At 41.1% G+C, this 576,716-nt stretch overlaps 4 protein-coding genes and 2 non-coding genes across 9 annotated transcripts; 3 read left to right on the top strand and 3 right to left on the bottom strand.

Annotated features, from left to right (window-relative positions):
• Nucleotides 1-37,967: 37,967 nt before the first annotated feature.
• Nucleotides 37,968-66,218, bottom strand: LOC118894180 (TCDD inducible poly(ADP-ribose) polymerase). Of its 4 annotated transcripts, none has more exons than XM_036850062.1 (6): nt 65,969-66,217; nt 62,137-63,093; nt 46,836-47,004; nt 45,008-45,168; nt 39,798-40,076; nt 37,968-39,113 (listed from the first exon to the last, which is right to left on the bottom strand). In XM_036850062.1, the coding sequence occupies exons 2-6, from the start codon at nt 63,051-63,053 to the stop codon at nt 38,666-38,668; spliced, it is 1,974 nt and encodes a 657-aa protein (XP_036705957.1). In that variant the 5' UTR covers nt 63,054-63,093; nt 65,969-66,217; the 3' UTR covers nt 37,968-38,665. The 4 variants fall into 4 exon arrangements, with proteins under 4 accessions (XP_036705957.1, XP_036705959.1, XP_036705958.1 ...); XM_036850064.1 differs by lacking the exon at nt 65,969-66,217 and adding an exon at nt 65,864-65,944; XM_036850063.1 differs by lacking the exon at nt 65,969-66,217 and adding an exon at nt 65,419-65,569.
• An 8,327-nt stretch (nt 66,219-74,545) lies between these two features.
• Nucleotides 74,546-74,618, bottom strand: TRNAW-CCA. Its single transcript has one exon. It is a non-coding gene; the product is annotated as a tRNA-Trp (tRNA).
• Nucleotides 74,619-163,906: 89,288 nt separating this feature from the next.
• Nucleotides 163,907-176,099, top strand: SSR3 (signal sequence receptor subunit 3). The gene is made up of 5 exons (XM_036849549.1): nt 163,907-164,152; nt 165,376-165,502; nt 169,258-169,356; nt 174,275-174,406; nt 175,478-176,099. Exons 1-5 carry the CDS (start codon nt 164,020-164,022, stop codon nt 175,542-175,544), a joined length of 558 nt encoding a protein of 185 aa, XP_036705444.1. The 5' UTR covers nt 163,907-164,019; the 3' UTR covers nt 175,545-176,099.
• Nucleotides 176,100-176,117: 18 nt separating this feature from the next.
• KCNAB1 (potassium voltage-gated channel subfamily A member regulatory beta subunit 1) lies at nt 176,118-458,237 on the bottom strand. The gene is made up of 14 exons (XM_036849548.1): nt 457,151-458,237; nt 298,711-298,754; nt 265,130-265,167; nt 260,336-260,415; nt 258,049-258,093; nt 254,377-254,421; nt 252,156-252,199; nt 244,763-244,849; nt 201,040-201,125; nt 200,260-200,380; nt 199,073-199,167; nt 191,841-191,961; nt 186,505-186,593; nt 176,118-181,317 (listed from the first exon to the last, which is right to left on the bottom strand). The coding sequence occupies exons 1-14, from the start codon at nt 457,369-457,371 to the stop codon at nt 181,228-181,230; spliced, it is 1,206 nt and encodes a 401-aa protein (XP_036705443.1). The 5' UTR covers nt 457,372-458,237; the 3' UTR covers nt 176,118-181,227.
• On the top strand, nt 265,459-270,276 carry LOC118894457 (G2/mitotic-specific cyclin-B1-like). The gene is given in 4 exon segments (XM_036850744.1): nt 265,459-265,554; nt 267,922-268,011; nt 268,839-269,852; nt 269,854-270,276. Coding segments are annotated over 4 exon segments (1,596 nt in total). The 3' UTR covers nt 270,250-270,276.
• Nucleotides 458,238-543,156: 84,919 nt separating the features above from the next.
• LOC118895045 lies at nt 543,157-543,291 on the top strand. The gene has a single exon (XR_005019823.1). It is a non-coding gene; the product is annotated as a small nucleolar RNA SNORA70 (small nucleolar RNA).
• Nucleotides 543,292-576,716: the final 33,425 nt, after the last annotated feature.

Raw genomic sequence — 576,716 nt, 5'->3', positions numbered from 1 at the left:
TTGGCTGGAGGGCACAGGAAATTGGCTTACCCAGTTCATGTGCTGCCAGTTATAGACACACTCACAACACTGCAAATCCACAACTAACTTCTTTGTTTCCCTACTCAGCCCACTAGGCAATTTAACTTGTACTCTACTTAGAAATCCACTATTTAACGTGATCTGATTTCTGTTTATAATTCTTAAAATACTCCTATTCGTGAAGTTGTCTAAGCCTTTCTCATGGGATAAAAGTTCTTTCGTGCTAAATAACTATGAAATAATGGAGGTTTTGTGTAATTCTGAGGGGCATCAAGACCCTCTCTCTCAAGCAGCCTCTTTCTCCAGTAGCTTGCCAGAAGCAGGCATCTTGGCAACACAAAGCACCAACTCCAAGGGCATCACACTCTGAGCCAGACCCTGTTTCCAGGAAAGAAAACCCATCTTCTTGAGCCAGAACTAATGCTCTAAGAGCTGGGATTTTCCTTTCCCTTGCTAGAGAGGGAAGAATGACAATGGTTTGCTTGAATCCCTGCAGTGGGAAAAGCCACCCAGAAATTTCAGCCTGCTAGACATCTCCATGCCAGATATGCTGTCCCTTGACTCATGAATACACTGAGGAATTTGCCCTGGCACCATCTGAAGGGTTAAAAAAGGATCCTGTTCCTTATAAGCAGCGATGCTTAGGGCTGACTCAAACTGGGGAAAAGGCCAGTCATGCTACTGGCCTGCTATATGTACTGAATGGATTTCTTAAAGTGCAGAAACAAAACAGACAACCCAAAAGATTGACCTGAATTTGTTCGGCAGAATGGTAGTTTCTGCCTTGCTGCTGCACTGCTGTAAAAAAAAAAATCGTGATCTGAATATGGCAGAGAAGGAAGCTCCCAGATCATCAGAGGAATGGCTCTGAGTTTTAGCAAGTTTTTCCTAATATTTGACCCTAAAATATTCTTTCTTTAAGGGTTTCCCAGGCCTTTTTTTTTTTTTTTTTTTTTTTTTTTTCCTTAAACGCAAAAGACAGCTGCATCATACATTCCTACCCTCACTTCTGTGCTAGGAACACAAGAGCTGTAGTGATCTCCTGGGCTCTGGGTCTCTAAATCTTCCCAGGGAATCCATCTAACCTCCATGCATCAAAGCCAGCCCAAGTCTTGGAAGGCAAGGAGGAGGAAGCAGGGGCTATTAACATACTTGGGGCAATAATTCCCCAGATCTGGATCAAGTTAGTTTTATCTGTGCGACATGCCTGGCCTCTGAATGCTTTTGCGTTTGGGAACAAATAGCATTCTGGGTGATCTGCCTTCACCTCCTCATCTCCCACTGCCCCTTTCACGGTGAGCTTTTTTAAAAAATATTTATTTATCTTTTTTTAAAAAATTGAAGTATAGTTGTTTTTCAATGTTGTGTTAGTTTCATGTGTACGGCAAAGTGATTCAGTTTTATATATATTCTTTTTCAGATTATTTTCTCATGGGTTATTACAGAGTATTGAGTATAGTTCCCTGTGCTGTACAGTAGGTTTTTGTTGGTTATTGATTTTATATTTAGTAGTGTGTACACAGTGGGCTTTTGCTTAGTACTTTAGCTCTTATTATTTTGTTGGCAGAATGCTTTCTTCCCTCACTCTCAAACCCCCAAGCACAGTCCTGGTACATTATTTCTGTGTTGCACTAGAAGGAGAAATGAACCAATAAGCTGGGGGAATTTGTATTCTAGTTCTGCCCTAAATGATCATAGATATTGGAAAACTCACATCCCTGTCCTGGGCATCACCTGTAAACTGGGGATTGGGAGAAGGTGAAATTTCTAGTGGCTCATAAACCTGGAGACCAGAAATACATTTTTTTGCAAAGCCTCCTTTGCCAGCACCTCCTTCTATTGGTCATTTTAAGAGAGCAAAGTCCTCCCCTGTGCTAAGAAAAGCTTGTGGGACTACTGGACTTGATGGGTTGCAGATGCTTTTCAATCCTAACATTTGTTTTCTCTTTCTCTCTCTCTCTCTGTGTCTCTCCTAGTGCTGAATATTCCCCCTCACCCCGCACTAGCTTGCACTTAATTTGCCATAGTGTCTGTGCCTTCCAAGTGGTCCACGTGGCTTCAGGCCACTCCTTATTTCGCCAGGCTGTGGTCTTGATCTTCCACAGCCTAAATTAAGAGATGAGCAATTTGGTGATTTTTAAAGTATCTTTTTTTATATAAAAGAGTGAAATGGAGGCTCACAGAAGTCAAGATTGGGTCAGAACATTCCCAGGTTGGGGCAAAGGACAGCAACTAGGCAAATAAGTGAGGCAAAGCCCCACATTCCTCAGGTGCCACAACGTGGTAGCCACACAAAAAGTTTCTGGAAAGAAAAGATTCTTACCAGTTTCCAGGGGAGCACTTGGCCTAAGAGAGCTGCCTGGAGCTGCTCACCCCACTCTACCCCCTCCCCCCATCCCCAGCAAAGGCACCTAGGCCTTAGCTTCCTACAGCTATGACCAAGAATGACCAGCTCACACCTACACTGCTGGCCTGAATATTTGAGAACTTGGAGCAGTCGGGGTGCACAAACTTTTACTCTCTGGAGGTGTTGTGTTGGTGCCCATGGGACCAAGGCCAAAAATGCAGTTTCCTATATCTCCTGATCCTGTTATAGGGTACACACTACAGATTAAAGAAAAAGAAAAGTAAAAAAAAATAAACAAAAACAAACAGAGAGAAGGAGAGAGAAGGAGAGAAAGCCAGTTGGCTATGCATCTGTAGAAAAAGAGGGAAAATCTGAGTGGCTTTAGGAGAAACAAAGACAATCAAATAGGAAAAGAATGCAGGAACACACAGACAAGATGTTAATGATACACATGAAAAAACAACATAAAAGAAGATCCATTCATATAGAAGGTAAGCAACGAGAAGGGGAGCACCTTGAAATGATTATTCCCTTTCATGTTTACTCCAGGAGGCTAGAAAGGCCTCTCATTTAAAACAGAAGCATTAGAAATATGATTTGCCAGTAAGATCAATGCTGATACAATATATTTTAAATTGGGACAAAAATCTGACCACATCTACTTACATATTTCCTTAGGCGTCTATAAAAAACAAGACACTTCCAGTTAATATCCTTATCAATCTGAACCTACTGTAAGAGAATTTAAATTGATAACATTGGTCAAGGGGTTGACATCAAGAACTAAAGGAAAATATCTCAGCCAGTCAGAAAGTCAACAGTGGCACAACTGCTTAAATATTTGGGACAGCATGATGACTTAAAATCTTAGGTCAATCAATTGTTATATAACCTTGGAGAAATTTTCCTAAATTTCCATGCCTCAGTGTTCTCATAAATAAAATGGGACCATACTGTGTTGTGTCTCTGTTGTGAGAAAATGAACGATGAATAATGCCACCATAATTCTAATGAGAATGTAAACTTGAGTGCAGTGAGTGAAACCTTCTCATCTTTTAAGAATCAATAGAATATTGTTTTTAGAAAAAAAAAAAAAAGTCTTTCGAAAGTTAGCCAAACCACAAGGAAAAAACAGTTGAAAGAGAAAAATGGCTGACCCAGCTTTCAGCTCTATATCCTCTTTTTAATAAAGAGACAAGACAATTATGCTTTATATGTTTTACTAAGAATTCATTTGGGATGATTTCCCTATATATTCTAAATAAATTTCAGAACCCAGTGAGTTTAAAGAAACCACATTTCCTTTACAGGGTATGTTGCTTATAGAAATCATTCCTATTACCTGTCACAGGAACGTTTGGCCTATTTAAATGCTGCAGGTGTGTGAGAACAGATGGTATTGAGAACAGGGACATATTCAGGCTGAGAAAAGACTGCCAAAAGCCGGCTGGAGATGAATACTTTAAGAGCGATGGTGTTTTTTCCTTTCTCTTACTCAAGTGTGCATGGGGAGCAGGTACTCTGTTGGAGCCAAGTCCTGGAGACTCAATTTGGTTTTTTTTTTTTCTTTTCTTTAGAGAGAGAAGTGCAACATAGTTCAAAATATAAGCTAGCTCAGAAAACCACCTTGAAATCCACGAAGCAAGCCTCCCTGTGAATGGTGGGTATAGAGTAAGTTGTCCCTTTATGCTGGGCTTAAAACAGAAAGGAAGAAGGAAGAGGGAGAGAGAGAAATGGGAAGAAAGGCAGAGGAGTGTTTTCTCCTGGGTGGGGTGGGGGGCAGGGTTCACGTGTCTGGGACACAGGGGTGGTTTGGGTAGAGAAGAGGCAGGTTGATGCTGGTGCCAGTCCTGAGCCATCACTCCCAGCTTCCTGGCCTCTGCAGGTGTCTGTGTACATGAACCGATGTGCAGGTCACCAAGAATGGCCATAGCTGGGTTCTTCCTGATAACGAGTGCAGGCCACCCCAGTGCTGGAGCAACGTCCACTCCCAAGAAGCACAGTGAACTGACCAGCTCCATCCTGCCCAGCCTCCAGCTCTGCCCCTAGACATGCCCTTCAGGGTTTGCTTCCAGGGAAATTTAGCCACCACTGGTCACTAAGCCACCCTATGCCCCATAAATGGCATATTGAGCCCAGAGGTTTCTGTCACTTAGGCTGGAACTTCTACTATGCATCTCTGAGTCAGCAAATTCTAGCAAAGAGCTTAACCCTCTGGCCTGGGCCAGCATACTGGGAGCCCTTCTGCCTGGCCTTTCATGGGGCAGGGCAGCCCCTGCCCACTGTGAGGACACCAGGACAGCTGCTGCCTCATGCTGGGGTCTCTGTCCAGCCTCTGGGCATCCAGACCAGTCTCTGTCTACAGCCCTTCTGCCAGCAGCTCACCTGAGACCATCCAGTGGCTCACCAAGATCCCTGCACATCCACTCTTCCTGCTCAAGACCACTTAAACCAAACCAAATCAGGAAGGGGGAGGGTGAAGTGAGGGTGTTCCTGGTGCTCTGGAACTGGCATTTAGAGTCCCACCTGAAAAAAAGTGCTAAATGCTTCACACTCTGAGGATGGATTCAGGGGTCAATACATTCTGAATAAATGTATAAATTAAGCAATATGCTTTTGGCATGTTTAAGCAGAGGAGTCCCTCAAAAATCCCGCCACAAGAATATTTTTTAATATATTTCATTGCTCCAGGTGACCCTCCACCCCTAAGCCCCCCAAAACATACTGTTTCCGCTGGCCTGGCTTGTGAGAATTGAATGTGCCTACTACCCCAGAGCCAGCCCTTCATAGTTTAGTCATATTGTGTGCATTTATGTATGACATAAAATATTATCTCTACCCTGGGGAAAAAAAAAGAATTAGTAGCAACCAAAAGCCACACTACAACCCTCTCCCCTCCCCCTCGCCCTTTCTAAGAGGCTACATATTAGGCTTCCATAGTCAACGTCCACCCTACCACCTTCCTGCTTCTTTTCACATGGAAAAGAGCAGGAGGCGTCTAAGTCGACAGCGGTGGGCAGGGTTCACAGTAGGGAGTGATTCCCTCCCTGTGCCCCAGTCCACCCCTGCCCCAGGCAAGAGAAATGGGAGGGGGGCCACTGCTGAAAGAGGGTAGAGAGCATCTCCCTCCCCAGGTGGACATCAGCTTGGGCTGTGGACTTGCAGATCTCCCCCTTTGCCTGCCTGCGTGAGAGATGGTGGCAGGGCGTCAGTACCCAGAGAAATTGCTGGTCTCGAGCTTTCTCGCCAGGGTCCATTCCAGAGGGCTGCCCTCTGGTAAAGGAACCCAGCAGCAAGAGGTTGTGTGGTCGGCCACCCAGGGCAGAGCTGAGAGGTGGCAGAGGAGGCCTCACCGACCGGTCGGGATCTCCCAGATCAGGGAACAATGTGGTCCCTTCTTCCCGACCCCTTTCCACTCCAACAGGCTGGAGGATCTTAAAACTAACAGAGAAGTAGGCTGGCATAGGATTCTGAATTAGATTATGAGAAGGGGATTTTTAATGGGCTGAAAGTGACAAGAGGGTAATGGAATCTGCCCAAGATGTGCTAAGGGAAAAGCTTTTTGTTTCTCTTTTGTTAGTTTGTTTTGTTTGGTTCAGAGCAAATCAAATTTGAAGGTAGTCATTAGAAAAATTAAAACCACTTCATGTTTAGACCCAACAGAGTTGGGACTGCTCAGTGAACGGTTATGCAATCATAAGCAGTGAGGGGCCCATGGAAGTGTGGCCTAGATAAGCTTCCAGATCCTTTCCCACCCTGAGATGCCAAATTTGATGGTAGCAGGGTATTCATTTGAAAGCGGGCCACACCCATCCCTGGGATTCAGTTGTGTGTTGGCATGTCTGGAGGAACGGAGGGATTAGTCAGTCCTGGGCTCCTGTCTGAGTCCTGAGGGGAAGGTGGGAGGAAATTCTGAAAGTAAATCCCAAAGGAACCACTTCCATTAAAATTGGGTTAAGACATTGGAGTTAAAGCATTTCTCTAAAGTCACATTGATCTTAGTGCAGACTCTCTGCTCAAGATGAAAAGTTTTTTGTTTGACAACCACTGCATCTAAAGCTGTACTGTCTGATACAGAAGCCACTCATCGTATGTGACTATTTTAATATAATCAAAAATCCGACTCATATCATACTAGTCACATTTCAAGGGATCAGTGATCACGTGTGCCTAGTGGTTACTGTATTGGATGGTGAAGATATAGAACATTTTCGTCTTCACAGAAAATTCTATCTGGCTACTCTGCTTCAAAGAAGAAGTTATTTGTTCCAATGACTGAAGAGAAAATGGCCAAGCTGGACCTCTGAGATATCATATGGTGTGTACAAAATTACACATTCCAAACTTCATGGGCAAGTCAAAGGTTAAAGTGACGTAGAGACAGGACAAGAAGCAGCGTCATTCCTGCAGGGGACACAGTGAGCCCTGAGCTCACACACGTCCAGGAGGCCTGAGTTCTTCTATGGGGAATTGGGGGCTGCCATAGAGGAGGCCTCAGGGCCAGTCACTTGGCAGAGACACTGACCCCTGGGAAAGTGATGGTGCTGCCTGGCAGAGGTGATGGTGGCGCCTGGCACTTGAGGAAGGCGAGGGCCCACGGTGGGAGGGGCTCCACTATGATAATCACTTCCCTTCTGGCAACTCTCAGAAACAGAGTGAGACTTTGAGGGATAAGAGCCTGGGACATATGTGTTACAGTATCCTGTTTTTCTCATCAGGATCAGGGCGTGAGAAATAGCAGAAGAGGTCTGGTAGTTACCTAATGCTGTGTTACTCCAAATTACTCCAAAACGTAGTGACTTAACACAACAATAATTATTTATTATCTCTCAGTTTCCCACAGTGGGTCAGGAATTTGGGATCAAGCTGGTAGGGTAGTTGTAGCTCAGGATCTCTTATGAGGTTGCAGTTAAGACGTCAGCTGGGCTTAAGTGGGGCAGGAGGGTCCACTCCCAAGGTGGCTCACGCACATGCCTGGCTAATTGGTGCTGGCTCTTTGCAGGAGGCCTAAGTGCTCTTAGTGTGGACTTCTTCACGTGAGCTTCCTGAGTGTTCTCCCAACACTGTGGCTGGTTTTCCCCCAGAATGAGAGACTCAAATAGCCAAAGCAGAAGCTGCAATGCATTTTTCTGACCTAGCCTTGGAAGTCATACACCATTGCTTCTGCTGCATCCTCTAGTCACACAGACCAGCCCTAATTCAGACTACTCAAGGATGTGACTGCTAGGAAGTGAAGGTCACTGGGGGCCATCTTGGAGGCTGGCTACCATGATGTCACACAGAGCCAAGAACTGCCTATTATCAGGATGCATGATCAGAACTCCCTCAGTTGCAAGTGATCAAAATCCAACTCAAATTGTCCCAAGGGGGGAAAAATGATAAAAGAGAATGTGCCTACTAGCACATATAACTGAAAAGTCTTGCTACGGTTGAATACAGGTGCTTAAGTGATGTCCCCAAGGTCTGTCTCTTTCTCAGATAAGATTTCCTCTTGTGGCAGCAAGATGACCACCCATCGCTCCAGGCTTACATCTCCAATTTAAAAGAAAGAAACTGCCTCTTTCCAGTTAGCACTAACAAAAAGGCCAGTGGGGCTTCCATTGGCTAAAATATTTATCTCAGAACTAATCACTGGATCCCTTTCAGATATGGTGCTCTGGTTGGCCAAACCCAAGTCACATACCCATCCCTGGACTGAAGTGCTGTTACCAAAAGACAGCTGAATGGTGCTGAGCTGGCAAAATCAATCACAGTTCACTACAAAAGCACATCTGTATCTGTCTGGTTTCGTAACAGACGATTACACTCACCCCTCTATGATGAAGACTGACAATGCCAAACTGCCAACCCAGAAACACATCATTGTTTTCCATTACCCCTTCTTACAGAGCCAGAGGTAGACATTCCTCTGTGAGATTTGTTTTGCACAGTCAAGACTAGAGATTTCTCCTGGGTCGACAAGCATCTGATATCTCTAAATCTGGATGGTCCTTGGAGGAGCCATGGCTTTGGTTTCTATTAATCACAATACATCACTTCTGTGTGCTCTGGTGTGTCTCTTTGCCAGGAGGTGGAAAAAGAGTAACTTCTTAACAAGACCTTAAAGATGTGATTAAAACTACTTTATAGGGACATCCCTCGTTGCGCAGTGGTTAGGAATCTGCCTGCCAATGCAGGGGACATGGGTTCGATCCCTGGTCTGGGAAGATCCCACATGCCGCAGAGCAACTAAGCCCATGCACCACAACTACTGAGTGCGTTCTAGAGCCCTCAAGCCACAACTACTGAAGCCCGCACACTCCAGGGCCCGAGTGTCGCAACTACTGAGCCCACATGCTGCAACTACTGAAGCCCACATGCCTGGAGCCCATGCTCCGCAACAAAAGAAGCCACTGCAATGAGAAGCCCACGCACCGCAAAGAAGAATAGCCCCCTGCTCGCCGCAACTAGAGAAAGCCCACACAGCAATAAAAACCCAACGCAACCAAAAAAAACCTACTTTATAAAAAGAAATATGTGCTTGTATATGTAGGGAATAATAAATACAGTAACAGCTTACTCATCTAGACCCTGGAGAGCTGATATATGATATATTCAACCCTTCAAGACACAGACTGTATTCCTGGGTGGAGGCAAGCACTCACACAGCTATACATTTAACCACTCATTTGGAGATTTATTGATTCTAACTGAGCACATACACATATAATTCTGGACATGTTTGATTTTTCTAGTTTCCCAGTCCACAGTAGATAAGAAACAGCAGACTTGGCAGGGGTGTGGCAGGGAGCTGTTGGAGAGTCATAGTGTTGCTAGTCAAGGAGATATCTGATGGTTGGAGCTGCTAGGACTGATTCTTGCTGTCATTTATTTAACCCTGATAATGGGTAAGGTGCTGTACTAGGCAATCCATATGTCATGTCTCATTCAATCATGACAATACTCCTATTAAGTCAGGGCTATTGTTTTCTACATTTTATAGATGGGAAAACTGAAGTTTAAGGGTGATGTCAAGTTATTATGAAAGGGTTGTATATTCGTTAACACCTGTTTTATAAAACAGGTTAGTAGATAACATCATTTAGAAATGCTTCCTTCAAAAGTGGCTTACCAGAGACTTCGTAGGGCTTAAAGGGATAAGAAGAAAGTTCAGTTACAGGATCTATCGTATTCCCTGACTGGGCAAGACAAGATGGCCCTGCGATGCCTTCTGGGTCTGAGAGTCTATATTCTTGCAGGCCTGGGCCTCTAAGGTCATAGAACCTTATATGATGGTTCTGAGGAGGTTGTCTAGTGGCACTGCCAGTGTCCCTGTTGGATGCCTTCAGAGTCCCCCGTCAGGGCCCAAGAGGGGAATTCTGGGACAGCAGCTGACCATGCAGTCTCTCCTCAGAGCGACTGATAATAATAGACCCCGTGTCTCCGTGGTGTGTCTGATTCCTACAGCTACACTTGTCCAGCCAACCTGGCATCCTAGGCTGGAAGGACACGAGAACCACTGCTACTTTGGGTGCCTGTAGGCCTCAGCCGCCTGCATCCCCTGTCTCAAGATTACATGGACACATTCAAAGAATTCTTTCTTTGAAGAAGGACGTCATCTTTGGACTTGAGGTCAGATGTAGGAATTACTGAGGCTCCCACTCTCATTCGCTCCCCTACCCTACCCTTGGTTCAACTGGTTGAAAGAAGAAGCCATGGGCCTGAATGTTTTCTTAGGCTTGGCAAGCAAGCGCATGGGGGAAAAAATCCAGTGTTGGTTTCCTTCTCTCACAGTGGCATATTATGAGGCCCTTCTGGATCCCTCACAGTGAGGGTGGATAAGGTATTGGGAAGGATAAATGTTTGTCAAGACTGTCCGGACTCACTGAAACGATGTGGTTTTCATAGGTAGGGTATGTGAAATGTGTGTGTGTGTGTGTGTGTGTGTTAGTTCTTGAAGATCTTCACAACCTGATGCAGTCCCCCGAGGCCTGAAATTAAGTTGAAATCATCCACGCCTCTGAATGCCGGTATCTCCAAAGAACTCAGGAATGTCATGGTTTCCCGGAACTCAGACCTATGATGTGAAGTGCTTCAATTTCTGACCCTTGGCAATTCTAATGCACCCATTGTTCTTTCTGGCCTGGAATTGACCCTTGCATCCATTCGACAAACACTCGCTGCACCGGGCAAGGAAGAGGCATTGAGGAAGAAAATCCAGATATCAAAATTGGCCTTTGAAAGATAGAATTAATTACCGGATTCAAATCCTCCACAGAAACTGAGGGCACAGTGTTCCCTTTCAAAGACAGTTCTTTTATTTTTAGACTTTACAGTGTATAAAGACCAAATATACACCCATAAGGGTGTGGTGTTGACTGCTGCTTAGGTGAAATCACAAAGGAAAGGACGCTGGGTTTCCCCACTTTCTTCTTTTGTAACCTTTTATCACCTCTTGGTGACTCCCCTGCCCCAGATGTCCCTGCTCTTAGGACATTCTCTCCCAACAGGGAAGAAAAATGAAGCTGAGGAATAAATTAACTCAAAGGGAAAGAATTAGGAATGTGTTGAAATGTTTTATGCCACCCAGAAGCAATACATTTTTAAAAGACAGCCTCTAAAGAGGGGACACTTTGAGGAACAAGTTTCCCTTTTTTTTTTTTTTTTTTTTTGTGGGGGGGAGAATCCAAGAGCCTCAAATCAAGAATTGGAGAATTCCCTAAATTCTGTTTCCATGAGAATCAGCTGGAGGTAAACATAGCTTTCCCCTGCCTTACTCCTGACCTTGGAATCACTGGTCTAGGGAATCATGCACTCTGCACCCCCACAAAGCTGAAGTTTGTGTGGAGTTGTGGAAAGTTCTTCTTCTTAGGGAACAACAGGTCTGTGTTCCAGTCCTGACTCTGTTACTTGACAAGTGGCTTGAGCTAATCATTTAGCCTCTGTGAGTCTCACCTATAAATTGGATTAATTATCCTGTTTTTGCAGTGTTGTTGTGAGGCTTGGAAATCACACATGTGAAGCCTTGGCACATAGAAGATCCTCAGATCTAAGGCTGAGTGTTCCATTAATGTCAGTTCTTAGTAGTTCTTGAGTAAGAATTTGCACATCAATTGTCTTTGTATTGTTTCAAATGGGTGTCAGAATCTATTTTAAAAATTTATTTAAATGCTTTCAAACACACATAAAAGTATAGAAAATGGTATAATAACTCTCCCTGTATGTATTACCTAGCTTCTATAAGGATCAACATATTGCCTTGCCTTTTTGTAATTCTGTTCAATTTTTTAAATGATAAGAAATGTAACAATTCCTATGGTAACCTATGCTTGGTATTTTTTAAACATTCTGAGAGCCAATGCTACCTTTTTAGGGAAGGTGAAAAAAGCACGCTAGAAAAACCCAGTGTTATGTCAGCACCCTGATGACAGATGAACATAGTGACTCTCCTTTTGACTGTATAAAATTCATCATCTTGACCAGCCCCTGAGTCCACAAGGTATGTCCACAAACAAGCCGACTGCCTGGACCATAGTTAACCCCGTCGCTGGCATTGTAGCGTTAACTCCAACTGAGACAGATGTATTTCCAAAAAGCACAGAGAGACTTGCTGCTCTAAGCACAGGAAGTGCGATAACTGGAAAAACTGTAAAGTGGGATCATGTCTACCCATCCCTCCAGCTGGACTGCATGTTTTATGCAGAACACTATGTCAGAGCAGCTTCTCCTTGGGGTAAAGAAAGCGCTATGAGACTGAAAGCCTGGGCCTGGCGTGCTGGGAGGAAGGTCTGTTATTCCAGAATGTGAGGCTGTTCATGACAGACCCGGGGACGTGAGCACGTTTACAAGGTGACCTGTGTCACTTGTCATTAGTTTCTAAGGCTCAGAGTTCTTGAATCACCAGTCTGATGTACTAATACCCCCAGTGAGAACTCACAGCTCCTAATGTTTATTTATTAAACAGTTAACCACTGAATGGAAAACAGACCAACCTATAAAGAGAGACCGTACCCCAAACAAACAAACAGCGTTGTTCAGGACTCAGCTCTGCTGACTGTTCAGAGTAGAAATCAGAATTTGGCATCATCTAGGTCTCATTCTATGAACCCAGGGCAGAGGACAACTCCTGGGGTGTCAGGAAGGATGTGTTGCAGGGGCCCTGAAGTCAGGGAATCTGGGACCCACGAAGAGAGGGTGCAGGGACTCAAGGTAAAGGCAGCGGTGTGTTTGGTTTGGTTGTTTTGTTTTTTTCTTGCCCTGCTCACCTCAGGAACACATACAGTCAGACACCTGGCCCAAAGAAGGCTGCAAGGCACCTGATCCCACTGCGTGCCTGCCTGGCCTTCTAGAAGGGACGGCTTTCCCATGGTGGAAGCTGGCTTATTGTGAAACTCACCAGAGCTCGCATTCCTGCGTGGTCACTAGCCTGCCTGCCAGCCTGCCTGACTCCCTCCCTAGAAGTTGATAATCCCCCGAAACAATGTGCTATGACCACAAAGTGATGAGACTTAGCTCCCGAAGCCAGACCTGGAAGTCTGTCTCGTTACTGTGCAGTCACACTGGGCAGGTGACACACTTGGAACACCTCGGAGGACAGAGAGGTCAAAAAGGTGTCGCTTTTTACTTAAAGCACTAAAACCTGTTAATCGTGGTTAAGAGCAGGGAGGGGGAAGAAAGAAGGACAGAAAGGAGAGGAAGAGGGAAGGAAGGAAGTTTCCTTTAAATTGTGGGAGAGTCTTGGGGAGACAATCCCTTAATGATGCCACATCTTGCCCTGACAGTCTTTGAGCTCGTTATGTCTTTTTTTTTTTTTTAACTGCGGTATAGTGATGTATAGTAGTGTATAAGTTACAAGTGTACAACATAGTGCTTCACAATTTTTAAAGGTCATACTCCATTTATAGTAATTATAAAATATTGGCTATGTTTCCTGTGGTGTACAATATATCCTTGTAGTTTATTTTATACATAATAGTTTGTACCTCCCACTCCCCCCACCGCCATCTTGCCCCTCCCACCTTCCCTCTCCCCACTGGTAACCACTAGTTTGTTCTCTATATCTGTGAGTCTGTTTCTTTTTTGTTATATTCACTAGTTAGTTTTAGTTTTTAGATTCTACATATAAATGATATCATAACAGTACTTGTCTTTAACTTATTTCACTTAGTGTAATACCCTCCAAGTCCATCCAAGTTGCTGCAAACGCATTATTATTATTGTTTTTTATGGCTGAGTAGTATTCTGTTGTAAATATGTGCCACATCTTCTTTATCCATTCATCTGTTAATGGACACTTAAGTTGCTTCCATATCTTGGCAATTGTAAATAATGCTGCTATGAACATTGGGGTTCATGTATCTTTTTGAATTAGTGTTTTCATTTTCTTCGGATGTATACCCCAGAGTGGAATTTTTGGGTCATATGGTGGTTCTATTTTTCGTTTTTTGAGAAACCTCCATACTGTTTTCCAAAGTGGCTGTACCAATCTACATTCCCATGATCAACACTGTACAAGGGTTCCCTTTTCTCCACATCCTCACCAACATTTGTTATTTATGTTCTTTTTTGATAACCATTCTGACAGGAGTAAGGTGATATCTCATTGTGGTTTCTATGTCTTAACTTCATACAGAGTTTACCTTTGCATTTTTTATTACTATAGTGACAACATGGCTTTCTCTCACGCCTTGTGTTTGAAAGGTATTATAAATACCTTTTAAATTCATTATAAATCGTCTCATCACAATATTAGTTATTTCCCCACGTGAAGAAAAACATTGGACAAAATGGGAGATAGAAATTTAACCATTCACTCCCACCCCGCCCCCATCTCTGTCAGCAGTCACAGGACCAAATGCAGTTCACGTTCCACGCCCTACTTAGCCCAGCAGACATCACCATATCAGGTAATGGCAGCTTCCACCTGAAGTATCTGGACAAGTGCCCACAGCCGCTGGCTGCCCATGGCTTCTTGGAAAATAAATGCCTGCCAGGGGTAACTTTTTGTTTTTTTTCTGTGTGAATGAAACTCAGCAGTTCTGGGAACCGTTTGCCCACGTTTGGTAGGTCATTCCTCCCTTGAAGGGATCTGAATAAGGAGCCAGAAGAGAGGGCTCCTTCTCTCCCAATGCCTGCCCAAATGTGTCTCTCCTGGGCCACCTGGCCCTCCTCAGCCCTGTGCCTTTGTTCAGCTGGTGTTGACATCAGGTCCTGTGTTTATACGTGGATCTCCTAAAAGGCAGGCAGCAAGTTAGCTGCATGAAGGCAAGTTGTAAAGCTCATTTACTTGTCTTTCCACCTAAGCGGGCTTTCCAATCTCTGACTGGTGGGCAAAATTCACACACATCCCTAGGGCACAGGTAAATAGCATCATCCCCTCTTTGTCAGTGAAGAAATGGGTGCATGGTGGAACCGTCTGGTCCAGGGCCACTCTATGATCAGGCCATTCAAGATGGCTATTCTTTTGCCTTCTGTATATCCCCTGCTCAACCAGGTCCTACTTCTCTCACATGACTACCCAGTTCTCTTAATTATAGGGCTTAATTAGTCCCTGGTATCTGAGTCCACCTGACATTAATTCCCCTCTATAAATGGTAGTCTCCTTCTCCTAGCGGTAGTGAGGATGGTCGCCGTGTCCTGCTCTCTGTCTGCCGCACATTTGCGTGAGAGTCCCCCTGTCTGGTAAGCCATTGATGTCTCTGCTCTTCCTTCAGTCTCTAGGCTGGACGACTACAAGGCTTGCAGGTCTGCAGTGTGCAGCCCAACAGCCAGGCAGCAAGCACGTTAGCCACAGGGCCAAGCAGTACTCACGGGGTGAGGCTCACGGGCTTCTGCTCCCACCCTGGGTGGTTCCACCTCTGAACAGCATATGTGCTCCTGGGGTGTCTCAAAACTTGACAAAGGGAAGAAACGTGAAACAATGTACATCTTAAAAATGCAGCACTGGTTGAGTGCTCAGACCTTAGCTTGTCAAAGCCTCTAGCTCTGTATCAGAATTATTGAGGGTCAGGCTTTTGGTGGAATATATAAATTGGAAGCCTCACGAGGGCAGGGAATGTCAATACTTTCTTGGCTGCTGTATCCCCATTGCCTAGACCTGTGCCTGGCTCACGGTAGGGGCTCAATAAATACTAGACGAAGGAGGAAGTAATCTGGACTGTGTGTTTTGTTAGCCTTCAGTGCGGATAGCTGGGCCTTGCCTGGCTGGTGCCTTTGTGAGCCCTGCACCCCCCAGGGTGATGGTATTTGTAGTGTGGCCTTTGGGTGGGTCCCTCATATTCTCCCGTTCTTCTTTGTCTCTGATACAGTAAGAAGATGGCCATTCGCAAACCAGGAAGAGAGTCCTCACCAGAGTCTGGCCAAGCTGGCACCCTAATCTCAGACTTCCAACCTCCAGAACGGTGAGAAAATAAGTTTCTGCTGTTTAAGGCACCGAGCAATGGGATTCTGCTATGGCAGCCCCAGCTGACTAAGATAATACCCTACATCGGCTTTTCTCATACAAACTTGACTGAGGGTTCGGCTATTCATAGCCACGCTGGTCACCCGGCCACAGGTCCTTGACAGAACAGTTCTGTACAGGACTTAAAAAAAAAAAAAAAAAAAAAAAAAGGAAAAAAGAAAGCCATGTCCTTCCGTTGTGCCGCATCTCTGCAAAACTGAGGTTCTTATTAGGTACTCATTCAAAGGGCAGACATCGGTAGGACTGTAAGCAGGGCTTGGCAAGGTGAGCCTTTCTAAGGGGCAGCGCTCTTAATTAGAGGGCATTTTGTTTCAGCCACAATCTCAGTGGATCATATGAGTGGGAATCATAACATCACTCCTCATTCCACATGCCAGGAAGTATGTGTGTCTCTCCACCTTTTCCCCTTAGGCAGCTTAGGTTAGTTGTGGGAAAATTCTTATTTCCTGGACAGAAAATCTAAGGCAGGCAGACGGATGTTTGATAACCTGTAAGGAAATATATTGGAGAATCTTAAATGGGACAGGATTCTAGCATTAACCTTTTTTCAAAATCTTGTGTATTTCTTAAACACAAACATATCCTTCATTTTTCTTTGGAGGGTATTTTACAAAAGGCCTGGAAAATATATGGTATGAAAAGGAGTATCTTGAATCCTTCAGATCAACTTTGGTCCTTACATCTTAGAAATCATGTGTTTCAAATAAATCTTGAATGCCTCTAGTCACTCCCAACTTGGCTTTGTACTTTCCTCCCAGGTTTGGAGAGGGCACCTGCTCAAATGGCCCAGTCTAGGGGGGGGTCAGGGTTTTGTGCAGCTCTCGGAGGGAGGGTCTTGTGTGACTACCAGGCCCTTTTACTAAGAGTTAATATTTGGAAGTTTCCACTTGTAGAGCCTGGGCCTGAGAAGAAACCCCTTGGCGGACTCAGCAAAGTTCTCCTGAACCTGGTACCGCTGGTTCTGTTCCACACAGGACAACCCAGTCCCACAACATTCTTCCCCAGAGTCAGAAGTTCACTTAGGCCCTGGGTTTGCTGAGATCAGAGCAGGGAACTCTATGAAAGGCCACCCAGAATGAATTCCCTGGAGGTGGTATGTCTGGCGGGGAGGAAGTAGTGAGCTGACAATCGAGGCTGTCTTTGGACAGATGGCCCTGCAAGGGCTGCTTTCTCCAGGGCCTTCAGATCTAGAGGACCAGGCCCAAGGGTGCCTTCAGGACTGCTCTACGGGGGTGCTCGGGGCCAGCCATGCAGCTGGAGGTGGGGGCCAGCTGGGAGACTTGTCTAGGAAGCTGCGCTTTTATAACACTTGAAGGTTGAGAAAACCCTCGCTGTCCATTTAAAGAATTGGCAAAGGTGCCTCCAATGAGGATTAAAGGGGTCTAAACCCCAGAAGCCTCCCCTTGACAGGGCACTGGCTCATGAAAGCCTACATGCAAGTTCTATATAAGGAACTGAGTAGCAGGCTTCTCTAAGAATTCTGAGAAACGTACTTTCTTGGACAATGAAGATGAATCTACTTCCTGTATTAAGAATGAAAAATCTTTTCCAATGGGAAAATTCACATGGTATCGCCTGGATCTCCCAGAATATATATCGTCCAGAAAGCTCAAATGGCATTTTCATGTCTTCCTGATGCCAAGCCAGTTAATGGGCAGCGAGAAGTATTCATACCAAGTCATTACTAAAGTTTCCCACACAGCTGAATCTAATTAATTAGGCCTAGCCGAGCCTGCCGGCCACACCCGGGATCCAGCGAATAACCCATAGAGGATTTAGAAACACCCTTTCGACAATCACTCATTTATTACCACCTGTATTCAGTGAATCACCTCTACAGCAGATACCACCTGACAGAACTTCCTCAAAAGAGGGCACTTTATGAACTGAAAGTCAAAAACCACTTCTTTATTTTTCATTAAGAATATCTCTCTATTCTCTTAATAGCCATAGCAATGGTGCTTGATACTCTTCAAACCACTTTACAAATATTAATTTCTGTTCCACTTTGACCCATAGTTTGCTCAGAGCTAAGGATAATGTGATTTTTGTTCGGGCCCAAATCAAAGAACTGGATGGTTTCTACCAGCCCCGTTTGTTTTCCTCAAAATTGTGGGAGCCTGTTTTCTCTCTGAGGCCTGTAAAGTATGCCCAGAATGTGTTAGAAACTCCTCTGAGCAACTCCCATCCCCTTTCTTGGAGGGCTCTGGAAAGTTATTCCAGAGCAAACTCACATCCACGGGTAACAAAGGTACCTTTGAAGCCAGGGTTTCACTCAACACACACATGTTGAGTGTCGATTCCGTGCCAGGTTCTGTTCAAAGTACTGGGTCGTCATGCTTCCTGTTCTCCCAAGGCTTACCCTCTAGTGAGGGGTGGCAGGGTAGGGAGAGAGAATAAACAAAGAAGCAAGGTAATTTTCTGATAGCGATAAGTGACGGTGATACACAAAGGATAGTGGGCTAGAGTGTGCTTGGGGATGTGTGTTTTGGGTGGTCAGGGAAGCTTTGTGGAGGGAATAACAACATTTGAGTTGAGACCTGAGTGATAATATTATGTCAGTTGTGTTATATTCTGATATTCTCTATATTTAATGCAACTCCACAAACACAAACTCAAATAGAGCAAAGAGACTGATTAGGAGAGCATTGCTCGTTCATACTTTTTTTTTTTTTTTTTTTTTTTGAGTTGGGGGAGGTATGCAAGGAATGCTTGTAAATTGGTTCAGTCTCTAAGGAGGTCAAAATTGCAATATCTACTAAAATTAAAAATACATTATTGGGAATTCCCTGGTGGTCCAGTGGTTAGGACTTGGTGCTTTCACTCTCGGGGCCTGGGTTCGATCCCTGGTGGGGGAACTAAGATCCCACAAGCTGAGCTGCATGGCCAAAAAAAAAGAATTATCCTTAGACCCAATAATCCCACTTGTAGGAGTTTAATCTATGGAAACAATGGCATACATGCAGAAAGATACATGGGTATCTATCTGTCTATCTATCTATATATCTATATATATGGATATTTACCACAGCATAGCTTATAATTGCAAAAGACCGTAAACAACCCAGAAGTTCATCACTAGGAGATTGGCTAAGTAAATTATGGAACATTCATATGAGAGAAATTTCTTGTCATTAAAAAGAATGAGGTTGAGCTCCAAGATAAATTTAAGCGAGGAAAAAACATGCAAGAATTATGTTCAACATGCTATCATCTTTGAAAAATAATATATATACACATTATCTTTGGAAGGGTATACAAGAAACTAAGTTTTTGCCTCAACAGGGGTTAGGGGAGAATTAGGGAAACTATATATTCTCTTGTAACTTTTGCATTTTTTACTTGTGCATGTCTTAGCTATTTGATAAACATGTTGAAAAATAGAGCATTGCAGTATAATTATATATAATCTTCATACAAAGTTCTTTTCATGTGTACTTATACATCACAGTTCTGGCTGGAATTAATTTCAAATGTTAAAAGTGGAAAAGCTCCTGGACTTCCCTTGTGGTGCAGTGGTTAAGAATCCACCTGCCGGGCTTCCCTGGTGGCGCAGTGGTTGAGAATCTGCCTGCCAATGCAGGGGACACGGGTTCGAGCCCTGGTCTGGGAAGATCCCACATGCCACGGAGCAACTAGGCCCGTGAGCCACAATTACTGAGCCTGTGCGTCTGGAGCCTGTGCTCCGCAACAAGAGAGGCCGCGATAGTGAGAGGCCCGCGCACCGCGATGAAGAGTGGCCCCCACTTGCCACAACTAGAGAAAGCCCTCGCACAGAAACGAAGACCCAACACAGCCATAAATAAATTAATTAATTTTTAAAACCCCAAAAGTTAAAAAAAAAAAAAAAAATCCGCCTGCCAATACAGGGGACATGGGTTCGAGCCCTGGTCCGGGAAGATCCCACAGGCCACGGAGCAACTAAGCCCCTGTACCACAGCTACTGAGCCTGCGCTCTAGAGCCCGCGAGCCACCACTATGGAACCTGCGTGCCACAACTACTGAAGCCCACGTGCCCTAGAGCCCATACTCCACAACAACAGAAACCACCGCAATGAGAAGCCTGCGCACCACAACGAAGAGTAGACCCCGCTCACCGCAGCTAGAGAAAGCCTGAACGCAGCCAAAAATAAATTTATTAAAAAAAAAAAAAAGTGGAAAAGCTCCTAAAATCAGTGTATAATCATCTTCTTGGCTGGTTCAATACGTGGGCATTTCTTAGTCAGGCTTAAATATGGCTTCTGTAAGGGAGTTTAGGAAATGTTTCAGGAAAGGCATTTTCTCTTAGGATGGACCTCCTTTTTTTGGAAGACAGTGCACTCATTTCTAATCCATTCGAAGATTTGAACAACTAACCTGACCAATGTTCAGATAAAGAATTGGAAAAAGACTTTTCTTGAAAAATACTGTCTAATGCATATACGATATTACAATTTTCTTCTAAGTTGTAAGAGGCCTTGGTTTCTAAGAATGAACTTGTTCCAGCAGGAAGGTCTTTCTTAGCTCTCACAGCTATTTCATGTTCTGGTCCATTTATAATTATGGCCCGATAAGGGTCTTCAGCAACCAGTAAAATTTTTAAGAAATACGATGGAAATCAAATGTTTTTCAGATGTCTGTGTTCGGAGCATAGTCTGTGGTTTCCTACATTGCTGTGCCACGGAGGACAGCAAATAATACTTATAACCTCTATTCCTCATGGTAATAAAATCTGCCCCATGTTAAATAAATCATTTATGCATATAAAAGTTTATTGAAAAGAATTTGCCATCGATAATCTGCAAGAGCCATGGAAATGACATTCAGTATCTATTTTAAAAATGCATTAAATATGTATCTAGTAGAAGCATGAGGAATTAACTTGCTTGCAGGCAGAATTTCCATCAGCTGTAAGGCCGCTGTGAGAATGCATGCTGAGGCAGAGGCTGGGGAACTGGCAGAGTGACCTGAGGTCTGAGTCCCAGTGCGGCTGCAGGAAGGAGAAATGGCTCATTAGAAAAAACCATGATAACACCCCAGGGAACAGCTGCATGTGAAGCTGAGTCAGAGCACAGCCTGACCAAGGAGGGGCACACGAGACAGAAATGGCTCACCTTCAACACGTGGCAGCGGCTTTGAATGCTCCATTCAAGAAGAGGATGCCATCCATTCTTGGCAGAGTTTCCCTGCTCTGGGAAGCCGGTACAGATGAGAGGTGTTTCCGAAAAGACTCTGGACTCCCAGGCCGTTGGGCTTGCACTGCAGCACGAGCCCCAGGGAAGAAGGCCAGAGTCAATATCACGGGAGGCCTTTCCAGCCGGCAAGTTATCCATTAAAAAGTGGGTCACTGGAGAGGACTGGGCTGACTCCAGATCAGGGTCCCCTGTCCTCGTGATCAGGTTTCAGGGCAGGCTTTGGTGGCCCTTGAAGACACACACCCTCTGGTATTCTTGGAGGAGGGAGGGGAAAGGTTGTGGTGTGGGCCCTGGCTAGTGGAGGTGGAGAGAGAGAAACCTGAGAAAGAATAATTCACACGACTCTAGAAATCAAGACTGAGATTGGCTGTCACAAAGAATGGCTGCTCTTAGAGGCAGTAAATATGTCTGAGAGTCCTGTGGAGATGCAGGAGTGTGAATAATCTTGAGTTTCGACTTGTATTTTCCACCTTCTGTTTTTGAGATCCCTCTTTGCAGTCAGCCTGGAATCAGATGACTTTCTTTTTTTTTTTTTTTTTTTTTTTAAATTTATTTATTTATTTTTGGCTGTGTTGGGTCTTCGTTTCTGTGCGAGGGCTTTCTCCAGTTGCGGCAAGCGGGGGCCACTCTTCATCGCGGTGCGCGGGCCTCTCACCATCGCGGCCTCTCCTGTTGCGGAGCACAGGCTCCAGACGCGCAGGCTCAGCAATTGTGGCTCACGGGCCCGGCTGCTCCGCAGCATATGGGATCTTCCCAGACCGGGGCACGAACCCGTGTCCCCTGCATTGGCAGGCAGACTCCCAACCACTGCGCCACCAGGGAAGCCCCAGATGACTTTCTTGATGAAGCCTATTATGTCACTAAGGTCAAGGTCTTCAGTATTAAAGACAGATTATTAATTCTTCATTTGTCTTAGAATCATAGAGTTAGAAGTCTTAGTAGAGATCTGACCTACTCATTTTACAGATGAGGAAACTGAGGCCTAGAAGGGCTGGGTAACTTGGATAAAGCTATCAGCAAAGCTGGGACTAGAGTTTAGCTTTTCTTTCTCTAAGCAGAGTCCTTTGCTACTTGAAAAGTAACATTAATTTCCTACTTTTACATTTTACTCACACCTCTGTTCACTCCGTTTCAAACTGTGTGGTCCATTTCCCTATCCCAAAGAGAAGTGAATATGTTGATTCAGCAGGAATTTTCAGAGAGCTAGCACAAACCTATATATAAGGCTCACAAAGATTAGTGTGACCGGAAGAATCTTAACTGACAAATAATATCCAGGTTTAACAACACTTGAGATATATAAAATGATACCAGCTCAAACATATGAAATACAAAAGATAGGATTAGCCTTTGTTTTCAGGGGAAGCCATGCCTGCTTGAGGACTACATGTCGTCCGCTGGCTGATATCTTGACATGGTCTGGGATTCTGCCCTTAATCATTGTAGGTAATATTTATGCAGTGCCAAGTGAAAAGTGATTTGGCCTTTTCCAGTTCAGTAAGTCTGAACAAACCACATAATTTGGCATGAAGTAGGTTGTGTTTTACCAGAATTTTCCAGTTCTGCAGTCTCTGTTGATCAAATCAACTAAATCATTGCCACTCTGGCTATCTGTGGAAAAAACGCAATTAAAAAAACTGGTTGCTTACCTTGCATCTCCTTATGTAGCACATCTCCTGGTGATGGCGAAATATCCCTTTCTCCTGAGTCATAGTAATTTCCTCCCTCCCTCACTTGGGGTGGTGCTGAGATGCACACGGACACTTTGGAGACATACACTGCCTTATATTTTTATGTGTCTGTCTTATTTTAGTTAATCTTAAATTAACCTTATTCCTTAAGAAAGAGTCCCAAATCTTGTGGCACTTCTTCTTTACCTCTGCATTCATTCACTCAGCAAACATTATTTGAATGTTCATGACACTTGGTTTCTAAGAAAAGAAAAAAAAAGGGTACTAACGATATAAACATACCCTCATGGAGCTAGCTCCCAGTCTACTGGTAGAGACATACCTTTAATTAAATCATAACAACAGAGTGTGGTAAGAACACAACAGACTTTGGATGGATGGTGATTAGAAAGTCTGTCCAAAGCCCAAGCCCTGTTCTGTTTCTTCTTCCATTGGTTCACCTCTGTAGTCTTTGACCTTCATCCTTGAAGGCCGCCATCACATTGCCGCCCCCCACACTCAGCCATCTGAAAGTTGGCTAGTGTTAGAGGCCGTAAAGCTCCCACAACCTGCTCCTTCACTTCACCTCCCATTTTTATTTTTATGCTGATGAAAGCTTGATGGTATTCATATTGCTTAATTTGTGTCTTGCTTTATTTTTATTTATTTATTTATTTATTTATTTATGGCTGTGTTGGGTCTTCGTTTCTGTGCAAGGGCTTTCTCTAGTTGTGGCAAGCGGGCGCCACTCTTCATCGCGGTGCGCAGGCCTCTCACTATCGCAGCCTCTCTTGTTGCGGAGCACAGGCTCCAGACGCGCAGGCTCAGTAATTGTGGCTCATGGGCCCAGTTGCTCCGCGGCATGTGGGATCTTCCCAGACCAGGGCTCGAACCCGTGTTCCCTGCATTGGCAGGCAGATTCTCAACCACTGCGCCACCAGGGAAGCCCTCACCTCCCATTTTTATCCCGATGACCTGCTTTCACAGCCAGATGTGCAATAGTTTTGAGTGAAGACCTCCAAAGTGGGGTGCAAACAATGATCAATTGAGATGAAAGACAAAAATTTGGAACATCTATTTACATTCATTTTTAATCTAAAGATATTTAAGAAAAATCTTGTTTCTCCAACTTTGAACTTTGACACTGGCACCCTCATCAGGCCTGTCTGTTGGATGGGGACACATCACATACAGTAGACATAGTACCCTCGGGAAAAAGTGAGAGGTTCCCAGAGGAGACGGAGGCACTAGCACTCTTCCCTTTTGGAGTAACATACGGCAGGTTATCTGCGCTTCGTTGAGTGGATTTAAGGATTATACCACCCTAAGTCTTGCGTCCGCAAAGTATGGCCACATCCAAATCCCACCTGATACCTGTTTTTGTAAATAAAATTTTATTTACACAGCATGCTCCTTGGTTTAATATTATCTATTTAGTATCATCAACAGCTGAGTTGAGTAGTTGCAATAGAGACTGTATGGCCTGGAAAACCTAATATATTTACTATCAAGGCCTTTACAGAAAACATTTGCCAAACCCTGTCTAAATAGTTTCATTTTTGTGAAATTTTATAAGATAGGTATGGGAGGATTGTGGCCATGAAAATCTTTGTCTCTTACCTAGATTCACTGGTTATCTCATGATAAAATGCTTAAAAGAAAGGTAACATTAAAGATGAGTTATACATTCTTATTTTTATGAAAACACTGATGCTTCAAAGTTTCTGACTTTTTCTTCTGATGACAAGTAGCTGATGCTAGTGACTTAGAAGACATTTTTGAAAAAACACGAAACAAACATTTTTGTCTTTTCAAGTGACACTGTCTTTTCACTTTTAAGCTATGCATAAGAAATACTTATATATTTCACAAGACACATACTTTGGAGAGAACATTTTGAAAAATAATATTTTGATGTGTTTCCATTTTATGTGATTCTGTTTCTAAAAAAAGGATATCACATAAAAATATTCTCGTGCATTCTTAGAAACATTCGGAAGTGAAATTTTCCGTTTAAAAGTCATCTAAATGAAGAGTTTCGATGGAATTTGAAGGCATAGGTTAAAAATATAAAAATACAACACTTCTCTATTAGTTTGCAAGAATGACATCTGGAAATATGAATATTTACTAGCTGAATTTCAACAGAAATCTTTGTCTAGGAGGTTAAGAATGAAAAAAATGGGTATCATGATTTAGTAAGCTTAGTCAGTGATAGACATCTTCCATTTGAATATATTCATGATATACTTTTTCCAGCTACTATTATTATTTTTTAGTAAGAACAAAAATATTTGTGTACATTTAATAAATAAAACACTACATTTCTTGTTTTAAAAACAGTTTTTAAATTTAATTTTTATATTAGAGTATAGTTGATTTACAATGTTGTGTTAGTTTCAGGTGTACAGCAAAGTGATTCAGTTATACCTATATCCATTCTTTTTCAGATTCTTTTCCCATAAAGGTTATTACAGAATATTGAAGAGTTCCCTGTGCTATACAGTAGGTCCTTGCTGGTTATCTATTTTATATCTAGTAATGTGTATATGTTAATCCCAAATTCCTAATTTATCCCTCCCCCCACCTTTCCCCTTTGGTAACCATAAATTTGTTTTCAATATCTGTAAGTCCGTTTCTGTTTTGTAAATAAGTTTATATCATTTTTTTTAGATTCCGCATATAAGTGATATCATATGGCATTTGTCTTTCTCTGTCTGACTTACTTCACTTAGTATGATAATCTCTATGTCCATCCATGTTGCTACAATGGCATTATTTCATTCTTTTTTATGGTTGAGTAATATTGCATTGTATATATGTACCACATCTTCTTTATCCGTTCCTCTGTCCATGGATATTTAGGTTGCTTCCATGTCTCGGCTATTGTAAATAGTGCTACAGTGAACATTGGGGCGCATATATCTTTTCAAATTATGGTTTTCTCTGGATATATGTCCAGGAGTGGGACATGGTAGGTCTATTTTTAGTTTAAGGAACGTCCATACTGTTCTCCATAATTGTTGTATCAATTTACATTCCCACCAACAGTGTAGGAGGGTTCCCTTTTCTCCACACCCTCTCCAGCATTTATTGTTTATTTTCTCCACACCCTCTCCAGCATTTATTGTTTGTAAACTTTTTGATGATGGTCATTCTGACTGGTGTGAGGTGATACCTCATTGTAGTTCTGATTTGCATTTCTCTAATAATTAGTGATGTTGAGCATCTTTTCATGTGTTTTTTGGCCATCTGTATGTCTTCTTTGGGAAAATGTCTATTTAGATCTTATACCCATTTTTTGACTGGGTTGTTTGTTTTTTTTTAATATTGAGCTGCATGAGTTGTTTGTATGTTTTGGAGATTAATCCTTTGTTGGTCACTTCATTTGCAAATATCTTCTCCCATTCTGTGGGTTGTCTTTTCTTTTTGTTTATGGTTTCCTTTGCTGTGCAAAAGCTTTTAAGTTTCATTAGGTCCCATTTGTTTATTTTTGTTTTTATTTTCACTGCTCTAGGAGGTGGAACCAAAAAGATCTTGCTGCGATTTATGTCAGAGTGTTCTGCCTATATTTTCCTCTAAGAGTTTTATAGTATCTGGCCTTACATTTAGGTCTTTAATCCATTTTGAGTTTATTTTTATGTATGGTATTAGGGAGTGTTCTAATTTCATTCCTTTACGTGTAGCTCTCCAGTTTTCCCAGCACCACTTATTGAAGAGGCTGTCTTTTCTCCATTGTATATTCTTGCCTCCTTTGTCAAAAATAAGGTGACCATATGTGCGTGGGTTTATCTCTGGGCTTTCTATCCTGTTCCATTGATCTATATTTCTGTTTTGTGCCAGTATCATACTGTCTTGATTACTGTAGCTTTGTAGTATAGTCTGAAGTCAGGGAGCCAGATTCCTCCAGCTCTGTTTTTCTTTCTCAGGACTGCTTTGGCTATTCGAGGTCTTTCGTGTTTCCATACAAATTTAAAAATTTTTTGTTCTCTGAAAAATGCCTTTGGTAATTTGATATAGATTGCATTGAATCTGTAGATTATCTTGGTAGTATAGTCATGTTCACAATATTGATTCTTCCAATCCAAGAACATGGTATATCTTTCCATTTGTTTGTGTCATCTTCAATTTCTTTCATCAGCATCTTATAGTTTTCAGAGTATAGGTCTTTTTCCTCCTTAGGTAGGTTTATCGCTAGGTATTTTATGCTTTTTTGATGCGATAGTAAATGGGATTGTTTCCTTAATTTCTCTTTCTAATCTTTAGTGTATAGAAATGCAAGAGATTTCTGTTTATTAATTTAGTATCCTACAATTTAACCAAATTCATTGATGAGTTCTAGTAGTTTTCTGGTAGCATCTTTAGGATTCATTATGTATAGTATCATGTCATCTGCAAACAGTGACAGTTTTACTTCTTCTTTTCCAATTTGGATTCCTCTTATTTCTTTTTCTTCTCTGACTGCCATGGTTAGGACTTCCAAAACTAAAGAAGTTAAGAATGAAAAAATGACTATCATGATTTAGTAAGCTTAGTGGGTGATGGACATCTTCCATTTGGATATATTTGTGATATGCTTTTTCCAGCTACTATTATTATTATTATTATTATTATTTTTAATTCATTTTTATATTTATTTTTGGCTGTGTTGGGTCTTCGTTTCTGTACGAGGGCATTCTCTAGTTGCGGCAAGCGGGGGCCACTCTTCATTGCGGTGCGCAGGCCTCTCACTATCGCGGGCTCTCTTGTTGCGGAGCACAGGCTCCAGATGCGCAGGCTCAGTAGTTGTGGCTCACGGGCCTAGTTGCTCCGCGGCATGTGGGATCTTCCCAGACCAGGGCTCGAACCCATGTCCCCTGCATTGGCAGGCAGATTCTCAACCACTGTGCCACCAGGGAAGCCCTATTATTATTTTTTAGTAAGAATAAAAATATTTGTGTACATTTAATAAATATAAAAACACTATATTTCTTGTTTTTAAAACATTTTAAAAATTATTTACTTCATCTCTTTCTTTTCTATTTTCATGTCTATTTTATAATGCATATAATGTATTAGTGGAGAAGGAGATATGTACATTATATATAATTTATGAGTAAATAAATATACAAAGATTGTGGTGCATGCCTCCAAAGTTTTTAATGATAGAAATGTATCATCACAATGTTTGGAGACCAGTGGTTTTTGAGTGTGAGTTTGGAATTTAGCAGATAGGTTTAAATAGGGCTCTGCCACTCACTGGATACATTCTCTTGATCTAAATAATTTATTATAGGTCTTATTTTCTCACTGTAAATTGAGATAAGGCCCGGCATTTAATACATAGTGTAGCACATAATAAATGTTCAGTAAATATCATAAATATTCAATAAACATTTCCAGCCTTCCAGGGTCACCCTTTTCTTTAATATTCCAATGAAGTAACTCAATTCCTCCCATCTCACTTTTTTATGAGAAGGCCAGCACATGCCCCTGAATTTCTGCAGAAGGTTCTTAAATTCTTTTGGTGGTTACATTTTCCTGGTGGTTGCTTGATATCTCTTTCCTCGCTCAGTTGTCCATCACCTGTAGTCTTCCATCCTATTCCTTCTCCACATGACTCCCAAGAGTGGACATAATCTCATTTCCAGCATTCCTTGAGACTCAAGGCTATCATAAGCCTTAAGACTTATGTGTGTGGATAACACAGGGTAAATACAGTTCTGAACAGGAATCAACTTAAAATTTCGGTATCACACAATGCCCTTCCTAAGTTCATGGTCCACTGCTGGGAATATCTTATCGATTCTGTACAGTTTTGGGCCTGGCCTGTCTCCCTGTTGTTGGCACTACTCTTTCCTTTCTGAGAACTTTCTGCCTTCTTAGCTCTTCCTGAATTCCTGCTCCAGTTTCTCAGACAACTACAGGCTACTCTATCATGCCAAGGCCTTAAGCATAGCTGCAGTCTGAGCATTAAACTCCTCCAGTGTGCTATTCACACAGATGCGTGAATAACACTCCCTGGAGTTATACAATAAGGCAGCCCGCAGCCCTGACCCTCTCCATCAAGCCATCAAGAGTGGAGATGGTGAAAATCTTCACTTTCAAAATGAAGAATCCATTAACATATCTTCCAAAAAAAAAAAAAAAAAAGAAGAAGAAGAAGAAAACCATTCACCATAGGTCTCTATTTCTCACTAAACAATCAATAGAAGCTTTTGAATCTACTGGTTTTTTTTGCTCCAAAGTTATCAGATTGAATTCTGAGGCAGGGCTCAAGGTCAAAATTTTTATACTTTCCTTGTGAGTCTTTATAGTGGAGCTGGACACTATATAATTTATTATCCCTACTTTCTTTCTAGATCAAGTACTAGGTGTCTTTATTTTCTCTTTCAACCGCCACCGCTACTGATAGCAACAATGCTATCATCACCATCACTACTGTCATGACCTACATGACCACCTTGACGACGAGCATGACTCCACTACCACCATCACCATATCATCTCCATCACCACCACATCACCACTGCTATCATCACAGTTAACATCAACATGAAGGGGGATTTCCTGGAGGTCCAGTATTTAGGACTCCATGCTCTCACTGCCAAGGGCCCAGGTTCGGTCCCTGGTCAGGGAACTAAAATCCCACAACCTGCACTGCGTGACCAAAAAAACAAAGCAAAAACAAAAACATGAAGGACCGACACCATCACCCCAATGATCATAATCACTACCCCCATAGCCATCACTACCACCTCGCTGGCTTTTCTGAGGTCCTGTGGCAATTCTGTGAAAACCTGCCAAAGCTCTCTAGAGGTCTTTATTTTGTCTCTGGGTATGTCTGCAGCTTCTAACATTTTTTTTATTCATCAGATATCCTTTTCTCCCATTTCTGGAGAGAAGACTAGAATAAAACCCATGTCCCAGTGCTGATCTCTTGCATATCTGACATTGAGGCCTCTTCAGACTTGGGGCTGATCCTGAACCTTGTCAAATATATGGTCATAGCTCTGTAATATAGTTTCTACCCTTTCCATCCTGTTGTCTCTCATTGTCTCCAGTGAAATGCCCTGTACTATTTCTTGGCTCTGGGGAACCCCACCACCATCCAGACAACTCTAACTCTTGAAAAAGGGGGATGGGGATTATTATAAGTGACCTCTTGCCTTTAGGGACTTCTTTAGGCCCTTGGCCACCCTATGACAGAAAATTCCAAAGTCAGAAAAGGTTTCCGTCCACTTGGAACCCCAGTAAGAGACTGACCATCTGCCACTATTTTATCCAATTGGATTCTCATCTATTCTGTCCTCTGATGGGAGGTTTCTACTGAACCAGAACAGCAAGGATGGGACTGCCTTTCAACTGGTGTGTCTATCAGTGCAATGATGGAAGCCTTCTCATAGTGGCCTCATGATCCACCACTGACCCCAAAGTGAAAAACACGCCTTCACAAGTAACGTCAGCCACAAGGGCTTAGACTTCTTAAAGGTTTTCAGTTTTCTTTTTGAGTTGAATATAGTCTAATATAGGATAGGGAGGGAAAGAAAATAAAATATTAACAAGTAATAATAATACATTCCCTGTAATTAGGAGCACAGCTACAGTAGGAGCGAGAAGCAAAAATTTAATACAGTACCTGGACATCTCAAGTAACAAGTCAAATAAACTAACTATGGTTCAATTATTTACATTGAATGAAAAGTGGTATACAGCATAGGTGACCTCAGGCTAGTAGTAAGGTTTTATTGGAACACAGCGATTCTCATTCACTTACACAACATCTGGTGCTACTTTTGTGCTACGATGGCAGGGTTCAGTAGCTGTGAGATTCTGTGTGACACACCAAGTCTAAAATATTTATTATCAGGCTCTTTATAGAAAAATTTTGTCAACCCTTGCTCTAAATAATGAATACTTTTCTCTTCTTAGAGCTGACAGGAAAGTGAATTAAACTGGTCTTTCTTTGTATCATAGAAGTAAAGGCTTAAGCCCAGTTAAGGCATTGGAAGTAGGGAGTAGTTGAAGCAGGGCTTCTGTATATCCTGCTAGATCTGAGGGCATTTGGTCCTAACTAATAATAGAAAAAGTAGCCTTCCACCTTCCAACCCTCAGTCCAGTTTACTGTATTAAGAGATTGCAGTCATAGACCCCAGATGATAATAAAGAGTCTCTTTGCTTTGCTTCCTTTGGGCAAATACCTCCTCAGAGATCTTGTGGGAAGGTGAAGTGATGGGTCCAAGGCAGAACGGGGCACACCAAGGATGGGGTATTCCTGAGTTTCTCAGTCAGATACTGCCTGGTAATATCTTAATTCCATGATATGTTTGTGTGCATTAATAGAGAAAGCTACTGAGTTTGCTTGCTGATAATGAGATAATTTAACTTTATCGTCTCCAAGTAGGCTTATCTCACTGCCACAAACTCAAGGCCTATAGTGTCCCAGCAAATTCTGAGGGATGAGTGTTCATTTCTGATGCTGCCCATTGCCAATCCTACCTCCCCTCCCAAATTCTGAGTGAGAACCCCAGCCTTCTGTAGCAGTTCCATAAAGCTGAGGGGTTGGCATTGATGCTAAGAGATGGGGTAGACAGTTAACTTTTGTGTGTGTGTGTGGTCAATTCTATTTTTTTTTAATTGAAGTATGTTTTCATTATATTTTACTTAACTGTATTTTTTTAATGTTTATACTTTATAGTTTTAAAAATTGTGATTAGGAAGTAGGAGATCTTGAGTCTAAAACCAAGGAAACTGGATACTTTAACTTTACAGGGATTTATCCCTACTCCCAAATATAGATCTTCAAGTTTGCCTCATTTGAGTCCTTGGACTCAAGTAACAAGAAGTCAGCTTTATTATTTATTTATCATTGTGCTAAAGGTTTTACATGAATTCTCTCTTATTCCTTATACAGCCCATGAGGTTATTTATTATAAGGAAACTGATGCTAACCTGCTAAAGTTACCCCACGTGGAGATAATGATGCTAAGGTTTGTTTCTGCATTCCATGCTGCACGGTCTTTTTGATGTCCGTCCATTATAAGGGCCAAAGTTTCATATTAAAAATAGCTCCACTTAGAATCTGGAAGTTTCACAGACCAGACAGTGGTAAATCCAGCTTTAAGTCAGTTTATAAGCTTTCTGAAGTCATGTTTTTCTTCCATAACCATTTGGTCTTTAAGTAAATGGGTACCCAGGGTCTTTGTTAAATAGATTGAAAAACTTCCCCAAGGGGTGCTCTTTAATACAATTCCTTCATTTAACCTTGAAAAACAATATTTGAGATAGATAATTGTTGGTTTTTCTCCCCAATGGCCATTTTCCTTTTTCCTAACAAAACCCCAATCTTGTTCGGGTATGGGTGATCACTTGCTTAATGGATTAGTCCCCTGCCCTAGGGAGTGACTGTTGGTTAGTCCACATCTTTCATAGTGATTCTGTCCCCCTTGCCAGGGATTGGTTTAAGCATGGTCACCAGATGCAACCCAGGACAAAAGATAAAAATAGCAGTCAACTAGGAGGCTTTTGTAAGATTTACTAACTCTTGAAAGAAAAAAATAAAAGGCACTAGATGAGGATCATCTCTTCCTACTTTTGGATGTCACAAATGAGATGTATTGTAGCACTTGGACCCAGAGCAGTTATTTTGTAATCATAAGGGGAGAACCAAGAGCATCATACAGAATCCTGGGAGCTGTTGCACCTTTGAATTAATCAGTGTTGGAATAACCTGTTCTGGATTTCTGTTATAAGAGATAAAGAATTCATTGTATTCATTATGATTTAAGACATCTTTATGTATTTTTACCACAACAAACTGATTACCTTGACCCTCTCCACAAGACTCTTTGGAGCAAGGTGTGTAACAGAGAAAAGCAAAGCTAAGCGGATGTTCATTCCTTCAAAACAAAGCTCCAAATGAGGTCCTCTGTTAAGAAGTTCCTGATTACAGAAAAATAGGAGCTGGTTAGGAGTGGAGTTAATCTTTCAGTTTGAGGCAGTAAAAAGACAAGGGTTTCTGATATTCCTTAACAAGGGGCTGAGGAAAATTCTGTACCTTGCTAAGTTAAAGGAAGCTACTTTATATCCTGGAGCAGTGCCCTTTCAAGGAGGAATTCCCTGGGTTCTAGGAGCTAGTCAACAAATGTTTTCTAAATAGATGTGTACTCTTTCCTAGTAGGAACAAAAGATCACTCAAAAGAGGCTTGAATCTTCAAAGTAAACCCACTATTGGACAATCTCAGTGCTAACATTTTTCATCCCTACATCTTTTTCACCAACCCTTTCTCAAAAGCAATTTGCTTTCTCTCCCGTCTTTCTTGAAGACTGGGCTATCTGACCAACTACAGTGCTTGTCTTTATTCAGTCTTTAAATACCTCTTAGAAGCAGCCTTATTTTAAGTGAGGTTTGTCTTTGGTATGCATGTATACCACTCCTGGGAAGCCACGGGTGGTCTACTCTCTTGGGATTTCACATAACCTTTAAAAATTTCCAACAAGCATTGGAATTTTTCATACTTGTAGTGTTCTTTTTAATTACTAATTTATATTAGAACAGCTTCCTGATGATTCTTCAATATAATTTCTATATATTTACTACTTGTATTAGCTTCCTATTGCTGTTGTTACAAATTACCCAACTTAGTAGCTTAAAATAACACAAATGTATTATCTTACAGTTCTGGAGGCCAGAATTCCTAAAGTCAAGGCGTCAGCAGGGCTGCGTTCCTTCTGGAGGCTCTAAGGGAGCACGTTTCCTCACCTTTTCTAGCTCCTAAAGGCCACCTGCCTTCTTTGGCTCATGGCCTCATCCTCCATCTTCACAGTCAACACCACAGCATCTTCCAATCTCTTTCTGACCTTCTGCCTCACTCTTACAAGAACTCTTGTGATTACATTGGGCATCCAAGGATAATCCAGAATCATCTCCCCATCTCAAGACCCTAATCATGTCTGCAAAGCCTTGTTTGCCATATAATGTATTCACAGGTTCCTGGGATTAGGACTTGGATATTTTGGGGACGTTATTCAGGCTACCCTACTACTACTTCTATTATCACTACCACTGGCTAAAATTTGATTGCATACCATGAGCCAGGCACTGTGCTGCTTTACATTCTTCATCTCAGTCCACAAGCCACACACTAAGATCGTGTAACTTTCTCAAACAGGCTTGTGACTAAGCCACTGCTCTCTGATGACAGTAATTCACTGCAAAATTGAGTAACAATGATTCACAAAATCTGCATTCCTACTCCTATCCAGCACTGACTTATATATGCCTACAAGTTAATTATAAATGAGACCACAAACTTGTATTTTTAGAAAATGTAGTCATATGGGTAGAAATTTACATTTAGAAGAAATTCAGCTACATTTATGAGTGGTTGGAACTAAAGCTTGTAGTTACTGGGTTCAGTTGGCTTAGATCATTGAGAGGAATTCTCATTAGATTTATGGCTGCCACTCCTAAGTGGAACAGTTCATTGAACTCAGCTTAGAAATTATGATTTAAATCCTTAACCAAGATACTGTGAAATGCAAACCTTCAAGTAGGACCTTTGTCAGAAAAGTGTGGGTTAATGCCCCAAATCCATCATTGTTCCTCAAAAAGATTTATAAACTGATGGTTGCACAAGAATTTCATATTAGCATTGAAGAGTCTTGCATTATCATGTAGTTCAACAGCACCTGTTTAGTGTTCTCTTGCCACTCAGATCTGTTAGATGCAGTCCTTAATGTGCTGTGAAACACTCTGAAGTGCAGCTGATGTATGTGGACATAAGGCCCCACAAATGACAATTTGGCACCTAAAACTTGTTATTTTAGAAGGGGTTAGAGGCTCTTGAACACTGGGTTGAGCCTCTTAGCTGATTTGATTAAGGCTATTTTAGGACTGGATATAATTGAGATAGACATAAAACTTGAATATAGAAATAGTCTAGCCCAGTGGTTTCCAGCCTGTTGGCTGTAAACTTTAGCAGCATATGGGAGTTATCGTAAGGAGCCCGTTAATCCATGTGAGCACTAAACGTTGCCTGTAGACTAAATATATCCTACATATCAAACGTAGATACTGTTGTGATATTAATATGAATTTGCTTTAAAAGATCACTGAATTCATAGAAGCTTTTGGTCATTTTTCATCTTATTAATTGGGTACTTAAGAACAATTAAGCCCATAAAATTCTGACATCATCAAAGTGGGTGGGCATCTTTGCTCTGGTTTGGAGGATTTAGCAGTGTTCATGAAACACTTCTAACACACAAATCTTCCACATTCATGTAAGATTAAAGCCTTAAAAGAGCTGCCATATGAGAGTTCTATTCAGGCGTTAGTCTCCCAAAAAATATGCTGAAGAGTGAGTAAAGCAATAAAATAAGACCAACTAATAATGCTGATGAAACTCTTCGATAACATATTTTTCTACCTATGATGATGATAGCTTATGAGTAAGGTAAGCAAGCTAAGGAAAAGTATTGTTTTATTTCTCTAACTTGCCTGCAATAAGAGTACCTAAATCAATAAACTAGATGGGCCTGTTTTTAAAACCCAGCACTATCATTTCTAAGGAAAATGCTTCTGGCTTTTTCTTTTTTTTGACATATAGTTGATTTACAATGTCGTGCTAATTTCTGCTGTATAGCAGTGACTCAGTTACACACATGTATACATTTTTTTTAATATCCTTTTCCATTATGGTTTATCCCAGGAGATTTGGTATAGTTCCCTGTGCTATACGGTAGGACCTTGTTTATGCATTCTAAATGTAATAGTTTGCATCTACTAACCCCAAACTCCCAATCCATCCCTCTCCCTGCCCACCTCCCCCTTGGCAACCACAAGTCTGTTTTCTATGTCTCTGAGTCTGTTTGTTTTGTAGATAGGTTCATTTGTGTCATATTTTTAGATTCCACATGTAAATGATATCATATGGTATTTGTCTTTCTCTTACTTCACTTGGTGTGATAATCTCTAGTTGCATCCATGTGGCTGCAAATGGCATTATTTCATTCTTTTTTATGGCTGAGTAATATTCCATTGTATATATGTACCACATCTTCTTTATCCATTCATCTGTTGATGGACATTTAGGTTGTTTCCATGTATTGGCTATTGTGAATAATGCTGCTATGAACACAGGGGTGCATGTATCTTTTTGAATTAGAGTTTTGTCTGGACACATGCCCAGGAGTGGTATTGCTGGATCATATGGTAATTCTATTTTTAGTTTTTTGAGGAGCCTCCATACTGCTTCTGGCTCTTAATTTGTAAATAAACGCTATTGATTTGTACAGCACTTTACAAAAATTTGCATTATAGGGTCTCAAAGTTGGAACATTCTTATCATTTGTAGTCTTAAAAAACCAGAAAATAACTACAAATTTGAGTAAACTAACCACATGAAACCATCTTACCTTCCTTAAATAAAGGAGGGAAAAAAACCCTCTGATTTAAACTGACCATATAGGACTGTTTGGGTATTGCATATATTCTTTTTTCTTAAAGTCATTTTCAGACCTAGTATAACAAAAATTCATCCTCAAAGATCAGTATTTCAGGCCCTAATAATTATTTTTATATCTAAGTCACTTACTAAAAGAGGTTTATAGCAAAAGGTGGAGTTGGGTTTTAGAATTTATAAATACAAAGGCCCAATATTTATTAACTTTGCACACATAAACCTTCCTGTCTACAGAATTGTATGACACTGGAATATCTTAGTTTGCAGACTCCCCCTGAAAATCTTAACCATAGTTTAAGAGTGAGTTCCAGCTTTCTGAAATGGTGTGAATTACAGCTGTGCCAGTAGGGAGATAGATTTACTGAATGCTTTTCAGTATGTTTTAAATCCATGGAACCATTACAAAATTTAGTCTGATTCCATAGTTCTTGCTTAGTTAGAACATACAATACTACACATGAATTTAAAAATCATTACACTGGAGAGAAAGTACTGTCAGAGAGGCTCACGTTAACCAATTGGGTCACTTTAGGTTAGCTGAAAGCGGAGGTGCTTGAGAGCAGATGAGATTTTTACACTTTTTATATTTCCTTTAGCACTTGTTGCAGGGGACAACCTGGTCATGTTTTTTACTACAGCAGTTTGCTGAAATAAAACTTGTCCCTTTCCCTCAAGCACTTACCTGCAAAATAAAATATTCACTATTCTCTTGTGACTTATAGTTGACTGCCAGATAATGTATTTTTTGCTGATTCTCAGAGCACAAGTGTTTAGGCAGCAGTTTCTGGTTAGGTCTGTTCATTCAGTCATTCAATCACACATTCATTCAAGCAATCGATCAGCATTTACAGATCACCCACTACGTGTCGAATGCAGTTGTCTTAAATGGAACCAAAACCACAAGAAAAAGTTTTAAAGAATTACCAGAACTTTTATTTTTGCTTAGTTTTATTAAAAAAATAAATATGTCATAAAGCTTTTTTTTTTCCTTTAGGGAGAAAAAACGGAACAAGTTTCATAAAATCAAATAAGCAACGGTAAGGTGTCTTAACTTGAGAAAGATTGGGAATCACTGGTTTACAAGTTACAGCTGAACGAAAGGACAACTGCACCAGCCTCAGTGGGCTGCTTCATGCCAATGGCAGCAAACAACAAGATCTACTAGGGCAAAATAAATTACTGTGTGGAAGCCCTGGTAAGTGCTTAGACAGGCCGAGTCACTAAGACATCAGGATAGATAGATCTTGCTTTAAACAACACAGAAGTTCCTGAAGGGTTGTGTGTAAATGAAATAACCACAAACATACTAGGGGAGCTTGGTACCTGAAAGAATTCCGTGGTGAATTCTTTTGTGAACAACCACTACCGCTTTTATAAATCCAGGTCCATTTGCTTTACTTAAGGCGAAGTACACCAAGCTGCTACCTCTCTGAGCTGAGGCAGTGGCATGTTCACCTAACACTGCTCCTGCTGGGCCAGTGGCACAATTTCCAAGTGTGTGTTTCTGTGAAGTAGTGTAAAATACAGAGTTGGCCAGGGAACCCAGCTGCATCTGGCAAAGCAGGTGGAAGGGTGGGAGCTCCACCTTTAACAATATTTCCATGTCAACAAAGACTTTTTTTTGAGGGTCTGCTTTGTGCAAAGCACAGTAAAAAACCTGACCAATTCAGTTACAGATGTACTTCCTTTCTCTAAAACCTTCGGTCAGGGCCTAGGTCTGGAACCCTAAAATAAAGTAATACTTCTAATTCTCGGGACTGGCTTTAACCAAATTAGATGCCCAACTCCTTCAAACTGGGGTGGGATGATAATGAAAGAGACTGTTTTTTCCAACGCTGAAGTTTAACACGAGAATCACATTTCATGTAGCTAGTTAATGAAAAATTTTGCTGGTGACAAACTTTTCAAATGGTTCCTTTTTTTTTTTTTTTTCTTACTTCCTCTAAACAGAACTCTGAGTTCTCGGGTAAACTCTGCAGAACAGTTAAAGTCATTGATGTTCTCTGGTTGGGTGACATATTTCAGTCCTACTGATAGAAATAGAAATTTCTTTCCACCCACCAGAATGTCATGAACTTATCCTACACCACAGCAGTGATGCTTTGCACAGGGATTAAATATGGTAGTACTAGTTTCAGTCAGTTTTAATCTTTGTAAATAAATAGAATCCTCACTTTGCTCACAGCCTCCATTTCATTTGGCCAAACTTCTACCAGGCTTAAGCCACATGTAATTAGTTAGGCTGTTCAGTTTCTTTATAAAAAATGCTTCTAATAACACTGCTGCCTATATGTACAGGTGTGAATGAAAAGAGTATGCAATCTGTAGTCTTTTCCACACTGAGTACACTAACAACAATTAGTAAATAATTAAAGAATAAGTGGTCATTTTAAAACTTGTATTTTTCCTTAAAAAAAAAATTTCACTTTCTAGCAACTTAAAAAAAAAATGGGTCTTAAAAGTGCCCTATTGATGTCAATGCTGTTCCCCACTCTGGCCCACCCATCCAAAACCTGCTACAAATGCTGGATTGAGTTTATACAAATAATTTAGCAGTACCAAGATTTTTCAAATGGAAACAGTGTTACTGACTTCTTCATACTGGATAACAAAATAAGGGTAACTCTGGTCATCATTGAAGATGACAAAAATCTGAGGCTCAAAGAAATTATCCACACAAGAGTCATACAGGTCACTGGTGACACTTCCGGGATTCACGGGAGGGGGCCTTCTCATGCCATGGCTGCCCATCGTGTATCTGCCAGTTAGCACTTTAGCCAGAAACATAAAATGGACTCCTTTGGAGGACTTCTTAGAAAAGTTATGCGAGTAGCTTGCCTTCTTTGCAAAATAACTGCCTTGTCCAAACATTGTAGCATGCTTTCCACAGACTCGAGGGTCAAAGTTGTGCTTGCAGATTCCATCTACCACATCCTGGGATGTTCCATGAAATAAATGTCTCTCATTTATTATTCTGTCACGGCCAAACATTTTCCTGTTCATATATTCCTTTTTCCTAAGGCAAAGAGTGGACAGGGAATTCAGAAAAATGAAGGTATAGATCAGTTTAATAGGCATGATGTAGTCGTAAACTTCTTTTTATGGTTTCAATGGGGAGGAAATGTTAAAATAGCTACCAAGGGCAAAATGTCATCAAAGATCATACTAAAAGTTTAAACTTATCTTTTCCACTGCAGACAAGAAAAGCCCTTTCCCTTTTTTCTCCATCAACCATTTGTTCACTTGCTCTCTCTTCCATTTCAAATCTAGTTCTCACATCTTCTCAGGGTGACTTCCTTACCTAATTCCACCAACCTGAGGGTCTCTTAATTCTGAGGTTCCTCAAATCTACATGTATCCCCTCTGAATTACATTAATTTGTTGCTGACTTGAGGCAGCATAGTAAAGTGATTAAGAACAAGGCCTCTGGTGCTAGACTGCCTAGGTTCAAATTCCAGCACCGTATCGTATTAGCTGTATGACCTGTGGCAAGTTACCAAGCTTTTCTGTGACTCAGTTTCCTTTCTGTAAAATGCAGATTGTAATAATCTTTCTTGTAGGTCTGTTATGAGAATTATATGTGAGTTAATATATGAACAAATATGACATTAAGTTCTATGCAAGTCTCTACTATTATGTTCTGCATTTGTCATTAGCTACATCAAGAAAAGCTCTCGAACTTTTCATACTGCTGACTCACCTTTTATATTTCTCCCAAAGAAACTGGTTTTGGACTCTCAGTATTTGCAAAATTCTATATTTAAACTCAGGCACAGTCTTATGAAAAAGATTATAAATGATTCGATAACTTTTGTCCTCTGCAGAAACAGGCACTTGGATGAAGTCCTGAGATGGATGCATATACACCCAAGTTTCAGGGTAAAAGTTTGCTGAGGTGACCCCATCTGGGCAGATGATTTGTGATGATGAGGTTGCTTCAAGAGGCGGAGGTGCCTGTGTGGGAACACCACCAAGTGTCCTACGAGGGAGAGGGAGAACGTCAGTGTAAAACCTCAGCAGTGAGGTGCTCTACATCAAAACCTCCATCTCACATACACTGCTCTACAGCAGTATCTAATATTATAATTTGAATAGCTTCAATGCTTGTTTAAAAAAACAATATAGAAAATGCTATCAACTAAAGAAAAAAAAAAATCTTAGAGCTAACACTGCCTGTACAGAGATAACCTATTATTAGCTTCCCCTGGCCTCCTCCTTGTGGAGAAAACTCTGGAATGTACTGCTGCAAGGCAAGCAAGCAAATGCCAATTTATAAGTATCTTTACCTTCTGAATCCTGGATTCCTCTTTTGCCTGTATAGTTATGCTCCGTTTCAAGGGAGCAACAATTTATATACGTTCCTCAAACTTCGCTGTACTAAGCACAAAACGTATCATTGCTAGAGGCTGTGGACATGGGGAAGCATAGTGAGTGGAGGCAAAGTGAGGCAAAGTGAAGTGGGGCAAGAGGGAGCTTACAGGGAGATGACAAAATATTAAAAATAAAAAGCTTATACTTTGGTTTTTGTGTAAAAACAAACAAATCATGGAGTAGGCATTGAAAGTTGGCATTTGCTTCAGTTTTAAGTATCACATATAACAACAAAACCGTCAATACAATTCAAATGTTATAGCTTTAGATGTGCTTAAGATGGAGCTAATTACTTTAAGCCCTAGACACTAGAATATCCTTGAACCTTAAATTCAGGTCTGTTACTTTGAAGGATGAGTTTAGACAAGCAGTTACTTATTCCTGCCTGATTAAATGATTTAAATCATTTTTCTTAGCCATTTTCAAAACAGAGCAAAAGGGAAGAAGCAGAGAGAAAGATAATCCTGACCCTGAGCCCCAGATTCAGGGCTGGGGTACTACTCCACTCATCAGCATACAGTGGTCACGGGGAAGCCCTGAGTCTGCCAAATGGATTAGGAAACTGAAATTTTCAAAAGAGCTTTGGGACACAGAGGTTACAACAATAGGTGAACATACATCTAATCTCCAGGAGGATATTTACCATCAGCCACCTTACACTACTACTAAGCACATACTGTGGACCAGGCACTTCACACCCAGTGTCACTACTTGTCATAACCCCACACAATGGCTTGGTTATCCCCACTTTTCAAATCAAGAAACTGCCAGCACAGCTAGTAAAGAACAGAGACAGGATATGAACCCAGGCCTATCTAGTTTCTAAGCGCATACTCCTTGCATTTCCATATATTTCACAATTCACATGTACATATATTTTCTTCTTCTTTGTCTTCTTTTTTTTTTTTTTTTTCTTTAAACAAGGCTTGAAAGTGATGGATGGATACCAGGATTGCAATTCAGGTCTGCCTGATTCCCACTACCACTACCCCACAGCCTTTTGACTTTTAAGAGATGGCTTGCTATAGAGGTACAACCTGCCTCCTTTACCCCCCACCTCCTTCAAGTAGCTGTGCCTATGATTAATGTGCCTCAAAGTCCCTTTGTTAGACAGAGTTCTCGGTGGATCCGGAGCTTGCAGAATCCCCCAGGTGCTTTTAAGTTCAGGAGATCTAAAGGGGTGCTGTTTTCCCCAACCTTCATGACAGAGGGCACAACAGTTCTGGTCTTCTGGAGCATTTTCACAAAGCCCTGACACTCCTCCAGAGCCTTCCTTCACTGGTACATTTTTTTGACAAGAGGCCCCTACTGCTTTAATCAGACTCTGATAGGTCTGTAACTCCTTAAAAAGCCATCACCATTCTAGAGGAATGGCAGGAAACACAGACTATAAGCTCCTTATTTTTAGCTGTTCCCTCTATCCCTCCTCTGCAAAGAGTGTAAGTCCTACCTCGCCAGTTTTCCCAGTATTGTTAGGGGTTGAAGTTACCAAAAGAGGTTTCTGGATTGAAGGAGGAAGGTAAGATTCTCCCAACCACTCTGCCCAAAATAGGTTTTAGGCTGTCACGGCCATACTGAAAACGTGGCACTGACAATAGAAGAGACTGGTCCTTTTCCTTCTGCTAGCACTCCTGCCTAGAAATCAGTTTCACAAAATGAAAGCTTCAAATGTCTCCTTTCCTTTCTCAGGGGACTGGGGGGGTCTATGATTTCCTTACATATGCTTGAAGATGAGCCTGTGTAAATAAATCCCATCTATCCTAAGACATTCAATCAGATTTTATGTATTTGGTTAAGCATCCATTCTTACCCATGGATGCTTACTTTCAATAAGCCAACATCTTAATTGGGCTAAAACATAAAAATGTATATAGACATCTGTCTGATGGAACTCTACACTCTGGTTGCCATGGGTTAAAAATACATATTCTAAGCACAGTTACAAATGTAGCTTTATTTTCCAAGAATGCTGAGTCTGTATTCAGCTCATGGGTATTCCAGTGACATACTGCGAGCTTCCCAGCCTTCTTTAGAGAGGCAAAGTCAAAGGCTATGGCACTTGTACTCAAGGGCCTCTGAAGAACAAATTTTCCTAATCCAAGGTCACCTTTTATCACTCTCCTTCCCTCCCCTGGCCATTCTGAAAGACGTTTCCTAACCTAACTTCAGTGATGAGGTAAAAATTAATTTCATCCTTTTTGGGGAGGAGTCAAAGAACTCCTCTCAGGCCTTCTCATGACCATGAGGTGATTGCACAGGACAGATGTCCTTCCAGCTGAAATGGACTTCCAAACCTCTAAATCTGATATTTGTGTGCTTATGCAGCCTTAGCTCAAGTATTCTAAGAATATGAAAGAATAAGATCCTTTTTATCAGCCCTATTAAAAATCAGCAAGCACATGGAAAAAAATTTTAACTATGAGGAATGTTAGCTAAGCTTGATTGTGGTAGCCATTTTACAACATATACGTATATTAAGTCATTACGCTGTGCACTTTCAACTTATACAGTGTTTTATGTCAATTATATCTCAATAAAACTGGAAGGGGAAAAAAAGCAGGGAAACCCTCATTTAAAAAGAGCCAAGCTTGCCGTAACTCACGAACGAAGCCCTCGCCTCACCCTCCGCCTCCCTGCTCCAGCATTCCCAATTCTTAGGCCTCTCTGATTCCCTGATAATTGTGGCCTTTTTGACACCTGTGTTTTTCTTTGACCCTTTGTGTTTGCTAACACTTAAAAACAAAACTTTCTTCCTGGCTATGATCACAGTCTCTCTAGAAATCTACTTCTGAAATCTGCTTTTTGTAATTAGTCTCCCTCCTCTTTCTGCCCTCTAGGCCAGCCCCAGACTCTAGGGCAGACAGGAACTGAAGGCTGCATTTACCCATTCCACCCTGGTGAACTTGCTGCTTCTCTGCTCTTTTCCTCTTGAAATGTCTGCACTATCTCTTTGGTTTGCTAAGCTCCTACTTTATACCTGATGATCACTGTTCCAGATAAGAAGACTAAACTAGGAAATTTTAAAAAGAAAAAGAGAGTGACTTTCTTTGTTCTCTTGTAAGCCTATGTTATAAATAGGAAGGCCATATCTGTGGCATTAATTCTACTACTGCTCATATTATTTTTACAGTTCATACTTTTACAAAACAAGCTTAAGTTTAAAAAAAGGTGGGGGGAAGAGGGTATTCCATAATTACATAGGATCGAAACAAATCAATTTTCACTATTCTGTAAAACTCCCCCAACAATGCAGCACTTGAATGAGCATTCTTCCTCTCTCACAGAAGCTGCATCTCACTTGATTGGCTCAGCATGCCAAGCTGCCAGTCTCACTAATGAGTTCTACTGTCTCACTAGGAGGACAATATGTTCCTAACTACTGGACGCTGACACTATCTCCAGCTGTGCTAGTGAAATGGCATTTTTATTAGTTTCTAATAATAATAAAAAAAAAACTACACTTGAACCAAGAAGAAAGCACATATTTACCTCAAGTCAATATATATATTTCTAAAATCTGCCTTATTAACAAATTGTTTTTGGGTACCCAGCATTTCAGGGATTTTTGTTTATATTTTGTTTTTAATGTTCCCTTTGCAATCTCAGAATTAGAATCATTAACACTCTGCCATAATGATCTGGGAAAAACACACTTTGGGCTTGGAATAAAAAACTACTAGTAAGAATATAAAGATTTTTACCTCAAAGATCAGCAAAAGAGACCAACCAATATTACCCTAGACCTCCCCAGTTCATAAAACCAAGTAAACCTAGTAGCATTTTAAAAATCAAGCTCTAAATATGGTGTATCTGACTAGAGTAGATAATGATTTCCCTAGAGATACTACTACCTTTCAGACATGGCCTTGCTAATGGTAATGTGCCCCAGCTTTTGGGACCTATGGAGATGTGCCAGTGGGCTCTCTAGAGAGGCAAAAGAAAAATGGCACTTGGGAAAATGGAAGGAGAGGAGAGCTCACCTATAATTCAGAAGGATGAGTTCAGTCTCAACCTAAAAGTATGACAGGTAATTTTAGTGCGTATTATAGGAAGATGGGGCTTACTGAGCAAATGAGAATGCAAATTATTTGAAAAGGTGAATTCTTCCCATGCAAATTCACTCAAGGAAGAAGAATAGAGAACACCACCTTGAGGGACTCTCTCTCTACTTGCCAAGACAGTTTACCTGGGCTGGGAAATAGTCCCATAACATAGAAGGGTATCTCAATCTTCCATGAAGGAGGCAAATGCAAACTCTGCCTTATTCCAGATACTGTATAAGTACTTTTAGCTGTGGAAAAATGTTAACTCTGCTTTTCAGTTCAAAAAATCCAATAGGATACGCACTCTTTTAGTGTTGGGTTAATTGCAGCTTATCTGAACTATATTTTTTGAAGAATTAAATCTAAAGAATAACTCAGAATTTTATATTCTAGAGGTAATAATCAAGTTAGTCTTTTACAGTCTTTTTCTCTTTGGCATTAAGTGTACATTTACATAAAATGGAAGCAAAGGTGAGACTTTCTGCTGGACACTTACTGTAAATATGGAAGCAGTATAAAACAGGAACGGAAGAGGGGTCTCCTTTTTATTTCTCTCCTGAAGAATGAGTTGTGAAGAATGTAGTGGTTGTTCCACATCATAAATCGGACCTCTTTCAAACCCCGAGAGTTGGCTTCTTCAATCAATCGAATAACAGACTATGGAGTAGAAAACAGAAGGTAAAGGAAAAAAAAAGCAAGTTAAAAAAGCAATAAATGGTAAATAGTCACTATAAGTTATGAAAAATGTTAATGTAACTAAAGGTAAAAATAGTTAACTTTGCTGTTAACATCAGAAGTGTTTCAATAAAGTACAGAGAGTCAAATTACCTCCTGTTACACGTAGGAATTTTATCTTCTTTAAAGATGCAGAATAGAAAAATGCTTCCTGTTCAGAACATGGATTTCCACCTTATGAAACATGTGAAGGATTAGTCTATTCTATTTTGAGGCTTTAAGAATGTCCTGGAGATTTTTTTTTTTATATTTCTTAAGGGAGTTTCAGAACAGGATTTAAGATGGTAGTATATACAGTTCAAATAAACCAATTAAGTTCCAAACCCAAGAAACCTCTCTGAGGAAAAACACAGGGACAGTCCAACTATTCTGAGGATACATTTTAAACAGCCTCTCATTCTCTTTGAAAGGTATTAGATCCTAGTGACTACTTAAGAGTCAGAAATTTTAACTCAATATTGTGTTTTACACTAATTAACATACTTGGTCATTTTCTTTTGCTATTGCCTTAAAAGAAAACCTAAGGTAGATAAGTCAATTCTCCCTTTTTGTAATACTGGAAATGAACTTAATCAAATTGAAGAAGTCAGATCTTTGGAATGTGAAATTAATCTTTAAGTCCATTTCAGGGCACTTATTAAATGTGACTCAGAATTCTCATTCACAGGCAAAATAAACCACCATCATTTTAAAACCTCGCTTTGGGGCTTCCCTGGTGGCGTAGTGGTTGAGAATCTGCCTGCTAATGCAGGGGACACGGGTTCGAGCCCTGGCCTGGGAGGATCCCACATGCCGCGGAGCAACTAGGCCCGTGAGCCACAATTACTGAGCCTGCGCGTCTGGAGCCTGTGCTCTGCAACAAGAAAGGCCGCGATAGTGAGAGGCCCGCGCACCGCGATGAAGAGTGGCCCCCGCTTGCCACAAGTAGAGGAAGCCCTCGCACAGAAAACGAAGACCCAACATAGCAATCAATCAATAGATCAATAAATAAATCTAAAAATATAAAAAAAAAAAAAAAAAAAAAAAAAAAAAAAAAAACCTCGCTTTGTGATGGATGAGCTATTCTTACCATCTCAGACTGAGGATGCATGTGCACATGTGATAGAATTTTAAACGACTGATTTGCCTGACCACAGTTCAGTAAACATTTTCAAGTACTTCTTCCAGGGGCTTAAGGGTGATTGTTTCCCCCTAGACTTCTAAAATGCTAATAGTGTAACACATGATCCAACCACCAGGAGCCAGATATAGCCAATAGTTACACCAGTGCTCATCTCATTAAAATTACTCCAAAGGCGGCACTGAGTCTGAGTACTTACCACATTAAATACTTGGCTCCTATAGTATAAGATACTGGGAAAAGCATTTTCTCTCTGATAATAGTGGTATTCTATTTATGGGTTCCAGATTAATGGAAAAAAATATACTTTCAGAAAAATCAAGAGAGAAAAGCGTTACTCATATCAACAAGACTCAATTTTACATCCATAAGCTCTTTGATCTGTGGTTCTGTCTAGTCATCGTTGAAAAGGAACAGTGAAAGACAACAAAATTTAAACGCACTTTTGGGAAAAAGAACCTGTAAATACCTCAGGATACTCTCTCCATCCAAAGTGGTCCCTACAGAAGAATTTCCAGACTGTGTGGTAAATAGAGTTGACATTGCTAGAGGGTGGTGTGGACAGCCTTCGCAGTTGGTCAAATTCAGTTGTTTCATACACATTCATGGCATTCAAATCTGCCCAAAATTCTTGTCCTCTAAAAAGACCCAAGAAAAAAATGAACTGTTAATAAATAATGGAAATATCTAAACATCTCATGTGACATTACAAATATCTAGTATAGCATACTGTAGAATTTTCAAAGCTTGTCTTGTTTGGAGTAAAAGGACATCATTGCTGGTTTTTTCCCCATTTCGTATATGCCTCAAGACCAAAACGTGCAAGCCATGGAGTAGGGATTGATTCTATCCCATAACATCACTGGCCTAAACCAATCAACACAGTCCCACCCTCCCTCCCACAGTGGGATGAGCCAAACCTGGTCTCAACCAATCAGGGAGTCAGCTCTAGGATGAAGCTGACACAGAAAGCAGATAGAGAAACGAACTTCTCTTGAAGCTTGTCCTTTTTCAAGAGGCATCAGTTTTCCTAAGTCAACATAGGAATACACAATATTGTCTGATGAAAGACAGGAAAAATAAAATGACCCCAGATGAGGCAAGTACTGCTAATCTACCCAACATCAATATTGTCCTTTATCCTGTGGGTAGAAAAAAAAGTTGACGAAACATGAGCAAAAATAGTTTGGATTATTATAAAGTTCAGCTATGAGAATAGTTTCGTCATTCTGTTATCTGGTCTGCTGCTGCTGAATAAGCACTTTACGTGTGTGTGTGTGTGTGTGTGTGTGTGTGTGTGTGTGTGTGTGTGTGTGTGTGTGTGTGTGTGTGTGTGTGTGTGTGTGTAGGTTCTGCTATATAAATCAGAATCAGTTAAAAAATTAATTTATAAAGGGTGGTCTAAAAAACGTGTGTTCCTTTTTTAATGGAACTTCATCTAGTGTTTGAAACATCTAGTGTTTGAAACATCTGAGTGTTTGCCATTAATGGCAAAATGTTCATTTTATTTTTCTCTCTCTTCATGTATATTTCAAAATTTCCCTAAGAAAACATAAAATAATAACATCACAGATATAAGCAGAGTGACTAAGCTTCCAAATACATTCTTTCAACCACAGATTTCTAAATGACTGTCTATAACACACATCCAAATACTCCAGATCCAGTGGCACTCAAAACTGGCTCAGGTGAAATCCAGGTGTTTGGACAGATATTCCCAATAATTAACATATTTCCTTTCAGTAAATCAGGATTTTGAAAAAGGTATTAATTTTGATCTATGGGTTTTGTTGGTTAGTGTGACGCTCCAGACTGCTCTCGGAACATTTGTTTCAAGGACTGTTAATAGTTATTCTGTGCAAAAAGCATTCTGTGGTCAAAAGTTTGAAAAACTTGGTTACACAAAGTTAAACAATTTACGTACTGCAGCCACTCCTCGGTCCCTTTAATATGCTAAGGTAGATATTGAAGTACCATGATGAGGGCTAGAAGGCTAGAAGGTACTCTTCTAAACCTATGACAGTGCTCTCCCTTTTACCCATGAAGACCTATTTAACATCTCTCACTAAACACCCCGGCAAACATGAGGGAAAGAAAATATTTCCCACCCTCCACCCCAATGTTCATAATTTGTGAATCAGGTTCTATTTGAAAAAAGAAAAAAAAAAACCGTCATATACCAACTGATGGTGCCATGGAGCACATAACTTGTAAAACAGCAGTATGTTCCTTTAAAAATTCCTAAAAAGCTTCCAAAAGCCCTAATTTCTTGCTTAATTTCAAGTTAGGATTAGGATGCCTAATTTCAACCTAACTAGTAGGATGTAGTCTTAAATGGAACATATAATTTTAAGTGTGAAATGGGAAGAAGACAATAAAATGTAGTTTACATCACATTTGAACACTACTTTGTTTAAAATTATTTATGGTCAAAAGGAATACGTAATCCAAAATTTTAAAAAACATTTCTGGGAAATTCTTCAAAAAAGAAAAACATTGAAAACTGGAACTCCTATACCTAAATTAAATTTCACATCGAGTTGCTTTAAACAATTTTTCCTTAACTTTAGGAGAATCTGATGTTATCACTGAGTGGAGAGATATTAACCTCTTTCTCCCTGTTAAGATCATGTCCAGTTTCTAAACAGATTTTCCTGTTTTAAGTTTATTTCCCAGTAACTGTTCCTAATTATGAGTTAACAAATCCTCAGTATTTTCTTTATGGAGTTCTTAGAAGAGCAGTCATTATGTTAATAACATACATTATAATATAAACAGCCAATGCTTTTTGCTATTAAAGTATCAGATTTTATTCTGGACATCTCTCTAGCACTTTCTGTTTACTCCTGTATTATTAAGACTTCATAGATAATGATTTGCATGAGAAAGACATCTAAAACTGCAGCTTTTGCTACATTCTCTATGTACTTCAGTCCTTTGGGCATTATGAAATTTTTATGACAAATCCTAATTTACTACAATCAACTGTTCTGTGGATTGATGTTATCAAAGTACTGTTTTAGCGCTATTTGATTTTCAATATGCTTTAGTAGCCTTGACAAAGACAAAACAGCAAATCTGAAAAACATTAAATTATCTTTTTATAAGATTAATTTTACCACCTGCTCTCCCTTAAACAGGGAATCCTTAAAAAATCCAGAGCCGGGACTTCCCTGGTGGCGCAGTGGTTAAGAATCCGCCTGCCCATGCAGGGGATGTGGGTTCGAGCCCTGGTCCGGAAAGATCCGACAGCCGCGGAGCAACTAAGCCCGTGCACCACAAGTACTGAGCCTGCACTCTAGAGCCCGTGAGCCACAACTACTGAAGCCCATGTGCCACAACTACTGAAGCCTGTGCGCCTAGAGCCCGTGCTCCGCAACAAGAGAAGCCACCGCAGTGAGAAGCCCGCGCACCACAAAGAAAAGTAGCCCCCGCTCGCCGCAACTAGAGAAAGCCTGTGTGCAGCAACAAAGACCCAATGCAGCCAAAAAAAAAAAAAAAAAATCCAAAGCCAAGAGTTTTTATTCTCCTCAATGTGCATCAGTGTAAAATTCATGCAACACGAATGCCAAATGTTCAACATCTACCACTCTTATCAAGCCATTGTTTCATGTTACCAGAAAGCAGTTATGAGTCGTGTGTGTGGAAATGGTGATGGTGGGCTGTAAGGCAATACACAAATAATTAAGCAGATGCAGTCCCTGGCTTCCAGGGCTTCAAGAGGGAAATAACTAACAAAATCTAAAACCAAAGACGCAGTACACTTGCCTATCTAAACTCATCGGTGGCAAGTACACTCTGGGAATGAGAGGACAAAGAATGAGAGGACAAAGAATAGAATGAGAGAACAAAGAATAGAATAATGCAGCATTATGGGAGAGGAGATGGCTACTCCTCCAGGAATGGATAAAGGTCAGGAAAAGTAAGAGGCTTTCCAGTATCAATCCAAGAGAGCTTTCTGTAAGATAAAGAATTTTAGGAATAGTTTAATAGGAAATAACTACCAGTAAGTGAAGGCTGTGTGGAAGAACAAGAAAAAAAGAGTTCTTCAAGCATTTTGCTTGAAGGGTAGGGACAGGGATGGACAGGAACAGAGAGCTGGAAAAGGAAACCTATACAAGGGTACATAAGAGATGAGAAAATGTGAACAGGGTATATAACAGACACTGTGAGAGATGTCAGGCCATGAGCTAAGGAGATAAGTCCAGGGTCTCAGAGCCTTAAATAAAGGTTGGAATTTAGAGTATTGAGCAGATTGTGATAAAAGGTCAAAGTAGTAAATACAGGATGTGTAAAAACTGAGCAACAGAGACAGTGCTAGAGATGGGGGTGGAGGTGGGAAGGATAGGGTTTCGTAAAGGCAATATGCAATCATCCTGGCAGATGAGAACCCTATCTGACTTAATGGTAGCCTTACTGAGGGATGGCCAGAAAAGAGTGAGTATGGGAGATAGCCACTGCGCAGAATTTAGATTTGGTTAAATATATCATGTGGCTACAATCAATCAATGTGGACTCACCCAAAATATAACCTTATCATGATGAATTAAAAAAAATATTGTGAACAGATTGCTGATTTTTGCTTTGATGGGAAGAATGAACATGAACTGCTGAAATATTAACAATTCTGTGTCCACATGCTTCACCAACAAACATACCACCACATATACCAATACAAGAATCCAGATGCAAAACTAATTAAAAATTCTGAAAAGGACACCCATTCTCATAATTTAGATGCTTTCTAACAATGGTTTTTTTCCTACTTAACAAATACCTTGACACACCAACATTTCCAACATATATTATCAACACATAGAGCACCAACACCCACACTAAGTCAGAAAGTCTGCCCCACACACCATCATTTCTTCTATGTATATTTCAGATACTAAAAAGTAAAAAGGGCTTGCGATATAAATAATAGAGCTGTAATGAAAACCAAAACTATTAAAGAATAGTTGCTGAATGAAACAGAAATTAGTCAGGACATGATCTCTTCACTGGATAAATAGTTCTTGGGACTATGAATTTGGGAGCTCAGGAGAGTGTAACCGTTTTAGGCAATTTCTCTATAAATTGTTTGAAACCAAGAAAGAAATGTGACAATTGAAAACAAACAAAGGTAATCTTAAGTAGACACACTGATTAGGCACTGGACTACATGTTGGGATAAGAAGATGAAAAAGGCAAAATACCCAAAAGTCAGTGGGGAGAGAGAGAGACAAGCAAACCCTGTGGCACAGTGTGAAATGTGGCACAAAGGTGGTCTGGAACAATCCAGAGGCAGAGGGCCTAACTCTGCTGGGAAAGGGGTCACGCAAGGTGGTCAAGGAAGGTGTCCCAGAATGGATGAAACGGGAGCCAAGTTTGGCCAGCCACCAGGCAGACGATGAGAGGCAGGACACCACATGCAGAGTGACTGACATGTGTAGAAGCCAACCAAGCGAGGCACAAGAGACCCAGAGTGAGCAGCACATGCAGTTCACGTGGGAGGTCAGGGTGTATGTGTGTGTGAGTGGGATGATAAGAGATGAGACTGGACTGGATAGGCTGGCTGGAGCCAGATAACGAAGAGCTTTGTACGCTAGGTTAAGAAGTTAGGACTTGATTCTGTGCGCAGCAGGAATCACTGGTGGGTTTCAAAAAGGGTCAGACTTGCCTTTTATAAACGTCACTCCAACAGTAGTGGTATGGAGGACTGATTTGTTTATTTTTGGTAGAGGAAGGTGGGGGAAGGGTGGAGACAGGCCCTTATTTGCTAAATATTTATCAGCATGTTTATTATTAATATTTATTATTCTATGCTTAGCCACCTATAGCTACTAGAACTGCATATAAGGCAAATGATGGTAGAGAACTCAGGAGGTTAACAGTGGGGATGATTTGAGCGTATTTAAGAGTTAGACTCTAACTGCATAGAGGGGCTGAAGGGAGTAGAAAGGGTCCAGGATGTGTCCCATGTTTCTGATCTGGAAGACTGGATAATGGTGCCACTGAATGAAACAGGAGTCACAGGAGACGGAAAACATTTAAGTGGGAAGATGATGCAAATAAGATATAGAACTCAGACTTTAGCAAAGGTCAATTAAGTATAAAGTTTTCTGGACGCTACTCTGTACACTTTTAACCAGGTGGGTTAGACTTCGGAACCTTGGCTTCCTGCCTATAAAAGTTAACTGGTTTCTACAAGGATAAACCTGTGACCTCAAACTAGTCAACACCCACCCTAATCAGCTGGATTAATCAGACACAATTATTTATTACTATGATGTAAAGTGAAAATGTCTCCCCAAACTAAGGGTCATAATGATAGAAGGATAAAGATCAAATGCAATATGGAGACTATTTAGGCTCTTCTGCTACAGACTTGAGACAGGCATGACAGATGGGGTATGTTTGCTGCTGCTAAAGAAATTTCACAGGCGCACGAAATATTAGCTGGCTTTTGATACCTGGCTTTGATGTTTCCAGGAACTCATTTAGCAATGTTGGAATATCTGGCAGCTTATAGATCCCTTCAAATATGTTACAAGGTGATGAGAATCAAAGCCATGGCATATATAATACCAACATACTTTGTGACAGCAGTGTAGTTATTAAACTTCAGAGGACTATGTACTCTTTCTGCTTTAGAAGCATAGTAACTGTCATTTATTCTGTTACTAATTAAGACTTTTGCTAACACTGACTCGAATAAATAGCGCAAAGCTATTTGGGGAGGCAATAAAAATTATCTATAAAATTATCTATCTTTGTATGTTGCCTATATACAAAGCAATATCTTTCAATATGTACCAGAGGTTAAAATTCTCTACTTAACTTCTACACTATGACATTGGGCCTTGGTAACAACTGGGTTTTCCCCTTTGTATCCAGAAGTAGTTGTAGACACAGACATACCTACAAATCAAAATTGGGAGTTGTTTTTTTTTTTTTAATTATTTTGCATATGGCCCTCAGTACTTATGAGCAGACTAAGAATCAAATGTTGACTCACAATTAAACCTGCCCACCTCTAAGGAGACCTGACCTATTCAAGGCAGGATTGCTGAGATTTAGATCACTCCGTAAAACAATTAACATTAAACCTGGTTCATGGATTTACCTCAAAAGATTTTTGGGTAGGTAAAAATATTCCTTACTTTAAGAGTCAATGAGTTTCTGGGGATCAACTTTCTTAGGGCAAACTTCTGGCTGTGTGTGCTGCTCTCTTGGTCCCTCCTAGGACATCTTCGAAGCAGGTGAATGAGAAGGCAGTAAGTAAATGAGTGGATGCTGTGTGGAACCACATTTATTTGTAAACCCCATGTTTGATTTACAAACTGTCAGACATATAATCTGTGGTATTAAAGTGATTCTAGAAGTGAACACAGTGAAATAAAAACAAGAGGATAAGAAATAGGAGAAAAAAGGCAGCCAGGTAGGCTTCCTAAATGAAGGGATACTTGTTTTTAAGCTTTTATTATTCTATATTCTCCAAAAGCATGTGGGGAACTAAACAAATACGTATAACAGTTTATTCTCAAAAAACTCTGTACTAAGACACGGCCATCTGAGTACACCTGTTTCCTAAACCCCTAAATATATCACACATTGAAGTCCCCTCTACCCCATGCAACCACTTAAAGCAAATTACAATAGCCACCTGAGGAAGAGAACCTACTAAAACACTGTTACGTTGGGCTTTTTTTTTTTATTACAAAACTGTAAGTTCAAAGCAAAGAATACAAAAGAACTTTTTAATACAATGTGGATAAGCCTAAAATCTTTCATAAATAAAAATTATGCTTATGAGATCAGAAGATCTCACTGCTATCTATTTATGGAGGCACGGGCTTAAATTTTGCACACTGAAGACATCAAAAATGTCATACAGCCTTAACTTTTATCCCAGTTCAGTCACATGTCCTGAGACTCCTAGAAGGTAACTTAAGTGAGACATACTTATCAACCATGGCCTGAAAAGGAAGTGAAACAACTTCTACAAGAACAGCTGGGATAGAAAGAACACAACAGATTAAAAAGAAATGTATCATGCCTTATACTACCTTAAATTATGCAGTTATTGCTTTTTATGAAGATGAGCAAATATCCCCTTTAAGTGAAATATTTTTAAAACTGAGAGGTTTCTATCAAGAAAGGAGGTTACTTGTCTCAAAGTAGACAATAAAAAATGTCTGCTGTGTTCTCAGCTGATTAATTAAATTTTGTGTATATGAAATTTGACAACGTCTAAAGTGGTCTGAAATATATTTACTTATAAAACTTTTCTATATAATTATAAAATCAGTTGCATGCAAATGCTGAAATTTCTTAAAAATAATTGTTTTCAAATAACTTCAAACAATTTGGAACTCATTTACACATAAATGAAATACTAATTATAAATAATTACCATAAAATATATCCCCTAATAACCCCTAGTAAGATACAATCTATTAGCTTATTTCTGAATTGACTTTTAAAATTATAAACAAATCCTTTTTATCTAAAAATTTGCCTTGTCTTTTTCCCCAATTAGTACAGATAAACTAATTGATTAGTGACCAAATTAAAAATATACTCACTGAAGGCTTATCATGAGAACCCAGATATAAGTAAGAGGCTCTTAGCATGAGAGACTTAAATGTATACAAACTATATAAAGAATTTATCACTGTCTGAGAGTTTTTGAAGCAAATTTCTGGAAGAAAAATAAAGACTTCCTACAGAAAACATATTAAGAGAATTTTTTTTATTGTCTAGGTTTTGTAAACTATGACCACAAAACCTTTCAAAAGGGTCTTAAGTCAGTAACTTTTCCTAGGGGAGGGAGATTCTACAAAGCCAAGTTTCTCTTTCAATTTTATCAATTAGTTAAGACAGTCTAAATTAATTTTTAGTAACAAATTAATTGTATCAATAGAAGACTTTACACAAAGTTTCTGATGTGTGGCAGCATTTCTGACAAACCGAACATCAGAAGGCAACCAAGCAAAGTTCCTCCTGTTTCACATACTCTACCCCGCCCCATTCAACGATGTCTTTCTTTTATTACCTTGGAAGGCAAACCTGGTATTTCTCCTGTGCTTATTTTTATTCTCACAATGCCTGGAAATGAAAGAGCGAAGCCAGGTGACAGTCAGAAACCAAAGACCAACCGCAGCAGGAAATTACTTAAAGTATTTTGTGCCATTTGCCCTCCCTATGCCCAGATCAGCTGCAGGAGCTTTGAAGATCACAGGGTGCAGGCAAGATTCTGAAAGCACATGTACTACACTGCAAGCAAAGTTCACCCTGGGACCCCTACCCCTGCCATTCTTCCCTGACTATTCAGTGCTGGTAAAAACCTAGAGCAAAGAAAGTCACACAAACTCTATGGCTGTATGTCAAATGAGAGGGACAGTTTAAGAATCTCTTAATTCAAAAAAGGAAACAAAAGATTAATGTAATAAAGAGAAATTCCTGTAAATGTGGCTTAAACTAAACATTTTCCAATCATTATGAGAAGTGCTAAGTTTCAACATAAGACTATTCACAAATCCTTCCTTAAGCTCAGAAGCAATAGCACCAAAACAAAGGATATCTATTTGCATAAAGAATACAAACTTCCCGATCTCCTTCTCAGATAACTTAGTCACGAGGGATTCTAATACACTCCTTACACAACATTTTGTGGCACACATATTCGCAAATCACTGGTTTCTGTAGAATGTGAAAAGAAACACTTGCTCTAGCATTCCCACTCTCATACATGCTTATCCTTTCATTGTGATGACCATGCAAAGGTTCTTTACTGGTCAAGTGGGTGTTACCAGTAAGTAAACAGCAATAGCAGAGAAAGATGGAGGAGACAGACACATTTTGCGGTGTGGTCACGGCAAATAGGAATGCTCAGTTAACTCCTTTCTATGCTTGTCTTAGCAACAGGGACTGGACAGGTCAGCAAGGAAAATTGGAATTTTCATAATCAGAAGTTTATTAATATAAGCAACTTCTAAATTTTGAGTGCCTGATCACAGAATTAGTCATATTTATTTAGAACAAGACTGCAATACTATCTTTTGCACAAATCAAACTACCAAGCTAAATAAGTGGAATTTATTTTTACGTAAAATCCTTTATTTTCAAAGATTTCAAAATGTATTTCAGAAACTATCCCTTGTAATTTAAAATCCCCCTATTAACAAGGAATTCATCTACATTAGAAATTTGAGGCTTTCAGTTAATGTGTTGGGGACTGGGCTGGATTATGTTTAACACTTACAGGGATTTTAAATAGAGGCGAGTCTGTGCAGTATGATCCCTGGTCCCTAGAAAGCACTGCCATAAATACAAAAATAATATTTGGTTTTGTTAAGGGAGTTCCTTCATATTTAAAAATGTGACTTGTTTGCTCCTAGAAATGAACTTTAATTAGAAATATTTTATTCTTTTGTACAGTTTCTGTTTACGGTGTTGCAAAGTACAGTTCACCTCAAGGGCTTAAGCTATTACCTAACGATTTCAAGCCCAGAATGAAACATAAAATGGCTCAATCCTCAGCACTCTGGTATCTTCCAAAGATACAAATATCATTCATATTCACTTCCTTTTAGCTTAAGACTCTCAGACTTATTTAAAAGAGAAACTCTACTGCTTTTACAAAGGGAGTTTCTTGCAAAACTTACCAGTGTCCAATTTGAACCAGCCTTACAGAAAGCTGTTCCAGGATAATCAAGAATCATCTTGTAACTCAAAAGTACTTAAGCTTTCCTTCCACAAAAAGGCAACTACAACTCACAAACAGGATACTGGTAATTATCAAAGGTTGATGACCTAGGTTAAGAGGATCTCAGGTCCTATTTTAAATGTGATCAAAATTATTACCATCAGACAAAGGATGCAGAATCTGGTGTTCTCCAATCAGAGGAGGAGATATAAGAGGCCACAGGAAAACAGTCACAATCTCAAATGGCTGGATTTTAGTAGAATTCCGTAAGTAGTCAAGGTTTGTAAGGGCTGCATACTGCTTTTCACCCTTTAGAAATAGCCCCCCAAACCCAATATGAAACTAAGGATCACTAAGATCAAAGATGCACCCAGATGGAATTTACGAATTTACCTTTGTTTTACGGTAGAATGCAAACCTAGAATCTAGAAATTCTAGTGTAACAATGGAAGTAGTTTTACAGGAACACAGTAATCGGTCAAAAGTTGCATTTTTTGCATGTTCACATATGCAGAATGAAGTTTTAAATGTTGAATGGAGTAATTATTTTTTTCTGTTTATTTACAATAAAAAGTAAAAGATTTAGAGTCAACTCAACGAGAAAATGTATAATGAATGTATCATGCAATTATTTTTAGGAACTGTGAGATAACCTTGTAAGTTATTTCCTCCAACTGTCTGATTTAAAAGTTACACATCTTTGCAAGCTTCATTTTCATTACCATGAATATATCAGGAACAGACTGACCCCAACCTGAAGCCAGGTGACAGCTGCTTCAAAAAATCTAATCTGCTTAGAAAGGGAATAAATGAATGATTGCTATTGATTCCCATGACAGCTCTACACAGACCCATTAACTTCCCTGGATTAGTATAGACAGAAGCCAATTAGTTTTATTTCATATGTAAATAGCATCATAAAGAGGTACAGAAAATAATTCACTGGATTGCTCTCTCCTAAAGCACAAGGCACATATTTTGAAAGTCACTTCAAACACAGTTCTTGCTTATGGAGCTCTTGCTTTCTCTTAGGCAGGAATTTTTTAAATAAATTCAAACTCATCCAGCTGTGTATATTCAAGAAATACCAGAAAGTCACAAGGCATAGTAAGTTTCAGCTGTTCTCCTCTCTCCAGTATTATCAATAACACATAATGAGTTAGTTCATACATCATCACAGCTGTGCAGGCCAGAGCTAACTCGGCTAATTTAACTATTCCAGTAGAGTTCAGTCAGGAGCTTGCTCTACTTTAGATAATCCACTCTGCAAGCCATACAGAAAAGAACAGCATATGCTCTTTATTATCACTAATATGCAATTCTCCTTGTCTTCTTTCACAGAGTTCCTGTGAAGTCTTCTAATGGTATTGTCCCTTGGACAGTTTTTAAAAAAACAAAAACAAACTTCTAAGAGCCACCAGCAATCAAAATCACTCAAAACTAATTAGCTAAGGCTATGACAACACTCTAGGCTTAAGCTATAAAATTTAAACTCCTTTTTTATCAATAAGCTTTAATTCTAAAGAGGAGAAAAGAACACTGTCTTCTGAGAAAAATTAACCATGGAGTCAGTTTGCAACTTTCTTCTTCATCCTCCCCCCTTTGCAGGAAATTCAGAATTAGAAATAATCACTGGTCATATTTTCACTGTAGGTGAAATTACCTACAAAATAAGGTCAGCACAGCGCCTCTTCCTTATGGGCGATAATAACTAGAAGACTATCCTGGCACACTTTAAAATGAATGTAATGTGAAAACCAATGGTGATCGCAGTTGCTGAAGGGAGATTTGCACATCCTCCACAATTTCAATTATCCACAACAGTATTCCACACAGTTACTGAGACCCTTTTAAAACTGCTTAGTCCTGCCATTTAATATCATTTTCTACTAAGGATGAGTGCCTAAACTGTCAGAGACTATGTTTTCTTAATGGAAAACACAACATTCGATGTTGTTTTCTTAACTGCTTATCTGGAATTTGGAAATTCTCCAAAGCCCATCCCGTGTGCAAAAGCCTTAGCATCTAAATATGGGGAGTTCATACATACAACTAGTTTCCAGTTGATTTTGCAGATGTACAAAAGGAATGAGAAAGCAAAGTGGAATGGTGTAATTTGGGGTGAAGGCAAAATTGGAAAAGAGTAATTAATTTCATTATAATGAACCAAGCAGGCACTTTTATTACTAAAATCCTGTTTTTACACGTGTTTTTAGTATCTAAGCATCTTGACTAAAGGGTTGGAAGGCACCTGTGAACTTACCTAGCTCAACTTTCCTTCCATTCACTCTTGAGAATAAAATGAACACTGCACAGCTAATTTGGATTAAGTTAGATGTTAAATCCATTTGCAAAAACCAAAGAATTTTATCTACACAGTTTGAAACTATGAACTTTTGTCTCTGCTAGAGACTCAGAACTATGAACTTTCCCCAAGTTCCACACAATGAACTATTATGGGTATAGTATATAATAATGATTTACCAAGTCATATAAACTGCTGAAAACAAGTGGGATAAACAACTGCCATTCATTATTCCTGAATCCAAAGACTGGTTCGACTTGGGCATATACACAGCTGAACACACACTTCCTGGTTATGTGCAATCTGCACAGATAGACCAGCTTTACAGGCCTGACCACAGAGATTAATAGCTTTAGCCAAATAATGTGGTAACCATGTGAACCTGGGCTGCTCCAGCTTGTTTGTGAATCTCTCAGCAAGGCTCAACATGCCGTTATCTGCATCTTGTTGCCAGGAAACACAACATCGCTTTGGAATACAAGGAAAACCAGGTTGCAATGACTACAGGTCAACTTCCCAAAAGCCTAATTTTTGACATTTAGCTATCTACAATCTTATAACATTTCTTACTGTAGTCCACAGAGAACTTCACTTTACTAGTAATTAACTGTTAATACTTTTTGCCATTTTTATCAGGGCAGGACCACTTATAATAATTCACTCATACTTCTCTCAAGTGTCAAATAAACATTAATTTACTTCCTTAAAACTGATCTGGAAATCAAGCACTCACTGCAACTACTTTATAACTGATCCAACAATGAATGCGTATGGGCTTTTATCTATGTCTATTCTTCAGCAAAGAAATTTTACCAAAGGATAAAATACTCAGTGTGCTGCTATCCTAAGAGTTCCTGGATTTTCTGGGAATCAAAATACCTGTCTTGCCTTGCTCAAGGTAACAGAACGTAATGTGTTGGACAATAATCCTGCTAGTTTCTTCCTGAGCAATTCAAACAGATAGAAACTTAATGTACCAAGATGCTGAAGTGCTTAGCAGACTGGAAATTTGCTTTATAAGAGTGAAGTGGGAGGCCACTCTTCTGCACAGTTTTGCAATCTAGAGATGGAAGGATTAGAGTGGCTTTGAAAGTATATAAAATTAATTACCCTTGACATACCAATCAGAATTGCTAGCTCATGGGCAACAGAGATTTTGGACAATACCTTATTAAAAAGATTTTTAAGACAAAATGGAAAACATTTTTCTCTCTTCCAATGCTGGCTAAAAAAAATAAGTCAGAAGTACTTAGCTTTGTTACAGGATCTGAGAATTTTGCTACCCAAGCAAGACAGAATCTTGAATGCATTACATTATCAAGAGAATGCATTTATGATCAGGAAAACGACATTTTTGATATAAGCTTTACTTTTATCCGAAGAGGTCTTCTACATAATAACGCCTTTAAACTTGGGCTTTATATCGTTTCTCATCTTGTTCCATATGTCCCTTTTGAAACACAAGATGCAGAATTCCAGTCTCATGGCAATTAAGTTGCTAAAAAGACACACAGATCTGTGTACTATACAACTGAAATATTCAAAGAAAACCACCTAGCTAATACTAAATGGGAGCAAGAGAAGTTAAACGAAGACCAGGTTACTGTAATGCCAACAACGCTCTGGCACTGTTAGAACACGGAAGGTTAACATCAAAACTAATAGAATTAGACAACATGAAAATGGTTCACTGCCACCATTTGCCTTCTAACTCTCCAGACACTTGGGTAGTGTAACCTGACTTATCTGTGAACAAAGATGACTCTCCACAAAGTTTTTCTCCTGAACTTCTGGGTTAGGATAGTCAGCCTACTATTTTAAGTCCCTTTATACTACAGGAGAAACAACTTAGGAATATAAAGATCAATGCTTATTATACAGCCATTTTTGCACTAGCAACTTTACATGTGGCAAGTATAATTTTCTCCACTTTCAAGTTCATTAAAGAAGAACTGAGATGTGGAAATTTCAGTTCCCTATCAGTGAATAATGCTTGGACATCCATAAAAGAACCAAATTATTTATATACATGTCTTGCCTACAAAAACATGAGAATAACTTTTTTTTATGTAAATGACAAACAAATATGTCCATTAACATAAATTTTCCCTTCACTCATTGTTAAAAGACTCTTTCCGGTTTAAAAAAATACCCTGAGTTGTGGAACAATTTATTTTATCTGTAAGATAAATAGAATAATAAAATTAATGGTAAAAAGCTTTAAGGAAACTAAAAAAGAGATTTAACATGTTTGGGCATGATTCAGAAGTTTGGGAGGTACTTCGGAATCATTCACAGAAAAATTGTTTGGACCATTCAAAATGTAGAGAGGGCCACAAAAATCTCCAAATAATACTATTTTCCTTTAAAAAATAGGAACTACTCAATATACAAAACTTTAAAATTAGATAAATTAGGCATTCGTAATTTATAAGATTCTCCATGGATTTTCTTTCAAAAGCAAGCTCTCCTGTGTGATTAAAATAGTATTTGATTCACAACACTCAATGTATATGCAACTTCTCAGTCACACACATATTGCACAGAGTGACATTTGAATTGTTCAAATCATAAAACCTTCATTGTCTGGTTAGATAAATAGCCTGCATTCAACTGCCATGAAAAATCAGAATAGCATACAGCCAAAAGAATAACAGTAGACAAAAAAAATAAAACCTGTTAGGTTACTACTGAAAGAAACCACCCTACTAAAGCCTCTTTACCTTCTCTATAGGATTTAACAATAGCTTTAAAGTAGTTATAAATACATACCCGTACTTCATTCTCATTCTATCATTCTCTGGGTTACAGTAAAATCTTTCCAAGTGCTCCTGGGAATCATTGGATACACTCTGCCACTTCTGAGTAGTTGTCCTCTTGATCTGCCAATGATACGGCAAGACCGTGTGGTGCTTCAAACAATCCCTGCCATAAATACAAGTGCCTTGCAAAAAGTCCATGCAAATTTCAATTCCGTTCTCTTGGTGAGTGTGGTACTGTAGCTGGTTCACCAGCTCAAACACAAGGTCAAGGGAGGCATCTTCACTTTTGTCCTGAAAGAGCTCGGTACTCAACTTATCACTGGTATCCAAAATGTACTGGATTGTAAAACTGTTGTCTTGGAAAACCCCTGGAACGTAATCCATGACTTTGTCTATGCAGTCAGGACTAGCAGGAACATCACTTGAAACTGGGTGCAAAAGGTCAGGCTGGAAGTGCCCTGCTGTAGAATCTGCCACCGTCCCACTGATGGTTTCTGGTGGAAAGCTATGATCCTGGATTGGAACCACTTGTTCAGGATCATCAGGGGTAGGATGGGCTTCTGGTATCTGGCCCCCAACATTTGTTCCATCAGGAATCAGGACAGACATATTGTCTTCTGCTGGTGGACACGATGGATTGATTTCCAAAGGTTTTTTCACCATAGGTTCATGTAAGCTGCTCCCTTCTGCATTCTGATTTCTAGATCTAAAAACCCCATCAAGTGAGCCAGATTCTAACAAAGTATTTAATATTGGTCTCAAAGACCTCAGGGTTCCGGCTCCCAATCTCTTCTGATCCTTTTTCTTAAAACAAGTCTTCAATGGAGTGATCTTCTCAGAGAGTCTCATTTGGCATGAAAAGTCATCAGGAGGAGAGGGAGGCTGCACTACACAGTCTGGCTCAGGTTCTGTGGTTTCCATTTCCATGATGTGGATTAGCTCCAATTGCTCCTCAGTGTAAAAAATCCTACCAGGAAAGGAAAGAAGATCATTTACAAGCTGACAACAACCGAATCCTATACATTCATCAACGTGTTTTGTTCTAGTCTCTAAGTCCCTGAAATCATTCCTCTTATACTGTATTTCACCTTTACAGGTCAGTTTTAAATTTTACTGAGAAATCAAGGCTCCAAAGCAGCCAAGGTTATTCAAAAGCCCACAACAGATAAAGGTGAAAGAGAGATAGTATCTTCCAATAGGCTCTTGACATTTATTTGTGGACTTAATATATGATTTGTAATTCTGCTGGGGTATGAATTTTTACAGTAAGTCTAGGATGGGGTGGAGGGTGAGGGGTAGAAATAAGTGCCTCTAATGACAGTGGGGAAACCAAATCTCTACAGCTTTGTGGTTCTCTTCACAGTTGTTTAGGTATTGCCTATCTCATGAGGTGACAAAAACTATTTCTTTGTTAAAAAAATAAAGTTTGTCAAACGTAGGAAAAACTGCAAAGTTATTTGCAGTTTTTAATTAATTAATTGTGAGTGAATTTGGGGTGTGAGGATATACTCAGGAAACAGGGGCTCTCAATTGAAATATTATATGGGAGAAAGCCTACTGAAGCATTTCTAGATTCAGAAAGTTCCAATATATTCCCCAAGGATGTTAAGGGTCTACTTTTGCAATCCCCAAACATTACCACTACTGGAGGAAGAATATCAGGGCTTGTTAGTAACAGAAGATACACCAGCAACAACCACTGCACACTGTTTTAGAAACCAAACACAACTTCCTAATACAGAAAGGGGCCTCCTTGTCTTCAGAAAAGTTACATATATGCATTTTTTCAAAAAGACAAATGAAGGCATAGAAAAATAACACAAGAAAAAAAAAAACAAACAAATAAATTTCAGATCCCTAATGAACTACTCAGTGACTAAAAAAGTGCTTTCTTCAAAGAATCAGACCCCTTGAAAGAAACTGGAACTTAAAGTAAAAAGCAAAGAAAACTTTGTAAAATGATGAATGGTGTCTCCTCCACAATCTAGCATTCATTAACTAATTCTGAAAATATTTACTGAGCATTGTGCCAGGTGGTAAAGGGGTGGTGATGAGCAATTAATCTTCTCCCTTGTCCAACAGACTGAAAGAAATCTTTGATGCAAGGGCTCATGACTTCATCAAGTATGCATCCCAGGTACCCAGTACAGTGCCTGGCACAATGCACATAGTGGGTGCTACACAATAATTTTTTGCTGAATTTCTGAAGAAAAAGCACCTATTAAATGCCTAGTTCTGTGAGGCTTTATGGGTCAACAATAGCAACAAAATGATAAAATTGAGTACCCAGAAAAATGAATATTAAAGAACTAATTAGAGAGATTCATAAATGTACATGTGTAAAAAGTGCATAATGATCAAACTCAAAAAAATTAAAAACACAGTATATAGCAAGGTTTTAATGCACACAGTAAGTACAAAAGAAAAGGTAGAAAAAGGAGAGTTCAGTGTGAGCTGGCATTGTTAGGGAAAGCTTCATGAAGAAGGAGGGACTTGACATAAGACATAAATCAACTGGAAAGCAGCCAAACCAGGCGTTATTATTCATCATTTGGTGCTCTTGCCTCAAGGCACAATTGGCACAGATTGTGGTATTCCCTCTTCACCACACCAAACCGGCCTGTGCCTTCCCCCACGCACGCACGCACACACACACACACACACACACCACTCCTATCACACCCAATCAAGGCAAAACAGACGAAACCCAGTTCATTTACATGGGTGCATACACACACGCCACAACTTTTCCTATTTTTGCCCTCTGTCAACCTCAGAAATAAAACCGAGAAAGGGGCAGAGAACTGGAGGAGTGGCTGGAGTGGGGAAGTCACTAGAATCTAGTTCCTCAATTAGTTTGCATAACAGAAAAATAAAGATTGGAAGGACACTTCCTCCAGTCCCCGCTGTAGGCGACCTACCGCTCCACCCTTCACCTCGTGATGCCCCCGGTTCTCGGGCACTCCCGACCCCTCGCACCATCCGGGGAAACTGCCCGCTCCAAACTCAGCACTCCGGCCGGGCGTAGCGCAACGCTCGGGTTCGAGCGACGCCTCCTACCGGCCGCGGCAGTTTGCTCAGCTCGGCCCCCCTCCCCCCCCACCCCGGGCCGCACCAACTCCGCGCAGCGCGGCCCATCCCGTGTGTTCCCGAGCATCCTGCCCCCGCCTGCCCTCACACCCCCGGGCCAGCCTCCTCCCACCCAACGAGAGACTCCCGCCCTGGCTGCCCTCCCTTCCAGAAGCCACTCGCGGCGCCTTCCACAGTTAATTTCTTTCTCTCCTCAACCGACCTTCCCGCGAAGATCGTCCTGCGAGTCTCGGAGGCTCGACCCAAGAAGAGCCGGGGAAACGCGGCGGGCGCTTCTCGGGCCGTCAGGGAGGAAGGCGACGACTTCAAAGTTAAACTGAAAACAGCTTTCAAACTTCTGGGCTGCAGCCGGAACGCGGGTCCGCCGGAAGGCTCCTCTCAGCGGCCGTGCCCTCCCCCTCGAGCTGCGCCCCAGAGCGCGCAGGGTCTGCCCAGCGGGGGCAACCGCACAGACGCACCCCCGAGTCTCCCCGACCCAGTGGGAATGGGGAGACGCCGGCGCCCCAGACTAAACCCTTCAGCGAATTACTCCAATTTATACACCTGCCAGAGGCCCGAAGTGACTAAGAAGTGTAAACCAATACCGTCCTGATACTGACGGGATCCGAGTGAATTCAGTACAAAAAGGCAGTCTAAACATCACTCACCCCAGATCCGTGAGCGCCGGCAGCGAGGCCGGCGACCCCTTCCGCGCCCGCCTTCCCAGAGAGGGTCCCTCAACGGCCCCTCAGAGCCCACCCGGAGCCCTTTACCTGAACGGGCAGCCTGAGAGAACGGACCACAGGAGCCGAGTCGCGGAGCCGCCGGCTTACAGTGCTCGCGCCGGGTGGGGGGAGGGGGGTGTGTGTGGGGATGGGCGTGGGGGACGGACTCGGGCGTCTAGGGGTCGCAGGCCGGAGACGCGGCGAGCGGCGCTCGGGCCATTCCGCCGCCGGGAGCGCAGAAATCCGCGACTGCACTCCCGACCCGGCTCGCTCGCCTGTCACCTCGAGCTCTGCTTTAAAGTGGCTTCCGGTCGCCTCCTCTCGGCAGCCCCGTCGCGGAGGCGGAGCCTGAGAGGCAGGGGGGTGGGGTGGGGTGAGGGGACCGGGAGCTCAGTGGGTGACGGGAAGGCGGCCCGCCCCGCGTGCGCATGCGCATGCGCGCTCACTCGCGGGGAGGCGCGCGAGGTGTGCGTGCAGCGGCCCCGTGCTCCCTGGAGGGGGCGTGTCCTTTCGCCGCCAGCTGGGTCCCGGAGGGTCTGCGTCCGCAAGCGTCTGGGATCGCGTGGCTGTGAGAAGGGGAGGTTCGCGCCGTGCGGCGGGCTCCACCTACCTGCAGACAGATGGAGGGTCACTTTGTTCGGAGGAAAGTCAGGCACCCGAGGGAGGAGAGGGAGGATGTGAAACGGAACAACCCGTTTCTGTGCGGTTGGCTTTGTTTATTTGTCTCCTCACCAGAGGCCTCCTACCCCTGACGCCGCCGACCCCGAGAGGAGGCGATCAGCTGCTATGGCCGCTGCGGCCAGACGGGGTCGCCCGCCCCGTTCCGCAAGGCAGGCCCTGCGGCGCACCACGGCCTGCGCTTGCCCGACCTGGTTGCAGGCATTCCTGTTTCACGGGAAACATTCTCACCACTGCAGAAGGGAAACCTAGCTTTGGGTTTTGACGGTAGAAGCACGTATATGTGTTTTAAAGGCCACAAACACGGTAGTGACTTGTTTATTCATTCAACAAATTTGTCGAGTGCCTACTGCATGCCGGGTGAGCTGGAGGCTTAGACTACAGCCCTGATCAGCCAAGACACCCTGCCTGTCCTCATGGAGCTTTCGGGGCACCATGTACTCACCTCTAAAATATACACCGCCTGTGAATTTGCCATATTTTCTGGATTGTAAAATGCCCTGGATGGTGAGTCTGTTGAATAGTTTTTCAGCGGTGGAGGAAGAAACACTACGTTAAATTCATATAATCGCCATATATGTGTGTGTGTCGGGGGGAAGAGGCCCTGGTCAAAATCAAAGAAAATTAATCACGACTGTATCCCCAACAGCTGGCAGCAAAAGGAACACAGCTCGCAAAGAGATACTCTCTTCATGTGGCCTGAAATCTAAAGTGACTTAATTCTGTAACTTGGAGCCATTCTGGGTTGAAAAAGTCAGCTATTACCTTACCAAACATGGAAGCCTGTAAAAAATAAGAGGTGGTAGTAATAAATATTAGGGTTCCAAGCCTTTCTTAAACTGTTCTAAACCAAACTGAGTGACACATCAGCAAAGAATAGATTAAGGGTAGTATCCTCCCCCAGCAGGCTTATTACAAATGGCATCAGGGCAGGTGCCTTGATGCCATTTAAACTAAGGTGAGAATGATATGGACAGAATTCAGAGACTACTAAGTAAAAGTCAAGAATTTCCAGGCTTTACAAATTGTATTGAGACAAAATCTTGATGTGTGCCTACTCACATATGGAATTTCCTAGAAGCAAGTATCTGAGTTTAAATCTACCATTTTACTGTTTGCTTCTATTTGTTTCATCTGTTCTGTGTTCTTTTCTTTCCTTTCATGCCTTCTTTTGAAGTATTTTAAATTCTGTTCTCTCTCAACAATTAGGTTATTTGTTATACATTCTTTATTCTTTTAGTAGTGTTTTAGTTCTTTATTGCTGTGAACAAATGACCCCAAAACTTATGACTTAAAACAACAACCCTTGTTTGTTTATGATTCTGGATTCTCTGGCTCAGGAATTCAGTCAGGGCGTAGTGCAGATGGCTCATCTCTGCTCCATGATATCTGAAGTCTCAGTTGGGGTGTCTCAGATGGCTGAGGCCTGGCTCAACTAGGGCCATATGTCTTGGGCCTCTGTTCTGGCCCTTGGCTGAATTCCCTGGTTTTTCTCTACAAGGCTTCTTCATGTGGCTAACTTGGGCTTCCTCACAGCATGGACCCCTCTCGGGGTTCCAAGAGGGAGCATTCCAAGAAGACAAGCCTCAGCATGCAAGCCTTTGCTTACATCATGCTTAATAATGTGTTATTGGCCAAAGCAAGTCACACTACCAGGCTCAAAGTCTATGTGGGAGGGGACTGCTTGAGGCCATGAATATTAGGAGATGCTTAGACTAAGAGAAGATCACCTTAATCCCCAATCAAGGATTAATAATTAAAAGTTACTCCCAGGATGTAGCTCTTTGGAATCCAACTTATTTTTCACCCTCCACTCCCCAGTTACTCCCCTTGAGGCGATAGAGAACTCTAGCTAGTTCTCAACCTCTCCATTACTGCTTTCAGAGTGTCAGTTGGCCCAAACGGAAAAATGACACCAGATTCTGGACTCACCACTCTTGGATCTAGACTTCTCAGACTGCTAAAATTTTACTGCTCCAGAAAATGTATCTTCCACATTGTCTGCCTCAGATGTGATCCCTGGAACATAATGGAGTAGTAAGATCCTCCTAAAGAACAGACTGATTAAGCAAGGGCGTGGAATCTTTGCTCTTTCCAACAGGATTTGAGATGTTCTGTGGGCCAGTGACCACTGTGTGTTTCCATCTTCGCCTTTCTGAATAGGAGTTTTACCAACATCATGTACCTTGTCTATCCATCATTACTTAATAGGAGTATTGAGGCAGATAACTTTTTTTAATTGGTGCCGGTGCATGAGGATCCACACTCTTACTGGGGAGTACTCCACATCATTGGGACTCTGAATCTTGGACTCTAAGCTCATTGCAGAGACTTTGGGATTTTTTCTTTCTTTAAGGGAGGGGATGAGTATTCCTTATATGAGAAGAAGGGAAAGACATTGCTTGTTACCTCTTTCTTATTAGAAAGATCTTGACACTTTTTTTTGAGAAGGGCTAGCAATGTGCCTAGCCGCAAATGCTTTTCCCTAGATCCCGTACACTTTTGGGCGGCCATGGGATATAGTTCTAGACACACGGTGAAGATTTCTAAAAAAGAATTTTTTTCCTAATGTAGAGATACCCCAATTCATTTCTTCCTTTTTTTTCTTCCTCCTAGAATACTAACATGAAGATGGAGATGGAACCTCATGACAAAAATGAAGGTGAACATGATGTGGAAAATATGAAGATGGAGTCTATAAGCTAAGGATCCTGGAGCAGAATGATAGGAGGAGACTGGGTCATTCAGGACATCTTAAAGCTGCTGCAGCAGTCCTAGAGTGGCTACCCCTGGACTTAGTAAGTCTGAAAAATAAACCCCAATTTGGTTAAACTGTTTTCTGTTATGTGTAGCTAAACATATTCTTGGCTAATACATAATCTGTCATAAGTTATCTTCTAACTAGTCTTCCTGCTTGCAGGCTCTACCAATTAGACAGCAGCAGCATGACCTAGTATGTCAGAAATATAAGAGCTACACAAAGCATACATCAACTCCTATAGGATTTGGTGCCAATTCCAGATATGCCAAATTATATGATTAAGAAATACATGTTTATTAAAGAAAAAATAGAAAGTAGAGAGGAGACATAAGACTACCCATAGTTGAAACTTCTCAAGTCCCATTTTAACATTTTCCTATAGTTATGCTCTGTCTTATTTTATTCACAGGTTTTTCACAATAACATTACAGCGTATTCCTATTTTACCTAACACTATATTATAAGCAGTTTTCCATGTTAACACATGGAAACAAATAGCTTTTAAACAAATAGCTGTTTAACATTCCAAGTAACTATAATAAGTTTTACGTAACTGGTTTCTTGTCACTGAACTTAATTCACTTTTTAAAAAAATCATTTATTCACTGAGTATCTACTACATTCAAGTCACTGGATTAAATATTATAACTACATGTACATGAAGAAGTGGCTGCTATTTGAATGCTCTTCAGAACTACAAAAGACAAAACATAACATTCGACATATATAGCATACGCATGTGCACACTTTCTGTATGTGGCCCTAAGCCATTTAATTGCTTTTAAATATGCTTATAGGATTGAAATATTCTAATTACCTTTCCATGTACTTCTTTTATTGATAATTTCTGTTATCCTTGTCTGCTGGATTTGCTTTAGCGTGACTGATCAGTTCAGTATAGCACTTCCAATGAACAACTTACTCACGTAAAAGCTGAGACCACTTGAAATTTCAAGTGACCAAAGACCTCCTGTTTTCATTTTTATTAACAGAATACATGCTACAAAGTATTAATATCTCTTTCTTGCTTTCTGTTTTCACAATTATCAGTAATACTTAATTCCCCAACAACCTTCTGGTGGAAAGGTAATCATTTCTGGTTACCACAGCAAGAAGGAAACTGACTAGCATGACTCAGAGAGCACAATGAAAGACCTGAGATTTGAAAGCAGAGGCCTTGGCTCTTAGCAATGCTGTTCTGAGAACACAGCCAATTTGCATAAATGGCAGACTGACAATTCCTTATCTGTGAGTGCTAAGTCCAAGCTATAATTTTTTCTATGTACATAAGGACAACTTATTTCCTAACTCAAAGTGCATGTATGTACTATATTCAAAGTGAAAGAAAAGCCAAATTGTTATTATGCAACTGAATTACTGATGTTTTAAAACATAAAACCTATTATTGAAAATTCTGTCTTGATGTTGTTACTAATGGGCCAACTCCTGGAATGTATCTGAAGGAAGATTTCCTAGTTTCCTGAGAGGCACTTCTGCACCCTTGGATCCTAGAGTAAGAAAAGATTTTGGCTGAAATGTATTTACCTCAAGTGGGTCTTAAATATGGTGTTGGTGGGAGAAGATTGGAAAAAGCTACTAGAGAATATGTCACAGCAACTAAAAGTAGAGAATTTCGTCAGCATGAATGAAGGGTGAATTAATTCAAAGCTCAGAGGTAGGTTGGTTTAGAGCTTGACATGAACATGCCTTGATAAATGTAAACTTAAGATTCATATTTTCATAAAGTGATAGAATATTCGCTTTGCAGACCATTTCCAAGTTTTAAAAATATTTCTCATTTATAATCTTTTTCTTGAAACTCACTTCTTTTCTCCACCTCTGATGAGGCAACAAGGTACCTATGTCTAGGAAAAGTGAAGGCTTACTGGAAAATGATACAGATAAAATATGAATAGGATGAATTCTAAAATGCTTATGCCAGATCACCAGCTATTCTGTTTAGCCAAGATTTGTATTTGTAAACTGCCTCATCATCTGCTGGACTGTTCTTATCTTCACAGGATCCATGACAGCCAAGTGTGCTCTTTAATCCCCTTCATTTTGGACCTGTTGAGTAATTCACACAGCACATAATCAAAGTGCTTTCTGATGTAACTGGTTTTGGTCTATATGAAATGATTCCTTCAGAGAAGTCCCACATTTTTTCCAGGCCATTCATTCAGTTTATTCATTTATTGGATGTGTATGTACCAGGTACTAGTTATGCAATGATGACTAAGATAATTCCCACTTTCTGTCAGTTGTCTGTGAACTGACCACCCAGATCACCTGGGAAAGTCGGCTGCAGATTCCCCAGCCCCACCCTAGACCTCCTGAATCAAAATCTCAGAGGGCAGAGGATTCTGCACTTTGAAGATGTTCTAGGCACTGCTGCTTTAAGAGTTCAGAGTCTAAAACACTCTGGGGTTGGGGAGGTAGACTTGGAGCAGGGGTAGTAGTGCTGGGAGGGAAAGGAGACGTGGAGGGTATGGCCAAAGAGGAAAACAAATAAATACACTATAGTGTGGTAAGTGCTATAATAGAGTCATACCTGCAAAGTGCTAAGAATATATAGTGAGGGAGAATTAAGCCTAACTATAAATTGTCAGAGGAGAGAATTACCAAGATTTCTTGAAGTATCTAGGATTATTATTCCTTAGAATGTTAAGCAACTCAATTGTTTCTACTTGAAGTACTCCTAAATTTAATAAGAAAAAAGTTTACTTTTTAAAAAAGTGAATTCCCAAGTAATTAAAGATGATCTTGAAAATTGTATGCAGAGATCATCTGAGTTAACAGCATTTCTACTGTGTAAATTTATCCTAAGGATATAATTAGGGTTATGCACAGGTTTGATTACAAAGCTATTCCCTGCAGCAAATAAATTGTGTCCAAGTGCTCATTTTCATCAAGTCCCAGAATCTGTTCTCCATGGACAACTTCCCTGTCCCTACTTTTTATATTGTCTTAAGACATTCTGGACCATAAATAGTTCCCAGTCTTGCTGTTCAGGCTCTGTAAAACCAGTACTCTATCTCTATAGTAAACACTTTTTCCAGTGACAAAAACAGAATTTAGGAATTTAATTCATCAGTAGCCCTGGCCAGCCACACTGGGCAAGATCATGTACAGAGCATAAATTTTAATGCTAATGTCCAAACTCAATATGGTGATTTTGGCAGATTGGACATCCTAGCCATTCACTGAAAAGAGATGGCTCTGAAGCGCACCTGCCTTTTACCTCTGACTCCTCTACAGGCATATAGCTCCTAGACCATAGGTTTGCAACTTGGCCTGTCTATGAGAATCACTTGAGCCACTGACTATATACATGTGTACACACACACCCCCTGTATGTATATATCTGTTTCCAGTCTCTACACAAGACCAGTCAAACCAGAATCTCTCAGGTGGGGCTGGTGCATTGAATATAGACTGTCTTATTTAACTTTTTCTCTCTGGTTCCCAGGAGAGCACTTGACATTTTCAGGTACTTAATGTCCTATTCACTCATTCATTCATTCAACACATTTACTGAGTATTTATGTTCTAGACATTTCTAAGTGCTAGGGATACTAGAGAATAGAACAAATGGTCAACTCTTATCAAATATTCTAATGGGAGGAGACAGGCATGTGATATCAGGTAGTGATGAAAGCTGTAAAAAGACATGGTAAGGATGGACAACCACATAATATATCACACAAGGACACATTGAGAGTAATTATTCACAATTATGTTAAGACGATGCAAATAAAACCAGGACTGTCCTGGATAAATCGAGATGTGTATTCACTCTGGGTAAGATGGTGCTTTTTAAAAATGACGTGCTGAAAAAAAAATAATAATAAATAAATAAATAAAAATGACGTGCTGTTCAGGAAAGGCATTTCCTAAAGGGAAACATTTAAGCGGAAGTCTGAGGAAGGTAAAGGAGCTAGCCATGAGGATATTAGGGGAAGAGCATTCCGGGTAGATGGAATAGCATCTGAGGTAGAGGCAAGCTTGGCATATTAGAAAAAAAATCAGAGAGGCCAGTTTGATTGGAGTGGAATGAATGAAAGGAAGTTCTGCTGAAGAGGTCAAAGGGGTGGCCAGAGACCAGATCTCATATCTTTTAGGCCCATGGTAAGGACTTTGGACTCCACCTTGAGACAGAAATCTATATAATTTACATTGTAAAAGGATACTCTGGCTACTTGGTGTAGAAGAGCCTTGTAGGATGGCAGTAGTAAAAGCAGGAAGATCATTTATTGGTGTAGGCAAGAGATTATGGCAGCTTGGACCAGTGTACTAACCGTGGCAGTGGCGAGATGTGATTAGATTCTGGAAGCATGATGAGGGTAGAACTGAGAGTATTTGCTGTTGAATTGGACATAGTTTATGAGGGAAACTGAAGAACCAGGGATGATCCCTCAGTTTTCAGCTTAGCAATTAGGAGAATGGAATTGTCATTTATTGAGATGGTGAAGATTGCGGAAGGCAGGCTTTTGGGAGCAAAGGGAAGCAAGAGTGTAGTTTTGGACACATTAAGAGGAGATGGTTAGGGGCTTCCCCGATGGTCCAGTGGTAAAGAATCCACCTTCCAAGGCAGGGGACATGGGTTCGATCCCTGGTCGGGGAACTAAGATCCCACATGCCACGGGGCAACTAAGCCCATGCGCCACAACTACTCAGCTCACATGCCTCAACGAGAGAGCCCGTGCACCACAACTACAGAGCCCACACGCCCTGGAGCCTGTGCGCCACAACTAGAAAGAGAAAACCCGCACGCCACAACTAGAGAAGCCTGCGCGCCACAATGAAAGATCCGGTAGGCCTCAGCAAAGATCCCGTGTGCCGCAACTAAGACCCAACGCAGCAAAAAAAAAGAGGAGATGGTTAGTAGACAGATAAGAAGACTAGAGTTTAGGAGAAAAGTTGGGACTGTTTGCTATCATATCTAAGAATTTCCCCATTTCTAAACCTACATGGTGAACACATTTGTTCCTCCATTTGACATAAAGGTTAATTAGGAGGGCCTAAATATGTGTCTTTTATTTTATTTTATTTTTTTTAAACTTAGGGACCCTGGTGGGACTAGGGCTAGCTTTTATTTTATTTTTTAAAATATTTACTTATTTATTTGGCTGCGCTGGGTCTTAGTTGCAGCACACGGGATCTTCATTGTGGCATGGGGGATCTAGTTCCCTGACCAGGGATCGAACCTGGGCCCCCTGCATTGGGAGCATGGAGTCTTAACCACTGGACCACCAGGGAAGTCCCTAAATGTGTGTCTTTTAAAAAGAGTACTGGGCTGCATTCTTCATTTGTAGATGAGGGAGATTTATTTTCACAAAGCCTGAAAGTGAGGTGTTGCCCAGTGGTGTCCACTCATTTCATATTTCTCCAGCTGAGGCAAACTGTAATCCCTATAAATCTAAGCTAATTTACAGTTCCTATTACCTAACTTTGTCAATGAAGACCCCATTCGGGGAAGCTGAGTAAGAAATTAGAGTCTAAAGAAACAGTTGACATTTGTGTGTTCTATGAGTTTAGAGAAAGAAGAATATCCAAGTCCAAGTCAAGCATATTACAATATGAAAATTAACAATTGGTACAGGTGCATACAAGTTTCTAGCAATGTAAGCCTAAGTCTGGTTTAAAACAGAAACCTGTAGTATCAATTAGAGTTCCCATTATTTATTGACTTCTTGCCTACAAACTTTAAAAAACAGCTGTCTTTTATTTTCAAATGCAAAACAGATGGAAATTTACTCTATCAGGGAAATCTATATTAAACAAAAGAAAATATTTGCAACATTATTTGCTGTATTATTTTGACTTCATCACCTGCCTGAGACTCTGACTTTTATTTTTCACTTTCTGAAGACTTAACTAAATTGGAAATCAAGGATCTGAACTGGCTTTTTCTCGATGATTATTGGAACCTAGGAAAACTCTCGGTTTCAAAGTTTTGTAAAGTCGTCAAAAAAACACTGTGTCTTTGGTTAAAAATAATGTTCTATAGACATGAAATCAATGTGACCGTAAGAGAAATGGAAACCGAAACTGTTTTTTTATCAGACTTCAAAGTTAAAAGCCAGGAAATTTTAGCTGCATCAACGAAACCCTACATGAGGACCTGTTGGTAAAAATAAGTGGGCTAATTGCATAGATAAGTGACCCAGAAAAGGACTTGCTGATTGACAATTATTTTTATTTATTCTTCTGTCTTATTGAATGCCTGCCACAAACAGTCGCTGAGTGTGCAATGGTGAGCAGAACAGACATGATCCCTGCCTTCATATAGGATATGGAAGATGACAGGTATTACTTGAATAATCACTCAGAACAACCTAAAATTACAAACTTCACTAAGTTCTTTGCAGAAGAGCATGGTGCCATCATTGAGACCTACCTAGGCTGGGAGAGCCAGGGAAGGCTTCCTTGGTGAAGAAACATTTGACTGAGCTCTGATGATTAAGTAAGCATTAACTAGCTCAGAGGGAGATGGGTGGGAGAAATGAACAATGGTCAGGAGATGGGAACGGCAAGTGCAAAGCCAGAATTGTGAAGGTGTGGCATGCAAAAAAGAGTGAGTGGGTTTGGAAAGTAGAAAGTGAGAGGGAGAGTGGCTGGAGATGATTTGGGGATGTAGACTTTCAGGCCTAATTAAGAATTCTGCAGAAAAATAGGCAGTCACTGAAGTGTTTAAATTAGAAAGATGATGTGACCATACTTTATTTTAAAAGTCAACTCGGGGTCAGGAGAACTTCCACTTCTAGTAATGGATTAGGTAATTCAGGCTAGCACCTTACCAGAAAAACCCACAAAGCTGGAAAAAAAATATTTAAAAATGACTCCAAGAGCTAACATAAGATTTAATGGTAATAAGACCTGAGAGAAGAAAACTCAGAGGTGAGCAGAACATTTCAAGCCACTTTTTCCAAAAAGGTGGCTAAGAAGCTGAACAGAACTTTTGATAGACTAGCAGGGATAGGAGTATAAAAACTGAAGTTCAGGGAAGGTCAAAGGGAGTGACGCCAGGTTTTGGGTTGGGACCCAAAGGACTACATTGGGAGTGAGGGTAAACCAGAAATAGACCAGCCCTCCCAGCTTCAAATCCTCTCAGGTTCTCCAATTGGATTAAAATGATCTAGGATTGCTAGTGGCCTTAACCTCTTGCCAGAAGCAAACATAAATCCTCCTTGGAGAAAGATAATATTATTGTAGGCCTCCAACTATTTGTACAATTATCCAAATGCAATTATCTGGCACTCAATTAAAAGCAGCCAGATAAGCATTCCAAACTAATGGGATATGTCAAAAGACACAGAAGCCAGGTTAAAGGTCCTCCTACTAGCCAAAACAGGGCAATCTGAAAGATAAAAATAATGATGGCAATTCATTATAACATATTGAATGAAAAAGGATCCATGAGTCAATTAAAATACTCAAAAAACAGGCAAGGGGTGGGGGTGGGTGCAAGAGAGGAAGGAAAGCTCTTCTTTACAGAAAAATGCCAGGTAATAAATGTAGATGGATTGATGGGATTAGAAAATCTTCATTTTGTAACCACCAAAATAATAACTGAGAAGGGAAGGATTATCAATGGATGTTAACACTGCTGGGTGAAAGGTTGGAAAATAAAATATTCACATAGTCTCTAAGTATCTCCTTATACAGTACTCATTAATAATTAAAAGAAAGAGGTAATCTGACAATTAAAGAAATCTCACACACCACCTTAACCCAATGATAAAACTTAAATGACTACCAACAGACATTATATACCTTGTGATATGATGAACAAAAGAGGACAAACCATCCTCTATGTAGTATTCTTGTCAAATGTATACATCTGTTGAACTTTGATTACAGGTAAGGCATGTGTTAGGAGTCGTGGGAGAATGAGACCTTAAGATATCATCACTTTGTTTTCTCTGAATTCAAGTTTATAAACTAGTTCATGAGACAAGCCATCCATGAAAATTATATTACAAGAATTACTTTGTTTGCCAAGAGTAAAACAACAATATTACAAAGATTCTCTTCAAATGCCCACCTGGTCATCCAAGACTCTAGCCCTCCTATACGAACTTATCAGTAGAAAGAGTTACCACTGAAAGCAGTGCTTTAATGAAGACAGAGTTTGATATGGAAATCTCTAATTTGCCTGCTGAGCTATACGGCAATTTAATTCAACAAAAAATTAGAGACTCTGTTATGCCCTGGCAACTGGCTGAGCACTGGGCATATATCTCCACAGAACGTTGCTAAAAGGCACATCTTCCCCTGGGAGATGTGCCTTTTTAAACTGCTGGTAGTCATTTCGCTTTGAATGTAAGGGTTTTCAGTCCTTTCTTGAGAGTAGATTTTGATTGGGATAGAGAATGTGCAGGCATTTGAGCACCCAAGGGGTGAAAAGAGACTCTGCTAGAAACAACAGAATGAAGGGAATGGATGATGGAATTTCAGTCATTCTTAAGAATGTGTGGGAGGGTTGAGGGAGTTACTTACAGAGTAGTTTGGTTTTGTTTTTTTGAGAGAAGAGGATTGGTTGGTTACTTGGTTAAGGAGAGAGAAAGGAATAAAAAGGAGGGAAGGACATTACAGAAATTTCACCATACCTTACCATAGCTACCTGGGCACTGGTTGGGAAATGGGAGGAGGGCAGGTGAAGGAAACAAGTTCTAGAACATAAATATCTAGATCTAAGCATGAGAGAACAATCACACAAATCCAAATAGTGGGACACTCTACAGAACTCATTAAAGAATATCAATGTCAGGAGGAGAAAAGAAAAAAAAAGCAGCAGAACTATTCTAGGTTAAAGGCAACTAAAGGCTATGTTTGGCCTTTATGTAGCCATTGGATTTTAAAAAATGCTACAAAGGATATTATTCAGACAGTTGGGAAAATTTGAATACATAATGAATATTAGATATGGTATCAATGGTAAAGTTCTTGAGAGTGGTAAGAGAGGTATTGTGATTACCTAGAAGAATGCCCCTGTTCTTAAGAGATAGACATACATGTTGAAATATTTAGGGGATGAAGCATCATGATATCTGCAGAGTACTTTCAAATGGCTCAGGCAAAAAAAAAATATGTATGCATATATGCAGTCCTCACTTTGCATGGTAGTACAGGACTCAAAAATGACTGTGTAAAGTGAAACTGTGCAAACTTATTTTTAATAATCAATGGGGAAAATTACCACTGTTGCATGACCTTTAAACAGTTTTGTCAAAACACTATGAACTCTTATGATCAGTTATAAATGTAGGAAAATGAAATACTAGTAAAACTAATTTTTATTTAGTATACTGTAATTTAAACCATTAGAAACATTGAGGATTAAAATATTTTATTTCTTCGTAAAACACTTAGAGTAGTTTGAACAGTTCTTCTGATCATATAACTAACTATATAGAATCTTCTCTATGCCTTTGCAAATTGTCATACTCCTTTCTAAGTTTGGATCAGCTTGTATCCTTTTATCATTTGCACTTAACAATGTTGTGAAATATCTCCAAAAGCTCCTTTAATGTGAAGTTTTTGCTAATGTCACTTCCCCCGGGACATCTTCATCCTTTGCATCACAACCACTTTCCTCATTAATCTTTATAGATTTGCCTTCACTAAGTTCCTCTGGTTGCATATCTAGAGTGTTTCTAATGGTGGCAGTGTCAATATTCCCAGTTCTGTCTTCTACAACTCCATTTATGTTTGATTGGAATTTCACTTTTAGCATTATCACTTTTAATTTCTTTCCTGCACTTTCATCTTTTTTGACCAATATCCATTTTTATAAAATGTCATGTGAGTTTATCACTGAGAGACAAGGAGGCAACACAATTGCATGCTTTGCTGTCTGTGCATGAACTGAGTAACAGATGTGCAGTGACCAATCTGATGGATTTTTGAAAGAAGTGTCATGATTGGTCACTGTCACCGATCATCATGGGCATCTGTTCATTATGTAGCTATTTGAAGCTCTGTTAGGGAAGTCTTTATGCAATTACAGTTAGTATACCATGGTAACTGAAATTTGAATCATGTCATTGTGTAACTGCCTCTGTGTGTGTGTGTGTGTATACACCTATTTATGTGTGTGAATCTCAGTAAAGTGTATATAGGGGCCCACTGCACTATTCTTGCAGCTTTTCTGTAAATTTTGAATTTATCATAATAAAAGTTAGAGCGGGATGGGGGGAATAAGCAGGTCATGGAGGAGACAAAACAATGAAATAGAAAATCTGGAGAAACAATAGACAACAAAAACAGACCAACAGGGAATCCAGAGAATAGAAAAGGATGTGGAACCAAACTCCTTGGGTTTGAATCCCACTTTACTCATCAGCTGTGTGATCTTGGGCAAGTTATGTAATCTCTCTGAATCTGTTTCCTCTTTAAAAAATGGAGATAAAAATACTACCAACTTCACAGAGTAATATGATGATTAAATAATTTGCATATATGAAGTACTTAGCATAATAGTGATGCACAGTACTTTATAAGTGTAAGCTGTTACAGGTTTGTTAATCTAGGGGAGACTTTAGTATATTTAGACACCGATAGGAATCCAGATGGAAGAAGGGATAATTAATGGTGTATGGTTCCTAAGAAGGTGAGAGGGAATGAGATCCAAAGAAGAAACAGAGGCATTGGTCTTGGACCAAAGGGGGAATATCTCTATTTTAACAGGAGGGAAAGAGAATAGGATGGGTGCAGTTGAAGGTTGGGTGGCAAATTTGCTAGGGAGAAGGTGTTACAGTATAATGACTTCTATGTTCTCCAAGAAATATAACAGAATTGTTGGCAGTAAGGGCCTAGAGCTAGTGACCTTAAAATTATAATCATATCAACTTGCCCTTTTGTGTTTCTAAAGTGTGGTGCACAGCTTCCTGGGTGCAGGCATGGAGGCTGTAGGCTGTTGAGTTCATCCAGGATGGAGGTTTTTCCAGATTGATGTGAGGAAAAGATAAGGAGACAAGGAAATTTATGGCATTGGCAAGAGGATTACTGAGAGTAGGAACCAGGAAATCTAACCTGTGATGCAGGGAGGCGGGAGAAGGCTAGTGGTGAAAGTAAATGGGACCATGAATTAGGGAAGGGTCCCCTTAAGGTCAAGGAATGGTCCTAGTGAAAATTGTTTAACAAACAAACTAGCCATTTCCTAAATTAGGGAGCAGTGTTCTATGTAAACAGGATGTTCAGTTGGGGCTCTTTCTATTTTAGTTTTGGCTGAAGCCCTAAAGACTGAGAAGAAAACAATAGGTGCTATAATGAGGGGCTATACCACCAATGAAGAACTTGTAAAGAGGGGTCAAACTGGTTTTGTGACCTTTAATCCACCCAACTGGAGTTTGTATAAGCACAAGAGTTGAAAAATTGAGAGAAGTTTTCTTTGGAGAATTGTTGGAATACCTTGGCTTTTTCTTCCTTCCCCCACCCCCGACCCCCCCAGGTGAAGGGAATGGTTCTCCTCTCTTCTTAAACCAAGTGAGAGAGATACTTTAAGGAAGCAACCTGAAGAGCTTCAAATGTGCCTCCTTAAGTTTGAAAAGTGTAAGGACTGGTAAGAGAAGTTCTGACCAAAGGGGAGAGGGGGGAGCGGTAAGGCTGCATTGGGAGCGCCCTCCCCGCAGTGGGGTGGGGTGGGTATTTCTCCTAGACCACATGGGGGCCTGTGGGAAGAGGCAGTCTGGAGCTATCTCAGATTTCAAGACGGGCTGGAGGGAGCCGCCACCAGATGGCCAGGGGCTGAGGAAGGAATTGTAGGAAGCCGGTAGGAGGCAAGAGACATTGCTTCCTCACATTAGTGAGATAATGCCGACAAGGTCCAGGGTGTGGCTGTGGGACACGCTGGCTCTGAAGGAGTGAGTAGAAGGTCACTGAGGCTGAAGAGGTCAAGAAATGAAAGGTCTGGTGCTGGCAGAGTCATCTTTGTGGATGATGACGTACCCACGATATTGGCAAAGGTTGGGGTGAAGACTGCAAGCCACATGTCCAAGGCCAGTGGTTCTCAAACTTGAGGGAGCCTTAGAAGATACAGAGACGGTGGTTGAAGTAGGATAGGGCCTGGACTTCTGTGTATTTTTACCGAGTTCCCAGGTGATCTGGAATATCCAGAAGAGTTTGAGAACCACTGCCCAGTATTTAGTGCAAAGAACAGAAGACTGTTCAGTACATAACAATACCTAGAAAGAAGAAGAAAGGAAGAGAGGGTAGTTTAGCCAAATAGCAGGGGCCCCTGGAAGCAATTTTTTGTTAGAAGAGGGTAGGGAAGTAGTGGTCTGGAAACAGTAATGGGGACAACTAGCCTTCCAACTCATTATCCGTAACTATCACTTTTCTTTCCCCCTTTCCTCCTTCCCATCCCTTCCTTGATGTGAACATGAGTGTTATGGGCTGAATTGTGTCTCCTCAAAAAAAAAAAAAAAAAGATAGGTTGAAGTCCTTATCCCTTGTACTTTAGGCTGTGAACTTAATTGGAAATAGGGTCACAAAAATTTGGAAATAGACATAATTAGTTAAGATGAGGTCATACTGGAGTAGGGTGGGCCCTAATCCAACATAATTAGTGTTCTTGAGAGACGGCAGCCACATGCAGACACAGAATGCCACGTGATGATGAAAGCAGAGACTAATTACGCAGCTGTAAACCAACAAACACCAAAGGTCGCTGGCCAACCACCAGAAGCTAGAAAGAAGCAAAGAAGACTTCTTCTGCAGGTTTCAGAAGAAGGCATGGCCCTGCCGACACCTTGATTCGGGGCTCCCAGCCTTCAGAACTGGGAGACAATACATCTCTGTTGTTCTGAGCCACCCCTTTGTGGTACTTTGTCGTGGCCACCCTAGGACACTAATACAATAACGAATACAATGAGATGGTCCTTTTTTGATGTACCATACATCATCTCTATTACGTTCTACCCATGTTGTGTCCCTGTCCCCTTTGCATTGAATTTACAGTCTCTCTCAGGACACTGAGGGCCCACATGTAAGTCAATGGATGTCCTGTGAACAAGGGAAAGTTCACTGCTCGACATGCTTAAGCTGAAATACAATACACTTTGTCCTCCGCACTGGCTTCTGCACTTGCTATTGACAAATGAGTCAGTTCATATAAGATGGGTGGCTTATTTGAGTAGGTGTATGTTAAAGTTATTTTGAAAAAAGGAAAAGGAGTCTGTAAAATATACCTGCATGCGACTCTCACAAGAAAGTGTTCCCATGAGGAATCTTAAAACAGTCTAAGCCAAAGTGCTGAGAAAAGTTCTCAGTAATCATATATAATGGGCTCCACTTCCAAAAGTCCTCCCACCTCCTCTGATTTTCACAGCTATTTTTTCCTTCCCGACGCTGAAAGAAAGTCTTAGGCCATGGCATGGCTCAAGAGACCACACTAACTGACCCAAGAAAGATGAAGCTCTTGATTTATTTAGCAAAGGCTACAGAAACCAAGCAGAAGTAAGGTACCACTCAGAGCAGGAACAGAGAGAGACAGCATATCTCATTCAGCTTTCTCCAACCTGCCACGGTCATGCCTCTGACCTGTCAGATCAAGACATATCTGGTGGCCCAGAAATGCTACTTCTAGAAATTTCGCTTACAGAAAAAAACTGAAGGGCCACGGAAAGGGCTAAGGTGGCTTGTAGATTCTAGAGAGAGGATGGAGTCAGTGGCTACTAGCTGAGGTGAGTAGTTCAAGCCTCATGTCTGGAAAAGAGGTTAGATGCTAAATCTCTTTTACATCAGGACCTTGAGCAGGGACAGTACGAGGGGACCTGGTATGTTAAAAGGGCATCTGGGCCGGAGATGCCTGTCCCAGCTTTGGCTGCACATACATGGTTCCAAAGTTCTCAATTCACAATCCAGCCTCCTGTAAGATATTATCACTCAGATGTTCTATAGCAACCTGAAGCTCACCGTACCTAAAAACTTAGTTCATTTCAGCCCCATCTCCCTTCCCCAGATCTGTCTCTTTTTTTTGAATTTCCTTTTTATATGCTATCCTGATCTCCCCAAAGACTTATCTGCTTGTACTGTCTCAAATTGCTCACCTCTGTCATGCTCTCCAAACTACCTGGTTAAGGCCTCCAGTGACCTTGGTGTTGTCCAATCTAATAGTCACTTTATATCCTCACGCTCACTTCTCAGTAGCCTTCAAGCTGCAAACTTCTCAGTTGACCATTCTCTTCTCTTGACCTCTGGTACATTACACATCCCAGTTTCCTTTCTATTTCCTTTCCCCGTTCCTTCTCTATCTTCTTACACTATCATCTTCAATCTCTGAAATATGGAGTCCCGCTAACATATCTTTAAATACTATTTTAATTAAATAAATATACATTGTATATAAATATTATATATGCTGATCAACCATATATCCAGTAGGCTCCAGATTGTAAATATAATTACTAACTTGCCACCTCTCTCTCAGTCTCTCTCAGGCATCTCAAACACAACATAGCCCCAGTCAAACTCTTGATTCTCTTTCAAAGTTTCCCAGCTCTACCTGTCCTCCCCCAGTCTTCCCAACTCAGGCAGTGGTATATTCAGTTTCATGCAACTGTGCAAGCCAGAAACCTCTGCCTTTTCCTCATCTCCTACATCTAACTCACCTGTAAGCCCTATGGTTCTACCTTCACAAAAAATCTTAAATGTATTTCCCTTTATTCCTCTTCTACCACTTTGGTCTAAGCCAACACCTGGCCTCTGTGCTGATTTCTCTGATACACCTCTTGTCACCCTCACCCCGACCCCAATCTCTTCACCCAAACAGTCAGAAAGTAAAATTTTAAGAACTTCATGCCATGGCCTACCAGGCCATGCATGATGTGGCTTTCGCTAGCCTCTTCAAGCTCATCTCATTCCTTCGCCCACAGAGTTTAAACCTCTTGTCCTTTCAGTTCCTGGGACCAGCCCAGCTCTTTCCCCCCTCAGGGCTTTTGCATAAGCTGTTCCCTTTTCCTTGAACACTTTCAGCCTATTCCTTTTATGTTTATTCCCTTTGCCTAATTACACTTGACATTAGGTACAGTAGTTGACACATAGTAGTCTTTGAATCAGTATTTGCCGAATGAGGGCAACAAGTGGATCTGACTAGAAAATTCTACCAACAATCCATTGGTCAATGAGTAGGACAAGGGGAAACCACTTACTCTATGCCAGAAAATGCCTGCTAGAAAAACAGGATGAAGTTCATAAGGGTATCTAAGACTGGTGCTTCTTTTCCTTAAGGATTCTATAATCTCATCGGACGCATAAGAAAGTAACCAAAATATTGAAAGAACAATATTTAGCTAGCATGAGACACTTTAAATTCTTTCAGAAAAATATAAGGTATAAATCACAAATTAATAATACTCACTAAAGCAGCAGCAGTATAGAAAGATGACTAATTGCCAAATGATTCGTATAGATTTATGGTTCCCAACGTTTTCATCACCACGTATTTGTTTCATTATGCTTTTCCCTCATTATTTTTTTAAAAAATAAGTCTAGTAAACAAACTATATTTATCATATGCAATAATATACTTTTCCATTTTTAATCATATGTAATGCCTTAGTTAGACATATATAACCCCTAATTAGAGCACTTAATCAGCATGCTATAAAAAAATGCAAGCCAAAAGTAGAGCCAGGTAGCTCTTATTATCTACTGAATTTTCATTGGGCTTTTTGAAATATTTAAAATATCTTGCAAAACTCCCTTCAGGTATTCCATTCAAAGCTTTAGCCTATGTATTTTGTAAAGAAAATAATACACTTTATATCTAGCTTTTTTCTTCATAAAAGTTTCCCTGTGCTCTTTGCTGATTAGTAACTGTAAAGTGAATCAGATTCTTTGAGGGAGAGAAACTCATCATTGTGGTATTTTGATAATAAGTTATTCAAGGTTTAGATAGTCTACCAGCCCCCAAATACGTAGCAGACGGCAAAGCATTGCTCTACGTCATGGCAGATGCCACCACGGAATCTAACACGCCTCTTCTTTTCTTCAGTGTTTGCCATGAAGCAGTAGAGAGAGGAATGGAGAAGAAAGAAATGAATAAAACTTTCCTTTTTAATGGAACTATTGGGTATCTTTTAATTCTGTCTTTATGATAGGAGGTAACACTACATGCTAGTCAAACTGATTTGACCACTAAAACTGTTTTTCTTCTGTACTTGTTATGTAACTTTAATCATCTTAGACACCAGGACATGAATTCTTAAGTAATTTCCACCAAGCGGAGGAAGAACATGTAAGTATTTTATATCCATAAAATGAACACTTCTCTATGTGCTTTAGAAGTGTCTAAAATAAACCAATGATATTTTTCAAGTGGTCATTTTGATAACATTTCCTAAAAACTGACCACTTCAGCAAAATCAGTGTTTCTATAGAGGTGTTCAAGATATGCAAGCAAATCATATTACAAAATTTCTAAAGAAGAGGAATGTTAATCATAAAATTATCAAGGAACTTAACACCGGAACTCAAGATATTTCAATTCATAATTTTGCTAACAGGTGCTGATTCTTCTATATTTTTATAGCTTTTGTGTGGGAAGCAAGCTGTAGTTTAGTTGGTGGAAGTTTTATGTTACTAGACAAATGCTTGATAGATCAAGTTTTTTGGTTCTTAATGCACCCTATGATGATTCCAAATTTCCACTTTTTTCCTTCAAGATGATCACAAACATCCCCATCTTCAGACCTTAAAGGCCTTTACAAATGAACATTTTCCTCCACATTTTAACCACAGACAAAACAACTGTAGCTACTCTTCTGAGGTTATTTGTAGCCTCTTGAAAGCTGGAATCCAAAGCTGTAGGTTCTTTTTCATTAGATACTTAAAATTTTTTCTTTTATTGTGGTAATGTCCATAACATAAAGTATGCCATTTTAACCATATAGTTCAGTGGCATTAACTACATTCACAATGTTGTACAACCATCACCACTATCTATTTTCAAAACTTTTTCATTATTCTAAACAGAAACTCTGTATCACTAGGTATATTTTATGCAACATGTTGAATAAGTGCTTATTCATTAAATAAATAGTTCATCCACTAAAAAAATATTTATCAAGTTTATCATCAGGTTTATCATCCCATGCTTGATGCTGGAGATGAACAATGAACACGGATGAAGAACAAAAATGAACAATGGAGGGAGTGACTCATTTTTGAATATTTGTGCCTTTCTGTGGATCGTCCTGTGACCAATGAAAATATCAGTAATAATATTAATATTTGCTGTCTGATCTAAGCGCTTTCTGTATGTTAATTCATTTAATCCCTACAACAATCCTATGAGGTAGATACTATTATTATCATCCTGATGCTACAGATAATGAAACAGAGGCAAAGGGAGGTTTAATAACTTGACCAAAGTTACATCACTAATAAGAGTTGGAGCTGGGTTTCCAACCCAGGCTGGTAGGTTCAGTGTGTGTGCCCTTGAAGCACTTCTGTAACTTTTTAAAAAAATAAGTTTTATTGGGGTATAATTTCCATAAAATAAAACACACCCAATTTAAGTTATGGTTTATTGAGTTTAAACAAGTGTATACAACCATACCACAACCACAGTCAAGAAACAGCACACTTTAATCACCCTAACTGTTCTGTTGTACCATTTTGCAGTCCATGCTTCCTAGACCCACAACCCTTAGTCTTAGGCAACCACTAGTGTGTTTTCTGTAACTAGATTAGATTTTTCCTTTCTAGAATTTCATATAAATAGAATCATACACTATGCACTATTTTATGTCTAGTTTCTTTTGTTCAGCATACTATTTGAGATCATTGATACCGTTGTGTGCACTAGTCGTTCCTTTTAATAGCTGAGTGATATTCCACTGTATGGATTTTCCATAATTTATTATTTCATCTGTTGATGGACATTTGATTTGCAGTTTGACTACTCTGAATAAATCTGCTGCAAATATTCATGTATAGATATATACCCATACATATTTTCCTTTGTCTTGGGTAAATACTTACGAATGGCATTGGTGGCTTGTATGGTAAAATGTAATGTTTAACTTTTTAAGAAACTGCCCAATTATTTTCAGAGTCGTGGTAGCATTTTCTGTTTCCACCAGCAATGTATGACAGCTCTAGGTGCTCAATATCCTTGCCAACAGTTGGTATTTTTTGGTCTTTTTAATTTTAGCCTTTCCAATGGATATGTTGTGGTGACTCATTGTGGTTTTACTTTGCACTTCCTGAAGACTAATGAGATAAGCATCTTTCAATGTGTTTACTGCCACTCATATACCTTCTTTTGTGAGTTCAATCATCTGCCCCTTGTTTATTGGAATTGTTTTTATCTTCATACTACTGAGCTATAGAATACTTTGTATTTCTGGATTCTAGTCTTTCATCTAATGTGTAATTTTGCAAATAGTTTTTCCAGTCTGGGGTTGTCTGAATTTGTCTAAGAGCAGAGGTTTTGCATTTGACAAAGTTTCAAACTTTTTTTTTTTTAATTGGTCCCTATCCTTGTTTTAAGAATCTTTGCCTATCCCAACTTCAGAAAGACTTTCTCCCTTGTCTTCCTCATCCAGTCTTTTACAATTAAATATGGTGTTAGTTGCAGACTTTGTAGATGTTTTAGCTCAGGTTTAGGAAGTTTCTTTCTACTCCTGATTTGCTGAGAGATTTTGTCATAAATGAAACATTGTCAAATGATTTTCTGTATCTATCAAGATGATCTACTGTATTTTTCCTTTATTTTGTTAATATGGTAAATAACATCAATCAATTTTTGAATTTCAATCAATCTTATTTTCCTGAGATAAACCTCTCTGGATCGTGACAGAGTCTCCTTTTAACACTGCTGGATTCAATTTGCTAATATTTTGCTAAGGATCTTTACATATACATTCATGAAGGGATACTGGTCAGTGATCTTCTTGTAATGTTTTTTAACAAGTTTTGATATCAGTAGATCCTGGCTTCATAAAATGAGTTGGGAAATACGCCCCCCTCCTCCTTTTGTGAGGGAGTTTATATAGAATTGATATTATTTTTCTTTAAATGTTTGGTGAAATTTACCAGTAAAGCTATTCACATCTAGAGTAGGCCGCAGATTAGGGCCTAACTTTAATATTTTAAAACAGATATTAGGAATTCAATTTCTTAATAGATATGAGGCTAAGCAGGTTTTCCATTTCTTCTCGAATCAATGTTGACTGAGTCTTTTAAAGGAATTTGTTCATTTCATTTAAGTTGTCGAATTTATTGACAAAGGTGTTCATATTAATTTATTAAGCTTTTGATATTTATAGAATCTGTAACAATGTCCCCTCTTCGGTTTCTAATATTCTTCTTTCTTCTTGTCTGTTGATTTTATTAATCTTTTCAAAAAGCTAGCTTTGGGTTTAACTGATTCTATTAATTTCTGCTCTTATCCTTATTATGTCTTTCCTTCTGCTTACTTTGCTTTAAATTCTCTTCTTTTTGTAGCTTCTTAAATGAAAGTTTTGTTGATTTTGTACATTCGTTCTACTTTTCTAATATAAGGCATTAAAGGTATAAAACTCTCCCCCTAAGCACTGCTTTTTGCTGCATCTCACAAATTTTGATATGTTGTGCTTTCATTTTCATTCTATTCAAGATGTTTTCTAATTTCCTTGTGTTTTCTTCTTGATCATAGGTTTAGACATGTTGTAGTGTAATTTCCAAATATTTAGGGATTTTCCAGATATCTGTTACTGAGTTCTAATTAATTTACCTTGTAGTCAGAGAATATCCTCTGAATGATTTGAATTGAGACTTGTTTAATGGCCTAGAATATGGTGGTGTACTTGATGATTGTTTTGTGTGCACTTGAAAAGAATGTGTATTCCTGCTACTGTTGGGTGGAAAGTCTATAAATGTCATTAGGTCAAGTTGGTTGTTGTTCAAGTATTCTATATGCCCTTAATTTCTGTCTACTTATTCAATAGTTGTTGAGATAGTAGTATTGAATCTCTGACCATAACTGTGGAGTTGTCTATTTGGCCTTGCCATTCTGTTAATTTTCACTTCATGTAGGTTGAAGCTTTGTTACTAGGTGTCATCAAGGACATCTCCACTCTACCTGGACTCAAATGTCTTCCAGGCCTATGTGAGCACTGGAATTGGTTTAACAGCTCCCCAGGCATTATATGAGCTCTTACAATAAGCCAGATACTGTGTTCATCAATGAGCATGGGCTAGATTATGTTCTGATAACAGGCAACCTCCAAAGCTCAGTGGCTTATAACTTACAACAAAGCTTTCTTTTCTTTCTTGCTCATGCTACATGTTCACCTGCATGTTGGCTGCAACTATCTTTCTACATCTTCTTTGAGACTCAACGTGATGGAGCAGTTGCTCTCTAGAACATTGTTGGTTGTTTTGCAGAGGGAAAAGAGAACATGGCAAGCTCTTAAATCTTCTGCCTCAAAGTGTCATATGTCACCTCCATTCATATTTTATTGGCTAACTCAACCCTCATGGCCAAGGCTGATATCACTTGGATTGGGAAGTCTAATCCTCCCCCAGGAAGGAGCACCGAATGTTTGTGAACAATAAAATAGCCTACCATACTATGCTATGCATTCAAACACTTTCTCCTTTAATTTTCATAACAGCCTTCTAGAAATAGATACTATTATTGTCTCCATTTTACAGATGAGGAGACAGAGGCTCAGAGAGTAACCTGGCAAAAGTCAAACAAGAATCAAATGGCGGGGCCTGGACCCAGCTTGTTTGACCCCAATATAATAGTGCTATCCTGCCATAAGAGAAAAGGAGGGGAAGGAGTGGGGGAGCCTGGGAAGGAATGTAGCAGAGAGGCAATGAAGGGAGACACCAAACACAATTGCAAACAACTTCCTATGGAACTCCAATCCAGGGATCAGAAAGGGGTAAGGGGAAGGGAATGGGGAAGGCCAGAGACAGGAGAAAACTCTTCTCATCTCAGTTCTTCCCAGTCCACCCCTCATCTTATGTCCATCCCCTTCCACACGCCCCTATCTCACACCAGCCCCTGAAAGCCCAGCTCCTGCCTCTCCACATTCCAAAACGCCCTAACCCTATTACCTGCATTGAGATTCCCCCAAATCCCAATCTATTTTTTAAAATTTATTTATTTATTTGGCCACGCAGCACGGCATGCAGGATCTTAGTTCCCACAAACAAGGATCGAACTGGCGTCCCCTGCAGTGGAAGCGCGGAGTCTTAACCACTGGATGGCCAGGGAAGCCCCCAATATATTTTAACTGATTATTCTGTTTATGCGGTACCCCCATCCCCCAAAATGAATTACTACATAATTCAGCATTTACCAAAGATATTACCATTATTTATGCCTGGCATATGTAAAAAAACCCAACATTTGACACTTTTGTATTATTGTCTCTGGAGCATGTATGTTAGTGATTCGTCCTGACCTTCGAACCAAAAATCAATCTCCAAACTTTCTGCAGCAATTCTATGAGAATGGAGGTGGACATAGCTCATTAGCACAACTTTAGAAGTACATTAAAAAGAAAACGAGAAATATTATTAGCATGTATTAAAAGGCTTTAAATCTATGTTATGTAGAATGCTCATAAAAACTACTAGGTCCTTATTATAGAATATAGGACCTATCTCAGAAAGAACAGCATGCTACATTCAAAGGATACAACTAGTAAATACATGGAAAACATATTCAGTCTCACTAATGTAAAGAAATGCAATTAAAACAACAATGAGGAACATTTTACACTTTTAAAAGGGGCATACAACTTCAAATGTCACTACTTGGTTATGGGGTTTTCTTTCCTTCAGTTAGACTGTTATAATCTTAAAGTGCTGGTAATGCTCCTTGTTGAGAACCATGTAATAACAACATATAACAAGCTCATATGGGTTAAAGGTCATAATATTTAAGCTATATTTTCCTGAAATGGACCCTGACCTTGTCCCAGCATTCTAGTGGGGGACGGCAGCTGCTTGATAAGCCCCTGATGGAGTACTGTCCATCTCTGATGGAAAAGGTGGAGCCCATGGGCAGGGCTCTCAGAGCCCCTTGGTCACAGGGTGAAATCAAAACCTCCTCACATCCAGTCTTCTGACCTTTTATCCTACCTCTTGGAATGTAGTCTGAAGAAACAACCCACAAGGAAAAAAAGTGAAATAAAGATTAGCTGCTACATTAATTATCATAGAAAAGATTACAAAATAGATGCCTAACAGCAGGGGGATAATTTAAAATATAGTGTAGTAATTAAAATTTAAATTAGAAAGACTACACAGCAACATGAAACATGCTTCTGAGAGGGTATGAACTGAAAATGGGAGAATGAACTCACTGCAGTTTTTTCACAACGGCTGGAAGGGAGCAGGGTCAAATGAAAAGTCAGCTCTGCTGAGGCAACATGATTCTGAGCAAAAGTTCTCTTGCACTTATTTAGATTTATTGTGTAATACAGATAGAATATTTATGTAATAAGAAATCTATTTTTAGAGAAAAGGAGAAATAGGACACTATGACCCTTTTCTACTCTGCTTCTCATTGGAGGCTCCAGGATTTCATTAAAATGCAAAATTCAAAATCATCCTCGTTTCTGGTATATTCTGATAAATATACTATAAGCCTACTCTGAATTTGAATTGGTCATCCTCATGGTAGGGTTTGCATGTGGATAAATAGCTCTTCTATTAATCCAATTAGCACGGAAGGCAATAAGGGAACATACACCTATTATATTGTCCACTTTTTAAGGTTTTTAAATTGCAGGGTATGATGCTGAGTGTAAAGTCAGGAAGCATGGGAGAAACTGACCTTTTAGGGCATAGTCTTTACATTTTTAAAAAATGCTCAATATGGTTTTGTTTTCAACTACATACTGGGTGAGGAATCATTCCCTTTAAAACAGTGGGTTTAATTGTTAATCTGAAAAAAGTACAATAAATACAATTTTATCTGCGTTTCCAGATTTTTGGATACGTCTGTAGTGTTTTTACTGTACTTTTCAGATTAACAGTTGGGCCTACTGCATTACATTTAAAGATGCTTCACCTGAGAAGGGGTTTGAAGGTTGAAGAAAAACATTCAGCATATTACTTGGAAATGTAACTAAAATACTGTTTACAAACAAATTTGGCTGACATTTTGAGCACCTTGTGGTGTCTTACCCTTAGAATTGCACCTCCTCAATGGCAGAAATAGAAAAGCCAGACACAGTCTCCCAAACTGTGGGGATCGGGGTGTAGAGGGAGGAGGGCGGGGGGAGGAGGAAGAGGTGTAGGGGTGTGTGGCTGTCTTGACGGAGGAAAATTAGGTTTGCACAGAAGCCTTGAAATTAATTATGGGCTCACTGATCAACGGGAATGAGATTGAGGGGAGTGAACAGAGGAGGGGAAAAGAGCAACACGCCCTCCATACTTCTGGGAACAGCTTTCTTAGTATCCCACAGTGAGACTGAGGTAAAGTCGCCAGGTAGATGAAGCTCTAGATACTTCTCTCTTCTCAGTAGCTCTCCTAGCCCTCAGAGGTGACAGTGGGAAATGTGTGTGTGTGTGTGTGTGTGTGTGTGTGTGTGTGTGTGTGTGTGTCGGGTGGGTGTGGAAGCCGAGGCAGTGGTATGAGGAAGGAGAAGAAAATCTCCGAGAAGATAATGAGGCTGCTGAGTGTGGGAGCCCAGAGCAGGAACTATCCTGGGGCTGGAGGGAACAGGAAGCCATGTGTATAAATGTGTGTGTGTGTGTCTCTTTTTAGATCCTTTCATTCAGGAGGCATCTCCCTGGAGACTGAGGAGATGGTAGGAGTCCCCTGGGGTGCTGTCAGCTCCATTTGCTGAACTTGTGGAGAAAGACTGAAATGCGAGGTAAAGGAAATGCCTCCAGCCAGCTCCCAGGGAGAGGCAGGTCTGGGAGGAAGCGGTGGGGAGGGGAGAGGGAACTCTGACCTGAGTAAGTTGGAGACATTTCCAGACGTGTTTGCCTGCTCGTTCTCCCAAGCCCACTGCACTAGCACCCTGGTCAGGAAGGAAAACTGTGCTGTCCTGTGGTGCTCTTGGCTCTAGGACAGCTGGAGGGACGCTCCCCTAACTTGTGTTCTCCCCTTCCTTACTTCTGGCCAAACCCCAGCCTCAAAGGAGGGCCATGCCTAGGCCAGTGCTGATGACAAGTCCGGGGAGAGTGGTTGGAGGGCCAGTACCTTCCCTCCAGGGACTTCACAAGCTGTACATGCTGTCAGACACTCTCCTCCACCACCCCACCCTTCCCTTCTGTCTGTCCTGGCTCCTCCCAAAGGCCTGACTCCCAGAGGTTTATTTCTGACCAGGAGCCACTAGGGCAGAGGAGGGTTGTGGGGTTGGTGTGTCACACCATATATTTGTTTTTTGTTTTTTGTTTTTTAATTTTATTTATTTATCTATTTATTTATTTATTTTTGGCTGAGTTGGGTCTTTTGTTGCTGCGCGCTGGCTTTCTCTAGTTGCGGCAAGCGGGGGCTACTCTTCGTTGTGTTGCGCAGGCTTCTCATTGCGGTGGCTTCTCTTGTTGTGGAGCACGGGCTCTAGGCAGCACGTGGGCTTCAGTAGTTGTGGCACGTGGGCTCAGTAGTTGTGGCTCGCGGGCTCTACAGCTCAGGCTCAGTAGTTGTGGCGCACGGGCTTAGTTGCTCCGCGGCATGTGGGATCTTCCCAGAGCAGGGCTCGAACCCGTGTCCCCTGCATTAGCAGGCAGATTCTTAACCACTGCGCCACCAGGGAAGCCCACACCATATATTTGTAACAGCCTTCTTGGCTACTCTTTTTCATTGCAAATGTAAAGTAATCCATCTGCAGTGTTGCTTCTGTGGTCCTATTTATATCCCCATTTCTGGGGAAAGTGTGCTCCATGTTGGAAAAAAAACAAAACCCTTATAAACAAACATTTGGAACACAGACTCTTTAAAGAATTTTGTCTCAAAGCCTCTGGAAATGCCACTTATTTACTACAACAAGCATGGCTTGTGTACCTTATGCCAGGTTGGGACACAAATGGGGCCATTGCTACTGGCGCTACGGGATGGTTTTAGGTTGTACATGGACCAGACAGCAAATGCCACTGACTCACATAGTGAGAAAGTTATTACCACTTGAATTCTCTTTCCTTCTGATTACACCAAGGAGGAGGTCTCAGTTGGGTGCTAATAGATCTTTAACACCATACTGACAGTTGCTTATTGCTATTATTACTATTTTCACAGGTGTAGGCTCAGAGCTTTTGGCTGGTTTGCTTGGTACAGAGGGCAGAATTCCAATCTGTATCTCTGCAGCTGGATCCAGCCTGCAGACATGATTTGCACTGTACCAAATATTTTTTTAAGCCAACGTTTAAAAACTCAGGAAATTTTGCATAAAAATTCAGATTTCTAGCTTCTGTTGAATAATGAGAACATCTGGCACTAGCAGGCCCAGATTTCTTCAGGGCAACAGCTGGTTCTCCTCTTCAAAGAGCACACGTGCTCCCCAGTGTGCCAGTCTCCACCACTCCCTATTGTAGTACACGTATTGTTCATTTCCATTACCTTCCCAGCCCCTCTAAGCATTCGAGTCTTAGGCCTATTTTAGGAATTTCATGGCTAAAAGGTAGATCATACTCGAATTTGAGTTGTAAGATGAGGTATTCGGTCTTCATTATATAGGAAATAGAGAGCTATTCATTTTTTAGCAGGGTGGCCAAGCCCTTAAAGCAACTCTTCCAAAAATGATTCTGACTGTTATTTGACATCACATCTGATGGAATGAGGGGAGGAAACTGGAGGGGGGTGAGAGGTGCTGGTGGAGAAGTGACTTCAAACCTCATTGCCTGGGGAGATGGGAGCTGGGGCCTCTGAGTGGACCGAGGTGCTAGGAGCTGGGCCTAGGTGGCGAAAGGAGTGGGCCTGGCCTCCGTGGCTTTTAGACTTCTACTTAAGAGCAGGGTTGGGAGCCTTGGGCAGTGCAGGGGCAAGCAGGGAGCCACAGCTGGGCTGGAGACGCAGTGAGGTGAGGCTGGTGGATCAGAGCCGGGAGCGGCTCCTCGAAGCAGAGATATAAGGCGAGGGGCTCCTAAATAGGGGCCTGCAGCAGGAAGGGAACCACCAAAGAGGTCAAGCTGGTTCTGGCCAGGCAGGCAAAGGTCGTAACAGGGTGGTTGCTGTGAGAATGGAAATAGCTGAAGAGACATAAGAGGCACTTCAAAGGAAGATTCAGTAGACTGGTGACTAATAGGAAAGAGTCTGAAGGAGGAATGAAAAAAAGGACTCTAAGACTTCTAACTTGGAAGCCAAGGAAACAGTAATGTTAGTAACACATATCGCATAGAAAAGCGAGGAGGGGGAGGAAAATTTTAAGTATTGAATATATGAAATATGAGGTGCCGTCCCGTCTACTGGGCATTGGAAGGACTGGAGTTTATAGAGATCTAGGCTGAAAGTGAACAGTAAGGTATCATCTGCACAGAGATAAGAGATGAAGATGGAGAAAAGGCAGAGGGAGTGAGAGGAGAGTAAGGAGTGAATCTTGGGGTGTATTTATATTTAGGGAGCCCGTGAAAGTATCGGGAGTGGTCTGAGACGGAGGAGGAGAAACATTTAGCTCCATGCTGGTCAAGGGGCCAGGCTGTGGTGCTCAGGTAAGTCAGAACCTTCAAGGACCAAAGTGAATGAGGACCAAGAAACAGAAGCAGAGCCAAAGGAGAGTGTTTTCTAGAGAGATCTCCACATTCATTCATTCGACAAATATTTGAGAACCTGGCCCTTATCCAGGCCCTGAGCAAACTGAGGTGGGCAAAACAGAGACCCCATCCTCATGGAGCTCACATCCTGCTGCTGGTGCAGATGGACACCACACAGACACTGACGCCATCTCCGTTACAAAGAACAATGAAGCGGGGTCCGTGGATGGAGAGTGACAGGGCAGCCCAAAAAGTCCTCTCTGAGGAGGTGGCATTCAGATAAAAGCCTAAAGCGAGGGAGTGGGCCATACCAGTATCTGAGGGAGAATAGCCCAGGCAGAGGGGAGAGCAAGGGCCAAGCCTGAGTGTGGCACGCGCTTGGCGGGTGTGAAAGCAGCAAGGAGGCCAGAGTGGTCTCCGTGGAGGGTTGAAGCAAGATAGTGACATAGTGTTATTTCACTCTGAAAAGGACCACTCCGGGTGTCTGTCTGTCTGTGGCTCAAAGGGCAGGGCCAGGGAGGGGGCAGGAGGGCAAAGAGGCAGTCAGGAGGCTCCAGCAGCGGCTGAGGTTTGGGGCAGAAGGCACGTGGGATGGCTGGTGGAGGGATGGAGCCAGGGGAGAGGGCGAGCCCGCAGGAGCTGTGGGCAGGGAAGCGGCAGGACCGAGGGCACAGGTGGAGGAGGGAGGCTGCTCGATGCAGGTGAAATCCTCTACCCTGGGGGCTGTTCAGAGGCACAAAGACAGGATACTCCGGCCTCCATTTCAGCCGCTTGTTTTTTTTCTTGCAGATCCCTGTGGAATGGCTGTGGATATTAGGGAAAGATGAATTTGGCGGCTCCCTTGGGGAGGAAACTTGATTTTGTGTTTCTTGTGAAGACAGGAAAATGTTGGCCTCTCCAGACCTCAAGTATAGGTCAGAACAGAGGGTGGCTCACCTCAGACTAACTAGAGTTTTTAAAATAACATCTCATGACATCTCCTCCTCAGCCCGACTCCAGAGTTTCCTGGACTCTGGGTACCACCATGTGGTGGCCCCGTGTGGCCCATCCTGAGGGTCACCACTCTCTTGTCCTCTCCACGGCAGGCAGCTTGGTCCGTCTGTCTCTCCAGTCTGCACACTGGCCACTAACTCAATGTTCCCAAAGTACTGCTTGGATCACATCAGGTTTTTTTCTCAAAAACCTTCTTACTTAGCAAGCTGAAGTAAGTGCCTCTTCTGAATGGCCCCAGCCTACATCTGTGTCCCACTGGACTCCTGCTCAGACCAGGATCCAGCTGAAATGTCTTTGCTTGTTTTTCTCCACATGCACACACACACACACACACACACACGCACACACACACACACACAAACCTTTTCCTACCTCCATGCTTTTGTTCCTGCTCTTCCCCAAATACTTTGCCCATCCTTTTCTGCCTCTAGAAGACCTACTTACTATTCAAGATGCATTTCTAATACCACACTTTCTTCTTCCTCTTTTTTTTTTGGCCACGCCAAGCACCATGCGGGATCTTAGTTCCCCGACCAGGGATCGAACCCGCACCCCCTGTAGTGGAAGTGTGGAGTCTTAACCACTGGACCACCAGGGAAGTCCCCCGCGCTTTCTCTATCAAGTCTTTTGAATGTGACCAACCTCCTTAAAACCCTTCCACAACTCACAGGATTCCTGTGGTGCCTGCCAGGTCCTTTGCATCGGGGTTATCTGTGTGCTGGTCTCAGTCTCTCCTCCCTCCCCACATCAGTCCGGTGCTTTAAGGGCAAGGGCTCCCTTTTCCTCTTGTTTGCCTCATCTGAGGTCAGTAGCACAAGACCTTGAACACATCAGACAGTCAACAAATACTGACTTGGACTGCTTTTCAGATGAGACAAGCAAGAATTCCGAGAGAACTCAGAATGGGGGGAGAGTGACTGGTGAGCAAACACGAACCAGTGTTGGAATGTGCCTCAGGCGAAAGTGGAGGGGCGCCGATGAGACGGACGCGGGCGTGGTGGGCGGCCAGTCCCCCTCGCCAGCCAGCGGTGATGGTGACGGAGGCGCACGCCTGGAGACAGGACTGCAAGGTCACCCTCCCACACGTGGCCCTGCTGTCTGGACCGGCCGCCCAGGGTCCCCTAGACAGCAGAAACTATGGGTGCTCTCACTGGAGACAGTTCGCTCTCCCAGCCGAGGCTCTTGTAGGTGGCTGGCTGAGGCCCTGGCACTGGGCATTTTTACACAGCAGCTGCAAGAGCAGAACAGCTGTTGACGCTACTCTCCACTCTTAATTTGTGTGTCTACCTCTGGCTATAAGGGCCCCGGTCCACCAGACTAGTTGAGACTCCCTCCTCCTCATTTATTATGGTTCTCTGTTTTTCACCATGAAGTTACCCCAAATCTGTGACCTGCAGCTAACCATCAAAATAACTGGGCACAAAAGACTCCCAATCCTCCAAACAGCCATTTCGGCTGTTAGAGCAGGAAAGAACCTCTATTATTTAACTCAGTGCCTGCCCCCCCACCCCCACCCCCAATAGGCTGCAATGCAGAATCGGCTGCATACATTTCCTGGGCTTCACCTCTGGAAATCCTGATTCAGGAAGTTATGGTGGGCCCCGGAATCTGAATTTTAACACTCCTCTGGGGCGGTTCTCACACGGCTCTGGGAATGCTGATGTGACCTCACCTCTCATCTTATAAATGAGGACTCCGAGGCCAGAGCACTTGGCCACCTGGTCCAAGGTCATGCTGCTGCTGTTACTAACACTTCCCTAACACTTCACAGGGTACCTTATTTCATGTGATCTTCCAAGAACCTGCGAGGCTGGTGTTATCACAGGATCAGCCTCAGTTCACAGAGGAAGGAAAGCAGCTGTGGGACAGGCAAGTGACTTATCTAAGGTCTCACTGTTAATGAACAGATCAAATCTGCACCCAGATTTCTTGAGCCCCAGTCCTGCCATCTTTTCACTGAAAAATAAAGGTCCTGAGCCCAAGCAGGAGGCGGACGGGGCTGAGTAGCATGGACATTCCAGATCAAATTCCACATAGTTCTGGCCCCTTATTGCTTGATGTCACCCAAAAGAAATGAGTAGTATACAAAAATTACATCAACTTACTGCAACGTTTACAATCTTTACAATGACAGTTTAACCTTTTAAACAGATTTTTAACTATGACACTGTTCAAATATACAAACTCAGAAAGAATAGAATAATAAATTCCTATTTACCCAAACTCCAGACTCAACCACCATCATGATTTTGCCACAGTTGCTCTATCAAGCCCCTTTTATTATTTTTCTTCTTTATTCTTTGCTGAAGTTCTTAAATACTTTTAAAACAAATCCCAGACATCATGCCATTTCTTCCCTTCATACTTCTGGATGCATCTCATCAAAACACCCAGGCTTTGTGTTTGAAGGAGGGTGACTTTGCAGACAGCCAGTTGGGCCCTCGCAGCACAGACTCGAGCGAGCGCCGCAGGTCTGCCTGGGTGCGCTGGCTGGGCTGGCTGCACTCTGGCACCACGTGTGGGTTCTCAGTCATCCTGGCTAGCAAACACTTTTCTGGGCTCCCTCCAAACCCTCTGACACATTTGAGTTTTGATTTAATCCAGTCTCGGTTTGCCAGTGGCTGCTGAGTGCTACCTTGCCTGCTTCAAGACTGTCAGAAAAGGAAATAGGGAAGTAGCCTCAAGACAACAGTTACTCAATTCCTGGTTCACAGGTAGAATTTGTAACTAATCCCCTTCCGCAGCGAGAGAGGACATCTAATCTTGCTGCCGTAAATCTGAGACAGTCACACAGAGAGAGGTCAGTCGGAGTCTCTAGCCTACATCAGACAGGAAAGTGTGGTCATTATTTTTAACAAGTAGCAACTACTTGTTAAATATTTGCCTGAACGGTACTGGGGTGCCCACCAGCCACACCAAGATGACAGGTAATCTAAGGCCACCTCTGCAGCAGGAGGGCGGTGTGACAAGAGGGCCCTTTTATAGTTCACTTGGTTAAGGCTGTCCTGCTACAAGCCTCCAGCTGTTGCCATCAGTACTATATCTATGAAATCAAAAGCCAGAGCCATGAAACGTGGAGTGAAACACGTGCATCTAAGCTTTAGTCCGGACCTTGGCTCTGCCTCGACCAAAAGTCACGTGCCGACTTCCCTTAGTCTGCCTGACCAGCACCCTACCTCCCTGCCGACCCTACCGAGGCACCCTTAGGAAGCTCCTGAATGTCAGGCCACTCAGACTCCCCACCGTGCATTCTGCTGACGCACCACCCAACACAGGCTGCACGCAGGAACCACAACTTTGGGTTAAGTTACCCACACTTCTATTTCTGGAAGACCGCAGCCTATATGTGTCCTAAAATGCTTTCGGGAAACAGGAATAGCCAAGCTCAACACATATTTTTACAAACACCTACTGGTTTCCACTTTTAATTCAAGTAATGGATACTTGACTGCTTTGTAGCTACAGGAGGACCTCAGTCCTGGATTCCGCCACTAGCACGCTATCTGACACCCTTTGACGCACCTAATTAAATTCTTCTCTCACAAGATCACAGATCTGTTTTCATGTGGGTGAACAGGGACTGAGACAATCAGTGCTGTAGTTATTTTTCAACTCAGAAGGGAACCGATGTCACCTGACACCAAGACGCAGACCCCAAATTGAAATTAAACTGTATGTGGCATAATTTATAAATAAATGTGTCTGTCTTTATGATGCTAGAACCACCACTGAAAAATTAGATAATTTAGTTGATTTAGCTGATTGTCTTTTAAAAAGGATTATTTGGCGTTTCCTCTTAAAGATAGGCATCATCTGTTAAATGTACCTAATCTGAATCAGGGTGAGGCCAAATGACATGCCTAGGGCACAAAATTTAAGGAGGCACTCACTCTCAGGGGCTTGCAAGTGTAGCATCCACAGCTGCATGACACTGAGAGTGAGTGTCTCTTTAAAATTCGCCCTTGGGCTCCTTACTAGCCTCACCCTAGTCTCAGCCACACCTAGACTGGGGCCAGCAGGGAGCAAAAGTTACCTTGTTAAGTTGCAGTTTCCCAGTACAAATCTGGGCGATTCCAATTCAGAACATCTGGGGTGAGGTTCAGGAATCATTTAAAATAAGCTTCCTCATGTAGTACTGATATGTAGCCAGGTTTGGGGTCCACTGATGTAATATTTAGGATACCACAATTAGAAGGTGACATTCCCTTAAAGTTAGCATTAACTCCAACTATAAATATTGGATCCAACTCTGAGTTTTCTCCATGTAGAAAGTACTGGGAGATCTGATTCTCTATCAGGAAGGATAGTGTTCTGCTGCAACCAACATAAAATCCTACCAAGAGTGGCTTAAATAAATAGGGATTTATTTTCCCCATAACTAGAAGTATGGAGGTAGGTTACTGCTGGTATTGGTCAGCAGCATACTATAATCAGGGTCAAGATCTCTGAGATTCTCTTGGGTTTGCTTGTCTCATGGCCCCCAGATGGCAGCTACAGTTCCAGGGGTCTCCTACCTTCAAGATAGCGACGGAGGAAGAAGCAGAAGTGCACCGCTAGCCTTATCCGTTCTCCCGTATCAAGAAAGTAACAGCCTTCCCAGAAACCACCTCTTCCCAGATCTCTGCCAGGTCTCATTGGCCAGAACTGGGTCACATGACCACCTGTTGTTGAAAGGGAGGCTGGGAAATCAGGGACCAGGCTCACTGTAATGGGCGTAGACTAGTGCTTCTCAAAGTTTAACAGGCACTGGAATCAGTTGGAGGGCTTGTTAAAAACACCCCCAGAGATTCTGATTCAGTAGGCCTGGATTAGAACCTGAGGATTTGTATTATTTAGAGTTGTCAGGTACAAATGTATGGATACCAAGGCGGGGAAGGGAGGGGTGGGATGAACTGGGAGATTGGGATTGACATATATACACTGCTATGTATAAAATAGATAACTAGGGCTTCCCTGGTGGCGCAGTGGTTGCGAGTCTGCCTGCCAATGCAGGGGACACGGGTTCGAGCCCTGGTCTGGGAAGATCCCACATGCCGCGGAGCAACTGGGCCCGTGAGCCACAACTACTGAGCCTGCGCGTCTGGAGCCTGTGCTCCGCAACAAGAGAGGCCGCGACAGTGAGAGGCCCGTGCACCGCGATGAAGAGTGGCCCCCACTTGCCGCAACTAGAGAAAGCCCTCAAACAGAAACGAAGACTCAACACAGCCAAAAATAAAATAAATTAATTTAAAAAAATAGATAACTAACGAGAACCTACTGTATAGCACAAGGAACTCAGTGCTCTGTGGTGACCTAAATGGGAAGGAAATCCCAAAAAGAGGGGATGTATGTATACACGTAGCTGATTCACTTTGCTGTACAGCAGAAACTAACACAACATTGTAAAGCAACTATACTTCAATAAAAATTAATTAAAAAAATAAAGTTCTCAGGTGATGCTGGTACTGCTGGTCTTAGGAAAACACTTTGAGAACCACTGACTTCTCACCAATGGCTCCCAACCCTGGTGGTGCATTAGAAACACCTGGAGAGCATTTTTAACGGTATAAGTTCCCCGGTGCCACCCCCTACATGTTCTGATTTAATTTGTTGGTGGGGTCCAGGCATTCCTAATGTCAAAGCTCTACAGATGATTCTAATGGTACTCAGGGATGGGAACCGCTTTCCCAGGTCAATTATGATCCCTAATCTGGGGCTGTTATTGAGGTTCTAGTAGCAAGGAGGAAGGAGGGGAGTGTGATAGGCCAGTAGCAGGTTCAGACAGGGGTTCGAAAACTTGTCCACAATTTCAAATCACTTGGAAATCTTTTTAAAAGTCCAAAGTTCAGAACATACGCCAGACAGTTAAATCACAATCTCTGGAGGTGGGACACAGGCACCAGTAGTTTTTTTGACGCTCTCCAGGTGATTCCAATGTGCAGACAAGTTTGAGAATCTCACAAGTTTAAGAACCACAAGTTTAATCCCACAAGTTTGAAAGCAATGTAATACGTAGGTGTGAAGGGAGGTTATTCAGATTGGAAAAGAGAAACCTGAAGATTTATTTAATTATAGTTTCCAAGCGTGTGAGAAAATTTCACAAAGGATACTGTTGCCCATCTGAACTGAAGACCAGCAAGGAGGAAACAGGATTAACCTGGTCAGAGCCTTTGGCTTCAATGCAAAGAAAAATTTCCTAGCTGCAAATTATTACAATTACAATTACAATTATTACAATGAAATGTGGTACAGGGAGAATGGGGTTGTGTAATCCTGTCATTTAAGAGCTGTAAAAATAGTATAGATTCTCATCTGCTTGGAATGTTTTAGTGTCATTCTTTCTGAAGGTGAAGAGGTGGATGAAATGACCTGTCTAGATTTCTTCTTTGAAAATTTTCCATTTTACTCCTCTTCTCCTCCTTTCACATCTCAACTTAGAAAACGGGCCTCCACATTAACAATTCAAAGAAACATAACCTTTGCCCACCTAACTGCTTGAATGGATAAAATATCTGACAGCTAGTAATAGTTTGAGATGCCACTAGCTCAGGCTGTTTGGATCTCTAAAGTGCTATTTTGAGCTTCTAGATGACAAACATACTGCCAAATAGAGAGGGTCATCCGAATTTGATTTGAATGAGTTCTTGTGTTTGAAATATAAATGCTCAAGGATGATACACCATCATATCTGAGCCCTGCTACACACACACACACACACACACGACCAGAATAGTTATTTTCATGCCACACAGAAATAATACATGTGTTTAAATATAGCTACAATTAAAATGTGTTTTCCTCTGTATGTGAAAATGGCACTGGCTATTGTCAGGAGGACATGCCCTCTGAATTGTCTTTTGCAGGGCTGGTAGTGGATTTACCCTGATCATACCTAACTCTGTTACCAGTAATATGTATCAGTCCAACTGCAGGGGTTTCAATTCAGAGGAATAAAATAGAATGAAGCAAATCCACATGCAATGGATCTTAGGTTGAAGATCAAAGATTTAGGAGTCTTGTTCCCACACTTTGCTGCACGTTAGAATCACCATGGGGGGCCACTGTGGAAGCCAGGCATCAGCAGTCTTTAAGATCCCCAGGTGATTCCTACGTGCAGCAAAGTTTGAGAACCACTGCCTTAGCCACCTTCATATGGGATCTAAAATTTCTCATAGAAAGAATGTCTCTTAGGTCTCATGTCAAAAGAAGAGGTGGAATTAGGTAAATTTTTCTCTTAGCTGGGTGTGACAGAGATTAATTGTCCCAAATACTTACTCTTCCTAATTCCTCCATCATAAAAGAACTTCTAATAGTTCTCTGACTACGTGGCCACTCAAAATAAAGGCTGCTTTTCTCAGCCTCCCTTGTAGCAGAGTGTGGCCGTACATCTCAATTCTGGCCAATGGGATTAAGTGGAAGTGGTGCGTGCAGATTCCTGCACAATCCTTAAAGGGAATGTATGTATTCCTCTCCCCTTCTACCTTCTTGCTAGCTGGAATGCAAACATAATAGATGAAGCTCCAACAGCAAGTTGGACAATGAGATGACTTTGGGAAAACGGAAGCCACACAAAGCAAAGAAACAAGGTAGATGGAGCCCGGTTCCCAGCACTGCAGAGCTTGATACCCTCCCTAGACTGACTGACCATCTCTGGGCTTCTTAATGGATAAGAAAAATAAACTTCTAAGTTGGTTATGGCACTGTTTCTTTTAACTGCAGCTGCACTTAATTCTAACAGACTCAGTGGTTCTCAAATTTTGGTTTATATCAGAAACACCCATAAGGCTAATGAAGCATATTGAAGTTGGTGATTCTAATACCTAAGTTTGAGAACAACTATTCAGATATCCCTGGGAGCTAGAGAGAGGCATGGTGAGGGTAAAACTTTGAAAAGTAATAAGTGATTAGATTCATTTTGAAAAGCAAATCTACTGAATAAAATACTTAGCAGTATAGTGTAGTGATTAAAGACTTCATTTCAGGGGATAAATAGACCTAGACTTAAATCCTGGACTTGCCACTTACTGGTCACAAAGTCAAGCCAACTTATCTTTTTTAAGCCAGTTTCCTCATTTATAAAATGGGCCAGTAGTAGTACCTATTGCTGGTAGTATCATGAGAATTAAATGAGATAATCTAAGACAGTGCTTAGTATAGTAAATGTCACATAGTAAAGGCTCATTAAGTGTTGGCTGCAGGGAAAAGAATGAGGGTAGAATTTATGATCTGGCTTTGAATTACATTTTAGTACCTGGCTATTTGGTTCTACTTTGTCCAATGTGGTAGCCACTAACCACATATATCACCACTTCACATTTACTAGGATGGCTACGATTAAAAAAAGACAATAACAGGTGTTGGCTTGAATATGGAGAAATTGGAACCTGTATACATTGCTGGTAGGAATGTAAAATGATGTAACCACTTTGGAAAACAGTTTGGCAGTTCCTCAGAATGTTAAACACAGACTTATCACATGACCCAGCAATTCTCCTAGGTATAAATCAAGAGAAACAAAAACATATGTCCACACAAAAACTTGTACATGTTTTTGTACAAGTGTCCATAGCACCATTATTCACAATGGTCAAAAAGTGGAAAAAACCCAAATGTCCATCCACTGATGAATGGGTAAACAAAACGTTCCATACAATGGAATATTATTTGGCACTAAAAAGGAGGGAAGTATTGATACATGCTATAGTATGGATGGACCTTGTAAACATTATTCTAAGTGAAAGAAGTTACTCACAAAACCCCACATACTGTATAATTTCACTTATATGAAATGCCCAGAATAGACAAATCCATGGAGATAGAAAGTAGGTTAGTGGCTGCCTAGGGCTGGGATGGGGGAATGGGAATGACTGATAATAGGTATGGGGTTTCCTTTTGGGGTGATAAAATGTTCTAAAATTAGGTAGTGGTGATAGTTGCACAACTCTGTGACTGTACTAAAGACCATTGAGTTGTACCTTTAAATGGTTGAATATTACAGTATGTGAATTATATCTCAGTAATGCTGTTAAGAACAAAACATGGCATGCCCCCCCCCAAATATTTTTTAAAACTAGCTTTGTAGGAAAATAAGAGAAATACAAAATTTGCAAAGGCATCATCATATAATGGAAAGAACATTGGCCAAGAGTCAAGACCTAGATTTTTGGTCTGCAGTCACTACTTACCAACAGCAAGGCCTAGGGCAAATCTCTTAACTTCTATCTTCAGCCTCTTCATTTATTAAAGGATGAGGTTTCCATTTCTAATATTTGGTGGCAATGATATCTTTCCTGTTGACCTGATAGAGCAGCTGTTGCATAAGATTCTCAAGGGGCTTCATGATCCAACGCACGTAAGAGCTGCTGCTTTTGGCTTCAGCCCTGTAAACTCCTTACTGGCAAAAATCTGATCTGACCTGCAGGAGAGCCCCAGGTTGCCAGGCCAATGAAACATCCCTTTCTCAGCAGGAACTGCGTAGTATATTCCCAGAGGAATCCTGCAAAGAGAGCAGGGATGGTGTTCTAACTCAGTTTTTTTTTTTTAATTTAATTTTTATTTTATATTGGGGTATAGTTGATTTACAATGTCATGTCTAACTCAGTTTTGATGGAAGCATTTGGTTCAGGCTATGTCCTTCCCTTGCAGACCAAGATGGGTGTGAGGGAGATAAATAAAGCATGCTTCAAGTTGCTTCTGCTCAAACTTATCCTTCTTATACTATATAAAGAACAAAAGAAACAAAACAAGAAATCTTACCAATTACAGACTCATCTCAAAAAAAGAATAACTATCGGACTTCCCTGGTGGCACAGTGGTTAAGAATCGCCTGCCAATGCAGGGGACATGGGTTTGAGCCCTGGTCTGGGAAGATCCCACATGCCGCAGAGCAACTAAGCCCATGTGCCACAACTACTGAGCCTGTGTGCCACAACTACTGAAGCCCGTGTGCCTAGAGCCTGTGCTCCACAGCAAGAGAAGCCACCGCAATGAGAAGCCCATGCACTGCAGTGAAGAGTAGCCCCCGTTCACCACAACTAGAGAAAGCCTGTGCACAGCAACGAAGACCCAACCAGCCATAAATAAATAAAATAAATAAATAAAAAAAAAAGAATAACTATGGAAGGGGAAGGGACATTTGTTCCAATTCTCTCATCTCACAGATGCGGAGATCAACGACTGGGGGTTTAAGTGACTTGCCTGTGGTCCCGTTATCCGTAGACTGGGACTAGAATCCTTAACCGTAAACTCCAGTTCTGATGCCTTTTTCTTTGACCTAATATAATACATCTTCTTAGCTGAATTTCACAGAGTGGGAGAGGGAAGAAAAAGCCTCACACACACCTTAGTTTTATTTAATTTAATTAAACAATCAGGACAATTAAATTACAAGGGCAAGTTGAGCGAATTAAATCTCAGCCTTTGTCTGAAAGAATTACCTCAATCAAGTATTAGGCCAGAGTTTCCAAACTCTTTTGTTGAAAAGTTGGTATGCCTCCTGCCTCAAAACTTGGTCCTCTTCCCTTCTCTAGGTTCCCTTTATTGGTCATCTCCTGCTGTTTCACCACTTTAAATAGTAGTGCCTCTGCCTCACTCTTCTTCACAGCCCACAGTAACTCCATCAGGAAATCCTGTTGACTTGACCTTCAAAGTATATTCAGAATCCAGTACTTCTCCGCTATCGTTGCTGCCATACTGGTCCAAGCCACCATCAGCTTTCTCCCCTGGATTTCTGCCATGGACTCCCAACCCTTCCCATGTTTCTGCTCAGAATACCAGGCAAAACAATGCTTTACAGTGTAAATCAGATAACGTCACAACTCTGCTCAGAACTCCCAATGGCTTCCCGTAGACGTCAAGGTCTTTACAGTGGCCTCCAAGGCCCCACATAATCTACCGCCCTCTTCCCACCTCCCCTGCCCATTCCGCTCCTCCCACAGGGGGCTGCTTGCTATTACTTGAGCAAGGCAGGTGGGCTCACCTCACAGGCTTTGTTCTAACCGGTTCTTCTGCTGGAAATACTTTTCCACAGGATAAAATACTGAAATATATGCAACTTTGTAGAAAAATCACAAAAATAAAATTAGATGCAAGTCCTTAAAGGGGCCCTACAAGTTAGGGACCTTGAAATTTCAGCTTCGCTAGCTTTACGGTAAATCCACTTCTTTTTCTTTTTTTTTCTCAGATGTCTGCTTGGCTGACTCACTCACCTCCTTCAAAGTTTTGCTGTAATCTTGCTTTCCCGCTGAGGCCTGCCAAGACCTCTCTGTGTAACACTGCAATGTGTTCCTCCTCTCCTCAACTTTTTTCCCCACAGCACTTATCTTTCAACATACTATATAATTAACTTATTTATTAGAGTTACTGCTCCTCCTGCACCACCTCGATAGACTGTAAGCTCCAGGACCCCCGGTCCCCAGAACAGTCTTGGCATAGAGTAGGTGTTAATAAACATTTGTAGAAAAAATGAATTGCTATTTCTCTAACGCCATTTTAAAAGCAATTGAAACTCCTAGGCCTGATATAGTCTAGGTACTCAGTTAGCCATCATCCTGAAGAATAAATTAATTTTAAAAAGCCATCATTGGATAAACAACAAGATCCTACCGTATAGCACAGGGAACTATATTCAATATCCTGTGATAAACCATAATGGAAGAGAATATGAGAAAGAATGCATATATATATATAACTGAATCACTTTGCTGTATAGCAGAAATTAACACAATGTTGTAAATCAACTCTACTTTAATTTTTTAAAAAAAGCAACAACAACCAAAAAGCCACCATTGCTACAATTCATCCAGTATCTCGCATGTGCAAGCTCTTTTTTACATTCTCTTGACAGTCCCACTAGGTAGGTACTGTTATTATTCCATTTTACAGATGAAAGAACCAAGTTTAAATATATTGCCCACGGTCACACAGCTCAGAAACAACCAAGTGGAATTAAACCCAGGTGTCTCTTATTCCAAAGCCTGTGATTTTTCTATTTTACTGGTAACAAATGACATTAAAAATTCAGTTCCTGGGACTTCCCCGGTGGCTCAGTGGTTAAGAATCCACCTGCCAATGCAGGGCACACGGGTTCGAGCCCTGGTCTGGGAAGATCCCACATGCTGCAGAGCAACTAAGCCAATGCGCCACAGCTACTGAGCCTGTGCTCTAGAGCCCGCGAGCCACAACTACTAAGCCCGCGTGCCTAGAGCCCGGGCTCTGCAACAAGAGAAGTCACTGCAATGAGAAGTCCGCGCACCACAACGAAGAGTATCCCCCGCTCGCCTCAACTAGAGAAAGCCCACGTGCAGCAACGAAGACCCAACGCAGCCAAAGCAAAAAACAAAAACAAAAAAACTTCAGTTCCTTTCTGGCACGGCTGAGCGAGGCAGTAGGAAAAACTGCCTGAATTTGAGATTAATGCACAACTCCAGTAAGTACTTACTTTGAGACCCTGAGCAAGTTTCTTAACCTCTGAGTTTCAGTTTTCTCCTCTGTAAAATGGGTCTCACGAAGCCTACTTTGAAGGATAGATAAGAGAAGTAAAGGAGATAGTGTTTGTATCAAGGCTTTAATGAGCATTTAGTAAATATTTCCTGCAAAGGATCTGACAGAGTTTATGATTAAACACACACGTTCATAAATTAGCATTTGGAAGAGCGTGCAAGCCAGTTGCTATGGGAAAGTCAGTAGCCGGGCTTTTCTGGAGCCAAGCACACAGGGTTGGGCTCAGGAGAACACTGTGGGAGTGGGGCAGGGAAGCCCAGCTTTGCAAACCACAAGGCAATGAAAGAGACGCTCTTCTGAAGTTACATTTTTGTCCTTGCCTCCCACAAGCTGGCTTGCTCACATCTTTCCGTAAGACCCTGGAGTAGGTCTTTTTTTAACACTGCACTGAACAAGTGTCACAGGATGTCTGAAGTGTCCTGGAATTGAGTCATCCCGTACAACTTCAAATATTTAAAGTGCTAAATGAAAGAAAAGCTCCAACCTCTTGTTATATTTCCGCCAAGCTTCTTTGCGAACAATGGATGAGGAGAGCCAATCTGGCAGTGTGAGGTGTGGGAGAGGTTGAGCCAAAGGCTATAGGAGGGCCTGTAGGTGAGGAGGGACAAGCTAGCACCCCCAAGACTCCAATTAACTCGGCTGAGAGCCCAGGGCTTGCTTCATGCACCCCAGAGGGGCCCACATCTTACACAGACCTTGGCATAGGGCAGCATTGATTCAAGCTACTTATTTTCTTCTGGAGACATTTTAAATATTTTTTAAATTAACAATTTAATCTTATGAAAGATGAATTAGCATCTGTAAGATATTATGAAAGAAAAATTTAAAAACCTACAACCCTAATGTGGCAACAATGAAAAATATGTATTTTATTAACACTGGGTCCATGTATCTAATATATGTAACATTCTTGGTTTTTTAGCTCATAATGCAGGGTTCTGTTATTGAGGAATGTGGGGCAGTTGGATTAAGTCTGGCTATGAGTAGCAGAGTCCTGAAAAATAACAGTTTAAACAAGATAGAACCTTATTTTTTTTCATTTAAAAGAAATCTTTAGGAAGTCAGTCCAGGAGTAGCAATGTGCTCTGTGGTCACCAGGGACCAGAACTCCTTCCAGCTTTGTGTGTCTGTCATCCTTGGGCTGTGGCACTTGATGGATGCTGGAGCTCCTCATTTGAAGCAGCAGGAAGGTGACAGGGAAACTGAAGGGTGTACCCCTTCCTTTTAAGGAGGCTTCCTATACATTCTACAGTTGCACCTTTTTTCTGCTTCCATCTGATTGGTCAGAACTTAGTCACATGGCCACACCCAGTTGCAAGGGAAGCTGACAAATGTAATCTATTAGCTGCGTGTACGGTGGCCAGAGAAAAATTAGGTTTTGTTATAAGGAATGGGAGGACGATATTGGGAGGCTATTCACAATCTTCTTCCACTTCCTTTCTAACTCTAAATTGTGATGAATAACTGAATACTCCCGGTGTTCTGAGTATTCGGTAAGAATGTGTATATAAATTAACATATTTAATCCTCATATAGTCAATAAAATGCCACAGGATGGGAGTCAACAGACATCTAAAATTATGAAACAAAGCAGGATACAATAACAAGCCAGGACCTGGGTTCAAATTCTGATTCATTTTCAATTGAGTAATCTCAGCTGACCTACAGTGGTAGTTGAGTAAAACCCAGAAAACTATTTAAAACTTTTAAAATCTTTGAGTTAGCGATACTTTTGTGTAAATTGTTTAGTAGCAAGTTTAAAAAAAAAATCCTTGGGCTGTTCTCTATATATGATTTTTTTAAATATATTTGATAAGCTTAGGAGAATGTGATGATTAAATGTTTAAGTCTGATCTATTAGATAAAGAATTGTTTAAACTCTAAGAAAGATTTTGCTTGTGAGATTTATAAATCTGTACTGTTAAGTGTTTGAGAGAATAAAATGTAGTAAACTCATATTTGAAATGTCTAAAGGAATCTCATTAACTATGTAGGAGGTATTGACTGTTTAAGAAATTCTCATTTATTAAAATTATGAATGAACTAAACATTAATCAAAGAATGAGTTCATTTGATTTATAAAAAGATATGGGGGCTTCCCTGATGGCGCAGTGGTTGAGAATCTGCCTGCCAATACAGGGGACACGGGTTCGAGTCGTGGTCTGGGAAGATCCCACATGCCGCGGAGCAACTGGGCCCGTGAGCCACAATTACTGAGCCTGCGCGTCTGGAGCCTGTGCTCGCAACAAGAGAGGCCACGATAGTGAGAGGCGCTCGCACCGCGGTGAAGAGTGGCCCCCGCTTGCCACAACTAGAGAAAGTCCTCGCACAGAAATGAAGACCCAACACAGCCATAAATAAATAAATAAATAAATAAATAAATAAATAATAAAAAGGTTTAAAAAAAAAAAAAAGATATGTTCTGGGACTTCCCTGGTGGTGCAGTGGAATCTGCCTGCCAATGCAGCGGACACAGGTTCAAGCCCTAGTCCAGGAAGATCCCACATGCCACGAAGCAACTAAGCCCATGTGTCACAACTACTGAGCCCGTGTGCCACAACTACTGAAGCCCATGCGCCTAGAGCCCGTGCTCCACAACAAGAGAAGCCACCGCAATGAGAAGCCCGCACACCACAACAAAGAGTAGCCCCCACTTGCTGCAACTAGAGAAAGCCCTCACGCAGCAAGGAAGACCCAACGCAGCCAGAAATAAATAAATAAATTTCTTAAAAATATATATATATGATCTAATATATAGCAGCATAAAAATATAAAAGTACTGTTTGCAAATAGTGTTTAATGGCTTAAAAATGAAAACTTTCAATATAGTGAATATTAATTAAAATCCAAGTAATTGGGAGTGTTCCTTTGCACACAGAAAAGCCCTCTCTATCATTAAAAAACCACCAGGAGTAAATGTCCATCAACGGAAGAATGGATAAAGAAGATGTGGTATATATATACAATGGAATATTACTCAGCCATAAAAAAGAATGGAATAATGCCATTTGCAGCAACATGGATGGACCTAGAGATCATCATACTAAGTGGAAGTAAGTCATGACGGAAGAAAGACACACCATATCGCTTATATGTGGAATCTACAAAAAGATACAAATGAACTTATTACAAAACAGAAATAGACCACAGACATAGAAAAACAAATTTATGGTTACCAAAGGGGAAGGAAGGGAGGGATAAATTAGGAGTTTGGGACTGACAAATACACACTACTGTATATAAAATAGATAACCAACAAGGACCTACTGTATAGCACAGGGAATGCTACTCAATATTTTGTGATAAACTATAAGGGGAAAGAATCTGACAAAGAATATATATATACATATATATATATATGAATCACTGTGCTGTACACCTGAAACTAACACAACATTGTAAATCAACTCTACTTCAATTTGAAAAAGAAAAAAATCACCAGCAGGTATTATTTCCCCCATTTCACAAATGAAGTGAGGCTCAGAGTAGTTAAGTAATTTGCCGTTATGTCCCACACTGGGTTTCATAGCTGGGGTTCAACCTGAACTTTCCCGTCATATCTCAGGCAAGGCTAGAGTTCTGTTTCCAGGAGGGAGCTCAGGGCGTCCTGGCTCAGCAGCAGCTAGGAAGCTGAGGTTCAGGGGGACTGTCTTTCTCTCTGGCTAGAATTGAGGTACCTGGCTGAATGCCTCTGCACTGTGAGCTTCCAGGATCCCTCACATGAGTGATAGAAACAAATGCCATATTTGTATCATTTTGAGTTAATTTGTTTAATTGAAAATTAATATATACACATAATAAAAAAATCCAATAAAAGTTTAGAAAGTACAAGAGTCTATGAAAAGTAAGCTGTTCTAATTTTCCTCACTTTGGACCCCTGTAGTTCCCCTCTGCAGAGGCAACCACTGCGAATAATTTCTTGGGCATCTTTCCAGAAACATTCCATGTATATGCTAACTCAGTCATAGCCACGTGTACATACTTCCGACTTTAAACTTTTCAGAGAGTATGTATACTCTCATATTACTTGAATATTTTTTTATCATGTGTATATATTACTTTTTCCGAAATAAATAGGTAGTTTTGCCCAGTTTATTCAGTTGGGTAGGAAAGCATCTTTCAAACTCTGTTTTTTGGATCACAAGACAGTTCATGGGCATTCTCTAGGCATATCTGGAATCACACCACAGCTCTCCAAACTGCTCACTGATAACGCCAATCCAGAAGAACAGGCGCTGTGATGCAGGAGGTTGTGCCTGGGCGTGCCTTTGAGACAGTTTATCTGTGGTTATTTGTCCTTCTGTCTCTGGTACTTTTTTCTCAGCACAGTTGGATCACTGATGGATCACAGATGGAGGCTCGGATAGCTCTGGTTGGCTTCAGGATTCCAGACCTTTCCGAGGTGAGTTCCTCCGAGCTCTGCTGTAATCATAGATGTACAATAACTTGAAAACCATGAAGCTCTGTAACTGGGCTTGAATACCAGGGAGCAGAGAAATCCCTGTTGAAGAATCAGTGGGAGAACTCTGAGAATTAACAGGAAAGTTCAGGAAAATGGCTTGTCATGAGAGAATCTTGTAGGAATTGTTGCCTGGATACTAGCAATAATCAGTTAAGCCAGTGTTTCCCACACTGTGGGCATTAAAATATGACCTTTATCGTTTTGGGCTATATTCAAGTATGCCTCTGCTGTTACTTACTAATTTTTCTTTCAATAGATTAATTTTTATTTAAATTAAATGTATGAAACTATTGTTCACAAAGTAGCCAGAACGTTATTTTTTAAATGTCAGTCAGGTCACATCACCCCTCTGCTCAAAATCTTCCAATAACTTTGATCTGCTTTAGAACATACATCGTCTACAAGGATCTTTGTGATGTGTGCCTCTATGTGCCCTCCTCACCTTATCTACATGCTCCATCCCCATCACTTAGCTTCATCCACAGTGGCCCCCCCTGCTTCTTCCCCAACATGTCAAGCTCATTCCAGACAAAAAGTCTTTGCATTTGGGGGTGGCTCTGCCCGGAATGCTCCTCCTCCAAAAGAGCATTGATACATTTCACAACCTTGATACATTCTGGTCACAAATAGCTCTTTCTCAGAGAGGGTGATCTAACCGAACTGCCCCCAAATGACACTTGCTTGTCATTTTATGCCCTTTACCTTGCTTTACTTTCCTTCTTAGCATTTATTACCACCCAAAATATTATACAATTATTCATGTCTTTAATTATTACCTATCTCCCCTGGCTAGAATGTAAGCACCAAGAAATCAGGGGGCTTTACTTTTTAGTTCACTATTGTATTCCCAGAACCTACCATGGAGCCTAGAACAGAGTAAGTGCTTAATAAGCAATTGTTGAATGGAGGGACAGATAGAAAAATGGAATAGATTTGATTACTGAGGAAAAGACCCTATTATTTAATAAAGGAAGCTTCACAAATAAATAGGATGAATGGATTAGTCAATAAAGGTTATAGAGAAAGCTGACTAGCCTTTTTTTTTAAAGTGAATAGAGATACTTGTCACCATCATACAACTAACTAAATATGGATTAAAAATGTGGATAATTTAGAGAAAATAATTTCTTTAAAAAAACTAAAGGGCTTCCCTGGTGGCGCAGTGGTTGAGAATCTGCCTGCCAATGCAGGGTACACGGGTTCGAGCCCTGGTCTGGGAAGATCCCACATGCCGCGGAGCAGCTGGGCCCGTGAGCCACAACTACTGAGCCTGCGCCTCTGGAGCCTGTGCTCCGCAGCAAGAGAGGCCGCGATAGTGAGACGCCCGCGCACCGCGATGAAGAGTGGCCCCCGCTTGCCGCAACTAGAGAAAGCCCTCGCACAGAAACGAAGACCCCACACAGCCATAAATAAATAAATAAATAAATAAATAAATAAATAAATAAATAAACTAAAAATATAGCTGAATTTTCTTCTGATTTCTCATTGGGAAAGAACTTTCTAATCTAAAAAACAGTGGAAAAATAACAAATGAAAAGTTCACTACATTTGAATTCATAAACTTAACTTCTTTAGGATATTTATTGCATTAAGCATTATTTATTTGTTTTTGCATTTCTCAGGGAAATGTAAATTATAATCACAATGAAATACCACTACACATCTACTACAATGGCTGAAAAACAGAACCCCAAAACAGGGAATTCCCTGGCAGTCCAGTGGTTAGGACTCCGCGTTCTCACTGCGAGGGCCTGGGTTCGATCCCTGATTGGGGAACTAAGATTCTGCAAGCCTCGGGCACAGCCAAACAAAACAAAAAACAAAACAAAACCCAAAACAAAACTGGCAATACTGAGGACCAGCGAAGATGTGGAGCAAAGGAAATTTTCATGAAGTTTTGGTAGGAATATAAAATGGTCGATCCATTCTGGAAAATAGTTTGGTGGTTTTCTTATAAAGTGAAATATTTACTCACTTTATAGCCCAGTGATCCCACTTTGAGGTATTTACCTGAGGAAATGAAAATTTACGTTCAAACATTTGTAGTGAGTGTTTATAGTGGCTATATTCCATTATGACAAAAACTGAAAATAACCCAAATGTCCTTCACTGGTATTTGGATAACAAAATATGGGATTCCATACATATTACTCAGCAATAAAAAAGGAACAAGGTATTGACATATACAATAACATGGATGAATGTCTCAAATGCCTTATACTAATTGAAAGAAGCCAGACTTAAAAGGCTATATTCTATATGATTTCTTTATATGACATTCTGGAAAAGGCAAAACATAGGGACAGAAAGAGATGGGTAGTTGCAGGGGCTAGAGGCAGGAGAAGGGAGGAGAAGGGTTGACTATAGAAGGACATGGGGAAGTTTTTTGGAGGTGATGGAAATATTCTATAAATTGAATGTGATGCTGGTTACCCAACTGTATGTGTTTGTAAAACTTCATAGAAATTTATACTAAAAGGGTGAATTTTACTGCGTGTAAAATATATCACAATAAACCTGACTTTTTAAAAAAAGAGAAATTTAGAAGGTAATCAAACTGGAAAATGTTTTTTAAAAAGCGTGACAAAGACTTTGTTATAAAGCAGAAAGTAACACACCATTGTAAAGCAATTATACTCCAATAAAGATGTTTAAAAAAAAAAAGCGTGACAAAGTATGTGTACTGTTAATAGATAAACAGTACATAAAATTGATGAGAAACACTAGTTGCTAAATAACAAAGGAAAAAACTGTTCATTCTAACTAGGAATCAACTAATTGAAATTAGAGCACATTGACATACCATTTCCCACATTTATTCTCTTCCTCCACTGCCTTTTTTTAAGGTTAATACAGAATGTGGGTAACGGTGTGGAGGGATATATATGCTCACACAATTTCAGTGAGAGTGTAAATTGCTTCATATCTTCCTGGGAAGTAGTCTGGCAGATCGATATCAAGAGATGAAGAAGAGTTCATGATTTTTATTACAGTAATTTTACCTCTAAGAATCTGTCCTAAGGAAATAAACCGAGGTGTGAGAATAGTTTTGTGTATAAAGATGATTGGCACAAATTATTTACAGCAGCAAAAAGTTTGGAACAGCCTAAGTGTCTATATTAAGGTAATGTTCACAAAAATTATAGTTTATTCATATGAAGAAATAGTATAAGGTAGCCATTGAGAATGATGTTTTTGAAGAATTTTTAACAGAAAAAGTGCTTATGAAATAATGTTAAGAATACAGAATAGTATAAAAAGTATAATCTCAACTGTGTAAAAGTATTCATACATAAAAAAGTTCAAGAAGTCAATTTGCTAACATGTTGACCATAGTTATCTGGGGTAACTGATTTTATTTTCTTTCTTATTGGCTTCCGTTTTTTTCTTAAAAATACCCCAAAATGTTCTTGTGAAAGAAGCATTCTAATGTTCAGGGGACTCAGCAGACATCCCTGACCTTGGGTTCCAGACCACTGGTGTTACTGTTCCACAGAAGCTTGAAAATTTACTATGTTTGTAGGTTTTGCCTCCAAAAGCCATAAGCCATAACATTTTGAAATAAAATACAGGGACTTCCCTGGTGACACAGTGGCTAAGAATCCGCCTGTTAATGCAGGGGACACGGGTTCAATCTCTGGTCTGGGAAGATCCCACATGCTGCGGAGCAGCTAAGCCCGTGAGCCACAACTACTGAGCCTGTGCTCTAGAGCCCGCGAGCCACAACTACTAAAGCCCACGCACCTATAGAGCCTGTGCTCCACAACAAGAGAAGCCACCGCAATGAGAAGCTGCAACTAGAAAAAGCCCGCGTGCAGCAATGAAGACCCAATGCGGCCAAAATAAATAAATTTATTATTAAAAAAAGAAATAAAATACAATAATGTTTGGGCTATATTAGAGGTTTTCTTAGAAATTAAATTATGGCTATTTATACTTCTGTAGCTAGAGTTCAAACTTTTATTTTTTGGCTACACCGCGAGGCTTGTGGGATCTTAGTTCCCTGACCAGGGATCGAACCCGGGCCCTCGGCGGTGAGAGTGCGGAGTCCTAACCACTGGACCACTGGGGAATTCCCAGAGTTCAAATTTTTAAAGATGAGATTCAAGACTCTCTAAGACGGGCTTCCCTGGTGGCGCAGTGGTTGAGAATCTGCCTGCCAATGCGGGGGACACGGGTTTGAGCCCTGGTCTGGGAAGATCCCACATGCCGCGGAGCAACTGGGCCCGTGAGCCACAACTGCTGAGCCTGAGCGTCTGGAGCCTCTGCTCCGCAACAAGAGAGGCCGCGATAGTGAGAGGCCCGCGCACCGCGATGAAGAGTGGCCCCCACTCGCCACAACTGGAGAAAGCCCTCACACAGAAACGAAGACCCGACACAGCCAAAAATAAACATAATAAATAAATAATAAATAAAAAAAAAAACAAAAAAAAAAACCTCTCTAAGACTTCACTGTCCATTATGGTAGCCGCTAGTCACACGTGGCTAGTGAGCACTTGAACTGTGGCCAGAATTAACTGAGAGGTTCTGAAGACCTCATTTGAGGTCTTCAGAACACCACATTTTGAAGACTTCAAATGAAGAGAAGAATATAAAATATATCGTTAATAATTTTTTATATTGATACACGTTGAAATGTCATGTTGTATATGTAGGTTAAATAAAATGTATTATTAAAATTAATTTCACCTATTTCTTTTTACTTTTTCAATGTGGTTACCAGAAAATGTTAAGTTATATATATAGCTTGCATTATATGTCTGTTGGGAAGAGCCGTTTTAAAATCTGTTCTCAATCTAGCCTTTGAGCCTCATTTTCTCCCTCATGTTTGCACAGGAATAAACGATGTAGACCCCCTCCTTCATTCCCATAAGATAAAATGCTATTAGTTGGGCACTTTTTTGCTGCTGTTTCCTCAGCCTGCAGTGCCTTTCTCCATCTTAATTCATGTTTAAATCCTATTCATCCTTAGGCCCAACTAAAATGCTGCCATATCAATGAGGTTTTCTGCATTAAATAGGGATCCTATTCAGCTGCATGCAATAGAAACCAGTTAGATACCTCTATCAACTAGGTGTTTCTCTTTCTCCTGTGTCCAGAGGTGAGCAGTTCAGGACTTGTGCAGCAGCTCCATGATACCATCAACCTTCAGGTGCTTTCTGCCTTTTTATTTTACCATAACCTTGGCGTGGGGCTTTTCTATTCATGGTCACTTTATAGTCACAAGATGGCTGCTCCACCTCCAGCCATAAATCTGCATTCCAGGTAGGGAGAAGAAAAAGAAAAGTAACAAAGAGGAAGGGAGACATCTATAATAGGAAAGCAGACTTTTCCAGAAATCTCCAGTAGACTTTCACTTGTTTCTCATTGGCCTGTATTATGTCAAACAAAGATCCCAGTTTGCAAGAGAGAGAGGAATTACAGTTCTTTCGGTTTTTTCTGTTGTTGCTGCCCTTGTTGTTGGCTTTGGTTTTGATTTTTTTTTTGCTGGACACATTGTTGCAAGGACATATTAGTAAAGAAAAGGGGATTCTAGTAGTGCCTGCCCACATCTTTGATTTTAGTGGTCAAAATTTATTTCCCTGGATGGTGCTGGATACACACTGAAATTTTTTTCTACTTTTGCTTCCCCCTTCCTGAGGGATTTCGTTTCGCCCATAAACAGTTTTCCTTCAGGCAAAGAACACAATCGTTTATCACATTTTTGATGTTCTTAATTACCTTCACATTCTAGTCTTTCCTCTGGGGCCTTTTTATTCATTGTGCACGATGCCTAGAGTCTAAGAGCTTTTCAGGGGTCTGAATATTTTAAACCTGAAAAAAATGTATTGGCTTCTAAATGCACAAAGAAAACAGTGATATCAAAACTCATTAAATATTTAGTTAAGTGTCTCTGAAATATATAGTTATATTCATACATTAATTGTTAAATTTAGTATTCACAAAAATGTATTATGCTTGAAATATATTTGCAGATTATGGTGTCACTTTCCTGAGTATGCATACTGATTACACAGAAATCATAGCCAACCAGAAATTAAATGATTTACTCCGAGCTTTAGAGGACATTACAGTAGGCTCTCCACATCCTTTCCAGCCAGATGATCAATCCAAGCCTTTCACAGGACCTGTAATTCTGAGTGAGTGATTGAGTTGGGAATGGAGAGGTCTAAGCCGTTTGGGCCAATGAAATATGAGCAGAAGGGTACTGGCCTTCTCTCCCCACTTCCAGTTGTGAATAAGGAAGGCTTTTGCCCTTATTGCTGTGGACAGCCATCTATATGGGAACCATAAAGAGACCTAGGCTTAGGACAAAGCCCACACTTGTGGTGTGCGGAACAAAGAAACAGAAAAAGATCTGGGCCCTTGAAAACATGGTGACTCCACTAAATCAACAGCCCTGAAGTCTCTGACCGTCCTCTGGACTTCCAGGGGTGTGTGCTAGTGAAGCTCAGTGTTCTCTTTAATACCAATCTCATTTAAAATAAATGACATATTTAGGTTTAGGAATCATGCAGATCTCGGAATCTCACCCCCTAGTTTATTGGAAGGACACTGAGGCTCATGGATTCAAATCATTTACGCAAAGTTTGCTGCATTCGTTTGCTAGGGCTGCCATAATAGAACACCACGGACTCGGTGGCTTAAACAACAGAAACTTATCACAGTTCTGGAGGCTGGAAGTCCAAAATCAAGGTGTGGGCAAGTTTGGTTTCTTTTGAAGCCTCTCTCCTTGGCTTGCAGACAACCAGCTTGTTGCTGTGGCCTCATGTGGCCTTTCCTCTACTCACACTCCTCTGGGGTCTCTCTGTGTCTCCACAGAGAGGGACCCACCCGCAAAGCCTCATTTTAACATAATCACCTCTTTAATGTCCCTATATCCAAATACAGTTGGAGGTACTGGGGGTTAGGGCTTCAACATGTGAACAGGCGCGGGGGGGGGGTGTGAATAATTCAGTCCATAATGGTTGCGCTGAACTTTCTTTACACAATGCCAGATGTCAGACTACGATCCATGCTCCCTGACTCCTAGGTGTGCTTTCTTACCACAGTGAAAGGAATATCGAACTTCTGTGTAATATCTGTATGGATTATGATGAAAATTGTTAGAAGGAATCAGAGTAGCATTTAGAAAAGGGTGGAGGTGAGGTTTAGCAGGAATGTGGAGGCTCCAAAAAGCCGGTCTGATCTGCCAGCTCTAGAACCCAATTATACAGAGAGGGCATCTTGATTTTATGATCCAGAAAAACGGAACATTTCCACACTATCTAATAATAGAGGATTGATTGGCATACCCATCCACTTGCAGCCTTAAAAATTGTGAAGTAGATATATATATTTCTTAGCATGGAAATATAAGCATGATGCAATTTTTAAAAAATTTACAAAGATCACACAACTATATGGTATGTTCTGCTTTTAAAACATACGTATATGTACCCATGTAATTACTGGCAGCATACACATTAGTGTATTAGTATTAGTATTGGATACTTGGATTATGGGGAAAAAAATTTTCTCTTGATTTATTTTTCTGAAAAATTTTAAATAAATCTGGAAAGTTTGTATATTGACTACTGAGAAAGGTCTCCATATCTACAGGTCACATGTGGGGACTTTTTTTTGGCTGATTAAGCTGGCAGCAATGAGCAGCAAAGCAGATAAACTCTGGGCACAAAAAACTGCAAACCAGCTGCTTTCCCAAGAGCTCTCTCTCCATTTGACGCAGAATTCTTATTTCAAGAGGAATCATTTCTGCTTTTTCTTAGGGGCTTGGCACCCTGCCTTCCCTCTCTGTAAAGGAGGGGAAAGTCTTTTATTTTGTACTTCCGGCTTTTCCAGTTGCTGTGGGAAGCAAAGCCCATCCTGCTTTGGAGGCAGAGGCCAGGAGCTGCATAAGCATGGAGAGCCCGGCTCTGGAACTGACGCATGCGTGGTGCGCAGCTAAGACACCCGCGTGTGGAGCCTGCAGAACTACCGAGTACACGCACGCCTGGCCCGGTTGGCTGCCTCTTCCACATGCCAGTGAAGTGTTAGACACCAGTAGCAAGCCATTGGGGTTGTTGGGCAATCTCTTTTCCTTGTCTGCTCCCCACCCTGAGCGCATACCCTTGACTCTGCCGATAGCCTTATAGCTATCACGTGATCGGCACATGCGCATCACAGTATACTGAGTGTTTCACCCGTGCCATCCATTCTGGAGAAGGAGCAGTGAAGAGGCTGGCAGCGGCAGAATTTTAGGCACCTGACAGGCACAGGCATTAGAGAAGGGCCCTGTACTTGGCTTATGGTTTGAAGCTTTCTGGAATTATTTAATGACCATTTTCCCATAGCTTTTGCCTCCTGGAGTTTTCCTCTTGGCAAGCTGAGGCTAGAAAGCGAGCCGTGACATGGCCAGTGTGGTGGAGGAGTGGTACCGGCGTGGATCTGAGGTTTCGTCAGCCTTCCTGATCCCTCTCAGAGCCTTTGTCCTGAGTCACCAGCACTAGCCAGAGGAGAGGAGTGGCAGGGCCCTGGGAGGAGGTGACCCATGTAAGAATGAGTGTGAGTTGGAAACTGGATAGGAGAGCTGCTGGCTGTTGTGCATTTTTCACCTGCTGCTTTAGGATAAGCAGGAGCCCTCAGAAGTAAAAACATGTGGCTTTTTTTTTTTTCTTGGACCTTTGGAAACCCAGTGATAAAATAGCAGAGTAACCAATGACACTCTCTCTGAAGCACTAACAAGCTTAATGCTAACTGCAGTAGTATTCCTGGAGGAAGATGCTATTTGATTTTCAGGGCCTTCAGTGTTGCCATTTTTGCTTACAAAGAAGTGAGATAAATGAAAGCAATGGCGCAGATTAAGTAAATTCTTTTGTGGGAAAAGTCTGAGTTCTCATATGCTTTCAGTTATTTTAGTCTCTTGATTATATCAACTGATACTTAGCATCTTGTTTTCATAAGTGGACAATGTTATAGTTTATTTCTATTCGCAATTAGGAATTACAATGTAGATGCCAGATCAGTAGTATAGAAATTAAGTACAGATTTGCCCTAAGGCAACTTTACTTTTATTGGTCAACGACATGGTGAGTAGTAGAGAAAAGTTTGTTTGAAATATACTTAAGTGAATGGAAGCCATTGCTGTATGATTCTAATGGATATGGATTCTTTGTAGGAGAATAAATCTGTCTTCATCTACAATGAACATTTATTTAATTTCCAGTCTCCTAACTGGGGCTAGGAACTTCACAGAAGGAAGATCATGGAATCAACACAAAGTTGTTGAGTGCCAGCTCTGTTTAGGATACTGTTCTGATCACCTCCTATTCACCCCGTCATTGAAGGAGGGATTCCTCACCCAAAGTACTACAGGATGGCCAAACATACCACACCTGGCCCCGGACAGATGAGATGGACAGCAGGTTATTAGTCACATATACTCACAGCCTGTGGGAAGACATCACACACCATGTAGGGCCACATGGGGGTTGCTCTTGGGAGTTGAGTAGACAATCAGGGGCGGGAGGAGGTAGGCTTTCTATTAACCTAGAAACCTATTAACCTAGAGGGTAGGGTGACCCCTGGTTCCCGTGGGAGGATGTGATTGGCTTGTTTGAACAACTTCACGGCTGACAGGGAAGTAACATCCATCAGGTTGAGGACCAGGGGGAATGAAGCTGGTGGGGTTAATAGGGGAACGACCCAAGTGGGGTGCCTTACCCACTGGGTGGGGGACATCTGGCAAAAGCAGGAGAACTTATGGTTAGGCTTCTGGGGCCCCGTGAGGCTCGAAGATGTCAAGGTAGCCCATGAAATTTTAGGTCTTACGCTATAGATACAAAAGAAGAATAAGTCATGTTTCCTGACTGCAAAGAGCTTGAATTCTGCAGGCTGGGGTGGGAGTTGGGGATGGAGGCGTGGGAGTGTCAAACTGTTGTAAATGGTTCTGACGGTAAAAGCACGGGAGGACTTCTGAGCATATCCAGGAAATACAGTACAGTGACTGGGACGGGTAGACTTCATAAAAAAACATGGAGCTTGGGACTTCCCTGGCGATCCAGTGGTTAAGCCTTCACCTTGCAATGCAGGGGGTGTGGGGTTCGATCCCTGGTCAGGGAGCTAAGATCCCACATGCCTCGTGGCCAAAAAAACCAAAAAAACATAAAACAGAAGCAATATTGTAACAAATTCAATAAAGACTTTAAAAATGGTCCACATCAAAAAAATCTTAAAAAAAAAAAAACAAAAAAAATATGGAGCTTGGCTAGAACTTCAAAGATGGGTAAGATGCATAGTTAGTGGGGACCCAAATCAGGAGGCATTTCAGAAGAGGAATGAGATTAAAAAGTTCTTGCTTATGTTTAAAGAACATTCAGTTCGTGTATTTGACATATACTTACTCAGGGGGACAGACAGCACAGAGGATAGGGTAAGAAAGAAGCTCTAAGGACAGTGTGGGCCTTGCCCGTCAGGCTGTCTGGTCCGAGTTGGGCGTGAACTATGGTCAGTGGTGTCCCAGGAAGGCCAGAGCCTACCATTCCCTGAGGGCCTCAAATGTAGACTTCGGCTATAAGCTCCAGTGAGGTAAAACAACCCCAGAGATACAGCAATGGGAAAAAAAGATGTTCAATTTGTAGTTGTAATTGTTGCAAATATTTAAAATATGCCACAATTTCAATGCCTTTTTCAGCATTTATTTTATAATACACCAGGACCCTGAAAAAAAAATGGAAGTAGGCCTGGTGTCCCTCAACTTTAGAAAGGCCCTACCGGCCAGATGGCTCCCGGTGGCGTCCAGCCCACCTTGGTCAGGGCCCATCTCTGCACTCCCTCCCCTTGGGTCCACGCCAGGCATTCCCATCTCAGAGCCCCCGGAGAACTCTGGGCCCGTTCTCTCCTGTGGAGCAGTGGGTACTTAATGCTCCAGCCAACTGAGCTACCCCGCGTGTACGGGCTGCCACAAACAAAGACACAAGTCTCTAAATTACTGAAGGGACCACTATGTTCTTCCCAGTACAGGGCAGTCATTTTTGGGTTGTCCAGTACGAGTGTGTACCCTCTAAGATATTTATCAGAGACTCATTTCACCTCTTGTACTTGGCAACCAAAGCACATTGATGCATGCTAACATGCCCTCCGGTTTGCTCTAATTTTATGTCCTAAACACCCCCCTGGGAGAAAAGATAAAGGGGTGTTCTTTGGCTCCAGGAAATTCAGTGGGACTTAACTTTCTTTTCCTGAATGAATGACTATGTGCTATGCATTATTTATTTGTGAAACACCAAACAGTTTAGCTGGGATGATATAAAGAAAAAAAAACCTCACCATATCTTCAGGAATCAACAATGACAACAACGGAAAACTTCAAACATGAGAGAGAGAGAGAAGAAAAAGCCTTTCATGGATACAATTATCCCAGTTGGCAGCAATGAAGTCCAAAAGCTATAATACAAAATAGCTCAAATTCTCATGGCAAGAAATGAACTTGTTCCAGAATAAATGGCTGTATAGATGAGTCCAAAGAGTTCCAGCACAACCAAATTAATAGTTTGAGTTGGGGGAGGGGTGTGTGTGTGCAAACATCACATTAGCCATTCTGAGAACTGTTTGCAGATTTTAAAGACAACTGTAACTACTTTCACGATGACCCCATGGGTGTTGATGTTCTCAGATCTGGACATCAGGAAGTCTTTAAGTATGTACTAGATCAGTCAGAAGGAAGCCACGGTGACCCTAAATGCAATTATGAGTTCAGTTGACACCTCAGTAGGAAAACAAAATATCCAAAGTCTGTTAAAGACTCACTAAAGCATATAATGTCCTGGAACAGGGAATCATTGTACTGTACATTCTTGCAGGAGGTGTAACATTTCAGATGTGTTCTTTCAGACGAGATTATTTGGGAAACAAGTGTATAAGAATCGTAAGACTGAGATAAATGCCCACTTAAATCCTGAAGAAATTCTGATTTCGTCTTTGGATTGTGATTTTCTTTGGAAGCCTGAGTTGCTTTTGAACCACAGTGCATGCTTAAAACTGACCAAAGGGGCTTTCACATGAATCTTGGGGAGATATAAATGTGAGATTAGAGGATACTAGACTCTAAAGTAATGTGGGAATTGCTAAAACACTAGTTGAGGCCCTGGATCTATTAGTGTCTCTGCTCCTGACTGGCCTGGTGAGCTTTTGAGCCATTCTTCCTGACTCAGGAGGTACTATGGTTTCCTCTTTCTCTCTCACTCATAAAAATGTATTATCTGGAAACTAAGGTAGCCATATGAAAGAGGAAAGAGGAATCACACAAACAAATGCACACAACTTCATTTTGAGAGTACCAGAAGGTTCATTTGTAAATTAGTACTTGTACATTACACATGCACAAGCATGCACGTGTGCACACACACACACAAATTCATTTTTTAAATTAGAGTATTACATTTGCTGAAATGCATTTGTTTTAAATCCAAATATCTTATCTACTTAAAGGCCTGTAAGTGGCTACTTTAGTGTGTCTGATGAAAAATACATGACCATACCTGAAAAAGCTTACGTCAGAAAAAGAGCCCAGATTACTGACACAGCACTACCCCCAATGTATACATATTTAAAGCACATAAACAGATAAACTTCAGTTTTTTGTTAGAAATGTTCATTGAATAAGTAGAAAGAGCTCAAAACAAATATAAACAAAGGACCTGCATTAAAAAATCATCTATGTTCAATTCAGTTATTCAAAAATGCTTATCTTTAAGCCAGCAGTATTTAATTTTAATATGGAAAATGTCTTAAATTTTGACAGCGTGCCTGAGTGAGAATGTGCAAATCATATACAATCCCCATGGAGATGACCTGGTGACCCTTGCATTTTATTTAGGTCAGTGTGGCCAGCAGGGCCTGCTTCTTCCCCCTCCATGCAAATGCTGTGAAGGGAAGAAGAAAACTACAACCAAACAGGAGTGAGGGGTGGGGACGCAGGAGAAGCCCAGCAGAGCGGGGAGCTGGCAAAGCCTGCCCTGGGGAGCCCCAAGGCTTTCCGGGCCTGCAGTGGTGCAACCATAGACAGACTGTTTAAACACTGTCCGCGTGCCTGGGTGGTACGGTGGGCCCACGTGGCTACCGCCTGCTCCCCCAGCCTCATGGGTGGACATGTGTATTACCCAACATGTGCACTCATCAAGGGGGTAGAAATGCAATTCTAGTTTTCTCAGATGAGGACTATTTACAGTTATCTCATCTCCCAGCTTTCTGCTTGGCCCCCGCTCGGGGCCTCCCTCTCCGCCGAATGATGCCGGGTGAGATTTCAACACTCCCATCTGATCCCCTGGCTCCTTCATGAGGGCCCTGGGCTGACTGCATAAAGGGCGAACCCCTTAGCTTGACATCCAAGCCCCGTGGCAAGCTGGTCCCAGCCTTCAGCTCTGGCTGTGGATCCCCCACACGCATTTGCAGCTGCACCGTCTTCTACGAACGTACTTTTTCCTTTCCTTTTATTTTTTACTGATGTATAATATGTATGAAGTTCATTCATCACAAGTGTATGGCCTTACGATTGTCACACATGTCTGCATCCATGGTTAACCACACCCAGACCGAGACATAAAACATTCTCTCCACTCTTAAGTTTCCTGGCCTATACACACCCCACCCACCACCCTGGGTTTTGCCTGTTTTTAAACTTTATATGAATAAAATGATACAACATGTATTACTTTTTGTCTGTCTTCTTTCAACATAAATGCTTGGGGAGTTCACCCATGTTGTACAAATATTTAGTTCATTTTGTCTTGCTGAGTAGTATTCACGGTATGAGTACATCATAATTTATCCATTCTCTTGCTGCTTCATCATATTTCTCTTTTGGCACTTAGCATAGTGGAAGGTTTGAAGAATAAGGCTCACTGAGGCCTAGCCACTGCTTGGGAGGTGGTTTCCTGAGGCCTCAGGGGGCCTCGTCCTAGTCTGAAGAGTCGGATGTGAGCCCCTATTGTGAGATGACGCAGAGGGGCCCAGAGCAACTGCGTGCTCGGGACTCAGAAAGTCAGCACCCATTCATTTATTCAGAATGAGAAACGTGACCGTCATATACTCAGGTGAAAACATTTCATCTATTTTTTAAATGGTTCTGTGATATTTATGTAGCCTTTCTTCCAAGGAACTATGAATACATTTAAATAATGAGTCGCCGCAACATCCTGGGAAATAGACTGTTGGAATTTACAAATGAAGAATTTGGGACAAACGGAATAACTAAGGCTACCCAAGGCAAACTAAGGGGAAAAAACAAGGAAAAAAGCATCAGCTTTAACCATACCTCTGCTTTGGTTTTCCTCAGTCCCAGCAGGCAGGGCTGTCAAGTGGTTAAGGCTTCAGGCTCTGGGCAGAGGGTATGGATTCAAATCTGTGCTCTGCTCCCACTTCTGTGACCTTGGGCAAGTTACACCGCTTCTCCATGCCTCAGCTATGCCACCTAGAAGAATGGGATGATAATAGGAGTTCAATGAGCTGACAGACAGAGGCAGAGTGATTCGAACAATGCTGGCATGTAGCAAGCAATTTAAAAATGCCAGCTATTATTATTGCCTTGGTTTCCATAAATTGTCACTTTCCTCATTCTCAGAAAATTGGATCACATTTAGGCATTACTAACTACTAAGGCCTCAGCTTGAAGTCATGATGATCAAACCATCATTTTTAAATTCCTGAGGGACAGGTAGTTCTAGAGAAGAATCAGTGTCGGCAATACTCAACAGATTGTTTTGATGGCAACTAGAAGATTAGGAAAAAAAGACCCAACATTAGTCAAAGCGTCCCAAGGTGATTAGAATGTTTTAAATAACTATATTGTGTTAGGGAAACTGGTTTATATATCTGTTCTGTTTTTGCTTTTTCAAATACTGTTCTAGAAAGGCAGGGAATCTGAAGCATTATTAAAGCTGAGGCCTTTTCTGGGATTTGCTAAGGAAAGTTCACAATTCAGGGCTACTAATTAAAATTGATTCTACTTATTGTGCATAACTTAGGTCCTAATGAGGTGAGAAACTGCAGTAAAATAATTAAAGAATGGAAATACCTTCTCTGAATAAAAAACAAAACCAGGGAGGCTTTATATTCTCAATTCTATCTTGTTTCTCTTCAGCTGAATTTGTATAAAAAGAAAGCAGCTCTGAGAACAGGGAGATGGAAAATCAAAACAAAATCTTTCATGTAATTAGTTTATACAATCCACGTAGGGCAAATAGAACACCTGTGAATGGTAGAGAATGAAGTCTTTGCAGGCATTGAAAGGTAAGCCACTCAGGGACTTTTAGCTCAAGACCGGTCCAAAAGTAAAAGTGCCCAGGAAAGGATCTGATTCCAAGCCAGAATGACGTGAATGTGACAGTTAAGCTTGAGTGTCAGAGGAACCCAATTACATTTTGATCATATACACATATCGTCCAAAGGTTACTCTTAAAGAATAACTTGTATCGACGAATGTGTTCAAGTTCCATACTTATAATGAGAAAATTATTTTTGGATAGAGAGCAAGAGTAACAAAGAAAGAGAAATACTGAGAGAGAGAGAGAAAGGGAGAGAGAGGGGGAGGGAGGGGGGAGAGATGCAGGAAGTCAATATCTCCATGTGTTGGATCTTCAAAAACACGAAAGGCCCAATGGGACTTCCTGGAAAAGGCAAATTCCAGGTTGCCAGCTCTTGGTAAGATTTGCGTTAAATACAGTGAGTGGGTGGGGCATTGGGTCTCCTGGAACTGAGATCACAATCTGGGGACCCTTCACTGAAATCTGCCTTTTGATGAAATCTGCCATTTTTGATGATCTACACCGGGTTTAAAAATATTTTTGAACCCTAACTCTCACAAAAGAAGATGTCACATTTTTAAAAAATCCCAATTTCTGGCTTCTCTCACAAACCCTGAGGTTCCGGCAACACTGGGCCAGTGTTCCTGCCCACCAACAGCTGGCAGTCGCTGAGTGGCGTCTCCCACTCATCTTTTAGCTGCCAGGCCCTGGAGGATTTTGAGGTTTCACCCTTACCCAGGGTATTTATGTTGGTGGAGGTGTCTTAGGGGTGAAGAACAGTAGGACCTTAGGAAAATCTCGAGGCAAAATATATCTGAAAGCAAACAGATGGGAGTATTGTGGGATCTCTTTGGGAACCTTAATGGACAGGTCTTTGCTCTACCTGTAAGATGGCACCAATCACCTCTCGGGTCGCTATCAGGGTATAAATATTTGGATAACCACCTCCAGACTGAGCTTCTCCAGTCCAGGGGACTCAGTCTACTTCATCATCACGTCCCCAGTTTAGCACAGTGCATGGCACAAAGTTGGTGCTTAATAAATATTTATGGAATGATTAAAAGATCAGATGACTATAATGTTCTCCACCCTCTAAATTGAGCACAAGAAGGTATTTGCTTTTTTTTAAAAAATAAAAGTAGTTCAGTTCTCTGGGTGTCACCTCTTTCTACCGTACACCGTACATTCATTCTATGGACCGTTATGACCCTCAGGAAGTTCACCTCCTGCTAACCCGCAAACTAGACGGGGAAATTACTGGGCCACCTCTAAACTCCCTTCCAGCACTTTAAATGAGCCTCCCAGGAAATGAGCCAAGTATACCAACTGATGACCAGCTGCTCTACAGGGAGGAACACAAGGGATTTGTTGCTTGCGTATCTGAGCAATATAGCATTTAAATCAGGGCGCACCCAGTTTCCACAAACTCAGTGAATAATTCTTGTGTCAACCAGCTGCTTTTGCTTTGTTAAAAGGAAGCTGTTTGTCAGTGTTCCAACGTACTTGGCCAGATTTTCCCCAGGATAATGATGAGCAAATGTTGGCTGTTTATATATCCTGCTTATAAATCAGGAATTCCAAACTCAGAAGCCTACAGGGCCAGGCAGGTAGTAGACATGAGTGAAAGTTGCTGGTACAGTCAAGAGGGACGGCCATTCCACCCCTACAAGTAGCTGAAGCTAATGCAGAAATCTGGGTCCAGTGTTGCTAGGTCTTCTGATTTTTTTAAGTGAAGCCGGGCATCTGACTTATACAGACAGTAAACAACACAACAAAAAAAGGCCCAATTGAGCAGGCCAGATTGAGCCCTAAACCCTCAGGTTTTTGAAATCTTGGCTGTTTAGCCAAGTAGGGGGTAAATTTCCCTGGTGAAGGCTTTTATGATAAGGAAGACACCTAAGGCACCTTGGTGGTCTGTGCATAGCAATAGAAAATCTCCCCTCCCCCCCAGCTACAAAGGGCCCTAGGATCCTCTGAAAGGAAACCTAGCTTTTATTTTTTTCTTGGATTTATTTTTAATGAGGCACTTTGGAATCTTTACGAAAAAAGAACCACATAAATGTGAAGTAGTTAACTCACAAAACACCCATGTGGGAATGAATTAGTACCATCAGCCAGAGACAACAGCACAACTCCTCTGCCAGAAGCTGAGACTGTCATGTGTATCTGTACGTGTATGTGTGTGTGCATGTGTGTGTATTTTTTTTTTTTTACCATAGGTGGTTAATATTTATTTTAAGAATGCTTTTTTATTCCAAATCAGGTTTTAGTAGTTTTTTTCCTTCATCAAATAACCATGGGACAGAAATGCATCCCTTGCCCAGAGCTGTTTTGTTTTGAATGTGGGGAAGGAAATGGGAAAACTTTTCAGGCTTTGATCCCTGGACCAGATTACTTTCTGACTCACAATGAGGCCAGAGAAAGGACATGTGAATAGAACAGACACTGAGAACCTTCACTGGCCAAAGCCATGGCAGTGGTACGGGCTCCTGTAGCTTGATTTCTTCTGTTTTATAATAATAATGAAAATAAAGACAATGATACTATCATTTCCATTCTGCCTGTGTGTCTTACTTTGTGGGGAAAAAAAAATGTTGTGACTAAAAGCCAAGCCAATTCTGATTTTTAAATTTTCATTTGTAAATTGGAGATGTTAATCACTACCTTGTAGGATTTTTGTGAGCATTGATAAGTTTAACATCTATCGAACACCTAGAAGAGTACCCAGTACCTAGCAGAACTGAAAAGACAGCAGGTGGTAGTATTGTTATTATCAATACTTCCCACTTTCATTTATGCTTTATGACCTTGCTGCTCTGAGTGTGGCCTGGGTCAGCATCCGCTGGGTGCTTGTTGGAAATACAGGGTCTCAGTTCCTTCCCCAGACTTACTGGCTTAGTCTGTTCAGGCTGCTATAACAATTTAGCACAGACGGGTGGCTTAAACAACAAATGCTTATTTCTCACAGTTCTGGAGGCCGCAAGTCAGAGAGCAGTGTGCCAGCTTGGTCAGGCTCTGGGCGCGTGCCCTCTTCCTTGTTTACAGAGGGCGGTCTCCTTGCTGTGTCCTCACATGGTGGGAGGAGAGTGAGCTAGCTTTCTGGCCTCTTCTTATAAGAGCACTAATCCCGTTCATGAGCACTCCACCCTCACGACTTAATTACCTCTTAAAAGGCCTCACCTCCAAATACCATCACCCTGGGGATCAGATTTCAACGTATGAGTTTTGGGAGATGCAAACTTTCAGTCTGTAACACCTATTTGAATCAAAATCTGAATTTGAGGAACATTGCAGGTGATCCATGTTCCCAGTCAAGCTGGAGAAAGCTTAGCTTTATAAAGTGTACTTTGTACATTTTATATTTTAAATGTCCTTAAATAGTGTTCTTGAACTTGAATTCTTTTGTACCATCTACACAATGTTTGCTGTCTGTGTTTCATCTTCACCACTGTTTTTACACATTTTGAATAGTCCTAATTTTTAAAAAAAGACTTTAGCTTGCTCCTGAACAATGATATAAAAGGTTTGATATCCTAGTTACATTTATTTCTAATATAGATTGAGATAAATAATTAGCTATTAAGCAAAAAAATGTCCTCATGCACCAGTAAAACCATCCTGGGTATCGCTATGGCAGAGGTCCCCAACACCTGGGCCGGGGCCTGGTACCGGTCCGCGGTCCGTTAGGAGCCAGGCTGCACAGCAGGTGAGCGGCGGGCCAGCGAGCGAAGCTTCATCTGCCGCTCCGCATCGCGCCCCATCGCTGGTATTACCGCTCGAACCATCTCCGCCTCCCTCGTCTGTGGAAAAATTGTCTTCCATCAAACTGGTCCCTGGTGCCAAAAAGGTTGGGGACCGCTGCCCTATGGCACACACACTATCTTTTAGGCAACATTCTCCCAGGAGGTCTCACTATTTATAAGAAGGTTGTGCTCAGTGATTTAATAAAGTGAAGGGTTTTTTTTTTTCTGATCCGAATAATCACTCCCTGGTTTTTCTATTTTGTCAATTCAAACTGAGGCTGCATGATGTGACAGAAAAGATTTTACTTTCTATCATGTATCTGGACCAGATTCCTTCCTCTCTTTTTTTCTTAACTTCCACCGGTATCTATTCAGCAACCACTACATGCCAGGCTTGTGCTTGGTATGAAAGACACAGTTGAAGAAGACAGTATTCCTTCCCTAGGGTCCTACCGTCGGTAGTTGTGGTAAGTGTAGTAGAAAGTGACGAAGATTATGGTAAAGCAATGCTCAGGACATCATGGAGGCACAGAGCAGAGCACCTGACCCACCCGTGGGGTCTGAGCAAAGTTTCCTGGCAAGAAGTAGAGTCTTAGCTCAAACCCAAAAGATTGGCAAGGGGCAGAGGGGAGGGCATGCTTAGAAGGGTATATATCATGGGCAAAGCTGCAGACCAAGAAACAATGAGGCAAATCTCCCAGAGTCTCAGTTTCTTCATTTGTGGTGTGAAATAGGAAGGATACTTACCTCATTAGGTCACTTAGAACAAAAACACTAAGGTATGTGTTCATCTGTGAGAATTATCTGTCTGCATTTTCAGAGATATATATATAGAGAGAGAGGGCAGCAGTGCTAAGTAATAGCTACCATTCCACTCCTAGTTATATACCCAAGAGAAATGAAAATATATGTCCACATAGAAATTTGTCCACAAGTATTCATAACATCATTATTCATATTAGCCAAAAAGTGGAAACAACCCAAATGCCCATCAACTGATGAATGGGTAAATAAAATATGAGATATCTATACAATGCAATAATATTTGGTAATAAAAAGAAATGAAGTACTGATACCTGCTACAACAGGTATGAACCTTAAAACATTATGCTGAGAGAAAGAAGCCAGAAACAAAAGGTCACATATTACATAATTCCATTTACATGCGATGTCCAGAATAGGCAATGTATATTCAATAGATTCTTATAAATCTATAAGGACAGAAAGTAGACTAGTGGTTGCCTATGGCTGGAGGTGGGGTAAGGGTGGTGAGTGCTTGCTAATGGGGACTGGGTTTCTTTCTGGGTAGAAATGCTCTAAGATTGATCGTGATGATGGTCATACAACTCTCTGAATATACTAAAAACTACTGAACTGTACACTTTAAATGTTTGAATTGTAGTATGTGAATTATATCTTAATAAAGCTATTTTTTTTAAAAAAGTAATTGCTAACACTCTCAAAGCAGAATCTAAGCACAGTTCTAAGTGTTGTATACTGTATATGTTAACTATTTAATTCTTACCTTACCCAATGAGAGGTACCATGATGGTCCCCAGCAGAGACCGCCCCGGAACCCACAGCCAGTAAGTGGAAGCGCTGTGATATGAACCCAGGATGACTGGCTCTGGCAGATACATGCTTAACTTCCACTCTACACTCTCCCAGCTTGGGAGCCATCAAGAGTTCATTTTAGATTCACATAAACCTGGGTTCTGATCTCGCTTACCAGCCAAGCAATCATGGGCAAATGACTGAAGTCAGTTTTCTCATATGTTAAATGGAGATAATAATAGTGCATATCTCACAGGGTTGGTGTTTAGTACAGGGACTATCTGTAGTAAGCCATTATTAATCGTGAGGTCCCTCTTTTATGTAGTATTGTCACCGGTTTAAGAACTGAAAAGCACCCACAAATCGAAGCAGAAGGCAGCCTAACATCGTGGAGACTTGGAGAGTCGGCTTATTATTTCTGCAAGTACAGAATTTTCCACATAGAAGTGGCCTGGTAAACTAGCGGTCTGACACCCTACCTTTTACATAACTTCAAATTAAAGGTTTAAATGACAATAAAAATATTTGCCACATGCACGAAGCATTTGAAATGTTGAGGATTTGCTTTTTTATTGCACAAAAATAAGCAGAAGTGTGAGACGGAAAGAAATGTGTCACTTCCCCAGCACTGACCTGAAAGGGCAGAGTGACCTTACACGAGAAGAAAAACGCCAGTAATTTCCAAACTAATCTAATTTTAAATTTCTGGATTTTTCATTTCATCTTGTGGAGATGTACTTATTCTTGGAAGGAAAAATAAAACCACAAGGACAGGAGTGATAAATGAAGTTATAGAAGTTTTGCTGGCAAACTCACACTGCCCAGTGCTACAGAGCTCATTTGCAAGACAGGGAAGCCAAAGTCCATTGCAGTTCTCTCAGTGCCCAGAATGTTTCTTTGAGCACAGTTTGTGTCCAGAATTTTTTTTTATTCGGGAAGTAGCACAGTTTGCTATGGTGTGATTCAGTCTCTTCTTTCATCTCCTACAACTTTCCTTCTAACACTCAAGAAACCAGCTCCCCCTGCAGATTTCCACCCTGTGGAAAATGCACCTCCGGCCATTCAGCTGTTCAGATCATCGTTGATTCCTCCTTTTCTCTCCCACGTCCAGCCTATGGGTACATTTGGCAGGCCTCCTCCAAAATATATCTTGAATCTTTTCACTTCTAACTTCTTTGCCACTGCTAGTCTCAGCTACCTACGTCTCCTTCCCAGACTGCATAATTAGCTTTTAAAAGTTCCCTCTGTCTCCACTGGGCTCCCAGGAGTCATCCCTCCACAGAAAAACCAGAGAGAGAGCTTATTTTTTAAGTTTATTTATTTATTTTTTTTTTGGCCACACCCCACAGCTTGCGGGATCTGTGCTCCCCGACCAGGGATTGAACCCACACCCTCAGCAGTGAAAGCTCGGAGTCCTTACCACTGGAGCGGCAGGGGATTCCCCAGAGAGATATTTTAAAAGCTACTCATTGGGTCAATCTCCCGCTTTAAACCTATCAAAAGTCAAAATCCAAGCAGACGGTTGGAATATGGAAAGGTGTCTGACATCATTAACCATCGGGGAAAGTAAAATTAAAGCTACAATGAGAGCCTACTGCACACCTGCCAGAACGGCTACAATTTTAAAAGTTAAAAAGATTGACAATACCAAGTATTGCTGAGAATATAGAGGAACTAGGACTCTAGACACTGCTAGTGGAAGGGAATATGTAATGAGTTCGGAAAATTGTTTGGTGATAGCTAAGAAAGCTAAACATATGCTTACCCCATGACCTGGCAATTCCACTCATGGGTATATATATACACCCAGGATAAATGAGTGCCTATGTCCACTATAAGATGTTCAAGAATATTTATAGCAGCTTTATCTATAATAGACAAAAACTGGCAACAATCTAAATGTCCATCAACAGTCCAATAGATAAACTATGATGTATTTATATAACAAAGTATAACAAGTAATAGAAAAGAGTAGACTCCTGGGACTTCCCTGGTGGTCCAGTGGTTAGGACTCCATGCTTCCACTGCAGGGGGCACGGGTTCCATCCCTGGTCGGGAACTAAGATTCCACAAGCTGCACGGCGCAGCCAAAAAAAAAAAAAAAAAAGAAGAGTAGACTCCTGGCACATGCAACAACAAAGATGAATCTCTCAAACAGACAAATGAAGACAGACAAAAGTTTGTACTGTATGATTCGATTTATAAGTTCAAGAATAAGAAAAACTAATCTGTAGTGATAGAAGGCCAGCTGGCGGTTACTTGGTCTTTACCTTTGCTGGGGACTGGGGTGGAGGGATGGCTAGACAGAGAAGTGGCATGAGGGAAGAAGCATGGAAGCATCTGAGGTTTGGAAACGTTCTGTATCTTGAACTGGGTGGTTGTTTCCTGAGTTGTGTGCGTGTTGTCATCAAGCGGTGTACTTTCTGTGCACCTTACAATGTATGTTTTATTTCAGTTTAAAAGAGTCAACAGCACACTAATGCACTTAGGATGGAAGCTACATGTGATGTCATGGTCTGGCTCCCACCCTCTTTTCCTCACCTCATACTTCATTCCCCTTGTTCTTTATGCTTCTCTACACCAGCCTTCTCGTTTTCCCTCAAATATGCTGCTTCCTACCCATTACTCCATTTTATTTTCTTTGAAGCCTCTGCCACCATTTGAAATTATTTTATTTGACTACTTATTTCCTGCCTTCCTCTGGAGTACCTGCTACATGAGGGTGGGGTCCTTGTCTATCTTATTCACTCTCTATCCCCAGCGCCTACAATAGTGCAATTGTTGGACTCAGATATTCGTGGTATGGATTCATGACATGATCTTCAAATATGTGTAGAAAGTTACACTTCTGGGGCTTCCCTGGTGGCGCAGTGGTTGAGAATCTGCCTGCTAATGCAGGAGACACGGGTTCGAGCCCTGGTCTGGGAAGATCCCACATGCCACGGAGCGACTGGGCCCGTGAGCCACAACTGCTGAGCCTGCGCGTCTGGAGCCTGTGCCCCGCCCGCAACGGGAGGGGCCGCAATAGTGAGAGGCCCGCGCACCGCGATGAAGAGTGGCCCCCGCTTGCCACAACTAGAGAAAGCCCTCGCACAAAACAAAGACCCAACACAGCTAAAAAAATAAATAAAGTAGCTATTAATTTTTTTTAAAAAAAGTGAAAGTTACACTTCTGAGTGTTTACAATATCTTGATATTCTTTTTTTTTAATTTACTTTATTTATTTTTGGCTGCATTGGGTCTTCGTTGCTGCTTGTGGGTTTTCTCTAGTTGCGGTGAGCGGGGGCTACTCTTCATTGCGGTGCGTGGACTTCTCGTTGCGGTAGCTTCTCTTGTTGCAGAGCACGGGCTCTAGGTGCGTGGGCTTCAGTAGTTGTGGCACACAGGCTCAGTAGTTGTGGCTCACGGGCTCTAGAGCACAGGCTCAGTGGTTGTGGCACATGGGCTTAGTTGCTCCATGGCATGTGGGATCTTCCCGGACCAGGGATCGAACCCATGTACCCTGCATTGGCAGGCGGATTCTTAACCACTGCGCCACCAGGGAAGCCCTATCTTGATATTCTTAACAATATCTCAGCTACTGTGGCCATTTTGTAAATATCCTGTATGACAAATGTATTCATTCATTGCCTCTATAAATATTAATGAAATGTTCACTACAAGCAAAGTTGATTTAGCTGTATCATCTGGTGGTACAAGGAGAGATTAGAGAGGGAGAATTAAAAATACAGAAGACAGGAGTAGGAACTGAGGGATTATGTCCTAAAGTTGGTCTATTAGTGGAAGAATGGCATTGCTTCATGTGAGACTGAAACAGAAATGTGGCTGGGGATATACATGAATTTATTGGTGAGGAAGTGGAAATTTTTGAGAGTTCTTACTTGATGGCTTCTATTTCCTTTGAAGTAGGAGGCAAGGTCATATGCTGAAAAAAGAGAAGGGCAAGAGTAGGTGAGGGAGCTTGAGACACTGCAGTGGTTTTATGTTCTTCATGTTCAGGGCACATGTTCTTTGGTGCATGAGCACCTGCCTGCCTCTCCCAGGTTGAAGGCCTGCAGGATGGTGCAGTGGTGAGATAGGGAAGGAGGGAGCTGTGGGTCTTCATACAATATGGTTGAAACGGGAAGTCAAAGACGCAGGTGAAAGGCTGTGAGTCAGGAGGAACTAGGAGAAAGGAAGAGATCCATCCAAAGGCTGTTGTAACATCTAGATCAAGATGGCAGAGTGATCACACAGAGAAACTTCTTTCTTCTTTCCAAGCACAGATAAAAACATTTTGAGAAATCTAGACAATGATAACATGGGACTTTGGGGAAAGTGGTGAGTCAGGAGGGAAGTTACACTGTTCTAATGTCTTGTCCAGGAGGAGGCTGGAGATATGGATTAGCTATTGACTTCGTTAGGAAAATATAAACTTAAGTTTGTTAAAACCACTAAACGATTAGATATAGAATGTGTAATTTCCGAACTTGTTGAAGAAAATGAAAAGGAATTAGGAAAACCTGACAATCCAAAAGAAGAATAGAAGGGAAAAAAAGAAGAGTCTTTATACATTAGAAACTATAAAATGTCAGAGATAAGTTGTTTGATTCCTAATCACAGTGAAAAATGAATATTTTTAACTTGCCTATTAAACGATGGGACTCTTAGATTGGCTTTTTAAAAAATCCAGTTATCCACACTACTTGCAAGTTATACACCACAGACAAAATAACATAGAAAGATTGCAAATAAAGGGATGGGAAAAAAAGATATACAGTACCAGGAAATTAGTACCCAGAAGAAAGCTGGCTTAGCAATACTAATATCAGATAAAGTGGATGCTAAATTTAAAGTATTTCTGGGCACAAAGATTTTATACAGATTATGAAACTATTCACCAAGATAGTATAAAAAACAAATTTGTACGCCTTTAACAGAGTTTTTGTGGACGATACTGACGATTGGCTCATTCAACGCTACTCCAACCCTCTGTTTATTGTGGTAAAGACTACATTTCCCAGTTTCCTTTCTCTCTGTGACCAGGCTTCTGCCAACCAGAGATGTGGAGGGTAAAAGAAAACACTGTGAAGTGGTGGCCACGACCTCCTTCAGGCAGGAAGGGTGGTGGAGGCGCTTGGTTCTTCGGTGACCGTTGTTGGAAGGGTTCTCAAGTCCTGTCTCTATAGCACTGGGGGGGGTCAAGTGGCAGGCAGTGGCTGGCTGTGGGGTTTCTACAGGATGTTGGATATTTCTCCTGGCTGTGCTGTTCACAGGCTGGGTAACACCCAAGCTTGGCTCCGTAGTCTCTCTGAAATTCTGTAAGCTACCTTCTACCCTGTAATAAATCCCTCTCTGCTTAAACTAGTTGGAGCGTTATCACAAGTTGTTGTGATATCTGCTATGCTAGACGTAAGCCTGAGTATGACCAGCACTTAACGGGATTCTAACTCTGATGGGGGAAGTGTGGAATCCTGGTGGACTTCCTAGAGCTGGTGACAGCTGCAATGAGCTGAAGAGTGAGCTGGAATTAGCCAGGTGGAGACAGGAGGGGTAGGAGAGCGTAGATGGAGAAGGAACAGCACGTGCAAAGTGGAGCCCAGGAGATGGCAGTGCTCTAATTAGTTCAAGGTCCTTAACACAGGATGAGGAGTATGGAGTGAGGAAAAAGGAGGAAAAAGGACACTGTGGCCAGGTCAGGGGAGAGTCACAAATGACCTTGCATGCCAATTCGAAGACTGCAGCTGTTGTTTATCTGTCTGCTCAGCACCTTGGCTGCTTCTCCCTGGATCGTCCCCTCCGCTCTTCCCCCCCAACACACCCACATTCCCTTTGGGGAGCTGCTGCTTCTGCATTCGAATCAAACGATCTATATGAGACTGCCAGTCACACTAGCCCTTCTCCCTGATGCCAGGGACAGTCTTGTTCAAGTCTGACCATCAAGGTAGACATTCCTATGATCGCGCCGATGGGCCTAAGGTGAGCCTGTGAGTCAATCCATACCTGTCAGAGTCCTTCCCAGGATTTTAAAATTTTCAAACTGGCTCACAGAGTTGTAGATTCTGGTAGTCATTGTCTGCATCGTGCCCGCCACCCCCAAGGAGAAAGCCTAAGTGTGGTGCAAGAGAATTCAGTTAAATAGGAAAAAGTAACAATGAGAAAGGGGAGGGGAGAGAGAGAGAGAGAGAGAGGTGTGGGGCAGGGTGTGGGGGAGAAAGACAGGGAGGAACAGAGGCAGAGAGACAGATAGAGACAGAGAGACAGACAGAGTTCTAGCAAAGACAAATACTAGGATTCAGGCTCTGACCTCTCCACAGCTGCCCTAGTTCCTGTAGCCCTTCTGTCATCTAATCAAACACTGACCAATACGCCTACTTATAATTAAGTTGCTCATACAATTCATTTATATATATTTTAGTAAACATTTTCCCCCTCCTCCTCCTCTTCTTCTTTATTGTCTTCATTTTTGTTCATTTTTGGTTAGGATATAACATTCCATTGAATTTACATATCTTTATCTATTAGGTTATTTCCAACATGTCAAACATTCAGGAAAAATAACTCTACCTATAACGATCTTAATCAGCATTGTGAGGATTTGATATAAGGGAAACTACAGAAAGTCAACCAAATGTCTTAATGAAGGTTTGAGAGGAAGAGCGATCGACCAGGTAGAAAAACTGAATTTTTATGCAACTGCCAATTCTTAAACTTATGGGTTTGGTTGCAGTGTGTGCAGGGAGTGGCTATTGGGGTGTGTCTTCCCTGCTCCTTTGGTTTTCACGAGGAGAGGTTTTCCTGGTCTCTAGCTTCAAAATGTATAAGACTATAATTCGTTGTAACAAAGGTATCACGATCAATGTGATCAAAGTGGGAGAGCATTATTTAATAAGTGATAGTGAAAAAATTGGTTATAGTTTTAGGAAAGAAATCAATGTAGATCCTCATGTGACAGCTAGACCATACCAAATCCAATATGGATTAAAGAGATCAGAATGTAACAAATCACATCAAAAAAAGACTAGAAGCAAAAATACGACTTTGTGTTAGGTATCAGTGAAGAGAAGTACAAAAGGGTTTGGAAGTACTTTCTAAGCTTGAAAGTGTTAGAAGAAATTTTTTAAAAGAAGAGATTAAATAAGCTTGACCACACAGTCATTACAAATTTCCATAGATGTCTTACTCTCCCAGTTAATATATCCTCAATATACTTAGAAAAAAATCTTGCATCAATATGAAAGACAACACATTATGGTTGACCCTTGAACAAATGCTGGCTCGCACTGCGAGGATCCACTTAGAGGCAGATATTTTTCAATGGTAACTATTATAGAGCTACACAGTCTGAGGTTGGTTGAATCTGGGGATGCAGAGGAAACGCCGATAGGGAGGGCTGACTATAAATTACATGCGGATTAACCCTCCTCCCCCACTGTGTTGTTCAAGGGCCAACTGTATAATATAAAATGCTCATTCAGATAAATTGAAATCAGCAGAAATACAATTTCTGAGCACCTAGCCCAGGTCAAGTCTATGCTGGATAGCTTGCAAACATTCAGTTAAGGTGGCCATCCCCAGTTGGTCCAGGAAGGACCTGAGGGTCGGAGGTGTGAAGGTTCTTGCATAGTCACTCATCTCAAGGGTCATGCGCTGTTTCTGCCTATCCGTCATGTGTTCCCTCCCAGCCCCACCCTGGCTCATATTTACACCTTGATTTCTTTCACGGCCCTGCCCCTGGCCCAGGAGATGGGTCCTGAATAGTCTCAGTTATTGAAGGTGTGGACCCATTCCTCTTGCCAAGTGATTAGGTTTAGGAGTGGACAAGTGCCAAATTCTGGCTAATAAAATGACAGGGAGAAATCCTCTCACGGGCTTGTGGGAAATAATTCCTCGCTCCTATAAACAGACAGTGCTTTCTTTGCCTTTTTCACTCTACCATTTTGTATTCCTACCAGGTTTATATGAAAATGTAATGAGTTGTTCCACATCTTTGCTGGTCCTTGGTATTGCCAGTTTATTGTTTGTTTGTCTCTGGGTTTGTTTGTTTGTTTCATATTTTAGCAAATCTAATAGATGTGTAGTGGTGTTTTGTTGTGATTTTAATTTGCATTTCTCTGAGTAATGCAAAACCAAACAAGCAATACCTAATGCAATAAATATCCTAAAGAAATTAACAATGTTTATGAATTTAAATGTAATGTAATTGATGTTTTATGTACTAATTTCCCACTGTTTTTTTAGATTACAAAGTTCTTTCCCAATGAGAAAACAGAAGAAAATTCACCTACACTTTTAGGGTTGTATGTGGATGTGATACCTGGAGATGCTACAGACATCTCGTGATCATCAGAGGTGGGGCAGGGCCAAGTCTCCACAGGGAAAAAGGCCGGAATCCTAATCATACTCCACCCCCCGCCACACCCGGCCTGCCAGAAGCTCTATTTGGGGCTGTATCATGTGGCTGATAGTACATTTCTTATTTAGTCACATTGAGCCTGGGTCTTCTGTTGCTTGCCACCAAAGACCTTGTAACAGCAAGTGAGTGGAAGCACTGAGATTTGAACCCATACACACAATTCTAAATGAAAATATAACCTATTAACACACACGGAAAAAAGGTTTAACCTCATTAGTAAGCAAAGAAAAGTAAACTAAACAAGATTAAGACTCCATTTTTTAAAACTATTACATGATTTAAAAAATTTTAATGATAAATATTGTCATACTTTGCTGGTGTTTAAGAAGCTAAACCATCACATCTCCTCAAAAATAACAACAGCAGCTATCATGTATTGAGTGCTTACTATCAATACATGACAGATACTATACAAAGCGAGCAAACTTGATTTAACTTAAAACAAGCTCGTAAAATAGATATTGTTATCTCAGTTTAAAGATAAGGTTTGGAGAGACCTGCTGACCTTGCTGAGTCCTCACAGGGACAAAGCGTGGTTCTCTGGGGTCCCATCAGTCTACAAAGTGAAACAACATGTGCCAAGGGGACTGGCAAAATAGGGGCACGAAAAAAGAGGGAAAACAGGTAGTAGAGTTTAAAGTTTGATAGTCAAAAAAATAAAAGCATTAAAGTAGTCATCACAGGGAAATATCTATTCCTTAGCCTTCCTCACGATATATTTTCAGCTGGGTATTGAATTTATTTTGAGTTACTTGTTGGGGGCTTGGGCTGGTGGCACCCTTGCCATTGGTGAGCGTCTCTAAGGGTCTCACTGCAGCCCCTGGAGTCAAGATTCAACCCAGATCCGACTCTAAAGCCTGTACTTACAATAAAGACTACTGGGACCCAACTTAGAAGGCAATTTAGCAAATTAAATCAGTAGCCTCAAGAACACCTATATTTCTTAATCTGTTAAATTAAATATTCTGTTCTACCACACATAACAAATGTGAAAAATTGTAAAAGCATTAAGAATAACTGTGTTAGAGGCAGAGTTTTTAATAATAATAAAAATTAGAAATTCATACAAATGTTTAACCATAGGGGCCTCGTTAATTAAATTTTGTAATGTAACTATTACAAATAATCTTTATGAGGACTTTAAGGGGGAAACTGTATTATATCAAATGGAGAAAAAACAACACATAAGAGTATAAAAATTATTCAGAACTGTCAAAAAGAAAATTTTAAAGGTGTAGAAAAAAAGATGGAGAAAAAAACATGCTTAAAAATGTTAACAGAGACTAGATCCCTGTATAATGGGTGATTTTCTCTAATTTCTTGTATTTTCTGTAATGAGAATGTTCTCTAATGAGTACTACTTTTAGAACAGAAATACTCCTAATAATCTTTATTTTGAAAAAGTTGTAAAGGTCTTGGAAAACATTTTTATTTAGATAGTAAAAATTACTGAGGGGTGGAGGGGCTTCACATGAAGACATTCTAATTGCGATTCCTCAGCGCTCAGAGGAAAGGCTGGGAGGAGTCACCCATGGCTGTCCTCACTCACAGTTTTCTAGAGCAGCCTGACATCAAATATTTTGCCCCTCTGTCAGCTCATGTGATTCAGTATTTGGTTCAGGAAGCATGACCATGGGAAACTTATTCAAAACATATATATTTATAAAGTACCTGGGTAGGTTACATATGTTTCTGGATCGCTAACTCCAGAAATATCTAGGGAGGTGAAGAACTCTCTGAAGCTTGAGTAGCAAACAAAAATTCTATCATGGAGTAAATCTACAAAGCTCATTAATATAATTTATTAACAGTCGCTCCTTCTTTCTGGAAACACTCTCTCAGTGTCTACATCACCCAGCGATCTCTCCTGGTTTTCCTCCCATCATCTCTGGCCGGTTCTTCTGTCTCCTGTGAGGCTCTCCACTTTGCACTTCTCCAAAATCTACACGCTCACCTTGTCTCTCCCAGGCCCTCAGCTCCTCTCTCTACACCCTCGCCTGGACAACGTCGTCTACTCTCTCAGCTCTTGCTGCCCTCTGAATAGTAGTCAGCCTCTAACAGCCCCTAAAAGCTGGTATTAATAACTTAGAAATAGGTTTAATATAAACGTTTTCATTAGCCTTCATTTTTAAATAACAGATGACTCTCCAAAATGGTTGTCAAAGAACAGTGTATATGTGTTATCTTTTGATTACCTTTTCTACCAATCTGACTGTCTGACTGCTGATGTTTCAGAGTGAGGGTGACTAGATTGTCTCCTGTTTTCAATGTACTTCCTCTGAAGTTATTTCACCATAGTTTTAACCATTGTCCAGTCAACATAATACTTTGAAAAATTCACTTGAGGAAGCCACATGTTGAAGAAGGCACTCAGGGTACAGCCACTTCATGGCCCACCCGCTGGCCATGCCTAATGAGGGACCAGAGGAACACCTGCTAAGCAGAATGGCTATTCCAGGAATGAATTTGTGTATAAATGGAAAACATGATAACCCCCAATTGTCCTTCCTAAGCAAACCCCACCTTTCCTTGTAAATGGTTTACATAGTGTTTGATTTTCATTGCTTTGCATTGTCTGAGAATCAAGGCATTTGTGCTTTCAGCCCATCAAAAGATTTATGATAAGGCACATCAGCTACTTCCCCTTCCTCTTTCCCTCCCTCAGAGGTCCCCCTGAACTCTTTTTTTTTTTTTTGCTTTTGGCCACACCTCAGGGCACGTGGGATCTTACTTCCAACCCCCACCCCCTGCAGTGGAGCGCTGAGTCTTAACCACTAGACTGACAGGGAAGTCCCCCCTCCCCTCCGAACTCTTTAAGGCAATTCTCTAGCAACTGCACAAGCTCAGCTCAGTATTGTCCTGTCCTGCACACCCTGCCCTTATTGTGCTTGTTCAGTCGGTAGCCAATCGTTTCAGCTCAACAAATATTGGGGGTGCCCACTATGTATGAAGAGCTGTGCCAGGCACTGTGGAGAGCAAGATAATGGGACAAGAACCTTCAAAAGTGAATCACTTCTGTCCCTTTCCTCTAGCTTTCAGGCCTGAGCTGAGCTGTCAGCCACTATCCCCAGATACAAGGGCTTTGTGGTTGGAGCTCAGGGTCAAAACCAGTCAGAGGCTGGTGCTGTTTATTGTGTTCTTGATCACAACCTTTATTGCAAACTTTAACTTAGTACAAACTTAGGTGTAAAACACCCTGAATTCAGAATTAGACATGCCACACGCTCCCCAGCTATTCTGACCTCATGCTTTAAATATTCTTTCTTAGATCAAATACACTCTCTCCGCTCTCCTTTCCCATCTAGCAGCCTCCTCGGGCAGTAACATGACTTAAATCTAAATAAACCATTACTTTCACTAGACAATTGGCTTTCTGTGGAACTAAGTGAAGAAGATATGGAGACACCCGCAAGATCATAACCAGCCCATTGTGGTTTCCTCTTCTATAGCAAGTTAGAGAGCTTGATGATCATTGTAACTATTCCTTATTATTATCAAATACTGACACTGGTTTCAGCCTTTAGACCATTTTTTCCCTCCAAGTTGCAAACAAAGGCGTGCAGACGTTGTTCTGCATTCATTACAAAGAGCCTTGCATTTTCCTCCATGAATTTCATACTTAGTGCCGTGCGGAAGCCCCTCACAAAGAGTAAGCGCGCAGAGCCCGCACCTCCCGCTGGAGAGCGCAGAGGTTCGCTGGGGGAGGTTTGATCCGAGCTGCGAACTCCCCCTACCCCATCGCAGTAGCGCCATCTGCAGCGTGCGGCTGGACCGCCTCCAAGTAACTCACTGCCTGCTTTAGAACTTTTATGGGCCTGCTTTTTGAAAGCATACTCATTCCGTATGCAAAGGCTTGGATACATATGCACACCAACAGCCTGTATGCATGCAAAATGTGCAGATGGGCAAAGGAAAATGAAGCCAGGGGTTTGGCGCGAAGACAAATTATTAACCCTGCGAATTTCTAAAAGCCACATAGGAGCCCTGTGGAAAACAGGGCTCTCTAGAGAACTGGTAATTGGAACTTATTTTAGATTTCAGAAACTGTAGTTTAATAAAAAGCATAAGAAAAACAGACTTTAGAACTTGATTTTTTTTTGGCATTGCTCTCTTTGAAAACAAACACCTGAAAGGTCACAAAATTTCAATCAGCTGCAAGATGACCAAATTTGATCTTTTCTCCACAGCTATCACCACACATGAATCACACCTCCTTAGTGGATATGGTGCAAGAGAACTGGAGGATAGCCTACCTTAAATGAACTAACAGCTGCATGATTCTTTTTAGGAAGGAAAAGCAGGCTGAATTTGGGTTACCATACAATAACTTATAATACATTTTCAAATATTTAATATGCCCATCGTATTTATAAATACATAATAGATTTTGCAAAGGTATACCAAGCCTTTTTAGTAAGATTGTTTATTTCAGAATAGTTTAGAGAATTAAAATGCTTAGATTTTCAGACCATACTTAGGTCTAAGAGCTTCAGAATTAGTCAGCATCTCTTTTTTTTCCTCCCTTTCTTTTTTTCTTTAATTGAAATATAATTGACATATAACACTGTATTAATTCTAGGTGTACAACACAATGATTTATGTATATACTGGGAAATGATGACCTCAATAAGTTTAGTTAACATCCATCACCCCACATAACAATTTTTTTCTTGTGATAAGAAATTTTAAGATCTACTCTCTCAGCAACTTTCAAATAGACAATATTCTTAACCATTAGAGTCAGCATTTCTAAATGAAGATACATGCAATTTATTCTATTCTTTCCAAAAGAATTCACTTGGAATCAATTCAGTAGACCTCCTTATCAGTGAGGTGCTAGACTGAAACAGGGAGGGGCTCCACCTGTTCCACAGCCCTTCTTCAGCTGGACCCCTCAAGCCATCTATGAGTAGTCAAGCAATCCTGGTACAGACTGTTGAGAGCCTTACACATACTTGTGCGTGTTTCTGAGTCTATTACAATGGTCCATTTTCTTCTCTAGACTCTAAGATGCTGGTGGGTAAAGACTGTGTTGCTCTGAGTCCCTAGCCCCTCCCTGTCCTCAGTGCAAGTCAGGCATTAAGCAGTTCCTATAGGTTTCGCTGAGTGTTGTGCTAGGGCAAGGATCACGTGCTCTCAAAGCACAAAGCAGGGAGCCAAACCTAGTCTAGGCATCAGAGAAGCCCTCCTAGAGGAGTAGCATTTTAAAAGACAGCTGAATTTAAATGACTTAGGAGGTAGCACACACTGGAATTGAACGACTGGATGAGAGGTTTCCAAGAGCAAGGGCAATGCCCACATTACTGGGGCGACTGGATGTAAATCGACGTAGGAAACAATGAAGAAAGAACACGTTTGGGAGTACGGGGTGAGATGAAGAGTTCAGTCTTGGCATTTAATCGGAGGGTGCTCCTGAGAGCTCTGGGTGGAGCTGTGCAGGAGGCAGCAGGAGGGAGGATAGGGGTGTCCAGAAAGCTGGGTAGGCTCTTTGGGAGTCCTCGACATTGGGTGGCAAGAAAAGCCAAGAGAGTGGATGAGACCGCCCAAAAAGAGTGGGCAGAGAAAGGGATAAGGAAGGAATCTGAGGAGAGGGAGCCCAGGAAATTGGAAGGCAAGGGGGATAAGGAGAAAGACAGGAGAGGGCAGCGTGGGAACCAGGGGAAAGGAATGCTTCAAGAAGGAAGGGATGGTCAACAGGTCAAGGCTGCTGGGTCAGAGTGTGGGATTTAGCAATGAGAAGTCCTTCAGTGACCTTGATGCCTTGGCGGGTGAAGGGAGCGTGCAGGGTCACACTGGTAGAGGCATGAATGAGGGGTCAGGGAAAGGAGTAGCAAGTCGAGTTCGACAGTGAATGAGGACAGCTGGGGGTGGCTGGAGGGATAGGTAGGTTGGATCAGTGTTTCTTAATCCTGGCTGCACACTGGAATCACCTGGGGAGCTTTCAAAATAAATTCTGACACCTGGATCCCACCCCTGCCAATTCTGACTTAATTGTTCTGAGGTGCAGCCTGGGCACCATAAAGTTTTTAAAGCTTCCCAGGTGATTCTAATGAGTAGCTAGCGCTGAGAACAATTAGGATAGGAAAATAATTTCTTTTAAAGATGGGAGTAAATTCAGCATGTGAAACGCTGAAGGATGGAGCCATACAGAAGGGGCAGCTGAAGATATGGAAGCAGAGGTGATGGTGATTGACGTGGGAGCCCCTGGGAGGGAGGTGAGGATGGAGTCAGCAAAGCAGAGGCTGTGACTTAGAAATAAAGCAATTCCTTTAGGAGAAAGGGAGAGAAAGAAATGTGGACGGGGTCAGGGTTGAGGTTCTGCTGGCAGGATGGAAGCCTTCTAATGAAGCCCGTGCTCTTTGTGAATCAGTAAGAGGAAAAAGAAGGGGGTGGGGGTGGCGAGATCAGCATTTGGAGCGTGGAGAGGACTCGCAAGGTTGAGTGCCAGCGTCAGCGGTACATGAAGCTGATGGTTTTCAGCAGAACATTAAGAAATGTGAAAACAGTACTTCCCTAAGCATGAGGTTTACGTCCTTCAAACCCCGTTGTTGGGAGGATTCAAAGTTAAACAGCTAAGACCATAGGAAGCACTGGGGCAGGGGGAGGGGGCATGGTTGGAAGTTAACCAATGACATCCCTTGTAAATAGTTACATTCTCTGAATCCAAAACAAAGAACAAACAAAACTCTTATATTGATATAAAACATATTAATAATAAAGAGAAAATCAACAGCATTCTACATATTTCAAATGAGTAAAAATTAAATCCTCTACATTTTTACCATTGTTTGCTTCTTAAAAACATTAGCATCTCCCTCCCCTACGTTCGCAGTGAGTTGTTTACAAATCTGTTCCACAAATCTCCCCACTTCCCACATTCGGTCTAATCCAATACTCACTGGCTTTCTGGTTTTATGACTGAGTGACTTGGTATTTGTGGACATGCCATATGAACATTTTGAAATTGTGAAAAAAAAGTAAGTCTTCGTGAATACCTAATTTTTCCATGAGACGACTCCAGGTTGGTGAGTAGGATAACCAAGTGTCCGGTTTTGCAAGGAACTGAAGGGTTTCCCGGGATGCAAGACTGTCAGCACAAAACCTAGAGTGTCCCGGGAAAACCTGGAGGGTTGGTCACTCGACGCTCTCCTCCCTACAACCATCCCTCCCCTCGCTCACTGGTGACACGTGCCTGAGAGACCAGCAGAGAAAATGTCTGCAAGCCGGTTTCCAGGCCAGAAGCCGATGTGGTGAAAGGGGGCTAAGAATTACTTGAAGACCACACACTCTTTTCTTCCCCTCCTGCTGCTCTATCTGGCTTCTCGGCGTGGTGTAGTACAGCACCCACACGTGGTTAACTCCTAACACCCCTGTCCGTTTCCTTCGCCACCCCTGTTCCTTTGATGAGGCCACTCCGGCCTATCTTGGTTCTGAGACCTTTTTCTGTCTTGTGGCTAGTGTCCGAAGAAGGCCTCCGCCCTTCCCAAACCACAGTTCTTTTCTCCTTTCATCCTCAGAAAAGATAAACTAAGCCAAACACATACCTTAATTATCAGGCCAAAGCACTTCTTGATTAAAGAATTTTAAACATCTCAATACAAAAAAGGTGCCTTGCTCTTTAGAAAGGGAGGATACTGCCTGACCTCTTCTGCCCTTTGACAATAGAAGCCAGGTCTTTATCAAAAAGAAACTGCTTTCTTCTTCATTCCAGGATGTGCTTTGCTTAGAGCCCATTTTAAAATCATCCACGGATGAAAAGTCACATTCTTGAAGGAGAACAGAAAAGCAGTTTGTATAATAGAGTGAAGAAATGAGGTTTTCCTCTATTAAATCCTTAATCCATGTTTGTTGATTTGATGAATAAATGAAGACAAAGCAGATTTCTTTAATCATGGAAGAGTTACTCCTTGCCTTCACTATAACTTAGCGAGTATGCATTTTACAACACGAGGTGTAAAGCTCTGGATCCAGGCTACGGAGTACACAAGGGCAAGCAAAGCAAGGCCCTTTCAATAATAATAAGCTGTGATCAGTTAGGAGAATGTGGTAAGGTGAGGAAAGAAAATTACAGAGCAGAGAAGACCAGAACTTACCTCAGAATACCTCTTCCACAACCACATGGCATGTCAATCCCATCACAAAATAGAAAGGTATCAAACATTTGGGTGGGGGATCAGAGAGGAAAAGAGTAGAGTGAATAAATTTTACAGACCCTGTATAAAACGTGGTGAGTGCCTCTACGGAGGATATGGTGTTTCATATTTTGGTTGCTTTTTAAAGTTTCTTCCCAGGTTTCGTGTGGCCCAGCATCTGTACAGAGTCACACTCAAAAGAAACATGACTCTGTCTGGCAGCCTTAAAGATGAACTCATATCTTTGCTGTGGGTGTTTTTTAAAGAACCAGACCAAATACACGGCACCTTGCAGAAAGCATCCCAGAAATTCTCCCTGGCCATAGTTCTTTTCTCCAAAAATCTGTATTCATGGCGGCCCCTAAAAATAAAATTACTGCTACTCACCCTGGTGCACGAAGTGGTCCTTCTCCACCTCCTCCTTCACCTCCACGCTCCTTTCGCAGTTGCAGTTGGCTCTCAGGACTCCCGCCCCTAACTGCCAGCCCTGCCAGGCTGCTCCAGGATGCTGGAGAATGCTCTGTTCCTCCCCCACCCTGTTCCCCCTCGCTTTCCACAGAGCAGAGTTTGTAGAGTCCTCTGGGAAGTGGAGCCCCTCCCTCTGACTGTTTTGTGAAAAAAACTCTTGTGTGGCCCATTTCTGGCAAATAAGCTTCTCCAGTTTGTTCTACCCGCATTCCTGGGTGGAGATCATTGTCTCTGGGACAGCTTGAGGGGCTGGAAGCAGATGGGCTCAACTCAGAGTAGAAGTGAAGTGGAGGTCAGGGGTAAAGCAGGGCTTGTTTTTCTGTGGGTCAGTCCACAAGGAACAGCTGTGTAAGTTAGAATGTGAAACCCCCAATGCGTCTATGTTAAGATTTGATCTTGTGAAACGGCAACGTAAACAAACCTTGTTTTTTTCCCCATGAGGTCAGAGTAACAGCCCTCACGTTCAACTTAGTTCTTCTCGGCATCCCACCATCCCCATTCTGATTGTCTTGGGCCACATAGAACACCCTCGTTTCCCCTCTCCTTCAAACTTGATATAGCCGACCCTAGGCCAGTCTGTGTGACTGTACTCATAAGGGTGTTCACATACTTTAGCCCTGTGTCTCCACTTCTAGGACTCTACACCAAAGAAATAATCAGAGATGCAGACACATATTTATACCAAATATAGGTTTATTTATAATAGTGAAAAAATGGGTATGACCTAAGTGTCCCCAAATCAAGAAATGGCTAAAATTTTTTGATAATTTATATGATGAAATATCATATACTATCAGAATTCTGATATCAAATATTTAATAACATAAAATGTTTCTAATTCAGTGTTAACTAAAAATCATGAACGAAAATTCTATTTGAATTATGCCATCAATTGTGTATATGTGTATATATATGTTTGTATGTGCATGTGTATATACACACAACACACACATAATTTGGTTGCCCCCTGGGGAGTAGAAATATAGGTATTTATTTAGCCTTCTGCATTTTATCATGAACATATGTTTATTTTACAGTCGTAGGTGAATAAATGTTATTGTAAAGTGAATGTAAAAAGAAAGTATTTCTTAGCAGAGTAACTGATGAAAAAAGAAGCTGGAACGACCTAAATGGTTAACAATATGCGAATGGTTAAATAAATGGAAGTGCATTCATGTGTCCCATCGCCACTGAGAGGGCCTCACCTCCTGCTCCTGAATGTGTGGAGGGCACCTGGTCGGTCAGGCCCCGAGTCACCCCCAGCCTCCTCCTCTCTGTCCTCTCCTGATCCTGCTGCCTGTGATGATGTGACCATCGACCTCTTACTAGCTCGGACATGACTCTGCTGGCATTTCTTTCTTGTTGAGAGAACCCTACTCCTCCTACCATGCAGTTCAGTAGAACTGGCCCTCCTGCATCCCACTAAGTGTGGTTCCCAGACACCAGCTTTGCCAGTGGATACTCCATCTCTCTGACCCAGTGAGTCATTCAGCTTAGGCAACCACAAGCCCCACTGATAGTTTTCTTCAGAAGCCATCAGGAAAACTGCTATCTCCTCCTCTGGGATCAAGAGCTATAAAGATATAAGCCAGAGAGTCATATGGATAGCTTTCTTTCAGGAAAATGTCCATATTGTCCATATTGGAGAGAATGATACCAACACAGGTGAAGAGAGATGAGAGATGACAAATAAGTTCTAAAGACATTGTTTGAGCCTCTGAATTCAGCAGTGACAGAACTTTTTATTTTCCTCAGTTAATAAACTTCTCCCCTTCCTCCCTCCCTTCCTTTTTCCCTTATCCCTATTATGTATTTGTTTGTTTCTGTTGTTGATTTTTTCTTAAGCTTGTTTGACAAAGGGCTCTGTCGCTTGTAACCGAAGGAGTTCTGACTCAAACAGTTATCCTACGCTGGATTTGGCAACTTGGTTTTCGGAAGCAACTATTCAGCCTGTGCATGCCAAGGAAGTCTGGACTCTTTCTAGAGGAACTCTTGACTTAGAGGGCATGACCCTAGACAATCCTTTTCCCTCTATTTGTGGACATTTTCTGTCCTTGTTGGCTGGAAATTTCTTTCCTCCCTACCAGTAAGAGAGTGAGATCAGACATATATCATTTATTATTTATAGGCACTAAAAATTTCCAGAGCATTTTTAATGACATGGGAAAATACTTGTAATATATGACCTCAATTAGTTAAGTATGTAATAACAGCTAGTTATAGAAAACTACTAGAAAGAAATTTATCAAAATATTAACAGTGGTTATATCTGAGCGATAAGATTATGGGTGATTTATATATTATATTTTCTAAGTTTATAAATGGACATGCAATTATTTTGTCATTAGAAAATAATAAGTTATTAAAATAAATACATAAATTGTAGTACATTCATCCAAAGGACAATTTTGTAGTCATTGGAAAGAATGTTTTGAAGATATTTCAGTAACATTGAAAAATGCTCATAATGGAACAATTGGAAAGGTAGACAAAACTATATATATCACTGATCTCAATTATTTAATTATAGATGTGCAAATAGATGCATAGGAAATGACTAAAGAAATTGCTTCAAAATATTAATAGAAGTTATCCCTGACCTATGAGATCAGGGTTCATTTTTGGTTTCTTTAATGTGTGTTTGTGTTTTCCAACTTTCAGAATCACAATTCTTTTATAATCATAATAAAACAGTAAAATGTTACTCTGGTGGAGAATAGGTTTGAGAAGGCAACTCGCCCTCTCTCCTACCCCTTCCATGTAGGATGCCCCACACCTTTCCTCCTTTCTCCAGGTCACGGGCTGAAGTCCCCTCTGCCTCTGTTTAAGGAAGAGGTGGATTGCGGTCAATTTCTATTCTGGGTGGAGACAGGCCTTGTAATCTTCCACCAGGGATGACTGTCTTCTAGAGGCCAAGTTTCCCCAGCTTTATCTTCCAATTTAGCTATACAACACACACACACACACACACACACACACACACACGCTTGTATATTTACAAATTATTAAAGCAGAATTTCTTGGAAAGAGAGGAGCTAAAGCAGAAAATGTAGCAAAAGAAAGCAAGATTTACATAACATATTTTGAATGTAAGCTAAATACTTTACATACATTTTTGTCATTTAATCTTTTCAAAATCCCTCTGAAAAAAGTATCATCATTTCCCCTGATTAATAGATTTGCAAAACAAAGTCTTAGAAAGAGATATGCTATAACTTCACCTTCACACAACCAATAAGTGGTGGAAGTGGGATTTGAACCCAGGCAATCTTATTCTAGGACCTGTGCTGTTAACCAATATGTATACGACACACTGAGGTAATATACATCATGATTTCTGCATTAACTCTAATGACTTCCTAGCTGAGAATCTGTGAAACCCTTGCAAAAGGTGGTAAGGGAAAAGTTTCAGTTCCTTGTTTTAGTTCCTTTCTTTGTTAATTATCTGATTCTGCACCATTTCTTGACATTCATCTGTATGAGATTCACAACTGATATACAGCAAAATGAAGACCTCTTTGGATCAAGGATTTTAAAAATAATTGTAGAAGGATCTCAACTATCTGTAATTGATTGGAGCTCAGACTTTAAATACACGCAGTTCAGTAGTTGTGCATGTAGTTTTAGATATTTCTGCTCCTGCCAGCTAATGCATAGATCTGTGTAGGAAAAGACGAGGAAGGATATTCTCTGATGTGCTTACTGTAAAACTCTGGGCACATTTGCTGGTTTCCCTTCACTTTGTTCTGTGTTGCTGGGGTATGAAGCAGTTTAAAAATCTCCTCAGTTTTTGTGGATTAGGGAGCAACACTGAGTTTAAGACTTATCTGGAAAAGTTATCTCCATTTTGCCAAAACTATTGCCAGCGTGGTTCTACTTTTTGAGGCCTCTGATCAGAGCCACTATGATTTTACCCCTTGACTCACTCATAGCCGCCTGAGTGGGCAAACCTACCCAAGAAGTAGGGAGGGTCAGGGTAGTCAGGGCAGCTGATTGGAGACTAGAGAAGAGAAACTTTGGAGAAGATGAGATGTCCAGTGGTACTAAATGCTGAAGATAGGTGCGGTGGTTAAAAGCCGAGGAAAATTGTCTGGCTTTGGCAATTTAGTAGACTGTTGCTGGAGCAGATATGGAAGAGAGGCAGAAGTATAATTCAGGTTGCAGTGTGGTGAGGAATGAGTGGGAAGTAAGGGACTGAGTGAGTCGGAGCAGACTTTTCTTTCTTTGGCAGTGAAGCGCAGGTGGAGAGTTTAAGCATGTGAAAGAGGGAAAGTGTGTGCTTGCCAGAGTGCACGTGTGAGTGTGTGTGTGTGTGCAGGAGGTGAGAAAGCTGCTGAGCACATTATACGTAGAGTAGGAAGCAATACGTCAAGACAGGAGAGAAGAGGAAGAAGAATAACTACTGCCACTGAGAGCTTACTCTGTTCCAGCTAGGGCTTCACATTGTTTCACTTAATGCACACGGCAACCTTGGGAGGAAAGTGAGGACTAGAGAAGGTAAGTAATTTGCCCAAGATCACACAGGTATTATTCTGGCAGATTAAACAGACAGATCTTTCGTACTCTAGAGACCTATAAGCTCTATGCATGGAAGAGATGGAAAAGCAGGAAGAATATTTAGTACAGAAAGGTCCTAGAGGAGTTGGAATTTTAAAATATGGGTCAGTAAGACCAAGGGACATATTTATCCCAGAAACAAAGAAAGATGGAATCAGAAAATCCTGTAAAAGAGATTAGAACTTAATTTCATTTTATTTCTTGGATAAAAATAGCCTACGTAGCTGGTGTAGGTGTCCAGCTAGGTTCCTAGGAGACCACCTATGATTCCATTAGGCTTACAGTGACAGAAACATACCCTTTTTTTAAATCCTCTTATCGTGTCTGGTTTTGATCATCCTCCAAATGATCTCAAGTTGTATACTGTACACTTGCATGACTGTGCACTCATAAAGCTATTCCTTTTACCTGGAATTCCCTTCCTCGTCTATTTATGAGTATGGAGATGGACACTACTAGTTAACTGGCAAACCAAATAACTACTGAGATTGAATGAGTCCCACTCAAGAATTTGGTCTTATGATTTTTATCTACCAGGTTGTTGTTAGATTACATTGGCAGGGGTGTGTGAAATAGAAGAATTTTTAAGTATAGACTCCTAAAAAATGAGCAACAAATTACAACTGAGCTTTTCTATCACTAAGCCATTCCAATTGAAATTCGTGACCTACTTTATCTTATATTCAGTTGCCATAGTGCTTAGGTTAAATGTGTAACTAAAGAAAACTGATTTCCAATGCAAATCTTAATTTTTATTTTGCCCTGCAGTGCTCCATGGATGATGCATGTGTGATAAGTCTCACATTTAGAAGATGCCAGGGGGAGTTTTGAGAGTTAAAGTATTATGGCCTCTATCAGTGGATATTAAGATAATATATTTTCTGGAGATGTGTATCATTTTCTTAAAGAAGTGAGTGACTTTATAAATTCCCTTAGGCACAAAAGAAACAGGATTTTCTGTCTGCTTCAGAAATAGTCTCCGACTTACACAGGCTAATCAGTATTTCCTAAAACAGGAAAATATTTATCTTGGAAAATATAAGCTTCAAGCTCTAAGACAAATCCTTGTCCCTCAAGTATTTTAATGTCTCAGTTGGTTTCAAAATCAATTCCGCGGTAAAGTGCGAATTTAGAATTCTCAAGACCTTATCTTTATATTAAAAAAACCCAAAACAAAACAGCTGGAAAACATCTGTCAATGTCAAGGTGTGTGTTTGGTGGGTGGGAGAAGGGGCCTGAACAAGTCTAAGGGCCAACATTCCCCAGCATTCTCTACAAAAGGGCACATTTCTTTCTGAATGGTAAGGCTTTTTTCTTTACACCTGTGACATTGTGACTTTAATGAGAAATATATATTTGGTCTTTGTCCATTGTTCCTGCAGGCAGCTCCTAAAACCCATGCAATTTCCTAAAGTGTTGAGAGCAATCAGGGTGTCCTTTGTTATGTTAATGAGATTACTTTTGGAAAGCCCCTTGGTAATGTAAGGATGGGGGCTGGTTGCCAGGGGAACCAAGCCTGATTAGAGGGTTGGACCTTTCATTCCCACCCCCCTGACCTCTGGGGAGGGAAGAGGGGCTGGAAGTTGAATCAATCACCAGTGGCCAATGATTTAATCAACTATGCCTGTATAATGGAGCCTCCATAAAAACCCAAAAGGAAGATTGGAAAAGCTTCCAGGTTGGTGAACCAGAATGCTTTCACATGCTGGGTCCCAGAGTCTATTGGGATAGAAGCTCCTGTGTGCTAGACTTTGATCTCTGTGTCTCTTTATCTGGCTGTTCAATTCTTTTTTTTTTTTTTAACTTTTTTTTTTTTTTTAATTTTTATTTATTTTATTTATTTTTAATTTATGGCTATGTTGGGTCTTCGTTTCTGTGCGAGGGCTTTCACTAGTTGTGGCAAGGGGGGGCCACTCTTCATCGCTGTGCGCGGGCCTCTCACTATCGCGGCCTCTCTTGTTGCAGAGCACAGGCTCCAGACACGCAGGCTCAGTAATTGTGGCTCACGGGCCCAGCCGCTCCACGGCATGTGGGATCCATCCAGACCAGGGCTCGAACCCGTGTTCCCTGCATTAGCAGGCAGATTCTCAACCACTGCGCCACCAGGGAAGCCCAAGGCTGTTCAATTCTTATCCTTTAATATCTTTTGTAAAAAAAAAAAAAAGATAAACTAGGGAGTAAGCTGATTTCCTGAGTTCTGTGAGCTGCTCTAGCAAATTAATTCAACCCTAGGAGGGGGTCGCAGGAACCTCCAATTTATAACCAGTCAGTCAGAAGTGCGGGTGACAACCTGGACTTGCAATTGGTGTCTGACTTGGGGGGCAGTTTTGAGGGACTGAGCCTAACCTGTGGGATCTGACAGGTCAGGTATATAGTGCCAGAATTGAGTTCAATTTGTGGGACACCTGGTCAGAGTTTCAGGGAATGGAGTTAATTGCTCAGAGGTATGGGAGAAAACACATCGTAACACCTTAATTTTTTTCTTTTTTGTATACAGTTAAGTCTCCATAAATCGGGGAGTTTATGGTGCAGATTCAACCCCAAACATGTTGTATTTGGCCTACATCACATTGGTTGTTGACTCTATCTCAGTTTGACTGCCTTTGGCAAAGTGAGCTTTTCAGTTATATTGATCCCGCCACTGTCTTTTTCTCTTTTTTAAAAAAAAATTTATTGGAGTATGGTTGCTTTACAAGATCCCTTATGTCTTATGTTCTATAACTGGCACAATTCACTCACTGGGGTTATAAAAGGAAAAAACCTATTACTTTCTACACTACTCCCAACATTTCTGACACCGAAGGTGTGGGTTTCTCCACCCTAAGCTAGCCTCTGATTTTTGGTGGACACGGACTGGGTGACCTACAATTTAACTCAATTCTGACACGAACTACCCGGAGTTAGTGCAAACCTCGTAGGTTAAGGGCTTAGTCCCGCAAGACTGCCCCCCCACTTCAGATGCCAATCTCAAGTCCCAGGTTGTTGCTTGTGCTTCTGACTAAATGACTATACATCGAGGGTTCCCACAATTCCCTCCTCAGGTTTGGTCATTTGTGAGAACAGATCAGAGAACTCAGGAAAGTGCTTTTCTTATGATTACTGGTTTATGACAAAGTTTACAACTCAGGAACAGCCAAATGGAAGAGATGCATGGGGGCAAATTATGTGGGAAGGTGCATGAAGATACCCTGTGCTCTCTGGGCGCCCCGCCCTCCCAGCACCAACCCAGAGGCTCTCTGAACCCCATTGTTTAAGGGTTTTACGGAGGCTCATTACGCAGGTATGACTGATTAAATCATTGGCCACTGGTGATTAAGTCAATCTCCAGGCCCTTATCTTTTTCTCCTCCCCAGAGTAGTGGCGGGTGGAATGGGGCTGAAAGTTCCAACCCTCACGTGTTTGGTTCCTCCAGCAATCAGCCCCCATTCTCCCAGAGCCAGCTCATTAGCACAAACTCAGAGACGGTTGAAAGGGGTTTATGAAGAAAAACCAGAGATGCTTTTCTCACCCCCATTACTCAGGTAATTCCAAGAATTTTAGGAGCCCTGTTAGGAAGCGGGGCAGAGACCAAATATGTAATTCTTATTATGTCACAGGTTACTTGCTTGAATCTTGTATGCATTTGATCTTGTTACTTTTGCCTTAAACATATTGGGGGAGGGGTGATATATAAATTGATAAATTACATTGAGCAAAATCATTCATCTATGTTTTTGTTTGTTTATATTATTTATCTGTTTATATTATTTTATATTTTTATATCTGTTTATATATTTTTTTTGTACTTCACATCTGTTTTGTTTTCATTTTTGGAGCATTTTTGCTTTATTGCAGGTGATAGGGGTCTCTTTTGGGCTTACAGAGGGAAATGAGGAAGCCTTGAGCATTTCTCCAATCACCCTTTCTCTAATATACGGCTGCTGGTGAGTTATGGTTTGTGCTTTGCACCTCTTCTCAGTCTGTCCTGTTTCTGTACACCTCTATTAATTGTGTCGCTTTCCGGGATTTTATGTTCAAACCCACTGAGACAGAGAATCCACTATGGAGAGCCCAGGCTTGCTCACTGAGGTTTCCCTATGGATAAGATGCAGAATCCTATCTGTCCAAGGATGTGCTGGCCAGAGCTGCTGTGTGTGACATGACTCTGCAAGGCAACTGGTACACAAGAAACTACCCTTGGCTGCTTGTCCAAAATAGAACTTTTGGGGGCAAGCACTTAGAATCTGAGACGCCACTGGTACAGAGGAGACCAGAACTCAATTGCAGTTAAAAGCATACGTCCTGGAGTCATATTGCCTGCAGTTCATAGCTTGACTCTACCACTTACTAGTTGTGGGATCTTAGGTGAGTTACTGTACTGATCTGTGCCTCAGCTTCTTCATCTGACAAATGGGGATAATAATAACACACATCTCATAGTGCTGCTGTAAGGATTAAGTTAAATGATGTATGTTAAGGGTCTAGCATAGAGCTGGACATAAAACAGAAAGACTCAATAAATGTTGGTTATCATAATCATACTTATCATGGCTGTTATTTGGATACTTCCAAAGGTCTAGCACAGTGCCTTTCACATAGTAGCTTTTAAAAAATACTTGCTGAATGAATTCATGAAGCTATGAATTAATCACAGGGCAGTGCCTGAAATATGTAGTTTGGCTGAGTAAATTGTCTCCCAGGTGGGACTTTAAAATATTGTACCTAGAGACTAATATAAGTATTTCATCTCTTCTTTCAAAAATTATTTCCATAATGAGAGTTGCATAGCAAATGGTCTTTTTAACAGAGAGCTTCCCCACCCCATAGTCCCTAGAGTAGTACTAGATGATCCATTTGTTAATCTTCATGATGTCCCAGTGTAAAGCTAGCAGTAGTTTTCTTTATTGGCTAGGCAACTTGCAGTGTCTGCCACAGAAAGATATATTAATTTTTAACTTGCCAGATTTTCTTCCACAAAGCCAATAGCAGTGGATGAGAGAAATTTGTGATCCATATCCCTGCCAGCAATAAATATTACTGCTTTAAATTTTTTCTCTTTTTCTTCTTTTTTTTTTTTCATTCTGATAATGTGAAGTGATATAATGAAAATGTTAAGCTTGAAATTCACAGATTAGAAGCCGGCTGGTATGGAATCAAGTCCATCTATCTGTCTCCTTCATAGAATTGAACTATATTGAAATAGGCAAAATATATTGCAGATCTTTGGATAGAATCTATTGTCCACCTTTCTTTTTGTTTTTTAGCAGATTCTTATCTCTGCTTGTCCAATGTGCCATAGACATATATGCCATATATAGATGATCCTTAGACCTTGCTATTCTTCCAAAGGTACTAGATAGCATTTGGTATAAAAAGACACTGCTCCTGGGCTCCCCTGGTGGCGCAGTGGTTGAGAATCTGCCTGCCAATGCAGGAGACACAGGTTCAAGCCCTGGTCCGGGAAGATCCCACATGCCGCGGAGCAACTAAGCCCGTGCACCACAACTACTGAGCCTGCGCTCTAGAGCCTGCGAGCCACAACTACTGAACCCGTGTGCCACAACTACTGAAGCCCGTGTGCCTAGAGCCCATACTCTGCAACAAGAGAAGCCACCACAATGAGAAGGCTGTGCACCTCAATGAAGAGTAGCCCCTGCTCGCCACAACTAGAGAAAGCCTGCACACAACAATGAAGACCCAACACAGCCAAAAACAAAAAAACAAAAAAATAACAAAAAAAACACTGCTCCAGTACTTCAGGTGTGCTACTACCTTCATGATTTTCATTGTTAACATAATGAAAAAACCTCTGTCATAAGCATCATTGCTTATCATAGTTCTTGTACTTACCCCATAAATTATAAATTCCTACTATTTTAGATTCTCTTCTGTTTAAATTTATTACCTTTAGTTTCTATTCTTGGTTTACAAAGTGCATTAATTTTTATCTACTAACATTTCAAACTTTTATCTTTTTTTAATTGTTTAGATATTTTTCTCAGGTGTAATTCTTTTTAACCTCATCATTATTGTTTCTTATTTTCTTCCTCTTTTACTTTTAACTAGCTTGTTGATTTTGATCTTACAGTTTCTGATTTTATCTGTTATCTTCTTTTTATATCATTGGTTTATAAACAGCAAGCAAGAAATCTAGTTAAAGAGACAGATCCAAAAGGTTTTGCTGATGAATTGGTCACAAGTGGAGAGCGAAAGGAAGGAATTAAGTGTTGAAACTTAACATTTTAGCCCTAGCAAATGGGTGGGAAAGGATGTAATTTATTAAGGTAGGAAAAACAGAGAGGAATATTTTGGAAGAGAAAAATACGAGTTTCTTCACTATCACCACCACCACGTAACAAAAGAAAGTGCATTTAAACATTAAAAAAAGAAGACATAAATGTAGATATTTTTAAATGAATAGTTTGTTTTCTGAAAAATTCACTAGATGGTCCATTTTTTCTTCTTATTTTGCCGTGATTGGTGAAGACTTCTGGCATTTGGGAATACTTGCTGTAGATGATGAAAGGATTTATATTTCAGGAAAACTCATTGTGGTATCTATACAGAGAATAGGTTGAGGACTTCCCTAGTGGTGCAGTAGTTAAGAATCTGCCTTCCAATGCAGGGGACACAGGTTCGAGCCCTGGTCTGGGAAGATCCCACATGCTGCAGAGCAACTAAGCCCGTGAGCCACAACTACTGAAGCCCGCGCGCCTAGAGCCTGCGCACCGCAACCAAGAGTAGCCCCCGCTTGCCGCAACCAGAGAAAAGCCTGTGTGCAGCAACAAAGACCCAATGCAGCCAAAAATTTAAAAATATAAATAATATTTTTTAAAAAAGAGAATAGGTTGAAAAAGCTTGAAGACAGAAAGCTCCATTTGAACGGAAGCTGTGAAGGTCAATTACAACTGGAGAAGGTGAGAAAGAAAGATCTCTGTTAACGGATCTGTTAAGTTGGTTGTTGAAGTTTTGCCTGATGTCAGTAGATGAAAGAAGCTTTTGCTGAGAGTGAAGTGGTTGAGCATTAATTTTTGAAGAAAAAGTGATAACTCGAGTTAATGGTATTTAGTTGTTTTAATCAGCATATTCAATTTTCTGAACTTCAGAGGCCTGTCCAGCCAACATATTGTCTTTACTTAGTATTGTTTTACCCAGCATGGCTTTGGAGGCCACATTATTTCAACTAAATCTTTAAAGGAATAAAAGTGTAGTAATTTGTAAATGTACTGGACACGTGTTAAATATTATCTTCAGCAATGAGACCATGAGTTCCTTATAAGCAAGAGTGCCTTTTTGGTACAAAGTTAAGCTGTTACTTTTTTGAAAAGATCCCACTCCCTGGAGACCAGCATTGCTGGTCTCTCACCCTCAAAATGGGCATATCATAGGATTCTTGAGGATATTTAATGAAATAATGACTGTGTAAAGAAGGGGCTCAACACATACTACCTACCTATACTTTCTCTTCTTCTTCCAATGCCCCAGTGCTGGGTACCCACAGAGCCGGCTAACCATGCGCCCGTTGAATGAATGACCATATGACTCAGAGCTCCTTATTTTGGAATTTCGACGGCTTGGAAAGCATGAGTCTACCAGCGTCTGTAAAGTGTAATGTCAATAACGTTTTGTTAATTAAAAAAAAAAAAAAAAAAAAAAAAGCACCCACTAAACTACAAGTCCCGGGTTTCTCCTGGAAACTGACGAGTCACGTGGTTTGCCAGGAATCCGGAAGTCTGGCCCGCTCGCCCAATCATGCCGTGAAACCTACGTAGCGGCGCCAGACTGGCCAATCCTGCGGACGCTTGCCCCGCGCCGCGCAACGCCGGCTCCCTCCTCCGAGCGCGGCGCTGACGGGTCGTTAGCGGATACGGTGGCCGCAGGGGTGGTGCCAGCGGCCTCTGCCCGGCTCGGCGCCCGGCTCGGGGCCTGACTTGGCCCTCTCGTCTCGCGGCTGCGGTTCCACCATGGCTCCCAAAGGCGGCTCCAAGCAGCAGTCCGAGGAGGACCTGCTCCTGCAGGATTTCAGCCGCAACCTCTCGGCCAAGTCCTCGGCGCTCTTTTTCGGGAACGCCTTCATCGTGTCCGCCATCCCCATCTGTGAGCGCTTGGAGAGAGGCGGGCGGGGAGGCCGCCGGCGGGTCGGGCTGGGCGGGGACGTGGCAGGGCCGGGCGGACCGGCGAGGCGTGAGCCGGGGCCCGCGCTCTCCCCAGCTCGCCCTGGCCTCGGGGGTAGCATGTAGCCTCTGTGGGCCTCCGTGATCTGGTCCAGGGTAGTGGTGGGCGGCATCCCAGGAAAGTCACCTGTGACGCGTTTTAAAAGTACGCTAGCTCGTTCCCGGGCCTCACTCCTGCGGATTGTGAGTTACTCGTTCCAGGATGGCGGCCCCGAATCAGTATTAAAATTAACGCTCGGGTTAAGATCTTGTGATGCTAACATTTAGGCATATAGCCTGCTATTTGCTTTTTTTCCCTACAACTGTCGTTTGCTGTTACGAGATCTTAAACTTATTACTTACTTTGGAGAAACTCATGAATTAAGATGAGAGACATTAACACCCGCACTGAATTAGAAGTGTAGCTTTAGGAGAACTGCTTCACGCAGAACATTATTTTCCTAGTTTGACGAGAGAAGTTGGACCAGTGCCAAGGGCCCGCGCTCTACAATGTGTAGTAACCTTTTAATAAGCCTATTAGGACAATTCTAGAATTCTTACTTGGATGGAAAAACTATACAGTCTTGGCCAAGGTTGTTTTTAGAGCTCAGGGTTCCCGAATGTGAATTTCCTCTCACATTGCTGCACTGTTGTTGGACAGTCAGATCCAGATGTAGTTTCTCTTTCGGCTTTATAAAACCCAGCGTGCAGTTAACGTGGTGTGGAGCCTTTTGGTTCACTGGCTGCACTGAGCACTGCCTTGATTTCAGATAACAGCCACGTCAGCCTGTAAACTCTGGTTTGGGGCTGCACATGGCGTTTTGGAATGGCCTGTAGTTAGCGTGATAGTACCCTTTAGAATGAAATTTGAAGTCTGAATTGTAATTTTGTTGAGCCAGAGTTTGTTCTTATTTTAGAAGCAGAAATCTCATAATGGACTAGTTATAGAAAGGTTATGTTTTTCAAGTGTTCTCAACTAGGGAAACTTGAGACTAACGTTTTACTGGATATCACACTTCTGAAGTTCCCCTTCTACTGTATTGGATTCCCTAATCAGGGCTGTATTTTACCAGGTTTAGCTATAATTAATTCAGCAGGCTTTTGTAACTGGCTGGTAATATTTTGTTTCTTTTTGTATTCCCCTCTCCCCCTTTTATCTTAATTCAGGGCTATACTGGCGAATATGGCATATGGATCTTATTCAGTCTGCTGTTCTGTATAGTGTGATGACCCTAGTAAGCACTTATTTGGTAGCCTTTGCATACAAAAATGTGAAATTTGTTCTCAAGCACAAGTAAGTATATTTCTCAAGAGAAAGTATATATTGTTGCATTTTTATATAATAGGAGGTCTTCTTAAAGACCATTTGTGTGTAGGTTTCAATAAGCAGTATTTTGAGATATATATATGTATGTATATTTGGAGGGGGAGGCACATTAATGGTATGAAGGAGTATCAACTAACCGAAAAGCAGAGACAGTGATTCTAAAACTGCTATGGAAGTGGGTATTGATGGTGGAATTAAAACACTTAAGTACCATCCTTAATCATGGGGTTCAGAAAAACAAACCCACCAAGTAAAGTAACATTTTAGAAGTCAAATGGAATTCTTTCTAGAAGGAATTGTTCTGGGCTCACCATGTAGAATTTTTGGATGTGAAAGAAGTGGTCTTTTTTTCTTATATTCAACACTGACATTTTTAATGCTAATTGCATTTTTCTTATGAGAATATGAAAATGTAAAAGGTTACCATATTTACTCTATTTCTACCTTCATTTTATCGTGTCACTCTCCTAACAACTCTTCATGGCCTTCTCTTTTCTAAATGTATTAAATCCAGATTCTTCCAGGCCCCGGAATGCAAGTCTTCTGCCTCCTACCAGTGGGGCCTTGTCTTTTAGGGTTGGGCCCTAGATCTTCTGACTCAGCTTTTGTGTCATCCTTTGAACGTGACTCGTTCCCTCCCTCGTTTAGAATCATCTCCCTTTCTTTCCATTCTTACATGTCTCGTATTTCAAGACTTAGGAATCTTTTCCAGAGAAATCTTAACTGTCCTTATTGTTCCTGTGTTAAGCTTTCTAGTGATGAGTAGAAACACACTGAGATGATCTCAGTTAACAGGGATTTATTGTAAGGAGGCCAGAAATGGTCTCAGCAGCTGAAACTGGCCTCAGCAGCCTCTCCACTGTTGTTCTCGACCCTTAGGAGTCCAGGTTGTGCGTGGCTGTTGCTAGAACGGCTAAATCCAGGTCACCTTTGTTGTCTCCCTGCTTGACAGCCCCTCTTCACTAACTTCCGTTCCAGGATTCAGCCCATCTCGGCCTCTGCTGTCCTGGGCTGTCTTCCTTGTGAGGCATGGCCATCTGTGGATAGCGCAGCCCTCAGAAGTGGGCGTTTTGCATGACCCATCCTTTGTGATTCCCTTGGAACTCAGTCCCTTTGGGACCTAGTGTTTTTTCACTTGTTCTGCATATCATTTTTATTCGCCTTTTTGGAGTCAAAAATCATGTTCTTTCCCCTCATTTCTCCTTTCAGCTTCTTGAGGGCAACTGCCATGTCTTTTGTTTATTTCCCTTACAGTAGTTAATGGTATGTTTAATTTAGTTCAGTAAAATTTCAGTGACCTACTGACTTAATACACTCTCTGAATGGAATTATTTTTTAGTCATAGTTTTGGTGTAATATTAAATATTGCTACTGACATCAGAACTCCTACAGATTGGCAAGATTGTTAAGGCTTAAAGAGCCAGCAAGATTCTGAGGGTGGGTGGGTGTTGGTGGTGGAGAGAACGGCTTCAGAGGCTTCAGAGTCGACAGTCTGGATTCCAGTCCCAGCTCTGCTCTCTTAAATGCAGAGCCTTGGCATGCATTTCATCTTTCTAGACTTCAGATTCTTGAGCTGTAAAATGGGAGCACTCATGGTACCTCGTGGGATGGTGAGGATTAAATATGATACGTGCGACGTAAGCCATGGTGTCTGGCGTGTAATAAATGTTTGTGTGCAGTGCTGGAGAGGTTGGGGGTGAGAGATCCCATAGGAATTTTTTTTTTAAGGTGGCATGATTTTAAAAATGTTTGCAAAGATTTTTTTTAATCTCAGTTGGCTGAGAGCTGGGCCCCTGGATTTACCTCTGTTTTGTTTTAGAGCATTCAGCGCTGAGTGAGGTTTGTTTTCTAAGAGCACTGAGATGGAGGGTAGGGCTTCTTGAGTTGTAATAAACCTACAGTGTGGTTGTTAATGTCTCTGTTAGGCGAGTATGGAATTGTAGCCATACAAGAGAAATTAACTAGTTATCTGGTTCATTGTCTTCAGGAAGATTTGTCATGCGGACAGATGATTGACTATTTGTCCAAGAGATGCTTAGAGCCAACTCTTCTGAAAATAATTTATTCCTGTGTCCCAGCACCCTGACAGTTGGGGGTGGTGGTGTGTGTGTATTTTTTTTACCCTCTGTTCCGCTAAGAAAGGTTTCTGCTGTGAACCATGTCCATTTCTTATCAATTGGCCTTTCTTAGAAAAAAGCAGTCTCATGTGAAGTTCAGGAAACACTTAAAAGTGCCTGGGATTTGCTAGAGATTAAGAGATGAGAGTCTCTGCCCTGCGGAACTGAACTTTTACATAATAAAATGAGTCAGGGAAAGCTGGACATTATAGTGTCTTAAAGTATCTCTTAAAGCAGCTACCTGCTCTCTTAGCTGCCTTTTTTCTTTACGTTTCAGAACTTATTTCCTTTTACCTGTTTTTTTTAGACAAACTGATTTTCCTCTCTCCAGTTATCAATTTGTGGAAAAATACATCAGTTGAAGCTGACTAAAGGTTTTCTTTTTAATAATGTCACTTCTAACTTGATTCTTGAGTGAGAGATAGAGATGGAGATATAGGTAAAACCAGCCTGAATTTGTGCTTAATTTGTAGCCCAGAAGCTCATGTGGTTGGAGAAAGGTTGAGAACTATTGCCTTGAATGATCTTGGGCTTTTCAGGAATCCATCCTGATTTTCCCCCAGTTTCCTTTGGTCCACTGACCAGAACTTAATATACATAGTAATGAGGGATTGAGTAACTGAACATAGATTGAACAGATGTCTATCTCTATGGTGCACATCCTGTTGCTTTCAATACATCTCAGTATCATGTTGAATGTTTTCTTAGTGGGACTTTGTAATTGTTATATTTTGCTTGTGATCAGTTATTACTTTTTCTATGTTTATGGCTAATCAGTTTCTCCCATATTATGAAAAATAAATCATGTTGAATTTAAATGTCTAATCTTTGGGAGGCTTTTTGTATCTCATCACAGGTTAAATTTTATCCTCTCTTTCACTAGCAACCCCATCTGTTAAAATTCACCTCATAGATTTTTTTAGGATTATGTCATTTTTTTCTTTATCTGACTCATCACTAAAGATTCTGATCTGATTTCTTGAATAACACTTCCAGCCTTTTTTGGCTGATTCCATATTATCTCTTGGTGCAACTCTCAAACCAGTAGTTCGTTTAACTAAAAGTGCTGTTGGTCACTCCTTAACCATGTGGTATTATTTCTTTTTAGCGAAATTCCCCTTTGGAGTAAAGTTAAAAGCTTTACTTTAAGATATTACAGCTATTAATTCTCTCTTTGTTAAGCTTAGTTTTCTCTCCTGTTATTTATTGGAATTGAAATCATGTATTATTTGCTAATGCCTTAACAAATTTATTTGTGGAACAGTTAAATTATGAGTTAAAACAAAGTGGAGCTATAATGATTCATAACTAAACTGTGTTAATAGCATTTGACTTTTATTTCCATATTAAATACCTAACTTAGGAAAATTCTCCCTTTTAAGCAGAAATCAAAACACATCACTAATAAACCACATCTTGGAAGTTTCTTGAACTCCCTCTCTTTTGGCTAGCACAGTGTAATAAACTTGGAACTTTCTGTCCAGCTTATTTTCTTGAAATGTAAAGTATACAGTTGCCAATACAAGATATGAGTACAGAGTGTTTCTGAGAGAGTGTGATGTTCACTCCTGGAGCACGTGGAAACCTTTTTTCTTTTCCTCCCAGAGTAGCACAGAAGAGGGAGGATGCTGTTTCCAAAGAAGTGACTCGGAAACTTTCTGAAGCTGATAACAGAAAGATGTCTCGGAAGGAAAAAGATGAAAGGTTTGGCTCCCTATTTAAAGTGTTTGTGGTACTCAAAAAGGGGGTTATTTGTAGAAAATAAGTTTTTGGTTTCTGCTTAGAGCATGTGGATATTAGAATTATCTGAGGAAAACGTTGGTATTAGAAGTCATGGTAATTAATGAGAATAATAACTGACTTTTTGAGTTTTTATTACTACCAGATACTTTTCTTTGTGCTGTACACAGTTCATTTATTCCTCCAAAGAGCTCCATGAGGTAGGTACTGTTGTTTTCTCCAGTCTACACCTGAGGAATCTGAGGTACAGGAAGCTCGGGTACCTTGCCCAAGGCCATAGATTAGTGTGTGGTAAAACCAGGATAAGAATGCAGCCAGTCTGACTTGAGAGCTTGTACTCAACTGCTCTGCTGGAATTTAGGAGCCTGCAGAGCTGTGTCCAGTGCTGGCTGTGCCACTCGGTAGCTGTGTGACCTTGAGGGTATCGCCTAACCCCTCTGGGTCTGAAGAGTTTATATTGTGTTGTGTGTTAGCATTTTTAGGTGGTGGTATTTCTGCTCCTGAACTTCCCTGGGGACATCTGGTTCTTGGTTATCTGCACTGTTTAGGAAAAAGAAAAGAATTAGGTTTGTCTCCTGTTGCCGAATTCTGTGCCACATTTGTTAGTCCCACCCCCAATTTTTCCTGCCAGCTGCTGTTAGAAGGCTAATAAACAGTCTGACATCTGAGTAGAAGTCTCTGAATGATTGAGTAAACTTGCGCTTAAGAGTTGCCAGATGGTTTAATAGAGTCATGAGTCGAGGCTGTTTTCATGGATCTTAAATTTTAGTATCTATGAGGTGCTTTATGAAATGGAATTTTTATCCCACTTTTCTCCAGAAAGACTTTGTGGGGACTTGCAATACTGAATTGCATGTGAAACAAAGCAATACAATTTAAAAAGATGAGAAACCGTTTAAAAGTAAGAAAAGGTGGATGAACAAGGACCTCAGCATTAGTTACAGCAGTTGGGCACTAAACTCAGCTCTGAGCTTCCAAGTGTCAGAGGAAGCATCCAAAGTCATCCAGCTTTCATTGTCGGATGAGAAGCAGCATGCAAATCCTTCTGAAAAGAAATTTTCCTGGCACTGAATATTGGAAGGACTTTATCAAGTGGATCCTTATTTAAGGGACACTGAGTAACTTAATGAACAGTGTCTTCTGCAGTGGTTTTGGACAGGCACCAAAACATTATTGAAATGATTATGTCCTATGGATCCTTCATAAAACTGAAGGCACAATATTAAAATCATGACAGTGAAGGCCTGTTTTTTAGGGAGCAGGTTTAAAGACCTCTGGCTCTGCATAGCTTTTTTTTTTTTTAGAATTGCAAAGTTATTTTTATTTTAAAATATTAACAAGAATTCATTACACTTTCAAAGAAATAAATTTCCACCTTAAGCAATTTTGATTAATATCTCCAAATATTGCTCAACATTTATGTACAGCTCTTGTGAATATCATGCTGATTCATGACAACCTCTGGGACCACATATTACAAAACAAAAAGAAGCATTTCCTAATGGATGCTGGGCCATACTGGAATACAAATGGATTGCTAGGCAAAAATCTATTGCATATGTTACCTAAGAGGAGAAATGTGACAAGATAGTTACTTTGCCTTTTCTCTTTAAAGTTTCTGCTACTCAACTCCTCCCTCTGCATAGCTTTTTTTTTTTTTTTTTTTAAATTAATTTATTAATTTATTTATTTATTTTTGGCTGTGTTGGGTCTTCGTTTCCGTGCAAGGGCTTTCTCCAGTTGCGGCGAGCGGGGGCCACTCTTCATCGCGGCGCACGGGCCTCTCACTGTCGCAGCCTCTCTTGTTGCGGAGCACAGGCTCCAGACGCGCAGGCTCAGTAGTTGTGGCTCACGGGCCCAGTTGCTCCGCGGCATGTGGGATCCTCCCAGACCAGGGCTCGAACCTGTGTCCCCTGCATTGGCAGGCAGATTCGCAACCACTGCACCACCAGGGAAGCCCTGCATAGCTTTTTAATTGCAAATTTTTGCATAGGGATAGATATTAGAGAATCTAGACCACCTTCTTTTAACCTTTTCATCGAAATATAATATTTATTAGAAACAATGGTTCTTAAACTGGAGTGCACATCATAGTTACCCAAATTTCAAAATGCTTGTTACAAGCTCTTACAGGTCTTACAGGTTTTAGGTGATTAATTGTATCAGAGATGGCAGATGGGTCTCTTCTGCCCACTACAGACTTGCCTGATTTGGTCTGGCACTTGTTCTTGATCCTGGGATGTGTCTCAGAATCTTTCTCAGTGTGGTATTCAGGTAGTCTCTACTAGTGGATCAGAGTTGGAATTGGAAATGAAACCTCTTTGCCGTTGCCTGGACCAGGTATTTCAGAGTAGGATGAAATGGAGGTTTTATTGATATATAAAATGCAGAGTGTCAGAAGATTATAAAATTTTCATTCTTGTCACCAGTAGAAATTGTGCTGTTTGTAATTCTCTCGCAAAGGCCACGCTGGATACAGTTGTACCCAGGTCTGTACTCATTATTGATGCTGATAACTGGATCCAAAACTCCCTTTAAGATCCAGTATTTTTCTTACTCAAAGGATTAGTTACCTCCAAGAGATTTAAGAGAAGGTTTATCGGCATCTTTCTGCCCAGATGGGTATCTTCAAAGCTCTATCTAAAATCATTTGGAATATGGACTACATGCCACTTTTGAACCTACTTTTCTACCTATCCAAGGAAATTAGGAGAGGAGAATCAGATTCATTAACTTTTGTCCCAAGGTATGAATGTTATTTCTCCTTGACTTACTGACGGTCCATCATTTAGTATTATCAGATTGTAAGAGTTGTTGAGTTTGGTCTCAACTTTTCTCCTGTTTTAGGAAGTGCTCCTTAGAAAAATGACTGCTTGAGAACTGTTCTCCCAAAGTAGATTTCCTACCAGTGAAGCTTTTGCGGAACCATTGCTGATGAGGGCAACTGGGGGTCCTAAACTTTTTCAAAATAAACCAGGCTGGACTAGACAAAGTTGAGAGCTGTCAGACAGTCCTGACTGTGTATACCCTGATGTAACACACGGTCTTTGCGAGCTGGGATAACCTAAAGGATTGAGCCACTCTTTCATCAAAAATGTCTTGAAGATGGTTCTGATTCAGGGCATGATGGGGAGTTAGGGAAAAGTGCTGTGGTGGAGGTGTGATAATTTAATCACCAGCAGTAAAGGCATGCTAGTGGCCTACTCAAGGAACCTGTCTTCACTGGGTCTTGTGCCAGAGTCTTAAAAACAGAGGCAATTGTTCTGAGTGTTTTGTAGCATTAAACCATGTTGGGACTATGGATATTTCTGGGCTGGTGTTTTCTTTGATCATTGTTAGAATGGTATAATGTATTAATTCCAAGTCACGTATATTTTTTAAATTTACATTTAAACTTCTCTGAAATCAGAAACTGTTTTATAGTTGATAGCTGCATTTAATGTAATGTCCTTCACTTCTTCCAAAGTTTATAGCAAATTGAAGATTTATTAAGTTGATGGTATCTACAGAATCAAGGAAATATGGCATATGTATTAGAGACCACAAATTTCTTCTGACAAAGATAAGATGCTAATACCTTCCATTTAGCTCCTTTATAGCCATGCTTGTTGACTTTAGATTAGAACATTTGGTGACTAAAACATGGCAGTTACTACTGACGTTAGCCATAGTGCTGTCCTTAGGATTAGTTGGGGGTACTATCTGGCCCCAGAGTAACGTACCTTTCTGGGGGAGAAAACATCTATGACAATGAGTTACAGCCTTTTTGATAATGACCTACAGTAAAAAATATATATATATATATTTTACTCTTTGACCAAATACACTTTTACATACACACATGTAAATGTTTCACAGAACAATAATTATTACCCTACTGTATGTGATGCACTTGATACTTTTCTATTTTTTCCTTTTTTTTTTAACGTGCTGGTCTCAACTCACTAATTTTTCCCGAACATCAGATCCACTCAATTGATTTCATGTCCCACTAATGGGTCACAACCTACCTACTCTTTTAACTTTGTAAATTGCTTTACAAAGTTAATTAACTGAGGGAAATAAAGGCTCCCTTATTCACAGGCACCCTGGAACTTCCTGTTGCCTGTGTGAAGAGGTAAAAGAAAAGGTTGATAAAGTACTAGTAAATTAATACGATATCATAATGTGTAAAGAGGATTAAATAAAAAGTAAATGGGTTTTACAGAAGTTAAAAACTCCTCCTAATGATCAAGCAGATTCTTAGTTTGAATTAAATAAAGATGGCTAAAGAGAGTCGCAGACAAGTCTGCTTCTGTGATGCCACAGCTAGCTTTGTCCATGGGCTTGTCTTAAGGTGAAATATTGAAGGCTGAAATCTGTAGACTGTAGAGAGTCTCAAGCCTCAGACAGCTGAGGAAGCCCTGTCAGGCTGCTAATCATCAAGTTTGTTTTCGGTGAGTACCTAGAGAAAGATGCCTATTTCAGTTGCTGATGAAACCAAGCTAATTTCAATTAATCAGTCCCTTCCTGCAAAGCTCTAACTGCCTGGGAAAAAAGGTAACATACCCAGCAACTGTTTCTTGAGCATCGTTAAAGTTTTTATTTTTTTTTTGGCTGCATCGTGCGGCTTGCGGGATCTTAGTTCCCTGAGCAGGGACTGAATCTGGACCCCAGCAGTGAAAGCACCGAGTCCTAACCACAGGACCACCAGGGAATTCCTGAGCATCAGTACAGTGAAATATCTTTTTCAGTAGGAAAAAGGGGACAATGCTGACTGAATATTAAAAACAGATTCGGCCCAGAACACTTAAGGAAAAAGTTACTATGAGCTAGAGCCATGTGGTATTTAAAATTTTTAGTACCTATTTAAAAACTTAAATGACTTGTTTTGTGTCCGCAGAATCTTGTGGAAGAAGAATGAAGTTGCTGATTATGAAGCTACAACATTTTCCATCTTCTATAATAACACCCTATTTCTGGTCTTGGTCATTGTTGCTTCCTTCTTTATATTGAAGAACTTCAACCCCACAGTGTATCCTTTTAAAGGCTGATTATCTTTTTTAGAAGTCTAGAAACAGTTCGTTTTAGTTTTGATTTGTCTGAGTATTTTCTGGTAACAAAAAACTACACAGGGAGTCAGTCCTTTAAAAAGCACCGTGACCTTAGGCAAGTTTCTGGACATTTAAAATACGGGCTTTTGGTTTGATTTGAAGTTCTTTTAAGTTTATGAATTAAGACTTCATGATAAATAACAAGTATTACAAAGCAGTCTTACGTATATGATGATGTGTACCTGCCTAGTTAAAAAAAAGTTCTAAGGAGACAAAGCAAACTTGCCTTCTTTGCTACCTCCTGGCATGAGCCCTGTGTCTGCTGGTACTTCGGGGCTTTGGGGTTGGGTGGATAGGCAGTGGAGTTAAATTGGCACATTTCATAATAGCTTAACGGTGTTTCAGGTTGCTCTTAAATTGACCTTTTGGGCAAGAATCAGTCTTCTCTTGTTAAGGTAATTTATTAAAGGTATTATCCAAGAATGTGCAGCCAAACTTTTAACCGTTGGAGATTTTGATGTAATAAAATATCAGACACCCTCCAACTTGTATCTCCTGGGAATACTGGAGTGGTTTGCCCCAAACACTCTAGTCCTGAGGCTGAGAGTAGCTGCAGACTTTCAGAACCTCCTTGCTTTTACAGGCTAGCTGTAGCCAAAACACTGATAGACAGGAAAGACTTATTTTTCCTTTGCTCTTGATGTGGGGGGGTTGGGGGGTTGGGGAAATCAAGTCCCTTCTTCCTCCCCATGTTTTTTGATCAGTTCTTTTCCTGCAGGTTAAATGGAATTCAGATATTTTCTTTGTGATCATGTGTTCTAGGTTTCTGTCTCAAGTGTTTTCTTTTTAAAATTGGAACACATTTCCTGTGAATGTTCTTCATTCTTTATAATCTCCTCTCTTGTAAATTGCATTTGCAGACATTGGGACTGCACATTATTGTCATTAGACAGTGTCAGGAGGGAAACAGTACATTCCAAAGAGATGGGTTCTTTTTGTTTTGTTGAAAACCAATTTGGGGTTGATTTTTCCTTAACATTAAATTCTTACAGGAACTACATTTTGTCCATAAGTGCTTCCTCGGGCCTCATCGCCCTCCTGTCTACTGGCTCCAAGTAGAGCACGTCAGCTTCCCTCCACTGCCCTGGCTTTGTGTCTATGGGTGGCCTGTGGTATATGGAAAAGTAGCAGGGTGGTCAGGGTGGAAGACACACAAGCTGTTTTTGTAAGTCTGGAGTTTGAGGGTTTGAAAAACCCAACAAAATGTAATTCATTATTTGTTTATTGGCTCTTTTTTTTTTGTTTTTTTGACAGATTGTTGAAATTAAATGAATTGAAAGGGAAACTCAGAGTACCAGGACATTTATTAAAAGGCAAAAAGTGTTGCAATATGTTATAATCACAAGGGAAGAAAATAACTTGTTTCCTTGACTTGTCAGAGGTCACAGTAACCTGGACTGAGCTGTTATTATTTATAATAGTAGCAAGAAGTTAATAACTGGTTCTGTGTGTTCCAAGCACAATATTACAACTTTTTTTTGAACCATAAATACCAGAATGAGTCCTCTCCCTCTGGGGGATTGAACAGAAGCTTCATGTTTGCAAGTCTCTGAATTTGTGATTTGAAATAACTCAAAGTTAAAACATTAGTTTCTCCAACTTGGAGAAGAGAAACTTGTGGAAAAGTTGTTCTTTTTTTTTTTTAAAGGAAGAAAGGCAGCCAAGGTAATAATCTAAAAATAGTGCCTAGGCATATGAGAGTTGTCCTATGCGGTTATTAAAGTACACGCTGTTCAGCTCTATAGCTTTGGTCCTGGATGTCCAGGGAGGTTAGCTTGACCCTACCATGTTGGTTTGACCTATTAAGAGAATGGAATCATTGTTTTCTCTTGACCAGGGTCTCACATCACTGGAGAAATGTTCAATAAGAGAACCTCTTTCCTGAATATTGATGTGTAAAAGACCAAAGTAATTTTTGTGATCTTAGTTCTGGAATTCTAAGAACTCTCCAAGAAATTACAGTGGTTTTGGTGCTGGTCAGCATTTTTCCATGAGGACTTTTGTAAATTTGACCCTTTAGTCCACAGGTTCCTATCAATTGTAAACAAAATATTGATCTCTTTAGACCTTGTGGGTCCAGCCAAGAGCAGTCTCTTGCATTTTTTAACCAGTGTGTTTACAGGTAATTATTTTTTTCTATGTTCCATGATTTGAAAAAGTTTGGGAAGCTCTTCTTGAACCTACATCACTTAAAAGGTTATGGACTCACAGGTGATAATTCCTGTCAGCTTTTGACCACATCCAGTACTTTTCTACAAACAATATCTTAAAGGAAATATATTCCCAATTGCTAATCTTAACTTTAATGTTTGGTTTCCACTTCTAAATTTAAGGTGAATGTTGCAAATAATATTCACCATTTATAACTATAGAAAGATATTCACCAGGAGTCCATCTTCCACTTCCATGCTCTTGGATGTTTTGGGAAGTCACATCTAAGAACCTGGAGTGAAGACGGGCCAGGAGTACGTTTGCCTAGTGACCCAGATCATCATTATCTTCAACTGAGGATTAGATTTCATCATTGCTTTTAGAAGTCTGCAGTTCTTTACTTTTCTCTGGTACATTGTTATCCATGTGCCACCACTGGGTAATATGAGGTTAATGCGGAAGTCAGAAGAAAGACCCTGCACAGTAGTTAGTGTAGCACATAAGAAGTTTATTATGTTTTAACTTTTTTTTTCTGTTGATTAATAACTGGTCAGTAGTTTGGTGGCGTGGCGTTTGTACCAGTTGCGCTTGCTTATTTGACAAAATGACTATTTGACAAACCATCAGTGTCTTCTGTTTGTTACCAGAGCTGGGTCAAGTAATTTTTTACCTGTAATTTTTAACTTGCAGGTAAAAAATTGCCACTAGATGGCAGTGCCTGTATAGATGGGAAAAAAATTCTTATAATACAGTATACCTGAGATGGGGTGGCGAAATAGGGGCATCAGTGTGACGTTCTTAATAGAGTGCCTCTTGAGTTAATAAACTGAATAATTTGTAGAAAAGTGAGGAAGCAAAATTTGGCTTTGGTCCTGAAATTTTCCTATGGCACTTTTTGTTTTTAATCCTGATAATAGTTTCTAACTTTCTATACTGTCAGATAAATTCCGGCGTATGTTTATAAGACATATTCTGATGGTTCTGCAGTTTTCACTAAGGATTTACTGTACCAGTGCTTTACTCTTAGGAGCTGTGGAACCTTTTCCCCAGCTCTCTAGGTGAGAGCTCCGTGACTCTCCGTGTCACCTAGAAAGACTGTGCAGTGCAAAGAATTATGATGTGCTGGATCTGGCTTAGTTAGTAAAAGCCTGCTGGAGAATTTTTATCTTAAAAATACCTCTTATCCAACACCAGTAAAATAAAAGGGGTTTTGCTGTAATTGGGATTCAAAGTGATTTAATTCCTGTTTTTACACCCCTTGTGATAAGTTACAATTTCATTTATAACTTAATACTTGGGTTGAAATTATTCTTAGCCAGTAAAAATCTACTGGTTGACCTATATGGTATATTATTCTAACTTGGATAGAATAATTTGAAGCAAGTTTGAAGTTAACAAATGTGGAGGTTGTATTTATACCCAAAATTCTTATGAAAGGTCTTGCTAAGTTTTTTCGTTTTTTGGTCACACCGCACGGCTTGTGGGATCTTAGTTCCCTGACCAGGGATTGAACCCGCGCCCTCAGCAGTGAAAGCACAGAGTCCTAACGGCTGGACCACCAGGGAATTCCCAAAAGGTCTTGCTTATTGAGTATCATTAAGTTTTGCTTTGTAAAATTTATATTTTCCCTAGACTTCTTTATAAGAACCATGTGATTAAGTATATCATCTTTATTTCATTATTTCACGTTAACCATTATTTTAATTTCCCACGCATGTAAATGCACATTTTTGTAGTTACTGATCAAATGCTTGTAAGGGCTGTAAGGGGTTATCTCCCACCTCCTTGGACTCCCAAGTAGGGGGATTCATTGAAGATTAGGAGGGTCTTTTGGGTGGTTGGTTTGATTTTCATGGAGGTGGTTAGAGATGAACTTCCCATTGGCCTTCATGAGTTTTCATTGCATTTCTTTGACCTTTCCTTCTTCTTAACTGATCCTGAATTTGAATTCCTATCCAAGTTTTTTTAACTTAAAAAATCACACACACTTACTTTTTCATAAAGCTTTAAAGCTAAAAAAATCATCCCTAAAAGAGCACCGGACTGGAACACAAAATACTTGGGTTCTAGGCCTGGTTCTGCCATCAACTTGCAGTATGAGTTTGGGCGAGTCCTTTTAATCTCTTCAGGCCTGGGTTCCTCATTTGCAGGGAGTGGGGTGGTCTCAAAGATGGCGAAGGCCCCTTGAAGCCCTGACATCTGTCCGGTGACCCTTGGTGCACACTACGGATGAAGATGAAGTGGCAGTTCTTAAAGTTGGAAGCCAGGCACAGGGCTTCTAGTTTTCATTTCCCTTGGCTGAGGTTTCAGTGTGTGGCTGGCTGCCACCCAGGTTACCCTTTGGAATGGTATGTTCTCTGCCAAGGAAATTCTTTCCAGAAAAGAAAAGAAAATGAGAGTGCATGGAAATTTTTCTTAAGGATAGAACTGTGAAATGTATTTATCTAGTGTATTTACCATGGCAGATGATTTGTATATAAAACTAGGTGTTCCCATGGCCAAGCAATGTTGGTATTTGATTTTAATTTGCAGGTTCTTTTAAATGAGTTTGAGAAGCTTTAACCTTAGTACAGAACATTTCTAAAACCCAAGGAGAAATATCTTTAGTTGCTAATCATTTTCTCCATTAACAAGAGAAAAAAAGTTTGGGTTGCAATTTAAATCTTTTGGTAAAGCTATTTCTGTTAGGTATCACTCAGTGCAGCTTACCTGCCAACATTATTTTTATTTAAGTGATTGTTACTGCCTGTTTTATGAAGATGGGTGTGTGTGTGTGTGTGTGTGTGTGTGTGTATACTATAATGATATATATATAGCCTTATAATGATAGATCAGATAAAAACTAATTGTGAGATTAAATGCACAAATGCTTTTATTACTCTAAGCAAATAAACTGCAGTTCCAATTAGACAACTTCAGCTCATTTATGCATACAGTAGTTCACTGGATTGATTGAATGCACAATGAACAACTGAAAAATGATCCATTTCCATCATTAATCTGATACTCTTGGGTAAAAAACGCACTGTTTCCCTATTAGAATACAGGTAATAGTACTCAAAAAGAAAATTTGTTGGTACTTCACACTAACATTTTAAGATTGAGAACTTAATCATGAAATACATATCTGGAAATGATGGCAGAAAATAGCATTTTAAGCTGATAGTACATTTCTTCTGTAAGTCTCAGTGGTTTCTACATGGGGTCCTGTTGGCCAGAAAATTAAATTAGAATTTCGTGCATGCTCAGGTGTCCAAATAGAGATAGAGGACCCTCCCCCCTTTACATACACCTTAAAAGTGGGGAAAAAAAGTTTTCTCCCTCCTTACAGGTACACACAGTATACTGTCAGTTTTTCTCAAGTGATATACTCATGAGAGTAGGTAGCCAATAGTGGCAGGGCGGGATATACCTCAACTTCTGAGTGCCACAAGGCTAGGCCCCATTAATCCATGCAAAGAACTTTCATGCATATAGTTTAAAGCACATAGTGTGATTATGGAATTAGGAAGTTCTTTAACATTTACTTTTCTTTGGGCAAGTTACTTCACCCAGCATATGCTGAGTAGTGACAGCATTTTTCTCGAAGCCTATGATTCACTTTCATGTTAATAACTTCTCAAAAACACCAAGCATGTAAAATCCCAGTGCTAATTAAACAGCAAACATTTGCCTTTCTGGATATTTTACAGATTTACTTACAAAACTGAGCATGTGTATATTTATTTTTAAAGCTCAAATATTTAAACTTGCAGAAGCTGTGCCTACAAGCAGTCAAAAGTATAAAGCAGGTTTTAGGAAAATGTAGGTAAAAATGAACACTTCATTGCAGATACATTTTATTCAAAAGCTAGGCTTCCATAGTAGTGTAATTCTCCCTTTCATAAATTAACCAGACTGTCTCTGGTTAAAGACTAGGGTCTTCATCCTTTTACCATCTCTCCATGTAAATGGACATAACATTATTAGAATCCTACTAGACCACCTTGGAGGAATTGCTATACAGGGCCATTTTTGAGGCCAAGCAACACTAAATATTTAAAAGGTAACGAAAGCAAATACCTAGGCATTTCACTTCTGTTGAATGACAAGTGAAAACAACTCTTGCTAACATGAATGTGAAAATAGAAAAAAAAAATGTAAAATTGTTTCAGCTGATTTTTCAAGCAAGACTTCTGAGTAAACAGAGCCTACTCTTTCTGATGCAATCCACGTTGCATCTGTGGATGTTGTTCATTTGAAAAAATATATCTGTACAACCTTCTTTAAGTTACTAAATGCCTGAAGGTAATATGTCTTTCCCCCGCCACATGCTTCCCTTTGCATAAACATGAGATGTACAGAGCAATGTAAGAATAGGTGACTGCAGTCCCAGATAAGAAAATAGAATGGATTTTCCTGGTTGTGAGTTTTCAGATGTGTTCATAATTCAGGTGCACAGTGGTAGCGACAGCAGACACCTCAGAATCCGGGGACACTAGAGGTTGAGCAGTGGGCTGCTAAGTGATTCAGAACACTGGCTAGTAACACCGTTCTGTACCTGTATAGACTGCTGCTTTACCCATGCAGCTCCTGCGGCTCATGCATTGCCTTATGATCTATAGTCCTTTTTGCTGTAGGGCTTGTTGCGCAGTATGTTATCGATCTCATTTACCACGTGTGATGTCATCTTTGGGAGAACCTGAGAGCATGAGAAGGACAAAGGATGTGGTTAGTACTTGGTACTTGTTCTTTGTGCTCAATATTAAGCAAAGTCATCTAGAAATGGATACATTTATAAACCACCACCAGAATGCTACCTCCCCAGCAGACAGGAAGCTCCCTAAGGTCAGGGACCTTGTTTTGTTCACACTGCATCTCCAGAGCCTGTAAGAGTACTTGGCCCATAGTAGGTGCTCATAATTATTGGTGGACTGAGTAAATGAAGGCTCATAGAAATATAGAATATCTAGAGCAGCTCTGTCCAACAGAAATAAAATGAGAGCCATATATGTAATTTTAGATTTTCTATTGGCCACAGTAATGAAAGTGGAAAGAAGCAGGTGAAATTAATACATGTTTTACTCCATTATATTCGAAACATCATTTGAACATGTAGTCAGTATAGAATATTATTAGATGCTTTACATGTTTTTAAGTACTAAATCTTTGAAATCCAGGGTACATTTTGCACTTGGAGCGCATCTCCATTTGGATTAGCTTTAATAGCCACAGGTGGCCAGAGGCTACAGTAGTGGATAGCACAGGTCTAGAGACTAAGGAGAGATTCAGTCCAGCTGGTGGACACAACCCTGGTGAAGGATGGCCACAGGTTAACAGGCATCCCAGGTAGATGCAATCGCGTGAAGAAGTGAAAAGTCTGTGAAACGGGGTGATACAAGTGTAGAGCGAGTGGGGGAGGGGTGGGGATGGTGGGAGTAGGGAAAAGGGAGGTTGAGGTAAACAGCGGAAGGCCTTGAATGCCATTTTTTGGAGTTGGGACTTTATGCTGTAGGTGGTGGGGAACCTCTCAGGACTTCTCAGCTGGGAGTGACCCCATCAGACACCTGGAGGTATTTTGAGGGAAGAGTTGGAAGGAGATTAAAAGGGGACACAGATGTTAGGAATTTATTGCAGTCCTAGCCAGACACTAAGAGCCTTAACTAGACAGTGGCGGTGGAGGAGAAAAGGAGAGTGCCTCGGAGAGACATTTTGGAGGCTGATGGTGATCTCAAGACTGGGTGACTAGGAAGATACTGGTGTAGGTAATTAATTATTGAGAGACCACAGGAGGAGAAGTTGGGGTAGGATATGTTGAGGTGAAGGTGCCTTTGGGATCCCATGTAGAAGTGACTTGCAGGCAGCCAGAAGTGCAGCTGTGGAGCTTAGTGGTAGTAGAAGGACTGGAGTTGAGAATTTGCAAGTCATTTGCACGGTCATGCTCATTGAAGCCCTGGGGAAGGATGAGATCATCTAGGGCCAGCTAGCATTTACTGCAAGAAGTGGACGAAGGGCACACATTACACCATAAGACAAGGGACAGAGGCAGGCTTCTTGCAGGAATAGTCTGAGCCTGTGTGGAGTCTGTGGTGAAATACATTCATGATGACTGATTCTGAGGTTTCCACCTCACCCTTCCTCTGCTGCAGTCATGTTGGCCAGCGTGACCTTGTCTCCACTCATATGCTCTCCCCAGAAGCCTCAGGGTTTGGCAGGGTAGTAGAGCGCCTTCCTCACTGGTCTGGTAACATTTTCCTCTCCGAATGAAGCTAAAGCAGATTTGGTTTCCCACTAGCCTTGGAGCATCAGAGGATCTAAGCTACTGTGCTATTTAAATGTGAGACTGCAACACTGAGACTCAAATCTAGAAGTTGGTTGGAAGTTTTGTGTCTAGAATATAGTGGGTTAGCCATGTGAGGAAAAAAATTCTTCATTCACTACACCAATAAGAAAAGAGATCTAAACATTAGAAAAATGAAACCATAAAAGTACTTGAATAAAACATGAAAAAAAATATAGTGTTACAAGACCTAAATGTTCAAGACAAGCCATACATTAAGAATTTTATGTGAAGTTGCCCAATTTTTTAATGTTGGCAACTGTTTTAAAACATTTTCGTCCCTGCAGGTCACACGAACATCCATGAGCTAGCAAACTGCAGGCGTAGTAGTATCCTGACTGCAGTAATTGGCGGGTGAGGGGAGGTCTGGCCAGCGCTGCCGGCTGGCAGGCATTAGGGAAGCTCTCCCAGGACCGGCTCACTGTCAAGATGGACCTTGGGGATGGAGCCGGATTTGGCCAGCCTGGGGTGGTGGACACTTTGCAGGAGGAGGACCACGATTCTGGGGATTAGGATCCCGGGGAAGGTGGGGGAGGGGAGATGAGCCGTGGATGGGAAGGCCCGACTGCTGAGGAGCCTGGACTTTTCTGAGTGGATGGTGGGGAGCCTCGGAAGGGCTTTAAGGCTGGAGGATGGGGACCTCTGCAGGTGATGGGCTGCCTGCAGCTGTGGCTTCTCTCCAGTCTCTCATCTCTTGAGGCTCTGATTTATAAATGCCCCTCCAGTTTATGCTCACCTTAGGCACATTCATTCCTTGGAGCAGCTGCCTTCCTTTGCCCATTAGAAACTTCGTTTCCTTATAGCTGCTGGCACTGCACTCTTTCTATCCAGTCCCACCAACCGCTGCAGGGAGCCCCCAGCCACACAATCTACTCTCACCACATCAAGGGGCCCAGTTACAGCTTGCCAAGGGTGGAATCTTTGGCGCTGGGCTCACGGGAGGCGGAGTAGAAAGGGAAAAGGGAAGGTAAACCCTCCTGGTAGCAGCCTCCCTGCTTGGACAACATCCCTTTTCTCTTAACCCTTAGAGCATGGAAGCCCCATCCTGCTACCAGCCAGAGCCTTGCTAGGGAGGAAGTGCTTTGGGAAGATGACTGCCTCAGTTTTCCTCTGAAATGTTATCTTTGGCTACCTGGAGTATTCCCACAGCCCAAGAGCTACCTCTTTTTTTTTTTTTTTTTTTTTTTACTATCCCAGGCAGTATGAGTTCCCCCTTGGAGCGGCAGTGATCACTCTATATTAGCATGACAGGAATCCTTGGCTCCTCCCTTTTCTTGCCAAGCCATCTGCAAGTCATGCCTCTCTTTCCAAAACCTATGGACTCCTTGACCTTCATGGCCACCATCCTCGCTAGTCCAAGCCACCATCACCTGTCACCCAGACAACCTGTCCTTGCCTTTCTTCATTCTGCTTTTCACACAACAGCCAAAGCAATCTTTAAAAATTCAAATAACAGCGTGTCCCTCCTCTTAAAACCCTCCAAAGGATTTGCTGTGAGTAGAACAAAATTCTGACTTCTCTAGTGTTCCATGTGACCTGTCCCCTGCCCGCGCCCACCATCCTTTATGGCTCACTGCATGTTGACCACATTCGCCTTAGGCTGGTGCTTCCTGGAAAAAGCCAAGTGCGTCTGCGTCTCAGGGCCTTTGCACTGCTCTTCTGTGTGTCTGCTCCTTCCAGGGCTTTTCACATGCTGTGTCCTCCACTTCCAGGCTTCAGAATACATCCCAGAGGGGCTTTTGGCAAGGACATTATCTAAAGTGGGCTCACTCATTTCCCAGTTAGTATCTATTACAATACCATCTTTATTTACTTAGTAAACCTTCTCACTTGAAATTATTTTATATGTTTCTTTATTATGTGCCTCTGCCACTGGAATGTAAGCACCTTGAAGGTTGGGTAATATCTTTTTGGTTTCCTGTGGTGTCCCCAGTGCTGGGTACAGAGTAAGCTCTCAAAGATCTCCTGAATGAACCACAGGATACAGTGAACCTTAATTCCCTCCTTCTCAGGCAGCCCGTGAGCTCTTGAGGGCACCGTCCTGTGCTTATCTCGGAACACTCTCTGCCTAGCATGGTGCCAGACACAGAATAAGTACTCAATAAGTATTAGTGGAATTGAAATCACTGGGTTGCATTTCAGTTCTTTTGTGTATAGACTGTTCCTGTTTCCTCCTCATCATTGTGGAGCCTTTATCTGTTCCCAGAGCACAAGTGAAAATAAGAGAAGGTGGGGAGGCTTTCTTAAGAGGGAGCATTCCCCAAGCAGGGACAGGGAACCCCACAATCCGGGAGGAGTTCTCAGAAGCTGAGAGGCAGAGATGATTACCCAGCTGCACAGCCCTAAGAAAGGTGACGGTAGAGAAGGAGGTCTGCACCGTTTATCTCCCAGCATATTCGAGGCTATTCTTCAAAAGGATTTTTAAAAGTTTTAAGTTTAATCAAGCTTGTCCCCACCTCCATCTACTTCCTTCTGGGAGAGGTAACAGGGCTAAGTGCTGGTTTCGGGGACAGATGGACAGGGGAGAAGCCGTGAGGCACTTCTGTTTGGGCAGGTGATACAGCTACGGCAAGAGCTGCGGACGGGCTCATTCCTGCGGCCTCTGGCTGGGCTGAGGGTGGGGCGGGCTCAGGACTGAGATGTGACCTTTGGGGGCAGGGGACGCTCACCACAGCCACCAACCCCCACCCTCTCCTCAGAACTCCCAGGAGCATCTCTCTCCCACTTCCCCGCCTGCCGCCTTACAGGCTTCCCAGGTACAGCTGCAGGCTCCCTCCAGGCCCAGCAATCCCTGCAGGGGAGGGAATGGGGGTGGGCGCTCCTGAAATTGCTGTTAGGGAGATGTGATCCTGGAATTCTGAGCCTATTTGTCTTAAAAGTGGCAAACATTCATTCATTCGATAGGTATTTCTTGAGTGTTGACTAACGGCCATAGAGTCTAGGAACTGGAAAATCAGTGGAGAAGCAAGAAAGGCACAAGTCTCTGACCTCAAGGGAGACAGGCGATTATACTACGTTATCGTAAGTGCTGTGATGGGGAGAGGGATCCAGGATGCTAGGAGAGCAGAAAGGAGGGGCTTGGCACACTGTAGATTGGCAATAAATATTTGTGGGAAAAAAAGTAAATACATGGTGTGTGGATATTGTCCCATGGCTACTACATTTCAAGCCGGTTATTAGGCAGGCTTGTGTGGTTCGACCTGGGAACCCAGTCGCCAGGTGTAACATTGCTTGGGTCATAGAATACACTGTCCCACAGACACAAGCCATCCTGAGAAATGAGCCCGGAGGAGACTGCCTGTTAATCAGAAGAGGACATCCCTGGATCCACATACTGTGAAAGTTCTGTTGCTTCTTTTGCCTTTGTCCCCATTTCCCTTCTTCCCCTATCTAGGAACAGGTAGCCTATTCCCTATATTAGGGGATTTCATGCAACTCAGCTGTGACACAATGAAGGACAGAGTTGGGGAGACGGAACACTGCCTGGGGGCATCTTCAAAGGCACCAGGAAATTCCCTGGAGTTGGTTGGAAAGGGCTGTAGTACTTGCCTGAATGGCACCGAGGTTTTCAATGAGTTGTTCAGGAGTGGATGATCCCAGGAGCACAGAACTCACACCCTCGTTTCTCAGGCACCACGCTGGGAAGAGAGAGCAGTGGGTCAGGAAGTCAAAGCACTTCTGACTGTTGATGAGTTTGCAAACACCATTTGTAGCTGCCGTTGTCGCAACCAAAACATATTAACTTTGGGGGAGGATGGACAGCATGCTCCAGGATTAAAAACCTCAGCAGCAACCCCTGTTGTGTGGAGGACTTGGTAGAATCCGTGCACGTGAACTGTGGGCTTAGGGCTCCTCTGCCGCACAACTGGGGCATCCAGTCTAGCTGCCCAGCCCAGGAACACTGTCTTGTTCCTCAAGACACCTGACACTGCTCATGGGCGAACGTCTGGATTCCTGTTTCCATCTGTCTTTTCCACCTCATTCATGCTCTCACTTTCCCCTCATCTGTTACGTACAGTCCTTGTAGACTCTGGGTATCTGGGTCCTTTGTTTCCACTGACCTGTCAGCCCTCTCTGGACCTCCCTTTCTTCCTGACGTGAGATTCATTCTGGAGAGACCATCTCTCTCACCAGCCCTCAAACCCCTCACCCCTCCTCTGCCTCTAGCAACCTCTACCCTTAAACCCTCTCTTCAACCCAGGCCTCCTCCCTCTCAGCAGATGACCTAGCCTCCTACTTTATGTAGTAAATCGAGTCCCTCAGGTAGCATATTCCTTAATTTCCCACTCACCTATGGACACAAGTACACACACACATACTCCAGTTTCAGAGGCTATGGGGTGCTGTCTGTTCAAAGACAAACTCTGCCCTGGTCCCATTCCTTTTGCCTTTTCTTGGATTTGATTCATCCATTATTTCTCTCCCTCTCTTGCTCTCCTGGATGTTTGATTTCTTACTATCCTCTTTCTCTTTATCAAGAAGGCATAATCAAATTTCTCCCATTCTAAAATAAGCCTCCTCAGGCCCTTCATACCTGTGTAGCTGCCACCCTACCCTTCTCCTCTTCTTAAACGTGTAAAAGGCCAGTTGAGACTCCCTGCATCCCCCTCACGTCCCAGTCCCCTTCTCACCATGTCAGAAGCCAGGGTCCCCAGGAAACTCCCTGTGGTTCAAGTAGACTTTTCAGTTTGTAGCTGCCTGGAACTAGATACTGCTTTAGGCCCAGGGATGCAGTGTCTGCTGGATGTCCCTGCTAGACGCCCCACAGACACTGCGACCTTCTTGCTACTTAACTAAGCCTGTCCCTCTTGGGTTACCAATCTCATTTGGTGGCATCACCAGCAACTTGGCGTCCCAAACCAGAAACCTGGGAGTTATCCTTGGGCACTGTCCTTTTCTGATCCCACATTCCCTTTTAATTGTCATCTAGTTGATCGTCCTTCCTAAATATTTCTCTAATCCAGTAGTTCTCAAGTTTTAGCATGCCTCAGTCACCCGGAGGGCCTGTGAAACATTGATTACTCAGTGCTTCACCTCGAGTTTCTGACCCAGAAAGTCTGGAGTGGGGCCTGAGGATCTGCATTTCTGACAAGTTCCCAGGTGATGCTGATGCTGCCGGTACAGGGACTCTTTTTTTTAAAACAACTTTATTGAGGTAAAATGTACCCATTTTAGGTGTACAGTTCAATAATTTTTCATAAATTTATCATGTGTGCAATCATCACCATTTAAAATCCAGTTTTAGAACATTCCCATCATCCCAATAAGATCCTTCATACCCATTTAGTTAATCCCATTTCTACCCCCAACCCAAGGAAACCACTCATCTACTTTGTGCCCCTATGGATTTATTATTTCTGGACATTTCACCTAAATGGAATCATGGAGTACGTCTTTTGTGTCTGACTTCTTTCACTTAGCATAATGTCTGTGCGGTTCATCCATGTTATAGCATGGGTCAGTAAATCATTTCTTTTATTGCTGAATAGTATTCCAGTGTGTGGATATGGGAACACACTTGGAGAATCACTGCTCTGGTTCAACTGTCCACTTCCCTCCCTCAGGCCCTCACCGTCTCTCCTGCACAACTGGTTTTCCTACTTCTTGTTTGGACTGTCCCTGCCTACCCCGCACACATCCAGCACTAGCTTCTCCAGATATAAATCTGTTCAAGTCACTTGCCTGCTAAACATTCTTCAGCCTGTGCCTGACGGGATCCTGGTCCTGTGAGGTGAAGCTCTCACTTCTCACCCTGACAAACCTTACTAGAAAGCCCTCCACTCCAGCTTCCGGTCTCCTCACTCCCTGCCTTGAACTTAGTGCTCCAGCAGCACTATCTGTAAATCCTCTCCATCCCCAAATATCATGCTGTGTTTCTCCTCCCCAAGCCCTTGGCTCAAGCAGTCCCCTGGGTCTGTAATGTCCCTTTGCCTCCTCCCTTCCTTTGCCTCACTAATATCTCCTCATCATCTGGGATTCCTCGTGGGCACTGCCTTCTCCTAAAGTCCTTCCCTGAGTCCCAGGCCGGGTTGGGAGCTCCTACATTTTACGTCCAAACCACCCCCCGCCCCCTTACCCCGGCCCACCCTGCCCTTCTCAATTATTTTACTCTCACACTGTATTAAAATTATCTGTTAATTTCTTGACTTGCCCACCAGACTGTGAGATGTGTGTTATTTGCAGTTGGATGCTCAGCACCCAGCCCAGCACCTGCACATAGTAGATGCTCATTAGATGTTTGTTGAATAAACGGAGACATGGATGATTGATGAACATCCCTGAACACCTCTTCTTCTGCCCCCGTTTGGTCAGGCCATGCTGCCAACTGATACTGTTAAGCTGTTACCACGCTCAGACCTTTTAAGGCAATCACTAATCCTTCCACGTGGGAAAAATAATGCTCTATGAAGGCAACAAGCCAGGTGATCCTGGGCTTTTTCTTTCTTTCTGTTTTCTTTTTTTGTCTGCCTGATTTCCTACTTTGCACTTAGAACTCTTTTTTGGCACTAGTGGAAGTTCTGAGGGCAAAGCAGGGCACTGAGAAAATTATTGCCCATAAACTACCTGATGCCAGCAACAGATGATTCCCCCATGGGCTGCTGGGCCATGTAGGAGAACCCACTGGGCAGAGCTGGCCAATGCTAGAGGTAACGTAGATGATTCCAGATAATTAGCATCTACTCAAGTGTCCCCCACAGGCGCATCCAGAGTGTCTATGAGCAAGGTGTGAATGCTGGCTCCTGTGCAGGCGTAAGACACGGGCACCAGCCCACAGTTGGGTTCAAGTAGTTTGTTTCCTGCCAGAGGATCTCCCCTCCCCCGACACGCTTCTAGCAGATCAAAGGTAATATGCCTGGAAATAATTTCCCTCTTGGTTTGAGAGTTCTGTGGTTAAAAACAAAACTACCTGTTTACAAAGAAAAGAAAAAAATGACAGGCGAGAAAGACACCTGGGGGCACAGAGGGAGGAAAAGGAGAAACAAAGCATGTTTTAATTTAAACTCGGACTCTGTAAAGAGTCATGTACATCTGACATCCAGTGAAAGTCTAAATGTTGTAAAGATTTTCTCTTTAGAAAGACAGTGTTCTTCTATCTCTTTCACAGCTAGATTCAATACTTGCTTTCATGTTACCACCTGAAGATCGTATTTATGGCTATGGTTTAAGAATATGTGTCTCTCTTTGTGCTTGTGCCTCTGACCATGTATGGCGGCTAGGAGTGGACAGAGTCCCAGCAGAGGGTGTGTCTGGTTCTTTGCAAAACATCATCACCTTCATCCTCATCTTCACCAGTTACTGAGCACCTACTCTTTTCTTTACATACATAATTTCCTCTTGCTCAACAAGTTTGTAAGATATATACTCCTATACCCATTTTACAGATGAGAAAATTGATAATCAGGTTAAATATCTTGCTGATGGTCGACAGCTAATACCTTTTACTGGGCTCATTAAAGCTGTAGCAATGCTAACTAATCACATTAAATATAATCTTCGTTTTTTTGTTTTTTGGAAGAAAGGATTACAGCAAGTTACACATATACTTAGGTAGCTGGTATTTCCCTCCTAAAATCGTCTCGCATTTCCATCTTTCTGTGACTATTAACTGCAGCTACCATTTTCCTGCCTTCCAGCCTCAGAAGAGTCAAGCATCTAACAAATATTCTTTTATTTTATTTGCGTAGAACTTATCTTGAGCTTTTTATCTCATTGGCTCACTGTATCTGATTTGTCCCAATTCCTGCTATTTCTTAATCCTTAGGAGTTTTTTCTAGACTCTATACCCATTTTATTCTTTTCTCATAGCTACCACATGAATTCTTTTCTCTTCAGCCTCTTCTTCATTTGTAAAGTGGAGATAATAGTAGCAAAACTCCATTAACATCTGTAAGATAGGGCTAGGATTAGTATACACCTCGTGGGACCCACGATTCAGGAGACAAGAAGATGAGCGTTAAAGAGCTTATCACAGAGCCTGGCAGATACTCTCCAGCAAGGGAACTGAAAGTTTAAATGCTTTTCTGTCTAATCCCTAGTCTCTAGCCACTTGTGGCTATTGAACCCGGGAGATGTGTTTAGCCTGAATTGACATGTGCTGTAGGTGTAAAATACACTCTGGATTTTGAAGACTTAGTATGAAAAATAGAGTGTGACACATCTCAGTAACTTTTTATATTTATTCCATGTTAAAAATGATAATATGTTGGCTATATTGGGTTAAATAAAATCCATTTAAAAATCAATTTCACCTATTTCCATTTTACTATTTTAATATGGCCACTGGAAATTTAAAGATTAAACGCATAGTGCACATTATATTTCTACAGGACGGTTCTGGTGCAACGTGGCTTTCAATTGTTACCCATGACCGTGACCTTTCACTGACTCCACAATGTCGGAAGAGCCATTTTCGTGGCTCTGGAAGTTTCGCGGTGACGCTGCTCCCGTGGGATAGGCCTTCCGTGTGGCAGTAGCCTTGGCCACGGTCGCAGCCCTGCTCCTCAGCCTCTCACCAACCCCGCCTTACCTTTGACGGGGATGGAAAATTGAGCCAGAAGCAATGGATGTCACTACACAGCTCAGGGGTGCTCACCCTTGACACTGTGAGAATGTGTGCGTTTTCACTGACGTGTTCTTGTTTAAACTGTGTTATAAGGGAAAGGAGAAGGAAGAAAAGTGTTTCAGCATGTGGAACTACTCTAGGGAACTCTGAAAAACCTAATACTATCTATCGTTTTAGATAGTATTAACCAGGAGTCTATGCTTCAGAGATCATCTGCCCCTGCAATAGGTATGTTATCATGCAAGAGATGTGGATCAACAATAGAGAATGATTTCATTTTCCGTGATCCAGCAGGGCTTCCCCTCCCAAGTGACTTTCTCACCCACGGCTAGCTGAGGTAGCGTGCATCCCAGACGCTCCGCAATCGGGGAAAGGTCTTTCAGCTTGTTTTGCTGTTTTCTCCCTTCTTCACTCACAATCCTTTCCTTCAACCACTGGTAGCACTAGAGATAAGAAGAACATTTAAATATTAATGTCTGGTAAGGGTTTGATGCAAAGATTGTTAATTCAATAAAATATAAGAGCCTCGTGGTGAATTCCTGAATCTTCTTGGCTCTGACCTTTCTGTTTGATGGTGACAAGGATGCCTATGTCTTCATGCAAGGAAATGTTCCCCACGGTCTCCTTCCTTGTTTACTGGTTCAAGACATTGATTTTGACTAAAACTCACCTTTCAGATCCATCGACATGCACAAAAGTTGTTAAAATCCTAACATATAATCAATTAGATCCCATCTGGACATGATGTTTCTTATTGCAATAGCCCTTAGAACGTAGGGGAAAAAAGGCATTTACACTTCACCAGGGTCTATTATGTTTCCTTTTTGTCAAGAAAGTTGGGTGCCAAGCTTTTTTCTCAAAGGAAGTCATTATCTTACATTTCCTGCTGTAACTATCTTTCTCCCTCTTGCCTTCAATTTACTCCTAGTCTCTTCAGTATTCTTATAATAGTGTTTTATTGTTAGCTTTCTCTGCTCCTTCCTAGAAGCAGATGTGAATGGTGTAATTGATAGGTACCGAGTACATTTTAAAGTCACACTGCGAGGCATTTGGAACTTCCCCGACCAGGGATGGAACCCGTGCCCCCTTTAGTGGAGGCGCAGAGTCTTAACCACTGGACCACCAGAGAAGTCCCATTTTCAAGTTTTAAAGTGGACAAACACTTTCCCAAACGTGTATTACCTTTTGTATAACGTTTGAAACTTAAAAAGGCAAGGGAACTTAAAAAGGTAAATGAGAAACTCATCTTTAAAACCTAGGAGAAGAGACTGACCCTGATGTAGACTATGAAGTGAGCCTGATTTCCTACATATAAGGAAAAGAATATTTTAGAATTTCTCAATGCCCTATTTTTCAGAAGGTTCTGCTCTTACTATGAAACAAGGAACAATAGACTCTTACGTACAAAGCTAGCACTATGCAGCAACACCCAAAGGAAAAGAATATTTGTAAGAATCGGTTAGTCTGTTGTAGTGACAATAATAAAAACCATCTCCCTGTGTGGCAACGTGGACTTTCTCCATTGCATGCGTTTGTGACATAATTACCACCACAGACCTTTACCTTCCCAAAGGCAGTGGAAAGCTGGGCAATCATCACAAAATCTCCACCCATATGATTTCAATGGGCTGCTGGCTTTTGTTTTTTTTTTTTAAGTATATTTTTCATCATTCTAAGACAGTATTTCCAAAGAAAAAAACCGCATTATGCTTTATTATGATTTTTGGAATGATTTTGCAGATATGAAAAGAAAAAAGAACAAGCAGCCCCAGTTCTGTTCTCCTCCTAGATCTCAGAGGCTTATGGCCTGGCTCCTCAAATGAAGTTTGCTTAGAGACATGGCCAAGAGTTTTCCCAGTCTCGGCTCCGGAGACCTTAGCTTCTTCCAGGAGGAAGTGTGGCCTTGAGCATCTCTCCAGAGATGACGGCTGGCGCCAGAGGTGATGAGGTGGACAGTCAGGCGCAATGAGCAGTGTGATGGGGGCCCAGCAGCCTTCCCTGGCAGCATGCTGGGCACATCAGAGAGCCCCTGAACTTACTTCTGCTGTCCTCAAGGGGAAAACATCACCGATCCTCACTTTAGTTTCATAACATTTTTCAGAGGATGAGTATCTCTGAATGTTATTAAAAAAAAAAAAAAAAAAAACACGGTTGAAAACCAATAGCCAAATGCTTCTTGAACAATTGCTTTTTATTAGAACTAGGAGAGTTCCTGAGGTTTCAACATATACCACACACATAAAGACTGACTGATTCATCAATCTTCAGGAAGATTTCTAAAAGTAACAAATACTAAACATTCATTTATTGAGTACCTTTCTTCCCACCCTCAACATAAATCTCACTCTAATCACTGGAAAACAAAAGCAGGTTAGGGTTTTTAAAAAGTAGATGCATAGTATTTCTACTGCTTTCCTCATACCAAAGGAAATAAATGTGTTTCGGAAATACATAACTTTAACTGCTTTACAAGTGGGAAAATGTTAGCATAGGGAGGAGATGAGGCTTAACTAAAATATTAATTAAATATGGAAGTGAACCAGTGTTTTTGGTAAGAAGGTTGGTGGTGGGTGTGGTTGTATGCAATAATAAACCCAACTTGTTGACTGTGGGCAGTAATCCACGAATCAGAAGATGAAATTTCATCTTCCATTCCACTTGCTTAATCATATTCCTGCAGTGGTTTGATTACATGTTGATTGTTCTTTCTAAGTAAGTGGAAGGCAGGGATGGCTTCTCGTTCATCTCAACATCTCCAGTCTTGACACAGTGGTTGGCCCAGAGGAGGGGCTCAGCCAATATGGTGGTGAGGAAGGGATCTGAGAAACCAGGGCTCCACAGGGTAAAGATAGATCTCTTCAATTTTTCAGATTGAGCACAGACACTTCCTCCTTAAAGAAGTACAACTCAGCTGGCAGCCCTGCGTGCTTCCACAGTGCTTGTGGATTCCACATGGTTTCATAATTCACCCCTACTCATGTCTGTCTCCAATAAGTCCCTGAGTTACACTGAGACTGTCCCTGTATCCTCAGCCCTCAGCACAGGGCCCGGCACTGAGTAGACACTCAGTAAATATTTGCCAAAGGAACAACTGAATGAGCTTTTCTCCACAGATTAGTGGGCTATTACTTTTATACATGTCACAAAATTCTTTAAATTTTCCTAAAGCCTGTTTCTCTGCCATCTCCTATTGCTGTGACCATTATCTGTGTGACACCCATATTACAGGTAGCCATAACAGGGTGGGAATAGTCTGTGAGATCAGCCCCAAATCCCCCAGTTGCCTGTTAGTTAATGCTAGACAGAACTCAGGCAGCAACTATAAAGCCATGGACAGAATCAGTCACATTTCATTACTGAGCCTTGTCTAGAATAATTTAGCAATCAAGATCATTGACTATTTCTATCTAAACATCGAAGTCTTTGGCTCAAAAGAGCAGCAAAGTCTTCACTACTGAGGTGAAAATCTCTAGGTAAAATGCTGGAGCTAAAAAATTTCCTTCTGAAATTGTACCATAATGTGCAATATCCTTAGTTTCTTAATGTGAACACCTGGAGTACTTGGACTGCCCCTCTCCACCCACTTTGATCTACATAAGTTTGCATGTTTCCTGTTTACCTTTAACAGAAGGGTACATATTTTTATGATTTTTCTATAAGGTATTTTCCCAACAGTAGGGAAGAGCTGTGCATAAATTTTATTGCACTTTTCATTTCTATTTAAATTTCTATTTAAAAGCTGCTCACCTGGTCTCTTGATCAGACTTCGTTGATCCTCAGTTATGGCTCACTGCACTCATTCAAGAACCATTTATTGAGTACCTAGCATGTGCCAGGCTCTGTGATGAGTTAACGTGAGTTTCAGTTTCTGTCCTATAGGTACTCACAAATCATTGTCTGGTAACTTGAGAAGTGTTGTTTTTAGTTGGATTGCCCCCTCAATGATTTCCTCAGAAGCCTTGTTTGTACTGCCTCTTTATGGGAAATAGGTCACCATAGGTGCATGACGTGAGCTGGTCACAGCACCTTATCCTTTGGGCCACTGTCATTGGTTTAACAGGTTGGCACATGACCCAAGCTTGGCCAGTCTTCTCTGGACTGAAGCTGATAAAGAAAAAGTCTCTTTTCTCTCAGGTTACATGACTTTAAGGATGTAAGCCTGCAGTCACCAGCATTCCTGCTCCTGGCCTTGTGGAGAAGACCCCCTTATAGTAGAAGAAAATGACACTCACATGCAGGGAGAAATAGAGGAGATGGAGAGTCCTGACGATGTGCAAATCTATGGATGGAGTCACCCCTGAGGCCATCCCACTCCATCCCTCCCAGGGAGTGTCTGTCTATGCGTTCCCTTCTTTGATTAAATTAGGTCGAATTGCATTCTATTTCTTGTAGCCAGAGGATTCTAAGACTGTAAGAAGTGTTTATGGAATGACAGAAGAAAGTACCAAAAACTGAGTTTTATAAAGTGAGGACAGGTTTCACAGAGTGAAGACAACCAAGATTTGTCTTTAGAGATGAGGAGAGCTTCCACAGCAGGATGTAAAGAAGGGCATTTGTGGGAGGCAAAAAAGAGTACAGTGCATTTGGGTGAAAAATGAAGTAATATGATTTGGGGAAAGACAAGAACGAAAAACGGGTTCAAGAGTATTTCCTTGAATGCTTTTTCTGTGGGTTTTAGGTTTTGTCCTATAATCAGTGATTGGGAAGTCATTAAAGGATTTTAAGCAGGGTTATGATATAGTCAGATTAATCTTTTAGAAAGATAATTGGTTACATAATTGAGATAGATAATAGAAAATTGGTGGGTAGCTGAAAAAGGGAGGGGGGAATCAGAGAGTCCAGATGGGAAGTTAATGCAGCAAACCAAGTAAGCAATGATGAAGATCTGAACAAGGGTGGTACAAGGAAGGGGCCACAGAGAGTCAGGATGTGGACTGGAGGAGGTGGTGCCCCGCTGGATAAGACTGAGGGAGGAGAAGAGGCAGCCTGAGATAACGCCTTGGCTTCTGACTGGGATGACCAGATGGATGGGTGGAGGCATTGTTAGATGAGAAGGAAGAGTAGATTCTGGGGAGTGAGGACAGATTCCATTAGGCATGACAGATGCCCATGGGACAGCCACGTGGAGATGTCTGATAGACACGAAGAAGTAGTGGTGTTCAGCTCAGCGGTGAGTCAGTGCTGATGACACTGATTTAGAAGTCTTTGTAACAGTGGTGGGCCAGATGCAGCCTCCCAGAAAACCCCCTGGGCAGTACTACTTTCTAAAAGATAGGTGTTTTTTCACACTCAGTTAGTTTATCCTTCAAATCTAGTTCAATATTTATAGCAGAAACAAAGTATTAGCATCCTTATTTTATTGGTGTAACTTAAAACAGCCAGTGTGAAATACCAATCATTTATTCTATTTTGGGGGAAGGTGAAAGTTGCCATCTTATTTATCTATTTGCCTAGGTCTTTACTTTTTAAAAAATGTTTTTACTATTAGAATTCTCATTCAATCTTAAGGTTGAAATATACATATATATGTATATAATTAGTAGTAGTAGTATTTTTTGCTTTAGTTACTCTACTCAAGTGGCTTCTCTAAGTGTACATGTATTAGTCCAGAAAGCACTTGGACTGATGAATTAAGAAGCCTTGAGGGTCTGCGGAGCTCTAAAGAAGCGTGCTTTGTGACTGGCTGCCTTTCACCTGTTGAGAGTCCTTATTTACTGCTAAGGATGTTTCAATAGATGCTGAAAAGTCAACAACAGAAATATTTTTGGGGTTGCTTTTGGGCTTAGTCACCTTCAAATATTTTGCATCTCCTTTTTTTTTTTTTTCCTCCTTTCGTTAGTGCATTTTTAAAAGCTTTTCAGCTGTTTGTAAGCTTTTCTCAAACAGTGATGGAGATCAGCCAGTCATATACTCCAAATACAGTGTAGTACCTACTTCTTCCTCCTTTAAAAACCTGAGTTTGAAGGGAAACAAAAATGCCTTTACGGCGATGCACTGAGAGCCAGGAGACCTGGATTCTACTATTAACTTTTTCTATTATGAGTTTATTATGCTCTTGGATTGTTATCTAATCTCTTTGTGCTCAGTTTCTGCATCTGGAAAAGGTTTACCCTCTTATAACGATAGTCTGGAACAAACACCTGGTATATATGGAAGCACTTTGAGTTTTTCAGAAAGTCTCTGAAAGAATGTAAGACAACATGCTTGGCTACAACTGGCTAAAAGCCATCTGTATCCATTTATCTTTGCGAGGAAAAAAGGAGATGAATAAAAACACTTAGCCCGGTGCTTGGCACACAGTAGGTGTTCAGCAAAATCACAATTTTCAATGCTTTTCTTTCTTCACTCTTTTCTTGCCATCCACCTTTTATCCCTTCTTTCCTAAGATGCTTTTCGTTTTTCTTTGCTGACTTATTCAAAACCTTCCATTTTTCAGAAACAAGACCATATATAATATTCTAGGATAATTAGTGTAATAATGCAAAACTAGAAGCAGGACCATGTCACCATGTTTTAGGAAATATTTATGTTGTATTATCTTAGAGAACAAACAAGCTAATAGGTCAACTGGTACAGCAGAAAGAAAAGTGATAGACCTAGAGTCTGGAGAAGGTCCTGATTAGGGAAGCACACGGTGGTTCCAGCCACACTGATTAAAGGCTTGCTGGTTTGGGCTTAACTTGAGTTGTCCTTGTGCTGATTTTGTGCTGATGGAGACAAGAGGCTGTGTCAGACTTCTGCTTCCTCTTTGGGGCCTTTGGCATGTGTGAATTTTGAAAATGCCTATGTTCTCTCCCTAGGCATTACAGAGTAATTTGTGATTCTAATGTTATTACACATTCTCTCAAGTTTTAAAAAACAGACATGTTATTATTAACAAGGAGAGATTTTGGAGTACTCTCCAGTAAATTAACCATCAAGATCTTCTGAATGGAGGTAACTTTATGTCAATGATCTTAAATATCTTTATGCTTCAGAGAAGAAATTAAGCTGCAAGACTGAACAGCCAGAGTTGATCTCTGCAAATGCCAGCCCTGAGCCCCCGTGACAGAGGCTTGGTTCTGTATCTGCTTCCCAAACCCTCCCTCCTTAGTCCCCATCCTCACATATTAAAAAACGTCAACCGACCTCAAACCTATTCAACTACAACCTGTTTGCCACATGTGGATTAAACCTCTATGGCTTAAATTTTGTTTTGTCAAGAAAAGTAAAATTAGATCCTCTTATATAGAAAAGGGATTTTACGTTTCCTAAGTTTCAAAGGAGGAATGAAATGCCCTCTTGAATATAAGAATAAGTGTAGGAATTCGAGTCTACAAATCCAACCAGGTCATTGGGCATCTCCCCCGGTCCCCAGAGGAGGAGAACTTTCTGCACTGATGGCTGACCAGAAGTAGAGACCTCCAGAGGGCTTGGGGAGCCGGCCAGGGCCAGCCCAAGGCCACACTCGGCCTGAGCCAGGGAGCCACAGGCTGCTGCAGAGCTGTTCTGTTCAATCTCCTTTTTTCCCTTGCTCCTATCCCCAGACTCCTTCCTAGAGGTGGAGGAAAATACCTTCAGTGAAGCCCTGGAGCTTTCAGGCACCCCGTTTCCATATTTTCCTGAGATGATGCCACAGGCCAGTGGAGACCATGTCATCGCTCCGACACCTACAGAAGAAAAAACCTTAAAAAGTTACTTCTGCAAACTGGGATCAAAAGTGTCGGGGTGTTTAGAAAGGACTTGGTTAGTTGTGGGGAAAACTGGCCAGATACATGAGCTAATATCAGCATAAATCTTTCCATTACACTTTAGGCATCTACAAATCGTGCTTCATGTTTATAAACCTATCAAACGTGCACTGTTGGTTATGGGGAACAGGCCATATAATCAAGCCTGAAAATGTGGCTTATCCATAGTTTTCGGATGACCAAAATTTATGTTTCTTTTTACACTCAGAGATAAACACTTTTGCTTGCACAGAAATCCAGCTCTTCGCTTGTTCACTCAGTGCCTTAATAGCGCCTGGTGCAAAGCAGGAGCACAATGCCCCCTGCACAGTGAACACGCAGTGATAGCAATAACCACCGTTGTTACTGCTGTTGTTGAACTTTTTTATCCTTTTTCTCTTACCCAGCATTTTCCCACTCGTGTAAACCCCCGTTTCTTATGAAGAAAATTATCCCTGGAAGCTGTTTTAATAAGTACGTCTGAAAATGTGGCTTACTTAAGTTTTTCTGAGGTCCAAAATTCTCGTGTACATGTTGTGTATATATTTTTTCCCTCTCTTTGTCATTATGTCTACCTACAAAAACATGTGTCCCTGGCTTGTCAGCCGTTCTTGAATTCCCATTCTGACTCAGCTCTAGGCAAAGTAGGAGATACAGATGTATAAATCCATAATTTTTAGGAAAGGCAGTCATAATCCACTCAGAGATGCATTCTTGGCTAGAGCAACTACCCTATGAAAAACACGTTTATTCATTGTTTCTTCCCTTCATTCTATATGCATTTTTTGAACACCTACTGAGTACAGCTTGTACACCAGTCACAATTTACAGCTCTGCTTGGCTTTCATGAGTGATACTCTGGAGGTTACATACAGGCACTTTTGATTCTTCCAGTCTCTGGAATGCATAGTGCTGACAACCCCTAGGTTAATTAGGAACAGTTAGGAAAGCATTTCAGTAACATTTTTTTTTTCTGGATCACTGATCATCCTGTTGTTAAGAATAATCAGTAAATTTGATTGTGAAGATTACCTATTTTATGGTAGAGCTCTGGTAACTGAACCTCCACTTTCTCTCTCTGGAAAAGATGGTACTCAGCTTGTTCACAGACTGGTGGGATCATGTTGAATTGTCTTGCTACAGAGTAGGCTTCCTAAGGAGAAATAAAAGTGCAACTGAATTTATAGCTGATGAGAAATAAGGCTGTATGCATGAAAAAATTTCATTTTGGTGAAATCAATACAAACCAAGAAAAATGTAGATTGCCAAATAGTAAGCAAAGTTATGACCATCAATTTCACTAAGAAATACCAATGCAGGAAATCCTTATTATTCTTTGAGAGGTTTTGGAATGAGTAAGGTCCAGGGAAAATTAGTCAAAGTATGAATTATGGACTATTACAAAGAAAACGTAGTTTGACTATTTCTAGGTTCCTAAAGAAATAAAACTTAATATATAATATAAAAATGATCTGTAATTAGCATGTTATGAACAGTACCATTATTTAATACATTAAAAAAAACCTGGAATATTGTGTTCATATGTCTCGTTAGCTGAGAAATTTACTCTCTTACTACCAGAGAACATGCTAAAGCACAATTCCTGTTAGATACCTGCACCCTCCCTGTTGTATTCTGAGCTGAAGGGATCCAGCCCCCATATCCATCTCTATTACTGATGGAATTGATCATAGAATTCTAGTGCCATTGTGATTGTGAAGAAAGTTTGCAAAAGATCTTACAACTTACACATGATATCTGACAAACAATAATAGGTACTCAGTGGCCATTTAAAAATAGAAGTGAAATTACCATGATCTCCATGGCACTCCAGCGGGAGGTTCCCCAGTACATTGCCATTCCTTGGTTTATCACATGTGTCATGGCTCGAACGATTTCTATGGAAAGCCAAATAGTTAGCACTACATATACTTTTCAAAGTTATATAGTCTTTTTTTTTCTTTTCCTGCCCAAAGCTTAGATATTTAATGCAATTATTTGTTGGATTAATATAATTACTTCGACACTGGTGATAACATAATAGTCTAACATAAAATATTGATAGTTTGGAGGTGGTTGGTACTTTTGGGTAAACTGACGTTCCATTTTCAGATTGCAGCAACAACATGAAATGATATTAAAAACAGAGTGACCACTTTAAGTTCTTCCTTTACTTTTATCGCTTCAGGGTTCCTGGCTGGATAAAAGAACACATGATTCACCTCTTTCAGAACGCGGGGACCTTAAGGGCTCACTAAAGTGAGAAGTGAGAGAAAGCATTTGTTTTGACTTTGTAGAATGGAGGGTCATTGGGGATAGAAGGCCTGCCTCTATGTGTGTGGGATCTGAAGAGCTAAGCCTCACTCAGGGTGGCTGTTTAATAGAGATGACTCAACAACAATGTGTTTGGCAGAAAGATAAACATATTAAATGCTGAACAAACAGCCAAAGCCACAGTGGCTCCCAGCCCGCACTGGCATACTCTGTCCTTGACCACTTTGGACCAAAGTTCATTCTAAGACACCCATGTCATGCATTTTACCGGGGCCTGTGTGTGGCCCCGCCCCGCTTGCTCATCAGCCTCTTTCAGCTTGACATCATATTTCCTAAACAGGAAAATGAACCCCTTCCCAGAGGGGTGGAGCTGAGCTAATCTTCTTGGCACCAACCGATGTGATGCAGAACCAGGGAGCATGGAGAACCTCAAGTTCAATTGAGTGAAAAGTCACAGACACGGTTGGATTTCTTCTACAAAGCAGGTCAGCCAAATACCCAGGATGCTAGGTCATTTGACATTTTCAAGGGGTTGCAGGCCACGGGCTTTTCTTGCCCCACTAATATCTGGTAGGTTACGTGTCCTTCAGAAGAATCAAATCCTTTCTCAAACTCGAGTTGAGTAGATGTGTTCTTATTTTATTTCTCACCAGCAAGCACTGTCTTAATTGATCAGGGACAGGATTTGGAACGAGACAGCGAGGGTTAGGGTCTTAGCTTGCTTGCTTGTTTGGCTTACGTAAACCATTTAAAATTGCCCTTGGTTTCTCTGTTTGGAAGGTGGGGATGCTTTTACTCACCAGAGTCCCAACAGAGGTAGAACTTGGCTTATAAGGAAAATATTTTTCTTTCTTGGAGAAAGACTCCTAAATATCAGTTTATTACTCAGCAACTAAATCTATGAAGATAGCTCTCCCTTTATAAAGCAAATGAGATACAAAAAGTTATATGAAACATTTTCTTTCCTTTTATTATACAAATGGAAATGAGCACCTGTGCTAAAATTTCTGGAAGTCTAAAGCCATTATTTAAATCTCTGCCCCAAAGTATTCTCTCTTTGGAGATCTCCATCGTTGTGCTAGTTCCCTTTCCTTTCACATCCTGTTTCATCCAGAGCTGAGATGTTCATCCAGTCAACAGGATTTATGAGGCGTCTGCTACGCTGGGGGTTGGGGATATTGTGGCAAATCAAACACGTTGGTAAACACTGAGGAGGTTAACAGAATAAAATGAGCCCGAGAGCCTCCCCTGTCTCCATTCTGTAATCACGTAAGATGAGCACAGGACTGGACAGTGGCTTGGCCATGCGGCAGTTACTGAGGCCTTGGCAAGAGCAGGTAAGGTGGAGTGGAGGTGGTACTCCTCCTGTACCTTCATTCCCTTATTTCACACACACGTATTAAGAGCTTAATATTTGCCAGGCACTGGGTTCATCTGTGAGTAAAACAGATACAAAGCTCCTTGAGTTTTGAATTGAGTGGGGAACATGGAGATGTAAACAAGTAGGTAATTACAAAATGTGACATGTTATGAAGAAAACCAATAGGGGGCTGAGATAGGGAATAAGAGGGAAGACCGATTTTAGTTGGTCAAGGAAGGTCTCCCTGAGGAGTAATGTTTAGGCATAAAAAGTAAATAGGGACCAGTCAGGTGAAGAACAGTGGAAGAGGATTCTAGGCCACTGGAGCAGCATGTGCAAAGGCCCTGAGGCTGGACAGAGCTTGGTGAGTTCCCGCAATCAGGAAGCCATGGAAGCTGAGTCAGGAAGGAGGACAGGGCTACAAGATGAAGTTGGCAGAGGGCAAACCGTGTTATTTGTCTGTTATTCAGGGCTTGATGGGAAGTCACTAACATTTTTAGGTAAGGAAATGACGATGCAGTGAACATTTCAGAACACTATCTGACCGTGCTGTGGCGGGGGGAGGGGGGCTGGAGGAAGCAGGAAGATCTTTAGGAAGGTATTGTAGTACTCCAGGCAGGAATTGAGGGGGCTTGGAATCGGGAGGTGGTAGCAAAGACAGAGGCATGAATGGATCAAAATCTGTTTGGGGGGTAGTATCCCCTAGACTGGCAGATGGACTGAACGTGGCAAGTGAGGACGAGGAAGAATCAAGGCGATCTCCCAGATAACTGGCCACTCACCAAGATGCAGGAGACTGAGCGAGGAACAGGCTTGGGAGGAAGAGCCAGGGTCTCTCCTTGGACATGCCAAAAATGGGGATGACAGTGAGAGACTGAGGGGAGATGTCGAGTAGAGATAACTGGATAACGACACGGTGAACAACCTGGGCTGGAAGCGAGCTATTTATTAATTACCAATCTTTAACTGTATTTAAATCCATGGAAGTGGATGACTCTATTAAAGGGAAGTCTGCCCAGAGAAAAGAGTAGAGGTTCTAAGAGCCAGAGCAGGAGTCGGGGAGAGGTCACTGCAGCCAGAGGGGCAGGAAGGAAGCCAGATGGGGGGACAGTTCAGAATCAAGAATAGGGAGTGCTTGCAGAAGGAGCTGTGCCCGAGGACTGGAACACACGAGCATTCGAGTCAGAAGGGCACAGAACAGCGTCCAAAGGATTTGGCTGTGTGACAGGGAGGTCACTGCAGACCATGAAAAGAGTGCTGTCAGTGTCTGTGGTGCGTTGGGACCAAGGCCAGGCTGGAGCCAATGGTAGAATGGGCGTGGGGAAGGGAAGGCGTTAGAGACAACCTGGGTAGACTCAAGTTAGGAAATGAATGGAGCAGAGAAAGAGGGCAGCAGCTGAAGGGGTACTCAGAGTCAAAGGAGAGTTTTATTTTAAAATTGGAAGATGTAAGAGTAAGCCTGTATGCCACTGGGAGTGATCTAGATAGGGGAGTTACTGAGGATGTGGGCTAGCGGGTTGGGGAGTATGGATGGGGAGAGACTTGACACAGGGAGATGGAGGAGAACAACACTCCTGGGGGTGGGAAGGACCCTTCTGGCAAGATGGTGGGACCTCAGGAGGTTTGGAGAACTCATCATAGGAAGACAGGGTAGCCCCTGTTTGATGAATTCAATTCTCAATAAACTATCAATCAAGTGAAAAAGAGGTGGGAAGTGAGGAAAAGGTGAGAAGGAACAGTTCCGAGCGTGGAAGAGCCTATGCAAGATGCCCTTATGCCCCAGGTACTTTAGTTGAGGGTAATTTCTTTGCTCCGTGATTTGTTTGGCTACTGACTGCAGGAAAGGGCTGGTGGAATGCAGAAAGGAGTCTGGGAGGAGGAGGCTGCAGCACAGAATGCAGGGAGGAATGCAGAGAATGTAGAGGCCACAGTTAGATATTCACGTTGCCACAAAGTAAAACTGAATTTAATGCATATTCAAAATTTTTTTTTTTTTCCCCACACGGGCATGCGGAGTCTTAGTTCCCCGACCAGGGATTGAACCTGTGCCCCCTGCAGTGAAAGCGCGGAGCCCTAACCACTGGACCGCCAGGGAATTCCCATTTCATTTTTTTTTTTTTTTAATGTCAGAGAAAAATCCCCCAAGTTGTTTAGCTATCTAACATAACAGGAAATAACTACTGATAGCTGAGCTGGGTTTTTAACATAATTCTACCAAGAGGACACTAGAGGGCAGCATTGTTAAGAAAAAAATCAACTGAGTCTGCTTGTTTTATACTTGTACATCACGGAAATGCGTCTTTAAAGCATCCTAGTCAGAGCCTCGATACTGAGTGGGGAAAAGGCCATTAGGAAGATCATTTAGTGCATTGCTTTCACCTGCCCCTGGGAAAGGACATGCAGACAAACAAACTGATTAAATCCGGCAACTCAGGACTGAATGTGGCTCCTGGAGGCCAGACTCCCCCGCTTTTCCAGGAAGCCTTGGCACCAGTGGTTCTCAACCCTGACTGCACATTAAAACACCTGGGGAGCTTTGAAAACTACACTATCCAGACTCCACGGAAGTTCTATTATATCAGAATCTCTGGGGTGAGGCTGGGCATCAGTCTCATCCCAGATGATTCCAGTGTGCAGCCAGGGTTCAGAGCCGCTGTGCTTGTCTACACGGCTGGGCCTGAAGTGTGGCCCCTGGACCACCAACAGGAACCTGGTAGAAATGCATATCCTAGGGTCTTACCCAAGATGTACTGAATTACAAATTCCGGACGTGGGTAGGGCCCAGCATTCTGTGTTTTAAGCAGCTCTCCCAGCAATTTTAGTACAGACTAAAGGTTGAGAACCACTGCTTTATACCATCCCCAAGTAAGCCATGTCAGTGAGTATCAACTTCCTCCCACATTTCCTCTTCCGCTCTGTCATCTAATCTTAGTGCTTCATGCTATACTTTAACCTTTATTTGCTTTAGTACATATGCAGTCACTGTGACATGCATGTACACACACACACAAGCACATACACACTTTAGTATGAATTAGAGGAATTTGAAGAAAATGCAGAGGTCCAAGGTCTAGTCTACTTCAATGAGCCTGGGCCTTTGTATTATGTTCGTTAGCTCTCAAATCTCAGTGTTTGAGAAACACTTCTGAACTATGGGAAAACTTGGTTAAATCCTTCCTGTGCACTCCTTTCCAGGCTGAAATCATCATTATTATATAACCCACAGGCCACAGGCAGCACTCTCTCTCTCTTATTCCCTGGACTCTTGTCAGAAAGCTGGCCTCTATAAAAGCTTCAAGTCAACTTTGTTTCTCTGAGTATCCCAATTTCCCATCTGTAAAGTGAGTCTGTATTGATCCTGTGTAATTCTTTCAAAGCTTGACATGAGATGATATGTGTAGACCAATTTGTGAATCTGAAAGAGTAACACAAACTGAGTAACAAGTAAGCAGGATGTGGCCCTGGTTGTTCTTCTCAAATAAGCTCAGATTCTAACATTCTAGTTACCAAAAAAAAAAAAAAAAGTTGATATTCTTTTCAGTAACATAGGTCATCTCTGTTTAAAAATATGTATTTTATGCGAAAGGACTTAATAAAACTTATTTTGAGTGAAAGAAATTTGTTGATAAACATGTTTATTTTTTCAATTGGCCCTCATGCAAAAAACTGGCTGCTCACATTAAGCTTTTTCATGTGAAATGTTCCCTAGAACTTTGAGAGTTGTACGCAAGTGGTTATACTGCATGAACAATAAATCATAGGGACTAAAGATACAAATATGCAGAAATTAGTGTTTTTATCAGATGAAATGTACTCAAGTTAATCTGGCCATATGGACACAAAATGATGAAAACAAAAGAAAGCTTAGAGATAATTCAGTATAGTTTCCTCTTACTCTAGATAAGGAAACAGGCTAGGAGTTCACTGTTTTAAGAAATAATTAAAAGATTGAATATTGTTAACAATTATAAATATTTCAGATATGCTTACACAATGCTGAGAGTAAATACACAAAATAATAATTGTAATATGTAGTGGAACTGTATGTAACTTGTTCTATATTTTTCAAGTCCCCTATAAATGTGTTATCATACTTTCATAATTTAAAAAAGAAAAAGAAAGATTCCCTAACACAGCAAAGCACCACTTTAAAACACTAACATGTTATAGGTTAATTCACAAATATTAGGTTTAACTAAACGCAATTTCCATTTTTAAAGGCCAAAAATGGTTGATCTTTTTTATGGGGAGGGGCCACGTGGAGGCTGGGGCACTGGTAGAATGCAGAGACTTGGTTTCAACAGAGGAGTCGTAAACACTAATAAAAACAGGTCTAGACATGGGCACAATTTTTACTCCAGACCAGCTGTTTGTTTGTTATTTATCTAACTTCAGCTGTTTATTTACTTTAACTTCGGAAGCTTGTGGTGGTGGTGGTTTATAATCGTGCCTCTTTGTGGCTTAGAGGAGTCCTCTTGGATATTCATCAGTCATTTACCATCTTGGCTGTGGAGAATCCTCTCTCAGTGCTCCTCCATCTGGAGATAGAGGACCACCTTTTCTCACTGGCATGGAAACTCATAACCATAAATGGAGTCATGCCACGTTTACCCTTAAAGGTTTGCCGACTGTCTGAAGCCTGGCTCCATCTGCCTTCCAGACCACACGGGAGACTCTGGCTTTGTCCCATCACTGTCCAAGAACTTGGACATGTTCTTCAACCTTGCTGAATCTCAGTTTCTTCAACACAAATGAACAGACTGATATTAACTGAGCATATAGGTAATCTTTATGATAACTGTTTAGGTGGGTAATATCTTAATCCTTATTTTATTGATGAGGAACCTGAGACTCAAAAAGGTAGTCACTTGGGCAGCTTCTCAGCAGATAGTCGGTAAGGCCACTTCTAGCTTTGAAGCTAGAAGTGGTCATTCTGGAAGGCTTTGTGCATAGTACACTGTGGAAGAAGGTGGGTTGGGGACAAAAAAATAACAGGGCATTTACTTAATTGACCTCATTGTGTATCTGTGAATGTACGATGCCTTGTGTGTGGGTCTATCCATCCCTTTGCATTTCATACGCCGATGACTTATAGTTCATGATGTATACGAATGACTTGGGAAATGTGAGCTATCTTTTTGCTTCCTTGAAGAAAGACCTCAAATCTGATGATTCTTTGAAAAAAGAACCGAAAAAAGAACCAAAAAAAGGGTTTGAGTCTGTGTGTGACCTGCTGAAGCTTAGAAACAGAGTGGTCTTCACAAGATAGTTTGCTAGGAATAAGCTTTCTGGATCAGGGCAATGGCCAAAATGATTCTCTATCAGAACAGACCAGATTCAAGAGACTAGAAAGGATTACACACACCAAGCCAAGTCAGTAAAACCTCTCCTATCTGGAGAAATTAAACCTTGTTCCAAATTCTCACCCCAGAATAGAGCTGTGTGTCTCCAAGGACAATACACCATCCTCACCCTGAAGCTTCCCAGAACACCCTCTCTAAGGGCACCGGGTCCTCAGCCTCTCTGCTCTGACACACTGGTTATACCTGACCCCGACAGTTTGAACTGAGCCTTTGAAATTGCCCAGATGTGATTTCCGAAACTTTTTCTGAAACATAGAAAAGTTTATTGAAGTGGGACATTTTTAGCCTCACTTTTACCTAAAGACCAAAGGTCCTGAAAAAAAGCAGTAGTTGGTAAGTAACCCTAAGTTCCGAAGTGAGGTACTAGGCCACCTGTGTAGGACTGGTTAAAAAAGGTTTGGCTGGGGGCTTCCCTGGTGGTGCAGTGGCTGAGAATCTGCCTGCCAATGTAGGGGACACGGGTTCGAGCCCTGGTCTGGGAAGATCCCACATGCCGCAGAGCAACTGGGCCCGTGAGCCACAACTACTGAGCCTGCGCGTCTGGAGCCTGTGCTCCGCAACAAGAGAGGCCGCGATAGTGAGAGGCCCGCGCACCGCGATGAAGAGTGGCCCCTGCTTGCCGCAACTAGAGAAAGCCCTCGCACAGAAACGAAGACCCAACACAGTCATAAATAAATAAATAAATAAATAAATAAATAAATAAATAAAATAAAATAAAAATAAGGTACCGCTTACTTTAAAAAAAAAAAAAAAAGGTTTGGCCGTCTTTAGCTCAATCCCTACCTTAAAAGAATCAGTGGGTGGAGGTGAGGGTTGAGAGACAATTTATTTGGACTTGTTTGAGTTCTGTGACATTTTCCTACCTTCCCCTGTGATGCCACCCTCCCCCTCCATCTTTCACCTTGTCTCAAACTGAATAAAACTTCAGAACCTAAAAATCCCATTTGCAGAACTTGCAAATAAGGACAGCTCCCTGCAGTAGGATCTGATTGCTGTGCTTTTTTTTCCAACAGGCAAACACAGGCTGTCCTGGGGATTCTGCTCATTCCTTGTTCAGCTCCCCACTACAGAGGGGGAGGCTACATGATGCTGTATACTTTTAATATTATTTCTTCCTGCACCAGACATGTGCTCTTTAATCCTGGCAAGAGAGCAAATGTTCATTTTGCATTTAGATAAGAATGGCCAAGTGACTTGCTTCAGGCAATGACATAGCTTTCTTATCTATCAGTACTTCTCTATCCTCATTATTTCTCTGTAATCCTCTTATTACTACATCAAGTCTTTCCAGCTTCTCACCTGCTGACACTCCAAGAAATAATGTAGAATATGGATCATAAAATTGCACCTCTTGAGAGTGGGCCTCACGCAGCCACAGGGGCAAGACTCCTGAAGGACCTGGGGCACCAAACCACCTGCCTGAGGTAAAGGACTGCAACATGGGTGCCGCCATGTTGGTGGAGTCCCAAAAGGAATGCTGGGATTTTGGGGGTCCAGCTACACCCCTCAGTACCCACTCCACTTGTAACATGCTGTCAGAACAGACTGGCAAAGTAAATAAAGATTCATCATTTAGGCAGAAGCGGAGAGGCAGCACGTTGAAAGGAGGGCCTCTGGAGTGTGGAATTCCGGAGTTTGGAGAGAGGACCTTCAAGATGGCGGAGGAGTAAGATGTGGAGATCACCTTCCTCCCAACAAATATATCAAAAATACATCTACATGTGGAACAACTCCTACAGAACACCTATGAATGCTGGCAGAAGACCTCAGACTTCCCAAAAGGCAAGAAACTCCCCACGTACCTCGCCATGTGGCTAATAGGGTCTTGGTGCTCTGGCTGGGTGTCAGGCCTGAGCCTCTGCGGTGGGAGAGCCGAGTTCAGGACATTGGTCCACAGAGACCTCCCAGCCCCTCGTAATATCAACTGTCAAAAGCTCTCCCAGAGATCTCCATCTCAATGCTAAGACCCAGCTCCACTCAACAACCAGCAAACTCCAGTGCTGGACACCCCATGCCAAACAACTAGCAACACAGGAATACAACCCCACCCATTAGCAGAGAGGCTGCCTAAAATAACACTAAGTTCACAGACAAACCAAAACACAGCACCAGATGTGGTCCTGCCCACCAGAAAGACAAGATCCAGCCTCATCCATCAGAACACAGGCACCAGTACCCTCCACCAGGAAGCCTACACAACCCACTGAACCAACCTTACCCACTGGGGGAAGACATCAAAAGTAACAGGAACTACGAACCTGCAGCCTGTGAGAAGGAGACCCCAAACACAGTAAGTTAAGCAAAATGAGAAGACACAGAAACACACAGCAGATGAGGAAGCAAGGTAAAAACCCACCAGACCAAACAAATGAAGAGAAAATAGGCAGTCTTCCTGAAAAAGAATTAGAGTAATGATAGTAAAGATGATCCAAAATCTTGGGAAGAGAATGAAGAAAATGCAAGAAATGTTTAACAAGGATCTAGAAGAACTAAAGAGCAAACAAACAATGATGAACAACACAATAACTGAAATTAAAAATTCTCTAGAAAGAATCAATAGCAGAATAACTGAGGCAGAAGGACGGATAAGTAACCTGGAAGATAAAACAGTGGAAATAACTACCGCAGAGCAGAATAAAGAAAAAAGAATGAAAAGAACTAAGGACAGTCCTCCGGGACAACATTAAATGCCCCAACATTCGAATTATAGGGGTCCCAGAAGAAGAAGAGAAAAAGAAAGGGACTGAGAAAATATTTGAAGAGATTATAGTTGAAAACTTCCCTAATATGGGAAAGGAAATAGTTAATCAAGTATAAATAGTTAATACAGGATAAATCCAAGGAGAAACATGCCAAGACACATATTAATCAAACTATCAAAAATTAAATACAAGGAAAAAATACTAAAAGCAGCAAGGGAAAAGCAGCAAATAACATACAAGGGAATCCCCATAAGGTTAACAGCTGATCTTTCAGCAGAAACTCTGCAAGCCAGAAGGGAGTGGTAGGACATATTTAAAGTGATGAGAGGGAGACACCTACAATCAAGATTACTCTACCCAGCAGGGATCTCACTGAGATTCGATGGAGAAATCAAAAGCTTTACAGACAAGCAAAAGCTAAGAGAATTCAGCACCACCAAACCAGCTCTACAACAAATGCTAAAGGAACTTCTCTAAGTGGGAAACACAAGAGAAGAAAAGGACCTACAAAAACAAACCCAAAACAATTACGAAAATGGTAATAGGAACATACATATTGATAATTACCTTAGATGTAAATGGATTAAATGCTCCAACCAACAGACACAGACTGGCTGAATGGATAAAAAAACCAGACCCGTATATATGCTGTCTACAGGAGACCCAATTCAGATCTAGAGACCCATACAGACTGAAAGTGAGGGGATGGAAAAAGATATTCCATGCAAATGGAAATCACAAGAAAGCTGGAGTAGCAATTCTCATATCAGACAAAATAGACTTTAAAATAAAGATTATTACAAGAGACAAAGATGGACACTATATAATGATCAAGGGATCAATCCAAGAAGAAGATATAACAATTGTAAATATTTATGCATTCAACACAGGAGCACCTCAATACATAACGCAAGTGCTAACAGCCATAAAAGGGGAAATCGACAGTAACACAATAATAGTAGGGGACATTAAAAACACCCCACTTTCACCAACAGACAGATCATCCAAAATGAAAATAGGTAAGGAAACACAAGCTTTAAATGATACATTAAACAAAATGGACTTAATTTATATTTATAGGACAAAAACAACAGAATACACTCTCTTCTCAAGTGCTCATGGAACATTCTCCAGGATAGATCATATCCTGGGTCACAAATCAAGCTTTGGTAAATTTAAGAAAATTGAAATCATATCAAGTATCTTTTCCAACCACAACACTATAAGACTAGATATCAATCACAGGAAAAAAACTGTAAAAAATACAAACACATGGAGGCTAAACAATACACTACTAAATAACCAAGAGATCACTGAAGAAATCAAAGAGGAAATCAAAAAATACCTAGAAACAAATGACAATGAAAACACGACGACCCAAAACCTATGGGATGCAGCAAAATCAGTTCTAACAGGGAAGTTTATAGCAATACAAGCCTACCTCAAGAAACAAGAAAAATCTCAAACAACCTAAACTTACACCTAAAGCAATTAGAGAAAGAAGAACAAAAAACCCCCAAAGTTAGCAGAAGGAAAGAAATCATAAAGATCAGATCAGAAATAAATGAAAAAGAAATGAAGGAAATGCTAGCAAAGATCAATAAGACTAAAAGCTGGTCCTTTGAGAAGATAAACAAAATTGATAAACCATTAGCCAGACCCATCAAGAAAAAATGGGAGAAGACTCAAATCAATAGAATTAGAAATGAAAAAGGAGAAGTAACAACTCACACTGCAGAAATACAAAGGATCATGAGAGATTACTACAAGCAAATATATGCCAATAAAATGGACAACCTGGAAGAAACGGACACATTCTTAGAAAGGCACAACCTTCAAGACTGAACCAGGAAGACATAGAAAATATAAACAGACCAATCACAAGCACTGAAATTGAAACTGTGATTAAAAATCTTCCAACAAACAAAAGCCCAGGACCAGATGGCTTCACAGGTGAATTCTATCAAACATTTAGAGAAGAGCTAACACCTATCCTTCTCAAATTCTTCCAAAATATAGCAGAGGGAGGAACACTCCCAAACTCATTCTACGAGGCCACCATCACCCTGATACCAAAACCAGACAAAGATGTCACAAAAAAGAAAACTACAGGTCAGTATCACTGATGAACATAGATGCAATAATCTTCAACAAAATACTAGCAAACAGAATCCAACAGCACATTAAAAGGATCATACACCATGATCAAGTGGGGTTTATCCCAGGGATGCAAGGATTCTTCAAGATACACAAATCAATCAATGTGATACACCATATTAACAAATTGAAGGATAAAAACCATATGATAATCTCAATAGATGCAGAAAAAGCTTTGGACAAAATTCAACACCCATTTATGATAAAATCTCTCCAGAAAGTAGGCATAGAGGGAACTTACCTTAACATAATAAAGGCCATATATGACAAACCCACAGCCAACATCGTTCTCAATGGTGAAAAACTGAAATCATTTCCACTAAGATCAGGAACAAGACAAGGTTGCCCACTCTCACCATTCTTATTCAACATAGTTTTGGAAGTTTTAGCCACAGCAATCAGAGAAGAGAAAGAAATAAAATGAATCCAATTCGGAAAAGAAGAAGTAAAACTGTCACTGTTTGCAGATGACATGATACTATATATAGAGAATCCTAAAGATGCTACCAGAAAACTACTAGAGCTAATAAATGAATCTGGTAAAGTAGCAGGATACAAAATTAATGCAGAGAAATCTCTTGCATTCCTATACACCAATGATGAAAAATCTGAAAGAGAAATTAAGGAAACACTCCCATTTACCATTGTAACAAAAAGAATAAAATACCTAGGAATAAGCCTGCCTAAGGAGACAAAAGACCTGTATGCAGAAAACTATAAGACACTGATGAAAGAAATTAAAGATGATCCAAACAGATGGAGAGATATACCATGTTCTTGGATTGGAAGAATCAACATTGTGAAAATGACTATACTACCCAAAGCAATCTACAGATTCAATGCAATCCCTATCCAACTACCAATGGCATTTTTCACAGAACTAGAACAAAAAATTTCACAATTTGTATGGAAACACAAAAGACCCCGAATAGCCAAAGCAATCTTGAGAAAGAAAAACAGAGCTGGAAGAATCAGGCTCCCGGACTTCAGACTCTACTACAAACCTACAGTATTCAAGACAACATGGTACTGGCACAAAAACAGAAATATATATCGATGGAACAGGATAGAAAGTCCAGAGGTAAACCCACGCACATATGGTCACGTTATGTTTGATAAAGGAGGCAAGAATATACAATGGAGAAAAGGCAGGCTCTTCAATAAGTGGTGCTGGGAAAACTGGACAGCTACATGCAAAAGAATGAAATTAGAACACTTCCTAACACCATACACAAAAATAAACTCAAGATTGATTAAAGACCTAAATGTAAGGCCAGACACTACAAAACTCTTAGAGGAAAACATAGGCAGAACACTCTATGGCATAAATCACAGCAAGATCCTTTTTGACCCACCTCTTAGAGAAATGGAAATAAAAACAATAATAAACAAATGGGACCTAATGAAACTTAAAAGCTTTTGCACAGCAAAGGAAACCATAAACAAGATGAAAAGACAATTCGCAGAATGGGAGAAAATATTTGCAAATGAAGAAACTGACCAAGGATTAATCTCCAAAATTTACAAGCAGCTCATGAAACTCAGTATCAAAAAAACAAACAACCCAATCAAAAAATGGGCAGAAGACCTAAACAGACATTTCTCCAAAGAAGATATACAGATTGCTAACAAACACATGAAAGGATGCTCAACTTCACTGATCATTAGAGAAATGCAAATCAAAACTACAATGAGGTATCACCTCACACCGGTCAGAATGGCCATCATGAAAATGTCTACAAACAATAAATGCTGGAGAGGGTGTGGAGAAAAGGGAACCCTCTTGCACTGTTGGTGGGAATGTAAATTGATACAGCCACGGTGGAGAACAGTATGGAGATTCCTTAAAAAAATAAAAATAGAACTACCATACGACCCAGCAATCCCACTACTGCGCATATACCCTGAGAAAACCATAATTCAAAAAGAGTCATGTACCACAATGTTCACTGCAGCACTATTTACAATAGCTAGGACATGGAAGCAACCTAAGTGTCCATCAACAGATGAATGGATAAAGAAGATGTGGTACATATATACAATGGAATATTACCCAGCCATAAAAAGAAACGAAATTGAGTTATTTGTAGTGAGGTGGATGCACCTAGAGTCTGTCATACAGAGTGAAGTAAGTTAGAAAGAAAAACAAATACCGTACACGAACACATATATATGGAATCTAAAAAAAAAGTGGTTCTGAAGAACCTAGGGGCAGGACAGTAATAAAGACACAGATGTAGAGAATGGACTTGAGGTCACGGGGAGGAGGAAGGGTAAGCTGGGACAAAGTGAGAGAGTGGCATGGACATATATACACTACCAAACGTAAAATAGATAGCTAGTGGGAAGCAGCCGTATAGCACAGGGAGATCAGCTCGGTGCTTTGTGACCACCTAGAGGGGTGGGATACGGAGGGTGGGAGGGAGATGCAGAGGGAGGGGATATGGGGATATATGTATATGTATAGCTGATTCACTTTGTTATAAAGCAGAAACTAACACACCATTGTAAAGCAATTATACTCCAATAAAGATGTTAAAAAAAAAAATTTGCACCTCTTCCCTCAACATAATCTAAACATGGTGCCCACTATTTCCTGCTAAAACCTGGTGATTCCAAACTATCAGTTTGGAATTCTTCTGTTTGGTTAATACTAAATGGTAATTAAAGAGGTGAATTCTGTCCTGATGAAAGGGAGGCAGCATTTATGAGGAGCAGAGAGTACAGTGCTCTTCCTGCATAGGTCAAATTCTATAGGATTTGTGAACAGGGGAATGCATTCCAATTCATTTAAAAACATTCAAAATGAGAATAAGTAAACCTGTTGCCTTAAATTTTGTCTGGAGCAAGGCAACAAACAAATTAAAAGAAACAAATCTAAATGAACTATAAAACTCCAGGCTTGAGCATATTTCCTAGATACCTGACTTATATATTCATCTGTGAAGCTAAAAGTTATATCATCAATGGTTTGTTTCCTTTGACATCTGTGATTTCCTTTGACAATCTTATTAGTCAACCTTTAAAAAAGGCTGTTTAGTAGTTTGAATATGAGCATTCCCCATATTCAAATGTGGGATATCCCACATTTAATTTATATCCCTCTGACATAAATTTAAAAAATTAAAATTTAGAAAAAGATTCTTTTTTCTAAAATTTTTAACGTTTTGCTCTTGTCAATTAAGTCCCACAAATTTTATCATAGAATATTGCTGTCTTAGTCCATTTGGGCTGCAGTAACAAATATACTATAGACATGTAACAAAAACACAAAAATACCAAAGATGGCTTAAACAGCAAACATTCATTTCTCACAGTCTGGAGCCTGGAAAGTCCAAGATCAAGAAGCTGGCAGATTTGTTATCTGGTGAGAGCTCTCTTCCTGGTTCATAGACAGCCACCTTCTCGCTTTGTTGTCACATGGTGGAAGGGGTGAGGGAGCTGTCTGGAGTCTCTTTTATAAGGGCACTAATCCCTTTCATGAGGGCTCCACCCTCATGAGCTAGTCACTTACCAAGGCCCCACCTCTTAATAGCATCATTTTGGGGGTTAAGTTTCAACATATGGATTTTGCTAGGACACAAACATTCAGGCTACAGCAATGTCCTAGGAAATTCTCAAAGCAGTTGTTACCAGCTGCTCATCCTTTCCATAGAGGACATTCCCATGAACATCTGATTTTTTTCCAGTGAATGTACCAGGATGAATGATCTACAAAATGTATGCAGAAATAAACAAGGAAATTAATCTGCCTTGTAGATTTATTTGATAGAACCAATTTATTCTAACTTTAGAATAGCTAAGTGAAGTGATTCTTATGTATCAGAAACAATTATGGTAGAAGTTAATTCTGGTATATGACAATAAAACATATCAGCAACACATAGAAAGATATGATAGAAGTTACAGATACCCTTCAGTCAGCTATAATATATAAAAGGTCTGAAGATTTGAGAAATATTAGCTTTTTATTTTGCAATCCTCTTGAGCTGTGGGTTGTAGCTTTCCTCACTGAGAAATGAGGATGTTTCAAACTTCTTGGTGTATCAATTAGGTTTCAGGGGTTTTTTTATGGAGTAAGTTATTGAAAACTCAGTTGAAAGTCCTTAAATTATAAAAGAGAACCAAGTTGTTGAGGATCAGCTTTTTTCTAACTCTCTGCTCTGCTATTCCCAGGCTGGTTTCCCTTGTCGCATTAGGGTGGCTCTCAGTAGTATTTATGGCCACGTGGTTTTTTATCCATACTGAGCAGGGCCCTTTTGCCTCAGTATTCCAAGACCCCTGAGATTCGCTCTAATTAGGCTGCTTTGGTCAGACGAACCAGTGACTCTAGCTAAGGAAAAGATGGGCTGATAGGTTTAACACAACCCAGAGCCCACCTTGGAACGAGGTCCAGCAAAAGGAAAGGAAGCAGCCTTCCTCTGGGTCAACTGGCAGTCTGGGGAAGGGTCATCATCCACATGAAAATGTGGATACCTGAGGAGGGATGTCTGCTGGGCAGACAACCAACAATTTTCACTATGCTCAGACAGGGTCTTGCTGGGCACACCAACAACAGAGGGCCCAGGGAGAGACCTAACTCTATTTAGTGCCTACTATGTGCTGGGCTCCGTGCTGGGCATTTTACCAACATTATTGCATTCAAGTTTTACTGCAGTCCTATGTGGCGGTATTATTACATTTCCATTTTACATTTGAAGCAATTGAAGCTCAAAGAGATTAAAAACTTGATGAAGCCAGGTTTGCACATTTCCTCTAAAACCAGCCCCATGCTCAAATAAAATGAAGCAGAATATCTTTTTCCCTTTTTCATCCATATTTGTATATTTTATGCCCACTCTTTTGATTCTGCTATTTGAGTACATAAATTATATAGACATATCAAAAGGAAATGTATTATGCAAAACACTCGATAAAGAATAGTTTTCTAAATGTTCACTGAGATACTAAAAAATAAATTTAACCCAAATCCACCCATTCTACATGGTGCCTAATATTTCTGTATCCATTATCAGTGGTTGTTTTTGTATTTGGAAGCATCTGTCATTGCATTGTAGATTACCTGACTCAAGCCTCGAATTTCTGATCTTTTAAACTGTGTGACTGTCATCCTCATTGGTCAGACAGACAGATGTGGAAAGTTGACATGTAGCTTCTTATTCTATTATACTATCTGGAGCTTTTTATTTATACAAGTGTGTATCAGCTTCTTGGGACAGACTTTATTTTGAAAGAAATTCTATCTTCTGGAGGAAAGAATAAAGCAAGCCAACTTGGCAGAGGATTGATAAGAGTAAAAAATATTTACCCTAATGAGATTTTCTACTGGCAAATCCAGTTTCATGCTGTAACAGGAGGCAATCTTTATTGCTTCTTTGAAAGTGTAGAGCTGGCTTTACTTCCTGGTTCTACCATGGGAGGTGTCTGGAAGGAGATGCTGTCTTAATCTTAATGATATTAAAACCTCTACCCTACAGCAGATGCAACTCACTGGCAGCCCCAAATCCATTTTGGCTCCGCAGCGCTTATCTGTATCTGCCAGGTATCTGGTAACTAAACAAAAGGCAACTTTAAACTTGACATGGTGGAGTGGAATGATTTTCTCAGCTTTTCAACAGTGAACTACTTGGTAAAAAGAGGAGCTACTCACTCTGTTAATATTTTAAAATGAGGCACCTTCTGCTCTGTTATGTTCAAATGTAAGGCAGGCCCAGTAGTGGCTGGGCAACATTCACTGCAAGAGCCATTGCAGAGGAGGCTTCCCTGTCCACAGGGACACCCACCTTCTTTTCCTAGTATCTACTGCACTGTTCCACAGTTGTCTGCTTGTATCTAGGACTCTAAATCTCTTTTTTGGGGAGGGCCTTTCCCATTTCTGAGGTTCTTCTCCACGCCCCGCCCCCACCCTAAGATGGCCGTTTCCCCCTATTTTCTCCATTAGAATTTTATGCTGAGGGAAGATTTATCAAGGTGTTTCACGGTAAGATGGTGCTTCTTAAACATTCCTATCATGTGACCCACTAAAGTGGACACAAAAGCATATGTTATTAGAAGGCTTGGCTTTAGCATAGGAATTTATGCAAATCTCTATTCTATACCGTAATAAAGCATTTGCTTTAAAACAATAATATTTTTCTTTATAAATCTTTGAGTAAAACTGCCATGAAAGGAAATAGTCTCCTGTCTCCTCTGTGGCTTTTGTCCGACTCCCCTCAGCCACCCATAGCCACCTTATCCACACTCAGCACACTTCCTGTGCTTCAGGGGAAATGCATGCCTGGCTGTGAGGCAAAGAGCAGTGAGAGGGGGTCAGTGACTGAAAAGGTGGAATGAGTCGTCCCTCTTGGGGACTGGTCGTTAATTAGACACAGAGCCCTTGTTATGCCCTGAACTTCTATATATTTCCATGCCACATTTTATGAGGCTCCCTCACATAGACATAAAGGTCTTCTGTCATATTAATAACAATAATTTACACTAATTTAGCACGTATAATGTACTTGGTTTTGTTCTGAACACTTATGTATATTAACTCATTTGATCTGCACAACAATCTTATTATAGCATAGGTCTGTTGTTGTTATTATCTTGTTTTGCACATGAGGAAGCTGAGGCACAACGAAGGGGAGTAAATTACTCAAGGTTACCCAGCTAGTAAGTGTCGGGGTCAGGATTTGAAAGTAAGCAATCTGGCTCTCCTCTGCTTTTTTTAAAATAAATTTATTTATTTATTTTTGGCTGCGTTGGGTCTTCGTTGCTGCGCACGGGCTTTCTCTAGTTGCGGAGAGTGGGGGCTACTCTTCATTTCGGTGCGTGGGCTTCTCATTGTGGTGGCTTCTCTTGTTGCGGAGCACGGGCTCTAGGCACGCGGGCTTCAGTAGTTGTGGCACGCGGGCTTCAGTAGTTGTGGCGCGTGGGCTCTAGAGCACAGGCTCAGCAGTTGTGGCACACGGGCTTAGTTGCTCCGTGGCATGTGGGATCTTCCCGGACCAGGGCTCGAACCCGTGTCCCCTGCATTGGCAGGCAGATTCTTAACCACTGCGCCACCAGGGAAGTCCCTCTCCTCTGCTTTTAACCACAGAGAACACTTCGGCAAGTTATAAATGACAGACTTGTATCCAGCAAGGTGGACCCGGAAGCCCTGATAGAGCATCACAGTTACATTTATGAAGTTAAATGCTAACTACAGGGCTCCTTTGGGAACCACAGAAAGCTTTCTCTGTTTTCTGAGAGCATGCCCTTTATCTGGGCGGCTGCCCAGTGTGTGTGTGACCACCTGGTGCTCCTCTGGGACACAGCAACACTATGGACAGTCTCTCTTCCCTGCTTGGCTTTCACTGCCATTCAACTTTTACATATGAACCGCCTTCAATATAGGAAGTTGAAGGATAGACACAGATGACTGAGTGAACTACTGTCTACGACATAAGGCAGGAAAAGGTAAGTGCTAAATAGAGAAAGAGGCATCGTGCTGTATAGGTGAAAAGGGAGAGCTGTTAATCCCACCACGGCTTCCCAGGCTAAGGAAGCAATGAGCAGTGTTTTCTAAACAAAGAGCACTGCTTTTCAAAAATATTTATTATGCTTTCCAATCAATTAAACAAAGATACATTGGTTAATATATAAAGCAAGTACCTGTACTACCAAGCTAATACGTTATAAAATATACATAATGGCACCCACATCTTGGCTTCAATTAAAAGGAACCAAGCCTCCTTAGAGAAATGGCTGATTACAGGGCTGGGGAAAGCACAGGTGAGCTTGGAACACCTTGTGCTGGGAAGCAAAAAAAGTCCTTAAAAAAAAAAAAAGATGGAGACATGCCAAAAGAAGACAAAAGACCTGTCAAAGATGCTTCAAATGGCCATGCTGGGGATAACTGTAGCAACAAAATAATGATAGTAATGAATCATAAATCATTGGAAAAAAATCAGAATCCACGAGTTCATACTGATATAAATAACTGAATAAAATTATTAAATAACTGAATAAGTAAATGGGGAGAAGGGAAATCTCTTCCTTACAGTAGAATGCCAACTAAAAAATGTAGAAAGTATGATGGAAATAGAAAAATCACCATCTGGCCAACACCACAGTACTAGTTTCAGGCAAGAATCATTGAAGGGTACTAAAATCAAGTAGGCAAAATGTGATGAGAAATAAGATATCTGCATAATTTCGAAGTGTCTCCCCCAAAGATACTCATTGGAGTGATATATGAATACACACACACACCTAATACATACTAAAGGAAAAGGTATATACTAAAGGAAAAATAGTAACTTTACAATGGAGAAACCTGGTAGTTACCACCTTAACCAAGGGAGCAAAGTTAACATCATCACTAATGGGAAAAAGAGACAGTATGCACCCCCTGATGTAATACACCAAAAAGGACACAACATCATTTCTGTGGTACTCTTGCCAAAAATGCCTAACCTGAATTTAATCACTAGTAAACGTCTGAAAAACTCCAACTGAGGGACATTCTACAAAATAACTGGCTAATAGTATTCTAAAGTGTCAAAATTATGAAAGACAAAGAAAGGATGAGCAACTGATCCAGCTTAAAGTAGCCCAAGACACATCACAGTGAACTGCAACATGTGATTTTGAGTTGGATTTGGGCCAGAAAAGGATATTAGTGGGATGACTGGAGAAATATGAATAAGATCCATAGATTATACAATATTATTGTGTCAATGTAAATTTCCAGATTTTGATACTTACACAATGGTAATGTAAGATGCTAACAGGGAGTCTGGGTGAGGGGTATATAGGAGTCTTTTGTACTATTTTTGCTACTTTTTAATGTCTGAAATTATACCAGTGGATAGTTTAAAAATAGAAAAAGTAAAACATATACAGCAAATAGAAACTTTAAAAATAATAAGATATAAAATAAGTGGAAATTATGTTTTCTTTTCATCCTGCGAAGGGTTATCTGGCACAGCCTGCTGTGGAGGCCACTGAGGGAGGAGTCTGGCTCAGCACAGCTAGTTTAGGAAATGGGTGGGTGGGTCTCTGGTGCTGGTGTGTTTTTGGAAGGATGCGGTGAGAAATGGGTTGGCTTCTGATCATGGAATCTGGGGTAGGAAAACTAGTATTGATTGTGTATTTCTAAATCCCCAGGACTATGCTTGGACTTGGACAGCCATGATATCATAGTTAATGTTGACAACTCAATACCACTGGCATTTTTATCTCATTTGTGTGTATGTGTGTGGTTATTGTTCTAATCTCTAGCTTTGTCAAAGTAACACATGCAGAGTGTTTAAAGAGTCGATGCCAAAAGGCTTGTAACAAAAAGCAGCAGTCTTTTGACTTTGCCTGCACCCCAGAGGTGGTAACCACTTCCAACATATGTAGCTGTTTTTTCTGATATTAACCTCTACATTTATCAATAATATGTACGTATTATTTTCTTGGCCCAGTTCTTTTAGACATTATCCATTGGTCTCTTGTGGAGGTGAGAGTTTTAGCTCCTGCTCGTATGCTATCTTCCCAATATATTCACATCTCAGTTAGGGTTAAATTCATATTCTGTGTGTTCATTTCAATGACTGCATACTTAGTGTCCACTGTTGAGCAGAGTAGTTTCAATGATTACATCTCCCGTCTTCTATACCTTTTCATTTTCCTTTAGTTGACAATTGCTTCATTAGCTTAGTTTTATTTGGCACTATAGCTAACGCTTCCTGTAATTTGTGCAAGTGTCTCTCAATACAGTTTTCTGTGTTGGTCGAGCTTGTGAGAAATTCAGTTCCTTTTTTTGCCCCCTGGCAACATCCCATCTAGAACACCACCCCCACCCTCCTGCCACAGCCTACGTCGGTGCTCTCTCTGCCTGCTGCATGACTGCCATCCCAGCACCTCTCACTCTGTCATCCTAGAAATTCCCTTCTGCCCTTGAATGAGTTGGATCCATGGCTTCCTCTTTGTGGCTTTATCCTCTCACTTTGGTGGAGCCCATTTTCCAGTAGCTTCTGAGGAATCGTGTTTGGGAGACAGGAAAGCCAAAATGCTATTATTTCCTCACCCCTGGCTGGTAGTTTGCCCACCATCTTTTTCGTGGAATTTTGAAGCCTTGTTGTTCCATGGTCTTCTGGCTCTCAATTTTGCTGTTGAAAACCCCTAGGAAATCTTTATTCTTGATCCTTCTTGTGTACACTCTACGAAGTCTCTGGAATATTTTAGGATGCTTTTCCTTATCTTTTCACTTGTGAAATGTCATTATAATGTTACTTTGTGCGGGACTTCATTCTTTCATTGTCCTTGGTACTTGGTAGGCACTATTGATCTGGAGACTCATGTTCTTTAAATCTGGAAATTTTCTTGTATTGGGTTTTTGTTTGTTTGTTTGTTTACCTCTCCTCCATTTTATCTATTCTCTCTCTAAAAATCTTTCAGTTGAATAAATGTCAGACTTCCTGGACAGAATCTTTATTTTCTTATCTTTTCACTCCTATTGTCCATTTTTTTCCCCTACTGTCTGGAATATTTCCTCAACTTTAACGTCTAACATCTTTATTGACTTAAAAATTTTTTAGCCATTGTATTTTTTAATGGCTAAGATTTTTTTTACTAGTTCTATGCTGTTCTTGCTCTCTCTTTCATCCTGTTCTTACTTAATTGATGCCATATCTTCTCTTATCTCATCAAGTATATTAATTATAGTTTCTTTGAACATTCTTATATCGCTCTGCATTAGTCTGTTTTCTTTTCTTCTATTTACTTGAGCTCTCTTTTTTTCATCAGTAGCTTTCTTTGAATGTCAAGTGATTCTTGGGTTTCCGTTCACATTTAAGAATAAAGCACTAAGATTGTGCGTGGACGGCATTTGTCGCTGTGGGAGAAGTTAGGGCACTTGCCACCTTTTCCCACTGGGATTTTCTTCCACAACAACGTAGACTTTTTTTTTCTGGGATAGTTTATTTTATCCAGAGAAATATTCTATTATTTTCTGCCTGGGGAAAGTGTAACTTGGCTGTTAGTGACCTGGAGGTAAGTGAGAGGAGAGGTCTGGGGATCTCAAACTTCATAATCCTTTTTTTTTTTTTCAGCCTAGCCTCACCTTCCTCTGTATCTGGTTCCCCTCAGACTAGAGCCTCTCAACTCAGTTTCTCGAGGTAATGTATCTCTTGCCTCCTTCACTGGAGGGGAAAGGCAGGATGCTGCCTGCAGACCTGGGGATATGGAGCTCCAATGGTTCTGTATAGTTTTTTGAAAAACTGCCTTGTTTCTAGCTCCCACCTCACCCCCATCTTCTGTGACATTTGTGCCTCTCATGCCTTAACCATTCTGAGGTCGTGCGGTACAAATTAACTTGCTTCTTGTAGGCACTTTAAATAAATCTTTCCTCAGTTTTGCTAAGTCATTTACCATTCCTCCATCCCTTTTCCACTTTCATATATATTGGTCCAGGTTTCCAGTTGTCTGCTACTTTCATCAGAAAGGAAGTTTCTATTTCTGTTCCTTGTATGTTATTTTTTTTTTTTTAAAGAGAAAGGAGCAGAAATATATTACTCGGTCATCCTAAATCAAGAGGTTTCCTCACTGTTTTCCAAATGAGGAAACTGAGACTCCTCACCCACTCCCTATTTCACCCAAACCACTCTTTGTCAAAGTTACTGACGATCTCCACACTGTTAACACCAATGGACAATTCCCAGTTCTCATCTTACTTGACCCATCAGTAGCATTTGATATAGTTGATTACTTCCTCTCCCTTGATATGTTTTCTTTACCTGCTCCTTGGGCACCACACTCTTCTCCCCCTCCTCCCAACCTCCTAATACTGGAATCTCCAGGGCTCAGTCCTTGGTCCTTTCTTTCTATGTCCTTTTTTGCTTTTTCTGTCTTTCTGTTTTTACTCCCTGTGTGATTTTATCAATTCTCAAAGCTTTAAATACCATTTACATGCAGACAACTTCCAAATTTGCATCTCCATCCCAGGACTGTCTCCTGAGTTTCAGAATCAGGGTCCAACTGCCTACTCAACATCTCCATTTGGATGACTCATGAACATCTCAAGCTCAAGACGGCTAAACCCAGACCCCCGATCTTCCCCCACAAACCTGCTCCACCTATGGTATTCCCCATATCAGTTGCTGGCAGCTCCATTCTTCTGTTGACTCAGGTCAAAAACCTTGGCATCATTTTTCACTCCTTTCTTTCTGTTACACCCACATCTAATCCATCAGGAACTTCTGGCTCTACATTCAATACTTCTCTAAATCAGACCACTTTTACACTTCCACAGCTAGCACCCTTGTCTGAGCCATCATCATCTCTCACCTAGATTGTTACAACTCTTTCTTTCTTTCTTTTTTTTTGGCCACACCTCGCGGCATGCGGGATCTTAGTTCCCTGACCAGGGATCAGGGATTGAACCCACACCCCCTGCAGTGGAAGCGTGGATTCTTAACCACTAGACCGCCAGGGGAATCCCTACAATTATTTCCTAACATGTCTCCCTGCTCCTACATTTGCCCCTTTATAATTTATTCTAATTCCAGGCCAAAGGGATCCTTTAAAAATGTAAGTTAAATCACATCACTTCTTTGTCCAAAATTCGGAGGGTCCCAAAAGATCTGGCCCCTGTAATCTCTCTAAACTCACCTTTTTCTACACTACTCTTTCCTGACTTTCTGCAGCCACACTGATGTCCTTGATGTTCCCCAAACACAGCAGGCTGCTCCCATCTCGGGGCCTCTGCACTGTTTCTACAGCCAGAAACACTATCCTTATCTCCCTCCCAGTTACTCACTTTACTTCTTCAAGTCTCTACCTTTTCAGTGACCACTCCTGACTCCCAGCATTCCCATTCTCATTACTCTGTTCTACTTTTTCTTTATTCCATAACACTTATCATCTTCTAATAGTCTATATAAGTTAATTTTTATTGTTTTATTTCCTGTCTCTCCTGCTAGAACGACTGTGTCCCACAGGGATGGGGATCTTTGTCTATTTTGTTATCTTGTCTATCCCATGCATCAAGAACAATGTCTAGTGTATAGCAGGCACTCAAAAATATTAGCTGAATATGAATAAATGAATGAGGCAGGTTTTAGACCTGAGTATTTTTACTATATAATGTTCTCCTCTGGGCCATCCTGAGTGTGGTATGATGACATTATGTTTTGAGGAGGGGCTTGTGAGATTTGTACTGTGCTTGAGAAGGAAGTAGGGGAAATGGATGGGAGAAATAAAATTTCATTCTTTTTCCCTTCCCCAATTTTTCTTTTTGGTCCCCATATCTCCTTTTTTTGCTTTCTGTTAAGTTTTGTGTGAATTCTTATGTCATTTTGTTTTTTCTCTTGTCTTATTATGCATTCATTTCTAGGGGTAATTCGGTTCGTTCCATCACCAAATATACTCCCATTTTCCATGAGAGTGATACATTTTCTTTTTTCATGCAAGTAAAGGAAGATATTGATAATACTAAACTTTCCTCTTCTTTCTACTGCTTTCCTGTGCCCACATCTTCTGTCCATTGGCCTTTAAAAAATAACAACAACAAAAAATGAATTTTCTTGTATAAGTAAATTCTGAGTTGACTCCACTAGGGTTTCAGAAAGTTGTCTAAAAGGATCTCATTTAGTTATTAATTTTGTATGATTGGTTTCACTGAAGCTAGTCACACTGGTCACCTTTCAGTATTTAAAACAAATAAATAAAACCTAACATAAAAATGCATTTAAAAAGGATGGATAAAGTTCAAACTGCATAGGTCGAGGTTTTGTGGCTTATCATCTTTTCTAGTGTTTGAACACTGACAAACAATTACTCCCCAAAATAGAAGTGACACTTTCAAAAGTCCTCAGATGCCTCGGGAGGGTTTGCGAGGTACAAGGGATGTCTGTGTGTAATGTACACATTTCATACAGGTGACCAAGAGCGTTATTTTGTAATTTGTGGAGATTTGAATCTTTAGCACACAAGGTTTCCCTGAATTTCCAATTATATTGGACATAATGGTATTATAAAGCAAACAAATTTGTTTTCTGAAACTAATGGAAGAGTTAATTTTTTCATGTGTAATTTAAGTCAGATCAATTTAAAATTAGGTATTTAAACATATGTAAATAGTATGTGGAACGAACATACTCGTTGTAATGTAATTACAACCCAGCTTTATTTTTTAATCTCCCGCTAGCCCTTTACATTCAGTAAGAACAATGAAAACTTGGCCCTGATGACAACGCAGACTGGTCCCACAGCTTTTCTGCCCACTCTTGGGTAACAGACAGTCCTGACACCCTTTTAGATTGTAAACACAGCCTCTATAGATCTCAGTCAAAACTCCAAACTCAAATTCCTTTCCCTTTCCTAGCTGGGACCTGCTTAGGCTAAACACCTGCAGCAGGGGGTAGTGAGATGGGGCATGGCTGGCTTCTCTATTCCTCTACTTTCTGCTTCTCCCCTGAGCCCTCTCCTAGTGGCTCTGGGTCCAGCTCCAGCCCACACCCTCCAGGAGGCTGTCCTCCTAGAGAACAGACCCAAGACGACCCCACGCAGGAAACATTCACAGTTGCCCTTCCGGTCACCCCCAGGGAGGCTACACTCTCCTGGTTGCACCGTAAAGTAGAGATTCAGCCCACTTCTCCAGCTCTAGATGTGCCAGACATGAGTCAGCTCCCAAGCCTATCTACTCCCCAACTATGGGGGTCACAGCATAGTTTTCTCCAGATACGCCCTTCTCACTAGATCCTTTGTCCTTCTCTCTTTCAACTTTTATTTTCTTGAAGCAAGGTGAGGGGACTCCAGAGGCATAGAACTGAGAGTGAGGGAAAGTTCGTCTTTACGGCAGAATGCCCATTCATAAATGGGGGAGGGTAATTGTAATAACTCCCTACTATAATAACTGCTGCAGACAGGGATTGGCAGTGGATGCCAAATCCAGGTTGTGAGGAACCAGGCTATTCACGTGGTCACAAAGAATCACACCCCAGCTTATTTATTCACTATGGTACCAAGTCTTAAAGGTACTGTCACAGTGGAGAAAACTGACACATATCACCTTAACCGAGTGATCAACTTTAATATGACCAGTAATTGAGAGTGACCCTCCAGGGACCGCAGAGAGACACACTGAGAAGGACCCAACATCACCTGTGTATCTTCTTGCCAAAGATGCTTGATCTTAATATAATCATGAGAAAACAATCAGATAAATCCAGACTGAGAGACATTCTCCAAAACAACTGGCTTGGATTTTTAAAAAAATGTCATTGTTGTTAAAGAGAAAAAAAGGTGAGGAATGGTTTTAGACTATAAGAGATTAAAAAACCATTAGTACTAAATGCAATGTGAGGCTCTTAATTCAATCACAGACTCATCTCCCTCTCAAACAACAACAACAACAGAATCCTAAAAAGGACATTTTAGGAAATTTAAGTATGGCTTGTGTAGATAACAGTGGTGTATCAACGTTAAAGTTCTTGAGTGTGATGAGTGCATGATGCTTTTGTGGAAGAATGCAGCATCTCAGGAGAGAGAGAAGAAAGTATTTATGGGTGAAAGGTCACAGTGCAAGATAACAAGAGAAGGCAAAATAGAGGCAAAATATAGCACGTTTGGTAAATCTAGGTAAAGAGCGTTGGTTGTTTATTTCTTCAACTTTTCTGTAGGTTTTTAATTTCTCAAAATAAAATGTCAGGGGAAGAAAGAGACACGGAGTCAGCTCTGGCCCTTTTCCTTTGCAAGTACAGTAAGTCCCCTACATATGCACCTGCAAGGTGCAAACTTTCAAAGATGGGAACCTGCATTCGCATGTCCAATCACCTAAGTTAGTTCACGTGTCTGGCATACACTGTCACGTGCGTGCATCCTCTACAAGTGGTTGTGCTTTTGTGTACTTTACTGTACAGTACTGTATAGAGTACAGTAGTACAGTATCTTTATTTCAAGCCCAAGATGTCCGGAAGCAAGTGTAAAAGCAGCGGTGATGTAGCTGGTACTACTGTACTTTTCAAGGTACTGTACTGTAAGATTAAAACTGTTTTATTTATTTTTTGTGTTTGTTTGTTTTCTATGTATTATTTGTGTGAAAAGTATTATAAACCTATTACAGTACAGTACTATACAGGTGATTGCATTAGTTGGGTACCTAGGCTAACTTTGTTGGACTTATGAACAAATTGGACATACAAACGCGCTCTTGGAACAGAACTCGTCCGTATGTAGGATACTTACTGTATACAAATGAAGATTTGACATCTCTCTTTGAAATTCACCAATTTTCAGCTGTGTCTCCATGCCTGGTTGAAACTTCAGTTCTGACACCTTAATATATGTATTATATACACATACACACACACGTAACAATAACAATCTCAAAATATTTGTGCAGGGCATTACGAATCAAACATTTCCACTTATCTCACGTTATCGTCACAACAATCTTGGAAATAGCTAGACCAGGTACTGTTTCTATTCTTCCCATTTTCCAAATGAAAAACGGAGCAGCAGTAACTGAGCAACTCAAGCAAGTGCACACACCTAAGACTAGCACCCTCGTCCTCTGATTGCAGATCCTGTATTTTTTCACTACACATATTCAACATCCAGGAGGGCTTTAAAAAGCCATTGAGCCTTTCATTACTTCATTTTTTACAGAAAGTGAGAGAGAGTCTTAAGGGTATTTGTTTATCCCCACTGTCTGAGAATTCCAGATTGGCAATGCCACAGGTGGCTCTGCTCAGACCACTGAATCCGCATACTAGTAAACCCTGAGCGAGACGCTGCTTTGACAGACAGCTAAAACCCCCAGCCCCACCCGCCCAGGCTGGAGGGCTGGATAATGTTAGTCTCCCCATGTCACCGCAGATCAGCTACAGCACAATGAGGAACTTAAAGAGATGAATTCCCCTGAGATTGAGTTGACATCCCCTCAGAATAGGGAGGTGAATATTGTCACAACTCCAGCTACTTTCAGGGAGATAACTCACACAGAAGGAAGCTCACATGAGTCACAAACCCACAGCCCCAGAATACTAAGCAATTCTGTTTCCACCTGACAGCTGGGGTGAGCAGAAGCCGTCTCCGTTCTCTCTCTTTTTTTTCTTGATTAAAAACAACTTAAGGAAAAAAAAAAACAAACACCCTTTCTGAGCTTGGTGAAGACCACAAATTTGTGGTGAGAAGGTACACTGGGCCTCCAGACACGTGGCCCACGTTGTTTCTCCTTTTGTGTGTTACTAGTGATAGCAGCTGTATCCCTTCTGCCTTCACTGTTGACTGAAGATGTGACGAAAGGGAAAAAAGGGAGAGAGAATAGAGGAAGTAGGTAAATTGCATAGAATATTACCAGGATCCTCCCTTCCAAAAGGATTTTATGGAATGAGGTTAGGAATCTTTGGCTTCCATAGAAAGCACAAAATATACCCGTAAATGTTTACAAATTATTATCGGGAATATTGTTTCCTTTAAAGCCAGCTCATCACATATTTTCTTCAGCCTTGGCAAACTTAACTTCTCAGTATGTTCTAAAACTCCTATTCTCTCTATGGAATCTAGTTGGGAAATGAAAATTGTTAACCAGGGCTCTGTTCCTGTTAGATACATATCAGAGTGATCCATGCTCCAAACTCTGGAAGTTTTTCCAATGGCCCTAGAAGTTGACTCTGCAAATCTGAGGCAGCAGGCCAACAACTAAGGGTGGTGAACTCTGTAATGTGCCTTTGCTGTGTTACTTAAGATTATGCAGTTTTGCTCTCGAAAGTGAGAGAAGTGAATAAGGAGGATAAATGAAACTGGCTACAGAAACAAGTAGCTTGTGAGACAGACAGAATGCACATAATGTGTAGAGTAAGACTAAGCGGATTAGTAAGCTCTGAGTCATGGTAGCCATAGACAAAGTAGAAAATGTGTGTACTGAGCATTGAGGGAAGGGTGATGATATTCACAATGATATTCACAATGCATCCTTACACCTATGACATGAAACACAAAACATTCAAGATACACTAAATAGGGCTTCCCTGGTGGCGCAGTGGTTAAGAATCCACCTGCCAATGCAGGGGACACGGGTTCGAGCCCTGGTCCAGGAAGATCCCACATGCCACGGAGCAACTAAGCCCATGCTGTACAACTACTGAGCCTGCGCTCTAGAGCCCGCGAGGCACAACTACTGAGCCCGCGTGCCACAACTACTGAAGCCTGTGTGCCTAGAGCCCGGGCTCTGCAACAAGAGAAGCCACCGTGGTGAGATGCCTGCTCACTTCAATGAAGAGTAGCCCCCGCTTGCCACAACTAGAGAAAGCCCGCACGCAGCAACGAAGACCCAATGCAGCCAAAAATAAAATAAATAAATTTAAAGAAAAAGATACACTAAATATACATGAAACTGCTGATTTCGAGGAACCAAGATGGCGGAGAGTAGAAGGACGTGCTACTCACTCCCTCTTGCGGAGGAACACCAGAATCACAACTAGCTGCTGGACAATCATCAACAGGAAGACACTGGAACTCACCAAAAAAGATACCCCACGTCCAAGGACAAAGGAGAAGCCACAGTGAGACGGTAGGAGGGGCACAATCAGAGTAAAATCAAATCCCATAACTGCTGGGTGGGTGACTCACAGACTGGAGAACACTTATACCACAGAAGTCCACCCACTGGAGTGAAGGTTCTGAGCCCCACATCAGGCTTCCCAACCTGGGGGTCTGGCAACGGGAGGAGGAATTCATAGAGAATCAGACTTTGAAGCCTAGTGGGATTTGATTGCAGGACTTCGACAGGACTGGGGGACACAGAGACCCCACTCTTGGAGGGCACACACAAAATAGTGTGTGCATTGGGACGCAGGGGAAGGAGCAGTGACCCCGGGGGAGACTGAACCAGACCTACCTGCTGGTGTTGGAGGGTCTCCTGCAGAGGCAGGGGGTGGCTCTGTTTCACCATGGGGACAAGGACACTGGCAGCAGAAGTTCTGGGAAGCACTCCTTGGCGTGAGCCCTCCCAGAGTCTGTCATTAGCCCCACCAAAGAGCCCAGTTAGGCTCCAGTGTTGGGTTGCCTCAGGCAAAACAACCAAGAGGGAGGGAACCCAGCCCCACCCATCAACAGTGAAGTGGATTAAAGTTTTACTGAGCTCTGACCACCACAGCAACAGTCAGCTCTACCCACCACCAGAGCCTCCCATCAAGCCTCTTAGATAGCCTCAACCACCAGAGGGCAGACAGCAGAAGCAAGGAAAACTACAATCCTGCAGCCTGTGGAACAAAAACCACATTCACAGAAAGATAGACAAGATGAAAAGGCAGAGGGCTATATACCAGATGAAGGAACAAGATAAAACCTCAGAAAAACAACTAAATGAAGTGCAGATAGGCAACCTTCCAGAAAAAGAATTCAGAAAAATGATAGTGAAGATGATCCAGGACCTCGGAATAAGAATGGAGGCAAAGATCGAGAAGATGCAAGAAAGTTTAACAAAGACCCTAGAAGAATTAAAGACAAACAACAGAGATGAACAATACAATAACTGAAATGAAAACTACACTAGAAGGAATCAATAGCAGAATAACTGAGGCAGAAGAACGGATAAGTGACCTGGAAGACAGAATGATGGAATTCACTGCTGCGGAACAGACTAAAGAAAAAAGAATGAAAAGAAATGAAGATAGCCTAAGAGACCTCTGGGACAACATTAAACGCAACAACATTCGCATTATAGGGGTCCCAGAAGGAGAAGAGAGAGAGAAAGGACCAGAGAAAATATTTGAAGAGATTATAGTCGAAAACTTCCCTAACATGGGAAAGGAAATAGCCACTCAAGTCCAGGAGGCGCAGAGAGTCCCATACAGGCTAAACCCAAGGAGAAACACGCTGAGACACATAGTAATCAAATTGACAAAAATTAAGGACAAAGAAAAATTATTGAAAGCAGCAAGGGAGAAATGACAAATAACATACAAGGGAACTCCCATAAGGTTAACAGCTGACATCTCAGCAGAAACGCTACAAGCCAGAAGGGAGTGGCATGATATAGTTAAAGTGATGAAAGGGAAGAACCTACAACCAAGATTACTCCACCCGGCAAGGATCTCATTCAGATTCGATGGAGAAATCAAAAACTTTACAGACAAGCAAAAGCTAAGAGAATTCAGCACCACCAAACCAGCTCTACAACAAATGCTAAAGGAACTTCTCTAAGTGGGAAACACAAGAGAAGAAAAGGACCTACAAAAACAAACCCAAAACAATTAAGAAAATGGTCATAGGAACATACATATCAATAATTACCTTAAACGTGAATAGATTAAATGCTCCAACCAAAAGACACAGGCTTGCTGAATGGATACAAAAATAAGTCCCATATATACGCTGCCTACAAGAAACCCACTTCAGACCTAGGGACACATACAGACTGAAAGTGAGGGGATGGAAAAAGATATTCCATGCAAATGGAAATCAAAAGAAAGCTGGAGTAGCAATACTCATATCGGATAAAACAGACTTTAAAATAAAGAATGTTACAAGAGACAAGGAAGGACACTACATAATGATCAAGGGATCAATCCAAGAAGAAGATATAACAATTATAAATATATATGCACCCAACATAGGAGCACCTCAATACATAAGGCAACTGCTAACAGCTATAAAAGAGGAAATCGACAGTAACACAATAATAATGGGGGACTTTAACATCTCACTTACACCAATGGACAGATCATCCAAAATGAAAATAAATAAGGAAAGAGAAGCTTTAAATGACACAATAGACCAGATAGATTTAATTGATATTTATAGGACATTCCATCCAAAAACAGCAGATTACACTTTCTTCTCAAGTGCGCATGGAACATTCTCCAGGATAGATCATATCTTGGTTCACAAATCAAGCCTCAGTAAATTTAAGAAAACTGAAATCATATCAAGCATCTTTTCTGACCACAACGCTATGAGATTAGAAATGAATTACAGGGGAAAAAACGTAAAAAGCACAAACACATGGAGGCTAAACAATATGTTACTAAATAACCAAGACATCACTGAAGAAATCAAAGAGGTAATCAAAAAATACCTAGAGACAAATGACATTGAAAACATGATGATCCAAAACCTATGGGATGCAGCAAAAGCAGTTCTAAGAGGGAAGTTTATAGCTATACAAGCCTACCTAAAGAAACAAGAAAAATCTCAAGTAAACAATCTAACCTTACACCTAAAGGAACTAGAGAAAGAAGAACAAACAACACCCAAAGTTAGCAGAAGGAAAGAAATCATAAAGATCAGAGCAGAAATAAATGAAATAGAAACAAAGAAAACAATAGCAAAGATCAATAAAACTAAAAGCTGGTTCTTTGAGAAGATAAACAAAATTGATAAGCCATTAGCCAGACTCATCAAGAAAAAGAGGGAGAGGACTCAAACTAATAAAATTAGAAATAAAAAAGGAGAAGTTACAACAGACACCACAGAAATACAAAGCATCCTAAGAGACTACTACAAGCAACACTATGCCAATAAAATGGACAACCTGGAAGAAATGGACAAATTCTTAGAAAGGTATAACCTTCCAAGACTGAACCAGGAAGAAACAGAAAATATGAACAGACCAATCACAAGTAATGAAATTGAAACTGTGATTAAAAATCTTCCAACAAACAAAAGTCCAGGACCAGATGGCTTCACAGGTGAATTCTATCAAACATTTAGAGAAGAGCTAACACCCATCCTTCTCAAACTCTTCCAAAAAATTGCAGAGGAAGGAACACTCCCAAACTCATTCTATGAGGTCACCATCACCCTGATACCAAAACCAGATAAAGATATTACAAAAAAAGAAAATTACAGACCAATATCACTCATGAATATAGATGCAAAAATCCTCAACAAAATGCTAGCAAACAGAATCCAACAACACATTAAAAGGATCATACACCACGATCAAGTGGGATTTATCCCAGGGATGCAAGGATTCTTCAATATATGCAAATCAATCAATGTGATACACCATATTAACAAAATGAAGACTAAAAACCATATGATCATCTCAATAGATGCAGAAAAAGCTTTTGACAAAATTCAACACTGATTTATGATAAAAACTCTCCAGAAAGTGGGCATAGAGGGAACCTACCTCAACATAATAAAGGCCATATATGACAAACCCACAGCAAACATCATTCTCAATGGTGAAAAACTGAAAGCATTTCCTCTAAGATCAGGAATGAGACAAGGATGTCCACTCTCACCACTATTATTCAACATAGTTTTGGAAGTCCTAGCCATGGCAATCAGAGAAGAAAAAGAAATAAAAGGAATCCAAATTGGAAAAGAAGAAGTAAAACTGTCACTGTTTGCAGATGACATGATACTATACATAGAGAATCCTAAAAATGTCACCAGAAAACTACTAGAGCTAATCAATGAATTTGGTAAAGTTGCAGGATACAAAATTAATGCACAGAAATCTTTTGCATTCCTATACACTAATGATGAAAAATCTGAAAGAGAAATTATGGAAACACTCCCTTTTACCACTGCAACAAAAAGAATAAAATACCTAGGAATAAACCTACCTAGGGAGACAAAAGACCTGTATGCAGAAAACTATAAGACACTGATGAAAGAAATTAAAGATGATACCAAGAGATGGAGAGGTATACCATGTTCTTGGATTGGAAGAATCAATATTGTGAAAATGACTATACTACCCAAAGCAATCTACAGATTCAATGCAATCCCTATCAAATTACCAATGGCATTTTTTACGGAACTAGAACAAATCATCTTAAAATTTGTATGGAAACACAGAAGACCCCGAATAGCCAAAGCAGTCTTGAGGGAAAAACACGGAGCTACAGGAATCAGACTCTCTGACTTCAGACTATACTACAAAGCTACAGTAATCAAGACAATATGGTACTGGCACAAAAACAGAAACATAGATCAATGGAACAAGATAGAAAGCCCAGAGATAAACCCACGCACATATGGTCAACTAATCTATGACAAAGGATGCAAAGATATACAATGGAGAAAAGGCAGGCTCTTCAATAAGTGGTGCTGGGAAAACTGGACAGCTACATGTAAAAGAATGAAATTAGAATACTCCCTAACACCATACACAAAAATAAACTCAAAATGGATTCAAGACCTAAATGTAAGACCAGACACTATAAAACTCTTAGAGGAAAACATAGGAAGAACACCCTTTGACATAAATCACAGCAAGATCTTTCTTGATCCACCTCCTATAGTAATGGAAATAAAAACAAAAATAAACAAATGGGACCTAATGAAACGTCAAAGCTTTTGCACAGCAAAGGAAACCATAAACAAGACGAAAAGACAACCCTCAGAATGGGAGAAAATATTCCCAAACGAATCAACGGACAAAGGATTCATCTCCAAAATATATAAACAGCTCATGCAGCTCAATACTAAAGAAACAAACAACCCAATCCAAAAATGGGCAGAAGACCTAAATAGACATCTCTCCAAAGAAGACATACAGATGGCCAAGAAGCACATGAAAAGATGCTCAACATCACTAATTATTAGAGAAATGTAAATCAAAACTACAATGAGGTATCACCTCACACCAGTTAGAATGGGCATCATCAGAAAATCTACAAACAACAAATGCTGGAGAGGGTGTGGAGAAAAGGGAACCCTCTTGCACTGTTGGTGGGAATGTAAATTGATACAGCCACTATCGAGAACAGTATGGAGGTTCCTTAAAGAACTAAAAATAGAATTACCATATGATCCAGCAATCCCACTACTGGGCATATACCCAGAGAAAACCATAATTCAAAAAGACACATACACCCCAATGTTCATTGCAGCACTATTTACAATAGCCAGGTCATGGAAGCAACCTAAATGCCCATCGACAGACGAATGGATAAAGAAGTTGTGGTACATATATACAATGGAATATTACTCAGCCATAAAAAGGAACGAAATTGAGTCATTTGTTGAGACGTGGATGGATCTAGAGACTTTCATACAGAGTGAAGTAAGTCAGAAAGAGAAAAACAAATATCGTATATTAACGCAGGTATATGGAACCTAGAAAAATGATACAGATGAACCGGTTTGCAGGGCAGAAGTTGAGACACAGGTGTAGAGAACAAATGTATGGACACCAAGGGGGGAAAACCGTGGTGGGGTGGGGATGGTGGTGTGCTGAATTGGGCGATTGGGATTGACATGTATACACTGATGTGTATAAAATTGATGACTGATTAAAAAATATATATATACATGAACCATATGAGGACTCAAAGTCTTTTTTTTGTATAATTTTTATTGTCAAGTGTGGTCTTAAATTAGTCACCCACTGGTGACTCCATTCTGGCTTCAAAAATCCTCTGTGCAAGAAATGCAAAGAGTCCATATCTGCACATCAGACTAACTGGTGAACTACAGTTAATGGCTAGGTGGATTTGTCCCTGAGTCTTCCAATAGAGCAAGTGTGCTATTGACCCAGCACCTTCTGTCCTGCTGGTGCAGATATTCAAAAAATATCAATTGAAGGAATGAGTGAATCTTATTATTGAGTTCTTTTCTAGATACACTTTTGAAAATAAAATCACAGGCTTAAGATCACCTTTTGACTGAACAGATTAACCCTGGAAAATCTATAATTACCTAATTTTAAAGGGCATGGAGAATTTCAGAACAAAATTTCAAGGAGAAAAATGTGAGCTAGAAGAAAATTCCATTGCCAACTGTGTACCTTGATTCTACATGGCCTCACCACAGACCCTGGCCAACCCTGCAGCTTGGCCACCTGCATTTGATTTTCATCACATTATAATTTTAGGGTCTTAGTCGTCTCCTATGCTTACGTTTGAGAGAGACCCAGAGAGAAGGGAGTTTTATGTGTATGTGTGTTGTGCGGGGCATTCTAGAAATGAGGCTTCTGTTTCTTCCCCTGCTGTGAGTGAGGTGCTGTACCCACACTGCTAACTCCTTCAGAAGCCACTTTATATGTTACCTCCATTTTCAGGGGAGGAGACTGAGCCTCAGTGAGGATAGAAACTTGCCCTAGGCATACAGTCTAATAGGTAGCAAAGCCAGGATTTAAAGCTGTGTCTATCTGATGCCCCCAGGTCCATTTTATAGAAATATTATCCTAATGAAAAGGAGGCCCATGATGATAGAAACATGAGATTTTTCTAAAAAACCACACCAGAGACTGAAAGAACACAAAGTGAACTCAACCATCCCCCCATGTTATTTCTTAGAATGAATGAAATTAATTTCTTTTTTAACAGCATGACTTGGTGTTCTGTAAAGGATAAAACATCAGCTGAATACATCTAAAGTAGCAGTAAAATGTTTGGTGAATTCACAGTTAAGATGGAAATAAAACTGATTTAGTAAAATTGGAACACAATGTTTTTTTTTGCCATGGGCTTGGTAGGGTTTGGCTCATCCTCTTAGATATGAAAATCACTTTCTCCAAATTAATTTCTTGAAAACTCAGCTGTCCTAGCCTTTCAAGCCAGGAGGTTAGATTGATCTGACGAACACCAGAGGCCCTCAGAGCATCCTGGCCAGGGTCATAAATGAAATGGGTTAGATAATTTTAATATTTGACATAGTAATCCTCAGGGGCAACTGAACTGCAAAAGAATCATACCTCCATTCATTTCTGCTCATTTAGGTATCAGCCAGATTTCTGGAGAGAGATCTGGCACCTGGATGCTGCTGTTAAGGCAGATGAGGAGAAACGGGATGTAAGTGTCCTAGCGGCTTCCCTGGTGGCGCAGTGGTTGAGAATCTGCCTGCCAATGCAGGGGACACGGGTTCGAGCCCTGGTCTGGGAAGATCCCACATGCCACGGAGCAACTAGGCCCGTGAGCCACAACTACTGAGCCTGCGCATCTGGAGCCTATGCTCCGCAACAAGAGAGGCCGCGATAGTGAGGGGCCCGCGTACCGTGATGAAGAGTGGCCCCCCACTTGTCGCAACTAGAGAAAGCCTTTGCACAGAAACGAAGACACAACACAGCCAAAAAAAAAAAAAAAAAAAAAGTGTCCTGGCACCCTTTGCCAGCAACCTATCCTTCTTAATATCACCCTGAAATATGCTGAACCAGATCAGGTACCAGAATGTTCATAGACATTAGGAAACCAAAATAGGTTTTCAAGTAGAGAAAGGTGATGGTGGATCTATTTAACTTTAGAGGTTCATTCATTCAATCAAACAACTTGTTCACTCATCCATCTAATCATCCATCTATCCATCCATCCATCCACACAATAAATATTTATTGAGCCCCCAGTATGTGTCTGGTGCTCTACTAGACTTGAACTAGAGTTTATTGACCTGTGTGGTCAAATAGTAGCCACTAGCCACATGTGGTTATTGAGCACTTGAAATGTGGCTGGCCCAAATTAAGATGTGCTATAAGTGTGAAATACATAACAGATTTCAAAGACTTAGTATGAAAAAAAGTAATGTAAAATATCTCCTCAGTAATTTTTATATTGATTGTATGTTGAAATGATAATTTTTTATATATTGGCTTAAATTAAAATATATTTTTACAATTAATCTCACCTGTTTCTTTTTACTTTTTAAACATAAGTAATAGAAAATTGAAAATACATATGTGGCTTTCAAAATATTTCTATGGAACAGCACCGTTATAGCCTATTTGCAGAAGATTTCTTCCTATTATGTTTTTTTGCGGGGGGACAGATTGAGGGTGTCTTTCAGGGAAGACAATAAAATACAAAGGCAGAAGGGATGATCCCTTAGATCCCTTAGACAGTATTTCTAGGTTTGGGGGTCATTACATTTTTGTTCTGAAAACTTTACTTTGGATGCTAAATATCCAGGTCCAGTGTTCTGGAATTGAGAAAGTGTAGAAAATTGGGGATCCTGTAATGTTTGCCACTCTCTGGTATTTCCTGAGCTGTCATTGGATGTCCTAGATTCCTGAATATCTGTAGATTCCTGCTGGTATATGTGGACAGTAAAAAGATGGCTTAGAAAGAAGGAAATTCTTTGGAATAGGTTGTTTGACATGATGATGGTATGGGAATTAAGTGAAGCTAACTTTGATCTTGTCTCTCTTTTTTTTTTTTAATTTTATTTATTTATTTATTTATTTATTTATGGCTGTGTTGGGTCTTCGTTTCTGTGCAAGGGCTTTCTCCGTTCGCGGCAAGCGGGGGCCACTCCTCATCGCGGTGCGCGGGCCTCCCACTATCGCAGCCTCTCCCGTTGCGGAGCACAGGCTCCAGACGCGCAGGCTCAGCAATTGTGGCTCACGGGCCCATTTGCTCCGCGGCATGTGGGATCCTCCCGGACCAGGGCCCGAACCCGTGTCCCCTGCACCGGCAGGCAGACTCTCAACCACTGCGCCACCAGGGAAGCCCCTGATCTTGTCTCTCTTATTTGAAATAAGACATCTGGGTTGTTTTACGTCTGCATTGACCTACTAGCAGGAAAAAAATAAATAATTTGAACTGTAATTAGATTGAGAATAACATCTAATGACTCAGGGAGTCTGCGAGATTAACTAGTTTTGGCAAAAAAATCTAAATAAATAAAAGAGGACTCAATTCCAAATTTTTTTAAATTAAAATTTAATTAAAATGTAATTTAATTTAAAAATCATCTTATTCTCAGGTCAATGAATTTAGTGGCCTTTCTTCTTTCCTATTTTAAAAAGCTACATAAACTAAAATGGGTCCCCTCTTTTTTCTACTATTCACAAGTGGTACATGGCTTATAGCCTCCTTTCATGCCCACAATCATGCTCAGTCATTTCCTCTCTGGATCAATGAGAAGAGTATGGATGGAGAAGTTAGCCTAGCACTTGTGAATGACAGAAAACCACACCAAAAACTCCTAGTGCAGGTCCTCAGACACACAAATGCTCTGTGTCTATCCATGTCCAACATGATTCATGTTGGAATGAACTTTCTCTTGACCAATGAGCTTAAGAGAAGATTTTGAAATATACTTTGGGGATTTATGGAAGTGAGAGACTTAAGAATGTGAGTATCATGGAGCTCAAGGAACTGTCAGTGACTCTACTGGGAAGAATACAGAAGTATAAGAAAGAAGAAATGGGACATGGGACTGATTTTTTCTGGAATTGGAAAACATGCCATCAATGCCAGATATTATAGCAGAGACAGATGGCATGGCAGGTGCTGTGAAAGAAAAATGACTTACTACTAGGTGAACCAGAAAAAATAAACAAGAAGGACAGAGGAAAAAGTATACAAGTTCCCCTCTGTTGTCAGGAACATCTTCCCATAGCTGTAAAATGTCTAATTGCATTCCACAGGGTTGTAGATTACAAAGGCAGTCTCACCGCCTTCTCCATTGGTTGCACTTTGGGAATTTGTGGCCATTCTTTTGAAAGGACTCACTTTGTCTAGTGGCTTTCTAAGGAAGGAGGGAAGGCAACAACTAATTTGATACATGATGCCAATATTATGAAGATGCTACTGCTAATCTTTTCCTGGCTCAATTTGTTGTCATCTGATATGTAGAAACTGGATGAAACTCATGTTGGTTTATTCTGGAAGTGTTCCCAATTAACATCCTTTCATGGTGCGAATCAAGAGCATGGGGTTGGCATTTTAATAAATTTAAATCAAAGTTGTTTAAAATGAGTCTTAGAAAGCTGGGCTAAGTTCTCTCATTAGTTCCCCAGGGTTTAATATAGGTGCCTTGGCAAAATCATAAGTTAGGGTGTGTTGTGGGTCCATGGAATTGACGGGGAATGGTTGAAACCAAAAAAGGTGATCTACAAATGCTAAGGGTTTACTGTGAGGCACACATACAAAGAACAGTGCCAACATATGTAGATTTAATATAGGAAAATTCAGCAATATGCACTTGGCAACCACTGTCCCATCGCTTATATTAGACAGAAATGGATGCAGTTGAGCCTAAAATTGCCAATGTGAGTTGCTAAAGTAAGAAAAGTATGTGAATGATATTAAGGCTGTTACCAAAAAAAAAAAAGGTGTCTGGGAAAGTATCTAGTGATGGTTTTGTCACTATATTTGGAGAAGAAATTGAGTAATTAAAGGATACAGAGTAACATTGACAAACAAGTCATTACTATAGGGTTTTCAAGGGTAATTTTGATTATACGTAACATTTACTTTTCTATTGTTTTTAGAAACCCTAATAGCCTTCCTAAGGTAGACCCCATTGTACAGGTACAACTTTCACTCACATACACACATATATGATTCACAAAATCATTGCAAAAATGAAACTTAATAACAACATGGAATCCAGACATAGCTTACACACCTTTTTTTTTTTTTTTTTTTCATTTTTAGGAGAGAAAATGCACCCAAGGCTACCTGGAAATCCCCGTCTATTTCTTATTTTTTTCTTATTTCCTATTTCTTCTCTCTGTTGCCCGGATCAGTCCTTTCCTCTGTTACAGTAAAGAAGGAAAGACTAAATGTAGAGAATGAGTTTCTAGAGACTAATACCAAACTGGCCCTTCCATCTGGCTCACCTTGGAACAAATGAGTGTATTGTTTGAGGATACACATTTTCTGCAAAGCTAGGGAGACATCACAGGGAAGCTATTTCAATCTGGAATAAGTCCTACATGGGGACTTGCCTGTAGTGTGAACCTGCTAAGTCATCCCAGAGGAATAAGCCTCAGAGTCCTATGTGCCAGCCAGGAGTGGATCTCTCTTTGCTGGGGGTGGGAGAGAGCAGGCTACATTCCAGCATAAGGAGGCTGGTTGCCGCAGAGCTTTGAAATGCCATGTTTCTTGACCTTATCAACAAGTACAAATCTCTATTTGACACCCTTCATTAGACTTCAGAACTTGGACAATGACTCATGATAAAACAGCTTCCTATTCTGCTTTGTGGAATTTTTTGTAAGAAACTCAGAGAAAATGTAAATATTCTCTGATTCCAGTGGAGACTGGTTAATGCTCCAGTTATACATTCTATCAGGTAGCAATCTGGTTTGTTTTTGTTTTCTATGTTTTGAAGCTCCCTTCTGATAAATGTCAACACATAATTAGTCTTCATGTAAGAGATACCATTATCTTATCAGTATCACATAGTTTGGCTCCTAACTGAGAATTTTCTCCTTCTGTAGGTATATAATGCAAATTATAATGTTTTCTGTTTCAGAGACTTCTATATTATATCCCTCAGATTAAAGATAGTGGTAGAATGGGGAAAATGAGCCAAAAAAAAAAAGATGCTGAAAAATCCCAGATGTTCTTCTTTCCTGTACATAGCATAATTGCAAAGGACATTTTTCCAAAGAGGAAAATAGTCACTAGGCACTTAAAATGGGAAGCAATTTCAGTCTTTCACAGCCGCCACTGAATGGCATTTTACTTGACAATTGTGCTCATGTGATAGCTTCAGTGCTCTGTTTTAATGTGGCATTGAGAATAGTGTGACATATTATCCTTGCAATAAGCACTTCTTACACTAATAAAATGTTTATGATTTGCTTTATCAAACACCTATTCTTTGCTTTGATAAAAATGTGCATTTTATGTCATTTCCATGGATAATTTATTATGAATTTCCAACACTGATATTGCTTTATAATAAACTCCTAATTTACTCAAATCAAAAAAAGCAGAAAACTCTAGGAGAAAATTAGATATATAAATATATATTTTAACCATTTCTCTGTGGTTGAGAAAGACATAAATAGCAAGGAAAATAGTTTCCACAACTTTTATTTTCAGAAATGCAACCTACAGAAATATCTATATATACTGCAATCATCTATAACTTCCATAACTTCTATAACCCTCTAGCAAGAACAAACCTTTACAGAACCTGATTTATTACAAGATCCTGAACTACCTTTTGAATAATCAAAACTAAATTTACCTTAGTGTAATTTTATGTCAAGTATTCTAATTCTTTAAAAATTTGTAAAATCCATGTCATATAGTAAACCTCAAATAACCAAAACATTATTTTTTTCCTTCTTTTTCCCAAATATCTTCATTCTCATTCACCTCAGGTATATGATAATCCATATGATTATAAATCTCAATTAACTAGAACCTTCTTTTAAATTTTTCCTCCCAAACTATCTTCAATCATCCTAGGTAGTTTCCATAAATAAATGCAGATTGAAGAAAATCTGGTTTTAGGAACATTCTGAAAGCTTCCACAGGGAGATACTTAAATTGTCTTTAAACAGTTGTTAACACAATGGGGATAAAATATTGCAGCTCCTTGAGAATCAAAAACCAGATTGCAACGAAGAGTCACATTTTCAAGTAGTCGCTCCTGTAAAGCCTCTGCTCATGGTAGCACTTAGCACTTATCACCACAGATTGGAGACTAATCCGACCTAGAGTCATTATAAAGTAAGAAGACCCTCAGAGAGCTCACTCCAAAATAATGATGGCTGGGTTATAAACTCCCCTTCCAATTACGTTTATTGTTTTAGTCGATAAAATCACAGAAGTGAAACGAACCTGGAGAAAGTGAGCACTGTAATGGTAGGAGCCACACTCCCAGTGCCTGCAACTGCTTAAAAATTAATGAAGATGCAAGATGCGGAGCACTGACTTTGTGGGTAAATAGTGAGGCTGAAAGACATCGTTTTTTCACGTTCAGTCAAATCAGTCTGAATATATTTCATTTCCTACTGTGAGTGTAATAAGTCGTCAAGCTAGAATCAATAACTCTAGAGTCTTTTATTAAATTTCTTCACTCACCTTCCATGGGGGTGTTACTGTCTGGTCGATTTGCGAAGACTACATCCACATACTCGAGCTGCAGCCTCTGGAGGGAGCCCTTCAGTCCTGGGAACAGAAGCAGGAAAACCTCAAAAAATCTAAATATGAGCACTATTAGAAATAGTTGAAGCTTGGTTTCCTTCAAGAATTTACTTTAAAAAAGAAAAAGCATTGGATTCGTTTCAAAAAAGACAGTGAATACTGTGATGTGTTCATTGGTCCTTGGAACCTTTAAAAAATATATCAAGGGCTGACGTTTTCCCCAACAAAGAAAAGCCTTAGAACTTTCTCAATGGTATTAGTGCTCCACCGGAAATCCACACTTGGTAATGACTTTTCACGGTGGCTCCTGTGTGTCTGTGTCTAGAAGCAAAGTTTAGAATAAAAAGCAGCCTGAGTTCAACTTCTTTCTTCTTGAAAAATGCAAATTAATGTCATGCTTTGAATGACTTAATGGGCTTATAATGGGATGGAGATATATTTATTGCATATCAAACACATTAAAATGGTGTAAATCATAAATAAGTGACTGACAACCCCATCTTAATGTACACATGGGTTTTAATAGGAATAAAAGGGCTGGCAAATGAAGGCTTCACTCAACATTTTACTAATTAAAACAAAGTTCGAAGAACCTTAAATATAGTTGAGCCCTACCACTTCTATTATTCCCCATTCTTTTGAGAAGAAACAAAAACACTAGAAGCCCTAAAGATTTAAGGGGTAATATAAAGGAGTGAGAGCTTAAAAAAAAAAAAATCTGGAACCAATAATCTATGTCTCAACCCTAACCACTGAGTCACATTCCTATGATTATGCAGAAAAAAATATTTAATTTCAGTAAAATTAATACTTCCCTGAGATAGAACATATTGTATATAGTATTATGCAACCAAAAGGATGACAGTGTTCAAGAATTATTTTATCTCATTTCTATGAGGCACAGCATTTCCTTATCAGCCTATTTAATTCCACAGGAAGACTGGGGGTTTTTCTCTTTTTATTATAGGCATAAAATTAATTGCATGTTAAATGAGGCTCTTATAAATTTAAATTTGGCTCATTTAAATTTGATTTTTCGAACTGGCTTATCGGCCAGCCACAATTACTTTTCTGACAGGAAGATGGAGTGCCTGAATACAGTTCCGGAAATATTTTTTCATTAATTGAGAAAGGATTGTCTGTGATGGCAGCTTGTTAAAAGAAGCACTGATGAAGAGATTAGGGCAGACAGGTGTTGTAAGGTCTAATGCCTGTTCTTAAAAAACCAGTGACTTTCAGCCTCGGGGTATTACCAGTTATCTCAATGGGCATCTTGAAATTAAATTTAGCTTAAAAAGCACTATGATATGAGTCACCTTTGGAAGCAGTTGTGTGTATGGAGGAGGTAAGGAGAGGAAAAGATAATTAAGCAAACAATAATAGGGTATCCCAAGGTCTGAAGGGTTGGAAATCTGTACTCTAGCATGTGATCCCACTTGGGTTATTTGACCTTTTTGTGTGTGACTCAGTTCTCTAACCTGTAGTGGAGATAACAATACTTACAACCTTCAGAATCGCTGCTCCAGAGAGCAAATAAAATCAGTTGGCAAGCACTTGGTAAGTGCAACAGTCTATAGAAGTGCGGTAGTTATAACAGTGGCGCTCATATCTGGAAAGACTCAGGATGAACGGTGCCAAAGACTAGATGCCAAAGATTTTCACTGGACCTCCTGGTTTTAAAGGGAGACATTTAGTGACAGTTCTGGCCCATGCCTGGCACTGGAAACGAAGTGTCCTCCTTTCTGATGATGGCGCTCTCCCTCTGTGCTCTTCTGAACAGCTCAGTGTGGGCTGAGAGAAACTAGAAGGAGCTATGACTAACTCTGCCCTGTTGGAATGCAGTGTGATCAGTCACAACCGAAGTCCTTTCGTCTTCCATGCCATAAGCAAGTACTGAGTTCCAATTTGATCTGAAACTGTGCTGGGCTCTGGGGGGTTAAAGATGCATGGACATGGTATTTATCTCCAGGGAGCAAACAGTACATACTGAGAGCATCTATTGGCATAGGTTCATAGTTCAAGGTAATAGTATGCACCCATAAACAATGACATGGACTTGATAGAATGACAGTCTCATTGTATTCAGTCATTCCTCATCTCTCAATTCTTTCTCTGGAAAGCCTTTTTTCTTGATATTTAGGCCAAGATTCAAGAGTATTCATGTGAGAATATAAGAAGTGATGTGTTGCATCCTGGCAATGATCCACCAGGTCCCTACTCTTGACTCTGAAGTGGAGTAAAAGGAGGTTGTGCACCTAAGAGACACTGTCCGCTCACTTTGAAAATCTCAATCACATAAAGTTTTGTAATCCATGGCATGAATTTTGGATTTTACTCTATGTGAGATGGAAAGACGTTGGTGAGGGGTTGGGAGGTAAAGAAATGGAGTTAAGTTGGGGAAATGATGCTATCAGATTTGTGTTCTGAACTGATCACTTGGCCTGCTGAGAATGACCTTCAGGGGCGAGAGTGACAGCAGGGAGGCGAGACCAGTGAGGAGGTCACTGTAGTAGACAACGCTTGGACCAAGTTGATGAGAAGTGTTCAAATTTGGGACAAGTTGTATAGGTAGAAATAAGAGGACTCTTGGTGTGCTGAATATAGAGTGTGGAGGTAGAGGTATCAAGGAGGACTCTTAGACTTTTGGCCTGAGAAGTTAAGTGACTGTTAGTAAATGAGAAAGTCACGGGAGAAGCAGATTGGTGGTAGTGGTGGGAGCCATGATGGGTCTGAGCAGCACATCAGTCAACCCCACGGAGCTCTTGGCAGCTGGATGGACAGTCTGGCATTCAGAGGAGAGGTCTTCATGCAGGTGGGGCACAGGCCTTGGGATCCAGGGTACTAAATCGCGCTGGCTTCAATGACTTTGCCAGTCTCTTAGCCTCTTTGGACCTTAGTAGCCTCATCTGTCCACAGACAAAATGGAGCTAGATGGTCTGTCTGTTTTGATCTTTCATGTGACTACAAAACAAATCAGGTGGTCCCGGTTTTTTCTCTTTGGATGCTTTAATCTTGTAGCAACATAAAGACATGCTAACAAGTATCTCCTTGAGAGCCATTTAGGGTTTATCTCCAATAAACAAATAGTCATATTCTACCTCTACTTAGCAAATGTTTGTTGAGCATTGGCTTGGGGCCAAGTATTGTTTTAAGTTTAAGTAGATGTGCAAAAATGCATTAACCTTGGCTCCAAAGGGGCATCCGAACGGCTAATCATGACCTAAGGAGGTAAGTGATCCCATGCAGTGAATGCACTTGCTGAAGGCACTTTTAACATTAGCCTGTCCCTTGGCGCTAACCCAGTGTCTGTGGGAGTGAAGACAGGAGAAGCAGGAGAAACGTTCCCTGCTCTTGAGGAGATGTCTAGATGTTAACTGGCAAGGCCTCAAAAGTCCACAGGAGAATAAATTATGTAAAGAAAATAGCTTTCAAGTGACAGTAAAAAGAAATCTAAGTTAATCTCTCTTTTAGGTTCTGAAGTGTAACAGGAACTGTATTGTTCATAAGGTGAAAATTGATTCAATTTAAGCCTATTTCATAGGCGTCTAAAGGAATATGTTCATTCCAGATGTTAAGCAGTTTGGCAGGGTTAGAGGTGGAACATGTGTTCATTGTTGCAGATTTAACTCTGTAGAAACAAGGCTACGAGTAGTTTGGAAATTCTGCAACGTTCTCTTCAAATATGCTGTGTCATCATCTTCTACTCCTATGGCATATTTGTATTCCGATCAGGCTTGAAAAAAAATGTTGCCTTAAATAATGTACACTGCTTCCCAATATAATTTTCCAGCTTCTTCTCGGCAGACCTCTCAGTCATGATTTGAGACATGCTTCTTTTTATAAAGACTGCCCTGCATTAGAATAACATAAGTGGCTACATCTCCCATTATGAAACATGATTGTTTTGGGTGGGTGATTTCAGTTTACCATGAACATGGTGCACTGGGAAGGAATCCTGTGGTGAATCCATTTGTTAAGAAATTTATTCTTTAATTAAAAAATCATCAATTGTCTCTTTTTTAAAAAGTTCAGATAGTAGGGTTTAATATTTGCCATTCATTAAAAAGTTTCAAGCGGAGCTTTCTCAGATTATTTTCCTCTCCTCCTCCTAAAACAAGGACAGTGGGTTTGTGTTTTGAATCACATAACAAAACTGTTGTTTACCCGAAAGGCAAATACAGACTTAAACACAGCTTTTGCCTATAAAAGCACAGAAACAATTTACTAATGCTTACAATTTGACTTACCAAACTATTTCCATTCTTTCATGTTAGATACTAAAGAGCTTTGATCTGCTAAATTTTAACACTGGCACAAATTTGGGTTTAATGAATGTTTGTGGAATGGCTGAATGGATAAATAGACTTTCAGAGCCTGAGAGGATCTTGTGATTCCAAATGAATATAATAAACCTATTAGTGAAATTTCTACTCCCTCCTTATGAATCTAAGGAGAATGTTGTTTCTAGCTGGATCTAAGTCAAGGACTTTGGGTTCACTGAAAAGGTCTTTCATATGACTTTTTTCAAAATTGTATTATGCCCAAATCAAGCTAATTTTACACTCTAAAAACTAACTCAGGTGGCCAAGGTCACCCAGCACACAAGTGGCCTGAACTCTACATGAATTGGACTTCTGTCTCATTCTTTAACAGTGCTTCTCAAACTTAATGTGCATATGAAACTCCAATGTTGAATAAGGTCATCCTCATCACAGGCCAAGTACCAATGAAACCTGAGGATAATGATTTGTAAACTTTTTCAAAATTTATTCTGGGTCTAGAAATCTCATGTCCCTTCTTTTTTTCTGTAAAATTCACTCAATTCCCTAATTTCAGCCTGCCTAGAAATATCCTTTGAGCTGAATCTCTTGCAGTCATGAGTATTTTTGTCTTTGGCTGAAACTATAAACTGCAAAATACCACCAACAGTAACAGCATAATAATTGATCCCAATTCTTCTTCAATCTCAAAAGTTTGAAATTTTGTGTTAGCTTGAATCTGGGTCAATTTGAATTTCAGCTGAACTGGTTTATCCATCCTGAGAGATTAGTTCCCAAGAGGATTTCTGACTTATTTAAAAGGGGAAAGAATTTTATTTCTATTGAGTTGTATGTGGCTTGAAGAAAACTGACTTAAAAAGGAGAGTTCTGAAATTATGCATACACACTGGTAAATATTAAAGCAATAGAGATTCAGTGAAAAGCACAGTAGCACAACTTCTCCATTCTTTTTTTCATCGATTTTTCTATTTCTTTGTTGATTGCTAGTGTAAATCACTTTCTGAATCTCTTTTTGAATCAATTAGATCAAAAAGAAAAGAAAAGAAAAACAAGAACTTTCTAGGCAGCACACTGCCGCCATGTTTGTTCAGCTTGGTACACAAGCCAAAGACTTGGATTTTTCCTTTCTGACAAACTTTGTGGTAGATGACACAAGTCATGGGGCAAACGCTAGAGCAGGAATGGTAACAGTTTGGGGAGGCAGGCTGGGTTTGACTGTACAATGTCAAATTGGATACTATGACCTGAGGAGGGATTTTGTTTGGGTAAGGAATTTGCAAGCTTTCTCAAGAGCTAGAATGTGGTCATTCTTTGTGGCAGCCTCAGAATATTACTTACTTAGTGTCCTTATCCATAGAAAGAAGACTGGCAGTTACGCTATTAAGAATGATGATGATGGTGATGATGACAAAAATAACATTTATTAAGTGCTTATTATATGACAGACACTGTGCTCAATGTGAACAATCGAAGTTCAATTCCTGAACAGTAACCTTGTGAGGTAGGATATTGATAGCCCATCTAGAGTCCAGGAAATGAGGCTGAGTGAGGTTAAGTAACTTGCACAAAGTCCCCCAGCTCATAAATGACAAGAGTTGGAACTTGAACCAATGTTTTTCTGATTCAAAGCCCAGATGCCTACAAATATACTAAAAACCAGTTAGTGATTAATACATACATTTTTGTATTTATAGTAAGTGTGTATAGGTAGATAGATAAGTCAGTGTAACTACAGGGAAAGTAGGGAAGGCTATGCACTGTATTGTCAAACTGTGGAATGAGATGAGGTGACCAAAGGGAGGAATTTACTTCTTATATTATTTATTTGAAAGTAGTGGGATTAGAGTACATCTTATGTTTTGGGTGACTTTGGTATTTCATAAATGAAATTAGTTTTAAAATGGAGAAGAATCATTTGTCTCAATGATTAATTATGAATCTAAAGTTATAAAAATCTTGAATTTTTATGAAATTGCTCATGAACTAGTGTAAAGATGTTAGAAACATATGGCGGCCCCTTTTAACATTTTTTCTTTATTGCAAAATGTAGAAGTATAAAATTTTGTAATATATAGACAAGCAAGAATAAATTAAAAATTCCTCACAATTCTTATAATCCTCACAGTAGGGTACAGTACTCTACGACATAAAAGATTTGGAGACTGTATTATTTCTTGTTTATTCTAAATGATACCATTTTTGAGTACCATTGCAAAAGCAATGGCACTGTGAATCAATTATCTAGTAGTAACTTTCCACCAGTTTTTTTTAATGCATAGATGCTCTTTTTAAAAAAGCATAGTAGTCTTAACATATGTCCACATAAAAACCTGTACACAGATGTTCAAAGCAGCATTATTCATGATGGTCAAAAAGTGAAAACTCAAATGTCCATCGACTCATGATTGGATAAACAAACTGTGGTATATTCATACAATGGAATTTTATTTGGAAACAAAAAGGAATGAAGTACTGATACATGCTACAACATGGATGAACTTTATGCTAAGTGAAAGAAGCCAGTCACAAAATATTACATATTGTATGATCTCATGTGTATGAAATGAGACAAAAGTAAATTAGTGGTTGCTTGGGCTGTGGGTAAGGAGGGGATAAGAAGTGACTCTTAGTAGGTACAAGGTTTCTTCTTGGGGAGATGAAGGTGTTTTAAAATCAAATTATGGTGATGAGTGCACACTCTGTAATTATTCTCAGAACCAATGAATTGTATATTTTAAATGGGTAAACTTTTATGGTATATAAATTATATCTCAATAGTTTTTTAAAAATCTTACAGAAGTGCTTTATTAACGTTAGCATAGCTGTAAAAGAGAAGAGTTCTAGAGAATCCAGTCTTTTTCTTTTGAGTTTTCATTTTCCCCTCTATATCACTACACTCCCCACACTCAACCCCAGGAAGAAACGTGGTTGATTGTGGTTCTTCTCATAGAGAATTTTTTTCCCCTTCCAATGTGTTTTGAACTTGTTTGGTTGATACCTTTCTTGAATCGGCAGCCCACAAACGAAAATAAAATGGAAGCAATACTCACCTTCAATAATATGTTTTCTTGACAACCCTCTTTCCGTCTCAGCTCTGACAAGAAAAAGAAGCAAATGACTTTGAGTGGAGGTGTGCTTCTTTAAAAAATCACTGTTTCAAAAGGACAGAATACTCATTCTAGACTGAATTGTTAATGGTATTCCCTGTTCTTAGCAAATTCTGCACCACTGCAGTCTGGGGAGAGAAGGCTGGTGGGCAGCACACCTAGCGGCTTTTCTTTGGAGACCCCAGGAGACAAACTAACCATCACTGTCATCACACCACGTAAATAACAACTCAGCTGTGCACACCTTGTCCATATATAATTTGACACTTGACACATGGCTCAACCTTCCCACCTTGTTTTTAACCAATCCCAAGCCAAACAAAACGAAACAAAACAAAAGCTTGACAGAAGTTTGCGAGCTTGCTATAAGATTGTCGGGCTACTGACAGCATTGGCTTTTCTGAGAAAGGAAGCAAATTTGAAAGTGACTTTTGACTTTCAAAAGAAATTAAACAACTATTTTCTTTTAAAAGGTGATGTACCGAGTCTTCCTTAGTTTCCTAAGAAGATGAATATTTAATGGACTTTTGCCTGCCCAGACCATTCTCAGACTCTAGCCAATTAGAAAGAAATGTGGTCCTTGAGTTTTAAAGTACTGATGAAATACTTCTTTAACACCAATACCTTTGTCAACCCCCTTTTTAAAAATTTTATTTATTTTATTTATTTTATTTTGGCTGCGTCGGGTCTTCATTGCTGCGTGCCATCTTTCTCTAGCTGTGAGCAGGGGCTACTCTTTGTTGCGGTGTGCATGTTTCTCATTGTGGTGGCTTCTCTTGTTGCAGAGCCCGGGCTCTAGGCACGCGGGCTTCAGTGGTTGTGGTTCGCAGGCTCTAGAGCACAGACTCAGTAGTTGTGGAGCACGGCGCACAGGCTTAGTTGCTCCGCAAGCATGTGGGATCGAACCCGTGTCCCCTGCATTGGCAGGTGGATTCTTAACCACTGCACCACCAGGGAAGTCCCAGCAACTCCCTTTTAAAACATAGTAGTTAATCATGTGCCTTTGGTGATTTTGTATCTTTTAAAAGTATATTAGATAATACTGTATGTAGTACTCTACTACATAATGGTTCTTTCAGACTGTCTTATTTCCTGTTTATTTCTAAATCATAGGCAAGGGTTTGAGTACTACTAAATCATAGACAATAGCACCAGCCAATGGTACCATGAATCAGAGTATACACAATATAAACCTACGTTTCTCATATGCGCCATGTGGCTTTATTTTCAAATAGACTATAATAGGTATAAAAATCTAAGTTTCATATTTCTTTCTTCATATTTATCATAAACAAACTCAAAATCAGCATTAAAATATGAGTGTGTGTATACACATATACATTTTGATTGGAAGATTCCCCTTCAATTTTATCTTTAACGATTCCTTATGAATTATAGGGAAATAAATAAGGTTTTGTTTGTTTGTGTTTGTCTTTGTCTTTTGTTAGAACTCCATGGAGATCGTTGAGATTTCCATGAAAAAGAATAGGGAATAGCTTGCTGTTTTCTCACATGTTTGACAAAGAGGCCAGTCTTCTAAGTCCTGCTGAATAATATAAGTAACAGCTCAAATACCAGTAGGCCCATCAGAAGCCAATTCATCCTGTGAAATTTGTTCTGCATCCCACAACAGAGAGAGGACCACTCTTTCATTTGACCTGACAGAGAGTGATACAGGCAGCTTCCTGTTATTCTTCGATGAAATGGTCCTTTTGATCAGCATTTTCAGAGCCCTCTGCAGAAATGATCAGAGACTTACACGTGGGGCCAGACAAGATATTTTTATCATCGTTTTCCGTAGAAGTCTCTGAGTTTTTGGCAGATTTGAGTAGCTTTTCTTCTGTGATGCTATGTGCTTATTTTCTTTTCCTGAAATTTGAACTCTATTTTGGAAATGGTTCTACGTATGATGTTGGTATTTAAAAATCTCCATGAATCACTTAGTAACAAGTGACCACATGCTTTGCACTAAACTTCTTTGGGGGTATCTAGCTAAAATTGAATCCTAGGCTAATTGCTATTTCCTTCAAGTGAAAAAATAAATAAATCTTTCTTTCCAAACCAATTAATTTTAGTATGTTAGATGTAAAATGGTTGCCTAAAAGAATCAAAGCAAATAAAAATCTAAGTTTCCTGTCAAGGAAATAAAAGGTGTTTAACTTACTTTCCACCCCAGTAGAGTTTGGTTGTTATGACCAGGCTGGACCTCCTGTATGTTAAACAAACACACAGAGAAATAGTAAATAAATTGCTGGTTATAGTACTGAGTCATGTTATTATTATAGCACCAGAAAGAATTTATTGTACCTCACATTTTAAGAAATCGGTGAAGAGATAAATTTGTTCATTTATGTCATTGAAACCTAAGGACAAAGGGAAGCTGATGAGTGGGGACTTGAAGTCAGATCCAAGACAAAGAGTTCTGAAGGGAAGGGAACTTTACTTGGAGGGGCCAGATGAGGAGGAGGAGGGCTGTGACAACACACAGGTGATTGGGTGGTAGTAAAGCAAAGGTGAGTGGTAGGCATGGAGAGTCAGAAAGGAAAGTGAGAAGAGTAAGTAAGAAGACTTAAAGCATGGACTGCATTAGGAACTCAAATAGACGGTCACCAACTAACACTCATCGAGCATCTGACATAGTGTTGATTGATCATGAACTTTCCTGGGGGTACATCCACCCTCTGCCAAGGACAATGGACCTTAGTGTCTCTGAGTTATGACTCTTTCCAACTAATTGGAAAGAGTCATGCAACCAATTGCATTCACAGGAAAGAACTGACTACATGGAAATATGAATAAATTTAGTCAATAAGTAGGAATAAAATTTCTCTGAGTGTCTTATTAAATGGAAATGTTATTTTAGAAAAACAATCCTAAAAATCCTGAACTCAAAGTTTTACCACTTTATTCCTAAGGGAATGAAATGTGGAAATCTTGTCAGCAAATTCATTACTTCCTCAAAACCACACCCAAGGGCAGGAAATGCAATCGCACCATTATGATTGTGGAATATGAATATGTCTTGAGAACTATAGTCATATAATTTAAAATTGGGAGGCAGATCTCAATGTAATTTACTTTCTCCAAGTATATAATTCAATTGAACTGGTCGAGGAAAAAAAAGGCATTTGAGATTCAAAGGTTAAGACCAAACTTCAGTAGTATTTGAAACAAGGCATTTATAATTCAGCTGTAGAGTCGATGCCTGGGGTCCTCAGATATAAAAGCCTAGCATGATTAATGATAACCAATGCGGAATGGCGGTGACAACTCTGACAACTTGGCTGCAACAAGAAAAATGTGTAGAAAATGTCAGTAACCCCATCCCCCTGAAGTTAATTCCCTGAAAAGTAATTTGAATCACTGTAACAGAAGGTCTACAAATATATGCATCTGGAGATTACACACCCCAAAAGGGCTGATGCACTTTCCAGGTTAACCCATCAACCTCGTGATACGTAGTAAAATAGCAACCTGCCACAGGGGAGCTGGGTCTCCTCCAGCAAACATTTTCAGAGCTTCAACACAAAGCTCTGGATGGAATCTGATTAAAAAATGAGTGCAGCCCTCTGGATTATTCAGAGCAATTGGGCCTGCCAAGGCCACACATTCTATCCTTAGACCACCATAGACTTATTTTTCCAAAATTAGGCTTTCTGTAAAACGTTTGTAAAATTAGTGTGCACATCCTCTATGGATGTGCACACTAATATTTATGTTCAAATAGCAAGAGTAGACAACAACCTGATGAATCATCACTGACCTCACGGAGGCATCTAGAGCAACTCTTCCGACTGGGTGAAGAATGATATTGTGAGTATTTCACATTGATATAGCACAGCTTTCAATATTCTTTTGTCCACCTTATCTCACTTTATCAGCACAACACTCCATGAACAGTTATGCCATCCATTTTACAGGTGGGGAAAGTGAGGCTCAGAAAAGAGAGGTAACTTGCCCTGGACAACACACCTAGCAAGTGGTGGTCTTGGGACAAGTAGGCAAGGATGCTGGTTGAAACTGCTTTTGTAGCCTCCATGCTGTGATGTTATGGTTTATCTTTTCAGCAGTCCTGGGTGGGCAGCTGTGAACTGATATGACCTGATATCAATTTTCTGTAGCATGGGGATACCTTGAGTTTTTATTTGCAAGACAGAAAGGCAGTTTGTGAAAGATGCATGTTAATCTATTTTCTACAAAACGTATATAAGAAGCTTTGCAAAGTATGGTGAGTGATGAGTAGACATTCTCTGGATGCAGAGCGGAAGAGAACTACAGCACCGAAGTTTCCCCTTCATCCTCAGGTGTACTCTGGCAGCCGACACCTCGCTGTTGATTTCACTGGACATTAGTGGACTCATCTCCAAGGTCTCTGTTATAGGTTGAATTGTGTCCCCCGCAAAAGATATGTTAAAGTCCTATCCCCCAGTACCTCAGAATGTGAGAGTATTTGGAAATAGGGTCATTGCAGATGTACTTAGTTAAATTAAGAAGAGGTCATACTGGAGTAAGGTGGGCCCTTTATCCAATATGACTGGTGTCTTTATAAGAAGACGCACAGAAACACGAGGGGAGAATGCCATTTGAAGCCAGAGGCAGAGGCTGAAGAGCTGCAGTTGTAAGCCACAGGATGCCAGTGACGGCCAGCAACCACTAGAAGCTAGGAAGAGGCAAAGAAGGATTCAGAAAGAGCATGTCCTTGCCCAAATATTCATTTTGTACTTTTGGACCCCAGAACAGAGAGAATAAATTACTGTTGTTCTAAGCCACCCAGTTTGTGGCACATTGTTACAGCAGCCCTGAGAAAGTGATACAGTCCTATCTGAGCAGTGATGGATGAGCCAACATTCTGAGTAGGAAGGTGACTCAGGCAAGGTGGAGGACTGGGTGGGGATGTGAATATTCTTCCGTATTTAAGGTTGAATACAATTTTCTTTTCACACTCTTACAGTCCCTGGAGTAGGGAAAGAGGAGAGGGAGAGGGAGAAAGTCGGTCACCAAAGTTTATTTGTTCATATCGCCGTACACTTCTGGGTTTCCATTTCCACTCGTCCTATAGAACGGTTATTTATTTGGCCATCAGCAGACCTTATACCAGAGCAGACGAGGACTCCAGATTTGTCCTGTGGCCTTGGTTGGACTCTGCCTGGTCCTGTACTCATGCTGGGGGAGAAGCAGCTGTTGGGGCTGACAGGTGTAGTGAGATGGAGGGGGTTGGCCCCCCGCCCCGCCGCCACTATCGCATCACTCGTTACTACTGGCTTTGGCTCCAGAAGGTGATGGGATGCAACAGGACCCCTCAAGGATAGCAGATGAAGCACTTTCCTGAATGCCCAGATAATAGGGCTCCCAGCGCACAGGAGAGATGCTGGCTAACTGCGTTCACATAAGAAAGCTTTGGGATATTTATCCCAAGGGTTTCTTGTTTCATCATTTCTTTGCATCCAGAGTTGTTAATAAAATGAACAATGAACATAAATATGTGTGTAGAGACAATAAGTTTTCTGTCAGCTGGCTTCCTTCACCAGATTACCACAAATGGCAGTCAGAAACCATGAAAATGCCACTTTCTTTTACACACAAATATCTCATGAACATTCTCTGCTCAACCCATGGTAATTCATTGTGATCAATGACAAGTCAATAGTTTTTGAAGCACAAGTAATGAGCTCCCTAATATTTATTTTCAAAGCGCTGTAAATCATTTCTTTACTAAGAATTGACTTTTTTTGACAGCCTTTTGGTCAGTTGTCATGCAATTTTATTTTCTCTTCTCTGGTACAAAATAACAACAGTCTTTTTAAAGGCAAGTAAATGATTATGGTGAATGCATTACCTCCAGCCTTTCTTCTTGATAATGCTCCCCAGAATCACTTCAGCCCTGAAGGGGAAACAGATAATGTCTTAGGATACAGTGTCCTGGAAACGCAAGAGTCAATCCAAAACACCAGATTCCCTCCTTGTTTGAACTCTCAGTGCCTACATGTCCCGAAAATAGAAGCTGCTCTCGGCTGGTAGCAGAGTTTCCGCTGTTTCTGCTTGTAGCATGGGGATAGCTTGAGTTTCCTGTGGAAACTGTGCCTGTGCCTGTGGAATCCTGTGCCTGCGGAATCCTGCTCCTGGAGCATTCCAGAAGCACCTGCCAAATCCTGACACACTGGCAGGAGACCGCCTGCAGTCCTGATACTAGGAAACAGCAGAGTCACTTGGCAGTTTGGTGTTTTTGAACCAATGATCCCATATATAACTGTCCTGCTTGGTGGTATCCAAAGGGAGTCAAGGGTTTCTTTCTAATGGCTGTGGTCTCCGATTGTGACTGGAGAGGACAATGAGACCTCATGCTTTTCAGACAGAAAATACTGACTCCAGGCGATCTTGCAGGGTAAAAGAACCCATGTGTGGCTTTAGATGTCCCAAAGCCAGGATTGTAGATGCAAAAGCCCACATAGAGAATGTCCTGGGTTCCAGTGACAAGCGTTGTCATAGGAGGAGGATATAAGAAGTCATAGGGGAGTGTCCTTCCTGCCACTGACACCGGTCGTGGAGAGTTATACTGAAGACACCCTCACCATCCTCTCCCCCTCCACCTACCCCAGCTGGGACCCAAGCTTAAGGAGACCAAAACTTTCTTCTAGGTTCCTCCCAGACAGACCAACATTGTAAGAAGTAGGTGGGCTCTCAGGCTTTGTGAATGGGGACATCAATATAATCAGCACTTTGTCCATTAGCATCTGTCTCTGTTGGAGTGTACAGCCTGGCAATAAACCATGAGGTGGGTTAGCTGGGGGGCGTGCCCCAAGTAGACACGTATTGAATGTTACTTCTGGGTTCTTTCCCCAGTCTCTCTTGCAACCTTGCATTTCACAGTGGGAACCTATCTCATTACACACTGACAATCAATCAATAATTAATCAGGACCGATTATCCTTCACAACAGGAATACAAACATAGCTCTAAAAGACTTGTTAATCACTCCCCCTTTTTCATCCTTAGGCCCATTTGGTAATAAGCAGGATTTAACAAAAGAAGAAAACGCTGAGATAGGGTAGGATGTGGAAAGGAACAAGGCCTCGTCAATTGTATTTTCTCTCCCTGGACTCAATAGAAAACATCAAGGATGTGAGCTCTGAACCTCCCTCATGGTCCTTAAACATAGACCTGCCCTTGAAAAGGAGGAAACCCAGGCTAGGAAAATGCACTTTTATCAGGCAGTGATGAACCTGATTCAGCAGTCTGATGGTTACTCTTACCTGGAAGCGGGGGAATTAGGCGTACAGGTGATTACACTCCTCAGCCCTGTTAGAAAAGTGCAGAGCTGCTCAAGCAGCTGTCCAGATGTTTAGCTTCTTTCCTGCATCCACGTTCACAGCAGGAGGCCAAGGCGTTCCACTTCTGCTGAATGTGCTTACTGTGCAGCAACAGAGGGCATGGACCCTGAAGGCACAGCACCCATGTGTTCTGACTTAGCAGTGAGCCCTGTCCTAGAGCCCCCAAACCTGCTCTCAGATCCATAAGAAGGTTATAGCTAGTTGTGACTTCTCCAGCAAAAGAAGCAAGGCCTCTTTGCAGCGTTCTCTGTCCTTAGAATGGGGTCTGAAATGTCCTCTTATAAAATATATTGGGTTTCTTGGCATCTTTGGGAGTCCCTCCTTTAATCTCTGATTTACCTGTAATGCCCGGTGGAGGACAGGCCTGCAAACAGGAAAAGCAGTCCCTGCTTCCCTGCAGAGAGTATGTGTCCATTTCCCTCGGGGTTGAGGAACTACGAGGTGTGGTTATGAACTTATGAGACTAGCTTTGGAACACCATGCTGGAATCTGCTCACTTATGTTAATTACATTCAGCTAATATTTATCGATCTCCACTGCCACCACGCTGATCTCAACCACCTCTGCCCCTCACGTGGCAACTGCTTCCAGTCCACTCTTCATATAGGGACCAGAGGTAGGCAGAGGGGCCCAGAGATGGTCAATAGCCCCAATTCTGGTGATGGTGGGAGAGGGAGGGAGAAAAGCAGCGGCATCAACATGTGTGGGAAGGACAGACCCTTGTCAGCAATGGTCTGGGCAGAGTCTCTTGGTTCCAGAAATGACACCTGAGAGACACATCAGGCACTGACTTACTTTCCAGCGGCGTAGACCTCAGCCGTATCAAAGAGATTCACTCCACTCTCGTAGGCAATTGTCATCAGCCGTTCAGCAACCTGCAAGAGGATGCAAAGGTCACGGGGAGGGGGAAGGGTAAGCTGGGACGAAGTGAGAGAGTGGCATGGACATATATACACTACCAAATGTAAAATAGATAGCTACTGGGAAGCAGCTGCATAGCACAGGGAGATCAGCTTGGTGCTTTGTGACCACCTAGAGGGGTGGGATAGGGAGGGTGGGAGGGAGATGCAAGAGGGAGGGGATATGGGGATATATGTATACCTATAGCTGATTCACTTTGTTATACAGTAGAAACTAACACAACATTGTAAAGCAATTATACTCCAATAAAGATGTTAAAAAAAAAAAAAAGGTCAGTCGTAAAAGCCAAATACTTTCTAAAGCTGGGAAGCAACTTGGAATCCTCTGGTGGTCTTTATGAACATGGAAATTTCACCGACCATTCTTGTTTTTCTTGGTTGTATTAAAGAAAGAAAGAAAAAAGAAGATTCAACCTGCCTGAATAGGGTAAAAGTATCCCTTCCCTCTGACCTATACTGGGCACTGAGGGATTTCCTTCAGCACTGGGATAAGTCAGCCACCAGGAACACAGTGAGATGGAGAGACTTGTGTTTCTCACTCTGCTTGGAAGACGTGGTTTGACAACATGCTCTGTGGCGTTGCAATCTCACGGACCAAGAGGGTCATTTATATCCCTGGTGACTTCATTTCTCTTCTTTCTCTTTTCCCCAAGCCAGTAGGTTCTGGCAGCTGGGTGACTCCTGACCTAAAAGCTTGTGCCTTTTTTCCCTGGAGGCTTAGCAGACTGTACTGATGAACCAAAAGTTACATGGAGCTGGGACTGTTCGAAAACTCCTGCCACGCACAGTTCAGCACAACCCCAGGCACCATCACAGAACGACCACTAGCCGCACTGACACTGTACGGAGAAGAGGGCGTGAGCGCACCGGCGCCTCACAGGTCAGCCTAAGACCTCCAGGGTCCTTGTTCCTTCCTTCGTGCTGCTGAACACGAGTGGCAAGTGCGACAGAAGAGCACAGGGAATAGCTATAAACCACACCTTGAGGGATGGCTCTGGAGGGACAGTGATAAACAACACCGGAGAAAGGGCATTTTTTTCATTTTGCTGATAGACTTATTAGTCAACTGAAAAATTACACACCTCACAAATATTTGAAATTGATTTTTCCATCATGTTTTTCATTGTGGGCTAAAGGTGCTTCATCAGCATTTCCAAGATAAACTCTTTTCCTGTTGTTTTTTAAATTGGCATACCAAGAAAATCGTCAGGCTAGCACAATGGACTCCATGCAAATCCTTTAGAATAATAGCAGCAAAAATGTTATTACTGCTTTAAATTTGCTACCATTATGACATTTCTCCTAAGTAGAAGTTAAAAGTTAAGAACAGTATAGTTTTTCCATCATGACTGCCATATATATATATTTTTTAATTTTTTAATATTTTTGGCTGCCCCGTGCAGTATGCAGGATCCTAGTTCCCTGACCAGGGATCTATCCCACGCCCCACGCAGTGGAAGCACAGAGTCTTAACCACTGGACCACCAGGGAAGTCCCATGCCCTATATTTTAGAAATTATTTTGCTTGCTTGTATTGTGTATCATCCTTGTGTTATGTCACATGACATACTAGTAGATTATGATTGGGAAATGTGTATAATAAATCTTATCTCAGGAGAAATTTTAAGATAAGATGGAGAATTCTGAATGGAGAATTGAACTAAATGATTGCTGAGATGTTTCCCAATCATGGGATTTGAAGATCTGAATGTGGAATAATGAAAAGAAATCACTGAACTAAGTCAGAGGATCAGTGTCCGGCCTTGAGTGTACCACTTACTAGATACATAAACATGGGCAAATCATTTGACCTCTCTGTGTTTTAGTTTCTTTATCTGCAAAATGAGGATGATTCTGTTCAGGCCCCGCTAGGGAGTCCACAGGTCTCAGGGGAAGCTGACCTTACCTCCCTCTAAGGGGGGCCTGGTGGGCCTGACATGGTTCAGGGAAGGTCATGTGACACATCTGGGCCAGTGAGATGTGAGAGGAGATTGGCTGAGGACTTCTGGGAACACTTGCTTGCAGAGTTTCTAGAAGCGACACTCTTTCCCTGGAGTTACTATTCTGAGGTCTAGAATTCCTGCTGCTACCTGAGGATGAAGTTGATATACAAAGGAACACAGGGTCAGGAGAATCACTAGTAAATGGAGTGAAGGCTCGGAATGAGTCAACCTGGAAGCTTGCTCTATCTCTGCACTTCTAATTTAAAAGTAAAAATATTTTTTTCCCTTATTGGTTAAGCCAATTTCAGTTGAGTTTACTGTTACCTGCAAATGAAGGAAGCTTAACTATGTCACAGATGAGAAAACATAAATAAAACTCTGAAAATTAAGTGCTATAAGATGGTAATATACTCTTATCATTGTTTTAAAATATTATAATTCACGTGAGTAACATCTATCTTGGTTTTATGATGAAGCCAAATCATCTTTGGGAGGTACCTCACAGCGTTATCTAGCTTCCAGTTTGAATCCTTTCGATAATATGCCTGCCAAGTGGCTATTCAATAAATGGTTGAACTCTCCCAATAACGAGGACATCACCACCTCCCAAGGCGGCACTAATGATTATGTCACTCAGCACATTACGGTGCGCTCATCCCGGGATCCCATATTTGTATCTGCTTTGTGCCTACGTTGCCACATGGAAATAGTTGAGCTCCATCAATTCAGCCACGGGTGTGACTGTGGTCTGGCTGTGCCTTCATTCCTCCTTGCTGGCAGTCTCTCTGCCGGGCCCTAGGGGGAAGCCACAGCTGCTCTTGGGAAGGACAATCGCTATTTGGTCTGCGTTTGAGGTGAGAGCCTCTGTAGTCATTCACAACAGCTTTACTGTGTAGTCTTCAGAATCATAATTTTGAAATGATTTATTTCAGAGGCCAGCCCTGCATACTCTGACCTGGGCAAGCTGGGCTCACCGCAGCAGAGAGCAGACACTGTCAAGGGGAGAGCAAAGATGAAGGGGGAAATAATATGCTCATAGTTGACCCTTCTGCTCCGAAAGGGAAGATATATTTGTCTTTCTCTGCTCCAAAAACCATACCAGGCAGTAAAAGGTTACGCACATGCTAGATACAGGGGATTATTAACTTTAGACCCCCTTCCTTCCTTGTCACTTATTTTGCAACTGATTAAAGTCTGCAGCCATTGCTTTGATATCTGTGGATTTGCCTCTGTGCCTCCTCAACTCACCCTTCCTGATGCCAGTCAGAGGGCCCTGGAGTGGACCCTGTGATGACCACCCTGGTCCTCCTTCAGAGCTCAAGGACTTATTCCCCCAGCTCATAGGAATGCTGCCATCAGAAGGCACCTGGCTAAAGCGAGTCACCTACCCCAAGGTCAGACCTGCCTCCCAGGGCTGCCTCTATCCAACGACTGGTCATACAAGGGATATAAGCACTCAACTCCTCTTGCGCCAACTTGGGACAACCTGCAGGGCCATCTGAGCTTCAGAGCTCCCCATGGGGTCAGCTGAGGTCATTGCTGAGACTGCATCATGGCCCAACTTCCTGATAACTGTTCTGCATGCTAATTTCCACCAGAGGTCTGCTTCCCAAGGACTCCCCTCTGCAACAAGCTCTCTGTGGTGACCTATGCCCAACACTGGGAACAGAAATTCAGACAGATAAAAATATGCAGATAAGACTCCTCCCTATGGATCTATTAAATAACACGGTGACCTTGCGAGTTGTGGAAAAGACCCTTTATCTCCCCAAGCATCTCCTTAGGGATGATAGTAAGAACTACCTTTATAAAGGGCTTGTCCTGGGCCAGGCACCAGGCTGAGCCCTTCATTAATCTTAGGGGCCATCATCTGCGTTTTACAGATGTGGCAATTGTTGGTAAATGGAAATGTTAACAAATCTACTGTTCATGCAGAGTGAGCTGGATCCCACTGAGTGTATCCACTCAAATACACTATCCCTACTCCTCAGTGGTATGGAGGAAGGCAAGAAAGGCTTGGAGGGACCTGAGGGGGTTTCCTCAGGGAAGCTGTTGGTACTCAATGCTTGCATAGCTCACTTAAGCCGTGAAGGTAATCGTTAAAGGCAATGGTAAGAATATTACTTTGGTAAGCACCGTTCTGAATGTGTAAATGAAGGTTTAAAGGAGTTTTGTAGTAAATACAATTACTATAGGTCCCATTTATTGTGTGTTTGCTACCCTACGTGGTTAATCTTTTCAACAGACCTTCAAGGTCAACATTATCATCCCATTTTGCATATGAGAAAATGAGGAACAGAGAGGTTGAATTAACTTGCCCAAGCCGGGGTGACCAACTGTCCCAGTTTTTCCAAGACTGAGAGATATTAAAATGGAAACGATGCAAACTGGGACCTGTTGGTCACTCCAGGTGAAGCTAAAACACACACACACCAGCAATAAAATCTTTTCATTAAGTCACTAAATATTAATTCCAAACTGGTTTGTTCTCTTATTATTGAGCCCGCACATACAATAGATTGACAGCTTCAAGGGCTATTAATAGTCTAAATGTGAAAAATACAAGAAGCAAGATAAAATGGAAAATAATCTTTAAGTCAGTCTTAGCCATTTCCTGTGATTAAACTATTATCCTTGTAAAATGCCAGAATCCCAGAAACTGTATTGTAAAATAGTTTGCTCTGCATTTTCTCCAATCAGCATAATGGAAGCCAAAAGTAACTCACCTCATCTGAAATTTGACCTCCAAATGTCACCCATGTTCCTGGAAAAGAATAAATATTTGCATGTTATTCATAATCATTTTTCTAATATTGCGCATTAAGGGAAACACTTTTTCTTACATCAGGGCTACTTCAGTAGGTTGTTCGTGAAGGTACTCGGATGAGGAGCACTTGGGGGCTGAAGTCCTGCCCATCCTCCTCCTGTCGCTAAGTTCCCCAACAGGGATCTGTATTCCTCTGCATCCCTCTGGATGCCTTTTCTTCATTCAAAGGCCCAGTATGTGCTAATGGAAGCCCTGTCTACTAAACTCTTTTTCTTCTGACGTAGGACCATGCGTGCTGCTGTGCAAGAAGCCCCAAGCCCACTTCGGCTGCACACCCATTCTTGCTCCAGCTTAGCTAAGAAGTCATCAGTTCCGAAAGTGAAGGTAAGACCTTGGGTCACATTTCTCCCTTTCTTTGCCTCCAGTGAGGGACTCTATTTTGTGTTCTCTATTCCCTTTCAAAAGGAACCCTCTCAGGGGTCCTTCCAGTCCCCACTCCCAAGCCCCAGGAGATGACACTTAAGCATCTTGTCTCTTCCGACCTGCTACTCCAGAATGGAAACTGCCATTGGTTTAGGGGTGGCGTAGAGGCAGTAGCCAGCGTGAGGTTTGGGAAGGCAAGGAGGAGAGGCATAACCAGTAGCCAAAGATCTGCGTTTGTAAAACAAGAGGGAAGCAGACACTGAGTGGGCTGTTTCCACTCCAGTCTATAGTCACCTCATTCGTATTCATAATTCTCTCCTTGATCTTTTTTTTTTTTTGAGCCCTAATTACATGCCAGGCAAAGGCACTGCACCCAGGTGCTCCGGACAGTGAGGTGACTGCCCCAGCTCCTGTGTCTCAGCAGCTCACAGCTGACAGTACTAGTCGACCAATGCCATGACGGAGGCAAACACAAGGCAGGAAGGGAGGGAGTGCTCTACTCAGACCGGAGGTGGTCCTCAAGACAGACTTCCGAGAAGAGGTGACACTTTGGTTGAGTTGCAAAGGAAGGAGCTGAATGAAGAGGGGAGGGACAGGCATTCCAGGTACACGTAAGAGCATGGGCAAGGCAAGAAGAAAACTTGAGTGGGCTGACGAGCCGCGGCGTGGGCTCCTGCTCCGAGGAGTGAAGCATGGTGTGGAGAGGGAGGGGTGGCAGGGGGTGGCTGGGCACAGCTCGTGTTTGTGGGGGCAACGAAGAAATATGGTTGGAAACTTACGTTTTGTGTTTTGTAATAACAGGATAGCTACTGTTTACGGAACATCTTCCAAATGCCAACAGGACACTGAGAAACGTGTATACTTTCATCTCTAATCATTTTGACAAACTTACAAGGCAATTTTATTATCCCGGTTTCCAGATGAGGACTCTAACATCAACCAACCTAATACGTGATACACTCGGGACTCCCGCACATGCGGGGCTTCCTTTCCACTGCACTTTGCTGCCTCATCAGTAAGCTTCCAAATTAATTATGGCACTTGGATACATATTCCATAGAAGCATGTTGATGTAACTGTACCTTTTTTCTTCTTAGTTCTCAGGGACTAAACAGAGGTAGAATACAGGTTATTTTACTGTTACACTCTACATCCCCAGAGGTTGTAAATGGGTGGCTTATAGATTGCACTCAGCTTGCAGACTTGTTTTGCCTGGCAAGAACAATGTTGACCCACTTGATATTTTAATAAACTTGGAATAAGTTACCAACATTTTGATAACTTAAGAGATTAATCTCCTTTATCTTAGGAGATATTTCTTTTAAAAGTCTGATTTCTAGCTTCTCTTAACAACAGAGGATCAGTGTCCCCACACGGCAGACATCCCCTAAATCTGAGGGGCAATGCCCTCTGTGGAAGGGCTATACCCTCCCTGTTTAGTCAAAGGTCACACACTTTCCTTTGTATTTCCAACACTGAAATCAACTGGCAGTTGTTATTTAGTACCACGTGTTTACTGCTATTTTTCTCATTGTAAAATTTAGAGAAAAATGGACTTGTGCATCTCCTAAAAAACAAAGTTTAGTATTTCAAGAAAAAATAGGGGTGCACTTTTTTTTGGTGGATGTGAAGAATATCCAAACAAAAAATATTTACAACAGAAAAATTACAACTTAAGGCACTATAATTAAACAAGCCATGACTGGTATACAGAAAAGATGGGCGTTGGGAGACTTAATGGACTGAAGAAATGGCAGCATTTGTTTTGAATGAGAATAAAACAAATGATCTGCTGTGAAATGCAGTTCTCTATTAAGTGAAAAAATTGCCTCGGCATCTAAACCTTTTTACAGACAACACTTTTATAAAAGAGTTTCTTTTGAATGTAGCAGAAATTGTGTCCAGAGCATAAACAAGCACTTGCAAATGTTCATATAAGCAGAAACATTGTCGCTCAGCATGTTAAAAATACGGCTGAGAACTTTCAGGATAAGTTAAATTATTGGTGGCATCTTCTATTGCAGCAAATGAGCACAGAGATATAAATAACAGCACACTGTTAGCTATATTTATTTGCGATGTTTTGAGAATCTTGGAGGGGTCAAAGAAGTTTTGAACAAGAAGTCTCTGCAAGGCAAAATTACTTTGTGATGAGAAGGGTCTCAGACCATTGGATATAGAAGGCACTGTTCCAAATTGTAAGTGTTACTACAGATCAGGTTCTCACAAAGGGTGGGGCTGACCTTGGACCCATCAAGCGACAGATCAGAGGTGACACTATTTTGTAGGGGCACTATGCATAAATCCATTAATTTCCTCATTCATCAGGAATTGCTTTGGGCTAAAACGAAACAGGCCATGGATTCACTAATTAATATCATGACTCAGCTATTCTTCTACATCTTGGAGCAAAATCAGGTCAGTGTTTGCTTAATGAATTTGCTGGCTTACTTGTGCTGTGATGTTGGAGAGAATTTTTTTTAACTGTTCATGTCATCAGAGGAAATAGTCCCATTTCCACTTAGCAGCAAAGATTGGCTCAAAGTCCCAAGCTTCTTGCTGACATTATACCTCATCAACACCATGTGAATATTTTTCTATTGGGACAATCAGAAGTATTTGCAAAAATGTCTCATTTGCTTCTCTCAGTACTGACAACAAAGTCTTTGGAAAATTCAATTGTTAAAGAATAATTTGGTTCATCTTCCAAAACTGCAGTCAGTTTCCAGATATGAAAATGGTAGCCTGAAATTTATTCTCTGCAATGGGGCTTTTGAATACTGGATTTCACGCTTTAGGAAAATAAACTGGTATTATTTAGCTTACCTTTCTTAATTAATTTTTGATAGTACAGATGCAGGGCTATGAAGTTATCAAACTGTACTACAAAATGGTATTGAAGTCTATGACAACATTGAAAGCTGGGACTGTACACCCATCTTGGAGGAAATAATCTTCCTATCCACATCGGGAAAAGCTTATGTTTAGGAGCAGTTTCATTCCAAAATTAATCTGAAAAAACTACTTACCAACCCCAGTTTACATATTTAAGGCTGCATACCATACATCACAGAGAAAACCACAGGGCCTGACTGACATTTTGGTACAGAAGAAAAGACATTAGGTTTCTGATGTCAGGTCAAAGCAGTAATGAATTACAAGGTAATGATAATAATAATAATAGATGTTTTTCTTTTTCAGTTTTAGATTAAAAGTTTAAATATAAAATAGAATATGGATATCAGTGCTGCGGAGGAACGGCTGTTGGCCTGTGGTGGGTTCAAGGTCCCTGGCTGGTCGGGGGCTCCCGTGCTCTGCTTCTCCCCACTGAGCTGCTGCCTGGTGCAGAGGAAGCCGTGGTGCTCCGGATCACCAGGAACATGAACATTAATGCTGAGAATAACACGAAGGTCAATGTGGCAGGCGCAAAGTGCGTGCCTGTGGCCACTGTTGCAGCCTCTAAGCCCGGGCTGAGGCCAAGAACAGCTCTTGGGGACATCGGTAACAAAGTCAGTGAACAGCCACAGGCCAAACTGCCCCTGAAAAAGGAAGCAAAAACTTTAGCTGCTGGAAAAGTTATTGCTAAAAAACTACCAAAACCTCTGGAAAAGACTCCTGCACCTGTGCTGGAGCCCTAGCTGGAGCCGGATCTGGAGCCAGAGCCAGAACCCGAGCCTGTTAAAGAACAGAAACTTCCCCCTGAGCCTATTTTGGTTGATACTCCCTCTCCAAGCCCCATGGAAACATCTGGCTGTGCCCCTGCAGAAGAATATGTGTGTCAGGCTTTCTCTGATGTAATTCTTACAGTGAATGATGTGGATGCAGAAGATGGAGTGGATCCAAACCTTTGTAGTGAATATGTAAAAGATATCTATGCTTATCTGAGACAACTTGAGGAAGAGCAAGCAGTCAGACCAAGATACCTACTGGGTCGTGAAGTCACTGGAAACGTGAGAGCCATCCTAACTGACTGGCTAGTGCAGGTTCAGATGAAATTCAGGTTACTCCAGGAGACCATGTACATGACTGTTTCCATTATTGATCGGTTCATGCAGGATAATTGTGTGCCCAAGAAGATGCTGCAGCTGGTTGGTGTCACTGCCATGTTTATTGCAAGCAAATATGAGGAAATGTACCCTCCAGAAATTGGTGACTTTGCCTTTGTGACTGACAACACTTACACTAAGTACCAAATCAGACAGATGGAAATGAAGATTCTAAGAGCTTTAAATTTTAGTCTGGGTCGCCCTCTAGCCCTGCCTGCATTTCCTTCGGAGAGCGTCTAAGATTGGAGAGGTTGATGTTAAGCTACATACTTTGACCAAATATCTCATGGAACTAACTATGTTGAACTACCACATGGTGCACTTCCCTCCTTCTCAGATTGCAGTGGGAGCTTTTTGCTTAGCACTGAAAATTCTTGATAATGGTGAATTGACACCAATTCTACAGCATTACCTGTCATACACTGAAGAATCCCTTCTTGCTGTTATGCAACACCTGGCTAAGAATATAGTCATGGTGAATCGTGGGCTTACGAAGCACATGACTATCAAGAACAAGTATGCTGCGTCTAAGCATGCTAAGATCAGCACTCTAGCACAGCTGAATTCTGCACTAGTTCAAGATTTAGCCAAGGCTGTGGCAAAGGTGTAACTTGCGAACTTTGGAATTATATAAAATCTGCAAATAAAATTGGCATCATGTGCCATCTGTACACATTATATGTTACATTTATTTACTTTTAATAAAGTTGTAGTCCTTTTTACTTAAAAAAAAAAGGGTATGGCTATCATATATATTTACATTAAGTTATACACCTACACCATAATGTAGTAAAAATGAAGAGTTTGGTTCCATTTTGGGGATTTTGTCATTCTTCCATTCAGCTTACTTTGTTTAGGTAGGCTACGTCCCTGGCCCTTTAGACATTTGCTATTTATATCTTTTATAGTTACTTGTTTACAAACTTTATATCCTCTACTAGAGAGTAAGCTCTCTGAGGGTTAGGGTTTTATTTCATTTATCTTCTTACCTCCACAGCCCTAGAACGAAAGTGAGTCCTTAGTAGATGGTTGGTAGTTATCTGGTTAAACTGAATTGAATTGACTTTTTGACTATCTTTAATGTACAAAATACTGGGATAGTTTCCCACCAAATAAACGTTTATTTTGATTTATAGAAACATGAAAAATGCTCATCAATAGTCTTCAGTTCTAGTCCCTATGAGATTGATGTGTTTCTCCCCATCCCCTGGTACCCACGCAGCAGTGCCCCCTCCTGGAGAAGGGTAGGCGGAAGGTCCTTCTCCCTGGCTGCAAGGCCTGGGGGTGGGGGGGGTGAGGGCACAGTGTAGGCAGGGTCCACCGCCACCCATGAGGAAGAGTTGCCACTTAAAAATGGGACATATTCCCTCAGGATGGAGAGGGATCAAGTGGCAGCTTTCCGGACAAGGGAACTCTGCTTGTACAATTTTATCTCTACTACTCCCCTCCACAAGATGTAATTAATTAATTAATTAATACAATTCTCAAAAACCCTTGGTGGCAGTTTCCTTGATCGTTTTTCTCTCTCTAATGAGAACATGCCTGCTTGAGACATAGGATGGCATATGACTATTTCACTGTGAAATCTCAAATTAGTGGGATGTCATTTAGAAGATCGTTTTACTTAACTGACACTTGTTATTTCTAACCTTTTAAAAGCAGTGGGAGTATAAAGAGAACTTTGAACTGTTATTGTGTCTTCTGATGAAACTCCTTCATGTACCAAGGAATATATGCTTTGAAAACCTCTGTTTGAGGCCCTTGGCATACACCTACCAGGGCATAGAAAATGATCGGTGAAACATAAAAAGACAAAGAAAACTACCTTGACACACACACACATACCTATCTTGGTTACTTAATTACCTTGGTGGTGGTTTACAGGGTAATTTCTAAGCATAAGGAAACATGCATATCATTTAAATGATCTCCTTGCCTGTATGAAGACATATTTAGATATTCAGAAGTAATAACGTTTGTGCAGGTAGGCTACCTCCCTGGCCCTTTAACATCTCACATCATCATAGTGTAATTATCAAAACCAGGAAATGAACACTAGTACAGTACTAGTAACTAAACTACAGACTTTTTTTTGAATTTCATTGTCCTTTTTTTCTGTTCCAGGATCCTAGGCAGGACCCAACACTGCATTTCATGTTCATGTCTCCTTAGTGTCCTCTGATCTGTGACATTCCTCAGTCTTTCCTTGTCTGACACTTTTGAAGAGCACTGATCAAGTACTTGATAGAATGTCCCTCAATTTGGGTTTGGATCATTTTAGGGTTATAGATTTGGTGACTTCTTTTTCTATACTGTAGTTTGACTTGTTTATGTTTTGTATATATTTTTTATAACTATCAAGAAGGCAATATAAAAATGCAATTATAATATTTATTATGCCACAGTTAACTTTTCTTCATTCTTTTATTAAACAAGTATTTATTTGAGTTTATCATGTGCCAGGCCTTGTACTTAAATTATCAGGATACAACAGTGAGAAAATTATTTCTCCCCTCATGGGGCAGATTTAAGAGGAGAGACAAAATAATAAGAAAAATAAGTTAAATATATAGTGTTTATTTATGAATGTTAATTTCATCAATAAATAAAATGTAAAATGAATAGAGTTGCTTGATGAATGTTAAAGAAAGTCATGTTTATAAGGTCGGCTACAGTAGGTAAAATGTCAGGGGATGGGGTTGAGATTTTAGATGGGGTGGCCAGATAAGGTTCACAATGAAAGTGGCTTTGGAGAAAAGACCCAACAAGCTCCTTTACTTTCTTTACTTTCCATGCAGTTACCTTGGAGAAGAACATTTCAATGGGGAAAACAATGTGGAGGGGGCTTACTTGGCATGTTCAAGGTCAATGAGGAAGCCAGTGTGGCCAGAGAAGAGAAGACGAGGTCTGAGGGGTAACGGGGAACAGATTGTGTGGGGTGATATCAATCATAAGAAGGACCTTGGAGAGGAGTTTTGAACAGAGAAGTGACACAGTCTGACACTCTTTGAAAAGGAACCTCTGCTGTGGCGTTGAGGGCACACCTCTGAGGCTGAGGCTGAAGCACCAGCACCAGTGAGGAGGCTGTCGTGATAAATCCAGGTGACACACGACAGTGGTTTGGTCTGAGGTGGTGGTAGTGAGGACGGTCAGAAGTGCTTGAGTTTCTGATAGATTTTGAAGGAGAGGCAATAAGATTTGCTGATTAAAAGGATGTAGGGTGTGAGAGAAGGTGAGACTTCAAGTACAACATCAAGGTCAGAACCAGGGGAGAATAGAGAGCCAATTCAACACACTGCACTCTGGATTTAACAATTTTTAAGTTTGGTAAATAGAGCACACATTGACTCCAGGTTAACGTAGTCAAGGCTGACCAAATGGTCGAGAGGTATTTAATCTAGTGGTGTTTAGAGTTATTCATCTGTTACATCACTGAAGAATTTAAGGTTGGAGATTCAAACCCCAGATCTCAGTGAACTCAGACTACACACTGCACAAAATTAATGTGTTCACCATCTCATTTTACTAGAATTATTCCCAGAGAGAGGTAGAACTGCGGGTGGGAGCATCCCCCCAAATGTCATGGAAAGCAGGAAACAGAGCGTAAGCCCAAATCAGTGTTGACTTGGAGGACCAAGTGCTAAGCTGTTGGCCACTACCTGACACCAGGGCCAGGGCGTTCCTTGCACATTCCAAGTGCGCTGTGTGTACCTCCCCTCTTAGCTCTGGGCTGAGCCTTCTGAGAATGGAACCCTTCCCCATGTCCTTACATCCAAATCCTACTTATTCCTCAGGACCCAGAACTTCAGCCTCAGAGTCCAGTGCTGCTGGACCAGTTCCTTAACACTTCCTCTCCTGTAGGTCTCTGTTCCATTAACTCTATGACCCTAGGGAAGTCCCAACCTCTTGATTTCAAGTTTCCTCACACACAAAATTAGGGACCTTAAGCTTCCTTCATCTCTATGATTTCGTGATTCTGTGGCTGGGCTTTGAAGGGTGAAGAACTCATCCCATTCTACCAGTTTGAACAAAGCATTACTACCACACCAACCATATCGCATTGTAACTACATAAATTTTTTTTCACATATGACTTGTTCACCGGGCTGCATCTGTCCTGAGGGGAGGGACCAAGTTAAATCTAAATCTTTAACTCTAGCCACTGAAGTGAAGCCTGGCACATAGTAGGTGCTTAATAATCATTCACTGAATCAGTAAATAAACACTTTAAAAATTTGGGTGTCCAGGGACTTCCCTGGTAGTCCAGTGGTAAAGAATCCACCTTCCAATGCAAGGGATGTGGGTTCGATCCCTGGTTGGGGAACTGAGATCCCACATGCCACAGGGCTACCAAGGCTGTGCGCCACAACTACTGAGCTCGTGCACCTCAACAAGAGAGCCCGCGTGCTGCAAACTACAGAGCCCATGCGCCCTGGAGCCCGCGCACCACAACTAGAGAGAAGCCCGTGAGCTGCTTCAGATCCCACGTGCCTCAACGAAGATCCTGTGTGCCGCAGCTAAGACCCGACGCAGCCAAAAAAGTAAGGAAAATAAACAAACAAAAAAACTCGGGCGTCCAGCCCTGTAAGAAATGTCTCTAACATGAGAACATGTTGGTTGTTTCCCTGATTCACTACATTGGATCAGAGGTTTTCAAGCCTGGCTGCACATTTGAATATCCTGGGGAGCTTTCAATGATTCTGCTGACCTGGTCCCTCATCAGACCAGTTAAATCAGAATCTCTGGGAACAGGACCCCCAGCATCAGAATTCTTAAAAGATCTTCAGATAATCCTAATGGCAGCCAGGGTTGAGGACCATAGTTCTATTTTTTTTTAAATTTTATTGAAGTATAGTTGATTCACAATGTTGTGTTACTTTCTGCTGTATAGCAAAGTGACTCAGTTATACACATATATATTTTTTCATACTCTTTTCCATTATGGTTTATCTCAGGATATTGAATATAGTTTCCTGTGCTATGTAGTAGGATCTTGTTTATCCATCCTATATATAGTAGCTTGCATCTGCTAATCCCAAACTCCTAATCCTTCCCTCCCACAACCCCCTTCCTTGGCAACCACAAGTCTGTTCTCTATGTCTGTGAGTCTGTTTCTGTTTCGTAGATATGTTCCTTTCTGTCGTATTTTAGATTCCACATATAAGTGATATCATATGGTATTTATCTTTCTCCTTCTGACTTATTTTGCTTAGTATGATAATCTCTAGGTCCATCCATGTTGCTGCAAATGGCATTATGTCATTCTTTTAAATGGCTGAGTAATAGTCCATTATGTGTCTATATATATATATATCAATATATATCTATCTATATCTATATCTATCTATCTATCTATATCACATCTTCTTTATCCATTCATCTGTTGATGGACATTTAGGATGTTTCCATGTCTTGGCTATTGTAAACAGTGCTGCTATGAACACAGGGGTGCATGCATCTTTTTGAATTATAGTTTTGTCTGGGTATATGCCCAGGAGTGGGATTGCTAGATCATATGGCAACTCTATTTTTAGTTTTCTGAGGAAACTCCATACTGTTTTCCACAGTGGGTGCACCAATTTACATTCCCACCAACAGTGTAAGAGGGTTCCCTTTTCTCCACACCCTCTCCAGCATTTATTATCTGTAGACTTTTTAATGATGGCCATTCTGACTGGTGGGAGGTGGTACCTCGTTGTAGTTTTGATTCGCATTTCTCTAATAATTAGCGATGATGAGCATCTTTTCATGTGCCTATTGTCCTGTCCATCTGTATGTCTTCTTTGGAGAAATATCTATTTAGTTCTTCTGCCCATTTTTCGATTGGGTTGTTTGTTTTGTTGTTGTTGTTGTTATTGAATTGTAGCAGCTGTTTGTATATTTTGGAAATTAAGCCCTTGTTGGTCACTTCATTTGCAAATATTTCTCCCAGTCCGTAGAATGTCTTTTCATTTTGTTTATGGTTTCCTTTGTTGTGCAAAGGCTTATAAGTTTGATTAGGTCCCATTTGTTTAGTTTTGCTTTTATTTCTATTGCCCTGGGAGACTGACCTAAAAACATTGGTATGATTTATGTCAGAGAATGTTTTGCCTATGTTCTCTTCTAGGAGTTTTATGGTGTATTGTCTTATATTTAAGTCTTTAAGCCATTTTGAATTTATTTTTGTATATGGTGTGAGGGTCTGTTCTAGCTTCATTGATTTACATGTGGCTGTCTAACTTTCCCAACATCACTTGCTGAAGAGACTCTCTTTTCCCCATTGTATACTCTTGCCTCTTTTGTCGAAGACTAACTGGAGGACCACAGTTCTAGATTCTTCACATACTGATATTTTAGTACCTCTTCCTTTTCTTTACACTCTGACTTGCCTTTCTAATTCTTTTACTCAGCTGTTACTTTACCATTCCCATTTTCAGAGGTTAAGTTACTTGCCCAGAGTCCAAGTAACTAGTAATTGGTGGAGTTGGGGCCAGGATTTAACCAATGTCGCACCCTTCATCACAGTATGGTATGGAAAGTTTGCTGTTCTTTCAGTAAGATAGGTGAGTTGCACAGTTACCTTAATGTTCATATTGATGCAGGATCAAAACAAAACAAACAGAAAGCAGATACCTAGAAATCTGGCCTGAGAGAAAGGCTCAGAAAATGGGATTGAGATGTACAGACAGGTGACAGAGGTGAAGAATTGGCTTATTGCCCTTGGTGCCCTCTTGAAGGGCATGGAATGGAGCTGTCCTCCTGCTGGGGAGGCAGCAGAGTGAGTGGCTAAGTAGCAAAACAACATTCTGAGCAACCCCATTGTGGCCACTGTAGATGAACTGGATGTAGACCTATGTCTGGGCATGTGGGACATAGCTCAAGGCTCTATCTTTTTCAAATGGTACAGACAAAGCATTCTTTCTTATATCGGTTTGTATTTGTTTTCCACCAAGCCTGGCCCTTATTTTTGGATCCAAGCTGCAGTCTGGTCTCTCGTTTTTTGGCTACTAGTGTATTGCTAATGAGCATCTGGCCTGAGATAACAGGAGTGATAACAGCCTAGCCTTTACTGTTTTACTTTGGTTACCTTTTCTTGCAAGAGCCAATAATACTATTTAAAATCTGGGCAGGGAGGGGGGGCAATGAAGGGCTGCTTTCACACCTGCACTTTAAAAAAGAGCTTGAAATAGTAATGCAACTAGGCAAGGAAGTGGTAAAGGCCATGCAGAATAAAAGTGGGCTCTCAGGCAAGGGAAGTGCAAGTAGTATACTCATTCACAGGCAACTCTGCAAGATCTGAAGAATTCCATGTATATAAAGATGAGGAAGTGAAGTGGTAGAGAAATGACTTTCCACAGGTGGTTAGTGGTGGGATCTCCAAGGCCGTGGTCTCCCCCAGCCTCATGCTGTTTTCTGGTAATGATGCCTCCTCGTCTCCCCCACATACTCTGCTCCAGCCAAAATGGTATGGCCTAGCGTTTGCTCTGAATGCTTGTAACAATATCTTGCTTTCATGAATCTTCCCACTTTCTTCCCTCTGTCAAATGCCTCCTGACTGAACCTTCCTTATGATAAACTTTACATCTGTTTCTGCCCACAAACTTCCTTGTCTATGGATGAAGAACAGGCCACTCCTCTGGGCCACCTCCCTGCTCCCAGATTCTCCCATTTCCACCTGAGGACAGGTTTTATCTTTCTTCCCATGAGACCTCATACACAGAGCCATCCTGGGCTTTAAGCTCTCAAACCCTTAAGAGCCAGGAATGAGAGTGGAGCCATAATGAGATGTACCTGTCATTGAAGAAATTCTTGGGTGTATTCTTGGGTGTATGAAGGAGCAGAGTGTACTGGTGGGCAAGGCAGTGGCAGAGGGGAGCCTGGTCTTAGATTAGGCAAGGCCAACGTAGAGCTGGCTGGCTGGGTCTTCCAGAAAAACCTGTGGACCTTCTTCTAATACTTGTCTGAAGGCTGGCGGTTTTGAGGGTTAAACGTCTAGGATTGACATTACATCCTTCGCGATCCTTATAGAGAATGTACAAATATTTGATATTTTCCTTCTTTCTTTGACTTAAAGTTTTATGTACTTTTAATTCCGAGGGATACTGCTAGCTCCATTTTGTCTTAAGATTTGTTTCAGGGCAAATCTACCTGGAACCACTTTGTTCTGTTTCTCCATTAATCTGATCAGTAAAGTTTAAAGACAAGGCAGTAGTAACAGAAGTAGGATGAAGGACTGGAGGAGAAGTTTAGAAGAGGCAGTTTTGTTCTATAAAGCAGAATGCCAGGGTTGACAGTCCCCTCAGGAGCTGCTGCGCACATAGCATAGGAATGAAATTTCACTGCCTTAAATCTTCCCCCAGAAAGCAATGACCCACTCCCCAAATTTAAATGTTAGAATTAATGATACATAGTAATGTAAATCCATGGCTAAATCTTCTTACATTTCCTCATGTAGGTGTGACTCCTGAATTGGTTGATTTAGCACCTTTAGCCTGTTATGAAAAGTTTCAATAAAGCCAAAAAATTCTTTGATGAGTTTTTCTTCCTAGGGTGTTTTAATTTTCTGCCCACACTGTTGGAATGAATATTGCTACTTTTATAATAAGAAGCAAAAGTTTAAAAAAAAATCCGTATTGCTTTACTGGGAAATCCATTGATAAACAAGGATTCTAACAAATTACAACTCTTCCTATTTCCTGAACATGAAAAAGAGGCAGAGGCACTGTTTACATTTTGTTAATACTTTGTCCTAAGTTTCTTGGTCAAATTTCTCATGTTTTATTGTACTAACATTTACATGCTGAAAATTATTTCTTACAACAAAGTTTCCAGGGCACTTATAACCAGCATGCATCATTAATGTGCATTATTCATTTTGTTCTTTGGAAGCACTCCTATAAGAAATGAACAGAATAGTGGTGCTGGGAAAACTGGACAGCTGGACATGTAAAAGAACAAAATCAGAACATTTTCTCATGCCACATAAAAAAAATAGATTCAAAGTGGATTAAAGACCTAAATGTAAGACCAGAAACCATAAAACTCCTAGAAGAAAGCATAGGCAGAACACTCTTTGACATAAGTCTTAGCAATATTTTTTTGGATCTGTCTCCTCAGGCAAAGGAAACAAAAGCAAAAATAAACAACAGAACCTAATTAAACTTAAAAGCTTTTGCACAGCAAAGGAAACCATCAACAAAATGAAAAAACCTACAGAATGGGAGAAAATATTTGCAAATGATATGACCAATAAGGGGTTAATATCCAAAATATATAAATAGGTCATACAACACACTATAAAAAAAACCTGAAAAACAAATAACCTGACTAAAAAATGGGCAGGAGACCTGAATAGATATTTTCCCAAAGAAGATATACAGATGGCCAATAGGCACATGAAAAGATGCTCAGCATCACTAATCATCAGGGAAATTCAAATCGAAACCACAATGAGATACCACTTCACACTTCACACCTGTCGGAATGACTATTGCCAAAAGGACAATAAATAAAAAACGTTGGCAAGGATGTGGAGAAAAGAGAACCCTAGCACACTGTTGGTGAAAATGTAAATTGGTACATCCACTGTGGAAAACAGTATGTAGGTTCCTCAAAAACCTGGAAATAGAACTACTATACGATCCAGCAATTCCACTCCTGGGTATATATCCAAAGAAAATGAAAACACTAATTCAGAAAAATATATGCACCACAATGTTCACAGCAGCATTATTTACAAGAGCTAAGATATGGAAGCAACCTAAGTGTCCATCAACAGATGAATGGATAAAGAAGATGTGGTGTATGTGTGTGTGTACACACACACACATACCACATACAAATGGAGTACTACTCAGCCATAAAAAATAATGAAATTTTGCCATTTGCAGTAACACGGATAGACTTGGAGGGCATTATGTTGAATGAAATAAGTAGGACAGAGAAAGACAAATACTGTATTTTATCACTTATATGTGGAATCTAAAAAATAAAACAAACAAATGAATATAACAAAACAGAAACAGACTTACAGATATAGAGAACAAACTGGTGGTTACCAGTGGGGAGGGGAGAAAAAGGAGGGGCAAGAGAGGGGTAGGGGATTAAGAGGTACAAACCATTATGTATGAAATAAATAAGCTACACAGATATATTGTATAGCACAGGGACTATAGCCAATATTTTATAATGACTTTAAATGGGGTATAATCTATAAAAATACTGAATCCCTATGTTGTACACCCAAAACTAATATAATATTGTAAGTCAACTATACTTCAATTAAAAAAGAGAAATGTACAGAATATTTAACATAAGTGAAATAACACTGTTGGAATAAAATTAGACACTATGGGATACTAGGACTAAATGGCAACTTCTGTTTTTTTTAAACAAATTCAAATATTTTCAATATCTTATTCTAAACTGGTTGAAATTAAGGTTGAAAGTATGTATATACATATATATATTTTTTCTTTTTCTGTGAACTCCTAACATGGGACCTGAAACACAGTCTGTGCTCAAATACATATTTTTATTTTTGGCTTTATCTCTTGTCTTTCCATAGTAAGTTATTATGAATAAGAACTCTCTGGAAAAACACTACTGTCAAGAAGTTTGAAAGTCAAGGTGACCTCCTTTACACTTACTTTTATCTTTAAAAATTCACGGCAAATCTTTATCTTTGTGCAGGGATATATTTCTTTGATAGTTCAGTGAGTTATTCTCCCCCAAACAGTAATAATTTTGCATAACTCTGGTGTAGCTGTACATAAAAAACAGTTTGTGCTCATAGGACTATCAAGATATACTGGGAAATAAATTTTAATTCCATGGCGAGGCAAAGAAACTTTCTTAGTGAAAACAAGATAGGGATAATACATTGTGAAAAAGAATGAAAAAATTTTATAACAGTCCTTTCAAATTCTCCCTCTTGTGCTGTGAGTTTCATGATGTTTATTGTATTAAATATCACTAATGAAAACTCAAAGTTGGAATACAAAGTGCTTCACATACTTTTTGACTAAGAAGTTTTTGAAATGTAGAGAAATTAAAACTGAGGAAATACATAAGGGATAATTTAGCAAAAACCTAAGGATTTTTAAAAGTTCCCAACCCTATTACACTCAAATTAACCCAATTCCCATGTTTCCCTGTGGATTTATATATTTACATACAAAGATTAGCTTATTTTATCTGTAGCTGTTAATGATTTCAGCTTTTCTTTTTAACCTATAATGTCCTTTTCCTAATGGAAAATTCATAGCTGTATCAAGCAGATGAGGTATTTTAGCATTTTCCATAGAACTATGCATGAAATTTTTTATGCACTCTTTCTCTATTTCTAACTAAGCTACAAAGGTCTTCCTCTTTCAGTAACTGTATGTAGAAATTTATCATGTTAAAGAAGAAAACAGAGCAATACTAGATCATAAAACCATGTTGGTGTATCTTTAGTTTTAGGAGATCCCGTTTAATTCAAATTCTACATAGAGTCACTTACCTTTGAAATGATATTTTATATTATACTGAAAGCTTAATTGTGGTATGGAAGAAGCCCAGAACAGCTCCTGGCAGCCTCATCTGGACACTGGTGCCCCCAGGCTTTGGCACTGAGGCAATGGCAGTATTATAAACACATAGTCCGATTTTACAGGTTGGAATGAAATTTCCTAACATGCTATATAGAAAGTTAAATGTAGATAACCAGAGGCATCAAAAAATATGAAAAATATACTGCTATGTCAACAATACTTTGGATTGTTCTCAAACACAGAGGACAGCCCTTCTTGAGACATTTTCAAAACTACTAACATCTTGGGATAATCTCTGTATCCCCAGAGACTACATAAAACCTGGTACATAGGAGGGGCTTATTAAGTGTTTCATGAATTCAAGAACAGCAGAGAAGAAGTGATCCTCATAGAAGTAGTGTTCAATAAACTCTTTTATTGCCTGCTGATTTTCTTTTCATTAATTCATTGCTTGGAGACGAGTAAATATGAATAAGTCCATCTGTGGCCTTTATATGAGTTTGTGACCTGGGTACCCATCAGCCACCACACTGATACACACAACGAGAGGACATTCTGAAGGGTGGCTGGCAGCTTGGCCTGGATCTAGGGAGTAATTATGGTAGAAATAACACTTGCATTTGCCATCTTAAAGCAGTGATGGCATCTATTTCTCCTTCTGCTAGCACCAGGGGCCCTGATTTAGGGAAGCAAGGGAGGGTGTGCCCAGAAGGAACTCCTGGGGCAGCAAAGATAACCTCCTGGTGACTCTCCATCTTTGATTATTTTGTGGTTAGTCAAGAACCTTAAGGATCACTCACTATGAAGAATTAGAACCTTCTGTTAACTAGGAAAGAAAAAGAGTACCTAATGGCAGTGAAGAGTGTGCTACCAAAAAGTTGGGTGTGTACAGCCCCTCATGATTCCTGAAGGCTGGGTGGAGAGCTCAGTCTACCCTCCCCAAGGACAGGGGATCTCTCTGCCTTGTTCATCACTGCCTCTCCAACACCTAGAACAGATTTGAGTTTTGCAGATCAACTATCTCACATGTCCTATGCAACGCATTCTAAAATCATCTCTTATTTTTCAAAAAATCATGAAGGGTAGGTATTTTCATTTTCTTTCAGATACACCTGAGGTTCATTATGTCTGTGGCTAAACAGGTTCACCTTTGAGACCTGGTTCATCTCTAAAATAGACACTGATACCTACTCCAGTATTGCTGTGAGAACTAAACGAGACAACGATGGAACACTTTTTGGAGAACTTACGTTGTGCCAGGCGCTGTGCTACACACTTTATAGACATGATCTCATTTGGAACTCATGACCACTCTGGTTTGAGTTTATTTGCTGGGGAGGGGGAGGGGGTGGTTGAGCCGGGATGTGAGCCCAGGCAGAGTGACTCCACAGTCCACGCCCTTAACAATTTCAGTAGTATATGCCAAGGGTCCAGTACAGTACCGAGCATACAACAGGTGCTCACTAAATGTTACTTTCCTTCTTATCTTCCAAAGAGATACCATTTGAAGCAGCAAAAGTTCCATAGGAAGATAAATGACTTTTCCTGAGACGGCAGTGAAAGCCAAAGTCAACACTGGAATGCACCAATTCTAACAGTCTACTCATCTCAACAAAGCTCAGGAAGATTTATTATTTATTACAGATCATTCTGAAGTGACAAATGAAGAGTGATGAATAGACTAAAACGTCAAAAATGCTGCAAAATTCTGAGTTTCAACTGGACTAAAGCTAGATGAAAGACAAACACCCCACCTGGTACTTGTTTCTTCATTGGGCACCAGAAGTGGCATCCGTCTCGTTCTCTGGTGGTGCCTCCTGCATGTTGCCTGGGAATCCAAATCTCTTAGGTGCTCAAAGCTTCCATGGTGGACCCAGCCATCTGATGAGCAAGTAACTCAGGTGGCGAGCCAGGCCAGCTATCCTCAACTCTGGCCCAGTTAGTAGGACCACCTGGGAGCTGATGCCCTGCCCCACCCCAGAGATTCTATTCTGGTTGATCTGAGGAAGTGCCCAGGCACAGGTATTTTTAAAAAGCTCCCACGCAACTGTACTGGTAGCCAGAGTTGAAAACTGGTCTAGGCAGCAGTCAGGATGTCATTGAATGAACTCAATCCCTCTGCAAGCTCTCAGTTTGATGGGAAGCCCCAGAATGGCAGGGAGAGAGACATTACGTACTGGGCCCAGAGGCTGAAGAACAATACAACAAAGAAGGTGGAAGTTGGCTTTGACCCCAAACTGGAGAATGTAATGCCTTTTTAGAGTCTTTAGCCCTGACCACATAAAGGGTTACAGACTATTCTTTCAAGATGCTCTCTTTGGCACTTTGCCCTTCATTTTATTAGTATTATTAATCTTCTGCAAAAATCCCAGTGGCAGTAAATGACTGCAGCAAAAATAGCTTAGTGGAAATAAAAAAGGGTGGAATAAAAAAGAGCATCAGCAGTCTTGTTTTCTGGGACAAGATGACAAGGGCCACCAATCCTAAGAGAATAGGGTACAAGTGAGACACATCAGTTTGATGGGGTCAGGGCGGAATTTCTCCCACTGGTGCCATATAGAATGATTAATTCATTATGGAAAGTTGAAAGCTTCGCTGAAGCCGAGTCAGAGATGGGCTATGAGATCATTATACTGTTCCTACATGTTTTATTACCTCTAGACAACTCTTGATTTTTCACTAACAGGTTTTCATGTCTATGGCACCGTATTCAAAAGAAATACAAAGTTCACTCCAAAGACAAACATAAATGCATGTTCAGTTTTGTGTGTCACTGTCCCCTCTCTTATCAGAGGTAGTTGAGAGTCCGCTGTCTTTTCCTTATGTCTGTCTCCAGTGGCTCTACTGGAAGAGCAACACAGCAGCCATTAAAGTGTCCGAATAAAGTGCCCAGTCTTCTTAAAGTCACACTGGTATAGAAACTACAGACATTTAGCACACCCTGGAATTTGCAAACTCTCAAGTATAAAACTCAGTTTCAGAAAATGTAGGCAATGATTATCAGAAGAAACCGTAGTAAAGGCTGATGGGGTGGAAACAGAAGACCACAATGGTGCCATGAACAACAGAACTGAACTTGCACACAGGAGAACTTGGGTGGAGGTGTGCCTCATGTGTATTCCGAATATATGCATTAATGACCAGGTCATAAGCCCTCGCATGCTACAAGCTGTCACTCTTGCAGATTTTGTGTAGGTACATCCCCACACACGTTGTCCTCAAACTCTTTACCTTCCTCCAGTCTGTCTATTCTGTCTTCAATTCCTTCCTTAACCAGGGAGCTTAGGCTAGCTGGATGACGTGGTTGACCATTTAGAAGATTCTCTTGCCCTATTCTCAGCTCCATTACTTCACTGTTCCTTCATTTCACCTGCCTGGCAAAGACTGACACCTGGAGGAGTCTGACTGTCCGGCTGCTCATCACCTATAACCAAGATGCTGAGCTGTGCTGGAGAAACTCACGGACTGCAGAGAACCATGCATCGTAAATTCCTGGTCTACAGTAACTACACAGAGAGCCCACCAGACCTCTGCTTTTTAATCATCCCCCCCACCCCATTTGGATTTCAAACCTGCCCTACTTTTCTCAACCTCAGTCCTACCTCCTCCTTCTTTAATGTCACCAGATAAACCTGCCTCCTGCTTCACAGAGAACATAAAAGAAATAAAGTGTAAACCCCTCTCTACTTCCTGCTACCAAAGCTATCAAACTATCAGACATGACTGCCCATTTCCACGTGGGCTTCCAGCTGCCTCTGGTATGAGAACAGCCCACCTCCCTCACCCTCAGATGGGTGTGTGCTCAACACTGGCTTCCGAGGTAAGGGAGCATAGAATAAGACAACACCCGTCCTTTCCTCCTTTCTTCCTGTCCCTGGGGAAGAGTGTCCCTTTTCTTTCCAAGGCTGTTTCTCTGTTGATCCCATCTTCTTGCTCCTTCTCAGGGCCCTCACTCCATTGATTATCATCTCTCATTACTGCATCTTCTCTTTGCTTGAATTCTACTTTTTTTTTTTTTTTATTGGAGTATAGTTGCTTTACAATGTTGTGTTAGTTTCTGCTGTACAGCAAACTGAATCAGCTATACGTATACACATATCCCCTCTTCCTTGGATTTTCTTCCGATTTAGGTCATCACAGAGCGTTGAGCAGAGTTCCCTGTGCTATACAGTCTGTTCTCATTAGTTATCTGTTTTATACATAGGAGTGTATATATATAAATCCCAATCTCCCAATCCATCCCACCCCCCCTTACTTTATTTCATTAATTTTACACCCACATTTCACTTCCTTTTGGTTCATATTTGTCTGATTTTTATTTGCCCGTTTAAAAATTTTCCATTTATCTCCATCCTCTCCCTTAAAGAAGGTATCTAGGAACTTTTTTTTTTAACCTAATCTCTGAAACTTTGTAATTTACTACACTGACACCTATGTTAGTTCTTTACTTCAGATATTTTATTTTATGCTTTTAAAAACACTTCCTTTTGTATTTTCTTTACCAGTCTTTCGCTGATTTGGCCAAGCCTCATTTACCTCACAGTCCCCCTACCTATCCTGCGCAGGATCTGTGTATATGCTCACAGTGCGATGAACTGGGCTCACAGTTAGTGGGCAATTCACTGACTGTTACATTTAATCTTCTGTAAAAGTGAGAATATTTGAGTCGTTTGCAGCCTGTCTCCTTGCCTCTATTCCCAGTCCTCTCTAATTTGCTGTCTGCAGTGTGACCACAGAGATCAGAATGAGCTTCCTAAAATGCATCTGGCCAAGCAACACCTGGAGTGAAATATTTCAGTGACTCCTCGTCACAAAACAGATACATTCCAAGCTTCGTGGCATGGCTTCCAACGTTATTCGTAACCTTCCCAAAGTCATCTCTCATCACTTTCTCTCCCATGTAGTTCTTTCTCCAGGCCATGCTGGTTTAGACTCCCAGGCTTCTCTTCCTGAAATTTATTTATCAATTCATTTAGAAGACACTTATTGAGCCCCATAATTTTTCAGAGCCATGCCAGATGGTGGGGTCAAAATGGCAAATAATAATAATGGTGTCTTTTTCCCGGAGCTCCCAGTCAGGTGGGGAAGACAGAAAAATACCACATCCTGGTAAGACGGGTTGTGATAAGAACTAACAGGAAGCCTCTGTCTAGACGTGGATGGTCAGGAAAGCAACCATCAAGCCTAGATCTGAGTGAAGGGTAAGTAGGAAATGTTTTTAAAAGGAATGCCTGTGGCTTTTTTTCCTTATCCACCTGACAGATTCCTATCCATCCTTCAAAATCCCACTGCCCCTATCAGCACCTTCTTCATTCCCCACAAGAGGTGGTTGCTTCATCATCTGTGCCACTTCTGTGTCCTATATCTCTATCTCTCTGTCTCTCTACCTCTGTTATTGTTAAACTGCTTTTTTCCTTGTTTTCTCTTTGACCTGGCTCTATCCTACCCTATTCATCCTTTCATACTCAGCTCAGGTATTTCTTCCCCCAGGAAGCCTTCCATGATCTCCTCTTAGGCAGCCCTCATATGTGTTCACACAGCACCTCATATTTCTCTCAGAGCCCTGGTCACACTGTGATTCCTTCATTCATCCATTCATTCCATAAATGAGTATATATAAGCAGCTTCTCTGATCTAGGCATGTGTTCTGAACTGATAATCAAGCAGGAAATAAGTCAGACTAATAAGCTATCACCAGCAAACATAAATGCAAGGTGTCCTCCGGGGGCACACAGCCCAAGGGTCTCATCTTGCCTGGGAATCAGGTCACTGCCCCCTCCCCGCCTCCCCGCATGTGGGCTGTGTGAAGGTGGCCACTGGTGTTCTGGTGTGTTTTTTCTCCTGTTTCCCCAGCATGCCGTGTGGCACATCTTGTGAAATCTTTGGACACACAAATGAAGGAGACGAGTGCTGACCCCGTGCTTTCCAGGGATGATGGAATCAGCCTCAGTTTCTACCCTCTAAGAGCTCAAACTGAGACATGGGTGGCATCAGAGGCAGCCCATCCACCAGCAGGACCAGGGCAGCCAACCAGCCCTCCCAGGAAGGTGCTGGAAGGAAGGGTGACTGGAATGGTGTGACAGGTAAAAAAGCCAGACAGAGGGTCACTTCTAGAAATGAGTCTCAGGGCCAGTCTTGCCTTCTGTCTTCAGCCAGAAGCAGTTAAGTATCACCACTGAAAGCAGGTCGGCTGAGTTGGGCTACAGTTTCTGCTCAGAAAGGGCCAAAGGAAAGGGTGGCATAGAGCAGAGGGTGGAGAAACGGGAAGGAAGGTAGAGTAAGAGACTAAGAAGAAACATGACAAGTTCCCCCAGAAAACCTGTTTCTAGTAATTGCAAGCAGAGCCAAGCCAGGACCGTCATCTCCTGTTTCCTTCTCTTCAGCCTGAAGAAATCCCCATGGTTAGGCTGTCAGCTCTAATTTAGCTACCGCTCATTACCTCATCACCCATTTTCTGTAACTGCATGTCGGGTAGCCTCCTCCTCCTCTCATTTTAATTAGTAGTCAGATACAAAGTGAGCATTGATGGTATTTTCTGCTTTGCTCTCCTGGAGGTCCTCCTTTGCATATTCCAGGTGTTAGGATGAAGCTTTTATTTGTAAATGAGCCTCAGGTCTCCCAGATCCTTCAACATGATGGGGAAGTATTAAAAAGGCAAAGCTACATATTTATCCTGCTGAGGAAAATTCTGTCCATTAGGCAAACTGAGGGAGCAGAAGGTAAACATGAGTTGACTCAGCAAACTCTGCGCATACCTCATGCTACAGAAAGGGCTGGGAGAATTTTGATTTTCAACCTTGGCTACCAAAGACATAGAAAAGGCTCAGATAAGCTAAAATAAGTGGGGGAAGGGCTTTCAGGATCCAGGGATATCTTTTCTTCTTCACTCAGAGCAGAGAAACTCAGCACTTTAAGCAAGAGTGCTTTAAATTTCCTTTAGGAATCTGCATTCTGTGGTTGGGGTGGATTTAAACCCTTCCCCAGCTTCAGGGGTGGTTCTTGATTGCTGGCAGTTCTTCAGTGACCGATTCACAGATGGATATATAAGGCAGTCAGAGCCAATGGGATATATGGCTTGGAGCATGTGCAGCCATCTTGTCACTCTGAGGGCAGCCTGAGAATGGATGAGCCTCCAGCTTGCAGAGCTCATAGTCTGATCCCTGGATCAAGCCATTTGGGTCCACTGTCCCTATGAGCCTAAAAATTTCTGTTTCTGCTTAAGCTGATGCTTTCACTTGCTTCGAAACTGGGTTTCTGTTCAACTGACTCTAGAAGGCTCCTGGTTGACTTAGTAGTGCTAAAAAGAACTGGGATTTATTTCCTAACTTCATCCAGCTGATGCCTCAAAGGCCTACATACAAATCTCCACACATTTTCCCCCTCAGTGTGTAACCCACAGCAGCCTACCCCTCAGGCATTTATGCTGCCCTCCAGGAATGGCTCCCCATGGCCCTGCCTCACTTAAGCCAAGCACACCAGAGGCACAGCCCCAACCATACGAGAGGACAGCACCCCATCGGGTTCCCTCATGTTTTAGCCTCACTATTGGAGTAGCTCAATTGCATGGTTGATTGAAATTGAAACTTTCATTTGGGTTTTTATATTGCAAAGGGTATAGGAGGGAGTTCCCTGGCGGTCCAGGAGTTAAGACTCTGCCCTTCCAATGCAGGGGACATGGGTTCGATCCCTGGACTTAAAAAAAATAAGGGGGTATAGGAAAATAATCTTATAAATGTACTCTTCATAAATGTAGAGTGTGTATAGGGCACAGTCTGGGTAAACAATATGAATACACTTGCATATACATAAGTATGTTTCTTCTTTGAGTACAGGAGCTATGGCAGGGCTTCATGAGGTCTTTAGGTCTTTAGGGCTGCACGGGAGGGAAAGTCATTCAGGGCATCCACACAGAAACAAAATGTTTGCACTCAGCTGCCTTCTCACTTTGACATCTCTTATGGGGACAGCTCACCTGATCATGCACCAGAATCACAGATTCTGGCCCCCATTCTGCCTGTGGAGCTTGGACAGATCTTTGTCTACCCTACTCTGGAGAATGATGCCAGGAGTTGTTTAGGCTCTGACATTTTCTAGTTCTAAAGTAGAGTAAAGGCACTTTCACCCAGCTGTTACCCTGGAGTCTTAGTGAACTTGACTGCTGCCCATATCACGGCTGATAGAGCTGGAGGGGGCCTTACATGCCTGGTCTAGCTGTCCACTTCTCAAGGTGGAGAGAGGCGGAGAGGGCAGTGGCTGCAGGCCCATGGAGACTGGAGGCGGGGGGTGGCGGGGAACAGGCGGCTGGTGGAGGGGCAGGAGATGCGGGCTCTGTCGTCTCTACCACTGGCCTTGAACGAGACGTTTCCCCCTTCCTGCCTCTGTTTTTCTCAACTGTAAAGGCGGGGATGACTGCAAAGACTAATTCCTCTCACAGCTGTGAGACCATGTTTACAAACTGTCATCACTTCCAACACACTGCCCATATCTGGGTCTGGGGAAAACCTTTTCTCCCCCACTACCTGATGGTTTTGCAACTACTTGTTTCACTTTTGGATCACAGATTAACAAATGAGGGCTACTCATCCTCTTAAACTGCACTGAGGGAGATTAGGTTGTGTGTGTGTGGTGTGTGGTGTGTGGTGTGTGTGTGTGTGTGTGCACTTGAGGTTGTGCAGACTCTTCTGCTCCCTCTTCTCCAGTTCTTCCCTGAACCCAACTCTGACAACGTGTGGAGCATCAGGCTGCCCGTCTGTCCCCCAGCTGTGTCTCAGCTCCTGACACCCTCTATGAGGGAAGCAACGGCACATGGCCGGCAGCCACGGATAACTCAGAGGCAACCAAGTTGTCAGCAGTTCTGAAAATGGATAAAATCCATCCAAGCAGAAAATGAGGAAGAAATACTCTAAAACAATTTTATAAAAATATAAATGCCTCTTCATTCTTAATGTGTATGCACCATGGCATTTATTCACGGTAGACGTTCCAGGAAAAGTGACAAGCCTATAATTCTCTTGTTATATGTTTAATATTCATGCACGATTTAAATTCTGTGGGTATCCTGGTCTTAAGATAGTTCACTTTGTGTTAAGCAAAAAAATTGGTAAACGTTCTGAGAGAAGAAATTGCCCTTTTGAAATTGTTTCTCGTGTCTCAGAGGTATTTTATAAATACTTAATGTTGTTGTTGTTATGTTATTATAATAATAGGAGAGATGGCTAGTTTACATTGGGTTTAGCAACAAGAATGAGAATCATGAAGGGTGTCAAAAATAATATCATTCATGTTAAACATTTAATGTCATGTTTTCCTAGTGTCAAAATATTTAGTGCAGTGAGAGCATCTCTAAGGCAGAGGGAGATGAGCCAGGAGTACATTCTGCACATATGCAACACATTAAGAAGAAGCCCACACAGTTTAGTCATAAGATTCACTGCTTTTGCTCTAGAAGGTTCCCTTGGCTAGGGCAGGGCACAAGGCAGATGGGCCCAGGTGGCAGGCGCTGAATGGAAGGGGAGGTGAGCTCAACCTGCCCGCCCCAGGAGCCTTCCCAGGACACTGGCTCCAGAGAACCCCGAGGTCAACCCTGAGCTGGCAGGTTTTCCTCTTGGCAGCCGCAGTTCCGGTGGAGATGCCTCAGCCAGCTCCAGGGCCTGGGCCTGGAGGCAGCAGCCAGGAGAGAAACACAGCCAGTACCTGGCTCACCAGACACCAGTCCACACACGTTGCCATCTCCTTCCACCTGGTGAGGACAACGGGTTCCAACCCTACCACTACGCCTCAGAATCATCGGGACAGTCTTTTAAAAACACCTGTGCCTTGGGAGACTCTTATTCAAAAGGTCTGGGTGGAGACTGGTTATCTGCTTTGTAAAAAGCACCACAGGTAATTCTGCTGTGCAGCCAGAGTTGGGAAGAAAAACCTCTTGAGACACTCAGTGTCTCCAAGGTGTTAAAATATTTTACTTTATGACTTCATTCCTTCAAGGATGAAGTGTGAAGGGGCTGCCTGAATGAACACAGAACATGATGATCGTGGAGTCAGTTTGCTCTGCCTGGGAATTACCGCCTTGAGGTTTATGGAAATCAGGCACCAAAGGCATAGGGTGTTCCTTCCCTTCTTCACTGCTAGATCCAGACCCAGCCCTGTCTGGCAAGAACACATAACATGCCCTCCTGACCAGTGAACAGCCCAGGAGGACTCCTTTGGGGATGATGGTCTTCTACATGAGGATCCATATGTGCTCAGCTGAAAAATGAGCAAGTGACCACATACCCCCTCATCTGTGCTCCTCCCATCTTCCCATAACCTTGCTCACTCCCTAGAAATACCTGACTGTTTGCTTTGCCACATACACCTGTGCAATGTTTTACAAAACTAGCAAAATGCTTTTATTAGTTAGGGTTCTCCAGAGAAATAGAACCTTATAATTTCTTATAAAATTTATTATATATTTTTATATATAAATATTAATATATTTTATACTTATATATATTTTCTATATAATTATAATATATAATAAAATATATTTACATAGAGGGAAATTATATATATACATATACACACACATATATATAGGGAGGGATTGATTTATTGTAAGGAATTGTGTCCCATGATTGTGAAGGCTGAGAAGTCCCAAGATCTGTCATCTGCAGCTCAAGACCCACGATAACCCATGTGTAGATTCAGTCCGAGTCTGAAGGCCTGAGGACCAATAGAGCTGATGGTGTGTAAGTTCTAGTCCAAAAGCCAGCAGGACCCAAGAAGAGACAACGTTTCATTTTGAGTCCAAGGGTCAGAAAAATCTGATGTTCTAGCCCAAAGCAGTCAGGCAGGAGGAGTCCCCTCTTATTCGAGGGGGCTCAGCCTTTTTATATTATTCAGGCCTTCAGCTGACTGAAGGAGGGCCATCACCCACATTAGGGAAGGCAATCTGCTTTACATAGTCTATGAATTCAAATGTTCATTACATCCAAAGTCATCCTCACGACACACCCAGAATAATGTTTGACCAATTCAGGCACCCTGTGGCACAGTCAAGTTGACATAAAATTAACTATCACATGCCTTTCTTCTTGCAAGCCTCTTATGTGGAGGGAAGCATGTATATCCCACAGTGAGTGGCACAGGGTAAAGTCTGCCCCTTTTGAGCACCTGTAGGAGCAGCCGCCTGCTGTGGGGTGTCACCTCCAGTGGCAGGAATCAGAAGGGCCTCCTGCTCCTAATGTGTGTGGGTAGATGCCCTTTCCATCTGCAGCAGTGAGAGCCCTGCTGCATACTCTGAGCCCCAACCCAGCCTAGACGCGTGTCACTGTGTATAGAGTAGACCCCCTGGGCCCTGACGCATGTTGGGGATAATCCTTGATGCTGGGCCCTCTCTATCCCCTCTCCTCACCTCCATTTGGCCTTCTCAGTTTCTGTGTTGATACGCTACTGGAAAGCCAAAGAACCAGGTTGACTGGACCCCAGCATTTCATGATTTCTGACTTCCCCTGGATCTTCACTATTACCCACTGTGCATTTTGTCATTCCTCAGAGATTGATCCATGTACCCAGTCATACATTCAATAACTATATTTGTGCACCTACTACTTGCTAGATATTGTGATCTGCTGACAGTACAATAGGGGTGTAGAAAAAACAGAGGCGATCTCTGGGAGCATGGAGTCTGACAGACTCCAAAAGGCAGGTGTCCTAAACCTGTCCAAATACCTCAGTCCTCTGTATTTGCAGGTGACCTCAGTGACAACCATGCGTTCACCCTTGTTAGAATTTCCTGGGTCTGTATTTCCAGCTGGAGCTCTCTCCAGCCCTCCCCATGCCCTCTGGGTATCTGAAGCTGAAGCTGGCAGGCTCTCGGGTCTCCTCTTCGTAACAGTGCTCCTGCGTCTCCTCTGTCCTCCTTCCTCTTACTGCTCCCTCCTGCATCTCCTTCTTCTGAGATTTCAGCCCGTCCACCTACACACCCAATCCAGGAACTGGGGCACCCTCCTCTGCTCAGGGAGACCTCTCATTCTGCATCCCAAGGTCACCAAGTCCTGTTTATTTTTCCTCCTAAAAAATCACCCTCTTCCTGTACATCTTTAATACCACTACCTCATCATCTGACTCCAGTCTCAACCCTTTCCCCCCTCTAATCTAGCCTTCATATCATTGCCAGAAAACAATTCTGATACATCTTATCATGTCCTACTCCTGATCCAAGTTTTTCAATGGCTTTTCACAAGCTGGAGCAGGGTTTTGAAACTTTTTTTTTTTTGGAAGAAGGATGCTTTTTTTCCTTCAAAATGTAATATGAAGCACGAAAAAGAAATGAGCTATCAAACCATGAAAAGACACAGAGGAAACTTAAATGCATATTACTAAGTAAAGGAAGCCAGCTGCAAAGGTTAGATACTGTAGGATGTCCATACTATACGAAATTCTGGAAAATGCAAAACTATGGAAACAGTTAAAGGATCAGTGGATGCCAGGTGTTAGGGGTCAGAGAGAAATAAATAGACAGAGCACAGAGGATTTTAAGGGCAGTGAAACTACTCTGTATGATACTATAATGGCAGATACCTGTCATTACATTTGTCCAAACCCATAGAATGTAAAACACCAAAGTTATACATATACCTAATGTAAACTATAGTCTTTGGGTGATAATGGTGTGTCAGTGCAGGACTGTAACGAATGTACTACTCTGATGTGGGTTGTTGATAGTGGGGGAAGTTGTGTGTATATGAGGTAAGGGGAAATTTCTGTACTTTCTGCTCAATTTTGCTATGAACCTACTCCTGTTCTAAAACATGAAGTCATTTATGACGTACTACATTAAAATTTTACATTTAAATTTACATTAAAAGTCATATTTATATTTGCATTTAGAAAAAGTGGAGCTACACTGATGGAAGCGGTGGCAATGGAAGGAGGAAGGCAGGGAGAGGTGGAGCCCTGTCTGTGCCTCATCCCCCAAGTATTCCCTGAGACCTTGGGGATGTAGGACTTGGAGGAACACCAGAGACCTAGAGGACTAGAGCTCAATGCCTTAGCAAGGCAAACAATGGCCCTCCTGATCAGGCCTAGCTTTCCTTCCAGGCTCAGTTCTTGTGGTTCCCTAATACCCTGCATTTGAAATATTCTGCACATACACTAGTGTTTCCCACAGTGCCTCCTGCTCCATGGGTCTCCCTCCAGGCCACTGCTCGTGTTGCCCCCTCTGTCTTTCATCCTTCGCCCTCTTTCTCTACTTAATGACTCCCTTCAAGTCTCAACTCAAGCAGCACTTCCCCTGTGAAGCTGCTCCAGATTCCCCAGAAGACCTTCCTCATGCTTGATTCATCCTGTACTCTCCATCATGGCATCCGTCCAATGCACTGTCTATTTTTGCGTGCCTGACTCCTACTACGCTGTGAGCAGTTTGAGAGCAGGGCCCTTGCTTCTTTCATCTGGATATCCCCTGTAACCAGCATGATGCCTGGCTTCCTAAATGTCTGCTGAGGATGAATGAGTAAATGAATGAATGAATACATAAATTCTCTCTTCCTCTCTCAGAAGATGATCCCACTTCCCACTAGACTGAGATGACGTTCAATCACTCTTTGGTGGATTTTCTCCCTTCCCATCAGTTTCTTTGACTTTGGGTTTTGAGAGCAGTGGTCAGTGTATTAACAAACCAGTCCAGCCACAGTAGCCCACAGACAGGTTTCCACTTGATTTTTTCCCCCCTATTCTTTTGTTAGCAGAACTGTGTTCCTTTAGATGTATCTTCAGTTCGTCCTTGGGTTATTTCACCTTTCTGCTCCCATTTACATATGCTCTTAGTTTATCAAAAGGAAGCTTGGCAGGGCAAGAAATTCCCAGCCTGTCCTTCTCTGGTGGAGAAGAAAGTCAGAATTGTTAGCTTTAATATGACGTTTAAAGTACTTCAATAAAAGACATCTGTAGTCGTGTGATTGCTTGGAATATTTAATACTTAATTTTCAAGGCCTCAGTTGAACATGGGCTGTAACTGAACTGATATCCTAAGCCTATAACAGTAAACCCAGCTCCACCTGGACTTGAGAGCTGAGGTCTGCAGAGCCTGACAAATTATCTAAGGCTGGTGCATTATTCCTTTCTATGAATTTTTTTGGTCTCCTGTGGTTTACAGAGGTAGCTCAGAAAAGTTCTCAAAGAATACTTATTCAAGCTTTGTTACCTGTTTTGAATGAAGCCAGTCAATCCCATGAACTTCCTTGTTTCCTCCTAATTTTTCATGCAGTGTCTTATCACAAGCATTCAAGCTCTTAGAAAAAACTTGAAGCTCAAATCAGGACTTTCTGCTCCTGAATCAAGTCTGTTTCAAAGTTCACCAAAATACCTACAGCTCACACACAGTTTTAAAAAACTGTAGTCTGCCCTCTGGAGACTCATTTACATGTGGCACTTCATAGGCACCTGAATTTTTTATAGTCTTAAGGGCTTTTGGTTGAGTTTTCTCAGTTCTTTTGATGAAATTATTTTCCACCATAGATACTGATTCTATGAGATAATTGTGTATGATTGTTCACCGTTATTTCTTAATTCATATTTTCTTAAATTGTTATATTTCTTAATTTCTTTCGATAATAAATAGTGAATAGTTATTTACCATTAAGCACTCTCAAAAAAAACTAAGGTTAGAATATCCCTGATAATGAATCTACAGGGTCTTTCAAATACAAGTAAGTGGTAACAAAATCAAAGCCATAAATTAAGCAAATGTCAAATTCCCTTAGTCTTATGGTGAGCAAAGACCACCCTCACCTCCCAAATCATATCATTAAGAAGAATCAGAAAAACTCAGGCATCATTAGCCTTCAGTGTTTTTGCAATACTGTGAAAGGAGGCAGAAATTGTTGCCACTATCTTTTATTTATTTTTTATTTTTTTGTTGCCACTATCTTTTATTCATTCACTACCATCCCTTCCCTGGTCTCCACACTTCCATTCAACAGGGGTCAAGAAACCCTCCTCCCAATTCCTCCCCCTAACCAGCTTTGGATCTCACATCATCAGTCCCCCCCCCATGTTGCAGTCACTTACCCATCCCTAGTCAATCCCTCTCATCTGAAAATTTTAGCTCTGGTTCACTGTCACTCTCTCCAATACTAGTTTTGCCATATGTTTTAGTGATTTCAATGACCTCCAAAGTAATCCTTCCCTGAACCTTTATCTTTCAGGCCCTCGACCTCTTCTGGTCTACTGACCTTGCACTCAGCACAACCTCAGCCACTCTCTCCCAATGGACATGCCTTAGACTTTGTCATTACCAATAGCTGAACCCCCCATGACCTCAGTTTCAAGCATCCCCCTTTCAAACCACCACTTTCTACTCTTCCAACATACTATCTCTGCTGATCTTACTCCAACAATCCTTTGGGCCTCTGGAGGTACAATTCACTGATCCTGCCCACTCTTCACTGTCCCTCTGCCTCCTCATTTTCCTGGCTTCAGTCCTCATTTTCCTCCCTGCTCAGCTTCAACCCCAAAGTCCACCGTTACAATCACCCCTCTGCATAAACTCTCAGCATCTCTGCCTCGCTTTTCTTATCTTATACCCTTGAAAAACCCCACCTGGACCTGCATGGTTGAACATGACTGCAGGAAAAGCACACGGCCATAGAGACGGTCTCACTTCAAATTTATTAGCATGAATCTCAAGCAGGCCCTTAATGCTGTCTGGCCACTTTGATCCATCCCTTTGGTCCATTCACTCTTCTGCTCTCATCATCCTCTCTCTCCTCAAACTTTCAACACCTCCCTTTCATCCTCACTAACAACTGATGACCTTGTTTCTGATTTCACTGAGAATACAGAAGCAGTAGAAGATAATTTCTAAAGATACCGTCACTGCCACCCCATCAACCCACCTACCAGCCTCAAAGCCCATGTACTCTGCCTTCTTTCATGTTACTTTCCTCTTGTGTCCTCAAGAAATCATTCCAGGTATTTTTTTTCTCTACTTATCTTAACCATTTTTTTCCTTCTCAAAAGAATTTCTTAATCAGTATGTAAATATACTGTCATTTCTTTTGTGTGTAAAGGCACCCTCTCTGACCACACTTGCCTGTCCAGCTTCCATTCCATTTCTAGGCTTCTCTTTATAAAAATAGTCATCAAAAGAGCAGCCACCAGTGTTTCTCTTTCCATGCTCTCTTGAACCTATTCCAATCATGCGTGAGCCCCTTACTCCACCAAAACCGATCTTTTCAAAGTCATCAGTGACTTCCATGTTGCTAAACTGAATGATCAATTCTTGGCCCTCATCTTGCTTGACCTATGAGCAGCATTTGACAGGGTTGGTCTCCAGCCCTCTTGAAACGTTGGATTCTTAGGACTCCCTGCTCTCCTGGTTCTCCTCCACACCCACTGCTTGTTTTCAATGTTCTTTGTTGGCTCTTCCTCATTTCCCCAACTTCTTAATGGGCTTCCCAGGTCACAGACCACGTGCTTTTGTTTTCTGTACTATCTATGCTCACTCCCTTACTATTCTTATTAAGTCTCATGGCTTAAACAGTATCTACATGTTGGTGACTCTCAAGTCATCCTACATCCAGCTCACATCTCTCTTCTAAACTCTGGATTCATATATCCATTTGCCTATATACCTCTTTTCTTGGATGTCTAATATGTCCCAAATCAATTGGTTCTCCCTCCTTCCTAAGTCTCTCTTCCTTCATTCTTCCACATCTCACTTACTGGCAACTCCATCTTTTCTGTTGCTCAGGCAAAAAAAAAAAACCCTTGCAGTCATCTTTGACTCTTCTCTTTTCTCTTGCATCCCAAATAGAGTCCAACAGAAGATCTGCCAGGCTTGACCTTCAAAACATAGCTATAATCTGACCATTTCTCACTACTTCCTCAGCTACCATCCTGGTCTAGATTCTCTTAGGTTACAGAAATAGTTCTGACGATATTGAATTGCCTGAACACCAAGGCTGCCTTTTCCCTTGTCTGGGGGATGTCTGGAAGCTGTATGCTACCCCAAGTCTCACACTCAGATTTTACCATTTCAGATTCATTCTTATGATGTTAAAATTGCCAACTCTACTTACTATTCTTTAAATATTTGCAGTTTCTGTGAGGAAATGTATATATAAAACCTTGTCCCTAAAACATTTAAGTTACATTATAAAAGTACATAAAATATATTAAAATATAGAAAAAAGTGAGAAAATTAGGCAAAGGGAAGATAAGGATAGAAAAAAATTCATATGATGCTGCAGGTGAGGTGAGCATACAAATACATGCCATGAGGTTCTTCACACTTGCTAAATGGGAATAAGAGAGGAGTCTCTTCCTCTAAGATGTGCTTTAATATCAGGTTTCTTTTTGCATCATGATAAGGCATCATGATCACAGTGGCTCCCTGGGTCTGAGAAGGGGAGGGCTGTGTGGGGCAGGAAAGGCTCAGAAGGAGAAGTGAGGCAATGTTGGTCAGGAAGTCCCTTCTCACCTGAGACTGGGTCCTGACCTACACCCCAGTCATTCTCTGGTATCCTCCCCAATCTCCCACCTCCCAGCCCACCCCCACATGATACCCTGAGTACTTACCAAGACCCAAGCAAGAAACTCTGAGTCCTGATTTTCCAAGATTCCTAGAATAAAAATAAAGCAACACATGGTCATTTCGTCAGGTGAATTTTAACTGGGAGTATTAAATCTCACTTAAAAAATTTTTTTAATTGAAATACAGTTGATTGACAATGTTGTGTTAGTTTCAGGTGTACAAGTCTCACGTTTGATGCTGCTGCTCCTGACTAGAGCCATGGTAGAGGCAGAGCCCCAGAGGCAGGCCTGCGGTTTGCGGAAGAGACTCTTTCATCTCCATTTGGGCACTAGAAAGCCCAAAATGTGCTTAGGCTCAGCGCAACAACAAAGTGACCCCGCAAAACATAGCTTTTCAGCCCTAATGATCTTCTTCATTAATTTGCTTACAAATGTATTGTCTCTCTCCTTCTAGAATGTGAGTTCCTTGAGGGCAACTTGATGGATAAGGATTATTAAAAGAACAAATACAAAATAATCCTTTAGGCTATTTAAACTAAATTATATATATATATATATATATTTAACATCTTTATTGGAGTATAATTGCTTTACAATGGTGTGTTAGTTTCTGCTGTATAACAAAGTGAATCAGCTACACATATACATACATCCCCATATCCCCTCCCTCTTGTGTCTCCCTCCCACCCTCCCTATCCCACTCCTCTAGGTGGTCACAGAGCACCGAGCTGATCTCCCTGTGCTATGTGGCTGCTTCCCACTAGCTATCTATTTTACATTTGGTAGGGTATATATGTCCATGCCACTCTCTCACTTCGTCCCAGCTTACCCTTCCCCTTCCCCGTGTCCTCAAGTCCGTTCTCCACGTCTGCGTCTTTATTCATATCCTGCCCCTAGGTTCTTCAGAACCTTTTTTTTTTTTTTTTAGATTCCATATATATGTGTTAGCATACGGTATTTGTTTTTCTCTTTCTGACTTACTTCACTCTGTATGACAGACTCTAGGTCCAACCACCTCACTACAAATAACTCAATTTCATTTCTTTTTATGGCTGATATATTATTTTTTTTAAAAAAACTACACAGGGACTTCCCTGGTGGTCCAGTGGTTAAGAATCCACCTTCCAAAGCAGGGGACGTGGGCTCGATCCCTGGTCGGGAACTAAGATCCCACATGCCACGGGGCAACTAAGCCTGTGCACCGCAACTACTGAGCTGGCGCCCTCTGGAGCCCACATGCCACAGCTAGAGAGAAGCCCGCATGCTTCAACAAAGAGGCTGTGTGCTGCAACAAAAGATCCTGCATGCCGTAACAAAGATCCTGAGTGCTGCAACTAAGACCCGATGCAGCCAAAATAAATAAATAAATAAAATAAAAATAAAAAAGCTGAAAATGCAAACCTTAAAAAAAAAAAAAAACTACACAAAATTCCTACAAGAAGGTCGGATAGTCCTTAAAGGATTCTTTCCTTTCCCCATCAACACCTTTGCTTTTCATCCTTAAAAGTTAATCCAGGGAAAGGAAATATATTTTCATTCTCTAAGTAGGGAGAGAACTAGGTGCTCTAATCTTCACTGTAAAGTGTTTGTCTGTGGAGACCCAGACCCAACCCATTTTCCTGTCATCCACCTAAATGCCATCAGAGAAGAAATCAAATTCTCAGAGAGAGGATGCCTCATAGAATTTTGTAGGGGTCCAGTGTGAGGAGATGAATCTTACACTATTGAAACATGGTAGAAAAGTATATTCCTTATTCTCTGATCAGATGCTCTTATAACAGCACAACTTTTCTCCTTACTTCTACTCAAACAAAACAGCACCAACTTTGCCAATAAAATTTTCCACAGCTCGGTTCTTCCAGGTTCTCTCTTGATTCTTCCACAGTTTGCCTTCTTTAGAGCTAGTAACCAGTGCTCTTGTTTTTGCATCTATTTCTTTTCCCTGCTTGCTATTATTGTGTATAAAATTCCACCTAAGCAACACATTTCATTTCCTAGCATGGTCCAAAGTGCATCACACTGCAAAGAGTTGAAAGACCCAGGTTTTTGTGCATTTGTTCCAACTAGCTAGGTGACCTTGGAGAAATCACTTCTTTCCTTGGAGTTCAATTTCTTCATAGTACGATGGGGTATTAATACTTGTGCCATTCATTCAGGATCACTGTGGTGGGGCTGGAACATGATAATGTATGCTAATGTGTTCACAGTAAACGAATGCAAAGCGTAATTATTTTTGGTGCTTTCTGACTCTGCTCACCCTCTCACAGACATAGTGCTAAATTTTCCATATGAATTGGATATGTCCACCTGGCAGGAAACTATTGCATAAAGGTATGTGTGAAAAATATTTTGAACTGCTAAATAGGAGAAAAATAATTGGACCTCTCCCATGAAAATAATTTGCACCAGGAATTGCTCTTTTAGTAGTTTCTCAGAAAACCACAGGATGTACAGCCAAAAGATCTTGCTTTGTGGTCTAAAAGTCTACTTTTTTTTTTTTGGCCGTGCCACAGGGCATGTGGGATCTTATTTCCCCTACCAGGGATCGAACCCATGCCCCCTGCAGTTAAGCGCCGAGTCCGAACCACTGGACTGTCAGGGAATTCCCAAAGTCTGCTGATTTTAAAGGATAGGAATCTAGAGCAAAAGCTATATAGTGGGGAGAATAAAAAAAGACCTACACCAGAACAAAAAAAGCAAAAAAATACATAAGTGACTAACAGTCTTCCAGGTAGAGATACTTGACATTGATGAATTAGTGAAGATTTATTCACAGGTTACCCTGTTCAAGGCAATGTGCAAGGACATGTGGATACAGAGAGGAACAAGGCACAGTTTTCTACCTTTAAGGAGTTCTCTATCCTCTACCTTTTCTGAGGGACACAGAAAAGCAACCATATAGTCACAATACGGTGTGGTATATCCTCCCATGGAGGTCTTTGAGAGCACATGGAGGAGCTATCTCAGGTTTGTATTTGCATAACTATGTGGGTGTCACGGGGAAAAAGATCAAGGTAAGGAGTTTCATGTAATTTTAGTATCTTTCAGTGACTCTGAGCACAAGAGGGAACCGTAACTTGGTGCAGAAAACTATGCAAAGGAAGAAATTTTTCTAACAAACTCAAATAGGGCAAGGTTGTGACACTGGGCACTTACTGAGCAGCATCTCAGCACCCAAGGTAGGGAGACCTGCCCTAAGTTTCCTTACGACAGTGACTTAGGGAGATGATGATCACTCTGCTATGGGTGTGGAAGGCCAAACTTGAGAAACTTGAGAACTGTCAGCCAACACAAACTGCAAAGTAACAAGCACTCAACATGGCCCATTTTATTGCCATTGTTGTTTAAACACCCAGGGCAGATTTTCTGGAATGAAAGCCTTAGAAGATTTTGCACTGTAAGAAAAGTTCAATTAGAGACAAATATTGATACAGTGGTGATAGGTCCCGCACTGAGCCTTAGTGTTTTTATTTCCTTTAACTCTTTCTCTGAATATTTTTACCTGCTAGAAGGAATGATTACCAAATAGAGTTGGTTGTTTTTATTTATTTTTTATTTTTAATATTTATTTATTTGGCTGTGCCAGGTCTTAGTTGCAGCACGCGGGATCTTTAGTTGTGGCATGTGGGATCTAGTTCCCCGACCAGGGATCGAACCTGGGCCCCCTGCATTGGGAGCACGGACTGTTAGTCACTGGACTACCAGGGAATTCCTTACAGTTGGTTGTTTTTAAAGTGAGAGGTATTTTCCGTGCATAAGCCATATCTGGTCTCTAAGTCTTATTTTTTCCAGGGGTAATCCCACGTTCATGTCTGCACAATACTGAGTGGAGGTAGGGTGATTGTTTAGGCCCTCTGATCCATTTAAGCTCTGCTGGATAACAGAAGCCCAAATACTTGACACATTTGATCTAATGAGCCCAAAATACACCATCTGAAAGCTTGTTTGTGTGGCTATAACACCGAATAATGGCCAAGTTTACACATCATGCTGGGCTGTGACAGATGTCCTGGAACCTTCTCTATCCCAATCATATGGAATTTTCATGCACACTTCATGACCTTGTGTGACATTGTGCATTGAAACAACTTAATGTAATTGCATTTTATTTCTTAATTCCTCAGCGTTAGCACAGGTGAGGCCACAAAAAGATTCTGTAAGCACATCAAATGTATAATTAGATTGAATTTCTTTCCCATTTGATTCAAAACAGTTGCATTGTACTGGTTTTCCTATTTTATCTGTGTCAGATATACCAGAAGGAAGTCTCACTGTGTTCATTTTTAGTATGTGCTCCTGTTCAACTCAAAATAAAAGCTCCTCTTTCCCAGGTGAACCTGAGCTGCTCGTCTGCTAATATTAGAAATGAATGACATCAGTATGGGGGCACGGGACACTTAGCTTTGTCAGTCAAATTTTGGAAATCCTAAATCTTAAATCAAAGCTTCAGGAAAGAGTTACTGCAGAAGGGATATAGCTTCTTGAGAAGCCAAGGTTACATTTCTTCTTTCTGAAGGCAGAATTGTCCTCTCAGTGTCTGAACTTGTTTTAGGACAATGGTTAGTTCCATGGTAGATGCATTAAATATAATTTCTAGTGTCATTTTGTGGAGCATCCATCATGCACTTTTTATTTTAAGGCGATAACAGAATTGTGAGAACTAAAATCCAGTGTCACTTAGGCACAGTATCAAATGCCATTTGATGCTTACAGGTCCTTTACAAATCAAAGATGCTTAAAGCAGAAGATTAGCAACCTAAATGTGCTGTTTTAAATTGCTTGCTTCTGAATACGTATATCTTAGACATTACTCACAGTTGTAAACTGCTTGGAAGAGAGGAATAGCTAGCTAAAATAGGTACCTTGCATTTGACCAAGAAAGATGCATATTGCATAGGACAAAAATTCCTTATTTAAAGGTTGACAGAACAGAGACAACCTGAAAGTACATGTAAGGGACTCCAGTGGCCTTGTCAAGCTGGCAAAAACAAGTTTGGTTTGACCTGGTTTTCATGTGCTCAGATCATTACATCATCTGCTGTTTTAGTCTACTTGAACAACTTTCTGATCCCTCTAAATCACACTCTGCTGTGTGCGGTGCCTTACCTGGAAGCTACTAGTCAAATCCGGGGTATGGAATGAAAAAAAAAAAAAAAAGAAAGAAAGAAAGAAAGAAATGTACATTTAATCTTTCTTGAAAAATCCAGAGAAGAAAGTATGTGCATTTGTCAGCCAGCTGGTTTTGATAGTTGTATGAGAACATACATTTTGACAGCCATGAAGGTGACTATAAATGGTAATAACATTTTCTTATGAGGGCACCATTCATCACTGTTGATAGTGAATAATGATTCATTTGGAAACCACCAGGCACATAAATGATTTAGCCATGCATTTGGATGACAGACATTGATAAGTAGCACAATGAAACTTTCTTTCCTTTATCTAAGTAGCAGCAAAGTAGAATGGGATTATTTCAGATTTTTTGATTTAAAGGTTCCAGTCATTGTCTGTTGTAAATTCCAACTAGGTTCTTATTCATTTTCTTTGGAAATATAAAATCACCTGTTGGTCTGTGTCATCATTCTAGAAAAGTCTACAGAAGTATGGCAAAAAGCGACTTCCCTATAATTAATTAATTAGTTCAATAGAGATGTACTGAGTTTCAACTACATACCAAGCCTTGTATTAGGGTGTGGGGATGGGCTGAGTAGCAGACAGTTGCTGCTTTCATGGAGCTTACATCATAGAAGGGGAAACATGTCAAACAGTGAATTGATTGTTTGACCATAGTACTAAATAAAAGAACAGTATGCCCTAAGTGAAAAATTGCCCTGTTGGGAAAGCTGACCTGGTCTGGATGGTTAGGAAAAGCTTCCCTAGGGAAGCAGCATTTAAACTGAAATCCAAAGAAGTAGGAAGTAACTTAATGAAAAGAGTAGGGATCAGCATTCCAAGCAGAGTGAACAGCACATGCAAAGGCTCAGAGGCTGGAGGAAGCATGGGTAATTGAAGAACGAAAAGAAGTACAGGTCAGGGGAAGAGTAGGGTGCAGAGTGAGCCCAGGTGAGTCTGTTGGGGGTGGTACGAAGCAGCTGAAACTGGGCCTTACCGATTATGTTACCGATTTTGGTCTTAATATGAAGGAGTAATGGAAAATTGCTGAAAACCTTAAGCAGGAGAAATGGGGTGAAGGGAGGCAAGAAGAGGAGCTTGGAGGCTGCTTTGGCAACGATGATGAGAAGTGATGGTTCAGATTCAGTCTAGGTATTCTTAGTGGGCAAAATCTACAGGACTTGGTGTTTGAATAGGAGGGTGAAAGAGAAGGAGAAGTAAGGGTCCATTCTCAGGTTTCTGAATTGGGCAGCTGGGTGAAGAAAGGTGCTTTTCACTGAAGTGGGGTTCATTCGACAAACAGAAGGGTTTTGACCACCTTTGGGCATGTGGGCAAGATATCCACATTAGTTGCCTGGAGCTCAGAGCAGGGAGAGGGTTTTTCTGGGTATCAAGGGTAACGAGTGCCATGGGCTGGGGTCAGCTGCAAAGGGAGACAGCGTTCAGTTAGAGAAGAGGGGGCCAAGGCTCGGCTTTGAGGGGCTCCAACATTATAGGTGGCCAAGAGGAAGCTACACTGGCAAAGGAAACTGAGAAGGAGGGGTCAAGATGTAGGAGGAAACCAGAAAGTGATGCTGTCAAAGCTAAAGGTGGGTCGGTTTCAACAGGGTGTAAGTGGCCAGTACTGAAGGCTGCGGGGAGGACAGAGGAACACCCTTCACGTTCAGCCCCACAGCGACTGCTGACGACTTCTGGGCAGTCATTTCAGTGGTTCTCTGAGTGGTTTCAGTGGTCCTGTTCAGTGGTTCAGTGGTTCTGTGAGTGTCAGGTCGGTCAGACTGAGGAGGGGGAGGTACAGAAATAATGCTTACTAACTGTGTGTGACCTTGGACAGGTTACTTAAACTTTTTAAGTCTCTTTCCTCATTCACAAATGGGGATATTAATAGCTCACTGCTTTTTATTTTCCAAAGAGTGAGAAAATATAAATACAGCACCAGTCCCAGGATACTTCAGTGTTCAATAAATGCTATTTACTTTCTTCCTTTCTTATTTTCTAGGAAAACTGGTGTCTCAAACACTGAATCTGGTGAGGTTCTGGTTCAGGTACTAAAGCTGTTAGGAGGTTGCCTCTGTGGCTTTCAAGACCTACTTCTGTGACTCTATGATCCTCTTACTTCGTGGATTTGTGCTTAGACATTGCAAACTTCCTGAATCTATTTTATGTGAATTGTGAGTCATTTTGCTATAATCATTAGGATAGTGGGAAACAGGGGATAAAGATAGATAAGGGAGGCGAAGGAGAAGGTGACACTTGGTTGGTAAAGGCAGTTTGGAGAAATCATGTGGGTCTGAGAAATTTAGAACCTTTCTTCCGTGATTGCCAGGAGGGAAATGGAGTTGGAACACAAAGTTGTGTGGATGGGGCAGAACTTGGATGTTCTGCAGGGGTGGGGATAGGGAGAAAGGTTGAGAAATGCTCACTAAAATCTACTTATCACTTCACTAAAAGTTACTCACTGCTTTTTCTGTCTCAAGTATCCAAGGCATCAGAATAGCTGAAACTCAATAATTCAGAGTCTTAAATCAGAAGAATCTAGAACCTTTATCTCAGGGCATATCACTTGGGGTTCATGAACTTGAATGAGAAAAAATACATTTTTATTTTCACCAACACCTAACTGAAATGTAGCTTCTCCTTCAAATATGAATGTAGGCAAGAAACCACAGAAGTACCCACATTAACTGTTACTTTGCCACCAAAAGGAATTACAGGTACTTTTCTACCACATCACAGTTGCCTCAAAAATTTCAAAAAATTATTTGCACTCACCATTTACACTCATCACCTTTTGGAAATTGTGGTATTCGATGCACTCCTAGAGCTTGTTGTTTAATATATTCACAAAGAAGTGCATAGACTTCCCTGGTGGCGCAGTAGTTAAGAATCCTCCTGCCAATGCAGGGGACACGGAGGAGCCCTGGTCCGGGAAGATCCCACATGCCGTGGAGCAACTAAGCCTGTGCACCACAACTACTGAGCCTGCGCTCTAGAGCCCGCGAGCCACAACTCCTGAAGCCTGCTCACCTAGAGTCCGGGCTCCACAACAAGCGAAGCCACCGCAATGAGAAGCCTGCACACCACAACAAAGAGTAGCCCCTATTCGCAACTAGAGAAAGCCTGCGCACAGCAACGAAGACCCAACGCAGCCAAAAATAAAATAAATTAAATAAAATAAATAAATTTTTAAAATAAATAAATAACTAAAAAGTGCTTTTAAACACATAACATAAAATATACAGGAATCCGATTAAATGGAAATACAGTTCAAAATATTTAAAATCCAAATTTGTGACCTAGTAAGACATGCACTTCAAAAAAAAAAAAAAAAAAAGATTCTGAAGAACCTAGAGGCAGGACAAGAATAAAGACACAGACATAGAGAATGGACTTGAGGACACGGGGAGGGGGAAGGGTAAGCTGGGACGAAGTGAGAGAGTGGCATGGACATACATACACTACCAAATGTAAAATAGAATAGATAGCTAGTGGGAAGCAGCCGCATAGCACAGGGGGATCAGCTCAGTGCTTTGTGTCCACCTAGTGGGGTGGGTTAGGGAGAGTGGGAAGGAGACGCAAGAGGGAGGAGATATGGGGATGTATGTATATGTATAGCTGATTCACTTTGTTATAAAGCAGAAACTAACATACCATTGTTAAGCAATTACACTCCAATAAAGATGTTAAAAAAATAAGATATGCACTTCTTTGTTTTTTTCTTATAAACTTATTTATTTTTGGCTGCATTGGGTCTTCATTGCTGCACACGGGCTTTCTCTACTTGCGGTGAGCGGGGGCTACTCTTTGTTGCAGTGCACAGGCTTCTCATTGCGGTGGCTTCTCTTGTTGCGGGGCACGGGCTCTAGGCTCGCGGGCTTCAGTAGTTGTGGCTCACGGGCTCTAAAGTGCAGGCTCAGTAGTTGCTCTGCAGCATGTGGGATCTTCCTGGACCAGGGCTCAAACCCAGGTCCCCTGCACTGGTAGGCGTGTTCTTAACCACTGCGCCACCAGGGAAGTCCAAAAGCACTTTTTCTAGGGAGTCTGTAGGCTTCACCAGACTGCTAGAGGGGTCCGTGCATCAAGAGTCTCGAATGTAGCTAAAAGATAAATGTTGTTTAAAAAAAAAAGCCTCTTGGTTCATCCATCTGCCACAAAGCAACATGAGTTTACAAGCATCTTTTTCAAACTGGGAGGGAAGGCAATCCTGAAAAGTTTTGAAAGCGAAATTAAATATGCCATACCCTAGAGCTACTATTTAAAATGTGTATAATAAAGTTGATAGTGTTGGTGTTTATTATCCCTTTGTTTAATTTTAGTAAATTACAAAACATTTTTAAGGCCCTTGCTGAATTTACTTCCAAATTCAGGCCTGCTGCTTGTATTATCTCTACATGGGTATAAATCCATGACCCTAAGGTCTCCCATTACAGGGCTCCTCAAGGGCCTCATCCACCCACCTACAGTCGGGGAGTCTGCCATGCTTACCCCTGAGGATAGAGGAGACGGAAGAGGATTTGCCATCCCCGGGGCTCTGGGTTTCAGCCTCATGCACGATATTTCTTTTGTAACAATTTACTTTAATGTGATTCATTCATTCAACCATTTATTTCCTATTTCATTCCGTATTATATTTGTGTTTGTTTTAACATAAAATAATGTTTCCTTCCTAAATCTTCAAGCAAGTTTGTTGTCTCAGAGATGTGCCATGTTGGTCCCATGGCTTTACTAGGTATCCCTTGGCACCCTTTGCTGTCCCAGTTTGAGAGGCTTGGCTATAAACTATTATCAGTCATTTATACCTTAGTGTGAAGAAGTTTCAGAGCTTTTTCTTACATAGTTTGGAGGGATTAGAAGGAGCAATCAAGAAATAAAGCACTAAACCTCTGACAGAATTGGAAGGGGGAATAAAAGTGGAGTGGCAGGAGGATGAAGGAAGTGGGCCCCCAAATGGGAGAACACACTTTTCTACCTTCCAAATTTTGTCCAAGATCACATCTCTCCTCACAACAGAATGATCACACTTTCCTATGTGAATATCACACATGTACTTGCATTTTCAACACTAAGAAGAGAGAATCTAAAGATTTCAAAGTTTTCTTCACCCTGGGGTGATGATTTATTTTCAAAGAAGTTCCACAAGATGAAGCAAAGGTAAAGCCTTCTCTGTCATCTACTTTGTAATGAGAGCTGTGTTCGTTTCCACTGTAATGAGCTGTGTAGTTTTCAAAGGCAAAGTAAAACAAACAAAAAAGCATCTGAGACAGAGCTCATGCTCCACATCTTCCCAATTCCATTTACTGTGCATGAATTTCTTGCTTTCTCTTTAGAAAGTAAAGTCAGCCATGTGATGGAGACTGAGGCGTGAGCCTGACTGAGGGGCAGGGTGATATTTAAACATGCACTTAAAAGTATAAGGTTGCTTCTAGCCATTATGCATTAGTTTGCCTTTCACTTTCCTTGACAGAGGAACATAAAATTAATGCCTGTTTTCTCTGTGTGCCCAATCCTTTACACCTGCTGTCAGAGTGCCATATATCACGGCGCATATTGTACTCATTGTGTACAAGGTTGTTTCTCCTTCCAGACTGAGATCTGTGAGGGTAGCAACTGTGTCTAATGCATCTGTTTATTCCCAGCACTTAGCAAAGTCCTGGGCACATAGTTGGTGTTCAGTGATGCTCACAGTGGGTGCTCTGATGCCATCATTTTGCTGTGGATAAAGACTGCATTGTCACTCACTTGTACTACTCTTGTTGGCTAGGGAGGCTCTGTGGTTTACTGGGAAACACTGGGCAGCATAGTGTGGTGATGATATACTTACAGTGAAGAAGTGCCTGTACTATTTCCTATCACTGAAACCTTGGGAAGTTTACCAAACCTCTCTGTGCCCCATAGTTACTGGGGATAATAATAGAAGCTACCTCACAGGGTTGTCGTGAGGTTTAAGTGTGAGGATTAAAACCTTTAAAGTAATGCTTCACACATGGTAAATGCTAAGTGCAAGCTGTTATCAGATAGACACAGGTTTGAATCCAAGCTCTGTTCCTGGTAGCTATGGACATCTCATTTCACCTCATACAGGTTCCCTCTTCTGTAAAATGAGTTACTATGCCCTCCCTGAGTGGAGGGATACAGCAAACATTGTAGCCTTTCACTCTTTCAACCAATGTAGGTGTTAGGGCTCCTTCTTCTATTTTACAAGAGGCTGGAGCTTGGGAACCTGCTTAGCAAGATGCATTCTATCCCCACCCATACCATTCCTCTTCTCCCTCTGACCCTTCACTTAAGTGTGGTCACTGTTCCAATGGGAGGGTGAATCCCAGCCCTCTAGTATTTACAGCCTCAAAGCCTAGGGCTGGGGCTAAAGGGAGAGTCATGACCAAGGTCAACTTCTATGTCCAGGCTGCTCTTACTTGTTGGTTCAGTCAGTCCACCTGCAGGTCACCCCATCTGAACTTTCAGTGTACACTTCAAATCCAGAATATCAATCTGTGGCCCCGCCTCTACCCCCTCCAAAAAATAAGCAACATATTTTAACTCCCACAGACCTCTTCCCTCTCCTTTGGCCTCCACAACCAATCAGTCAGCAAAATCTGAGGAGCCCACTTCTGTACCATCCCTCACCTACATCCTGACTTCTTCGTTACCACCACCAGATCAGACCTTTGTATTAATGGCTTCCTAACTGTTCTTCTGCCTTAGAGCTTCTCCTACTCTTTCGCTGTTTATCTCTGATTAGCTTTATACCTTCTTATTTGTATGTAGTAACTATTTTTCATGTCTTATTACCTTTCCTCAACTGCAAAGTACTTGACGGAGAGATTCAAGCCTGATTTTATATTTGACTTCCTTATAATACTTTGTCTCATGGAGATACCAGTAAATATTTCATTGACTAAATTAACAATCAAATGACTAAGTCTGAGAAGTCTTTCTTACCTTCCTGATGTGAACTTCCAGAGTCTGATATTATTTTAGTCCTAATTCTTTTGTGTTTAGATTGACTATTAAAATTCAGTTGTCCTATTCAACATCATAGTGCAATAAGGCGATACAAAGAAATAAAAGGCATGCAGATCGAAAAGGAATAATAAAACTGACTCTTGTTGAAGACAACATGATTGTCTATGTAGAAAAATCCCAAAGAATCTACCAAAGAGCTCCTTGAACTAATAAGTGGATTTAGCAAGGTTGCAGAATACAAGGTCAATATACGAAAGTCAATTGTATTCCTAGCAATGAACAATTGGAATCTGAAACTTCAAAGAAAAAACTATTTGCAATAGCACCCCAAGAATGAAATATTTATTCACAAATCTATCCAAATATGGGCAGTATCTGTATGCTAAAAGCTATAAAACATTAAAGAAAGAAATGAAAAAGGATTTAACTAAACGGAGAGACATAACATGTTCATGGATTGCAAGACTCAATATTGCTAAACTATCTATTCCCCTCAATTTGATCTGTGGAGTAAAGATAATCCCAATTCAAATCCTAGCAAAATGTTTTATACAGATCAACAAGGTGATTCTCAACTTTATACGGCAAGGTGAAAGAAATGGAATATTCAAAAGAATTTGAAAAAGAATAAAGTAGGAATCACTCATATTACTTGATTTCAAGATTTAATATAAAGCTACAGTAATCAAAGCAGTGTGGTATTATCAAAAGGAATGAAGCACATATAAACGGAACAGAATAGATAGTAAATGGAATAGAATAGATAAGCCAGAAATAGGCCCACACAAATATAGTCAACTGATTTTTGACAAAGGTGCAAAAACAATTCAATGGAGAAAAGATAGTTTTTTCAAGAAATGGTGTTGGAACAAATGGAACAATTGTCCATATGTAAAAAAAAAAAAAAAAAAAAATGAACCTGATACACACCTCTCATCTTAGGCAAAAATTAACTCAAAATGGATCATAGTCCTAAATGTAAAATTTTAAATTACAAAACTTCTAGAAAAAAATGATAGGAGAGACTCTGTGAGACTTTAGGTTAGGTAAAAGTTTTTTAGATATAGTACCAAAAGGATGATCCATAAAAAATTCAAAAAATTGGTCTTCATAAAAATTTAAAACTTTTGCTCTGTGAAAGACACTGTTAGTAGAATGAAAAGACAAGCTACACACTGGAAGAAAATAACTGCAAAAACCCAATAAAAGGTGGCCTGTGTCTGGTCAAAAGTGTTGAACAGACACTTCACTAAAGAAGATATTTGCATAGTAATTAAACACATGAAAAAGTGCTCAACATCATTAGGCATTAGGGAAACACAAATTAAAACCGTAAGGAGATACCACTACACACTTATTTGAATGTATAAGATAAAACCAAAACCAAAACCAAACACAATGCCAAGTGCTGGCAAAGATGCAGAACAAATGGAAACTCATGCATTGCTGGTGGAAATGCAAAATGATATGCCCCACTTTGGAAAACAGTTTAACAATTTCTTATAAAGTTAAACATACTCATACCATATGACTCAGCAATTCCACTCCTGGATATTTACCCAAGTCAATCAAAAGCTTATGTTTACACAAACAACTTTAGGAAAATATTTATAGCAAATTTATTCATAATCCACTGAAAACTAGAAACCACCCAGATGCCTGTCAACTGATGAATGGATAATCAAATTAAGGTGTATTCATACAATGGAATACCACTCAACAAGAAAAAGAAATAAACTATTGATTCACGATTCATGCAATAATATAAATGCAGTTAAATATTTTGCTAAATCAAAAGGCTACATATTATATGAGTCCATTTATATGACATTCTGGGAAGGATTATAAGGGCAGAGAAAGATGAGTAATTATCAGGGGTTAGAGGTGGGTGGAGAGATTGACTACAAAAAGGCAGTATGAGGGATACTTCAGGGTTATGAAATTTATTCTGTATGGTGCTGTGGTGGAATGACTGTGCATTTATCAAAATCCATACAACTGAACAAACACAAAAAATGAATTATACTCTATGCAAATTTTAAAAAAATCTACCAGGATGTCAGGGGAACCCAAGATGAGATGCAGACTGTGAGATATGAATCTAACTGTATTACAAATGGATGACATACCACACAGAAGTGGGTGGGGAATGAAGGACCTAACTTAAATAACTTTTGACTGGATACCGTAAGGCTAAGAACAAAAAGAATTGTACACAAACACTGTTGTCTAGTTGGCAAATTTGTCTCTCACAGGGGTATGAGTTAGCAATTTTGAAACTAAGCTTGAATACTAACGTTGACAAATAAGAAATGTAGTGAGTGAACACTAGACCCAGAAACTAAACAAAAATAGAACAAAATTGAGGACCCTTTGAAGCCAACATCCCTTTATCATTTAATTTCATTTTATATGTAAACACTCTCACGTTGACAGAACATTGGTTTTTGTTTGTTTCTTCTTTGCTTTTTTGCTTTTCTAGTTCAGCAGATGTTTACTCAGCAGCTACTAAGATGCATCCAGAGTTCGTCACTGATTTTGAGGTTAATGCATGCTCTTTCTCTCCAGAAGAATAACAAATCAAAAACTGACCTGGGAACTAGTGAGAACTGAATGCAGTTGGCCCGTGACGATTTTGAGCCCTGTTATAAATGGCTAATGATTGGTCAGTCTGGAGTGCTGGATTTAGTTTATTTTCATTCTCCAACCTCTATGTTGGTCTTTTTTAATTCTTCTGGATATCTTAGCTTGTGATGTCTCAAAAGTAGGGCAACTGCATCTCATTCTGTGGTGACAGTGCTCACTAGAGGGCAGAGAACTGCACCTTCTCGTGGTGACTAGGAAAATACCCACCTACAGCCACGAGAATTACTCTCCAAAATGAGGAGCTCTCTCTGTTCCAGTCCTTTCCGATTGCACTTGATACAAAGGGAAAGCTCTGCCTATAGATCCATGAAAGGGAGAAAGGGAGAGAAGACCGCCCTCTTATGAAACAGCAAGGCATCAGAATATATTCTTTAGGACCTTAAGATCTTTCTGAAATTCTCTTGAAAATGAAATCAAAGTTCTCTCTCCTTGGGCTTGGGTAAATTTTTACTAATACATGTAATTTTTAAAAATTGACTCCAGGCATTTTAAAATAATCACCACATGGCAACTATAGAATCCTGTGAAATAATCTTGCTTTACGCTTTTGTGAATTAGTCCATCCTCAGAAATTAATTAATTTCAGTTGGTTAAAATCATTAGCGGTACTTCATTCAAGTTGACTAACTGGTCCTAAGCAAGATTTAGATGGTAGGAATTCACAGGATAGGGCTCAATATTGATGGCAGAATAGCTGAGGATCTGATAATTCTTTGATGTGGCCCCAAAGAAGTCAATTTCCAACTCTAGTATCATCATCATATGATGAGAAGGAAAATCATGATGGGAAGTAGGTGCTGTCTACACAATTGCAGGCAAAGAGCTGGTTATTTTAGTAAAAACTGATGAAGCCTAATTTTTTGACAGTATGATGCCAAACTGGACGATCGAGTAAAAGTTTTGAATCCACTTTGAATCTACTAGGATGTTTAACATCTATAACACGTCTTTGACTTCTAAAATGGAAAAGTAGGACTTCCCTGGTGGCACGGTGGTTAAGAATCCACCTGCCAATGCAGGGGACATGGGTTCAATCCCTGGTCCGGGAAGATCCCACACTTAAGAGCAATTAAGACTGCGTGCCGCAACTACTGAAGCCCTCGTGCCTAGAGCCCATGCTCCACAATGAGAGGAGCCACCGCAATGAGAAGCCCGCTCACCACAACAAAGAGTAGCCCCCACTCGCCACAACTAGAGAAAGCCCATGTGCAGCAACGAAGACCCAAAGCAGCCAAAAATAATAAATAAATAAATAAATAAAATGGAAAAGTACAGGCAATCATCTATTTTTTATTTTTCACGTATTGAGTGAACATAAACATACTTTATTTTCCCTGTACCTGAACTCAGCTTTTTAATAATAGCAACAATTTATAGAGTACCTACCATATGCCAGCACTGTCTTAGGTGCTTTTACACATAATTCACACATATAAAGGAACGCCGTCTTTCCAAGTAGACGCTCCTGTGCTCATTCTATCCATGAGGAGGCGGTGGCTGAGGTTAAGTAACAGACCAGGGTCCCACACACCTAGCATGTGGCACAGTCAGGAGCAGAACTCTGTCTGCTGTTGAAGTGTGTGTTCCTTCCACTGTTCCCTGCCTTCACGCGGCCTGCGCATCGGAAACGACCCAACTGTTAGTGATTCCCTAGAGAGGCAGGCAGTGATGGGGTCCCTGCCCGTGGTAGGCCATTTTGGGAGGCCAAGGGAAGAGAGAAATTGAGTTTCTGCAACTCTTGCTAGGCATCCACACCCGCTCCTGGTGCCTCCCCATCTGTTCTGGGCCCCCCAACCTCCCACCCCTGACTGTAGCTTTCCACAGTCTCTGTGATTGATGCCATGGCAGTGGTGGGAGTTGGTGAACTGCCACTCATCTCACCCCTCTCCCCATCAGCCTTCAGACTGAAACAACTGGAGAAGAAAATAGGCAGAAGGAAATGTACCACTCATACGGGTTCACATTTCAACAGAACTGATTTCCTCCTGTTCTTTGCTCTTTTAAAAGAGAAAAAAATGAAGTCATTGGCATGCTCTGCTGATTGGAGATGGGATGACCAATGGGGCTGGAACAGACCATGTTCACAACCTGTGGGGTGTGGGGTTAAGGGAATGGAAAGGGGAATGGGAAGGAAAGTTCAGAAGGACTGAGGTAGCCTTGCCTGAAAAAGAAGGCTGGATCAAGAATGATTTTTAGCACAACCATCCAATGAACACTTTGGAGCTACCATGGGCAGGGAGCTAAGGACATAACTTTGAATAATTCACATCTCAAAGCTGGCTTATTCATTTACTCAGTACATGTGAACCTACTGTTAAGGCAGACACTCTTCTAGGTTCCAGGGCTGCAACGTGAACAAAACAAATCAAATTCTTGACCTCATAAGGCTTACATTCTAGTGGGGTGGCCACAGTAAATAAGTCAGCACAGTAGTAAGTTCAGTAAATGAGAGGTGCTCTGAAAACATAGACGCTGGCTCATGGCAAAGGCAAGGTGGTCAGTGGCAGCCCTTCTGAAGAGCTGACACCTGAGCAGGGGCATGAAGGATGAGAAGGAGCCAAGTCAACCCCGAAAAGATCTTGGGGAAGAGAGTTTCAGAGAGAGAGATAAGCAAGGCCCTGAGGTGGGACAAGCTCGAGGAGCAGAAGGAGGAGACTGTGGTGGAGGTCAGTGTGTGAGGCAGGAGCAGCTCAAGATGAGGTTAGAGAGAGAGAGATGGGAGCCAGGACTTACAAGGCTGCTGGCAACCAGCTTAACTCTCTACCTGGGCAGCGAAGGTAGAAATGGTCCCCAAGTTGCTATGGACTGCATACGAAGAACTATTTTATTTAAATGGAGCTGTAAAATAGAGAGGGGATGAATCTTTGCTAGAGAAGTTTTAGAAGAGAACTGAGACTTTGTAGATCAGGGTAAGGAAGCTTCATCTGGGGCCAGGTCACACCTCCCTAGACTGGTGAGGGTTGTGGTGTTTGGGACCTCGGGTTGTCCTGTTGCACAGCTCTGGGGGCCCATTGTATTCTATGTGCATAACCTCCATTTCCCAGCTGTACAGTTCAGTGGTCCTGTCTTGGGCTCCCTGCTTTCCCTTTCTGTACCCCTTTCCTTTATGGTATTCTCTTTTGCCCCTTCTGGTCTCAAGTATCTCCAGTTCTCAGGCTCTGTCTCTTTTCCTTTTATCAAATTCTGCTCTCAGGAAAGTCAGAACAACTCATTCTCTCTAAGGTGTAAATGATCAACATGAACAAAGTGCTGGAAGAGGAAATCTGCACCCTATGATTCTCAGGAATCAGGAAGAAGTGCTCTTTGCATGTGCATCTGTTTGGAATGCTTTTCTCACATATTCTCACTCAAGACCCAACTCCAAATTCCCCTTCCCAAGGAGGCTCCCTAAGGAAGAGCTATTAACTTCTTCCACTGAGTTTGCATCTCAGTTCTGCCTTTCCTGTGTTACTTTGTGCATTGTCTGATTGATCTGTCCCCCTACAAGCTTGTGGACTTCTTGAGGAAAGACACCATATCTCATTCACCTCTTCCTCGGGCCCTGACATGATGCTATGCTCATGTTGACCATCTGACCAAGGATCTGGGAACGGTCATAAGAGCTGTGTTTACTTTGATCATAGTAGGCTATGATTTTCACGGGGCTGAGTTTAATTAATACTTATTAGAAAAACTTCCTTTCTTGACAGACCTGCATTCATTACAACTTTGATTTCTTCAATATTGTAAATACTGCAGCCTGAATTACTACCAATTTAAGATGCACTGGTTGACACATTTCCTCTTTTAAAATGCAAATATTCCTAATGGGGTTAAGTCCATTCATTCATACAAAACACATTTATTGTGTGTCTGCTCTGTGCAACACACTGTCTCATCACTCACACCAAAATACTAAGGAGTTTACAAGGAACTGCTTTTTTTCCCCCATGTAATGAATCAAGAATCCCAAGTCAAGGCCTTATAATTCTACTTTTTCTAATCTACCTAGCGGAAAAATCTAGAGATCTGCAATTAGTTTTATGTACAAAAATATGGATTGTAATCATTATTTATAATGGTCAAAGGAAGAAAACCATTCAATAATACGAGGAGAATCAAATTAAAGTTTCATCAGTATGATGGATTCTTATGTAACTACTTAAAATTACGTTAAAAAGAATGTTTTATTAACACAAGAAATGCTTGCATTACCATGTTAAATGATAAAAGCAGGATATAAAATTTGTTGCAGTATGATCTTTTAAAATGCACAGAAGAAATCCTGTGAGGAAATTCACTAAAAATGTAAATAGTGGTAGTTCTTCTAAGTGGTAAGATATTGGTTGACTTTTAGTTTCCATATATTTATATTTTATAAACGTTTTGTACTAAGCATGTATTGCTTTTATGATGGAAAAAAAGGAAATTTATTGTATTGGAAAACCAGAACCACTTCCCCTAGTTGCTAAGATCAATCACAGAAAGAGGATAGGACCGGAGGGGATGGGGACAGATTTATAGGCAAGATGAGCCTGCGCCTGTGTGAGGACAGCACGGAGGGCCCAGCTGGCAGTCTAGGGTGCTGCCCCCTGCAGGTGGAATCGGGAAGAGCGAATACCAGGAGATGGGAGGGCACAGAAGACACATTCTGGGGTAGCTCCATCTTGCCTAGGCCAAGCCTAGGATGAAACTGTGACTGACTCCTCCAGGTTTGGACAAGTAGAACAAAGGCTCTGTTCCCAGACTAGCTGCCCAGCTGAGCAAGAACCACCTTTCTGGGTTTGTTTCAACACAGCTATAGTGAGCTTTTAATCTCAGCAGGGATCACTTTCTTTTGGCATTTTTGTAGCTTAAGACTCTGTTGTTAGTGTAGTTTATCACCATCTAGCAATGTTAACTAACCGTCACAAGGAGCTGAACTTCTAGGCCTGACTGAAGGTTACAGCAGATCTCCGAGGGCTGCAGAAACTCAACCCTGACCCCACAGGAACAAAACACCCACATACAGCTCGGGACCCCCAGTGAGCTCTCTTAAGTTTTGCTTCTGAATCTTAAGCTCATCTTGCTTATGGCTGATACCTTCTTTTGTCATTCTCCTCAAACAGACACATTCAGCAGCAAAGCCCTCAAACTGTTTTGCAGGAAGTCATTTTTGACTACTTTTCCCATAACATCCCTACCCTCTGCAAAAAAAAAAAAGATTTCAAGTGAAAGTGGAGACAAGGAGAAGTTGGAATCAGCAGCAAAGATGTCTGATTTTAAGGCTGGGTTCCACCCATCACTCAAACCAGGATGCTGGGCTAGTCACTTAACCTCCCCAAGCCTCAGTGTCTCCATATGTGAAATATGCATAAACACAGTGCCTGCCTAATCTGCTCACAGGTAGTAGGGAGGGTCAAATGAGATAAAGTATGTGAAGGCCTACAGAGTTTTAGAGTTCTTTACAAATCTTAGTTATTGCCATGATAATAACTAATGGGATTAATAGTTTCAGGAGCTGCTGCATAAGGTGAAACAGTGGGGAAAAGGCAATCCATCATTTCTGTGCTCTCAGGGGGAACAGTAGTCTTAGGTTCCATGGACTGGTGGACAGACTTTGTAGTGAATCAAATCATTCACACTGTTAAGAACTCTGCTGAAATGCTGTGTAGCCAGTTACGCAGCAAAAAGAAAAAAAAAAAGGGTTAAAAGAATGAAATTAGAACACTACCTAACACCATACACAAAAAGAAACTCAAAATGGATTAAAGACCTAAATGTAAGACCAGACACTATAAAACTCTTAGAGGAAAACATAGGAAAAACACTCTTTGACATAAATCACAGCAAGATCTTTTATGACCCACCTCCTAGAGTAATGAAAGTAAAAACAAAAATAAGCAAATGGGACCTAATTAAATTTGAAATCTTTTGCACAGCAAAGGAAATCATAAACAAGAAGAAAAGACAACCCACAGAATGGGAAAAAATATTTGCAAATGAAGCAATGGACAAAGGATTAATCTCCAAAATATACAAACAGCTCATGCAGCTCAATATCAAGAAAACAGACAATCCAATCAAAAAATTGTGGAAGACCTAAATAGACATTTCACCAAAGAATACATACAGATGGCCAAGAGGCACATGAAAAGGTGCTCAAAATCACTAATTATTAGAGAATATGATACAAAGATACAATGAGGTATCACCTAACACGGGTCAGAATCACCATCATCAAAAAATCTACAAACAATAAATGCTGGAGAGGGTGCAGAGAAAAGGGAACCCTCTTGCAGTGTTGGTGGGAATGTAAATTGATGCAGCCACTGTGGAGAACAGTATGGAGGTTCCTTAAAAAACTAAAAATAGAACTACCATATGACCCCGCAATCCCACTACTGGGCATATACCCTGAGAAAACCATAATTCAAAAAGACACATGCACCCCAATGTTCATTGCAGCACTACTTACAATAGCCAGGACATGGAAGCAACCTAAGTGTCCATCGACAGATGAATGGATAAAGAAGATGTGGCACATATATACAATGGAATATTACTCAGCCATAAAAAGGAATGAAATTGGGTCATTTGTAGAGACGTAGATGGATCTAGAGACTGTCATACAGAGTGAAGTAAGTCAGAAAGAGAAAAACAAACATCATATATTAATGCATATATGTGGAACCTAGAAAAATGGTACAGGTGAACTGGTTTGCAGGGCAGAAATAGAGACACAGATGTAGAGAACAAATGTATGGACACCAAGGGGGGAAAGTGGCGGGGGTGGGGTGGTGGTGGGATGAATTGGGAGATTGGGATTGACATGTATACACTAATATGTATAAAATGGATAACTAATAAGAACCTGCTGTATAAAAAAATAAATAAAATAAAATTCAAAAATTCAAAAAAAACCCAAAAAACAAAAAACAAACTAAAAATAGAACTACCATATGACCCAGCAATCCCACTACTGGGCATATACCCTGAGAAAACCATAATTCAAAAAGACACATGTACCCCAATGTTCACTGCAGCACTATTTACAATAGCCAGGACATGGAAACAACCTAAATGTCCATCAACAGATGGATAAAGAAGATGTGGTACATATATATAATGGAATATTACTCAGCCATAAAAAGAAGTGAAATTGGGTCATTTGTAGAGATGTGGATGGACCTAGAGTCTGTCATACAGAGTGAAGTAAGTCAGAAAGAGAAAAACAAATATCGTATATTAGCACATATATGTGGAATCTAGAAAAATGGTACAGATGAACCTATTTGCAGGGCAGGAATAGAAATGCAGGAGTAGAGAACAGATGTGTGGACAGAGGGAGGGAAGAGGAGGGTGGGATGAACTGGGAAATTAGGTTTGACATAAATACACTACCATGAGTAAAATAGATAGCTAGTGGGAACCTGCTGCATAGCACAGGGAGCTCAGCTCGGTTCTCTGTGATGATCTAGATGGGTGGGAGGAAGGGGAGGGAGGTCCAAGAGGGAGGGGATATATGTATACATATAGCTGATTCACTTCACTGTACAGCAGAAACTACACAACATTGTAAAGCAATTATACTCCAATTAAAAAAAAAAGAAATATTCTGAATAGAAGTGAAGACAAATATTTTGTGAAAAAAGAAAGTTTATATTCCCTCCTTTTTCATTGAGACCTGCACTCAAATTCAGGACAAGGAAAGATATTAGGAAGTGATTTCGCTTAAATTATCAAGGTAGTAAATAATATATGTGTGTGTGTGTGTGTGTGTGTGTGTGAGACAGGGGTGGAGAGGAATAGGAGAAGCAGAATTGAGGCGAAAAATAGGAAGAAAAATAAAATATCATGTTCAGACTAAACTGAAGTTCCTTTGTGCAACTGCAAATTATTTTATAAATAGTTCCAAGTCTCCTGTTTCACTTGTTTATTCAACAAATACGTGTTAAACGTCCACTGTATGCAAGGGATGACAAGGCAGTAGAAAAGACAAACACACTTTGCCCTCATGGTCTTTAAAGTCTAGTTGGGGAGATAAACATTACACAAATAATTACGTTATTACATTGTGTTAGCGTTACAAAGGAGAAGTATAGGGTACAATGAGCACATCCCCCATGTTGTCAAAGGCCTAGTGTATCACAGCCTGAGATATCCTTATTATAAAACCCCTCAAGAAGAAGTTACTGTGAAATCTAGAACCAAAACCAAAAAGGAATGAATTTTTTTGAGCATTTAAAGCAGAGAACAAGGGCTCTCAAGGTCAGTCTCTGGACCTGATTATGGCTATTTCACTTATTCTGTTTAAGGCTTTACTTCCACATCTATAAAATAGATATTTCTTAGTTTTTATCTCTTAGGATTACTGAAGGGACTTAAAAATTATTCATGCACAAAGCCTAGCTCAGTACCCACCATACAATAAGCATTCAGTAAGTGTTAACTGTTATAATTATTACCTTATAAGCTATTGCCTAATGGACTTTAAGTTGTGAAACTTGCAAGCAATTTTTGATAGGCTCCTAGAAAGCTTAGAATCAAATATGTGGCCCAGAGGATAACAATTTTACATCGTTAGAGTGTGCATATTTAATCTCATCCTTGGCTCCATTTTTGGTCACCACCTTGTTTTTCTTGACTAGAATAATACAGGGTATGGATGAATGGGTGGATGGAAGGATGGAGTGATGGATGGATACATGAATGAACTCTCTCAACTAAGTCAAGAAATAGCTCTTTCAGGTAGATAAATAGTGCTTGGGAGCTGGACATTCTCCCTACAATTTCACAGAACAAGGAGAACTGACTCATACTAACTCATTCCTTGACTTTTATATCTCCTCAGACATGAATGGATATACTGCTTCCCCGAGTTAACACTGCATGGATCTAAATGCTGCAAAAAACAACCACCACCACCACAAGAATCAACTGAGTAACTAATCCACAGGGTAGACTTAGACAATGTTTTACAGGTCAAAATTCACCTATGCTCCTACCCTCTGTTGTTTGTGTCTTTCTTTCCGTGGCTATAATACAAAAGAAGCTGTCAAGATGATTCCATTACTGGGTTCAGTCAATGGCTACTTATGTCTCTAGACTCTTGGATATACACACACACAGGTAATTTTTCCTTTCAGAACTCCAGTATATACAAAGAATTTACTGGGAGATTTCTTGCTGCATCACTGTGCACTGTTATTTAGGAAGAATAATAGAAACAAAAAGCAAAGAATCTTAAATCTGGAAGTGGAATAGTCCCACTTAACTAGAGACCATATATCTTGGTTAACCCAGGTCAGCCTCTGATTACACCTGTTACTTGGTGCACAGTTATTCTTGGGACCCCCCGTTCTTTCACTTTCCAAAGTATACTACTTTGGATAATAAAGGATGTGATCACCTTAATCTAATCCAGTTGCTAACTATGTGACCTTCAGCATCAGACTGGAAGGAAAATAGAGCCTCCTTCAGTCGGAGAGGGGAAGAGAGGAAAAGAAGTTATCAGAAGTGAGTGACTAGGCTCACACCTTCTCACTTTCCTCCCACCTGCCCACTATGGTTAAGGCTCTCCAGAGTGAGAAGGGATTAGAAATAACCAGAGAGGTTTGTGGGAATCTCAGACCAAGTACATGCTCCTTGGGCTCCAGGGTGCCCAGGAGAATTCTGAGTCCTAGCAGGAAGCTTCACACTAATCTCATGTGGCTAGGAGAGCAGGACAGCAAGCCTCCTAAGCTTTCTCCTACTCATTGACACCATTTGGGGAAGAGGGAAGAGAGATTCCTAATCGAGAGTTTGACCCTTAAAATCAGAAGAGAGACAATTATCTTTGAATGGGATATTTTAAATGCCCTCTCATCTGCCTCAGCAAGAATGGGGACTTCAGTGAAAAATAAGATCAGTTATAAGAATTAAAGAAATGTCTTTTTTCCTTCACATGTAAGTATCAATAGTAGGGGCAAATATCATCCAGTCTACACTTATATCCTCAGAGCTCAGCTCAGGGCCAGGGAAAGGGGAGACCCTCAACAAATGTTCATTGAATGGAGACTCTAACTTCAAATCACACCAAAAAAGACAAAACCACCCTGGACTATTCAAGTATAATCCTGCAGAAATATTAAAATGCTTCCTGAACTAATATTCATAAATCTAGTTACTATAACAGGGAAGGAAAAAAACAACTAAGGAATTTAGAGAATCATCTTTGTCAGCTACTGAGCCTTAGACAGCACTATGTCTCCCCGTGGTATCATATTACAAGCTAGTCTCAGATATTACTAGGATTTAACCTTCCTTTACAGCACTTTACACAGGATCCGCCAGAGGCAAGCTAATAGATTATAGTCTCTATTGATCTTACTCGGATAAGGAAATCCCAGTGTCCCAATCTTCTCTAGCTGGACAAGATACATTTTGAATAATTACATATCATTGCCCTGTCTGTTCTGCAAAGGGGGAAAAATATGCTCTAGATTTATCATTAAAATAGCAGGTGTTGGAGGAATGTGGATTAAATTATTGAGAATCTATTTATTTAACTCCGGGCAGTTTGATGACAATCACATTTAAAATAAATATTTTCAGTGAAAATCCTGGTAAGCCAAAAGTGTGTGTTTACAAAGAGAGCTTGTGTGAAGTTTGAGAACAGAACTATTTCTTTTCTCTCAGTGAACAACAACAAAAAAATGTATCCCTTAGATTAACTGGTAAATATATTATTTCTACATTTAGAGATATTAGATTCTGCTAGTACTTAATATTGGTCTCAGAGGATTAGAGACCACTATCATTGTTGCATTTCTTAACGTGTTCCCACCCATAACACTTTTTCTTTTCTTTTTTTAAGTCAAACTGAAATTTGCTTTTCCAAACAGTTTCCTAACTGGTGTAAAAAATAAAGTTCAAAATCTTTGTGGAGACTCTGCCCTTTTCTCTTAATAGTGCCTCGCCAAGCAGTCATTCTTTTACAAATGTAGAGAGGAACATGTTCCGGAACGAGCTTTAAATTTAATTTGGCTCATTTTGGAAAGAGTACTTTGGAAAACTGGCTATACGCCTTTATTGCTGTTCTATAAAACATGAAGATTCCATTGGGGGGGGCCGGGTCCTTGGTGTGGTGAATCGTTAGCTGAAAGGAAAGTGGGTTCTAATCGTTAGACAAAGAGAATGGAAATCTGGACTCAGACATTCCTGGAGTCTTTTCTACGGATTAAATGAATGACCCTGGACATTGATGGGTCAAAGCAGCCTCATTTCGTTGCTAAGATGCAGCAATTAGCCACCACCATTAACTTGGAATTCACTGCCTCCCTATAAAATTAGGGGAAAAAAAGACAATCAAGACCCAATTCAGTGACTCATTAAGTACATCATCTATGTCGAGGGCCGGTCCAATCACAGAACATCAGATGTAGAGTTGCTGATGAAATCCAACTTGCAGCTGGTTTGCCCAGGATTTATGCAGTTTGCACATACACGTATGCGTAAAGCAGAACTAAGATCTAAAAGGTGGCCAGTATCTGTGAGAGGAAGACAAATGAGCACTGAAGGACATTTTCTGAATAATGTTGCTGTTTATATTCTATTTCAGTTTGAGGTTTTACAGAAAGCCCTATAATTTGATTTAAGATGTTTATAGAGAAGCGGTGGCTGCGTCTGAGGTCCTCCATGTCCAGACCTGGGGATCGGGCCAATTACAAGCAAGGATTAATACACCCCTCAGGAAGGAGATTTCCTCATTGGGAAACCTTCAAGATCACTAAGTTCCTTTCGTGTAGTCATTCATGGAGGATTTACTGAGTAGCCCTTGGTATCACTGTGTCAGTTTCTGGGGGTATAGAGGCAAAAAGGATGATATGTAGACAAGAATCAGTGTATACCAATGGTGAATGCACAGCAGAGCTAACTGGGAGGTGGGATAGGAGCAGAGAAGTGGGTGAGGACCCCTGCTTGGTGGTGTTCGGATGAAGCTTCAGGAAGGAAGGTTCTGAGTAAGATTTGAGGAGAGAGGAAGTGTTTACAGGTGAAGAGAGGGCGGAAGGCATCCCAAGCAGAGGAACTAGTTTGAATAGAGAGATGTACCTAAACCAGATGGTATGGTTGAATGGATTAATAGTGGGTCAAAGTGGGGATCTTGAAACAGGGCTAGAAAGGTCAATTGGGACTAGAGTGAGAAGGGCTTGAATGCCATGTTTAATTAATTTGAAATGTAACCTGTGGGTGATGTAGAGCTATCAGAGTACTTAAGCAAGGATAAACTATCATCCAATTTACATTGCAGAAAGATACTGACAGCAGTGTGGAGGATGGCTTGGAGGAGGCAGTGATTGGCAGGAGGGAGATCAATTAGGAGGTGATCTCAGTAGTCTACAGAAGAGAGTCTCAGTGTCTAAACAAGAGCAGCTGCCTTTGATTGACAAGAGGTCTGTAAGGGATCTGGGGTACAGCAGCTGTTATCCTCAAAGACTGCAGAGTTTTATAGGCTCTAAAAACATTGCTTGTGTGTTTGGTGAATGAAGGGAAACCAACCCAGGAATCATCCTCAGGAAATATAAACATTTTAATTTTTGCAATAACCTCAGACTTTTGCAATCTTTCCTCCTCGTTTCTATGTCACTGATGGATAACTTCTTTTCCTCCCTAGGAGGCATGGAAAGCAAATGAAAAGCTCACATTTGGGAATCCTGCGAAGAACTCATTATGGATTCGTCTTGACTCTCAGGTGCTTAGAACTGTGGCCACCACAGAGGGGCACCCCTTCTGATATAGGTGAGTGAGAAGCACAGTGTTGCCTCTGTGGGTTGTGGAAAATAACAGACGATGTTGGGACCTGAGCTGGAGAAATGGAGGCCCAAAGCCAGAGGGAAGAGTGATGGTTGAAAAGGTGAGGCAGTAATGTGAGATTGCTTCTGAAGTGGATGATTGCAGACTGTTTTACGATTGAATGATTTTTATTTTTCTGCTTTTAGTGATGGAAAATTTTCCCAGCGATGAGACTTGCCCACCTCTTAAATTTTACTTTACAGTCTGCTTTTTCAAGGCTGATTCTACTCATCAAGAACGGCTTCTGGAACCACTGCAAGGGTTGCGTTCAGAAGCCCATTCAGCGTGAGTTTCTATTTCTGGTCAATTTGGGCATCTCTTTGGGGTAGTCATGGTCTCATAGGCTGCGTTGGCAGGCCTCGAATAGGACACAAACATCTTCCTCTGGATGAGTTTGCCACATCCTGTCAATAGTAGCTGCTTGCTGTGTAATTTCATTTCTCTAGTCCCCACTTTGTCTTCATAGGAAGACCGAAAACTCCCTGAAGAGAACAACCATGTCTTGAAGTTCTCAGCCTATAATAGGACCTAGCACATGTTTGGTGAGAGAGCTATTGTGTGGGCTTCCTGAAAAACCCACAAGATGGCCCAGGTTCTACTGTCACACATACCCCAGCCATCCCCACCACCCCTTTACCACACCACCATCTGCACCCTGGAATGAAAAGCCCAATTGTTTCTGTAAAGAATGTTTTCCACAATTTTCGTGGGTGGCCGTTCCGCACGGCACACTTAACGTGACTGAGTAACCGGGCAGACTGCAGGATCCTTGCGAACCACAGCCTCTAGGGGAATCTTGTATCTATTAGCAAGAAGGGAAAATGCAGGCTGCTGGTGCACCTTTTGCAACCAGGAAAACAATCATGAAAAGCATGAGTGTGAGTTAAGTAAGAAATTAGTCACCCAGATGTTCCCCCAAATACCTGCAGAGTCAGTGTGTGCGGGGAAGGCACTGAAGAGAGAGAGCATGGTGGGCAGGAAAAAAGCTACCTGGAGTAGACGTCTGGGTCCTGGGTGGCCAGTGTTACTGCTCAGCCCTAAAACAAACTGGTCCCTTCCTCAGTGCTGGGGGCAGCAGTCTCCAAAAGGGATGTACATGCCCTACAAGACAGCTCACTGCAGTGTGGGAAGAAAGACGACAAGTACTCATATTTGCATCTTTAATTCCCTTCTTTTTAAAATGTCTACTTTAAAATATACTTTATAATTACTATAATATTGGCATAGTAATACATGCACATATTTTAAAAATAAATATTTGTTTATTGGAAGTGCCTGGTTTTTCCAATTAAGGCACAGAATGAAAGCACTGTGGAGATACCTGCTATGGTACAAACAATCCATCCATCAAAGGTCCTGTTTTCGAAGAGCTGACATTCTAGTTAGGGAGCTGAAAATACACATATACATAACATACATTCAATAGCTGCTGTTTTCCCAGATACACACACATACACACGAGCACGGTAATGGTTCTCAAAGATCAGGACAGATGTAACAAAAAGAATGAGCAGAATGGAGATGAAGAACAAAGATCATCCGTTTTACCAGTAATAGGATGGGTCCCTGGGGGTTGATGTTGTTATTCTTGTGTGTATGGGATTCTTAATACACCAAAGGAAAGGAGTTTTTAAATGCCCTATGAAAGGACATAGGAAGGAAACACGGACATCTTCATATCGGCTGTCGGAAGCCAAGCCATTACAGTTCTCCAGGAGGCAGTGTGCGTCATTATAAAGCAGAACAGAAAGGCATGGAAAATTTTGATAATTCCATTTCTTCACAAAGGCAGCTTGACTTCCCATGTGAACTGTTCTAGAGATCTTTCTTCAAGTTAGTGTAAACTAAACATACAGGCAATTCAGAAGTTTGCAAAGAGATTCAAATCTGCACAGTAGGTACCCAGTACTCACAGTAATAATCTCTTTACAGAGAACTTGTACCAAGCTCTTTACATACAATACCTCATCTATGCCTTATAAATAACAACTGAGACTTGATAGCTCTCCCATTTTTCAGGGAAGAACACTGAGTCACAGAGAATTTTAGTGACTGATACAAGGTCTCTTCGCTAGCAAGTGTTATGAGAATTCCACTCAATCCTGCCTGACTCTGCCATGTCACATGGCTCTTGAATGTTTTGTAAAAGGAGGCCTAGCTTCTGATGACCTGGTGTGGTTTCTGGTAGCCAGAGTGTGTTATTTCTCTTGCCTCAAGGCACAGTGGTGATTGCTACTCCTCAACCCAATATTTTTATACACGCACATCAATATATTCTAGTAAATACCACCAGATCAGCAGCCAGCAGTCTTCCCAAATGTTTTATAATTCCTCTTATGTGTTTGATTGTGTCATTACGTCGCCTGTCCTAATTAAGATGAAAGGAATCTGAACTGAAGTAACTGGTTCTGTGAATGCCAGAGCCACTCAAATAGAATTCCTTGTGAACCTCAGGCTTCCCAGCCCCAATGCTGCTCGTGTAAACTTCCTGAGTGATTACACATCTGCTGACTACTCCTATTTTTAGAATAATTGTCACTGAGAATGTTGAAAAAATGAGTATTCCTGTTAAATATATACCCAGACAGATAAGGCTTACCCAGAAAACTTAGGGCAGTAGAAATCATATGTTTAATTAAACTGTGTATTTGCCAGAAAGCTTTAGACTCCTCTACAATGTTCTTTTGGTCCTATAATTGGTGGGAGGGCTTAAAGTCACAGGAGGCAGAGATGAACAAGTGGAAATATTGAACATTCTATCTGGTTGATTGGTTCTGATGTGCTGTGACTGAGCTCTTTGGTAAATGAGGCCAATCTAAGCAAAACATGGTGAGAAATCTTTGCCTCGTTCTGGTAGAAAAGTTGCATTTTAAGTACAGGAGAATGAAAGTGGTTGCCCTGTTCAGTAATTATATTGAATTTTAATTTTACAGTTTTTGTGGCTTTTAAAAAAATTAAACAAAAGAGAGTTTCTCACTTCTTTTTAGAATTTGCATAATATACATGTTGAAATAGGTCCATCGGAGTTAGCTCTACCTACCTGCAAACAGCAAGATTAGCGCTGGCTATGCCTGAAAAACCATCAAGGGCCAATAAATGCATTAGAATGATTAGAGCTGACTTCAGAGCAGAAAACAAACAAGACTTTTCCAAATGGGGATGTTCTTTAGCCTTTCAAAGTCATCTAAAACAAGGTTTACATAGCCAGATTGTTCCACCAGAACCTTCTGAGTTCACCGTACGGTTTAAACTTCTCTTTGCTAGTCCCCGGCACATTGTCCCTAACCTTCAGAGTAATACTCATCCAGTTCAGTTTGACTGTCCTTTAAAAGTACCAAACCTGGGCAGGGCTGAGCAGGTGTTTCCCACATTGGTCACCAGGTGTAAAGGAAGAAGGAAGGAGGCTGCTTTTCCCGAGTATTTGAGGTTCTTTACAGTTCTGAGTCTGCCCCTTACCGCTTGCTCACGTAAAGGTTCGTGCACCCCATTGGCAGTGCACATATTCAAACATGGAAAGAGAGAGCTTCCTCAAATAAAACATTCTGCTTCGGGAATGTTTACCTCAAATCCACAATCTATTGTTTTCTTAGGAGGAAAAAAAAAAAAAAAACAATAAAAATGTCAACACCAGCTTCCTTTTGAAAACGGTTGGTTGGGACCGATGACGGCCTTCACCAATCAGAACTCCTGGTGTTGAGGCTACAAGTTACAATGTGGCTGAAAGCTTATTGATTAAGTACACAAAGGCATTTGTCTTGATACATGAAAATCGGACCATGTATTGTGAGCATTTATAACTGGAAAGAAAGATGACCACATTCTTAGGATTAAAGACTGCAAGTCCATTACTTCAATATTTTGAACAAAGAAGGCCAAGAAAACTAATTTAGAGAAGTTCTACTTTATACCTGAAAGTTATATGAAATAGAATGTCAAAATAGGAACAAGAGCTTGTTTAAAACAGCTCCCAAATCGCTGTCTTTGGTTATTTAAGAATACATCCATTTTTGCTGCGAGCAGCTTTCAATAACACAGAATTATTACGTTCATTTATATCCTGAGACATTTCCTAGTTTCACTGAATGGAAAAGAGGGAACTCCTACTGCAGTTTTTCTTGGACTTGAGGAGAACAGAATAAAGCTGGAAAACAAAAATATACAAAAACTGGAAATTAATTGGTAAGTACAAAAATTAGTGTAGTGGCTGTGCTTGGCGTGCTGTGTTTAGGGGTGACATGGAGGCCAAACAGCTTCACGGTATCTACCTGAGGCAAACATGTCAAATTCCTCTAAGAGATTTGGCCTCAAATATACTTTTTTTTCTTTCCAGCCCCACGGGGCTCATCCTCACCGTTTCAGTAGAGGTAAGAGGCTGACACATGGTTGGGAGGGCACCCCCTCCCTTGCACAAGTCAGCTGAGGAGGAGGTTTCTCTTCCCCTCTCCTCTGCCCCAAATCAGCACTGTGCGACATCCCTGAGGGCCAAAACACCTCTAAAGCTCTTTGTTCTAATCTTAGCCCAAATCCCCCACCCCACCCCCATTTCTTGTCCCTACCTTTGAAAATAGGCTTCACTCCTGTGGGATCCTTTTTAGAATATGGCAGAATTAACATTTGTCTCACTCTAGCTCCCTCACTACTGCTGAGCCCCACTCTGTTAGACTGTAGGAGAGGTGGTGAGGCTAATAAAGATGGGATGTTTATTTCCAGGTTTTTCTTCCTGAGCATAAGCCAGATCCTGCCTCTGTGAAAGAGCTACTCTGTATCCATATAGACCTGTCTCGTTTGAACCCACCAGACTCATTATTCTGATTCAAAGTGGGCAGGGTAGGTCCTGCTCTTGCCTCATGAGTGTCTAATTGACACTCCAGAGGTTAACTGACTTTGCAGAGAAGAAATGACAGGATAGACGCTGACCTCAAACCCAATTCATCCGATTCCTGGGCTGGTGTTCTCTCCTTAAGCTACCGTGCCACTCTCATCCAGTGAAGAAAAGGTTTTAAAGATAAGAAAAAGCCTTTCTCTTCAGCATCTTCTTCCTGGCACTGCTGTGGTAACCATTTTCAGCTTGGCAATTTAACACAGGTTCCAATTTGTGCAGATGAATAGATAAATCACATATTTCTCAACTAGATCGAGCTATTTTCTTTTGAATATCCTGTCTTCAACCCTTTCCAGAATGAGGGTATGGAGGGAGAATAAGACCTCACCACTTATTCTGTCACTCGCTGGCTCTTATTTTTGAATTCAAGAGCATTTATTGAGAAGGGAGTACCACGTGAGGCGGGGAAGCTTGATCCTTGCCTTCAAAAAGGTTGCCCTTTGGGTTGACAGACATGAATGGTGACTTGGAAGAGTAAGTACAGAAAAGCAAAGAGGGAAGGAGTAAAATGCTTAGTTGTGCAGTGCGGTTGCTGCAGCCGTGAGGAAGGTAGTGGAGACTGGATTAGTAAGAGGAGGGGTCCACAGAAGAGGTGGGGCTTGGCAGTAAGGTGGGATTTGAGCAGCCATGGGCTGGGGGCTGGGGGAGACATCTCCAGAGAGATAAAGAGGCAGTGAAGGTACAGAAGTGGAGGGGAACAGGTGGGGTTGCTCTGAGGAAGGGGATGTGCCTAGGGCACAAACACACCAGAGAGACGACCTATTGTACTTTGAAGTAACTGTAGGGCCCCTGAGAGAACCATCACTGACCATCGCCAAGCTAGCAAAGGTTGTACTGGTGGAAAGATACTATAAAGTTGCCTACACAATGCTATACACAGCATAAGCTTACACTTTCACCATCATTCTAGCTTAAGATAAAGCAACAGCATGGTTTTAAATCGGTTAATTGGAAAATAGGCAATAAAAATCCTAGGTATCATCAAGACCTGAGAAATCCAATATGATAGCCACCCGCCAAGCCACTTGAAATGTGGCTACTCCAAAATGATAAATACATATCAAATTGCAAAGAAGTATATATAGTATGTCCTTAATAATGTGTATCATTTACATGTTGAAATAATACTTTTGATATATTGAGTTAAAAAAATATTTAATACAAATGTATAAATAAATAAGTAAAATAAGTTCAGCCTTGTTCATCCAGATAAGTGCCATCTCCTTCAGAGCCATGTCCTTGGGAATCTAAACACTAATTCCTATAATCCTGCCTCATGCAAGCTGGTCCTAGAGCTCTTTGGGGGGGATCCTCTAACTCCTTTCCATGTTTTTCCAACTCTAACATAACTCTCTGAATATTCCCAATAGTGTTTTCTTTTCTTTAATAGCCAGCTGAAATTAATGAGAACAAAGTCTGTTTTTCCTATCCCTTACCATCCCCTCCCCCTACATCATATACTGTAATAATTAATGAGTGCTTGTTATGTATTAAGTATTGTTTCATGCCCTTGACAGGCAAAATCTCATTTAATTGAACTGTCTGATGAGGTAGAAACGATTGTTATCCTTATTTTACAGAAGTGGGAAGTGAGACTTAGAAGGTTAAGTAACATGACCAGGCAAGTGCTATCAGAGCCAATATCCTCACACAGGGTGTCACTTTCTTCACGGTGTGCCTGGTGGCCTCTCAACTTGTCCCTGTTTCCTCTTTGCACTCTTTGTCCTCTCCCTGGAGTGACAATTCCTCCTCTTCTCTACTGTTGAACTTCTGCTCTTCCTTTAGAGCCCAGACTAGAATATAACCTATTAACTAGCTCCTCAGGCAGTATCAGTATGCTGTCTGTCCTCTCTGTGCAAATAACCTTGGTTCCTGTCTGTAATAGTACCTACATTTTGCTGTAATGTTTCTGTCTTGATGCCTGTCTCTGCAGTAGACTGTGACCCCTGTTATTCTGCTCTGTATTCTTAGTACCTACAGGGCATCTGGTACCAGTAAGAATTCAGGAATACTTTTTGAACTGATGTGCATAAGGGGGTGTGGATCAAGCCTGGCCCTGAAGATGATGCTGATGAGGAAATCCAAATAGTTTTTGGGCAAAGGCAGCATATTAGGAATAGGCATGTGGACCACCAGGACCACCACAAGTTATTATTTAGAAAGACTTCACTTGGGTGTCCAGATTCTAGTCTGCTTTTTCGTTTGAGGAAGGAACAACCAAACAACTATCTGGTAATAGTGGACTATGTAGTTCAGAAAAGCTATCCAACTGAAGAGAATAAAAAAGCTGGACAGAATAAAAGTACATATGTTTGAAGACACTAGAAAAGTAACAGGACAGTGGAGCACCATCGAACCAAGATCTGGGAGAAGCTGGAAACCCAAGCAATAAGCTTGGATTTAGGGGCTGCCTTGCCCCCAGGTTCTTCCGCTGATTATCAAAGGAAAAGGCTGATGAGCTGAACAGCACTTTGTACATCCTTCCTGGGCCTGGATGATGGTAGGGGGCTTGATAAACTCCCTACACTTTACTTTGGGACCCTAAATAGCTAAACCCCAGAAGTTAGACTGAATTGGAAGTAGACTGGTCATTGAAGGGACTGCAGGCCAACTTTTCATCCTGTCAAGCCCTAAAATTGGATTAATAAGATCTGCTGCTTTCCTAACACCTGAGAAGCACAGGAAAACTCAAGGCCTAGATGGCTTCATTAGTGAACTCTATCAAATATTGCAGGGAGAAATAACACACATCCTACACAAACTTCCAGAAATTAGAAAAAGAAGGAATATTCCTATTTTATCTATGAGGCCAACATAACCTTGATATCCATACTGGACAAAGGACATTACGAGAAAGGAAAATTACTGGTTAATCCCACTCATAAACATAGATGCCAAGACCCTAAGCAAAATATTAGCAAATTAAGCCCAGCAAAATATGGAAAAGATAATGTATCATGACCCAGTTGAATTCACATCAGGAATGTAAGGATGGTTTAACATTTGATAATATAAGAGAAAAACCCTATAATCATTCTAATAGGTACAGCAAAAATATTTGTTTATCATCCATACATGATTTAAAAAATAACTTAGCAAATCAGGAATTGAAGAGAACTTTCCTAACTTGATAATGAGCATCCTATAGCAAATACCATACTTATTGGGAAATGTTGAAAGCTGTCCCTTCGAGATCAGAAATAAGCAAAAGATGTCCATTATTATGATTATATTCAATATTGTATTGACTGAACCTGTACAGTAAGACTAGAAATAAAAGGCATAAGGATCAGAAATGAGCCAATGAATGATAACCACAAACCCCAAAATAGAAGAAATTCTTTCTAAAACGAGAGACTACTAAATCACTTAAGTTTGAAAGCTCTCTTTTACGGTGGAACTCGAATTCTAGCCAGATTTTTAAAAACTGTTCTGGGGAGAAATCAAGTCCTTCATCAAATACTTGTTTATTGAGTACCTGTCAGATACTACTCTGAGCCCTGAGGATGCAGCAATGAATAAGGCCAAGGCATTTTTCATTCTGGTTGGAGAGACCAGCAAAAAACAAGTAATCAGATAAATAAACCATACCATTTCAAATAATGATATAGTGACATAGCTAGGGGTAAGAGTGTGGCTGGAGAGAGGTCACTTCAGACTGGTGGATGGAAAGTCCTCTCTGAGGAAGTGAATGTGAATTTTTCCTTGAATGAGAATTCATGTTGAATAGCAAGAACACGGCAGTCCTTTTCTCTAATTAATTTATTAGTTAAATTAATAAATAATTAATAACACACAGAGCCGTTAATAACCAAACACCTGTTGACGAGGTATTTTTATTTCTGGAGATCACAAAGATTCTCCTCTTAATGGATCCATAAGTTATTGGGTATCTGTAAACTACAGAGGCTGAGATATTAGTAATTATTATCTTTGTGGAGCTGTTAGATCTTATCTTTGATAATTCTGTTAGAATTATCTATACATGTAGTTTTTCCCCCCGCCACAGGTGTTAGTTAGGATGTGCCTCGAATCCTTCTCCTCAGCCAGGAATTCCTCCTCCAGCATCTTGGAGAGATGTTTAACCCAGGACTAAGCAATTTCAAAGGCGGCTACTCAGGAGAGATGAATAAAAGGATCACTTTCCTCACATGAGAGATGTTCTTTTAGCTCTCCTAAAGCAGCACAATTTGTTTCCAAAGAACCTCACCTCTCTTTTCTCAGTTCTGCTAAATTTTCTGAAATTACAAAGCAAAGAAATCCTAAAACAGAAAAAGAAAATTTCTACCAACAGGCCAGAGGAACAAATGCAGATAACTTTGATTGAGGGCCCCCATACCATGTTAGGGACCTATCACATCAAGTTTAAGTTAATCTTTGATCTAGATGTGATTATCCTTATTTTATAGATGACGAAACAGGTTCAGAGAGGCAAAGATTAAGCAACTTGCCCAAGGCCACAGTAATAGAGAAATAAAGGACTGAGATTTCAATCTGGGTATCCAAAAATTCCAGCCAAATTCCAGCAGCTATTTCTTGCCACTCTACCAGATTGCCTTCTTGAACTTCAGAGATTGCTGTCTCAGAATGGCTATTCCCACTTTCTGTACTTCTTAAGAAAAAGTGAAAATACCCTCTTTTCAAAGCAGAGGATACCCTCCCTCCCCATGAATATCAGAGACAGAACCACACATCTAAATTGGAAGCCTGACCTAATGATATTCTCCAGCTTTAGACATTTACAGATTGCTCATGTTCTGGAAAAGCTTGCAACTGGGAAGTGTGGGGAAAGCATTTTTAATCACTGAAGAGAGAGTCAACAGAGAAAAATGGGGTTTCTTAGCTGCTAGGGGAAAGAATTCAATTACTGCTTTTTAAAAAGAGTCCAAACTAATCAAATATGCCTTTCATTTAAAATCTGTCATTTTTTCGACATGTTGATCTGAAAGAGCAATGAGTATGCTGCCTTAAAAAATCTGTACAGTTGCTTTTTTTTTTTTAAGTCAAGGAATGAGTATACTACTAAGAATTAGCTTCTTCGGTACATAACTGACAGCCCAGCACTTCTGCCTCTCCATTCACGTGCACCTGCAAATTCTGCTACTGGTCCAGCCCCCAGTGCTGAGGTAGCCCCAGTCACATTGCCAGTGACAGCCTCTACCAGAGACTTCTGATCTCAGCTACAGCTACTTTCATGGGTTGGAAGAAAGCCCTTTCATTTCTAGACAGAAGCAATATGCAAGTGCCTGGTTCCCCGCTGAGTTATTATTGTTATTGTCTTTGCCTAAACTCCATTTGGAAAGGATCCACATAGTCTGTGCCAAAGAGGATATGTCTGTGTAGAGCAGGGGTCAACCACATTTATCTGTAAATATTTTCAGCTTTGCTAGCCATATCGTCTCTGTTGCAACTATTCAATTCTGCCACTGTAGTATGAGAACATCCAGAGACAATATGTAAATTAATGGGTGTGGCCATGTTCCAATAAAACTTTATTTACAAAACAGACAGCGGGCTGGATTTGGACCATGGCTCTCCTTTGGCAAACCCTAGTAGAGAATAATTTCTCCAAGCCCACGAACAGTGGTGCTCAGTGTGTGGCCTTCCAATCAACAGCATCAGCATTACCTGGGAAATTGTTAGAAATGCGAATTATCAAACTTTGGCATGTATCAGAATCACCTGGTAGTCTTGCTAGGTATAGAATGCTGGGCCCCAATCCCAGTATTTCTCATTTGGGAGGTCTGGCTTGGGGCCTAAGAATTTGTCTTTCTCACAAGTTCCCAGATGACAATGGGTGCTGCAGGTGAGGGACTACATTTTGAGAACCACTGCAATAAACAGATGTCTTCCTGTACCTAGGATCTGGGGAGGGGGCCATGCCGTCATAAGAACATAGGGATGGCAGGGGTTATAGAGGCAGCAATAGCAGGGAGATTCAGACTTGCCTGTTCCTGTAATTGACTCTTTGTTGGGGTGAGGGTAGGATGGGCAAGGAAGCAAAAGGAGCCAAGGTCATGGGAAGGTGAGGAGCTTCTGGAGCTAGCACTACCAGCAAGCTCTGCAGAGAGAAAAGCTGTGAGAGGGTTGGACTGTCCCCTTTTCTTGCTGGCCTGGCTGACTGTACTTGCTTGCGTCCAGGTACAGGAGAGAACAGGGGAACTTTCTGAGCCGAGTGAAGAGCGCTCAGGGGGAATTCACAAAGACCTAGCTCACCCCGAGTGGGCTGCAGCACATTCAGGCCCCTGTTACTTTGTTATCGTATCAGATCATATACCTTCACATTTGATTTACTAGGCTTGTTGTTGTGGAAATGCAGGCTGCAATGAAACATCTGGGGCACCTGGGAAGGGAACCTGCCAGAACACCCCCATCAGATCAGTCCCACTCTCTCTCACCTGCCAAGTAGAGTTAAGATTCTTTAATCATCAAACGCCCCTGATGTGAGAGGACAGACTTGTCAAAGCCAGAGGCTGGTATACAAAGAGCTTGGATACCAAGTCCTCAACCCTGTGAAGTTGTCAAGGGATTTGCAGGCCAGCTGTGAGCAGATACTGGAAATGGTGGGAGCTGCAAGAGGAACTGCCCACAGGATTCCAGATATCCCAGCATGTCCTGGGGCTCTGCTGGGAAGAATGTGGATGGGCATAATCACTCCCATGGCTGCTTGCTCAAACGTGTAACTCATCCTGCACTACAGAGATGCTATCTTGATTAGGGGCCCCACTAGGACTGACCAAGAGGGCAGCCTGAAGAGAATCAGCTCAGAGTCACAAAGCATTGGGAACCCTGGTGTTGGACTGTTATTTAGGACATCTAAGGCATGATGTCGGAACCAGGCTGGGAGAAGCAGGACGTCCTGGCCAGACTGCTCTTTGCCCTGTGAAAGGGTTCTCACAGCCCCAGTGCTGAACTTCTCTGCATCCTCCCAATCTTCTAGGAACGCTGAACTCAATTCCACTCTTGGTTCCTGTTGAAGACCTTGCTCGAATCTTATTTTCAGAAGCAAAAAAATTTTAGATGGGATTGACTCCAGATACAAGATCCATCTTCCTCTGCTTTTTGCTGGCTTGAAGGGAGGGTCCTAGCACTGGTTACCATACCTGCCTTTCAATCAGCAGTTACCAGGTAACTGGTAAGCAGTTACCTCCCTTGGGCTTCATGACCGAATTTATTGGACTTCCCCCAGCACAGACAGCAGAGAGCAGCCCTTTGGCCATAAATCACTTATGCCTTGTCTACAAGAACAAAACTCGGTATAAATAGCACTCAAAGGTTTTTAAAATTAACAAATGGAAACTGAATTTCGAGCAAGTTTTTAAAAAATACAATAACAGATCTGAGGTGAATCTTCTTCTTCACCATCTAATTTAGTCCTGACTTTATTTATTCTTCACTAAAAAAGAAAATCTCTAACATTTTTCCATTTACAGTGTTTTGGATTAAAAAAAAGAGAAAAAGTCCGTATCTTACATACATATCCAAGACTTTGCCTGTTCATTCACTACCTTCTTCAGGGTTCAAAGTTACTTGGTGTCTAAAACGCTGATCATCCTAATGGCTTCCAGATTTCCCCTACCTCTTAAATGTATTTATATTGTTAATAATGAACATCTCCATTTTTCTCCCTAAATTGGTAAATTCAGATTTGTTTAGTAATATTCCTTTTAAATTGTATGAAAAATTAGTATCAATCTTAAAAATCACTGTAATCTAACAATAGGAAAATGACTGAGGATCTTATACTACAGCCATGGGATGGAATAGACACAGCCATCAAAAATCCCTTAAGATACTGGATAATGTAAAAACATCATAGACTGGATTAAAAGGCAGGAGTCTACGTTTTCAGTTGAGAACATGGAGCCATCTTGGACCCCCTGCATCACTTGCCGCTTGGTCTCCATTACATCCCCAGCCTACCTGGTTTCTAACCTTTAGGCTTGTCTCTCATTCTAGCTCTGTGCTTATTTCCTGGGATTCGATCACAACATTCATCTTCCCTGGCTTGGCCTTGGGCAATCCCTAGATTTATACTCTGGCTTTTCCTGCCCTGGCCTGCTTCAGTATTCACCCAGCTCCACCAGCTTTGTACCCCTGGGACCTCAGCCCTGTACCAATCACCCACACGCCCAGCACCCTAACTGGCACGTAAGAGCCTTTCAATTTTAGGAAGAATTTGTAGTTTCATGGAGATTGTAGAGTAGCATGCTGACTCCCTTTAAGACAGAAAAAATTCAAGCTCAGATCCTCCAAAGTCAGCAAAAGGTGGAGACTTGACATGGAAGGGAAGCAAAGCTTTGTGCCCTGACTCTCGTTCTCCAAGGTTCATCCTTTCTTTGGGATCTCTCTCATTTGCTCTAAGTATAGTGGTGGCCACTCTTCTTTAAGAGAGTCTTAAAGGAACTTGGCTCAATTTGGTAAAGGAGTTGATAGACTTCCTCACAGAGGTGAGATGACTTTAACCAATGCTCTGTGTCTAATGCATACATTGGGTCCAATTTGACATTGATATCGGCAATGATAGTTGAATCATTTGAACTACCCACTGCTTGGAAGCTTGGAGGAAGTAGGAAGGGCCATATCACCTCTTTAGGTTTCTTCTTAGAGGCCTAAAGAGGTGATAAAATCTTTAATAATTTTACAACCAGAAAAACTACTTAAAAAAATTCAAATCCCAATCTGCAGAATAAAACAAATACACAAAATAAAAGTGCTCCCTTGAATTTACAGATATACTTAATTAGCTAGTCATTATATGGAAATCATTACTTATGAGAATAAACTTATGAAAGGTTCTAACATTCTGAAAAATTTCAAGTATTTACTTTGTTATTAAAATTATTATATAAATTAAACTTCATTTGCTGGTCTTATCTGAAGTAATATTCTGTAAAAATTTCCTTTACCATAATCTATTTTTGCATTCATTTCCCTCACATTAGGTAGCTGTGTCATATCTGACTTTTTATCTAACTTTGAATCAATTTTTAAAACATGCTCTTTTGAAAAATGCATTAAAATGATCAATTTTTATTTTAGACAATATCTATGTCTTCAGTTTAAAAGTTTTTCTTTTTCCTCCATTCAGCCAGATCCTTCTTTTGTCTAAAGGAGAATGCAAACTTGTTCTTTCTCTGATACGCTCCTTTTTCTAGAGTCAGACTTAAAGATCTTGAAAGTACTGGAAACCATGTGGTCCAAGTGAGTGACATGGCCTATCGGAACCAGATGAGATTCCCAGGGCCACATCTTTCTTACGCTTCTTTCCCATCACTGAGCTTCCTCCGGCCACATGTTACTCAAACATTGGTGTCTCCCTCAAAGCCCATGACTTAGAAATCCACGGAGGAGGCTGACTGGCACCTTGGTGTCAAAAGGAAAAGTCTTGTAGAAATGAAAGACATGAAGGCAAGATCTACTGCCACAAATCTTACTGAGATTAAATTCACGAGGAGGCTGGTGAGGAGGAAAAGCCCAGTCCAAACAACTTTCGGCTTTCTTCTTTTCTTATCCTCCCCACAGGGTCAGCTACTGGAAAAGTGCTGAAGTAGGGCAAATAATGTTTGTTGCATCTCACAATGTTTGTCCCTATACCTTTTGGCCTTCTGGTTTCCCCCTGCCCCTGCTCTACTGCCAGCAGAATAAAACCTATGTGATCAACCCACTCATATGCACACATTATCCCAGTAGAAGGGACAGTTCAAAACAACAGAAGTTTTCTGAGGAGGACTGAACTTAATCTAAAAGAAGAAAGGGTAGAATTTTTGGTATCGTTCCTTGCTCCTGTGCCAGAGTGAATATATGAAATAAGAAGCCTGTCCTAACATTTCACAAACTGCATTGCTTGGCACCCAGTGCCTCTGCCCCCAGAACGTCCTCACTTCCCCTCCTTATCTTTCCACTCACTGTGGTTGACATCTCACGTTCTCATTTCTTCCCAGTTTTGTCTCCCTGGAAGCAGATATTTCCTTCGGCACTCTATTTCCCTTTGTGCATTGTTCCAGGGGCAAACCGTTTCTGTAACAACCTCTGGTCTGGACCCAGTACCTCTGAGAATTAAATGGGGGAGAAGGGTGATAAAGCTGGAGGCATCTGGCCTTTCCTTGTATCCCTCTTTTTTCTATTGGGCTGCAGAGGAGGACATTCAGGCAAATAGTTTGCTTCCGAGGTATCTTCTTAAAGTTCAATATAATCTCCTTAGTCACTTCATAATGCCTTGTATAAGCCAGAGGTGAAGCAAATGCTGTATCAGCTTTAACCATTCAGGGTTTCAGTCATTTCCCAACATCTCCCCTTCAGTTCTTACACCTTTTTCAGCAAAAGGTCAGTGCATTGATTTAATTGAGGAACGAAAAGCATCTGTGTAACTAACTCTTCAAGCAGACTCTTCAAGTAGGATGCCGACCAGTCTCCAACATTTCATATTTTCTGAAGCAAATCTACTCTGGGGTTCATCTCTCTTGAAAACAAACCATCCAAGTACTAAACACCCTTCAAAAGACATCTTGTCTAGTTGTCAGAATAGGAAAATTCATAGCAGCCCTGATGGTGACAGACTGTGGCATCCCTGCCAGTGTCTGGAAACCTGGATGCCGTCAAGTGGCAGAGCTGTGAGGTTCAAAACCAGCTCAGGGGCGAAAAACTCCATTGGAAACCACCCATCTCTGCCATTGCCTATCAAGCTGGCACAAGACTCAAGCTGAGAATATTTTTTTCTTTTTGGCTGGCATATTGAAATCTGTAAACCTCTTTCTGTAGAACAGAAGCTGTTGAGGGTTTATTTTTTCCTGACTTGAGCTACAGCACATGGAAAGATCCTGAAATCTAACTTTGCCAATGATCAGAGATCGGAGTGGGTTGGGGGTGGGGTGGTGGGAGTTTATCTTCATAGTGACATTATTAGAAAGAAACAACGAGGCCCGTACAGTGACCAGCTGTCCCAGTCTGCCCAGAAGTGAGGAGTTCCCTGGACATGGGACTTTCAATGCTAAAACCAGGATAGTTCTGGGAACACCAGGATGATTGTTCACCCTAAAACTGGGCTGAGGTGACCCAAATTCTGGTGCTAAGGAGATTAGGCCTCAAACTCACAAAAGAGTTTCCAGGCAATGGAATTTAAAGGACTGTCTTCACCCATGATGAACTGCCTCCCTGCAAAAGCAGATTATCAACCCGTTCTAAAATTTCTAATGCCAGGAAAATTTGACATGGTAAAGGCAGGAATCCTAGCTGCTGAGTTGGCCCTCGGCCCAATGGGGATCTGAGTCTTGAGAATATGTCCAGCCTTGCTCCCACCTATAGCTGCTCTCTGAGAGCTCTGCTGTACCTCCTACTCTAGATACCCCCTTCACCAGTCTGATCTCCCCACACGTCCCATTCTGCAGCAGAAACACCTCAGAAACGCCTTACCAATCTGATGGCCAGTTAGCATCTTATCAGCGGCTAATAGCTAATAACCTGCTTCCAGAACCAAAAACCTTTAGATTTGGAAGGCACCTGAAAGGTCACCTAGCCAGGGGTTCTTTGAGGCCTGTCCAGCGTCAGGCTGGCTGTACAAGAATCACTCGAGGATGATTATCAGTTGGTCTGAACCAGGTTATGCTGTGCTAAGTAAGCAGCAAGCTCCCCATTCCGGTGGCTTATCATGACAAGGGTGACTTTTCACTCAGGCTCCATCCGTATCTATTGCAGGCAGGCAGAGTGCTCTGCTTCTTGTGGTAACTCGGAGACCCCAAAGTGGCTGATCCCATGCCAGAAGGAAAAGGCTATGGGGGACTATCTCACTCTGTCCGTTCAGTGCTCATCCGGGAGCAGACAATGGTCCCTTCCACTCACAACTCAGTGGCCAGAACCGGTCACAGAGCCACCCACAACTGCAGGAGGGCCACAGAATGCAGCTCTGCCTGGTTCCCAGAAGTGAGCTGGACAGGAAATAGCCAGTGAATAGCACTGAGTACACAAAAAGCCTATACAATGCAGGTACTGAATTCAGCTTCTGGGGCTTCTGATTCAGTGGATCTGAGTGAAACCTGGGAATCAAGGTAGATTTAAAGACTCTCCAGGATTTTAGAAGGGGCAGCCTGTCGGGAAACTACAGATGAGGTGATCTACTTAGGTGAAGAGTCAAATGAGGTCAGGTTTCTGGACTCTTGATCCAGTGCTCTTTCAAGCTGCACTACTTCCTCAAAAGAGTTTGCATTTTATATATATATTTTTTCAGCTAAAGGATTAAATCTTTCATGAAATATTGAGCGTCTGTGTGAGACTAATGGGCAGTTTTTGGAATCTTGGGTACTTCCTCACATGTCAGATGAGTTGATGGGCCCTCCCAATTTTACCCAGGCCCCCTCTTTTCCAGAGGCAAGAGGATACTGGGGTGAGCAGGGAGGAATGAGGTAGAAGAGTCTGTTTGGTCCACTTCCCTGTGGGTCCTGCCGACTGAAGCTCCTCCCCTTCTCCAAACCAGGTCCTTTCCTCACTGTGTTTCTGGCCTAGCTGGTAATTGCCTTCTCTCTCTGTGTGCACTGATTTAGTTAGATGAGATGTTCTCTACATTTCCCTGAAAAGTCCAGGAGGGAGCTCTGCCACAAGCCTCTCCCTGCCTATGTGTCTCCTTGGAGGGCACCACATAAGAACGCCAGCCTGTGAGGACCACACTCCCACTTTAGCAGTGAGTGAACATGCTTGTTCTCTCCACAAGGGAGGTTTCACTCCCTTTTCTGACCCACCTCCTCATCTCCTCCTGAAACCCCCTCAAGTGTCAGCTCAGAGCTGTTCTCTAAACCTGCCACCTGCTATGGCAGCTCTCACTGTTCCCTCAGTCTGAAATATTCCACCCCCTTTTGCTGAAATTTCCATTCTTTAACTAACCAGCTCAAGTATTGCCACTTCTCTGCAAAGTTCCCTAGTCCCAAAACTCAGTATTAAATACTCCTTTTTCAAGACACATGCACCCCAATGTTCATAGCAACACTGTTTACAATAGCCAAGACATGGAAGGTACCCAAGTGCCCATCAATAGATGAATAGTAAAGAAAATGTGGTATATACAGTGGAATACTACCCAGCCATAAAAAAGAATAATATGTTGTCATTTTCAGCAACATGGCTGGACCTAGAGGATATCATACTTAATGAAGTAAGTCACATAGAGAAAGATAAATACTATATGATATCACTTATATGTGAAATCTAAAAAATAATACAAATGAATCTATATACTAAACAGAAACAGACTCAGAGACATAGAAAACAAACTTATGGTTACCAAAGGGGAAAGGGAGGAGGGGGAGGGACAAATTAGGAGTATGGCATTATCAGATACACAATATTATACATGAAATAGATAAGCAACAAGGATTTACTGGATAGCACAGGGAATTATATCCAATACCTTGCAATAACCTATAATCAAATATATCTGCAAAAAAAAACAAATCACTATGCTGTATACCTGAAACTCACACAATATTGTAAATCAACTATATTTCAATAAAAAAATTTTTTTAAATACTCCTTTCTCTAGAATCTAATGGCTCTTTGTTTATAGCTTTCTTCTAAACAGATTTTTTCCACTTCCTTTTATAAGTTAACTTGGAGGCCAATGTCTCCCTCAGCAGACTGCCATTCAAGAGGAGGGACCACGTCTATTTGGTGTGTTTGTCTCTCTAGCATCTTGCATAATTCCTGTAATGTTTGACATTGAATACATCTTTCTGGAAGTAAGGAGGAAAGGAGGAAGGAAGGAAAAGGAGAAGGTTATTTCACCTTCCTCCATAGATTCCAATCTCTCTAAGGTTGTATGTTATTCACCTTTGAATTTACATCTCATCCCCGATATCACTCAATTTAGCAATGATTTCATATGGTAAGTGCACCAGGATTTTTTTTTTTTTTTTTTGACCTGGAGACTGGGATCTAATTCTGCTTTTCTGTGAACTAGTTGTGCTGTTGTGAGAGTTAGGCCTTACTTTTCTTAAATCTAAATCAAAAGGATTCAAAATATCCTTCAGGGTTTCCCAGATGAATCCTCAGTACCAAAAAGAATGCACATCACTTGCAAAGATAAATATTGGTCATGTACAGAATACATGATTCATAAATCAAATCAAGCAACTCTGAAGGAGAACGATGGCAAGTATTTCTCTATAATCCAAGCTGGGTGAGAAAACAAAGCTGCTGCATGTTGGTCACCTTGGTTTTTGTTCTCTTCCTTAGCAATGGAGGATAGAGAGGAAGGTGCTGGAGAAGGATCAAATGTGTTTACAGATCTCAGCTGATGGGAAGGTGTCAAGAAGCAGAAAGCTACCTATCCAGCGGCTGACATGCTTGCAATGGCAACCCCCATGTCTAGAAACACAAGCTGTAGGAAATGGAACCTGCTGCAAAGATTTGGAGCAACCATATCCTTCCAGTCTTTCAGGCTAAAACATTGGCATCTGTCATAATCTGAATGTTTGTGCCCCACCCAAACCCCAACTGCCAAATTTGTATGTTGAAATCCAAGGTGATGGTGTTTGGAGGTGGGGCCTTTGGGAGGTCATTAAGTCATGAAGGTTGTCATGACCTAATGAGATCGATACCCTTATAAAAGAAACCCCAGAGAGCTGCCTTGCCCCATTCCACCATGTGAGGACACAACAAAAATCTGCAACTTAGAAGGGAGTCCTCACCTGACCATGCTGGTGCCAGGATCTTAGACTTCAGCCTCCAGAACTAAGAGAACTAAATTTTGTTTATAAGTCACCCAGTCTGTGGTATTTTGTTATAGCAGCTTGAAAAGACTAAGACGGCATCAGTTCTCATTCCTCTCTTCATCTCACACCCATACCCAACCCATCGGGAAGTAAATTCTGCCTGTGCTTCCTTCAAAATATATCTGAAAAAAATATGTATATATCTGGACCTGACTCATTTCTCACCACCTCCATTGCCACCATCTCTCTCCCAGATCATTGCAATAGCCTCACAACAGTCTCCTTGCCTCTGACCTTTCTCTTACTTGGTGGCCAGAGGAATATTGTTAAAACACAGGTCAGAGCTCATTGCTGCTGTGCTCCGAAACTTCTGGTGAATTTCCATCTCCCACCATGCAAAGCATACAGAGCTCTCCAGGACCTGGCCTCCACTGCCTCTCTGACCTCCTCTGTAATCTCCACTGGTTCCCTCTGTGGTCACCACCCTGACCCCTTGCTTTTCCTTAACATGCTGGGACACACTCCTGCTCTGGACACGTCCCCAGACTATCACAGGGCTGACTTCCCCACCTCCTTCAGCTCATGTGTCACTTTCCCAAGGGTGACTTCCCTGACCGCCTTGTTAAAAAAATACAGTTCCCACACAAATGCCCTCATCCATCTCCCTTCTTTTATTTTTATGCACTTACCTCCACCTAACAGTACACATTTCTCATCTTTATAATCTGTTTCCCCCAACTAAAATGTAAGCTCTTCGAGGGCAAGGATTTTTGCTGGATTTTGCTTTTGCTCTATCCCCAGTGCCTGGAGCAGATGTAAGAGGGGTCCGGGGAATATTTGTCAAATGAATGAATGAATGAATGAATGGGGGTAGCTCACAGAACTGATGGGGGGAACTCTAGAACCCAGCTCAGAAGTGAACAGGAACCCAGCTTCTCCCAGGAGGAGGGCCACCTGCCTTCACAGCGCTGCCATGGAATGCTCACATGGAATAATTCTCAGAGAAGTTAAAACAAATGAATCAGCAAGCCCTCCTCGAATCTCTCCTAGCGAGTGGATGACTGGAAATCCCACAGGAAGCGTGATCCTTGCAGGCAAGGACCTCCCACAGCTCTGGGGACTTTCAGCAGCAACTGTCAAAGAGACAGGCTTTGACTCTGGGATGGCTCCACGGCACCTCCAGGTGTTGGGGATATTTCTCTCTCCTACGTCCTTCTCCTTCTGTCCTTGGTCCTCTACTCCTGGCTTCAGTTGGGGCTGGCGTGTCTTTTGGCCCTCCTGGTTCCTGAGCTCAGAGCCACCTTCAGGCAAGGGAGCATCCAACCAGTAAACATGTTCTGAGCATCAGCGACCTGCCAGGCACTGTGCTAGGTTCTAGGGACCCCAAAAGAACCAGTCAAGGACCCTGCCCTCTAGGATTCTACAGCCCCACTGGGGAGATGAGGTGAATGCACAAGGAAGGGAAAGCAGTGAAGATGGACCCAATTTAAGTGTTAAATGAAGGATCCACCATTGGAATTCTGAGAAGGGATGAGGGAGCCCTGGAACATGGATGCCCAAAGAAGGGTCCATGGAAGAGGCAGGGTTGAAATTGGCTCAGAAGGGTTGAGAGGAGATAGACAGGCCAATCTGAAGGGGCAGGTTTTCTGGAGACATCCAAACATCCATAGTTCAATGCCCAAATTCTAGGGGCAAAATTCTGGGGTGAGCAAGGCCGGGAGCCTCCTCCAAATCCGGGCTGGAGGCAGGTGTCTGCCTTCTTTCTGTGCGGACTCTAAGGGTGGGGCAGCTCCTCAGAACAATGGCTCCTGTTCCTCATTCCTCCCCGATTTGTTCTGGGACCACGGAGGTGCCCTAGTTGGCAGACCCAAACATACACAGTCTCCACGTCTGAGCTCTGGGGCATTCAGACTTTGGAGAGCTTGTAACCATTACTTCTGCCCCCGGTCTGTTCCTACAATTTGGTTCCGGCAAATCCATTTTCCTCATAATCAGCTTTGTTTGCTTTTTCATTTCTGAAATCTGTTCTGAAGATAAAGCCTCTCTGCATGTCCACACGCACATTAATCCTCCTTGTTCAGAAAGCCAGGCAGGCTAACTACCCACGCTCCCCAGCACCTTCCATAGCACCTCCCTGGAGACTTCCCCGTGATTATCTACACTGACGGTGTCTCTCACCACCCAACATTATTGGGACCCAACATTCGTGTCTGAAGAAGAGTTGAGGTAAGTTATAAAAATAGGGAGACGCACCGAGAATAAACCAGCTTTTCTCAGCACTTTCCATGAGCTTAGCTTGCTCTTCTGCAATTTTTACTGGGCCTTTTTTTTCTCCCCCTAAGTAATGAACTTGAAAAGCTATTTTCCCTCATTGGCATGGCTTGTATTTTCTCCCCTGCACCCCCCATCACTCCCACAGGTATTTCCATCTCTGCATGGGACCTCTTTCCAACTCAAGATAGGGATTTCTTCTTTCATTCCGTATTAGTTCACCTCGTCAACTTTCATTCCCCCTCACTCCTGAGGAAAGGGGAAGAGGGGGATGTGGGTGGGTGGGAGTGCTGGGGTCCACGGAGGCCGCTGCAAAGCCTGTACAGCATTGCCAAGTCAGGCCTCCTGCCTTGCACATGAAACAGAGGCCGTTCACCTGGACTTCCTCAGTGTCCCCTCCTCCAAAGTATCCTCACCTCCTGGTCACAAGCGGTAGCAGACACCTAGTTTTCTGGGGTTTTGTTTTTGTTAATATTTATTTATTTTTCTGACCCAACACCCTTCGCTACTTTTCTGCCAACAGCACCCTGGTTTTCCTCAAGAACGTCCTCACCCTCAAACCTTCATTCTGCAAACCAGTGATTAATTTCTGTTCCTGTTATCTGCAACAAAACAAGAGACCTACCCCTATCTGGGGAGAAAGTGTCCTTCCTTCTATCCACCAGTGTGCTTGATCACATCTCCTCCTATCTCCTTGGGTCCTTATTCTATCGTTATCTCCTCTCTCATCTTCAGTGCCTTGTGTTTTCCTCAAGTCTCTTACACGCTTAAAAAAACCCAAAAAAACCCTCAGTTGTGTTCTGAGCTCTCCCATTGCCTTGGCTACCCCAGAGCCTCCCTTTTCTTCCCAAGTAGCTTACCAAGGTCATCTGATCTCAGACTCTTCCCTTATTTACCTCTCATTACTCATCAGCCAACAACTGTCTAGCTTCCTTCCCCAGCACGTCATTAAAACTGTGCTCATTAAAACCAGAGGTGACCTCTTAACAGTCCTTTCCTGTGGTTGCCTTTCCGTCCTCAGCTTCTTTATCTCCTCTAGGGGATGTTATAGTGTTGACCTTGCCCGTATTTTTCATCCTCTCCTTCCTTATTGTCCTCTGCAGTCTTTGACCTTTGTTTTCTAATCTTCGCTACCTTTCATCTTCTGTCCCCTGCTTCACGTTGGACTCCAGAGCTGGTCCTCATCTCTCCTCCCTTCTCTCACTGCTCTCTCCTCCTGCGTGTGACTTCATCCACCCAGTGCCTCCTGTTATTGTTCATAGGATGCCTGAGTTCCATGTGGGCATTTCCAATTGCCTGTGAATACCCTGTTCAACAGGTTACAGGGACCTCAAGCTTACAGAGTCCCGCACATAGTAGATGTCAATAAAGAACTGTGAAAAGCATAAATGAAAACATCCCCAACATGTAAGACACTGAACGCAAGGCATAGAGAATTTCCTGCCATCCTGGCAAAGTTATTTTGAACTTCTGTCCTTTTGCACATGGTTTCCCCACTACCTCCTTTTCCTTCAAGTGCCTACTTTGCTGCTTATTCTTCCTTTAAATATCAATTCAAGCATTACTTCTTCTAGGAATCCTTCCCTGGATGACACATACCTGCAAAGGTACTGCACACACACAATTATTTTCTTTGGCCTCTGGGATCCCATAATGCCTTATAATTCATTTAAAAAATAGTTATAACACATTATGTTGTTTTGATTTGCTTATTTATATTTCAGTTTGTGTCACTAGACAACAAACAAGTCTGGTCTTATCTCTGCCTCTCACTGGCCATGGGACATTCATAAAGTCATTGAACTTCTTGGAATGTCAATGTCCTCACCTAACAAATAGAGGGAATAACACCAGCCCAGCTTCGATCATAGGGCAGCTGGGAATAAGAGGCTGCATATGGGTGGGCTTTGTAAACTCAACAAAGGAAAGTTGTGGCTTCTGCAAGGAACAGAGAGCCAGGCAAACAGCATTTTATTCTCCATTCTGCTGTTCATCAGCCCTGTGAAACTAGAGTTAATTTTCATGTTTGAAGAAATCTGGGTTGTGGAATATAGGAGATAATGCATGCAATATTGCTTTGTGAAGGGTAAGTGTCTAATGCAAGACATTGCTACTTTTTTTTTTTTTTTTTGCATGGCATGTGGGATCTTAGTTCCTCAACCAGGGATCAAACCTGCGCCCCCTGCATTGGAAGCACAGAGTTTTAAACACTGGACCACCAGGGAAGTCCCAAGATATTGTTACTTTATTATTATTTTGTCTTAACCTACTCTAAACACAAAACTAAATTAAACTATATCAGTGCAATGGTCAACAAAGGGAGAAGTAAGGGAGACTTACATGTTGAATATAGCCGTTGTATATTTATATCACAGGAATGACACTGGTTTAACATTTTAAATTTATGTGGCCTATCATGAGAGCTCACTTTTACGGAGCACTCACTTTGAACATCATGTTAAGCACTTAACCTACATTTAAAAAAAAATCTAATCTTTACAACAACTTACCGAAGTAGGTATTGTTAATGGCCGAGCAGGGTGTGGTCCCCACATCTGTCTCAATGTAGCTGAAGTTTGTGCCACTCACCACTGCGCTCTGCCGCCCATCTCTAGTGGGAAAGGCAAAGGGACTGGCTCCCAGGACTCAGTGATGCTGAGGGCTGCGGCCAATGGAGTCCTGCTTTAAGTTCTCTACCCAATGGACCAGAAAGGCTGACATTTCTGCTGTAATTTTCCCACATAAAGCTTTTGGACTGGAACTATCTAGTACTAGGAATTAAACCTCCTTATTGGTGTACCTTCTAAAAAATGATGTTTGACAAATAAATACTTGCTATTTGCAAACTGTCATGAACAAATCAAGCTTCCCAAGGCAAGTATTATAAAATGTCCTCAGGATGAGGTTCAAACGCTGAAGTAACTCAGGAATTCATGGCCAAAATGAGTGAGGAGAGGAAACAGAAGTTAGTCTTTCACTCCTCTCCATCCCTTTATTTCTCTTCCTACTTTAAGGCAGCATGTTCACAGCAGGGTCACAGAATCAAAGAGTTTAAGAACAAGAAGGTTCTCAGAGATGGAGACATAGGTTCTCATCCAACTGCCTTCTTTGAGAAACCAAAGCCCAGAGAGGTTAAATGAGTTTCCTAAGGCCACACAGCTGGTAGGCATCTGGTTACTGCCTATTGGTGAGTGATATTTAAGACCTGTCATTCAATGTTCACAACAGCTCAGTAAGGTAGCTACCATTATCACCCTCATTTTACAGTTGAAGAAGCTGAAGTACAGAGAGGTTGAGTGACTTGTCCAGTGAAGGCAGTGCCAAGAGTCTACCCCAGGCCATTTGGCTCCTCTTCACTGCTTCCTTCTCCTGGATCTTCAATGACACATCACATTTTCACATAGGACAGACGCAGCCGGGGAGCCCATCCCTTGTCTGGCCTGTACAGACAAGCCTTTAAGAGCCCTCCTCTGATCAATACCTGAGGTGAGTTCAACCCCTTTTGTTTTAGTTTGCCAAGGCCTATCACAGTCGGGGCTGGAAAGGTCATTTGCTCCAGGCCTACTGACCATGAAGGGCCTCATATTTAGATCTTTGACGTTCCTCTTACTGTGGCCATACACACAGTCTCAGAGAGACATAGACAAGGTAGGAATAAATTATCTTTATCACACAACCTGACAACAGAGCTTACCTTAAAAACTTAGTGTTTTTTTTTTAACATAAATTCTTTTGTTATTCTGTAACTGACAATTATTTTACACTTTACATTTCATGTTAAAAGGGTGGATTTATAGGATATAAAGATTTAAAAGCACTTCAGCTTTTGTAACCTTCATTTTACATTTCTTCTTCCTTTTACCCTTGAACTGCCAAGCTCTCCCTTGAACTTGGAGGGGCTTTGCCTCTTACTTCCTGAAGCCTCTCCAAATTATTCTTATGAAAAATAAAATGAGATTAAGCTCTCCATTTAAGGACTGGCTGCAGCAAGGGCGATTAAATCTGCCCAGGTTTCATATACCCTGGCTCTCAGGAAGTTTCCAAGGCTTTTGTGACATTCTTCCCCCACCCAGCTGTAACTGTTTTTCAGTAGATAAAATTGCTTTGTGGATTTGCCCTGTTCTGTTGGGTTGAAATAACAAAAGGAGACAGTTTCTGCTACTCAGCTACCTTGAAGTCTTGTGTTTAGCCTAGAAGCTCAGGGCTGCCTGTGTTTTCCAAGTTAGGAAGATACTAACTGGTCACCTGCTGCCCTTTATAATTTTTTTTTTTAACATCTTTATTGGAGTTTAATTGCTTTACAATGGTGTGTTAGTTTCTGCTTTATAACAAAGTAAATCAGTTATACATATACGTATGTTCCCATATCTCTTCCCTCTTGCATCTCCCTCCCTCCCACCCTCCCTATCCCATCCCTCTAGGTGATCACAAAGCACTGAGCTGATCTCCCTGTGCTATGCGGCTGCTTCCCAGTAGCTATCTATTTTACGTTTGGTAGTGTATATATGTCCGTGCCACTCTCTCACTTTGTCCCAGCTTACCCTTCCCCCCTCCCCATACCCTCAAGTCCATTCTCTAGTAGGTCTGTGTCTTGATTCCCGTCTTACCACTAGGTTAAAAAAATTTTTACCCTTTCTGCTAATATGCTTTCAGCCTACAAGCACGTATTAAATGCTCATGACGTGTCTGGCGTGTGCTGCCCTCCAGTAGCTGAAGACTTGCAAAAGAGGTAAAACTTGAGAGGGAAGAACTGTATGTTGTATCCAGTCTATAATGTCTCCTTTCATATTTTGTTATTATAATAACTCGTTTGCCAGAGACCAGTGAGGTCCTCCAGGACAGAGATGCTGCAAGTAATTCATCTTAAACCCTGTGCCTGGTCTGGCGTAGACAGTTGATGAATATTTATTTAATGAATGAAAAAATGAAACAATCACAAGGTTTTATCAAGAGTTTGCTGCAATCAAATGAGTTTGAAACCATTTCAAGTATTCTCTAAGAGGCAAAGATTTAAAGATTCACCATTTTTTTTGTTTCATTGCCTTCTGGTTATAAAGAATAGTTTTTATGAGGAAAATTGGCTTTGGCTCTGCTTATGTTGCATGCAGAGTTAGAATGACCATTATAATTTATTTCAACACCTATTGGTTATGCTGAGTATTTATCATATGCAAAATACTGTGAAAACTGAGGGGCAGATTTAATTGGGTTTTACTAAAATTGATTAGCATTGCAATTAATTTAAACACTAGTTTCCCTGGTTTCTTTTTCTCATGGGAAAAATCTACCCTGAATACCCCCGTTTCAAATTGCATTTCTGTAATTTTCCAAAAGTTATCGTAGACCCTAGTCTGAGGTATCTTATTTTTCTCTAAATAGAATCACGTCTCAGGAAGTGAAACAACAGTGTCAGCAGGCAAGACAAAACAATCTCTAGAGGAAGAAGAGAGTACTGACCTGCTAGGGGTATTTGAGCAGAGACACAGAATGGGGGAGGGTGGGGCAAGGGAGGGGGAAGGAACTAACATTTCCTGAATGAACTTCCCTATTTGACTTGATGCTCCCAGGCATCCTGTGGTGGCCACTGTGGATCCCACCTTTTTCAGGTAAGGAAACTGGAGCTCAAAAGGTTCATCTTTGCAAAGTCACAGAGCTGGCAAGTGGCAAGGCTGAGATTTGGCCCTGGGTGTGTTACCTCCCAGGGCCATGTTGCTCTCTAATCAATTTCCTTGACTCCTCAAGGGGGACGGTGGGAGAGGCACAGTTCAGGAAGGGCATTAATTCCTCAATCCTAGAGGTCAGGGACCAGCCTTCAGCTTCTTTTGTGTCTGGTCTCCCTCCCTTTCCAGTGACCTGCTTTAGTCCTGTACACCAGCTCCTGCTAGATGGGTTTTGAAAGACCAGATACCATGCCAGAGTACCCTAGTGCCCTGTGGCATGATAAATGTGTCCTTGGAGTACTTAATCTTATAATCCTGGCACTGGGCTTTTGGTATTGTTGATTATTTCAGTGCCAAAAAAAAAAAAAAATAGACACTATTGTCTTTATAGCACTTATATGTGGAATCTAGAAAATAGTACAAAGGAACTTACTTACAAAACAGAAACAGGCTCACAGACACAGAAAACACACTTACGGTTACCAAAGCGGAAAGGTGGGGGAGGGATAAATCAGGAGTATGGGATTAAAATATACACATTACTCTATAGAAAACAGATAAACAACAACGATTTAGTATACAGCAGCACAGGGAACTACATTCAATGTCTTGTAATAACCTATAATAGAAAAGAATCTGAAAAAGAATAGATACAGATATTCTTTTATATATATTTTATATATATTCTATGTATATAACTGAATCACTTTGCTGTACACCTGAAACTAACACAATATTGTAAATCAACTACACTTCAAAGAAAATTTTTTTTAAATTATACATTTAAAGAAATATATTTTTAGGCAGAATAATACATTTCACAACGATTTACAAATGATTTTACTTTACAACCCCGTTCTTAACTTTTTGGAGTTTTATTAGAAAGACGTCTAATAAATAATAATAGTGTTTTGGTCTTCATGTCTGCTCCCTGACCTCGTTCCCCCACAAGCCTCCTTACCTGAGTAGTTCCAACAGCCCAGACCTGTGTGGATTAGTACTGATCTCAGTAGTGGATGACTGCAAGTGGTGATCCAGCTCAAGGTCAACTCCTCCACCCCTCCTAGTGCTGAAAATGCAGTAGCACTCACTGTCCTAACAGGAGGGAGAATTTTATCCCTATACAGGGAAATTGCAGTAAGAGGCACAAACTGCCGAAGGGAATTCAAAGTGAACTCATTATACTGTCTCTGTTTATGAAAACTTCATTTTGCATAAAATTCAATATATTTTCTTTCTTTCCAAAGTGGAAACAACTTTAATGATATTTAGTATATCTTTGACCTTTAAAACCTTGTCTGTAAAATACTGATTTTTTTTTTTTATTTCTAAGAGTTAATCTGCTATGATGTGACGGAGCAACTTGAGAACTGACAAAAATATTGTTAAGATCGATGAAAGACGAATGTGAAAGTTGGAAGATAAATTTTACGTAAGACAAAATTACCACTTTTAATTTAATGATATTTGTTTAAACTTAAATTAACTACATCCCTCCTATGTGACTAAGGGTATAAGTCCCAATATTCTCTGTGGATTCTGTTTTCTGAACTGTGTCAAAGAAGCTCTCCCTGTAAATCCAGGGGCTTCTCCTATAGTGAAATGTGAGTTTAAAGCATGCACCTTCATACGGTGAGGTTTGGTGAAGGAAATAGGCTAGCAGTTCCTTCCAGAATTATTATTTAATTCTTCCCTACCTCCCTCTTTTTTAAAAAGAAAAATTTGAATTTTACAACGCAAGCTGTGCACTTCTGTTCCACCTGGACTTTGAAAGAGTGAGCACATAGATATCTTATGCCCCAGCTATTCTACTCCTATGCATCTTAAAGAAATGAATACGTCTGCTCACAAAAATACATAAACAAGAATGTTCATGGTGGGTGGCTTTATTAATAATAATTCAATGGAAACAACCCTAATATCCATCAACAATAAAATGAATAAGTAAACCATGGTATATTCATAAAATGGAATGTCATCCTGGAATGAAAAAGATCAAACCACTGATAGACACAACAGTACAGATGAATCTCAGACATGTAATATTATGCTAAAGAAGCCAGACCCAAAAGGATACATTCTGTTTGCTTTCATTTATGTGAACTTTCAGGACACGAAAATTAATCTATGGTAGAAGAAGTCAGAATAGCGGTTACCTCTGGGGAGGTGGTATTGACTGGGAAGATGTATGAGGAAAGTTTCTGGGGAGATGGAAATGTTGTTAGATCTTGATCTTCCTGATCTGTGCTCCAGGAGCATACACAGATGAAAAAATTTATCAAGTTGTACACTGAATACTTGTGTACTTTACCACATATAAATTATACTTCAATAGAAATATTTTTTTTTCACACACACACACTGTATTTTATTTTTACAAGAGATGAATAGACTGACACCAAGCATTGTACATGGATGACCACAACAAAAGCAACAATGATTGCAATTACCAAACATGAAACACACTCATACTATGTCATAATATTGACATTCAGTCCAGTAATCCTCCACTGTAACAGCTCCTTTACTTTGCAGTGAAAATTGATTTGTATATTCAATAGAAATATTAAAGAAAGAAACAAAGAAAGACCTGTAGCAGGAAAAACTACCCATCAATGCTATACCAAGAGGTTTGGAGATATAGTAATTCCTGCATTTTCTTTGCTAAGGAGCAGATTGTGCATCGTTTTGTATACTGGGCATTGTGTTAGTAACTTTATTTCTCCTTTTAATTCTCACTCCCACCTGGGAGGTGTGCAGAACAGGTATTTATCATCCCTATGTTAATTAGTCTGAGGTGACACTGCAAATAAATGTCAGAGTGGGAATTACATCTAGGACGTGTTGTTGCCAAGATGGGTGCCCTTTCTATTCTACTGAGCTGCTTTCCACAGCAAACTTTATTTGCAAATAAAGATAAAAAAGCAAAGGGTGACACTCTCTTCAAACAACAACAACAAAGAGTAGTAGAAGACAACAGAGGGTCTTCATCAGAAGACACTCTGGCCCTCCTTGGGTGGCTGACCAGGTCTGTTTATGTACAGATGGACTCACTAAGGTTTCAGGGGCATAGGGCATTGCTCCTCCCAGGGGCTGCCAGATAATACAGAGGATGCCTGGGTAAATTTGAATTTCAGACAAATGATGGATAATTATTTTAGTATAAGTATGTCCAAAGTATTACATGCAGGATACTTATACTGAAAAATTATTGGTGATTTATCTATCTGAGATCCAAATTTAACTAAGTAACTGTGGGGTTTTTTTTTGCTAAATTTGGCAACTTATCCTGCTCCCATCCAATCTGTTTTCATGATACCCGTAAGTACTAGAGCCTTTCATTTCACAGTTAGAGCTTAGGTGTAACTAACCAAGCACACACACAAACACAACCTTGAAAGAGTTTTGGTGAGGAAAGGAGAATTGTTGAGCCCCGGGGTTCAGGGTACGGAAAGGGAAACTTTGTAGGGAAACTTTGCATCAAAAATTTTGTCTTGTTCATTTTTTGTTAAAAGATCTTTAACCTTCAAAAAAAGGGAAGAGAGGAAGATCTCCCAGCTTTGTAGATGAATTATGACAGAGTTCCTTCACATTTCTGGTTTATTTGTCCATAGTGTTGGAAGCAGGGAGGTAGAGGGGCTAAACACTGGGTCCCTCTTATGCCTTCATGGTATTGTGCTATAGCCATTTCCATTTGGCAATTTGTTAAGGAAAATGAAGTGTCTCCACAAAATTGCCAACTACTAAAATAGCACCAGCTGCAATTTTTGAGGGGGGAATTGATTTTTCATATTCTCCAGACAGCTTCTTTTTATAAATAGACGGTTTGTGTTAAGGTGGTCAGATGGCTCTGAGATGCCACTTACTGGGGAGGGGAACTCTTAAGGGCACTTACCATTCATGCAAAGAACTTTCATGAACTACAGAAATCTCTGAAATTTTTCCATTTAAATTCAAGAATCTAATCAACCTGCCCAGGTATTGGATTAGCCACAACGACACAGTTATGACTTTCTGCTTCCCTTGCAGGTTTCTCAAAATACTCCAGGGACCACGTCCCTTCCTTCTGCTAACTATATGTTTATTCTCAGTAGCTAAATAATATTATTCTTGAGAGCCGTGTGGTTTAAATGTAAATGCCGTTAAGACTTTAAAATGAGACACACACAACCTATATGCTGCATGAAAGTTCATAGTGAGCAAAGGGGTTTCCTATTTGAATGTTAATAGAACAAAATTAAGATGCAGAGATACTGGATTCCCCTTCTAACTAAGTAATGATTCCAAATTATAGCTCTAAATGTGGGCTCAGGTGGCAGTGCGGCAGTCTTTGCTGCAGGCTCTGGAGTGTTCCTCCCGTTAATTTAAAGAACGAGATGCTGGGAATTCTCAAATCCCGATTTGGAGTTCTCCCTCAAGTGACCTTAGAAGATATTATGGCTGCTGAGAGCTGGATGCTGCATTGGTATACTTTCCATATTCCAGTGAGGGGCAGGGGGGAGGCGATCATGCACAACTTCATTAACCCTGCGACCTCAGGAGGTCAAAATTCTGTTCTCCATTTTCTTATTTTTTAATGGATGTCTATTGAGCACTTACTGTGGACCAGCCCTCTTCTAGGTGCATGGAACTTGAATAAGGCTGCCAGTATCCTTACTATTAAGGAGTTCATGTTTCAGCATAGGAGACAAACCACAAATCAGTGACTGAGTCATGATTCCATATTTTCTCCCTCCACCATCCTCTAGCATCATTCTTCTACAATTTCAATTTCTGCTCAGTTATTCAAAGTCTACCCTCTTCTCATCCTGTCATTTATTTTAAACATGATAGGAGAAGAAGAGGGAACATATAGTCTCAAAAGAGAAACTGTAGACCATAAATATTTGCTATTTTCCATCTTCAGTATTCATGAAAATGCCATATTGCATGCATGTTCTTGAGGGCTAAGAACTTCTATCTTTCATTAACTTTTATGTCAGAGGCCAAGTATAGAACAAAATACTAAGTGTTCAACAGAGAGGAAGAGAAAAGCTTGGAAGAGGAGCACTTCCCCCTCCTGTCCCAGCCTTTCTGAACAGTGAGCCCACCCTGCTAGGCTGGAAGTGTGTTCACCCTTTGTGCTTTCTCAGTCTGCACGTACAATTTAATTTCTGCAATTTTTCAAAACTTGTTTGCCTGGGTCATGTCTGGTCTGCATCCATTTGGAACGTACAAGATTGTAAACTCTTGGAGGTGGGACCTTGTCTATTTTAATTCATTTTGGGAAGGGTAAGGCTGGGGCTAAATGCTTTGCAAGATTGTGAGCAATCAGGAGTTGAAATTCAAGATGAAAGGGCTCAGGCTCTTCCTGACAAAATAGCTTGATTTGTCCTGGCCCCCAAGTCACTTCCCAAGTCAGAGCAGACAAAAGAGCACAAGGTGGTCCAGCAGGAGCCTAGACTCAAAGGAAAATAAAAAGGAAATATCCAAGTATAAAAGCATGCAGTCACTGTGATAACAATTGTGAAAAAATATGGATGCATAAGAGCGAACACTGAAAAGTGGTGCAAAGCTAGGAGAGTTGTATTGGAAAGGGAGAATCTGGGGGGATTAAAATTGCCTGAATAATGTAGCTGACATTTTGTGGGGTTAAGGGAATTTTAATGGCAATAAGTATCTTCCTGAGGTCAGGAGGAAGATGAGCCTCTTGCCCTCATTTGTCTCCTATTCTACTCTAGACAGAGAATAGAAACCAATGGTTATTGACACTATTTATGTACCAGGCCCCTTACACATGTTCTATCACTAAGCATCCCAACCCCCTTATGAAGTAGATACCATTGCTACCACTGACTACGTTTTTCCCATTTAATAAATGGGAAGCCAAGAGCTTTGGCGAACTGACTGGGATCACACAGTAAGTAATTGGTAGAGGCAGGATATGAACCCAGGCCATGTTAGTTCACAGCCCTGCTCTTTAACTCTTTTACTACACAGCCTAGGTTTGGGGCAAGCTTCCTGTCTCTGGGACAACAAACATTAGAAAAACCCTGAATTTCCTCTTCCTTTCCACAGCTCTGGTCTAAGTCCCTCAAGTAACTATTATACTTCATTTCCGGAGAGGACAATCCACATTTTCATCACTAATGGATTGTGTTTGATATTAAGCTTTGATTCTACCTCCTTCCTGGGTGTTGTCCTTCCCATGATCTCTCCTTGGACACACCTTCTCTGATAGTTAAGTACAAAGGGACTTTTAATGAAACAGATTTTTGAACACTGCTTCTTTTTCGCATTCAGATGGCTATGTTTATTTGCGTTGCAGGTTTAAACCACCCACAGGTATCATCGATTCTGTGCTGAGAGGCACATACTCCAGATTAATTCCTAATACATGTTGTCATGAGCTGATGATCATTTGATATTCATCAAAGGACTTGGATTCATGCTCAGCTGAGGTCTGAGGGGAGAACTGCTGACATGAAAAATGGACTGAGTTTAACTAGAATTAAGCAGTCTACGCTGGTGTTCAAATACACCTCATTTATCACGCAAACATCCCAATTGCTTGGAAGAAGGTAAAGGACTGTGCAAGTTTAGACTCTTAATTGTCCAACTCAGCCTGAAGCCAGAGGAATGGAACAGATTGCCTCTGATACTTCCTTCAGATTGATAATTCTGTACCCTCTTTGGCATGCCACCCTGGCACTGCTCTTAAAATTACAAGAATTGAGCAGGTAGACACAGAGAGAGTGCTAAGTATTGCGTGGAACAGAGAGAAAGTAAGTGTTCAAATGTCAAGTACATAAGCAAAGCGCACCTAGGCTACTGCAATGGACTTGAAGTTTGTCACTTCTGTTTAGTTGTTGAAATGGAAATGCAGTCATGGAGTCTTGCCTTGGAGCATCCTAGTCTTGGAGGACATGGGTTAATGTTGAGATTTTGTACCATATTATGAAGTTGCCTTGCAAAGGGGAGCAGTCTATGCCACCCCAAAATGTGGCACTTAGGCACGTGGATTATTTTGAGCTGAAACCATTAAGACCCAGCAGACTCAGGAAAAACTCTTACTTCTCTCTTAACTGTCTAAAAGAATTTAGATAGCAGGCCTGGCCCAGAAAAGGAGCTAATACCAGGGGTATTTTTTTATCTGGAAGACGTACTTGCATGACAGGATAAACATTTGCTTTTCTTAACTTTCTGTGAATTATCCTCCTCCCCTTTGAAGCCCCAAGCCCCCATCCCTTTCCTTAGCTCAGGATGGAATATAAGCCTTAACTGCTGGACTGCCTTTGGGTCTCATATTTTTATGGCTCCTGTACGTACAAAACTAAATTTGTTTTTCTCCTGTAATCTGTCTTAAGCCAATTTTTATTGTTAGACCAGTCACAGAATCTAAAAGGGTAGGAGGAACATTTTTCCTCCCCTATACTTGTAAACATCCCTAACTATAATAAAAATAACTGCTGAAGTGTAGAATTCACAGATATCTTAACAGTCCTGTAATAAGCACTACGCTTGATCAGCTTAATTGGATTATTTGTAAATGAGTATGACAAAATGCTAAATGAAAACATTTTCAAGTAATAATATAATTGGTTTGGGCTGGACATACAGTCAGAGAAGCAAAAACAAATGAACAAATAAATAATTACTGAAGTACTAAAGTACTGAAGTACTAAAACCTGCAAGGTTGAACTTGGTAAGGTATAACCACTTGTCAAACGATGGGGCACTTAAATAAGTTTCTGAAAGAGTTACCTATACTCACCTGATACACAGTAGTGTTATAAATCTTAAATGTGATCTGGGGTTAAATCAATTATTTTTTCTGAGACAACATAGTGGTTTCTCTAGTTAATATAACTAGCTTCGCCTTGGGCATCCAGGCATTCACACTGGAGTGCCAATTACACAGATTCATTGTCCCTGCTCTTTCTGTGGCAGCTCGGGAGACGGTATCCTGACTCTCTACTCACATGACCAGAAAATCGGCTGCCACAGACCGTGTCTGAGACGGGTCAAAGAGCTGAACTGGACTTCTGAGGGTGGACTGCTCCTATTCTAAGAATTGTTCTTTAGTTTTCAAGGAATTTACCAGCAGAAGACATTACTATGAATAAGCTGTTCAAATTTGTGCGTGAGAGTAAAATTCTAAACAGTATTTTTTTCTAGGAGCCAGTGGATGCATAATTAAATGAAATGGTCTGGAGAATAAATATCCCCCCCCTTTATTCAATAATAATAAAGATAACTATAATGCCAACAAAACAATAATAGTGTGTATCACTGATTGAGTATTAGTTCTGTGTTGTGTACTTTTCTAAGTACTTTACAGGTATTAACTCAATCCTCACATGAACCTATAAAGTAGATACTATTATTATTTCCAATTTCAGATGAGGAAACTGAACTACAGAGAGTGCTTAATTAAGGTCATGTAACTAGTACGGATTAAAACCCAGACAATTTGTCCCCAGCAATCTTGCTCTTAATTTCAATGCCACAGTTGCTTCAAAAACAGCAGGAGAGGGCTTCCCTGGTGGCGCAGTGGTTGAGAATCTGCCTGCTAATGCAGGGGACACGGGTTCGAGCCCTGGTCTGGGAGGATCCCACATGCCGCGGAGCGGCTGGGCCCGTGAGCCACAACTACTGAGCCTGCGCGTCTGGAGCCTGTGCCCCGCAACGGGAGGGGCCGCGATAGTGAAAGGCCCGCGCACGGCGATGAAGAGCGGTCCCCGCGCCGCGATGAAGAGTGGCCCCCGCTTGCCGCAACTAGAGAAAGCCCTCGCACGAACCGAAGACCCAGCATAGCCAAAAATAAATAAATAAATAAAAATAAAAGTAGCTATAAAATTTAAAAAAAAAAAAACAGCAGGAGAGTGTTCCCTGGTTGCCTAGTGGTTAGGATTCTGGCTTTCACTGCTGTGGCCCAGGTTTAATCCCTGGTCAGGGAACTGAGATCCCGAAAGCCGCACAGCCAAAACAAACAAACAAACAAACCAGGAATACAAAGGTTTGATACTTCATCGGATGTTTGACTGAGTTCACACGAGCACACGATAGGTTTTCCTCCGCATTTAACTGTTCCTTTACTACTCTTTCCTACCTACGTAGTTGTTTCTAATTGGCAATCACCCATCAACTTAGAAAACTTAGAAAGTACAGAAGAGCACAAATATGGAAAATCACCCATAATCCCATCACTATACATTTTCCAGTGTTTGATAAGTAGGTAAATAGATAGAAAGATAGACAAACAGATAGATATATGTAGGTGTACATATAGCTATAGATATATAGATACAAGTACAGGTAGAGATAGATAGTTGTTAGATAGATAGAAAGATAGATAGATAGATAGATAAGGCTCTATAAGAACAGTTTCTTTGTTTGTTTTATTTACTGTGGTATTTCAATCTCCTGGAACACGCTTGGCACAGGGTGGGGGTTCAAAAACATTTGTTTAATAAACACAGATAAATAATTCACTTACTTATTCCAAAATTATTTACTCAGAGCCTTCTCTGTGCCAGGCACCATTCTGAGTAGTGGGGCTATAGCAGTGATAAACAGAGATCCCTGCCCTCATGGAGCTTATATGCTACTGTGGACTGTCTGACAATGAACAAATAAACAAATTACATATATGCTTGTGTGTGTATGCGTGTATACATATATGCACATACATACACACATATACACACACCAAGTGTTAGTAATGTCAAATGGTGATAAGTTTCATGAAGAAAAATGCAGGGAAGGGGGATGGGGAGTATAGGGTAGGGGTGGGGTGGCTATATGAAATAGGGAGCTGTGAAGACCTCACTGAGAAGGTGCTCTTTGAGAGATGAGACCTGAAAGTGGTGAAGGGGTAGTCATGCGGTTGGCTGGGGAAGAACAGGCAGGTAAATGCATGTACAAGGCACTGGAGCATGAGTGGACTTGGTCTGTGTCAGGAACATCCAAGAGGCCCATGTGGCAGGAGCTGAGTGAGCAGAGGCAGGAAGAATGAAGAGGGCCAGGAAGTACTGTGGAGTTGGGAGTGTCAGATCAGGTAGGGCTCTGCTGGACCACTGTAAGGGCTTTGGCTTTGACTCTGAGTGGACGGAGAGGCACTGGAGGGTTCTACACAGAACAGTGACATGAAATAACTTAGGGTTTAAAAGGATCCTTCTGTCTGCTGGGTTGCAAGTAGGCTGTGTAAGGGCAATAGCATTAGGACCAGTTAGGAGGCCATGGCAGTAACCCAGGGGAGGGATGGGAGTTGAGTTGGATGGCAGCAGTGAAGGAGGTGAGGAACAGTTGGAATTTGGATATATTTTGAAAGAAGGGCCAGTGAGATTTGCTGACAGATTAGATGTGGGGCAGGAGAGAAAAAGAAGGGCCAAGAATGATTTCCAAGTTTTGGCTTTTGCAACTAAGAGGATGGAGGAAATTAACTGTAATTAATTGAGATGGAGAATGCTGGAGGAAAGGCAGGTTGGGTGGGGTTGGGGAGTCAGGAGTTTGGTTTTGGACACGGAAAGTCTAAGATCCAAGCAGAGATGTCAAGTGGGCAGCTGCAGGTACAAATCCAGAGCCTGAGGGAGAAATTCATGCTGGATACCGTGATGTGAATATCTAATTACAAAATTTAGATTATCTTATGAATAATATGGTAATCTACTGTTTTCATTTAACAATATATTATGAACACTTTCTCATGTTAAATAAAATGATATATGTTTAAAATGAACATCAACCAAACACTTGAGGTTAAGAATAGCTCTGGAAAACCACATTTGTTATTTTGCTTAATCCTCATACAAACACCATGGTGTAGTTATTTTGATGCTCATTTACATGAGGAACTGAGGCTTCAATAAGGTAAAATGACTTGCTCAAGGTCACCACCAGCACGTGGGGGGATAGGATACAAACTTCTATTTTCCAAGGCATTTTCTACACCATATTTGACTCTAAGGTAACATTCCCAGTTTCACTTTTCTCGAGCTATGACAAATCTATAGAAAGTTTATTGCAGCTAAATATCTGTTAAGTGTCTCAGGATGTTGCTCAAAAATAGAATCTATAATGACACACTCTATGTATTGCATAACATGGTGATACGCAACTTCTATCTAATCTGATCATTTGCAGATGGCATAAATTCACATAATGGTTCACATACACCATGGTAATCATTTCCTCAGTGTTACATAAGCAAATCATTCGTCGCTTTCCTGGTATCCTTGCTCATTTTTGTCCTCTTGGATCTTGGTTGAAGGTCACTGACCTTTCTAATCTCGAGGTAATAAGAGCCCATTGATCTGAGCTGATGAGCTAGAGGGAAATCACTGCTTATTCACAGGGCTTCACCTTTTGAAATCCCTTTAAAAACCAATGGCAGCGTGTTATGGGAGAGGAAGGACAAGGTGTAAGGTCATCACAAATTCTCTTAGAGCCATAGAAGCTGGGCCTCTTATGTCCCTTCCGAGCCAGACCTGAGGCCCGTGACACCATAGGGTGCAGGCTAGGAAGCTGAGGAGAGAAGAAATTGGCAAAAAAGGAATAAGTTGGACTTCCCTGGTGGCACAGTGGACAAGAATCTGCCTGCCAACGCAGGGGACATGGGTTCAAGCCCTGGTCCAGGAAGATCCCACATGCTGCTGAGCAACTAAGCCCATGCGCCACAGCTACTGAGCCTGTGCTCTAGAACCTGCGTGCTGCAACTGTTGAAGCCTACGTGCCTAGAGCCTGTGCTCTGCAACAAGAGAAGCAACCGCAATGAGAAGGCCGTGCACCGCAACCAAGAGTAGCCCCCACTCACCACAACTAGAGAAAGTCCACGCTCAGCAACAAAGACCCAACGCAACCAAAAATAAATAAAATTAAATCTTTAAAAAAAAAAAAAAAAAAGGAAAAAGTCATGAGTTCACACAGAAAATCAGAGTGACCACTGGCAGAATTTTAATTTTTCTGCAATGCAAGGAGCTGCATTCATTTTTAATGCACACCAACAGAACGACTCAATCCAATTTTGAAAGAAGGTTTACAGGTAATATATACTCTTCTTCAGAATGGAATTGGAATGGTGTTGCTGCTAGGTACATTCATATGAAATAAGCCCAAGTTTTTTTTTTTTTTTTTTTTTTTTGCCACATCGTACAAGGCATTTTCTCTTTTGAGTACTGTAGAATGCACTGCCCTTAAAATACTCATATTTTGTGCATAGTGGTTATATAGTTCTTTGTTGATAAACTTTGTAAGCGGCCATAGTCTAAAACAATAATGATAAGCTCTACTGTTTCTTGAGGACTTTTCATCCATCAGATCTCCTGAGAAGTATTTTAAATACTGGCTAATTTTATTCTCATCGAAACCATGTTTTACCAAGGGGAAACTAAGCCATCTTTTCTCATGGGAGGCCACACAGGTGGGAAGTTGGGGAGTGGAAGTCTGACCCAAAGGCTGGCTCAGGCTCTTTCTTCCAAAATATTGGGAAAAAAATCAAGGAAAACCAAAAGTGTAATCATTTCCATTGGTATATACAGTGGTTTCTAATTTGTGTGAAAACTTCTAGCCATTCCCAAGGGACTTCCAAGGAAATTTCAGAGAGCCAAGTTGTTATAAGCTGGTTTGCAGTGACAAAGAGGCACCATGAGGGAGGGAAATGGACAGGCACTGCAGGAGGTGAGAACACAGTGAGGTGAGCAGGGCCTCGGCTTCCTCTGGGCTCCTCCTCTGACCTTTCTGCTATCCTGTGCAGGGCCCAGAGCACAATTCCCTCTCTCCCTATCTCCTTCCCTCCCCTAACATGCAGACCTCATAGGAGAATGGAGCTTATCTGACTCTGGACAGCTGTTGGCAGATGGAGGGACAGAAATGACCAACCAAAATTATGTCATGACCTTCAATTTGGGTTTTTTTATTTATCGATGGTGTTGGTTTGATTTAAGTGAAGGGATGATATGGAATAATCAGGAAAAATTCTTAAGTCTCATTTTGCCAAAAGTTCTAATCCTTTAAAATAAGTCCATTCGCTGGGAGATTCATGATGGCTGAAATGATGAAAAGATTCATTATTCTAAACCTGTGCTGTATAATAGGGTAGCTACTAGCCACATGTGGCTACTGTTCACTTGAAATGTAGCTAATGCAACTGAGAAACTGAATTTTTTATACTACTTAATTTTCCAATCCCTATCAAAATGCCAATGGCATTTTTCATGAACTAAAACAAATAATTGTAAAATTTGTTATGGAAACACAAAAGATCCAGAATAGCCAAAACAATCTTGAGAAAAAAGAACAAAGCTGAAGTATACATATCCCTGAACTCAGGGGGAACTTCAAGATGATGGAGGCATAAGACATGGAGATCACCTTCCTCCCCACAAATACATCAACAATCTGGAACAACCCCTACAGAACACCTACTGAGGGCTGGCAGAAGACCTCAGACTTCCCAAAAGGCAAGAAACCCCCCACGTACCTGGCCATGTGGCTGACAGGGTCTTGGTGCTCCGTCCGGGTGTCAGGCCTGAGCCTCTGAGGTGGGAGAGCCGAGTTCAGGACATTGGACCACCAGAGAGACCTCCTGGCCCCACATAATATCAGTCAGCGAGAGCTCTCCCAGAGATCTCCGTCTCAATGCTAAGACCCAGCTCCACTCAAGGACCAGCAAGCTCCAGTGCTGGACAACCTATGCCAAACAAATAGCAAGACAGGAACACAGCCCCATCCATTAGCAGAGAGGCTGCCTAAAATCATAACAAGGTCACAGACACCCCAAAACACACCACCGGACACGGACCTGCCCACCAGAAAGACAAGATCCAGCCTCATCCACCAGAACACAGGCACTAGTCCCCTCCACCAGGAAGCCTACACAACCCACTGAACCAACCTGAGCCACTGGGGACAGACACCAAAAACAACGGGAACTATGAACCTGCAGCTGCAAAAAGGAGACCCCAAACACAGTAAGTTAAGCAAAATGAGAAGACAGAGAAATACGCAGGAGATGAAGGAACAAGGTAAAAATCCACCAGATCAAACAATGAAGAGGAAATAGGCAGTCGACCTGAAAAAGAATTCAGAGTAATGATAGTAAAGATGATCCAAAATCTTGGAAATAGAATGGAGAAAATACAAGAAAATTTTAACAAGGACCTAGAAGAACTAAAGAGCAAACAAACAATGATGAACAACACAACAAATGAAATTAAAAATTCTCTAGGAAGAATCAATGGCAGAATAACTAGGGTAGAAGAATGGATAAGTGACCTGGAAGATAAAATAGTGTACATAACTACCACAGAGCAGAATAAAGAAAAAGAATGAAAAGGATTGAGGACAGTCTCAGAGACCTCTGGAACAACGTTAAATGCACCAACATTCAAATTATGGGGGTCGCAGAAGAAAAAAGAGAAAAAGAAAGGGTCTGAGAAAATATTCGAAGAGACTATAGTTGAAAACTTCCCTAATATGGGAAAGGAAATAGTCAATCAAGTCCAGGAAGCACAGAGAGTCCCATACAGGATAAATCCAATGAGAAACACACCAAAACACATATTAATCAAACTATCAAAAATTAAATACAAAGAAAGAATATTAAAAGCAGCAAGGGAAAAACAACAAATAACATACAAGGGAATCCTCATACGGTTAACAGCTGATCTTTTCAGCAGAAACTGTGAAAGCCAGAAGGGTGTGGCAGGACATATTTAAGGTGATGAAAGGGAAAAACCTACAACCAAGATTAGTCTACCCAGCAAGGATCTCATTCGGATTTGTCAGAGACATTAAAATCTATACAGACAAGCAAAAGCTAAGAGAATTCAGCACCACCAAACCAGTTTTACAATCAACACTAAAGGAACTTCTCTAGGCAGAAAACACAAGAGAAGGAAAAGACCTACAATAACAAACCCAAAACAATTACGAAAATGGTAACAGGAACATACATACCGATAATTACCTTAAATGTAAATGGATTAAATGTTCCTACCAAAAGACATAGATGACTGAATGGATAGAAAAACAAGACCTGTATACATGCTGTCTACAGGAGACCCACTCCAGACCTAGGGACACATATAGACTGAAAGTGAGGGAATGGAAAAAGATATTCCATGCAAATGGAAATCAAAAGAAACCTGGAGTAGCAATTCTCATATGAGACAAATAGACTTTAAAATAAAGACTATTACAAGAGACAAAGAAGGACACTACATAACGATCAAGGGATCAATCCAAGAAGAAGATATAACAATTGTAAATATTTATGCACCTAACATAGGAGCACCTCAATATATAAGGAAAATGCTAACAGCCATAAAAGGGGAAATCGACAGTAACACAATCATAGTAGGGGACTTTAATACCCCACTTCCACCAATGGACAGATCATCGAAAATGAAAATAAGTAAGGAAACACGAGCTTTAAATGATACATTAAACGAGATGGACTTAATTGATATTTAAAGGACATTCCATCCAAAAACAACAGAATACACTTTCTTCTCAAGTCCTCATGGAACATTCTCCAGGATAGATAATATCTTGGGTCACAAATCAAGCCTTGGTAAATTTAAGAAAATTGAAATCGTATCAAGTATCTTTTCTGACCACAACGTTATGCGACTACATATCAGTCACAGGAAATAATCTGTAAAAAACTACAAACACATGGAGGCTAAACAATACACTACTAAATAACCAAGAGATCACTGAAGAAATCAAAGAGGAAATCAAAAAATACCTAGAAACAAATGACAATGAAAACACAATGACCCAAAACCTATCAGATGCAGCAAAAGCAGTTCTAACAGGGAAGTTAATAGCAATACAACTGTATCTCAACAAACAAGAAACCTCTCAAATAAACAACCTAACCTTACACCTAAAGCAATTAGAGAAAGAAGAACCAAAAAACCCCAAAGGTAGCAGAAGGAAAGAAATCATAAAAATCAGATCAGAAATACATGAAAAAGTAATGAAGGACACAATAGCAAAGATCAATAAAACTAAAAGCTGGTTCTTTGAGAAGATAAACAAAATTGATAAACCATTAGCCAGACTCATCAAGAGAAAAAGGGAGAAGACTCAAATCAATAGAATTAGAAATGAAAAAGGAGAAGTAACAACTGACACTACAGAAATACAAAGGATCATGAGAGATTACTACAAGCAACTATATGCCAATAAAATGGACAACCTGGAAGAAATGGACACACTCTTAGAAAAGCACAACCTTCTGACACTGAACCAGGAAGAAATAGAAAATATAAACAGACCAATCAAAAGCACTGAAATTGAAACTGTGATCAAAAATCTTCCAACAAACAAAAGCCCAGGACCAGATGGCTTCACAGGCGAATTCTATCAAACATTTAGAGAAGAGCTAACACCTATTGTTCTGAAACTCTTCGAAAATATAGCAGAAGGAGGAACACTCCCAAACTCATTCTACAAGGCCACCATCACCCTGATACCAAAACCAGACAAAGATGTCACAAAGAAAGAAAACTACAGGCCAATATCACTGATGAACACAGATGCAAAAATCCTCAACAAAATACTAGCAAACAGAATCCAACAGCACATTAAAAGGATCATACACTATGAACAAGTGGGGTTTATCCCAAGAATGCAAGGATTCTTCAGTATATGCAAATCAATCAATGTGATAAACCATATTAACCAATAGAAGGAGAAAAACCGTATGATCATCTCAATAGATGCAGAAAAAGCTTTCGACAAAATCAACACCCATTTATGATAAAAACCCTCCAGAAAGTAGGCATAGAGGGAACTTTCCTCTACATAATAAAGGCCATATATGACAAACCCACAGCCAACATCATTCTCAATGGTGAAAAATTGAAACCATTTCCACTAAGATCAGGAACAAGACAAGGTTGCCCACTCTCACCACTATTATTCAACACACTTTTGGAAGTTTTAGCCACAGCAATCAGAGAAGAAAAAGAAATAAAAGGAATCCAAATCGGAAAAGAAGAAGTAAAACTGTCACTGTTTGCAGATGACATGATACTGTACATAGAGAATCCTAAGAATGCTACCAGAAAACTACTAGAGCTAATCAATGAATTTGGTAAAGTAGCAGGATACAAAATTAATGCACAGAAATCTCTTGCATTCCTATACACTGATGATGAAAAATCTGAAAGAGAAATGAAGGAAACACTCCCATTTAACGTTGCAACAAAAAGAATAAAATACCTAGGAATAAGCCTACCTAAGGAGACAAAAGACCTGTATGCAGAAAACTATAACACACTGATGAAAGAAATTAAAGACAATACAAACAGATGGAGAGATATACCATGTTCTTGGATTGGAAGATTCAACATTGTGAAAATGACTATACTACCCAAAGCAATCTACAGATTCAATGCAATCTCTATCTAACTACCAATGGCATTTTTCACAGAACTAGAACAAAAAATTTCACAATTTGTATGGAGACACAAGAGACCCCGAATAGCCAAAGCAATCTTGAGAAAGAAAAACAGAGCTGGAGGAATCAGGCTCCCGGACTTCAGACCCTACTACAAACCTACAGTATTCAAGACAGCATGGTACTGGCACAAAAACAGAAATATAGATCAATGGAACAGGATAGAAAGCCCAGAGATAAACCCACGCACATATGGTCACCTTATTTTTGACAAAGGAGGCAAGAATATACAATGGAGAAAAGACAGCCTCTTCAATAAGTGGTGCTGGGAAAACTGGAGAGCTACATGTAAAGGAATGAAATTAGAACACTCCGTAACACCATACACAAAACTAAACTCAAAACGGATTAAAGACCTAAGTGTAAGGCCAGACACTATAAAACTCTTAGAGGAAAACATAGGCAGAACACTCTGTGACATAAATCACAGCAAGATCTTTTTTGACCCACCTCCTAGAGAAATGGAAATAAAAACAAATATAAACAAATGGGACCTAATGAAACTTAAAATCTTTTGCACAGAAAAGGAAACCATAAACAAGACAAAAAGACAACCCTCAGAATGGAAGAAAATATTTGGAAACAAAGCAATGGACAAAGGATTAATCTCCAAAATTTACAAGCAGCTTATGCAGCTCAGTATGAAAAAAACAAACAACCCAATCCAAAAATGGGCAGAAGACCGAAACAGACATTTGTCCAAAGAAGATATACAGATTGCCAACAAAGTCATGAAAGGATGCTCAACATCACTAATCATTAGAGAAATGCAAATCAAAACTACAATGAGGTATCACTTCACACCAGTCAGAATGGCCATCATCAAAAAATCTACAAACAATAAATGCTGGAGAGGGTGTGGAGAAAAGGGAACCCTCTTGCACTGTTGGTGGGAATGTAAATTGGTACAGCCACTATGGAGAACAGTATGGAGGTTCCTTAAAAATCTAAAAATAGAACTACCATAGGACCCAGCAATCCCACTACTGGGCATATACCCTGAGAAAACCATAATTCAAAGAGAGTCATGTACCACAATGTTCATTGCAGCACTATTTACAATAGCCAGGACATGGAAGCAACCTAAGTGTCCACTGACAGATGAATGGATAAAGAAGATGTAGCACAAATATACAATGGAATATTACTCAGCTATAAAAGGAAACAAAATTGAGTTATTTGTAGTGAGGTGAATGGAGTTAGAGTCTGTCATACAGAGTGCAGTAAGTCAGAAAGAGAAAAACAAATACCATATGCTAACACATATATATATGGAATCTAAAAAAAAAAAAAAATGCTTCTGAAGAACCTAGGGGCAGGACAGGAATAAAGATGCAGACATAGAGAATGGACTTGAGGATACGGGGAGGGGGAAGGGTAAGCTGGGACGAAGTGAGAGAGTGGCATGGACATATATACACTACCAAATGTAAAATAGATAGCTAGTGGGAAGCAGCCTATATAGCACAGGGAGATCAGCTCGGTGCTTTGTGCCCACCTAGAGGGGTGGGAGGGAGACGCAAGAGGGAGGAGATATGGGGATATATGTATATGTATAGCTGATTCACTTTGTTATACAGCAGAAACTAACACACCATTGTAAAGCAATTATACTCCAATAAAGATGTTAAAAAAAAAAATCCCTGATTTCAAACTATACTACAAATTTACAGTCATCAAAACCGGACAGTAGGGCTTCCCTGGTGGCGCAGTGGTTGAGAATCTGCCTGCCAATGCAGGGGACATGGGTTCGAGCCCTGGTCTGGGAAGATCCCACATGCCGCGGAGCAACTGGGCCCGTGAGCCACAATTACTGAGCCTGCGCGTCTGGAGCCTGTGCTCTGCAACAAGAGAGGCCATGATAGTGAGAGGCCCGTGCACCGCGATGAAGAGTGGCCCCCGCTTGCCACAACTAGAGAGAAAGCCCTCGCAAAGAAACGAAGACCCAACACAGCCATAAATAAATAAAAAAACAAAACAAAACAAAAAAAAAACCGGACAGTACTGGCCCCCAAACAGACACATAGATCAATGGAACAGAACAGAGAGCCCAGAAATAAACCCACATTATATGGGCAATTAATCTACAACAAAGGAGGCAAGAATATACAATGGAGAAAAGACAGCCTCTTCAATAAATGCTGTTTGGAAAACTGGACAGCTACATGCAAAGGAATGAAAGGACTACTTTCTCCCACCATGCACAAAAATAAATTCAAAATAGATTAAAGACCCGAAACCATAAAAATCCTAGAAGAAATCTTAGGCAGTATGGTCTTTGACAATATTTTTTTGGATCTATCTCCTTAGGCAAGGGAAACAAAAGCAAAAATAAACAAATGGGGCTACATCAAGTTTAAATCTTTTGCCCAGCGAAGGAAACTATCCACAAAGGGAAAAGGCTGTCTACTGAATGAGAGAAGATATTTGCAAATGATATATCTGATAAGGGGTTAATATCCAAAATACACAGAGAACTCACACAACTCAACATCAAAAAAACCAAACAAACTGATTAAAAAAATAGGCAGAGGATCTGAATAGACATTTTTCCAAAGAAGACATATGGGTGGACAACAGGCACACGAAAATATGCTCAACATCACTAATCATCAGGGAAATGCAACTCAAAACCACAATGAGATAACTCCTCACACCTGTCAGAATGGCTATCATCAAAAAGAGAAGAAATAACAAGTGTTGGCGATGATGTGGATAAAAAGGAATCCTCATGCACTGTTGGTAGGAATGTAAATTGGTGCAGCCACTATAGAAAACCGTGTGGGGATTTCCCCCAAAATTAAAAATAGAACTATTATATGATCCAGCAATTCCACTCCTTGGTATTTATTAGAAAAAAGGAAAACACTAATTAGAAAAGATATATGTACTCTTGTATTCATTGCAATATTATTTATAATAGCCAAGATATGGAAGCAACCTAAGTGTCTATCAAAAGATGAATGGATAAAGAAGATATGGTGTATATATATATATGTGTGTGTGTGTGTGTGTATATATATATACACACACACACACACACACACACACATATATATTACTAGGCCATAAAGAATGAAATCTTGCCATTTGCAACAACATGGATGGACCTAGAGGATATTAAGCCAAATGAAATAAATCAGAGAAAGGCAAATTTCACTTATATGTGGAATATCAAAAACAAAACCAAGGAATAAAAATAACAGAACAGAAACACAGTCACATATCAGAGAATAATCAGGTGGCTGTCAGAGGGGAGGAGACTAGGGGGAGGGGATAAATAGATGAGGGAGATTAAAAGGTACAAACTTCCAGTTGCAAAATAAATGAATCACAGGAGTGAAATGTACAGTGTGGGGAATATAGTCAATAATTGTGTAATATCTTTGTATGGTGACAGATGGTAACTAAACTTATTGTGGTGATCATTGTATAGAAATATCAAATCATTATGTTGTGTAATAGGAACTAACATAGTGTTGTAGGTCAATTATACTCAAAAAGCAAACAAACTCATAGAAAGAGATCAGATTTGTGGTCACCAGAGGCTGGTGGGTGAGGGGATAGAGGGGGAGGGGAAATTGGATGAAGATACTCAATAGGTACAAACTTCCAGTTGTAAGATAAATCAGTACTAGCGATGTAATGCACAACATGAAAAATATAACGAACACGGCTGTAGGTTACATATGAAAGCTGTTGAGAGAGTAAATCTTAACAGTTCTTATCACAAGAAAAAAAAAATAAAAGCATCAAGCAGTATTCTGAGCATCAAATAGGCTCTAGCGATTTTTTAAGAAGTGAAATTGCCTAGAAGAAAAAACAGTAAGAATCTTACACTACACACAATTCAGAGTCATTAGGTTTATGAAACATTACACAATATACAGGAAGCAAGAAATGGAATTCTTGAGGAGCTCATAAAAATAACATTTCCCCCTACAGCTCAGATATTATGACTTTCTTTTTGACCTATGTCTCCAATTGAAAGCTCCCACTCTGCAGCATGAGCCTCTTCTTGGACCAGCCAAAGGATTCAGAACTTTCAGCATTTTTATTAAGAACCAGCATGCATGTATTCAAGCCTGGTTAACAGAATCCAGTCTTCGGAACAAGGGCGTGTGCATGCGTGTGTGCGTGCATGCGTGTGTGTGTGTGTGAGAGAGAGAGAGAGGGAGGGGGGGGAGAGAGAGAGAGAGAAGTGGGGGGGTGGTAAGTACATGCTCATGAAAACATTCATATTTCATGACTTTGGCCATTGGGACTTTCTTTGTTTCTTCCACTCTACCATTTCAAATAAAACACCCACCACATCAACAACACACCAGAGGCATTCTGCCAACTGAGTGGGCAGTTCATTTGCCCTCCTCATTGCTGTAACTTGGGAAGACAGAGCCAACAAGATAAAAAAATTCATCTTGGGAGCTACTTCTGACACCACAAAACTTCTCCTCTGACATGGTCCTGTCTCTGTGGGATTTCATCATTGCTGGAAAATTCAGAGAAATGTTGCTCTTTGAGACCTTCTTTTCTACAGTGGTAAAGGACATTTCTGCAGAAATTTGTGCAGCCAGTAAGGGAATTTATTTAGAACCGCAATGTGTATTTTGTGGGGTCAGTGACTATAAATTCCCAAGTTAATTACAGATTTAACTTGTGCTGCTTTTTGTTGTATTATTTGCATGGAAACCTCAGGGGAAGGGAGCTTGAAGAGTTGCTTACTTTCTAAATTTGAAAAATAGGAGCTTCCTGGGTTTATAAAAGGCAGCGAGTGAAGATCAGAAAACTTGGGTTTAATTAGTGTCTGATTGAGATGTCACCCAGCCCCTTTGTGACTCTCCTGTACCATCAGCAACTTGGGCAGCTGATCCCTGCTGTGGTCAAGGAAATAATACAAACAAACTTAAATGAGTTCTGGAAGTAATTATCATATTTGAAAAATGAAGGCAGAATTTAAATTATTTTTTGTGGTTACCACCTTAGGCTTACCTGACGTGCCTCTTGTGGAAATTGGTTTTGCAGAATGAAAAGTTTTCATGCTCACGTTCACCCCCTCTGTAAGTGATGTATTAAGATAGGTTTCCATGTTTTTCTAACTCAGGGTCATCTTCTGTAGTGTGAAATTGCAAGCAGTTTAGAATAACGAAATAATGATGCAATATCTGAGGTTCTGAGGGTTCAAAATCAAACTCCCTAAAGGTGACTGTAGATGAATATCAGAAAACATGTACGTTATATGGAATGCTCCCAAACTGAATTTTGATCATGGAGACAAATTTACTCCTTGACAAAATTAGCAACAAGATTCTAAGTTTTGAATTATAGAGTAAATACGATTTTTTTTTTCCAAAAAAAAAAAAAAAAAAAGCCCTCCACTACGAATTTGCTTCAGTCCTTCAATTAACAAGAACCTTTACAGTAGGTCAACACACACAGAGCTAACTGCTTTGCAAGAATGCAAGTGGAGCACTGACCATGAGTGGGGACGCCAGCCAGGCAGCGGTACATCCCTTTACCTCAGTCCCACCATCTGTGACCTACCTCTTAGAGAGCTTTCCAGGGCCACTGTGTTAATGCTTGTGAGTCTGAGTTAGAATCTAAGGACATGGGTCTCATTCAATGCTGGCAACTTATGTAAATTAAAAATAGTAGATTCTTTGGTGATGTGTCATGTGTTCTATATAAAATATTTAGATCTTTCCAATCTGCATTTGCTTCTTTAAAAATGATAGCCCAAGTGTGCATATACTCTTAAAAGTCTTAAATTTCATCAAAGGATCCATTTGTATGATACATTATTAATCTTTTAGAATGAAACGTGTCCCTATAAATAAGGTCGAACAGACACTGAAATATCAATCGACTCCATTTCAAATGCCTTATCCCAAGGCAGCCAATTAGGAATGCCTTCAATCTTTCTCCTATCTGACACAGTAAATGAATAATAACAGGGCTTGTAGGCTAGATTCTTGAATGGACATCTTTCATTTGGGTATTTTGTGTGAGCTAGTATTCTTCTTAAGGCAGCAGGTTTTGCTGTTTGGAAATTTGAATACAAAACATATTGAGTCAAAGTAGATACATAACAAGCTGTAGAGACTTAGTTTTTCTGGAACTAAATAGGGACAACTATTGAACTGAATATTTAATATTCAGTTGACCATCCTCTACTTGCCTCACTGGCACTGGTCTTTTGGGGGGGAAGGGTGGGAGGAATATGCTTAGTCAGACAGGATTACTGAGGTTATCTCAATTCTCCATTAGAAACAGAAACTGAGATGTAAATTTTCACAAAGTTAGGAAACAGGAATAATGAAACATCTTTATTCTACCTTTGGGGCTTTATTCTAATGCTCCTTAAGTTTTCTCACCTGCCTTCCTCATTGCATCTTAAAAAAAAGGGTAATTGACATTTTTAACTCACTGTGTTTCAGCCAAGGGATCTGAGACTTAAATGTTTTTAAAGACATTATGGCAACACCTTCATGGTAGACAGCCTCTGACATCCCCCAACGATCCCTTCCCTCCAGTATTCACACCCTCATGTAATCCCCTCCCTTTGAGTGTGGGCTGGACTCAGTGACTTGCTTCTAACAAACAGAACACAGTGAGTGATGGGATGCCACCGTCAAGATAAGCTTACAAAAAGACTCCGGCTTCCTTCTATCCCCTCTTGCTCACCCTCTCTTGCTCTCTTACTTGCTCTCTCTGATGGAAGCCAGCCTCTATGTCACGAGCTGCTCCACAGAGAGGACCGTATCGTAAGGAACTGAGAGAAGCCTCCAGCCAACAGGCAGCAAGGAGCTGACCTATGTGGGAGCTTGTGAGTGAGTTTGGAAATGAATCTTCCCCCAGCTGAGCCTTGAGATGACTGCTGCCCAGGCCAACACGTGAATGTCAGCTGGTGAGAGGCCTGAGGCCAGAGGACCCAGCGAAGCCACACCTAGATTCCTGAGAAACTGTGAGATAATGTGTGGTTTTTAAGCCACTACATTTTGGAGTAATTCGTTACACAGCAATAAACAACTAATACAACCTCCAACACTTAGCAATAATATATTCACTTGTCTGTGAGCACCTTGAGGCCAGAGTCTGGGTCTGATTCATCCTTGTATGTCTGGCTCCCAGCACACTGCCTGGCACACAGCAGAAGCTCAATAAATGTTTGAGAAAGGGAAGAAGAAAAAGAAGGAGAAAATGACAGGGAGAAGGAGAGAGGAAGGGGAAAAGGTAGGTATCTGTGAAAGAATGGAAACGCAGGCTGACAGAAAGCTGAGAATTAACAGCCCACTGCCTGTGACGGATCTTACCTCCACTTCTAATTAATTTTATATTTGGTAAATGGCTTAAGAATGGCTCCTAGCAGAGTTCTCCCCTTGGGTGTGTGCTGAAATCATCTCAGGAGCTTCTGTCAAACATGTGAGCTCAGAATGCCAGACCCGCTACCCTAGACAGCCTGCCGCTCCTGGTGAGAGGCCCCAGCCTGATCATCAGCACAAAGGAGCCCACAGCCGGGCTTGATACCATGTAGCCAATCCCAGCCCATGGCGGTGAGGTGCCGGTGGGGAATCCCTGAGGAGAAGCTTGTCAGAGAACAGGGCAGACAGCAGGAAGGGGCCAGCTGGCTTCTGGGGGCGCTGCAGCCTTACCCTGCCCAGGACCAGTCAAAGCCTTTCTCCTGAGGGCGGGGGGCGGGGGGTGGTTCCTTTCCAGGCTGCTCGCCTGCAGCCTGGGCGGCCAGGAACATCAAGGGAACAGGGAAGAGATCCACTGAGTGGGACCCCAGGGCAGAGTCTGACTGGGAGACTTCGGTAAAGAGGAGACTGCCAGCCACTAAAGGGGTTATCCCAGCATCTAGTGAGGTACCTGCCATTAAAGTGTTAGATACATAGAAAGGGCCAAACTGGGGTGAGGAATTGCAGTGGATAAACTCTGAGGTCCTTTTCAACAGTGTAAGCTGTGTGTGGACATGATACTGTGACATATTCACTGAGGTGTCGTTCTCTTGCACTTCCTGCGACCTCAACCACCCCTGCCCCCATGACATCCCATTTCAGAAGCTGGAGTCGCAATTCTCATCATTGCTGAGTGATGGTGACACCACAGAATGAGGATGTTCACCCTCAGAGGAGAAGAGAAAGAACGCTGGGCACAAATAACTGCTTTGGAAGAGCCTGTGAACCTCCCAGCCTGTGGACAACAGACTCTGAAGAGGGAAGGAAGAGAACTAGATATTGATGTGGCTCCTGGAGAGGAAATCTCAAGAAAGGCAGATGCTCTAGACAGACTGGGGGATGCTGAGTCTGGGGACAGAAGTGTGGCCGGGGGAGGAAGCAACATCCCCCAGTCCCCCGCCCTGGGCCTCACGGTGGACTTGAGGTGAAATGGCTGGTGGGAGGCCTGGGCAGATGAGCCTGGGCCAGCCTCTCAGCACTCCTCAGTTCCCCCCTAGCTGCGAGGAGGGGAGTAGGAAGGGGCCAGCTGTATGTGCCCTGGGCCCTGGACAGCAGCCCAGGCCTGAGGAGTCTCCCTGGTGGGACCTGCGGGGATGGAGACTCAAGGCTGAATGGGCCAGAGGGCAGCCCGGCCCACACTAGCTCTGGCACCACGAGAGTCCCCTGGAACAGAGCCACAGCCCCAGTGGAAGAGCAGGGAGAGACCCTGAATTACCTGAGATTGTTTCACACACCTGCCAGGATGAGGGACAAAACACATAAAATTAAGCTCGGTTACAGAGAAGTGAATAATGTCACGGGTCTCGCACAGCTCACTTGGTGGGGTGAGACTCTTACCCATCTCAGTGCCTTCCACTTGTCAGGAGGGCAGATGAGAGGGTTTATGGATCGAGGAAATCTTCTGCCATGATCCACTACCCCAGGCCCCTCCACTTGCACACAGGCTGGGAGAAATTCTCTGTGTGAGTCCAGAAGTTTGTACTACCAGTTAAACTCCAAATGAGGATCAAAAAGTAAAAGGAAACTAGGGGTCACTGAACCATAGGACAGTAAGTGCTAAATTAGAGATACACTGGGGTTTAATTAACATGGGGGGGAAGGGATGCTATAAGACTGTGGCTTGAGCCCAGCACCCCGGGCAGCGAGCGGGACAGAGAGCCTGCCTCTGTTCCTGCCCCCCTCCGTCATCTCTGCGGCCTCTTCCTCGGAAGTCCACGCTCTCCCGTGACATGGAACTTTCCTTTGTTATCCCAGAGCTGTCTGCTTAGCCCTGACTCCTCTGTTCAGTAGGATTCCATTTGCTCTCTTCCTTCCCTTCCCCAGTGCATACGGCACAAGATCTGCTCAGTGTTGCCAACTAGGAGAATAACAAAAGTATTGCTGCGTCTGCTGCGATTTCTCAAAAAATTTCAGAGACTTTTCTTATGAGAGCTTCCAGACTAGTTCAGGTTTTCATTGCCTTTCCACACTGGATGATTTAAAAAAAAATAAGTTGTTCCCCCACCTCAACATCTTTTAATCTGTTTGTCTGATTCCGTTCATTCACCAAGTGCCTCCTTGCACCCCGTGTGTTATCTCTCAAAGAATCTTTAACACACGGTGTTCCAACTGCTGAGTCTCTGCTCTCCTGCTCCCCACCCCTGGGTGAGGGCAGAGTCTGCACCTGGCAACACCTCCCCCTGCACCTAGCCTGGTGCCAGGGACGTGGCAGGTACTTGGAATTCTCTAATTCAACCAGATCTTATTGAATACTGAAGCTGAACTTGTGATGCAGGGTCTCTGGCACTACATACACAATGTTTTCCTGGAAATTTGGGGGAATCAAAACATGTATCTTCATGGACATATGTTTTAACTTCTGAAATGCTTTCTTTTTATGTTTTGCTCATCTTTAGGGGGCAATGGCTATGAAGCAATTTAGAATTCTAGCTTTCCTCATTCAACCTCTCTGTCAAGTAAAATGCTCTATAAACAAAAATCTGAAGGTATTAAGAACACTCCCATCCCAAGAATAATTTTTCCTCATGAAGAAAATCACCTCCTTTAACTAATTTGTTTGATCAATATGCTTATCTAATTTATTTAAAACAAAAAACAAACAAAAACATCCACTTGCACTCGTGTGCTCAGCACTGAGGCAAACTTTAATTATCCTGACATGATTACTGTCCACAAAGCGTTTCGAAAATAAAATGATAGAAGACACAGATAACAATAATATAAAAATATAACAGCAAGATAAGCACACAAATGTTGATACAGCTCTGCATTTTGAAAGTAGTGTGAAAAAAAGATGAACAAAATTCCAAATGCTCCCTGTCTTAAGCTAAGAAGAAAACTCAGAAATTGTTTTAGCCAACAGCAATAGGGCTAGGCATGTGTAAGAAATAACAGGGAAACAAAGAAATTATAAAGAGGAGAGAAGAACTCAGTAGGCAATGAAAATTAAAGAAGAAAAACAAAGCAAGAAGTTGTAGAATTTGAGGTAGTGGGGTGAAGGTCACCAACAACTGCCTCAATTGCTACTGATTATCCTTTCTTCATTAGAAAGTACTTGTGAAACAAAGAGGTGTTTAAACAGGGAACTTTGACCTCCTGTGGAATTTTAATGGGAATATTAGTGGGCTGGTGGTCTAATATGGTGCTGGGCTAGAGATAGGAAGGGTGGTTTCTGCTGCAGTCCCACCATTGGCTGGAACATGACAGGAAGGTACTGCCTCGAAATTCCTCTACTTTTTCTTTTCTTCCATTTGCCCCCAAATAATCTTGTAGGGACAAAGAAGACAGTGCCTCTAGAACTGATTATCGTTTCTGTTAGTCAATGTGGTAAAATGAAGTGTTTAACAGTTCAGGAGCTGCAAAACCAAGCACAAGTTACTTAACCTCCCTGTACCTCAGTTTTCTCATCTGACATGAGTCAGAGGCCTGACTGGGTCCAGAAGAGAGTTTTGGAGGGTCCAGGAGAATGGAAGGACTCTCCGTAAATACTAATTTTTAAGCTGAGGTTTTGAAAATGAAGAGACTCATCAAGAATGAGTACCATGGAAGGAAGCTCTCTCCCTTCACGCAGAGGAGAGCCCATCCTAGGTGCATGCCTTGAAGGGAATCACATCGATTCCCATGGATTCAATAGCAATATTGAATTTATGCTGATGACTCCCGAAGTTATTTCTTCAGATCAGAGCACTCCTCTGCATTCAGACACAAGTACAACTGTCTGTCTTACAGCTCCACGTGTCATGCACCTCAAACCTTACATGTCCAAAATGGAACTCAACTGTTTTCCCCAAACCTGCTCCTCAGCTGAGTTAATAACACCACCATCCTCCCAATGACTCAAACCAGAAAGCAGGGAGAAGTCCTGTTTCTCGATCTCTCATGTCCAATTCACCAGCAAGAAATGTCAGTTCCATCTCCAGCATGTATCTCAACTCTAACCTCTGCCCTGAATCTCTGCTGCAACCACCCTAATCTGATCCCTAGTATCGCTTGCCTGGATTGCTACATAGCTCTTTGTCTGGTCTGCTTCTTCTCCTGCATCCCTCCAAGCCATTCTCCCAAGCATATGGCCTTTGCATATGCTGTTCCCACTCTCAGGATGCCCTTCCACCCACTCTTGACTGTCTCCTCATTTTTAGACTTCAGTCTAAATATCACAGCTTCAAAGAGCCCACCGTGATCACTCTATATAAAATAAGTCTTCCATCATGCTTTATATCTCAACTACTAGTTTGTTTGTTTACTTTTATAGCTCTGACTACCCCCTGTATTCCTTTATTAATGTGTTTGTTTTTGTTTCTTGTGACTTGAGGACAGGAGCCCTGTGTGTCCTGTTCTTTTTGTCTCCCCAGTGTCTAGAACAATGTCTGGCCCTTGGCAGAGAGATGGCCCATATATATTTCCTGAATAAAAATGAATGAAGACTGGATCAGAATCCTCCTAATTGATCCCTCCCTCTGTTCCTGGTTTCATTGACTCTGCCCTGTCAGATTTACACTGCACGTATTTGGAGAAATTCCAGTGGAAATCTCACAGAAGCACCAAGTTAGTTTAAAATATACAGAGATGTGAATCTTGAAAAAATTTAAAGGTCACAACTTTAAAGAGCTAAAAAAATAACGTTTGGAAGAAAAATAACACTCAGAAATGATGGACAAGCTTTCTCAATTAGTTGTTATGTGAGTCTATGAAAGAATTTGAAGGCTGGAAGTTTCCAGGTTCTTTAAGTGCTGTTTTGACTAATCTCCTCACAGAGGCAATAAAATACTATAATGGGTGCGTTTCTGTATATAATATGCTAACTGGTGGATGAGTTTCTTATGATGTGAAATCATACAAGCCCAAGTCTATGGATTCTCTAGCTCCTTCCAATGAATCAGGTTCTCATTGATGACAAATCCATGAAAGACAGAGGTACCTTCTCAGGGTCATAAGGAGTCTGCAGAGGGCTCAGGCCCAGAAACATGACCTTTTTCTCCAACAGCAAGTGCCAGTGCCCCAACTCACCTGTCAGGGCTGATTCCTAGGGGCTGAAAACTGCATTTTCAGCTGAGTTAGGTGTGACCAGTGATCTCATTTCTCCTGGGATTATTTCAGCCCAGGGTGCCCTGTTTTTCTTGACTCCAGAGTTTCCTTTGTCACGTTCCAAATTCTGGATCACACTTTTCACCTGGTACTTGAGGGTAAACTTCTTTTACTTTTTCTTTGTGTTTTTAACTTATTAAATTTTGTGTTAATTTTTTTTAACCTTATGGATAAAACATTAATAAATACATGTTTCCTATTTCAGGATTATTTTTCATCTTTACATATTTATGCCACAGAGACTCTTAAAAGAAAACAATATCATTTAAATTCTTCTTCTCTCCCTTATTCTCTCTTTTTAAAATATCTCAGTGAGAGAGCTGCATTTATTCTAGCACTCTGATCGCTCTATTCACAGGTTTTAAGACAGTGGCATGCTGACAAGAACAGAATCACGTGGGCAAGATGCCTGAAAAACATCTGCTGAAAATTCATCTGCTGAATTAATGTAAGGGCCATAACTGAAAAAAAAAAAACAAAAAAAAACATGTTTTCATAACATTAATCAACTTCATTTTTCCTAGAGTCCTTCATATTTGACTAACTTTTGATGATTATCATAGCTAGCATTGGACAATCACTTATGAATAAGATAATTTACGTATGTTACTTCATTTAATCCTCACACAAACCCTGAGGGTTACTACACTTGTTTTTTAGAAAAGAAAACTGACACTCAGTAAGATTTCTCCTGATTATATAGCATTTTAGAGACAAAGTCATATTTTGAACTGAAATCATGGTCAACTCCAAATTCTGAGCCTTTTTGCACCAGGTACCACACTCCTTAGTGAAGCGTGGCTGCTCCTTATTTGCTTGGAGACATGATGTTCCTGCTAACTTACTTTTTAATGGACTTTAATGTGACCATAATGTGTCATGGACCGCATGTACATCAGCACTTCATACAGGACGCGTTACATGATTTCCTCTGAGCTTCTCTCCTACCAGTTAAAAAACAATGAAATGTACAGCTTAAACTGTAGTTGATTTGCTTTATTTCCCTTCAGGTGTCTGCTATGATAACTTTTTGCTAATAACTACTCCAGATCATATAATTAACTATATGAACATGGAAAATTTATGTATCAGACCATGACAGACACAAATACCTTGCTGTTATTTCAGGTAGTGTAAATGCTTAATGTTCATTTAATTCGAGCTTGCTCTTGTTCCTTCAGAACAATGAGACGTCTCCAAAAATTAGGCTTAGAAAATTGGATTTGTTTTAATTCAGTTAGCTCTATGGTGAGACGCTGTTCAGTAGCACAGCATGAGACATCCTCATCGATTTATTATTTCCCTTTCTCTTTTCTTCTTCTTTTCCCTTTTTTCTTTACTCCTTTCACATAGAGGCTGGATTTGGTCATTATTCTTCTCTCTGTTTCTAGTTCAAATTAGGGTTGGTTGAGACTATTCTAACACACAACTTCCGAATCAGTTGAAAAATAATTCCTGCCTCAAGTTCTCCCCAAGTGTCCCAACCACCACAGTCCCAGCTACTACCCTGTCCCTCCATCTGTCCCCACTATCCAGGAACTTAATGGCTAAAACCTGCTCCAGCACCAGGGCCAGCTTATCAACTCTGCTTCTAATAGAGCTTGTTCCAGCAAAATGTAATAATACAAACAATTTTGTACATTTCCATTACCTTGAGACCAGGAATCTCAAATGGAACATTCGCAAACTAAAACATTTTTATTTTGTAGGCTATAAGGTGTTAACAATAGAGATACAAATCCATAAATCTGTTCTAAATTCAAGTTTCATAATCTCAAATTCCAGGGTTCCTGAATTTCAGTGAACTTGAGTTTTTCCTCATGTTAAGGTTACATTTGAACAAATAGAGTATTTCTTTATTTTCAATTATACAATAAAGCTAGAGAATTAAGGACCAAAAATTTAACCAAATTAAAATGCAACTTTAAAACTGGTACATTTATTTCTAAAACATCAATCCATTTCTTTAGCCCCCAAACAAACATTATTAATGTAGTAATTTGTTTTTCCCCTTTGTCACTAGGAAAAAGAGAATTACAAAGCCTCCTGAATCTGATCTACTGCTTGCTGAACACAGCATGCAATTAAAGTCCAAATCGATAAAACAAATTATGCTGTTTATCTATAAACTTTTAAACATTATTCTTTAACGACCAATGGCACACTCCCACCCTCCACTAATTAACACTATATGTTTATGTTTCCTTCTTGAGCAGGTATTAGGCATGTTGTTTTGGGTTCAGATGTGGTTGTCCTTTTGACTCAGTGGCATAATGAGCTACCCTTCTGGTGGAGGGTGAGGCCCTCTGAAAAAATAGAGGGTTTTATTATCAATTATTAAAGAAAGAGGCCAGGCCTCAGAACTTGGATGGTTAACCTTGACAGGAAGGAGCAGGGATATCCCTCTGTTCAGGATCGCCCCCTCGGGGTCTAGAATGACAGGAGAGCGGAGGGCCAGACTGGACATAGGTCATGATGGGCTCTTGGAGCCTCAGATCATAAACTTACAAACAGATCCTATTTACTTGTATGCTACTCTCTCAGTTTATTTCTTTCTTCTTTATTTTTATTTTTTACCTCTTATGTAGTATTTCTAGAAGTGTAATCCACAGACCAGATCAGAATCATCCAGAATCATCCCAGATGCACTAGAGCAGAATCTTTGGGATCAGGATCTTGTGATCTGATATTAAAGATCTGATCTATATCATGTAGGGGATCCCTGGCCAGAAGCCAATCTGCTCTAAGACCTATACTCAGAGTGGAACAGTAGCATTAGCAACATGTGGGAGCTCGTTAGGAATGCAGAACCTGGGGCCCCTCCTCAGACCTACTGAATCAGAAACTGCAACTTAACAAGAATCCTTAGGTGAGTCCTGTGCATGTTAAAGTTTAAGAAACATTAGCCTGGGCTTCCCTGGTAGTGCAGTGGTTAAGAATCTGCATGCCAATGCAGGGGACACGGGTTCGAGCCCTGGTCCGGGAAGATCCCACATGCCGCAGAGCAACTAAGCCCGTGCTGTACAACTACCGAGCCTGCGCTCTAGAGCCCACAAGCCACAACTACTGAGCCTGTGTGCCACAACTACTGAAGCCCGTGCACCTAGAGCTCATGCTCTGCAACAAGAGAAGCCACCACAGTGAGAAGCCCGTGCACCGCAACAAAGAGTAGCTCCCACTCGCCACAACTAGAGAAAGCCCGCGCACAGCAACGAAGACCAAACGCAGCCAAAAATAAATAAACTAAAATAATTTATTTTAAAAAAAAGTTTTAAAAAAAAGTTAAAAAAAAAAAAAGAGGAACATTGGCCTAAGGCACAATGTTTCAAAGCTGTGGCAGTTAGAGAGCTCGTATTTGGAGCCCATTTTATGCAGGAAGATCTAAGTTCACAGCCTGGAAGGTAGAGGTTGAAGAAGGAGGTGGGGGGAGGGAGGCTGACACAATTCTTTATAATAATGAAGGGGTCTGTGCAGATTATGTTTCCTGTAAGAGTTTTTTTCCTTAACATGTATGTAAACTGCACCGACTCTAATAATTAATCATTTGTCTGGGAGAAGTCTCTGTGTGTCTGATTCCATCGCTCCCATCTCTGTGATCAAGGGGAATTCTTGTGCACCTCAGGGTGGTTAGAACATCTTGAGGAGAACCGAGCCTGGAGGCTGAGACCCCTGGACTTTGTTCCTGAAGTCCCCCGTGCAACGTCAGCCAATCCCAGTGTTGCTCGGCCCTGGTTGTCCATCAGGAACACCTGAGAGCGCTCAAAAACTCCAACACCCACACCCCACTTAAGGCCACTTAAATGGGAATTCCTGGGGATGAGGCTCTAGGCAGAGATATTTTTAAAAAGCTATTGTGTGTGCAGGTCAGGCTAACTCCTTCCAGAATTGAGAAGTGAACAGTGTGTCACAGAGACCACGGGGGTGAAGGAGGTAGCATTTAGACATGCTCCTCAGTCAACTCCAGGGGATGGAGGTCCATAGCATAGAAATACTGTGGAGCTAGGGAACTGGGGGACAGGAGAGGACAGTTAGACCGGGGCCTGTCCATAAGGAGACCCTATGTGAAGAGCTGAACTTATTGTGGTGCTTTCCTTTGGATCAAGAGGACAGGCGATGCAGCTTACAGTCAACTTTTCCAATTGAATATTTTAATTCCTTTGAGGTCTCCCCAAACCAGAAGTGTAGTCTCCCTTTAGCATTACCTGTAGTATTGGTGCTGTAGAGGGAAAAAGAAATGTAGACGTAAAAGGAAGTTTGGCTTCCTCCACGGTCACACCTTATTTGAAATTCATGTGTTTTCTGGGAATAGGGTATTACTGAGGGGACTTTGCCAGGTGTTTGGGTGGTGCCCCTGGAGGATCTGAGGGTGGCCCAAGCTCAACTGGAAGCATGGGGCTGTGTATGGGGCAGGGAGCAGCTGCCAGTGGGTGGCTCTGATATGTATAATCCTTTCCCGACATACACTAGTGTTTTTCAAGTTGACAGCTGTGACCCATTAGTCATAAAATCTCTTTTAAAGGTCATGTCCAGTATTTTTAAGCAGGATAAAATGGCATGGAGTGGAATAGAATAGAAAATATCAGAGTTCAGAGTCCTTCTAAGGATAATTACTGTTTTGAGAACCTTCGGTTTATGGTATGCATGTATATGTATGTGTATATGGGTTTACAATGGAAAGTGTATTTCTTTCTATGGTTATGGTCAAAGAATTTGAGAGCCACTGGATTACATTTCTTTGCAACAGAATAAAAAATAAATTTTATTGGACACAGCACTGTATGCCACCATGAGACAGGCCACTGGGAAGATAAGCCATGATCTCGGCCGGACAAAGCTTAGGGACTGATAGGGCTATGAGAGCAACAGGCATAAGAGGAGTAGAAGGTATGACAGCATGTGTACTGATGTTCAGTGGCAGGAGTCGGGCTTTAACTGCAGCACAAATTCAGAGAAAGACAATGTGGTTAAGATGCTGACAGCTGAGTTTACCATCTCACCTTGGCTTTTTCTTGGTACTCACCCCAAACTTGGTATGAGTCTGATGGGTTTATGGGCCTAAAAAGAACTCCCCCTAGGTCTAGATCTGTGTTTTATTTTATAAGTTTCCTTCACTGAGAGTCGACAACTTTCTATCAGATTTCAACCCTATGACTTATCCAGAAATATAGGTATGTTACCCTAAGAGAAACTAACATGTATATGTTAAATATATATCTATACATAGAGTGGCTTTACATTACAAAAGAAGTTTTTATATTCCTTGTACAGTCCAGTTTATAAATGCATTCCAAATGATTAAGTTTACCATGAAAATACGCTTACATGTAAAAATATGCTACATTTCCCAACTAGCATATTATACAAAGGGAAGAGGGTCTCTTTTCACTGATAATCATTTGATAAGACCAAGATCTCTCTACTACTCACCTTAATTTGGGGCAGTGGGTAGCAAAGCGGGGAGGGGGGTTGTTAGGAGAGTCGAAAACTCTCAGTAAAAAACAACAACAATAAGAAAAGTGAAATATTCTGCTATTACATGTCCGGAAGAAGCAACTACTATCTTGGCAGCAAAGATGGCCAATGAGGAAACTGCAATAACGATCCGGGCAGGCACCCAAATTATAAAACCTATTTCCTCTCCTCACACTCACTGACTTGGCCTATCAGTTGAGATCATGGCAGGCCCATTGAAGATGCAGGTGGTGATTCTGCCTGCAAGGTTCCTATGTTGGTTATTTATTTCCGATAGCCTTGTCTGAGGGGGCGAGGAGGGCATTCTGGCTGGAAGCCTGAGGGAGGAACCTGGAACTCTCAGGAAAGGAGCTTCCCACAGGGGATGGTGGACTGTGGTGGTTTTTAAAGCTCCCCCCCCCTTACTCTGAAAGAGGTGTCGTGGCGGGTGGTTGTCAAGAATTTTTCCTCCCTTTCAGAAGGAATCCTGAGTCACTGCTAACACCTCTAGGGATTATAATTTTTTAGCTTATCCAGAGTCAGTTTCCACTGGATTTTTCCTTTTACTTAAGCTGAATGCTAGTCAAGATGGACTTTTCCACTGGGCCCTAGTGAAGGATATTTCAGAGTCGTGCTGATATCCAGGCAACAAGATATGTAGGATTCTTCTGTGGGTCTCTCAGAAATGCTTCTGTTCTAATATTAAGAAATAATGCCTCCCCCAGTTACCTTTGATACAAACCATGATAATACACAGTACTTTAACTTCAGAAATTGTTTTTTACATTCACAGTCATATTTGATGTTTATGATAAGCTTGAGAGAAGCTGAGCAGATGTTATTATCCACCGTCACAGGTGAGAAAATGGAGACACAGAAGCCTGAGAGGAGTTTCCCTCATCTGACTAGGCAGCAGAAAGATGTGGAATGAACCAGCATCCCTCTCTCCAGGACCCACACAGTAGGAGGACAAGAGGCCACGAAACCAGAGTGAGGCTCATTATCCTGATGCCTGTGAGCTCTCTACCCTCCACTGGGTCCTGTAGTTTCCAGGGGCACAAAGGCAAGAGAAGGCACCCACCCTGGGGCAGGTTTGCGACTGCTACTGGGTCACTCCATAGCACACGCCTGCTGCCTGCCTGGGTAGAAGGTCAGTAGATGGACACAGGTGTTACTGTGATTGAAATGGGCTGGTCTTTTGGCTGAATTGAATTTGGCAGAGTTGTGGGGAGAGGCCACGGTAACTCAGGCACTGGAGCCACGAATCTTAAGTTCCAATCATGGCTCTGCCACTTATTACCTGTGAGGCTTTGGGCAGCTCACTTCACCTCTCTGAGCCCCCAACTCCTATTCTGTAAAATTAGTTAATAGTCACCATCCAGAGATTTTGTAAAGATCAGAAGGTTACACATGGTAGTCACTTAAATAATTGGAGGAGGGTGTTATTACTATTTTCTTGGGCCCCAACTGGGGCATACAACATTTGGAATAAACCCTGTTGCTTTAAACTTTATTATGAGAAGTAAATAAGATAGTCTTTATGTTCCAGGATATGGAACTATGGAACAAAACATTATTAAATATTTGCTAAAACAGATATACCACGCTTCTACCTGGAATATAATATCGAGGCCCACATTCCTACTTTCTTGGACAAAATGTCACAATCATTTAGTGTAGACCAACACTCCTGGGTCATTCATATCCCTGTCCCTCAAGCCTAGGCCAGGTTCCTGACTGCTTCTTCCAATCTGAGATGTCTCCCCACCCTTCATTATGCCCCCCTCCTGGGAATAATTTTCCCCTTCTGGGAATTTCTCTATATTTTGATTTTATCTTCTCGAAGGCGTGTGTTAGAAGTGTTGGTGGGTTTTGTTGGTGGTGATGGTATCATGGTCAGGGGTCCTAGTTTTGCCCGACCCTGCCCTGTGGCATACTGCCCACCCATCCCACAGCCCCATGAGGCGCCAAGGGAGATACAAGCACAGGACAAGGACACACTTAGGATGAGCAATGAGCAAACTGCTCACTCTGCTGCCAGCCGGGGATCTGCTGGCAATCCTAGAGCAGAATCATGGGAAAAGGATAGAGATCTAAAGGGTCTGTTTTTTCCTCCTTAAGTTTAAATCTGAAATTTACCACACTCTGAAAGCCTTAATGAAGTGAAAGGAAGTGGAAATGCCAACAAAAGTATAAGATGACTGCCTTCTCAAGTGAAAGTGGGCCATCGCTTTCCAAACTAAAAGGGAGAAAAGAGAGTTCTGTGCTCATATGTAAAACCTTTGAACAAACAGAACCCTGCCCACTACCAGCCTGGCAGACTTGACCTAATCCATGTGCCCTGGAACTTGATCAATCAGATTTGTGACCCCCTCTCTGAGGGGCAGGCAGTGAGGGGAGGGGCATGGAGATGGGTCTCCTGTCACCTCTGGAGGCTGGCAGCACATGTCACACAGTGCTGGTGTCTCATTGCTGGTGTATACATCCTCTTCCCAGCCAGATTATGAGCTTCCTAAGGATGGGGTCTGCTGTTAGTTCACACTGCACAGGGTTTGGAAGAGAGAAATAGGCAATACTTTGAATGGGGAACTGGATAAAGGAAGAAAATTGGTATTTATCAAACACATGCTGTGTAGCTATGCCAGACTCTGAATTCTCACTGTATTTAATTCTGAACTCTCACTGTATTTAATTCTCACGACAATCATTTGAGATAGGCATTGCTGCTCCCCTTCCACATGTGAGGTTGGGTAGCTTACCTAAGGTTACTAGTGACAAATACCAAGTGGAGAGGGTAGGGCTTGAGCCCAGATTTGTCTAACTCCAAGTCTGTTCTCTTTACCCTCACCATGCTGTCCTAGAAGCTCCCAGAATAGAGGGAAACGTACCAATGACCATGCATGCACCACATGTACATGTCATGGGACATGGTACAATGACCATAGGGCGTCGCACATCACTGGATGTGCTACGGCTTGACGAAGGGGGCTTCATTAGTGGAGAAGGCAGTTTCTATTGGTGTCTCTAGGCTCCTGGGGGAGGACGGAGGAGAGGAAGAAGGAAAGGAAACAGAAGGAAGGGTGAAGGAATAAGAAAAATAAGGACAGAGGATAAAAGACAAGTACAGGAAAAAAGAAGAAAGTGGGGAAGAAAGAAAGTGAAAGCAAGTCAAATGTATTACTCAGCTCTCTGACTCTGATAAAAAATGCTCTCACCTCTCCTGGTAAATAGCTCTGAAGCCACCTACCACCTACTCTTCAAACAGCAAATTCCTCTCCCCGCAACCTCGCAACGTCAGTGTCCCCAGATGATGATTTATTTCCACCTTATCTCACTTATATATAACAAAACTTTATTTCTAGAGGAGGAGTTTTGATGTCTTCAGGCAGAAGGAAATAATTTGAATAATTTCTGTGCATCTAAATGCTATGTGAATTATGTTAAAATTAGTGAGATTGGTAGCAAAGGCAGAAAAGTGAGACAATAATGGTGACAGGAATAGTAGTACTTTAAGACACTGATTTTTTTTTTTGACTTACTTAATACAACACAAATTTATTTTCTTACATCTGGAAGCCAGGAGTCTGGAAACAGTCTCACTGGGCTAAAGTCAAGGTGTCAGCAGGGCTGGTTCCTCCTGGAGGCTCTACGGGAGAATGTGTTTCCTTGACTTTTCTAGCTGCTGGAGACCACCTGCATCCCTGGCCTTGTGGCCCCTTCCTCACCTCACCCCAGCCCTCTTGCCTCCCTAGTCACATCCCTTGCTTCCTCTCCTCCCTCTTATAGAGTGATTACATTTTTTTATTGGGGTATAGTTGTTTTACAATGTTGTGTTAGTTTCTACCGTAAAGCGAAGTGCAGTAGAGTTCCCTGTGCTATACAGCAGGGTCTCATTAGTAAGACACTGATTTTTACTTGCCTACCAATTCTGTTACACGGCAACAGCACTCTCACTGGCACTTATGCCCTATACTTACACAATCAATGGGTATAAACATATACTCTGATCTAATCTGCATTTATGACAAAAACTTTTAGTTTTGAAATTGTGGTCCTTGGATATGTCATGTGAAACTTGCTTATAGACCTGAGTATGACTGAGTTGTGATGTATCAACTCACTGAACTCCACAATTGTTTCTGCAAACTGGGCTGCCCAATGGGCATCCTCCTTTCCTGACCATTCCTTGTATTTCTTTCTCATGGTGAAGACTTGTTCAAAAGAGAGAAAAATCTCCAAGAGAAGAGGACTGACTACAAGCTCTCTTATAATTTCCATAAGTCATGTCCTGGTTTAATCTCTGGAAATTTATCAGGGTCACATATGTACAAATAAATTATTCTAATTTTTCCTCACTATAAACATCAGCAACCAAATTTCCTTAATCTGTGCCATCCTGGATATGTCAAATCCACGGATCATCAGAATTAAGCTCCAAATTCTCTTCAAATTGCTGTCCAGAGTTTCAGTCTGTAATGAGCTTTGTCGTTGCTCCCCATCAGTCATGAAACTAATTCAATAATAAGCAAGATTTTAGCACTATGGTTAGCAGTATTGTTACTCTTAAATATGTTCTCAATTACAAAAATTAAATTAGACATATAATTATAGTTCCTTGGGTTGTAATCAATGTTTCTGATATTTCACTCCCAAGTAGATAACCACAAATCAATCTCATAAAAACGTAGGATACACAATGTTGGCCAAAGGGATGTCAAGCTATTATTTTCATTATCTGTGTGATGCAAAAAAAAAAAACAAAACAAAAATAAAAACTCCAAAACAGCTTTATAGCATCCCTTTTAAAAAAGGTCTTTATGCTCTTTTCATATCTAAGCAAAATTCTGATTCATTAGCTACTGTTTTATAATAGGTTCACATTATAAAATACCAAACAACAGATGAAATGTTGACAGAGAAAAAGAAAATGGATGCTCTTCCTTGAGGTATCTTGGTGTCAGGTGAAAACGATATGTTCCAGAAGCCTGGAAATCCTAACTCAATTATTCCTGGAGACCCAGAAAATGTCTGGATATTGACAGGTTAATGCTTTATTTTTAACAAATACTATGTATGAGGCAGTGTGCTGGTGGTAAATAGAGCTGTAGCCCTCAAGTGCAAGGAGCTCACAGTCCAGGGAAAAACCAGACATAGACATGAATAACTGAATCCCATGCGAGGATAACAGAGGTGTCACGTGGTAAGTGTTGTAATCCATGTGTGTATGAAGTAAAGTAGGAACTCAAAGCCACCCTCCTCAGGTCAAGATGGAGGCAAAGGCAAAGTAATGAAGGGGTAAGGGAGAGAAGGGTGCGAACTCGCAGAGAGAAGGAAGAGGAAGCGGGAACAGGGTCTAGAGGTATAAGGGAGAGTTTTCTGGCAAAAGAAGGATACGGGAAAGAGCATTCTGGGATGAAAGAATAGCAAGGGACAAGCCAGGGAGGTGTGGGAAAGAACAGTGTGTTAGGGAATCTAGAAGCACCTGGAGAGAAGCACCTGACAACAGGAGTGAGCACATGGAGATCTGTATCTGTCGAGAGCCGCTGGGGTTTTAAACTTTAAGCAGGGAAGTAACAAGAACGGATTGGTTTTTAGAAGCAGAATGTAGCAATTTAGCAGCAGGTTCTAGCACACATTTGGAGAAGGGGGCAAGGCTGGAGTCAAGGAAATGATCAAGAGGAAAGTGTCTGATCTTAGCACTGAGATAGTCTGGAAGTTGAGGGAATCCAGGTGGAATTCCAGGTTGAGGCTTAGATATTCACAACAAGGTACACATGGTCCACAGTGAGTTCTGATGGGTGTAGTGTGGAGGGTCCCAGGTCCCAGAAAAGGGTGGGTGCAGGGGTTGAGATGTGTTCCCCAAATGGGAAGCTAGGGATCATGATTTCTGACTAGGCTTGACTTCTATGAGAAAAAAGCCAAAGTTAAATTAAAAAAAAAATCCAAAGGGAAATTAAAGCTCAAACTACATTTATTGGGCAGCATTCAGAGGCTTGGCACAGTGTCAGCCAGCATCATGCACCTTTCCTTTCTTGACCCTCACAGTAGCTACCATGTACAGGAACTGGTTGTTCTTAGTTTCACAGGTGCAGAAACTGAGACAAATAAAATAACTTGTCCGAAACTTCAGCATTCACAAGGAGAAAGCAGAGCTTCGCTCCCAGGTCTGTGTGCCTCTGAACCCATGCTGCAAGCAAGAGGCAAAGGAAGAAGACCTCTCCACGGGCCTTGGTGTTCAGGAGCCCACAGCATCATTCTATCAACACGTCATTTGTTTGTCAAAAGCTCGGAGCCAGGGAGATGGAGCCTCGGGTCAGTGAAGGCTACTTACTGATGGTGTAGCTGGTCCACTAGGCTCTGCGTCTCTATTTCCCTGACCCTGTGCTGCCACAACTAGAAACGTTCATTTCTTCTAAAATAAAGAGAGGCACATACTCACTACACCAAAATTAATTTCCGAGGAATCAAGAACTTAAATGTAAAAAAATGAAACCTAAAAAGTTTAGAGGAAAATTTGGGACTTAAAAAAAATTATGTAGAGGGACTTCCCGGGCGGTCCAGTGGTTAAGACTCCACGCCTCCAAATGCAGGGGGCGTGGGTTCGATCACTTCTCAGGGAACTAAGATCCCACATGCCTCGCAGCGAGGCCAAAAAAAAAAAAAAAAAGATCTAGAACAACTTTCAAAGCATGACACAAACTCTAAAGCCTGATACATTTAACTACATAAAAACTAAACATTTCTAGAAAAATCCATCTTGTATACAAAAAGATAATTTTCTTAACAAATAATAAAGAGCTTGAACACATCAATATGAAAAGATCAACAACCCAATTGAAAAATGAACACTTGCACAGAAAGTTGAGAGAAAATGGAAACAGAAGTGAATTTTAAATATGTGAAAAGACAAAAATTAAAACTTCATTGTGATATCACTTTTTACCTCTCTGATTAACAAAGATCAAAAATTTTGTTATTATTATTCATTGCTACGGTATGGGAAACAGATATTCTCAAGTATCATCAGTAGGAGTATATTATGAAGCTATCTTATTACAGAGTGATTTGGCAATATGCATGGAAAATTGAAACAGACTTTCCTTTTGACCATGCAATTTTACTTCCAGAAATTTCTCCTATGATTATACTTACACCTATACATAAAAATGCATGTATCATGCTGATCAGTGCAGCGATTGTGTTTGCATGCAGAAAAGAACTAGGAACAATTTAAATAGGAACCCTCCGAAGTCAGTTATAATATAGCTACCCAAAGAACATTCTACTAAAATGAATGCGGAATATACATACGGAAGTCACCTGATTTCCAAGATATATTTTTAAAGGAAAGAAGGAAGATGAAGAACAATGTGTGTAATATATCACCATATTTTAAGGAAAAAGTATACACGTATGTGTGTACATGTGTCTATTTGTCTATTCATAAACTATTAAAATGCATGGAAAATGGGTAACAGTCGAATGTGGAAGAACTAAGGACAGATAAGGGAGGGGGATTTACTTGTCACTGTGTACCTCTTTTTTTTTTTTTTTTTTTTTTTTTACCTCTTTTATTATTTGAAATTTTTTTACTGTGTACATTTATTTCCTCTTCCAAAAAACGAGGAAGGCAATAAAGAAGGGCAAAGGGAGTGGGCAATGATGCACAAGAAGGAGTGCAGGAATACTACCCAACCAGATTTTAGCCCTGTTCCCATTCATCTCTGGCCAGCTTCAAGGCTCCTTGAGGCTTCACACTGTAAGCACAACCCCACAAAGGTTGGCCAAGGGACCAAGGAAAAGATAAGAACTATTTTACAGTTAGACTTCCTACCAAATTCAGTTATGAAAACTTAGAAATCAACAATTAATCATAAGATCCAGGGTGAAACTGGTCTCCCCAGAGGAAGTCACAAATCGTAGGCAGTACTGTGTTGTCATTTTCCGTAATCTAAGGATAAATCAGTTTTCCTAACAATAAATCACAATTTCATTCTCACTTTAAAATTTTACCAAATGGGTTTGTATCACAATAGCCATCTTTTCTGAAAAAAAAAAAAATTAGGTCTCTTGGTCTGACCACGGTCTTCTTCTGACTGTGGTCTGAGTACTGGATGGAAATCACTACATTTACAGGGAGGGTAGATGTTTACTGAGTATGGAGGCCTCAGGCCCATCTGGCAGGTGGAGACATGTTGCCGAAACCCGGGGACACAGAAAGGCTTTTGTGCCCAGGAACCCCACAGGGTTCTGCTCGGTTACAAACCCCCCTTTTCTCTGGTACTCCTCAATCTTGAGGAGAACAATTGTTGGACAAGAAAGGGAATATTATTTTGGATAGAGCTGTTAATCATAAACTTAGGAGAGGAACTCGGTTTTAGGGGGACTCGGTTTGAATCATCTGCCAAATGCCAGGACATCTTCGGTGAAAAAGCTGTGCTTGTGCAGGAATGAACCAGGACAAATACTGGCTGGAACTAACCCGCACACTAGGAGGTGCACTATTCCATTACACACCAGTTCCAAGTAAATGAAATGCACAGGTATATGAGTAAATACTGTAAAACTGATCTGGTTAAATGGTCAGAGTATAAAGGATCCACTTTATGAAAAGAAAGTGGATGACCAAACATAGTGAAAACCTTTTGGTGAAGGAGTGGGATCCTGTATGAAAGCAAGAAAAACGTAGCTTCAAATGACTTACGCCTGACCTTTTTACTCATGTATAAAGTTTCATTACTGTTTCATATTTTAAAATACACCATTCAAGAAGAACTATAATCCTGCAGCCTGGGGAACAAAAACCGCATTCACAGAAAGACAGACAAGACGAAAAGGCACAGGGCTACGTACCAGATGAAGGAACAAGATAAAACCCCAGAAAAACAACTAAATGAAGTGGAGATAGGCAACCTTCCAGAAAAAGAATTCAGAATAATGATAGTGAAGATGATCCAGGACCTCAGAAAAACAATGGAGGCAAAGATCGAGAAGATGCAAGAAATGTTTAACAAAGACATAGAAGAATTAAAGAACAAACAAACAGAGATGAACAATACAATAACTGAAATGAAAACTACACTAGAAGGAATCAATAGCAGAATAACTGAGGCAGAAGAACGGATAAGTGACCTGGAAGACACGATGGTGGAATTCACTGCTGCAGAACAGAATAAAGAAAAAAGAATGAAAAGAAGACAGCCTAAGAGACCTCTGGGACAACATTAAACGCAACAACATTCGCATTATAGGGGTCCCAGAAGGAGAAGAGAGAGAGAAAGGACCCGAGAAAATATTTGAAGAGATTATAGTCGAAAACTTCCCTAACATGGGAAAGGAAATAGCCACCCAAGTTCAGGAAATGCAGCGAGTCCCATACAGGATAAACCCAAGGAGAAACACACCGAGACACATAGTAATCAAATTGGCAAAAATTAAAGACAAAGAAAAATTATTGAAAGCAGCAAGGGAAAAATGACAAATAACATACAAGGGAACTCCCATAAGGTTAACAGCTGATTTCTTAGCAGAAACTCTACAAGCCAGAAGGGAGTGGCATGATATACTTAAAGTGATGAAAGGGAAGAACCTACAACCAAGATTACTCTCCGGCAAGTATCTCATTCAGATTTGATGGAGAAATCAAAAGCTTTACAGATGAGCAAAAGCTAACAGAATTCAGCACCACCAAAACAGCTTTACAACAAATGCTAAAGGAACTTCTCTAAGTGGGAAACATAAGAGAAGAAAAGGACCTACAAAAACAAACCCAAAACAATGAAGAAAATGGTCTTAGGAACATACATATTGATAATTACCTTAAACGTGAATGGATTAAATGCTCCAACCAAAAGACACAGGCTTGCTGAATGGATACAAAAACAAGACCCATATATATGCTGTCTACAAGAGACCCACTTCAGACCTAGGGACACATACAGACTGAAAGTGAGGGAATGGAAAAAGATATCCCATGCAAATGGAAATCAAAAGAAAGCTGGAGTAGCAATTCTCATATCAGATAAAATAGACTTTAAAATAAAGACTATTACAAGATACAAAGAAGGACACTACATAATGATCAAGGGATCAATCCAAGAAGATATAACAATTATAAATATATATGCACCCAACATAGGAGCGCCTCACGACATAAGGCAACTGCTAACAGCTATAAAAGAGGAAGTTGACAGTAACACAATAATACTGGGGACTTTAACACCTCACTTACACCAATGGACATATCATCCAAAATGAAAATAAATAAGGAAACAGAAGCTTTAAATGACACAATAGACCAGATAGATTTAATTGATATTTATAGGACATTCTATCCAAAAACAGCAGATTACACTTTCTTCTCAAGTGCGCATGGAACATTCTCCAGGATAGATCACATCTTGGTTCACAAATCAAGCCTCAGTAAATTTAAGAAAACTGAAATCATATCAAGCATCTTTTCTGACCACAATGCTATGAGATTAGAAATGAATTACAGGGAAAAAAATGTATAAAGCACAAACACATGGAGGCTAAACAATACGTTACTAAATAAACAAGACATCACTGAAGAAATCAAAGAGGAAATCAAAAAATACATAGAGACAAATGACAATGAAAACACGACGATCCAAAACCTATGGGATGCAGCAAAAGCAGTTCTAAGAGGGAAGTTTATAGCTATACAAGCCTACCTCAAGAAACAAGAAAAATCTCAAGTAAACAATCTAACCTTACCCCTAAAGGAACTAGAGAAAGAAGAACAAAAAAACCCCAAACTTAGCAGAAGGAAAGAAATCATAAAGATCAGAGAAGAAATAAATGAAAAAGAAACAAAGAAAACAATAGCAAAGATCAATAAAACTAAAAGCTGGTTCTCTGAGAAGATAAACAAAATTGATAAACCATTAGCCAGACTCATCAAGAAAAACAGGGAGAGGACTCAAATCAATGAAATTAGAAGTGAAAAAGGAGAAGTTACAACAGACACCACAGAAATACAAACCATCCTAAGAGACTACTACAAGCAACTCTATGCCGATAAAATGGACAACCAAGAAGAAATGGACAAATTATTAGAAAGGTATAACCTTCCAAGACTGAGCCAGAAAGAAACAGAAAATATGAACAGACCAATCACAAGTAATGAAATTGAAACTGTGATTAAAAATCTTCCAACAAACAAAAGTCCAGGACCTGATAGCATCACAGGTGAAATTCCATCAAACATTTAGAGGCGAGCTAACACCCATCCTTCTCAAACTCTTCCAAAAAATTGTAGAGGAAGGAACACTCCCAAACTCATTCTACGAGGCCACCATCACCCTGATACCAAAACCAGACAAACATAGTACAAAAAAAGAAAATAACAGACCAATATTACTGATGAATATAGATGCAAAAATCCTCAACAAAAAACTAGCAAACACAATCCGACAACACATTAAAAGGATCATACACCATGATCAAGTGGGACTTATCCCAGGGATGGAGGGACTCATCCCAGGGATGGAGGGACTCTTCAATATATGCAAATCAACCAATGTGATACACCATATTAACAAATTGAAGGATAAAAACCATATGATCATCTCAATAGATGCAGAAAAAGCTGTTGACAAAATTCAACACCCATTTATAATAAAAACTCTCCAGAAAGTGGGCATAGAGGGAACCTACCTCAACATAATAAAGGCCATATATGACAAACCCACAGCAAACATCATTCTCAATGGTGAAAAACTGAAAGCATTTCCTCTAAGATCAGGAACAAGACAAGGATGTCCACTCTCACCACTATTATTCAACATAGTTTTGGAAGTCCTAGCCACGGCAATCAGAGAAGAAAAAGAAATAAAAGGAATACAAATTGGAAAAGAAGAAGTAAAACTGTCACTGTTTGCAGATGACATGATACTATACATAGAGAATCCTAAAAGTGCCACCAGAAAACTACTAGAGCTAATCAATGAATTTGGTAAAGTTGCAGGATACAAAATTAATGCACAGAAATCTCTTGCATTTCTATACACTAATGATGAAAAATCTGAAAGAGAAATTAAGGAAACACTCCCATTCACCACTGCAACAAAAAGAATAAAATACCTAGGAATAAACCTACCTAGGGAGACAAAAGATCTGTATGCAGAAAATTATAAGACACTGATGAAAGAAATTAAAGATGATACCAACAGAAGGAGAGATATACCATGTTCTTGGATAGGAAAAATCAATATTGTGAAAATAACTATACTACCCAAAGCAATCTACAGACTCAATGCAATCCTTATCAAATTACCAATGGCATTTTTTATGGAACTAGAACAAATCATCTTAAAATTTGTATGGAGACACAAAAGGACCCGAATAGCCAAAGCAGTCTTGAGGGAAAAAAACAGAGCTGGAGGAATCAGACTCCCTGACTTCAGACTATACTACAAACCTACAGTAATCAAGACAATATGGTACTGGCACAAAAACAGAAACATATGGCTTCCCTGGTGGCGCAGTCGTTGAGAATCTGCCTGACAGTGCAGGGGACACGGGTTCGAGCCCTGGTCTGGGAAGATTCCACATGCCACGGAGCAACTAAGCCCATGAGCCACAACTACTGAGCCTGCGCGTCTGGAGCCTGTGATCCTCAACGGGAGAGGCCGCAACAGTGAGAGGCCCGTGCACCGCGATGAAGAGTGGCCCCTCCCTCGCCGCAAGTGGAGAAAGCCCTCGCACAGAAACAAAGACCCAACATAGACAAAAATTAATTAATTAATTAATTAATTTAAAAAAAATAGTTTAAAAAAAAAAAAACAGAAACATAGATCAATCAAACAAGACAGAAAGCCCAAAGATAAACCCACGCACCTATGGTCAACTAATCTACGACAAAGGAGGCAAAGATATACAATGGAGAAAAGACAGTCTCTTCAATAAGTGGTGCTGGGAAAACTGGACAGCTACATGTAAAAGAATGAAATTAGAACACTCACTAACACCATACACAAAAATAAACTCAAAATGGATTACAGACCTAAATGTAAGACTGGACACTATAAAACTCTTATTGGAAAACATAGGAAGAACACTCTTTGACATAAATCACAGCAAGATCTTTTTTGATCCACCTCCTAGAGTAATGGAAATATAAACAAAAATAAACAAATGGGACCTCATGAAACTTCAAAGCTCTTGCACAGCAAAGAAAACCATAAACAAGACGAAAAGACAACCCTCAGAATGGGAGAAAATATTTGCAAACGAATCAACGAACAAAGGATTAATCTCCAAAATATATAAACAGCTCATGCAGCTCAATATTAAAGAAACAAACAACCCAATCCAAAAATGGGCAGAAGACCTAAATAGACATTTCTCCAAAGAAGACATACAGATGGCCAAGAAGCACATGAAAAGCTGCTCAACATCACTACTTATTAGAGAAATGCAAATCAAAACTACAATGAGGTATCACCTCACACCAGTTAGAATGGGCATCATCAGAAAATCTACAAACAACAAATGCTGGAGAAGGTGTGGAGAAAAGGGAACCCTCTTGCACTGTTGGTGGGAATGTAAATTGATACAGCCACTATCGAGAACAGTATGGAGGTTTCTTAAAAAACTAAAAGTAGAATTACCATATGATCCAGCAATCCCACTACTGGGCATATACCCTGAGAAAACCGGAATTCAAAAAGATACATGCACCCCAATGTTCATTGCAGCACTATTTACAATAGCCAGGTCATGGAAGCAACCTAAATGCCCATCGACAGATGAATGGATAAAGAAGATGTGGTACATATATACAATGGAATATTACTTAGCCATAAAAAGGAATGAAATTGAGTCATTTGTTGAGACGTGGATGGATCTAGAGACTGTCATACAGAGTGAAGTAAGGCAGAAAGAGAAAAACAAATATCGTATATTAACGTGTGTATGTGGAACCTAGAAGAATGGTATGGATGAGCCGGTTTGCAGGGGAGAAGTTGAGACACAGATGTAGAGAACAAACACATGGACACCAAGGGGGGAAAGCAGCGGGGGTGTGGGGGTGATGGTGTGATGAATTGGGCGATTGGGATTGACATGTATACACTGATGTGTATAAAATTGATGACTAATAAGAACCTGCAGTATAAACAAACAAACAAACAAAACAACTAACACTAAACTTTCTTTGGGTTATTTGTATGGAAATATGTTAATATAAATGTTTCAGATATTACATGAAATTTCTAAAATTCTTATATGTTGTGGTATAATGTTATAAGTCATAATTCTCGTTATTACTTTAAAATGTATATCTCAGCAATAACTAAACTTCCTTGTCAATTGCATTATTATGAACTTTCATCAAATCTTTAACCATGGTCATTTGTAAGTCTTTTGTCATTTACAGACAGTTCGGGGTGTACTCTGATGCTTTTGCAAAGATGTTCCTATAAAAGTGTTTCATCTTCAAGGAATTCATGGAAAAGACTCTGACAAGTACAGGTTTCTGGTAACTGACTATACTGCTGAACTGAATGAATAAGCATTTTCAGAACTCTAATGGAAAACTGATGAATTCATAAAAGTGCTAACAAAAGATCAAGATGAAAAAAAAATTAATTACATGGGACTGAGTGAACTGATGAGCATGATTATAATTTTTGTGACTTTCTGTTTGAATACAAAAAAAATCCCACAAGGACTCAGAGGCAAAAAATATACAAATCAATTTTCACTGCAAAGTAAAGGAGCTGTTACAGTGGAGGATTACGGGACTGAATGTCAATATTATGACATAGTATGAGTGTGTTTCATGTTTGGTAATTGCAATCATTGTTGCTTTTGTTGTGGTCATCCATTTACAATGCTTGGTGTCAGTTTATTTATCTCTTGTAAAAATAAAATAGTGTGTGTGTTTAAAATAAAATAAAATAAAATAAAATAAAATACACCATTCAAATAAAAGCACATCCACAATCTCTAATTAAAAATCCAAACACACAAAGCCAAGAAGTAACCTTTTTTAAAAACCAACTTATTTTAATTAAAAAACTCATATTAGGAGAGACCTTCAAGATGGCGGAGGAGTAAGATGTGGAGATCACCTTCTTCCCCACAAATAAATCAGAAATACATCTACATGTGGAACAACTCCTACAGAACACCTACTGAACACTGGCAGAAGACCTCAGACTTCCAAAAGGCAAGAAAATCCCCACGTACCTGGGTAGAGCAAAAGAAAAAAGAAAAAACAGAGACAAAAGAATAGCGACGGGACCTGCACCAGTGAGAGGGAGCTGTGAAGGAGGAATAGTTTCCACACACTAGGAAGCCACTTCACTGGTGGAGACGAGGGTGGGCAGGGGGGAAGCTTCGGAGCCACGGAGGAGAGCGCAGCAACAGGGGTGCGGAGGGCAAAGCGGAGAGATTCCCGCACAGAGGATAGGTGCCGACCAGCACTCACCAGCCCAAGAGGCTTGTGTGCTCACCCGCCGGGGTGGGCTGGGGCTGGGAGCTGAGGCTCGGGCTTCGGAGGTCAGACCCCAGGGGGAGGACTGGGGTTGGCTGCGTGAACACAGCCTGAAGGGGGCTAGTGCACCACAGCTAGCTGGGAGGGAGTTCGGGAAAAAGCCTGGAGCTGCCGAAGAGGCAAGAGACCATTGTTTAGGGGTACACGAGGAGAGGGGATTCAGAGCACCGCATAAACGAGCTCCAGAGACGGGCGCGAGCTGCAGCTATCAGCGCGGACACCAGAGATGGGCATGAAACGCTAAGGCTGCTGCAGCCACCAAGAAGCCTGTGTGCAAGCACAGGTCACTATCCACACCTCCCATCCCAGGAGCCTGTGCAGCCGGCCACTGCCAGGGTCCCGTGATCCAGGGACAATGTCCCTGGGAGAACACACGGCGCGCCTCAGGCTGGTGAAACGTCATGCTGGCCTCTGTTGCCGCAGGCTGGTCCCACATTCCGTACCCCTCCCTCTTGCCCGGGCCTGAGTGAGCCAGAGCCCCCAGTCAGCTGCTCCTTTAACCCCCTCCTGTCTGAGCGGGGAAGAGATGCACTCAGGCGACCTACATGCAGAGGCGGGTCCAAATCCAAAGCAGAACCCCAGGAGCTGTGTGAACAAAGAAGAGAAAGGGAAATTTCTCCCCGCAGCCTCAAGAGCAGCAGATTAAATCTCCGCAATCAACTTGATGTACCCTGCATCTGTGGAATACCTGAATAGAGTATGAATCATCCCAAAATTGAGGCGGTGGACTTTGGGAGCAACTGTAGACTTGGGGTTTGCTTTCTGCATCTAAGTTGTTTCTGGTTTTATGTTTATCTTAGCTTAGTATTTAGACTTTATTATCACTGGTACATTTGTTTATTGATTTGGTTGCTCTCTTCCTTTTTTTTTTATATATAGATATAAATATTTTTTTCCTATTTATCTTTTTGTGGGTGTGTATGGGTATGCGCCTTTGTGTGATTTTGTCTGTATAGCTTTGCTTTTACCATTTGTCCTAGGGTTCTGTCTGTCCGTTTTCTTTTTGTTTTTTTTGTTTTTCTTAGTATACTTTTTAGCGCTTGTTATCATTGGTGGATTTATTTATTGGTTTGGTTGCTCTCTTCTTTTTTTCTTTTTCTTATGACTTTTTAATTTTTTATTTTCACTATTATATATTTTTAATAACCTTATTTTATTTTATTATTATTTTCTTGCTTTCTTTTTTTTCCTCCCTGTTCTTCTGAGCTGTGCAGCTGACACATCTTGGTGCTCCAGCCGGGGGTCAGGCCTCTGCCTCTGATGTGGGAGAGCTGAGTTCAGGACACTGATGCACCAGAGACCTCCTAGCTCCAAGTAATATCATACAGCGAAAGCTCTCCCAGAGATCTCCATCTCAACACTAAGACCCAGCTGAACTCAAGGACCAACAAGCTACAGTGCTGGACACCGTATGCCAAACAACTAGCAAGACAGGAACACAACCCCACCCATTAGCAGAGAGGCTGCCTAAAATCATAACAAAGTCACAGACACCCCAAAACACACCACCGGACACGGACCTGCCCACCAGAAAGACAGGATCCAGCCTCATCCACCAGAACACAGGCACTAGTCCCCTCCACCAGGAAGCCTACACAACCCACTGAACCAACCTGAGCCACTGGGGGCAGACACCAAAAACAACAGGAACTACGAACCTGCAGCTGCAAAAAGGAGACCCCAAACACAGTAAGTTAAGCAAAATGAGAAGACAGAGAAACATAGAGCAGATGAAGGAGCAAGGTAAAAACCCACCAGGCCAAACAAATGAAGAGGAAATAGGCAGTCTACCTCAAAAAGAATTCAGAGTAATGATAGTAAAGATAATCCAAAATCTTGAAAATAGAATGGAGAAAATACATGAAACGTTTAACAAGGACCTAGAAGAACTAAAGAGCAAACAAACAATGATGAACAACACATTAAATGAAATTAAAAATTCTCTAGAAGGAATCAATGGCAGAATAACTAGGGCAGAAGAATGGATAAGTGACCTGGAAGATAAAATCGTGTACATAACTACCGCAGAGCAAAATAAAGAAAAAAGAATGAAAAGAGTCGAGGACGGTCTTAGAGACCTCTGGAACAATGTTAAATGCACCAACATTCAAATTATGGGGGTCGCAGAAGAAAAAGAGAAAAAGAAAGGGTCTGAAAAAATATTCGAAGAGATTATAGTTGAAAACTTCCCTAATATGGGAAAGGAAATAGTCAGTCAAGTCCAGGAAGCATAGAGAGTCCCATATAGGAAATTTTCCAAGGAGAAACATGCCAAGACACATACTAATCAAACTATCAAAAATTAAGTGCAAAGAAAAATTATTAAAAGCAGCAAGGGAAAAACAACAAATGACGTACAAGGGAATCCTCATAAGGTTAACAACTGATCTTTCAGCAGAAACTCTGATAGCCAGAAGGGTGTGGCAGGACATATTTAAGGTGATGAAAGGGAAAAACCTACAACCAAGATTACTCTACCCAGCAGGATCTCATTCATTCAGATTCGTCAGAGAAATTAAAATCTTTACAGACAAGCAAAAGCTAAGAGAATTCAGCACCACCAAACCAGCTTTACAACAAATGCTAAAGGAACTTCTCTAGGCAGCAAACACAAGAGAAGGAAAAGACCTACAATAACAAACCCAAAACAATTAAGAAAATGGTCATAGGAACATACATATGGATAATTACCTTAAATGTAAATGGATTAAATGCTCCAACCAACAGACACAGACTGGCTGAATGGATACAAAAACAAGACCCATATATATGCTGTCTACAAGAGACCCACTTCAGACCTAGGGACACATACAGACTGAAAGTGAGGGGATGGAAAAAGATATTCCATGCACATGGAAATCTAAAGAAAGCTGCAGTAGTAATTCTCATATCAGACAAAATAGACTTTAGAATAAAGACTATTACAAGATACAAAGAAGGACACTACATAATGATCAAGGGATCGATCTAAGAAGAAGATATAACAATTGTAAATATTTATGCACCCAACAGAGGAGCACCTCAATACATAAAGCAAATGTTAACAGCCATGAAATGGGAAATTGACAGTAACACTATCATAGTAGGGGACTTTAACACCCCACTATCACCAATGGACAGATCATCCAAAATGAAAATAAATAAGGAAACACAAGCTTTAAATGATACATTAAACGAGACGGACTTAATTGATATTTAAAGGACATTCCATCCAAAAACAACAGAATACACTTTCTTCTCAAGTGCTCATGGAACATTCTCCAGAATAGATCATATCTTGGGTCACAAATCAAGCCTTGGTAAATTTAAGAAAATTGAAATTGTATCAAGTATCTTTTCTGACCACAATGCTATGCGACTAGATATCAATTACAGGAAAAATCTGTAAAAAATACAAACACATGGAGGCTAAACAATACACTACTAAATAACCAAGAGGTCACTGAAGAAATCAAAGAGGAAATCAAAAAATACCTAGGAAAAAACGACAATGAAAACATGACGACCCAAAACCTATGGGATGCAGCAAAAGCAGTTCTAACAGGGAAGTTTATAGTAATACAATCTTACCTCAAGAAACAAGAAACCTCTCAAATAAACAACCTAACCTTACACCTAAAGCAATTAGAGAAAGAAGAACAAAAGAACCCCAAAGTTAGCAGAAGGAAAGAAATCATAAAGAACAGATCAGAAATAAATGAAAAAGAAATGAAGGAAACGATAGCAAAGGTCAAGAAAACTAAAAGCAGTTCTTTGAGGAGATAAACAAAATTGATAAAACATTAGCCAGACTCATGAAGAAAAAAAAGGAGAAGATTCAAATCAATAGAAGTAGAAATGAAAAAGGAGAAGTAACACTGACACTGCAGAAATACAAAGAATCATGAGAGATAACTACAAGCAACTATATGCCAATAAAATGGACAACCTGGAAAAAATGGACAAATTCTTAGAAAAACACAGTCGTCCAAGACTGAACCAGGAAGAAATAGAAAATATAAACAGACCAATCACAAGCACTGAAATTGAAACTGTGATTAAAACTCTTCCAACAAACAAAAGCCCAGGACCAGATGGCTTCACAGGCGAATTCCATCAAACATTTAGAGAAGAGCTAACACCTATCCTTCTGAAACTCTTCGAAAATATAGCAGAGGGAGGAACACTCCCAAACTCATTCTACGAGGCCACCATCACCCTGACACCAAAACCAGACAAAGATGTCACAAAAAAAGAAAACTACAGGCCCATATCACTGATGAACACAGGTGCAAAAATCCTCAACAAAATACTAGCAAATAGAATCCAGCAGAACATTAAAAGGATCATACACCATGATCAAGTGGGGTTTGTACGAGGAATGCCAGGATTCTTCAATATACGCAAATCAATCAATGGGATCAACCATATTAACCAACTGAAGGAGAAAAACCATATGACCATCTCAATAGATGCAGAAAAAGCTTTCGACAAAATTCAACACCCATTTATGATAAAAACTCTCCACGAAGTAGGCATAGAGGGAACTTACCTCAACATAATAAAGGCCATATATGACAAACCCACAGCCAACATCGTTCTCAATGGTGAAAAACTGAAAGCATTTCCTCTAAAACCCAGAACAAGACAAGGTTGTCCACTCTCACCACTATTATCCAACATTGTTTTGGAAGTTTTAGCCACAGCAATCAGAGAAGAAAAAGAAATAAAAGGAATCCAAATCAGAAAAGACGAAGTAAAACTGCCAGTGTTTGCAGATGACATGATACTATACATAGAGAATCCTAAAGATGCAACCAGAAAACTACTAGTGCTAATCAATGAATCTGGTAAAATAGCAGCATACAAAATTAATGCACAAAAATTTCTTGCATTCCTATATGCTAATGATGAAAAATCTGAAAGAGAAATTAAGGAAACACTCCCATTTACCATTGCAACAAAAAGAACAAAATACCTAGGCATAAACCTACCCAAGGAGGCAAAAGACCTGTATGCAGAAAGCTATAAGACACTGATGAAAGAAACTAAAGATGATACAAACATATGGAGAGATATACCATGTTCCTGGATTGGAAGAATCAACATTGTGAAAATGACTCTACTACCCAAAGCAATCTACAGATTCAATGCAATTCCTATCAAATTACCAATGGCATTTTTCACAGAACTAGAACAAAAATTACACAATTTGTATGGAAACACAAAAGACCCTGCATAGCCAAAGCAATCTTGAGAAAGAAAAACGGAGCTGGAGGAATCAGGCTCCCGGACTTCAGACTCTACTACAAAGCTACAGTAATCAAGACAGTATGGTACTGGCACAGAAACAGAAATATAGATCAATGGAACAGGATAGAAAGCACAGAGATAAACCCACACACATATGGTCACCTTATCTTTGATAAAGGAGGCAAGCATATACAGTGGAGAAAAGACAGCCTGTTCAATAAGTGGTGCTGGGAAAACTGGACAGCTACATGTAAAAGTATGAAATTAGAACACTCCCTAACACCATACACAAAAATAAACTCAAAATGGATTAAAGACCTAAATGTAAGGCCAGACACTATCAAACGCTTAGAGGAAAACATAGGCAGAACACTCGATGACATAAATCACAGCAAGATCCTTTTTGACCCAGCTCCTAGAGAAATGGAAATAAAAAGAAAAATAAACAAATGGGACCTAATGAAACTTAAAATCTTTTGCACAGCAAAGGAAACCATAAACAAGACCAAAAGACAACCCTCAGAATGGGAGAAAATATTTGCAAATGAAGCAACTGACAAAGGATTAATCTCCAAGATTTACAAGCAGCTCATGCAGCTCAATAACAAAAAAAACAAACAACCCAATCCAAAAATGGGCAGAAGACCTAAATAGACATTTCTCCAAAGAAGATATACAGATTGCCAACAAACACATGAAAGAATGCTCAACATCATTAATCATTAGAGAAATGCAAATCAAAACTACAATGAGATATCATCTCACACCAGTCAGAATGGCCATCATCAAAAAATCTACAAACAATAAATGCTGGAGAGGGTGTGGAGAAAAGGGAACACTCTTGCACTGCTGGTGGGAATGTAAATTGATATAGTCACTATGGAGAACAGTATGGAGGTTCCTTAAAAAACTAAAAATAGAACTACCATACGACCCAGCAATCCCACTACTGGGCATATACCCTGAGAAAACCAGAATTCAAAGAGTCATGTACCAAAATGTTCATTGCAGCTCTATTTACAATAGCCAGGACATGGAAGCAACCTAAGTGTCCATCATCGGATGAATGGATAAAGAAGATGTGGCACATATATACAATGGAATATTACTCAGCCATAAAAAGAAACGAAATTGAGTTATTTGTAGTGAGGTGGATGCACCTAGAGTCTGTCATACAGAGTGAAGTAAGTTAGAAAGAAAAACAAATACCGTACACGAACACATATATATGGAATCTAAAAAAAAAGTGGTTCTGAAGAACCTAGGGGCAGGACAGTAATAAAGACACAGATGTAGAGAATGGACTTGAGGTCACGGGGAGGAGGAAGGGTAAGCTGGGACAAAGTGAGAGAGTGGCATGGACATATATACACTACCAAACGTAAAATAGATAGCTAGTGGGAAGCAGCCGTATAGCACAGGGAGATCAGCTCTGTGCTTTGTGACCACCTAGAGGGGTGGGATAGGGAGGGTGGGAGGGAGGGAGATGTAAGAGGGAAGACATATGGGAATATATGTATATGTATAACTGATTCACTTTGTTATAAAGCAGAAACTAACACACGATTGTAAAGCAATTATACTCCAATAAAGATGTTAAAAAAAAAAAAGTCATGTACCACAATGTTCACTGCAGCACTATTTACAATAGCCAGCACATGGAAGCAACCTAAGTGTCCATCGACAGATGAATGGTTAAAGAAGTTGTGGCACATATATACAATGGAATATTACTCAGCCATAAAAAGAAATTGAGTTATTTGTAGTGAGGTGGATGGACCTAGAGTCTGTCATACAGAGTGAAGTAAGACAGAAAGACAAAAACAAATACCATATGCTAACACATATATATGGAATCTAAAAAAAAAAAAAAAAGATTCTGAAGAACCTAGGGGCAGGACATGAATAAAGACACAGACGTAGAGAATGGACTTGAGGATATGGGGAGGGGGAAGGGCAACCTGGGATGAAGTGAGAGAGTGGCATGGACACATATACACTACCAAATGTAAAATAGATAGCTAGTGGGAAGCAGCCGCATAGCACAGGGAGATCAGCTCGCTGTTTTTTGACCACCTAGAAGGGTGGGGTAGGGAGGGTGGGAGGGATACGCAAGAGGGAGGAGATATGGGGATATATGTATACGTATAGCTGATTCACTTTGTTATAAAGCAGAAACTAACACACCATTGTAAAGAAATTATACTCCAATAAAGACGTTAAAAAAAATTAAAAAATAAAGTAAACCTACAGTTAAGCAAAATAAAGAATCTGAAAGATAACCAAGAAGTTAGGCATGCTGTGGAAAAAAAGAAAACAAAAGCTCATATTATTCATGGCTTATTATTTTAAATAAAATTTGTCAAGAGGTGTAACTGATCAAGATCAGACCGAGTTAGAGTAATATTTATATGTGGCCACTTAGATTAAGGCTGCAGGGCAGTTGTATTGCATCCCAGCCTTAGACCTCTGACTCAGCAATGTTTTGACAGGGGCAGGGAGAACTTCCAGATCCCTGCTGATCTCTACCTAGATGTAGATCCTCCCCCAACCCTTTTATTTTTGGCCACGCAGCGAGGCCTGTGGAATCTTAATTCCCTGACCGTGGATTGAATCCAGGACCATGGCAGTGAAAGCGCCAAGTCTTAACCACTGGACCACCAGGAAATCCCCGATTCCCCCTTCTTTTACTGGTTGTCTGGCTCATCCCCATGGGTCTCCGAGCACAAGACTGTTGGGAAAAATGCGACCCCCTACTGCCAAAACTTGGTGCATGGGGAATTCATCAACACTAGGGGTTTCCAGATGTCTGGATTTCAAGTACAAGCAAACATTCTAAAAGAATTTGGGGGATGGACATAAGGTGGCTAACTTTTATTTTGCCATGTTAGGACATTAACAAATGTACAAACAAAATGCCCACCACCATCTGCTATTACCAGGCTTTCATAAATTTAAAAAAGCCTTTAAGACCACAAAAAGTGAAAGAAACTACTCTCTCTTTAATACTTTAAAAGTCACATATATGCTGTCATCCATGTAAAATTAGATATGTGTCTACATGTAAAAATATTTTTTAAATTATCTTAAGAAGGATACCTTTTTTTTTTTTTTTTAATTCTGCAGGTACTGTTGAAATCTTCTTCCAAAACTGTTGTGGGACACCAGCAAGGTGGTTTGATCCCACTGATCTGCACAACACCTGCCTGTTTCTTCCCTTTCCTCAGCTTGACTCTTTTCTAGTTGCCTCTGAATACCAAGCCCACATAGGAATGTGCTGTCCATTTTTAGAATATCTACAGGATTTATGGGGTTAAGTGTTCAGAACAGAATCTGAGGTTTTAAGAACTGATTTAAAAATATTTGTTTGCAAAGCCAAGTCAATCATTTCAAGGCTTCTAGGAACCGGTTTCCAGTGCCCGAGTGTTGACCATGGATGAGGAGTCCCTCTCCAGCACTGCGCTGGGGCCAGAGCCACGTCCATGCCCACAAGATATCGTCCTGGACTAAGGTGATGGCTATACTCACAATGAGGGGGAGGTTCAGTCTCCTTGCCCTTTTCTTTATAAACAGCTTTAATAAGAGATAAGGGGCACACTCTAAAAGAGGAGCCCCAAACAGGAACCTAGAAGCAGGAATGCCAGGCTTTTTGCCGCAAAGCTTGGAAGACCTCAAAGCCCGCTGTGTGTCCTGAGACGAGAAGTGAGTGAGCTAAGGTTTACCAAAAGCATGAAGGACCACTAAAACGGCTCAAGGGCCATAGAAGATGATACTGTGAGTGCTCATTCACTCCATGGAAGTTTTCTTGTGTCAGACATAGTCCTGGGGAGTCATGAAAGAATGGTCACTGCTTGGGGTAGGTGATGTCCTGTGGCTGGCGACAACTAGGAGCAAAACTTCTCAGCTCTCCTTTTGAGCCCATCTTTCTCCTTGAAGAACAACGTTCTCAAGGTGAAAATGTCAGAAGAAATGACTCAAAGTGGAACTGAGACCCAGCACTGGGAATGAGAATAAAACAGCCCTGTGGCCATATAAACGCTCTGTTTGGAAGACTTCCAGGTCACCATCAATGAGCTTAGAGATCCAGACTCTAGAACCCGTCAAGGGTCTGGGAGAAATCATGGTGAGCAGGAGAAGTGCCTGAAGAACAGAGACAGGTAAATGCTGCCATGATTTTTTTAAATGAGAAAAAAATGGGGCCCTGAAGTGTTACACTGGTCAAGTCAGACCAGTGATGTGTACTTAGCAGAGAAAAAGGTGATAACTCATAATTAGCCACCAGCATGGATAAGCCATACAAAGCTAGTCCTATTTTCTCATTTTTCTTTGTTTTACTATGAAAGTGTGGCAGATGGGATATAGTTTGCAAGAAAGCAAGTTTTAAAATTTTTATGTAACTATCTCAGGGTCTCATTCTCCGACAACTTAATCTAATTATATTGGGGGAAAGTCAATGAAATGTTATGATTTCAAAGTCATTTTGCAATTAAAACTCGGTCTTATTCAGGATTCCTTTCTCTATTCACCTCCTTTCTCCTGGGATTGACTATAAGCTCTGGGTTTATGCAAATGCCAGTGTTGAATGAAGAAAAGCTTTTACTTCTACATCTTAATCTAGCCTGGTCTGGACTTCCTTGAAATGTAGAATTGACTGAGGTTAATCAAAGGACAGTTGCCTCTATGTCCACATCTGCTAAGAGTCGCTGGTCTGGTCCTCCTACTGCTATCTATTGGAAGGTCCATGCCACTCTCTTCTCTGCTGTTCCCTCTTTGCAAAAGTGGAACGGCTTCATCCTCCCACTCTCTTAATCTTTCTCAGCTTTACTTGGGACACTGGGAGAGTTCAGCTGCTTTCCCACTCCCCTTTGGGGCTACAGAAGGCTCTGTGTGGCTGCATTAGGACCACTCATCCAAGACACTCCTCACAGCCCTCTCTATTCTACTACCCACACGAGCCCCATCTCATGCTTCTGGTGCATAAGGTCAGTCTGCAAGGCAGCTCCCTCCCAAAGCTCCAGCTCAGCAGCAGGTCCCAGGTTCCCTCTACTCTTGGATCCCTAAAAGTAGAGTTCCGGTATCTCCATCCTCTTCTTGACCTATGGCTGTAGGTAGGGGACCTGCTCCCTCAACCCCACCCCAGAATCTAACTCTCTTACTTGCTTTCCACTTTCTCCTTCCTCTGCCCAGTACCTTGATTTTACATCCATACAAGGGGGATAAAGGGAAGAAGATGTAGTAAGATGGGGACTACCTCAGTCTGAAGGCATTTTAAATCTTTTCCCCTGTCTTTTGGCTTTTTGATCTTTAAAGTCAAGAATTTCGTGGTTTTGTTCCTGGTTCCACAACTCTCTGGAGGTATTAGAGAGCTTGAGTTGACTGGCTGAATGCAGGGTACTCACCAGCAAAAAGGAAGTGCAGCAAAAGTACATTTGTAGAACTTCACCGTAACTTCCCACCCGGAAAACAACCCACTATAGAAAATTTGGATAATACAGAAAGGTAAATTCGTTTCCCATTCAGACGCTAGATGCTTAGGTATACTAGACTGGCAGATTAGAAAAATGATATAAATATCAAATACCTTCATTCTGATAAGGCAAAGACTCACCAGATGGACTGTGGAGTCAAGTGGTTTTGTAGCTGACTGAACAACTTGCTTGAAGCTTACTGAATTACAGATCAATTTCTCCTTGGGAGAAAATCTTTAATGCTATGCAACATTGTTTTGTAATGTACTGCATTCTGTTCAACAAGTCTATTAATGATTTTGCTGAGAACAGAAGATGTGATTATCAAATTTGTAGTTAGCTCACAATTAAGAAGGACAGACAGACTGGCTGCAGCAATGGGCCAAGACTAACTTGATGAAACTCAACTCAATAATAATTCTATCTTGCAGTTATATTTAATATAATAATGTCATAACTACAGGATAGAGGTGACCCAGTTAAATAACAAAGGTGCACCAAATTCATATCCTAGAAGACTTAACCATTATAATAACATGTGCCAGGAATGAGACACGACAGTTGGAAAATCTAGTGGATTTGGGGTTGTGTTAATAGAAGATCCGCATCCATAAGAAGTCTGTATCTCATTAGAGTTTGTTCTAGAAAACTACATCTTTCCTCAATCCAACCTCCAAGTGTTATTGCTCACCCTCAAAAGCATTCTATAGCTCTCTACTGCCTCCAGAACAAAGTTCAAGCTCCTTTTGTGGTGTGCCATGCCCACATGACCTACTTCAACTATCCAGTTTCATTTCCCATTGTTCTGGTTTCCTACCTGCTGTCTCATTCCAAACATGCAACTCCCTCCAAATGCTTTTTTGTGCCTTTGTTTCTTTGTCTAGCTTGTCCTTGTCTAAAATTTCACCTCTGCTGTGAGGTATGGGAAAGTGTGGCTGGGAAGGGATGCTGACTGTTGGGCCAGAATTAGGGGTAGTGGGTAGGTGCGGGGAACAGAATCCCATGGAGTGAGGAACTGGACAGCATGAGAACACAGATGAAAAGTAACAAAGACAGGGGTTGTGCACATTTGGGGAAGCCCAAATGCTGGGTGAGTGCCAAAGGGAAACATCAAAGCTATGGTAGCGAGTCAAGGAGTTGAAGCAAAAGAGTTAAGTGGGAATGAGGGGAGCCAGCTACCTGGGATGTTTGCCTCCTTTGTTATCTTAATAACTTCCCAAAACTTTAAAAATCTTTATTTTTCCCGTCTCTCCTGACTTCAAGATAGAGTTGACTACTCTCTTCCTTGTGGCAACTCTGTACCCCAAATATTTCTCTATTAAATTGCATGTAGCCCAGATATTCAATTATTTGTTACATTTCTAATTCTCATACTAGACTGAACGCTTGCTTGATGGTGGGGCTGTGATTTACCTATGTAATCCCAGGATCCAGCCCATAGTACTACACCTGTACCAGTAACACAGTATCTGACACATAGTATATACTATATAAATATATACACACACCTGTGCATTTATATGTATGCATGTACACACATATATATATACATATGTATATAATATATATTTAATAAATTAATGGTGAATCTACCTTGTTACATCTTGCTTGAAAATGATGTTTCTCAAGGTATAAGGCCAATAGTAGCATGTAGGAATCAGTGCATCCTGAACGATCTCATTATGAGAGAATCATCTTTTTAAAAAATACATTATTGAGTAGAAAATGCTTTTCAATCCATGTTCTAAATCAGTCATAGTTATTCAAAGGCAAGGCATCTGGATCATATGGCTTCTCCATGTGCGTTCCTGAATGCTTGGGGCCAATTTAGGTGAATTGTAAGTATTCTGCTTAGAAGGAAATAATAATGCTTGATATTAACACAAAACCCTTTCACTGTCCTTCAAATCTTGAATATGTGAGTGGGCTAAATCCCTACCACAGAAACATACTATTTTATTATTGCTCTTACATTTGCCTTTAGCCGATTTTTTAATATGCTTAAGTAGGTGAGAAAACTTTGAAAAGAATAACACCTAACTTAGACACAGAGAGGTTCATGGGCCAGCATTCCTGTCAGTTGTTTCTTATCTGCTTTTCAGAGCGTGGAGCCTGAGCTACAATATTATAAATGTTCTTTCTACTCTTAGTGCTAATAAGCTTTAGTCATTCATTTGTTCTACAAGTATTTATTGAGCACCCACTGTGTTAGGCACTATTCGAGGTACAGGGAATACATCATGCAGCAGAACTGGCAACATCCTGCCTTCAAGGGTCTTATGTTCTAGTGGGGAGGGCAGAAAAACAAACAATTTAATAAATATACAACATTATTCTAGGTGGTCATAAATGCTATAATGAAAAACAAATGAGGGAAAAGGAAAGAGAAAGACAGCAATTGCCATTTTAGATCATGTGTCCAGACAAGACCTCAAGGAGGGGGTAATATGTGAGCACAGAACTGAATGAAGTGGGGAAGGGAATTATGCTAATTGCTTGGATACTAGCATTCCAAGTAGAGGAAACAGCAGGAGCATGCTTGCAGTGTTTGAGGACTGGTGAGACTATATCACTGTTAGGATGGTGAATGGGGAAAACAGTGATGAGTTGAGGCTGGAGAAGTTGCCAGAGGCCAGATTTTGCAGAGTCAGAGAAGAATTTTGGATTTTATTCTCAGTGTGATGGGAAGTCACTGGAGATTTGAGCAGGCTTGTAACTGCTCAAATCATATGGTATGATTTGTATTTTAAAAGGGTCACTCTAGCTTCAGTGGAAGGGAGTGCAGTGTAAAGTCCACATGCTTGTAGATGATAAGGAATGTGGTAAGACTGATGGACCCAACAGGCACCAGCTTCTTTACTTCACCTTGTTTGCAGTAGAAAGAGCCTCTTGGTCAGCAAATCTTCCTGTTCAAGTTTCTGCCCTCTGGGAGGATTGCCCCATTTGCAGTCCCATGATGACAGCAAGTCCTCATCTTCTGGCATCAGCAAATAAGGCAGATCCACCTGTCTTCTCATCCTATGCATCCTGGTCTGGGATTTCCTCAAGGGGCTGACACTTCTGTTAAACTGGCTTGAGTCAACAGAAACCCCTATTTATCAGGCCCGGAGGTTTTCTGTTAATACAATTTATGAGAACCTTAGTTCTCTGACATTTTCTTATCTAGCAACTCAGTTTATTAAACCAAACTCCAAGATGAGCAAGCATGTGTCAGATTTGCTGATTCACTTCACTGTGAAAGAAGAGGGGTGGAAAGGCTATGCCTGTGGACCCCAGGGCCTTGTCTTCTAGCTGATCTTTCACACACAACTAGCTTTATGATGTCTGAACAAGACCCACTTACTGTAAGGTTAGGGTGCTATACTAGGCAGTATGTATTCTGGGCCACTGCTTGGTGGGGCTCTTCCCAATCTATTCGCAATGTTGTTTACAATGGCGAAGCTGCCAACTCCACTTCCTGTAGGGGCCAAATAAGCTCCTATCAGAATGATCCTCCTGAGGATAACAACAAAAAACTCTGGACAAGGTATTTTAAAAAGCCCAACTACCTGAAGGCACTGAAGAACAACCAAAAGAAGGTACACTATGGAGAGTGCTGGGAGAAACAACCTGCGGTAAACCCTGAGTGCCCCTGCATGTTCCTTCTGGGTATGTCTAGGAGGTAAGGCCCAGAATGCCTGGGCCATTACTCAGGGTTGAATTTGCAGTGAGAAATCTTGAGGGATTATATAAGGTCTCCCTGAGAGACCAACAGTGGGCGTGTTAACTGCTTAATGTAGAAGAGGTAGATTCTCCAACCTCAGTATTCCTCCCCTGTAATGCAACCCACTGTGTGTGCAGGCTTCCATCTGGGCCCATGAAGCCATTCCTGTGGGACCTGAGGGCAAGAGAAATCAATGCCAGCATGTTGATACTCATGATACTTGCTATGTCCTTGTTTCTGACCCATGAAATAGTACCAGGCTTATTTATTGGCTTATACATACATAAAATCAAATGGCAGACCTTGACAGAGGGAAGCAGACACTTGAAAGAAGGGAATGGCACCTGATGGATTTCCCATTTTCATGACTTCTGGCCTGACAGCAGGTCTCAGTCTATGTCATATGGAGTAGCTAAGACTCTGATAGAAAGCCTGCAGCATTTCTGGCTTAAACAATCAGAGGGCAGAGTCTGGGACAACCACAGCCACTGGAAAGTGAAAGGGAAATCACAGAAATCAGAGAGTCTGAGGGAGGAATTATAAATTCTGTGTATTAATTTTGCCCAAATGTCTGCTGACCTCTGAACCATGCATTTACAAGGCAGACTCCAAATGGCCCAGGAGAGACTAAAATTTCAGAAATAAGATTGCGGCGGCTGCCCGATAGCAGAGTTTGCACTTTGAATTCAATCAAGTTAATTGCCTGCTATAACAACAACAACAACAAAAACTCTTTGGACAAATATAGTAGCATTCAGAGTCCTTACAACATGTTTACAAGGTCCAGAATATAATCCAAAATTATTTAACATACAAAGAAACAAGAAAATATGACCCATTCTCAAGATAAAAACAACAAATAGAGAATGACCCTAAGGTAACCTAGATGATGGAATTAGCAGACAAAAATTTTAAAGCAGCAATTATAACTGCTCAAGGATGGAAAGTAAAATATCCTCATAATGAAAAAAAAGGTTATTTCAGATGATAAATAGAAGCTACATAATTTTAAAAGATGCATACTTCAGAATTATATAATACAATGTATGAGAAAACAATTACTAGATGGGTTTAACATTAGAATGGAGATAACAGAGGAAAAACTCAATAAACTAAACTCAATAACTGGAGCTAGATAAATAGAAGATGCACAATTAAAATGAGAGAAAAAAAGATTTTAAGAAATGATCAGACCCTCGAGGACCTGGGAGATAATATTCAAGAGTCTAAAAATATGTAATTGAAAGTGAAAGAAAATATACTTTAAAAAGTAATGACTAAAAATTTCCCAAATATGGTGAAGACATTAATTTATATATTCATCAAATCCTAAGTAGGATAAATACAAAGAAAATCATCTCTAGGCACATTATAGACAAACTACTAAAAACCAAAGATACAGAAAAAAACTTGAATGCAACCAAAGACACATGACACATAATCGACAGAGTTAACAATGATTCCAATCAACTAATTTCTCAGTAGAAAATAAGAAAGCCAGAAACCAACAGAACAACATCTTCAAATTACTGTGGAAAAGTTTCAACCCAGAATTCTATATGCTAAAAAACAAACACAAAATAAAAATATTTTTCAGATAAAAGAAAACTAAGAAAATGTATCACCAGCAGATCTTTAGTATAAGAAATGGTAAAGGAGTTTCTTAAAGTAGAAAGAAAATAGTATCAGACAGAAAATCTTAAGGAAGGAATGAAGAGTGTTGGAAATAATAAATATGTGGGTAAATATAGAAGATGACTTTCTCTCTTAATTTCTTTAAAGTACATTTGACTCTATAAATTAAAAATTATAACATTGTCTTCAGAGTTTAAAACATACATAATCTAAAGGGTATGTGGTAGCTATAAATGGATCTATATGTTTGTAAAGTTTCTATAGTCTAAATACAGTGTTAAAATATTAACTCTGGGGGGCTTCCCTGGTGGCGCAGTGGTTGAGAATCTGCCTGCTAATGCAGGGGACGCGGGTTCGAGCCCTGGTCTGGGAAGATCCCACATGCCACGGAGCGGCTGGGCCCGTGAGCCACAACTACTGAGCCTGCGCGTCTGGAGCCTGTGCCCCGCAACAGGAGGGGCCGCGATAGTGAAAGGCCCGCGCACCGCGATGAAGAGCGGTCCCCGCACCGCGATGAAGAGTGGCCCCCACTTGCCGCAACTAGAGAAAGCCCTCGCACGAACCGAAGACCCAGCACAGCCAAAAATAAATAAATAAATAAAAATAAAAGTAGCTATAAAAAAAAAAAAAAATTTAAAAAAAAAAAAAAAAAAAAAAAAATATTAACTCTGGGCTTCCCTGGTGGCACAGTGGTTAAGAATCCGCCTGCCAATGCAGGGGACACAGGTTCGAGCCCTGATCTGGGAAGATCCCACATTCTTTAGAGCAGCTAAGCCCGTGCGCCACAACTACTGAGCCTGCGCTCTAGAGCCCGTGAGCCACAACTACTGAAGCCCGCATGCCCAGAGCCCATGCTCAGCAATAAGAAAAGCCACCGCGATGAGAAGTCTGTGCACTGCAACCAAGAGTAGCCCCCGCTCACCGCAACTAGAGAAAGCCCGCACACAGCAACGAAGACCCAACGCAGCCAAAAATAAATTTAAAAAATAATAATAAAATATTAACTCTAAGTAAACTGTAAAAAGTTAAGGATGTATATTATACTCCCTAGGGCAACCACTTAAAAAAATAATGTAAGGTGGTATAGCTAAAAAGATAATAGGTAAACTAAAATGCAATTTTTTTACAAATGCAAGTTTAAAATGCCATAATTAAGACAGTAAAAAAGATCAAAAGATCAAAAAAAAAAGAGGGGAAAACCAGAAAACATAATCCAAACATAAATTCAACATTATCAACAATTATATTAAATGTTAATAGACTAAACACTCCAACTAAAAGGCAGAGGTTGTTAGAATGGATAAAAAACTCAAGATCCCAATATATGTTCTCTTCAAGAGATGCACTTTTTATACAAAGGTAAATTGAAAGTAAGTAGATGGATAAAGTTATACCATGCCAACAATAAGAAGAAGAATGTTGGGGTGGCTATATGAATTTATATTAATATCAGATAAAATACACTTTAAGACAAAGAGTATTATCAGAAATAAAGTGAGGGACTTCCCTGGTGGTCCAGTGGTAAAAAATCCACCTTCCAATGCAGGGGACATGGGTTGGATCACTGGTCAGGGAACTAAGATCCCACATGCTGTGGGGCAACTAAGCCACGTGCCACAACAACTGAGCTTGCCTGCCTCAACAAGAGAGCCTGCATGCCGCAAACTACAGAGCCCACGTGCCCTGGAACCTGTGCACCACAACTAGAGAGAGAAAACCCTCATGCCACAACTAGAGAGAAGCCCGCGCGCCACAACAAAGACCTGACACAGCCAAAATAAATAAATAAATAAAATAAAAATCTCAAAAAAAAATTGTTTCTAAAAGAAAAATAAAGTGCAACATTTTATAATGATAAAAATGTTAATTAATCAGGAAAACATAACAATTATATACGTTATAATAACAGAGCTCCAAAATATATGAAACAATTGAAAATTAAAAAGAGAAATAATTCAGCTTTCAGCAACTGACAGAACAACCAGACCAAAGAAAAATTCGTTAAAAACATCATAGTCTACATTGAAAGCCACCAGCTAGAAAGCCCAACCTGCACAGTTGTCCGTGGCAGTTTTCTGGGGGCAACTTTGGAATTTTACATATGGAAATAAGTATTCAGAATAAACTAGACATGTCCATCATGGCCCCAACCATGCCTCTAGTTTCCCTTAATGGAAAACATCCCACTCCTGACCTTGCTCTAGAAGCAATGAGGAAGTCATATTTTCAACATCATGAGAATCCCACTCCCTGCTATTACCACCCTTGTACACTGAGAGCTGCTGGGACTAGAATGGGTGAGTTCCTTCCTACAGGAGTTGAGATTTCTATATACTTGCCAGTGTTCTGACATATGGTATCAAGGATTCTGCCTGAACAGAGAAGTTGGTCATAAACCGGACCTATCTGATGCTCTCCTGCAGAAATTCTAGCTAGGAGATATGAGAAAATGAGGTTATTGACAGGTAGTATAAAAAGAGGTATGGAAATGTCATGGCAAAGAAAGTTATGAGTTATACATTATAAATAAGCAGATCCGATGTGATAGATGAAAAAATCCAGGAAAGAAAAAATGAATAAGCAAGTCAGAGGTGTAGAAGGGAGCAGACAGCCAGAGAGTAGCTGAGTGCAACTGGGGGAGAAGCACCCACCATAGGTGGATGATGCACTAACTCCTGCTTCTGAGGTTTTTAGAGCTGCCTGGCACCTCCTTCAGGGGAGAACTGGCTGTTCTATGGTTATTTTCTGAGAAGTCCATGAGACTTGTCATTCATGTTCCATTACATTGTGAGTATCCTAATAGCATATCCCATCTTCCTTCAGGCAAAGCAATGGGGCCTTTGTGCAATTAAAAAATCTAATTAGGCCTAAGTGTTAGTAAAATTCAGGTTCTACTCAGTGCTTACCAACTTTAGTAGTTGGTACTGGAATTTTAATTTTGTGAAGATATTAATTTACAGATTCATGAAGGTCAGCAAACCCCAAGCAAAATACAAAGAAAACCATCCCTAAAGCACATCATAAGTCAAACTGCTAAAAACCAAAGATATAGAGAAAAACTTCAAAGCAGCCAAAGACACGTGACACAGGCTTTCATGTTATGCTGAAACTTTATATTTTCTTAATGCAGAAACATTACTATTTTAAAAAATAAAATATGCATTTCTTACTATATAAAATTTGTTTTTTTAAAGTGGAACAAGTATTCAAAGGAAATCAAGAAATGTTATTTTCTTTATTTAACTCCTAAATCTTTCTGAAATGCATTAAATAATAGTATCTACTTCTTCCTAGGTCTATGAGTCACATTTATTTGGAAAGAGACTGAAAGCACACTCAATTCCTCATGCATTTTCATAAAACATATGTGTTATCCTGAGGAATTGAAAGTGAAAGTTAAAAAATGCAAAATAAATTGTTCCAGTCCTTGGCAATTGTTCTATGTGATGTCCCTTGGCTTTAAGAAGTAGTAACAGTGCATAAGTGAAGGAATTGAAAATAAAGTGCTCTAAATGTTTGAAATGCTGTAAAAGTCATGAGAATTTTGTTTCTCTGTAACACCTAATAAAGACCCTTTTCTTTTTTTGTGTGTTCTAAAAGCTGCATGGGGTAGGAAAAAGGCAGCCTTGGGCTAGAAATGCAAATTCCTGTTTTTATAAAGTATGGAAAGATCGTTTGGAACCAAGAAAAGTCAAGTTCTGCCCAGGCTATTATAACAGGAACCCAATATGGAGTTGCCACGTGCAATGATTCTAATGCACTTCTCCCAGTATTTCACAATAAGCCATTACCATGGCAACTTAACCTTAACCTCAACAAAAGAAACACCTCAAATTCTTTCTTCGGAATGACACAGATCTCACACAGAATCAAGGGATTTGTTTAAAAAATACTTCTCTAATGCTATTTTTAATAGCTGAAAGATAGATTTTAGGAAGCAGGTGGTCAATGTATAGACAAAATGAAGAACCAAGTACATGAATGATTATTATATATTTTTGCAGGTTTAAGTGGCTTGAAGTTCTACTGTAATGATGTAAATTAATACGAACCTGTGTACATTGGTTAGAGGAAAAGCTTAATGAAAGTGAGTGCCATTCCCACCCCTTCCCCAAATACCAGTGCAACTGAAGCATTTCAGTTTTATGCTGCTTTGAAAGGCACATCCAACACACTCCAGTCATTGGTCCTTAATATCTACTAACTTACCTAAAGAATCCTTCTGGCAACCAGTCATATGCACACAGCAATGTGGAAGGAAAAAAGAACTCATTTCCTGTGTGAGCTTCAAATCATGAAAAATTAAGAAGGATTTAGGAGTCAAACAAAGGAGGATAAGTCCACCAGAGGGTTGAGGGACCTGCTGATTAGGGCACCAAGCAGAGGCCAAAGAAAAGGTGGGACTGGTTGGTGGACATCCACCCTCTTAGAAAAATCATTTAAAATGTGGGCTACCTCTTGGCACATCTGTAGCATCATCTTTTTTTTAAAGAAAAAGGAGAGCTGATATCTCATAATCCAAGCAGCTCCCTCTCTAGCATAAAGCCTCTTCAGACATGTTGACTTAAAAGACCTGAGGCCTGCTATGAGCTAAGTAAGCAGGATCAGTAAGTGAGAGACAGGACCCTCAGAGGCGCTTTGAGCAGTCTGGTAATTCCTCTGTTCCTTAATGTCGTGTTTCTAGTGGAAATTCTCTTGGAATCTGTTAAATATTAAAGTGCTCTTCAGAGGTGGATGAAGATGTAAGAATGAGAGCTTGTGTGAAGCTTTTAAGATAATTCTGAGGCCTTATGTCCTGCTTACTATATATGTATTTCGAGTTCAGTCACATCAAATATCCATTTAACATACTCGAATTTAACAAAAGGCACTGGATCAGAAAAATGAAAGGAGGAGAAATAACTCAAGCCGTTCTGCTGGTGATTTCCCTTCTCTAAGGACTGTTCTGGGATGGGCAGAAGGTGGGAGAGAGAGTCTGCCATTTCCTCAACTGAACCCCGTTTCTCATGGCTGACACAGAGTGACCACCTCACTGGGCTTAAGCCATTCTGAAGTTCATGGCCTTAAACACAAGCTGACTACTTCACCTGGTGTTCAACAGCATTGGAGAACAAGGAGGCTGGGAGGTAGTCTGCCAGCCTCCAGTGTGGAGGCTTCCTAAAGGATTTTCAAGGGTAACTTTGATTATACCTAGTTTTCTCCTTACCCCCTGACTTTGGAATGTACCTGGCGTGTAAAATGCATCTCCCCTATTTTTAATTCTAGGATATGTCAGAGGACATTGACTTTCTGGAACCAGACTTTGTTTCCTTTCAAATGCTGTTTTCACTACCTGAGATTTGAAATGATATTCAAAATATATCAAGCTTATACATAGACTGAGGCTCAAAAGTTTATTTGCAAGCTGGCTGTTTGGAACTCAGAATGCATTTTGCTATAAAAACAATCCTATAAATGGTGCAAAAGGTATGTGTGTTCCCAGAATAGACCGCATACATCTTTGTTCTGAGATACATGTATTTGCCAAGGAAAAATAGAAGGAAAAGGGGTATAGAAAAGGAAATGTAATCCAGTGGCTAAGAGTGCTCGAGCCAGGCTGCCTGTGTTCAAAGGCCATCACTCACTAGCTTTTGGCCTTGACCAACTGTCTCAGTTTGCTCACCAATAAAATGGGGCTAATAGAGTATTTCTCTCAGAGGCATGCGTGAAGACACAGTCAGCCAAAATAATGCACATTGCACAGTAAAACGCTCTGTGTTTGCTCCTACAATTGTTTCTCTGGGTATGAACTGCTTGCACACTATGAAATTTCCAGTACCTGTGTTTCTCCAAATACCAGCCATTCTTGAGAAGGGGGAACTCAGAAATCTTAACCAAACCATGCTTAGTATAGAAACATTCACTCTAATGAATATCTGATTGAATTTGAAAGGTGAAAAAGAGAGGTGTGTGCTGAGAGAAGGGAGCTGGGAGAAGTTCCCCTCACCATGCTCCTACACCTGCTTCTTTGCTTGGCCAATCACTGTGCTGCCCCTATTCTGCTCCCCTCCAGTCTGGAGGTGTCTGCAGCCGGGGGCACATAAGGACATGAGGTGATGAGGGGGAGGAGAATTCCTCCAGGCTTCCCAAAGTCCACTGGACAATTCTCATGGAAGTGTCTTCCCAAAGTCCACTGGACAATTCTCAGAGCAGCCCCAGAGCAGTGAGGACAAGTGAGAGCTTTTCTGGCTACTTCCTGGGGCTTCCCCTCAGCCCTGCCTTCCTACATCTAGCTCTTCACCACACAGGCCCACTGGCTGGCCTCCCACTTCTAGATCTTCTCCATGGTCCCCCAAATGTCCTCCACAGGAAAATGGCAGAAGACTGTGGATTGTACACAAAGTAAAAACACCCAGAATCTTGGGTGGATCCTCACCACTTCCTCGATCTCAAGAAAGGTATCCTCAAATAAAACATATTTGGGGGAAGAAAATTATACTTCCTGACCCTTTTCAGTGCATTTAAGTACATCCCAATTGCTTGCACCATTCATCCATTTATTCGCTTACTCAGTAAATCTTTTGTTTAGAATTTTTTTAGATTTTGAGAACACCTTCTGGAACTTCAATAGTGCATATCTGTAATACGATATTTAAACTTTTTTAATGAGTTCATCATAAGTGTAACTGCCATTCTAACTTTGTATGTGAAGTCAAATTCATAATAAAACTGTTACTATAAAGTTTTTAACATTAAAAAAGGGGTAAGTAAGCCTTTTACTTGTTTGTTTTTCGTTTAAGGAATATTTCCTACCCCGAAGAGCTCACAGTTTAGATCAGGGAGAACAAATAGTCAGCTTTGATTAGAAGGAGACTTATTTATCTTTGGTTGCTGACAAACCAAAGCTCTGCTTTTCAGTGCAGCTGGGACACAGCAACTCAGCCTGTAGTTTCCAAAGTATGGCTCCCTGGCCCTCTCTGTGCACAGCCCTGCTGATAGCCTGGAGGTTGCTCAGAGTTCGTAAAAAGGGCATATGATGTCTCTGAATACATTTTGCATTTTCTGGAGTGAACCCAGCTCTGCTCTTGCCCAGAGTGAGTATGCTGGTCGTGTGCATGTTTAAAGATGCTCATGAAATTTTGGGAGGAGTCTCTGATTGGCGTTAAAACTGGACTTCATCAAAGCAGACACATACTTATTTATTTGGAAATCCAGAGTAATAACAAGCCAGATTTCTAAGCTTTTTGTTTCCTTCCATCTGGTTAAGCACTTGATTACCAGGGTATTAGGAATAATTTGAAAAAAAGAGAAAGCACAAGAGAGAATATTCAATAGGAAATGTTGACAAATTGAAGATTTAGTTTTCCTTTTACTAAGAACTAAAGTTAGGCATAAGTAAGTGCTTTTCAAGTGGTGTCTTTTTCTCAGGGCTCTCGAGCTGTGTTAGCGAAGTCTTTCACCAGAGACTCTGCCCGTGCATTCCTAGCATGTGGTAAAATTGTTCCTTGCTGCCCTTTTTAAGTTAGGTGTGGCCATGTGACTTACAAGACCGATGACATGTGAGCAGAGGTGTCAGGCATCACTTCTGGGCAGAAGCTCTAAGAGCCAGTGTGCCATTCGCCATACTCTCTTTATCAGTCTGCCAGAGTGATGGACAATGTCCCGGAGGTGGCTGCTTGTTAACATGGGTCCCAGAGAAAGGACAATGCAGAAGCGTCCCCAGCTGACCCACGAAGACAGGCAGTTGGAGAAATAAACCTTGTGCCTGAAGCCACTGAGGTCTGGGGGCTGTCTGCTCCTGCAGCATAACCTGGACTTTAGGTTCTGACGAAGAGTGGGATAGGAGAGCTTTTCTCGCTGCCAGGCTGGCTGGGCAGGAATCCCTAGAGGGACCCCTCCTGTATCTTTCTAAATCGCTTCATTGACCCCCTTGCAATTATCTTTTAATTTCAAAGCTCTTAGCTATGCTTTGACCCCTTATAAAGGCATATAACTTTATTTCTTGATCTTTCATTGTTGCTGTTGTTGTTTTTGAAGCAGTATTGAGATTTGAAGGAGAAAAAGGCTCTAGATGGGGAATTAGAAGGTGAAAGTTGTTTTATTGGTTTACTGGCTCTGCCATTAACCATCTGTGTGACCCCTAAACAAAGCAGTAATATTTTGGGGCCTCAGTTTCCTTGTCTGTGGCATAGGGAACTTGAATTAGACCCCAGGTAGCAAAGTAGCATCCCGTGAATTTTACACAGCCCTCAGATAGGTTTTGTCCAGTCCACATAGGTGTGGCTTTTCTACATTTTAATCAGTCACAACATAAAAATCTATTTGTCAACATTATAAGTCAAAAGAATTCACATAAAATACAGCTTGCTGATTGCTTGCTTGCTTTTCTACATGCATCCATTCAACAAATATCTATTGAGCACTTACTGAATGCCATGCACTCTTCTAAGCACCGGATTTACTGTAATACACAATACAAGCAAAAAAATCCATGCCCTCCTAGAGTTAACATTCTAGAGGATTTCCAGCTTATCTTAAAAATTTGGAAGATCTGGCAACATGGGGCCCATATTCCAATACAGTAAGAATTCTTGAGAAGCTGAGTAGTAATTGTACCTTTGGACTAGGTATTGGGTCCCACCTCTGCAGGTGTGGGGAAGGCCCAGCCAGGCCCTCACTTTACCTCTCTGGCCCATGTAGGCTTCTGAGTTTGTGATGCTTGGACTAAGTGACCTCTCAGAGTCCTTTATTCCTAACAGCCATGATTCTAAAAGTACACACAACATAAAATGAAAACAGTATTTTCAAGTGTGTTACAGAAAATCTACATCTTAATACTGTTACAAATTGTACAAACTGAGCTGTGGATATATGTAGAAAAAAGGATATGGTCTCTGCCCTCTCTCCCTCCTAGCCCCAGTATCTTTCACTTGACTGTACAATTCTGGAGAGACAGAAATATACCCAGCACATGCCATGTCTCCTTGGCTTCAATCCTGCTCCTTTCCTCCCTCTGTTGCTGCCCTCTGGCAGGCCTTTCATTCTGGAGATGCAGATTAGCTTTGTAAATAACCAGGGGTGCACATACCTTAGGTATCTTAAATGATTAATTACCTGTCTAAAATTTTAGTTCAGCAGTTGGATGGAAATTAGCATATCCCTTTAACAAGATTCTGGAACATCTTCTGTTTGCTCTGCAATGTTATTTACTAACTGCATCATCATTCTCCTTCACAGCAAATGCACTAACGCATGTGGGGGCCGAGTAATGGTTTTGTGTTTCAGGTCCAATGGGAATGGGCTTTGCAAAAAATACGTGGGCTGGAAGGTACTAGAAAATTATTTGCAAGATTATTATAAGTCATCTAACCTATAGCAATTCTTTTTATTTCTTTCTTTTCTTGTTCTTTTGCTCTTTCTTTCTTCTCTCTTCCTGAGGGGTTGTAGATGAGTCATCTTTTTGAGTCATTTCCTTAATAAGTAGCAGGGTTAATGGTATCAAGATAGGGAAGAAGTAAGTCAGAACACCAAAGCTATTACCACACATATTAATGGATGTATACACACAAATCTACACCCACAGCACACACAAACATATATTCCAGTACTCAAGTGAAAGACAACTAAAAGATCATTTTTCTCTGTAAAAATTTTCATCTAATGGCTGAGACTTAGTAACCCAAGTTTCCACCAGAGCAAAATTTTATAACCAAGTTATAAAAGCTTCAAAATAGCAAGACACAAGGGAAACCTTGACACAATCTTAATTACACTGTCACCAGACACAATGTTGAAATGTACCTATAAATGTTCCCTTTTAATCCTATGAATTAGTCCTGTAGACGTGTCTAGAATTATATTTCTAATGTCTGACCTACCTACCCCACCTCTGAGCAGAATAATTACTCTAGATTCCAGATTAAAGTGGTTTCCTTTCAGTTAAGTTTCTAGAAATATCTCCCAGAAGCTGAAAAACAGCACCAAATATTAATGGGAATAATTAAAAAAATAATTTCAACAATGAACATTTATTGCTAACTTGTTATGTTCTAGGCCCTGTGCTAAACATGGTACCTGCCTTATGTTGTATAATCATCACGACTACCCTAAGACATGGTTCTTGTGCAGTTTATTCTCCATTTGACCCTTTGGGTCCATTTTCCATCTTTCCTTATCCTATTCTGTGCCCTGGGTGCTGACCTTTATAGATACCATCATCGAGTTCCCACGCCTTCCGGCTTCTGTCGGGTTCCCAGAGTAGGATGAGAGTGAAATCTGAGTATTTATTCTTCCACCTCTGTCTCTTCAGGGCCCTGAGCTAGCTTTTTCTCTGTCACCCCAGCTCCTGTCTGGGGCCTTCTCCTAAAGCTACCACACTCTCTTCGGCTTCCGGTAATTGCTCCCCTCCTCATCCCTTCAGATATGGGAGCTACTTTGCTCTCTCCAGGATGTTTTACCATCCTTTGTTGAGTGCTCTTATTTCTGCCTACACTCTTGTCACTAGTCCCTCATTAAACTCTCTCAGTTACTTTGAGAGTGCCATCTATTTTCTGGACTCTGAATAACACAGTACTACCATTTCCCTTTTATAGACTGAAAAAAAATTGAGGATTTGACATGTTATGTGACATGTACAAGACTGTACAGCTAGTAAATGCTAGAGTCAAGATTTGAACTGAGATGTCAGCCCAAGCTCTTACCCAATACTGAACAAGGTCTATAACAGAATCTCCATTATGTTGGTTTTCTGCAAAGTGTTAAAAAAGCATCTGAACTTCCAGCCCAAGAAGAGGAGCTGGCTTAACTTTACCACTGTTGAACTGGGCCATGTTGGTTTTCTAAAGCCACCTTGGTTTTATTTTCCATCAAATGGGGGAAATAAGTGGTAAACAGACTTACTGTGGTGATCATTTTCCTAAGTATACAAATATCAAATCATTATGTTGTACACCTGAAACCTATATACAGACGGTCCCTGATTTGCAATGATTCAACTTAAAATATTTCGACAATCTTTCTACACATTCAGCAGAAACTGTACTTCAAATCTTGAACGCTGATCTTTTCTCAGGCTAGCAATATGTGGTACGATTCTCTCTCTCAGGATGCTGGGCAGCAGTCAGCCACACATCACAGGGTAAATAACTGATACACTTACAACCATTCTGTACCCAGACAACCATTCTGTTTTTCACTTTCAGTACAGTATTCAATAAATTACATGAGATATTCAATACTTTATTATAAAATGGGCTTTGTGTAGATGATTTTTGCCCTACTGTAGACTCATGTAAGTGTTCTGAGCACGTTTAAGGTAGGCTAGGCTGAGATACAATGTTGGGTAGGTTACATGCATCAAATGCAGTTTTGACTTACTTGTAATGAGTTTATCAGGATGTAACTTCATCATAGGTTGAGGAAGATCTGTAATGTTATATGTCAATTATACCTCAAGAAAAAAATTAATACATAAATAAAATAAAATGGGGGAAGTAGACTTGTTCCAATTATTGCTCAGGATTCTTTTAAGAATAAAAGTGAGATAAGAGATGTGAAAAGACCTTAAAAGGATGTGAGTACTATGTAAATTTACGTTATTTCTCCTTGGGTAAAACAATTTGTAACTGTGTTAGGATGTAGATCTCTCTATAAGTACTTATGCATATATGTGTGTGTGTGCTCACACAAGTGGAATGTGTCATATTCTTTCTGTAGGTTAAAACATCATTGTTCTTCCATGATACAAATCCTTTGTTAGGGCATCTACTACTATTTGTCCACAGTTCAAACTTGTATAAGTCCTAACTATTAGGATCCCACATTTATATTCAATCAGTTTAAAAAGTAAGAAAATTTCACTTACCGTTGATAACTCCCTGTGCAACAAGACACACCTATAACTTTAGGGAATACTGTAATATAGACAGGAAGATGTATTTTATAAAATGGCTTCACCCCCACAGGAACAGGAACGAGGAATCTTTTCTTAAATTGGTCCCATTTATGCTATAGCTGAGATACAAAATCCGTACTAGTTACGGTTGAGATAAAAAAAATAAATACAGGCTTCTGTAAGGAATAGTGAAAAGATGGATTCCACTCCTTTACATAAGCTGGGAAGTGGGTAGATATTTGACAATATTCTGGGACACTGGCTTGGAATGGGAATCAATGTTTTAATCTATAAAGCCTCAGGTCATGAGGAATCCAGGACACCTCAGTGAGCTCAAGGTGCTCCCTGCTGCGGAAGTGGTGGCCAGGGGGCTCCCAGAGAACTCAGCAATTTGGCTGATGTTCACCGTCAAGTAGAGGCAAAGCTGGAGCCCCTGAGTGTTCCCTGGTCACCAGCCTGCTCTGCTTACGGCGGCATTGACAGTGGCCTCTTCCCCCTTTGCCAGGGCTGGCCGGCCACAGCAACAGGAGGGAGAAATGGGCACTCAGCACCACGGAGATAAGCCCACCTTCCTTTGGCCATCTTTTTGGCTCATTCTCTGATACTGGGAATATCACGCAATTGTTTGATGACTGAATTTTCTTAACAACAAACTATGTACCAGCTTCCAGCCTCTTGCTCACAAGATTCCTAAAGATTTTTTTAGGGACCCAAGAAAATGTTGCCACACAAAGATGAAGGACAATTAATTCTTTGTATCTTGAGCTGGAGTTATCTGTGCACTTGTCACAGCCTCCTGATCTACGATCAGCTTTTAATTAGACAGTAGGCGTTTGGCATTCCATGCCTTTGATGTGCAAGATTCTGACTCAGGGCTGTGGAGGTTACTTATCGCTGAAGTTCCTGCTCACACTGCTTTCTAGCTGGGCAGACATATTGAAGTAATAAAGCAGAACAGTTAAGAGGCTGACCTGTGGAGTCAGGCAGGTTGGGTGACCTTGGACTGATTTCCTCTCTAAGCCTCAGTTTACTCGCCTGTCAAATGAAGATGAAAGCACCAACCTCACAGACATGTTGAGAGTTGTTGTTTTTTTTTTTTTGCGAGTTTTAAATAGAAGAAATGTAAGAACTTAGCAATGTGTCTATGCATAGTAAGAATGCAATGAGTGGTAACTCCAGCCTGTACATTTTTGACATAGCACTTAATATGCTATAAAAATGTACTTACATTTTTGCCTTTTCACACCTACCTCTCACTCTGTCCCTCCAGTGCTCTGAACTGTGCCTAGTATACAGCAGGTGTTCAATAAATTTTGGATGTATGAATCAAGGAAAAGTATAAGATGGGGTTTCTGCCCTCCAGGAGTTTACTGTCAAGTTGACCGATAAGACGTTTACCAGATAATTAATAATTATGCTTGGCAGAAAGTAAGTCGTATGTGAGTTGTATACACAGAGGCAAAAGAGAGAGCTCCCTTCTGACCAGATGGGAAAGGAAGGCTAAATGGAGAAGGGGGCTTGAAGCCTAAATCATTCCCCTCCCTCTACTGGCCAATGCTCAAAAAGAATGTCACTCCACGCTCTGGTCACTAAAACACTGACGATGTTTCTCCTCCATTTTCCTGGGTTTAGCTTGATAGGTAGCTGTATTAGTTTCCTATTGCTGCTGTAACAAACTACCACAAACTTAGTGTCTTAAAACAACACAAATTTATTGCCTTGCTGTTCTGGAGGTCAGACCCAAATCAGTTTTACTGAGCTAAAGTCCAGATGAAGACAGGGCTGGTTCTTTCTGGGGACCCTAGGAGAGAATCTATTTCCTTACCTTTTTCAGCTTCTATAGCTTTTTCTTTCCTTGGCTCTTGGCCCTGTCCTTCATCTCCAAAGCCAGTGGCATAACATCTTCAAATCTCTCATTGCTTCTGTCATCACAATGCATTATGTATGACTCTTCTGTAGTCAAACCCCCCTCTGCCGCCCTCTTGTAAGGATAGTTGTGATTACATTTAAGACCCACTCGGATTATCCAGGATAATCTCCCCATCTCAAGATCCTCAACTTAATCACATCTGAAAGTTCTTTTTGCCATATAAGGTAATATTCACAGGTTCCAGGGATTAGGACTTGGATATCTTTGAAGGCCGTTATCCAGCCCACCACCATAGCCAATAAAACACGGAGAAAGGAAGTTCCTACCAAACAACGTGGATTTGTTCCAGTCCATCTTAACGCTGAATCCAGCAAATGTCAGTGAGTCAGTAAGACACATACCCAAGTCATACTGTGTCTCCTGTTAATTAGAATTTATTTAAATTCTTCCACTGAATTTCACTTGAATGTATGTATTTGAGCTAATGTTGTTTGCTACTGGCGCCATGGAAGGGTAAGATAGTCAATATTTCATAAGAAATAGAAACATGAAGCAAAAAAAGATCCAGTCAGAGATGCGGGGTGGGGTGAGGGGTTAAGAAGACTCAGTTGCAGGGAGCAGAATGCTCACAAAGTGAGAGAGGGCTTCAGGGCTCATTCTGGCTGGAGCCAGGCTTGTGGCCATTTCTGTCCCAAAAGGCAGCTGCTGACATCCCTCTTTCCTTGAGAGAAATTTCCACAACCATGGGGAAAGGGCCAAATGAACAGTCAACCTGCACCTTCTGAGCTTGCAGTAATAATTCCATTTCTTCACAGTAGAGTTTGGGCCATTCAAATACACATAGAACTATGCTCATTATTATGAGATATTTGACATTTCCACAGTAGTTTTTGTACACATATGTTGGGGAAATTTGATTGGCTTTAGCGTATTAGAAGTCTCCCTCTTTCTAGTACTCTCAATAGTTCATTTTACATTGTATTTAAAACCTCTGGAACTGGTCTTCTTCAAGGTGACGATGTAGCCCTATTTTCTTTTTAAGTTTAATAGCCATGTCTCCTACCAGAGGTGACAGTCTACATAAATGTGGTCACAATACCTGCCACCTACTTTACTCAGCAAAGACATCCACACTGCCAGCTGTCACGTAAAACCACCTTAATACTGCCATCCCATTGAGCACGTCACTGGGTTCTACCCGTTCTCATAGCATCACGTTTCCATGGTGACTAATGCATAGAGCAGTGTAAAATTATAGATAACAGGAGAAAAGTAAGTGGCATAAATCAAATCTGTGCTGCACATTTGGGGTTTCCAAAGCTGATCGCTGCACATGTGAGGACATGGAGACTTGCCTTCAGTACGGATAACTATCAACAGGCTGCAGAGCTTCAAGCCCCCACCTCTCTACCTAGTGAGCCCTTTACATGCTGAAAAGAAGGGACTCAAGTGCACAACTACATTATTTGTAGTCAATAAATGGGGCTAGATAAAGGTGCGGGTGTAACAAGGTGCAGTCATGCTTCTCAGTCCCTCTGCCCCGCACACAGAGGGTGGAATAACTTCCTAAGGGCACCTTTTCCTCTCCTCTCTTTCACAGACCAGTCATCTTCCTAAGGCACTCTTCCTATCACATCACTTGGTGCTAACTAAAGGACATGCAATAACTACCTGCCAGCTCTCTGGCTGAGCCCCAATTTGTCACCAGGGAGCTTGAGGTACCTCTGGTCCAGGTGTGCAGCCTCGTCACATTCCCTTAGGCCGGACTTCATCCAGGCTGGGCCCCTCACCACCCCACATGGCTCACCTGTTCTCCCAGCTCCACTCATCAACTACCCACCCTTCAATAGAGGACTCAAGCCGCGCCGCCTCCTTGAAGTCTTCTTGATACCTCTCTGGTCAAACTGACCTCTCCCTTCCCTGCCCTCCCACCACACAGACTCTTACCTCATTGGATTATAGACATTTTCCCCAGTCACTGCTTCCAACTCTACTGCTTGACCTGCTCCACCTCCTCCACTGGGTGATGTTTTTCATGAGGCTATGTTGGCTCAATTCCATATCTTTCTAGGCACTTTTCTTAAAACACTTTCTAGACTCAGACCTGCTCCTTTTAAAATGTCTACATCATATTTAATTCACGTCTCTCTTCCCTCCCATTCCCTGACCCTACCCTAGTCAAGACACTTTTGGCACATGAGAGTGGAGGAAGATGGAGGCCTTCCGCCCCTCGGATACCTCTCCCCTCTCTTCCTTGCACGTTTCTCCTGGTGCTAATCCAGGAGAACGAGGGAAGAGAGAGACCTCTCCCTGCTTCTCTGCTTACGGAGAGTTCCTGTCCCCTCCACGTTTAGGGCCTAACTGCTGCCCCACACCCTTTTATGCCCCTTCATGCCCTTGCCCCAGGTCGTACCAGCCAGCTCTCCTCCGATCTTTCCTCCACGCCCTGGCAGTTGCCAGTGGCTTGTTAACTATCAGAGTGGCATCCATCACTGTCCCTGATTTTGAGGATGGTGGACAGTTTGGCAGGTTGATGACTGATTCCCCTGGAGTCTCCCTCTTGGCTTTGGGGTGGGAGGTGAAACACTCCATTCCCTTGTAGGGCATTAGTGAAAGGAGGAAGACCACTGCACTATTTTACAAGGAGACCTCTCATTCTCTCCCTAGTAGGCTTCTCTATATTCATTTGGGTGAGTGGCTGGTAGAGATGGTTCCAGGCCTGGTTCTGCTGAAATCCCACCTCTCAGCAAGCCCTGGGGGACATGGCTGACCACCGTACTTGGCAGCTGTACAGGACTGTACAGTCTGTATGGGACTAATCTCAATCCCTGAGCAATGGGAAACATTGCACTAGGCACCTAGCTTTCTCTCTATTCCCTAGAATTGTGAAGCCCTAGTCTTCTGCTCCTTCATTCTCTGGCATGTGACACTTAATAGATCAGGTTGGTCACAAGATGGCAGGAAAACTGGGGGCTTCCAGCCTTCTCTTGGCTTTTGTGAGAACAGGTCAGCTAACTCCTCTTTCTTTGACGCTGACCTCAAAAATTGGGTGAGTTGGGATCTATGGTTTATAACATTCAACTTGATATACTGTTATAATTCTACTGAGTAATCTACTTTATATTACTGCTATTGTTCTCAAGTCATTTAAGCAGGTGAATTTTTTCTCCCCAGTAAGGTAAAAGCTGAGATGATCCTTAAAGAACAAGCAGTGTTCAGTATTTCCTTTTCTTTACGCACAGACCCTACCAGGGTGTTATGAACATAATAGATAGGGACTAGATAAAGACTTGTTGGCTTGACTGGGGAACAACAGGAGCTGTAGACCTCAGGAGCCTGTGCTGTGGCAACCTGTGGTGCCTACCCACTGCCATGTAGAAACAGAGAGAGCCGTAGCCACATGTTGACCTATAAGGCTGTACATACATGATATTCAAGATTAATTCTGGTCATCAAAAACTCAAGCAATCCAGAATTAAAATCCAGATTTCTGGTATCAGGGGAATAAAATATACATATGATTGGATGTTTTCCTTTTTCTAAAAAAATAATTTATTGTTTGCAACTCAGTAGAGTGCCAGAGAGAAACAGGCAAGGCAAGAAGAAGTAACTTGCTAGCATCCCTAAAGAAATGTTGGTTTTCCAGTTTTGAAATTTGGGAAAAGGGGGTGTTTTTTTTCTCTTTGGAAGAGAAAAAATAAGAAATGGATTCCTAACTAAAAGCGAAAAATAACTTTTAGTGAAAATATGAAAGCTAATGTTAATGAATCCTCAGGATATATATGTATGTTCCAATTTTGTATGTTGATACCCTGTATTTCTTAAATTCAAACATTACATCAATTGAAAATGTGTGGTCCATTTAATAATAGCTATTCAGAACAAAGAAACATGACCACAATAATCATCGTTTTTGGTCGTAAGAGGCTTCCTAACATTAACAGGATGGAGTTAAAATGTTGAAATGTTAAGATCAGTGCTGTGCTAAGCTCTTCATTTAACCCTCTTAACAGCCTATACGATAGATAGTCTCATCATCCAGACTGATGAAAAGCTAGTCCAGCACCAAAGACAGTATAAGTGGCAGAGCTGGATTCAAACTTGAGTCTAAGTACTACAGTGAACAGATCCAGACTAGAAGCTCCATATGTAAGAGGACATCCCCATTATCATCACGGACTTGTCTACTCAAGATCTGACTACTTCCATCCCTACCTCCCCAGTTCCAGCCACCTTCATCCTCCTGAAGGTGACTGCAGCATCTTCCTGATTGGCCTCTTGACTTGTACTTGTACCCTACAGTCTCTTATCCACTGAGATACCCAAGCAATCTTTATAAAGCCTACAACAGATCTGTCACACTTCTGCTCAAAATCTTACAATGGCTCCATCTTACCCAGAATTAAATCCAAGGTTCTCACCATGGCCCATGAGGCCCTCCAGATCTGGCTCCTGGCTGCTCCTCTCCTTCCCTGGCCCATTCCAAACTCACTGGACTCTCAACTGTTCCCAGATGCAGCAAATGCCCTCAGGGCCTTTGCGCTTGCTGTTTCCTCTGTCTGGATTGATCTTCCCCCAGATACTCAAAAGGCTTATTCTCTCACCTTCTTCCAGTCCATGATCAAAAGTTATTAACAGACATCCCCGTCCACTCTCTTCATTTTTTTTGATTTTTTATTTTTATGAAAAATTTAAAGGTTACTTTCCATTTACAGTTATTACAAAATATTGGCTATATTCCCCGTGTTGTATAATACATCCTTGAATCTATCTTACACCCAATAGTTTGTACCTCCCACTTCCCCACCCCTATATTGTCCCTCCCCCGCCTCCCCACTGGTAACCACTAGCTTGTTCTCTGTATCTGTGAGTCGGCTTCTGTTTTGTTATATTCAGTAGTTTGTTGTTTTTTTAGATTCCACATATGTGATATCATACAGTATTTGTCTTTCTCTGTCTGACTTATTTCACTTAGCATAATGCCCTTCAAGTCCATCCATGTTGTTGCAATTGGCAAAATTTTGCTCTTTTTTATGGCTGAGTAGTATTACATTGTATATACATATCACATCTTCTTTAGCCATTCATCTGTTGATGGACGCTTAGGTTGTTTCCATGTCTTGGCTATTGTGAATAGTGCTGCTATGAACATAGGGGTGCATGTATCTTTTCAAATTAGTGTTTTTGGTTTTTTCAAATATATACACAGGAATGGAATTGCTGGGTCATACAGTAGTTTCGTTTTTTGAGAAAACTCCATCCTGTTTTCTATAGTGGCTGTACCAATTTACATACCCACCAACAGTGTACAAGAGTTTCCTTTTCTCCACATCCTCACCAGCATTTGTTATTTGGAGACTTTTTGATGATGGCCATTCTGTCTGTCCACCCTCTTTAAATAGCACCCTCCAGGAGCCTCTGCATCCTGCCATGCTTATCTTCATAGCTGGTCTCACCTCCTGATATGCTAAATGTTTACTTCTTTGTTTCTCTTTCTCCCTCTTCTAAAATGTAAGCTTTTTAAAGGCAAAGACTCCATTTTGCTCACCCCCCTTATCCTCAACACCCAGAGCAGTGCCTGGCACAGAGCAGGTGCTCAGGGCATGTTTGTTGAATGAATCCATTCATTCGAAATCCCACCAGCCTTAATAGTTAAGGATTATTCTGTACAATACCTACTACTTTGTGGATAGTCACAATTACATATGAAAAAGCTTTAATGCCAACTGTTTAATAATGAGACAGATCTGTCCTCTAATCCCTGCTATTTCATGGTTAGAACACTGCACAGTATTTTAATAATAATGTGGTCAGTCACAGCCTCCCTGAGATGGCATCGCTATGCCTTATCTATACGTCTGCACTTTCTTTGGCCTCAGTTCTCCTCCCTCGAGTGGCAGTAACAGCACCAAGACAACTTCAGAGCCCTTAATTTTCTCTTTCTACTTGGCTCTGCACTATGAAACTCAGCTTTCATTTTAATAAAATTCTCTCTTGTCCTAAACAGAAGTGGAAACCATTTAATCATTCTTTTGAGAAATGAGTGTGCTGGTAAGAGGAAATTTTAAACTATATAAATAATTTCTATTCTTGAGAAGGTAGAACAAAAAGAAATAATGAAAATATTTCTAAATAAAAACAGTTTTCTATTTCCATAAAAATAATTTCTGCCATTCTTAAAACAAATCCACATACAGTTGGCCCTTTGTATCTGCAGGTTCCACATGTACAGATTTAACCAACCACAGATCAAAAATATTCTTTAAAAAATTCCAGAAAGTTCTAAAAAGCTTAACTGAAATTTGCCATATGCTGGCAACTATTTACACAGCATTTACATTGTATTATGTATTATATATGCTCTAGAGATGATTAAAGTATATGGGAGGAGGTGTGAGGTTATATGCATACACATACTAGGCCATTATATATAAGGGACTTGAGTATCCTGGGATTTTCATATATGTGGGGGTCCTGGACCCAATCCCCTGTGGATACTGAGGGACACTGTAGTCTCTGCAGGGAAAAGCCTGTACACTAATGTCTCTGTAGCAGGAAGCATTTGTCCTCTTCCTTGTCCTTCTTACTTTGGTTGGCTTGTTTCCCATCTTGAAACAGTGCCTGGATTGTCCTCCCTGTGCAACTTGTCCACTTTCCAAAATGTACACAAAGCAGCAAAGAATCTCAGGCCACAAACTTAGGTGTTTGCAAAATAACAGCATGTTAAAATTTTTCTATAAATTCACTTAATTTCAATTCAGGGACCCCCTCCTGCCAAGCTGAGAGAAGATTTAACTTTCAGATGATACTGGCTCTCTTCTTGCTCTCTCCATGCTGCTGAGGTTGGGCCAAGGTCCCAGTCTTACCCTTCCAGGCATCAGGGAATCCCTCCCATCATTGGTCATCTGTCCACTGTCACCGCAGAGACAACCTTTGTCCCAGACCACACGGTCCTTGACTCTGCTACTTTGATGCCACACAGGTTGCTTCACAGATCTTGGGAGAAGCTGAACCCCTGTCTGGGGACCCAGTCTCTCTGATACCACAGGGCCATTTCCTCTGAGATCCCATCATGTTCTTTGGATGCTATTAGGGAGCAAGACTCATGGGCTCATAGACCTTCCACTGAACCTCCCATCCAACAGAATCTCAGCTTAATCTGGGAAATGCCTTTGCTCTCAAACCTGACTCTCTTCAACAGACTTAGGTTCGGGGAATCAAAATCACACTTTCTGCAAATAAGAAAGCGTAAGCTACTTGCTCGAATGGAGAAAAGACAGCGGAGAGATGCGGGGAGAAGCCACATATGTTAACATCTTACAGTGGATATTGAAAGCCCCCATTGCAACCAAACCAGAAGATCCCTTCTCTGTTCCTGCATCTCAGAAGAAAATGTTGTAGCTCACTGTGGCTGGAGTTGTAGCTCACTGTGGCTGGAGTGAACCTGGACTTGGGGTTTCAAAAGAGGCCCTGTGACCTGAACCCCTAAGGAATTCAGGCCCTCAAGCTGCTGTAGCCCTTGAGAAAAGGCCAGAGTGATTGGATATGCCATGAGCAGACTCAGCCAGCTTCATCTGTGCATCATGATGTGTTCAAAATCCACACACTGAAGGAGTTTTGGAATGGGTATCATTTTTTAATTGACCAGTATGAACCTGTGAATATTATGTATCAATATAAATAATTTCCCTACAAAGTCTGGTTTCCATGCAGGTATTCTTTTTATGACTTAATCTGTTTACTACCATAAGGATTATAGTTTTATAAACCACCTTGCTGTCATTGTCCCCTTCTTTGCAAAGGATCAAGTGATAACTCGGGAATCACCATCTTATGCAGACTACATTCTTAGCAGAAAACCAACAAAAACAAAGACTCAAGTAGTCCCCACACAATCCTCCCCCCAGGACCCCACACATAGCTGCACTTTTCTCTTTTGGAAAAAGAGAAACACAGTGCATGGCCGGCGGAGGTTTCTCAAGGAATGTGCATGCTTTAGGACAAATGGTTACAAGCATCCATAATCCCTGTCTTTACTCTGTCATTTTAGTTTTCTTTTTTCACATTGTAATCCATGCCATTTTGGGAACCACCTTACATTCTTTTCTGGTACAAGGCTGTGTGTAAGTAGATATAACAGAAATAGTGGGGGACAGCAAGGATAGGTCATGCTCTCCAGTAGCCAAGGTCAAAAGCAAACAGGATTCCTGACTCCAAAAGAGAGAACTAACTCATCATGAATGTGAAGAGGGCAAGTCTGGCAGAGAATGAAGTCTGCAGGGGAAGCCAAGGGAGTTACACTGTAATACAATCCCACAGAAGCCTTAGAAACTGATGAAAACTGGCTCATTAATGCATCCAATTATCCATCCAACAAACTTTTATTGATCATCTGCAAAATGTCAGATACTGTGCTGCAACTGGGGCTGATTAAAATATGAATATTCCAAAAAAAAGTTTAAAGAAAGATCTATTGCAGTGGTATCACCATATGCTCATAGAGCCTCATTCATTCTTGTCCCCTTGTTTTCAATATTATTGACAATTATAATGGATAACAGTTGGTACTTTACATATATTATCTCATGCAATCTTCCAAGCAACCACATAAAGGATTACCAGGTCCTTCTTACAGATACTGGGGCACAGAGAAATTAAGGAATTTGTTAGTAAAGACAAAGCTAGGTACAATCCCACTCCGGGGCATATATCTGGACAAAACTATAATTTGAAAAGATACATGCACCCTTATGTTCATAGCAGTACTATTTACAATAGCCAAGACATGGAAACAACCTAAATGTCCATTGAAAGATGAATGGATAAAGAAGATGTGGCATATATATGTATATATGTAAATACACACATACACACACACACACACACAACGGCATATTACTCAGCCATAAAAAAGAATGAAATACTGCCATTTGCAGCTACATCGATGGACCTAGAGATTATCATAGTAAGCAAAGTAAGTCAGAAAGAGAAGGACAAAGACCATATGTTATCTCTCTAATGACACAAATGAACATATCTACAAAACAGAAACAGACTCACAGATATAGAGAACAGACCTGTGGCTGCAGAGTGGGGGGGGGGGATGAGGGTGGGGGAAGGTTGGATTTGGAGTTTGGGACTAGCAGATGCAAACTATTATATATAGGATGGATAAACAACAAGGTCCTATTGTATAGCACAAGGAACTATATTCAATATCCTGTAATAAACCATAATGGAAAAGAATATGAAAAAGAATATATATATGTATAACTGAATCACTTTGCTATACACCAGAAACTAACACGACATTGTAAATCAGCTATACTTCAATTAAAAAAAAAAAGACAAATCTGGGTAAATGAGTGTTACAGTACCTTGAGCTACTGGGCATGCTCCTGCGGAGCTATTCACTGCTAGTACTCCACGCTTTGTGTTTGCAACTTAAACACACACACACACTCACACACACACACACCTTGCTGGACTAAATATGTGTGATGAATATTTGCCAAAAATTCACCTTTAAAATACTTGTTACCTTCTTGAGCTATATATAAATTTACCTACTAAAGACCTGAACTGAAGATGTCCTATTCTCCCCTTGAGGAAAACTTCTAATAGTTTGAACTGCCAAAAATAAGCATAATGGCTGCTGAACCTTCCATCAGCCTGTGGATTCTGGATCAGCCCTGAGCTCCTGCCTATGTGTTCTTTGTACCACTACTCTGCTCCAGGCCTGCCTCTGCCCTGGTTTTCTGGACAGAGTAAAGATGAAGGGCACCAGGCACCTGGACCATTCCATGGCTCATATCAACAAGGGAAAATAGAACCTTGCCCAGAAATGTCACTTGCCCATGTTGGATTCCTTTTAGTCCTGAATCACGACTGGCATAAACAGATGCTGGTCACCATAAGAAAAAATTGGCTGGAAGCTGTCTGAACTTAGAGTTGAAACCTAAAGCTCAATATTTGGGATTGCACAAGATGTCATTAGGTTGTATTTTTGTGCCTGAGTTGCTGTAACTGAAAATGGGCATAACACTACTTGCTAACCCTTTTCAGAGTTTTGCTCAAGGATAAAGATAATACTAATTAAGCTCTTTCAATCCCTTGCTTGAAATGTTTACGTGAAGCAATAACACAAAGTAAGATTTTAGTGGCACAGGATGTTACTCAGACATTTTGGTAATTCGTAGTTGTCCTTTGTCAAACCCTGTCCCCAAGGTATTTTCATCTCAAAGTAGGTATACATCAGGCTAATATCCTTAGCAAGAGTAACAAACAAGAAAAATTATAAACTAACATTTTATGAATGTCTCTACTTTTAAAACTAATCATTATTAAAAGTCAAATACTTTGATCAATGGTACTGTCACATGATAATATTACTTTCCTGCTAACAAATAAAACTGAAGTACCCTTATTAAACTTACCACATTTGCTTCATTAGTGGCCATCAATGACCTGTAATCAAGAAGAATTTATTGGTGGAATAGACATACAGACTTCAACTTGTTTATTTTTCTTTTCTGCTGTCAACATTAACCAATGTTGTCATTGTTGTATATGCATTAGGAAAATATCTTCTCTGAGTTAGAATACAGACCCTGTTGGCAATAATTTGGAGGGCATCAAGGATAGTTCTGGTTCCTCCCCTTTCTGCCCTCCATGTACTACTAGAGGGGCTTGGTGTTCACTGGTGGCTGTAAGTATACTGTCATGTCAATATAAAGATGGTGCAACTGACTTGAAAATGCATGTGGTATTGTCCAGCCCTGTAAGGAATTCTACAGCAATACATTCCCATTCCTATTGTAGAATTACTTCCTCCACCATTGCATTCTAACCCATGCTTTGCATCCCAGCTCTATAGTTCAGTGTGGCAGTGCAGTCCAAAATCAGCAAGGTCCCAAAGGGCTCATTTCCTCATTTCCCTCTCACTCAAGTATTGTGTCCCTTAAAGGCTCCAGGAAACAATATCTGGCCATGAGTAAAGGAATTATAACCCAAGGTTGAGTTTTAACTCTTGACTTTTCTGATTTCTGAATTCCAAATTAATCTTTTCTAAGTCGCTTTGACCTGCAGCCACTAATATTTCTCTCCAAATCTGATACAATCTGGTACTTATTGCTTGCAGGCCAAGAGAAGGTATACAGATTTAAATGATTTGGCATCAAGAGTGTAATTCTTCAAAGCCCAATATTCTAGGCAGTGATAGAGGAGCTCTGGGTCTTAGAAAGGGATGAAGAGAACTAAGAAGCAACCATCTACCCCTACTGGTATGTGAGACCAAGCTTCACAGAGGAAAATTGCGTGAGAGTTAAAACATTTGAAAATTTGTATCAGAATATGTACAAATTTATGAATAAGAATAAAAGCATCTTTGTGATTAAAATAAAATGACTGGCCAACCTAATGGCTTCAAGAGAATAATATTTAATAGAAGGGTTCAGAAAAAGAATTTCACCTCCCTGCAAGAAACTCCTACTTTCCTCCTCCCCAACACCACCATTAATTGACAACATTAAGGAGGTGGGGACAGTATGAGTTTTATGGAAAGGTCAAGTTCTATTATATGAGGTGCAAAGAGCCTCACAGATGCATCACATCAGGATGAAAGAGGCGCTGCCATGGCTCACACACCCCAGGTGCTCAGAAGGAGTAAGATTCCATAGCTCACTGATTACAGTCATGAAATTTGGAAGCAGATACATATTTCTGGAGTCATGGGAATTTTAATTACAGCTTGATCTTTATGGCTATCCATTGACTTTTCTATTACTGTCCACTTCCAAACTTGTACTTAGGTCTTGGGATTTAAAAAAAAAAAAGCAAAAAGGGATATTTCTGGCAGATGTTTCATTAAGGGGCCTAAGAAGCAGAGCAGATTCAGGCAATAGCTGCCATTATGGTAATTGTCAAGGTCAAGATAAAACTGTTTAAACTTTTTCACACTGAAGTTACACACTGTAAATACAAATTTTTATTCTGATTCAAACCTAAGCTGTAGCCTTACACAGAGAAAATCCCCGTGCCCTGCATTTTCCATTACCTCATTATTCCTTTTGGTATCTTGCCTTACCTGAATGAGTCTTAGATGCTAGGGAAAGTAATGAGGATGCAATGCTTGATACTTTGGTTTCCTTTACTCTCCCCTCTTTTGCATAACATATTTGCATGATACATGTGGTAAGCTGTATAATGGCCTCTGTAAGATGTTCACACCCTAATCTCTGGAAAGTTGTGAATAATATTACTTTACATGGTAAAGGGGACTTTGTAGATGTGATTAAGTTAAAGATTTTGAGATGGGGTGATTATCCCAGATTATCCGGCTGGAACCAATGTTATCTCAGCAGTCCTTATAAGAGGGAGACAGGAGGGTCAAAGTGAGAAAGAGGAGATGTGAGATGTCTCCAGAAGTTGGAGAGATGTGCTTAGAAGATGGAGGAAGGAGCCACAAGCTAAGAAATGCAAGTGGCCTCTGGAAGCTGGAAAAGGTGAGAAAATAATTTCTACCCTGAGGCTTCCAGAAGGAACACAGCCCTACTGACACCGTGATTTTTAGACTTCTGGCTTCCAGAACTGTGAAAGAACACATTTGTGTTGTTTTAAGGCACTAACTTTGTGGTAGTTTGTTGCAGGAGCAATAGGAAACTACTACAGTGTAAAATGCCCAGCTTTGTTTCCTAAAGATACTTGCCGTATCCCCTTCTAAATTACTTCCTGTTTTGATACAGGACCACAGAAAGTGCTGATGAAGCCCCTAGGAAACATCTGGTGGAGTGTGGACTCCTCAGGCAAATATACACTTGCTTCTCTGGTTAAGGAATTATCCTGTGTTTTTATGGACTAAGATATCCAAGCCTCCTGATTTCCAGAAGATTGCTTTTGGAAAAACTGTATTTGAGTATAACTGAAACCTTAAACTTCTTCTTTGGAAATGAAAGATAAGCCACCATTGAGTGAGAAGTTGCATGTTAGACCATGAAGTTCCCAATTCCCACTTTCTATTTGAGTCTCCTTCAGTAGTTTGTTTATTTTCTCTTCATCAGAATGGAACAAGTATGCTTTCCATCAAGATGAAAACCCTCTAGAATCAGATGAAGACATCTTCTGAGCATTTCCAGTCTTTTCATTAAGTGCAAAAACTCCATAATGCAGAAGTGCTTGTTCATGTAGAGGTAGAAAATGGAGGAGTGAGTCAAAAGGTCTATTTTCATCAAATGCCTCAGAGGAATTCTTTGCTGATTGAGAGAGAATAGCATTCATTAAAGCCATGTTATTTACTCAACTGATTTTTATAATGAGCTTGTTGCTGTGGTCTCAGGCCAAAGATACTAACAACAAAAACCATATAACATAAAAATCAAGTTTAAAGTGGAAATTAATTTCAAAGAACTGGAAAAGAGGGTGCTTTAATAGCATATGTTCTTCAGAGAAAAACTCACTTTTCTTATATAAGAGCTCTGTCAAAGCAGATGGGCTTTCCAGTAGATACAAACTCATCATGGAGAACACTGTGCTTGGAATTTCCTGTGGTTAAGTCCCTTCAGGGGCACTGTCTTGGAAGATGTTGATTACCAATACAATAAACTTCTTCTGTTAATAAAACTAGTCATGCACAGTTGCCTTTACATTTAAACCTGCTCGATTAAAAAAAAACTCTATAAGAGTATATCACAAGGCAAATTAATCATATTACAAGCTGTTAGTTTTTCTACCTGGATATTCAACTGCTATTGAAACCTGTAAGTCAGATTTGAACTTTTCATATTTCTTTAACCCAAGAGACTTCAATTGTCACCATTAAAACGTATAGAGCTGATGATCTCCTAGGAGTTGCTACATATCACCAGAGTGATCCTCCATTATTCAAATAAATAGGTTAGAATGTTTAAAAATGTTTCAGAGCAATTTTTTCAAAGATTGGCTCAAAATGTTAAAAATGATTTTTTTCTTCTAAAACAGTAAGCATGACCATGGAATGCAGACAAGGGGACAGAGCATGTTTCTGTTCTAAGGCAATCTTGTGATTCTGTACTGAAAAGTCTAGACCTTTTCTTGGAATTTTATCCAGCTCTGGATGACTTAAAAGAGATGTAGTCATGTTATAGAGGGTTTAGATGAGAGTCACAATTACAGTTGGGAATCAGAAAATGAAATCTAGAAGGAACCATCATAGATATTAGGAGGCTGAGTCATAATAATGGTTTTCAAGTACCAGAAGACTTACAAGGCAGGAAATTATGGCTAGCTCATTTTCCTTTCAATTGAGTACAGGCCAAGAAGCTTCCAATGCAGCTTGAAAGGAGCTGAGTCGATCGCAAGAAGGAATTTTCTTATGGTGACGTGTTTTTTTTTTACTCTTGGATGGTTTAGCAGCAGAACAGTCAGGCCAGGTGAGCAGGTGCTGGGACCAGAATGGGAAGGAATCTCCCTCCCCAAGTGTCAACAGGAGGTTGGGAGCCTCCGGCACACCACTGTGTTCCCCCTCTTGCCTCACTGCTGTGCCCTTGCTTTCTTGCCTCTCAGTCTTCTATCATCATTTTCAACCTGACTTTGACTGTTAGGGTCCAGACAATAGACAAGAATTCTAAGAGCCCTCACTTTATTCTTCCTCTGAGGATTTCAGAGCTTAGTAAATGATTCTAATTCTTAGAAAGACAAGCCAAAATTTTTTTCATGACTGCCGTGAAAGGAGATTACACAGTACTTCTTCAGGGGCCTTTACAAGTAGTTGCTGCACAGTGCAAATTGGAAAAACAGGACAGATTTCTCATGAGGGCTGGACCAGATGGCCTGTGCAAGGGCTCTCAGAGTCCTCCCTAGTTGTCAATTCCAAGAAAAAAAAAATCACTGCTGGGCTTCTGTTTTTGTTTCCAATCTGAGTAACTGAAAATCAACCTGCAAGGAGGGTTTTTAAATGTATTTTGATTCTGACTCTCAGGAACAAGTTTTCAAAGTAATCTCTCAAAGCATGGAGGAGAGTGAAGTATGTTCAGTGCTGAATGCCCTAAAGAGCATTTCATATCCAGGGTTAATATGTAGCCCTGTCCGATCATCTGTGCCCATGGGTTTGTAGATTTCTTTCTGACACACCATTTATTTAGAAACTGTGACACCAAGCACACTATCATCTGAAAGTTAATTTATGTCCAGCTTCAGAATATGTACAAGTAGAGAGCTGCTGCGGGGGCACTTTGGGGTCCTCACGACTCGGCAGCAGATGAAGAAAGCAGGTCTGGCTCTCTGAGTGCACAGCAGGGCTTTGCTTCTTCTAGAGATAAAAGCTTGAACCGCAGACTGTGCATACGTATAGAAAGGAATTGTCCCTTCTAGAAGCGTTTCATGCACTGTGCTTTTTTCCTGTGTTAAAAAATGGGGCATGATCAAGCAGCTACAGCATAGAAGCTAACAGAGCATAAGGAATCCTGCTCTTGGAGTCAGGACCTGAGTTTGGCCTTGACCCTTTCATCAGCTCCTTGAGTAACTCTAACCAAGGCACTGGTCATTCTGTATAAAGTGATGTGACTGAACTAGATGGAATCTGAAGTTTCCTCAGTGCCAACATCCACTGCTAACTCACTTATTTCTAGTGATTACATAGGATTAAAATTTCTGAATATTGAAATGGAAATTTGAAAGACTTTTTTGGCCTTAATTCCTTCAGTCTCTATCACTCTATTTTCTAATTCTGAAAAGAGTGGAAAACTGGTTGTAGAAATATTTGTAAGCATACAGCATGATTAATTTGAAACATCAAATCATTTTTTATTATTTCTGATGACTATTTCTCAGAATGGCTTTGAAATCCTTATAAGGGAAAGTATGAATCAATGCTTGTGAATTCAATTCTCATAAAGTGGTATTCTCTCCAAAAAAAAAAAAAAGTTTTGAAGAATACTCAAAGAAACCAAGAGTCCCATATTTTGATCAGATTCACTGCTCCCAAATCTCATCTGTTCTTGAATTCATATACTAATGATAAACTATGCATTTGATGAAATGAATTTAAAAAATCAAAGTGAAACATGAATCTGACTTTCCTTTTTAATGTAATGGGACTTTTTTTCTTCTTCTGTCAGAACATTTCTCAAATTACCACAAGTGCAAATGTTTACAGAAAATTTTTTTAAAAAAAGAATTTCTATAAAATGAGAGCACTTCTAAAGAGGGTCACTGAATGGATTTGGGACTAAGGGCTCCATCTGTAGCAACCCAATTGAAGATTTCAGCTAGAAGACAAGCTGTTTCTGGAAACACTTTGGATAGATTCCTTCACTTGCATGTGTGCACACACATACACATGCACATATCGTGCACACACACACTTCCAGAATGGCAGAACTGGAACTACGTTTGCCTAACAACTTCCAGGAGGCTCCCTCCCCTCCTACCATTTTCTCACCATCCCATGGATGCCAGACTTCTGGCTGGTGCTTTGCAGAGGTGGAATAAACTCTATGAGACTGAATCAGCAACTAACTTTTGGGAAGGTTTCTCCACCTCCCATTCTCACCATTTTGCTTTGAGGAAGAGAGGAAAGCCCACACCCATGGGTGTAAGTGAAAATGACAATGGCATTCTTTACCCAAGAAAATGACATTTTAAATAACCAAGCTGCTCTCTTCTCTGGACTAAAATCAGATATTTCTATTTGAAGCACAGCCACAGAGCTGGCACTTCTCCCCTTCCTCCTCTTCAGCCCACCTATTTCCTCCCACTTTTCCCCATACGGAGGCTCGCAAGCAAACTCACACACACACACACACACACTCACACACATTCAGTGCCTTTTACGTAATCAGCTGACAAGGTTGATCTTTCACTTCAATTGCTTTGATTCAAAATCTGCCCACCATTCGTGGGAGGTAAAGAACGGTGGATGAGACGTGCGCTTTAATAAACAGGCTAGGGAAGGAAGGGCCTGGGAAAGGCATCTGGTCTGAGTCTTTTCTATGCAGTCTTGCTTCTCTATAGGAAAATAGAAAGTGTTATGGAATTCAACATAAATTCTCTTGTTTCAAACTTACAACTCTTAGATTTCTTTTTAACAGCTGCTAGATTAATTCCTTCTTAATAGAACTCTGTAACCAGATACCTTGTTTAAAAATCTGAAATGGTTCTTCCACTGCTGATGTTCACCTTATGTCTTAATGGGTTGCCTTGACCTCCAATGTATCATATCTAACTTCTCTTTGCCTCTACAAGATGCTCTCTCACCACTTCCCTGTATGAACCCTCTGCCCTACTCCATGATTTCTCAGCACGGCAGGCACAGTCTTCGGACAGGCTATTCCCGCTGCTGCAGTCTGTCTGCTCTCCTCCTCCTTTCTGCTCATTTTGGTATTTCTCCTTTCTCAATATTAAGCTTCCCTGATCTTTCTCATGAAACCTCTCCCTGATTCCTACAGCCCCTGGTGAATGATGGCTCCTCAAACTACAGCAACAGTTTTTCTCTGTATCACTTAACATATGCAGCCTTTTTGTGTAGATATCTAGCCACACTAAACTGTAAACAACCAAGAGAGGAACCACCCAAGAGAGGACTCTTTGTACCCACAGCATTTCACATAGTGCCCCACATATGTAGTCATACATTTTCCAGGCATTTATTGAGTAGCTATTATGTGCCAGGTGCCAGGTTAGACTCTGGGGTTACAGAGATGAGCAAAATTCAAACCTTAAGCTGCTACGGACTAATGAGGAAGATATAGATGTAAATGGATAATAGCAACACTATGCAATCAATAATTTCCATATCAGAAGTAAGAATCAGATGCAGTGGAGGCACTAAAGAACAAGTATTTAATGTTATATGAGGTGGAGCCAAGGAAGGTTTCACAGAGAAGGTTAGGCTAGAGTTGGGTCTTGGAGGATGCATAGGAGTTTGCCTAACTGTTCAAGTGAGGTAGGACAATTCCAGGGTAGAAAGATCAGCATGGAAAACGATACAGAGGCATAAAAAACCAAGAAGGTCCAGTGTACTATAAGGAGTCCTCTCTCAAGTAGGTACTTCTGATAAAACAAGTGGTCAGAGATAAGATAAGAACAAAGAGTGGTGACTGTAAAGCATGATGGAAGCCAGACCATGAAGGACTTCAGGTACCATGTTAGGTAGTCTGGATTTTATCCCCTGAGCTACAGAATGGCACTGAAGAAATTTGGGGATAACGTTGTATCTGAAGTTATCTAATGATGACAACAACCTGATTGCTCTTCAGTGAATGGTTAAAAAAATTGTGAAACATACATACCATGAGTGACGACTCAGCAAGAAGAAGGAATGAACTATTGATACGCACGATTTGGATGAGTCTCAAGAGAGTTATGCAGAATGGAAAAAAGCCAATTCCCAAAATATTATAAACTGTATGATCCCATTTGTATAATGTTCTTGAAACAAATTATAGAGATGGATCAGAGATTAGTTGCTGAGGATTAGGGACTGGGGAGGAGTACGTGGACGTGGCTATAAAGGGGTAGTATGAGGGAGCCTTGTGGTGATGAAGCAATTCTAATGTTTCATGGTGGTGGTGGTTACACAAACTTCTACATGTGGTAAAATTACATAGACACAGAAACATATACACAAGTGAATACATGTATAACTGGTAAAATCTGAATAAATTCTGTGGATTGTACCAATGTCAATCTACTAGATTTGATGTTGTGCTATAGTTATACAAGATGTTCCCAGTGGAGAAAACATGACTGCGGGCACGCCAAAATTCCTTGTACTTTTTGTGTGTGTGTGAATTCCTGTGATCTATAATTATTTGAATAAAAGAATTTAATGATGACAAAAGTGGTTACGTGGATTAACTCCAAAAAAAAAAAGAGAAGTTTTCTAGTGGAGTTAGATTATTGCTCAGTTTCCTTCTTGTAAATAATTCTCTTAAGAATTTCAAAGCATGTTTTATGCAACTATATAACACAAGGTTATACTGATATAATGTATATGTTACAGATAAAATTCTTCTTCATGAAATTGGGTTCATTGATATTCAACTTGTTCTGGAACTAAAGTAACAATTTTAGAATAGGGGAGTAGCTTAGTACAAATGTGCTCAATTCTGAATATCAAAAACTCTGAGATCATGTCCAACACTAGTAGCTAGATCATTCTAAAAAGCTATTTTAAAAAAACACCCAACCAATCAAACAAGCAAAAACAACCAAACAAATCTGGCTTAACTTGTGTTCTGAGTGATTTGGCTTTCTTAGGATAAAAAGTTCACGTATGTACTTACATTTATGTGATATCTATCATGTATATATATATCATGTATACATCTATCATATATGGTTGCAGAATATACATCAAACTCTAACACAGTATGATGAACTCTAACATTAAAAATATATGCAAAACTAAAATAAAGGACCTCTCATGTATTAACAAGGCACAAGTATAAGAAACATAATAGTCCTGTGTTATTTACACACAAGATAGTCCCCAAGATAAATGGCAGGTGGAATCTTGTTCTCTTGCTCTGACAGTGACATGTGAAGAGCAGATTGTTCTAGGGGATTTTTTTTTCTCATCCTCAGCCTTGAAACAATAGTTAATTTTATGCAAGATTCTTGCACAATGCTGATGTGACAGTAATAGTGGCTTTGAGTATTTTATTCTTGCAGAATTCAGATACTTCATACAAGTGTATATTAGTTTTTTCTAAAATCCCAAGTTCATGAGTTCCTGATTAACGGATGGTAATTGCAGGCTATGATATGAGCTGTGCTTTAAAAATCATAAGGTATTAAGTGAGTAGAAGGCATTCTACTCATTTATCAGGGTTATAAGTAGGCCCTCAATGGCCAGGTAGCACCCTACAGCAAGGATGGAACCTGAACGAAGTCCCTGGGATGGCAAATAGGTGGCAGATATGGGCACAATGACTCATGCCCCAAGATGCAACCATAACTCTGGAACTGAAACAGAGATGGTAACCTCAAAATGGACAAACAGGTTGGCTGAGCTATGACTATGACCCCCCAAAATATGACTTTCATAAGAATATCTCATAGTAGATAATTATTATGTATTTGTGTGTTTTCTTATTCATGGTCTGTTTTCCCAAGAATGCAAGCCCCAAACCTTGTCTGGTTTCTGCACCTTTTAGTACCCAGTTTTAATAGGGTTCCTGACACAGAACAGGTGTTCAGTAAATATTTGTTGACTAAATGAATACCTCTTCACTCCACAACACTGTTTTTTGACCATTATTCAGTGGTAGACACTTTTAAAATTCTGACCAAAGCTATGAACCCTCTCCTCAAAAATACACACAAAAAGACAATATTTTTGATTTTCTATAGGATTCGTGGATCCCAGATTAAGTTATGTGTATGGAAATCATTTTCAAGGATGAGAATATTATTGTAAACACAATTAGCCACTGATTTTAGTTCCTTCATTCTCCTGATTATTTACCCAAGCCAATTACCTCCCCAACATGATGGCATTACTTTTTATTTTTTGCTATTTGTTATCATTAATAAATAGTCCCTACATGCACATTATATTTTAGTGACATCAATGTCAAAGAAAAAGATAACTCAGCTCATAAAATTATTTCTGTCATTTTTATAAAGTGTATTATAGTTAGTCTCTCTCCTTCCCACTTCTGTCTTTCTCTCTTTCTTTCTCCAATCCTAAGAAAATCTGAGTGTACATTTGGTATAACCTCCTAATCTCTTTCCTAAAGGTCACTCTAAGTAGAATTTGAAAGAGAAAGGGGTCAAGTCACACACACACAAAGCCACCGGCCTGTCATCAATGGAACAATTCAGAATAAGAGGGGGAGTGGAAACAAGGTAACTTGTCCAGTCACCATAAACAACAAATAACTCAAGTTATCCTGAAGACTGCAGATGGCTAGCTTTTTGTCAGAAAAGAGCTGTCTTTAGTTGCCAGTTATGAAAGATGCCCAAGTGAATCTTACACACTGAGCTTTTGGTAAAGAGAGACAATTATCATCTAATCTGAGCTGAGCTGTATTACCAGAGGAAACTTAATGGAAATCTCCTGCCTTCATAAGACCAAACTCTTCCAATACACTGATCCACAAGCAAGTATGAAACTCTGCCACAAGAAATTAAGGGTGTTACTTTTTATTCCTTCTGGTTTACAAAAAGAAAGCTGAAGGTGCTGCTGGAGGCCACAGTTCAAACCACCTCTGCGATCTGCCTTAACCCTGAGTGTCTCGTTCCCAGGGGCCCTGCCCGGGAAGGCAGCAGCTCCTCTCCATCTCCATCTGGCCAGCTGAACTGCATGCAGAGCAACGCCATGGCCACGGGGCAGGGGCTGGGTGTGTGCCACAGAAGCAGCAATAGAAAATGCCAATGCACTCGAGATTGCAGTCCTAGTTACCGACCTGTCGTGGGGTCCCATTCTCCACCATGGAAATATCAAGAAAAGCAGAGGTTCTCACACTGATGACACTTCAAGGAATTGCCTGGAGTCAGTTGCTTGCATTGTACTGCAGTTGGGGCAAAGAGCTTTAGCTATAATTTTTAGTGGGCCCATCCACCCCATTCATGGCTTTCTTTCTTAATGGCTCAAAAATATACCAACACAACTTGGTGTTTTTCAATGAGAAGATTTCCTGTTAAAGTTTCCTGTTAACTCTGCAAAGAAACTTTTTCAAGGACAACTTTTATAGAAATTGGTTTGAATGCTTATTTCAGAAACCTCACATGGGAAACATAGTCTTAGGTGTGCATTATTTTAATTGCATTAAGTTCCTTATATCCTAAAACCTGGTTCCTAACAAAGATGAGGAATAGTTAAATATAAATAATGGACAAAGTCATATCTGCAAACCAGAGTCACCAAAGCCTTTGGGAGATGCAACATAAGCTCTTCTCTACATCCGCAAAGACTTTTAGAGACTAGAAGCACAGTAGTTTTAAAGAAATAAAGTCAGGAAGACTCAGCACAAAGCAGATACAATGAGGAGGCAGGAGTCACAGAATTGAATAATGGAATTTTCTACTTATCGAATTTCAGTCATTCCCTATTAAAGAGAACATCAACCATTACCAGGAAGATTTCCAACTCTGGAAAGCAACACAGAGGAAGAGGGAGCTTAAAAATGTATGAGGAAACCAGCGGTATTACAACAATTGACTTTTTCTCCATATTTCACAACAAGGTCTGCATTGTATTTCAAGCAGTAATTTAGGTTTAAGTATGTCAGTGTTCAAACTAACTTACCATTATAGGTGTTTCTTCCCTGCAACAAAACTTCCTTAAAAGCTTTCATATCATTTGTTACCTTGGGCTTTCAAAAGATAAATAATAGAGTACTAGATGGAAACTATTTTTAATAGTATAATCACAGAAACTACAGTCTATACCATAAAGTAGGACAAGCACATTTGCTCTTGAAAAGCTGCCCTGATCTCAATACCAGTTTCCAGCAGCTGTGTTATTCTCTGCAGACTGGAAGTCATACGGCTCTTAAGGTGTTCGTAACACTTTAAAATATACAAAATGGGCCACAGTTTTTAAATCCTATACATACACAACACAACACAACCACCTTGGGTTTTCCTAAGGAGCTATTTTAAAGACACCTGAGAATTCTAAATTAAGCAGCCCACCAATGAGTAAGTCACTTTTCAAAACCGCTGAACTGTCTCCACTGCACCTGTATAGAACACGGAAACCCGGGGCAGAGAGAATCTTACATCCATACCTATATTTCATGCCAGTCTGCTTTGCGGTGGACTCTTTGAGAGAGATGTGATGCTGAGGGGTGAAGGTCCCCAGGCTGCGTGCGATGATAGCGACTGTGCGGAATTTGGCCCGGGCTGCGTTCACCACATTGGGGGCGGTGGAGCTCTGCTTGCTCAGAAGTCGCTCCTCGCCATTCCGACTCTTCAAATTATGCTCTGTGCAGGCTATGGAGACTTGCATTGCTTCCCGGGGCAGTGCACGGTCCCTCTCAGAACCCCGGAACACAAGCAGTCAAGAGAGGTCGAGCAGCTGGGAGGGTCTGCTCGTCTTTTAACCCCTCCTTGCTCCCCCTTCCTCGGGGCAGAGGAGTCCTCGCGGCTGACTTCAGAGCCAGGGAAAGTGGCAGGAGTGGCTGCGGTGCAGGAGAGAGTCCCAGGCACCGAGAGAAGTAAACAGCTAGCCCTGAAGTTGTCACAGCAGCTGGAGCGCAGATCAGGCTGGCAAATCTTCCCAGGCAGTAATCTCGGTTGACTAAACAGCCAAAGCCATGTAGTCGGGAGGCTTGGGCAGACGCCTGTAGCTAAGCATTTGTGCTGACTGCACGCAGCCCTGCCAGGAGCCTGTCCGCGGCGTCTGAATGCGGGCTCGCCTCGGGGCGATGGCTCAAATCCACCCAGGCATACCGCAAGATGCGCCGCCAGCACCCTCTGGACCACAGGCAGGATGCTCTACTGGCGCGCTGAGCATCCCAAGAAGCAGCTAATCGCAAGCTGCTCCCCCGGAACCAGTGGTCTCCATCCACTCCGGCTGTCAGCTCCCTCCCTGCCCCACTCCGGGAGGTCGAGGGGGCTCCTCAAGACCCCTCCCCACTCATTTTCAGGCGGAAGCCTGGGTCATTGTGTCTGCACCAACACGGGTTAGCAGCTGCACGCAGGAGCAGGAAGGTCCCTTTAAAGAGCTCCTCGCCTTTGTGTGCGACGCGAAGGCAAGAATCACTTCCACCAGACTCTTGCTGTGATAGAAGCTGGAGGGCTGCTCTTAAAGGGGGGCTCTGCCCAGGCTCAGACCAAATCCCGAGGCGGCACAACAGTTGGAACCGGGGGAAGGCAGGATGGGGGTGCTCCTGCCACGGAACATGCCAGTGAATGAACACGTGAATACTCTGTGACTGGTTTGTTAAAACACAGCTTGAAATCCCTGTTACTAGCCTTACCAGCGTTTATTTCCCCTTTGCACATTACTTCTTAAGCCAATAAGTTTGAAGTTTACTGAAAAGGCACAGTGCAGACTTTTCAGAGTCAAGTCACCTAACTCACTGCCAAATCTCTTCTGGCTCCCAAAGGAGGGTGAAGGATGGGCGAGGAGGCAGCAATTTGGCACCACCCAGAAGGGGGCTGCACTAGGTAAGCTGCAGGTCCAAGTCACCATCCAGGAAGGTCCAGGCCAGGTGGCTGGAACTGTGTACACTGCCCGCTGGTCATCTATGACCCGTTGGTGAGGACAAGCATTATCCCTAGGGCAGGGGTAGGCAGCAAGACACCTCCTGTCATCTCGGAATGTTCCTGTGAGGCAGGAACATTGCCTGGTTCAGTAGCAGGTGCAAAGCAACTCCTCAGTAAATGCAGTTGAACCAAACTAAGCACCAACTGGCTGATAACAATTTCTCTCTCTGTTTGAAATGCATAGAAGTCAGACAGTTTTTTTAATAGATGTACTTACAATAAAATTGTGCCTTCTGCACAATCAGTTCTCTAAAGGCGGTTTCCAACAGAAACTGCTGTCAAGCAACAAGGAACAGTGTTTAAACCAACAATATTTATGAGCACCATCTCTGTCCTAGGCATTAGAGAGAAATATGGAGAAAAAAATATAGCACTATCCTTCTCCTCAAGGAACTGGCAACCTGGATGGGAAGGATAAAACAATCAGTCTTAAAGAGGCTAATTAACAATGTCAGAGGTACATTAGTGTTTAAATGACTGGTACAGACACCAAGTACACTAGAGTTAAGCAGGGGAGTGATTACAGGAGGCTAGAGAAAGTTCCTCATTTCCCTACACTTCTACTGAATCCCAATTAGGTACCTGACTGCTTGTTGCTGGGATACAAAATAGCTTAGATGGAGGCTGGACCTCAAAGAGCTCATGGATGCCCAGGCAGCCCTCATAGACTGCGGGACTTTGCCTGGGACATGAATTTGATTAGCTGGAGAGGAGAAGGTCTGTCTTCCCAGAGATTGGCTGGGGTGAGGAGAACACACACTGTGGCTGTGTCAATGTGATAAATATATATATACATATATATATAGAGAGAGAGAGAGAGAGAGAGAGAGAGGGAGAGAGAGAGAGAGAGAGAGAGAGAGAGAGAGAGATGGCAGTTCTGACCACTTCTTCCCAAATTAAGTTGTAGGAATGAAATTTTCAAGTAGAATAGGTACCTGTTTTGAATTCCATTCCAGACATGAATCATAACATCTTATAACCTGCAGGTGAGGTTTAAATTACATTGTGGAATTTCATCCTCTACCTTCCATGCTCTTCCCACTCCTTATTTTAAAAAATAAGTATACTGCCTACTGTTCAGTGGTTAGAAAATAACTTCAGGATGGGGTGAGGGTTGTAGAAAGGGACAAATGAACCTAGGCTTCCTTTTTTTACCCTCAGCTCCAAGGAAGTAGTTCCTGAAGCAAAGCTTTTTTCCCTGGAATAAACAACAGTGGGCTGAGAGGAAGCAGATCATTAGAACTTTTATTTTTTTCATGCTAAACTGGCTCATCGGGGATGATCAATATGAATCAGGAAAAAAGTCAAAGTGAAAAGAGGAAGAAGTGGGAGGATTCAGAATGAACAGCTCAGAAGTGGGGTGGGGGGCGGATAAAGCAGCCTGGGAAGCAAGACGGAGCATGGTGATTACCATAGGGCCAGAGGGGTCAAGAGCCAGTGGCTCTGGCTTAGGCGCTGACTGAGGGGGAGGAGGTGTGGGAAGGCAGCTAAGGGCTGAGGTATGAGAGCTGCCAGTTCTACAGGGAGGAGGGAGAGTTTCAGGGTGTGTGAGGTCTGCACACAGTTAACTGAGTGGCTTTCAGGTTTGCCAAGAACTAGCAGAGCAACACCTGAAAGCATAACCAAGACCAGAACAGGGCCTAGGTTATCAGAATAAAACATGCAAGGCAGAGCACTTCTGAGTCACCTACTCAGCCCCCACAGGACCAAGCAAGGTGCCTTGTTTAGAGCAGGCCCTCACTCTATAAATAATTGAGAGAGGGAGATAAGGAAGCTTAGGAGGAAAGAGGGAAGAAGGGAGGAAGGAAGGGGTATGGGAAGATGCCAAAATCTTGGATAAACTTGAATCCTTTAAAAAAAAAGAAAGAAAAAGAAAACCCTGCACTTTCTAGTTTTGCACAGGCTGCTCACCTGAAAGGCACCAATAACTGCCCCACATTCATGTCTGCACCTCTTGTGTATAGACAAGTATCCACCTTTAGTACATGCCTCAAAGAGAATCAAAGGACTGAGGCCAGAGGAACGCTCACAGTGCCTCTTTCTGGCTGCCCACAGTGAGCCTTTCCAGGTCTGACCCTACATGGGCTTTCTGACAGCCAGCCAGCAGCTTGGTGACATACCCCAGCTGTGCTCACCCTTCCCAGCATCAGTGCAGCAGTAGGTCTCAGGGGCCCAGAAATTAGATAATGGTTGCTGTGAGAATGCTCATTCCTCCTAAGTTTGTGCTAACGGGCCACATCCCAATTAAGCTGGGAAAATTAAATTTCAAATATGTATCTTTCCATTGTCACACAATAGGATTTGGAGGATTCTCACTATTATTATTTCAGGTTCAAATAAGACACACAAATGATGATATAAATATAGATATAGGTATAGATATAGATGTAGCTATTGCTATGAATAGAATTGGGCCCTCCCCAAATTCATATGTTGAAGCCCTAACCCCCTAAGTATCTCAGAATGTGACTGTATTAGAGACAGTTTCTTCAAAGAAGTAATTGAGGTAAAATGAGGTCATTACAGTGGGCCCTGATCCAACATGACTGATGTCCTTATAAGAAAAGGAGACTAAGACACTCACAGAGGGAAGATCATGTGAAGATACAGAGAGAAGGAAGCCATCTGCAAACCAAGGAGAGAGGCCTCAGAAGAAATCAACCCTGACACCTTGATCTTGGACTTCTAGCCTCTAGAATTGTGGAAAAAAAAAATAGATTTCTGTTGTTTCAGCCACCCAATGTATGGTATTGTCTTACGGCAGTCCTAACAAACTAATACAGCTATAAGTATTGTTTTTATTTTAATTCTTACATTATTGGTCAAGAGAAACTATTGGAATTCTCCAAAGAAATGCTCCTAGAAGTCATTATTAGGCCATGATGGATATCATTATCATGCCACTCTACACATCCTAAGCAAATATTACAAATGTGCTCCAAAGAAGAGTTCCAAATACAACCCATTTATTCCTTTCCACCAAGTCATGAAGCCTCTACATGGTGACTCTTGATACAAGAGGTAGTGGTTTTCAAGGCACTTCTAGTACTTGTTCTTAATGATCTCCTTATTCTGCCAATTTACCCTTTTACGAGCTTGCTTTATCCTGGGCATCCAGAATCGGCAACCTCAGAAATGTCATGAGGCAATGGAGACAGGCCTGCACTGGCGGGCCTAAGCCTTGCTGCAAACCCAGCTCTGTCACTTTGCCTGTGACCTTGGGTGTCATTATCATTCCATATGCCTCTGTTCTTTCACCTGAAACAGGAGAGGGTTACGTATTTATTTCCAAGATCCTCTCTTGTGCTATAAGATTCCCTGAGGTCCTTTTACAGAGAGATGTGGAGGTTGCAAGATTACACAGAGTTAAGTTATCACTTATTTTGCAGTTTTGCCTGGGTCTCAGCTGGTCTCTATTCATTACCTGATATTTGGAATTCTATGGCATTTATGTCAAAGGGTCACTGGGTCATGGTGACAGAGCTGGTTAGGAAGAGACCCAGGCTGCTTAACTTGCACCCTGTCTTCTCATGCTCGTCCGTAGAATCTTTATGGTAACACGGAAGGACTCTAGGGTGTGGGCTCAGTTGGAGCTGGGTGTGAATCCCAGCTCTGCTCTGCCTCTTCTTCCCATGAGCCACTGATGGGGATGCCTAACCTCCCTGTGCCTGTATCCTCATAGAAAACCAGGGTGCCCGAACACTCCTCTCCAGATGACTGTGGGAATGGCATGAAATAGTGCGTGACCCACAGCAGGCACTTGGTAACTGATCAGTATCCATTTCAATTTATTAAAAGCAGGCTTTTGGGAAGTCACTAACCTCCTCCCAAACAAGCTCACCCAGAGACCTCAGCAATTACCAATATCAGTGACACTTACACAGCACTCCCTATGTCCCGGGAACTCTTAGGAACACTTTACATGTATTAGCTCACTTAATCCTCACATAATCCCAAGAGGAGGTGCTATGTTATCAACTCCATTCTACAGATGAAAAAACAGGAGACACAGAGAAGTTAAATAACTTGCCCAAGGTGACGCAGGCAGGAAACTGAGACCTGGGATTTACCTCAGGGTAGCCTGCCTCCAGAGACTTGGTTCTTAACCACTGTGCACTGCTCCTCACTGCGAGGACTTCCTCTGAGAAGGGCTTTAAATGGTGCCGTTTTATGACTCTAATTTGAAGGAAGTCCTAGTCTTACTATGAGTGAGGGAAAGAAATTCAATATTGAAAGTCTAAAAATTTCAGTACAATTAAATCAGCCATGCTTGGTAGCTTCTGAGTATAACTTTTTATCAACCTTTCAAATACTTCATAATACTTTATTCCTATTACTCAAGGAAAAACAAATTTCCCAGTTACCTGGCATATTTCTGTTTGATTAATTTCCCACAGATAAAGTCAGAACCAAATGACTTGTGCTGAGTCCACTTAGAACTTATGGTTTATATTCCATTGGAAACCACAGCCTGTGGGAGGCCGGAAGCATTTAATTATGCAACCAGGCAAAACTGGATTCATTCAAAACAGAAAAGAATCTGTTAATATCTGAAGAATTTTAAACATGCAAATGTACAGATGGCAAGCCACTTTATGTGCCTATTATTTGTGATTAAAAGAGAAATTTTTAGGGTGAGAGTTTCCTATTTATTAGAAATACTTAACACGTGGGTTTGGAAAACAATTTACTACATTCTGACAAATTGAACCAGCCATGAAAATTAGCACGGGCCCACATTTGCATAGGCACAGGTTTTGGAATAATAGAGAAAGTAAAATTGAGAGGCCAATAGTAGAGAAAGTAAAATTGAGAGGCCAATTGAAGACGCAGACCTACTCGAGAATGGTCTTGAGGACACGGGGAGGGGGAAGGGTAAGCTGGGACAAAGTGAGAGAGTGGCATGGACATATATACACTACCAAATGTAAAACAGATAGCTAGTGAGAAGCAGACGCATAGCACAAGGAGATCAGCTCAGTGCTTTGTGATCACCTAGAGGGTGGGATAGGGAGGGTGGGAGGGAGGGAGACGCAAGAGGGAAGAGATATGGGAACATATGTAGATGTACAACTGATTCACTTTGTTATAAAGCAGAAACTAACACACCATTGTAAAGCAATTATACTCCAATAAAGATGTTAAATAAATAAATAAATAAATGTTACTATGTCCTAGTAAAAAAAAAAAAAAAAGAAATAGAAAACACTCAAGGCTATGCTGAATAGAAATTTCCAGATGTCTACCCTTCCGCTTCCCTGGAAGAAAAGTTTCAACAGAGAACCCCTACCAGGAACCCTGAGGACAGGCTCAATACAAATCTTCTCATACTCTAGGCCACAAGTCCAAAACCAAATATAATTAAAGAATAGTTAAGCTTCTCAATGAACACTTAAACTATACCCTCAGCCACTGATAAATATTTCCTTAATTTGAAACTTCTGACACATCAGATGTATCAGCAAGATCTCCAATATTTATCCATCACTTTATACATTCAAGGCAAGGTACCATAGTGCTATAGGAAGCAGGTGTGCAAGAATAAAAAATTCACAATTCAGACTATTTTGCTCAGGCTTCTTCATGGAAAGTAATTTCTCATAAGCTTGTCTGGAACTTGGATGTAGAGATGGGAGGAAATAGGGACAGAAGGCCTGTTTATTTTTTTTACAAATGTCATTAGTTGTTCCTAAATTATTAGCCATTAGTATAATTTCTGCCATTGCCTTATAATACAATAAGCTGGTCAGAAATATTTGCCATGTCTTTGGATAAAAGATTTTCCTAAAGAGCTTAACACACAGAGAATTAGTTTTCAAAGATAATTAGAATTATTATACTTCATCCAATTTAAGATCATTAACCACAAGATACATCATTATTTTGTACACCACTAAAACAGAAATTGTGGCCAATTAATTACAACACAATGCTTTTTTTCATCCCTCAAACTTTCAATTTTAAATTTATCAAAAGAGTCTTTTTAGACTTACATTTTTCTGCCCAAAGTTTCATTCTTGTACATACATACAAAAGAAAATGTAAGGGCAATAAATTGGTTAAAGTATTCCCAAAATGTATTCACATTCAGATTTTTTTTTTTTTTTTTTTTTTTTTGGCTGCATTGGGTCTTCGTTGCTGTGCGCAGGCTTTCTCTAGTTGCAGTGAGCGGGGGCTACTTTTCGTGGTGGTGCCTGGGCTTCTCATTGCGATGGCTTCTCTTGTTGTGGAGCACAGGCTCTAGGCACGCGGTCTTCAGTAGTTGTGGCTCGCGAGCTCTAGAGTGCAGGCTCAGTAGTCGCAGCGCACAGGCTTAGTTGCTCCGCGGCATGTGGGATCTTCCCAGACCAGGGCTCAAACCCATGTCCCCTGCATTGGCAGGCGGATTCTTAACCACTGCGCCATCAGGGAAGCCCTCACATTCAGATTTTGATGCTTCTGGATGTTTTACTCAGAGTCATCAATGTCCACATCTCTCCACACAGTCATCCTTTGTGTTGGTAATGCAGGAATTTTTTAAAAACGTGCTCAACGACAGTCTCTGGGAGTTTATTCCAAGCTGTTGACACCTACTCTGAAAGTCGCAGTGCACACTTACAGGCATTGACAACCACATCTGGATGGTCACATAGCCAGGAGCAACTAGAGACCAAGTCACTATTTCAGCAAAGGAAAATTATGTGCTTCAAAGAGTTGATGATTTCTAAGATAGTTTATTATAGACTCTTATTTCATGGCAATTTAAATCTAAAATACTGTAGAAGGAAGGAACGGAGGGAAGAGGGAAAGATTTTTGAGCACCCACTATGTGCCAGGCATTGTGCCAAAGGATTCTACATCCATTATCTCATTCCAGAAGAAAGGAAGAAAAAAAAGCTAGCCTTTGTTAAGCATGTACGTTAATTGAGCTCTCAACTCAGTGTTCTATAACTCAGTGGAGTTACATAAGCATTCATCTTCACTCCTCCAAAACTGAGAAGTGAATCAGACTCCAAAAGAGCTTTCCACATAAAGTCACCCTTGCCCAATGGGGCTGAGAAAAATAAGCAAACTGAAGGTCTTTCCAAAAATATGTTAATGGGTAAAAGTTCACTTGTTTCAGTTCAAATCTGTTGGTCTTCTTAGGGTGAGAAAAGCCATTATTACACGTCACTCTACGGCATAATATCTAATATATTTTTATAAAAGATGTATTCTTTCACTTCTTTATTCTGTTCATTTTCAAAGGGAAGATGTTGTAAAAGAGCAGATCTAAGATCCTATGGGATTCTTTCTCATTTAAGTCTTTCCCTGTGGCAGATCACCGGAAGTTCTTGTAGGAGACGCTTCAAGCTTTCATCACATTTAAAATGAAACTCATTTTGGACAATATAAATATCAGGTTCTCACCTTATGCTCCATCAAGGGCTGTATTGTCTGAAGTTTTTATAATTTACATGCATTACTCTTGTAAGTAAAATAAAATAAAAATTTTAAGTTATTTTATCTATTATAAATTTATCACAAATTCAGCTGAGAGGAAACAGTGAGACATGGAAGCAAGAAGGAAAAAAAAAATCATGCATTTATCCAGACTTCCAATTTTTAAGATTTTTGTCAACAGCATCTTGGTTTTTGGGTTTTTACTTTTCTACGCATAGTTTTGTGGTGGTTGTTATTGATGTTGCTGTTGTTGTTCTATATAAGTGAATACTGTTCAAGGTATGTATCAGTTACCTCATGCTATCACTTGGCGTTTGTTCATTTGTTTTTTCATTTTTGGACATTACCTATCCTTAAGTCAATTATTTGTCCTCACCATGCATTGCTCACCACATTAATATGCATTGTTCATTGTTCAGTTGACAAGTTCTATGAGGCAAAGAGGCAGAGGACTCAGCGCCTCCTCACAGGGCTCCCTTCCTGGCTGGGGCATGTACACACATTCAGTGACGATTACTGCCTGCCCTATGTGTCAGGACAATGGTATAGCCAATACACACTCTAGAGGAAGAGGGAGCGATCATTGGGAGTTGCGGCAGTTAGAGAAACTATGGTGGTGTCAGAAAAGATCTGGAAGATTGAGTACAGAGAAGCTCCCAGGCAAGGAAAGAGAGTAGGGGAGAGAGGCTACATCAGCAGAGGAAGCAGTTGTAGCAAAGATGAGGAGGTGGAGGAGCTTATTGGGGAATAATGACTAATAACTTTGGATAGGACCTTGTTTGAAAAAGGGATTTACATAAGAAATTATGCAAAACAAATGTACATAAATCAATTGGAGTCTGTTGAGAACAGCCTGGAATAAAATTCTGGGTGAAGACTCCCCCCTCAGGGCAGTTGGGAGAGGTTGAAGGTAGAAAGTTCATCAAGGATTCTGATCCAGGGTGTAAGCAGTATTTTTGGAAGATCCATCTGGAAGCCAGTAGGGTGGCCTGGAGATGTAAGAGACTCAATACAGGAAGACAAGTAGGAGACCGCTGGAATCAGCCAGCCATAAGGTAAAACCTGCTCATGGAGGAATGATACTTCCTACTGCCAGTTCTGATAGATGGGAAAATGTTCACAATGCACTGTGAGCTGAAAAAACAGTTCACAAAATAATATGCACAGTATGAGCCTATTTTGACAGAAACAAAAATTACCTATCTCTGCAGATAAACAAAAAGATATACGCAAATATATTCTTATATTGGATATATTAGATATACCCAAATACTATCAGTAGTTACCTGTGGGTGGTGGAACTATGGATAATTTTTATTTTCTTTATTTTGATAGTATATGATTTTCTGCTATGAATACATATTATTTTTGTATTATGGAACAAAAAATGTGGTACCTAGAGAAAAGAAGTGATGACTGAAGCATGAGGAGCCTGTAGGTGTACTTATCAGGGAGGAAAGACTGATGACTTTTTAATTTTTTATTTCACAGCACCCAGTACTGTGGGATTAATGCCACTAAGCCAACTCAGCTTAATTTTTAACACACAAGTATCTGGGAGCAGATTATCCTAGATGTGACCATTAAGCTTTGCTGACTGATGTGGAGAAACATTTAGCAAATTAAATTACTGTTTATTTGTTTCTCTACAGATCTGTTTTGGATTCCTGCTGGGGAGGCAGGCAAGAAGTGGTCTGATCCACTAAGGACAGCAGTAGTTAAACACGGACTATTAAAGGGACTTTTGGTAAGAGTGACTGAATTCTCCCAACCTAAGTCTGGATGACACTCCCTGGAGTTGGCCTCTACTGAAAGGAAGGAACCTATGCAAGTCCATAGTTAATTGAGTTAAAGCAAGCTGAGTTTCTTAGGAGAAAAGGACACGTCTCAACCATCCTATCACACAGGTGTGCAGAGAAGTGCTTTTACTAATTCCCCTTGACTGAATAAATGGATTTATACCAACCCCTGGGGTAGTGCCAGAACTGGGTGGAAATCTGCTATATAGAAATCAAACCACTATGTTGAAACTTCTAAGACATCTCTGATAATTGTTGTTTTTCCCCAGTATTCTGCATCCACCCTTTGCCCTACGTTTTACTTGTTTTTTACATAGTTCCATGGTGATGAAATGAAAGAGGGGAGAAATGTAATATGGTATTTCTGTGCAGATGTTAGAAATATTGACAAAGGAGTAGAAATGAGGGGTTGGGGAAAGGAAAAAATTGTAGCAAAAATCAAACGTAGGGATTGATTTGGAAGAGAGATACAAAGCTTGAGCATAATCTGCTGACTGAACTCCCTGGGGAGGTGGTTGGTCAGGTTTGGGAAAAGGTCAGGGTATTAGTTTCCTAGGACTGCCATCAAAAATTATTACAAACTTGATGGCTTAAAACAACAAATATTTATTCTCTTACAATTCTGGAGGCCAGAAGTCTGACATCAAGGTGTCAGCAGGGCTATGCTCTAGGGGACAATTCAGTCTTTGCCTCTTCCAGCATTCCTTGGGAATGTATTATTCCAGTCTCTGACTCCACCTTCAGATGGCCTTCTCCTCCATGTGTCTGTGTCTTCTCTTCTGTCTCTTATAAGAACACTTGTCATTGGGTCTAAGTCCCACCTAGGTAATACAGAGTGATCTCATTCCAAGATCTTTAACTTCATTACATCTGTAAAGATACTTTTTCCAAATAAGGTCACATTAATAGGTTTCAGGGATTAGGACATGGACATATCTTTTGGGGGCTTCCCATTCAACTGACTGTAGTCAGCTTGGGAAAGGCATGGGTTAAATGGGAGGAGGATAGAAGAAAGATGGGGAGAGGAGAAGGCTGTGGACTGCACTTGCTTTCCAATCTGACAAGAGAGTAAAACTGAAAACACAACAAAACAGTCCGAGACTGTATGGGGATGTAAATGCATTCAGAGTACAGGTTTGAGCAGCTCTCATCTGAGAGTGGTTTCTTTGATGGGGTGAGAAGAGAGGAACAAGAAGAGTTCTCCTCGATCAAATGAGGGAGGTGGGCCTGCCCATGCCCCACACAGAAGCTCTTTGCCCAGGGACGACAGGACTGGCTTAGGCATAGAGATCACACGTAAAGGATCCATAGGAAAAGTTCATCACTCATCACATCCATGGTGAGAATGGAATGGCTCGCTAAATAGGGGGCCTCTCTGGAAGGAGCATTGGCCTGGGCAGGGGGTGGGGGTGAGATAATGGTGCCTGGACTACTTGGGAGGTAGAAGCAGCATAACACAGTCAAGTGTCAATGAAACTAGTAGGATGGAAGCTATGAGGTATACGAGCTATGGAGGAACTAGCAAGGCAATGATAAAACCCCAAGAAATGGCTGGTTTGTTACTATTATTACCATATTCCGCATCAAGGTTTTTTGTTTATCTTTCTTTTCAGTAAAAGTTTGAACCATCATGTCAGCAGAGATGTTGGAATCTGGTAGTCATAGCATTATGTGGTCCAGGACTAGAGCATCTCAAGTTCAGCTGGAACTTGAATTCCAGACTCAGTTATGTGAAAAGAGGCTTTCAGTCATATGATTCATGATAAGACCAAGGAGCTGGGAATGACATCAAATCCAAAAGGACTGAGCACTGCTCATTAAAAAGGAAGTCTGGAACCTGGACAACTTGAGACAGATAGTCAGGAACTGATTCAGCAGAATGGTCACTGAGGTCAAAGTGGACCAGTCTCTAAAATGGAAGGATAGTTCTGAAAATATTAAACCAAAGTACTTTCTATTCCCCATAAATTACTTACAGGGAGTTTGGATGTAATAATAAAAGATATAATGCTGTATAAATCAATAATTTTAACACTTTGTTGCTGGGATTATAAAATATAAATATATATAATATATATTTAAATATTATATATATTTATATATATCATAGTACATATAGTGATAATATATGGTATATAATAGTATATATAATATATATGTATGTATGTATATATGTAATAGTACAAAAGATGGGGAATGAACGGAACATGGAACTATATTGAAGCAAAATTTCTATGTTTTAACAGAATGAAGTTAATTTTATTCTGAAGTAGATTGTGAAAAGTTAAAAGTGCACACTGTAATCATTAGAGCAATCAGTAAGAAAATAACTGAAAGAAATAGCTTTTAAAAGTCAACAAAGGGGGGGCTTCCCTGGTGGCGCAGTGGTTGAGAATCTGCCTGCCAATGCAGGGGACACGGGTTTGAGCCCTGGTCTGGGAAGATCCCACATGCCGCGGAGCAACTAAGCCCGTGAGCCACAACTACTGAGCCTGCGCGTCTGGAGCCTGTGCTCCGCAACAAGAGAGGCCGCGATAGTGAGAGGCCCGCGCACCGCGATGAAGAGTGGCCCCCGCTCGCCGCAACTGGAGAAAGCCCTCGCACAGAAACGAAGACCTAACACAGCCAAAAATAAATAAATAAATAAATAAATAAATAAATTTATTAAAAAAAAAAAGTCAACAAAGGAATTGAAATATTTATTTAACAGAGAGGAAGGCAATCAACAAAAAAAGTAAGTCTAGAAGTACAAAATGAATTTAACAAGGTCACAGAATAAAAGATCAATATACAAAAATCTATTATATTTCTATATACTAGCAATGAACAATCCAAAATTAAGAAAACAAATTTATTTGCAACATCAAAGAGAATAAAAAACTTAGAAATAAATTTAACAAAAAAAGTTCAAGTCATATCCTTAATACTACAAATATTGCTGAGACATTAAACATCTAAATAATGTTCATGTTCACAGATTGAAATAGTCAATATTGTCAAGATGGCAATTCTCCCCAAACTGAAATTCAATACAATCCCTATCAAAATCTCAGCGAGATTTTTTGTAAAAAATGACAAGCTTATTCTAAAATTTATATGGAAATGCAGAAATTTTAAATAGCCAAAACATTTTGAATAAGGAGAGCTGGAGGACTTACACTATCTGATTTCAAAACTTACTATGGTCAATTGATTTTCAGCAATTGTGTCCGAAACAATTCAGTTGGGAAAGGATAGTCTTTTCAAAGAATCGAGCTAGTACAACTGGATATTCACATGCAAAAAACAAAAAAAGAACTCAGACCCTTACCCCACACACTATACAAAAATCAACTCCAAATGGATCATAGACCTAAATTTGAGAGTTAAAACTCGAAATCATCTATAAGAAAACATAGGAGAAATCTCTGTGAACTTGGGTTTGGCAAAGATATGACACCAAAAGCACAATCCATAAAAGGGAAAAAATAAATAGGACTTCCTAAAAATAAAAATCATTTTACTTAAAAACATATCATTAAGTAATGTAAAGACAAGCCATAGACTGGTTTAAAAATTCTGCAAATTATACACTTGGTAAAGGATTTGTATCCAGAAAAATAAAGAACAGAAGTAACTAATTAGAAAGATTTACAACCCAATTTTTTTTAAATGGGTGAAAGATTTTAATAAACATTTTACCAAGTGAAATACAGTAGGCATATGAATGGTTAACAAACACATGAAAAGAAGCTCAACCTCATTAGTCACTAAGGAAATGCACAAAAAAAATCGAGACACTCCTACACAACCACTAGAATGGCTATGATATTTTTAAATCCATATAATACCAAGAGTTAGTGATTATGTGGAGAAACTGGAACACTCATGCATTGCTCTTGAGAATGTCAAATAGTACAGCCACTATGGAAAATAGTTTGGTAGTTTCCAAAAACGTTAAGCACAAATTTACCATATGACCAAGGAATTCTACTTCCAAGTATGAAAACATATGGCCATATATAAGACATGTACATGAATGTTCATAACAGCATTATTCACAATAACTAAAACCAGAAAATTATCCAAATGTCCATCAAATGGTAAGTGGATAAAAGTGCTATATTTATGTAATTCTATTCAGCAACTAAAAGAATGGACTACTGATAACATGCAACAACCTGAATCATCCTCAAAACACTAAGCTCAGTGAAAGAAGCTAGACAAAAAGGCTACACATTATGTAATTCTATTTTTATGACAGGTCTAGAAAGGCACATTTATAGAGACAAAACAGATCAGTGGTTGCCTGGGACTGGGAGTAGGAACAGGAATTAACTACAAATAGGCACAAAAATTTTTTTTCAGGTTTTGGGAATATTCTAAAGCTGAATTTTGATTATGGTTGTACAATTTTATAAATTCACTGAAATTATTGGGTAAAATCATTTATTTTGCGTGAATTTTATGGTATAGAAATTATATATCAATAAAGCTGGGTTTTTTAACAAAAAACAAAGCATGACTTTGTTGAGAGAGAAAGTGTGTTTTTTTAAGCCCCAGACTTCCCTTTCTATATTAGAAGAAAAACTGGAGGTTGGAACATAGAATTTATTATGTGCCATAGTAGTCAGAGGTCAGAGGTCTGGGAAGTCTCTGAGAAGAGTTTCAAGCAGGATCAGGAAGCCTAATGAGTTTAGCTTCTGTGGGATTCCCCAGAAGAGTCTGTGCTTCCTGCATCATAGGGCTGAGATACTAGAAACCCTACCTAGGTTGAGCAAGAGTCCAAGGCATCCCAAAGAAGTTCCATATTGGGCATGACCCTGGGTCTGGTACGGCTTGAAGGGATGGCGGAGCAGCAATGGCAGAGCGTGGTGCCAGAGGCAGCCTCACAGAGTCACCCACATTGTGGAATGAGGCAACAAAGCAGCCAAGGATCATCAGGGCCTCCAGGGCACACAAGAGGTCAGGGCACAGAGCTGCGCCCAGGCAGTGCAAGGTTTGCAGTCAAAGACACAAGGTGCAGCAGAATCCCCCAAAAACCAGGTGAGACAGCTTTGGAATACACAGGCACCAGGCGAGCAAGGGACAACTCAGAGGAGAGCGGCAAGAACCTGGAGAATGGCAGGAAGACCAGCTCTGATGGGGAGCTGGAACTCTGAACTAGCTAAGTGATTACCCAAACCTTTTATTTAGGAAGTGGACGGATTACCTTAACTTTACAGGCTTCTTCCTGCCCTTAGCAGAACTAGCGGCTTTAGAACCAGAAGAGGCCAGTCAGTAAAAACTCCTCTTTCTGACCATTGATGGACATTTGCAGGATGTGAAAGGCTCCCAGTGAGCTGTCACCTTTGACCTCGAGCCTCCCAGGCTGTCCTGCCAGGAAGAACATTCCATGTCCCACAATGACCAACTCTTCTGGGTTTAAAGGGACCTCATTTTATCAGCTTAGGAAGTCTCCTTGCCAATCAGAGTGTGACTCGGGTCTTCTTAAGCAGGGTCTGAGCAGATGGACAAGGCGTCCAGAGATAATGGCTGGGGCACTAGCTTCTTGTCACTGAAATCTTCTCACTTTGAGCCTTAGGCAAACTCCCTAGGTACAGGAGGCTCTGCCAGGGTTTGCTTCTGCAGTAATCACTAGATCCCAAGAGCGTTCTTTGGTTTATACTTCAGGTGTTTCTAGATTCATTTACAGATCAACTAACCCATTTGTAACTCTTTAAGTAACATTTTGAAGTGAGATATCATTAAACAAAAACCAATTGGAAGCAGAATCATTCCATTTCCCTGCTAGCCAGATTGGATTGTCTGTATAAACGGCCGTTGTGTTCCACATCCAGAGGGGGATTTGCCGTTCCACAGCTAACACCATTACTTAGGCCCAGTGGTCACTCACTCGACAGCACAGCACATTATTTATAGCAATATGGTTGTTTGTTAGCAAAGCTTCCATGTGGGGGAAGGAGAGGAAAGATATTTGGATTCCTAATGTTTTTAGCTTGGGGATTTTTTTTTTAATTGAGTAGGAGTGAGTTATTTGATGTTACATGTAGGTAAATGAGAAAATATGTTCCTTCCAGCAAATAATTGCTGGATTTTAATTTCCCTGTAATTATCCTTCATTGTTAACTGTCTTCTGAATTCAAAGGCTGTCATGTGGAGGAGGGAGGACATTTGAGAACGTTGTTACGTAGGACAGAAACAGAACTGAGGAGAACTGGCAACCGGCAGGTTGGGGCCCAGGGTAAAGGACTGACAATGTGGGCTGTTCAACAGCACATCAGGCTGCCCATGTGGAGATACAGTAGGCTTGCTGTCACTGCAAGTACTTCAGTTGTGGCCACAGTACCAGATGTCAGCACATGATAGAGAAAAGAGAGGATTTATAATACTTCTCAGAATGGTAGCTGTGTTCGATGTGTTCTTTCAGGCGGTAAGAAACCAAAATGGGCTTCGATGACCTGGGTTTGTTCTTTTGGCAAGTCCAACATCCCTCTTCTTTTCTTCTGATAATAGCATCCTACATGTCAGGTAGGACAGACCCCACTCCCAAGCTCCTGGTGTGGGCATGTGACCCAGCCCAGATAGTGAAAGAGTTCCATCATCCACATCACTGTGATTAACTCAGGATGGCCATGTGACCCTGCAGTTCTATAATGCTCAAACCTTGGACTTTTATTGGAAAAGAGAAACTCTTTTTCTCCTGGACTCGTAGCTAATCAAGCCTAAAGTAATCTAGGGGCTATTCCAAGGAAAGGACCTGCTGGAGCATGAACTGGAAGGTCAGCAGGGAGACCACATTCTCTAGTGGCCCATCTCCTGGTGGCCTCCCTCAGCAGGTGGGATCTGCTCTTTCCTACTCTGGTGCTTTATCTACCATGTTACAGTGACTCAGCTGCTTGGTCTCTGCTCCCACAGGCTGCTGGGACTACAGACTGACTAATGGTAAACCTCCTATTCAAATTCCCCAAGAAAAAGAACCTGACTGCACCAGCCAGTCACCATCCATGTGATGCACCCAAGTAAAGTATGCCTGTCACACTCAGCCACCATGGAGTGCTGTCCTTATGTCAGGCACTGTTATGGACTGAATATTTGTGCCCCCCACCCCCAAGTTCATATGTTGAAGCTCTAACTGTCAACGTGATGGTATTTGAAGGTGGGCCTTTGGGAGGTAATTAGGTTTAGATGAGGTCATGGGAGTGGGGGCACCCATGATAGGATCAGTGTCCTTATAAGAAGAGGAAGAGACTAGAGCTTCAAACTTCTTTTTTATGTAATGATATTGTAGATGTGGAAGCAGTCTTCAGGACGCAGCTCTAGGCAGGGACCAGATCCCTCCTCAAACAATTGCCAGTGTCCTTTCTGATTTTAGGTTTCTACAGTTCCTTTTTTTTCTTTTTAATTCTCTTTCAGTTGTTCTGTTTGGATTTTTAAAGGACGTTGCCAAGCACAGAGCTTCATGCATTCTACTCCTTCCCTCACCTACTACCCAATACCTGTCCTGCTGAAGGCTTGGGCATCAGTTTTTGACAAGAGGAAGGAGATTCAAAAACAAAACCAAGCGTGGAACACCCAGGCTTGGCTAATATGACATGGCGATTCAGTCAGGTCCTAGCAAGTAAAGGATGGTACACTCACAGGGCATCTGAGGAGAGTGCACTACAGAGACTATTGACAAGTGGCCCTTAAAGGGAGTATATCTCTAAACCATGGTGCTTCAGGCTTAGTAGCAGCTGGGTCTATGACCACCCCTAGGCCTGAAGGAATAACTGGAAGGAATGGTTTCCAGAACCTAGAAACAGAGGAGGCTGAGCGCAGGCTACCTGGCAGAATCTGTGACCCTGCCCACAGGGAAGAAGCTCAGGGAATACATATCCCTTGCCCCCAATCCCCTGCCAATTGACTGAACCCAACTGGAAGCCAGAGGCCACAGAAGCATGGAGGAGCCTCGCAGGGGTATAAAGTAGAGTAGAAAAGGGTAGGACATGGCTCTGGAGCAGTAAATGGAAATTATTCAACAAATGGGGGGGGGCAAAATGTATTTCAGCTACAGTTTCCTTCAAGTAGGCAAAAATATCTCAATACAGCATGGCCCACTGATAAGTCTTTACTGCAACAGGCCAATCCAGTCCTGCTTCCGGTATAGAACAAAGACAATGCCTGACCAGACAATGAGCATCCACTCCTTGGTGGAGCCAGCCTGCCCTAAGGGTACCATGAAATGAGAAATGAGAACCTACCCCCTCCACTAAGTGCACATTGACCCTGGAAAGGGAGGACAGTCTTGAGTGATCTGTTTAAAGTGGCACCAGCTATAAAGGCTGGGTTCACCATCCTTCAGGCATTTCCCAAGAGACAGCTGAATATAATATTTCCATTCTTTCAGTCAAATGTCTAATTTTAATCAAAATGTAAAGAAATATTATGTTTGAAAAGTAGGAAGTGAAAAATATTACAGAAAAGAAAGCTCAGGTTTCTGGGAGCATTGCTTTGCATTTAAGAATAAAATAGGAATACAACTGGTGCTGAAAACATAATGCTTTTCCATTTTTTAATTTAAAATTAATCCCCTAAAACCTAAAGACACAAATAAATTCACTGAAATTATTCAAACTCAGCAGTCCAGCTAAGGCTGCTTTTTGTCTACCTTTTTCTGGGGAGAATCTAATATGGGAGAGAAGTCACATTACTCTTCCATTTATTAAACAAATATTTGCCAAATATCTACCACATGCTGAGCACTGTTCTAGGTGCTAGGAACAGAAGGAATATTCCTAGATAAACAAGATCCATCTTTCCTTTAAGCAGTTTAAATTTTAATAAGAAAGATAGATAGGAAAACAGCTAACCACAATACAGGGCAGAATGGAGTACATGCTAAAAGAGGCTCAGGTAATTTTGGGGGACATGCCAAGCAGAGATTAATTCTGACTGTGGGAAATCAGAGAAGGCTGCATGGAGGAGGTAATGCTAGCTCTGGACTTTGGAAAATGAGCAGGATATTGTTAGAAGACACAGGAGCCCACTGTTAGGTAAGACAACAGCACCTCAAGTCTAGGTCAAGTGTGAACAGACATGGAAGCATGATGTAGACCACAGGGGGCAGGGTGGTACAGGTGGATGGGGTGATGAAAGAGGACGTTAGAAGGAGATGGAGCAGGATAGAGGTTTGGGGTCAAATCATGGATCATCTTAAATACCAGCTTACTTAACTCTATTCACAAGGTAATAGGGACTCCGATGGGTGCCATGTCTGATCAGGATGAATGTTACATATATTTTTTGTGGTTTTATTTTGAGCGTCACTGCCTATAGCTGCTCTATCTTACTGCCTTGTGTCTGTGCCCAATTTGTTTCTGTGATGGTAAAATCTATAGGGCATTCATCCCTAATGTGCCACATTAAATCCCTTCAACCAATGATATTAATGGCCTCAAACAGTAAATAAAATTTGGCTCACAGCACCCTAATGGATAATGGAAATAGTTCAATAACAACCAGATGAAGCAGCTAGAATGAAAGTGGTTTGTTGGAACAAAGTAGCCTATAAATAGTCATACTGGGGCAGATAGGCCACTGTTGCTAAAAGGCCTTCCAACTAATCGGCTGAATGTTCCATAATTCAGTGTGCGTACAGAGAGGGGGCCCACACAGTCAACTCCGCAGGGGAAAGAGAAGGAGCCTGCTAATTAATCTCCATGTTCTGCCATTGTAACTCACAGCAGTCTCCTTTCTACCAGGGCAACTGGTATTAAAAATGCAAAGAAAAAAATCAGCCTGCTTCCTTTATAGGCTATATTACTTAACTCCAAAGGCCAAATCAGGAAATGCTTCAGATTTTGATGTTCCAGAAGACTGGAGGATAGAAAGGAGCTTGTGTGAAATAAGATTGACCATTGCAAAGTTACCTCGCTCACTGAGATGGAAAGGAAGCCAAAGGCCCCAGCTCAGCTCTTAGCAACTAATGCTTCATCTGCTTTAAGGCTCCGTTAAGAAAATGGAGCCAACTGAAAGGTCACATTTTCAGCAGTGAGCCTTTGTAACTAAATATCAGGTATTGGGATGCCCTTGTGAGGAGTCCACACAGAGACTTCACGTGAGCCTGGGAAGAACAGCAAACAGTCCTTCATGAGAAGTGGTTGAGCTCTGCAAACACTGCTCTTGGCTTGAGCAATGGCCACTGAGCAACTCTGAAGACAGCTCTGGGGACCCTCTTTGCCTTAGCATGGAAGAGCCGAGTGATGTCCAAATAACCATTCTCCACCGCCCCAGGAAAGTGCCGCACCCAGGAGGCAGAGCATTTGGCAAGGGATCTGCATGGAGTGAACAGCCCCATCCCTGTAGCCAGTGCCTGACTTTGAGGTGACATCAGTGTGTCCAGTTCTGTGCTGACTGAGGTATGGTCCTGCTAAAGACAAGCAGCAGAATAAGGTCTCACTCCCTCAGAATACTACAAATAAATTCTTCACATAAACTATATTTGGTCCCTCCTTGCGTTTTATTTGTAACATTTTATGTTTTCAAAGTAGTAATTACAGCTGTTTGTCAAACCTCTATATAAACAATTCTTGTTACATAAAAATCATCAGTTAACTGGCTGCAGAAGGCATTGTATCCTTGCACATAAATGTCAGAAGTGGAGAAAAAGAGGGAACCTATCTTCCTTTTTTAAAGAAGCCCCAGTTTCCCCTCCCATCTCATCGACTGGGAATGCATCTCATGCCCCCACCTAAGCGAATTGCACAGCCAAGGGCACAAGCCACCGTATTTGGCTTAGACCAGTGGTTCTCAAACTTGAGTGGGTGTCAGAATCACCTGGAAGGCTGTGGAAATAGGTTGCTGGTCTCCTTCCCCAGAATTTCTGATTCACTGAGTTTGGAGTGGGCCCTAAGAGCGTGCGTTTCTACCAAGTTCTCAGGCTGCTGTTTGTGCTGTGGGTCCACGCGTGCAGGGCGTGGCTTAGACAAGTCAAGGTTCACACTTAAGTGGAGGGAGGAAGCTGAGCCTCCCCTTAAACACACAGTTGCTTGGAGGAAAAGGAACAGAATCAGGGCTTCCTTAACAAGGAAAAGGGTGGGTGTGCGGCTGTTAAATGGCAACCATCTGAGTCTCCTAGGTTGGAAGCCACTAAAACCTAAACTTTTTCACAAAGAGCCAATCTTTTGTGGTCTAGATTGAGCCCGGCTTCTTGCTCTCCTGATTAATAACACTCAACTCTGCTGCTCCCAACAAGCCCAGGGCTAGAACTGAGGCAGAGCTGATTGATGCCAAAGATGGCCAATGGCCCATCGGCACTGGATGCAGCCCATAGGACCCCGTGGGAGGGCACAGTTACCAATGCACAGCTGCAAGTAGCACCAGCTAGGCAGGTCGTCCTAGTCCAATGTCTTGGGGGAACAACCTCCATTTTCTGAGATAACATGATAAAAAACAAAACAAAACAATCAACCAATCATCTTGAATTACTCCTTTAAACTGAACTAAGCCGGACTTTATAAATACAAGCCTGGCGCAGCAACCTGCCTTTTATGTGCCTTCTCTGTATGTGCAATAACACCCAAGTATTTAATAACAGCTATGCTACGAGCTGAGCCAGATACTACTGCTCCATCAGTGCTCTGAGAACATAAACTATTCAATAATCTGTTAATTTGGTCTTTTCTTGGCTGTTCCTCACAAGGTAAGTTGGCTCCCTGCACAGTTTTGATTCTCATTAGTTTAGGGTTTAAGCTGTGTTACGAAGGATTGCTTAGGGTCATTTAACCAAATTCAGGCATGGAGTGACTGATGGGTGCACTTTCTTGTTCAGAAAATCCAATAGGCAGGACATGAAAGCTTATGAAACAATGTGGCCTGGGGAACTGTTGATCCTCTTCTGCCATAAATTCCCATCCAAGCTCCCGCACTAAGACAGGAGTCTTCCCTGAGTACTCTGGGGATTATGATGGAAAGCATTATAGGTAATGCATCATGGGCACTTAGCTTTTCACAGCCACTTTATCACCAAGGCCCTGGGTATTTTTCCTTATATATTTGAAGTGAGCCAAGTGGCAATTTGGAGGACAATTTTTTGCCAATTCTGGAGGACAGTTTCTTTGAAGACAGCCTCAGCAACTCCATATATTGAAGGAAGAGAAAATATATTGTATACCACACTAATACTGTCTTTCAACCAAAGGATATCAGCTTCTTGAAACAGAGTGCTGTCAAAGACAAATCCATTAGCTGTGCCTTTCTCCTATAGATTTAAGCAGAATTTGAAATACCAAAAAAATCAACAATAAAAGAATAAAAGTGTTGGCTTATCAACTGTACACAGTATCGCTCTACTTCCCACCCAGCGGGAAAACAGAGAGGAAAATATACTGATAAGAGGTAAAAGAAAAGACACCACTTTCAGTCCAGTGATTTAGTTCTGGTATGAATAACATTAAGCATTTTGACAGGGGACAGATCCACATCATATTGTTCTCTGCCTGGCCACATGATTCCAGCATAGACGATGCTGAGGCAGTGTCCCAGGCGAGTGTCCTTGGCTGTTTGGTTCAATGATGCCCTCCGTCAGGGGGAGACCGGTGCTTCTAATCTGCTATGCTCAGTGTGTAAGACCTTTCCATTTCCTGGGGGGTCATCAGAGCCCAGGAAAAAGGTCCAACTCACCAGCGATGAGGAAACTAGAGTTGTCACTGGAAGGGACCAGGGAAGAGGTACTTGGACAGTCAAGATCAGAAGTCACACTTCCTTCCAAAGAAGACTGCGTGAAAAATACAAGCTCTCGGTCTCCAACACAGCTTTGACTAACAAGGTTTTGACAGACACGCAGCAGGGATTTTTACCTACAATATAATTACATCCGCCAAACTTTATGAATCTTTACAGACAGTTTTAAAATATAGTTAGCAGCCTAAATTTTAATTTTGTAGAATATCTACTCTCAAAGAGCACACCTATGGAAATTTTAGGCTCCTTCTTGATATTTAACTGTACACTTAAATTTTAGAACATATGAATAGATTTTTTCATCAATATAAATCCACCCACCCAATGGGTGGGAATTCTCTGCTGTGTCATCCTCTGAGGCCACCCACTAATGGGAAAGGACACACCTTCCAGGCCCAGACTCAGGAATGTGGCCAGATGAGCAAAAGCTATCAGCACTCCTGGGAATGCTGACAGCTGTTCTATCCAGGGGCAAACATATTCTATATTTCTGCCAGTATTATAATATATACCCAAATATTCAAGGCAATTGCCGCACTCTTAGAACAAACTTCCTCCCTTCCTTCCTTCCTTCCATCCTTCCTTCCTTCCTCTTCCAAGGCATGTAAGCGTATAGCAGAACATATCACCACCTTAATTTAGATACGACAAATCACAAATGCAAATTAGAGGGCTTGCCACCACCCTGCCCACCCCGCTCCATGAACTTTATCATTTTACAGCACCTAAATTTAATCACGTAGAGTTGGAAGGAAGAAATTACGAACATAAATATCATCAAAGAAAATATTCAAAAATGTATTACATTTCATTAAGAATAGTTTATTCAAATATATCCATAAGGAAAAGGTTGAGTAATATTTATTTCAAGCAACTTCATTTTAGAGCAGGCAACTGTTCCCTTGTGTACACCTGTCCAAGTAGGAGACTTGAGCCTAAGGAATGGGACTGGGTTTGAAGGGAGAGACAAGCCCCAGCTTTAAGCGGGTCGGAAGCCTGCATGATGCTGGGGGAGTCAGAACAAGGCAGCGGCTATAGGTGGGTTCTGAAGAGAGAGCTCAGAACCAGGCAGACTGCAGCCAAGAGTCAGCCATTCTGCCACCAAAAAGAGTACAGAGCGCCAGAAACCGAACAGGTCACACCAAGGGAGAACAGAGAAAGGTGAGCCAGAAAACAGGGAGGCCTAGACAGGGTCCAGGGTGGCCCCCACAGTCTGTATGGATTGTGTTGTTTTTCCCCCAAGGCTGCTCCCACCTGTCTGTTTCAAGAAGAGAAGTTCTTCCCTTAAAGTGGTTTAACGCCTCTAATTTACAAACGGATTGCATCTTAGGACCCTGGGACTCAGAATTAATCACGTTTCCCACTTTCTTCTGGTCACCAAGAAGCTTAAAGCATAAAGCTTTGTTGCCCACTTGCAAGTACAGATAACCTTTTGGCATATGTTTCTCTGTATTAACTTTAGCTCTGGTGTTAATCCTGGTGTTAACATTATTATCCTTTCTCCCCACCCAGAATCCTTCATATATTTCTGCTAATTACCTTAAATATTAGTAATAAGAACAATTAGGCAATTAAGCATACTTCCTCTTATATACGAGTGATTTGTATATCAGGACTTTGGCTTCAGTCCACTCTTTGGAACTCAGAACACATTTTACCATAGAAATTACTTAAAGAGTCTATCTCACACAAGCCTATTTAAATTTACGTTGTAAGCATACTCAGGTATTCTCTTTGCTGGCTGTGTCTCCTAGCATCAGGTTTTCACCTGGTGCCTAGTAAGTTATTTATTAGTAATCCAAACTCTTCAATGAGCTGGATATCTAACTTGAGTTTCTATTTTTCATAAAGATCTCTCTCCGGGGAACCTTCCAACTTCTCAGTTATGCATCAAAGAATGATGACAGATAAAGTAGACTCAAAACAAACCTGTGCAGATAAAATAAAATATTAAAATAAACAGAGTTCCCTTATACATTCATAAAACCACTTATCAATTTCTAGCAAGAAAACTAGTCCTTAAAGGAACATTCTAGTTAAGTTACATGAGGCATTGACCTGAAGGTAGTTCCGGCGTTGAGAGAGGTCTGACTGTGACATCTGTCACCCATCCATCCTCAGGGTGTTTTGGCTCATCTAGCTGAGAGGGCAGAAATCCTCTTCTTACATCATCCCCTGAGGCCACCCGTTCATGGGAGAGGGCCCTCCTCCCAGGCCCAGACCCAGGAATGTGGCCAGACAGTCAAAACCATCAGCTCTCCCGGGAATGCTGACAGCTACTCTATCCAAGGGTGAAAAAGAGAATGGCTCCTCACTGATGGTAAGCACCCCTCATCCTGATGTCAAACCATGCACTTGGGAACACCACACTCTGCGGAGTGAGTGCACGAAAAGCTTGTTGAATGTATAAGTAGTATTAGCTGGAACTACAGGATCTAGGAACAAAGGACCGTACGGTACACAATAGGAGGAGGAGGAGGAAAAGAAGGAGGAGGAGAAAAACAATGAAATCCCCTTTTCCTGAACAAAAGCTGGCTTTGGACAAATTTATAAAATAGGATTTGAGACAGAACTGATTTGGATCGTGACTTCAGCACTTGTAAATTCTTCAAACTTGCTTTCCTCCCTGTTAAAAAAGGACAGCTGTCCCTGTTGCAGTCTAGAGCCAACCACTCCCTGGTACACAAGTCCTTCCTTTCCTCCCTTCTCAAAGTTTATGATCTTGCCTCTCTCCTACAATCGTCTGTTTCTCCCTCCAAGCTGGCTCATTCCGGACAACATTCAAAGATGCTATAGAACCTCCAATTTAAAAAAAACATCTCCCAGACCCAACATCCCTCCAGCCACCGTGCTGTTCATTCATACACAACAGAAATCCTCTAAAAGTTATTAATTGCTCTGATCAAAGCTGCCCCTGGCTTCCCTCAAACAGCTTTCATCGAGGTCGTTAATGAGCTTCATCTTGCTGAATCCAGTGGTCAGTTTTCAGCTCACCTTGCTAAAGCTGATTCCCCCAAAGGTGTGTGCTCCCCATTCCACAGCATGGAGCCATGCTGAGAGATGGCTGCTGAACTAGAAATTACCTTTCCCAGTGACTCTAACCAGCCCCACAGCCATATGTGGCCATGAAACTAGTTCTTGCCAATGGACAGAGATTTAGATCATAAAAGGTCTCATAGAGCATGGTAAGGAGCTTGGATTTTATTCTACAACTGGTAGGAAATCATTGGACTGTTTTCAGCAAGGCCTTCTTTCTCCTTGAACCTGCAAAGCTCATTCCTGGGCAGTTCCTCAGTGTTTACTCTTACATATTCCCTCTTACCATAGAGCTTTGCATGGCCAGCTACTTCTTATCTTTCCAGGTCTCTGGTCAAAGCCATTCCCACTAACTTAAACAATCAAATAGTGTGCTTTCCACCCTCCCTCACTCTAACTTATTTTTCTCCATAGCATTTATCGTTGCTCACATTACACATTATATTCACTTATTCTCAGACTTCAAAGTACATCAGAATCACCTGGGCACTTGCTAAAAATACAGATTTATGTTCCAAATCCCCAGAAACTGGAGCATCTGGGAAGGTGCCCAGCAATCTGCATTTAACCAGATGACTCTGAGCCACATATATGTACCTCAGATAGGTACCTGGACTCCTGGTCCAGTCAAAGAAGTGCTGCCCTCCACACTTGGCCCCCAGGAGGTAAATGATGCATTTTCAAAGAGGATGAATTTCTGTTAAGGGAGAACTTTTATTACATGGGACTACAGCTGGCTTAACTAGAAGAAAAGAACCATCTGGCTAGGCAGCTTGTTTCTCTAGAACATTTCTGAATTATTCCAACTGCACAAACCCTGTTCCTAAAGCCCTAAAGTCACTATGTAACTTTGAGTATGTTACTTTACCTCTGTGGCCCTTCACTGTCACTTCTATAAAATAAGATTCTATTGAACTACATGTTATCTTTGATCCTCTCAACCCCAGGAGTCTTAACTATAGGTACTCATTTTACAGTGCTTATACCCTTAAGCAATGACATGCAATAAGAGATCAACACTGAGCAACAGAGGGGTTTGTTACAAAAGGGAAACGTCATTATAGGCCCCCAGAACTATGTAACAACTTCCCCTGGCACCAAATAGCCAGTTAAAGTAAGTACTTTTAAGAGCTGAGTCTTGCACAACTGCCAGGGAGTTCTGAACATTTGATCATAAACATTTCTGTGCTGGAAATGCTAAGAACCAGGGTGCTCATAACTGCACCAAAAAAGAATAAAGAAGGGAGCCCTCCCCAAGCAGAAAAATTAAAATAGAGACGCTACATTGCAATTAGTGGACTTCACAAATGCTCAAAACTCTAACTGCAGACCACAGAGGATTACAGTATCATTACTCCACGGGTTGCCACTTGTCAAATAGCACAGCTTTGTTGAGGCACTCAGGGGAGAGAGACTGAGAGGGAGAAGGAGGTTCCCCAGGATGGCGGCATCAAGACAATGTGAGCGGGCAAAGTAAAAGAACTGAGAAGGGGCCATAATGGCCAAGTTATTTGCTGGGCCAAGTGCTGTGCTAGGCACTGGAGATATAAAAAGGTTAGAAAATAGTCTCTGTCCTCAAGGTACTGAAAACCATAAGCAGACAACAGCAGAATAGTTCAGTGGTGACACAAAGGAGGCTGTGGTCCACTCTGCTTGGGGAAGGGCCAGAGGAGGCTTCCCACAGGAGGTGGTGCTTGAACTAGGACTTGAAGGATGAATAAGAGTTTGCCTGAGAGTATAAGAAAAAAAAAATGCCTATCGGGCAGAAAATAATACAGGAAGACATCAATCATGTTACTGTGTTAGTACTTTTCTCTTTGCCATAGAATTCAGCCTGAATGTGAACTGACTTTGGGAGTTACTTTGGCCAATAGAATGCAACAGAAGTGACAGTGTGTCAACCAACTCCAAGCCTAGGCCTCATGAGGCTTTGCACACTTTCATCACCATCTCAGACCCCTGCAACCACCATGTGAACAAGCCCAAGCTAGCCTTCAGGAGGATGAGTAACCACATGGAAGAGAGCCTTCCTAAACCAGCCAGGCCCAGCCAGTCTGCCAACTGACCACAGATGCATGTCCAAGTGCAGCCAAGATCAGCCTGAGCTGGTCAAGATCACTAGTTTTTCTTCTGGTCAACCATAGACTCATGAGCCATAATAAATGGTTGTTGTTTTAAGATAGTAAATTTTGGAGTGGTTTCTTATGCATCTATAGTTAATGGAAAGAGCGCCTTCCAACTTGAGTTTACAATTTTGTTAGGGCTAAGAGAAAGAAGAATGAATTGAGTCCTACCTCAGTGTACTAATCAGCCTCTCGGAGTTTCCGTTAATGCTTTTGAACTATCATGGTTTCCTTTCGAATCCTTAATAATGCAGTGCTCATCCTCTAGATCAGCCTCACAGATAGACTAAAACAAAAGACTGAAGGGTAAAAAGAAAAATCTTTTCTTGTTATCATTCTGTTCACCAATACCCACCACGTTCATCACCTCCCCTGCCTGTTCCTGATCAAACTCAGTAAATGAAATCACAGAAGCAACCTCCTAGAAGAGGTCAATAAGAAAAGAGGAAAAGTAATATTCCTTTTTCTCACTAAATACATTCAGAAGCAATATACATAAATAACTAAACAGAAAATGCTGGGTTTCTTTTACTGCCTATGTTGACTTTTAGTTTAGAAGTTGCCTGGTTTTGATGGTCTCAAATAGCCTCCACTCCTACTTCCTGACTTTGAGTGTAAATACACACTGCGAATTTTCCACAACTATATTAAATTGAGTCCAAGTGATCCACTGAGACAATGTAATCATCTGAGTGCCCAACTACTAAGAGTGATTTTAGGGGACTCAGGTAGAGCTACATATCCAAGGATAGATCCCCATGGCCTCTCTGTTCCTACATCCTACTGGATTATTAATTCTTTATCTATGCGAAAATCAGAAAATACAATTTTCTTCCTCTAGAAGAGAATGTGAAACTTTAAAAAAATACTATGTCTCTTCTTATCCAAGCTTAATTAATATAACTCATCAGTTATGATTCAGCATGGACAAGGCACCTACCACAGAGAAAATACAACATCATGATCCTAAAAATTGTTTATTCAGTTTTGTGTTGCAAAATGCCTTTCTCTGAGTTGATAAAAAACAAAAACAAAAAACAAAACAGTATTTACAGCCCAGTGAGCTAAATGAACAGTTTTGTTAGCTGACTTGTCAGCCTGTGGGCAAGGCTGTAAAGAAGATAAAATTTGACCATGCTCTCTGCTTTTGTTCACAAGTTCATAATACTCTGTTATGTTTTCTGTCATTCAACTTTCATATAAAGATGGCACATGGGACACAGCATCTAATTTTGTTCCTTCTAAAACTCCACTAAACTACAGTAAGGAGCCTTTTTCCCTTAAAAAAATATAAAACACATATTATAAAACTGCATAGAACTAAACACATACACACACAAGTACATGTAAAACTGATGAAATCTTAATAAGATCAGTGGATTATATCAATGTCAATTTCCTGATTCTGATATTGTATTATTTATGCAAGATGTTATAATTGGGAAAGCTGGGTGAAGGGTATACGGGATTTCTCAGAATTCTTCCTTTATTTTTTTTAAATTTTATTATTTTTTTAAAAGAATTTTTTGATGTGGACGATTTTTTAAGTCTTTACTGAATTTGTTACAATACTGCTTCTGTTTTATGTTTTGGTTTTTTGGCTGCGAGCCATGTGGGATCTTAGCTCCCCAACCAGGGATCCAACTCCCACCACCTGCATTGGAAGGCGAAGTCTTAACCACTGGACCGCCAGGGAAGTCCCTCTTCCTTTATTTTTTAAATTGAAGTATAGCTGATGTACAATATTGAATTATTTCTTATTATTACATGTGAATATAGAATTATCTCAAAATAATAAATCTAATTAAAAAAATAAACCTGCAAAAATAGGAAGAAAAAGAATGGGTAACATCAATAATATTTTGGAAACAGTCAAGCAGATAGATATGTGATAACTGTCTCAGCTGACTCCAGAAGCCAAATTCTAAGAAATCAGTAGGAAAGTTGAGAAGCAACCTTATTTAACCACAGAATCTTCAAAAGGTTTGGGAACTGGTAACAAAAGGCCCCCTTGGAAGCGGAGTGAAGAGAGGGTGAAGGCTAATGAAAGCAGGATCTGATAAAGACTCTTGTAGAAGTAGTTAGGTCCCTAGAGCCCCTCCCCCTTCTCTGCCCCTGAAACTCTGCTCCTCCCCCTACACATTGCCAGAGACTGGAGCTCTGTTCCGGAGACAGTAAGGCAAAGGACCTCTGTACTGGGGACTCCAATAGCAAATGAGTGAGGGAGAGTCAAACCAGAAATAGAAAAGCAAAGTCAATGAATGGATACAACCAATGAAGACCCCTCTACCATTTTCACCTTCTTGACTCCCAGACCCTTGACAGCCAAGTATTTATTCTCCAGGCTGGAAACTAAGAATAATTTAGGGGGAATCTGACTAGCCCAAGAGAAAACACATGGAGATATTGATATTGCAAGTGTACCAATCAGGGTTCAGTCAGGAAATCAGAGCCAAGATAAATATTAGGGGACCATGGGGCTTATCCTAGGAATTAGAGCTTGCACAAATGTGGGAGGAGCTGGGGATATGGAAGTCTGGAGGAGAGGAATCAGAAAATCAGGGAAAGTTACTACTCACCGTGGTAGACAAAACAGTAACTCCCAAAGACATGCACATCCTACTCCTCAGAATATGTTCCCTTACATGGCAATAGAAACTTCATAGGTGTGATTAAGCTAGGGATCCTGAGATGGGAGATTATCCTGGATTATCCAGATGGGCCCAATATTATCACAGCAGCCCTTATAAGAGAGAGGCAGGAGGACCAAAATGAGAAAAAGGAGATTTGAAGACAAACCAGAGGTTATAGTGATGTGTTTTGAGGATGAAGGAGTCAGGAGCCATGTACTTGGCCTCCAGAAGCTGAGAAAGGCAAGGAAATGGATTTCTTCCCTGAAGCTTCCAGAAGGAACACCTTAATTTTAGACTTCTGACTCTAGAACTATAAGAGAGTAAGTTTGTGTTGTTTTACGTATGGACACCGAGGGGGGAAAGTGGCGGGGAGAGGGTGGTGGTGGTGTGATGAATCGGGAGATTGGGACTGACATATATACACTAATATGTATAAAATAGATAACTAATAACAACCTGTATAAAAAATAAAATAAAATTCAAAAAAATTAATTAATTTTTTTAAAAAAAGAAAATTTGTGTTGTTTTAAACCAGTATGTTTGGTGTAATTTGTTATAGCAGACATAGAAAACAAACACACTTACAAAAGCAAGGGTGTGGATAGAGCATACAGGAAATTTTCAGAAAGAGTACATGTTTGGCCATCCAAGTGGAATGGTGAATAGGGGGCCCATGGCAGGTCTGTGGAAGCTATGGCCTCTATGAGCACTGTCGTCAAGCACTTGATGGACTGAGGCCACTCTCGGTTAGCAGGGTCAGCAGGCGGGATGAGAGACTGGATCCCATGGGCTATACGTCTGTATCTATATGTCATTGTCTCTGATCACTGTGACTTCTGAGAGTAACGGCTCCTACTTCACCTCCACTTTCCCAATCTTACACACGTTCCCCTCTTTGCTCAAGCTAATCACACAGGAAAGGGGGATCTGGGAAAGGTAATTCCCAATCTTAAATAGGAGCAGCAATGCCAACCTGACAAAACACAGCCAAGCTCTGGGGGTTTCCTTACAAAGGGCTCAGATAGCTCATCCCTCAGCAAAGCTCAGTCAACAAGCCCCACCCATGTGCTTGGAGCTTCCAATCACAGTTTTAATTTCTCACTCTTACAAGCAGAAAATCAAGGATTATCAAACACCTGGAAAGCTTTGAACATGAAAAATACATATTAAGATGCAAAAATCAATATCAAAACAAAAAAAGCAACTTGAAGGAAATAGAGACTATGCACAGAGAAGAAAATATAACACAAAAATAACAATTGAGGGACTTCCCTATTGGTCCAGTGGCTAAGACTCCCCACTCCCAATGCAGGGGGCCTGGGTTCAACCCCTGGTCAGGGAACTAGATCCCACATGCCGCAACTAAAAACATCCCACATGCTGCAAGGAAGATCACACATGCGGCAACAAAGATCCCACGTGCCACAATTAAGACCCAGTGCAGCCAATTAAATAAATAAATAAATAAAATTTTTTTTTTAAACAACAATTGAAATCACTGGTTTATTTGGAAAGTTAAGAGAAAAATATTGCATCCATGAAATAGTATTAATAGGATGCTTTAAAAAAACATTCAGAAAACTAAAAAGCGCTCTTAGAAACTTAAAACACATTATCTAAAATGAAAAACTAATGGAATAATTGAAGGGTAAAGTTGAGAAGATTTTTCAGAAAGAAGGGTTTTAAAAAGAAAGGGATGGAAAGTAGAAGAGAAAATATAAGATGACTAGAGATCCAGAGCAGAAAGTCCATCATTAGAAAAACAGGAGCACCAGAAAGAAAAAGTTAAAAAATCAACAAAAAAATTTAAGCACATTTCCCAGAACTGAGGACATTCATTTCCAGACTGAAAGGACCCAGCCCATAGAGCACACAGCACAATGGGTACAAGTCAGCCCACACCAAGTGACTTCATCATAAAGTTTCAAATACTGGAACCAAAGAAGAGATTATGTAAGCTTCCAGAGGTTAAAAATTAATGTCAACAACAGGCCAAATACAAAAGTTTATATATTAGAATTGTTTCATACTTCCTGGCAACATTGGAAGGCAGAAGACTACCAAAATGTCTCCACAATTCTGGAAGTAAATTACTTCCAACATATAACTCTTTATCCAGCCAAGCCATCAATCAAGGGGAAAATAAAGACATTTTCAGACATGCAAGATCTAAAACATTAATCTCGCAGGCACTTTTTCTAAGACACTGGAAGGTTTATTCCATCAACGTGAGGAAATAATCCAAGAAAAAGAAAAGCAGAATACCGAAAAAAAGAGATCCAACCAACACAGGATCGTGTTGAAGGGAGTCTTCTTAGCAACAAAAGGGAGACACTAGAATGGCAGCAATGCAGGGGCAAGTAGGGCAACCAGCCGGATGGGAGAAGCGTGACTCAGGAGACAAGATACTCTCCCCAGCAGTGTTCTAACCGGACGATGCTCTAAACAATGTGCTCCACCAAGAAAGGGAAATACACTTTGACCAGGAAAGAAAGGAATCCAGCTCAGAAGGCAAAGCACATTCCCTTGATGAGAGCACAGGAAGTTCCAGGATGACATCTCTGAAAAAGACCCCCAGAGTGTACAGTCCATCGAGCATAATAGAGGCCTCCAGGAGTGTCTCCAAGGAAAAAAAACTGGAGCTGACAGATTACTTGATGTAATTTACTTTGTAAAATCTTGTGTTGAGAAACTGTTGGAAGTCAGGGGGAGAACTTGCAATAGGTATCAAGAAAATTAAGCAAACTTTAAAAGGCAATTATTAATTTCAGGGAAAAAGTATGAAAACATAATCATAATGGACTATATAGTTGGTGTTCTTAGCCAACTTCTAACTGCCAGCATTTGCACACAGCATGCTGGAAGTGTTGAGGAATTAATGGTGCTTGGGAGCAACGCTCCACAGATTTCTGACAGGAGCTAGTACATTAACACCCTAGCTCCCTTACCCTCCAGGTGGGATGCCATGAGTAGTGTGTTCTACACCATGTCCCAGGATGTCCCTCACTGGGACTGAAGCTCCAGTTACCCACAGTGGTAACCACTTGACAATGCACACTTTATGACTGTCTCTCCTTCCTTTGATCACTTCCCTGCTTCCCTGTTGGTGTTTCCTGTGCCTCCCAAATAAACTACTTGTACCGGAATCCTTGCCCCAGGGTCTGCTCCTAGGAAACCCGGATATTACAAATTTCAGGGAATAAAACTTGTAGCCATAATAATGTTAAAACAATATATATTTAACCAAAATTTATAGTATAATTATATGAGGAGAATAGGGGAGAAGAAGAGGGTATGGTGATATAAGAGAGTTAAGTCCTCATCTACCATATTAGAAATTCAATAAATTATGTCTCTAATCGATGAATCAAAAGAGAGCAGTACTCACATATTATTTAAGAGCATGGAAATCTATAAATGCCAGAAAGAACAGCTGAAAGAATCAAAAGTGGGTGTTTCTGGGAAAAGGAAATCAGGAGAATGGAGAGGTTGGGATAAGGTATTGCCACATTTTGATACATAAACCCTTTATTATCATTTGACTTTTAATTGTACTATTACTTTTAATAGCATTACTACTAGCATGTACTATTTTGATATCATTTAGTTGAGAAAAAAAGAAAGAAGAGAAGAGAAGGGAGGGAGGGAGGGAGGAAGGGAGGGAGGAAAGAAGGAAGGAAGAGAGAAGAGGAAGGAAGTTCAAAAAGGAGAAGGATAAAAGAGGCTAGCTCTCTTAGAAATGTCAAAATGTTTTACGACTGAAGCTGCCTTTCCCCAGCTGGACTGTTATCCTTAACCCCAAGGCTTGTGTTAAATCCAAAGCTAGGGGCTTCCCTGGTGGTTCAGTGGTTGAGAATCTGCCTGCTAATGCAGGGGACACGGGTTCGAGCCCTGGTCTGGGAAGATCCCACATGCCGCGGAGCAACTGGGCCCGTGAGCCACAACTACTGAGCCTGCGCGTCTGGAGCCTGTGCTCCGCAACAAGAGAGGCCGCGATAGTGAGAGGCCCGCGCACCGCGATGAAGAGTGGCCCCCGCTTGCCGCAACTAGAGAAAGCCCTCGCACAGAAACAAAGACCCAACACAGCCATAAATAAATAAATTAATTAATTAATTAAAAAAAAAAAATCCAAAGCTAGGCAAATACGTTTTAGAGAACCATGAAGTCATAAAACATGTCTATTGTAGGAAATATTTTAGACAATTAAATACATCTGCTATTACTCACTAAAGTTATAAATGACCTCATTAGCGTGTGTGTGTTTCTCATTCTCTCTTCTTTTCTCCCCGCAACATGTTTTTCCTGCAGCCACTGGAGTCTAAAAAGTACCTCTAGCTCATGAAGCTTTGTTTTTCCCCCCATCCCTTCAAAGGCATTTTTATTCCCTTTCTAAATAAATACCCAACATGAGGGGACAGACTTAAGTCCTCGTTGGCTTGGAGGGCAGAGGATACAAAGACGATCAAGACAGAGTCATTGCTTTTATGGAACCTACGTCTCATAGGGGAGACCGAATAAATGATAAAACAAGAGACCGATTACGATAAATGCTATAAAAGGAATTAAACAGTGGGATGTGATTGAGAGTAAGTGCACAAAAGACTCACTTAGACCAGGTGCTGAGCAAGGCTTCTTGGAGGATTGCACATGCCTGAGGAAGAACATTCCAGAGGGCTGCCTGAGAGCCAGGGTTAGAATGCGCATTTCAACAAGTATAAGGTCTCCACCACCCCAGAGGAATGGTGGTTGGGGAAGGAAACCTAGGCCAGGGGAGAGGAAAGCAGCTTGAGATGGAAGATGATAGGGACAAGGTTAACCTACTTTACAGTTTCACTCTACTAGCTGACTGCTAAGTAGCTCCGGATCACAACAGCAACGAGATGGATTTCCTTAATAGTCATTTAGAAGTATAAACCACTACCTTTAAGTTCATCTTTTTATCTTTATATTACGCTTGAAACAAAAGGCAATAAAAAGAAGCATTTCCCCAACAACCACAGAATACCCAGGAAAGGAGCAGAATGGCCACCTATTTGTGTATAAATCCCTTATGTATTTCACATGTAATCCAGTGTGTACCTTGACTGCTAGAGAAACTGAATATTAGATAAGATCCTCCAAGTTTATTACAGTTCCCACACCAATATTCAATTAAAATACTTGTTTCTCAATTATCTTATCTCCGAATGGGAGTAATGACCCTGCTCCTTTTTTCTCCCAAAAGTGTTAAAATTAAGGGACTTATAATTAATTTTCTACCTGCCTCAAGTCAAGGTCTTATGTGATACGAAAGCAAAGTATTATTGCAGACATTTTTCACAGTAACTTCATTGTCAGCTAGCTAGTTTATAGCCTGAGCATTGATGCATAATTTCCTATCTCAACATGTTGTTCATTTTACATAATTTTAAATCACAGGCAAGGAGGTGCCAGTGAGCCGAATCAAAGACACAAAAAGCAACACCATTTGGGAAAATAACCCATGTTTTTCTGGAGTCAACTACTGGAAATTGATGAGTAATCATAAATTTTCAGTTTAAACAATTAATCTGAAAGAGGTAAAACTATAACTAAAAATGAGGATATGAATCTAAAAGCTCGAAGGTAATTGTAAAGGCATTTGAATTCTACCAAACCCTCAATCAGGTTCTGAGACAAACTTTTTTTATGTTTTGCTATTTGCCATTTGTTAGGGGCCAAGCAGTGCCTTTAAGATCCCTCTGGGCCTATTATAAGTGATAGATTGTCCTCAAAACTGCCTCTTACACTCCATGCATTTGTTTGCTTGCCCAGATGCTCCGCTCCCCTTCTCATCTGTGCCTCTGGCCTCCACCCTCTCAGGCCAACTGTCTCATTCATTCAGTCAGTCAGTCAGTCATTTCCTCACTTATTCTACAAATACCTAATAAACCCCTACTCTGGATTTGCACCAGGAAATGGGGTATGGTGGACTAGGACAGAATGATGGTACCCACACTGCAGTGAGGAAGACAGACAGGAAACAAGTATAAACTATGAAGACAGTGACACAGGAGGTAAATCGATCGGGAATGACTGGAGAATGGGGTGCAGTCTTAGACTGAGCAGTCAGAAGGGCCTTTCTGAGGAGGTGACATTTGATCTGAGACACTGAATCTGAGAAGAAAACTTAAGAGAGGGTAGGTAAAGTATTTCAGGCACAGCTGGTTGCAAAAAAATCCCAGTCTCTAAAATCATGGTTTTTAAATGTTGCATGACAACACATTGTGTGTGTGTGTGTGTGTGTTCAAAGTCTGAAAGGCTTTTCCACAAAATATCAATAGTCATTTTCTGGGTGGTAAAAATATGGGCAACTTTTATTCTCTTCTTTACATTTCTTGCAATTTCTAATTACTCTACAATTAACATTAATTACTTACGTAATATAAAAGCAACTATTCTGAAAAGTTTCATTTTCCTTCTTAAGAACAATAAACTACAAATTCAGAGAGAAAATTATCATTTTTATCCGTTTAATAAACTTCACTTACTTAGACTTTTTCAATTCAAAATCTGGGATAATTCCAGCCATAATGAACTGAACTTTGCCTTGCTATCATCCATTGCAATATATTATTGGAAGTAATCCAAAGAAAGTGATTAGTCCAATGTTGAGCTAAAACCAATAAACTGTTTTCAAGCTGCTCTTTTCTAGGCTATCCATTCAAACGCCATTGGTACCGAAAGCAAACGGTTGTCTACATGCCTTCCTTACAAAAAGCCCAGCCCAGCCTCTGCCCCAGGTCATCACCTACACTTGAGAACAGCAGCACTGCAATTCCTTAAAAATGTTCTTTTAACTCAGCCTTTTACCAGGTCTTGCTTCCATCTTTGCTCCAGTTAGGGAACTGGCCAGGAGTTTTGCTGCGCTTAGTAAATTTATCATGTTGACAACAGCTAAGACGTCATATATGTCTTATTATAGAAGCTAGAATCCTACAATCACAGAGTAGACACATAATTCTGGGAAATAAACAATTCCAGTTTCAGTGACCAGACACAGTAAGAGAATAGGCAGTCTGAAAATTACTTTCATGGACAAGGATCTTAGGTAAGAGGCAGCACAAAGTGTCAGGTGTGATGCGATCAGGAAATGTATCGTTTGCAGGCTCATTTGCACTTTGATCAACCTGGCAGTTCCCAGAGCACCTCTAAAGAGCTGTCATGGCCCCTGCACACCGGGAGTTTGCACCGTGGTCGCAGACTGGTGGTCCCCAAACCTGCCTCAGACTTGCAGTCATCCGGGGTATTTCTGAAAAACAGGGATTTCTGGACTCATCTCCCAGACACCACGAATTCATCAGGTCTGGGTTGGAGCTTCCGAATCTGTGTTCTCCCAAATCTCCTGCAGGTGACAGAACCGGGTTTGGGAGCCCGAGCTTTAGAGCACAAAGCTGGCAGGCCCTCAGTTTGCAATGCATCATGAGGTAGAACTTGGCAGGAGCAGACTAGCAGCCAGTGCCCCAAGCTGCTGCTCTCTTACTGAGTGAGAAAGTTTTCCAGCACAAAGGATCTTTTTCAGATGAACTGGAAAATGACTTGGCATAAGGAATGCTTGACATTTCCAACCTGGCTGATCATCAGAATCACTTGAGAAGTGCTGTTGATTTCGTTACAGTTATTGTTCTTTATTGGTATTATTGTTCTAATACAGAGTCTCAGGCCCCACCCCAGAGTCTGCTGCAGTGTATCTGGGATGAAGTTCATGAATCTGCCCTGTAACCATCCTGAGAGAGTCGCTTATGTACAACTGCTCTAGACTAGTAGTCCTAAAACTTCAGAGCGTGTCTACCTCTCGGGCCCTAATTAAACAAGCAACTCTAGAGATTCTGGCCCCACCTCCAAAGATTCTGATTCAGTAGATAGGATCCAGAAGTTTCTACTTTTGACAAACAATTATGTTGCAGAGAATCCAAGGACCACCTTTTCAGAAACCCCGATACTGAAAAACCACCCTCCCCATCTCTGCCTCTTGCGACCAGGCTAATGGTGATCTGCACTTGGCAGGAATGTGTCATTCAAAAGCAGAGAAGTAACAGACTTCACATTATGTTTCTTTAGTATATGCCATGGTAGGCGTCTGCCGTGGCCTCACTGCTTTTCACAGGCCCCAGGCAGACTTGTCATACACGACAAACACAAGGGCCAGCTTTATGGGCCACCAGCCCCAGGGCTTGGCTTGCACTGGGTAAGGCTGCCGCCCAGGGAAGCTGCCTGTGGACTGAGTTGAAAGGGAAAGAGCAGTTACTAAATGGAAAGGAAGGCCAAGGGGAGGCCACATTGTCAGGAAGCATTTATTAGAACAACGTGAGACAACAGACAGGATATAAAGATTAAGCTGAGGATTTGAGAACAAGAGACGGTACGACACAAAATATAAGGTGGGATGAAGAGCTATAGTTGTGGACACCGGATGTGAACAGAGCAATGCCGGGCATTCAATGTGCTGATGTGAGGGCTAAGTGATACGCCAGCAGGGCAGCCTGAGTAAAGAAGGTGTATGACAAACATGAACCCAAGCAGAGACACTGCTGGGGTCTATGAATTCAGCAGCTGTGCTTTCCCAGCAAATGGAATTTTCGGAATCATGACTTGGAATCCTACACTCACGGCACGGCTGCTGGGTCAGAGGGAAGCCCTTGGTGAGCAAGCCCAGTCACCTAGGACAGACATGTCGGAACATAAGCTTGGGGTTCTGACTCTTTGCTGACACAGTTATATTCACATGAAGAAATTAAAAACTGGAAAATCAACATCTAGTGGTGCTGATGTACAAGCAGAGAAAGAGAAGAGATCAAAGACAGTAATAGCTACATTTCTCATTATATTTTAGCCAACTCTGGTATATATTGGCAGCTCCTGTGAGTTTGGATATCATGAGTCTTCTTTCTGGGACAAACACTGACTCTGTTTAAATCTAACTCCTCCTGCTCCACACCTGCACCCAGGTAGCCAACTGTAACTGAAGCAAAACCCACAGCCATATCTACTAGTGCTGCTGTAACTTCATGATCCAGACCTGAAGGGGCCTTTCTTGTGTCCAGAGACAATGCTCTCCTTCCCTAGTCCTTTAACTCTTCCTCTCTTCCCACCTGGTCTTCCCTCTTCAAACCTTCGAGACACCCCCAATCCATCCCCAGTCTCAGCCACGGACCTCACTTCCTATTTCACTGAGAAACAGAAGGCGTGGGATACTCCCATCACTGGTCTCCTTACCGCCTACATAGGCGCCTCTTTCCTCTCCCTCTTCCCTGTTACTGTGGATGAACTGTCCTCTCCTAGTTAACCATCCCCCACTTACATTCTGTGCCCGGTCCCCTTGGGTCCTGAAGGAAATCACATCCTTTCTGTCTCCTACAGTGTCAATTTCCCCTTCTCTACTGGCTCTTTCCCATAAGCAGACACACACATTTTGCCAGATCCAATCATGCTCTCCTCCTTTTAATATGCTCCTCATCTGGCTTCCAGAGCACCCCGCACTCCTGGTTTTCCTCCTGCCTCCCTGACTGTTCCTTCTCACTCACCTTTGCTGCTTCCCACCCTCTCCCAACCCCAGGTCCCACGCTTGGAACAATTCCCTTCTCTGTCCATATCATCAGTCTCAGAATTATCAGTATCATCTATGAGCCGACACCTCCTGAATTTCTATCTCTAGGCCAGTTTTCTCCCCTAAACTCCAGAACTACATACCCAGCAGCACACTTGATGTCTCTGCTTGGATAGTTGATGGTCATTTCTGATGTTACACGTCGAAACTACGCTCTTGCTCTTCCCCTCAGCTCCACTTCCCCCACAGTCTTCCTTTCTCAGGAAGACACATGCGCCCCTTCCAGCATCTCAGGCTTGAAACCCTAGAGTTATCCTCGAGGCCTCTCTTTTGCTCATTCCTCACATCCATTCAATCAGCAAATCCTCCCAACTCTTTCTTCAAAAGAGATCCAGAGTCTAAGCACCCCTCCCCACCTCCACTGTGCTTCACTGGCCCAGGCCACCTCATTTTTCACCTGGATTACAGCAGGAGCTCCCCAACAGTGGTCCCTGTTTTTGCCCTTGCCAATCCTCACTTGATTCTCAGCCCCATATCCTAAGACACTGCTCAATGCATGCCTTCCCATCTCACTCGGGAGAGAAAGCAAAAGTCCTTTTGATGGCCTACAAGGTTCTACACAACTTGCCTCTATCACCCCTCTGATACTTCTTACTACCCACCTTCTCCCTCCAGCCGTACCTGCCTCTTTCTGGTCCTTCTGTTCGTCAGTTGCACTCCTTCTTAGGGCTCTGTACTCGCTGTTCTGTCTGCCCAGATCTCTGAGTGGCTCCCTCCCTATCTCCTTCAGGCCTTTATTCAGGTGGTATCTTCTCAGTGAGACCTTCCCTGACAGTGCTCTTTACAACTGCCACCCCCTCATCTTCCATATCATCCTCCCTATTTCATTGTCCTCCTTAGCATTATCACTAACTAATACATTCTATGTTTAAATTAACATTACTATTTTCTGTACCCTTGCCACCCACGTTAAGTTCCACAGGGCAAAGATACTTAACTGTTTTCTTCACTCCTGTCCATGCCCAAAAATTGTGCCTAAAACAGTACCTGACAGATTTAGTGCAGAACTATTATTTTCTGAATAAATGTAAGAGTTGAACATTGAGATCTCAGCCTCTCAAATAGATGGCCCTCCAAGGTGTAATAACCCATGAGACCTTTCAGCTCAAGGAAGGAAGGCCAGAAAGGAAATAAGCCAGAAAAAAAGGGAAAATCAAAAGAAAACTTTTTCTCTGCAGTCTTTGTGTTTTTCTGAAAATCAAATACTTTTATAGTGTAATTTTATTTTTAGAATGGTGACTAAGGTATTTCAGCATTTATGTATTACTACCTGCCCTTCATTCTCCCCAAATGGTCTATAAAACTTTGGTAATTGTTAAATTTTATTTTTAAAATTCACAGTTCCAGATTAAAATTCTTGTACACTTAGGGAAAACATTAGTCTCACTTTGAAATGAAACATAAGCCTTGCATTTCTGATTCCTGGGGCATTCACAAAGACAGGAAAGATAATTCTATGTCTCCTTCCCACGTGGGCTTCTGTTTTTTGATCTGTTGTACAATATCTTGGCCATGTCCTTGCCCTCTTAGTCAAGCCTGAGGTCTAGGAGTGGTGCAGGCACTATTGAGAAGTGTGTTTATTCTTATAGACTAAGAATCAAGGAACTCATTGGCCTCCTTATACAAAAGCATCCAGATAGAGGTGAGGAAGAGCCAGTCTGAAGTCTAGTTTCCCTGGACTTTGAGATCCAAAACAGAAGTACCAGTAAGTATTACTGTGTTGAAAGGTAAATTAATATTTACCACAATTCAGAATAGTTTTATCTATTTTTAGCTTTGTTTGCATATGTTAACCACCCATGTAAATCAAATCTACATTTCCATTTAACCAATGGCAGGGGGCGGTAGGTGAGAGTTTGGATGAAAGGAGAGACTAGGAAACAAGTTATCTATCTAATCACATAGTTACAGATAACTCTTGTTTACTATTAAATTCTAAGTAAGATCACTGATAGATTTCTACATGCTACAACCTAGTATTTATAACAAATCATGAACTAGAAATCATTTCCTTCCTTCCTTTCTTCCTTTCTTTATTTTTTTATATGATAGCATTACTAAATAGCTATGATCTAATGTTGGGATATCTAGCACTTTCTTCCTCTCCTTTTCCCCCCTTCTTCAGCAAATGGCTTTTCATTCACACATTCATATTCCACCCTAGAGACAAGTTCTTCTCTAACAGTTAATTGTAGGGAAAAAAAAAAAAACTTTCCTTGGTAAGGAATACATCTTTTAAGCAACCTACAAATGAGCATTGTGGTCATAAGATTCTCAGACTTCAGCAGGAGATTTGCTCCTGAAGTCTTTAGAACAGAGCTTTCAACATGTAATTTCTTTTTAAGTATGTAACCCTATAAAACAGTCAGTGAAAACACAGTAAAGATTAAACAGTCCCTTAAGTGATTTGCTGAACTGAACTTTAAATTAAAGAGCTCATTAAGATTGTCACTGTAGGGGCTTCCCTGGTGGCGCAGTGGTTGAGAATCTGCCTGCCAATGCAGGGGACACGGGTTCGAGCCCTGGTCTGGGAAGATCCCACATGCCGCGGAGCAACTGGGCCCGTGAGCCACAACTACTGAGCCTGAGCGTCTGGAGCCTCTGCTCCGCAACAAGAGAGGCCGCGATAGTGAGAGGCCCGCGCACCGTGATGAAGAGTGGCCCCCACTCGCCGCAACTGGAGAAAGCCCTCACACAGAAACGAAGACCCAACACAGCCAAAAATAAAAATAATAAATAAATAATAAATTAAAAAATTTTTAAAAAAAAAGATTGTCACTGTAATAAGACAAATAGGTATAGAAAATAGTTTTAAATGACAAAGGGAAGTGTGGTGGTTGTGTTTTTTAACGTGTTGGTCTGTAAAACTGTCTCTGTATCACTATCTGTGCCCATAAAATAAGTCAGCTAAGGGATCACATAATTACTACCAAATTACCTACTTTGAATATCAAATGAATACAGCAACTTCAATTCATTTTTCTTATAATATTGGTTATTTGTTGGACTAAACCAACAAGTTCTTTTGCTCTTAAATAAAGTCAAATCAAATGATATTAAAAACTACTGTGAGAATGAGAGAAGATATTTAAGAATTTTAAGACTCCTATGGGTGCTTCCTAAATCAGAAAGAATGTCTTTAGATTCTGTGACTTCTTAGACTTGTTCCGACGTTAAAACCCATACCTGGGACTTCCCTGGTGGCACAGTGGTTAAGAATCCACCTGCCAATGGAGGGGACACGGGTTCCATCCCTGGTCTGGGAAGATCCCACATGCCGCGGAGCAACTAAGCCCGTGCACCACAACTACTGAGCCTGTGCTCTAGAGACCGCGTGCCACAACTACTGAAGCCCGCAAGCCTAGAGCCCATGCTCCGCAACAAGAGAAGCCACCGCAATGAGAAGCCCATACACCACAACAAAGAGTAGCCCCCGCTGGCCGCAACTAGAGAAAGCCCGCACGCAGCAACGAAGACCCAACGCAGCCAAAAATAAATAAATTAATTAATTTTTTTAAAAAAAATACCTTATTGTAATGCACAGCACTACCTGGAGGAGAAACAGCAAAAAGGAACATTTACTTAGAGTAGCATTTGGCTATATGCCAACACTACATTCAGTCCTTTTACTCTTCTGCTACTTAAGCACCTATAAGCTACCGTCATGAAAACAAACAGCCAGGAAATAAAACCATATAAAAATTGCTTTCTCATTGTACAATAATCTTTGGAGCCCAGGTCTACAAAGACCTCTGAGCAGCCCTGAACTAACTGACTATTTGTCTCTAATATGAAAGGCCTTTATCTCCCAGCTTTCTCCATCTTGGTAAATAATACCTTCATGCGTTCAGCTGCTCAAGCAAAAACTGTAAGTGCTCACCCTTGTTCCTCCCTCTCCTTCATTTCTCATCATCAGCAAGTCCTTTCTTTGTACACACAAAACATGTTTAAGAGCCATGCATTTCTTTCTGTCTCTCCTGCCCCTGCCTGGCCCCATCTTTGTCTCTGCTAGTACAGACTGCAGCAAGTGGCCCCACCTTGCTCTTTTCCAATCCATTCTCCAATGTAGCAGAGAAATGATAATTTAAAACATAAATCAGCTCATGTCACATCCATGCCTTAAAGGCTTCACACAGGAGCATACAGGTAAAGATGGTGGATTAAGCACACATATTGACTTTTATTCTCTCCTGAAACCTCACTAAATATACAGTAAAGTGATTTTTCAAACAGACATAAACCTACAAGGATGGGGAAAAGAGAAAAGGAAACCACAATAATAAAATTTTGGAGGCTGGGAAGCAATGGAAAGTGTAAGAACTGATAGCAGTTCTGAGAAAGATGCCTCCTAAGTTGGCTGTAGGAAGGCCAAGCAACACCTGATGTACACTGTAGAATCCTAAATGGTTCATAAAACGGTGGTCCTAGGCACCTCAGGGAGTGGGATGAATGGGGGTATAAAACAAGGAACATAGTCCAAAGCTGTGTAGAAAGTCCCTCTCCGACTCTGCAACGGGGTGGCTGTTCTCTCTCCCACCCGATCCCAGCAAGAGATCAGAGGTTTATCTCCAGAAAAGATGAAATACGGGACCCCTGTACAGGGAGCACGATGCACAGTTGAGGGCAAGGGTACCATACAGAAAATAGAGGGAGAGAGAAGGCTTGTGTAATGTACGCTTAGACCTCCCAGCCCCCTTTCCCAGGACTTCACTCCCCACAAAGAGATTGGAAAAGTTATTGGGGAATGTGGCCAGTCAAGAGGAAAGACCCAAAATGATGAACATCCAGGATTCTCCCACAAAAAAATACCAGCCGGATCACCTTTGGAGTGATCTACTTGGAGTTAACAAGCCCTACCCACATGTTCAATGTTTCTAATCAGCATTTAGGTCATCATTCTTCAATGTGAGCAGACAACACAACCTTACCACCTACTTAGTGAAAGACTCTAATAATACAGAGACAAATTTTTAAAGGGCAGGGTTGCAGGGAGACTATTTGCAAGAAACAGAGAACTATGTAGAGAGAAGAGAAAAAAAAAACACTCATTAACAGCTTTAGAGATATAAGAGAAAACAAAGAGAAAGAAGGATGGGATGGGGTTTTTTTGTTTGTTTGTTTGGTTTTTTTTTTTAGGACACCCAGAGAACAAAAAATGGGCTCTAGAAATGAAAAACAGGATAGGAGAAAAGAAAAACTCAATAGAAAATTTTGAAGATAAAATTGAGGGTATCTCCTAGAAAGATAAAAACACAAATAGATGCTAAATAGGGGGAAAAAAACAATAAAAATATTAGACAAACAGTTCAGGACGCCTCACATTTCAATTACAGTACTTAGAGAAAAGAGAAAACCAAGGGGAAGAAATCAACAATGAAATAATTAAGAAAACTTTCCAGGAAAAAAAGATACAAGTGCTCAGACTGAAAGACCCCACAAAGTGCCCAACACCATGTACAAAAATAGATTCACACCATGGCATACTTGGTATGAAATTCAGTTTACTAGGGCCAAAGAATAGGTCTTAAAAGCTGCCAGGGAGAATATAAAAAACAAGTTGTATACAAAGGATAAAGAACCACAGCTCTGGACAGTTCAACAGCAGCACCAGAAGGTAGAAACAATGCCTGGAAGACTGGAAGGAGGCAATGCCTTCAAAATTCTTCGCGATGACTTCTGACCTAGAAATCCATACAACCAAATCACCAAGCAAGTGTGAAGACAAAATAAAGATGTATTTGGACAGGTAAAATTTCAATAACTTTACCTCCCATGAACCCTTTTCCAGGGAACTATTAGAAGTATGCCTCAGCAAAACGAGGGATAAAACCAACAAAAAGGAAAGACGTAGGATTAAGGAAACCATTCCAACTGGGGAGTGAGGGAGCGAGGTGAAGGATGAGAGCTGGGGTGGAGGCGCAGAGGCTAACTCCAAACGGCAGAGCTTGGAAGAATTCAGGAGAGCCTTTTCCAAGAACATGAAACTGATAGCATGCCTGATGTGAATGGCTATTTTGAGACGATATATCAACAACTGGAAGAGTATCTGAGATTGAATAAGGGATACATATATGGGAAATATGCTTAGTTCAAAGAGAAGATAACTATTAATTCCAGGAAAAGCAAAAAGTTGTGCAGAAAAAAAATGTCATCCTATGTGATTACAAGTAATCACAGTTCAGCTATGAATAGTGTTTGTGTGGTCATAATAATGTGAATATTGACTATTACTCTAATCACACTGAAGATAAATCTGTATCAGGAGGATTAGAAAGGGACACCTGTGGGCAGGAGGAGGAAAGAAAGCTAAAATACCGCAAACCATAAACACAAGGAGGTACCAACATACCCATCTCAGAGGAAAAAGCAGTTTTCCCCCCAGGGAAGGGGAAATATAGGAGACAGAGGTGGACTGATGTTTCTCCCAACAGACCCACAGAACTAGTTGAATCTCTAAAGTATGTGCACACAGTTTTAACCTGGCCTTTTTGTTAAAGCAAATAAGTCTTTTTCCTGAAATATAACATACATACTGAAGATTGCCCAATTATGTAATTCTCACAAATGAACACATCCTGTGTCTACCACCCAGATCAAGAAAGGACTTCCTTGGCTTCCTTTTCTGAAGCACCACTCCCTACAATTATTCTGTATCTCATCATCCCACATGTTTACTTCTTAGCCCAAGTCGTGCTGATGTACTTATTTATTTGGATGTTGACTTGCTTGTCGTCTGTCTCTCCCTCTCATATGCAAACTCCACAAGCCAAGCTCCTTGTCTTTATTTACCACTATATACCCAATGCCACTGTGTATGACTTGTACAGTGGATATGACACATAGCGATGTCTTAGTAAATATTGTTAAATGAAGGAATAAATGAACACAAGGCCCTAAATATGATTAAATCTTAAACTGGAAGGGATCCCATGTAGCTTGTGCCTAATTTCAAATTTTGTAGATGAGGAAACTAGGTATCAGAGGAATGAATTCAATGACTTGCCCAAGGAAACATACCCAGTGAGTGGCAGAGTGAGAACCCAGACGCTTCCATGACACAAGCCTCCCTCAAGAGTGTCCACTCTCAGACAGATTAATTCGTAATTATTATAATATTTTGCAAGGTCTGCCGAAACGAAATAAAGTGTCCACACTCAGATTCTGATAAATTGTAAAAACCCTCTTCCCCTTTCCCTTACCCCATGTTCCCTTCTCTATGTCTACCGGCATTGGCACAAAATTTGTTATGAATTCCATGTTAGTGTGCAAAGCCTGCTAGTGCCTTCTAGGAATTGTTTTGGCTCATGTCATATAAACCAGGCCTGTGATCTTATCTTTACAAGATAAATGTTCAGTACAATGCCTGAAACATAATTAAGTCCTCAATAAATATGCATCAAATGTTGAATGAAATGTTTTCCTAGAGTACACAACTATCACATTTTTGGACACAGGAGGTAGTCTGTGTTTTTAAGAAAAAACTCACTGTTTAAAATATAAATTGCAGGGTTGGCACTACCTGCCACACAAACAAGGACCTCTGGGCACAGCCAATATTAAGCAACACCCAACTGAAGAGAAAGCGTTGCCCCCATCAAAACTGGACGGTCTTTGCTACATTTCTGCTGTCATCCATTGTCTCTCTTTTCTGTACTCTCCCTACCAGCTCCTTTATGTCAGACCTCCAATGCCTTCCTGCTTTCTTCACCTCACCTTCCTGTCAAATTAGCAAATGACCTTATGTCATTTTACTCCTCCACTGATTACACTTCAGGATGAGTAAGTGCTGTCCTTTCCATTCATGTAACCAACATAATCATGACACATTTTTATTTCTAACCATAGAAAGAAAACCTGTCTTGTTCCTTGTTAAACAGGGTTTCAGGCCTCTCCCTCAAAGAGACTGTGTCCGCGGCTGGGCCCCCAGAGCCCTCCTGCCACAGAAGAGTAGGAGAGTGCAGTGGGGTACAGCCCAGGGCCCTCTCCCTGAACTCCCTACTAGCACGGCACCCTCTCAGTGTGGCCCCGACTGCCTGCTGGGGTTCAGGCATGCAGCAGAACTCATGAGTGGGCTTTCCAGGAGTCTTTACATAAGGAAGTAACTGGCCTATAAGGGGGACTGTGAGCACAGATAGAAAACTCACTCAATTGGAAAGAGACATGGTGGAGGTCAGAAGTGGAGGGAAATTCTGAGGACCACATAGTGTCTGTCACTGAGGTTTTTCTCTGGCCCATCTCACATCAACTCCAGCTTGGGTCTGGGGGAAGGAAAGCCAGGAACTCAACCTGAATGAGCTATTTCTCTAAAAACTCTGTTAGTCACTGGAAGCCCTCCAGCAGAGGGCTACACACAGAGGCCTTCCCACCTCTTGGCCTAGCACATCAGCTCTGGTTTCTGGTGGGACACGACAAAACCCAGAAGAGGCAGGCTGGAGAGGAGAGGGAAGAAACAGCAGGTGCTACGTCAAGGCGGACCAGGCTTGTTTATGAGCACACATGAGACACATTCCAGGGGCTTCCAGAAATGCTTGAGGAGAACATCACAGTCAGGGGGAGGCAAAACCATCAAATGCTGCTGTTACGTGCAGAGTGCAGGATGGGGTTGGGGACAAGAGATATATGGCTTTCTGGGACTTGGAAGGTTTTAGCTGCCTACCACCTCCAAACCAGCACTGGCTTCTTTTCTCCCATCCCTGTCCCCTGAGGACTGTGCATGTCCTGAGGGCAGGCTCAGTGTCTGCCAGGGGGCCAGGGCTCCATCAAGACGTGAGGAATGGGCAATGGAATGAACAGAGCAGGGTCCAGGAAATTACTGAGCAGAACCTTAAGGGAGAGGTATTTCTGATGTGTAGTTTCAATTTATGCAACAAGGTTAAAACCATGTCCTACCAGCTCCCTGCCCCTCTTCTGTGTCTCCTGGAGGCCACTGCGGACCGTGCAGTCGCTTCCCACGCCAGTTGCTGACGTGGTGTCTCTTTCAGACTTCAAACTATTGACATGACAGAGGGCTAGTGGGGGAAGCCATGTCAGGGCAGAAAAGCTGTGTTCAGGGAGGTCCCTCCTTAAGCACAGCTTGCTGAAAAAGCTCTGAGCGGGGATGGCACCCTGGAAGCGTGGTGTTGGGGCTTGGGGTTAGAACTGATCACTGGGCCTGCTAATGGGGCCCTGGTGCCTCTACGTAAAGAGAAGCACCATTTGGTGTCAGAGTGACCAGGGTTCATGTACAAGCATTTCTATTTACTTACTGTATGGCCAGGAACAAATCTCTTAACTTCTCTGATTTCCATTTCCTCCCTTTCTAAAATTCGATGATAATTCCCGTCTTACCTATATCACCTATTGTCAAAACAAACATGAATCATATGCTAAGCTGCATGTAAAAAACATATATATATATATATTTCCCAATCTTGGTAGGAGCATCATGAGAAAAGACAATTCTGACTGAAATCAGACAGAAAGTCTTGTCCATCCTCTCAGAATTGTCACACTTTACTGCATCCTGGGTATGGATATATTCCAAGCACTTTTTTTTCTCTAAGTCAAACTTTTAGGGCCTATTAAATACCTTTGAGAACAATGTCCTTTGCCATTTTCCTTGAAATTGGTTACATTCTTACAAAAGGCCAGTCATTTCAGCACTAAATCAAAACAGGTTCATGTTGTAAAAGAATAAAAAAGACCTTTTTCCTTGCATGAGATACTGATCAGTGGATTAATGGCCTAATACTATTCACACAAAGACCTAATGGATAATTTTTTTTAACATTATAACCAAGCAGTACTCAGATTTTAGAAACCATTAAAAATTATAGAATAACCCAAAAGTACTTGATCATCCCTGTGGCATTTTTAATCTATAGTTGGAATTCAATGTTTATGTGCTTTTATTTCTATGCAAGCCCTGCCAGCTCCAGGCTCTGGGCTTTTCTCTTTTAATAAATGTTTATACCTTATGTCTGTGTTACATAGTCCACATGGTTTGACTTGCCCCAAAGTCAAAATACTCTCTTGAGCATTGTGCACAGAATTCATCAAGACTGAAAGGACCATTAATGGTGCTTGTTGCTTATACAAGAGAGAGGAAGAGCCCCAAGCAGTCAGGGCTTGGCTGCAGGGTGTTTTCTGAATATGGGAGGAAAGGATCACCCCCGAAACATGGAAGGCTGTTCACAAGCTTTTGGAGATAAAACTTTCTGCCACTGAGCCCCAGAGTCCCTATTCCAGGCCACTGGAGGTACACAACTCCCTGACAAATGCATATCTGATGGGACATTATGACAAGTCTGTTTCAGAGCCACAATAACAGGAACTTGTCATCCCCTGGAGGTAGGAGCCAGTGTATTAAATGATGAGCTCCCTTTTCATATCAATAATAAATACCAAAGCAGCTCCAGGACTCGTGCATTTTTAAAATGATAATAAGAAAATCAGCTCTGCACACTATGTCCCTGGCACCCAACTAAAGGAAGAGTTGCTGGTTTTCTTTGTTCACACCAAACTATGGTGGAAATTAAACGACTTTTAAAAAGAACAAAAACCTTTTCAGGATGAATGGACTCATCGGGACAAGTCTTTTTTACTTAAGTCTGCAGAAAGTCATTTTTAAAACAAAGAAAATGGAATTCTTTGCATATTTTACTCCAGTTTCCTGATTACATATCTCAAAACATAATGTGACAAGCAGCTTTAAGCCACATAAACTTCTGTTGTTGTTTTAACACATCTGGGATAGAGAAGCCACAGTAATTCACGTCACTCAAATTAACAGCATGACCTCTGGGTTGCAACTTGTACAAATTCATCAAAACAGGGACCAAATTCTCATTATGCTTGCTGACTAAGCAATATCTTTCTACTTTCTCTAAACATAGCAATCCTCGTGGAATCTGTTTGACTCGCAGGAATGCTGCTTCATCTTTACCTTGGGTTTGAAATGCTGTTTTCATGCCTTTGGCAGATGTCAGCCTCCTGGCCTTGACACTCTAATTCTATTGCTACAGCTTGTGTTGCCATTGTCAACAAAATGGTCAGGATTACACTCTTCTAGTTCCATTCTGGTTGAAAAGAAAATAAGCCCCTGGACAAATAAGCATTTGATCCTCCAGGTTTGTCATGCAAAACCTAAAATCACTTCGTGTTAGGGAAACTGATGAAAAGAGCTAAGGCTTTGAAGACAAACAGATCCGGGCTTAAATCCCTGCTCCACTACCTTCCAGCTGGGTGACCCCCCCCCCCCCAGCAATTTTCTCAATTTTCTTGAGAGTCAATGTCCAATTTTCTTGAGAGTCAAAAGGGGCTAACAACACCTAATTTGCCCACAGGTGGAGAGGATTAAAAGAAGTCTGGCACTAAGTTAGCCTTCATCAAATGATCCTCTTTCTCCTATCCCACCCTTTCTCCACATGGAGAGATTACTCTGCCACATTCATGAACAGGGTTGGCAGTAGATAACCCTCCTGAACAACAGTTTAATCATCTGTTATTGATTCTACTTTTGCCACTAAAACCCAGGAACCAGATACACAAATGTATCTGGTTTAAATCCAACCATATCCCCAGTGCCTAGAACTGTTGATGAAACATTTAGATACTCAGAAAGCAGTCTGTGGATGAAGAAATGTAAGCACAGCCCCAGGACAGCCAAGGCTGCTTAGAAGCATGGTGTGTCTGTGCTCATGCTGCCCCTCTCTGGCGGTCTACGTCAGCCAGCAGTTCTTACCATCAGGCCCTTCTTTAATCGTCATTCCCTATCCACCTCCTTCCCCAGAGATATCAGAAATTTCTGATTTCATCAACAACTAATCAGCAACCCGATCTCCATGAAATGGCTGGGGTTACCATCCTGAGTTAATCTAGTTCCAGCCTAAAATAAATAAAATTTTATTTCATTGCCTGGTTGGCTAAACTAATATATTCAAAATAGTCACTGGACACCAAAAATACTTCTTAGGGCCTCCAGAGACCACGAAATCCCAAATGTATAGCTACACACTATATAGAAAGGCTTTTCCAGAATCAGAAGCAAAAGCCCAAAATGTATTAGGTCGAACTGTATGAAATTGTCATTTTTGTAGGTCAAAATGGTCAAATGTCAGCGGTTTTATAGAGTTCAATGTAGTACCTCACACAGCACCAACAACAACCCCCGAGAGCTTTGCTCTCCCACGGAAGGAGTGTGATCACGTCACTTCTCTCCTTGACAAATCTTCCATGGCCGCCCCTCCAGGATAAACCCCTGGGCCAGCACTGCAGGACATTCTCATCCCAGCCCAGCCTCTCCCCGCATCCCCCTCCTTCCCTCCTCCCCAGAACCTGTGCTGCCCCGGAAGCAGCCGGTCCTGGAGCACCAGCCCGCCAGGCACCCTCTCACCTCAGGGCCTTCGATCCGCTGCCGCATGGATGTGGAAGCCCCTTCCTTCTCGTCGGCTCGCAAACTGGTCCCTCACGCAGCTGAAGAAAGAGGCAGCCGCTCCAGATTGGCAGTTCTAATGAGCCAGGGAGCTAACATCCAAGGCTTATCTTGGGCGCAGCAAGACAGGTAGGTCTCCACACTCGCCCGCCAGAATCTTAGTTTATGCAGCAGCCTTAACGGGGGGTCAGTCCCGTACACAGTCCACGTGGGCTCAGTGACACATGACTCTTGCAAGGCTGCATCCTTGAAATGACTCCCACTGTGGGAACGGCAGGCGGAACGTACATTCCCGGGCCAGCGGAGGGAGCGAGGAGCCCCTGCTTGCGCGGGTACAGCTTGTGGGTTACCCAGAGGTCACAGCCTCGAGATGACCTCCTCCAGCAGTCTCCACTACCTGTCAGATGCTTGCTGACCTTTCAAGATGCAACAGAAAAGGGGGCACCTCTTCTAAACTTTTCCTTGTGCCTTCCACCCCACCTCCACGCCTGTCAGAATTCACCTCTGTCACCTCAGTGCTCCCATACCTCTGCCTGACCTCCAGGGTAGCATTCAATATAACAAGTCTTGTGTTTCGTGGACGTCTAGGTTTCGAGACGCGAGGGAAAGAATAACACACCCCTTGAGGAAAACGGGATACAAGAACCGGTTAGAACCGACTGGGTCCAAGATGGCGGAAGATTTGACTCCCAGCAGACCTTGAGCCTCATTATGCACTCATTGTAATACATTGGCATATGCAAATGACACGCCCACAGGCGCCATGACTGCTCTGAGGATGACAACGAAAGGCCGAAAAGTGGGCGGCGCCCGAATTCCTGGAAATCCCCGCCCCTTCTCCAAAATAGTTGGAATATTCTTCCTACTCATTAGCCTATGAAATTACCCAGCCCATAAAAACTAACAACCCCGTATTTCGGGGCCTGGTCTCAGCTTATGAGAGGGCCCACATTCTGTCTATGGAATTGGTATCCTCCAGGGCCACTCTCACTTTCTGAGAAGGACCACATTCTGTCTATAGAATGCGTATCTCTCTAAATAAACTTGCTTTCACTGTACTATGGCTCGCTCTTGAATTATTTCCTGCGCGAAGCCAACATCCCTCACTCGGCAGCCGGTTCCACAGCCTCACCTCAGACCTGGGACATGACCATCCTCCCACGCCCCATTTTCCTTCAACAGCTTAACTTCCCAAAAGACTTTAAGCCCCGTCAAAGAAGACACGCAGTTTATCCACCTTGTGTTCCTTATACTGAGCACCGTACCTGGCACATAGCAGACAGTCATTAAATGTTGATTGAACTGGGTACTGACTGTGGGCCACAGACCAACTTGCCAGGACTGATGATTTGCTCAGTATCAAGGTCAAGGGCATGGGTTTTGTTTAACCCTCACCTCTGCCATTTAATATCTGAGCTACACTCTGTAAGTTACCCAACTTCTATAGCCTCCCTGTTCCCATCTCAAAGACAGCCCCTACTTCTCTGAGTTGTTATAAAGATTAAATGAGATAGTGTAAGAGGCACAGTTAGTGTACTGCCTGTCATAGAGTAAGGACTCAGAACTGAGAACAAGTATGATTTTATCACTCTTAGAATAATTATGATTGCCTCTTAAATAATTAACTGTTGGGTAATGGGTTTAAAGAAGGAGTAACACCAGAGGCAGATAGAGGAACAGACGTTTCCAGAGAAGCCTGCCTTCTCTGAGAGACTGGGGTTTTGAGAACCTGCTAATTGTGCATGACAGCCTGATGTGTTTGGTGCAAACACACAGATCCCACTACCCCCAGGTGACAAGAATGAATGTTTCAACGTTTATTTCTCATATCCACTGGGAAGATACGCCTGGATCTGAGCTTTTGCAAAATTAGAGTTTGGCTTGAATCGAGCTGTGCGTGCTTGTTAAATCACTCCATCCTGCTGCCTTATTCAAGAATAAGGCACGGCTGTTTCCCAAGTCTATACACCCTGTGGTTGGGCCGAAATCATTAACATGGATGCCCTGCCCTGAGGTCGCTTGAGCAGGTAACCACTTGCTCTGAGGTGACAAAATCTCTCCTTCTTCCAATAATGGGGGCAATGACAGGACGTTTGGGAACTTTGATCTTTAACAAGGCTTCATTTTTTTTATCTTGGGTAGGGATAGATAAGGAGTGAGGCTTATTATGTATTATCAGATTCCTCAAAACAAAGGCAAATGACAGGGGTGGCAAGAGTTTCCCCAATCAGTCCCAGCCTGCCAGGAGGAAAGTGGGACATGTCCTATGTCCCCCAGAAGCTGTGCAGACATGTGGGTGTCGCAGCCTTGGCGGATCTTCCAACTGACTAGACGGATAAGACTCTAAGTACTTTACTTGGGTAACTAAGAGAATACAGGCACAGGATTGCAGGAAGACAGCGCTCAGTCCCTCACCCCATACTCAGCCCATCACAAATTCGACTGGTTTTAGTTGCTAAGTAGCTTTGAAATCTGGCCCTGGGCTCCCTGCTTCTCCACTTGCCCCACTAAATCCATTCTGAAAACGGCAGTCAGAGTGTTTTCATTTTGAAACATCCCTCTCCGTTTCTTCAGAGCCCTCCATGGTGCCCCACTGCTCTGCTGATACGGTCACAACTCTGCATTGTCCAGAAGGCCCCGTGGTCTGGCCCTCGTCTGCCTCTGCAGTGGCACCTCTTACGTCCTTCCCTCGGGTCCTCACGATGTGACTAACACTTTCAGAGCCTTGCCCTCCCCAGGGTCCCTCCATCCCAGGCCGGAGCCCCTGCTAGTCCTTCTACTTGGAGTGTTCACCTCCCCTCTATGCTTACCTTGCAAATCTCAGCCCAGTTTGGTCAAACCGTTTTGCAACACACTCTATGAGTAACAAGTTCGTATCACACTTTGCCACCTAGCAGTGGGTGTGCATTTACAATCAGTTATCTTACTCTGTCTCCCACTGCATCCCCCAACTAAACAGTCAGTTCCACGAGTGCCCCCATCAGTTTGTGGCTCTCTCTAAAGCTTGGCCTAGTGCCTGCACATAGTAGGGACGTCATAATTAGCTGTTGATTGTTGAACGACTGAATGAGAAATATCTTATTTTTTATTCATAAAAAAATCTTTTTTATGTCATTTTCAAGTCTTAAGGAGGTCAATAAAATGAAATGATCCCTGGGAAAGATTAGAAAATTTTTCTCTGCTCACATGAATGGTCCAGATGAAAAATTTACTGCCTCTTCCACAGCACTGGGGCAGCCTCTGTTCTCTACATCACTCCCTCTTCTATATCCACATGTGTGGGTAAATTACCACCATTATTGGAGCCAGGAAGAGACTTGACTCTCCTCAAGAACGAACATGGTTGGAGGATACGGTGTGGTGGTATAGTGGTGAGTATAGCTGCCTTCCTAACATAGATGGGGGTCGTGAAGTTCCCTTACAAGGTGTGGGATAAATAAAAGCCCTTGCCATTATTGTTGGATCCCTGGAATCTTGGGGACAAAGCTCTCTGTGCAGCTACATTTGTAAGTACCACCGTCTCTGGCTGGATTTCCCTCCCCGTTTTGATCTGAGAGCCCAGCCTCTTCCTCTGATTCGAGCACAGCCCCTCCTCAGAGCATCTTCCTGTAAACATCTCTCGCTGAGTCTGCTCCATCTCCACCTCTATTCCACTGGGCAGCCTGCCACGTACCTGGACACCATCTGGGATTGTCACACGGATACAAACGTATTCCTGAGTTTCCTGGAGTCATTCATTTCCTTGGAGTAATTACCACAGAATTATAAGAAGCATCGAAGTAAGCAAGTCTGTTGGTCATGGGTTAAGTAAACTAACTTATTTTTCCATTACTGCATCATCTATTTCCATCTTCGTTGGAGCATAACATGATAGCAATGAGCAAACTCCCCTTTGAATGTCTTTTCCACAATAGTGCTTAACTGATCACCCTATATGTGTGCATTAGCATAGCACCTGGGCTTATGAAGCTGAGGGAGCCACTTCAGGATTGAGTCCATTACATTAGGCCTGAAAGGCATCTATCTGCACCTTCTGATGATATCCAGAAGAACCAACCACTGAATTGTCCAGACATCCAGCTCACTGCACTGACCATAGGTCTGAAAGTAAGGCATGCTTTCAAATTCCAAATATTAATCGTTGCAGATAATTACCCAACAAAATCAGAAAATAATAATTTGCTAGAAAGCATCAGGCAGTAGGCAAGACTTAAAGACAATTTCTCATCATTTTGTGACTCTCTTCCTCATTCTCCCCTGTGATTTGTAGTCCTCTACAAATAAAAATAAGGTGTTGAAAAGTTGAAATTACAGCTTCAGGTGCTGTAATTTGATTCCTGTCCCTGACTAACCTACACTATTGTCCTCAGGACCCCACTGTAACCCCTTTCCTCACTACCCACACTCACACTGAGGACTGTCTCAGATCTTCCCTTGTATGACATCAAATACAGCCTGGCAGCTCAGATTTCATTATCTCTCATGAAGGAATTTTTCCTTTCTTTTTTCTTAATCTTTGAAATCTCCACTTTGCATTTGTTCAACCCTGCTTCCTGGACCAAACCTCATGGAAAATCATACTTGAAGGCACCCACCCACTCATTTCTCCACCCCATGTCCTCTTTGAGCAGGTAGAAAATAAAGGGAACCTGAAAATGTAAGGGACATTTCCAGAAGGGCAGCATGTAGCTGAGGGAGAGTGAATGGCAGTTCCAGATGCAGGCACCTGCTGAGGCCAGTCCATAGCTCGCTGACAAAGACACTGTGGGGAGTAGAAAAAGCACAGGGTCTGGGATCAGAAGACATGGCTTTCGGTGTCAGTGCTGCTACTTACTCCTGTGATTTTAGGACTGTCTCTGGATTAGGTCCGGTGATGGGTGGAGTGCTGCTCCTAGCATGGTACCTTCCACATAATGTGATCGATAACTGTCTTTTGGATGAGCGGATGAATAAATAATGAGTGTTTTGTAAATGTTGGGCATGATAGCCTCCTGTTCCCCTAATACAGGCTGGACAAACAGCATCGATCCCCTTTAGCCCTCTGACCTCCAGAAAGCACAGACAGAACCTAGGGGGAACTGCTTAGATTTTCTATGCTACAAATGCAATCCTGCTCCCTGCATAGGAGAGGGAGGATCGTAATTCAGGACAGTATGAAATCTAAGGATGAAATCTGCACACATTCAAGTCTGGCCTGAATTCTGTTCTTGATCCAAAGCTCCAGAAAAAGTGAAATGTACACAAAGTTAAGTGGAGGGCCAACTGGCTTCCTACAGTAGGACCATGTTCTAAAACAAAGCAAGAGGGACTTCCCTGGTGGTGCAGCGGTTAAGAATTCGCCTGCCAATACAGGGGACACGGGTTCGAGCCCTGGTCCAGGAAGATCCCACATGGCGCGGAACAACTCAGCCCATGCGCCACAACTACTGAGCCTGCGCTCTACAGCCTGCGAGCCACAACTACTGAAGCCCTCCCACCTAGAGCCCATGCTCTGCAACAAGAGAAGCCACCGCAATGAGAAGCCTGAGCACTGCAATGAAGACCCAACACAGCCAAAAATAAATAAATATAAAAAATATATAAAAAATAAAACAAAGCAAGAGAAAGCAGAGGCACTCCTGGGCAGCGAGCCGCTCTCCTGAGCAGCCCTCTGCTCACCGAGGGCTCAGCTCATGCCTCATTGCCTTCCAAGTCCATAACCCAATACGACCTGATGGTTGCTTAGTGATCACCTGTGATGAGTCCAGACCACTGTAGATGCCATGAGTGTGTGGGGGGGGAGGGAAATGGGCACAGTCTACTGATGACTTAGTAGTTTTAAAGAAATAACAGCAAGGTAATGTTTTTAACAGTCTGCAAGAAATTTTCTCTAATGTGGAACATAGAGTCCACTCCTGTGAAATTAGCTCATTTTGATTTCCATCACGTGCTCTAAGCTACAGCTTATCTTTCTTTTTGCCATTCTTGAAGAAGGTTTACTATGCAATGAATGGCATGAACAAGATGCTGGGCGTGTTTCACCTTGACAAGAGAATAAACTCTTTGAAATGAATTTCACAGGCTTGCTCACATACCAACATGAGCACCCATGTCAGCCCCCCACACAACATGCTTCATTATGTCTCTTTATGGAGTTTTCCAGACATTTCGTGACCTGGTATGGAATATTTATATGCTCACATTTCAGAAAGCCTCTGTGTCAGCATGAACAGAAATGCATGTGGTATATATTTTCTCTAAAATATCAAAACCATAACATCAGGAAATATTTGCACAATCTGTCTTATTCTCAAAGGGTCTGCTTTTATACTAAGGTTTATTGACACGGATGTTGGCTTATTAATTAGTATAAATATTGACATATGAAGTAGCCCCTCAGGACTATTCCCCAAAAGAAAGCATTCTCCACCATTCTGAATAAATCTTAAACAAGATAGCCATTAACATAAGTGCAGTCTATTTCTCTGCCACAGTACATTTGCACATGCTGTTTGTGCTGCCTAGAATGTTCATCTGAATCCAACTCCAATTCAACTTCCATATTCCTTCCAGAAGGTTTTCTTGGCTCCTGCTCTCTTTCCACCAAGTTAAACTGTGGCTCCTCTGTGTACCATTAATACTGTGCACACTCTGATTAGGACACTTATCACCTCTAAATGTCACTGTACACAAATTTACTTCTCCACTTGTCTGTTTCTTTTTTAAAAAGCACTTTTTTTCAGGTTACAAGAGGAGGGTTTTATTTTTTTATTCATTTGTACTGGAGTGTGGTTGCTTTACAATGTCGTGTTAGCCTCCACTGCACAACAAAATGAATCAGCCATTCACATACAGATATCCCCTCCCTTTTGGATTTCCCTCCCATTTTTAAAAAGCTTTTAAAAATAAATAAATAAATAGTTTAAAAAACATAGAATCTATTCCTCTTTTAGCATTGAATACATGAAAAACAATGGTTAGTTATCCATGAAGACAGGGCTGGGAGAATATCTGCCCATTATGCATTTTTGTTATTGTGTATTCTTGGAAACTATACCTCTGAAATAAATATTCCAGAGCTGAGATATCTTGTTAAGTCTCATTAGTTGTCACTTTCAATTGGTACGAGTGAATGAGGTTTCAATACAGAACCTTTGGCTTGCCTTGTGTATGTAGCATGTCCCTAAATAGTAAGAGTGCTGGCTAATTATTGCCCATTGTGGGAACAGGGCAGTGGTCAGGATGCAGGCTCCTCGGCCAGCTGACTTACCCAGAATTAACATTTTGTTCTGTTTGCTCACAGCGTGGAATCCAGCTCATCATCGTCAGCATGGGCAAGTACTTTTACCCTTCCTTATTGACATAAACACTCATAGCACACTACAACACAGGAACACCTCTCTCCCTCTGTGAGTTGTCGGAGATGTTCTTAGCCAAGCATGTTAATGACTCAGAAGGGGCATTTGGAAACTTAAAAGCTCTTAATGAACATGCTTTCTGCTCCCTCCCAATCCATCCTCCTCCTAATCTCTCAAGATGTCTTTATTTTTAACTCCACACCACTACAGCTGCACTTCAGAGAAAGCCAAGCTGAGACAGAGACACAGCCCTGTTCACAGGATGGGAAGCAAGTCCTGGGAACCATGGCCGTGAAAAAGAATATCAACAAGGGTCGGCATCTAGAGAGGAGTTCTAAACACTTCTCAGAGAACAGAGCTGTTTCAAAGGTCAAGATGGACCAGGGGCAACCCTAAGAAATAGGAAATCATGATGATCAACGCCCTTTGAAACGGGGTGCAGGACGGCACACTCCTAGCGCTGATCAAAGAACTGGACAAGAATTCAGTATGGCAGGTCTAAGGAAACTGGGAGTTTTGCCAACTGGTATTAGATAAAAATCTCAGAGGCCACTATATATTCTAACCTATACCAAACCTCCAAAGTAAAGCTAGCTATCTGTCCTTACTCTGATATACAGCTTTGGAGCTAAAAGAGCAAATTCTAAGGCCGAAAGAAGATAACTAGTTTGGCAATTTCTTTTTCTCTTCGTGGCTCTTCTTGGTACCCATTTTAAACTCATTTCACCCAAATAAAATTGCTTGATCTTTCTCATTCTCTTCTTGTTAAGCAGAAATGGTTCTGGCTGTCAAACATTCCTAAAGTTAGCCTGAATCATCCTGTGAATGGCACCCCTGGGGTTGTGTGATGGGAAGACTCGCCTGAATAAAAATCAAGAAAGCCCTCTAAGCATTTCCCTTCCCTGGTTTGTCATTTTAGTCATTTTCACATGAGCACAGCTAACATAGCCTCTGTTCTTCTACCAATCTTAAAAGACAGTGTTTCATGTAGCTCCATCAAAGTGCATTAGACTTGTTTTATGTTAAATTTTAAATTTCTGAAACAAATATGTATCACTTGGGGTCCCAACAGAAAACAGATGGCACACTCAAATTAGTCAATTCAAGCCAGGCTTATTTGCACAGGTGTAGAAGAATTATGAGGCACTGCAGTAACCCAGGGTGAGTAGCAGCAGAGAGGAAGGCGTGGTTGCCAAAACTGCAACCAGCCAAGTCTCCCCAGCTGAGTTGAAGAGAGTCTTACAGAGAAGGCTGCCATGAATTCATTGTCAAGGCCTTACAACCTGACAATGTCCCCACAATCAGCCTAAGGTGATCCCCTGCAGGGAAAGAGCCAATACCCCACATCAGTTTCCTCCCCTGCAGCTGGGGCTTCCGTTGGCTAAACCAGATGGTAAGGGCTCCCATGGAAGCCATACAGGTCTGCCTCCTGAGGCAGAGACCCGGGTGGAGAAATGGAGAGAGTGGATCTGGAGAAGCAAACGGAAGATAACTAGCACAAATAGAAGCTTTATTTTAAAAAACTAAAATTTAATATTTTCTTTCACCTAGAACAGCTATAAGTTCACAGTTTAAATTGCTTAATTTCCATCTCCTCCAGGGACATACAATGTCAGGTTCTGCAAATTTTTAAAAATATGCTTCTTGAAATACCAGTGAAAAATAGAAATTCTGGAAGATTTTCCTTGTGTGAGTCTTTTGTTTTTATTGACACAATTTTTTCTATCCTTTGGCCAAGAATAAAAGGATTGAAATCTAAAAATATCAGAATGGGACTTCCCTGGTGGCGCAGTGGTTAAGAATCCGCCTGCCAATGCAGGGGACACGTGTTCAAGCCCTGGTCCGGGAAGATCCCACATGCCGTGGAGCAACTAAGCCCGTGCGCCACAACTACTGAGCCTGCGTGCCACAACGGCTGAGGCCCGCACGCCTAGAGTCTGTGCTCCGCAGCAGGAAAGGCCGCCCCGGTGAGAAGCCCGCACGCCGCAACAAGGAGTAGCCCCCGCTCGCCCCAACTGGAGGGACCCTGCACACAGCAACGAGGACCCAGCACAGCCAAAAATAAATAAATAAATAAATTTATTTTAAAAAAATAAATAAATTTTAAAAATAAAAATATCAGAGTGAAGCTTTGCGGTTCACATAGCCAAGCATAAAATGCTAAGATAAAACTACAATTCTCCTTCCTTCACATTTTTTCAAACATTTATTAAGGAACTACTATTCTTCAAGTGCATTGAGATATAAAGATAAAAGTGAACAAATAAACCTTACCTATGTTGGCTAAACCAAAATGATGGCAGGTATGTAGGTAGTTATTTTTTGTTTGCTTTTGGTTCACAAAAATAGGGTAGTTCAGAAGGTAGGTCTGGCTCCAGCCTTGGTCTGATTTGGGGCTCTCTGATGTTTCCAGGTTCCTTGTCTCAGCTCTTTCTCCTACAGTGCTCCTCACAGATGCTCAGAAAGGTTCTCTTTGTGGTGGAGGGATGGTTATAGGAATCCAAGCCTTGCACCCTCTCATCACCCAACCCAGAAGAGAAGCAATGCCTGTAAAGTTCTCGTTCACTCTGATTGGACAGGCTTAAATCATCCTTGAATCAGTCACTGGAACCAGGAAAATGAAATGCTCAGATTAACTTAAGTCAGTGAGAGCCCATCATCTGGACTGAGTGTGGAGCCAGTCTAACCCCAACATCCTGACAATGGAAGAGGGACGGATCCCCAAGGGACAATCTGAGGGCTGTTGGCAGAAGAAAAGCATAATGAATGCCAGGGAAGCAACCATCATAAAATAAATACGGGTGCAAAAATGTTCCAGAAGCAAGAAAAAGGGAGTAACAAACTCCCCTAATGGGCTGGGTAACGTTTTACCTGATTCTTAAAGGACATATAGGACAAGATGGTGCGTGATAATGTAGTGAAGGGGAAAAGGTGATCCTGGCAAATGAAACAGCACGTGCAAACGCAGAGATATGAAATAGTGTGTTGAGTGCTAGGAATGATGGGACCTCCAGCATGGCTGTGTCATGGGACCTGGGGAACGTTCCAGACTGTAAAGATGTTTGGAACCACTTTACGTAATAGTAAGAATTCCAGGCCTTATCCTTAAAGGCATTAAAGCATTTAGTCAGGGGAGTGACGAGGTCCTTATTTTAAAAAGACAATGTAGAACAGGCAGGGTAGAGGGTGGGGCTTAGAGGAAGGCTGAGTCTAAAAGGTAAGAGAGCTGCTCACTTAAATATGTAATTATCACTTCCCTGGGCACTTAAGAGACATTTAATTTTGGTGTTGTACATATTGGCTATTTCATTGAAATGTTTTCTTTTGTCTGAATACTGCAATTTAAAAACCGAAGAAAATCAATTGATATGTTTCAAAATTATCAACCTAGCTGCCCAATTAGCATGCCCTTATTTCTACTCAAATGAGTAGGAGTGGAGAATTTGTGTCAATTCTAGACAGAGGGAAGTGTGTCTTCTATATGTTAATAGCTTTGAGAATATCTGTAAGATATAATACATGCAAAAGCAGATTTTAGAAAAGAGTTGACCAAACCTGGAATCATGACCTAAAAAGGAATTGTCCACTTGGGAAGTAAGTGGATGGCACTCTGAGCCAATCTTCTACAAGTGACAGGAGCTAGAGAAAAGGAGAGTCATGCGGCAATCGGTAGGAGAGCCAAACCTACCCTACCTGGGAGTGGGTGGCTCCTAAAAATGCAGTAAGTGTGATGGTGGGAAAGAGGAGAGTGCTCAGCTAGCTTCTGAATGCAACAATAATCATAGAAAAGAAACTTGTTTGGACAGTTGAAGCTTTTGACTTCATAGCTGAACTCAACAACAGTGGATGTCCCACTGACAACTTGGTTTCTGTTCTTCTTCCTTTCACACTTTGCCCAGACCTGAAATATTGGAGAAGGACCTAATAAGTTCAATATGGACTTATCTACAGTTCCAGCAAGGAGTGAAAAGATCCCCTGGAAAGCATGACCAGAAAACAATCACGGAACATATGTAGAATCACAGAAGTTTAAAAGTTGACGATCTGAAGAATCAAAGAAAATATTTCTCTATGAAAGAGACTTGCTGAAAAGATGGAGAGTAAACTTTAGAAATCTTTAATTTGTAATTTCAGTAAGATTCTGAAAGACACTGTATTTAATAAAAAGAAAGAATCTGGATTAGAAAAAATACTTTCAGATAAAAACTAAAATTACTGAATATAAGAATACATCACTGGCACCAACTAGGCTATTGAATACTGCAGAAAACAAACCATGATTTGAAGGCAGTGTCAAGAAACTCTCCCAAGAATAAAGTTGCATTTGTTAAGAATCTATGGGTTCTTAACATTCTGTCAAGTACTATGAACATGCATTAACATATTTCATCTTTATAGCATTATTTTAAATAAGTACTATTGTTATTCACATTTTATAGTTGAGGGAATTTGTCCATAGGAAGGATATGTTACCCAACAGCAAGCACACCATTAGTAATGCAGGCTGGATATGGGTTTAAACCCAATGTTATTTTAATCTATAGCCCATGCTCTGGTTTCAGAAGTGAGTTCCTCTAGAACGTCAAGAAATGGATAGCATTTCTATATAGTACTATCTAAATTATTCTAGGCGTGGAGTGAGCAAACTTTTTCTATAAAGGGCCAGAGAGTAAATATTTTCAATTTTATGGGCCATACAGTCTCTGTTACAACTACTCAACTCTGCCACTGTAGTGGGAAAGCCACAGATAATATATTAATGGAGGGTCGTAAATATCTCCCAACAGAACTTTATTTACAAAAGCAACTGAGTCAGATTTGGCCATAGTTTGCCATTACCTATTCTAGAGAATATAAAAGATGAAAAGATAATCATTTTTTATGAAGCTATCACAGCACTAAGACCAAAATGAGTGAAAGAAAATGCAAAAAATCAAAATCATCTCATTTATGAATATAGAGATACAAAGTATATAGAGATAAAATTTTTGCAAATTGAAAGTAGTAGCAAGTGAAAGATCATTACATAGTGACCAAGTAGAGTTTATTTCAGCAGTATAAGGAGAGTCAACTTTAAAAAATCTATTATTGTAATTAATAATACAAATAAATAAAATAAATGAAACATATGATTAGTTCTTCAGAAACATTTTTCAGAATTCAACATCCATTTCTAATTTTAAAAATCTTGGTAAAGTAGGAATAACAGTATTATCTTAATATGATAAATAATATTTATGCAAAAAACTGTTGGCACTGTGAAAAAGACTTACATACTAAAGACATCTGTGAAAATCAAAAATAAGATAAAGATAGCCTTCCCCAACACTGTTATTTAATATTATTTTGAGAGTTCTAGCTGACGCAATGTGATCAGAAAAAAAAAATTAGACTGTAGGAGCCAAAATTACAATAATTTGTAGTTGATATAATTGTTACAAGAACTAATGAGAATAAAGTGAAAAAGCAAGTTAGGAGTTTGTTTCTGATCTGGTATGTAAGGAGCTTGGAAGTCATCACTCAGTCCTAACAAAAAGTAAAATTCTGAACAACTGAAAATCAACAACTCTTCTTACATATGTCAGAGAACTGAGGTCCCACGGCAAACTGCTGCCCCAAAATGGGAGAGACAGACAGGGAAATTCGAATCACACTTACTGGAGTACAAACCCAGGAGCAGAAACCTCCATGGGAACCAGGGCCAGGGTAGTAAAACCGAAATTGTACTTAATGAAATGCTGGAGGCTTGGTGTGGAAAACTCTGAGAATTAAAAATTCGGGGAGGGGGCACTCTTATGGGGACATCCATGCTTTTGTTAGTGTTACCTCCAGGAGTTCTACCAAATTCTCACAGTGAAGACCAGAGAAAAATTCCTTCCTGCTTCTCTCAGAAGAGGGGAAAAGTAACCATTTCAACATATGCCAGAGCATTCTGTTCAACAAGATCTGCCCTCAAAAGAAACTATTTTACCAGAGACTAACCTATATGGGGTTTTATTAGAGCATAACTGATTGAGAGGAAGAAAGATACACAACTCCAGCTCCTTCCAGGAACCATAAGGGTAAAGAAAGTCTTTCAGCAGAAAAAACAACAAAGGAAACCTAGCTCCACACAAAGGAATGACAAGCATCAGAAATGATAACTACATATGTAGTTTATAGGTAAACATGAAGATTTCTTCTAAGTATTTAAATCTTTTTAAAAGACAACTGACTGGTTAAAATAAAAATAACAGTGATTTATTATCAGTGTTATAGCATATGTAAAAGTAAGGTGTATGAGAACAATTGTACAAAGGCTGGGAGCTAAGAAACAGAAATATGCTTTGTAAAGTTCTTGTACTAAATGTGAAGTGGCATATTATCAAATGAAGATTTGACTGTAATAAATTAAAGATATATACTAAAAACCCTAAAGCAGCCACTAAAATAACAAAACGAAGAGTTATAGCTAATAAACCAAAAAAGGAAGAAAAATGTAATCATAAAAAAAAACTCAATCCAAAAAGAATTAAAAGGGAACATAGAACAGATGAGACAAATAGAAAACAAATACGGTGATGATAGATTTAAATCTAACCATATCAATAACCCCATTTAATACAAATGGTTTAAACAACCCAATTAAAAAGGCAGAGATTGTCAAATTGGATTAAAAAAAGCAAGACCCAGTTGTATGCTGCCTACAAGAGTCCTACTTTAAAATTTAAAGACACAAATAAGTCAAAACTAAAAGGATTGAAAAAGATATCCTTTCATAATACTAATCTAAAGAAAGCTGGACTGGCTATGTTAATAACAGACAAAGTAGATTTTAAAGCAAAGAATATTACTAGGTCATCGAAACTCATTTCAAATTGATAAAAGGGTCAATTCATCATGAGATATAACAAAACTAAATATTTATATACTTAATAACAGAGCTTCAAAATGCATGAAACGAAAACTGATAGAATTATAAAGAAAAATAGAAAAATCCACAATTACATTTGGAGAATTTGATACCCCTCTTTTATAATTAATAAAACAAAGAGATAGAAAATCTGTAATGATATAGAAGATTTGAATAGCATTAACAACCAACTTGTCATAATTGACATTTATAGAAAATTCTACCTAAGAACAACAGAACACACATTCTTTTCAAGTGCTTAGGGGACATTTACCAAGACAGATCATATTCTGGACTATATAAAAAAGTCCCAATAAACTTTTAAAAATTCAAATCATATAAAATATGTTCTTTAATCCCCTTAGAATTAAAAGTTAATAACAGGAAGATCTCTAGAAAATCCTCAGAGACGTGTATAAGAATACTAATGACAACTTAAAATTACCAAAATACTCATCAAAAGGTGAATAAATAAACAAATAACAATATATCCATCCAATGGAGTACTATTCAGCAATAAAAAGACTGAATTTGTGCTACACACAACATAGATGAATCTCAAAATTTTGTTGAGTCAAAGAAGCCAGATCATAAAAAAGTACATATTGTATGATCCTATTTATATAAAGTTTCAGAAAATTCAAACTAATCTAAAGTGACACAAGGCAGATCAATGATTGCCTGGTGATGAAGAAGGGGGACATGGAGGGACATGCCAAAGGAATTAAGTTCTAACTGTAAAACTTCAGATATTAGCCAGCTGGAGAGGAAGACATTTGGAGAATTAGTTTCTCTTCCTTCACATCAAATTCAGCCCCTTGTCTGGGAGGCTTGCCTCAGTCAACACATGGGATTGTGACTTTGACTCTCTTTGTTCATGGAAATAGCATTAAATGATGCAGGGAAGCACAGACAAATCAGGGAAAACAAGAATGCAGCAAAAGCAAATGTTATGAACAGCCAGTAGCTCTTTATTTAGGTTTCTGTCTGTGGGACAAAGATTTTTTTTTTAAGTTACTTAGAATTTTTTTGTTTTTGATGTTCTGACATTTGTTTTTTGTTCGGTTTTTTTTAACATCTTTATTGGAGTATAATTGCTTTACAATGATGTGTTAATTTCTGCTGTATAACAAAGTGAATCAGCTATACATATACATACATCCCCATATCTCCTCCCTCTTGTGTCTCCCTCCCACCCTCCCTATCCCACCCCTCTAGGTGGTCACAAAGCACTGAGCTGACCTCCCGGTGCTATGCGGCTGCTTCTGTGGGACAAAGAAGATTTTTGAAAGTGGTTTTTAATCCATTTCTCTTAAACCACAATAACTATAAGATTCTGGGCACATTTTGTCAACCTCTGACCGAGACCTTTTCTCACTTATAATAATTTTATTATGTGTCTCTAAACTGGATTCAGAAGAAAAAAAAAATGGGGGTTACATATAGGTTTTACTGACAGGAGCAGCCAGTGTAAGGAACAAAGATGAGAGAGGATTTGGTAACACAAGAAAGCATTCCCATGAAATCCGTTTCAAATGAAACTCAGGCCCCACGCAGGAACAGTGCTGCTGGCCTGCAAAGCAAATTGGCGCCGAGATGGGAGCGCAGTTTCTTTGCAAGGATGAAGGACTAAGTTCCCTGAGGACAGATCACAGTCATAACGTGCTGACATTTGGAAACCATGGAACTCTTATATGGCTGCTGCTGGGACAGGGCAAACCCTCACTTGACCAGCTGCTGCCATGAGTTCTTTTCTGCATGTTCTTGATGTGATGCTCTGAGTTTCCTCCTCTGTGATCCAACCATTTGGTATTAGCTTATTTCTACAGGTGAATTACAAGTGAATTCATCTCTTCTTCAAATCTCTGGCAAGTGCAGAAATCCTCATGGGCCTCTGCTCCTGCATTCTAGAAGAGGCATGCCTCTCTATCACCTCTCTCCCATGCGTTTAAATTATTAAACACCATTTTTAAAGTGCTTTTCCTACTTCCTAGGCATCAGCTTAGTTGGCCCTCACACAGCCCTGTGAGGTAAGCAAGGCCAGTATTACTGCTCCCGTTTTGGGATGAGGGATCTGGCTCAGGGAGGGTTAGTGGTTTGCCCTCAGTCTCAAAGGGAGCCGGCAGACACCCAATTGTTAGACAAATAACAGCGATTTACTCCCTTTAATTTGTGTTTGTACTTTCTAAGTGACCAACTGCATTTAGAAATGACCTAAATGATTCTTTTTTCTACTTTTTGAAGCTGATATTTTTGTGCTGTCATGAGGAACACATCAACTTCTATAAATGAACAATATTATATGTAGGGCTAAGCTTTTTATGTTTAACAAAGAGTAAGAAAAAAATCACAATCTACTGGTCCTAGTGGTAAGGAAGGGACAGGATGGCAACTGGTAATAGTTTGCAGCTATACTGGGGCTGGATAAGCACTGGGGGAGGAAGCAGAAGGAAGAGGGACTTTCAGACACTCTAGGAAGCTGCCTGGGAAAACCTGCAAAAGCAAAGCAGGGCAGGTGAAGCTGTGAACTTCACAGAACTCCCCAGGACTAAAGCTTTTGAATAATGAGTCAATACAATTCACATACTAATTGTAGTTGAACTCCCGTAATATATTTGTACGTATTTTCCTGAAATAAATAACATTTTTAAATTATTTTTAATAATTCCTTTTGGTTTAACACTTGGTCAAACCCTGCATCTGTCAAAGGCTCCTTCAATCCAGTATTATTATCAGATCTGGAAGAGATCTGATTGGGGATTTATTTTGTAAGGAACATGACTGTGCACCCCTTCCACTTGTCCCAACAAAGTGACCTTGGCCGCTAAGGATGCCCTCAGCCCACACAGGGTCCTATATTGCCTGTACATTTTGGAGACAGATGTTTTCTGACCTGTACCCGGAAAGTATTAAGCATGTGCCATTGTGAATTTTTAACTAACAACTACTAGAAACAGTAAGCTTTTCTTTCCCTGCATTTGATGATCCCATCCATTTAGCCACATCTTCATTTTATGGGTGCACTAGAGATTTAAATGGTGGAAAGATGAAGGGCGGGATGGAAAAGATTAGAAGGGAAAGAAATTTTTCACAACCTATCAATACCTGAGCCCTAGCCCCAGCATCCCCACTCCCAACACCCTTTTTAATAAAACACTAGGTTTGGTGATGTGGCAGCCGGTACCAACCACAACCACAGTGTCTGTCCCATGTGGAGGAACACAGAGCTCCTGACCCACCGTCTGCTCTTTCTTCCGGCAGTGCCAATGGGCCACTGCTTACTCACGCAGTCTCTGGGATGAAGGAGAGCTTGTGTCTCTGAGATGGCTGCCTGGATTTCAGGAGGGTAGTTCTCATGGTGGAACAGGTTAACTGGACTACTCAGGAATCTGGATAGCTCTTGACTCCTCGGCCCTGTGATCCTATCAGCTGAGCTCCAATGATTCCACTCCTACCCAAGGGTTACCAGGCCACACTTCCTAGTCAGAAACTGAGGTTGAGACTGTGTCAGGTAAAGGGACAAGGCGATCATTCAACATGCACAAAAGTACTACCAACACTTTTGGAGAGCAAGAGAAGTGTATCCTGGGATTTGGGATGGTAGGGACCTGTCCTGGGGCAGGGCGAGCTCCAGAGCCAAGGACTCACTCAGCCAACCCCACGCACACCTGGCAGAGGTCTCCACCTGCCAAAGCCTGGCCAGTTCCTGATGTTCATGAGGACTCATCTTCCCTTAGTGGGCCAGGAGTTCTCTGGAGAGAAGTGGCCATAACTGTCTGATATTCTCCCAAATCACGCTGAAAATAATCAAATAAGTTCACCTACAGGAAAACAGCTTGTCTTCCAAGGCCTCAGAGTGTAGTAGAAGAGAAAAATGCAAAATGATCATTGCAATTGAAACATCATTAAAGTTTGTTTTTAAATTTTCAAACATACACTGTTAAATATGTTTTAATAAAGAAAGTTTCAGAACAGTGTGAAGCATCTTATCCCACAAATACAAAATTTTAAACGTGTATTTAAGTTAGTAGAAGCATAGGAAAAAGTCTGAAAGAATATGCCACAAATTATTTAAAAATTATAACCAGATTATGAAGGACTTTTCTAAATTGTACATTTCTATATTATTTTAAATTTTATTTACGATGAGCATGTATTTTTTATGTTACTTTTTTTTAAAATTTTATTTATTTTTTAACATCTTTATTGGAGTATAATTGCCTTACAGTGGTGTGTTAGTTTCTGCTCTATAACAAAGTGAATCTGCTATACATATACATATATCCTCATATCTCTTCCCTCTTGCGTCTCCCTCCCACCCTCCCTATCCCACCCCTTTAGGTGGTCACAGAGCACCCAGCTGATCTCCCTGTGCTATGCAGCTGCTTCCCACTACCTATCTATTTTACATTTGGTAGTGTATATATGTCCATAACCATTTTTTTTTAGATTCCATATATATGTGTTGGCATACAGTATTTGTTTTTCTCTTTCTGACTTACTTCACTCTGTATTTTTTTTAATATAAGGTAAGAATGATTCTTTTAAATAAATTCAAGCCTTTAAAGACTATTCAATACCATGGAGAATTTTCTTTAACCAAACAGATTATAGAATAGTATATACAGTACAATATTGATTCTTAATATTTGTAAATGGTTATATTAAAAAATACTAAAAGGAAATCCACTGAAATGTTAAAAGTAAGCAATCTGGGGGTGAATGAATTGTAAGTGATTTTTTAAAATATATTTATTTGCTTTTATTTTGGGCTGTGTTGGGTCTTCCTTGCTGCACACGGGCTTTCTCTAGTTGTGGCGAGCGGGGGTTACTCTACGTTATGGTGCATGGGCTTCTCATTGCCGTGGCTTCTTTTGTTGCGGAGCACGGGCTCCAGAGCGCAGGCTCAGTAGTTGCGGTGCATGGGCTTAGTTGCTCCACAGTATGCGGGATCTTCCCAGGCCAGGGATCGAACTCGTGTCCCCTGCATTGGCAGGCAGATTCTTAACCACTGCCACCAGGGAAGCCCGTAAGTGATTTTTATTTTTCCATATTTTCTAGATTTATGGCATATATTTTAAAAAACTGCAAGGAGATAAGCCATGAAAAGTGGACTCAATAACACCTTGAACATATACCTATCTAGGGAAATCAGGAAAAGACTTACCCACGCAGGTAATCCCCATGAGAAGTGTGAAGTATTCACAGAAATTCAGCAATGGATGGGTGCGACTCTCAGAGGGAACAGTATGTGAAAGGACACGGAACAAGAAAGAGAATGGGGCTTCCCTGGTGGCGCAGTGGTTGAGAATCTGCCTGCCAATGCAGGGGACACGGGTTCAAGCCCTGGTCCGGGAAGATCCCACATGCCGTGGAGCAACTAGGCCCGTGAGCCACAACTACTGAGCCTGCGCGTCTGGAGCCTGTGCTCCGCAACAAGAGAGGCTGCGATAGTGAAAGGCCCGCGCATCGTGATGAAGAGTGGCCCCCGCTTGCCGCAACTAGAGAAAGCCCTCGCACAGAAACGAAGACCCAATACAGCCAAAAATAAATAATAAATAAAAAAAAAAAAAGAAAGAGAATGAATGTAGTATTCAAGAAACATCATGTGGTTCAGCATGAGCTTGTCAAGTGGGAAAGAGTGAAACTGGATGAGAAATTAGGCCAGGAGGTGGGGCCCAATGAAAGGGAACCTACTTTGTGCTAAAGAGTCTAGACTTGAGGGGGAGGAGGAGTTGGAGGAAGGTGGTCAAAAGGTACAAACTCCCAGTTATAGGAAAAACAAGTACCAGGGATGTAAAGTTCAATATGATGACTACAGTTAACACTGTTGTATGATACATTTGATAGTAGTTAAGAGAGTAGATCCTAAAAGTTCTCATCACAAGGAAAGAAGACTTTTGTTTTTGTTTTTAATCAATATGAGATGATGGATGTTCGCTAAATTTATTGTGGTAATAATTTCATGATGTATGTAAGTCAAATCATTATGCTGTATACTTTAAACATGTAAAGTGCTGTATGTCAATTATATCTCAATAAAACTGGGGGTGGGGGGGAGAATCTAGACTTGAATCTGGAAGCCAAGGAAGTCACTGATGGATTTTAAGTAGGGGAGTGACATGATCTGATTGGTGTTTGAAATCGCTGGCTTCACTGTAGATGATGGAGTAAAATGAGGGAAGACAGATCAGGCTTTGCAGTGGTTACGGTAAGAAGTAATGAGATTAAATCTAGATGTGAGAGATCATTAGGAAATAGCATAGATGGGACTTAATAACTTATTGCGTGCTCATGGGGCAGGGGTTGGGATGAAGGATGAGTCCAGCAGGATGCCCAGGATTCTAACCTAGCAATGATTTACCTCATGGTATTCTTTTCCAAGAATAAGCCTTAGTGGGGGAGGTTCAAGAAGCGGACTGGGGGTGAGGAGGTAATAGAATAATTCATTTCATTTTGGATGTACTGAGTTGAAATGACTGTGGGTCATTCAGGTAGAAATACCCAATTGGCAGATAATAATAATATGGATCTGGCTGTCAGAAGAGACAATTGGACAAGAGAAAAAGATTTCAGAGCTATGAGTTACATGTGGTAGTTCACCTACCAAGGGTGCAGATGAGATAACTCATGGGGAATTAGAAAGGGGAAAGGAAAGCCAAGTTGAGCATGGAGCTCTGAGGAGTACCAATGTTAGATGATCAGTGAAGAAACAGGACCCGTCAGACAGAATTCAAAGAGGGAGTCAAAGGGACTGAGATGGGTCAGGAAAGCAATACCCGAAAAGTTAAGAGAGGTGCACCAAAATGATGGAGAATTCAAACCAAGGCCTGAACCTCTCTTGTGGCTCTTAGGAAAAGCACACATCACCTTTTAGAGGGCGGTGTTTTGGAGTGATGGAGGTTGGAAACTAGAATGGAAGGAGGTGAGAGGCTGAATAGAAAGACTACTTCCCAGTAATATAAAGTTAATAATGCTGCTCATGGTAAACATTTTGAATAATACCAAAAAAGAAGGAATGCAAATTAACTATAACCCCCCCATAATCATTACTAACACTTTAGTGTACAACTCTCTAATCTCTTTCCTAGTAAAAATTTTCACATAATTTAATAATCTTTCATATACTCCTATCTCTCCCCCAAATTCTTGATCCATGGTTTCAAATTCCTTTCCATTGAACATCTAACTTACATTCTAAATTTAGTTCCACATCTTCAGTCCCAAGTAGAATCCCCCCATCCAACCCGCCCCTCCACCCCGGCCACGACTTTGTTCTTCCAGTTAATGACAAAACCATTCTTTGACTCAAGCCTTGGAGCCACCTTTGACTCTTTCTTCCATGTCAACTCCCACAGCCAATTAGGCACCAAGGTCAGTGAGTTAAACCCCTGTGGTATTTCTCTGATTCAACTGTTCTTTGTGTACCCACCATGTTGATGAGCTCCCTCACTCATAACCTCATCTCTCCGTGACTAGACTTCTGGATAAGCCTCCTAGATGACCTCCTTGCTTCCTGTCGCTATTCTTTCTTACTGCTTGATTGACAGTCCCCAAGTACCGCATTATCAAGTCACTCTCCTGATGGAGACTTTCAGTGGCTTCCCATTGCCCACCAAAGTAAGCACCAACTTCCCACCCCGGCATTCAGGATTCCCCGAAATGTAATTTATTCTCCATCTAAATACTCCCACAAATATATTTCATATTTTTCCCTTCTAAACTCTGACTCTCCTTCTTTTGATAGTTTACCTACCCATCTGTTATAGGTTGAATGGTGTCTTCCCCAAATTCATATGTTGAAGTCCTAACACTGAGTACTTCAGAAGGTGACGCTATTTGAAGATCCGGCCTTTAAAGAGGTAGTTAAGATAAAATGAGGTCATATGGGTGAGCCCTCATCCAATATTACTAATGTCCTTAAAAGAAGAGGAGATTATGATGCAGACCTAGGGACAACCCTGTGAGGACACAGCAAGAAGGTGTCTCTAAGTCAAAGAAAGAGGCTGCCAAAGAAACCAAACCTGCCAACACCTTGCTCTTGGACTTTTAGCCTCCAGGACTGTGAGAAAATAAACTTTTGCTGTTCTTTTCTGTTGTTGGTACTTTGTTGTGGCTGCCTAGCAAACTAATGTACCACCCTTCACGGTCCACATCTGTTTTCAAATTCTCCACGTGACATTTTCTGTTCTCTCTCCTTGGGACTTGTATGACCTTCTGTTACTGCTTATTTGCTTATTTATTTGCTTATTTGTCCTTCTGTGTGGTAACTGGGATTCTGCCTCATCCCCCACAATAGACTACTTTTTATTCATCTCTAAGGCATCATTGTGCCTAACTCAGAGCCTTGCAAGTGGTAAGTATTCAAAAACCACATACTGGATTGTAGTAAAAAGAATTTTATTGCAGAATAATTCATTTAAATATTTCTGTATTCCAAAAAAAAAGGAACAAGATAATTCATTGTAAGCAGTAACAAAAATGTCATACATTTTCTAGAAACTCTGCAGGTACCAAGCATTTTCCTCTGACACTGAATATCCAAGGAAAGAAAGTTATTAGGCAAACCAAAATAAATGTCTATTATTTTAAAAGTGTAGATAGGTAAGTTTTTCCCTTTTTACACTGTAACATGCTATAAGTCCATGGCTAGTCAGTGTAGCAGAGTGAAACAAGCATTGGTTTATGAGTCAGACTAACCTGGTTCCACACCTGGCTCTGCCATTTACTGGCTATATAACCATTATTAGAGTAGCTCACCTCTCCACCTCTGCTTCCTTCCCTGTAGGATGGAAATGTCCATAACTGTTTTATAGGATTGCTGTGAGGAGTGAATTAGAAATAAGATTAGAGAACCTGGTTGGAGTCCCAGCTTTCCACCATTATCAGCTAAGTGACCTGTGACAAATTACTCAATCGCTCTAAGCCTAAATTTTCTCAACTATAAAAGGAGGATGATGATAATAATAGTTCCAAGCTAATAAGGCTGATGACTTGGGCGCCTGAAACAGTCTATAGTCAATATATGTCAAGTAATATAATAAGTCAATATTGAAGTGTCTAATGCAGAGCCTACCACAATTAGAGGATATCCAATAAGTAGCACTTTTATTATTATTACTTTTACCGGGAGGATTTACATCAAAAATACAACTACTATCATGAGGGAAAAGAAGTCTTTTATTACATGCAATTATAGTTTCTAAGGGAGGACTCTAGTATTTGAAGGAATTTAATCTTCTCCCAAATGAAACTGGTTTTGAGCTAGAGCACTGACACCACAATATGTAATCTCATCACTTTTAATCTCTTCTACTGATAGCTTTGGTGTCTGTGGTTACCGCCCTCTTTTAGCAGCCAGAACTCTACATGATAGAGTTATTTCATGCAATGGTGGACAGAGAGATGAAGCTCTTGGTGACACTGGCTCAGTTATATGACAAAATGGGTTGTTCCCTCAGCCTAAAACACTGATATGTGACTGGGCCCCTCAGCATGAAGCCACAAGAGCATTCAGACAGAAAAACTCCAGAGGGGTCCAAACCAGGGAATAACAAAGGATATTAGAAAAATTTATCTTTTGTTTTCTAAGGTTTATACACCCCTTTCTGGAATACAGAGGAAAAGCATAAATGGACAATAATTTTTTTCAATAGTTAGTACTTACATATGGGTTTTGGTATTAGCACAAGACTATTAACTCTCTTCTCAAATCTCCACTATACTGAAAACTCTACTGTGTCAAGCACATAATAAGAGTTTAGTAAATATTCCTTGAATTTCAATTAATCACTAAATTAATATCTATTTCAATGACTTCTGTAAAATAAAACCTTAGATAATGTGTCAACCAGAATGGGACAGCAGGAATTCATCACATTATCTGCTTTAAAAAGTAACTAATGAGAAATAAACTTATTACATCCAAACAACATTTATTCTGTATCTATAATATGCCAAGTACACAGGCTTTCAAAAAATAAAGATATGTTAGATTCTCTATCCTCTCAAGAGGATTAAATAGATAAATAGATAAATCCTCAATTCAATGGGCTCTCAAGGAAAAGAGAATTCTAGAAGGGCTCTGCTCCCTTCCCACCACCTTCCTCCATGAACAGTGGGGCAAAGTTGTAAGAAAGGGAAAGCGCAGCTTCTGGCCTTCTCTGTTCCGCTACCGCTCTTCTTCTCTCCACTAGTTCTTGGCAGAGTAGCCTCTGACTTTGTGCAGTGGAATTTCTGGAGCGAAACCTCAGAGTCGTAGAATACTGTAGCCAGAGGCCATCTTAGAGGTCTCCTTGCCCTGTGGTTCTCAAACCCTTGGGGGCATATCAGCTCACTTGTGGATATCTTTCAAAACAACATTTGCCTGTCCCCCAGACTCAGATATGTCCTGGATGGTGTGAGGGGTAAAATATGCCTGCAGCACTGTCCCTAGTTGAGAACCACTGGTAAAACCTGAGATTTTGACATAGTCCACAGGAAACACAAGGAACCTGCCCAAGATCACAGTGGAACCTCAAATCCAGGTCTGCTTACTCCAAATACTAATCCTTCTCTAACCCTGGAATCCCAGGGTTGAGCTTTAGGTTGAGCTTTAGGAAGTCTGATGACCCTCCTAAAATTTTATACAAAATTTGGATATGTGTGAATATGTACAATTAACTGGGGATAGGGTCCATGGCTTTTAACAAACTCTCAAAAAGATCCATCACCCAAAAATTTAAGAAACATAAGTTCAAATTTGCATTGGCTGTTTCCCAGGCAATTCTACAAAATGTCTGGGTAGAGTAAGGCAGGACCAGCTACGTTTGACTGGGGGTTAAAACCCTCACATCATGAGATATGAAGAATGCAGTATGAGCCCCACTGTATAAGAACTCCTCAATGTACCCCTGGACTTTTGCCTGAATTCTCCTTGTTATATATAATTATGTATATAATAAAATATATAATTAGTTTTCCCTATTTGAATACAGATGCCCCTGGAGAAATAAAACAAGTCATTACCACACACAATGGAGATGAAGTCATCATATAGCTTCCAAAGTACCCATGGAGGAGCTGAAAGCAGATTTGGAGGATGTGAAGGAGGCAGTGGGACCGCAGAGACACCACACCCAGAGGAACGGGGACAGCCTGACAGAGAAAGAAGCATGAAAATAGGAAACAAGTGGGCCTCAAAAGCCCAAAACATCCCTGTTTTCCTTTAATGACAGCCCTTCACGATATAAATCTAAACCCACTGCAAAAGATCAGAAGCCTCATGAGCAAACTGATTATTTGACTGAGACCACTCTAAGCCCTGGCATTCTCCATCAAACAAATAAATAGGTAAGTAAAAAATAAATAAATCACATGACAGCCAGAGAAACATCATGTTGCCCTGAAGGATTCCACTAGCACCTGACAGAGTTAGCTAGAAGCTGGCACATCGTCTAGAAATGAGAGCTCACTGAAGATGCCCCCTCATTGGCAGCCCAAGCCACGTGGCTTCCCACTGCCTCTTTACATGCCTGCATCAGTGGCTCCGTGCCTTCTGCTCTCACTGAGCTGTGAGACCCAGAGAGCCAGCGGAAGCAACCACGTTTGCTAAATAATCAGCTACTCCAGCCCTCTGGACCTTACCCACACCTTACATTTAGGGGCAGTTAGCCATCTGTACACGACCTACAGAGGGATTTGACAGATACGTGGGTTCCTGATTTCCTTGACTATATGTTGATACTTTGACTATATGCTGAAACGATCAGGCTATCAGGGAAGGGTCCATCCATTTCTTATGAGGCAGGTCACTGCCGGAAAAATTTTATTCTCTTGAGTGCCATAGATCCTGCTGACGAGTTACCCCCCTGACAGCTGTTTACACAGCTAAAGAGCTCCTCCTGCTGAATTCTCATCAAGGAACTAGCTGCAAAAAGCAGCTCCCCCTTATAAGCCCTGCATGTAGTATACTGTCAGCTACATAATGTTTCTAATTCTTACCTGGGAACAATCCATTAAAAATTAATTATTACTTGAAGGGAGCAAAGATAGAAAATACCAAGTATTTAGTCCCTAAAATTATGTTAAGTGAATTAGAGACAAGAACTCTAGACTTGAGCAGTATCTTTGTTCCCAAATGCACAAGGTGTTAGGCTCTCCAGAGAAACAGAACCAATAAGAGATGTGTGTGTGTGTATCCAGAGAGAGAGGGAGAGAGAATATATACATATATATGTGTATATATACATTTACATATAAAGAGATTTATTATAAAGAATTGGTTCATGTGATTATGAAGGCTGAGAAGTTCTACAATCTGTCATCTGAAAGCTGGGGACCCAGGACAACTGATGCTATAGATCAACTGGTGCTATAGATCCAAGTCCAAAGGCCCAAGGACTAGGAGAGCTCATGATGTAAGTCCTAGTCTGAGGACAGGAGAAGACCAATGTCTCAATTCAAGCAGCCAAGAAGAAAGTAAATTCTCCCTTTCTCTGCCTTTTGGATCTATTCAAGCCCTCAAATGACTGAATGCTGTCCACTCACTTTGAGGAGGGCTTTACTCAGTCTACTGATTCAAATGCTAATCTCTTCTTGAAACACACTCACAGACAAACCCAGAAACAATGTTTAAACAAATATGTGGGCATTTTTTGGCCCATCAAGATGACACATAAAATTAACCATCACTTACACCTTGTGGCACTTCTGTCAGTTACATAGCCTGTTAATGCTGGAGGAGACTGGAGTTAATGCTCTCATTTAAAGGTGGAGAAACTGAGGTCCCTAGTGAAGTTAAGAGACAGAATCTCACAGACATTTGATGGTCATGCTGGAAATAAAACCCAGATGGACTATGCCATTTTTTTTCTTACTACCACAGTATGATAATTGTTCTTACTACCCAAATAGTTCATCACCCATTTCTGGTGCATTTAACATTTTTAATTAATTGTTTAAAACTAGGAAGAGTCCTCCTTCCAGAAGATAATTTTTTCTTCCTTTTTTCTCCTCCTCTTCCCATTGCCTTGCCATGTCCCTCATCATTCTTTCATCTCAGAAACACTTTGGCCAACTCATCAGCCATCTTGATAACAGTTCTGTTGCCTCCCAACAGTGAAACCAGGGGTGCACTTCTTAAGACATCATAGATGCGCTATGAGAAAAGTGCTGAGTCCATTTCTACTGGACAAATTTCATGGCAGGGTTTTGTAACCAGGTCCCTTACCCCTCTCAGAAGTTGACAACAGTGGGTTGAGGCATCTGACATTCAGACCTTCTTCCAGGCTTTTCTTTCCCTTCAGAGAAGGATTCTTTGCTAGACAACTCTTGTCAGGTGCTTTTGATGAGCCCTCCATATCTTTTCCCAGCCCAAAACTTTACATCCAGAGGTGTCGATGAAGTCGTGTGGGGCTACAAAGAGAGGTTGGAACCACTCTATCTTGAAAAGCATCAGATGCCCTTAGCTCTTTCTATGGCTGGTAAAGCCCAGGCTCAGAGAGTCTTCCCAGCCTCTGATATCACCCAGAGGACGTTCCAAATCTCACCTTAGTCCTTTGGCCAGAGAGTCTTATCTCCCAGTCTTATCTTCCTATGTGACTTCATGATGACTGCGTCAGTTTACCTAGAAAGGCCTCTATCTTCCTTCAGTGACCACTTGCCACTGACCACTGGCCTAGATATGTGACCAACCACGTCACCATTCTTAATTCCCCTTTAAAGAATGTCATTTGAAGTATACAGTAGGGCAATGCTTAAAAATTGTTATGAAACTCCACTGTCCCTCTGCCTGTTACACCCCACCAGAGGGAATTAGAGTGTTTGCTCACAGCTTCTGATGAATACAGATACCAAGAAAATCACCAGGTTTATGTGTGAATCCACTGGGCATCAAATATTCATCTTTTTCCTAGTTCAAGGATTTTTCTCAAAATATCTTTGAATCATATATATATATATATATATCTTTTTTTTTTAATTCTATGTACTGGGCATATTGCCAAGAAATACAAAACCCAGTCTTCTGTGTCCAGGTTGAGTTGAAAAGCATTTTAAAAGTGTTTGTGATAACATTTCTTATTAAAGAACCTCCTTGCCTGGCACACACTCACATTCCCAAATACATTCTACTCCCCCACATCTCTGGCGACTTGGTCCAATTGAATAAATACAAAGATTAGGGTCTGTGGTTTGTGAGGGAAGCTTGCAAGATGGAATCCACCATAGGCTGGGCTTTTTTGTCATTGATTTCAAAGGGAATTTTCAGAAGCAGACTGTCCAAAGAGAACAATTGGTTATGTACTTAAAGACTGCAGGCTCTGCACATTTTCAGCTCTCTGGGGAGTCGGGTGGTGGTGAGAAATGGAGAGCCCTTGAAATAAGTGCTCAGAGCACTGGAGTGCATACACACTGGACTCTTCCTTGTGATTGGTTTATTCAAAGCGGAAAATGTTATGCAAACACAAAGAACTGTCTTCAGGGAGGACATATTTCACATTCTTGTCCTTTAATGGGCCTAATGATATAAAATTGCATAAAATAAGTATTGCCACTAAATGAAAAGTACAAATCTCTTTCCTTCTTGCTATCTCATTTCCCTCAAGGAGACTCTTTCAAGCACTCTGCTTTATATAGCCTGTGTTAATTTCTCCATAGTCAAAGGACCACTGGGGAGAAATTTATATCTAAAATATAGACATATGTATTAGGATTCCTCAGGAAAGCTATGATTCAATGACATTTATAGGGGGGAGAAACCAATATAGACTATTCTTACTCTTACAGTGATGTTTCTGGAAAGGGTATCATAGGTCAAAATGATATAAGTGGAAACTGATTTAAGTGTGTGTATATGTTTGTGTGTGTTAAGTTTCTGACTACGATCTGATGCTCAGATTTAATACAAATGGCCCTAAACAACATATTTAACCAATGATAATTTTTTTTTCTCAGGTAGATCACACAAAGGTAAGGACAACATAATTGGGTAAGCGTAGAAACTCTGAGCAGATAGTGTGCAATAACCTTTGAATCATGCCTCAGGAAGTGTCCTCGCAGGCATGTTTTGTTCAGTTCACCCCCAGAGAGCAGTATGTGGAATTCCTCTCTTTACCCCAGTTTGGATAAGAGACTTAGCTGATCAGAAAACACAGTGTGCTCAGACCCAAGAGATACAGAAAGCTGGGGCCTTGTGAACCCAGAGAGAAGCCATTCTCGGCATAAGCAGCCTGCAGCAGTCAAGGGAAAAGGGGCCTCTTTGGAAATGAGGTTGATTAGGATATTGTGCTTAAAACAAACTTTGAACAAAGACTAAAAGCAAAGGCCATTTAGAAATAGTCAAATATCCCATGTGGCAAGAACAGCTCAAGAAGCAAAATTCAAACAGAATAAGAATAGAAACTGTTCTCTAAGGGGTTTTGCCAGTTCCTTCTTGAAGAGGGACAGAACATCAGTGTTTGTTGTATATAATGAGGCTTAAAATCACTGCATATGGTTTTGATTACACAAAGTAGGTCCAAGCATTTTCAACTCATTCTTTTTTCATCTTCCTAAGGTCCCAGTGCAACATCTCTAGATGAAGATACTGGGGCTGAATGAACCTTATTTGTCACTTGTCTGGTGAACTTAAGATTCTGACTCTGAGAGTGAGCTCACTAGGGAAGTATCACTCTTTACAAAATGTTGCTTTACGGGCTTATTTATGTCTTGGGCTACTATTAGATACAAATGGATAATATAAAGATTTAAGTGTATAAAAATCAATTTAACAATGTAGCATGATAATAAGTCATGTAAAATTGTTTTATATGATATAGTATAAAAGTGTTTCATAGAACACTCATTCCTTGCCTTCTTCCTACTGGAAAAGAAATGACAGATGAAGGAGCACTTTCATTAGAGTCTCGGAATTAAGAAGTTCTTCTTTCAACAAGATTTTCATAGAAATGTGGAAAAAGTAACCAGGGCACCTTGATTACTAAGAAACTGATCTGGGAATTCTTGTTTACCTGCCTTCCATTTACCAGTATAAATTTCTACGGAGCAAATGTCCACGTTAGAGATTAAGTTTTTGGTGATTTTGCTGTTCTCAAAAGAGGACAATCTCGCCACTGTCTTGAGCTGATTTCTCACCAGCATCTCCAGCTTCATGTGCGTGCTGATGTTATGAAAGGTTAAGTGTATGTACTTTTAAAATTCCATTATTCAATACATGTTGATACATGCATGCTGTATTGCCTGAAATAGACACTAAATTTATATTTATTTATTGAATGAATGAATGACTAGATGTGGAAGGTACTCTGCAAGAATGTGAAGAATGTTTAGATGAATAACATTTATCGTATATTAGAGATTTAAGATATACTTTTTAATATTTTTACATCTCAATTAGAATGCTTCTTACAGTCAATAGTCAAAATTACCATAGGCAATGGGTCTCTTTCTTAATGGTACACAAATTAATGCTGCATCTTACAATTGATGGTACCTTTGATTTGATGATTATGTTACGTCACATATCTAACTGACAGAACATGGCTTGTGCAAAAACCTTGGACAGGAACCAGAGTACAGTTTTCCTGACTCTTGGCCGAATACATCATACCACACCACTTTACATGATAAAAATTTCATAAATAATCCCAATCTGCACTGACTTTTTTTTCCTTTTGGTCAAAAAGCTATTTGGTTTAAAACTGGCTGTTTGTTTTTATCAAACATACCAGATCTGACACATTTCAATGAGTTTTTCTTCAAAGTAAGCACCTTTGAAAATTAGACACTTTTATTCTATTGATGTTGTCATAGCACAAAACATCCCTGGGGTTTGTTTGATGTCATTTTCAGAGGAAGCTTATCTGTTAGAAAAGAATGCCAACCTTCTCACTTAGAACAGTAGTACTATTACTTCCTAGAGGGCATTTCAGAAATTTGCAGAAGTGATTTGATTGTAACAATGATTACATTGCCACTGCCTTTTAGTAGGTATAAGTCAGGGACAAGCTTGTGCCTAATCTTTGTTGAAAGCTCCCTACTTTTCCATCCCCTACTCCTTTGGTCCCTGTAAAAAACCTCATATGCCACCCGCTGCAGACATCCCAGCCCAGGTGGACATCCCAGCCCGTACATCCACACCGTCCAGGGAAGAGATCCATAGAAGAGGCTGTACAGGCCCTTCGGGCAGGGAATTCTGGGTATGCAGGGAAGATGGTCCAGAAAGGGGGAGCAGCTGGATGGGCACATCCCTTGGGTCCCAAGGACTCTTTGCTCTCTTGGGGTCAGAGTAGGGTCCTGGACTGCCTGGGGCAATACTGGTCATGCTGCCCTGCAGGCACAGCCCAGCACAGCCACGCAGTGTCCGTCCTGATGACTCCCAAATGTTCTGCCAAACTAAACCACTTCAAACATAAACTGGTTCATAAAAATCCTTAGAAGTCTTTATAAGAAGCTACTCAAAAAGGCCAATCTTCTAGAAGGACTTTATTTGGAAGAGAGAAGCCTGTATGGAATAAAGATGTTGTCATAAAAATTATCGACCAGTTTATTCACTGAACACATTCTGTCTACCAATTTCAACTATTCATTTAGTTGGAAAGCTTGTCTGCGCAATAGTGCAGTTACCACAAAAGCAAAGAAACTTTGTGCAAACAGCTAATAGATGAGATCTGAAAGCCTTGTAACAGATTTAAAACTACGTAAGTAGTACAGAGATCTCACTGAATTTCATTAATTAGGGTTGTTTTAAAATATCCCATGTTATTGCCTACTTATATACACATAATTTAAAATTTTCCTAGTGCAATGATAAAAATAATATATTGACATTATTTCTTTGGGGGTTACCTGTTACTTTGCAGTCTTACTCTGTTACTATCCCTCTAGTTCTACCACACCATTTCTTTACAGGTCCCTACATTACATTACTATTTGTTTTCAAATGTACCCTTTGCTCGCTTTGCCTGTGGATGGCTAAAACCTCCAGGGCCTTTGTCTGTACTAGAACCTGAGTGTGGCCTCCACAGGCCACAGGACCACAAGGCAGGAACTAATGTGCCACCTCATTTCTATTTTTTCCCATAGCATAACACAGAGAATGATTCTCATACTACACTTAAAAGTCAAGCCCAGCATGTTATTTGCCATATTACACTTTCTCATGACTTCTACAATTTATCTTGGCCCATTACCTCTATTTCAGTAAGGCCATTTCCCTTTCTCTTATAATAACGCATGTCACTGAACATCTGCATATGGGAAGAAATGAGGGAGGGAGGTAAACTCCAGTCAGAAGCCGGGCAATTCCCACACCTCAGTTCCCAACATCACAATAGGCTTTCTTTTGCACAACCTAGAAATCCCTCACTCCCCTTCAAGGAATCACTCTGTGATCCAGAGGGGAGGAAAGGGCATGTAAGAACACAGTAAACAAGTCCCCAATTCAACAAGATTTGAAATGGTATTCAAAAATGGAAACTGATTATTTGCATTTGAAAACTGAAACAAGGAGTGATCAGAAGTACAAAAGGCAAGTAAACCATAAATATAAAAGTAATGTTACTCTGCAACCAGTTAAGCCAACCGTGCTCTTTTCCCCATGGGAGCCCCATGGGCAATGGCCACAAACAGCAGCCTCCTTGGTAGTGTATGCAGCCTTTTGCTCATGTGGGTTGTCCTAAGGGACCTTGGAGACAAGCCTTTCCAGGGGACATTCATGCCTGACCTCATGCTGTCCCCAAACTAGGCTCCAGACATGTATGTGGGGTAACTTTGGAAAGCCCTAGAGCATAGGGGCCAGGGTCCACTTCGGCCAAGTCATCATGTCCATCCACACCAAGCTGCAGAACAAGGAGCATGTGACTGAGGCCCTACGCAGGGCCAAGTTCAAATTCCCTGGCTGCCAGAAGAGCCACATCTCCAAGAAGTGGGGATTTACTAAGTTTAATGCAAGAGAATTTGAGGACATGGTGGCAGAAAAGGGGCTCATCCCAGATGACTGAGGGATCAAATACATTCCTAATAGTGGCCCCTTGGACAAATGGTGGGCCCTGCACTCATAAGAATCTCAGCGCTGTTCCCTCCTTACTCACACCCCTCAATAAGTCCTACTTTCCTGTCCAAAAAACAAAAAGGAATGTTAAACATAAGTGAAAACATTAAATATACCAAAACAATTGCTCAGAAGAGGAAAACTGAATGCAACATAAATCTGTAGAGGAGTTATGATGTTTGTTAATAGAGCCAACTTCGTGCTACATTTTGTTAGTTAGGAGCATGAACTCATGAGAAACACAAAGTCCTGCTGATTGTGGGGACTGCTACCTCCTCAATCCCCTCTATTCTGCTCATCTAAGCTCTGTCTCCCCCTCCTCTTGAATCTTCAGGCTGAGACCTTTGGTGCACTAACCACACACAATATCACACATCTGTGTGCACCAGTGACCAGCTAACCCATCCGTCTATCTGTGCTCACAGCCCAGCTTACAGTATAATACTTTAGTCACATGTTTGCTGTCATCACGATCTCCTTTCACATCAAAAGGGTTTTAGACAACATCCCCAGGAACAAAAGTATAATCAACAGCAAAGCTTTTCAATTCTTCCTACTTAAGCATGTGTAATCTATTTTTATTCCACATGCAGGTACAATTCACTCTCCCTTTTGCTGGACTAGCTACAAAGAGATGGAATGCCTTAAAATAGAGATTCAATGGTATAAAAAAAATAGGAAGTTTTAGTGGGAAATGTCCTGTGAAAGGAGTCCTAGATACAACTACGTCACTGGGTACTTACTGTGTGACCCAGGTCATGCTAAACAGCACCTTCCTGGACTTGGGTAGAGCAAACACCCTGAGCAACAAAACCCAGAATAACGTTTTTCTCCCTTAAAAAAAAATCCTAATTCCTTTACAGATCTTTTGTGTTACATTCACCTTTCTTCTTCTGGGCAAATGAACAACTCATACACCAGGCATCATGCTAGATGCCCAGAAAACAAGATGGATATGAACATGGTCCCCACTCCAGGTACATTCAAATCTGGTGAGAGAGATGGTCATATATACAAATAATTACAAACAGAGGCATGTAGGGAGGAACACTGGTGGAAAATGATCAATTCTTCTCAAGAGAGCTGCCTCATTTGTGACACCAAAACCTTCCCTGCTCGTATACAGAATGTTGTGAGGATCGAATGGGACACCATATGTGAACGCACTTTCCTGTCTTTCTTATCTGGTCACATCTAAACTGTAGCGTTGGGCAAATTGTCAACAGACAAAGGGGAGATAGGGCAAGTCATAGTTCATATTTCACTACTTTCCCAGATTAGTTCACCATATTAAGGTAACTGATTCTAAAAGGCAGCCTTCCCTGCAGCCAGTGGGTTAAGAATCAGTTAGAACTGAGAAGGATAATATGCGAGACGTTGCAAGCTAGACGCCCAGCATTGACTTTCGTACATTAGTGTGCATCATCCAATCCCTCAGTGGGAAGACAGGATAACAAGTGATGAATCACCTTGTAGATCATAAGGTTGTATGCACACTAAATGAATCTTTGTACTGTGGCATCCATGCGACGTTTGGCCTTGATTTATAATTCTGTACAAAGTTCATCACTGCTGGAAAAGGGTAATAAAATAACAAGATAAAGTTGAATTAAAAGTACTTCTTCAGGAGATGAGGGGTCTGAGAACAGCTCACAGGAGTGTGATCTGTGGCTCTGGCCTCAGGACAGCTGGCTGACCAGGAGCAGGGAGCATGGACCATGGGGAAAGCTTCTCAGGGTTCTTTCCTCTACCAGGCACTGCCAGCAGCCAGCAGGCCCTCATTCCTCAGCCTAATCCTTCGGGTTCCCAGCAGCAGCTGCTGATGGCTGTTCTAGCTATCAAGGGAAAAGAGGAGACAAAAGCCCAAAGTGTTTTCTAAGAGGCCATTTCTTTTTGCTCTTATTAAAAACACCAAGCAGGCCAGCTAGCTGGAGGCACGAACTTCGGGAAGCCATGCTGCCAGCCACAGGCGAAGGGCCATATGCCTATTATGCTGGAACTACTCTACTGGATTCCTGGACTTCTACAAAGGCACTCTCATCCTTGGGTGTAACTCTGGGTTCTTCAGGGGCTCCCAGATCATGCTGAAGGATGAGAGCCAGTTTACAAGACACGGCAAGGTCCACAGCCAGGACCAAGGGTACGTCAATGGTGCTACAGATAACCATTGCCAGGAGAACGACCAAAGACTAGCAAGAATTGTTGAATGAGTGCACCATTTTTGCCATGTGGCTGACAGCGTCTTGGTGCTCCGGCTGGGTGTTAGGCCTGAGCCTCTGAGGTGGGACAGCCGAGTTCAGGACATGGAACCACCGTAGAACTCCTGGCCACACGTAATATCAATCGGCAAGAGCTCTCCCAGAGACCTCCATCTCAACGCTAAGACCCAGCTGCACTCAATGACCAGCAAGCTCCAGTGGTGGAAACCCCATGCCAAACAACTAGCAAGACAGGAACACAACTCCACCCATTAGCAGAGAGGCTGCCTAAAATCATAATAAGGTCACAGACACCCCAAAACACATCACTGGACACAGTCCTGTCCACCAGAAAGACAATATCCAGCCTCATCCACCAAAACACAGGCACCAGTCCCCTCCACCAGGAAGCCTACACAACCCACTGAACCAACCTTACCCACTGGGGGCAGACACCAAACAGAATGGGAACTACAAACATGCAGCCTGCGAAAAGGAAACCCCGAACACAGTAAGTTAAGCAAGATGAGAAGACAGAGAAACACACAGCAGATGAATAAGCAAGGTAAAAACCCACCAGACCAAACAAATAAAGAGGAAACAGGCAGTCTACCTGGAAAAGATTTCAGAGTAATGATAGTAAACATGAACCAAAATCTTAGAAACAGAATGCAGAAAATACAAGAAACATTTAACAAGGACCTAGAAGAACTAAAGAGCAAACAAACAATGATGAACAACACAATAAACGAAATTAAAAATTCTCTAGAAGGAATCAATAGCAGAATAACTGAGGCAGAAGAAGAGATAAGTGACCTGGAAGATGAAATAGTGGAAATAACTACTGCAGAGCAGAATAAAGACAAAAGAATGAAAACAATTGAGGACAGTCTCAGAGACCTCTGGAACAATATTAAATGCACTAACATTCGAACTACAGGGGTCCCAGAAGAAGAGAAAAAGAAAGGGACTGAGAAAATATTTGAAGAGACTATAGTTGAAAACTTCCCTAATATGGGAAAGGAAATAGTCAATCAAGTCCAGGAAGCACAGAGAGTGCCATACAGGATAAATCAAAGGAGAAACACGTCAAGGGACATATTAATCAAACTATCAAAAATTAAATACAAAGAAAAAATATTAAAAGCAGCAAGGTAAAAGCAACAAATAGCATACAAGGGAATCACCATAAGGTTAACAGCTGATCTTTCAGCAGAAACTCTGAAAACCAGAGGGAGTGGCAGGACATATTTAAAGTGATGAAAGGGAAAAAACTACAACCAAGATTACTCTAGCCAGCAAGGATCTCATTCAGATTCACCAGAGAAATTAAAACCTTTACAGACAAGCAAAAGCTAAGAGAATTCAGCACCACCAAACCAGCTTTACAAGAAATGCTAAAGGAACTTCTCTAGGCAGGAAACACAAGAGAAGGAAAACACCTACAATAACAAACCCAAAACAATTAAGAAAATGGTCATAGGAACATACATATCGATAATTACCTTAAATGTAAATGGATTAAATGCTCTAACTAAAAGACATAGACAGGCTGAATGGATACAAAAACAATGGATACAAAAACAATGCTGTCTACAAGAGACCCACTTCAGACCTAGGGACACAAACAGACTGAAAGTGAGGGGATGGAAAAAGATATTCCATGCACATGGAAATCAAAAGAAAGCTGCAGTAGCAATTCTCATATCAGACAAAATAGACTTTAAAATAAAGACTATTACAAGAGACAAAGAAGGACACCACATAATGATCAAGGGATCAATCCAAGAAAAGATATAACAATTGTAAATATTTATGCACCCAACATAGGCGCACCTCATTACATAAGGCAAATGCTAACAGCCATAAAAGGGGAAATCGACAGTAACACAATCATAGTAGGGGACTTTAACACCCCACTTTCACCAACAGACAGGTCAACCAAAATGAAAATAAATGAGGAACCACAAGCTTTAAATGATACATTAAACAAGATGAACTTAATTGATATTTATAGGACATTCCAACCAAAAACAACAGAATACACTTTCTTCTCAAGTGCTCATGGAACATTCGCCAGGATAGATCATATCTTGGGTCACAAATCAAGCCTTGGTAAATTTAACAAAATTGAAATTGTATCACGTATCTTTTTGGACCACAACGCTATGAGACTAGATATCAATTACAGGAATAAAACTGTAAAAAAAAAAAACACATGGAGGCTAAACGATACACTACTAAATAACCAAGACATCACTGAAGAAATCAAAGAGGAAATCAAAAATTAACTAGAAACAAATGACAATGAAAACATGATGACCCAAAACCTATGGGATGCAGCAAAAGCAGTTCTAAGAGGGAAGTTTATAGTAATACAATCCTACCTCAAGAAACAAGAAAAATCTCAAATAAACAACCTAACTTTACACCTAAAGCAATTAGAGAAAGAAGAACCAAAAAACCCAAAGTTAGCAGAAGCAAAGAAATCATAAAGATCAGATCAGAAATAAATGAAAAAGGAATGAAGGAAACGCTAGCAAAGATCAATAAAACTAAAAGCTGGTTCTTTGAGAAGATAAACAAAATTGATAAAACATTAGCCAGACTCATCAAGAAAAAAAGGGAGAAGACTCAAATCAACAGGATTAGAAATCAAAAAGGAGAAGTAACAACTGACACTGCAGAAATACAAAGGATCATAAGAGATTACTACAAGCAACTTTATGCCAATAAAATGGAAAACCTGGAAGAAATGGACAAACTCTTAGAAAAGCACAACCTTCTGAGACTGAACCAGGAAGAAATAGAAAATATAAACAGACCAATCACAAGCACTGAAATTGAAACTGTGATTAAAAATCTTCCAACAAACAAAAGCCCAGGACCAGATGGATTCACAGGTGAATTCTATCAAACATTTAGAGAAGAGCTAACACCTCTCCTTCTCAAACTCTTCCAAAATATAGCAGAGGGGGGAACACTCCCACACTCATTCTATGAGGCCACCATCACCCTGATACCAAAAGCAGACAAATATGTTACAAAAAAAGAAAACGCAGGCCAATATCACTGATGAACGTAGATGCAAAAATCCTCAACAAAATACTAGCAAACAGAATCCAGCAGCACATTAAAAGGATCATACACCATGATCAAGTGGGGTTTATCCCAGGAATGCAAGGATTCTTCAATATACACAAATCAATCAATGTGATACACCATATTAACAACTTGAAGGATAAAGACCATATGATCATCTCAATAGATGCAGAAAAAGCTTTTGACAAAATTTAACACCCATTTATGATAAAAACTCTCCAGAAAGTAGGCATAGAGGGAACTTACCTCAACATAATAAAGGCCATATATGACAAACCCACAGCCAACATCATTCTCAATGGTGAAAATCTGAAACCATTTGCATTAAGATCAGGAATAAGACAAGGTTGTCCACTCTCACCACTACTGTTCAACATAGTTTTGGAAGTTTTAGCCACAGCAGTCAGAGACAAAAAAGAAATAAAAGGAATCCAAATCGGAAAAGAAGAAGTAAAACTGTCACTGTCTGCAGATGACATGATACTATACATAAAGAATCCTAAAGATGCTACCAGAAAGCTACTACAGCCAATCAATGAATTTGGTAAAATAGCAGGATACAAAATTAATGCAGAGAAATCTCTTGCATTCCTATACACTAATGATGAAAATTCTGAAAGAGAAATTAAGGAAACACTCTCATTTACCATTGCAACAAAAAGAATAAAATACCTAGGAATAAACCTACCTAAGGAGACAAAAGACCTATATGCAGAAAACTATAAGACACTGATGAAAGAAATTAAAGACAATACAAACAGATGGAGAGATATACCATGTTCTTGGATTGGAAGAATCAATGGTGAAAATGATTATACTACCCAAAGCAATCTACAGATTCAATGCAATCCCTATCAAACTACCAATGGCATTTTTCACAGAACTAGAACAAAAAATTTCACAATTTGTATGGAAACACAAAAGACCCTGAATAGCCAAAGCAATCTTGAGAAAGAAAAACAGAGCTGGAGGAATCAGGCTCCCTGACTTCAGACTCTACTACAAAGCTACAGTAATCCATACAGTATGGTACTGGCACAAAAACAGAAATATAGATCAATGGAACAGGATAGAAAGCTCAGAGATAAACCCACGTACATATGGTCAACTAATCTATGACAAAGGAGGCAAGAATATACAATGGAGAAAAGACAGACTCTTCAATATGGTGCTGGGAAAACTGGACAGCTCTATGTAAAAGAGTGAAATTAGAACACTCCCTAACTCCATACACAAAAATAAACTCAAAATGGATTAAAGACCTAAACGTAAGGCCAGACACTATAAAACTCTTTGAGGAAAACACAGGCAGAACACTCTATGACATAAATCACAGCAAGATCTTTTCGACCCACCTCCTAGAGAAAGGGAAATAAAAACAAAAATAAACAAATGAAACCTAATGAAACTTAAAAGCTTTTGCACAGCAAGGAGACCATAAACAAGATGAAAACACAACCCTCAGAATGGGAGAAAATATTTGCAAATGAAGCAACTGACAAAGGATTAATCTCCAAAATATACAAGCAGCTCAATATCAAAAAAACAAACAACCCAATCCAAAAATGGGCAGAAGACCTAAATAGACATGTCTCCAAAGAAGATATACAGATTGCCAACAAACACATGAAAGGATGCTCAATGTCACTAATCATTAGAGAAATGCAAATCAAAACTACAGTGTATCACCTCACACCAGTCAGAATGGCCATCATCAAAAAGTCTGCACACAATAAATGCTAGAGAGGGTGTGGAGCAAAGGGAACCCTCTTGCACTGTTGGTGGGAATGTAAACTGATACAGCCACAATGGAGAACAGTATGGAGGTTCCTTAAAAAACTAAACAATCCCACTACTGGGCATATACCTGGAGAAAACCATAATTCAAAAAGAGTCATGTACCACATTGTTCATTGCAGCACTATTTACAATAGCCAGGACATGGAAGCAACCTAAGTGTCCATCGACCGAGGAATGGATAAAGAAGATGTGGCACATATACACAATGGAATATTACTCAGCCATAAAAAGAAATGAAATTGAGTTATTTGTAGTGAGGTGGATGGACCTAGAGTCTGTCATACAGAGTGAAGTAAGTCAGAAAGAGAAAAACAAATACCAAATGCTAACACATATATATGGAATCTAAAAAAAAAAAAAAAATTGGTTCTGAAGAACCTAGGGGCTGGACAGGAAAAAAGACGCAGGGAGATCAGCTCCATGCTTTGTGACCACCTAGAGGGTGGGATAAGGAGGGTGGGAGGGAGACACAAGAGGGAGGGGATATGCAGATATATGTATACGTATAGCTGATTCACTTTGTTATACGGCAGCAACTAACACAACGATGTAAAGCAATCATGCTCCAATAAAGATGTTTTTAAAAAGTAAAAATAAAAATAAAAACACCAAGCAGATAGTTTCTAAACAACAACAACAAAAAAAGTACTTCTTCATCTAAATGTCTACACCCAGCAAAAAGTTATGGCTGGATTTGAACTGACAAGAATAAAGACAAAATTCATATTTCTCTTTCCCTAATTTTAGGGTACATATGGTGCCAGGAATCTGTTCACTGTGGTAATTTGATCACCAAGGCCAAATAATACCTCTCATTGACTTGAAAAATAGCTGGACATGTAGAGTAGCATAAATGCTTTTTGGTGAGGCACATTCTGACATCTTCCCCATAACAGAGTTTTATTTACAAGTTACTAAATCAATCTTACTGCCAGGTAGTAATTTGATACTTAACGATCATTATTCCTATACTTTCACCATGAGGTTGACATGATGGTTAACCGGAGCCCCCACTACTTGGTTTGGCTCAAGGTAGGGGACTATGTAAAATTTTTTTAATAACATAGTTCATTTGAAAACCTGCAAAAAAATTCATAAAAGCAAAGACAACCTTACGGAGTTTGAGTCTGAGATTCCTGCCTTGAGTTGCTATTTTAATGCAGGGCTGTTCTATTGGATGATGGAGATGTTCTGTATCTTCACTGTCCAATACAGTAGCCGTTATCCTCATGTGGATGTTAAGCACTTGACTGTGGCTAATGCTACTTGAGGAACTGAATTTTAATTTTAATTTTAATTTGATTTAATGTCAATTAACTTTAACTTATACAGCCACATGTGACTAGTGGCTACCATATCGGATAGCACAGTATTAGTTCTGTTCTCAAACACTACTGAGTCCACCACATTTAAATTTAAGTATTAAAGCTGTTTTCTAAACTACCTAATTCTTCTGCAATGAGTTACTAACTTCAGAGCACCAAAGTTTTGTGAATCCCATAACTGACTTTGTAAAATGCTTTTCCTTGTTTTTCTGATCTTATTTCTGTCTTAAAGCAGTGTCAGTGGGGATTCTAGTTTCCTTTGGTTTAAGTTTGAAGCAGCTAATCAAATGAAGGAGATGAAGAGTTGTTTTATTCATCTGGAGCCAGCAGAGTAGGCCGACTCCCAGGCTGTTCCAAGGTCAAGCTGTGTTTCTTTTTAACCCAAGGATGCCCGGATGCTGCCTGGCAAATAGCTTCACTTTGAGGCACCAACAAGAGTGATCTGAAGAAATTTCCGACACCACATGTCTACAAGGGATGTTAGTGGCCACCTTATCCCTTTTTAAGTAAAAGACTCCATGTGTTAATAACATCTGTGATTCTCTTCAACCTGACTCTGAATTGCTGCAGACTCAGCTGAACATACAATGAAATAAGACAACAGCCCTCGCAAGATGGTCAGGAGGGAGATGATTGAAGGCAGCTGATGGGAAGTTTCGTTTTGAGAGCTAGTTAGCCTTATTAGCGTGTAGCATAATAAGTTGCATGTAGCAGGTGGTCAAAATTATTAGCTGATTGTTGCATAATTGATAGACCTAAAATTGGAAGAAATACCAGATTTACATATTGCACAAAAATAAACAGCGATAGTATGTTGCTACCCTATGCTCTTTTTTGCTTAAAAGCATCCAGTATAAATATATCCTAAATATACAATCCATTCAGTTTGGCCTCAAGCAATGTTTAGTAAACCATGTTATGATTTCAAGTGATGAAAGCACTTCAGATGTGAGTTTTCCAAAGCCTTCTTTTATGTGCCCAATGCTGAAAATCAGGTATCCCAAGCGCACTGTTCTAATGTTTGTTCTGAGGTTTTGTGAGTTCTTAGAATGCTTTCATACCTAAATGAAAAAATTCATACGTGTCATCTTGAGTAAATTGTTAGTAATGTCTTTTTAATATGGATAGTCAAAGCAGTTATTTTTACAGATAAAAGTAGAAATACCTTGTCAATAATTCTTCACTCATTTTTATCTGGTCTCACATATACAGATATTTTGTAGGTATTTAATTCAAAGATCAACCATTTTATGAAAAGTGTGAAGCCACAGTGCTTTGCTTCTGTGGACTAGCCTTCAGAGATTATGAAGAAACCCATGTGTGGGTATAATTAAAAACATTTTTCAAAATGTACATAGATGGCTATATTCAAAAAGAAAATAAGACAAAAGTGAAATACTAGTTAGATCTCAAATCGGCATGAAATGAAGTTATAGGGGAAAAAAACCTCCCTCTGACAGGAGCCTGGCACACCCGTGTTAGGAGTTTGGCAGTCAGATAACAACAATCTTTTTCTTGGTATCAGTCCTCTGGGGACGGCGGGTACGGTGTGCGTGTGTAAACTAATGACTCCATATTTCAGTTTAGGCATCAATAAAAGGGCCGTTAATAGTAACATGAGACAAGAAAGACAAACAGGTAGTAAAGGCCACAGGGTTCTTTTTTTTACAGGAAGTAGAACGTTGTTGTTGGAGGTGATGGAGGTAATACAGGTGATTCCAGGCATTTGATGAGAGCTCCCCGGGAGCCAGCCTGCCCACACCAGGCCCTCAATTCCTGTTAAAGAGGAGACACAGGCCAGCCTTAGAGGGAAGTCCTGAGCTGCTTAAAAGCAATGTATTTGAGGTTACTCCAAGTTACTAAATTGCAGTGAAAAGATAATTGCCTCAGGAATGCAGTAGTTTAAGGAGTTGCTTTGAAGTCAGACAAGGGAGAAAAGATTTGATAGCGCAGGCTCTCTCAGGTTTCTTTTCATGTGAATGAGAAGGTAGAGGAGTTACTTAAGCGATTGTGTGGAAGCACTTTAGAGACTAGAGCCACGAGCGGCGGCGCCGGCGGCGGTGGAGCACTTCCCTACCACCTCCTTCCGGAGGCAGTGGCGGTACCTCGGGGCCTAATTAGATCGGTGGGCGATTTCCCTTCCAGACACGTGGGAATGAAAACCAGGATGCAGGGAACACAATTATACCAGAATACACTCCGCTCACAGAACCTCCCAAATCGCTCTACCCCTGCTTTCTTCTTTCTATTCGTACCCTTACTCGTATCTTCAAGCCCTCGCACCTAGATTATTAAATTCGCTTTCTATCCGTTGCCTATGCACCATTCTTCCAAAAATACCCTTTTAGGATGTAAATTTGATATTGTTATTTCTTACCTAGGAACGCCTCAGCAGTTTTCCATGGCCAGTTCCTCCAATGATCTCTTTCCTGCCTCTTAGCTCTTGTTCTAGCACTCACCTCACCCAGAAGGTTTGCCAGCACACGGAGGAAGAGAAGGAGAAGCAGGATGGAGAAGAGTAGCTGCCTGCTCCTGAGTTCCTCCTATGTTATGTGCTTTATAGTTGTAACATTATTTCATTTTCTCCATAACCTTATGGGATAGGTATTGCTATTTCCATTTTATTGAGGAAAAAAGTGAATGGGCAGAAGGGATAAATAAATTGTGTAAGTCATCTATGTAGTAAGACTTAGAATCAGCAATCAATCCAGATCTGTCTCCAAAACTTGTTTTATAACCATTGCTTCTCGGTCTTCAAATATACTATTCCCTCCATATCAAATGCTACCCCCATCCCCGTCTTGGACCAATTGTTGAACTCTTATTCATCCTACAAAACCCTGTGCATGAATCACCAACTCTTCAAAGTCATCCTTGACTCTCAAGAGAGCATTCATCAACTTGTTCTACCACATTATGACTATGTTTTAAACAGCAACATTGCGTGTGTCATACCAGCCTCTAATTATCTGCTTGACATGACTCTTTCCCCTACTAGACTGCTCTTGGAGTTGCTTGAAGCCAGGAACCATGTCTTTCCTTGTTCTGAGCTCAGTGATTTGCATACTACCCAGGGCACAACTGGAACTCAACCTTTGTTGATTTGAACAATCGTGCTGTGGAAAGAGTAAACTGGTAGATCAAAAGCCTTTGGTTAAATTCTTAACTAGAACTTAGCAAACCAACTGTATGAGTATTAGCAGATTGTTTAACCTCTTCAGGCCTCAGAAAACTTATTTGTAAAATTAATGGAGGAATTGGGGGTGAGATACTGAATTATCCCCAACATCTCCTCAGACTGTAAAATTCTGCACACTTATTCTTTGCATACAGTGTGTGTGGAGGGAAAACTACTGTAATAAGATGCAAAATGAAACACAGCATTTGTATAATTGCACTTGCTGAATAGTTGATGGAACTTAACGGTATTTATGGGGTAATTGTGGGGGGGAGGCTAACCATCTCATAAATAAACCACTTTATGAGTTTTTAATGTGTTCCATATTAAAAATGCATTACTTTCCATGCTAAATTAAATCGCATTTAAAGCTGACGTTTCATCAGGAACAAGACAAGGTTGCCCACTCTCACCACTATTGTTCAACATAGTTTTGGAAGTTTTAGCCACAGCAATCAGAGACAAAAAAGAAATAAAAGGAGGGGCTTCCCTGGTGGCGCAGTGGTTAAGAATCCACCTGCCAATGCAGGGGACACGCGTACGAGCCCTGGTCCAGGAAGATCCCACATGCTGCAGAGCAACTAAGGCCGTACGCCACAACTACTGAGCCTGTGCTCTAGAGCCTGCGAGCCACAAATACTGAGCCCACGTGCCACAACTACTGAAGCCCGCACGCAGCAATGATGACCCAATGCAGCCAAAAATTAATTAATTAATTTTAAAAAAAAGAAATAAAAGGAATCCAAATCGGAAAAGAAGAAGTAAAACTGTCACTGTTTGCAGATGACATGATACTGTACATAGAGAATCCTAAAGATGCTACCAGAAAACTACTAGAGCCAATCAATGAATTTGGTAAAGTAGCAGGATACAAAATCAATGCACAGAAATCTCTTGCATTCCTATACATTAATGATGAAAAATCTGAAAGAGAAATTAAGGAAACACTCCCATTTACCATTGCAACAAAAAGAATAAAATACCTAGGAATAAACCTACCTAAGGAGACAAAAGACCTATATGCAGAAAACTATAAGACACTGATGAAAGAAATTAAAGACAATACAAACAGATGGAGAGATATACCATGCTCTTGGATTGGAAGAATCAACATTGTGAAAATGACTCTACTACCCAAAGCAATCTACAGATTCAATGCAATCCCTATCAAACTACCGATGGCATTTTTCACAGAACTAGAACAAAAAATTTCACAATTTGTATGGAAACACAAAAGACCCTGAATAGCCAAAGCAATCTTCAGAAAGAAAAACAGAGCTGGAGGAATCAGGCTCCCTGACTTCAGACTCTACTACAAAGCTACAGTAATCCATACAGTATGGTACTGGCACAAAAACAGAAGTATAGATCAATGGAACAGGATAGAAAGCTCAGAGATAAACCCACACATATATGATCACCTTATCTTTGATAAAGGAGGCAAGAATATACAATGGAGAAAAGGCAGGCTCTTCAATAAGTGGTGCTGGGAAAACTGTACAGCTATAAGTAAAAGAATGAAATTAGAACACTCCCTAACACCATACACAAAAATAAACTCAAAATGGATTAAAGACCTAAACATAAGGCCAGACACTATAATACTCTTAGAGGAAAACATAGGCAAAACACTCTATGACATAAATCACAGCAAGATCCTTTTTGACCCACCTCCTAGAGAAAGGGAAATAAAAACAAAAATAAACAAATGGGACCTAATGAAACAAAAGCTTTTGCACAGCAAAGGAAACCATAAACAAGACAAAAAGACAACCCCCTCAGAAGGGGAGAAAATATTTGCAAACGAAGCAACTGAAAAAGGATTAATCTCCAAAATATACAAGCAGCTCATGCAGCTCAATATCAAAAACACAAACAACCCAATCCAAAAATGGGCAGAAGACCTAAATAGACATTTCTCCAAAGAAGATATACAGATTGCCAACAAACACATGAAAGGATGCTGAACATCACTAATCATTAGAGAAACGCAAATCAAAACTGCAATGAGGCATCACCTCACACCAGTCAGAATGGCCATCATCAAGAAGTCTACAAACAATAAATGCTAGCGAGGGTGTGGAGCAAAGGGAACCCTCTTGCACTGTTGGTGGGAATGTAAATTGGTACAGCCACTATGGAGAACAGTATGGAGGTTCCTGAAAAAACTAAAAATAGAACTACCATATGACCCAGCAATCCCACTACTGCGCATATACCCTGAGAAAACCATAATTCAAAATTAGTCATGTACCACAATGTTCATTGCAGCACTATTTACAATAGCCAGGACATGGAAGCAACCTAAGTGTCCATCGACAGATGAATGGATAAAGAAGATGTGGCACATATATACAATGGAATATTACTCAGCCATAAAAAGAAACGAAATTGAGTTATTTGTAGTGAGGTGGATGGACTTAGAGTCTGTCATACAGAATGAAGTAAGCCAGAAAGAGAAAAACAAATACCATGTGCTAACACATATATATGGAATCTAAAAAACAAAAACAAAAAACAGTTCTGATGAACCTAGGGGCAGGACAGGAATAAAGACGCAGACGTAGACAATGGACTTGAGGACACGGGGAGGGGGAAGGGTAAGCTGGGACGAAATGAGAGAGTGGTTTGGACATATATACACTACCAAATGTAAAATAGATAGCTAGTGGGAAGCAGCTGCATAGCACAGGGAGATCAGCTCAGTGCTTTGTGACCAGCTAGAGGGGTGGGATAGGGAGGGTGGGAGGGAGACGCAAGAGGGAGGGCATATGGGGATATATGTATACATATAGCTGATTTACTTTGTTATACAGTAGAAACTCACACAACACTGTAAAGCAATTATACTCCAATAAAGATGTTTAAAAAAAAAAGCCGATATTTCCCTTCTTACCTTTAGTTAAATGAGATTTCTGCTTATTTTGGTTATATGATTAAGTAGCACAAGCTACCTGAGATGTAGACTAATATTGGAAAATATCCCTCTAAATATGAAAAGAGGATTTTAGAGCCAGAAGAGAACTAAGAACCAGATCTAAAGTTCAAGGAATGGAGACAGCACACAGGTGGTTAATGGTGAGGTAGCCTCATCCCCAATTTCCAGATGATTGACTAACTGGAATCTTACTGCCATGAGTTCACTGCCATGCTGTCCCCTCCAGATATGATCAGTAGGGAGTGTGGTCAACATATGCAGTCGACTTTGCCTCACCATAATCTACTCCCCTTTTCTCCCATCAAGAGTAGTCTGCCCCTCCTTTCTGAGAGAGGGGTTGAGCATGAAGCCACAGAAGTCAGTTAGCTTCTCCCATCACCCAGATCCAGGAAGTGGTCCAGAGTGGACAGGTCGTCCAATCAAAACCAAGGAATCAATGAGAAGATGGAACTCCTAGGAAAAGAAAGCTCCTTCTTTCTTCCTTCCTTCTGGAAGTGAATGAGTGCTTTTGTCAGCCACCTTGAAGATGAGAGAAGAGCTTGGAGCTGCCACAGACCCACCACCGTACAGAGCTGAGTGTGGAGCTGTTATCAAAAACAAAGTCACAAGTACAGAGAGAGAGAAACTAGATCCTGTCTACAGTGTATGTACCTTAAATCCACCCTATCTCTGGAGTTTTCCCTATCTCTGGACTTTTTAGTTACATGTGCCAGTAAGTTTCCTTTGTTACTTAAGCCAGCTTGAGTTAGTTTTTCTGTTACTTGCAAAACAAAACAAAACAACAACAAAAAAAAACCCATATATTTCTGATAGAGATGGTCTATGCTATTCAAAGTTATCTACAGAATGGAAGCATTTTGATAGAATGCATTTCAATCTCTCATCTACATAAAGGTGCAAATTTTTTTCCAGGTTAAATTCAGAACGGGAGTCCTTATCTGTAAACCTTACTGCAGATCAAACTGCCGAATCTCAATACTTGTTTTAGATCCGCGGTAGCTCAGCAAAGAACTTCAAAAGCATATATCTTAAATTCTTAGAATCTAATTTTAATTGCAATTTTCCTCCCTTTTATAATAGTAATACACAAATTTGGAAATTAGGAATAGAAGAAGGGGGGAAATCACTCACATTCTTACCACCTAAAAATAACAACTCCTAATATTTGGTTGTTTTTTCTTCTAAACTTTTTGCTGTCCTTTTTTCTTTAATTGAGTCCATTCAGATTGTTAAGTATGATATCTGTTTGTCTTGATTTAAAAAGTGAACTTCAGGTCAATATGAAAGACTTAATTGATGTGGAACATCCCACACACACATACACACTCCAAGCAAAAAGAATTGCTGAATAAAATGTAACAAAATAAATTTAAATGCAAGCTTAAGGCCTAGAAAGGGAAATCTCCAGATGTCAAAACAAAGGGAGCACCAAAATCAGAAAAGCAGACAACAGGGTACAGGCATTATGTCATTCAGGAAGCAGAGAAGCTCTGTTTCATGACGCAAACAGATAACTCCATGAGTTATCTGTTTAATAATCCAGCTTTACAAACATAATTATTATTAGAAAATCATTCTATTTTCTGGTTATATGTTGGGCCAATTTAAGTTTTCAGCTATGATTTTGTGTATTTTTCTCTTTGTTCATAGGTAGGAGGAAATCCAGAGATGCTGGTCAGTGGGTGGTAGTCAGAGTTCTGCTAATTAGGAGTTCCAAATTAACTTTAAACTTTTTCCTAAATATTTTTTGTTTTCTTCTATCAAGCATATCTCTGGGTATAAAACAAAATACGTAGCTTTCTCTGCTCTTACTAAGGTTAACAGTAGCCTCCATGTTCCTAAATCCATTTGGTCTCCTCTCAGTTCTCACCTTATTGACCTCTCAGCAGTATTTAACATAGTTCATCTCTCCAGCCTCCTTCATTTGGCTTTTTCTTCATTAGGCTTTTTCTCTTTTCTGTTGACACTCACTTGGTAGTCTCATGGCTTGACACTCTCATGACAGACTGATGACTTCAAGATGTATATCTTTATATCTTAAATATAAATCTGCAGCCCAGACCTCTCCCATGAACTCCAGGCTCTTGTCTACTTGATATTTTTCCCTTGTTGTCTAATAGGCGTTTCGACCTCACGTGTCCAAAAGCCATGCTCCTACTCTTCCTCCCACCAGATCTTCCCCTGCAGTCTTAACTCATCCCATTTAAGGGCAACTTGACTGTCCCAATTGCTCAGCCAAGTAACTTAGAGTCATCTTTGATTATTCTTTTTATCATACGTTACATCTAATTTACTTGCAAATGCTCTTAACTCCACTATTAAAAGTGACCCAAAATCAGATTGCTTCTCCCCATTTTCACCCTCATTCAACCTATTGATACCTCTTACTTGGACCATAATAGTAACTTCCTAATCAGTAGCCCTGCTTCTATCTTTCAGTCTATTTTCCAACTTAGCTGTTGGAATGTTATTCATTCCATGATGGTCCTGTTAAAAAAAGAAACCTTGTGTAAAAATAAATCAAATCATGTCACTCTCCTGACCAATACTCTCCAAAGTCTTCCATCTCAAACAGACTGGAAGCCAACAACTTGTAAATGGCCTACAAAGACCTGCATGATTTGGCTTCTGTGCAGTGAAGTATTACCCTTGACCAAAGAAAGGTTTGACCCTTTGCCCCCAGCTCCTGAGAGGTAACCTCTAAGCCCTTGGAATGCTCTACCCACCAAGAGTGTGTTTATCTATCTGGAGGCCTTGGGCCATGCCTGATGGTCTATGCTAAGTGTGTGTTTTATAGTAGGGTCCTTGGGCCACAAAGAATCAGCTTGACCTCCATACAGGCAGGAGACCAAGGTCAACCACGCCGGTGGTCAGTGTGTCTATGTGGCCGATCTGCAATGAGAACTCTGGGCACCAAGGTGCTGCTAAGCTTCCCTAGTTGGCAACGTTCTATGCACATTGTCACACACTGTTGCTGGGAGAAAAGCGCTCTCCACATGGCTCCACTGGAAAGGGCAGCTGGAAGCTCTGTGCCTGGTTCTCCTGGACCCCACTCTGGGCACTTCGTCCCTATGCTGATTGTAATCTGTATCTTTCTCCTATAAAAACTATATGTGTGAGTATAAAAGCTTTGATGAATTCTGTGAGTCCTTATAATGAATCACTGAACCTTAGGGAGGTCTTGGGAACCTCCTGAACTTGCAGCACTTCCTTTACTTTCTCAACATGTTTTCTTGCTACTCTACCGATCATTCACTCTGCTCATGTCCCACTGGCTTCTGTGATGTTTCTCCCTTATACACTTTTACTCTAGGCTTGTGCTGTACACTCTGTCTGGAGCACTCTTCCCCCAGAAGCCCATATGATTATCCTTTTCACCTCCTTCAGACATTTATTCAAATGCTGTCTTCTCAGTGGGCCTTCCTTAGCTACACTATTTAAAATTGTAACTCTCCCCTGACGCATATACTCATCTTCCTTCCATGTATTGTGTTTCTATTGAGAACTTATCCTTTCTGAAATGTTACACACTTTATTTTGTTAGTTTATTGTCTACCTCACCCCAACTAGGATGAAATCTTAAAGAAAGCAGGGAACTTAGTCTATTTTGTCACTGCTGTGTACCCCATGTCTGGAATAGTGTATAATATAGGTGAGCACTCAGCAATAGCTCTTGAATGAAAGAATGAAATCTGTGTCTGTCTGGGAGGAAATAAGCTAAAGAGTTCAACAAAACAATAGATACTGCACCCAAAACAATAAGGACTGGTTAGTGGTCGTACAAAATAACTTCATAAAAGAGTGCCACCAATGAATACTAAAATATGGATTTGTAGATTTAGCTGTGTGAACCTGATTTTCCATCTTCTGAGAGAATATGTTTTGGATCACCCAACAATTTAAAGGGGTCATGAGATATAGCAGGGAAAATATTTAACCTATACAGGACATGCAGAAACCAAGGATAGGTGAACATGGTGTCAGAAATGGAAGGTCCTTGGATAGGAAATGGTTGTGAGGAAGGAGAAGAAAGAAGGTAGTTGGACTCTGTCCACTGTCATTGAGTCTCAACCAGGCTCCCTCAAGCAATTAAAGCCCCTGAGCGGATAAGTACGACCCTATTGTTGCCATTGCCCATCCCACTAACACTGAGTTGAACAGGTCAGGGTCTTGCTCAGGAGGTGGAATGGGGCCAGGCTCAAACGAGAAACCCCACAATGACCTAATGATACCCCAAGGTACCATCTTGTAATTGCTAATCACCAGCTGAAGAGTGCCTTTGTTGCAGGCCATGTTGTTCCTGGAAAAGTCTGATCTGTACCAAGAACAAGAAGATCCAATCAGAACTCACAATCATCCACAATTGCTGAGCAGAGAGAGAATCTTCTAGTATATTTAGGATGATGTAGTGTCATCCAGGAATCCCAACAGGAGGGCTGACCCTCCAGACTCGTCTCTGTCTTTGGGGAAATGACACCTGGGTATTATAATGAGACGATAACCGTCTTGTAATGAGATGGAAATGGAAATTGATTAGGAAAAGAGTAAACTAAAGAGGGCTAGTCTATGGGATTGATGGACAGGGGTAAGAAGGGGAGAGCTTGTGGTGGGAAGGAGTGGAGGAGAGACCCATGACTCCGTAATGTGGGCATGTTAGTAACACATCTGAGGAGAAGCAAGGAATACGCAGAGTGAAGGCTGTGAGTGTCTCGTCTGGTCACAACCCAGGACTCCACTAGGACTGGACAGTGACATCACAGAGAACTTTCTGGAGGAAAGTACAGTGAAGACTCTGTGAATAGAGTGAAGTAACTGAGTGAATGGAAAGCAAAACGAGATGAATGGCTGAGGAGAAGAAACAACAAAGTGGACTTAAGACATTATAATGGGCAGCTTCAAAGGATTCTAACATCCAAGATTTAAGGACCTATTTCCTATGAGAACAATGCTGTCCCCCAAGTACCACTAAAACAAATGAGGGCACTTTGGATCTTCTCAGTAAAGAGAGAAGGTTGGGAAGTAAGTGGCAAGGAGGCTGTGGATGGAGAGTCTGGTGGAGCAACCCCCTGTGTCTGATAATCCAGCAGATTGTCTGCCAGTGAAAAATGAGGGCTTATTCCTCATACACTTGCTTAATCATTCATTTATTCAGCAAACATTTATTGAGTTTTACACTAGATACCAGATTCTGGGAATTCTGCAATTAACCATACAGATAACATCCCTGTCCTCCTGGAGTTCACACTCCAGTGAAAGAGACAAACACTACGGAAACAAACAAATACAAGTGGTAAGAGGAAAAAAAAATAGAAGAAAAAGAAAACTAAATACAATTTTCTTTCAGACAAACAAAAACTGAGGTCATTCAATTTAAGCCCCAAACGACTAGAAGAACAGAAACTTCCAAAAGAATATCCGGAGAGTAGAAGGAATTCTATGTTTCCAGTTCAAGACCATTTCATCTGATGCGCAAAAGACAAGGTAACCTTTTCTGATATTTGGGCTATATATGTTGTAATTTCAAATCAGTGGGGGAAATTTAGGCTATCAAAAATGACTTTGGGAATTTTAAAAGTATAAATTTAAGTTGCTATCTCATACAAGAAATTTGAGCTGGGATAGAGACTTACATATGAAGGATGAAACCATAAATGTGCTAGAATACATTGCGGAAAGACATATTGAAATAAGACATTAGAGCCATAAAACATAAGGGGGAAAAAAAAGAGTGGTAAGAGGAAAAATAGGGGTAAAGGAAGGAGGTGCTAATTTGATGAATTTTACAAAGATGTTACAGCAAGGATTAACCTTTTGGGAAATTATGCATAGAGATTCTGGTCTTACACAATGGTCATGTCAAGAAGCAATCATGGCTCCTTTTAAAAGCCATAACCAGCTTCTAAATGCACATGTTGTCACTGTGTGTTGAGTTATAGAATGCTGCAAAATTTTAAAAGCAGGGTGAATCAGTGATCTGTTACAGACCCTCCAAATGCTAAAGAGCTTAGATACTTAATGAGCTGCACATTCTGCACCCACACTCTACAATTTTCAGAGCTTCTATCTCATTCTGCCTTAACAAATTAAAAGGAATATCATGGAGGGAAAAATAGACAATTGGGTCGAAACTCCCTTATCTAAAAATATTCCACGTGACCCACTGAGAGCCTGTGTTTCCCTGGCTGCTGTGGCCTCTCAGCTACTCCCACCTCTCCCAGTGGGCTCACCAGGACGTGTGGCCAGAGCCCACACTCTTCTGCTCTGCAGCCAGTTTCGAAGAGGCCTCTCCCTCTGGCTGCTGCTTTAGTTTCCTGGGGTGGTTCCCTGGCCAAGCTTTATGGGTACCTGATTTGGAGGCTAGAGAGTCCCAGGTAATCGCATACTTGGCCCTGCCTGCCCTCCCTGCCTGTCAGTGCTCAGAGGACCTCACTCAGGTCCTGGTAATTCTCAACAGCCCCCAACAGTGCACGCCCCTCAGCAAGATAAGTGCTAAGCAGATAAACACAGGGGACTGAATTTATGTAGGTCAGTTAGGTCAGTATGTCTTTGAGATCCACCTCAGCTTTGAACCTAAAGGTCAAGATGACGATGTGGTGGCCTTGCTGGGGAGCCGTGGAAGACACAGTCCTCGATGCGGAATTGGTAGCTGTAGCCAGGAGGCCTTCGGGCCGAGCTTAGAGATTGTGTTGGCACCACAGCACCACCTCCCAACCCAAAGCAGACACTGCAATTAGTCATCACCCTCTTTCCCACTGACCTCCTCCCTGTGCTAAAACTAATTCCAGTCCGAACTATGCCAGATTGAAGGAAATGAAAAAGCCATGACAACAAAATACAATATGTGATCCTGAACTAGATGCAGTACTGGTGGAGTAAAAAAATTGCTATAAAGGGCACTATTGTGTCTGCTGGCAAAATGAGAATACAGACAGTAAGATCAGATAAAAACTAGGTAAATCTGACTGAAGTTGGTAATTGTACTTGGGGGTGTATGAAAGAATATCCTTACTCTTAGGAGGTACTGAGGGGTAAAGGGCTATTATGGATGTAACTTGCTCTCAAAAGGCTTGGAAAAATAAATTGGAGGTGGGGGGAGGATGCAGAAAGCAAGCGGATAAGAACACGATCAAATGGAGCAAAATGTTAACAATATATTAAAGATTAAAGTGCTACAGATATTCTATATATTATTCTTGCAATTTTTCTGTATGTTTGAAATTATTTTCAAATAAAAAAGGTTCTTTCTCATAATCTGATTTTAAGACTAGATAGGTTGTCTAAAAATAGCTCCTCTACTACCTGAACTTCCACCATCAGCGGTTTCTTTGGATATGACATATTTTACAGATACCCCAGGACCCCACCTTCAACTGGGACCGCTTTGCCTTCATGTGTTCTTCTGCATCATTATTGTCTGAAACACACTGTCCTGGAATGTATCTTCATCTGAACATTGGCACACATCACAAAATGTATAATTGAAATCTTAGGGAGCATCAGTTGATAACTAGCTAAGGGCAAGGCAGAGGAATCACTGATGTGAGGCTAAAGTGTAAGGCGTGGAGAGGTGTCCCATGATAAGCAAAAACGAGCCCTGGTTACAGAGGAGGAAGGGCACCATCATTCGACCACATTCTAATCTGGTGCTGAGCCAGACCTGCAGGGTCATGGTTCTAAGAACATTCGTGGGTTCTGAGCCAGACTTCTCCCAGGCAATCCTGACAACACAATCCTTCCAGATTCACTACATCTGCTCCATCTTAACTGTGCAAGATGCCTTCACCTGAGATGGGGCAAAAGACATCAACAGAACATTCTCTGAAGGAAGGCCAAGGGGATGACATGTCTGCCTTTCTTTTCTCCACCACTCACCCGCAGAGGTCTGTAGTGTGGTTCAGAATCCCATTCTTGGAAACTCCCAGACGTAGAAAATTTGCCCTGTCAAATATCTAACTGGGTTAGGTTATGATAACATATCCCTGCTACAGGATTCTCAGAATCCCAAGTGTACTGGTCATAACCTCTTACTTTTTCTCACTATAGAAGATTTCCCATCGTGATATAAAAAGAGATGCTTCTTAATTTTCACAATCAAGGGAAATATACAGATTCAAATTTAAGTTCTGGTCTAGGGTTGTCTGGAAAAAGTTTAAAGATTTCTGCTTTCTGTGGTTCAGGGAACTGAATGAAGCGCTTTTTTTTTTTTTAATGAAATAGTGCATCCTAGTGGCACTTACAGGCACTGCAGAGAAATTTAGGAAGAGGTTTTGTTTTTTTGTTTTTTTCCCTTGGGTAAAGATATATTTGACTCATAGTTGTTCCTTGTGCAGGAAAACCAGGTCTCAAAATGTTTTGTTTTTAATATGAAACTGCTGTAAATTTTTCCTATATGAGAAAGGGAGTGTTCATATAACACAGTGTTGTTCTTGAGCCCTGAATTTCCAGTGTTTTCATTATGCATAAAGCAACTTTCCCTCTGGAAAACCACAAGTGGAAATTTCAAAACAGAATGAAAATAATATTTCAAATCCAAGGGGCACTCATCTCTCACTTTTGCTTAAATTTTAAAGCATTTTCTATCTAAACTGACACTTCTAAAACATACTCGTTTTAGAACTTCTGTTCCGTTCAATAGTAAATAAATATTTGGCCCCATTCTGAACAGGCCCCTTTCACTAAGCCTTCTAGGTCCTTTACCAGCAGGCTCTTCGGGTTTCAAGTAGTCACATAGGCTCTGAGCCTGGATCATCTCAGTGTCTGCAACGTTCCTCCAGCCCAGTTGATGCCAGGAGAGCCACAGCCAGAGGACTCAGAGAAAATTAGCACAGGCCCCGAGACTGACCAAAATGAGGCCAGTCTAAAATAACTCATGTAGGCTTTTTTTTTTTAATGTGGAGAATACAACCCCCTGCTCAGCTAGCATTTTTTCTAGGCTTTTGATTTTCATGGCCATGGCCATAGCTACTTTTCAAGCAGGTCTGAGTGTGCCAAGCGTTCCGTGAAAAAAGTAGGTCAGCGGAGTATGCGGTGAAGGAGGGTTTGGAGGGTTGTGCGGGGCGGGGGGCTAGGAGGAAGACAGTGAGTTCAATTTAGGAACAAAAATAATTTTCAACTTCCACACTGTGTCATGGAAATCATGAAAAGCGGAAAAGTCAAGAGGGGGATAGTCTTTTCTAAGCTTCCACTATGTGACTCTGCGTGAATAGCACTATCCTGGGAGGAGGGCTTTATGTGCATTTTCATTTCATAGATAAGGAATCAGAGGATCAGAGAAAGGGGTTGGGGGGAAGGTGGTCTGCAAATCCTCCAGCCAGGACACCATATTCTCACTTTGACAGAACCCAGGGAAAGAGTTTTCAGAGCGAAAACTAGTTCTTACTTATCACTAGAATCTTCATTTAGAGATCAATGAAAATTCTATCAGTTAATGAATGTTTTCAAACGCTTTGCCAGGACACCTTTGTTACAAGCTGGTAGGTGAGTGAGGTTTCTCTCTAGCTTTCCCGCCCTCTTCTTCAGGCCTGCCTGCCGGTGTCCCCGCACAGCCCCTGTACCACTGTGCCACGCCCCGACTCCCAAGCTTGCCCCTTGATCCAGTCTAGAACCTTCTTTCCTATCTTCTGTTTTCAGGTCGGCCTGGCTGATGTCCTGTTTCCTTCTTGCTCTGCTGCCTATTAGCTTAGATTACACACCTCCATTTTAACAGGAGAACTGGAGCTTCTAGTTGAAGAAATTCTCAGGCAGTGTGGCAAGTGAATGGGAGAGGTACTAGAAGGTACAAGTGGGCATTTTAGCCCTTTTAATTTCATTCTGTTTCAAATATTTCTGTTCTAGACACAATGCTAGGCACTGGAAATACACAGACTGATAAAAGATGATTTTTATCATTCTATTACACCATTTGGAGAGTAATTTATTCCAATGTTTCCTGAGGCTGTTTTCATTAAATAGGAGGCCATGTGTGAAGTAAAAAGAAAAAAAAAAAAACACTTTCTCAATAGATCCTGAGGATATATTCCAATAGTAGAAGCAAAAAAAGAATGTATGTAAGCAAGTGAGGAAAGGAGAGTGATATGCTCAGAACTGTGCAAAATTTAATTACACGTGTTTATTTTCTGCCCCTCTCTCTTTTTTAGATACAACACCACACCCTTTTTCTTTCAATCTCTGAAAGATGACTAAACGATGGAGTCCTAGGATTGGTTAAGAAGGAGGTGAAGCGAGGGAACCCTGTTTGTTAGGCTCCCACCATGGCAGGCAGTGAGCTAAGCACTTTCATAAACGTGACTTCATTTAATTCTTACAACATTGTCATGAGGTAAGTTGAATTAGGCCCATTTTACAGAAGAGGAAACTGAGACTCAGCAAGGCTAAGTAACATATTGTATCTAAGATACAGGAGAAAATATGGGGCTAGAGCACTATAAATGGGGGAAAGGGACATTCCTACTTGTCTTTGGAGTCTTTCTTTCTGTTCCCCAACTTCTGAATGCATATACCTCAAAGAAGCAATACACGCTATCTAAGTGCAAAGCACAGGAGGATTGCAAAATAGTATAAGCTCTAGTTGTTCTCCTCAAGGTGACAACAGCATACTTTTGAGACACACACACACACACACACACACACACAAACAATCCAAACTATATGGAACAAAGACAAGTCATTCTGTGAGAGAGAAGGGAGAGCCTGTGGTTTGGATTTGTCTTGGCAAGGGGGACGTGTGAGAATATTCTAGATGGGGAAAGCAATGATGAGTGAGACTCGATGTTTCAGGACAGGGATGGAGGGCCAGTGTGCCAAGAAGTAGGACTGAGGCAGATTGCAGAGCAGAGCAATGAGAGCAGTACCTGGAAGACTGGACTAGAGGGGGACTGCAGCATACCCGGGAGGCAGGGCGTGGGGTGTGTAGTGTGTGTATGGGTGTGTGTGTGTGTGTGTGTGTGTGGTGTGTGGACTAAGGGGGTATGTGGGTGTGTAAGTGTATGTGATGTGTGTGAGGGTATATGTGTGGTAGGGGTGTGTCTGTGTGTGTGGTGTGTGTGTATGGCGTGTGTATGGTGTGGGGTGTGTGTGTGAGGGTGTGTGTTGGCATAGGGTGGGATGGGGGTTGGAGGGCTGGGAATAAATATGGATTATGGAGCGAGCACTGGACTGGGACCCAAAGGACAAGGGCTTTGTTGTTGGCTGGAAACGCAACATCTCTGAGCTTCAGTTTTCTCCAGCTGTAAGACCAGAAACTGGAGCAGATTATCTCCAAGGTCTGTCCCACATCAATAATCCCAAAACTTCGCCCCACCTCTCCTTTTCTTCTTTTGTCCCCTCCCACCTTCTGCTCAAGGGTATAGAAAATTTTGTCTTTGGTTGGCAAATAGTATTTGTTTTAAATGTGAGAAACAATTGTTTCATTCCATGAACCTGGACAAGCCCTGTCATTATAAAATAGCTAAATCTGTGTCATTATTATTGGGGAATTTTTTAAGCATAAATAATTTCAAACTAATTGATACAGTTTCTATTAAACCAATGTCATTCCTTCCACCACACCCACTTGCTTTTGCTGAATCGTTATTTGATATAGCGCCCCTTTTTAATATTAGGGGCCCCATGAGAAAGAGCCCGAGGAATCCCACTGCTGTGTTTACTATAAGGATATTTTTTGAAGATATTAATTACACACCGAAGAACCACGAGAGAACTTTCTCTCTGATCTCCACATCAGAGAGAAGTGTTCCATCCCTGAGCAGCTGGCTTGTGTTCACCTCAAGGACTCTGAGACTGCTGTAAAGAGCTCCATGGCCCTCTTCCCAGCTTGGTGCTACTGGAAAGCGCAGAGCCAAATCCAGGTGCAAGGGCATGGCTTGCCCGTGCCACCCTCACTCACCCCAGGCTGCCTTCCTTTCCTCTTCTTAACCTTTCTAGGTCTCATCCTTTTTTTTTTTTTTTTTTTGGCCACGCCACGCGGCCTGTGGGCTCTTAGTTCCCTAAGCAGGGGATTGAACTCGGCAGTGAAAACGGAGTCCTAACCACTGGACCACCAGTGAATTACCTCTTTTTTCATTTATTTTTATCTTTCTGAATTATATGCAGTTGGGCACCTTAAATACCTCTGGAAACAAGGAGGTTTAAAAATAAATAAATAAACACAACAAATAAATAGCCTGTACAGCTGAAACCTTTGTTTTCTAGACCAGGGGTCAGCAAATTATGGCCTACTGGCCAAATCTGGCCTGCCACTTGTTTTCATATGGTCTGTAAGATAAGATTGGCTTTTTTTTTTTTTTTAATGATTTGGGAGGAAAAAAAGGAAGATTCGTGGTATGAGAAAATTGTATGAAACTCAAATTTCAGCGTCCATAAGTGAAGTGTAACTGGAACATAGCCACGCCCACTCCCTGCTTACTGTCAATGGCTGCCTCCACCTACAAGGGCAGGGTTCAGCAGGTAGGACAGAGGCGGGTGTGGCCCATGATCGTAAAATATCTACTATGTGGCCTTTTACAGAGAAAGTCTGGGGTCCCTTGAATTAGACCTTCATTTCACATCCATTTGAGCTCTTCCCGGCTCATGTGGGTATTATAAAATTGCTTCAAAGCTGGGTGTCTACTGCATCCTTACTCCATCTAGATTGTTTTTGTGCTTTGTCCATAAAACTAATTCTCAGTGTACTTCTACTTTGACCCAAGCTCAGGTTCACTGTCTGGCTCAGAGTTCAATGCTTTGTAATAGAGATAGCCTCTGAGAAATAACTGAAGGACCCTCTTGGGTGACTATTTCATAGATATTTAAAAAACGAATTCACGAAAAACTTCTATTTTTGCTGAAAATTCTAAGCCAACAGAAGGATCGACACAGCAACTTGGCACTTTTTACACCACATTCAAACAATTTCCTCCCATTTCTTTTCAGCTGATACATGTGTTTGCATATTTACTGATTTTTTTTCCTCCCCTGGTCACCCTTAGTTAGAAATATAACCGAGTCTCCATGGAAACACAACATAATGCTCTCTCACAGATGATCAAGGGACCCGAGCAGCTGGTATTGGGCTGAAGGCTGCAATGGCATCTGACCAAATTAGGAAGAGAAAACAGCTTACCCGGCTCTTCCAGACCTCTCAGAATTCTAAGCTCAGCATGGAAACCTACACAGATTGTGAATTACTGCAGATTTTTTTTAAACTTCTCTTCTTATTTTTAACCACTTTATTGAGATATAATTTACATACATACAATTCACCCATTTAAAGTACAACATAATGATTTTTAGCATATTACTGCAAAGTTTTTAATTCTTTTCTTTCTGAGAATACTCTATCTTATCCATTTGTATGTTTCAGCTATAGGGGGCTTTCATCTCCTGCCCCCAGAATGATTGACAGGAGACACAGAATAAGCAGGAAGGGAACCTACATTTAGTGAACACCTACTGTGTGTTAGGAACTTATATGTCACACCTACTTATATGACTCCCAGTGTCACACAGTTTGTAAAGCAGAAGAGCTGGGATTTGAACTCTGGCCTGATTAACTCCAAAGCCCATTCTCTTTCCACTACACATGAAATAATACCCTTCAGAAAGAAGAAAATAGAAAAGGCAGGTTGAATGAGGTCTTTTAACATAGCCATGGTCTTGGGGGGAGGTGGAAATCAAGGTAGAGAAGAATATAAAAGTCTCCTCACCTAACCCCAACTACGCCTATAAGAAGTCAAGGTCAAAAGCCAGGTTGGGCAGGAACCAACAGAACCTGGATACTCTTCCTTAAAAATCCATCCCTAATGCTTAAAGGAGAATGTTTTAAATAAGGATACTTAATACGTGCCTTGAAAAAAGAATAGACAAAGTACTATGGACATTTGGAGAAAGGACTGGGGAGGGGTAAAGGTGACATGTGTCAGGAAGAGGTGGCAGAGAATAGCAAGTTCATCATAATTCAAAGCCTTGGCTATTTTCTGGAGCCAAGTATCTATTTAACTGTACTTTCTCTCCTCATATTCTGATCTAGGAACAATGATCTTCTAAGTCCCATTTCTTACTAGAATGTGGTCTAGTGGCACATACGCTTGCCTAAGATCCTGCCTCTGTGAGAAGGACCTGCCAGCCTTGCTCTCCAAGGCATCTTGAAGAGTCACCTCAGAACTGTACTCTCAAGCCGTGCAGAGGATGGGATCTGCAGGTGTGCTTGGGAAACCAAGCTGGGATGACTGCTCCCCTCAAGCAGGTGGGCTCCAAGTCCCCACCCTCAACTAGGACACCTTTGTTCTTACCTATTTGAAGGGAGCATTCCTGTGCTCCATGAGTGCTTAAAAACACTGTCCTAGAACATATCTTTGTCTGAACACTGGCACACATCACAAAATATGTAACAGATATTCAAACCAGGACTTTTGAGAGAAAGAGGCCTGCCCTCTGAAGATTTATAAAAGTGTTCATGGTGATACCACCCATCCTGGGACAAAGATGCAAAGACAGTTTGTTTTTCAAACAGTGAAACAGTCCATCTTCACCAGATCTATATTCCACCACTATTACCACTGAGGGTCAAGGAAAGCATGGAGAATAGAGTGAGAGAATATGGAGAGGCAGAGAGGAGGCAGCTCCTTCTAGTAAACACAGATTCAGGAAAGGTGGGTGAGGAATGACATCATCTCCTCCTCCATCCCAGGGTGTGGAGCCATAGGTTCTCTCGGAAAGGCTGTTGGATTCTTCTTAGGCTCCACTTCTAAAGCATGATGGGGTGAGCTGTCTTATGTTTTATGCCCTATAAACCTAGAAGAGTTCATTCCTCTTCTGCAGGAGCCCTTTATTGCATAGAGTCTGTGTGAAATACTTTGCTCTCCAGAGATGAGCCATCTCATTGCAAATTGCTTTATTAATCAAATTAGCTGATAACTAGAGCAGTAGGTACTGCATTAAAATAGACCTTTTGATTATAGAAAAATAAAATCATTTAGGGACATCTTGTCTATGCAAAAACAATCTTATTCTGTGAACTGGAAGTTTTGACTTGAGCTAAGACAACTGTTCTTTATAAATGCTAAGGGCTTGGGGTTTTGTTTTTTGTTTTTGTTTTTGTTTTCGGTTTCCAGCACCTTTGTCCTTCTGAACAGCTTTTGTTCAGCTTCCTGGATATTTAAAACTCTAGGCATTTGTCAAGGAAGTACTTGTGCGGGTACAGCTGGGTGATTTAGCTAAGCACAGACATATCTTATAGAGGTTTGAACAATAATTGCTCAGAAAAAGAATGATCTTCCCATTCCAGAGCAATTTTTAAAGGTTATACATCCAACCCCATACTAGGAAAAAATTTCTCCCTTTTGTGAATCTTTCACAGAATAAATGATGGTATTGGAAGTTTAGAGAACAACCAGTAATTTATCTTGGGCTACACTGATAAAAAGTGCTGTCATTTCAAGAAGCTGCTCAGTCTCATGAACTACTTTATTAGCTAGTAGCACAACCACATGATTCAGGCTTAAAAGAAAATAACAGCCTTGAAGACCAGGCAGCATTAAAAAAATTCTATTCTTAATTTATAAATTCCCTTAAGAAGAATAGAGCACCCATTCTTCATTATGACCTGCTAAATCACATACGTTTGCTTAAGTATCAAGCCAAAGACATTTCTAATGGCACAAGGTTGGGAACTTCCACAGGTGAATTTGACTATGTAATAATCTTTGAAGCGAAGAGAAAGTAGACAAATTAAAGCTTGAAAAAATAAGGCAGCCCAAGAAGAGGGCTCACTGCGTTCACTTTTCTTTTCTTTTTGCTATATAGTATTTTTTTGCTATTTCAATCCTTCTTTCTTTAATAACAACAACCTTTGACTTCAGTGCAGTGCCCTGGCTGGATAACATTGCAACCAGCAAGTACCTGTAAGCCATGCCCGTCTCTGCCCTGGTGGTTTCCTGCAACGAAATTCCATGGACACGTAAAAACTTCTCCAGGTATTTCCGTTCCGCTGCTCCACTGGGCCTAACAGGCCAACAGGCTGCCTGAGGCGGAGGCTTTGTTACTGCTAGATGCCGTCTACATTTCAGAGCCGATTCGCTGGATTTGGGCAGACCCAGCTTGGGGCTGGGGATGTCTGCACAAGCAGGTTTATACAGATGCATGCTTCAAAAACTCAAGGAAGCAAAGCTAACTTCACAGTACTTAGCTCTAAGACTGGCTGTATCTTGCTATGATTATCTTGGGTTATCTAGCTTTGGTGTGTCCCTAAAAGGGAGCAGCTTGTTTTCCTTAGATGTCCCTTATCGTTTTTGTATGCGAGCAGGCTCCTGAGCTCCTGGCAGAACTGCTGGTTATAAGTCCCTGCCAAAGCCTGTGCAAAACGAAGCCTGACCAAGGCCAATCGCATTTCTCCTCCCTGTAAAGTTTGCAAAGTCGAACTTAAGCAGCCCCTTATTGGCCCTGGGGAAAAAAAATTATGGGCACCCTTCCCCATGTCTTTCTATTTAGGTAAAAGGAAATATTTTGGTGGGAGATAGGCCAAATATTCTCTTCTCATAAGGCCTTGGGGATGATTCATGAGTGTGTAATGAGACCTCTCTAAATCATCAAATATTCCATAATCAAATAATTTATTATACTAGTGGCATGATTCATTTGGGTGAAAGGTCCACTAACATTTTTCTTTTTCAGATGTTACAGTCAAATGATAGGAAATATTAATAAGGTGACTGTAAAAAGCAAAGGACCCACACAAATATGCCCAACTGATTTTTGACAAAGATGCAAGAGCAATTCAATAGAAGGATAGGCATTTTGACAAACGGTGCTGGAGCAACTGGACATTTATAAGCAAAAACAAACAAAAAAAATTAATGAACCCTTGACTAAAACCTCACATTTTTACAAAAATTAACTCAAAATGGATCACAGACATAAATGTAAAATGTAAAACTAGAAAACTTCTAGGTAAAAACTTAGGAGAAAACCTTCAGGAACTAGGGCTAAGAGAAGAATCTTAGACTTGATGCCAAAAGCACAATCCATAAAAGGAAAAAATTATAAATTGGATCACATCAACATTCAAAAGTTTTGATCTGTGAACGACCCTGTAAAGTGAATGAAAAAAGCAAATTACAGACTGAGAGAAAGTATTTGCAAATCACATATCTGACAAAGAACTTATTTCTAGAACATATAAAGAAACAAAAACTCAAACTCAAGAATAACAGCATAAACTATCCAATGAGCAAATGGACAAAAGGTATGAACAGACATTTCACTGAGGAGGAGTGGCAAATAAGCACATGAAAAGATGTTTAATTATTAACCATCAGGGAAAATGCAAACTAAATTCACGAGATATCACTACACACCTACCAAAATAGCTAAAATAAAATGGTAACAGTAAATGCTGACAAGGATTCAGAGAACCTGGATCACTCATAAACTGCTGGTAGGAATATAAAATTGTACCACCAACTCCCAAAAAGAGTATGGCAGTTTCTTATAAAACTAAACACACCAAACTTACCATATGAAACAGAAATTTACTCTTGAAAAATGAAATTTATGTTCACACAAAAACCTGTACACAAATGTTCATAGAAGGTTTATTCATAATAGCCCCAAACTGGAAACAACCCAAATTTTCTACAAAGGATGAATGGTAAACCATGGTATATCCATGTTATGAATACTACTCAGCAATAAAAAGGAATGAACTACTGATACAAACAACATTGTGGGTAAATCTTATGCTGAATGACAAAAAGCCAATGCCAAAGGTTACACACTGTATGATTCCAATTATATCACATTCTTGAACTGACAGAATTATAGAGATGGAGAACCAGTTAGTGGTTGCCAGGTGAGAGGGAAGAAGAAAGCGGGGGGAAGGTGCCTCTGGCTATGAAAGGGTAGACAAGGCTTTCTTGTGCTGGGACTGTTATGTGTCTTGACTACAGTGGTGGACACACCAATTTACACACATGCTAAAATTGCATAGAACTAAATACACACACACACACACACGAGTGCATGTAAAATGAGCAAAGTCTGAATAAGGTCAGTGGCTTGTATCATTGTCAATTTCCTAATTGTGATGTTGAACTGTAGTTATGTAAGATGTCATCGTTGGGGGAAACTGGGTAAAGGGGATATGGGATCTCTCTGTATTGTTTCTTACAGCTGCATGTGAATCCATAATTATCTGAAAATAAAAAGTTTTAAAAAAAGCAAAGAGTCTCCTCATGTAAGGTCTTTCCACCTTGTGATTCCAGCTGTGACTCTCCTCCAACCATGACTCCTGGACATGAATGGTCCATCCAGTTCAACAGGCCTCCTGCTCCCAGCCCACCGATCACCATATCTTTGCTCCCTTGGCTTCTAGCCAGTCCCTTCAAATGTTCCCTTAAAGCTCACCTCCTCTAGGAATTCTTCCCCGAGATCCCAGCCCCTAGTATACAATCATTCCCTGAAATTCGTCTTGCAATTCACTTCTAAGGCATTCACTTAACAATTCTAAACTGTTCCCAAACATTTGCACATCCCCAGTGGTTTCTGCCATATTTTTGT

Source organism: Balaenoptera musculus, chromosome 4 (genome assembly GCF_009873245.2).
Source record: "Balaenoptera musculus isolate JJ_BM4_2016_0621 chromosome 4, mBalMus1.pri.v3, whole genome shotgun sequence".
Classification (NCBI taxonomy): domain Eukaryota; kingdom Metazoa; phylum Chordata; class Mammalia; order Artiodactyla; family Balaenopteridae; genus Balaenoptera; species Balaenoptera musculus.
The sequence above is the reverse complement of the archived record's forward strand: the minus strand, read 5'-3'. Positions and strand labels throughout refer to the sequence as shown.

Coding starts and splice junctions, on each gene's coding strand:
- LOC118894180 (XM_036850062.1), bottom strand. CDS start 63,053: ATGGAAATGGAAACCACAGAACCTGAGCCAGACTGTGTAGTGCAGCCT. Junction 47,005..62,136: donor AGAATGAGAATGAAGTACGG/GTATGTATTTAT, acceptor GGGTCTTTTTAG/AGGACAAGAATTTTGGGCAG. Junction 45,169..46,835: donor GATGGAGAGAGTATCCTGAG/GTATTTACAGGT, acceptor TCTACTCCATAG/TCTGTTATTCGATTGATTGA.
- SSR3 (XM_036849549.1), top strand. CDS start 164,020: ATGGCTCCCAAAGGCGGCTCCAAGCAGCAGTCCGAGGAGGACCTGCTC. Junction 164,153..165,375: donor CGTGTCCGCCATCCCCATCT/GTGAGCGCTTGG, acceptor ATCTTAATTCAG/GGCTATACTGGCGAATATGG. Junction 169,357..174,274: donor CGGAAGGAAAAAGATGAAAG/GTTTGGCTCCCT, acceptor TTGTGTCCGCAG/AATCTTGTGGAAGAAGAATG.
- KCNAB1 (XM_036849548.1), bottom strand. CDS start 457,371: ATGCAAGTCTCCATAGCCTGCACAGAGCATAATTTGAAGAGTCGGAAT. Junction 265,168..298,710: donor AGTTTCTTGCTTGGGTCTTG/GTAAGTACTCAG, acceptor ATTCTTTTCCAG/GAACATGGGTGACATTTGGA. Junction 252,200..254,376: donor AAACTCTACTGGGGTGGAAA/GTAAGTTAAACA, acceptor TTTTCTTGTCAG/AGCTGAGACGGAAAGAGGGT.